This window comes from Elephas maximus, chromosome 1 (genome assembly GCF_024166365.1).
Source record: "Elephas maximus indicus isolate mEleMax1 chromosome 1, mEleMax1 primary haplotype, whole genome shotgun sequence".
Taxonomy (NCBI): Eukaryota; Metazoa; Chordata; class Mammalia; order Proboscidea; family Elephantidae; genus Elephas; species Elephas maximus.
Window position 1 is genome coordinate 106,183,147 of NC_064819.1, and position 416,100 is coordinate 106,599,246.

General features: G+C 45.0%; 11 protein-coding genes across 35 annotated transcripts; 6 read left to right on the plus strand and 5 right to left on the minus strand.

Annotated features, from left to right (window-relative positions):
- Window positions 1–18,651: 18,651 nt before the first annotated feature.
- FRS3 (fibroblast growth factor receptor substrate 3) lies at window positions 18,652–28,392 on the minus strand. 7 transcript variants are annotated; one of them, XM_049891739.1, is made up of 7 exons: window positions 28,309–28,392; window positions 26,544–26,686; window positions 25,211–25,299; window positions 23,488–23,674; window positions 21,109–21,270; window positions 20,162–20,319; window positions 18,652–20,030 (listed from the first exon to the last, which is right to left on the minus strand). In XM_049891739.1, the coding sequence occupies exons 3-7, from the start codon at window positions 25,274–25,276 to the stop codon at window positions 18,972–18,974; spliced, it is 1,632 nt and encodes a 543-aa protein (XP_049747696.1). In that variant the 5' UTR covers window positions 25,277–25,299; window positions 26,544–26,686; window positions 28,309–28,392; the 3' UTR covers window positions 18,652–18,971. The 7 variants fall into 7 exon arrangements, with proteins under 7 accessions (XP_049747696.1, XP_049747700.1, XP_049747710.1 ...); XM_049891743.1 differs by lacking the exon at window positions 28,309–28,392 and adding an exon at window positions 28,234–28,284; XM_049891753.1 differs by lacking the exon at window positions 28,309–28,392 and adding an exon at window positions 27,925–28,224 and having other exon boundaries at window positions 18,652–19,883.
- A 777-nt stretch (window positions 28,393–29,169) lies between these two features.
- Window positions 29,170–35,320, plus strand: PRICKLE4 (prickle planar cell polarity protein 4). Of its 7 annotated transcripts, none has more exons than XM_049891852.1 (8): window positions 29,170–29,239; window positions 29,912–29,947; window positions 31,377–31,520; window positions 32,009–32,116; window positions 32,759–32,944; window positions 33,192–33,395; window positions 33,913–34,117; window positions 34,593–35,320. In XM_049891852.1, exons 3-8 carry the CDS (start codon window positions 31,389–31,391, stop codon window positions 34,967–34,969), a joined length of 1,212 nt encoding a protein of 403 aa, XP_049747809.1. In that variant the 5' UTR covers window positions 29,170–29,239; window positions 29,912–29,947; window positions 31,377–31,388; the 3' UTR covers window positions 34,970–35,320. The 7 variants fall into 7 exon arrangements, with proteins under 7 accessions (XP_049747809.1, XP_049747775.1, XP_049747770.1 ...); XM_049891813.1 differs by having other exon boundaries at window positions 29,194–29,239; window positions 29,854–29,947; XM_049891829.1 differs by having other exon boundaries at window positions 29,194–29,239; window positions 29,854–29,947; window positions 32,807–32,944.
- TOMM6 (translocase of outer mitochondrial membrane 6) lies at window positions 35,285–64,327 on the plus strand. Of its 3 annotated transcripts, none has more exons than XM_049891910.1 (3): window positions 35,285–35,650; window positions 36,179–36,283; window positions 36,511–38,270. In XM_049891910.1, exons 1-2 carry the CDS (start codon window positions 35,523–35,525, stop codon window positions 36,273–36,275), a joined length of 225 nt encoding a protein of 74 aa, XP_049747867.1. In that variant the 5' UTR covers window positions 35,285–35,522; the 3' UTR covers window positions 36,276–36,283; window positions 36,511–38,270. The 3 variants fall into 3 exon arrangements, with proteins under 3 accessions (XP_049747867.1, XP_049747855.1, XP_049747860.1); XM_049891898.1 differs by lacking the exon at window positions 36,511–38,270 and adding an exon at window positions 64,077–64,327 and having other exon boundaries at window positions 35,435–35,650; XM_049891903.1 differs by lacking the exon at window positions 36,511–38,270 and adding an exon at window positions 44,754–45,069 and having other exon boundaries at window positions 35,435–35,650.
- Window positions 38,297–164,759, minus strand: USP49 (ubiquitin specific peptidase 49). Of its 7 annotated transcripts, none has more exons than XM_049891763.1 (8): window positions 164,671–164,759; window positions 144,248–144,316; window positions 118,085–118,155; window positions 51,593–52,982; window positions 50,039–50,243; window positions 45,063–45,171; window positions 44,282–44,487; window positions 38,297–43,290 (listed from the first exon to the last, which is right to left on the minus strand). In XM_049891763.1, the coding sequence occupies exons 4-8, from the start codon at window positions 52,952–52,954 to the stop codon at window positions 43,100–43,102; spliced, it is 2,073 nt and encodes a 690-aa protein (XP_049747720.1). In that variant the 5' UTR covers window positions 52,955–52,982; window positions 118,085–118,155; window positions 144,248–144,316; window positions 164,671–164,759; the 3' UTR covers window positions 38,297–43,099. The 7 variants fall into 7 exon arrangements, with proteins under 7 accessions (XP_049747720.1, XP_049747726.1, XP_049747734.1 ...); XM_049891769.1 differs by lacking the exon at window positions 164,671–164,759 and adding an exon at window positions 148,225–148,274; XM_049891777.1 differs by lacking the exon at window positions 164,671–164,759 and adding an exon at window positions 148,032–148,110.
- MED20 (mediator complex subunit 20) lies at window positions 155,485–168,768 on the minus strand. The gene is made up of 4 exons (XM_049891886.1): window positions 168,632–168,768; window positions 164,671–164,825; window positions 160,307–160,560; window positions 155,485–156,140 (listed from the first exon to the last, which is right to left on the minus strand). The coding sequence occupies exons 1-4, from the start codon at window positions 168,643–168,645 to the stop codon at window positions 155,925–155,927; spliced, it is 639 nt and encodes a 212-aa protein (XP_049747843.1). The 5' UTR covers window positions 168,646–168,768; the 3' UTR covers window positions 155,485–155,924.
- Window positions 168,769–168,803: 35 nt separating this feature from the next.
- BYSL (bystin like) lies at window positions 168,804–181,285 on the plus strand. The gene is made up of 7 exons (XM_049891805.1): window positions 168,804–169,436; window positions 172,726–172,888; window positions 177,094–177,232; window positions 177,578–177,711; window positions 178,316–178,476; window positions 178,663–178,765; window positions 179,310–181,285. The coding sequence occupies exons 1-7, from the start codon at window positions 169,169–169,171 to the stop codon at window positions 179,653–179,655; spliced, it is 1,314 nt and encodes a 437-aa protein (XP_049747762.1). The 5' UTR covers window positions 168,804–169,168; the 3' UTR covers window positions 179,656–181,285.
- Window positions 181,286–181,600: 315 nt separating this feature from the next.
- On the minus strand, window positions 181,601–280,123 carry CCND3 (cyclin D3). 3 transcript variants are annotated; one of them, XM_049891869.1, is made up of 5 exons: window positions 280,041–280,123; window positions 187,025–187,240; window positions 183,921–184,080; window positions 183,251–183,387; window positions 181,601–182,784 (listed from the first exon to the last, which is right to left on the minus strand). In XM_049891869.1, the coding sequence occupies exons 2-5, from the start codon at window positions 187,193–187,195 to the stop codon at window positions 182,620–182,622; spliced, it is 633 nt and encodes a 210-aa protein (XP_049747826.1). In that variant the 5' UTR covers window positions 187,196–187,240; window positions 280,041–280,123; the 3' UTR covers window positions 181,601–182,619. The 3 variants fall into 3 exon arrangements, with proteins under 3 accessions (XP_049747826.1, XP_049747818.1, XP_049747833.1); XM_049891861.1 differs by lacking the exon at window positions 280,041–280,123 and adding an exon at window positions 188,117–199,098; XM_049891876.1 differs by lacking the exon at window positions 187,025–187,240 and having other exon boundaries at window positions 280,041–280,120.
- Window positions 280,124–281,427: 1,304 nt separating this feature from the next.
- Window positions 281,428–311,599, plus strand: TAF8 (TATA-box binding protein associated factor 8). Of its 3 annotated transcripts, none has more exons than XM_049891931.1 (9): window positions 281,428–281,489; window positions 282,939–283,095; window positions 285,522–285,620; window positions 285,944–286,006; window positions 287,117–287,241; window positions 288,201–288,348; window positions 289,951–290,093; window positions 297,938–298,077; window positions 311,085–311,599. In XM_049891931.1, the coding sequence occupies exons 1-9, from the start codon at window positions 281,445–281,447 to the stop codon at window positions 311,161–311,163; spliced, it is 999 nt and encodes a 332-aa protein (XP_049747888.1). In that variant the 5' UTR covers window positions 281,428–281,444; the 3' UTR covers window positions 311,164–311,599. The 3 variants fall into 3 exon arrangements, with proteins under 3 accessions (XP_049747888.1, XP_049747893.1, XP_049747898.1); XM_049891936.1 differs by lacking the exon at window positions 311,085–311,599 and adding an exon at window positions 298,369–301,569; XM_049891941.1 differs by lacking the exon at window positions 311,085–311,599 and having other exon boundaries at window positions 297,938–298,361.
- On the plus strand, window positions 311,170–385,398 carry GUCA1ANB (GUCA1A neighbor). The gene is made up of 2 exons (XM_049891951.1): window positions 311,170–311,211; window positions 384,788–385,398. The coding sequence occupies exons 1-2, from the start codon at window positions 311,179–311,181 to the stop codon at window positions 385,115–385,117; spliced, it is 363 nt and encodes a 120-aa protein (XP_049747908.1). The 5' UTR covers window positions 311,170–311,178; the 3' UTR covers window positions 385,118–385,398.
- Window positions 323,539–365,173, minus strand: C1H6orf132 (chromosome 1 C6orf132 homolog). Its single transcript, XM_049891919.1, has 5 exons — window positions 364,868–365,173; window positions 349,787–349,893; window positions 334,767–334,842; window positions 328,439–331,673; window positions 323,539–327,623 (listed from the first exon to the last, which is right to left on the minus strand). The coding sequence occupies exons 1-5, from the start codon at window positions 365,010–365,012 to the stop codon at window positions 327,506–327,508; spliced, it is 3,681 nt and encodes a 1,226-aa protein (XP_049747876.1). The 5' UTR covers window positions 365,013–365,173; the 3' UTR covers window positions 323,539–327,505.
- A 19,151-nt stretch (window positions 385,399–404,549) lies between the features above and the next one.
- GUCA1A (guanylate cyclase activator 1A) lies at window positions 404,550–412,949 on the plus strand. Its single transcript, XM_049875287.1, has 4 exons — window positions 404,550–404,750; window positions 411,463–411,612; window positions 411,997–412,090; window positions 412,786–412,949. Exons 1-4 carry the CDS (start codon window positions 404,550–404,552, stop codon window positions 412,947–412,949), a joined length of 609 nt encoding a protein of 202 aa, XP_049731244.1.
- The last annotated feature ends 3,151 nt before the right edge of the window (window positions 412,950–416,100 follow it).

Here is a 416,100-nt window from a genome sequence, read left to right on the forward strand (position 1 = left end):
AGCACCAGGAGAGCAGAGACTGGGCTTCATCATCCCTGTGCCTGGCCCAGTGCTCAGGAAATCCTGAACAGTGGATGGAGCCCCTGGATTGCTCTCAATGGGACTGAGTTAGGTTTTCCACACCTCTAACAAGTGCTCGGGTCTCTACCCAAAGGGATCTTGTCAAAATCCAGGGCTTGGCCATGGTGGTGATCTCCCAGGAAGGAGACATTTTCCCACCACCCTCCAGTCTCATCTTCCTCTAGGCACCATCTGCCTCAGAACTCATCAGAGGCTCCCTGTGGCTAACTTAATAAAATCCAGATTTGTCACCCTGGTGTTTAGGACACCCTCACTCTGGCCCCTTCCTAAGTTTTCCAGTACTGACCTACTGGAAGCTCTATCCCCTAGCCATAGTAATTTCCTTAAGGAGTCCTGGTCGTGCAACAGTTAAGCAGTCGGCTGCTAACCAAAAGGTTGGTGGTTCTAACCCACCCAGCAAGTTCATGGGAGAAAAACCTGGCGATCTGTTCCCATAAAGATTACAGCCAAGAAAACCCTATGGTGTAATTCTACCCTGTCACATGGGGCTCACCTTGAGTTGGAATCTGCACCTAACAACCATAGTGATTTCCTCGCTTTCTCCCAAGGACTCCTGTTCTCTTCCAACCTGTATGCCTTTATTTGGAGCCCTGGTGGCGTAGTGGTTAAGAGCTCGGCTGCTAACCAAAAGGTTGGCAATTTGAGTCCACCAGTTGTTCCTTGGAAACCCTATGGGGAAGTTCTATTCTGCTCTATAGGGTTGCTATCAGTCAGAATCAACATGACAGCAACAGATTTGTGTTTCTTTTTTTTTTGTTTATGCCTTTATCCCTACTCTGCCCTCCACCCAGAACACCCTTCTCAAGCATCTCCGCCTGCAAAATCTCCTCACCCTTCAAGAACCAATACAAATGCATCAAAGTCTTCCCTACTCTCAAACTGGCCCCTATTGTGGAGAACTTTGTTTTTCTTCCCCTTAAATGATATTTATTTCATACTTTCTTATATCCCAGTGACTAGCCCAAAATCCTATAGCTTATAACCAAAACGAGGAGTCTCTTCCTTCATGTGAGTTCTTAAACAGGGCATTTGTCTTTCAGAGGGTCTACAGGAATGACGCTGGGTGCCAAGAGATGGCAATTACACAGCATACAGACTGCCACTGCTCATCCTTCACCCGTGGCAGACATCACTAATCAATTGCCACTCTTTCCAATGGTGATCAGACATAGCCTTAGAATCCTTCCCAATCCAGTGCTCCATACAGCCATTCTCAATCAATCATGTAATGACAATCCCCAAGCCCTCTGATGACATTTTGTTTTGTTTTTAATTCTGGATACTAAATTTCCTTTTAAAGAAATATGTTTATTTATACCACTTTTAGAATATCAAGGCAACTTGAGACTACAAGTTGCCATTCTAAATTATCTTCTAGCTCGTATTGTACACAGTCAGATTTTAACATAGCTGTAATCAGTGAGTAAATGCTCTGTTTTTGTCACTTAGGATTACTGGGTGTACACATTTCCCCGAAGTGAGATAGGCCACATTCTTATCGCTTTTAGTGGTTATAAAGTGCTCTATCATCTTGATAGCTGGGATTGCTTAGCCCTATTCATCTGGGTTATTTCCAGTTTCTCCTGCTATCAGTAGCACTGGAACTCACAAACTGAAAAGCATCCAAAGGAGTGAGCTCTTCATTATCAGTCAGTCAAGCCAAGCAGGAAGGAGTACCTTTTGAACAATACTGGTGGAGCAGTCTCCTGCAGTGGGTATGAGATTGGGCCAGGAATTCAAGTTTCCCCTTGGTACTCTACCCCCTGAAATAAGTTCACAGATCTGAAAGACCGACCTCAGTTCTGGGGTAAGTACTCAATAAACCTTGAGTCTTCAGCAGCTGTCAGTATGAATTATAGCTACAGTATCAGCTATTGTCTTGATTTTAGAGTTTTTTCCTTACGTTTTGTCTGTCTTTTTTGTATTTACACCATAGGTTCAACTAGATCCACTGGGGACATACTAGGTTACCCAGAAAAAAAACTAGAGTTGGTTTATTTTTCCTCAAGTCCAAGGATTTTTTTTTTTTTAACTTTTCTTTTGACATAATTTTAATTTATATAAAAGTTGCAAAAATAGCACAGAAAGCCAGAGAGTTCCTATCTCCTTGTCATTCAACACCTCTTAATGTTAACATATAACTATAATGCAGTTATCAAAACCAGGAAATTAACCCTGATATAACACTATTCACCACCCTATAGGCTTGTTTGAATTTCACCAGTTTTCCTACTGTTATCTTTTCTCCATTTTACAGAGAAGTCCATTTTATCTGTTTGTCTCAAACATCCAGAACACACCTAGACCTCTGTGTGTATAAATGAACAGATAGATTGATTGCCTTTTCTCTGATTGGTTAATTTACCTGGCACTGTCTGCCTTAAGCAAAAGGGGGAGTTATTGGAAGGCTGGAGGCGGGGGCATCTCACAGAGCAGCCCAGCTGCAGGAAGAGCAGGGAGAAAGCAGAGCCTCAGGATCAACAACACTCTGGGAACCACACACCACCAAGGCCCTTTCTCGGTTTCTCATTCTTGCTTCTCTCCTCTTGGCTCTCACTGTGGGCTGGCTTTCTCCACAAGACTGACCAACAGCAGCTAAGTTTTACATTTCTAGAGAAAGAACCAGTAACTGGTTGTCATAGAGTCAATTCCCAATCATGGCCACCGTACGTGTGTCAGGATAGAGCTGTGCTCCATAGGGTTTTCAATGTCTGGTTTTTTGGAAGTAGATCAGTAAGGCTTTCTTCTGAGGCACTTCTGGGTGGACTCGAACCTCCAACTTTTCAATTAGCAGCTGAGCATGTTAACCTTTTGCACCACCCAGGGATTCCCCAGAGAAAGGAGGAATCCAAAGTTCCCAGGGAAGTTCTCTGATTGGCCCTTCTTGGGTACCCATCAAGTATGGCCAGAAGGCAGAGTCATGTAGGAACTTGGCAGCTCCCTCAGGAAGCATTTTGAAGAACGTTGGCGGGGGTAGTCTCAGAAGAAGTAAGAGGTGTTTCTGGGCCAAGAATCTGAGAGATGTCCATGCAGATTTATTTCTAATCGACACGTGGACTTTACTTCTAACTCTTCTTTCAATTCTCTTTACATGTATTGAAGGATGTGACATATGACCTACAATGAATTTGGCTTTAGAAAACCAATCTCTACCATTTACTGGCCCTTTGACCCCGGCAATTAGCTTACCGTTTCTGAGTCAAGTTTCCTCGACTGTAAAATGGAGATAATAATACCTGGCCCTCAGGGTTGTTGTGATCATTCAATGAGGCCGTGGTTGCAAAAATGCTAGCACGAAGCAAACACTTCAATAACTGTCAACTGAGTCTGAATCTTTTTCTTTAAATTGGGCAGGGAGCTAGAGCAGGGAATGAAAAGGAAAAAGGCCTTTGGGGAGTGTGATGACGTTCTGTTTCTTGATCTGAGGACTGGTTACATGAGTGCGTTCAGTGGGTGAGAAGTCAGGGAGCTAGACGCCTGTGACACGTGCACCTTTCAGTATGTGCATTGTACATCAATAAAGAAGTTTTCAAAAAATTGTGTCTTTAAGAGTAGAATAAGAAGAAGGAGGAGGAGAAAGGAGATAGGACACCTGCCCTATGACAGCCCCAAGGATGAAGGCAGGGGCTAGTCCCTGCCCCCAAGGAGCTCCTGGGCTGATGGGAGACTGCATGTTACCTTTAGTAATGCTGCCCAAAGTGGCAGAGAAGGCTTCAAGTGCAATACAGATAACATTTCTTTGAATAAACATGTGTTTATTATTATACATTTTAGCACAAAAATATAATGGACACTACACTCCCATGATTTCACGGATATGCTATGGCTTGTTGTATGCGGTTGAGCCAATTCTGACTCATAGTGACTCCATGTGTTACACAGTAGAACTGTTCCATAGGGTTTTCTTGGCTGTAGTTTTTTTTTTTTTTTTTTTGGTGCTTTTTTTTAGATGGAGGTTTACAGAGCACGTTAGTTTCTCATTAAACAGTCAATACACATATTGTTTTGTGACATTGGTTGCCAACCCCACGACATGTCAACATTCTCCCCTTCACGATCTTAGGTTCTCCATTTCCATTTGTCCACCTTTCCTGTCTCCCCTCCTGCCTTCTCGCCCTTGTTCCTGGGCTGGTGTGCCCATTTAGTCTCTTATACATGGTTGAGCTATGCGTATCATTGTTTGTTTTATGGGCCTGTCTAACCTTTGGCTGAAGGGTGAACCTCAGGAATGACTTTAAACCTTTGGCTGAAGGGTGAACCTCAGGAACGACTTCAGTACTGAGTTAAAAGGCTGTTTGCAGGCCATACTTTCAGGGTTTCTCCAGTCTCTGTCAGACCAGTAAGTCTGGTCTTTTTTTGTTAGAATTTTTTCTACATTATTCTCCAGCTCTGTCCAGGACCCTCTATTGTGATCCCTGTCATAGCAGTCAGTGGTGGTAGCTGTGGTCCGTTTAGTCCTTTGGCCTAATCTTCCCCTTGTGTCTCTGGTTTTCTTCATTCTCCCTTGTCCCAGACGGAGTGGGACCAGTGGAGTATCTCTGAGGGCCATTCACAAGCTTTTAAGACCTCAGATGCTACTCACCAAAATAGGATGTAGGACATTTTCTTTATAAACTGTGTTATTTGGCTGTAATCTTTATGGAAGCAGATCACCAGGCCTTTCTCCCATGGAGCTGCTAGGTGGGTTTGAACCACTAACCTTTCAGTTAGCAGCTGAGCACTTAACTATTGTGCCATCAGGGCTCTTTATATGACTTAAAAAAAAAAAGTCAAATCAGCTGCTGTCTTGTTGATTCCAATTCATGGCCACCCCATGTGTTGCAGAGTAGAACTGCGCTCCATAGGGTTTTCAAGTCTGTGGTCTTTCAGAAGCAGATCTCCAGGCCTTTCTTCCAAGGTGCCACTGGATGGGTTCAAGCTGCCAACATTTCCATCAGTAGTTGAGTGCTTAACTGCCCTACCCAGGGATTCCTATGGCGCCAAAGAGGGGCCCCTAAAGAGGAGCATTAGAAGCAGCAAAGTGGCAGCCTGAAATCTGGAGCTTATCAATTGCCTGAGAGCCCAGGGCTCTGAGCTCTGGAGTCTCCAGGTGTTAGATTCCCCACCCCCCCTGCCTCCTCCCCAGCTCCAGGCAGGGTCCCATGGGGAGAAGAAAGGGCAGTCTCCTAGATCATGTAATCCAGCCGTGAACACTCAGCCGGTGGCCTGCCAAGGCACTGCCCGGGGGGGCACCTCCATCCGACAGGCGGGGACTGTAACGCAGGGTCAGTTATTGTCATGCCATGTTGAGCTCCATGTCCATTGCTCTGCCTACGCTGCTGGCCCGTCAGCACCTCTCAGCTTCCTCCCCAGCTCTCCAGAAATGGTGCCTTGCACAAACCGGAGAGCTGGGAATAAAACTTGGCATGGCATCTCTCCCCCCACCCCCACATCGGCACGTCTGTGAGTTTTAACAGGTGGTCACTTGCAGATAGGGCAGAGATCATGAGGGCGGTAGTGAGTGACCTAAATTTGGGACCCACTGACCTATATTAGGAGTCCCTGGGTGGTGCAAACAGTTAAGGGACTCAGCTGCTAAGGGAAAGGTTGGTAGTTCGAGCCAACCCAGGAGCTCCTTGGAAGAAAATTCTGGTGATTTACTTCCAAAAAATCAGCCGTCATCCTATGGAGCATAGTTCTACTCATGGAAACACACAAGGTTTCCATAAGTGGAGTTGACTAGATAACAACTGGTTTACTAGGAACCTGTACTGAGTGGACATGAATGTTAAACTGACCTGACACCTAATTACTCAACCACCCTGCCACCTGCCTTTTCTGCCAAAGCCAGAAATCACAGAGCTGCATTATTTGGGGTCTCCTGGATATCAGACCCAAGAAGCAGGATTTGGCTGGCTAAGTGAAGGGTGGGAACCCCAGCTTCTGTGAAACCGGTAAGGACAGGGGTACCGCAGACCCAGGAGAGAGGCAGAGCCAGTCTACACAGCAGTGCCCAGGCCCACCCTGTTGTTGCGTTGCTCATGTCATTAGTGGAAGAGTAGACCCTCAGGAAGACGTCTCTGTGGATCCACATGGGTTGGCTTCTCTCTGAGGGCAGGTACCTAGGCTGGCACCCCACGAGGCAGTTGCCCACGCTGACCTGGAGGAAAAGGGTGAGGCTGTCAGCAGGCAAGTCTCTCTGCGTTAAGAAAAGAACCTTAGCTCTCAATTTAGAGGAGCCTGGGTTGATTGTGTTCTTGGGTTGAAATCCCAGCCTACCTCTGGCTCACTGTGTGACTTTGGTGAAGTCACTTAACCTCTCTGAGCTTTAGTTTCCTCATCAGTCGGTGGGAGGAGGGTTAACGTGACTCAAAGCTGTACTCTGCATGATGAATGTGAGTTAGGTGAGTAAAGAGAACGAGGAAAGAGCATTCCTGGCAGGTGGAACAGCACACACAAATGGCCTGAAGTAGGAAAGATGAAATGATGGGGGCCAGGGAGGCTGGGGTATAGGAAGGAGTGAGAAAGGCCTACACAGGGAGGCAGAGGCCCAACCATCCATAGTTGAGGCCTTGAACCTCTTTTAACCACAACCCACAGTAAGAAATATATTTTACCCCGTAACACCATATACACATACATATATAGTTAAAACAAAAAACTCACCCCTCCGTAGAAAAAAATTCTTGCCCATAATACGTATGGTATACCCTAATATTTTATACTTTATTATATTTAGTTTGTTTCTAAAGTGCTGGTTTCAATCAACTAAATTAATTTCTAATGGGTTGTAAGCTGCGTTGAAATTGAGTACGCGCACATGCGTACACACGCACACACAGTCTCACATGCTCAGCTATCACTTGCACACCTAAGTGGCTGGGAGACCAGGGTGGTGTCTTTTTCTTCCTCTGTATCTCCCACAGTGGAGTGCACAGAGTATGCTCAATGTGTATTTGTTAATTAGAAGTAGGGCAGAGGGTAGAGAGAGAAGAGGGCCTGGCTGGCCAAATTTAGAGGTCTGAGTACACTGAAGAGGAGCCTCTAACCACCATACCCCTTGCTTTGACCTTAACCCTCACGCTGCGCAAATGTACATAATAAAGCCTTGGCACAGCGCCAGCCACCAGCAATGACAGCCAGTGCTCAGAGAGTGCTAAATATGTGCCTGGCCCTGTCCTATATGCTTTATGTCTATTAATCTGTTTAATCTTATGACAACTTTATGAGGTAAGTTTTGTATCACCCCTATTTTACAGATGAGGAAATGCAAGCTCAGTGAAGCTAAATGACCTACCCAAGGTCACAAAGCTCATAAGTGTCAGTGCAAGGATTGGAGGTGGTCCTGACCTTAACCGCTATACATTCTGCCTCTCAGAAAAAAAAAAAAATTTTTTTTTTTTTTAAGCTCTGGATAAACGGTGGTTCCTGGTATTAATTTTGTTGAAGACGTTGATGAAGGATCCTTAAAGTCTTTCTCAAATCTGAGACCCCAGGATGCTAAGGGCTGCAAACTAGCTCCCCTCACTGCCTGACCCTGCTGGCCTCTACCCTCCCCACCAGGTAGGAAGGGGAGGTGGGAAAGAGAGAGAGAGAGAGACTCACTGGAATGAGGTACTGGGCTCCCGGCAGGGAGAAGTTGATGCCATTGATGCTGAAGGTGATGGTGGCCAGGCTCTGGCCAGTGCTACAGCAGGTGCTAGAGAAGTACGAGGGACGTGGAGACAGGCGACCAGAACCTGCTCCACTCCAGGACTCCTGTTGTTGTTAGTTGCTGTCTAGTTGATTCCAACACATGGAGAGCCCATGTGTGCAGAGTAGAACTGTGCTCCATAGGATTTTCAAGGCTGTGACCTTTTTTGGAAGCAGATTGCCAGGCCTGTCTTCTGAGGCACCTCTGGGTGGGTATGAACCACCAACCTTTCAGCTAATAGTTGACAGCTTAACCATTTGCACCACCCAGGGACTACTACACCTACCCAAGAAGGCCCAAGATGGAGGCAACTGGTTCCACAGCTCAGAAATTCACCTTGTACCAAAATCTTTCCCGCTTGGTCCCTCAACCTCCCACCCATCCCCCTCTTAGATTTAGTCTCACCCCAGGTTAATGCCCCAATGGAGACACCAAGATGGACTCCAAGCAGGTGGGGCCATCTTAGACTGAGATATGGGAAAGGGCTGTTGCAGGGGGAGCCTTTGAAGGTGAGGGGTAGAGGGATGGGGGCAGGGCAGGGAGATCTCAGTGATCAGATTTTAAGCAGGGAAATGACATGCTTATTGACAGAGGCCAGGATCTGGGAGAAGCCTATCATAGTCATCTAGTACTGCTATAACAGAAACACTACAAGTGGATGGCTTTAACAAAGAGAAGTTTATTTTCTCACAGCCCAGTAGGCTAGAAGTCCAGATTCAGGGCACCAGCTCCAGGGGAAGGCTTTCTCTCTCTGTTGGCTCTGGAGGAAGGTCCTTGTCATCAGTCTTCCCTCAGTCTGGCAACATCTCAGCCCAGGAACCTCAGGTCCAAAGGATGCGCTCTGCTCTCAGCACTGCTTCCTTGGTGGTGTGGGGTCCCCCTGTCTCTCTGTTCTCTCTTTTATATCTCAAAGAGATTGGCTTAAGACACTATCTAATCTTGTAGATCTCATCAATGTAACTGCCACTAATCCATCTCATTACGTCATAGTGATAGGATTTACAACACATAGGGAAATCACATCAGATGACAAAATGGTAGACAATCATACAGTCATACAAGGGATCATGAGCTAGCCAAGTTGACAGATATTTTGGGGGGACATGATTCAACCCATGACAAAGCTCCTGGTCAGTGTCCTTTGTCTCCCCAGCAATGGAGGCACCTACCTCTGCTTGTCTGTTTCCCAGGACCCCAATGTGCTGCATCAGCTGACCAAAGATCTGCTCAGGGGTAGTGACAAGGGAGGTGCCTGTATCCACAGTGACCAGGCAGGCCTGGACAACTTGCAGGACAGGCCCAATAACCCATCAAAGTGGATACTTTGAAAGGTGGTGCCTGGCTCTATTTGGCTCAGGCTGGTGACGGCCAAGCCCTGGAACTGCCACCCAAGGAGAGAATGTGCTTGGGGGTGGCCCTCAGGAGAATGGACACCTCAGTGGGCTTCAGAGTGAGGCAGAGAGGATAGGTGCCCAGCTCTCTCCTGCCCTGGCTGTCACCCACACCTACCTTCTCGGTTTCAAAGCCCAGCACTCCAGTGAGACTGCCAAATGTGTCCTACAGGGAGACGTCCTTCTTCCATGTGCACAGACACACATTCATCTAAGCAGGGGCAGAAGGAAGACCTCCCCATAGCCTTCCTTTCCCTCCTTCCCTCCTCCTGTCCCCCTCTTCCCTTCCTCCCGACTGATAGCCCAATGTCTCCCTTCATCCCCATCTGGGTCTGGATCAGAGAAAGCAGCTATTGTATTCCCAAGGCAGAAATAAGGACAAAGGGTCTGACTTTAGCAGATGATGCCAGGCCAGTCCTGAACGGCCCTGATTGTGGGGTCACCCTTCCCTCCATTTCTCCACCAGACAATATGGCCCACTTGGCAGTGGGGCTGGGAACTTCCAGGCACTCACTAGGTTCTTGACCAACCTCCCCTTCAAGCTACCAGGTCTGTCCCAGAGGAGCCCTTTCTTCCAGGCCCAGTGTCCTCTTGAGTCCCCATGGGGAACTAGGGGGGCAGCAGGGAGGCAGAGGCAGGCAAGAGAGGCCATGGGGGGCAGGGATGTTGGGACTGAGCTGGACTTGGCCACAGGTTTGTGGATTGGGTGGTGGGAGGGGAGTCCTGTGTCCAGACTCAGGTACATCAAAGGCCAGAGAATCTAATCACCAGGGCCTGGATAAAGAGCAGGAACCAGGCCTGTTCCAAAGTCCCAAACCAAACACTGATAATGGGCTCAGGAATCTCCAGGCCTGGCCCCACCCCACCCCTAATTGGGCCTCCGGTGGATGTGATTATGCCCCAGGCCAGGTCTGGCCCATGGAGTTTGGGTTTGGAGAGGTGTGCCTTCCAATGGCAGTGTGCAGGCTGCCAGGGCTCTCTCTGTGCTCAGGATGCCTGGGTGGGAACACCTGGGGCATGGTGGGGCAGGAGCTGGAATGGTGAGGGGCCCAGGCAGGTATTGGCAGTCACACCAACTCTTCCCCATCCTAATGTCTGGAGGGCCTGGATCTCCATGCCCACTGTACAGTGTGGAAAACCGAGGCCTGGAGCCCCGGGGGAGTCCTCACGCACTCTGCAGCAAGGAGGGAAGGAAGAGTCCCAAGACCTCATTCCCTCCCCAAAGCTACCCCCATTGCCTTCCTGCCTAAGGATACCTGCTTGCAGATTCTGAGGGTGTCTGGGCTCCTCTGACTGACTGTGGCACTGGGACACTCCTTCCCCAGATTCCAGGAACCAGGGCTGCCGTCCTGAGGCTCCAGGAGTATTTGTGAGGGTCTCACCTTTGTCACCTTTGCAGGAGAGGGTGTTACTATTGCTTTGTGCAGGGTCTAAGCCTCCAAGGGCTTGTCTTCCAGGGGTTTCTACCTCCATGGACCAGGCTCTCTGTGCTGACCTCCCCAGGCCTGCTCTGGACATTAACCCCCCCTCCCGCCTGCAGCGATGACCTTGGCTTCTGCAGCCTCGCAGCCTCGAGGTGTGATGGGCGTCACCCTGGCCACAGGCCCAGCAGAGAGCAGAGGCCCAGTCACAGACATGAGAATATCAAGGTGGGGCCTCTGGGTCTGGCCCCCAGGAATGTGAGGGTGGTGAAGGCCGCAGCTCCAAGTCAGTGGCCTGCAGAGGACCCTGCTCTTCAGCCTCTGGCTCAGCCAGGGGGTTGCGGAGTCAAGAGGCCTATTCTCCAAGGCCTCCAGCTCAAGTCTGCCCCCCTCCCACCACCACATTTTGCACCTCAGCAAACAGCATCCCGGCATTCCTCCTTCTGGTTGTCAGGCCCCAAACCTCAGAGGCCTCTTCATTCCCTCCTTACCCTTGCCCTTTTCCCATACACCCACCTTCCAGCATTTCCATTGACGGTGCTTGTTGGGCCTCCCTCCGGAATATCTCCGTATCTGCCCCCTTCTTCCCTTTTCCACCGCCACCGTCTGGGTCCAAGCCACCACCATCTTTCACTTAGATTAAAGCAGTGGCCTCCCAACAGGTCTCCCCGCTTCTGCCCTTGCCACCCATCTCCGCCCACCCCTCAGTCTCCAGAGCCATCCTGTTAAAACCTAAGTCAGATCTCGCCTGCTTAGAACCCTCCAATAGCTTCCTCAGACCCCACCCACTGCCATCGAGTCGATTCCAATTCAGGTTTAGCATGGCTTGATTGATAAGCTGTGTGGTGCAGTAGTCAAGTGTTTGGCTGCTAACCAAAAGGCCAGTGGTTCAAATCCACCAGCAGCTCCATGAGAGAAAGATGTGGCAGTCTACGTCTATAAAGATTTACAGCCCTGGAAACCCTATGGGGCAATTCTGCTCTATCCTATGGGTTTGCTATGAGTCAGAATTGATGCAATGGATTTTTTTTTTTATATATATACTTGGGTGGGAACCCCTGGGCTATGCAAATGGTTAAAGCATTTGGCTGTTAACAGAATGGTTGGAGGTTTGAATTCACCCAGAAGCACCTTGGAAGAAAGACATGGCAATCTACTTCCAAAAAATCACCACTGAAAACTCTATGGGGCACAGTTTTACTCTGACACACACGGGATCACCATGAGAAGGAACCGACTCCATGGCAACTGGTTTTGGTTTTAGACTTGGGTGGCAGTGTACCCTGCCTCTCACCCTGTTCTATCAACACACTGATAGGTTCCTCGGGCCCCCTTAGCCCCAGGGAGAAACGGGCTTAATAAGGAAACAGGCTAGCACCAGCCCATTGGGCCAAAGGGACAAGGGGCCTCCAACAACACCTGGTAAGTCTTCTACCCCTACCCCAACCCTCTGCCTGATGCCCCCCACCCCTTCTTCTATTGTTGCTCCCATCCTCCCCAGCCCCTTCCCAGCCCACACATCACTGTTAAGAGTCAAGATTGGGTTGCGTTTACATTCCTTTTCCCCAGAGATTCAGGGCCCCCCATTTACCCTCCTCCTCACCCCCCACATCTAGTCCCAGGCACACTCTTTCTGGGGTCTTCTCAACCATAGGGGAACTGAGCTAGGTGAAGGGGGAAGGGTGGAGGAGGCAACAGGGAGGGACCCCCCCAAGAGACTATGACTGTCCAACCAAAAGGGCAGAACAGAGGGAGGAGACAGCTGAGGAAACCCCCTTCAATCAGGAGGCACCAGGGTGGTGCTGGTACCACCCAAAGCTGCTCGTTAACTCAGTGGTTATGTTAATAATCCCTTAAGAATGAGCATAATGACAGCTTTCGTCTCGGGCCTAAGTTATGCTTTTACACACCTGACCTCCCCAGCTCTTCTCCACCAGTAGCTCTGCAAGGGGGCCACAGGGGAGGAATTCCCATCTCCGGGGAAACTGAGGCCCAGAGAGACCGAGAGAGGGAGCCATCTTGTAAGCAGGACAAGTGGCAGAAAAGTCACTACAGATATCAGGGAGCCTTCTTAACAAACTTCTGGCATACAGACAGAAGCTTCTGGAAGAGCTGATACTGCAGCCTGAACCCTCACGATCCACCCCGAACAGTGAACCTCCTCCCAGACCCTTCTTTCTGACATCCCCAGCCAACCATCTCTACTTTCCCTCCACCCCACTCTTCACAGTGAGAGCTGGGGCCTCCAAATTCCAGGGACAGACCCAGATGAATGGACAGTTCTGGATTTTGAATTAAAAAGTCAAGGACTCCAATATAAAATGAGAGCGGAGGGGCGGGGATCACTGCAGTTGTTTATGTGGGAAGAACCTGGTGGTTTTAGGTCAGCTTGAAGGTCCCAAGTTTCCCTGGGTGGCATGAATGGTTTGTGCTTCACTACTAGGCTATTGGTTGGTGGTTTGAACCTACCCAGTGGCATCACAGAAGAAAGGCCTGGGAATCTACTTCTGTAAAGAGTGTTGTCATCCAGTCGATTCCAACTCGTAGCAACCCTACATGTACAGCAGAATGAGACACTCCCGGCCCTGTGCCATCCTCACAAGTATGGCTATACTCGAGCCCATTGTTGCAGCCACTCTGTCAATCCATGTGGTTGAAGGTCTGTGCCAAGTATGCACTGATTACCTTCTTTTTTCAATGACTCTGTCCTTTACCAAGCATGGTGTCCTTCTCCAGAGATTGATCCCTCCTGATATGCCCAAAGTACGTAAGATGAAGTCTCACCATCCTTGCTTCTAAGAAGCATTCTGGTTGTATTTCTTCCAAGACAGATCTGCTCGTTCTTCTGACAGCCCAGGGTATATTCTATGTTCTTCACTAACACCATAATCCAAAAGCGTCAGTCTTCTTCGGTCTTCCTTATTCATCTTCCAGCTTTTTCACGCACATGGCTTGTCTCAGGCTCACCTTAGTCCTCAAAGTGACATCTTTGCTTTTTAACATTTTAAAGAGATCTTTTTGCAGCAGATTTGCCCAAGCCTTTGATTTCTTGACTTCTTGACTGCTGCTTCCATAGGTGTCAATTGTGGATCTAAGTAAAATGAAACCCTTGACAACTTCAGTCTTTTCTCCATTTATCATGATGTTGCTTATTGGTCCAGTTGTGAGGATTTTTATTTTCTTTATGTTGAGGTGTAATCCATACTGAAGGCTGTGGTCTTTGATCTTCATCAGCAAGTGCTTCAAGTCCTCTTCACTTTCAGCAAGCAAGGTTGTGTCATCTGCATAACGCAGCTTGTTAATAAGTCTTCCTCCAATCCTGATGCCCTGTTCTTCTTCATATAGTTCAGCTTCTTGGATTATTTTCTCAGCATTCAGATTGAATAAATATAGTGAAAAGATACAACCTTGACACACACCCTTCCTGATTTTAAACCATGCAGTATCCCCTTGTTCTGTTACAACGACTGCCTCTTGGTCTATGTACAGGTTCCACATGAGCACAATTAAGTGTTCTGGAATTCCCATTCTTCACAATGTTATCCGTAATTTGTTATGATCCACACAGTTGAGTGCCTCTGCATAGTCAATAAAACATAGGTAAACATCTTTCTGGTTTCTCTACTTTCAGCCAAGGTCCATCTGACATCAGCAATGATACCCCTCATTCCACATCCCCTTCTAGATTCGGCTTGAATTTCTGGCACTTCCCTGCCGATGTACTTGCTGTAATCTCTTTTGAATGATCTTCAGCAAAATTTTACCTGTGTGTGATATTAATGATATTATTCGATAACTTCTACATTTTGTTAGATCACCTTTTTTTGGAATGGGCACAAATATGGATCTCTTCCAGGTAGCCGTCTTCCAAATTTCTTGGCATAGATGAGTGAGCACCTCCAGCATTGCACCCGTTTGTTGAAACACCTCCGTTGGTGTTCTGTCAATTCCAGGAACCTTGTTTATCACCAATGCCTTCAGAGCAGCTTGGAGTTCTTCCTTCAGTACCATTGGTTCTTGATCATACGCCACCCCCTAAAACATTTGAACATTGACTAATTCTTTTTCATGCAGTGACTCTGTGTATTCCTTCCATCTTCTTCTATTGCTTCCTGTGTTGTTCAATCTCTTGCCCGTAGAGTCCTTCAGTATTGTAACTCGAGGCTTGAATGTTCTCCTCAGTTTACAGACTACAGCCAAGAAAACACTACAGAGCAGTTCTGCTCTGTAACACACGAGGTCGCCATGAGTTAGGATCAATTCAATGGCAACAGACCTGGGTTTTTTGGGTTTTAAGGTCCCAAGAGCCAGCAGAGCCAGTGAAGGGAATGGTAATTGGGGCTGCATTAGGCAGAAGTATAATGTCTAGAACAAGGAAGGTGTTGGGCTGAAGTTGCACCCAGACCTGGGTGCTGCACTCAGTTTTGGGGTCAAACTAGAGCACAGAGGGATGGATACCTTGTTATGCTGCAAAGAACGATCTTTGGGGGAAAAGAATAAAACCTGCCATTTGCTGAGCTCTTACTATGGGTCATTTACCATGGTACATGCTGGGCAGACATTCTTTTATTTAATCTGTGAGGGGAAGAACTGTTATTACCCCTACTGACAGATGAGGAAACTAAGACAGAAAGAGGTCAAGGTGTTATTAAGCAGTGATGCCAAGTTTCAAAGTCCAGGACACTCGACAGAGAGTGTATGGATCCAGGGGCAGAATTAGGGCCCAAGGGGAGGAAAGTATAGCTACTTCATAAGACCCAGGGTGGAGGGAGGGCTTGTGAGGTATTAAGTGCCTGGGTAAACAACCCCAGGGATCCTGTTGAAGGGATCCCGGATGGTCCTAGCTGACTCACCAGCTCCGAGGTTCTATCCTGGACTCTGTGATCTGAGGGGCCCATAAGGCTCTCCCCACCCCCGTCTCAGCTACCCTTCACCTCAGGCCTCCATGGCCCTTCATTATAAACCGCCCTCCCCTCTGAGTATGATTCCCAGTATTAAGATATTGGTCACAGAACACCCCACGACTCAAGGAGAGTCCTGACCTGACCTGACAGAGCCTCCTTTGAAGATAAGATGCTTCTCAGGAGAGGGAAGCTGGGGCAGGTGCAGTCAGGCCTCTTTCTGCACACTGCCCAGGCCACTCCCACCTATAGAATGGAAGCCATCTCTGAGGAATCACAGGAGTAAAGGGGTTTGGATTGGAGGGTAGGCAATTGGGCAGGCCCTAAGGAAGAAGTTTTACCTCGTCCTTAAGCTGGCAGGGCCCTGGCTTAGAATTCAGAGATGCATGAGTGGGAGTGCTGGAATGTGGCCTTCTGCTGTGACATCACTCCCCTCTCCTGTGGGGGGACACCCAACACACTCTCCCTGCAGCTTACCTGGGGGAGTGCAGCCCCTTCAGGGTAGGCTGGGAGCAGTCGTGGGGGAAAGACACACAACCAGCATCTAGCCCCGGCTCAAGCCACTAATTAACTTCATGGCCTGAGGTAAGTCGCTTCACCTCTTGGCCTGTTTCCTCCTCTGTGCAGCCGAGATAACAATCCTGCCCAGTGAGCCCAAAAGAGACAAAAGGTCTATACGGCCCTGTGGAGAACCCATGGTGTTTACACCCCTGTAAAGTGCTATTATTATCGAGGGTGGGCTCAGGAGGGCCCCTCCTACGGTCTGACCTGAAATGTCACTCCTGGACAGGATGCTGGGCCCCATCCTTTCCGGAGGGCAGCCCAGGGGTGTGGGCATGGCCTGCTTCTAAAGAAGAGAACTGAGCACTCAGCAAACATGCCCTGATGTTGGTGATGATCTTTGCACGATCTTTGGCCCATGGTGGTGATGGAAACTGCACACCACACCCTGGTGTCAGCAGGAAGGCTACACACAAGAGCTACAGTTGTACTCCTGGGCATTGCTCCCACCAGCCCCTGCCCACCAGGAAAGCTGTCCCCACACACCCCACCCTCCCTCCGAGAGGAAAATTCCTGCAGCAGACCTTGTGGTCAGAGGCAGTGTCCTGGGGAAGGGACGGGGAGGTTGGGGGCCACACTGGGCTGGAAGCCAATTCCAGGGACATGCCCCACATTGAGGTAGTTGCTCCAGAGGGGGAGCCCAGGGGACCAGACCAGGATCTGGCGACTCCAGAGAATAACCGCTCCTCCTTGTGTTGTCCGGCAAGAGCAGCAGTAGGCCGGAGGTCTCAGGGACTACGAGTTGTGACTTCAGTTATTTTTTTCCTCTGGAGTGGCTAGGGTGTTAATACAGCATGGTCAGACCTGTCTACTTTCCAAAGTGGTGTCATGTTCATCGTCTCGTTGGCTACTTATGACAGCTAGCGCCATGTTTTCCATGTGCAAAAACCGAGGCCCATTTGAGGTAACCAAAGCTTAAGGTAGCAAAGATAGTGGTTAAGTCAGGACCAGAACCTGGTCCTTTGACTCAAGCAAGCCTCTGCCTTGGCTGTGGCAGCGCCTGTCCATGAATAAGGAGGGACCTAAGCAGCCCCACAAAAGAAAGCATGGCCTGCCGGAGGCCTCCCCCATCTCAGCCATCCTGTTTGAAGAGACCACTGCTCCTGACCATGGAGGCCAGATGGAGGTATAGGGGTTGCATGTGAAGAGGCCATCCAGAAAGCGGAATTGAGCTGCCTGGGTAGGCTGCAGAGGGTGTGGCATTTCTGCATGGCAGTGTGGGAAAAAATACAATGAATCCAGCCTATAGCAAGGGATCCCTCTGGCCCAGAGATCAAAGGAAGTAAACGGGAGAGGGGCTTGATGCCAGCTTTGGGGTTCTGGCAGCTGCACCCTGGGACCCTGCTAGCCCCAAGAGGAAGGGCCTCTTTCACATCCTGTTGTGACCATTCCTTGCTGACAATTTCCCTAATAGAGAGTCGATACCAAAGGCCAGGGAGTTCCGGAAGCTGCTCAGTCTAATCCCCACTCAGGGAAGGAGGCCCAGGAATTGAGGCCCCAACAATGGTGTTCTGGACAGCAAAGATGGGGAGGGAAGCAGTTGGCAAGCCCCACATCTGCCTGTTTACCCGATGAGGAGAACAGGTCAGCTTGCTCCATAGGTCTGGGAGCCAGGCACAGACAGGGACTAGAGACAAAATGGCTTTTCCCTAAGTCTTGGATAAACCTCCCTTCCATTCCTCACCTAGGCCCTGCGTGGCTCATCACAGAAACTGGATTTTCTTTAGATTAACTGTACAGGGATTTGAGATAAAAATGGAATCTTGGAGGAAGGGAGACAAGCGAGAGGAGGAAGAGCAAAGAGGCACCTCAGGGCAGGGAGAGGGAGCCCAACAAAAGCCCTGGGCAGACCCATGGCTTCCCGATATATTCTGCTGTGTGGCTCTGTGAGGCCCTTCCCGTTGTGGTAGGGTAGGAGGTGCCCCAAGAGTCCATGCCTGGGGGTCAGTTCTCTGGGAAAGTCACATTTTGCAAGCCAGATTATCTAGTTATACATTACACTGTGTGCTCTTTCCTTTTCTATCCTGAGGCTTTTAGTAAAGCCCTGTTTAAAGGTTCTAGCCTTGACCTAGCTGTGCTGGGGGCACCAAGGGGAGTCCAGGGTTCACCTCTAGGCCAAGGAGTCAAAGGAGAACAGCATCCCTGGGTCCACCAGGTGGCAGACAGGAGAACCAGCGAGGGGTTCTAGCGAAGGTGAATCTTGCAGACCACTCCTGCCACTCCCACTGCCCACCTCAGAGGATCAGGGTTTTACCTCATTAGGGTGGTTTTCCTTACAGATCTCCTTTCTGCATCTAGGACTCCAGCCGTCCCCATCTGTCACTTTACTTCCATAAAGAATCCATCCCTGGCAATTTTAAGCTCTGGGCCAGGGCCTCCCAGAGTAGAAAAAGAGATGGTCACAGAATTGTCACAAAAATCAGAGCCATCCTGAATTCCCCACAATGACCCCCTTGTGACCTCCATCTGTTGGGTCTCCCCTACTTCCATCACAGAACCATGCCAGACAGGATTCCATAAGAACAGGACATTATCCACTGAGCCAGAATTTAAAAATAATTATAATATTAATAATAAATATGTTAAATTACATTTAAAACAATAAATAGAAAAATAAACTGATAAATAAAATCAACAGGTACAAAATGCTTCAAAATTCCAACCAAAAAAAAAAAAAAAAAAAGACAGACAGACAAGACATAATGGGAGGTGGACATAATGGGAGATGCTAAATGCAATCCTGGGAACCCTTCACAGTTTGCGTCTCGGCTCCCTCCTCGCCTGGCGACCCTCTTCTCTCTCCCACTTGGAGACCAGGAAACTCCATGGCTGATATCTTTGGGGAGCTTCTGGTCCTACCCCAATGCCCTGGGGTGGGTTCAGAGGACAGGAGCGTGAGGCGGGGTGGGACGAGGAGGGGCGAGGGCGGTGGGACGGGCTGTCCCTACAGAGGCAGGTCGGTGCTGTTGTGCCTGGTTTTCCTGGCGGTGCCATCATCTCGGGGCAGAGCCCTCTGCAGGTTGGACATGGCTGCAGTCTTTTTGAGGTCAATCACAGCGTAGGAGTCTGAGCTGCGGACAGGGTGGGCGGTGGACACGGGGGTGCGGGGGGCTGAGGGGTTCTGGGGCCCCTTGGGCCGGTCACCACCCCAGCCCTTCAGCTCCACCTGGATGTAGTTGAGCTGCCTTGGGGGCTCAGGGCCTGGCCGGCGGAAATCAAAGTTGAAGACTCGCGGGGACCCGCGGCGGGTCAGTGGCACAGGGAAGCTGCCATGGCTACGGATGGCTGCCCGGGTGCTGGTGGGCTTTTGCAGTGGAGTCTCGTCCTCCTCACAATCAGGGAAGCCATTGGAGGAGGGTGTGAGACCATCCCTCAAGTCTCCATCATCCCGAGCCTCCTCCCCCAGCTGCTGGGCTTGGCTCTCCCACACAGGGGGCAGGGAGGGCAGGTTCTCATAGTGCAGCAGGGCCGCCCGGCGGTGGGCAAGGCCATTCCAGCCTGGGTCCTCTGGGCTCAGTCTCCAGCTGCCCCCTCGCCGTAGCCCCCCGCTGATATTCTCGTAGGTGCACTTGGGCTGGGCAGGGCACTCAGAAGGGCCCTCGTTGTTATTGTTGTGGAGGGGAAGGTCATGTAGGCTGGGACAGAGGCCCTGGCACTTCACCATGTGCCGCCGAGAAGGGGTGGGGCCCAACACAAACTTCACCTGGCCCGGCTGCAAGAAGACTTGTGGGTCCTGTTGGCCCGGGCCCCGGGCCTGCGAGGGGAAGGGTGCCTGCCCCTCAGGCAGGGGCTGCAGGCAGTGCCGGCTCCTGCAGTGGTCATCCTCACTGGCCGGTGTGTTGACATAGGTGTGGGACTGGGGGAAAGTCCAAACAAAGCAGAGAAGGTGCAAGGGCAGGTAGGAGGGAAGAAAAGAGATGAGCGAAGAGAAGTACAGGCAAAAAGGGCTAGATTTTCCTCCTCTTCCTGGTCCTCCAATCCTTCCAGGAAGCCGCCTCCTTTTCTGGGGACAGGAGTGGACCCTATCAACATTCTCTCCCTCCCCAGGATCCTTACTGGGAGGAGGCAGCCATATTTCCTAAGCCCACCCCGACCCAGCCCAATGGGGCAGGGGATGGGCAGCTGCTTGCTCACCTGCTCATCTGGGGCAATGAGGGCATGGGTGGACTCTTCCCCAAGCGAGGGGTGTCGCAGGCTGCTTGTCGAGGGGCGCCGGGGAGCTGAGAACCACGGGCCCTCACCTGGGCAGCCAGGGAAGCCATTGGAGAAGCTGGAGACAGTGTAGCCTAGAGCTGGGTACAGAGAATACAAGCCCAGGTGAGGTGCACTTAGGCCACCTGACAGCCCCCTGCAACCGTGTGTGTGCGGCACCCTGGGACTCCTCCAGTCACAGGCGAGATACTCTCAGGACCCTCACAGTGGGTGCTGAACAGGCAGCCCCCCATTATCCTTCTCTCTACCGTTCAAACCCTGCCCTTTCCCTCAAAGCTCAGTGTGAATCCCACCTTCTCCATTACATCCTTATCTGAAATATCTAAGGTACACCTTGTTACTCACTGGACTATCTCTTTGCCTCATTCTAGCTCTGCCAGCTCCTCAAAAGCAGGTACTGTGTTTTCTACTTCTTCTGTCCCCCACAGGCCAGCCCACAGAGCACAGAACTCAGAGCAGGGGCTCAATGAGGACTCGGTGAGTGAACATGCAGAAATTGCATGAATCTCTCCAGGAGATGGGCATGGTCAGAGATGCCTGCACCAGCAGCCATAAAGGTACTTGGGTGTGACCCAGCAAACAGAAGGAAGGAAGCAAAGAAGCTCAGACTGTTGTTTCCATGGAAACCTATCTTCCCGTCTGCTCCCAACCATCAACTGATACAAGGTCCAGGCCTCTACAACCTCAGCTTGAGTCACCTGAATGGCCCAGCCCAGGACCTACCCGCACCAAGAGTGCTTCTGATGATGGACGACTATCCCAAACGCCTAGCTCACCACCAGCGCCCCGCCTGTACCTCCAAAGCTCGTGCTTCCCGAGAATGTGTATGTGCACGTGTATTGGGGTGCCGAGGGCAGGTGCCTACTCACTGCTGGGAGGCTGGGGGGCCCGAGGGAGCTCGAGCTCTGCGGGGTGGCTGTTGCGGGTGACAATGACAGGCTCTTCCATCACATTGATGCTGTTACATTGCATCAGATCCTGAAGGAGGTTGAAGATTTCCTCGGCCCGGGAACACTTGAATGCAAATATCCCTGTAGGAGGAGATAAGGAAGTGAGGCCCCACTTACCCCGTGTCCAGGAGAAAAAGATCCAAGGAGTTCTGTAACAGATGCACAAACTCAGGAAGTGTCCCTGAACTTCAGCCTCTCCTCCTCCTAAGCACTCCTCCCAGTCACCCCCAGAGTCCCAAGAGCTACTGCGGGAGCTGCGCCCAAAGCCCCCTGCCCCTGCCTATACTACTCATTACCATTGTCTTTAGACCTCACACTTCACTTATAGTCTTTCTGAGGCTAAATCATTCCAACACGAGTGTGTGTGTGTGCAGGCGTGAGGAGAAGAGAAGTAAAAAGCCAAGTGAAAAAGGACAATTAGCTGAGGGACCATTCCAGCCCCACGTGCTGCCCCATCTTCCTTGGCCCACCAGCCCCCGCACCCAAAAAAGTGAGCTCCACCCAGGGCACCAGTGCTCAGCTCTGTGCCCAATAGATTCTAAGCTCTTTGAGGGCAGAAGGGTCTGTCTGGTTCACTGCTTGTTCATTGGGTTCTTAGCCCCTGCCTGGCCACAGAGTGAATGCCACCCATGTATAGGTCCCTGGCCTCTTGAAGCTTCAATTCTAGTCCAGAAAAGAAGAAAGGCTGGGCAGACGAATGAAAGGACAAGATGGCAAGCAGCTGCGTGGCTCCTCAATGCAGCCGACCTTAGTGCCCCTTACTCCGATGGAGCTCCTCAAAGTCCCTGGGGACAGCAGGACTGGGCTGGGCACCTGTGACTCAGAGGATCCCAACATGCCCTTGGGATGCTGGCCAGCCTGCGATCCTGGACTCCTCCTGCAACAGTGTGGCCGGCACTTGGGGAGGCTTCTTGTGGTGTGCATGTGCACATACCCATAACAAAGGCAGATACAACAAGGCGGGGAGACAGGACACCTGTGGTTTGCAGGACGGGATGTAAAAGATTTAAGGGAAGAGAAGAGACAATTGTGGCAAGATATGTCAAGGCTGGGAAGGCCTGGAGTGTGAGCAGCACCACCGTTCTGGGGCCTGGACTGGAGTCCCTGGGTGGTACAAACAGTTAACACCCTTGTCTGTCAACCAAAAGGTTGGAGTTTCGAGGCCACCCAGAGGTGCCTTGGAAAAAAGTCCTGGTAATCTACTTCTGAAAAATCAGCCACTGAAAACCCTACGGAGCCTAGTTCTACTCTGACATATACAGGGTTGCCATGAGTCAGAATCGACTTGATGACAACTGGCTTTGCTTGGTGTTAGGGCCTGGGGCGGCCCCTCTGGGATCCCAAATGTGGATCCAACACCACCAGGAGCAGGGAAGCCTTCTTCCTCCCCTCTCTGCTCACCCAGCATGAGATACCTCTGCCTCATGAGCTCCAACAGTTAAGATGCAAGGAGGGGGAGGCTCCTCCAGCAAACATACCCCCAGAGATTCACTGTTTTGTTGGCAGCCTCCTCACAAAAGCTGGTTTATTCCACCTCTGCGTATTCAGTTCCCAACTGCATTTAACACAACCCCCTGCAGGATTCCTTTGGCAGAGCTTATGTCTAGATTCTAAAAGGTAAGCCCAGACCACACCACCCCTTAAAGAGCCATGGCTGGCTCTAGCCTTGACCTCATGGAACCACCCCACCACTCCTTGATCTCTGGCTACAGACAGAGAGGGGAGGAAGGGAGGGTACCTCACACCCTGCTGTCCACAGGTGAAAGGGGACAAAGATTAACCTCTTGCACGTTAATCTGTAGAGACCCAACAATCCTGCCTTCCCAAATTTCTCATCCCCTAGTCACTCAGCCCCACAGCAACCAGAGCCTTCTTCCTGACCTTTCATTATTCACAGGGCCCAGGGTGACTTCTAATTAAGGGGGCAACAGGGACCCTTGAGACTGGAATAAGAAAAGGAAGAGAAGTCCGTTGCTTTTGCCTGGCAGACTCCTGCCTGGAGCACTGGCCCTTTTCCACAGGCTGTGCAATACATGTCAGGTGCAAAGTGTGGAGCTGCAGTGACCGAAGAAAAAGAGCACCGGCCTGGGAATTCACTTAGCTCTGCAATTAACATGCTGTGTGCCCTTGGCCGAGACCCTTCCCCTTTTGGACAACCGCTGCCAAGTCTGAGGGCTTGGTTTGATGTTAAGGCCCATTCTCAATTTCCACAACAGACTTCACCAGTCCGCTGAAATATGTCTTCTAGCCCCAGGTGACAAGCCCCTATCCCAGGGTGGGACAGGGGCTGGTACTCACCCTGGCCTGTCTGACAGCGGCGGCCACTCTCAAAGGAGAAGAGGTTTGAGTCATAGCCATAGCGGCGCAGGCAGAGGTAGGGCCAGCGGACAGCCTCACGCCGATGCAGGTGCAGCACCAGCTCACTCTGCGTCAGCTCCATCACCCCGGAGCCCAGCTCCACCCCCTCATCATCCACATTCGTCACCTGGGAGGATGGGACAGAGGGTCAATGGCTGAGCTCAACTTAAGGTTAGGTTACTAGTACAGGGCTGGAGCTGGGGGACTGAAGGTCTCACCTGGCCATGCCACAGACACTAACGAAGGCCATGTGATGACTGGGGAATGCAAAAAGCAGTGCAGACAACCCACTGCGATTCTCTGGGCAAATCCCTTCGGGTTGGGCCTCAGTATTCCTCATTGGGGCGTAAGGTGAGGAATAACTAAATAACCTCCAAGGTCCAATAGTTAGATGACCATCGTTAGATGACCTCGGACGGTCCATGGCTTAGTACCCAAGGACCAGACGTCAATGACCAAAAGGGTTCAGCTGTATGTTCAAAATCTTAAAACCTTGGGCAGTTCAGGTCCAAGACAGAACAGATAAATACCACCTTCCCACTGTACGGCCTTGCTGAGGGCGTCCTCTTCTGGCGGGCAAGAAGAGCCTCTGTCTCCACATGCCAGGGAGCCCTGGCAGGCCAGTGGTTAAGAGCTCGGCTGGTAACCAAAGGTCGGCAGTTCGAATCCACCAGATGCTCCTTGGAAACCCTATAGGGCAGTTCTACTTTGTCCTCTAGGGTCACTATGAGTCTGAATCGACCTGACAGCAATGGGTTTTTACCATGTGCCATTGTGTGAAGAGAGGGCTCCCCCTACAGAGAGGTAAGTGGTGGTGGGGGGGGAGCAGAAATGCAGAGGTCTGTTGCGCCTGGCCTTAGCTTCCCAAAGCAAACAGCAAACATGCACACAACACTTCCCATGTGCTAAGCCCTACTGTAACCACTTTATATATATTAACTCACAAATGTAGACTAGAAAGGGCAGAGCAAGGTCTTGAGGTCAGACCCTTCTGGTCCCAAGCTTCTGAAGCTCAAACTCTGGGGTCTCCCAAGATTGGTATTGAGGAGAGTGGAAACCCACAGTGGAAGGAAAGGGCAATTTAGCTTTGTGGTGCACCTCTGGACCAGCGGCCGCTTCCCCCCACCTCCCTAGCCATAGCACCTACCATTCCTTGTGCTTTACATATACTAACTCACAAATTTAGACCTTTGTTACCTGTACCCAAAGTTACATAAAAAGTTACAGAGGAATCCCTGGGAGGTGCTCGGCTGCTAACTGAAAGGGTGGAGGTTTGAGTCCACCCAGAGAGATTACAGAAGAAAGACCTGGCAATCTACTTTCAAAAAATCAGCCACTGAAAACCCTACGGAGCACAGTTCTACTCTGACACACATGGGATCGCCATGAGTTGGAGTCGACTTGATGGCAACTGGTTTAAAGTTACAGAGATACGCTGACAAGAGTGGACACCCTAAAAGCACTATTTTTGCTACCATTACAGACTTTCTTCATTCTTGGTAGTACAAGGGCTGCAAAAACAGCAGTGGTCTGGGCCTCTTTTCCTCAGGCCATTTCAGAGACCCTGACTCAGGAAGTCTTCCTGAGCCCACAACCTCAGCCTGTTATTTCACCTTCTCCAGGGAAGCTGAGGCAACGCGTGAGAGGAGGAAGCTGTGGATACCTTGAACTTGGTGGGGTGATTGTCTGGGACGCTGTCTCTGTTCAGGCAACTGCAGCAGCTCCCCATGGTGTCAGAGCAGACAGCCCACCCTAGGGAAAAACATAAGGTACAGGCAGCTCGTCAAGGGCCACTACAAAATGCTCTGCTCTGGGGAGTGCCAACAGAACCACTTCTTGTGATCATCTGCTCTGTCTAAGGGGCTGTCAGGACACAGTTCTTCCTCCAAGGAATTCACTTTCTCAATCTAGGGCCAGACACACATCGGATAAACATCAATCCAGGTTAGAATGCATTAAGGATTAATGCTGAGAGAAGAACAGAGAGAACTTCTCAGAAGTCACATCTGATCTGGATCTTGAGAAGTATGTAGGATTTTGACCCATGGTGGCCTGTGTGTTGCTATGATGCTAAACAGGTTTCAGCGGTGCTTCCAGGCTAAGATAGACTAGGAAGAAAGGCCTAGTGATCTACTTCTGAAAATCAGCCAATGAAAACCCTACGAATCACAACAGTCTGATCTGCACACGATCATGAGGATGGTGCAGGACCAAGGAGAGTTGAATTCTGTCGTGCGGGGGTCACTCTGAGTTGGGGGCCAACTTGATGGTAGCTAACAATGATAATAATGACAAGGAACCTAGGCAGCAGGAACAGCACAGATAAAAGGATCCAGGAGAAGTGATTTGCATCAGGAGTTGGGCGCAAGCCTGGGGCCCTCACCCAGATTCAGCAAAGATGCTGTAACCTGGGAGTCCCAGCCACTCGACTCAGTATCTTTCTTTTTCTCCTTTTTTAACCCCACCCATCCCACATCATCTAAGTTCACTCTTTTCCTCCCTCATCACCTTCCCAACATCCCCCTCAAATTTATCTTTGTGAGGTTCTCTTCAAATGAGGTGTTATATTACGGTCACAAAGATATAGTCAGAAAATTGAACATTTAAAACAGAGCATGGTTTTTATAACCTTGATTTGGTATGTCTTATTAAAAAGAAAAATATTGGGTTTATTCCTCTTTGTCTGAATGAGAGACCAGAGACCTTACTATTTGGTTTTTCCCTCTAGGATTACGGTACTCAGGTTATAAGACAACAGTGAGGTCTGTGCCAAGGATGAAGAGGTCCCACCCAGGCTTGAGTGATCTAATGGAACAAGCAAACATATGGACTGGCATCGACCAGAAATTAAGAGGTTGCAACTTGATGCAGGAAGTGAGTCTGTGAGTTAGATATCCTTCTGAATAAAATTCCCTTGAATGAGCCAGTGACCTGTACCCTCCATTCCTCCCAACTTGGGAAATTCCAAAAAATCAGCTTCTATACACAGCACTTACCTCACCCAGGCCATCGGGGAGCTGACCATGGGAGGGGCATGGGGAAAGTCTCCACTTTATTCTCCCCGTCCTTGATGGGGTATCATGGCAAGCAGTCAGCCAAGAAGTGACCTGGAGCCCTCTGGGACACACCTGGGGCTCACCTAGCATAGGAGACAGAGATAGTAGGTTAGTAGAAACCTCCCATCCCCACCCTTGTAAACAAAACTAACCTGTTGTATATGGTCGCTATGAGTGGGAATCGACTCTACAGCAAAGGGTTTGGGTTTTTTTTTTGGTTGTCAGTCCTGGAATCTCTGTTCCAGGTCCTGATGGAACAGGAACACCAATGAAGAAAGGGCAATGGGATCACAGATTCCAAGCCCCAGAGGCCCTGAGATGGAGAGATCCCCCTAGCATCAGTGAGTCTGAAGTCTGGGACAGCCCAAAACCTTTCAAATCACCTCTAGACCCCCTCTGAATCCTCTTAAAACCAACACCAAAAACACCACTCGGCCTTTGCAGAGAACTTTAAGTCTACGAAGAGCGTTCTCAAAATGACACTGAAATGTGTTGAAGAAAGCACTGGTTTAAAGTTCAGGAAACCGATATTCTAGTCTGTTTTGTTGCTATGAAGTATCTGGGAAACACTGTCAAGTCAATCCCCCACTCACACCCCCCTCCCCACCTCAAGGGTTTAGTTTTTACATATGAAACATCTGTAAACTGTGGGGCTGCTAGCTGAAGTAACTTCTAAAGGTAGATGTGTAAGACAAAAATCAATAAAATCGACATCTTTCTCTTAAGGACAGGCTCCTTCGATCTTACGTTTGCGAGCTTGACATTCTGCTCCTCAAGCTCTGAAGGGCCTAAAATTTTAATATAATGATAACAATAAACCCCAAAATTTCAGGGCATGTGAGCCGCAGGCAGACAAGTCGACACGCCAGGCGCCTGGAGACCCTGGAAATCCTACTCGCCTGCTCTGGCCAACAATATCAACTCCCAGGGCCCCTGCTAGCTGGCATCCTTGGACAACTTCCCAGGTAAAAGGACCCCCGAAATTCTTAGTCTGGCTTATTCTCTGGAAGAAGCAGGCTGAGTAAAGTGTGTAAAAATATTGGGGTTTAAATCACCAACAGGGATTATGGGATGAACCCAAGACTAACTATAGGGTGCCTTTTCTATTCCCCATCTCTGAGGTATCAGGACATATCCTCAGGCCAATGAGGGGGATTACACTGGGCGGGATGGGGGCAAGGGGGCTGTAGTCTGGGATAGGTGCGGGTCAAGGCGGGAGTTAAAGGGGGTCAGGGGGACTCAGGATGTATGACAGGGTTTCAGGGAATGTGGGCAAGATTTGGGTCTTGGGCATGGTGCAAGAACGGGGGATATGAGGGACCAGAGAAATTTCCGGGTGGTGGAACCGCTTGGGTGCATCCAGGAGAGAATGGTGGGCCTGCAGGCGTATCAGAGGAATTTGCAGGAGTAAGGGGATTCCGGGGGTCCCCAGAGGTGCGATGGTGTGCCGCTGTACCGGAGGAGGGGGCCGCGGTGACTTCCTGGGCAGTGAGAGGAAGATTTAGATTGCACGGTAATCAAGGGAATTTCTACACGTCGAGAAGGAATGGTGGAGGAGGGGGCGCGCGTTGTCCCTGGATCCCCGCCCCCAGCCCGGGGCTCCACCGCCCGCCCGCCCGGGGCTTCCTACGGTACGAGCGGAGACTGCGGCGCGGCGCGGTCTCGGGGGAGCCGCCTCGTCCCCGCCCCGCCGCGCCCGACTCACATCGCCCCGCGGCCCGGGCGGCGCCGGGCCCCGCTCCCGGGTCCCGTTGCAGCAGCCGCCGCCCGCCCGGAGCTAAGGCCGCCCCGCCCCGCCCCGCCCCGCCCCTCAGCCGCGGGGTCGGAGGTCACCCGGCAGCACCAACGAGACGCTGCGGGCGGGCGGACCCGAGCTGGGGCGACGGGCGCGCAGCCTAGAAGGTCCCTTTGGAGGACTTTGCAGTCGAGAGCAGGGAGCATACGCAGACGCCAGAGGGCGCTCCCGACCAGCCGCTGAAGGAGCCAGACGGCAGCGGGGCGGAGCCTAGGGAAGAGGGCGGGCGGGACGTTCTCCCGGGAGCGGGAAAGCAAGGGAGTTGGTGGGGCGGAGAGGGCGGGGGGAGAAGCACAAAGGAGAGCGGAGGGGGCTGGAGGGGCAGATGGAGAAAGGACAGGGAAGAGGGACGCAGGAAAGGGGCTGAGAAGAGAATGGGCGGAGGGCTCACTGGAGACAGGAGAGAGGAAACGGGGGGGCAGGGTCTCAGGAAGGGGGCGGGGACAGGAGACCTGAGGGAGGGCTTGGGGGAACCTGGGGAGAGTCTAGAGAAGGGGCCGCGGATGTGGGTTCAGCCCGTGGCCGAGAACCCGGTACGAACACGGCTGTGGGGGGTGTGCTCCGCGCCCGCCGAGGCGCGGTCCCGACACTAGGCCGTGGCTGGGGTCCGTGCAGCCTGCACTCTTTCCATCCCGAGACCCCACAAATACTTTCCCTTCTGTTTGCAAGTGCAGGCCCCTCCCTGAGCTGCTCCTCTCTTCCAGCCCGGAGGGGTGGGCGGGCCGGGGCCGCGCTATCGGGGCGGGCAGAGGCGGGCGTTGGAGCCCTGGGGTGGGGACTGGTTGAGGGGCCAGACGGCGGGGTCTGTCCAGAACCGCCCGGACACCGGCGCGCGGCGAAGGTGAGGCCCCAGCGTAGCCCCTGCCCTCTCTTCTAAACTTTCGGCTGCTAGACTGGGAGCCCCAGCGGACACAGGAGCCATACTGCGTCTCTGTCCCTGGGGTGGGGCCCGCGAAGTCCAAAAAAAACTTAGGGGAATCTGTCGAAAAGACAAGGGAGGATACTTTTGGGACCAGACGCCTCCCCTTTCCCCCTCCCACTGTGCGGGGGAAACCTTCCCATCCTCCTCCAGTACCCAGAGCCTCCTGATGGATTGGGGAGATCGAGCTCCTGAGCCCTGGCGCACCTGTGCGAGGACGGAGGAGGGGGCTCAGCTCTGTCTCTTATGGAGTAAAGGGGAATTGTGGAAGGAATATGGTAGATTAGTAAGGTGGATTCAAGTGCTAGGCCATGGTGGTGTTAGGTTGCCCTGTGTGAGGGGGAGCAAACAGAAGGGTGAGGGGTAGAGGGCCGATTTCTGAGCATTGCTTCTGTAACAGTTCCATGCAAACTAGAGCCAATGGGGAAGATAGGGTCCACATCACTTCCTGGGGCCCCAGATACTCCTCTGTCCTTTGCCGACCCCCTACTCGCCACCAACCCCCCCGCCCCGCCCCTCTTGCCGCGTGCTACTAGGGGAAGTGGCTACTCCTATCGCTGAGTTTGAACAGCCCATCCCAGTATCCTTCCACAGGAAACCTGCCAGAGGGACGGAACAGGCAGGAAGCAGGTGGGTGTGGAGCCAGGAAGGGTGGCACAGGACATCTGAAAGGGAGCTAAGGGGGACTCAGGGCTGCAAAGCAATGTAACTGTCATGGTCCAAATCGTGGAGCCTTGCTGGCATAGTGGTTAAGCGTTAGGCTGCTAACCAAAAAGTTGGAAGTTTGAATCCACCAGCTGCTCCTTGGAAACCCTTTGGGGCAGTTCTACTCTGTCTTGTAGGGTCTCTATGATTCGGAATCAACTCGATGGCAAAGGATTTGGTTTGGTTTTTGGTTGGTCCAAAGTCCGGCCCAGACCCAAAGCCAGGGATTTGGCGATGACTCTCCTTGTGCCTGCCGTTAGGATCCATCCCAGCTCTCAGAGGCAACCTCCTCCGAAAGCTCTCCTTTGTTTTCTTATGTGGCTCTTGGGCAAGTTAATTAACCTCAGTTTGTTTTTTTTAAGCTGTAAATGGGAATACAGAAAGTACCTCATATGATTGTTGTGAAGTCATAATATATAAAATGCTAGAATAGTCCCTGGTACAGAGTAAACATTACAGAAAAATTTGCTCTGGTTATTTTATACCAGGATACTATGTACATCTGCCGAGAGCTCCTGCCGAGAGCTCCCCATTCTGTCTGGTTGCATGTTTCCCCCTGATAGATGGTGAGCTCCTTGAGATCAGGGCCTGCCTGTCTCTTCTCTACCTCAGTGGTCGACTCCTCCACTCCCTGCAGATACTGTGGGTGTATCAGGGCTTGCCCAGAGAGCTGAAGAGATGTGGTTAGAATTACCCAATGAAATTATTATAGATCGAAGATAGAAGCACAAGATTTTCCTCTGCCCTTGAATTTATAGACTAGACAAGGAGCTTAGAGAGACACACTGAAAAGAGGGGAACATTAGGTGCTAAATCTTGGGGGAACCAATTGAACTTACTACTGAAGGTCAGGAAAAGGGGGAGGGTCTGGGCCAGAAAGGCTGAGGAGGGCTTCCTGGTAAGGTGGTCCTTTAAGGCCTATGTAGGGAGCAGTGAGGAAGTAGGCTCATTGGGGTAGTGAATGCAAGATGAGGAATGGTGAGAGTTAAAGCTGGGGAGGGAGGGACCAGCCAGCTCGAAAACTCACCAGAAAGGCAATATGCCCTCTCCTTCAACTGTGGGCGTCTTTCTCCTCCATCTGAATCTTGGGAGACCCCAAAGATTGAGCTTCAGAAACTCTGGAGTAGAAAGGCCTGGTCTCAACACCTGGCTCTTCCACTGACAAGCTGCATGACCTTGTGTGTATGTTCACTGAACCTCGGTTTGGCCATCTGTAAAATAGGGACAGTATCACCTAACTCACCTGGTTGTTGGGAGGACTGAATGAGATAATAATGCCTGTAAAGCACTGAGCACTGCCTGGCACATTGCAATGGCCCCATAAAATGGAGGTGTTCTTACTGTCATTGCACAGACCCTACCAACAATGTCAATACTGAACTCAGGCTGCTCCCACAAAGGGGAGAGCCCCACCCTCAGGGAGCCAGACCCACCAGCCAACTCAGACAGTGACTCAGGCCACCTGCCAGAGGAGGACCCAGGAGATACTTCTGCTCAGGTTGTAAAAGCCTCACTCTTTCCTCTGAGACCAACAGTTTCTCTATACTTCACACCTCCTCCCCTCTCCATCACCTGGGAGGTGGTTTATCTTTGTGCCCAACCTCTTGTGGCGCTTTTCTCTTTTTAGGAATCCTGCAGCCCCATCAAGATACAAGTTTTGATTTTAGACTCATTCACATAAATACTCCCTCCTAGAGGGTCTGTGTTTTAAGCAGACCCAGAGGGGAAGAAGAGGGTGGTTTCAGGCATAGGAACAGAAGCTGTTGTGGAGTGTGGGACCTTCCCAACCTCTCTCAAATCAGAGCACAAATGCAGAAGTGGGTCAGCTATCCTTGCTCTCAGCTATCTTGAAGGAGGATCCTCCAAACTTAGGGAGCGAGGGCTTGGAAGCTGTTCTAGATTGGACAGGTGGCAATGAGGTAGGGAGGAAAGAAGGGTAAGAAAGGAAAAGCCTAGCTCCACTCACCTTCTGCCATGTCTCCTCAGGGTCCTGCAGTTCTGAGCTTGGGGCCCCCTCACCTGGACACCAGCCCGGCCCCCAGCGGGCCTGGGCTTCGCACCCTCCTGCAACAGCTCCCTCCACAGGACAGCGATGTGGGTCTCCCTCTCCCCGTCTTCCCTCTCTCTCTTAATGTCTCAACTTACTGTGGAAAGAACCTTAGTCCAGAAGTTAGGAAACATGGATCCAAGGCCCCACTCTGCCACTAATTGGAGGGAGTCACCCCTTCCCTAGCCTGGATTTCCACATTTACATGATGGGTGAAACAGCATCTGTTCTGCCCACCACCATGCTTAGTTGAAGACCAAATGAGGAAATGGACATGAACGACTTTTGAAACCAATAATGGAATATACAAATGTAGAGACTATGGCTAAGTATTTATTGAACCCCTAAATGTACCTAGCCTAAAGGCTTACAGTTCATTTGGAAGGTGGGGGTGGGAGTATATGAAATAATTAGAGAAGTCAGAACAGGAAGTGATATTGAGCCATACAGTTCATTAGGAGCAAAGACCTAAATATAAGGTGACAGGGCTACCTAAGTGCTATGGGGCTGTCAGGATCTGAGGGATGACTATTCCTGGGAGAAGTGAGACTTAAGGTGGACTTACATGAGCTTCTTGCCCTCTTTCGCTCTCCTCCTCAATGCCCTCCTATGCTGTTATCTCCTGCACCTCCCTGAGGTATTCATCCTTCCTGTAGCCCAGCAGCTGAGCCTCCTTTCTCCAATCACAGTCCTGCCAGTGGGGCTCTCCCAGTCATAGTAGAGGCCTGTTTCTGCAGGAGCGCTACTGCCTGGCCCTTGAGGAGGAGGAGCTGGCAGAGCTGAGGCTCTTCTGTGCCCAGCGGAGGCGGGAGGCCCTGGGACAGGGGGTGGCCCGCCTGCTGCCTCCCAAGCTGGAAGGACACACCTGTGAGAAGGTAGTAGGCCCCGCTCCCCCCATTCCCTTTCCTCCACTCCTTGCTGGACTGGGACTTTGTTGGGGAAAGGGGCTTGGGGAAAAGGGCTAACTTTAGGGGAAAGGGAAGCCAAATTTGGGGGTTCTTGGTGGAGTCTGCAGTGAAGAAAAGAATTAGGTTGGGATTGGGACAGAGGCGTAGATGACCCCAGCGGGAAGGTGGGCGCAGATGGTGCCAATCTGACGCGCCCAGCTCCCGCGCCCGGCAGTGCAGGGAGCGGCTGAGGCCCGGAGAGTACGGGGTGTTCGCAGCCCGGGCCGGGGAGCAGCGCTGCTGGCACCGGCCCTGCTTTGCCTGCCAGGCCTGTGGGCAGGCCCTGATAAACCTCATCTACTTCTACCACAATGAGCGTCTCTACTGTGGCCGTCATCATGCCGAGCTGCTGAAGCCGCGCTGCCCTGCTTGCGACCAGGTACAGCCCCAGGGTCCAGCCTGGTAGGATGTAAGGGGACGCCCTCATAGGCCACAGCCTCTCTCAGTACCTCGGAGTGGGTTAGGGAGAGCTAGGAACCAGGCTGGGACTGCTCAGTTCCTTGTGCTGTGACTTGAGTTCTGGAACCTGGAACCTGCTGCCTTTACCTGCTCCTTCCTCCACCGAAAGCAGAGTCCCTGTCCAATTCATCTCGAAATGCTGGGTACCCAATGCGGTGCTTGATCATGCTAGAAGCTCCCTTAACGTTGGCGTAAGAGACAGCACAGAGGCCTGGGTCGAAGTCCAGGCGAGGGTCGCACTTTGGACTGTGCCACCTGCTAGCTGCGGGATCCTGGCTAAGCCAGTGAGCCCTCTCTGCCTCCCAGAGTGGTTGGGGAGATCAAATGGGAATGTCTGTAGATGTGCTTTAGCGTTAACTGGGTATAAGGCGTGGTTACTGGATGAATACATGCGTGAATGAATGAATGAATGAACCGTTCCCCTCTCCCTCTCCCAGCTGATCTTTTCCCAGCGTTGTACCGAGGCGGAGGGGCGGCGCTGGCACGAGAACCACTTCTGCTGCCAGGACTGCGCCGGGCCCCTGGGCGGGGGTCGTTATGCCCTGCCAGGGGGCGGCCCCTGTTGCCCCAGCTGCTTCAAGAGCCGCTACTCTGATGCGGACTCGAGCCTGGCCCTGGCACTTGAAGGAAGGGAGCCCCTCGGTAAGGGAGAAGGTGCAGATCAAAGAAGGAGGGGACGGCGGCTTAGGCTGGGCTGAGGAGGGAGTTCTCCCCGGCTGGGGCCCTCACCCCAGTCCTACGCCGACCCGTCCCTCCAGCAGCGCCCCCGTCCCCCCCATCGCACGCCCCCAGACCCGAGCCTCGGGGCCCGCAGCTCTCACCGCGCGTCCCTGGCCAGAGTGCTCCAACGGCCTGCAGAACCCAACCCGCGCCACGGTCGGGGCTGCAGCGCCTCACTCTCTCCCGGGCGGGGGATGCGGCCGCCCTCTGGTGGGCAGAGGCGGAGAGGGGCGGGAGCCCCGGGAAGAACTCGTGGCCGCGGCAGCGGCGCGCACAGCCCGGGGGCGGGCCGGGAGGGTGGGCCCAACCCGCTGCCGGCTGCAGTGGAGAGCCCTGCCGGGAGCTAGGACAGGGAGACCCGGAGCCCTGAGATGGACGTTTCCGACCCGGCCCGCAGCAGGGGGGGCGGAGCCCGGTTGGATTGAAGGAGGGGACCGCGCCCGGCTGAACGCCGTGACCAACTCCAGAGCAGCCCTCCTCGCCGCTGCCGTCAGCTCCAGCCCGGAAACCCAGAGGGGGCGGTGTGGATCCAGCCCCCCAAAAGAGTGTCGAGCTAGGAACATGGCAGAGGCACCCAAAGGGTGGGCGCAAAGGCGCCTGGAGACGCCCTCTGATCCCAAGGAGGATGCCCTCTGCCCCACCTGCTCCTCTTCCTCTGACTCCGAACCCGACGGCTTTTTCTTAGGCCAGCGCCTTCCGCGGCCAGGGGAGACCCCTGGCAGCCTCCACGCCGGAAGCAGCGACCCCTCCGGAAAGCCGTGCATCATCTGCTAGGGGGGGTGGTGTGTAAGGCCGGAGAGCGGGGCCCTCCGCCCCCTATAAAAATCCTAAACTGAATGCCATCGGGAGCATGCCTGGGAGTGGTGGCGAGGTGACAAACTTGGGGTACCCTCTTTATCCTCACGCGTCCTATGAATTTTGACGGAGACTTCCGGAACCTCATCTGCTCCAAACTACGCAAACCCCTACTGATCCAGCTCCACCCCCATCCCACAGTCCAGGGCAGCCTCTTCCCCCAGCTAGCTCCTCTTGAGCCAATAAAGTAATTCCTCAGAGACCACGTGTGCCGGCGACTAGCTGGAGGGCCGGAGGCGTGGAGGGAGAGGGAGGTGGAACTCGGGGCTGGAGACTGTCTAGCGAGGCCGCGCTCCTCCCCTTGCGGAGCTCGTGGACACGCAGCCCCGCTGTACTCCTCCACAACCCAAGTTACGGCGGCAGCGCCCTCTGCCGGCAATTGGCCGGCGGAAGTGTCAGACCGGAAGTGCGTGATCTACAGGCGCCAAGCCGTGCGTCGCGCGAGCTCGGTGCGGTACGAGTCGGTGCTAGTATGGCTTCGAGCGGGGTTGGTATGAACGCAGCGGGACCCGCAAAAGAAACTCCCGAAATCCCAGACAACGTGGGAGATTGGCTTCGAGGCGTCTACCGCTTTGCCACCGATAGGAATGATTTCCGGAGGTAACCGAGGTCGGGGGCGGGGCGGGGAGGTTTGGTTCCTCTGACCCTAAGCGCCTGTACGTCCCCTTCTTCGCCCGCCCTGGCGCCGCTGCGCTTTTTGCATTGCCAATATTTTGGCCTCTTCGTGACCCTGGCTGTGCTTTGTGGAGGTCCTTGACTGGACGGGTACCTGTGCGACAAAAGCGATACTTTCTGTCACGGGGCTATAGCTAGAGAATCTCATCCTGACCAGGGGTACCGGGAAGTGAAGACATAGACATATAAACAGGCTTTTCGGTCCTGGCCAAGTGCTTGGCTTTTGTGTAGTAGGCACAGAAACAGAATGCCGATACGGGTCTTGGGCAACCCACATGTAACGATCAGGCCACCCTCCCCACCCTCAATCGCCTTACAGTTCGACAACAGTGCTTTTGCCTCGGAAAGGCTTTCCCAGGGTGGTATGCAAAGTCTTTTCCCTCAGTATGTTTTGTAAACCAAAGACAAGTGACAGAGTGACCGTAGGGTTAATGGACTACATTCCTTCTCCAGGAACTTGATCCTCAATCTGGGACTTTTTGCTGCAGGAGTTTGGCTCGCCAGGAACTTGAGTGACATTGACTTAATGGCACCCCAGCCAGGGGTGTAGCCAAGTAGGTAAGCACTTAACACTCTTCTTTCATGTCTTAGGAGTCCTAGAGGCCAGGAAATGCAATAATTTATATCATCTATTCGTGAAATATAGATAAGGCACTTGATGTAAATCCTTTAGCTATTCCTAGTGGATTGTCTCTCCATATGTTGCAAGGGATTTGAATCTCTCTTGCCAACTTCCCTCCAGTGCCTTTACATTTCTAATGCCTCTCATTGTCTTCTGATTGCAGACATATGGAACCCCTATGCTATACACAAACCTTCTAAAAAGAGCTTCTCTTTCTGTGACCACCACAAGATTTGCCCTGATGGCAACTGAAGTTTGATTCAGATGGGGACCTCCCCTTGCCTGCCTGGTTTCCTTTTCTTCATTGGGTCTATTCAGAACTGTGTTGCCTGGTCAGCAGTCAGGCTTCAGCTAAAGTGTTGCCCACTGTTGTGTAAAGTTGTGTACATAGTTTCTAAGCTTCTGCAGGGGGTGATCTTTGCTCTTGTCCTGAGGAATAACCTAATGGCATTTTGAAATAAAGAATGCACACAAAGATAGCCATTTTTATTCTTTTAATAAGAAACTTCTGCTTACAAAAAACAAGGTGTAAAAAGTCAAGATTTACAAAAATCATAAAAACATGATTTATATTTCACACTCAAAAGAGATAGGAACAAGCCCCAAACATGGATTCCAATGGAGGTGGCTTGCTTCATTTTAAAAGGGGGAAAAAAACAAACAAGCAAAAAAAAACCGTAACCACCATACATTGATGTTAACATGGGATGAAGCTTATTCTTGAGGAATTTCCGTTTTTGAGCAGTACTGGGGGAAGAAGCCATTTGGTGTTGCATAGCATTTTAGTGCATTGGGTGGGTTTTCCAGGCACCAGGGAGGCATTGTTGCTGTAATAGAGTGGGATTTAGTGGCAAGAAGAGGGCAGTGATGTGCAGATGGAGGAAGATGTTAAGTCTGGGCAGTGGGCACTAAAGTGACTTCTGTTTGAGAAAGCTGCTTCCTTCACAAGGAAATAAATGTTTTCTGATCCTAAAATTGATGGTAATGCCACCGTCCAGGGGCTTTGGATTCTTTGGAAATGGAATATGTAAGGAACTGGTATGGAGAGAAGAGATGAGTTAGAGCTGTTTGGTTCAAAATGCCAGCTTCTCTGCCCTCTTCAGAAATGGGTATAAATTTGAGTATATTCTTGGTTCTAAAAGAGGTTCCCCGTGGCATTTTTTTTCTCCTAGTCTGTTCTACCAGGCTTTTTTTTTTTTTTATTTTAAATACTGCTTTTATGTGCCAGGTCTCCTACAGAAGTGGTATGTGATTAAAGGACATGAACTGGAAACAAGAGTCAGTATAAATGCACCACAGTGGCCTAATCAGAGTTTTCTTGTTACAGCTGACAGATGTTGTCTCTAGCAGTCTAGTCACTAAAGGTAAACAGGACAAAATAGTCCGTTTTTTGACCTTGCCAGCTTAAAGCTCATTAAGAAAGCTGTATGAGAATGACATTAAAAAAAATTTTTTTTAAAGCACCATTCTCTATTCTCTTGTGGGTGTTAATCAGATAGATTCTACCTGTTAGGAAGAAGGAGCTATGAGCTTGTGTGAATTCAGGACTGTGGTTAGCTTAACATCCTTTAGAGACTACATTGGGATCACAGATGTTCTGCCAGGTTTTTGTATCTCACTGGGTATAATGATGAAGAAGGGTCACATACATGGAGCAAGGCTCAGGTTTGAGGCCATCCTCCCACCCCACCCCAAATGGTGATTAAAACTTTGAAGCCATAGCATAGATTCTAAACTCCATCAGACCACTGCTAAGAAAAGAAATACCAGCACCTCCTGTTCTTTATAGGAATGAAATTCACATCAAGTTTGCTGCCAAAACTACTCACAATTTTGAACAGTTCTACTGGGTAAAAAATTCCAAAGCTGAAAATCAGAATCCAGCAAGAATGAAGACATGACAGCTTCTAGGAAGCGTAATTCAAATTTCACTCAAACGTTTAATGTTTTAGCTTTAAATAATAATGTTTATTGCTGGTTGATTTTTAAACCCAGTGGTGGGTAAGGTTTCATTTAAACTGGTTTAATTCAAACTTAAAGTGGTAAGAAGTTAGCAAATACAGGTACCAAATCTGCAGTTTCCAAAAATTTGATGAAAAATCCTTAATTTTGTAAATTAAAGTGCTTGCATTCACCATTGCCAACACCTAACATTCTCACCAAGGGAAATCAATTTTACATCATCTTTCAGCCCTGGCTAGGTAGCCCACAGTACTAGAAAAGTCTCTTGTACTAGCTACTTAGATTTTAAGTGGAAACATGCCAGCAGAAGTATGGAAAGAGGCCACAAAAATGACTGCTTGCCTCCATACTATAGTAGCTGTGGTGTATTTAGAACCAGGTGTGGTTCTAAATACAAGTACACAGTGGTTAAAATCAAAGCCCTAGACCAAGAGAATGGTTAATTTAACCATGTAAGATACAAACTAAATTCACACTCTTATTTAAAGGTGCTTTTCCACTTTAGTGCTGAATTTAAAAAGAATCTGAACCACCAAGGAGATGCATACTTACCCAGTAAAAAACTAAATAGACATGGAAGGTTTTACCCTAAAGATAGAACCTTATCTAATTAGGCAAGTAAGTAGGCTGGGGGACCCAATTATCAAGTGTGCTTTGAGTGGTGACCTTTTTAAACACCCTTTGGTGAAGTCTCATGAGCTCAGCGGACTGGGAACCTTAAGGTAAAAGAAAAATGCTATAAACAGGCCTGCAGATGAGAACACTGGGCCTCATCACTTCCTTTCCAGTTACAGGACACCATATCCGAGTCAGCATCTGCCAGGGAAAGGGGCTGGGGGACTGGGACAGTCTCTGAGCCTTCTCGTTTGCATTATTCCCTTTACATAGTACACAGTGACTTGGTTTGCCTTATGGTCTTAAGGTTCACATGTGGGGGGTTGTTTTTATACTGCTTCCTGAAAATTTGTGCAAAAAGAACTTCAGAAGGAGTGGCGGTACCATTTGAGGAGGAACCATTTTTGCTGGACTTCTACCATAGGTTGCCCAGCGTTAGGCATTGTGTTGATAAAAACTAAAAGGCCTTTTCTGAACATTTGTGCTCTCCCAACCAGCTGGAAAAACAACCCCTCCGCTCTATAAAATAGAAGCCCAGAATCCTAATAGGGATGGTTTATGTTTAGGAAGGGGTAGCTCTCCCAGCCTGACTTGAAAAGGCCCGAGCTAATGTTTGGAAGTGAGGGGTGTGGTGTGAAAGAACGGGGATACGCAGTCTGCCTTGAGAAGAAGTCATATGATGAGTATCACAGATACATAGATTTTGGACAGGACAGTAAACTTCAGAGCTTGCTGGTAAGAATAATTTGCATTCACACACAAGAGAGATGAAATGCTTCTTCAAAGTCTGTGATACCAAATGTCATTTAAACACTACACAGACCCATTTGCCACTTGAAATGACAAGAAAGAATCCTTTCCCTTAATCTTTTCAATTCCATGCAAACTGTAATTGGGTACAAGGCACCAAATTGTCAGAACTGTATAAAATTAGTTCACAAAGCTTTATCGGTAAGTGAAACAAAACTCCATTTCTCCCTTCCCTGCCAACCCACCTAGCCCCTGCACCCCGCCCCGCAAGTTCTCATTCTGCACTACCGTTGACCTCTCCTGGGCTTACACTGGGGCATCACAAGGCCGTGCCCTACTGTCGGCCAGCCCGCTTCATTGGTTCTTCCCTTGCACTTGCATGGAGCTGCAAGCACAGCCAGAGTAGGGAACTCATTTAGTCATTGACTCTAGACACCTTGCCGTTAAAAACAAAAATAAACTCTGCTGTTGAGTCCATAGGACACATTAACACCTCTAAGTTTCCAATTTTATTTGTGACATTTTAAGAGACATCTGGAAATTCTTTACAGTGTAGGACTGCCTGCCCTCAGCCTGAGAAGGGCTGGATCAAAGCTGGCAGGAGCTCTGCCTGCCACTTACTAAGAGCTTCAGTTCTGAGGGCATTCCTAACTTTTTTTTTTTAAACACTTAGCATGGATGCTCATCTCAGAGGGAACCACAAGTATGAGGGTCAGCTAGATTGAGGTAAAATTCTAATTTTTGAGGGCCAGGGTGCATTCATCTAGGCTGGCTACAGTGGAAAGTAAACATGCCAGCCAACTATAAAGGGTTTCTGGAACAGAACTCCTAGAACTACTAGTGCTGGGAGAGAAGCAGGCCTGGAAGGTTCCTGTTCAGAGATCATGGGTTTGATTTGGCAGCATCTAGTAAATTTCTGCTTGGATCTTATTTTCTTCTCTTTAGAATGTTTCAATTTAAAGTAAGATGGAACTGAGAAACTCATCTGCTTTCAAGGTGTAAATAGATGGAAGGCAAAGGGATATTTCCTTCACAACAGCCACTGGCCTATGTAGCAGGAAATGCTTTAATAAAACCCCCCTTACATACTAGCTTCTCAACAGCATCTAGTGCTGCTGCTTCTGGGTACCAGAAGTGTCTGTGACTGAGAGTGGGTACCTTCATGAGTGTGGAACTCAGTGGGGACTGATACTGGTTTCTATTCCAACTCATTTTAAACGATTTTATTAATTTGATATACGGGTGCTTAGCTAAGTTAAGCACTTGTTTGACACATTCCTTAATCTGCTTAATAATCCTTACAACATTTGGTATAAAACTATTTTTAAAAATTAAATTTGAAGATCTTTTAATTTTCCATTAAGCGTTTGTTAATAACTTCCCCTGGGACAGCCTGAGGGATGAAGCAGATGCTCTATTAGTTCTTCTCCATCTCATAAGTTCTCTTTTTCTAGAATAATAAATATAGAGTTCAGTGAAAGATGAGGCACGATTTATATTTTCCTTTCCTTTTTTTTTTTAAGTTAGTGGGCTTTTCTATTACCACGAAAAGTCATCACTAATCATGCTGACTTAAAGTGTGGATCTAGAGAGTATAAGTACAACAGAGCCTCTGGCAGTATGGGCAGCTGTGACACTCTAAAACAGTGTCCAAGAGAGGATGAGCCCGGGGCAAAGCTTGTACAAAGAAGCCTGCAGTAGACAATATAAATGAAACAGCATAAAAAATGCCATACGCTGTCGCTTCCAAATAAAAGCTAAATATTACAGAAACCTCACAGTGTTGGATAAAGCAAGTTTAATTTAAAACACAGTCACTCCCCTTTCCCTACCAAGGTGAGCCATTTTCTCTCTGAATTTTCCCCATGTCTCCGTGCTGTCTGGCAAGTCCTGTGGGAGAGTTCATCTCAAAAGAGGTCAACAGTAAATGCTGCAGATCTGCTCAGGAAATGTGGCTCATCAACATCGCTAAAGCTACCACCACCCTCATTCTTCAGCCTCTCTTTCCCCACTTCCCTCCCCTCCCCAAACTCCCTTCCACCTCTACTCCCTTTTCAAGTGACAACTGTACTTCTACCTGAATTCAAATATTATTATGATACACTCAGTCAAAAGATGAGCATTCATAGTGACAGGCCGAGGCTCACTGCAGCAGCCACCACTTTCACTGGGGAGTCTGAGAGAAGGATTGTGAAAGTGCCCGATGGGAAGGAGGGTTTCCACCTGGGCAATTTCATTCCATTTAGAAACTGAACCAATTGAAAAAGATATTTTACTGGCACTGGGGTAAAGGACATGGCACTCTTGCTTTTGTCTTGGATTTTTTTCTCTGAGTGTGGGTGAGAAACAGGTTATCAGATTTGGGAGGAAACAGGTCAGCTCTATCAGCAGTAAACTGTTTGGAAATGTAGGGGGCAGATTCCTAATTCCCATGTCTCAGGAAAGCAAAGTCTCCCAAGCCTGGTAGTGAACATGCATGTTCCAGCTCTCCAGATGTAGGAAGGAAGCTGCAAGCTACCCCATGGTGAGAATGGGTGACAGGCAGCCGGAGAAGCCCTGGACTGCCAGCTATCCATGCCTACCCCAACCGACCCAATTTAAACCAAACCACATACTTGGCCTAGACCTGACCCAGAGACTTGTTTCAGAACAAGGATAGGTGCCAGGAGTGCCCGCTGGCCCAGCGTGCAACAAATAACATCCACTAGTCTGCTACTTCCCCATATAAACTGCTCCTTTAGAATGAAAGGATGCTCATACCAGTCTTAGAAGAAGTATAGAATGATTAAATGACAGCAGCAGCCAGGGTAGGCATGGCACTTGAAAAACCTCCCATTTTGCATGGGAAAATTTGCTCCATGTATCTCACTCTACTCTTCAACTGTTATCCCTTAAAAAAAGGAAGCTTGCATGTTTTCAACCCTTGAGGGTTACTTCCTTTGTGGGAATAAATCCTTAGACTTCACCTCCCCCTACTGAACCAATCCTGTCCAACAAGCTGCCAGCCCAGGGCCCCTCCTTAAGTGCTCTGTCCAGGGCTGCTCACATCGGCAGGGTTCTGGTGTTGCCAGGAGGCCCCTGATTAGCAGGGGAATCACATAATGGAGAAAACATGGCTTCTCTCCTGGCTAGATAAGATCGATTTATGCCCTCTTTCCTCTACGCAGGTCCCTCTATATTCAGAATCTTCACAGAAGTTACTCCTTTTGATTTGTTTTATGAAAGGAGAGGATTTCCACATCCATTCAAAAAAAGGTGACTATAGATTTTATGATAGGGCAAGAGTCACCTGGCATCTTCTACTCCAGACCCAGTGAGCCAAACCTAGTAGTCTGTTCCTGCAGTCAGCCTCACTCCTACAAGAGGGAAGATGTATGAACACCAATAGGTTAAAAACAAGCCAGTCCTTGATACATGCCTCCCACTCAGGGGAATGTCCGTGGTTTGCCCTCATCGGTGTTGCTGGGCTGCACCTGAGCTTGGAGTTGGGTTTCTGAGATTCTTGCATTGCCCTGCACTGTTCTTTGAGTGTAAAAAAGGATGTAGGCCTGGGTTTTGCACACTTCCTCCACACTGCATACATTCAGCTTTGAGTCATTGCAGTGGACCCAAAAACCTAGGAAACCAAAGGAGAGAAAGAGAAAATGACTACCCAACTTTTATATTTTCGATCAGCAGGCAAAACCAGGAGCTGAAGAAAAGGGCAGAGGAGTTCTGAATATAGCCAACCCTTGATTATTTGTGTTGCAGGAAGAGACAAGTAAATGGAACCAACAGAGGGTCTATAAGACTTCGCTGTAACCACTGGTTTCAACCGCCTTCCCACCAAACCCCACTACAATACTGCTTACTGGAATTATCGTGCTCGTTTTACCCAGGCTTCCTCATTGCCCAGTAAGGCCTTCTACAGAGAGAGCCGGGAGAATGGGGGCTATGATGGGAAGAGAAGCAGGAAAGGGGACATGGAAATAGAGGGGAGTGATTAAGGGAAATTTAGAAGGAACAAAAATTATTTGCTCACAGGCTCTGGCTGGCCCCAGGGCTGAGAGATTCAAGATGTGTACACTGCTGAAAACGCATCGACAGCCCGCCGGCCGCAGGGCAGCAGCTGGGAGGCTCTCTCTGTAGCAAGAGGACTGGAAGCTGCCTGTGGGGGGTTCTTGTAGCCCCACACCTCCCGTGGTGCCCAGGACACAGTAAGTGCTCAGTCAACATTCTCAGCTTTATTATGAGCTCAGACTAATAAAATTCACAAAATATCTCCATGAGGTTAAATAGATACTATTGTTTCTGTATTACCAGGAAGGAAACTGAGGTCTGCAGAAGCAGCACTAATGACAATAACCTCCAAAACTGACTGAGCAAGCACTGTGTGCCAGGCGCTCTTTAAGTACTTTCACATGTCAGTCCCCTTAATTCCTTATGTTGTTACTTAGTAAGTGATACATCCAAAATTTGCATCCGAGTTTCATAATCCTTTCCACTGGATTTTAATGTGTGTAATTTTCCATAGATGACCATGGGACTGAAATAAAAGGAAGGCAATAAAATGTGGACAAACCAACCCTTTTCCGTGTCCCCCACCCCACAGAGTAAAGCGCACGCACCTCCCTCTGTGTTGTAGCAATAGGCTGTGTAGTGTCCTGAGCCAAACCCTTTCCCGTGGTGCATGACCACTGCGGAGAGATCATAGGCAAAGGTCTCTTTGTCAAGAGAGGAGAGCATGTCCCTGCAGCAGTAAGGTTCCATGGTTAATACCTGGTCAAAGACGACATGGACCCCAATCTTCTCTCGATGATTACGGCCAGACCACCTAGGACATGGATATGAACTTCTTAGTAGTAAAAACTGGCATATGTAATCATAAAAAAAAAAATCATAGGTAGAGATAATTAAAACGGGGAACTGAGAAAACATAACCCTCCGGCTTTGGTTTTTCCATCAATAAAATGGTGGCAATCACTGTCCACATATATTTGCTGTGAATATTCCACGATATACTCTGAAACTAGAAATTCCTAAACAAGCAATTCAGGTAACCATTTTCTTATAGTTTACTGCCTGCCCTTCTCTTCACAGATTATCTTCCACTTTATCCTGAAGGTGAAGTTGCATAAACCCAAGCGAGGCTGGAACATCTCCCTCTGTAGACATTCAGTGCAGGCTAGCCAATTAGGAAAAGACATGAGCACAGAGGCCCAATCCTGCTGGGCCCCAACATCAGCCAGCCTCAGTAGGTGTGAGGCATGTAATCTCCATGGAAAGCACAAGGCTCAAGGGAACAGGCATCTCCTCCCAACACCAGCAAAGACGTTTGCCCTCAGAAGAACCTTTGAGGCAGCTATTCCCACAGCTCACAGCATCCTGGGACTCCCCAAGCAAGCTCACCTGAATCTTTTAAGGTGCAGCCGGAGGACCTGAGGTAGTCTGTAGATCATTAACTGCTTTCTAGCTTCACTCAGAACAAGGGGTTTTGGATTGGATTTTCGTCGTTTGCCTATATGGTTTGGGAAGGTATAAGACATAGATTATCAGGAGTCTCATTCTTTCCTAGCTGTGGTAGAGACAAGACCTGCCACTCCATATGCATTCTCCTTATTTCTCAATATCTGAACCTCAGTTTTACTTGGGGCAGCAATGTGATCCTCTATAAGACTGCATTTCCCAGCCTTACATACTTGCACAAGTGCTGGCTAATGCGATGATAGGAATGATTGAGTGGCACTCTTGGGATGGCTGCTTAAGGAGCACTGACTCAGTTGCAAGGTGCATCCTTTGTCCTTCCCACTGTCTGCAAATGCCAGAACTCCTCTTGGACCATGAGGTAACCTTGATGGAAGCCATGCACAAGAACAGTAAAGCGGGAAGAGGAGCTTGGGTCCCTGAACTTGGGTCCCTGACGGCCATGTAGCCACCATGCCAGGCTCTGAATGTCCTTCCAAGTTCTTCTATATAATGGAAAAATAAAACTATCTCATTTTAAGCCATTGTTATTTGGGTTGACTGTTACAAGCAACCAAACGTAATCCTGACACACACACTTTCTAATTTTTGCCATCATCAGCTTCCAAAGTTGGTATGGGTAAAGGATGGTACATTCCTGATATCAAGGATTTATTAATGGAATATAATGGAAGGTCACTGCAACATCATGCAGATAGAGTAGAAGTATAAGGGTTTATACCTTGATGTGTGGGCTTATAACTTAAATTATGATGCATCATCAATTGCTCTCAACCCACCTGGGCCAAAGGAGAATGAAGAACACCAATTACGAGGCCAAGAGACAGAAAGGGCCATATAAACCAGAGACTACATCAGCCTGAGACCAGAAGAGCTAGATGGTGCCCGGCTACAACTGAGGACTGCCCTGACAGGGAACACAACAGAGAGCCCCTGAGGGAGCAGGAGAGCAGTGGGATGCAGACCCCAAATTCTCATAAAAAGACCAGACTTAATGGTCTGACTGAGACTAGAAGGACACTGGTGGTCATGGCCCCCAGACCTTCTGTTGGCCCAGGACAGGAACCATCCCCAAAGCCAACTCTTGACAGGGATTAGACTGGACAATGGGATGGAGAGGGATGCTGGTGAGGAGTGAGATTCTTGGATCAGGTGGACACTTGAGACTATGTTGGCATCTCCTGCCTGGAGGGGAGATGAGACGGTAGAAGGGGTTAGAAGCTGGTGGAATGGATTCGAAAAGAGAGAGTGGAGGGAGGGAGCGGGCTGTCTCGTTAGGGGAGAGCAACTGGGAGTATGTAGCAAGATGTACGTAAGTTTTTGTGTGAGAGACCGACTTGATTTGTAAACTTTCACTTAAAGCATGATGAAAATTAAAAAAAAAATTATGATGCATCATAACTTAAAGAGCATTCTTTTTCCCATCAGATAGGCCAAATTCTGTTTCCTGCTTATAGCCAGCTGTATGCTACTGGACAAGTTATTTAAACCTCTGAACCTCAGTTTCCTCACCAGTAAAGTGGGGATAATACATATACTTCAGGATTAGGAAGAAGATAATAGGACTCAGGATTAATAAAGACCAGAGTATTTACACAGATTTTTTTCCCAGCATGATTTGCTTGTGGCATATGCAAGTATTTAGAAAAGAAACTGCTAGTTCTATGTATTTAAGTTGTATCTAAAAGTGAAAAAGTTTCCTGGCTAAAAGCTGGACATGCAGGACAAGGCTGACAGTCGCCCTATCCAAAAAGGACCAGCGCTCACACTCCAATTTTGATTCTAAAGCTCCTGAATTGTGGGGAAAATACATTTCTAAATTTCAGCAAATGAATAATGGAAATAAAATTCTCTTAATTTCCATCGGAAACCTTCTCTGTAACCAGTCACTGATGCCTGTTCTATTAATAAAGGTGGTGAATGGATGGGAATATAAAATCAGTTAGTGGTCTACTATAGTGCCTGCTGATTGCCTCTGAGCTGTTGGCACCATGGTCTCAATGTCTGAAGAGCTTGGCATCTGATTCCAAGTCCTGTCTGTACCATTCATGAAAGGTAGCAAATCACAACCAGAGGACGTATCACAGAGCTTTTCGTGACAATAGGATGTGAAGCTGTTGCTTCTGACAATAGATTGAAGCAGAATGAGTGTGCCATTGGAGAAGCTTTTGCCAGGGCTGGAGGTATGATGTGTGGGGCCATGAACAGAGAATTCAAGAGAGGAACCTGGCCTTATTTAAATGCCTATTCACCAGCAGATTTTTAAAAATTACTGCAGCTCTGCTTGGGAACCCTGACAGTGACTGCCACCCTCAGCAGAAGGAGTGTGTGAGCTAAGACGAAGACAATGTAGAATCTGGCTTTGTTTTCTAAAATGAAATTGACAAAGAAAAAGAAATTACAGTCAGGCACTGCATAACATCCGTTCGGGCAACATCTGACCACACATACATCCGTGGTCCCATAAGGCTATAATAGAGCTCAGAAATCCTGATCAGAGAATGGGATGTAGTGGATTTAGGCATGTTGTACTCAACAATCATGACGATCCTCAAAAACAAAGAAAAAAATTCTCTTTAAGTTGTTAAAGGATCAGCTTCACTGAATGCTACAAGGCTAACAAAAATTTGAGAGGGACCTATATCAGATATGGAAAAATTGCTAATGACATGGATTGAGGACCAAACACAAAAGTGAATCCCTCTCAGTGTGTTGACAATCACTGCTAAGGCATGAAGCTTGTTCAAAATGATTAAAGACAAAGCAGGACCAGGCCATGATACTGAGTTTAGTACTAGCTCTGGGTAATTCAAGCACTTCAAATAACATTTTTCGCTGCATAATGTGAAAGTGGGAGCCCTGGTGGCATAGTGGTTAAAAGCTACAGCTGCTAACCAAAAGGTTGGCAGTTCGAATGCACCAGCCACTCCTTGGAAACCCTGTGGGGCAGTTCTACTCTGTCCCACAGGGTCACTATGAGTTTGGAATCGACTCCCCAAAAGCAATAGGTTGTTTTTTTAATGGGAAAGTGAGTGGGGAGTCTGCGAGTGCTGACTTGAAAGCCGCAGCAGAAGGATCTGTTGAAACCTTAGGTACGCTAACTGTAGAGGGAGGTTCTTTCCCCCAGCAAATTTCTAATATGGACAAAACTTCCTTATTCTGGAAGCAATAATATATGGTGTTCGTACAACAATCAAATCACACAGTTTTCTATTTCAAAGAATGTGTCGTGGATGTTAAGTGATACGTGACCATACTGATTCAACTGAGATTGATCAGTTTTGTTGCTGTTTGATTAAGCAGAGAGGTAGAAGGCTGATAGTTTTGAAACTTCACAAGCAAACCAGTGCGCCTTGTCCCCTCACCATAGCTTTCCTTCCCTGCCATTATCTGCACTTGCCTAGAGAAATGGTGATAAATCAGCACATCTGGCAACCAGAAAAACAATCCTTTTTTGCAAAAAAACATATATTTCTTGCCTAATCCATCATATCTGAGAATTACGGAGTGAGAGCTGTTAACATTCTTCTGCTCCTTACAAGTAAAATGCTTTATGAATCACTATTCTAAAAACATAACCAGTTAATAAAATAATTCACCTGCCTCTGTATCTCAATACGGAACACAACAGGTGGGTCTACAGTTAACCAAGGGCTGCATTTCAAATCTTGCTTTAAAATAGCAAAATGATATCAAAGCATAACTTTTGATTTTTGTCCTGATTCTTCAAAGAGCAGAACAGGCTTTCCACAACTTACTGTTTTTAAAAAACTATATGCAAATACAGTTTTTAAAAATAGTAGATTGTCGAAAACCTGTTCTGCTCTTTGAAACTATGTGCAAATATGGAGCCCTGGTGGTGTAGTGGTTAAGAGCTCAGCTGCTAACCAAAACGTTGGTGGTTTGAATCCACAGCCACTCTTTGGAAACCCTATGGGGCATTTGTACCCTGTCCTATAGGGTCGCTACGAGTCAGAATGGACTCGACAGCAACAGGTTATATGCAAATACATTAAAAAAGTGCTACTATAAGATTTTTTTCCCCCAAAACCTTGTAGTGCAAACTATTATATGGCTGCAAATTGATTTCTAGCTCTCTCTACAATCCATTATTATCTCAGTTTTCAAATCTTTATATGCTATAAAAAGCAAACACAGGCTTCTAAGTATTTGCTCTGCATGTCCTTTCCATGTTAGGTTGGCAGAAGCATTCAATGTGGCAAGACAGAAAGGGGCCCTGCAGAAGATGGCCACATAACCATATGGAAAGGGTTTCACTTTCAAATGAAAGCCACAACAGAAAATACTTCCTCATGACCCTCTTTGAAATCTGAACCTTTCAGGAACGTGAATGAAAAAAACTCAGAAGATCTGAAGCTGCCACTGAGCCATGTACCTGCACACTTGCTTTCCTGGTCTCATTATATCAATTTTTAGTATTGCTGCTGACAGACTTTAACATCTATCAGTTCAGTCAGTACAAAAGTATTCTGATGCTATAGCCCTCAGACATGCCATGCCACCTGAATTTAGATTAAATAAGAGCTGTCAGACTCCACATTCATTCATTTCACCAGGATCCTTGTAGCACCATGATACTAAATACTAACATTCTTAGATTCCCATTTTGGGAACGGCATTTTCAAATCCCTCCCAAGTAACAACTAATGTCAATCGGGAGGGGTCAAAGGAGGCACAACCCCTAGGTTTGCTGTTTGTTTTAATATATAACATCCACATATTTCAGCTTGTTTTCAGTAAAATGGGAGAAAAAGGCCTTTAAAAGATGCCTTAGAACCACTCAATATCATCAGTGTTACTTTGACTAAAGGGGCAAAAGCAGCACTTTATAGTGATATTCCAGTTACACTCCCCCCGCCTCCGACCCCAACAGCACTCACTGTTACACTGGTCACAAGCGTAGATTCTCCCTTCCAGGGCCTCTGTCTCTGTGAACTTGGCCAGCATCTCAGTGAGCAGGCACTCCGTCTGATTCAAAGGGACAAACCCCTTTTCTATGCAGTGGTAGCGTTCAGGAAATTCCAGGGACAGATCCCAAAAGGGCTCAATGGTATTGGATTTGTAATTGCATGCTATACATGTGACCTAGAATGAAAAGATTTATTTACAGGTGATACAACTTCCATGCTCCCCATATTTTTGCTCACTTTATTCAAGACAACATAATTTGAACAAAACTAGATGTAGAGTTTTTAAAAAATTGTAATATTAACAAAATAAATATAAGTTTAAAAAATTTAGAACATATTACCTCTGGCATACATTTCTAGCTATCTGATGTTAGCTGGAGTGGGAAACCACACAGCAGAGAGGCTATTACCTACCCCTTTCTCTCTTCCTCTCCCCTCCCAGAGCATGTTCTACCACTCAGTGCTGCAGCGGTACAGACCACACATGATGGTAGAATCATCCAGGGAATTAGTCTGAGGTGAAGCAGGTCAGTCTGCTGCCCGTGTCCACACACTGCTGCCCCTGACCTTGCTGTTCCATCCAGTCCACCTGGCCTTTTTGCCCTTCTGTCTTGCACCACCCCTACCCTGATAATGTGTCTGTAGAGCCCCAATGCACTGTGTGGTTAGACCTGCTCTCCCACTGTAACATTCCCAGGTGTGTCTTTCTTAAAGGCCTTTAGAGGTAAAGAAAGTGCTGATGAATTTACTGCCCTTTCACACGATAAAAAACAAAGGCTGAAATAAAATTCCTTGTCCCATTCCAACTCATCATTCTTTGTAAAACACTTTAAAAACCAAGACACAAAACTTCAGTATAGTACAGAGGTTTTTCCTGGACCCCTTAAACTGCATCCCCTTTTTTTACTTAAAAAATTCTCTTTCTGCATATTCTCACAAGGCCTTATCTGTGAATCTTCACTTATGTCCCTGGAGAAAGATCCAGGAAAGGAAAGGTAATAATGGGGAACAGGAAGGAGGCTTGCTTGCTCAGACCTTTGGCATCATCCTCCCAGCCATCTCCCTTCCTTGTAAAGAATGTCTACGAAGACCTGGGAAGGAAGATTGCTCTTCCGAACTACTTTGGAACAGAGTTACAATCAATTGTTCAGTTTCCAAAAACTGATCAAAGGGTGGCATGCCAACAATAGGTACTTAATTATAACAGTGAAAATATCAAATTACCTATATACCTTCTTTAAAGAGTAAACACATTCACTGAAAATGAGGTGACAAGGCAAGTTAAACTAAAAATTTGGCCAGAAGGAGACAGGAGGCAAGTTCACCAACCACGCCGCCACAGTGTACAAACTGCCATGAAAAGGACAATGGCCACCCTCAAATACACGTAACTACAGAAATACTGGCTATTCTAATTAGTTCAGTAATCTGTAAGAGGCACTCACAGGAAGCTCGAGCTCCAACATACAAGCTTCCCTGCCGTTGTGATGGCAGAGGCGGGGTTAGGATGGGACACACACCTACCTGACTGAGTAGCTGCCCATGAAATATGGTATTCACCACTTTTAAGACCTGCTTGGTGAGCTTCCTCTGGGAGAAGGGGATAAGGATCCGGTGCGTGGTCCCCTCGGCCTCGAGTTCCTGCTGCACCTTGTGCAGCAGCTCACAGAGAAACTCCTGCGCGTCCTGCTGGTCGTAGCCACGGAAGGCAGGGATCAGGCTCCACACGGAATGAAGCATGGCGAAGGGCGACACCAGGGCCCACTTCCCAGACCACATGACTCGGAAGAGGGTGTGCAGTTCGTGACAGAGGGAGATGTGCTTCGAGCTCGGCTCCTTGTTCTGGATGAGTTCTAGGCTCCGGCTGATGGAGGCCCCGCCATTCAAGCAGAGGCCCTCCCGGTCACACAACTCAGCCTTGTCGCTCCTGGCCGACACCTCAGTGGCCGAGCTACTGGCTGGCTTGCTGGATAGGTGAGCCTTCCCGTTGGTCGCTTTGGGAAACAGTTGTTCCGTTTTGGAAGGGTCAAGGTTCAAAAAACATTCTCGGAACTTCTGGAGGTGGCTGAGGACCTGGAGGATGGAGTTCATGTAGCAGGTGTTCCCCAGGTTCCGCAGGCCCGTGACGCCCGGGGCCACGGCCGGCTTGCGGCGCTGCTTGAGTTTGCCGCCCGGAGCTTTCCTTGAGGTAGGGAGAGTGGCGGGGCGCCCCACAGCCGTGACCGTGGCCGCGTCGCGGGGCCCGTGCAGCAGCAGCCGCGCGCTCTTGCGCGGAGGGGCGCTGGCCAGCTCTTCCAGCAGCCGCCGCTTCACCTCGCGCCGCCGCTGCCGCGCCTCCTCCTTCTTGCGCTCCAGCGCCTCCTTCTGCCGCCGCTGCTCCAGCTTCGCCCGGCCCCGGGAGCTCTTCTCAAACCAGATCCGCAGCGTCTTGGCCAGCAGGCGCTGGCGCCGGTACCACAGAGCCGTCAGCATCTGCGGCTGTCCCTGAGGAGCGCGCTGCAGCTGGACCAGGTCCTCGCCCGAAGCCATGGAGCGGAGCGTCCGCCCACGTTTCACCAGCTGCTCCTGCTTCTGGCCCCTGACGGCCAAGAGGGAGCTTCGCAGAAGCTTCAGGTCCCCTTCCGGGTTATCATTGAGCACGTAGTCCTTGCACAGGTAACAGAACACGTAGAGATCCCGGACTTCCATGGCTAGCGGGTGTCCAGTCTCTTCAAAGTGTCGCAGAGCGTGATCCTCCATGTACCGGCCGCAGGCCACGTGGGCGCACTTCAGACAAGCCCACACCGACTCGGTGGTGCAGCACTCCACGCAGCACCACTTCTGAGGGTTCAGGATGGAGTGGTCCTGGGCCAGCCGCAACCGCCCGACATGTTTGCATCTATCCATGTCTCAGAGAAGTCTCCGCTCTTTTAACCTGGCAGGACAGGGCCACAAACGGGGGGGGGGGGGGGGTAGAGAACTTTCAGCAAAATATTTTCCACTCAAGACTCACTGGTTTTTAATTCAAAATTACTTCCTTTGAAAGGAGCCTAAAAACAAAGGTAACGAATTTGTTATAAAGACTGACAATAATAATAGAAGGACAGTTAAATTCTTTAAAAAGGAGGGTCGTGAAATACATGGGGGCCTTCTCCTTAGCACCAATTTGAAACTTTACATTTTCTAAGCCCATTTTAGTTCTTGAATATCAGCTAATTTTTACGTGAAGCTGATCTGTGTTCCTTAGGAAATCACAATGTACCCAGGTGATTAGCAGGGGAAAGAACCTTGTATTTGGAACCCTCTCTGATCTGATGTCCTGGAGGTAAAAGCTTCTATTACCTCATTATTGATCAAGATCCTGGGTATATGGAGAAAGAAGAGAAGAGGAAAGGGAAGAGAGACACAGGTGATGCTTGGAATAGCAGTAGGAGTGATGAAAAGCCTCAAATAAAAAGACAATCTTAGGTTAGTTTCATTGTATTTCAAAGCAAAGGACCTGGCTAAGGAGGTAGAACGTAAGCTTCAATCTAAATAACATTTTTCATGTGTTCTTTTGAAAAGAACATTTACATACTATAGAAAGAGTGGGAACTTTTTCACTCCTTTTACTGAAAGGATATATAAGTGAAGAAAAAGATAAATCTAACCCTTAGGGCAAGAGTGGGTACTGGAATTACAATATTTAACCAAATTACCAACACAAAAGAAAGTAATAAATCTTCCAGATGAAATATGTGGGAAAAAAATTTTTTTTAAACAGTGGTAACATACTGAGTTTTTTTTTTTCTTCTTCTTCTTCCTAATATTGCTTCCTCAATATGGTTCATCAAAGAAACCTCACAGGCAGTGAGGGCAGGAAGCCAGACAACTATTTTAAAAGAAAACTTTTTATTCTTTGGAACCCTAGTAGGTTTTTAAAAATATGTACCAGGATTTAAAATTCCCTAAAGATAATTCCTATTATAAAGTGAATTTCCTTCCCATCCATTTCTCTTCTACTTTTCTTTCCATTTCTCTGAGCAAATGCAGTTCCATGATTGTGGAGTCAACTAGGAAACTTCTAAATCCAGCACACTGAGTAGTTCCTTTCATTGGTTTTTCCAGATGCCCTTTTGGCCTAGTTCTATTGAGAAAACCCACAAATAAATATTCCACAGGATCAAATTAGAGATCCTCTGCATTGTTATTGCTCGTCACAGATGGCAAAGGCCATCTCCTTATGTAAGAAATCCTCAAACCATACAAAGGACAGCAACCAAGATTACCCCAACCAAGTCAGATAGTACCTTTCTTATTTTTTTAATTATTGATTTATTGCTAAGTACCCTTAAGTCATTCCTCTCTACGTGTTTATCCATTTCTTAACTAGATATAATCTCTTTCAGAGGGTAGATCATGTGTTATCTTTTTTATTGCCTTATTCTAACACCAAGCTTGTGGATGCTCAACTCTCAGTGGTCAAAAGCATTCTGTCAGAATTATCCTCTCGCCCAATCTGGAACAGTACTGAAATATCATTTCTGTTTACTTTTCTTAGAATGCAGCCAAATCAAAACCTATACATTAAAAAAGAAGTGGTAAATAAATAAGTTTTCTTTGTGCTACTGAGTTTAATACCACCTGAGTGGCACAAATGGTTAAGTGCTCAACTACTAACTGAAAAATTGGCAGTTTGAACCCACCCAGAGGCTCCTCGGAAGACAGGCCTGGTGCTCTGCTTCTGAAAGGTCACAGCCTTGGAAACCCTATGTAGTTCTACTCTGCACACCTGGGGGTCACCATGGATCGGAATTGACTTGACGTCAACCTATAACAACTTATTACCAATTCAAAGTACAAGTTGGGTACCTATCATGCTCACAACCAAATTACTGGGGGCACAAAAGAAAGTCAGGAATGAAGGGGGGAAAAAATCAAGAGATAGGCAATTTCTAAGTTTCTCACTAATTTAGTATTTTTCAAAATGCAGTCCCTGAACCACATACCAGCATCAGAACTACCCAGGATACTTGTTACAGGCACAGATTTCCTGGACACCACTCTAAACCAAAAAAAAAAAAAAAAAAAAACCCAAACCCGTTGCTGACGAGTTGATTCTCACTCATAACGACCCTATAAGAAAGAGTAGAACTGCCCCATAAGATTTCCAAGGAGCGGCTGGTGGATTTGAACTGCCAGCCTTTTGGTTAGCTGCTGGACTCTTACCCATTGCACCACCAGGTTACCACTCTAGGCCTGATGAATTAGAGTCTGGGGTGGGACCTAAAATCTGCATTTTAAACAAGTTCTACAGATGACTGTTTTGCACATTAAAACCTTAGAAGCACTGTACTAATCTAGTAAATAAATTATATAGAGATGAGGAATATCTCACAGAAATAAAATTCTTCTACTTAGACTAACACTGTCCAATAGAACTTTCTGTGATGATAAAAATATTCTGTATCTGCACTGTCCAAAATCGCAGCCCTAGCCACAGGTGACTATTGAGTATGTGAAATGTGGCTAATGAAACTGAAGAACAGAACTGCTAATTTTATTTAATTTAAATAGCCACATGGGCTAGTGGCTATGGTCTTAGACAGCACAGACTTAAATATACTAGGAATACCTTCTTTAGTTCATTCGGCTTTTTGTTTTATCTCCTTCAAAAAAATTCAGCAGTCACTAAATCATATCTGAATAGTCTCTTTGTAGCTCAAAATCTGATGCCTGGCAAATTCCCGTTTTAGCCAGTAGGAGCCTTGATAGGTCTTCAGGAATTTAATTGCTACTGAGATCTTATCACATGAGACACAGCACAGCTTCATATCCTACAAAGACAGAATATTTCTGTGAATAGGAAAACAGCAACACAACACCCAGAACACAGATGCCTTATGAAATCAACTCCTGTGCTAGAAAAAATATGCTGGCACAACCAAAAGCTAAAATAGAGAAGCACTAAAAAACCATTCCACACCCTCTTCACTTAGAGCTGTCAAATGGAAAGGGCACCCTGGAAATTCTTTCCTCCGATTTCATTTTCTGATCTATAAATCTGCTGATCACGCACATCCTTTCCCGCACAGCTCTTTTCCCACTACAAATCTGTCGTGGCAACTCACTAACCTGCCATATGGCAGAGTAAACCCATTCAGGAAAACACAGGGCTACTCTGCACCTCGCTACACCAATTTAAGCTAGGCAGACTAGCTTCTCTAGAGGAAAAACATCTGATCATCATTTGGAAATCACCTAAAAGTGGCACAAAAGGAAAAAGCCACCTTAACCAACACACAAAATAGAGACTATAGAGAATGTAATCCCAAGTATACTGAGTTCCAGAAAAGACAATGTGTTTAACTCAACTCTCATACATACTCTGACCACTTTATTTCAGAACAAGGCCTATCACCCATTGGCAGAAAGAGGAATTCTTTCACAGTTTTTCTTTACTTGTACAGCTTTTCCTTTGTATTCCCAAAGGTCACGGTGATCTTAACATTCCCACTTAAAGCTCACATCATCCAGCGTGACAGGCTAGGGCACCCAATATACAAAGTAGATAAGCTTGACATGTCATCGGGAAAGAACATGATGTGTCTCAACAGCTCTATACCATTAAGTAGATCAACAACTTGAAATAAATGTCCTGTACACCCTGGACTGATCTGCATCTGAAGAAAGTAAACCTGACAAAATATTAGCTTCTGTTTTTTTAATTACTATAGTTTTATTTTAAAAATCTGAATTAACTAGAGCTAAAAACCACAATCAACCCTTAAAACCATTCTACTCTAAATATTACATTTAAAAAAAGACGATGAAATCTTTTCAACTCTTGCCTTTTCGCATGAGAAACTTCTAGATTTATCATTTTTTTAAGTCTCCATATGAGAGATGACTGAACATTACAATCATCTTTGAAAAAAATCTGTAGCTTGAAGATTTGATTTGTCTCTTAATTGGGCTTTCCAGTTTTCCTCAAATGGCAAATTTCTTAGTAGATCTTAAATGCATAACTGCATCGCCAGACATAAAATTTCTGGGGGAAAAAATCAACGAAAACAAAATGGCGAAAAAAATAAAGGGAATCCACTTTAGGGAGATTTCCATTTCTTCTCTCTCTCATTGTATTGATTTCTTCTCAGTTCTTAACTAAGGACTGTGGAATAATCCTGCCTGGTCTTGGTGAGACCAAGTGGCGTAAATTCCAGCTTGAGAGAAAGTAGACACTATGGTAACATGCTGACAGCCTTCATTTACATAAAAGAATACTAATTACGTGGTATCATCAACATCTGCGATTCTGCTCACTGCCATATGCGACAGCACTGGGTATTTTAACCCTTCAACTTACTCAATGTACCTAAAATTACATCTACCACAAAACCTGTAATGACTGAAGAGACACAGTGAATACATTTTTACAAAAAACAAGTGTTAAAAATGAATTTTATTTCCTGTTAACACTTTCTTTCCAAGGGATATAGGAAAATATAGTTTTTTTTTAATCAATGTACAATTAAGAAAAAGATAAAAGGAAGAAATCACATTAAGATACAGTTAATAACCCAAAAGGGGAGAGTGATAGAGTCTAGAGTATTACGCAGGACTTTAAAAAGGCTATGATAAGTACAATAAAAGTAGCCTTTTGAATTTTTACATTATGGCCAAAACAAAAACAACAAGTAGGGGCAGAGACTGGTGGGGTTAGGGAAGAAACCGCCCACCCAGAAGCCCTTTGCTAAAGGGCAGTGGGAGGGGGTATGACTGAGTAGAGGGTCCTCATGAACTGTCTTTTCTCTTCATTTCATTCTCCTCATTTGTGGGGTGGGGTGGGTGGGATGAGGTCAGAGCTTGGCTCAGAGACCCCTAGAGAGTCTGAACTATCTGAGAGCCATTTGGAAGCTCTGACTAAATATGTTCTTCAGCTCTCTGACTCTGAGAGCCGGAATGCCCACTTAAAGCAGCGGCGGCTCTTGACATGCTAGTGATGCAGCCCCTTGTGAGGTGTGCTAGCACTCATTTATCATCAGTAAGAAAGGATGGATGTTTAAGAACGAGTTTCTCTAATCACGGGCTACAGTAGATTTAAGGTTATAGCAGCATGATAATGTCACTCTCACTTAAAAAAAGGACCTGAGTTCTTCAATGAGAAAGGAGTCCACTTCATCCAGGGAGCTGGGCCCAGTGCATAACACTGCTTTGTCCACGGGAGGGGGCCAGACATGTCCCCTCACGCAGGGAAAAGCCAAAGACCGAACTGGCACAGTACACGTGCTTTGCTCTACACTGAATACCAACCTCTCTAACCACAGTAAGAGCTAGAATTGAGTCTAAACCCTCCTTACCTACATTCCCTGCACTTTTTTGTTTGCCTGCTTTCTCTCTAGCTACCAATATGCTCAAGTCTCTTTTGTCTCAAAGAGAGAGAAATAACAGACAGACACAAGTTTGCACTGCCTCTAGACTATGCGTGATGTTATTCTTATGCTCTCTCTCCTTCTTCTGTCCACTTTATTGCTCACAAGAGTAATGTGCAGCTTCATCTTTCTCACAACCCACTTGTTAACACCTCCATTTCATGGAATATATTTTCTCAAAGATCATTAGCTATTTCCTTATTGCTAAATTCATTAGCCTTTGTTCTGTAGTTGACACTAGTGAAGATATACTATCTTCTAAATTTTAAAGTAATATGGAAACCCTGGTGGCGTAGTGGTTAAGTGCTACCGCTGCTAACCAAAAGATCGGCAATTCGAATCTGCCAGGCGCTTCTTGGAAACTCTACAGGGCAGTTCTACTCTGTCCTATAGGGTCGCTATGAGTCGGAATCGACTCCACGACAACAGGTTTGGTTTTTTTGGTTTTGATTCTCTTCTAGGTTTCTTCTGATGTCCTGTCATCATACCTCTAACATTTTCATGTGTGCCTCCCTTCCTCAAAACGTAGGCTTTCCTTAAGGTTCTGTCCTTGGCTCTCTTCTCAGCGATTTAATCTACTTCTGTAACTTCAAGTATCATTTCTATGCAGGATAATGTATTTTAATTTCCACAAATAATTTTTTAAAACTGTATCACTGATGAATAGTTTACCTACCATAAAATTCACCCTCTAAAAATAACAACTGAATAGCTTTTAGTATATTCACAGAGTCCCACAGATATTTTTGAATATAAAATCTTTCCATTTCTTTGTGGACAGTGTGAGGTTGAATTTTCACCTGCATTATAGTATACTACTATTATTAATATTTGTGAGATAAAACTACTAAACATGTTGCACCAAGTTTTGTTCGTATGGTTGGTTGGTAGCAGAGGTGATCATGCACCAAGCTATACATACACACTGTTTCATCCAGGTTGTCTAGCGATCAAGATCTGTAACCTGACTGATACGGAGTTAGGGAGATGCCATCTGTGGAACAAAGCTAAAATAGCTGGCCTTCAAGGGATCAGACTTTTTGATTCATTAACCTAATGCTCTTGTCAGCAATCTGTGGCTGAAACTTGACCCCTTCTCCAGGAAGGTAGTGGACTGTGGGCAAGGTGGCCAAAGGAGGCTGCTCATGTTAAATTCCGGGAAATTCTGAACACACTGGGAGAAAACGCACATGCTGTCTCTTAGAAATGGTACCTCTGACTCTGAAGAGGAGAAGTGGCCGCAAAGAGTGGAGGAGAGCTGGGTTGGCTGTATAAGGATTAAGCAGGTGAGCTTCAGAGTTTAGCAATCTGTATTGCCTTCAGATCAAAGGGCCTACTTGCTACTGCCCAGTGTTGGTGCCGCCTGTGCCAGGGGAGCCATCCATGGTGCTGACCCCAGACAGGCACAGCATGTGTTTCGAGCCTACCCAGCAACCTGTTGCCTGATCTGCCCCACTGCTCAGCCCTGCTCGATAGCAGTCCGCTTACCAACCCAGCGAATCAGCTCTGTCCACACTTCGGTCAGTTGACTCAGCTTCCCTATGAATCCCAACACATGGCCAATAGAGGAAAGATGCTGCTCACAGGCCAGGATTTTCATTAAGGTGAGAAAAGATTAGTGCCATAGTACCCTGATCTGTTAATTTGCTAACTCTTCTCCTCATTGAGGATTTGCTTTGTACTCTGTCTTCAGCCATACCCTTTGTGAGGGCCTGCTGACACAGAAATGGATCAGCTCCATTAAGTGTGGCAGAAACCTCATGTAAGCATGTGTGCAAATAGGTAAGAGACTTGCACAATGCAAACTACTTCTTGTGCCTCATTATGCCTGTGATTACCACATCATTATGATTTTTCCTAAAGGAAAAGGGGGGTGGGGTGGGGAACTTGCATAGGGATGAAAAGATTTTCCTTTTCAAAGTAGGAATTTTTTTTTTCCAGATTTCTATCTTGTGCTTTTGAAATGGAATAGGAAGTCAGTTGGGAAGAGGAGACAGACACAAGGTCAGGTTCATGTAATAAACCCTGGAATGGCACGGACATATCTATAAGCAGGTACTTAGGATATCTGCACAATAAAATCTGCAAGGAGAAAGCAAGGAGCTACTCAAAAGTGTTTTTTATTTGTTTGCTTTGTTTTACCACAATCTCCCTGACAAGTTAGTGACAAACCAAGGTCCAAACTAAAGGCTCCTTTGTTCTATGCCACTGCTACATGGATAAGTTCTACAGCTACAAGAGAATCAGGGCTTTTCCCTCTGAAAATCTGACCATAACTGTCATGGATTGAATTATGTCCCCCCCAAAATGTATCAGCTTGGTTAGGCCACGTGTGGTTGTCCTCCATTTTGTGATTTTCCTATGTGTTATAAATCACAATCTTTGCCTGTGGTTAAAAGGATTAGGTTGGGACTGTAACACCACCCTTACCCAGGTACCTCCCTGATCCCAGGTAAAGGGAGTTTCCCTGGGATGTGGCCTGCACCACCTTTTATCTCTCAAGAGATAAAAGGAAAGGGAAGCGAGCAGAGGTTGGGGTCCTCATACCACCAAGAAAGCAGCACCAGGAGGAGAACACATCCTTTGGACACAGGGTTCTTGCACCTGAGAGGCTCTTCAACCAGGGGAAGATTGAGGACAAGGACCTTCCTCCAGAGCTGACAGAGAGAGAAAGGCTTCCCCTGGAGCCGACATCCTGAATTTAGACTTGTAGCCTACTAGACTGTGAGAAAATAAATTTCTCTTTGTTAAAGCCATCCACTTGTGGTATTTCTGTTATGGCAGCATTAGATAACTAAGACAATAGGAATCATGGTTTGTTCCAGCAGTATGCCTCCCATATTCTCCAAAGCATGTAGGCAGCCAATCATCAAAAATGTATACATATATATCTATACACATATGTCAAAACTTTTTGTACAGTTACCTTTAAATATGTGACATTTATCGTATGTGAATTACACCTCAATACAGCTGTTAAAAAGTACATGCCCATGACACAAAAGTGAACAGTTTCCCCCTAATGAAATAACAAATCTAGGCTCCTTAAACTATTAGGTAAAAGCTGGCAGGAAACTTAGTAACGGATGGACAAGGCTGACAACACCTGATTCCACTGATCGGTTTTACATTAAAGTAGTACAACAACCAGACATTACATGGCTCCTGATAAGATGCAACATGAGGTTCACAGCAGCAGCCCCTATAAAGTATTATTGGTAAAAGAATTAAACCCGAGTCTAATGAAGCCTTTGATTGTAACTACCAGGCAATATGGGGCACAGGAATATGTTATCAAAAGGCTTCAATTAGTGAGCTCAGAATGTGGCAAACGCTACAAATCCAATGATCTGGGTTCTTTAACAAATAAATGGCATGAACAAATAAGGAGGTGGATCTGCTATAGGGTGTAACAAACCTAAGAGACATAGCAACCTAATGCAATGTGTGGTTGTATGGTTTTATTTAGATCCTGATCTGAACAAACCAATTATAAAAAGATACTTTCAAATGGTACAACCATTAAGGAAAACAGTATTGTGGTTCTTCAAAAAGCTAGAAATAGAAATACCTTATAATCCAGCAGTCCTACTCCTAGGTTATACTATACCCATAAACCCACTGCCGTCGAGTCGATTCCAACTTGTAGCGACTGTATAGGACAAGGCAGAACTGCCTAATAGTTTCCAAGGCCGTAATCTTTACAGAAGCAGACTGCCACATCTTTCTCCCATGGAGCAGCTGGTGGGTTCGAATCAATGAACTTCTGGTGAGCAGCCAAATGCTTTAACTACTCTGCCACCAGGGCTTCTTGTCTTGTGTATACCCTAGAGATCTAACAAAAGACACACAGACAGACATATGTGCACCTACGTTTACTGCAGCATTATTCACAATAGGAAAAAGACAAAAACAACTTAAGTGCCCAACAATGGATAAACAAAATGTAGTACGTACATACAGTGGAATACTATGCAGCCATAAAGAACGATAAGTCCTCGAAACATAACATGGATGAATCTGGAGGACATTACGAAGAGTGAAGTAAGTCAATCACAAAAGGGTAAATATTGTATAATCACACTTTTATAAGAAAACAAGAATAGCTATATACACAGAGACCAACATTCATTGGTGGTTACCAAGGATGCAGGTGGGCAAGCACTCTCAAGATCATAAACAACTGTTATTTTTGGTAATGGGAAAGGCAGCATCGAATGTGGGTGAAGTACACACAGCTTGACCAAGGTAAATGATGTCACTAAGAAGTGTGCAAGAGAAAAGGACATTTTTGGTAAAGGATATAAAAAATAACAAGTCTAATTTTGCAACAATACCAACAACAACCAAAAAATATGTATGTAGTTATACAAATCTGTATATAGGCATACATGTACGTGGGTATGAATATGTGGGTACCTATGTGTGCACAGAGAGATGTATCTGTAGGCATAAGTACATACAGGTATGTGTGTGCATACATGTGTATTTATATATATAATAGACTACATAGGGGACACAGTTACGGATACTTCTTAGATATAACCAAACACCTTGCGAGATTAGTTTCCTGGGTTTTAAGGCTTAGGACCATAGTCTCATGGTACAACTCAGTTAATTGGCATAATACAGTTTGTAAAGTTTAAGTTCTACATTCCAATGTGGTGAGTAGCGTCTGAGGTCTTAAGAGCTTGCAAGTAGCCATCTAAGACACAACTATTGATCTCTACGCATCCGGAGAAAAAGAGAAAGAAGGAAACCAGAGACTCATAGAAGAAAGTATCTACAGAACAGTCTACGTAAACCATGGCCGCATCTACCCTGAGAATCAGATGGGACCTGGCTACCACTACCAACTGTTCTGATCAGGGCCATAATAGACGGATCCTGATAGAATGGGAGAAAAATGTGGAACAGAACTCAAATTCTTAAAAAGTCCAGAATTACTGGATAGGTTGAGACTAGAAGACTCCCTGAGACTATCGCCCTGATAGTTAAACCTTAAAATGAAATTATCCCTTGAGGTCACCTTTTAGCTAAATAACAGATTGGCTCATAAAATAAAGAATATCACCTGTGAGTAATGAGCTCCTTTTAAAAATCATCTATATGAGATCAAATGGTCAAAAGTTACTCTAAAGATAAGAAAGTAAGGGGACAGGGAAACTAGAGTACAGGAAATGGTACAACAGAAAGGAACAAATGAGAACGATGACACATTGTGAAAAATGTAACCAATATCACTGAATAATCTGTGTAGAAATTGTTAAATGGGAATGTAATTTGCTGTGTAAACTTTCACCTTAAACACAATAAAATATTATTTTTTTAAAAAAGATACCTTTTTGAAAGAGCCGAGAGGCCTAACAATGTCTACTGGATTACAGCTTCCCCTCCCTTAACCACCATTTTACTGTATTTTTTCTCCTACATGGCGGTAGTCATGTGTCTTAAGAAAAGGAAAAAAAAAAAAGGTAAAACAAAAAAAGATACAAAAGGAAAAAAAAATACAAAAAAACTACAACCTAGCATGATATTCTGGAATTATTCTGAAAGATCCCTGCAAGATGTCTATTACTACTGTGTTTCATTTCTGAGCACTCTCTCTTCTCTTTCAGGGAAAGAAGTGGAAAGCTTGTTTCAAACATGACCAGAAATGCTGATTCTTCTGATGATTCAATACTGGAAGTGTCTCTGGTTTGCATTTTGCATCAGAAGACTTGTTCCATGTTATCCAGTCTCCACCGTAGTGTATTTCCTACCAGTTATTAAACATAAACAGAGCAGGTTCAATAAAATTATCTTGGCACACACACACAAAAGATACTTTTGAGACAACTGGGAAAAAATGTTTTAAAATACTGTCTGCCTCTAGCTACACCACTAATTTGTTTTTTTAATTGAGATTTAATAGACATACAATAAACTACACATAAAGTGTGCAGTTTGGTAAGTTTTGACATATACTACATACTTGTGAAATCATTATACTCAAAATAATGAACACATCCATCACACCCAAAAGTTTCCTCATGCCCCTTTGTGATCCCTCCACCCCCACCCCCACCCCGCCCCCACCCCGCCCCATCTGCTTCCTGGCCCACAACTGGTGAAACTGGAACACAAAGTATTAGATGACATTAAGTAATTATTAGCTTAATGAGATAATGGTATTGCGGTTGTATTTTTTTCAGTCTTTGTATGTTAGAGATAAAGAGCCCTGGTGGTGCAGTGGTTAAGTGCTCAGCTGCTAACCGAAAGGTTAATGGTTCAAACCCAACAGCCACTCTGTGGGAGAAAAACATGGCAATCCGCAGCCTTGGAAGCCCTATGACGCAGTTCCACTTTGTCCTAAAGGGTCGTGATCAGTTGGAAACGACTCCATGCAAACGGGCGTGGGTTTTTATGTTAGAGATACCTCTGAAGTATTTATAGGTGAAGTATTATGATGTATTGAATTTGCTTTAAAATCATTCAGGAAAAAAGTGGCAAGAAAACAGATGAAACAAGACTGTCAAAAATATTGGCAACTGTTGAAGCTAGGTGATGGGTATGTGGGATTCATTATATTAATCTATTTATTTTCTTGTATGCTTGAAATGTTCCATTCAAAACATTTTTAAAACAAAAAAGCTAACAGTATACTTTGATTGTAACAGAAAACCTTGGAAAACAAACCATTCACAAATTAAACAAGTTATGAGACACCCTTCATCTCTAATCATCATTTCTAGTTTTGCTTTGAAGTGCACCCTCCCTCTCCTCCATGCACACACCAAATCAAAGCGGTGTAATTTTACTGGGTTTGTTACAGCTGTTGCCCGCCGGCTCTTTCTGTCTGGGCCTCAAGTCTACCCTTCAGACTCAGGTGACAGGTTTTCTGCTGCACCTCAAAATTTCTTTCAGTAACTTCATCAAATTTTTGTCTACAAAAAACATCCTGCAGACACACCACCACTTTAGTCAGTCTGCTGAACTGCCCTTGCTTAGTCCAATGTTTTCTCTCTTTCTGAAACACTCTCCTTTATGGGGAAGAAAAATCCCTGATTTTTTCACAATTTTCCATCCTCACTAACTCTGCTCATCTAGGTTTCAAGGAGCTTATCCTATGTCTTTCTAAATCTCAGTTATCTCAGCAAATAGGAGCACAAAAATTATATCTTTAAAAGAGCATATATTTTTGCTTCTCTGACCCCAATAAAGGTGACTCCTAGTCTGCATGATTATTTGGCGAAGCAAAATTTGGCCACCCAGTTCCAACGTGATATCCCCAAACATAAAGCAACATGTTTTCCAATTGGGATTTTGGAGTATATTTTCTCACAAAACAACACTATGGGTATCACTTAGTTCAGTTAAAAAAAACCTATTGAGCCTAGGATGTATCTAATAGCATAGTACTAGAATACTATTGCTACCACTATGAAAGCTAGCTACCAAATGAAACTATGTTATTTTATGTATTTTCTCTGAGGAAATTAATTGAAAGTTTCAACTTGAGATGCCAAGAACTGCTTTCCCAGCTGCAGCCCAGGCCAGGAAATTGGTAATGTCCCTCCTCCCACTTTCCCCACATGGCTGAAGAAGGCTTTCCACACGTGGCCATTTGTATGGAAGACACATATATAAGTTAGAAACTGCCTGCAGGGAAAAAAGGGAACAATTTCTGTGAATAGAAAATGAATCTGACTAGAATATACAACTGGATCCTCAGGATTAGATCCAAGTGTGAGTTATTTCAATGGCTGTTTAAAGAAGTGGAAACCCTATCTTCTGACGCCCTGTTTCTTAATATGATAGTTGTACATTTAGTCCTGGCCTTCCCCAACAATGCACCGAAATATATCTGTCAGGACTGCGGCCCTCATATTTTGCATGAATGGAGACACAACTTTTAAGTGCTTTATTTCAAGAGCAGAGAAGACAAAAGTCCAAGAGGGAGCCAAATACAAAGGGTTATTTGTTAAGTGCATACAAAAGAAGAAAACTGGAAGCTTCAAAGAGAACACTCACACACTTTTATGAGGAACAGGTTAAATAAATTATAAATTGGCCATACAACAGAAACTAGCCAGTTGTTTAAAGAGAGAGAGAGACAGACTTGGTGTACAATAATTCAAAACACAGTATGTGAAAAAAGCACAGGGGCAGGATGGTGTATAGAACATCTCATCATGCGTGTAAAAAAACAAAACTCCACGATTATTTCTCTCTATTATACAACTAAGAGGCTAAACAAGAAACTAGACACAATACATGCCCTGTGGTGGGAAACTGAGGGTGATGATGGAAAGGAAACTCAGTCGCCAGCCTTCTTAACTTTTGGGGACAAAAAAACATGTGTTACCTATTTAAAAAAAGGACATGGCACTGAGGAGACTCAGTATTTCAAAAGGCTTAAAATTTCAGGATAAGGAGCCCTGGTAGTGCAGTGGTTAAGCGCTCGGCTGCTAACTGAAAGGTCAGCAGTTTGAACCTACCAGCTGCTCTGTGGTAGAAAGATGTGACAGTCTGCTTCCGTAAAGATTACAGCCTTGGAAACCCTCTGGGGCAGTTCTGCGCTGCCTATATGGTTGCCATGAATCAGGAGTGACACCGTGGCAAGTTTTTATTTTTTTATTTTTTAATTCAGACATCAGCAAGATGACTGAAGATAAACAGAGCATATATGCCTTATTATGCTTTTTTTCTTAAATTAGGAAACAAAATTGAAGATTTTTTTACCAGCTTCTGCAGTCTGAAATTGATCAAACATGTAATCAAGATGCATCGATAACTACTGGTGATTGGAATTGAAAAAAGTTGGAAACAAAGAAGAAAGATCGGTAGCTGGAAAATATGGCCTTGGTGATAGAAATGACACCAGAGATCACGTGATAGAATTTTGTATGACCAATGACTTATTCATTTAAAATAGCTTTTCTTTCAACAACATAAACAGCAACTATACACATGGATCTCATCAGATGGAAAACACAGGAATCAAACCGACTGCATCTGTGGAGACGATGGAGAGGCTCAACATCATCAGTCAGAATATGGCCAGGGGCTGACTGTGGAACAGACCACCCATTGCTCATATGCAAGTTCAAGTTGAAGCTGAAGAAAATTAAAACAAGTCCACGAGAACCAAAATATGACCTTGAGTATATCCCACCTGAATTTGGAGACCATCTCAGGAACGGGTTTGATGCAATGAACACTAATGACCAGAGACTAGATGAGTTGTGGAATGGCATCAAGGACATCATACAAGAAGAAAGCAAAAGGTCATTAAAAAGACAGGAAAGAAAAGACCAAAATGTGTATCAGAAGAGACTCTGAAACTTGGTCTTAAACACAGAGTAGCTAAAACAAACGCAAGTAATGATAAAGTAAAATAGTTGAACAGATTTCAAAGGGCAGCTTGAGAAGACAAAGTATTATAATGAAATGTGCAAAGACCTAGAGATGAAAATCAAAAGGGGGAGGAGCCAACACGGTACTATACACAGAAGCACTATGCCATGCCTCTGCAGCAAAGACCTGAAAAACAAAGGTTGATCCTGGAACTCTAAGTATCAAATAAAGGAATAAAGAACTCAATCAAGCACCTAATGGAATAAGAAACTGACAGAGAACAGAGAAGGAGGAGAGCTACAAAGTGGGTTCCATACCAGCTAACGGGCTGGATTCGCCATCTTGGACTACAGCCACCAACAAGTGCAGACAGGGAACACAGAAGGCAACCTCTAGGAGCTCCCAACCGGGGACAGAGTACACACAAACCAGGGATACACACTTTCCCACCCCTCACCTTCTTCCCTCTTCACAGTCTCTGCGGCTTTCCAATGGACCATGGTCACTTGGCCAGAAAGAATCAGCTCACTGCGCCCAGATTTGCTCTGCCCCCACTGGCCAGCTCCTTCAGCATCATTTTTTTGCTGTTGTCATTGTTTCCTTGGCTTCTTTTGATGCTTCCATCTCTCTCTTTCCCTTCCTTCCTTTCCTTTCTCCTGCACAGCCAGGCCCATGTGCTGTCCCCTTCCCTCCTCTCCTTGATGGGCTGTGATTTTTCAGTTTGTTTGCTTTCTTTCTTTTTTTTTTTTTTTTCTGTTTCTTCTCTCTCCTTTCCTTCCTTTCCTTTCTCCTACCCACCCAGCCCTGCGCACCGCCACTGCCCCTTCTCAAGGGGCTCTGCTGCATGGCTCAGCTGCAGAATCACTGTGTATGGCCTCCCCAAGTCTGTGCCACCATCAACAACTGGCTTATTCAGCACCATCTATTTATTTATTTTTTTGTTTGTTTTTTCCCTTTTTTTGTTGTTATTTCTTCTCTCTCTCTCCCTTCCTTTCCTTTCTCCTACCCACCTAGCCCCATGTACCACCCGCCCTTTCTTGGCGGGCTGTGCTATACCTACCACTCAGCTGGAAAGCCTCTAGCGCACGGCCTCCCAGGTCTGCATTGTCCCCAGAGGCCCACTTTCTCAGCACCATATTTTTTTATTTTTCTTTCCCCTTCTCCATTTTCCTTCTCCCTCCCACCTACAAACAAAACAAAAGGAATTCAGCACAGAAGAGGAACAAAGAAAACATCAACACCACAAAAAAAAAAGCACTACAAAATGACAGCAATAAGCTCACACCTATAAATAATAACAATGAATGTAAATGGCTTAAATGCAACCATAAAGAGACAGAGTGACAGAATGGATTAAAAAAAAGAAAACAAAAAACAGTACCCATCAATATGTTGTCTACAAGAGACACACCTTAGGAACAAAGACATAAATTTATTAAAAATCAAAGGATGGAAAAAAATATATCAAGCAAACAGCAAGCGAAAAAGAGCAGGAGTGGCAATACTAATCTCAGATTAAACAGATTTTAAGACAAAATCCACCATAAAAGACAAAGAAGAACATTATATAATGATTAAAGGAACAATCCACCATGAGGACAGGACCATAATAAATACCTACACACTCAATGACAGGGCTCCAAAACACACAAAACAAACTAACAGCACTGAAAACAGAAACTGACAGTTCCATAATACTAGTAGGCGACTTCAACACACCACTCTCGGTAAAGGACAGAACATCTAGAAAGAAACTCAACAAAGATACAGAAGATCTAAAGGCCACAATGAACCCACTTGACCTTATAGACATATACAGAACACTACACCCAGCAGCAGCAAAGTACACATTCTTTTCCAATGCACATGGAACGTTCTACAGAATAGACCACATCTTAAGCCACAAAGCAACCCTCAACAAAATCCAAAACACTGACATAATACAAAGCATCTTCTCTGAACACAATGCCATGAAAGTAGAAAATAATAACAAAAGAGCAGGGGGAAAAAAATCAAATACGTGGAATCTGAATAACACCTTGCTTAAAAACCACAGGGTAATAGAAGAAATTAAAGAGGAATCAAAAAATTCCTAGAATCAAGCAAGAATGAAAATAAATCACACCAAAATCTTTGGGACACAGCAAAGGCAGTGCTCAGAGGTCAATTCATAGCAAGAGACGCATACATAAGAAGAGACAAAATCAAAACGTTAGCCATAAAACTCAAACAAATAGAAAGAGAAGAGCAAAAGAAGCCACAGCCACCAGAAGATAGGAAATAATAAAAGATCAGAGCAGAGATAAATGAAATAGAGAATAGAAAAACAATAGAATCAACAAAACCAAAAGCTGAATCTTTGAAAGAATCAACAAAATCGACAAACCACTGGCCAAATTGACAAAAGAAAAACAGGACAAAACACAAATAACCCAAATAAGAAATGAAATGGGGGACATCAGAGCAGACCAACTGAAATAAACAGGATCATAACAGACAACTATGAAAAACCATACTCCAACAAATTTGAAAACCTAGAAGAAATGGACAAATTTCTAGCAACATACCACCTACCTAAACTAACATAAACTGAGGTAGAAAATCTGAACAAACCTATAGTAAGGCAAGAGTTTGAAAAGATAACAAACAAAAATTCCCAACAACAACAAAAAAGCTGGGGTCCAGACAGGTTCACTGGAGAATTATATCAAATATTCAGAGAAGAGCTTGTACCAGTACTACTCAAACTATTTCAGAACACAGAAAAGGAAGAAATATTTCTGAATTCATTCTATAAAGCCAGCAAAACCCTGACACCAAAACCAGGAAAAGACACCACAAAAAAAGAAAAATACAATATCTCTCATAAATATACATGCCAAAATTCTCAGCAAAATTCTAGCCGATAGAATGCGCATCATATAAAACAAATAATACACCGTGACCAAGTGGAATTTATACCAGGTGTGCAAGGATGGTTCAACATTAGAAAACCAATCAATATAATCCACCACATAACTAAAGAGAAGAATCACATGATTACCTCAATCAATGCAGAAAAGGCATTCGACAAAGCCCAACACTCATTTCTGATTAAAAAAACTCTCAATAAAATAGGTACAGAAAGGAAACTCTTCAACATAATAAAAGGCATCACTACAAAACCAACAGCCAACATCATTCTTAACAGAGGGAGGCTGAAAACATGCCCCCTAAGACCAGGAACAAGATAATGACGTTCTTTATCACCACTCCTATTTAACGCTGTGCTGGAATTTCTAGCTAGAGCAATAAAGCAAAATAAGAAATAAAGGGTATCCAACTGGTAAGGAAGGTGTAAAACTATCCCCATTTGTGGATGATATGATACTATACATAGATAACCCAAAGGACTCCACAAGAAAACTATTGGAACTAATAGAAAGATTCAGTAGAGTAGCAGGATGCAAGAAAAAAAAAACGTTAGTCAAGACAGCCTGGCACTAGTACATACAATGACAGACACATTCACCAGTGGAACAGAATCAGGAACCCAGGTGTAAATCCATCCGCCTATGGCCAAGAGAATGGGGAAATTATTGAACAATATCATTATAATATCACACGCAAGTAAAATTTTGCTGAAGATAATTCAGAAATGGTTGCAGTGGTACCTTGACAGGGAGCGGCCAGAAATTAAAGCTGGATTCAGAAGAGGACATGGAACGAGGAATATCACTGCTGATGTCAAATGGATCCTGGTTGAAAGCAGAGAATACCAGGAAGATGTTTACCAGCGTTTTATTGACGATGCAAAGGCATTCAACTGTGTGGATCATAACAAATTATAAAAAACACTGCAAAGAATGGGAATTCCAGAACATTTAATTGTACTCATGTGAAACCTGTACATAGACCAAGAGGCAATCATTTGAACGGAAAAATTGGATACTACGTGGTTTAAAATCAGGAAAGGTGTATGTCTGGGTTGTATCTTTTCACCATACTTATTCAATCTATATGCTAAGCAAATAATCTGAGAAGCTGGACTATCTGAAGAAGAATAGGGCATCATGATTGGAGGAACATTCATTAACAACCTGTGATATACAAATAACACAACCTTGCTTGCTGAAAGCAAAGAGGACTTGAAGCACTTACTGACGAAGATCCAAGACTACAGCCTTTAGTATGGATTACACCTCAACACGAAGAAAACAAAAATCCTCACAATTGGACCAATAAATCAACATCATGATAAATGGAGAAAATATTGAAGTTGTTAAGAATTTCATTTTACATGGATCCACAATCAACGCCCATGGAAGCAGCAGTCAAGAAATCAAAAACAATGTACTGCATCTGGCAAATCTGTTGCCAAAGACCTCTTTAAAGTGTTGGAAAGCAAAGATGTCACTTTGAGGACTAAGGTGTGCCTGACTGAAGCCATAATATTTTCAATCACCTCATATGTATGCTAAAGTTGAGCAATGAATAAGGAAGAGTGAAGAAGAATTGATGCCTCTGAATTACGGTGTTGGTGAAGATTATTGAATATACCAGGGACTGCCAGAAGAACCAACTGGTCAGTCTTAGAAGAAGTACAGCCAGAGTGTTCCTTGTAATGAGGATGATGAAACTTTGTCTCACATACTTTGGACATCTTATCAGGAGGGACAAGTCCCTGGAGAAGGACATCATGTTCGGTAAGGTAGAGGGTCATCAAAAAAGAGGAAGACCTTCAACATGGATTGACACAGTGGCTGCAACAATGAGTTCAAATATAAAAGTGATTGTTAGGATGGTGCAAGAAGGACCAAACAGTGTTTCGCTTTGTTGTACACAGGGCTGCTATGACTCAGAGCTGACTCGACGGCACCTAACAACAACAAGCACTAATTATTGCAAAAGGCACCCCTCACTCCTCCAATAAGCTTATGATCAGCAAAGTGCAGACCTCTTCAGCTCATTGGTGAGTAGCAATATAGCAGAGTCCCAGTCGGTCAGCTGGAGGTGTAACTAAAGCATGGCAGGTAGGGTACATGCTCTGGGTGCAGCTTGAGGAGGCGCGCTGATGAGCAGTTTCTTTTGGCTATCACAGTTTCCACTGCCAGCTATGAGAGATCATTCAGCAATTTAAAGCTAACTGCCATAGGCACTATTTTTGGCAGATAGGCCCCCGCAAGTGTCAATCATTTGAAATTTCATATCAACCAAGGTACCGTGGTAATTTCTACTCTACTTCCCCAGGGGCCACCACTGAAAATTGTCTATACATGTGAATTCTGTGGCAGACTTCTTCCTTTTCCCAACTCTCAAGAGACCTTCCTTTTCCTCACTGAAGAGCTCCTAACATTATTCCAGTTTACCAGTCCACAAAATCTTTCTCAACACCCACCCAACCTCTCTGAAGGAGTGAGTGTGTGTGAGTATGGTGAAGGGAATCAGCTGAACAGCAGGGCACCCTAATCCCATATCATTCCAAGTGTCAAAGGTAAGCCTCAGTTTCTCAGTCTGTAAAATTGAGGTACACACAATATCTACTACAATCATGCCCCACCACGTGTCTGTCAGCTTTTCCTACTGTGGCGTCTTGTGTGTTGCTGTGATACTGGAAGCTCTGCCACCGGTATTTCAAATACCAACAGGGTCACCCATGGTGGACAGGTTTCAGCTGAGCTTCCAGACTAAGATAGACTAGGAAGAAGGACCTGGCACTCTACTTCTGAAAAAAATTGGCTAGTGAAAACCTTATGAATAGCAGCGAAACATTGCCTGATACAGTGCTGGAAGATGAGCTCCTCAGGTTGGAAGGCACGCAAAATATGACTAAGGAAGAGCTGCCTCCTTAAAGTAGAGGATAGAATCAAGCTTTCAGGGCCTTCATTTGCTGATTTGGCACAACTCAAAATGAGAAGAAACAGCTGCAAACATCCATTATTGGAACGTGGAATGTACTAAGTATGAATTTAGGAAAATTGAAAGTCGTCAAAAATGAAATGGGACGCATAAAGATCAATACCCTAGGCATTAGTGTGCTGAAATGGACTGGTATTGGCCATTTTGAATCACACAATCATATTGTCTACTATGCTAGGAATGACACACTGAAGGGGAATGGCATTGCATTTTTCACCAAAAAGAATATTTCAAGATCTATCCTGAAGTACAATGTTGTCAGTGATAGGATAATATCCATACGCCTACAAGGAAGACCAGTTAATACAACTATTATTCAAATTTACACACCAACCACTAAGGTCAAAGATGAAGAAATTGAAGATTTTTACCAACTTCTGCAGTTTGAAATTGATTAAACATGCAATCAAGATGCATTGATAATTACTGGCTATTGAAATGTGAAAGTTAGAAACAAAGAAAATGGATCAGATAGTTGGAAAATATGGCCTTGGTGAGAGAAACGTAGCTGGAAATCGCATGATAGAATTCTGCAAGACCAATGACTTTTTCTTTGCAAATATCTTTTTTCAACAACGTAAAGGGCGACTATACACATGGACCTCACCAGATGAAATACATTGGAATCAAATCAACTACATCTGTGGAAAGAGATGATAAAGCTGAATATCATCAGTCAGAACAAGGCCAGGGGCCGATTGTGGAACAGACCATCAGTTGCTCGTATGCAAGTCTAAGATGAGGTTGAAGAGAATCAGAATAAGTCCACAAGAGCCAAAATATAACCTTGAGTATACCCTACCTGAATTCAGAAACCGTCCCAAGAATAGATTTGATGCACTGAAGACTAACAACCAAAGACCAGATAGCTGTGGAATGACATCAAGGATGTCATACATGAAGAAAGCAAAACATCATGAAAAAGAAAGGGAAGACAGGAAAGACCAAAACAGGTGTCAGAAGGGACTCTGAAACTTACTCGTGAACATCAAGTAGCTAAAGCAAAAAGAAGAACTGATGAAGTAAAAGAGCTAAACAGAAGATTTCAAAGGGTGGCTCAAGAAGGCAAGGTATTATAATGAAATGTACAAAGAGCTGGAGATAGAAAACCAAAAGAGAAGAACATGCTAGGCATTTCTCAAGCTGAAAAAAACTGAAGAAAAAATCCAAGCCTTGAGTTGCAATTTTGAAGGATTTTACTGGGAAAATATTAAATGACTCAGGAAGCATCAAAAGTAGATGGAAGGAATATGCACAGTCACTGTACCAAGAAGAATTGGTTGACGATAAACCATTTCAGGAGGTAGCCTATGATCAAGAACCAATGGTACTGAAGGAATAGGTCCAAACTGCACTGAAGGCATTGGTGAAAAACAAGGCTCTAGGAATTGATGGAACACCAACTGAGATGCTTCAGTAAACAGATGGAGCACTGGAAGTGCTCACGATCTACGCCAAGAAACATGGACGACAGCTACCTGACCAATTGACTGGAAAAGATCCGTATCTGTACCCTTCCAAAGAAAGGAGATCCAACAGAATGAGGAAATTATTAAACAATATCATTAATATCACATGCAAGTAAGATTTTGCTGAAGATCATTCAAAAGTGGTTACAGCAGTACATCAGCAGGGAACCGCCAGAAATTCAAGCCTTATTCAGAAGGGGACGTGGAACAGGGGATATCTCAGCTGATGTCAGCTAGATCATGGCTGAAAACAGAGAATACCAGAAAGATGTTTATCTGTGTCCTACTGACTATGCAAACGCATGTAACTGTGTGGATCATAACAAAATTATGGGAAACACCGTGAAGAATGGGAATTCCAGAACACTTAATTGTACTCATGAGGAACCTGTACTTAGACCAAAAGGGAGTCATTTGAATAGAAGAATTGGATACTGCGCAGTTTAAAATCAGGAAAGGTGTGCATCTGGGTTGTATCCTTTCATCATACTCATTCAATCTATGTGCTAAGCAAATAATCCAAGAAGCTGGACTATATGAAGAAGAATGGGGTGTCAGGATCGGAGGAAGACTCATTAACAACCTGCGATATGCAGATGACACAATCTTGCTTGCTGAAAGTGAAGGCAACTTGAAGCACTTATTGATGAAGATCAAAGACCACAGCCTCAACTGAGGTGGATTACACTTCAACACAAAGAAAACAAAAATCCTCACAACTGGACCAATAAGTAACATCATGATAAACAGAGAAAAGGCTGAAGTCATTAAGGATTTCATTTTACTTGGATCTACAATCAACACCCATGGAAGTAAGTAGCAGTCAAGAAATCAAAGGACACATTTCACTGGGCAAATCTGTTGTGAAAGATCTCTTTTAAAGTGTTAAAAAGCAAAGCTATCACTTTAAGGACTAAGGTGTGCCTGTGCCAAGCCATGGTATTTTCAATCACCTCATATGCATGTGAAAGCTGAACAATGAATAAGGAAGAACAAAGAAGAATTGATGCCTTTGAGTTATGGTGTTGGTGAAGAATATTGAATACACCATGGACTGCCAGAAGAACCAACAAGTCTGTCTTGGAAGAAGTACAGCCAGAATGCTCATTAGAAGCAAAGATGGCGAGACTTCATCTCACTTACTTTGGATATGTTATCAGGAGGGACCAATCCCTCAAGAAGGACATCACACTTGGTAAAGTAGAGGGTCAGTGTAAAACAGGAAGACCCTCAACGAGATGGACTGACACAGCGGCTGCAACAATGGGCTCAAGCATAACAACGATGTGAGGATGGTGCAGGACAGGGCACCATTTTATTCTGTTGTACATAAGGTTGCTATGAGTCTGAATTGACGCGATGGCGCTTAAGAACAACACAACAATCACACCTAATTTAAGGAGTTGTTCTGAGGGAGCATCAAATGAGATGGTCATTTAACAGCACTCTGAAGGTGGTAAACTCTAACCAAAGTAGTGGCCAACTTTGCCAGCTTTCCTTCCTTATTGCCCATCCCTGAAACAGCAGCTCCTACCGTCTAGTAGTTACTGTTGCCTCCACAGAGCCTAAAAAGCAGGGCTGGCTAAAGAGCAGCTTAAAGTAACGTAATCCCTGGTTTTGATTTCACCCAGAGAGTTTCATCTAGTAAAGCATTCATAATAAGCAATTCTTAAACAAGAAATTAGAGGATACTTTTATACCAAAAATTAGGAAAATTGCTACTTTTTAAAGGCAAGCTGAAAGTTTTTCTAGTATTATCTATTTCTGTTGGGTCTTAGAAATTGTGTTTAATAGCAACACGGTGCAAGGATAGTACAAATTTGGTTAAGACGTTAAAAACAAATCTGTAGCATCCTCAAATGCAGCTGAATTTAAAACGTGGAATTAGCTTCAGCTCACTCTCCAATGGGGATACGCCCATTGAATACTTACAGGTCCAACAGAATGTGCTGCATGGCAAAAATACAAAAGGAGCCTTCTTTCAAATAAGGGATAGAAGGCATTTCAAAGGCGTGAACTGTGCATGAACCCTCATCTGTCGTGTAAGAATAAAGCAGAAGTACTTCTGGGAACTCAACTACAGTGAGGGGGCACAAGAGGTGAGAGGACTGGGACCTGACTCATGCAGGAATAAGACAGGTTCACCACAAAATGAGGGCCAGTGCAAACCCAGGCAATAGCCTTCATGGAGTTTAAAGCCCACAAACCCAGCCACCTATGTTCCCACTGAGAAATATCAACCCTCCTTGACCACCAGTGAGGCCCATTGTTTAGATTAAGACATTGAAGTCCCCATTAAAGGCAAATATGTAATCTTATAAGAGAAACACATCGAGCCAATCTGCCACGAATAACTAAATGCAGGTTCATTTAGCACAGCAGAAAGTGGAAAGGAGAGCTCTGAGGAACAGGATACTCCAAAGGTACATGCTGGCAGTGAGAAAGAAACTGAAAAGGGAGAGAAAGGTATGCATCACTGCCTAAGACCTCTTAAGAAAGAAGACCTGAGCATTTAAGGGGTAATGGACACCACAGGTAAACCCTGGTGGTGTAGTGGTTAAGAGCTATGGCTGCTAACCAAAAGGTCAGCAGATTAATTCCACCAGGCACTCCTTGGAAACCCTATGGTGTAGTTCTACTCTGTCCTATAGGGTCACTATGAGTCACAATCGACTCGATGGCAATGGGTTTTTAGTTTTCTTTGGACACCAAAAAGGGAGGTCACTAAAAGAAAGATTTAAAGACACTAAAAATAAACCTCACTGACTTCATAACTTTTTTCCACCATCCCTCCTATGTTGCCTGTGGTTACAATGCATATCCATTACAGTGTGGTAACACTGTTACAGATCCATCAAACTATAATATTAGTGAGGTATGTCTTTCACAAAAATTAAATAATTAAACAAGGCATATATGTAATGCATTGGTACAGCTTTCAGTAGGTATGAATAAGTAAAACAATGTATGTCTGAGCCTGATTGCTTTTAAATTAATGATCACTAACAACCTATGAAGCCCTGGTGGCGTAATGGTTAAGTGCTACAGCTGCTAACCAAAAGGTCAGCAGTTTAAATACACCAGCCGCTCCTTGGAAGCCCTTTCGGGCAGTTCTGTTCTGTCCTATAGGGCCGTTATGAGTTGTAATCAACTCAATGGCAACAAGCTTAACAGCCTTATAGCCGAGAGTAAGTAAAAAACAGTTTGTTTGAAGACAGGACAAAGATTCTCCTCAAACTACCTAATTCAGCTAAAGACAACTTATCAAACATACATTACCACTATACCTATCACTCACACCAGAACTTACCAGAACTAATAACTCTTTTGAAGGGGCCATCAATGAAAAACATCATACACAATAATGGCAGAAACAAACTAATAGACACTACATGTTCCAAGAGACCAACCAACAGTCCTCTAAGGGACCATTTAACACATTACTAATTCTAAGAGGCAAGCTTACAAGTCTACTGGTAAAGACAATATCTCATAGTTGTCCCAGATATGATAATGGACCTTAATGGAAAGGTAGGGGCAGGACCATTAAGGCACTGACGTCACTGAGCACGTTCAAGAAATAAGGAGTCATCACCTTCTGTTTGTACAATAATATGTTTCCAAAGTAGTAGTTAAAGTTTTATACTTTGAAATTGAAGTTAGAAAGAAAACGAGATGTTATTGTTGTTAGGTGCCAATAGAGTTGATTCCAACTCCTGGCAACCCTATGTACAACAGAAGGAAACACTGCCTGGTCCTGCCCCATGCTCACAATCATTGTTATGCTTGCTGCCACTGTGTCAATGCATCTCATTGTGGGTCTTCCTCTTTTTCCACTGACACTGTGCTTTACCAAGCATGATGTCTTTCTCCAGGGACTGATCCCTCCTGACAACATGTTCAAAGTATGTAAGACACAGTCTCGCCATCCTTGCTTCGAAGGAGCATTCTCGTTGTACTTTTTCCAAGACAGATTCGTTCATTCTTTTGGCAGTCCGTGGTACGTTCAACATTCTTCACCAACACCACAATTCAAAGGCGTCAATTCTTCTTCAGTCTTCCTTATTCATCACCCAGCTTTCGCACGCACATGATGCAATTGAAAATACCATGGCTTGGGTCAGGCGCACTCTAAGTCTTCAAGGTGACATCTTTACTTTTCAACACTTTAAAGAGGTCTTTTGCAGATTTACCCAACGCAACGCGTCTTTTGATTTCTTGATTGCCGCTTCCATGGGTGCTGATTATGGATCCAAGTAAAACGAAATCCTTGACAACTTCAATCTTTTCCCCATTTATCATGATGTCGCTTATTACTCCAGTGGCAAGGATTTTTTTTTTAATAATTTTTATTGTGCTTTAAGTGAAAGTTTACAAATCAAGTCAGTCATTCACACGAAAACCCATATACACCTTGCTACACACTCCCAATTACTTTCCCCCTAATGAGACAGCCCGCTCAGTGGTGAGGATTTTTGTATTCTTTATGTTGAGGTGTAATCCATACTGAAGGCTGTGGTCTTTGGTCTTCATCAGTAAGTGCTTCAGGTCCTCTTTACTTTTAGCAAGCAAGGTTGTGTCATCTGCATATCGCAGGTTGTTAACGAGCCTTCCTCCAATCCTGATGCCCCATTCTTCATCATATAGTCCAGCTTCTCAGATTATTTACTCTGCATGCAGATTGAATAGGTATGGTGAAAGGATACAACCCTGAGGCACGCCTTTTCTGACTTTAAACCACGCAGTATCCCCTTGTTCTGTACGAAAATATAAAATGTTTCCGAGATAGCAGTTAAGGTTTTATACTCTGAAATTGAAGCTGGAAAGAAAACAAGTAGTGGGTACAATAATCCGTCTGTTGAAAATGTAAAAATCCAAAACAGAACAACCAGAATGAAAATGAGAATATTGACACGTTGTGAAAAATATAACCAACGTAACTGAGAACAATATGTATAGAAATTGTTAAATGGGAACCTAATTTCCTGTGTAAACTTTCACCAAAAACACAATAAAATATTCTAACTCAAAAACAAAAAACTAGAGTACACAAAAATCCTAAGGTCTCAGTGACTGCAGAGTTCTGGAGAGCCCCAAACCTGATCAATGTGATCCAGGTGTAGCTTCAGAGAGCTGGGGAGAATGAAAGTTGAGGATGACCATGCCCGACAGAAGACTGATGGCCAGTGGTGAAAGGGGGGTCCACAGAGCAAGAATTAGGCAGTGCTCTTTCCACACAGCTGAGAGGAACAGGTGCCCAAACTCAGAAATACAACTGCTTCAGCCGGGTGAGCTTAGCGATATCATATAAGGGCCTGATGTCATTAGCCACTAAAACCATCTAGCAGCCTCCATTTACACTGATTCCTTGCACAAAAAAGAAAATGGATTTTCCGTGTACCTTACCTTCAGAAAGAGTACAATAACGAGCAAACTCAAGTATTGGTCTGCTAAAGCTGTATTTCTCACAGTAAATACTCTTTGCTCTGATTATTATGACCTCATAAGTCAGTTCCCAAGAACCTGTTCATCATAGCTTGTGCTCACAAAATTGAGGCTCCGAATTATTAGAGTTAAGGTCTAGGTCCGATTACGACATCACCAAGGCAATGCCATCCTGGAGGCCTCTGCGTAAGAAGCCAGTGAGCTGGCATTTTCAGGGGTTGCTCTAGTTAGAATCTCTCCAAGCAGAATACAATCAGGCAAAATTTGCCTGGGGCTAGATATCTTTCAGTGTTTTTACAGTTAATTTGCACTATAAACAATACTAAAATCAACTATCATTTATTGAGCACTTAGTACATCTAGGCACTGTTCTAAAAGCTAATTATTACGTCATTTATTCCTCACAACAATGAGGTATTGTCTCTGTCACTGATCAGGTAGTAATTTTAATCTCATTTCAAACAGAATAAGAAGGCTCATAGATGTACAGGAACCTCTCCAAGGTTATACTACTGGTACATGGCTGAGTTACGAGATAAATTCCAAAGCTGGCTATTAGCCAAATGAAACTGACTACTGTCAGAATTAAAAAATTTTGCAACTTGATGGGTGTGAAATGGGATCTCATTGTTTTAATACGCATTTTCCTGATTGCTAGGGTATGGCTGAACATCTTTTCATATGTCTATTGGCAATTTTGTTATTTCTTCCATAAAGTGACTATAACTTTTGCCTATATTTTGATTGAGTAGTTTATCTTGTTCTTATTAAATGATTGTTGTTGTGCTGTCTAGTCGATTCTTTATGGGAGAAGATCACCAGCTTTTTCATCCGAGGAATAGCTGTCAGGTTCAAACGTCTGACCTTTCGGTTACCAGTGCAGTGTTTAACCATTGTGCAACCAGGGCTCCTTATTAAATGATTACAGTTCTTTATACAGCCTAGATACAAGGCCTCCGGCAGTTAGATGAATTGTAAATATCCTCTCTCAGACTGTGGCTTGTCTTTTCTTTTACTGTGTTTTGCCATTCTTAAGATTTACAAATCATATTTAACAACACTTATGGTTTATGATTTTGTTTTTCGTTTATTAAACCTTTTCTTACCTCAAGACAATAAAAAACATTTTCTTATAGTTCCCTGTAAAAGTTTTAAAGTTTTACACTTAGGATGTTAATACATCTGAATTATTTTTCCTGCTGTGTTCTGTTGCCCTCTTTGACTACCCCTTTGCCAATGTCACACTTTTTGTTTTTTGCTTTAATAACTTATCTTCGTTGTTGTTATGGAGAATATATGCAGCAGAACATACACCAATTCAACAATTTCCACATGTACAATTCAGTGACACTGATTACATTCTTCAAGTCGAGCAACCATTTTCACTTTCTTTTTACTAGTTGTTCCTCTCCATTCATATAAACGTACTGTCCCCTAAATTTCCTATCTAATCTTTCGAGTTGCTGTTGTCAATTTTATCCCATACAGATAGATTTTAAAAGAGCACAATGCTCAAGATAGACATTCATTACTAGTTAAACTAAACGACTGTTTGATTTTAAGAAGACTTCAGGGGATATTTTTGGTTTAAAGGTTATCTCAGGGAAATAGTTTCAGAGGTTCATCCAGCCTCCATGGCTCCAGAAAGTCTGGAGTCCGTGAGAATTTGAAATTCTGTTCTGATTCTCCTGCTTTTGATCAGGATTCTCCTATACAATCTTTCATCAAAATGTTCAGTAGTAGAGGCAGGGCCAAGATGGTGGAATAGACAGACACTTCCGAGGAGCCCTCTTACAACAAAGACCCGAAAAAACAAGTGAAACAAGTATATTTATGACAAGCTAGGAGCCCTGAACATCAAAGGCAAATTTAGAAAATAAACTGAGTGCCAGGGGGAGGAAGAGATGGTTGAGAAGCAGAGAGGAGTTACTGGACCTGAATCGCCCAGAGCCCTGAGGCACCATCCCCAGGAGCTGTGGCGGTAGGCTGGTACTACCATTCAGCCCTGGTTTCCTCAGGGAGAAGCAGCCAGCCACACAGCCTACTCACACCTCTGGAACCAGAGAAGAACGGCGCTCTTGGCAAAAGCTAAGTACTTGTGTATATTTTACTGCAGCCCCACCCCCCCACCCTCAAGCCACCTTAAGCGGCTGTTCATTTCCCTGGGCCTGAGATAGGCCCTGTTGAGCACCTAAAGCCATCCTCCTGGCCTTGAAGAAGGAATAAAGTAGCAATTGGGGGAAAAGATTATTTGCCAGCTCCACTAACCAGGGGAGCTCAGGAAAGAAGAGGCTCCTGTCCAGGCAAAAAAAAATTGCCATCAAAAATCACATATCCAGCAAAACTGTCTCTCAAATATGAAGGTGAAATTAGGACATTTCCAGATAATCAGAAGTTTAGGGAATTTGTAAAAACCAAACCAAAACTACAAGAAATTCTAAAGGGAGCTCTTTTGTTAGATAATCAATAATATCAGGTATCAACCCAAGACTAGAACACTGGACAGAGCAATCAGATGTCAACCCAGACAGGGAAATCACAAAAATAAATCAAGATAAAAAAAAATGCTCAAAACTAGGAAACAGCGATGTTATTATGTAAAAAAAGACAGTATTAAAACAATAAAGAGGGACTAAGAAATGTAGTCATAGATCTTTCATATGAAGAGGAAGACAAGGCGATACAAAGAAATAAAAGTTAGGCTTAAATTTAGAAAAACAGGGGTAAATATTAAGGTAACCACAAAGGAGACAAACTATCCTACACATCAAAATAAAATACAAGAAAAAAACAGAGACTCAGCAGAAATAAAATCAACAACAAGAAATATGAGGAAAAGACAATATATAAACTACTCAGCACAAAAAATTAAGTGGGAAAAAGAAACTGTCAACAACACACAAAAAAAGATATCAAAATGACAGCACTAAATTCATACCTATCCAGAATTACGCTGAATGTAAATGGACTAAATGCACCAAAAAAGAGACAGAGAGTGGCAGAATGGATTAAAAAACAAGATCCATCTATATGCTGCCTACAAGAGACACGCCTTAGACTTAGAGACACAAACAAACTAAAACTCAAAGGATGGGAAAAAAATATATCAAGCAAACAACAATCAAAAAAGAGCAGGAGTGGCAATATTAATTTCTGACAAAATAGACTTTAAAGTTAAATCCATCAGAAAGGATTAGGAAGGACACTATATAATGGTTAAAGGGACAATATACCAGGAGGATATAACCATATTAAATATTTATGTGCTCAATGACAGGGCTGCAAGATACATTAAAAAAAGTCTATTCGCATTGAAAAGTGAGATAGACAGCTCCACAATAACAGTAGGAGACTTCAACACACCACTTTCGGTGAAAGACAGGACATCCAGAAAGAAGCTCAATAAAGAGACACAAGATCTAAATGCCACAATCAACCAACTTGACCTCATAGACATATATAGAACAACCCATCCAATGGCAGCCAAGTCTACTTTCTTTTCTAGTGCACATGGAACATTCTCCAGAATAGATCACATATTAGGTCATAAAGCAAGCCTTAGCAGAATCCAAAACACTGAAATATTACAAAGCATCTTCTCCGACTGTCAGGCCATAAGAGCAGAAATCAATAACAAAGAAAGCAGGGAAAAGAAAACAAACACTTGGAAACTGAACAATAATAAAAAAAAAAAATACAATACCCTGCTCAAAAAAGACTGGATTATAGAAGACATTAAGGATGGAAAAAGAAATTCATAGAATCCAATGAGAATGAAAACACTTCCTATCAGAACCTTTGGGACACAGTGAAAGCAGTGCTCAGAGGTCAATTTATATCAGTAAATGCACACATACAAAAAGAATAAAGGGCCCAAATCAAAGAATTATCCCTATAACTTGAACAAACAGAAACAGAGGAACAACAGAAACCCTCAGGCACAAGAAGAAAGCAAATAATAAAAATTAGAGCAGAATTAAATGAAATAGAAAACAGAAAAACAACTGAAAGAATTAACAAGCTGGTTCTTTGAAAAAATTAGCAAAATTGATAAACAACTGGCTAAACTGACGAAAGAAAAACAGGAGAGGAAGCAAATAACCCAAATAAGAAAGGAGATGGGGGATATTACAAGAGACTCAAATGAAATTAAAAGAACCATATCAGATTACTGTAAAAAATTGTACTTTAACGAATTTGAAAACCTAGAAGAAATGGATGAATTCCTAGAAAACACACTACCTACCTAAACTAACACAAACAGAGGTAGAACAACTAAATAGACCCATAACAAAAGAGAGATTGAAAAGGTAATCAAAAAACTACCCCCCCCAAAAAAAGCCCTGGCCCGGATGGCTTCACTGCAGAGTTCTACCAAACTTTCAGAGAGAGTCAACACCACTACTACTAAAGGTATTTCAGAGCACAGAAAAGGATGGAATACTCCCAAACTCATTCTATGAAGCCAGGCATACCCCCGATACCAAAACCAGCTAAAGACACCACAAAAAAAGAAAATTATAGACTACATCCCTCACGAACTTAGATGCAAAAATCCTCAACAAAATTCTAGCCAATAGAATTCAACAACATATAAAAAAAAAAAAATTCACCATGACCAAGTGGGATTTATATCAGGTATTCAGGCATGGTTCAATATTAGAAAAACAATTAATATAATCCATCATATAAATAAAACAAAAGACAAGAATCACATGATTTTATCAATGGATAAAGAAAAGACATTTGACAAAGTTCAACAACATTCATGATAAAAATCCTGAGCAAAATAGGAATAGAAGGAAAATTCCTCAACATAATAAAGGGCATTTATACAAAGCCAATAGTCAACATCATCCTAAATGGAGAGAGCCTGAAAGCATTCCCATTGAGATCGGGAACCAGACAAGGATGCTCTTTATCACCACTCTTATTCAACATTGTGCTGCAGGTCCTAGCCAGAGCAATTAGGCTAGATAAAGAAATAAAGGGCATCCAGATTGGCAAGGAAGAAGTAAAAGGATCTCTATTTGCAGATGACATGATCTTATACACAGAAAACCCTAAAGAATCCTCAAGAAAACTACTGAAACTAATAGAAGAGTTCAGCAGAGTATCAGGATACAAGATAAACATACAAAAATCAGTTGGATTCCTCTACACTAATAAAAAGAACATCAAAGAGGAAATCACCAAATTAATACCATTTACAGTAGCCCCAAGAAGATAAAATACTTAGGAATAAATCTTACCAGAGATGTAAAAGACTTATACCAAGAAAACTACAAAACACTTCTGCAAGAAACCAAAAGAGACCTACATAAGTGGAAAAACATACCTTGCTCACGGATAGGAAGACTTAGCATTGTAAAAATGTCTATTCTACCAAAAGCGATCTATAGATTTAAAGCAATTCTGATCCAAATTCCAACGACATTCTTTAATGAGATGGAGAAACAAATCACCAACTTCATATGGAATGGAAAGAGGCCCTGGATAAGTAAAGCATTTCTGAAAAAGAAGAACAAAGTGGGAGGCCTCACTCTACCTGATTTTAGAACCTATTAGACCACCACAGTAGTCAAAACAGCATGGTACTGGTACAACAACAGACACATAGACCAATGGAACAGAATTGAGAATCCAGACATAAATCCATCCACATATGAGCAGCTGATATTTGACAAAGTCTCCAAAGCAGTTAAATGGGGAAAAGACAGTCGTTTTAACAAACGGTGCTGGTATAACTGGATACCCACCTGAAAAAAAAACGAAAAAAGACCCATACCTCACACCATGCACAAAAATGAACTCAAAATGGATCAAAGACCTAAATATAAAACCTAAAATGATAAAGACCATGGAAGGAAAAATAGGGACAAAGTTAGGAGCCCTAATACATGGCATAAACAGTATACAAAACATTACTAACAATGTAGAAGAAAAACTAGATAACTGGGAGCTCCTAAAAATCAAACACATATGCTCGTCCAAAGACTTCACCAAAAGAGTAAAAAGATTATCTACAGACTGGGACAAGGTTTTTAGCTATGACATTCCGATCAGTGTCTGATCTCTAAAATCTACATGATACTGCAAAAACTCAACTATGAAAAGACAAATAACCCAATTAAGAAATGGGCAAAAGATATGAACAGACGCATCACTAAATAAGACACTCAGGTAGCTAACAGATACATAAGGAAATGCTCACAATCATTAACCATTAGAGAAATGGAAATCAAAACTACAATGAGTTTCCATCTCACTCCAACAAGGCTGGCATTCATCCAAAAAACACAAAACAATAAATGTTGGAGAGGTTGTGAGAGACTGGAACACTTCTACACTGCTGGTGGGAATGTAAAATGGTACAACCACTTTGGAAATCGATTTGGCACTTCCTTAAAAAGCTAGAAACAGAACTACCAGACGATCCAGCATTCCCACTCCTTGACATATATCCTAGGGAAATAAGAGCCTTTACACGAACAGATATATGCACAGCCATGTTCACTGAAGCACTGTTTACAATAGCAAAAAGATGGAAGCAACCAAGGTACCCATCAACAGGTGAATGGATAAATTACGGTACATTCACACAATGGACTACTACACATCAATAAAGAACAGTGAAGAATCTGTGAAACATTTCATAACATGGAGGAATCTGGAAGGTATTACGCTGAGTGAAATTAGTCAGTTGCAAAAGGACAAATATTGTATAAGACCACTATTATAAGAACTCGAGAAATAGTTTAAACAGAGACGAAAATATTCTTTCATGGTTATGAGAGAAAGGAGGGAGGAAGGGAGGGAGAGAGGTATTCGCTAATTAGATAGTAGATAAGAACTACTTTAGGTGAAGGGAAAGGCAACACACAATACAGGAGAGGTCAGCACAACAGGACTAAACCAAAAGCAAAGAAGTTTCCTGAATAAACTGAATGCTTCAAAGGCCAGTGTAGCAGGGACTGGGGCTTGGGGACCATGGTTTCAGGGGACATCTGAGTCAACTGGCATAATAAAACCTATTAACAAAACATTCTGCATTGCATTTTGGAGAGTGGCATCTGGGATCTTAAATGCTAGCAAGCGGCCATCTAAGATCCATCAATTGGTCTCAACCCACCTGGAGCAAAGAAGAATGAAGAACATGAAGGACACAAGGTAATTACGAGCCCAAGAGACAGAAAGCACCACATAAACCAGAGACTACACCAGCCTGAGACCAGAAGAACTAGATGGTGCCCAGCTACAACCGATGACTGCCCTGACAGGGAACACAACAAAGAACCCCTGAGGAAGCAGGAGAGCAGCGGGATGCAGACCCCAAATTCTCGTAAAAAGACCAGACTTAATAGTCTGACTGAGACTAGAAGGACCCCGGTGGTCATGGCCCGCAGACCTTCTGTTAGCCCAAGACAGGAACCATTCCCACAGCTAACTCTTCAGACAGAGATTGGACTGGACAATGGGATAGAAAAAGATGCTGGTGAAGAATGAGCTTCTTGGATCAAGTAGACACTTGAGACTATGTTGGCATCTCCTATCTGGAGGGGAGATGAGAGGGCACAGGGCGTCAGAAGCTGGAGGAATGGACACCAAAAGAGAGAGTGGAGGGAAGGTGCAGGCCATCTCATTAGGGGGAAGGCAATTAGGAGTATATAGCAAGGTGTACATAAATTTTTGTATGAGAGACTGACTTATTTGTAAACTTTCACTTAAAGCACAATAAAATTTTCTTAAAAGTTCACTAATAATAATAATAATAAAAGTTCAGAAATGGTAGCCTGGCACCATCCAGTTCTTCTGGTCACATGGCAAAGGAGGCAGTTGTTCATGGAGGCAATTAGCCACGCAGTCCAAATACTCCTCCTATTCCTGACCCTCCTTCTTCCACTGTTGCTCCAGGTGAACAGAGACCAATTGTTGTGCCTTGGATGGCCAGTTGTAAGTTTTTAAGACCCCAGGAATTATGCAACAAACTAGGAGACAGAACAGAAGCACTAAACATGACATTAGGCCAATTAACTGGGATGTCTCATGAAACCATGACCTAAACCTCCAAATGAAAGAACCAAATCCCATGAGGTTTTTGGTTGTACATAAGCAGCCTCAGCAGCTACTCCTTTTTTTTTTGGTAGTTGTCAATATATCTATCACACAACTTTTGCCAATTCAACTTTTTACAGGTGTACAACTAACTTACTGACAGCAATTACATGAATCAGCTATGCAAGTCTACCTTAGTCAATGTCATTTTTCCATTGCTGGAAACTTAAACTCAGGACTCCATAAGCGATAACACCCCCTTTTCCCCCTCTCTCCCACCTCTGGTAACCACTAATAAACTTTGGTCTCTATACATTTGCCTATTCTTTTCTATATCAGCAAGGTCACACAATATTTGTCTTTTGTGGATGACTTATTTCACTCAGCATGATTTCCAGCTCCACCCATTGCGTAGCAAGCATCAAGACTGTATTTCTCTTACTGACATAGTATTCCATTGTATGTATGCATCACGTTGTGTTTATCCATTCATCCACTGTTGGGCATTTAGGTTGTCTCTACCTTTTGGCTACTGTGAACAGTGCTCTAATGAACACTGGTGTACAAGCTCCTGTTTGAGTCTCTGCTTTCAAGTCTTTTGGGTATATATCTAGGAATGGAATTGCTGGGTCATTTGGTAGTTCTATTTTCAGGTTTTTGAGGAACCGCCATACTGTTACCCACAACAGCTGCACTATTTTGCCTTCTCACCAGCAATGGATAAGGATTCCAATTTCTCCACATCCTCGCCACCATGTTATTTTTTTGTTTGTTTGTTTGTTTTTGTCTTATCCTAGCCATCCTAATGCGCATGAAATGGTATCTCATTGTGGTTTTGATTTTCATCTCTCTGATGGCTAATGATGCCGAGCATCTTTTCGTGTGTTTGGTGGCCATTTGAATGTACTGTTTGGTGAAATGTCTATGCAAGTCCTTTGCCCATTTCATGATTGGGCTATTTGTCTTTCTGTTGTCAAAGTTATATATATTTTGGTTATTAGATTCTTATCAGATAAATGGTTTCCAAAGATATTCTTCCAGTTGGTAGCATATCTTTTCACTTTTTTGGTAAATCTTTTGATGAACAAAAGTTTTTAATTTTCATGAAGTCCCATTTACTTTATCTTTTGCTGTTTGTGCCTTTATTATTATATTAGATAATCCATTGTTAAAAGCTAGGCCTTACAGAGTTGTCCCTGCATTTTCTTCTAAGAATTTTATGGTTTTAGCGTTCACATTTAGGTCTTTAATCAATTTTGAATTTGTTTTTGTGCATGGTGGGAGGCATAGGTCCTGTTTTATTCTTCTGCATGTGGAATGCCACACTGTTTTGATTACTATAGGTTTATCCTAAGTTTTTCTATGTAGAGGTAGGTTCTGTAAATCTTGACTGACCACAACGCTCCTCTCCAATTTTTTTTTTTAAGTAGCTTTAGGTACTTTTGCCTCTTTGTCTACCAGATGAAATTTTGGATACCCAGAAAAAGATGAGCTTGGCAAATTCTATCATAAAATCCTTTTGAAGTTTTGATTGGTATTGCACTGAATTTACAAACTTATTTTGCAAAAAATTAACTTCTGTATGATAAGTGAGTCTTCCTATCCATGAACACAATATCTCTTTGCTTATCCAGGTCTTTCAATTATGTTTCCTCCATAAGATCTTATACATTTCTTGTTTAGATAGTCTTTGGATACTTTATAGTTTTGTGGCTATTGTGAATGGGATCCTTTTAAAATATGTGTATCTACTAAGTGGTTGTTGCTAGTGTACAAGAATGTTACTGATTTTTTTTTTAATTGTTGTTAGTGGCCATTGAGTTGGCCCCGACTCATGGTCACTCCACGCACAATGGGATCAGACTGTTGTCATCCACAGGGTTTTCAGTGGTTGATTTTTGACAGGTTGCCAGGCCTTTCTTCCTAGTCTTACTCTGGAAGCTCTGCTAAAACCTACTCAACACTATAGCAACATGCAAGTCTCCACTGACAGACAAGCGGTAGCTGTGCTTGAGGTGCACTGGCCGGGAATCAAACTCAGGTCACCTGGACGAAAGCTGAGAATTCTACCACTGAACCACCACTGCCTTTGACTTTTTTTTTTTTTAAATTTTGAATCATGTGAAATTGCTGATATTAGACCATTTGACTCTGATATTAGCTCTAATAATTTGTGGATTCTCTTGAATTTCCTATGGCCAACCACATCATCTTCAAGTAAAGACAGCTTTGTCCTCTCTTTTATTTCTTCTTGTTTTCTGGCATTAGCCAGGAACTCCAGTTCATTATTGCAAGGGTGACAGTGGGCACCATGTCCTCTTCCTAATTCCACAGGGAACGAGTCTATAGTTTTACCATTAAATGTGATGTCTATTGTAAGAGTTTTTGACTTTTTACTAGGTTAAAGAAGTTCCCTTTTATTTCTAGCTTGGTAAAAAAAATTTTAATTCGACTAAATATTAAAGCTCATCTAATGTTTTCTTCTGAACCTATTGAGAAAACCACGTAATCTTTTAAAAATTGGTATGTTGAATTGTATCAATGATGGTTTTTTAAAAATTTTTTTATGTTGATCCATCCTTGCATATAATGGTAAAAATTATTTGGTCATGATTTTTTTTTTAATACAATGATAGATTCAACTTGCTACTACTTTATGATTTTCATATCTATTTTCATACATGAGATTAGTCTTTAATTTTCTTATACTGTTCTTTCTAGTTTTTGTATCAAGATTATGGTAACCTCAACAAATGAGATGGATAGCTTTCCCACTTTATTTCTTCTCTGAAACAGTTTAAGTCTTTCATAGTTTATCTGTTCCATGAAGGTCTGGTGAAACTTACCTGTAAAGCTGTCTCCTCTAGGCATTCTTTAAGATTGTTTTAATGGTGGATACAGCTACATTCAGAACCAAAAAACAAAAACAAAATCCACTGCTGTCAAATCGATTCTGACTCACAGCGACCCTGTAAGACAGAGCAGAACTACCCCATAGGGTTGCCAAGGCTGCCAATCTTTACTGGAGTAGACCGCTACATCTCTCTCCCATGGAGCAGGTGGGTCTGAACTGCCGACCTTTTGGTTAACAGCCAAGCACTTTAACTCCTGCACCATCAAGACTCCTTAACAAGACCCATATATCCTCCCAGGGATCACCAGTCTCTAATCTCGGGAAGAGTTTGTCTTGGTAATCTATTGTGTACTTGAACCTGTAGAGAAATTCCATGTTTCTTTATACCTTTGAAAGTATTCAAATGAATAGGCTGTTAATGATAGAAAGACAATGGTGGAGTTAACAAAACAGATTGGCAAGCAATTCGAATTTTGGAAAACAGTATGAAGCATGAGTGTCAACTGGCCAAGAGTCTGTTATCCATGCAGTACTTGTAGGGGCTGAATGATGTGGGCAGCATGATAAAAAACTCCAAATAAGATATGCCTGCGTTATTGCTATAAAAACTGGGGCTACGACTTTTTTTAAGTCAGGTTTATTGAGATATAATTTACATTCAGTAAAAGTCAACTTTCCTCAGTGTATCATGAATTTTGACAAATATATACAGTCATTTAACTACCACCACAATTAAAACGTGGAGTACTTCCATCACCCCAGAAGTTCCCTCATATTTCTCTCAAACCTATCCTTTCATCCCAGTCTCAGCCTTTAGCAACCACTGATCAATATTTCTTCCTAAGGTTTTTTGCGTTCTGTGTCTGGCTCTTTCACTTAATATAATTCGTCTGAGATTCATCCAGGTGCCATGATTTTTGAAGTAAAATAATTTCCCTCCTAGCTTACCTGAAGTTCTAAATTCACACTTAACATTAACCATCGCTCCAAATTAAAACAAAAATCTACAAACACCACCTTTAATGGTTTGCCAATACCCATATGAATTCTAGCCCCTTAGCTGGGTTTTCAAAATATTCCACAATTCGACCCTAAACTAGCTTCTAATATTATCTCCCACCCTTTCTCTGTACGCAGTCAGCCAAAGTGATCTACTCACCATTTCCTCAAATGTACTGAGAACACTCACTTCCTTGTAACACTATCCCCTCCCCTTCTCTCACTTATTCAACTTTATACTAATTCTTCAAAGTCAAGTTTAGGTCCCATCATCTCGAGAAGGCTGCTACTGATCACTGTGCCGCACAGTAAATCTTCCCTCAAAGAACCTCATTTCCTAACCATAATTGAAGCTCCTAAAGGCTAAGGCTGTAGCACTTTGTACCACCCCTCACTTAAGGCTTTTAGTACAGAAAGAAACTAAGAACTTGATTCCAAATCTTTTCTGGGCATCCTTTATTTGAGGTAGCAGCCAGTCTTCATTTCTAATCCCAGGTGGCGCTACTTCACTTTGATAGATAAACTGAAATGCCTTGCTCTAAGCAGAGATAATTCTCTTCTGCAGTTCTGTGGTGACTGCTCACTTAACCTGTTTTTCCCTAGCCTAGCTCCCTTGCAGGGCACCTGCCTGGACTGTCACGCTTCCCTAGCTATATATGTATCTTTTTTTAGCAAATGCCTAGGTCCTAGTAGAAACAAAATTGGGTACATGCAGGCAAAAAAGGCAAGTGTTTCAAATGCGTTGGATTTCTAGACAGCTCACACATGGTGCGTTACTTGCAAAGACAGAAAAACAAGCACATAAAGGAGGCCATTTTTGATGGCTCCAAACAACATACTTAAAAGAAGTTTGTTTCTTTCAACAGGAAACTCAGTGTTACTATGAGGGCTGTCTTGTTCATAGATACCAGCTTCCATAAAAGGGCATTTTTGGTAGCAAGCACTTTACCACTAGAAATTAATGCGGTCAATAAATATTTACTAAGAGCCTACCTGTGATAAAGCACTATGCTTTAGGCATGGAAACCAGTCAAAATAAGATTAGGCAACATCACTAAATCTCAATTAACTAAAACGATTGAGTACTTTCATGTCTTAAAACACTAGAATAAACATAATTCAAAATATTTTTTGTTGTTTTTCTTTTGTGATTGAGGGTATTTTGGTACTTCCAGCTACTTTTTCTACCTTTTGTTGTTGTATTGGTGGCTTTTGACTTGAATTCTAATTAGTGAAAAATTTAGACCTACATATATAGCAGTAAGTTTTTGTTGGTTTTTACTGAATATGTTTCTGCATGAATGCTCATAGTTAAAATAAATGATTAATAAATTATAAATTGAGAATTACAATAGAAAATAAAATGTTTAAGTGCTGACAACGGCTTCTTCCACACTCTAGCAATATAAGACTTTAGAAAGCAACTCCAGTCTGAAATTCAAAAAGTGCAAAACATTCCTACCAAGGCTTCTTACTAGTTCTCACTGATAGGATACAAGGGCAAGAATTCTCTGATAACTGCCATACATTCCAGGTGAGAAGCTAGACTCAAATAACACACAGGTAGAGAACATTATCACTGTACGGGTGTAAGGGAAATGCAAGAAATAATAGGAAGACTTCTGTACCCCAAAAAGGGCCGAGTCATGAGAGGAGGCTGACAGTCCATCTGGAAAACCTCAGTTATTAACCTAGTACAGGCAACTCAGTGTCTGACTTCAATTCCGTCTTGGCAGTGTCTCCTAACTAGCTCTTGTTGAATTATGCCTTTTTGGCAAAAAACTGCCAATGATGCCAAAATTATAAAATAAAAAAAAAAACCAAACCCAGTGCCATAGAGTCGATTCCGATTCATAGCGACTCTATAGAAGCAGAAAAACGTGTTGAGTACATTAGCAGGTTCACTGGCATATCAACAAATAGGGCTTGAAACTCAGAATGCTCACATATTTGAATAGCTAAGAATACTGAGACACACTTGCCCATCACTAGAAAGAAATCGTGGTAAGCAACTAAAGGAAATTTGTCCTACTTTATGTTTGTTTGTCATAAGTCCCTCTGTAGTACGGGGCATTCTTGGGTCTTCAATGTCTGATCCTACAATCCTGAAGTTTGTAACTACCAACTCCATTCCTATGATCCCCACACTTTAAGTTACTCTATATAACATCCAACACTTAGAAGGCTCCCAGGCTGTCAAAAAAATGGAAACAATGGTTATGCAATAGTAATTAGTACTGTAAGCCAAGTATCAAGTATTTTTCACAACTTCTCTTGTCCTAAAACAATGAAATACTATTATTCCCATTTTATGGATGAGGATTCTGAGACTCAAAAAGGTTAAATAACTTTCTCAAGATCACACAGCTAAACATAGCTGAGCCAAGTTTCAAACTCCGTATCGCCTATATTCAACTTTTGTAATATTTGGCTACATTCAGGAGATAAGAAATATATATAGGAAGGAGAAATATTTTAACAGTAATGATTGGGAGGTGGTGGCAAGGGAAAGAAGAGAAGTGGTGGTGACTCTTGGGAAGATGCACCATCTGAACCCAGACCACTGCTTAAGTCTCCATCAAAGGGGCGAAATTTCAGTTGGGAAGCATGGTTTACTGGGTTGTTATTGTTATGTCTTATATATATGTGGTATCTCCCAGAGTAGCAAAGACTTAATAATTCCTTTTGGATGGCTGGATGAATAGATAGAAAGGTGACAAATACACTTTTAGCATGCAAAGAAGGCTTAGACAACCTAAAGAAATGCTCACACCATTAACATTTCCATTACAAGATTCTGAAACACAGCCGTGAAGGTCAACTAGATTGCAACTTAGTTTTGCTAGGTTACTCAAGTGTGGAAAATGGAAGGCACTGGGATGTAAACGCAACTGTTGTTTTGAAAACCAGAAAATGCAAGTTAACAAAACCCCCAAGAAACCAAATCAACTGCTGTCTGTGACTCATAGTGACCCTATAGGACAGGGTAGAACTGCCCCACAGGGTTTCCAAGGAGCTCCTGGTGGATTCAAACTGCCAACCTTTTGGTTAGCAGCAGTAGCACTTAACCGCTACGCCACCAGGGTGTCCAAGTTAACAAAAGGTTGGTAAAATCAAAGTTTCTTGAACAACGCAAATTGAATAGGCAGGTAGAAAGTTAATAGGAATAGACAAGAGTAAGCTGGCAGGCAGCTGAGAAAGAAAGAAAGTTTTTTTGGCTCATAAAGAACAGTAAGTCTTTATTCACAAAGCAGTGCCCAAAGGCTCTGAAATGAGAAACCTTGACCAGCAAATGTGAAGTCTGTTCTGTTAAACACAAACAAAAACGTTTCCATCCCCTGTTCTTCCTGTTTCAATGAGTGGCACCCTCACTATCTCACTTATCCAAGACTGAATAGTTCTGCCTCTTACTTGACTCTGTCCTCTTTGACTACTGGACACCCACATCAAGCCAGACTCCCCAAAATCTTAAAAATTCTCCCTTCACAATGGAAAAAAATTTCTACCCAATCTTATCCAAATACCTCTTTCCAATAATACCTGCTCCAAAAATGTCCATAGCTCCTAGCTTTTCTCTGCTAAGCATTTGAAACTTTTTACCATCTGGCCCCTATCCTTCCCTCCAACTATTTCTGGGCATTCTTCATAGGACCTCTCTACTGTGGACAAATTAAATTATTCATTTTCTGCCTCCAAAACATACAAAGCACACTCTTGCCTTCTTGCTTTGCTCACACTGCTCCCCCCTAGGAAGGCCCTCCACCATCCCTTCGTTGAGTAAATATTTGAATATCTATTAGGCATTCTACTGGGCCCTGGAAATACTATGGTGAAACACACAGTCCCTGCCTTCAAGGAGTTTACTGTCTGAAGAGACTTTTTCTTCCTTCAATTCTAGGTTCATAACCTACCTACTGAGCACCTACTGCATTTATAGGCTGGACACTTGTTAGTCTACCAAGTATTGGTACTTTTAATTCATAAATCTTCTCTTTTCCCAGCCAGATGCAAGTTACTTCAAAGCAACTACCATTTCTTCCTATCTCCAACACCAAGCAAAGTACTTTAAAAATAAAAGACATTAAAACATTTATTCAACACAAATAAGACCTTTGACCTCCAAGTTTATACTCTCATGGGGAAGATGAGAAATGAACACAGAGAACCTGGACAGGCAAGGACATCTCAGGGTGCCAAGGCAAATACTAAAAGCCTCAGCAGGGTAAACTACAATTCAACTAGTATTTCCCTGAACATGCTTGCAAGTGATATAATGATACTTCACTTGGGAGTTCATTGTACCCCACGGTAATTTATCCTAACCCGAACAGGAGCTAGACTCACCGGTCCAGAGAAATGAATTTCCCAAACACTAATCTACAGACCAGTATTCTCAGTGACCAGGTAAGATTTCCAACTTTTTTGTTCTTGAGAAATACTGTTCTTTATTAAGAGATTATATCTCCCCAATGTTCTTAGTGTTAAAACACTCATTCTTTTATGGTGATGATAGCAGACTGTACCTTGGATTGGTGTGTGTGTGTGGGGGGGGGTGTATTTTACAGATTCATGAAATCCAAAAATTCTGGGAACAAATGTTTTAGAACAAAGCCTTAGAGAGCCTTTTAGCCTTAAGATACTATGATTCCAAATGTCACAGGTCTCTAGAGAAGAGCTTCTCATAGTAATTGCCAACACTGATGTTGGGCTCTTATGGTGTATTTTCTTTTGTATAGTACTATTCTTCATTTAAAGTACTTTCACACTTTCATTTTCTATCCCTACAACCCTGTAAAATATTTATGGTATATATTTTTAATCAGTCCTTTACAAATAAACTGAGAAGCAGTATAGCATAGTGGTTAAAGGCTGGGTTGAAATTCCAGCTCTGTCTTTATTAGCTGTATATAGCCTTGGGCAAATATAATCTCTCTGGGCCTGGGTTTCCTCACCTGTGAAATGAGAATAAAAATAGTTTAAACTTCACAGGGTCGTTGTGAGGGTTAAATGAGAGTTAATACATGTAATAACACTTAGAGCAATGCCTGGCACATACAGCCCAGGAAAGGATAGGTATTATATAGAGTGATCCTGTGACTTGTTCCAGGTCATAAGCTGACACTACTAACAAAGCTGGGACTAGATTTCTCCCTGCTGAGATCCTTCCACCAGATCCCCAAACTCCCCTTCCTACTGGTCGAATATCATAAAGGTACCATACAGGGCATTTCTGGACCAATTATTACTCTGGGCTCTTATTAGTGACCTCTTCAAGTAAAATCTAACTGCTTAATTCCACCCAACCTGGTCCTGCTACTTTAATGCTATAGATTTGTTTACAATTTAAAACTACCTTCTTTCAGACTCCCTTTTCACTTGCACAACTGGAAACATGACACACTTAAGGGTTTAAGAACTTGTAATATTAATAAGCTCTGACGCTTCGGCAGCCTCTCTCAAGCACGCTTTCTGAAATGCTCTGCTTTGCATTCCCAAGTAGCTGCTGTGTGGTGAGCTGAACAGAGATAACTCAAGCAGAATAGACAGAAGAAACACTTTGAAGATGCACTAGAGCACAACTTCAAATGATACAGCACCACTGGGGACTTGGAGAAATCACAGCGGCACACAAACCCAGAGGGCATCGACGAGCACCTGGAGTATTTTTTTCTGAAGAGAGGATGGCAGGTGCAAACTGTGCCAGAGTCAGTCCATGAAGTCTGCAGCTACAAACCTGGATCAGTGGGCAGCTGGTGGGGATCCACCGTCTAGATGGCAATTACTGGTCAGTGGCTGCCATCTTTAACTACAAAAGACAAGGTGTGGCATTCTTCAGCTGGTTATTTGTCTGAGTGCTAAAGTGACAGCTGGCCTCAGGGCATATTTACCCATCTGCCTAAAACATAAAAATGGAAAGAATTATACACAAAGGGAATAAGCAAAGGACTTAATAAAATTTGTATTGATCCATATGCTGTGTTATCTCCTTTCAGTCTTCTTTGTACCTCACTAGAGGAAAATCTCTTAAAATCTGACAGCTCAAGTGAGACAAACTCTGTTGTTATTGTAAAAATACATATAACACAACTTTTGTCAACATTTTTCGGGTGTACGATTCAGTGACATCATTTACATTAATCATGTTGTAAAACCATCACCCACATTTGTTGCCAAAATTCCATCACCAAAAACATAAACTTATTGCTTCCTAAACCCATCCCTGGGAACCACTAATAATCTAATAGGTACTCATAAACTAGTGGGAAACCACTAACAAACATTTGCCTCTTAAATTTTTTTTTTTTTTTAGGTATTTCATAGAAGTGGATTATACCATATTTGTCCTTTTGTGATTGACTTATTTCACTCAGCATAATGTTTTCAAGGTTCATCCATGTTGTAGACAGTTAAGTTTTTATGAAGTCTGAAAGTAGGGTTTTTTACTTCTTCCATAGGGCCTTGTACTTCAGGAGAAGCTGACCTCAGCCCCAGCCCAGAGGTGGGTCCTGAGGAGTCTAAGGCAGTTTGTGCGTGGTCTTCCCCGGCAATGGCTACTGGTCCAGCAGAGGGTATGTGGCCTAGGCTGGCTGGTCAAACTGAAGGGAAGGGCATTATCCATATGTAGAGGGAGGTCCTCCTTTAGGAAAGGCAGCCCACAGGATGAAGTTCAATTGCTCCTAGAAATCATGTTAGGACAAGTTGGGGAACAAGACTTAGGAAGGAACCCTCACTGAGGCACACTGAGACCTCACCTTTCTTCTGGATTTTCAGTTATTCAGATAATAAATTTCCTTACTGCTGAAGCCAAAACAAAACAAAACAAAAAACAGACATCCAAAGATAGATTGGACCAAAATGCTAGCTCCCTCATGACACTAATAATTATACCCAGACTAGAAACTGGAAAGAAATGTAGAGGAACAAAACAAATATCTATGCCCACCATGGCTGAATGAGCCCAAGGAAATATACTTTGAGGTGGGGGGGTTACTGATCTCTCAGATTTTCTTATAGTATTGTAACAGCTTCCACTGTCTGAGCATCCACCATGCTACACCACAGAGAGTTAAAAGCACGAGCTGTAGACTCATGCGGATCAGAGTTTGAATCCTAGCTCCTATACATCATCATGGTTGCTACGAAAATAAAAACAGAAAATGTACGGAAAGAGCTTAGCATAATTTTCATACTTTATAAAGTTATTTTTGTGATGGTATTTTATATTGTTTGCATATCTTTTGTCCACATACTCTGCCCAATAGAAATATTATCCCCATTTTAGAGAAGAACAAAGGTTCTAAAAGGTTAAATAATTTGCACAAAATCAACCAGCAGCTGGGTCACTGGAATGTAGATGTCTCTCTCCATTTATCCCACTACAGACATATGTGACAAACAATAATAATTATAAAAATTATTATTTACACTAGAGTCCATCAACAGATGAATGGATAAAAAATGTGGTACATACATGTGATGGAATATTATTCAGTCATAAAGGAAAACGAAGTTCTGATACATGCGATGACATGAACCTTGAAAACATCACACTGAATAAAGTCAGAAAAAAAGGACAACTATTATATAATTCCACTTATATGACTTATCTAGAATAGGCAAATGTACTGAGACAAAAGTTTATCAGTGGTTATCAGGGACTAGGGGAGGGGAAACAAGAAATTATTGTTAGAGGGGTACTGAGTTTCTGTTTGGGGTGATGAAATACTTGAGGAAATGGATGGTTTTGATGCTAGCACAGCATGGCGAATGTAATTAATGTCAATTAACTGTGTAAAAATGGCTAAAATGGCAAAATTTTGCTATATATATTTTACCCCAATAAAACTTTAAGAAAATTATTATTTACCAAACAACCTATCATGTGTCAACAGAGGCAATGGGGATTCAGCAGCAGCACTCTCACTTCCAACTCCTGGCCAATGCGCCTCACGTGCAGCCACCACCTGTCCTTCAGTAGTGGCTTGCATGTTGCTATGATGCTGAACAGGTTTCAGGGGACCTTTCAGACTAAGACAGACAAGAACCACTTCCAAAAATCAGCTGATAAAAACCCTGTGGATCACAACACAACAATCCCCAGGCAGTATTTCATTCCATTTTGCAGGGAGTCACCATGAGTCAGGGGCCGACTCAGTGGCCGCTAAAACAACACCATCATGTGCCATGCCATATATGAAATGCTTCAAATTCCAAATCTCAAAAAACCTAACAATAATCCTATAAGGTAGATACTGTTACCCCTCTCCGCTCCCCACATCACATAAAATGTGAGCAGGCTGATAACCAGGCCAAGAACACATGGCTAATATGTAGCTGATTTTGAACCCAATTCTGCCTTTTTAGCTCATGTTGTAAACCACTGTACTTCCTTGCCTCACACCTGATGGTATGTTTCAAAATGTTTGTATATTAGATAATTTTAGGGTGCAGGAGTAAATATTTATTTTTTTAATTAACATACTGTAAAATTTACTTTTTTTGTATGTTCAGTTCTCTGAATTTTAACACGTGTAGATTCATATAACCATTGCCACCATCAGAATATGGAACAATTCCATCACCCTAAAAACTCACTCATGCCACCCTTTGCAGTCACATCCTCCTCCTACTCCTGACCTCTAGGAACCACTGATTTGTTCTCTGTCACTATAGTTTTGACTTTTTGAGAATGTTATATAAATGGCGTCATTTGGTATGCAATCTTCTTGTTTTAAGAGCTTTAGTGAGGTAAAATAAATTGCATATAATTAAAGTGTACAATTTCATAATTTTTGACATATGTGTATAGCCAGGAGAACATCAACACATTTGAGATAATGAACACCCCACCACCAAGAGTTTTCTCAAGCTCCTCTGTAACCCCTTTCTTCTATCCTCTGTCCTCAGGCTGTCACTAAAGATTTGTTTACATTTCCTAGAATTTTATATAAATGGAATCATACATTATGCACTCTTTTTTTGTCTAGCTTCTTTCACTCAGCGTAACTATTTTGAGATTCATCTATGTTATTGCATGTATAAATATTTCACTCCTTTTTAATCTTGACTAGTATTCCATTGTTTCACATTTGTTCATCCATTCACCTGTTCATGGACATCTGGATCGTTCCTAGGTTTGGCTATTACAAATAAAGCTGCTATGAATATTTGTATACAAGTGTTTGTATATGCTTTTTTAAAAAAGTGTGATAAATATATATATAACAAAACATGTGCCATTTCAACATTCTTCACAGGTACAATTCAGTGGCAATAACTTGCGTTCATCATGTTTTTCAAATATCTTATCTTTTCCCAAATCTTTCCATCATGCTTAACAGAAGCTCCTGTAGAGCACAGTTCTACTCTCAAATACATGGGGTTGCCATGAGCTGGAATCAACTCACTTGCAACTGGTTTGGCTTTATCGTTTCGTTTGAACAGAAGCTTATTGTCCCCTAAGCATTTAGTCTTCCCTTCTCCCTCCCTTCCACCTACTCCTGGTAATCACTAATTAACTTTGGTCTTTATAAACCTGACTATTCTAGTTATTTCATATAAGTGGGATCATACAATATTTATCCTTTTATGACTCACTTATTTCACTCAGCATGTTTTCAAGGTTCATTCATGTTGTTGCATATCAAAACTTCATTTCTCTTTATGGCTGGGCAATATTCCATTGTATATATGTACAACATTTTATTTATTCATTCATCTGTTGGCTATTGTGAACAATGCTGCAGCGAATATTGGTGTGCAAGTTTCTGTTTGTGTTCCTACTTCCAATTCCTTTGGGTCTATACCTAGGATTGGGATTCCTGGGTCACATGGTAAACTGTACGTTTCACTTTTTGAAGAACTGCCAGGCTGCTTTCAACAGTGGCTGTACCATTTTACAATCCCACCACCAATAGATGAAGGTTCCAATTTCTCTACATCCTTGCCAACACTTGTTGTTTTCCTTTTTTTTTAAAATCATAGCCATCCTAGTGGGTGTGAAGTGACATCTCATTGTAGTTTTGGTATGCTGGCTTTCACTCAGCATAATGCCTTTGAGAGCCATCTAACTGAGTATCTATAGTTATAGTTTTGTATCTATAGCATTTCTATTAATATTTCAATGTCTGGGTATATACTATAGTATGTATATTAATAGTTTGTTACTTTTTATTCTAAGTAGTATTCTGTTGTGTGGATATACCACAGTTTGTTTATCCATTCACCCATTAATGGACATCTGAGTGGCTTCCAACAGTTGTTTCAGTGATTATAAACAGTGCTGCTATAAACATGCATGTACAGGTTTTTGTATAAACATGCGTTTTCATTGCTCTAGGGTAAATATCTAGGACTGGGATTTCTAGGTTACATGATAAGTGTATGTTTTCCAGAGTGACGATCATTTTGCATTCCCACCTGTAATGTATAAGAGTTCCAGTTTTTCCACATCCTTGGCAGCACTTGGTGTTGTCAGGACTTTTTTTTTATTCTAGTGATTCTGATAAGTGTGTAGTGGTATCTCATCATGGTTTTAACTTCCATTTCACAAAATTTAAGGAGTTTTCAGCCATTAGCTCTTCACATACTTGTCCTGCACCATACACTTTTTCCTCTCCTTTTGGGACTGCAATGACATGAAATGTTAGACTTTATGTTATTGTCCCACAGGTCCCTGAGGTTCTGCTCATTTTATCGCAATCTTTTTTCTCTCTATTGTTTAGACTGAGCAATTTCTACTGATCTATCTTTAAATTCACTGATTTCTCCATTTGCTATCGAGGCCACCCAATGAGTTTTTAATTTTAATATATTTTTCAGTTCTAAAATTTCTGTTTAGTTCTTCTTTATATCTTCTCTTTCTATGCTGAGACTTTCTAGCTTACCATTCATTTCAAGAGCGTTTGCCCTTATTTCTTTTGGAGCACTTTTCTAATAGCTGCTTTAGAGTCTTTGTCAGACAATTCCAATATCTGTGTCATCTCAGTGTTGGTAACTACTAGTTGTCTTTTAGACATGGGTTGAAAATTTCTTGGTTATTTGTATGCTGAGTAATTTTGGATTGTATCCTGACATTTTGAGTATTATAAGACTCTGAATTTTATTTAAATACTATGGAGAATGTTGATATTTTTGTTTTAGCAAGTAATCAACCTGGTTGGATTCAGGCCATAAGTTCCAACCACTCTTCTGTCAGTTGTGAATTAAATATCAGTTTCAAAGTCAAAAGCTTTGCAGAGCTATCCAGATCTGTCTGCCATGAGTGCTATCCAGTGGTCAGTCTAGGACCTAGGAAGTAGTCTATTTCATAATTCAATTCTCAGAGATTTTAGTATACTCTTTAGGATCAGATCCATGAATGTCCTGCTTAAGGATGGGCCCAAAAGTTCATAACAACTTTATGGGGCCTGCTTACACAAACTCCTCCTCCTCACCATTTCCCAGGAAGTTTTTTTCTCTGGCACTCCCCTGCTAGGCAGCAGGAGGACAGAAAAAGAGAAAAAAAAAAAAAATGATGGGCAGTCTTCCCATACTTTTGGAGTTATAGCTTCTCCAACAGGAGAAAAAGTTCCCTTCTCTCAAAGTCTTAGGCATCTGTGGGTCCCTGCTGCTGTCACTATCACTACCACCACCACTACCACCACAAGGCTGCCTAAGGGCTGAGCACAAGAGGGCCTCCAAAATTGTTTTAAAGGGGATAATTTATCCCACTCTCCCTGAGTGTTCTAAGTCTCCTTTCCTACTCAAACCAGAGCTAGAGGATTTATCCTAGAGCTCTCTGCACATGTCTGGTGCCTACTTCCAGGTTTCAGGCTGCCTTGAGTCCAGGCCAGGGGGTACTATAAATAAAACAGAAACTCATAGCTGGATTCTTCAAATCCTGAACTTCTTCTCTAATCCACCTGCTACTAATTTACTTTTCAGAGTCCTCAAATTGCTGTTCCATGTTTTTGGCTGCATTCAGTGGGAGCGACTGAGTGTAGTGTGCTTACTTCAACTTACTAAGAAATGGATCTCTCTAGGGGTATTTTTTTAATTTAGTAAGTCATATATTATTTTACTGTGTTTTATAAAGAAAAAATCCCGTAACTCCATGGGCATTTTTTAAGATGAGATTAAAGTAGCTTTTTAAACTAAAAAAAGTAATTTGGTTTACAGAAAAATATTAAGTAAATAACTACAGATGTTACTGGAGTGTGGTAAAAATCATGAAAGCAGTATACAAACGACAAAAGTTTGAGGAATGTGTTCTACAGGATAGAAGCCACTTTACTTTTACAGCTCTTCTACACAGTTGAATTTTTATAACAGTATTATTACTTTTTATTATAAATTAATATAAACTCCTATAAACCTACTCATTCTATTTTCTTCTGTTAATTAACCTTGTAGTTATCCCCCTCTGGCTACTATATTCTACAGAATATTAGGAAAGAATAAGGAAGGTCATCCAAGGACTCATAAACCAAGCTTTCCTCAAGAAAATGGGTCTATGAGGCTTAGATACAAGGCCAGAAAGTGCAGAGAAGTGTTACACATGGACTATGCAGTAAATGAAAGGCTACGGCTTCAGAAGTTATCTTCTTCTTTTGTAAGTTTGCCTAACTCAGCCTAGAGCTTCAGGAACTCTTCCTTGGTATTCCTATAATATCTTTTTCACGTTCAATACAATGGCATGCCTGACTACAATCCCTGGTTTCCTTTATCCACCTGATTGTCATCTTTTGTAACCCAGGCATTGCATAGAGACTGATGTAGATCACCAGTAAATGAGGACTCAATGGATAGATGAATCTCCTGAAACCATGCTTAAGGCAAAAAATCATAATGACTTCTCTCTTGGTAGGAGCAGCTGCTATACTATTCAAATAGATTGATATCAACCAGGAATTTAGTGGACATCTTAAAGACTAAGAATGAGGACAAAATGAAAATGGGGTATGTGTGTGTGTAGTGTAGTGCGTGGTATGTGTTGGGAGAAGTGGTTTTCAGCGTCCTAAGGGCCCCATCCAATTCTAACTTAGCATTGCTGCCCATCACTCAGGAACTGTTCTGACCGTTGAATAGTCAAATCTGTCCCTAATCAGGGATCTTCCAAAACCCACTTTATGGTGAGAGATTTTTCCCCTTCAAAATGGGTGTCATCAATATTACCTCTTCCTCAATATTGTAATAAAAGAGATTTGCATAGTAAGTATCTAACCTTGTCTGCTCCACCTGCTTTATTCTCACAAGTGAAATCAAAAAGCTCATGTTATATCACTGGTTCTGATGAAAAAACTCATGTCATCACATATAATGATGGGTTCACTTGTAGAAAGAAAAGACAAATACCATACTGCTGTTGACCTCTTAAAGACCAGTTCCACGATGACTTGTAACAGCAGTAAATATCTGCCGAGCATAGATCATCATCTTTGCTGATGACTGCCAAATCTATAGCTCCGATCTAGATTTTCCTCGTAAGTGTATCAGTCTACTGACAATCTAAAGAAATCATATGCAAAACTGAACTCTCGTTCACCCCAATCAAGCCTCCTCTTCCTCCTGCGTTACCTTATCTCAGTGATCAAAGAGTCCTTCCTCTCCATTATCTCTCACATCCAGTGAATCCCCAGGTTCTATTGATTCTTCCTTATAAGTTGCAAATCTATTTCTCTCCATCACATCTTTACAATGACTAATAATGACCTATAAAATCAGATTCTTTGCTCTCTCTGATCTCATCTTCCATTATGCCCCCTCTCACTAATTCCTCTCCAGTCACACTGATCTCCTCACTGTTCCTCCAACACAACAGGGACTCTCTCATCTCAAGACATGTGCAATTTTGTTTCTTCTGCCTACTAAGCGCTTTCCTCAGATACTCACATGGCTTGCTTCCTCACTTCATTCAGATGTGTGCTCAAATGTTACCTTCTCAGTGAAGCCTTCCCAGACACTCTAAATAAAACCATTCCCTCCCCACTTAATACTCCCTCGTTCCCCTCCCGACTTTATTTTCCTCGCTGGCACTTATCACTGCCTAAATATAGTATATATTTTAATTTATCTTATTGGCTTTCTCCCCGACTAGACTATAAGTTAGAGGAAGAGTTCTGTCTATTTTGATCACTGCTGTATCTCAAGCACCTGGAAAAGCACCTCGCAGAAAACAGGTGCTTGGTAAGAATGAACAAAACTATCTCCATCTCCATTGCTGCTAATCTAATTTAGACCACCATCAGTTCTAGTCTACATTACTGTAACTGCCTTTTAACAGGTCTTCCTGCATTCAGCCTAAAACCCAAACATGTCATTCTCAAGCTGCAACTGCTCCTTAACCTGGTTGGTAAAGTCTTTTGTGACTGGATCCTGCACACCCCTCTACCCATCCCTCTTCTCCTCACAACCCCATTATGCTCTAAACAAACCCATTGCCATCGAGTCGATCCTGACTCATACCAACCCTATAGGACAGAGCAGAACTGCCCATAGAGTTTCCAAGGGGCAGCTGGTATATCCGAACTACTGACCTTTTGGTTAGCAGCCGTAGCTCTTAACCACTATGCCACCAGGGCTCCCCGCTATGCTCTAGCTGTTCTAAATTATGTTTAGTTTTCTTATGAACTGCTCTCTCTCAGTTCTGGGCCTCTCCACTATGCTGCTCCCTCCTCTAGATGTTTTCATCGTTCCTCTGGCCACCTACTCCTTCCTTAGCCTGACGTACTCTTACTTATCCTTCACGTCTTAATGTAAAGTTCCTTCTTCCAGGAAAACTTCCACTACTCTTGGAGATTGGGTTAGGTGTACCTTCTATGTGTTCTCAGAGCACTCTACTTTCCCTTACATAACATTCTAGCACATTACATCGTGATTGACTACATATCTGCTTGACTGTATCACAACTATAACCAACCTGAGGCAGACATGGTGCCAGGAGCATTTAAAAAAGAAACAAACCTCTTGACATCAAGTTGATTTCAACTCATGATGACCTCTCATGCTCCACAGCATTTTCTTTGCTGCAATCTTAACAAAAACAGATTGCCAGGCCTTTCTTCCATGGTATTGCCAGGCGGGTTCAAACCACCAACCTTTAGGTTAGTAGTAGGTACTTAAACTTTGCTGAATGAAAAGCTGAATGGATTAACATACAACTTTCTACTTTAATTTCCTCTTTGGCAAATGATTGACAGTTACATTTAACATTCCTTTTATATACCCTTGGAAGTGAAAAGGAAAATACCCTGATAAAAATTGAGAAAGCAAAAGTTATTTATTTATTTATTTTGGTTTGACAAACAAGATGATCTATCTAATCAAATGCAGTACTTCAAATCATGATGGAAGGGCCCAAAGATAAACTAGAACACCAATGGAAATAGTTGTAGACAATATAAAAACTTAGAAATTGTTTAATGCAATCTGTAGCTAAGTGTTGTATATCCTAGAATATGTAATACATTGGCAGATGTCATTCCAGAAGGTCTAGCTAATAGCTCAATTTATAGAAGACACTTATGAATTAATGGACCTAGGCAATGATCATCAATGGCTACTAACATCACAAAAAGAGACAATCAGACACTATGTACTTCCTGATGGCAGTATATACCAGCACTTATTAAGTATTTCTTTAAAAAAAAAACAGAACTTGAATCTAATTAGTCTCTACAGCTGACTATCAATTTATAGATAACATAGTAAACGTTAACTGATACCACTGGAATAGAGTCACCAATATTCAGACTTAAGGAAACTCAACAGGACAAATGACTGTTTCTTCAACAAATAAATTGAAAGGAAAAAAGAAACAGAGAGACACCAAGAGTGAGAGAGGGAGGGAGGGGAAAAAGGAGAAAGATATGAAGGAGGAATAGATTACAAGATATTCAAGAGACATACTAACTAAAGGCAATGTTTGAACTTTACTTAGATTCTGACTCAAACAAGCAAATTATTAAAAAAAGGTGAGAACACTACTAGATATTTGATGAGATTAGGGAATTAGGGTCAATTTTTATGTATGATGATTACAGTGGCTATGCTTTTAAAAAATAATTCTCATCTTTTAGAGGTACATGATAAAATATTTCCATGAAATCATATAAAATATAGAATTTGTTTCAAAATAATCCAGGAATAGGGTGAGAAAGAGGGATGAAGTTTGAAATTTTCCATAAAAAATGTTTTTTAAAAATTATGGAAAGCAGGATTAGCTATTGGCTTAGCAAAGGGCAACTGGAGTCCTAGTTTTTTCAAATTAATTTTCGACAATTAATGTGTAAGCAAAAAAAAAAAAAAAATTAAAAAAAGCAGACCCATTGCCATCAAGTCAGTTCCAACTCATAGCAATCCTATAAAAAAAAAAAAAAGTAAAACTGCCCGATAGTTTCCAAGGCTGTAATCTTTATGGAAGCAGGCTGCCACATCATTCTTCCGTGGAGCCAGTGGTGAGTTTGAACCACCAACCTGTTGGTTAGCATATGAATGCTCAACCACTGCACCTCCAAGGCTCCTATATGTGTACAGACTATAAAAATTCCAGGAGTAAAACTCTCCCTCTGCTCTCCATCCCCAGCCTCCCCTCCAGAGGTAACTACTGCTGACTGAGAGTTCTTCTGGAGCACCCTGCCAGAAATATTTTACGCATTTAGAATATACATATTCATGCCTTAGTATAAAGTTAAATTATATTTACAGTATATACTTAATATATAAATATAATTTTTTAATACAAATTGAATCCTAATCATACATATTATTCTGCATTTTGCCTTTTTTGTTTTTTTCTTTCCTTTTTTGAACACTTTATTGTCCTTTAGGTGAAAGTTTACACAGTAAATTAATCTCCCGTTCAATAATGAATACACAATTGCTCTGTGACATTGACTGCAATCCCTGCAATGTGTCAGCACTCTCCCCATTTTCACCTTGGGCTCCCCATTTCCATTTGTCCGGTTTCCCTGCCTTCTCATCTTTGTTTTTGGGCAAATGTTGACCTTTTGATCTCATATAGTTGATTGTTTTCAGGAGCATATTCCTCAAAGGTGTTACTGTTTATTTTATAGGCCAGTCCATTATTTGGCTGAAAGGTGACCTACGGTAGTACTTCAGTTCCCAGTTAGAAGGGTGTCTTAGGGCAGTAGTCTCAGGGGTTCCTCCAGTCTCTGTCAGATCCGTAAGTTGGGACTTTTTAACAAATTTGGATTTTGTTCTACATTTTTCTCCTATTCTAGCTGGGACCTTCTACTGTGCTCCTGGTCAGAGCAGTAGATAGTAGTAGCCAGGCACCATCTAGTTCTTCTGGTCTCAGGCTAGAGGAGGCTGCAGTTCCTTTGGGCCACTAGTCCTTTGTTCTAACTGCTTCGTTGAGTCTGGTTTTCTTCACTCTCCTTTGCTCCAGATGGGAAGGGGCCAACAGTTGTATCTTAGATGGCGGTTTGCAAGCTTTTAAGACTCCAGACCGTACTCATCAAACCAGGGTGTAGAACATTACCTTTATAAACTATGTTTGCATCTTGCTTTTTTTGAAGCTTGATTTATCTTGGACATTTTTCCATATATCTGGCTTTACCTGACCCTTTTTAAAGACTATATCATATTCTTAGATATGAACTGCATAATTCATTTCACTAGATTCCTAGGGAATTTTGCTGTTTGCAGTTATTACAAAATATGTGCCATCGATATTCTTATCCATATATATGACACACTTATATAAGTGTGCCTGCAGGATAATTTATAGAAGATGAATTTCTGGATGGATATCATCAAACTGTCCTCTAAAACGATTGCGCTAATTTACATTCCCTCCCAGTAGTATTTAAGAGTCCATGTCGCCCCACATGCTTGCCAATAGTAGGGACTGATATATCTTTAAATATTTTTCAATCTGGCAATTAAATATATATGTATATATAGAGAGAAAGAGCCCTACTGGCACAAAGGTTAAGTGCTTGGCTGCTAACCAAAAGGTGGGCAGCTCAAACACACCAGTGGCTGTGTAGGAGAAAAGTGATCTGTTCTCATAAAGATTTCAGCCTAGGAAACCCTCTGGGACAGTTCTACTCTGTCCTATAGAGTCATTACGAGTCCAAATCAACTACATGGCACACAACAACAACAACATATATGTATATATTTGCTGTTGTTATTTGCATGACTTTTAAGATCTTTTTTGCTTTTTGTGTGAACTATCGATTGCCTGTTTTTTAAAAAATTAATTTGTAAAAACACTTTCTGCACTAATGAAATCAGAGTACTCAACTTCAAAAAGGAGGAAAAAAAAAAAATGACCCTCAAATTACAGATTTAAAAGCACTAAAGATCAGTTTGAAAATAAAACTACATATTATCTACCAGAAAGCAACACAGCTTAATGGAGTCAACTTTCTGTAGTAGGTGTGATAAGTATCAAAAATAAAAACAGAAAAAGGAATACAGAACATGTCAGATGCTCATAACTTCAAACGACCACAAAATCATATGTAATATTACTTAAATTTACTAATTTCCCCATAATTCAGCACTTGTTCCTATCTTTCCCCATTCCTGGATATGATACTCCTGGTCACCTAGTTTCCTGGACTTGAAAATTTGGCATTCTCTTTATCGTGTCAAAATCAAGTCAGCTACCAAAGCCTGCATGTATTCAAAAATTTAGAGTATGAGGCCCTGTCCAAGGTTCTTCGTTAAAGTAGTTCATTTAAGAGAATGGATTTAAATGCCCCTGGTTCCATGAACCTAGTCACCCTCCCCATTTCCACTGCTACCTCCTCTCCCCAAATCTAGGCCCTTAACACTGTATGCCTGCATTACTGCTGCTTTAACTGCTAGTTGATCTTGATTCCTCCTCTCTTTCTGGATCTACTATAGTAGATCCTGAATATTATCACTATATTAAACAAAAACAGCATTTTCATCTTATACTGTATTCCTCTGCTTAAAAACCCACAATAGCTATCTAATCTCCCATATATAGTTGGCATAGGTACAGTATAATAGAAAGTGCTATTTGTTTTGGAAACTTATCTCAAACTTAGCATTACCTTTTCATAGTTGTGTGACTTTAAATTTGTTATTTAACTTTTGTAAATTTGTTTCCACATCCATTAAAATGAGGTATAATATCAAATGCCTTGCAGAGCTAATGCGATGATGAAATGACATTATTTATGTAATAGTGCCTAGCATATAAAGGCGCTAAAAGAAAATTAGTGAATAACACTAGTATGAATGAGTTTGCTAAACTTCAATAGAAATAGAATTTGAAGGGATTTTTAATTAGAGAAATAACCCAGTATCTAATGCAATTCCTGGTATGTTGCAAACACTCAATAATATTTGCTAACCCTTGGGCTTCCAGTAAAACATGGCAGAATGCGTGCAAATGTTTACCTTCTCTCCTCAAAACCCCAGTAAAATCACAGTAAAGAAATAAAAAAGACACAAATTTATAAGGACAAAAAGAACGGGAGACAACACAACAGCAGATGAGAAGTATCATCAAAGGTTCGGAAGCTGGAAAGTAAATGGAGGAATGGAAACTGTAAGAGACAAGAGCATCTAAAATGTAAATGCCTACAGCAAGGTGAAGCAAATAAGAAGCAGACTGTTTAGAACTTCAGAAGCTAGGAAGGCTCAGGAATTGGAGGCTCCACATACTTCTGAAGATAGAGGTAAGGTATGGGTCCAAAAAAAAAAAAAAAATGAGGTTGGCTGAATGTCTTTAAAAGGATTCTCACAGGCTGCTTATGTACAATCAAATACCTCATAGGATTTGGTTTCTTGGTTTAGAGATCTAGGGTCATGGTTTTATGGAACATCTCATAGTAATTGGCCTAATGTTTTTAGTGCTTTTGTTCTAACTTCTAGCTCACTGTATAGTGCCTGGGGGTGTTAAAAACTTGCAAGTGGCCATCTATTCACCTGGAGCAGCAGAGGAAGAGGGAGAGTCAGGAATAGGAGGAGGAAATGGAATGTATGCCTAATTGTCTCCATGAACAAATGCCTCCTTTGCCATGAGAACAGAACTGGATGGTGACTGGCTACCATTACTGAACATTTTCATCAGAGATACTATAGAAGAATCCTGATCAAAAGGGGTAAAATGCACGACAGAATTTCAAATGCTCATGGACTCCAGACTTTCTGGAAGCTGGATGAACTCCTGATAATATTGCCCTAAGGATCTTTAAACCTTAAATCAAAACACATTGCCTGAAGTCTTCTTTAAACCAAACAATGTTAGCTTATTTAGTAGAGAATATTTGCCTTAAATATGGTGCTCTTTTGAAGAACTATCTATGTGGAGGAAACCCTGGTGGTGTAGTGGTTAAGTGCTACCGCTGCTAACCAAAGGGTCCGCCAGGTGCTCCTTGGAAACTCTATGGGGCAGTTCTACTCTGTCCTATAGGGTCGCTATGAGTCAGAATCGACTTGACGGCACTGTGTTTGGTTTTTTTTTTTTGGATCTATGTGGAATCAAACTGACAAGAGCAACTAGAAAGACTAGATAGAAAGCTTGGGGGCAGTGCACTGATGATAATGAGCGCAGAAAATTTCAGAAAAGGAGGGTGAGAGAGGTCGCACAACTTGAAGAATGTAATCGATGTCAATGAATTGTACACGTAGAAATTGTTGAATTGGTGTATGTTTTGCTGTGTATATTCTCAACAACAGTTAAAAAAAAAAAAAAGATCCTCACAGATTTTCCCTCTTCCACTCTGAGCAGCCAAATGACTATGCCTCTCCCACTCTGGCAAAGGACTCAGCTTTTACTTGCTGGAGAGTTTGAACCTTAGATGTTGTGGTCTTTGGTATACCAGGCACAGCCAAGGATGGAGGTACCTGGAAGGTGGCAATCCTGAATAGATGACAGCCATTTGGTCATTCTAATTAGAAAGCTCCTTTCACAGTGTCAATGAAGAGAAGGCCAAAATGTTACCCAATAAAAAATGAGTGTCTATTAAAGTGTATCTCTAAAATAATCTTTTAAGAAAAATTGTGGTCATTCGCACTTTGAATGTCATGTTTCTTTTTCCATTAATATTCTAATGGTATTCCCAATTCCTGCACTTGGAAATGGCTGAAGTTAGCGAGTGATAAGATAGACATCTAGGTGGTGAGCAGAAGCCTGATGGTCACATTAGTTAACCTTCAAGGCATTTTTAAGTGACCGAATCTAATGAGCCAAGTAATCTCTTTCTGTGTAAAAGTCTATTAAATAAATTACAGGGTCTTGGGAAGCAAATCACCAGGCAAGGAAAATCTCCCACATGTAAGAACATTTTTCTTCAAATAACAAAAAAAAACAATTAGAATAAATTTAACATCCGTTCGTATTTAAGTTAAATTTCTTGACAAAACTGGCACTAACTTTGAAAACAAAACTAGATTTAAATCAACCACAAGGGTGACTGGATAGGTCCACTATTATTGCTATATTGGGGTTCCATGTAAAATTTGAAAAATCCCAGACCATTTGGTGTCATTTATTTTATATTAAAAATCACAAAATGTCAAGCTGTTTGCACTCTAATCTCAGCACTATGCCAAGGAGGAACAACCAGTGTCTGAGATCTACAAGGACCACCAACTCTGAGATTTCCCTGAGGAGGGAGCTGCGACTAGGGCGAAGAATTTAAAGGCTGTAATGTAAGCTAGCATGTAAGTTAAGTAGAGATTTTTTTGCTTTTTGTTTTGTTCGGTTATATATTTCCAACCTGCCACACAGTAGATGCTCAATTCATACTGTAAAGTAAAAGTCTGTCCTGGAAAGTTCTCTGCAAAGTTGGAAGCAACCAGTACAAAGGACATTCTGAGTTGGGTACACATCAGTGGGGTTGTTGGTGAGGTTGGACAGTATTCAGCCAATGCTTCCCTTCTCCTCTCAGTCCAGATTTCCACAGCTTCTTATAATCCGGAACATACCCTCTAACACAATTATGAAAAGGGAACAAAATTTTTACTTCTTTAGACTGTCACTATAGTTCAGATGGAGGTGTCATGTTATGGACACTGTCTGCCCAGCCTTTAGAGAGGGTACCATGTCTTTCTGGCCCACCCTAGAATCACTATAATGTTCTAAGGTAGAAACAAACCACAGTGGTTTTCACTGTAATCTAGAGAGCCTCACTTAACGTGATCATGTCAGACTTGGACACGACAAAGCACTCTATAATAATATTCCATGGATTTCCAAAATATGCTACATTTAAATATTGCTCAATTCACAAATAAAAGCAAATCACTTACTAACCTTCAACATCTATAAAATAATTTGTCTGATCGTGCCTGTAGGTAATATACTAGTAGTAAGGCAAAAGCAGCATTTCTGTTCACTCAGAATAAAGGAGCTGTTACATGTAAAGCTAAAGCGGAATACGAGAACTCTAAATAAGTCTCTTCTGCCCAGTAAACAGTTAACATTTTCAGAAATATAAACCTTATCAGGTAATATTAAATATAATGGATTTCTATTCACACTTTTGACTCTTGAGAGCAGTAGTTTTCAAAATATTTGGTCTTAGGACCCCTTTATACTTTTATTCATTATTGAAGACCCCAAAGGGCTTTTGTTTATATGGTTACATCTATTAATATTTTATATTAGAAATTAAAACAAAAATTTTAAATTAAATCATTTAAAAATAAGCCCATTTCATGTCAAAATAAATAATATTTTTTAAGGAAAAAACCCTGTATTAAAAAAAAAAAGTTTAGTGAGAAGAGCCACGTTGCTTTACATCTTTGCAGATCATTTTAATGTCTGACTTAAGGAGGACAGTTGGAGTCTCATATTTGTTTCTTCGTTCAATCGGTTGCAATATCAGATGGCATGTGGCCTCAGGAAAACTCCACTGAACACGTGGGAAAGAATCAAGGTGGAAAAGCCTAATAACGTTTTGTTTTAGGAAAACAGTTTTGACCTCGAAAAGTCCCAGAAAGGACTTTGAGAATGCTGCTATATACACTATGAGCCATAACTTCCATGAATGTTCAGAAGAGATTCTCAAATGAACAAGGGAAAGGGGGAAAAGAGGTGGAAAAAGGAAAATACAGCCAACTCCATGCAGCCATATTTTACAGGGAGACCACAACATTTTATCAGTATGCTTGTTACTTTAAGTGTGGCTTACTCTTTGTACTTTACCATATTTCAACAGGAAATGAATTGTTATTTGAAGAAAAGCCAATGCTTCCTTCTGACAAGACAGACCCCAGAATGAAAACCACGTACTATAACTCCTTCTGGTACCTACATAAACATTGATTATTAATGTCCATGTACTTTTTAGACCATCACTTATAAGTGACGTCCTAATTATAAGACCCATAAGTATCGTTTCTCCTGGCTCTTCTACTCTTCCACAACTCTCTGCTGACTGTCATTCAAATATTATTTAACAGGACAAAAGAGCAATTTCCAATTACCAATCAGTTCCGAACTGCTGCCCGCTCAATCATTCTGGCTGCACGTTTCTCTGAGTAGCAGCTAAATGGTAATCTACAAATCAACTCACTCTGATGCCCTCTAAACATGTGTTGTTCTTTAGCTAGGTCACGTTATTTCTACTACAAACTACTGGCAATGAAGCAAAACAGCCATATTCATAAAGTACAGTCAAGAAAAAAATTTTTCCAAATAGTCATCTCACATCATCATTTTCCCATACTTAAGGAGATACAGGCCTTCAAATTTTTCTTCCCACAGGCAAGCAAAAGCAGTTTACTTATGGTGACTTCTTCAGGTGACATTTTGCTTTAGTGTCTCATTTAAATTCACACCCACCTTAGCAATCCTTACAAGACTTCATTAACTAAGCCGTTATCCTGGTCGACAGCATGGACTCTGGAGCAGTGTCTAGGGTTGAATCCTGAAGTTGCCACTTGCAATGTGACTTTGAGCAAGTTACTTAATCTGTACCTCACTTTTCTCAGCTGTACAACGAAGATAATAACAGTACCTACCCTCATAAGTGGTGACAGGCTTAAATGAGTAAAGCACTTAAAACAGTGCCTGGCACATAATAAATACTCAGTAAATGTTAGGTTTTGTTTTTACAAATCGGTCTTCTAAAATAGCCTCCCCAAGGTCACGGCAGATAGAATAGTCTATAATAATTAACAGAGTATAGAGAATAATGCAGGAGGGAAACGCTAAAAAGAAATGACTGTTGCAGCGTCCTTCCTTGTTAAAAAAGGTAATTGTTTGCACACCGAAGAAAGTGCTGACAAGTCATGGAAAAGATGCCAAAGACATTTAAAAAACTTCTATAATTTTGTGCAGCAAGAAAAAAAGAAGCTCAAGAAGACTTGTCCTTCAAATAGATTGAAAGAAGCTTTAGTGAATGGAAAATTTGACATAGCAATCTAGAAACAAGAGAATTGTGCACCCTGCTCTGACATGGTTACTAACTGTTATAGGCAAGATGAAACTACTGTAGACTATAAGCAACATAAAAAAAAAAAAAAGCAACATACACACCATAAAATATGCAGTAAGAGTTGAAAATCTGTAACTCTATTCTCACACATAGTTTAGCCACATGCTGGAAGAAATGAAGCATGAGGCCCAAAAGAAAATGTTTATGAAAAAATTTAAGAAATCCTAACCACCAGGGTTAACCTTATACAAGATGTTTAACTCTTGGACTATACCAGAGTAAGATTCATCTGTGGATAGTTGGTATATTAAAATGTTAACTGGGATACAGATGGTAATTACACCCAACATTTTTTAAACACTATGTTCCAGGCATTATCCCTAAAATTTTTTACTTGGATTAATTAATCCTCAACATCACTGAGGCATTTTATTGTCCCCACCTTACACCCAAGGAATTGAGGCACAGAGAGATTAATTTGCCTGAATGTCAAGTTAGTAGTGGGTAGTCAAAAACAGTCTGGCTTCAGAGCCCATGATTTTAATCACCAAGCAAAGAAAAAGGTTTGTACAAATGTATATCCTACAATGATACAGATTATCTTTGGAAGGGAACTAAGTTTCAGGTAGAGGATTTTGGTTATCTACAATGCGTGAATGACGATAAGAATGTGTGGACTTGTATAATTAAAAGAAAATGTTTATCTCCTACACTTAGTCAAACCTTTTATTGGACTTTCTATGGAATTCTATTTGATTACTGCCTGACGTATACTCTGCACTTGCTGAAATGAACAGGATCCCCATGGTGAGCCTAACATCATAGCAGCTGGCAGTATATGTGGAGAAAAGAGGGGTAGATAATTACCCTTGACAAGTCAAGACAGACATGGTCTCTATCCAACCACTGATAAGCATCAAGACTTATCCTAGAGTTGGTTTTAGTGCAGTCGCTGGTCTCCAACTCCCATTTATATCTTCAAATATGGCTCTGCCCTTCCTAGCTTAAATTAATTCATGGTACTGAAAAATTCACAAGGGTAAGAAAAAAGAAAGTGGTAGAAGTTCAGAATAGGGGTAAGGCAAAGATAATAATTGATCATTTAGCATGATCCTTAATAGTATGCCAACATATAACACTGATATTTTGAATAGTTTTTGTTAATACTTTTTTATTACAGTTTTATTTCTTACCCATTAAACAAGCTTTTTCCATCCTCTTCCATATTACTCCAGAGTCATTGGTGAGGTTTCTTCTCTATTACCTAGGGGGTAAAACAATCTGTAAGGCTGGGCTAATGCATGGCAAGATAAAAGCAATCTCAAGAATTTTATTTATGAATTCAAAATTTGTATCAATATTACAATGCAGTTTAGTGAACTCCCTGCAAGTCCTCAAAACTGATGTAAAATAGTGATTTTTTAATTAAACTGTGATTTTTTTTAGCGAAGGGTGATCAAAGATTCAGTCACTTATAGATAAATCCATAAATGGAAGGATTAAAGGTTTACTTCCTGAACAGATGCACTTCTGCGCTTGTTTTGGATTTTACAGATTAGTGCATTGTCTTTGCATAATTGATCTGAATCTATGAGAGACAAAAAAATTTACGGTAACAAAAACACTCATGTAACAAAAGCTATAATTATTTTTGCATAAGTGAAATATACAATAATGAACGATGGCATGAGGCTGCTTCTTTGTGGTGGACAGGTTCAGACTTTCTGGCAAGCAGCAGGCTTCTTTAAAAGAAGACTATAGGTTAGTGGGTTTTTTTTATGTCCTATACACAGGACATTATATTAATTCAAAGATATTCAGAGTGTATGATTTAGATAAGTTACATGTATAACAATTGTTTAGGTTTCTGACAATTTATTCAATTAGCAGGACTCAATACTTGAGACTGGAATGCTGTTGGCTGCCATGTAACAAGGTAAAAAATTCTCTATTTTGTCACCCTAACAGCTAACACAAGAACTCCACTTGGAAGGAACTTTCTTTGTGAAAATATGTTTCCTCAATATGGGCCTCCCGCCCCTTATGTGCAGACCCTTGGCATGGGTGGTTCCCTGCAGAATGGCTGTCAAGATCCCAAAGAGAAAGGGAAATCGCTCTGAATTAGACTTGGGGAAGAATTTGTTATTTTATCTCTGAAAGGAATGGAGAGAAGAATGACGAGGAGAGAGAAAAGAAGAGAAGACTAGGAGTATAATGGAGTAAAGCTGGGATTAGGTGGGGGTGAAGCTCTTGAGAAGGGAGGTCAGAAAAGACTTTTAGGGTGGGGTTGCCTTACTGGGGAAGGTGTTTGCCCTAATACAAGGCGCGGCTCAGCCCACCTCTATTTTGCCCCCAGTGGTCAGTTAGGGGTACTAAGGTCATAAATGCTCTGTGTGAGTAGGGTCTTTGTGAAAATCACAGGAGAGTCAAGTTTCATACCTGGTGCATCATGGTACAAATCAGAGGTACAGGGCAAGAAAGTAGGGGCCCAGGAGGCAAAAGGGGCTGCAAGATTGTAAAGCCCAGGAAACGCACAAGTATTTTTAGGGAAAGCTTATGATTTCTACACATCCGAGGCAACTTGGTCTGGGGAAGACAAGCTAACATTGTACGAATGGGGTTTCACATCCATAAAGTGTCCTCCTTTCTTATCCCTACTTTCAACCTAAGAACCTCCAAAAGTTAAAAGTTAACTTAATTACATCTAAATCCAAGTTATCTGAAGTAATTCTGGCTCCTCTCCAAAGGCTGACCACAACAATTGGTTCTATACTAAATAAACCAGTTTATTTAGTTGATTACAACTCATGGTGACCCCAAGTGTGTCAGAGTAGATTTGTGCTCCATAGGGTTTTCAATGGCTGTTTTTTTTTTTTTTTTTTTGCGGGGGGTATGGTGTAGTGAGAGGGAGTAGATTTAGAATCAGAAGACTTGGGCTTAAGCCTCAGATTAGCTACTTATTAACACCGTGACCTGGGGCAACTCACTAGTGTCTTGGGACCTCTACTTCTTCATCTGTAAATGGGCATAAAATGAGTTCTCCTCCCTTCCAAGGTTGCTATGCATATCACAGAAGAAAATGTATGTGTAAGTGTATTATAAACTGACAAGAGCGGAACATGTGTTAGCTATTTTTTCCTTGCTATTAGGAAAGCAAAGACTTCAAATCATTATCCTGGTGAGAAGAGACACTGATATTCAAACATTACAGGAGTTTTAGGGCAGGCTGGGATAAAAGAGCCTGATCATTCAGGTAGAAGTCAAGAATCTGAAAATGTGTTTGATATACGGGTCTTTATTTTAGTTAAGTAACATCCTGGAGGTCTTAGCTGACAGCTTCATAAGACTAGAGAACACAGGATCCTTTGCAGAAATTGGGAATTCCTTTTCACCAAATCGGGAAAGGTGTGCGTCAGGGCTGTATCCTTTCACCATACTTATTCAATCTGTATATTGAGCAAATAATTCGAGAAGCTGGCTATATGAAGAAGACCGTGCAGGATTGGAGAAAGACTCATTAACAACCTACGTTATGTAGATGACACAATCTTGCCTTCTTGAAGCACTTACTAATGAAGTTCAGCGCCTATAGCCTTCAGATGGATTACACCTCAGCATAAAACAAAAATCCTCACAGCTGGTCCAATAAGCAACATTATGATAAACGGAGGAAAGACTGAGGTTGCCAAGGATTTCATTTTACTTGGGTCCACAATCAACATTCACAGAAGCAGCAGTCAAGAAGTCAAAAGACAGATTGCATTGGGCAAATCTGCTGCACAGGATGTCCTTAAAGTGTTGAAAAGCAAAGTCACCTTAAAGACTAAGGTGCGCCTGACCCAAGCCATGGTATTTTCAATTGCCTCATATGCATGCGAAAGCCGCACTATGAATAAGAAAGACCAAGGAAGAAATGGTGCCTCTGAATTACGGTCCTGGTGAAGAATATTGAACATATCACAGACTGCCAAAAGAATGAACACATCTGTCTTGGAAGAGGTATAGCTGGAATGCTCCTCAGAAGTGAGGATGGTGAGACTTTGTCTCATGTACTTTAGACATACCAGGAGGGACCAGTCCCTGGAGAAGGACATAATGCTTTATAAAGCAGAGGGTCAGCTAAAAAAGAGGAAAACCCTCAACACAGTGGCTGCAACAATAGGCTCAAACATAGCAACGACTGTGAGGCTGACACAGAACTGGACAGTGTTTCATTCTGTTGTACACAGGGTCGCTGTGAGTCGGAGCCCGCTCGATAGCACCTGATAACAACAATTTCACCAAAAACCAAAATGACGTAGAGGAAATGGCATGACATGCTTGCGTTCTCCTCAATCATCCAAGATGAATAAATACAAAGAAAATCGGTATCAAATCCCATTTAGTTGGTAAAGCAGCAGTGCCAGCCACAGAATTCACCTTCCGTACGGCACACACCGAAGTTGTTATTTCACCACTCTGCTGCATCCCACACGCTGATCCTGCCTTTTATACTCCCCTTCTGTAATACATAATGATTGGTAGAGTTCAGTCTGCCAGCATACATCTAAACCATTTTAAAAACAATAATTCTGTCACTGCCAGGCACTTTTTATAAATACTACACAACACTTCGGTCAGCACAGAGCAGCAACTGCAATGGGGAGGGGACATTTATGAACACTTATTATACTTCTTCTAGATGCCATGCTGTGTGAGGTGTTTTCACATACATTTACTCTGTTCATTCTCACAATGATGCAGGTGTCGGTGGCATTTTACAGATGAAGGAATGGAGGCTCAGACTAGTTATTAAATGACTAGCCCAGAATCCCACAGCAAGGAAACAGCAGCGCCTAGGCCTGTGATAACTGCTTTAAATTGGTGCAATTCCAGTAACTGTACATCAGTGGCAAAGAACATGAGATTTACTTAAGTAAAGTTTTTATGCCCACGGTAAACTTTAGTTGGCAGATAACAATATCCTTAAGCACTTTATCTGCCTTGTTTGAGAAGTTACTGAACTGTGAATCTCCTTCCACAGAAATGGGTTTCTAACTTTAAAATTTAAGTATAAAGACTTCTCACTACAGTTAGGTGTCTTCAGGGAAAACACTGAAAAGAAAACATTAATTCATTAAATAGCTGTCAACAACTGTTTTATAAAGAAGCCATCTGCTATGGATTGACTTGTGACCCCACCAAGATATGTATAGATGTCTGGCCCCTGTACCTGGAGATGTGATCCTGTTTGGAAATAGGCTTTTCTTTGTTACATTAATGAGGCCATATCAGAGTAGGGTGGATCCTACACCTGATCACTTCTGAGTTATTAAAAAGAGTAGAACAGACAGAGACACAAGGAGAGGGGAGACAGATACCGAGGAACAATAAGGAACTCCGGGAATACCAATAAGGAAAGGCCTCTACCTAAAGCCACTCCTGAATTCAAACTTCTAGCCTCCTGAACTGTGAGAAAATAAATTCTTATTCTTTAAAGCTACCTACTTGTGGTATTTTTTGCTACAGCAGCACTAGGTAACTACGATACCATCTCTTAGAGATCATATCTAAATTATCTTCCAAAATTATATACATCTTGCAAAATTGAAAATATTTCAAATAAAAATGCTAAGTATTATATGGGGTCCTGGTAGCACAGCGGTTAAGCACTCAGGCTGCTAACCAAAAGGTCAGCAGTTCGAATCTACCAGCCATACCTTGGAAACTCTATGGGGCAGTTCTACTCTCTCCTATAGGGTCACTATAAGTCGAAATTGACTTGAGGGCAATGGGTTCTATCATCATAGCTCTTCCTTTAAAAAAAAAAAAAAAAAGCTTTAATCTAAATATTCGTATGCACTATTGTTCTTTATCCACGCAAATCTCCATTTAAAAAACTAATATTTAGAAAGTAAACATTTTAGAAGGGCCCCGAAATAGGCAATACTAAAAATATAAAAAGGTTTAAAATGGTTTAGATAAATTAATGGACTAGAGATTTGTACCAAGCAATGAGAAGTCAGGAATGTCTGGGCAAGATCTAACGTCTGTATAGCTTTCCAACTACAGTAAATGCTTCTAGGAGAAAAAATATAAGGCTTGATTACTGATTCTTTTGTTACAGTATTCAAAAAAGAAATGCAGATCTCAAAAAAATAAAATTATATATTAATTATAAAAGAATATCCTAACAAGATATAGTGGTTAGGAGATACAGTTTAGGAGCCAGGCTGGCTGGATTAGAATCCCAGTAGGCCCAAATTATCAGCTGCGTAAATGCTCTGTGCCTCAGTTTCCTCACCTATTTCTTAAGGTTCTCGGGCAGTTATAATGTATAAAGTGCTCAGAAGAGTTAATGGCATGGGGTAAGTGCTCAATAAAATGTTAGTGATTATTATTACTTCATGTAAAACAATAAAATATACATGTAAAAAGATTTAAGGCCTTTCATTATTTGCTTTCAAGTTTAGAATTTAAAATATGATAAAGAGAAGCAAAGTTCTAACTTTCTCATTAGTGGTCACGATAGTAAGGAGCCCTGAAGGTGCAAAAGTTAAGCGCTCAGCTACTAACTGAAAGGGGTTGGTGGTTCAAACCCACTTGGTAGCTCCACGGGAGAAAGACTTGGCAATCTGCTTCCGTAAAGATTATAACAGAGAAAACCCTATAGGGCAGTTCTACTCTGTCACATGGGGTAGTTATGGGTCAGAATCACCTCAACGGCATCCAAAAACGATAGTAGTTAGGGTAGTGGTTACCCAGGTAGGGTACAGGGAGGATCACACAGAGAACTTTCATACTTAAAGGATGGTGTCATGGATTGAATTATGTTCCCCAAAAATGTGTGTCTACTTGGCTAGGCCATGATTCCCAGTATTGTGTGACTGTCCACCATTTTGTCATCTGATGTGATTATCCTATGTGTTGTAAATCCTGCCTCTATGATGCCAATGATGCAGGACTCAATCTATAAGTTTAGGTTGTGTCTTAAACCAACCTCATTTGAGATACAAAAGACAGAACCTAGCAGAGAGACTTCATACCATCAAGAAACAAGAGCCAGGAGAATAGCGTGTCCTTTGGACCTGAAGTCCCTGCACTAAGTTCCTCAACTGGGGAAGATTGATGACAAGGACCTTCCCCCAGAGCCGACAGAGAAAGCCTTCCCCTGGAGCTGGCACCCTGAATTTGGACTTCTAGCCTTCTAAACTGTGAGAGAATAAATTTCTGTTTGTTAAAGCCATCCCCCTGTGGTATTTATTATAGCAGCACTAGATAACTAAGACAGCTAAGACAGATGGTTACCAGGCTTTTGTTTTACTACTCTTTAAAACATATTTTCAACATTTATTCATATGTATCTTATATTTCACAATAAAAAATAGAAAGCAATACATTTCCAGAGCATAATAATGAGAAAAGATTGTTTAACATTAGAAAGGGGGAGGGGGAAAAAAAAAAAACCTAATGCCCTATCATTCTAAGTGTTCTAGATAACTTCTGATTGTGTTTGTGACAGCTTAGCTTGGTCATGTAAAAATTTCCTTTGGATTCTACTCAGTTCTAACAGGCATATATTTTTCTTTATGAGTCAGTTGTTATAAAGGGTGCCACTGACTTGTTGGGAGTACCTCTTTACAGTCATGAAATTTAAGGAATCTCAAAGGACTTCTCTTCTAGCACATTCACTTTCCAGATAAGGGGACACTGAACTCCTTAGCTTCCATGCAACAAGAACAGGCTTTCCTCACTCCGCTCCCAGCTGTCATCACTAGTTACCAACGTGACACAAAGGCAGGGGCAGAACACTTTTTTCAACTGCCCTGTAATAGTGACTAGAGAGAAAGTGAAATCACATCAACCATCAGCAATCTGTTAAAAACCTAGTATGTGCCCCAAAAGACACTAGCACCCACAGAGGAGCACAGTGACTCAGTCAAAGAAAGCACTCCGTAAATGTTTGTGGAAGTAAATTTATTCAAAAGTATAAAGGAAGGTTTCTGTCCCCAAGGATATTACATATAAATGAAAACAGCCAAAGAATTTTATGTCAACACACAATGAAACTGGTGGTGTTCTGGGGCAAGCTGTATAAAGCACAAAAGATAGGAAGAACGGGGAAATAAGACAGAACACTTGGGCAGCCTGGGGTAAAATGGAGCAAGGGGACTTGAAAGAGGAGAACTGAGTCTGGAAAGATTAGTAAAGACAGCATTCTAGGATTTCTCCAAAGAAACCTGTTGACAATTTGACAATACCTGCTTCTATTTTCCAGATACTTTTTAGGAATTTAACAGATATTAATTTGTTCTAAATAATCTTTTTTTGTTGTCACAAATAATTTTACCTATTACATCCAAGAAAGAGTTCCCACCTCCTCCACAAAGAACTTTTGGAGCTCACTGAGGAGAAGAAGGGAATAATATGAGGAAAAAAAAGAAACCTTTTAAGTGCTCAGTGGTAAGGATGGTAGGTCTCCTCTCTGGAAAGTTTACTAGAGAGACTCTGGACTTAGGCACAACTGGGGTCAGGCCTACTAATCTAAAAACAGATGAAGGGAAATTGATTTCCTCAAAGGTAAGGCACTGTCAGCTCCCTTTACCCACTCAGCTCCCCAAATGCTGCAGCCAGGTTTGTAGGTCCTAAGCAGAGAGCTGGAGGATTCTTTCTGACAAAAACACACCTACAAATACTGACTGCTAGAGTCTACTCAACAGCAACCAATGACAACAACAGAGGTCACCCCAAAGAAAAAGCTGTGTCCCCACCTAGCACCAGCAAATATTTAGAAGCCCTACTTGGGCTAGGGTCAGTGGTTTGAACGCACGAACCACTCCGCAGAAGAAAGGTGTGGCAGTCTTCTTCCATAAAGACTACAGCCTCAGAAACCCTATGTGGCAGTTCTACTCTGTCCTACAGGGTCACTGTGAATCAGAAAAGACTCAACATCAGTGAGTTTGGTTTTGGTTTGTATAAATTTTTAGTGTCAAATTGCCAAATTTGTTGTTTTAAATTAACTTTTTTAGAGCAGTTTTAAGTTTATAGAAACATTGTAGCAAGTTCTCACATACCTCCTTTCCCTCTACACACTGTTTCTTCTACTATAAACATCTTGCATTTGTGTAGTACATTTGTTACAACTGCTGAACTAATATTGATCTATGGTTATTAGCTAAAGTCCATAGTTCACACTAGGGTCACTCTTTGTGTTGTACATTCCTATGGATTTAGACACACATGTAATGCCAAGTGTCCACCATTACAGTATCATAAAGAGTAGCTTCACTGTACTAAAAATGCCCTGTGTTCCAACCTGACTACTGAAACTGCTATCACGAACTTGTACATGGGGTGGAGGGGAGTGGCAAAATGGCAAACAGAATGTTGTACATAGCTTTACAACAAAAACAACAGCCAAAAAAAGAAAAAGGCCGCAGCTATTGATACTACATAGGTACAAATAAGCACCTCATGGGATTAGTTTTCTTGGTTCAAAGGTTTAGGGTCATGGGTTCTTGGGCCTGTCCAGTCAACTGGCATAATATTGTTTTCTAGCATTTCTGTTCTACCTCCTAGTTTAGTGAGCGGTGTCTGGGGTCTTAAAAGCTTACTAGTCACCCAAAATACAATTGGTTTCTATTAGCCTGGATTAACAGAAAACGGAGCCCTAGGAATTGAAGAAGGAAATGGACGCAGGACTAATTGCCTCCATGAACTATTACTTCCTTGCCATGAGGTCAGAAAAAATGGATGATGCCTGGCTACCATTACTGAACTTTTTGATCAAGGACTCAATAAATAGGACTTGATCAAAAGGAATAAAAATGTGGAATGGAACTTCAAATTCTTATAGGAAACAAAACTTACTGGATACGTTGAAACTGGAGGAACCCCAAATCAATTGCCTGGAAACAATTTTTAAGCCTTGATCCAAAGCTATTCCATGAAGTCATCTCTAAATTAAAGAACAATTTGCCTCATTTAACAAAGAAGGTTTGTCCTGAGCATCGCATGCTTTTAAAGAATTATCTATATGAGATCAAATGAACAGTAACTCTAAAATGTAGGTGAGAACTTTAAGGGGCAGAGAGTCTTAATTAATGGTTATGAAACAATATGGGCAGAGATAGGGAGAATGGTGACACAATGTGAAGTATGTAACCACTATCAATGAACTGTACATGTAAAAACTGTTGAATGGGTGTATGCTTTGTTGTGTATATTTTTACCAAAATTGAAAAATAAAAAGAGAGGGAAAAAAAAAATGTCCTGTCCTCCGCCTAGTCATCCCTCTCTTCCTGGCAATCATGGATGTTTTCACTGTCTCTGTAGTTTTGCCTTTTCCAGAATGTCCTATAATTGGAATCATACAGTATGTAGCTTTTTCAGACTGGATTTTCTCACTTAGCAATATGTATTTAAGGTTCCTTCGCGTATTCTCCTAGGCTGACAGTTCACTTCTTTTTATCACTAAACAATACTCCACTGTATGGATGTACCACGGCTTATCCATTCACATACTAAAAGACATCTTAGTTGCTTCCAGTTTTTGGCAATTGGGAATAAAGCTGCTATAAGTGACTACTCTAAAGACTACCAAGGCTATACATTTAAGGAAATCCCTGAAATGAAAGAGTAACACAGGGGAACAGATCAAGTTACTCAAAGGAAACACAGACTGTACAGGTAGCTGAAGAAAACTTTTAAAAAATTATAATTAACATACTCAGAGAAGAGCTATTCCATCCATGAAACAAAAATAAAAAACTACAAAAGAGCTGCATGTAGAGAAAAAAAATTCATTAAAATTAAAAATATGATAGCTGAAATATAAAATTAGAAGGGTTTGAAGATGAAGTTCAAGAACAAGAGACAAAAAGATAGGAAATAGAAAAGATGGGAAAATTAAAGGACCTATCAATCCAGAAGTTCAAACAGCAGTAATAAAAATTTCCAAAAGAAAAAATAGAGGAAACTGGGACTAGGGGAAGAGGTTGGTTAGAATCCAAGAATATTGTCCCAAATTGAAAAATCTGTTTCCAAATTGAAAAGGTACTCAGAGTGCTCAGTACAATGGGCAAAACAAGGCCCAGAGTGAGGCAAATTATTATAAATTTTCAGAACACTGGAAACAAAGAGAAGATCCTAAAAGCAACCAGACCAGAGATGGAAAGAAATCAGAACAGGACTGGACTTTTCTTTTTAATTTTTTACTGTGCATTAGGTGAAAGTTTACAGATCAAATTAGTTTCCCGTTTGAGAGTTTGTACATAAAGCGCTACATGACGTTGGTTTCACTCCCCACAATGTGCCAGCCCCCTCCCCCATTTCCATCCTAGGATCCTCATTTCCTTTCATCCTGAACTGCTGCTACCCCTTCCTGCCTTCTCATCTTCGCCCTTGTGCAAATGTTGCCCTTTTGATCACGTATAATTGCTCGTTCTGAGGAGCATATTCCTCCTGGGTGTACCACTGGACTTCTCACTAGCAATATCAGAAGCCAGAAATCAATAGAGCAATGCCTTTAAAACTCAGAGAAAATAGCCTCCAATCTAGAATTCTATACCCCGGTAAACTACAGATCAGGTATGAAAGAAAATAAAGACATTTTCATACGTGCGGATTCTCAAACAAATTTCAATTCCATGCACATTTTTCTCAGGAAGCTACCTTAAGATATGCTCCACAAAAATTAAAGTATGAACAACAAAAGGAAAATGTGGGGTCCAGGAAACAGGGGCTCCAATGTAGGGAGACAAAGAAAATACCCAGGATATAGAAAAGGCAGACCCCAGGATGATAGCCGCGTAGGTCTACAGACCAACTTATACAGATTTAATCTTTACGGAAGCAGACTGCCACATCTTTCCCCTGCAGAACAGCTGTTGGGTTAGAACCACTGACCTTCGATACACATTTGATAAAAACTAAATTTGAAAACATACTTGAAAAAGTTAAAAAGATTTAAAATCACATCTAAAAATATGATTTTCCAAGCAAGATTTCTGAGGGCGGGGGGGACTACAGAAAAAGAGTAACTTTTAAGAGCAAAATCAAAGTATTTGGAAAACTTTACACGGAAACAGTGTGGCTTTGTTTGAAAAAATTTAAAAGCATGGAATATTGTTTTTCTGATACTTAGTCAAAAGTCATAACCACAAAACCATCAAAAATGAAAGGAAAAAAATTTAACTTATCATGATGTTACTGGAAAAAGTTCATGGTTCATGGCTGTGGCAATCACTTAAATTAAAATTCCTTTTTTACTCAGTCAAGCAGATGCTAAACTAATATCAAGAGAACAAGTGGATTGAGTCACATTTTGGTCAGAAATAAAAACACCTTAAAAACTGTACTGCTTTCTCTGGAAAGAAAAGCTCAAATACTGTGAGTCTGCTGGAACAAGGCAGGGAGCATTCTGAGTCAGAGTCACTCACCCTTCCCTGAAGACTAAAACAAATAATAGTGGGGTTCACGTGAAATCTGAAACAACTGCTGCCCAGCTTTCTCTAAGACCCTAAGAAATGCCATCTCAATTAGGGCATATGCTTTCTCTATTCCCAAATTAATACTTCAAAAAATATCCCAACAAGTCCACAAAAAAGCTTCCAGAGCTAACAGAAGAATTTAGCAAAGTTAGAGGACACAAAGTCAACATACAAAAATCAGTTGGGTTTCTATACACCAGCAATGAGAAATCTAAATGGGAAATTATAGAAACAATTCCATTTTCAACAGCACCTAAGAGAATAAAATGCCTAGGAATAAATTTCACCAGGGATGTGAAAGATTTATAAAATGAAAATTATAAAACACTGCTTAAAGAGACTTAAATAAATGGAAAGATGTTCTGTGTTCATGGATTGGAAGGCTTAATATTAAGACGTCAATACTGCCCAAAGCGATCTACAGATTCAATGCAATCCGGATCAAAATTCCAACAGCCTTCCTTACAGAAAAGGAAAAACCAATCCTCAACTTTATATGGAAAGACAAGAAGTCCCAAAGCTAAAACAATGTTGAAAGGGAAGAACAAAGTAGGAGGACTCACACTTTCTGATTTTAAAACATATTATCTAGCTACAGTAACCAAAACAGCCTGGTATTGGTATAACAACAGACACAGAGACCAATGAAATAAGAGTCCAGAAATAAACCCACACATATATGGTCAAGTGATTTTTTACAGGGATGCTAAGTCCATTCGATGGGGAAAGAAGAGTCTCTTCAATAAATGGTGCTGGGGAAACTGGATTTCTACAGGCAGAAAAATGAAACAGGATCCATGCCTCACACCATACACAAAAACACATTCAAAGTGGATTAAAGGCCTAAATGTGAAAACTAAAACCATAAAAGTCATAGAAGAAAATGCAGGGGCAATGCTAAAGGCCTAGCTTTTAACAATGGATTATGTAATGTAATAATAAAAGCACAAACAGCAAAAGATAAATAAATAAATGGGATCTCATAAAAATTAAAAACTTTTGTTCATCAAAAGACTTTACAAAAAAGTGAGAAGATATGCTACCAACTGGGAGAATGTCTTCGGAAACCATATATCCGATAAGAATCTAATAACCAAGAAGTATATAAAACTCTGACAGCTTAAAAACAAAAAGGCAAATAACCCAATCATAAAATGGGCAAAGGACCTGAATACACATTTCACCAAACAGGACATTCCAGTGGCCACCAAACACATGCAAAGATGCTCAGCATCACTAGCAATCAAAGAGATGCAAATCAAAACCACAATGAGATACGATTTCATTCCCACTAGGATGGCTAAGATAAAAAAGAAAGAAAATAACAAATATTGGCGCAGATGTGGAGAAACTGGAAACTTTATCCACTGCTGATGAGAACGCAAAATGGTACGGCCATTGCAGAAAAGTATGGTGGTTCCTCAAAAAACCTAAAAATAGAACTACCATATGACCCAGCAATTCCACTCCTAGGTATATACCCAAAAGACTTGAAAGCGGAGACTCAAACAGGAACTTGTACGCCAATGTTCACTGCAGCACTATTCACAATAGCCAAAGACAGACAACCTAAATACTTATCAATGGATGAATGGATAAACAAAATACATACAATGGAATACTACTCAGCCAGTAGGAGAAACGAAGTCTTGATACATGCTACACTATGGATGGAGCTGGAAGACGTTAGCTGAGTGAAATAAGTCAATCACAAAAGAACAAATACTGTATGACCTCACTTATATAGAGACAAGAACAGACAAATCTGTAGAGACCAAAGTTTATTAGTGGTTACCAGGGGCAGGAGGGAGAGGGAAAGGGAGAGGTAATAGTTATGGAGTACTGAGTTTCAGTTTACAGTGATGGAAAAATCTCATTGATTAAGGGTAGGTTTGCACAGCCGATTAACGTAATAGCTGTCAATAAGTTGTGCGCCTGTAAAAGTTGAAATGGCAAAAGTTGTGATAGACACATTTACAATGACAACAACAACAAAAAAGAGTAGCTGCTGAGGCTGCTTATGTACAACCAAATACCTCATGGGGTTTGGTCCCTTGGTTTAGAGGTTTAGGGTCATGGTTTCATGGGATATCCCAGTTAACTGGCCTAATAATGTGTTTTAGTTCTTCTGTCCTACCTCTTAGTTTGTTGCATAGTTCCTGGGGTCCCTAAAAGCTTACAAGTGGCCATCCAAGGCATGACAATTTGTCTCTATTCGACTGGAGCAACGGAGGAGGGAGTGTCTGGAATAGGAGGAGGAAATGGAACGTGTGGCTAATTGCCTCCAAGAAAAACTGCCTCCTTTGCCAAGAGACCAGAGCTCGATGGTGCACAGCTACCATTACTGAACATTTTGATCAAAGATTCTACAGAAGAATCTTTATCAAAAAAGCAGAAAATGCAGAACAGGATTTCAAATTCTCATGGACTCCAAACTTTCTGGAGCCATGAAGGCTGGATGAACTTCTGAAACTACTGTCCTGAGATAATCTTTAAACCTTAAACCAAAAATACCCCCTGAAGTCTTCTTAACACAAAACAATAGTTTAACTAGTAAAGAATGTCTGCCTTGAGCATTGTGCTTTTTTAAGAACTATCTATATGGAATCAAATTGACAACAGCAACTTGAAACACTAGATAGGAACCTTAGGGGGCAATGAGTTTATGTTAATGGAACAACTCAGAAAAGAAGAGTGAGAATGGTTGTCCAATTCGAAAAATATAATCAATGTCCTGAATCGTACATGTAGAAATTGTTGAATTTGTGTTTTTTTTTTTTTTGCTGTATATATTCTCAACAACAACAAAGAGAAAATAAATCATTTTTAAAATACTTGAAAAAAGTAACACATCTATCTTTTCTATTGCTTTTTCATAGCAAAAAGAGGGGTATAATGTGTTGTTGTTATTATGACCCATCAAGTAGATTTTCATCTCATAGCAATCCCACTTGACAGGGTAGAATTGCCCCATAAGGTTTTCTTGGCTGTAATTTACAGAAGCAGATTATCACGTCTTTCTCTCGTGAAGCCACTAGGTGGGTTCTAATCCCCAACATTTCGGTTAGCAGCTGGGCACTTAAATGGGGCGCCACCAGGGATCTTGAAGGATATATATGGTATGTCTTAATTAGATTTAATATCATTTTGTACTAATATTTAAGAAGTACAGCCAGAGTGCTCCTTAGAAGCAAGGTTGGCAAGACTTCGTCTCGTGTACTTTGGACGTGTAATCAGGAAGGACCAGTCCCTCAAGAAGGATATCATGCTTGGTAAGGTAGAGAGTCAGCAAAAAAGAAGACAACCCTCAACGAGATGGACAGACACAGTGGCTGCAACAATGGGCTCAAACGCAGCAACAATTTTGAGGATGGCACAGGACCAGGTAGTGTTTCATTCCGTTGTACACAGGGTTGCTATGAGTCGGAACTGGCTTGACAACACCTAACACTAATATTCAATAAGCTTTAAGACTGTACTTAATTAAGCATTAGGCTCTTCATGGGACTATCTGGTATAGGAGGTGTTGCTCGTTATTTAGTCAGTTTTCTGACATCTAGGGAACCTGTAAACAAAGAACAACAGCTGGGTCTAATTTTTTTAACATTTTATTGACTTTTACCAGAAGAAAATTTTTTAAACTATTGTGATGAAGCACTTTCCTACCAAATTTACTCTGGTAAGAATAACTGCTCTCATTTTTCAGCAAGAATGGAAACAGTGAGAAAAGATTAACAAAGTGGTTTAACTGTAGTATATAGTTTCCAAGTTGAATGATTTAAAAAATTGTTTCACAATCTGAAGTCAGGAGGAAAACCATAAAGGTTCTGCATGAAGTATAATTTTCTCTATTTTTTAAAATTTTGAGAAAATACATTAATATCATACAAAAATAATGTATGCCCAGAAGTTCCTTCAGCTTTATAAAACTAATAAATTACTACGTTCATTCTTTCATGCTCATGGATAGTGCTATAACTTTGTAATAACGCCAAGTCTTACTAAATTAATCTAAAAATACAATCTCAAATCACATTTCCAGCAGGGTTTTTTTGGGAGGGAGGACCTAGATAAACTAAATCTAAAATGTTTATGGAAAAATAAAGAAAAAAAAATCCAAACTCATTGTCATCGAGTTGATTCCCACTCATAGCACCCCTATAGGACAGAGTAGAACTGCCACATAAGGTTTCCAAGGCTGTAATCTTTACAGAAGTAGACTGCCACATCTTTCTCCCATGGAGCGGCCGGTGGGTTCGAACAGTCAACCTTTCAGTTAGCAGCTGAGCATTTAACCACCGTCCCACCAGGACTCTTTCTATGGAAAAATAAAGGTCCAAAAAATAGCTATGTTATTTTGAAAAACAGCAAAGGGAGGCAATCTATCCTACCATTATTGACAAACACTACAAAGCCAGAGTAGTAAACATGGTATGTTGCAGGATTTGATCTAGGGAGTGACTGGAAATGTGTGGGGCCTCATGGATACTACAATGGGCAGCACTACTGACACTGAGTGGACAGGGGCCAGGGATGCTAAACACACCCACAGTGCCAACATTGCCCCCACTGAGAAACTCCTGGGATAAATGGACTAACGGAACAGAACAGAAAGCTCAGAAACTTGATTTCCAATAATGGTGTCACCCTAAATCGATCGGAAAGTTCAGATTGTTTAGTAGATGGTGTTGGGAAGACCAGGCTCTCCATATGGAAAAAATAAAGCTGGACCCCAGTCTTACACTACATTTGAAGATTGCTCCAGATAGATGAAAATCTTTATGTGAAAGGTAAAACCATAAAGATAAAAGGAAGAAATCTGAGGAGACAATCTGGGTGACCTATGTCCAAGAAGCACAAATCAATTATATTAAGGTTAAATAATGATGTGTTTCACTACATCAAAATCAAGCATTTCTATTCAATAAAGAACACCATAGACAAAATAGAAGATGACAGGCCAGAGGATGATATCTGTCTAAAATCAACCACAGACTGACTAGATAGATAGTTGTTGTTAGTTACTGTGGAGTCGATTCTGATTTCTGGTGACCCTACATGTGCAGGGTAGAACTACTCCATAGGGTTTTCAAGGCTGTGACCTTTCAGAAGCAGACTGCCAGGCCTGTCTTCCAAGGCGCCTTTGGGTGGGTTTGAACCACCAGCCCCTCAGTTAGTAGTCCAGTACTTAACAATCTGTACCACCCAGGGACTCATATGGTGTAGCAGTTAAGAACTACAGCAGCTAACCAAAAGGTCGGCAGTTCGAATCCACCAGGCACTCCTTGGAAGCCCTATGGGGCAGTTCTACCCTGTCCTATAGGGTCACTATGAGTCAGAATCAACTCAACGGCAACGGTTTTGGTTATATATATATATACACACACACACACACACACACATATACACAAATATATATGTACACTTTTCGTCTTATAAATCATCAAGAAAAATACAGGAAACACAAAGGGTATAAATACAGTCAATTCAGAGGACAACAGCTAACTAGAATATGAAGAAACACTCAAAGTTACTAGTAATGAGAAAATACACATTAAAATAAGACATTACTAAATGACAAAAATGAGAAATGTGGACATTACCAAGGGTTGGTGAGGTTATGGGAATGCAATGCTTGTGGGGTGTCAACTGATAACGATCACTCACAGTCTGACAGCACCTATGCCACAATGCCACTCCTGGGCCTATATCCCAGAGAAATTCTCAAACACATCCATAATGGACACGTACAAGGCTGTTACTGGTGACATTGTTTATGGTATCCTAGGTGCCCATTGCTATGGGGATGGAGGCACACCATGGAATACTATGCTGCAGTTAGGAGCAATTAGCTAGATGTACATCCAACAATCTACATAGATGTTAAAACATAGGGCTGAGTGAAAAAAGTAAAAACCAGAGTAAAATCTACCATATTTTTACAGAAAATTTACAGGCAAGTTCTACAACGGTGACGCGTAATGAACACTTTTCTAACTAAAAATACATATACAAAAAAAAGAAATCACTAAGTATTTTGCAAAGATGTATACAGAATCAAAAACATATATCAGACACATTAAAGGAGGTGCCTGTGGGGTGGGGGAGGAAAACAGGCACAGGAATTGGGGCTGAATAAGAGGCCTTCACAGACCAGCGAGAGACTGTGTCCAAATCAAGGAGTATGAAGTCCAAAAAACCATTTTTCATTCATATACATATTAATTTATTCAGTAACAACTTATTAAACTTATGTGCCAGATGCTGTGTTTAAATAGGAACGGTTTTGTTATTTCTGCTGAAGGTTTTTTTTTTTTTCCCCTAAACCTCAAAAAGATGCATTTTAACTGGAAGTAGAGGGGGAAAATAATTTACATTAAAATATACTAAAAAGTGATAAATTTATCATTCGTAAAATAGAATATTATTTTGCTATAATATTAGATGAATATAATAAGATGAAAATATTATTAGAGGAATAAAATTGTTTTCCTCAAATACAAACATATGTGAAGTTCTTAGCCCTACATAAATTATACCACCACATCTCAGTCCACAGGTCAAACACCTTTACTGCTGGCTTTCAACGGTGAAACAATTGCATTGGAGAAAAATTTTCTACTTTATTTGTCCTATATAATTTTTTCCCCAAAAGATATTTCAACTACTCAGAACACTTTCCACCAGATTTCTGTTTTCTGAAAGATTTCACAAGCAGACTGCTGGCTGCCAGTGTAGGTGTTGTAGTTAATATGCTCATTACACCACACTGCTAACAAAAACTGACTAACACATTCAGTGCAAAACGACATACCTATTCCACATCTTATGAGCATAGAAAATGATATTTTCTCAAAAATTACCTGTCCCCCTGTTTTTAATGTCTCACAATAAAATGCCACAAACCCCAGATGTTAACTAACATACATAAAACTGGTAAAGAAAACTGATACCAACTTGTAGGCCATGATGTGCAAAGTGCACCAAAAGGCGAAACTTAACATTTCCGATTTTGATACTAAGTGTTAGTAGGTGGGAGGATCAAAGGTGAAGAGTAAGAATGGTAGGGACAACCGTTAATACTACCAAAAAAACTCAAGCTTGTGGGGTCAGTCAATCATTACTGCACGTAACAAAAGAAAACACATTAATTTATACAAGCTTATGAAATATATTTTTCATTCCATAATAATAGCTAACACTGAGCATTTACCATATGCCAGTCACTGCTGTAAACATTTTGTATGTATTATTTAAGTGAGCCCTCCCAACAACCCAATGGACTAAGTACTATTATCATCTCCATTTTACAGATCATTTTTCAAATCAAATGCAGGCTCTTTATCATTGCCTTTAAAACCTGCACCAAATGGCCTCAAATTCCACTGTATGCCCCCTTTCTGCCATTCTAGCCCTCACTCCTGATTCAAAAATTTTACGTGACTGATATCTCATATGAATGGAACCATTCTCTCCTCTGGCAACCTTCCTTCTCCTGCCTTAAACCACCACAGAAGGATCCTTCTTCCTGAAGATGTTCTCAGCTAACCCCATCCTCATGTTCTTGTTAAAATTAAAAACTATAGAAGTATACAGAGAAAGTCTCCTCCCCAAAAAAGTGAACACCCCAATTCCAGTCCTTATATTTTACAAAAATATGAACATAATGTAGTTGAGTGTGTGTGTGTGTGTATGTATTGTTCTATAACATGAATTTTTTTTTTTAACTTACTGGACATATTTCCACATCAGCAAATACAGACCTATTGCATTCTCAACAGCTAAGTGATATTCCATTGAGCAGATCTATCATAAATTATTTAACCAGTACCTAGCTGATGGACATCACGGATATCAGGGTTATTTATTTTTTTCCATAATAAAAAATATTATAAAGAATAGCTTTTGCTCACATTTTTCATGCAAGTGTATGAATATATCTGTAAGACAAATTCCTAGGAATGGAACTGCTGTATCACAGGGTATACAGATTTTTGAATTCTGATAGACACTGCCAAATGTGCCCCAAGAAAACTTAAGACTCCGACCAACAACCTGTGAGAGTTCCAACTTCCTAACATCCTTACCTAGCACTGCCTTCTATTAAAATTTTTAACCTTTGTCAATCTAATAGGTAAAAAGTAGTAATTATGTTCTTATTTTATATTTATTTAAATGATAACGATTACTGAATTTATGGCTTAAATAAATTCTAAATTATTAGTTGTAGGCCAGGCTGAATTGGCTAGGAGAAAAAAATTCAAGAAGCACATTAACAGTAAAGCTGTTAATGGTAACATTTAATAACCAACTTCGGAATTTAGTATGACATATACAATGATGGCAACCACAAACAAGTCTCATCTCTTCATTAAAGCACAATTACCTTTCACTTGAGATACATTGTTATCAGCTTTTCAAATTATTCCATATATTTTAGAAACTGTATTTCTTTTAAAAGAATATATTTAATTCCATAGTCATGGGTTTACTTTCTTATCTTTACTTACTGCAGTGCAGTGAATTACTTAAATATGGCCCTTTTAGCCAGGCATGGTCTTGTAACTCCCACACAGCGATTGGATGTGACTATGTAAATAACATGCTTATGGCCCACCAAGGAGAATGGACAGCTTGCTAACAATGCAAATAAGGTGCATGAAACATTTGCAGAGGTGGGATCACACAAATAAGGTGTATGGAACCCTAACAAAGGAATTGGTCAGTTTTGCCATCCACTAGGCTTAAAATGAGCCACCCCAGAGGCAGGAATAGAATACTTCACTACCATCAAGAAAGAAGAACATCCTTTCAACCCAGGGTCCCTGCACTGAGAACCTCCTAGACCCAGGAGGCAGAGAGGGGCAGCTGTAAACACTGGAGATGGCACGAGATGGCAAGAAGCAGTGGCACAGAAATGGCAGCAGCAGCAGAACTAGGAGACTAGCACGAGATAGGCTGTAGGCTTCCCAGCCCATGGAGCAAGAGCTATAGTGGGTGTGCCGGCCCACAGAGCAAGAGAGCTGAGAGCCTTTGGACAGGAGGCTTACTGGAGCAGGGTGGCTCCAGGTGTTCATTGGTGGAGTTAAAGAGCTTTGTAACACTTGCTCAAGAAGTGAAGGAAGAGGTGAGAGAGAGAGAGAGAGGCCTGCCTGCAGGCACAGCTGAGAAGCTGATCTGACTGAAAAACAGTATCCTGAGTCATTCCTGATCCTGAGTTGTAACCTGTTACTTCCCTAATAAACTCCATAACTCTGAGTATGGTCTGTGAGTTCTGAGTGGCCACTGCAATGAATTATCAAACCCAGCATAAAAGTAGAGAGCGCCATGGGATGCACGGCGGGTATCAGAATTGGTAAAAAGGTACGAGAGAGGAGGTATATCTGACCTCCACCTCACAGGAATCAGCCTTGGGCTGCTGCTGCTGATCTTGTTCTCTCTCCTCCCCTTTGTGAAGTCAGACGAGGAGGTCAGATGACTCCACCACACCATTTTTACACTTACTCATAACAGCCCTCTGTGTGATCAGTTCACTTCAACATTTTACTTTATATTTGATGTTACTTATTAATCTGACCTTTGACCTCTCTTAGAGGTTAAAGTTGTTGTTATGTGCTGTTGAGTCAATTCCGACTCACTGACCACATGTGACAGAGTAAAACTGCCCCATAGGATTTTCTAGGCTGTAATCTTTATGGGAGCAGATTGCCAGGTCTCTTCTCACCTGGAGCTACTGGGTGTGTTCAACCCTTCAACCTTTCAGTTAGCGGCTGAGCCACCAAGGCTCCTTAGAGTGTGATCAGTGTCTAGCCATAAACATCAAGTATAATTAACACACTTGATATAACCAGCTGTATTAGAACACAGAAAAAGACAGAAAGAGAAGTAAATGTTAGCAATGTCCATCTACCGGGATGTTCCAGGCATTCTGGCTTACAAAAACAAATATTTACTGCAGCACCACAGCCTCTATGAATGCTCACATAAATGAGATGACCTCTGTTCACGAAGACTGATCTGCTGTCAAGGGCTAGATGTCTACAATTACGCTGCTATTAGCAATGATGGCTGAACTGAGCTAGTCACACATTTTCTTACCTGATTTCTTTGTGGCCACCTCCAGGTAACAGTTTTGTCAGGGGGAATCTAATTAGCTTTCACAGGGACTTTGACCTTATTATCCTGATAAACTAGCATTCATAAGCATATCAATGGCAAAAATAGGTACCACAAATTATCTGGCTTTCTGAAGGGTTTTGGCTCAAAACTGATAAATTAACTCCTCTCTACCCTTTCTTTAATTTTCAACTAACATTTTTATTCTTTATAAAACAAACTGATCCTTAAGACTCTACTTCGAAGTCAAAAGCTCTGTCCAAGCGAGCAGAGTACACAACAGATACTACACATCTTCTCTCCCATTTCAGAGACTGAAAGAAAGACCTAGGAAAGCGCAGAACACTGCTGTGACACAGTGCTAAAGCCAGGCTATAAATTATCTTTTGGTCAGTCACTGCTACATTTCGAAAAAGTTGACGCAAAATGAGGGCCAATCTGTCCTTTGGAGGAATGTGGGCGTCCTATAAAAGCATTTTCCTAAAACACTCACAACAGCAACAACGCTGCCCTCTCATCCCTTACACAACTTGCCGAGCAAGAGACGCATCGGTGGGTTCTAAAGACAATGACAAGAGGCGCGGTACCCTGATGCTGGGAGGGAGTGCTTCCTGAGCTCTAAACTATGCCAGACTGCCTTGCTAATCCTCCCCAAATCCCACAACATTGAGGTGGGGGTGGGGAACAGAAGAGAAAAGAATCCAAAATTGAATCCAGGGCAGCAGCTCTGGATTACAGGAGGTTATAACATTCCTATTGGAATCGGGGGAGGGGAGAATGTACACAAAAGCCTGTACATTTATAAATCACAATGCAAAAATGAATTTCATCCCTGATCCTTCTCATGTGCTAACATCTGCCCCTAATCATTTGCCAGCCCTGACTGCACCGAAGGCCCAGAGTAGCAGGCATTTCCACATGCGAGGCTGGGAAAGATGCTACTAGAGTGTAAATTACTAATTAGCTCAATAGAAGACAAAGAGAGAAAATACCTGTCACAGAATGCTGTTTACAACTTGACACATAATAAAAACAACCCTGAAAATTTCAGTAGAGCGTCTTACTTTCCAGACTTCTGTTAACATGTAAATGGCAAAGAAGTAGTATTATAATCTTTAAAAACTGCCCAGGTCTCAGAAACAATAACACATGGCTGGAAAGAATGCTTTCCAAATAATTTGTAATTTCCTCATCCTTATGAAATTGAAGTGTTTTTAATGATTACAAGCAGCTTTAACTAGGAGCTACATTTCATGGCTCGATAGTCATTTAAAGCGGAACAGAAAAAAGAGGCCTACAAGTGTAGTATTTTACGTTTGTCAGCATACAGCTAATATCCCTCTCGCTCAAATTGGACAGGCCTCATTCTGCAGATCACACCATTATCAAATGAACAGGCTTATCATTTTCAAAAAAGATTGTCAAAAGGCAGTGGTGGGAGTCAGTTAAACAGGTAAATCTTCTAATACAACCATTGAAAAGATTCCCAAAATTTAGGTTTACTTTTTGGGAAGGAAGCGAATGTTGAGAAGCTCTGGTGGCACAGTGGTTAGGCACTCGGCTGCTAACCGAAAGGTTGGTGGTTCAAACCCACCAGCTACTCCACAGGAGAAGGATGTGGCAGTCTGCTTCTGTTAAGATTTCCAGCCTTGGAAACCCTATGGGGCAGTTCTAGTCTGTCCTAGAGGGTTGCGAGAAGTCAGAATCGACTCTATGGCAATGGGTTTGAATGGAATGTTAAGATATTTGTTTATCCTTTACCATAAGGCAAACCTGTTTGCATTCATCTCAACCAATGTTCTTAAAGCAGTACATTTTGCGCTTTGATCTTTTCCGGTTCCTTGAAGCTACATATCTTCAAAATATGCATCTCACCTTCATATTTCTTGGTCATGGTGTTGAAAGGCCCCATGGCTCCTGCTCCTCTGCATCACAATCACCCATACATCATCAGTAGCTACCAAGTCCTGAGCACCCACCTTGAGTGTGAACACACCATGCTAGGTGCTAAGGAGGCTCCCAACAGAAGGGTGCCCAATGACACAGTTCTCACTAATGGGAGAGGGACCTACAAACTAGTCCTTCACCCTGGAGTCATGGTCCCTGGACCTTCTGTTAGCCCAAGACTGGAACCATTCCCAAAGCCAACTCTTCAGACAGGGATTGGATGGGAATATGAAACAGAAAATGATACTGGTGAGGAGTGAGCTTCTTGGTTCAAGTAAGAGCCTATGTGGGCAGCTCCTGTCTGGAGGGGAGATGAGAAGGCAGAGGGGGACAGGAGCTGGCTGAATGGATACAGGGAATACAGGGTGGAGAGGAGGAGTGTGCTGTCTCATTGGGGGAGAGCGGCTAGGAGTACATAGCAAAGTGGATGTAAGTTTTTGTATGAGAGGCTGACTGGATTTATAAACTTTCACTTAAAGCACAATTAAAAAAAAAAAAAAACTAGTCCTTCTTAGGTGAAAGAACTTTCAGAAGCACTGAAGACGACAGGCCATTACCACCAAATCCACTCTAAATTCAATCTTGGGATTCCTTTGCTTCAAGTGTTTGACTAAAATCTAACATACACACGTATCTGGTACACTCAAAACATTCTTCTCTTTTCTTTTTAAGATTAAGGCCTTCGTATATATTTTCTTTAACTTTCCTTTTTAAAAAAATACTCAAACAGGAGAAAATGATAAGGAAAATGTGGCAAAATCAAAACAATGGGGGAATTTGAGTAAGGACATACAGGGGTTTCTTGTACCATTTTTGCAATCTTTCTGTAAGTTTGAAAAATTATGATAAAATCAAATATCACCCAAAATCTGATTATTACAATAGAAGCCCCCTTATAGGGTTGTTTCAAGTTTCAAACAATTCACACACTTAGCTCATGCTGGGCACTTAGTAAACACTCAGTAATTGCTGGACAGTTTAAAAAATGAGCAGATCAGTTTTTTATTTAGTCAAATTAAAGCACGGGTAAATGTACTAGTATATTACTTACAAAGGCAGGCACAAAAATAAGATAGTAAAAAACCAGCAAGTGTCTAAACAGATTTGCTTATGAATATTTGTGCTGAAATATGAGTTCCATTTTTCCTCAACAGGCAAGAGTATTTCAACTGCAAACCTCTTATGTTATATACCAAGTCCAAGTCCATTTTCTAGCTAAAAAGGTAGTAAGACATTTTAAAAACTGGTTTTGATTTGACCAGAAGAACTAGATGGTGCCCAGCAACCACTATTAACCATCCTGATCAGGGCCACAATAGATGGGAGAAAAACACAGAACAAAACTCAAATTCTTAAAAAGTCCAGACTTACTACTGGGCCAGCTGAGACTAGAGGACTCCCTGAGACTATCACCCTGAGATACTCATTAAACCTTGGACCAAAACTGCCCCGAGATCACCTTTTAGTGAAATAACAGACTTGCACACAAAATAAAGGCTATTACCCATGAGTATGGTACGCCATTAAAAAGTCACCTCTAGAAGTTCAAAAGGTCAATAATTACGCTAAAGATGAGAAGATAAGGGGACATGGAAACTAGAGCATTGGAAAAGGAACAACCAGAACACAATGAAAGGGAATGTTTGACTTATTGTGAAAAATGTGACTAATGTCACTGAACAATTTGTATACAAACTGTCAAATGAGAGCCTAATTTTTACTGAAAACACAATAAAATATATATATTTTTAAATTGCCTTTGGTTTGCTTTGTATTATAAATATAATTTTGGAACAAAAAAAATAGGAGCATGTAAGAACTGTGACATAATCTTTGCTTTATATATAACTTTTATGGCATATATACGAGATTCCCCATCTAGAAAGAACTGAGAAAAGGTTAATGACAGAACCACAGGGGTAATTTAAGAATTGGTAAACAAGATCTGTTAAGAGATTAAACAAACCAGCACCGTCCAATCTGGAGAAGAGCATGACGAAGGATAACGTCACAAGAATGTGAAGATAACACAGTGAGTCAGAGCACAAATTCTGCCTACAAAATGCCCAGGTTCAAATCTCAAGTCCACAACTTGGTAGAATTCTATGTAATGAACAACTGAAATAAGGATTAAATGTATGATTGTATTACTACTTGACACAAAGTATCATTATTTGTACTAAAAGATTATCCACTATCAAATTATCTCAGTATAACCTTGGGCAAGTCATTTAATCTCAAGGAGCCTCTATCTTATCACATGTAAAATGAGAACGATAATAGTGCCTACCCCTCAGGATTGCTGTGAACCATAAATGAGTTATAATTTGTAAAGCCCTTACGAAAGTGTCCAGCAAAAAAACTCTATACACAGATTATCAGTACCAGTTGCTGTTAAGTCAATTCCGAGTCATGACAACCTCATGTCTGTCAGAGTAGAACTCTGCTCCATAGAGTTTTCAATGGCTGATTTTTCAGAAGTAGGTCACCAGGCTTTTCTTCTAAGGTACCTCTGGGAGGACTGGAACTTCCAACCTTTTGGCTGACAGCTGAGTGTGTTAACCATTTGTATCACCCAGGGACTTCATTCATGGGTTAGATACTATTATTAAGTTTACAATGTGCTAAGGTTTTATAAATACTATTATTTTCACTCAGAAATTGAGAATGAAACAAGAGGAAACAAATACAAATATTACATCAAGTTTATACTGGTAAGATTGAAGACAGACTCTCCTGGTAGAGAAAATAATGAAACAATTGTAAAGACTGTCTACATATCACCTCTTAAGATTTATTAAAATAGGATAAATTTTTATCTACCTGGGATGATTAAGTGGGATATTGACTGAAGTTGCAGGTCCTTTCAAGGTCTCTCCCCATCCAAAGAATCTACGATTAATCATAAAAACATTTAATTACATACTACCTACTCATTCAAACCTGAAAATATAAACTAAAAAGACATTTAAAGTATGCTTAGCAAAAAAGACGATAAGCAAAATAACATAATATTGCGTAAAAATTTACTTGATGAACAAGTAAAAATAAAGCTTAAATTTATAATGGGAGTCCTTATTGATGAATAGTATCATTACCTGAACTGAAAGATTATCAATTTTCAAGTAGTTTTAGAAACAGCAACGGAGAAATGACCATTCCCAGTGAGAGATCTGTGATTTAGCACAGTATGGCAGCATACAGAAACAAAAAGCAGGGCCCACACGGACTCCTTCCCTTGGTTGATCTTATAGTTTATATTTTCTTCTTCATCAAATTATAAGACAACTCATATAATGATATCAAGTATAAAACAATTATATTATAAAAATGGTAACACTATACACAGAGTACTCCCCACCACTAAGGCCAGCCCAAACACACTACACAAGAAGGAAATATGCACATACATCTCACAGAAATAGGTGCCTCATACCAAAGTTACTCTTCAACTTGGAAGTTAAAATTTTCAGACTAATCCTCTTGAAACTTAGCAGCAAAAATAGTAATTTTTTACAAAACCTGTTAAATTGCTAAATCACTCTAGTCACCTTGAACACCTGTTTAAAAGAATCCAGGAAAACAAATCATAAACTAAATATTATACCATTTACCTAGGTAGCCGCTGAATCCAGAAAGATTTAAGATTCTAAATTATTCATTTTAATGAATAGCCAGTGTTTCTAGTTACCTACAATCAAAATCTAATTTTTGCTATTACAAATGCCCCATACCTAATCTTTGCTACTTACAAACACCCACAAAACAGTGGTAATTCAAAATTTATACAACTTTGAAAAAAAAAATATTGTGTATCTGAATATACACTAATGAAAGATTCTCAAGGAGTCCTGGTGCACAGTGGTTGAGAGCTATGGCTGCTAACCAAAAGGTCAGCAGTTCCAATCCACCAGCTGCTCCTTGGAAACCCTAAGGGGCAGCTCTACTTTGTCCTATAGGGTCGCCTTAAGTCAGAACCAACCAGACGGCAATGAATGGGTTTTTTTTTGGGGGGGGGGGTAAGATTCCCAAGGAAGCCCTGGTAGCGCAATGGTTAAAGCAGTTGGCTGCTAACTGAAAGGTGGGCAGTTTGAACCCATCCAACGGCTCCTCCAGAGAAAAGACCTGGCTATCTGCTCCCATAAAGATTACAGCCTAGGAAACCCTATGGGGCAGCTGTACTCTGTCCTAGGGTCGCCGTAAGTCAGAATCGACTTGATTGCACCTAATAACAAGATTCTCAAGAAGAGTTCACATTTTTTTTCCTCAGAAAATCATATGCTATCTTTTGATACCATCAAATGTAAGTAATCATTCATATTCTTACCCAAAAGTAAAAGCAGTAGAGTAAAAACCATCAAAACAAAACACTCAGTAAGAACATCCCAAATTTTGTACCAAAGTTCTTAACTTCACCTTAATTTCCAAAAGTATCTTAAAAATCAAAACTTATAGAAAAATTAATATTAATACAGCCTTTATTCACAACCATGAAATGAGAGAAGCAGTGGAGCTGTCCAAGGCTCTAGCTTGCAATTTTATCTTAGAGATTTCTTTAATGATAAAAATTACTCATTACCAGGGCACAAGACATTATTTAACATAAAAGACAAACCCACCACTCTAAAATCCTACACTAAAGTTCTCATCTTCTTTATTTCATTGTATTAAATGAGTGAGTTATCTCTTGCTATATGAAACGTCCCACACAAAGCTAAAGGCTACTTAGGAACTCAAAGCCCTCACAGCCCTGACTTAAATCTCTTCCCCAATAAACTTGCCTGGTTGATTATTTGCCTTTCTCTGAAATAATTTCTCAATATTCTCCAGCCACTGAAAACAATTAAACAGAAGCCTGGTTGATTAATCGAAACAAAAAGATTCTCATCTGTCTCCATCCCACCAACAGTGTGCTCTCCATTGAAAATGAAAATGCTGTGGATTAAGCACTCTGTCCAGCGCTTGTCAGGCAGGTACAACACTGCTATAACACCAACACAATCACACTATAAGGCACATCCACACTGTAAATACATACAACCCGTTTTCCTATTATCACAAATTAGTGAAGCGCAGAGGTTTTTTGGCACCCAGATTTGAAGCTTTATCACTCACACAAGAACAAAATCAAATCAAAATGGGTCTCATCTTTTCAACATGGACAAGAAATTCAAATTCAAAGCAATGAAAGGTGGAAGGAGGTTGAAGATTCCTTGAAAAGAAAAAGAGGTTTCTGGAATTTCCTACACTTGGATTTTTTTTTTTTTTTTAAGGACAAAAGGACTCACAGTTAAACACACAGGTCTCTTTTCAACAAAGAGTTCCTTCCCCCCCTCCCCGCTGCCACCCTTACTATTTAGTTTTCACTTCTATCTCTAGGTCCCTTGGCACTCACCATGTTTTCTCCTCTTCTGCTCCAAAGCCTCCCTACGCTTGATGCTACACTGTAGCGTTTATGCCCTGACCCATGCAGGCCTTCTGGAGCATCTCCCCACAACATGTACATTTGATCCCCACTCCTCTGCAGGCTATCCCACTTCTAATCCATCAGAACCCCCCTAGCTTCCCTTAGCCCCTTTCTCTTCCCTTACTCTCCACCTCATCCTTTAAATTCTGTGGCCCATCTCTCACTTGCTCCTCACCGTCTTCTTTTAGCCCTGTCTCTTCACCTCAGTTTTTATCTGGGATCTTGCTGAACCTCTTCAATTAACATAATTCCCAGTTACCCTTGTCCCAGACAGCCATCACTTCTTACACCCTTCCTCTACTCTCCTTTCAGCTTTTCTGGTCCCCCGATCTTCTTATTAATGCCCCATCTCTCATCACTACTTCCTTTCACCTCTTCCACTCCACTCTCATTCCTGGCTCCACCAGGTTCTAGTCCAGTGTCTCATCCACCCTCCCTCACTTTCCAGAATTTACACCCACTGCCCATCCACTAACCCATACCTTTCTCAGAAAAACGCCAGTAGTTCCCAACCCACTGGTGGTTCTAGTCCTTCAGCGCATCTCGCTCTGCACTAGTTCACACCCTTGTCACGTCTGGCTCTTAATCACTCTCTCTTTCCTCTTCCCAACTATTACCCCAGCTCTGCCCACTCCTTGTCTTCCACTTCCAACTCTTACCCCGGCACCCCTCACCCCAACAGTCTCCCCTACAACGCTTTCCTCTTCAAACCCGTGCCCTTACACCTAACCCTAGGTCTCCACGTCCCCAGCCCTGGTCATCGTAACCTTATTCTCTGCCCTGCTTCCTTAACACCCACCCTGGGTTTTGCCTCCTTCCTACCTCCTTGGCTGGTTTTTTCCTCACTCCTCCTCTCCCTGGCTTCTAACCCTTTCTCCCCTTAATCCTCTTCATTTCATTCTTAGCCCGGTTCCCCTCAGCTGCCCCTAAACCTCCCTTCCCACCTCCCCTCAAGGCTTTTACCCTAAACCCAGTCGTCGTCCACCCCGCCAAAATTAAGCGCCCGCGCTCCCCGCCTCCCGGCTCTCGCCTCCCGCCGGCCCCCGCCCCGGGAGCCCCCAGCCCGCCGGCGCCGCGGTCCCGCCCCCTGCCGCCGCTCCTCCCGCCCGCGAGGCGCGCGCCGCCTTTGTCACCCCTCACCCGGTGTGTGTGGATTTTGCTTCTTTAAAGGGGAGGGCTAGTGTGCCGGAGACTCCTGTCCCCGCCTCCGAGTCTTAGAATGGGCTCCCCTGGCCGCCGCTGCCTCCCCGACCCCCGCTCCCCACCCCCTGGAGCTACCCCCTCTACCGCCTCCCCACCTCCTCCACCCCTCCCCTGGCCCCCTTCTATTTACCGCCATCATCAGCACGCGCGAGCTGTCACCAGGGCGCGAGACAACCGAACAGGCCCCGCCCCCTGCCCGCCCATTGGCCCGCCCGCCGGGGCCCCGCCCCCCAGCCCTGCATTGCGCCAACGGCGCAGCGCTGGGCCGCGACCCGGACACCAGACAGCCTCTTCGAGGTTTCGCGCCGCGGGCGGAAAGTTTAGGGTCAACCACAAATGGGCGGCCGATTTGAGCCTGGCGTAAGGGGCCGCGGCGTAGGGGGGCTTTGTGAATCGCGAGTCGAAGTTTGGTTGAAGCACAAGAGGGTAAATACGGAGGTTTCCAGACAAAGAGACTCTTAAAGGTACAGAGTCTTGTGTCTGTCCCTCCTCCTTAAAGGGACAGAGACTCTTCCGAGACCGTCTCCGCCCCCTTTTCAGCCTTTCGTTCCGGGGACCAGTAAAGGAATTTCACCTGGATTTCCCTCACTCTCTGGAGCACTTTAACATCTCTCCCCACTGAAGAGGAGGGTAGAGCCGTTCTCACTATCCCGTCTGTATGTTTTTGTTTTGTTCTGCTTGGAGTCTAAGTTATTTTTAACAGTGTCTCTCTAAAGAAGCAGCATCCAGACCGTGGGGTTTCCGGAGGCAGAGTTGGCAAAAGTTACTACTGGCTCCTAGACCGGCGAGCACGTGTCTGGCTTTTGCCACTGATGACCCAGGCCGGTTCAGCTATCTGGTGGAAATCCCCCCAAGGAAAACTGAAGAAGTTCAGATCGTGGGCTTTGGGAAATAAACCAGACTGAGTTGAGTGGCCCTAAGACTCCTAGTGGAATGGGAATGGAGACCAAAGGGAAACAGAGCAGCCGCAATTTTCTTCAAGTTCTCTCTGCCTCAGAAAAGGCTTCCTTCCACAGCAGCCTCCTGGGTGCATTGTCGTGATGTGACTTGAGGGGAGCAGGGTATCAACACTGTTACATCACCCAATACATGGCTATGGCAGGGAAAAGCTTAAATATAAGGACAAGTAAAAGGAACAAACCACCACCACCACATACATATATATATGTGTGTGTGTATGTGTATATGTATATAAAAAAAAACACAAAAAACACACATACATACATGCATTATCAGCTACAATGGCTCAAGACTACACCCCTGTAAACATGAAATAGGCATGCACAAAAGCTGAAGAACAATAAATAAATAGGAAGAGAGAAACAGCATGGGCGTGTTTATGCAACCACAACGCCTGGAGCCAAGCATAGTTAGTTGTTAAGAGGATTTCCAAAGGCGATTAAACTTGGATATATTGAAGAGGTTTGATGGAAGGAGAGGACCCGAAAATATGTTTTTGGTCAGAATTTGTCATATGGTTCAAGAACTCTGAGCTAGATCCACAGATCAGTATTTCCTTTATAATAATTCTTTTTAAACAATTACTACGTTATAACTCATCATCTATATTCTCCTTTTCCCCTCTAGATCACCCGTAAAATTCTTGGAGAATAAAACTATCTTATTATTTGTTCGCTAACATAGTGCCTGACACATAATAGGTGATTTTGTTGAATGAAGGATTTTGAAACCACTGAAAACTGATGGAAGGCACGTTCTCTGAATAGCAATCCAGGGGGAAGAAAAGATTCCCAGCATTGTGAGGAGCATGTATTAGAGCAGTGGTTCCCAAGGTGTGGTCTGTGGATCTCCTTGGGGTCCCTGAAGCCCTTCAGGATATCCCTGAGGTCAAAACTATTTTTGTAATAATACTCTTATTTGCTTTTGTCATTTGGCTGATGATGTCATTTGGCATTTGCACTGATGATGCACAAGTTAAGTCAAAGCAGTGGCACCAAATGGTATTAGTAGTCATGGTATTCTTCATGGCTACCCATTCGCAGTAAAAAATTAACACCTGTTTCACTTAAGAAAGTCTTTGATAAAGCACTAAAAATTACTGGTTTTACTAAATATCAACCTTGGGTAAACTCTTTTTAATAATAACATTCTATGTGATGAAGTGGAAGTATGCATAAAGCACTTCTGCTCCTTATCTAAGTATAGTGGTTGTCTTGAGGAAAAGCAACATCCAATTGTTTGAGTTTTGAGTTGAACTAGCTGCTTGTTTCACGGAACAGCATTTTTACTTGAAAGAACAGCTAACAGATAAACTATAGTTATTCGGGCTTGGGTATCTGGCAGGTATTTTCTTGAAAATAAACAAAGTGAGCCTGACAGCATTTATCAGCAATGATAAAATCCAAGTGTTCAAGTAAAAATTAAAAATTTTCAGAACTTGTATCCATCACTGTCAGTATGACAGTCTCCCAGTTCTTTTTTTGGTGAGACTGGTGGTAATGTTAACAAATGGGATTTTTGATATTGTATAATGAAATGTGTCAACATTTGGAAGATATGCAATACTTTTCAAACAGCCAGTATATGATGCCACAAAATAAGTCATGGGTAAAACATCTATTCAAAACACAGGATACACCATGAATGTCAACATAAAAGAGTATGAAAAATGCATTGATATAGTTTAAGATTCTATACTGCAACTAACCTTCAGTGGAGTTTTGATGTGTATCAAAGAAGAATATCAACAATTATCTGAAAAGATTATTAATGTACTCCTCCCTTTTTCCAACTACATCTGTGTGAGGTTGGATTTTCTTCATATTCTTTAATCAAAACAATATATTGCCACAGATTAAATGCAGAAGCAGATATGAGACTCCAGCTATATTCTCTTATACCAGACATTCAAGATATTTGCAAAAATAAAAAACAATGCCACTCTTCTAATTTTTTTGTTTTGAAAAAGTTATTTTTGCATTAAAAATATTTATGTTAATATATAATGGGCTTATTATCTAAATGAATTAATATTTTCATGTTGTAAGTTTTAATAAGGTAAATATCAATAGTCTAAACCTATATAAACAAAAGCTCTTTGGGGTCCTCAATACTTTTTTAAGGGCATCGAGGGGTCCTGAGACATGTATTAGCTGAAGACGGAGACAGAATAAGAAGAAGGCTATTTAGGTAATTCAGATATGAAGAGGCTATGTGGATGGCTAACAAAAAGGTTTTATCAGTAGCTTTAGAGTTAAGAGCTTAGGTTTTTCATCAATGAGGAATGAAAAAAATAGAATCAGGAATTCTAAACTTTCTTTAAAGACACAACTGGTTAAAAGGCAATCATACACTGCATTTAAAAAAACAAAAAAACAGGAGACAGGCATGACTAAGCTTGGGGATGAGGAAAAATGTGGATGCATTTGTTACATATAAAAGATAGTCACTTCTACTTTTTTTTTTTTTTTTTAAGCCCAGCGGCCTCTTCTTTAAGTTGTAAGACCACAAGTAAAATTTCAGCACTATGAATAAGTATTGAAATTGTATTCTAACACTTATTTTAACAAGTATTAAAAACATAATTCCATGTCCACATCAACTGTGCTCCCTGATCTGGTTACGAAAAACACACCTGTATGACAAATACTTTCGCTGCACTGCTTGTTCTGTTATAAAAACACTCTTTGTACTGGGGGAGCATTTTAACCTGCCACCAAGCAGCAATGACCCCATAAGCTCCTGTCTTAAACATCCTAATTAAGCACCAATACATTCGCATCATTAAAAAAAAGCAGAGATGGCATCTCCTTGCCTACAAAGCACTCTTCACATCTATTCTCCTTTGGGCCTCTCAACAACCTTAAATACGGAAAGTAGGTAATGTTATTCCCACTTTACAGATAAGATCCAGAGAGGCCAGTGTGACTGAAGTTACCTAGCAAATCAGTTCAGTGCTGTCTATGGCCACCACCCAACCATCTGTCTCCTAAAGCAGCGTTCTCGTCCCTCTAGCAGGCTGCCCCGAACATCTGGTACTGCCACATTCCTAGCCTTGCCTTTCCTACACAACATTTCCAATTTCAAGTTCTGGATTTGGGTAATCTATGATCTATAAACGTGGTCCCTAAATTCTTTCTTTTAAAAAGCTTCCAAAGAAAATTCAGTAGAATTTACATGAACCTTAAAAATAGGTCTATGCTATCTGGTGGGGCAGGTCGTTTAGGGAAATAAAGAATGCAAGAGAATTAGGAATCTCTGCCCTAATGATCCCAGGTTGTTGTTGCTGTTTTTTTTAACTTGCTGATTTCACCACACAGGCAAGTAACTATTTCTCTGCCTCTTTGATCACATCATTCGGAAAAATGAATATATACTCATTATGCCAAATTCCATTACAAAGAAAGCAATTTTCAGATCCTATGGAGTGTGTCATAATGGAAGAGTAACTCCTGGGGCCACAAAGGAAGCTATAAAGATTGCTTCATACATATTCACTCATACCATGTCTAAAAGGGGTGGGTGTGTATGTGTCTGTGTCTGTGTGTGTAAAAAAAAAGAAAAGGAGAAGGTGGAATTTGTAGGAAAGGTAAGAACATGAACGTGGTCCATTTTCCCAAAAGCTGACAGAAGGGCCAAAAGGACTATAAAAGGAAGGAGGAAAAATCTTCTGGATAGGAACCTAGATGTGGGGACCAAAAGGTAGAGGAAAGTCCAGTTCACCAAAAGCCACTTGGGCATAGCTCAAACATGCTTAACTTTGTCTACCTGCTGTTTCTCCTTCAAGACCTGTTCTCCCTTTAAAGAGATTTTTTTTTGGATCAGATCTTTTAGACACTATAATGAGACCTAAAAATCCTATTCCCAAAAAACCGTACGTCCACACAAAATCCTGTGTCAAGTTTTAGGGCATTCTAGCCCTTGTAAACTCTCCTAAGGAGTCCATACCTTGCAAGTTAAGAACCCTGCTTTAGAGTCATAGTCCTCTCACCCTCCAGCATGAACTGACAAATTCCCTCAACAAGCACAATACTGTGTGCAGTTTCCACAATCTGGGAGGGAAAGAACACATTTTTGTTTTGATTTTTTGTCCCAGAGTTAATGAGAAAAGATTACTACATACATAAGGAAGGAACTTCTCTAGATAAGGCCAAGCCAAGGCTGCAGGACCTCTTTGTAGGGATGGTGTGAAAGAGACTGAATACTGAACAATGGTCAAACTAGGTGGCTTTAGGATCCTTTCTAACCCAAGAGACTGATTTGGGAATGCTCTACACAATGGTAGAAACTCACCTTGGGGAACAGCCCACCCCCCAGAGTGATTGCTTACAGGTCAAAGACACCAAACCCCTGGATAGGTCCAAACTTGTAATACAACTGGTTAAGCCATTTCACACAGCAATAGTGACCAGGGCCTGTAGCACAGGGCACCCAGATATGCAGAGGGAGGCTGTAGCGAGGGAAAGGCAGGACTTCAAGTTATAGATTTGGGCTTAGAAACAGCACGGCCACACATCAGTCCTCAAAACTTTCTGGCCCTTTGGCTTCCTATATACTTGTGTTTCTAAGAGTCTCAACTTTTCATAGCTGGAAGACATGCTTAGGTGGGAATTTCTAACCACTCCCCTTACCCGCCAGGATTCGGAGAGAAAAATCTCACTAACTGCCTCACCCTGAAGCGTCAGGAATGAATATTGCAGGTCAGGGTAGATATGGTGATGGGGAGGAGTGGTCAGTCCCTAGGTATTTCCTTCAGTGGAGCAGTGACTGGAATAAATTGGTGGGGGGAGGAGGGTATGACTACTTGGTACTCAAGTTTCCTGCTCAGGCTCAAGATCTGATGAAAGTAAGCAGGACGCCACATGGGACCAGGGGTACAGAGAATCAGAACAGCACTGGGGAGACAGGAAAGCACAATCAGAGCAGGAAGCATCAATGGGTGCAAAAAATGGACTGGATACTTCATAGAATACGCTGTTTCTTACCCTCATCCTAGGGAGTAAAGTGCTAGTTGTACTCTTCTCTAATGCACATTAGACTAAGACATAGGTACTAATATAAAAATATTTTCCACATTCTACTTGAAGCTACCTGGCACCCCAGAGGTTCACGTGCCACTTTGGCACATGCTGGTAGCCAGGAGTCCTATGTCTGAAGAATGACTCCTAAGTCTGACTCTACTCTCATCTCTCACATGAGCTCTCTGGGAGCCACAGCCTCCCTGTCTTACAGTGAAGAACGAGATCAGTTCTAAAGCCACCCTGTGCAACTCCAACAGTCAAGGCTGGCAGGTTTCTGGGGGGCTCTGGCAAAGGTGCCCACCAAGGTGGTATACTGACAGGACCCCAGCAGTTTCCCAGTTTCTGCTCTTGTGGGGGTAACCACAGATGCCAACGCTACAGTATATACCTTAGCAGGCTTCCTCAGGCCATCTCTGTGTATCTGTTAGCCTGGCTGAACATTTCCCCAGCAGGAGAGGTGTGGGCAGGCAATATGAGTCAAACGAGTGGCCTGGAGGCTCATATGAGACGATGAGAAAGAGCTCAGGAAACCATGAAGCATGGTGTGTGTGTCAGGGTCAACAGTCTACCCTAAGGTCCGTGCACATGAGAGCTGGAAAGGCTTCGATACCAATATCAGCCTTGAGGGCTGAGACTTAGGTGAGGGATGAGGAATTGACTTCCTCGTATGAATAATCCAGCTCAATTTGAAGTGGCTCTGGGATCAGCCCTTACTCCAATCCAACTCATAAACAAACCCCTTAGTTACAGATTATTAACTGCGAAATAACAGCCAAGAGCATTCCACTGAGCTCCATGTAGCAGAGGCCACTAAGTGTGCCCCAGTACCCACATTCCCCTGTATCTTTTAGTCACAAACCCCCTGGGTTTTAATTGGGCACGTGACCACCGAGATAAGAGTCTACGTTTTCCCTTTCGGCAAAGCATGGCCATAATGATTTGCTCAACTGCAGGTTATATCCTTTTGAAAAAAACCTTTTTTTCCTTCCTCACTGTCTCTCCCAAAGTGGAATGCAGACATGGAGCTGACAAGTCTCCTCTGTCCTGTGGATACGGACAACACCCTAGGGGTGAGCTGAACAGCAAGATAGTAGGAACCCAAGTTCCTGATGACCCTGTAGAGTTAAATCTGTCCTGGATCATCTGCCTACCTCTAGACTATCAGGTAAGGGAAAATAGACTTCAATCCTAAAGAGTCACTGTACTTTTGGTTCTCTTTGTTCCAGCAGCTTAGCCTGTGGCTTAACATAAATCACAACAGAATGAAAAGCTATCAGAGAAAGAGAACAAATGACTCAGGCAATGCTCTAGAGAAGTCAATACACTTTAGCAAACAGTTCAGAAAATGACAGTCTTCAAACAAGTTCTCCCTCCCAACCCATGTCCAGGACAGAGGCCCAGTCACAACCTTTGAGTAAAGGAAGAGGCCTTTATTATAGCACAGTCCAAACACAGGACGCAGCCTGTCCATTTGTGGGGTGAGGCCAACTCTTCAATAGCTGGAGATGCAGACTGCTTTCCCATCAACACTAGGCAGGGACACCCCTGTCCTACCTTTTCCCCTAAAGCAGGAAAGGTCCAAAATTCTCCATTCTTCATAATTACCATTCTCCATGATACGCCCAGTCCAGTAAGGCTTGGGGCGAGACAGCTGTTGGGGGACTGTGTGTGAGGGTCGGGGAGAAGCATCCCAGAACAAAACCCACAGCTGGTAACTGAAGGAGAGAGAAGCCTCCCCGACTGCCCTGGTCTCCTGGGGCCCAGAGGCCTGCGGGTGCAGCACTTGCTTTCCTACGGAGTCCCCTTGAGTCCCCTTGAGGGCAGAGCTCAGCCAGGCAGCTGCCAACCACTAACGGATCCCAGCCACCGGCACTTGCTGCTGCTTGCGGATCTTGTTGAAGAGTTCCATGTACTGGACCATAGTATCCGCCGGGCCATACACAGCGTCGTGTCTGTTTCCAAACACTGTGGGAGCCCCAGGCGTGTGGCTGCCTAGAAAGTTCTGCAGGAACTCAAGCAGCAGGCTCCAGCAGTCGCTGGCTACCACACAGGGGCCATACTCCACCTGAGGGCCAAAGGAACAGAGATTCAGGATGAGTGAAGGCAAGGGCGAGGTCTTCTGCTTCTCTTGTACCTCCTGCTGCCTGCTCCCATCTTCCTCAACCCTAAGCCAAAGACACACCTTCTAGTACAGTGTTGGTCCACAGAAAATACTCAAACCAAACATCAGGAATTAGACACACCCAGTATCTTTCCCTTTAAGCATCTCTGACATTTTCATCTTGGAGTTGTGCCAACCCACAGCCTTCCTACAAGACCCAGAGGCAGATCTACACCCCTTTTCATTATTTCAGGACTGTGTAGTCCCTGCTTGGAAACCCTGGTAGGGTAATGGTTACATGCTATGGCTGCTAACCAACAGGTCAGCAGTTCAAATCCTCCAGGGGTTCCTTGGAAACTCTATGGGGCAGTTCTACTCTGTCTTATAGGGTCACTATGAGTTGGAATTGACTCGACGGCAGTGGGTTTAGTCCCTGCTTATGCTGGTGGAAGATCCAAGGAGAGCTCAGGAAAATTTTGAGAGAGAAAACTGAGAGAATATGTATAACACAATGTACGTATGTGGGCAGGGAGAGAGGGACCAGTAGAGGGCAGAATACATACATACATACATACATAAATGCCCATGAGTCTCTTCAAGACCAAACATTACTCCCAAGGTCAGCCCAGACTGGGCTCTGACCCTAAGAAGTAATTTCCCAATCAATGTGGCAGGGGCCAAAGGATACGCATCTTAGATTTTTTTAAAACAAGAAACAGCTGGAGTGTGTTTGCACTACAAAGTTAGAAATGTGGAAGATTTAAACAAAGAGTGGGTCCCCAGTAGGCCCTGACAAGTGTGTCAAAGCTGAAAATGGTCAGGAAATTATGGCCCTCCCTAGAGGCTCCTGGAGTTTCAGAGTAGTAACTAGCACTAATGCCCTTTTTTCCACCTGGGATGCTTCCTAGGACCTACCTGTCCCCATGGCTCTACTTTTTTTTTTATTTTTTAATAATTTTATTTTTTGTTGTTGTTGAGAATATACACAGCAACCCCTCTAACTCAGAACTGAAGCCACTCTCAAAGTTCACCTTTCAGTCAAAGATTAGGCAGGCCTACCACGAGACTGAGTTGAGTACAACTAGATGGTGCCGGGCTACCATCACCAAATGCTCTGACAGAGATTACAGCAGAGGGTCCCAGACAGAGTTGGAGAAAAATGCAGAAATTCTAACTCAAAAAAAAAAAAAAACCACACCAGACTTACAGGCCTAAGAGACTGGAGAAACCCCAAGAGTATGGCCCCCAGACACCCTTTTAGCTCAGTAATGAAGTCACTCCAGAGGTTCACCTTTTAGCCAAAGATTAGGCAGACCTAGAGGACAAAATGAGACTAAAAAGGCATGCCAGCCCAGGGGTAAGGACTAGGAGGGGACAGGAAAGCGGGTAATAAGGAACCCAAGGTCAAGAAGGGAGAGTACTGACATGTCATGGGGTTGTTAACCAATGTCGTACTAACTGTTTAATGAGAAGCTAGTTTGTTCTGTAAACCTCCATATAAAGTACAACTAAAAAAAAAAAGATTAGGCAAGCCTATAAAACAAACAGTAACACACATGAGGAACGTGCTTCCTAGATCAATCAAGTATATGAGATCAAAGGGGCAACACCTGCCCAAAAGCAAATACGAGAAGGTGGGAAGAGACAGGAAAACTGGAGGAATAGAACCAGGGAACCTGGGGTGGAAAGGGAAAGGGGGAGAGTGCTGACACATGTGGGATTGCAACCAACACCATGAAACAATTTGTATATAAATTTTTGAATGAGAACCTAATTTGTTCTGTAAACTTTCACCTAAGACACAACTAAAATATATATATATATACACACACACACACAATAAAACATACACCAATTCAACCCTTTCTACATGTACAATTCAGTGACATTGATTACATTCCTTGAGTTGGGCAACCATTCTCACCCTCCTTTTCTGAGTTGTTCTTCCCTCATTAACATAAACTCACTGCTCCCTCAGGTTCCTATCTAATGTCTTGAGTTGCTGTTGTCCCTTTGATCCCATAGGTAGGTCTTAAAAGAGCATGATCCTCAAGGCAAACAGTCTTTACTATTTAAGCTAAATTATTGTTTGGTTTAAAGAAGACTTCAGGGGATATTTTTGGTTTAAGGTCTAAAGATTATCTTGGGGCAATAATTTTAGGGGTACCTCCACCCTCCATGGCTCCAGAAAGTCTGCAGTCCATGAGAATTTGAAATGCTCTTCTGCATTTTTCCCCTTTTGCTCAGGATTCTTCCACAGACTCTTTGATCAAAATGTTCAGTAATGGTAGGCTGGCACCATCCAGTTCTTTTGGTCTCATGACAAGGAGGGAGTTGTTCATGAAGGCAATTAGCCACACATTCCATTTTCTCCTCCTATTTCTGACTCTCTGTCTTAGTCATCTAGTGCTGCTATAACAGAAATATCACAGATGGATGGCTTTTAACAAAGAGAAATTTATTCTCCTACAGCCTAGTAGGTTACAAGTCCAAATTCAGGCTGTCAGCTCCAGGGGAAGGCTTTCTCTCTTTGTCAGCTCTGGAGGAAGGTCTTTGTCCTCAGTCTTCTCCTGGCTGAGGAGCTTCTCAGGCACAGGGACCCTGGGTCCGAAGGACGCCCTCTGCTCCTGGTGCTGCTTTCTTGGTGGTAGGAGGTCCCCAACTCCCTGCTTGCTTCCCTTTCCTTTCTATCTCTTGAGAGATAAAAGGTAGTGCAGGCCACACCCCAGGGAAGCTCCCTTTACATTGGATCATGGTTGTGACCTGGGTAAGGGTGGTGTTATAATCCCACCCTAATCCTTTTAACATAAAATTACAATCACAAAATGGAGGTCAACCACAGAATACTGGGAATCATGGCCTAATCAAGTTGATACACACATTTTGGGGGGGACATAATTCAATCCATGACACTCTCCTTCCTCTGTTGTTCCAGGCAAATAAGAGACCAACTCTTGTGCCTTGGATGGCCACTTGCAAGTTTTTAAGATCACAGTCACTACACAACAAACTAGGAGGTAGAACAGAAACACTAAACACGTTACTAGTCCCCATAACTCTGCATTTTAAGTCCCTACTTAAATTCTGGTGGTGCAATGATTAAGCACTTGGCTGCTAACTGAAAGGCCATTGGTCTGAACCCACAAACCACTCCACAGGAGAAAGATGTAGCAGTCTGCTTCTGTAAAGATTAAAGCCTTGGAATCCCATGGGGCAGTTCTGCTCCGTCCTTTATGGTTACTATAAGTTAGAATCCACTCAATGGCACACAACAACAGCAACAACTTAGATGCTACTCCTCCAGAAAACTGCAATCCCCAAAGTCAGCAGTGATCTCACTGGCCTCTGAACTCCTAGAGCAATCTGTGCTTCTTTTACGGCATCTGTTACAAACTAACTTCAAATACAGTTTGTATGTGTTGGCCTTGCTCTCTTATTCAATCACAAACTTCCAAAACGCAGGTACTGTAGCTTACTTCTTTCTCTATCTCACATGGTAGCAGGCACCTGGTAGATTGTGGACTTTCACTGGTCCCAAAGCCAGCTACTGGCATAGTTCCTCTTTGACATTTTCAATACATATCTTTAGCCTCAAAGATTAACATCACCACACACACATGCTCACACACATCCCTTACCACCATGGAAGAAAGGAGGCAATACACCAAAAAGATAGGAACATCTTTGCTACACAACATTTGAGACTTAAAGCATACTAAGGACAAGTGTGTGGACACGTGTGATTTAAGCCCACCACCCAGAAGGTAAGGAGCCCTCGTGACACAGTGGTTAAAGTGCTCAGCTGCTAACTGAAAAGTCAGCTGTTTGAGCCCAATAGCCACTCCAGGGGAGAAAGATGCAGCAGTCTGCTTCCATAAAGATTTACAGCCTTGCAAATCATATGGGGCAGTTCTACTCTGTCCTATATGGTCACTATGAGTCAGAATCGACTCGACTGATTAAAGAAAGGGTCAAAAGATGAGGGGAGAAAGAGCACAGATGCTCTGGAGACAGGGATCAGGTAGGCATAAATCTCTGTTTGACATTTACAAGAGACTTGGGACTCTTTAAAACCCTTTGCCAAGCAGCCCCTTCAGCACATCCTCACTCCTATTTCACCAGGGTCTTACCTCCACAGAGATGCCCCGGGCGCTGGTCCCCATTGTGACCGTGCCCACCTTCACTAGGAAGTCACAGTACTGGTAACGGGTACCCCGGGTTTCAATCTTGCTGGCTTTGGCACTCTGGAAAAAACCCTTGAGCTTCACCATGAGCACATCAAAGTTGGTGTCAGCAATAAGGCAAGGGCCATTCTCAAAGAGGGCGAAGCAGCTCAAAGGATACTCTGAGTCGTGCATCACATACATCAGCTTCCCAGCCTGACCTGTGAGGGACAGAAACACTGCTCATCATCACCTGCTTTGTCAGCAAACCCCTGGATAGAATCAACTGCATGGAACAGGGCCAGGTGGCAATCTGGCATTACTTCAGCAGTCTTTGTAGGGGAATCCCCACACTGACACTTTTCCAAAAAGGAGGGAAGAAGAACAGCAGGTGAGGCAGCATGTGGTAAAACCCAGCCTGCTTTACAGAAAAAAGTGGGGGCCACAGAGGTAACTTCAATAGTGTTGGTAATAGTCTAGTTCTTAAGCTGAGTGGCAAGCTCACAGATGGACACTTAATGATGACGATGAACAACTCACATATACTTTGCATATATTTCTTTTGGATATATTGTATACTACACAATTAGTAATTTGGGCATGCCAAATGAATCTACTGAACTGTCTTCTGTTCAGCCCTACCTGCCTTGGCCTCCTCCCTCTCAGATATATAGGAAATGGCCCCACAGAAACAGCAAAGGGAAGATCTTGAGTATGAGCCTGGAAAGGTGGGCCAGGGCCAAACTGTGATAAGTCTTATCCATCATGCCTCAAGAACTCTGGACTTATCCTGAAGGCAATGGTGAAAGCTTGGAAAATTTTAAGAAGTCTTGAGGGATTTTGTCCCAGAATGGAATAACTCAGAGTCATACTTGACTTTGGGGAGGATGTGATGGGGGAATGCGTTTCTGCATGTGTAAGGGACAGGAATTTTGGGGATAGATTGTTATAGACTGAATTGTGTCCCTAAAAAATAGTAAATTCCAACCCCTATACCTGTGGATGTAATCCCATTTGGGAACAGGGTTTTCTTTGTTATGTTAATGATGCCGTATCAGTGTGTGGTGTGTCTTAAACCTAGTCCCTTTTGAGATATAAAAGGAGCAGATTAGACAGAGAAGCAAGCAAGCACAAATGGGGAAAGACAGATGTCAAATGGAGATCTCCAAGGAATGCAGAGAAAACATTAGAGAAGCTGAGACAAGGATTTTTCCCCAGATCAGACAGAGAGTGCCTTCCCATGGAGCTATTGCCCTGAATTTGGACTTTTAGCCTCCCAAACTGTGAGAAAATACATTTCTGTTCCTTGAAGGTCCCTAGGTAGACAAACAGTTTGCATTAGACTGCTAATCCAAAGGTTGGCAGCTCAAATCCACCCAGAGGTACCACCCACTCGGTGGGACCGTGGAAGAAAAGGACTTGTGATCTCCTTCCATTACGACTACGGCCAAGAAAACCCTATGGAGTAATTTTACTCTGTAATAAATAGAGTCGCCATGAGTCGGAATTAACCTGATGGCAACTAACAGGGACTTGGGAAGCAGCACACTTCAGCAGAAAGAACACAGGATTTGGGATCAAAAGATCTAGTTCCAAAGCCCAGCTCACCCCTTCTATTCGCTAAGAAATTCGTTTTCTCATTGATTACTGCAGGTTTCCTGCAAGGAAGAAGGGAAGCTGCACACATCTGGTTACATGGAAGAAGGCAGGAAATGGAAAACAAGATCTCCTTCCCTGATACACTGTAAGAGTTAATGGACACTGACACAATCCCAAATGTTTAAGTACTTAAACCTATTCCCAACACTGTGCTAGGATTTAAGAGTTATACAAGTAGAGGACTTAACACTTGACCTCAAGAAGCTGACAATCTCTCTAGAGAGATAAGCTAAAAACCTTTAAAAATAAGAATAAAAGATCACAAAATCTGTGGGATAGACCGGAAATCTTCCGGAAGGAAGAAGGTCTTCAGGAAAGGAAGACATCCAAGTAGGCAAGAGTCAGCAGGAAAAACTTTTCACAGAAAAAGCAGGACCTGAGCTGGGTTATGAAAAGGTAAGACTCAGCCACACAGAAAGGAAAGACAACATCCCAGGCAGGGATAAGAGTGTAGCAGTGGAAAAGAGTGAGAAGACAGGTCTGGCAGGGGCAGGGGGGAGTTTATTAACTTCCTCCACTCTGCCACCATTTCCTGAACACAACAGGCTCTGCACAGACCCTCCACCCGACATCCCTCCTGACTCCTTGCTGCCAACTCACACCTTTCATTTCCTTCTAAATCCAATTCACAAAAGGCATCCGAAGCTGATCTCATAATTCTGTTCTCCTGTCTACTCACTGTAATCACAAACTTAACTTTTACGAGTCTGTAATACTGTTATTATCTTGAAAAGATTTTGAAGTCAACTAAGTTTTTATTTCATGAAGAAGGCACTTCCAGCCATTTGTTGACAGTAGCACAGCTCCATCATGACAAAGTACTTGCATATCCCACGACTTTCTGAAGCAAGCAGAACCAGAGTTACTGCCCCGCCCCTCTTTTACAGATAAGAAAAATATAGCTGAAGAAAGTGACTTATCTAAGTTGCTTTCAAAATGTGGATCCCAAACCAGGTGCATCAGCAGCACCTGAGAACTTGTTAGAAATGCTAATTCTCAGGCACCACTCCAAAATTACTAAGTGAGAAACTCTGGGGGTGGAGCCCAGCAATGTATGTTAACAAGCCCTCCAAGTGACACCCATGCTGGTCAAAAGTGAGGACCACTGATCTAAAGGCACACAGCCAGTAAACAGCAAAACTGCAACTCAAATCTAGGCCTTCTAACCCCAAGTTTATGGCTCTTTCCGCTCCACTCCACTGGCTGCCATGAATGTGTTCTGCCTCCCTAACCAGACTGTAAGCTCCTTGAAAGTAAGAGCCCAATCAGGAAAACAGAGTCTACACCAGGTAGCTGCACTTGAGGTAGTGTGCCACCTTATATCTATATACAAACGTTTTATTGTCCAAATGTTTTCTTAACTATTACCTCTTTTGGTTCTTATGTCCTCCCTACTGAAGGCAAAACACGCTGTATTCCACCAATCATGCAATTCTACCAATGATGAAACTCAGTACAACCATTACCTTTTATTAAATGTTTATGACATGACTTCAATTCTGTTTTGTATGCATTATTTAATTATCACAACAACACTAGGAGCTACGTATTATTATTACCTTCATTTTATAGATGAGAAAACTGTATTGGCAAGAGTCCAAAAACAGAATCCATACCAGATAGTTTCAATGCAGAGAATTTAATAACGGAAAAAAAATACAGAAGAACTGAAAAACCAAATGGGACAGTGAGGCAACACAGAAAGCTACTACCATCCCTAGAGCTGAAGAAAAAAAAGAAGATGTGTTGTTATCAGAGCGAAGAACCAACTCTGCCGAGCAAGAGCTAGCTAGAACCAAGGAGGAGACACAGCTGTGGCCGATGACACTGCCCAAGAAGGAAATACTGTAGTGTCCCTTTCTCCCATCCTCTTACTGGCCAAAGGTAACTCGAAAGGGGCTTAGAAAATGTAGTTTGGAAGTGCAGAGCATGAATCTAAGGGGAAAGAGGCAAATGACAGGCAAGGAACAGATGGGTTAGAAGACTTACCTAATGCTGTACACTTAGGAAGTGGCAGAGCCAGGACTCAGGAGCCTGTCTCCACGATCCCTGCTCTTAACCTCGGTGTTATGGAACTGTCCAAGGTCATATGGTAAGTTACAGCAGAGCCAAGACCAAGAAAATCCAGGATCCCTAACTCATGTTCAAAGATATTCTTTCCCTCCCTACCATTCACACCCCCATCTCATCAGGCAATGCATTTAAAACAAAAGTTGGTCAAGGTTATGCTGAAGAGGTAGCCAAGGCCACTGGCTAGGTGTTAGAAAGTACTTAAAAAATCATACATGAGATTCCTGAGCCTGAAAGGAGTCTTCCTTAAACTTTAGAGTACATAGGGATCCTCTGGGATGCTTCTTAAAATGTAGATTACGAGACTTGCAACACCAGTCAGTCAATCAGTAAGTGGGGCCAGGAATCTGCACCTTTAACAAGTAACCCAGGGGATTCTGATGCACTTGGTCACCAAACCTACCCTTTGAGAAACACTGCTTTAAAACAGTTGAAACGAAAAACAGCCAAAAATAGCCCCAGTCTAAGACATGAAGGACCAAGAATTAAGTTCTTGTTCAGGAATACCACTCTTAGCAGAAGAGCAGACAGACTTCAAAGAACACAAACGTCCAGCAGCTCCAAGTCTGGTTCCAACCATCCTACAGACCCGTCTCACTGACCTTGGCTGCCAAGGGTAGAGGCAGCCGTGTGGTAGGTCTCACAGTCCACACAAAATGTTCCTTGCTTCTCTGCCCCAAGCATCTCCAATTTTCGGGTAAGGAGCTCCACAGTCTGCTGGACACTCTTGCCCTCGGCCACAGGCATCTGGGACACGCTGGAAGAGAGAGAACCAAAATCATCAGTATCCAGAGACACACAGGCCTCACTGAGCCACTCACTCACAAAATCATAGCTCATCAGGCCCAGGAGTTACCTGAGAGACCACTCACCCTGACCCCCTCATCCCTGAAAGTTTCTCTAGAAACCAAAGCACAGGCCTCAGAACTCTTACACCAGTGCAGCGAACTTCTTATCACTCTAGCATTTCCCAAGTGTAGTACGTGTGCCACCATTCAAGAGAAGACTTTAGGTGGCACACAGACTGAGCATTCCGTAACACTGACTCCTGTCATGAGAAAGAGATTCCCTGTGCATTTCTTTCAGTTCTGACTACGTCAAGGATAAAGTATGTTTGGACTTCGTACACTTTTACCAATTCTCTAACACTCTGAACTTGGGCTATAAGTACAGTAGCCACTAGCTACATATGGCATATTTAAATTTCAATTAATAAGACAAAATTTAAAATTCACTCCCTCAGTTAAAGAACTACACACATCGCAAGGGCTCAATAGCCACATGTAGCTGGGGGCTAGTGTATTAGACACTGCTGATACAATGGGCACTACTGATATAGAACATTTCCATCACTGCAGAAAGGTCAACAGCCCAAGGAACAAAGAGAAAGCAACCTCAAGTTTATCATCTTTGGAGATGAGAGGCAACAATATCTATGAGAATTTAATACAATGCAACAAAAAAAAATGTTATTTCCAAGGTGTCCTTCTATGGTGAGTGAAACTGCTTCCTCTTTAGGATGATAGGTGACAATTACCAACCATCTACTTACTATCTGCCAGGCAGTATCCTAAGGTCTTTAGATGGATTAACTCTTCAAATCCTTGAACAGCTGTATATGAGGCACTATTACTTTTCTCTTTGTTATAAATGAGGAAATTGTTGTTGGCTGCTGTAACTTGCCGAAGGTCACATATCTAACATGTGGTGTAGCCAAGATTCAAACCAGGCAACCTGGCTCCCACATCTATGCTCTTAACCACAATAGTAATCTACCTCTCTAAGAATGTAAGTTGATGGTTAAACTAAGTTTAAGAAAAAAAACAGATTTAAAAGAAAACATTAATAAACACTACAGGTGGTACTTAGCTATGGCAAAAACCAAAAAGACAATCAAGACACTTCACTAAAGAAGACATTCTGGTAGCTAACAGATACATGAGGAAATGTTCACGATCAATAGCCATTACAGAAAAGCAAACCAAAACTACAATGAGATTTCACCTCACTCCAACAAGGCTGGTATTAATCCAAAAAACACAAAATAATAAATGTTGGAGAGGCTGTGGAGAGACTGGAATGCTTACACACTGCTGGTGGGGATGTCAAATGGTACAACCACTTTGGAAATCGATTTGGCGCTTCCTTAAAAAGCTAGAAGTAGAACTACCATACGACCCAGCAATCCCACTCCTTGGAATATATCCTAGAGAAATAAGAGTCTTTACACGAACAGATATATACAGGCCCATGTTTACTGCAGCACTGTTTACAATAGGAAAAAGATGGAAGCAACCAAGGTACCCATCAACAGACGAATGGATAAATAAATCATGGTATATTCGCACAATGGAATACTATGCATCGATAAAGAACAGTGAGGAATCTGTGAAATATTTCATAACATGGAGGAACCTGGAAGGCATTATGCTGAGTGAAATTAGTCAGCTGCAAAAGGACAAATATTGTATAAGGTCACTATTATAAGAACTTGAGAAATAGTTTAAACTGAGAAGAAAACATTCTTTTGTGGTTATGAGGGGGGAGGAAGGGAGGGTGGGAGAGGAGTATTCATTAATTAGATGGTAGATAAGAACTACGTTAGGTGAAAGGAAAGACAACACACAATACAGGGGACGTCAGCACAACGGGACTAAACCAAAAGCAAAGAAGTTCCCTGAATAAACTGAATGCTTCAAAGACCAGTGTAGCAGGGGCATGGGTTTGGGGACCATGGTTTCAGGGGACATCTAAGTCAACTGGCATAATAAAATCTATTAAGAAAATATTCTGCATCGCACTTTGAAGAGTGGCGTCTGGGGTCTTAAACGTTAGCAAGTGGCCATCCCAGATGCATCAATGAGTCTCAACCTACCTGGATCAAAGGAGAATGAAGAACACCAAGGGCACAAGGTGATTACGAGCCCAAGAGACAGAAAGGGCCACATGAACCAGACACTACATCATCCTGAGTCCAGAAGAACTAGATGGTGCCCGGCTACAACCCATGACTGCCCTGACAGGAACACAACAGAGAAACCCTGAGGGAGCAGGAGAGCAGTGGGATGCAGACCCCCAATTCTCATAAGGCCAGACTTAATGGTCTGACTGAGACTAGAAGGACCCCAGAGGTCATGGCCCCCAGACCTTCTGTTGGCCCAGGATAGAAACCATTCCCGAAGCCAACTCTTCAGACATGGATTGGACTGGACAATGGGTTGGAAAATGGTGAGGAGTGAGTTTCTGGGATCAGGTGGACACCTGAGACTATGTTGGCATCTCCTGCCCGGAGGGAAGATGAGAGGGTGGAGGGGGTTAGAAGCTGGCGAAATGGACATGGAAAGAGAGAGTGGAGGGAGAGAGTGGGCTGTCTCATTAGGGGGAGAGTAATTGGGAGTGTGTAGCAAGGTGTATATGGGTTTTTGTGTGAGAGACTGACTTGATTTGTAAACTTTCACTTAAAGCACAATAAAAATTATTTAAAAAAAAAAAAAGAAAGAAAATGCCTGAACCAAAGCTATGAGAAACAAAAGTCCTAGGATTCTTAAAAAAAAAAAAAAAAGGTAAGGGTCCCAACAGACAAAGTGTCAGGGGTTTCCAGGGTCCCAAGCCTCCATGTTGCAAACTTTTCATTCCCATCCCTCTTACACTACAGGACTCAGAAGAGAATCATATATCAACTGTGGGAAACATGGGCATAATCACTTGCAAGCTTTCAAGAGCCTGGGCTACCAGGAGAAAAAAATGCTCCTACACACTTTTATATGAGAAGCCTACAGCCACTGACTTCAGATATTCTGGGCTCCAGCCCCTCTGACTGGAAAAATGTTTTAATGTCTTTGAATGGAATGACATTAAAACGTCCTGAAACTAAGCCTTTTGGAAATAATGCCTCTGAGAGCATTAGGCCCACCTTTCCCTCTTCCAACTGAGACTTACAACATGTTAGAAATAAAAGGCCGATAGAAACTACACCAACCATGGAAGCCAACATAGTAGGAAACACGTCCTGAAGAGGTAAAGCAACTAGAAGCCCATCTTCTAATTCTCAGTGGCTTTGTTTTTACTCTTGACCCGAGGTATTAAAACGGCGAAAATGAAACTAAACACAAACTGGTCTCACTGCACTTTGTGGCTGTAGGGAGGATCAGGCAAAAACCTAAAAGAAACACTGTCTTCTCCTTGCCTACCCTCCACTCCCTCCAGCGTTGCCTGCTGATAGGTGCCAGGCCGGAGATGCTACTTCCGAAGCTGAAGTCCTATTACTAGCAGTAATATGGCCTCACAGGCAGAAAGAAAAAAGGGAGATACAAACATTAATGGGTTTCTGGGATAAAACCTTTTACCTGCCGCCTTCCAGGGGCTCATTTTCGAGGAAACAGGCCCGGAGAACCCGCAGCCCTCACAGTGTGCCTCTCATTCCCACAACACGGAGACATCTTGCTAAGCTCCCTGGGGGACGGCGGACCCTGGTAGTTCCTCCCAGGTCTGTTCGAGGCTCCGAAGGTCCTTCACGACCCCCAGTCTCGCCCCACAAAATCCCGAGCGGTCCTGCAGTCTTACCAAGTCACTCCCATGGTGTCCGGCCAAGAGGGTTGCAGCTTCAAACAGTTGAAACTCAGCACTCTCGATGAAGTGAAACCCACTAAGGAAAGCTTCGAGCGAGGGAAACGCCCCGGAAGTTACGTAAAAACAGTGCGCCTAGTCGACGCGCCACGAGGAAAGAGACCTGCCTGGGCAACCCCTGGGTGACGCCTCCAGCAACGTCATCCGCTCAGTTCCCGCCCCTAGGTTTGCAGCTTCGGAAACTGAGATTTGGCTGGGCATCCAGGGCCTGGGTCCATGAAGCTACGAAAGCATGGCTCGGACTGCCACCCCATAGAGGAACCAGCAATGAAGGTATTCGAGTATCTAGCTCCAAGGCTCACGAGCTCTCTTAGGAGGGGGGGAGAAGCTGATGGCACTTCTGGCCTCCGAACGCTGGGGGTCGCGCTGTTCTTTGCGCTGCCTCTTGGGAACTGAGAGTTCACTGCGCAAGCGCGCTGGGCTTCTCTCCTCGGTACCCACGTGTAAATCTTCCCGGTAACTTTTTTGAGGAAAATGCCAAAATTTAAGGCGGCACGCGGGGCTGGGGATCGGGAAAAACACGCGCCCCTGGCGGAGCAGATCCTGACTGCGGACGCAGTGCGGGCGGGGGCCCGGGAAAAACGGAGGGGCCGCAGGACCAGAGAAGAAGAGGAAGAATATGTGGGCCCCCGGCTGACCCGACGGATTTTGCAACAAGCGCGGCAGCAGCAGGAGGAGCTGGAGACTGAACATGGGACTGGAGACAGGCCCAAGGCGCCGAGGGAGCGCACCACGCGGCTGGGTGAGCGGTGGCGGGCGGGTGGGCGAGCGGGGGTGGGGGGCAGAGTGTGCGACGAACACAGCTTTGTTGAGGATGGACGACTTAGAGGTGACTTGCAAAGGAATAACTGGGAATTAAAGAAGGGAGTCCATATTACACTCTTACAAAGGTATTGGAGTAGGAGCCGAGTCGTGGAGCGAATTTAGAGTAGTCAGAGCCCCACCACGCCCACTCCTAGTTTTAAGCTCTTACTCCCCGGCATCCCCAAAGTTAGACCAGGTTCTCCTAAGCAATGATCTTTTTGTTCCATAAATATGTATGGGGTGCTTACTACGTGCCTGGCACTGTGCTAGGAGTTTGGATTCAGAAATGAACAAGGTAGACACTGTCTCACTTCAGGACCCAACAGTCTAGAAAAGAGACAATTAAATAGACAACTAGAATAATACATTCCATAATAAAGAAACTACAGTTTCTCCAGTAAGGAATAGCATAGTCTTGGGTGTCAGGAAGGGCTTTCCAAATTAACCTATTAGCTGAGACTGGTAAAATGACTGAGGGTTAGCTATGCCTAAGACATCACACTTCTGTTTTACTGCTACTTCACCTCTCAGTCTTTTTTGCTGGCTCCTCTGTTATTCCCAACCTCTAATTATTGAAGGGCTCAGTCCTTGGACTTCTGTTAAACCCACATACTTCTCTGGTGATGTCATCAAGCTTCATGGTTTGAACACCATCTGTTTGCTGACTACTCCCAATCTTACATTCCAGCCCAGATCTCTTCAGTGGAACCCAGATTCAATATTATATCCTACTTGGCATCTCCAACTGGAGGCCTGATAAACCTGTTGCTGTGGAGTAGATTCCGACTCACAGCGACCCTGTAAGACAGAGCAGAACTGCCCCATAGCGTTTCCAAGGAGCAGCTGATGGATTCGAACTCCGACTTTTTGGTTATCAGCCTAGTTCTTGACCACTGTGCTACCAGGGCTACAGGAGATCTAATAAACATCTCAAATTTAACATGTTAAAACTGAAATCCTGACCTTCCTCCCCAAACCTGCGCCTCCCACTGTTTTCCTCATCTCAGTTTGTAGCACGATAACTTCCCATTGTTCAAGACAGAAACCTTGGACCCTTCTCTGTCTCCACACCCAGTCTGTCGAGAAATCATGTTTGACTCTACCTTCAAAATGTATTTAGATCAGACCACTTCTTACCACCTTGGAACACCACCGTACCACTCTGTTCCAAGCCGCCAAGATCTCGCAATTGAATTATTGTAGGAGCCTCCTCATTAGTATTTCTTACCCCTCCCCCACAGTCCGTTCTCAACTCAACAGCTAGAGGATTGCAATAGCCTTCAAAGCCCTATCTGTTCAGCCCCCTCACCCCCATTACCGTTCTGGCTTCTTATACTATTTTCCCCTTTGCCTTGTCCACTTCATCATACCTATATAGGCTTCATTGTTGCTTAAACATGGCAGTTCAGGGCCTTTGCCCTGGTTATTCTCTCTGCCTGGGCTGTTCTGTCCCCATACGCCTGTAGGCTCACCTCCTCAGTTACTCACCTTTTCAGAGAGGCCTACCCTGACCACTCTAATTAAAATTGCAACACCCCATCCCTTCTCTCCTCTGCTCCACTGTACTCCAACTTGTATACTATACTCTTAACTTTATTTTCATAGCCCTTGTCATCTTTTAACCCAGTATGTTTTACTTGTTATGTTTGTTCCTTGCCTGTCTCCTCCAATTAGAATGTAAGCTGTACAAGGACAAAAAATTGTGTTACTCTTGTTCAGCGATCTATTCCTAGCACCCTGAACTGTGCCTTACATACAGTAAGCACTCAGGGTTTGCTGAATGAATGGATTAATGAATGATGGCGAGGTAGGTAGGAGCCAAGTCTCCAAAAGACCTAGAGGCCATGCCTGGGATTTAAAACTATCCTAAAGGGAATGGGAAACTACTGAAGAGTATGTTGAGTGCAGGACCAATCAAATGTGTATTTCTAGAAGGTTATTGTGGCTGCAGAGTGGAGAATGAGTTGGAGGGAAGTAAGGTTGAAAGTATGGAGATCATTTAGAAGATTCTTGAATTAACCCAGGCAAGAGATGATGCTGGTCGAGGTTTAGATAGGGCTGTGAGGGATTTGAGAGATATTCTACAAAGTGGAATAGGACCTGGTAATTGTCTGGGTGTTGGGGGTGAGGGTGCAGGATGAGGCGGGACTGCCTCCCAGGCTGTGGTATGGCATTGGGTGAATGGTGGTGCCGTTTGCTGAAATGTGGAAAAGAGTGAGTGGTGCAGACTCAGGAGGGAAAGAGAATGAGTTCATTGATGACATGTGATGTTTGAAGTGCCCATGCGTCATCTAAGAACGGCTATATAGAAGGCAGTTGGAGTTAAGGCCTGGAGCCAAGAAGGGAGATCAACCTAAATTACAGATTCGGGAGTTGTTGGCATGTGGACACAAAATGTCTCACCATCTTTATTGCACTCTTTCATCATACGCTGCCACAGTTCTTAGTGATCTGCTCACATGGAGCATTTTATCTCCCCCCACCTTGGATACTCTTCCAAAAGTCACCTATTCAAATTGGTTGGTTGGTTGGTTGAAATATGAACTCCACTGCCTGGCCTTTAAGGCCCGCCACAGTCTGACTGCAGCTTGCCCACCTAGCCTCATTTATTGCCGCTGCCTAACAGACACTTGTAACCAGGTCCTTTTGCTAGTGCTGTTACCCTGGTCCAGAATTCCCTCCTTCAGCTCCCAAACTGCCTATCCAGAGCCTAACTGCCCTTGGCGCTCCTCTTCATCCAAATTCCTATGATATATAAAGTGTCTACCACTCATTTTGGCATATAATCAAGCTCTATCATGTGTGTAGAATAGTGGTGAGGAATACAAAATCTAGACCCAGACTACCTGCCTTAGGCAGACTACTTTTCTGTGCTTCAGTGCCTCCATCTGACACTTCTTGGGGGTTAGGAGGATTAACTGGTAACACATGTACAGTGTTTAGAGCAGTTTAGAACAGTCTTGCTACATAACTGAGTATGTCTTGTTAACCATTATTTATTGGTATCACTGTTTCATTGTTTCATATGTGCCCATTTTGTTTCTTAAGCAAGATTGCACCTGCTGGGGACAGGAAGGGAATATGTGCATCATCCGTTTCACTGCACACATGCGTATCTGTTACAAGCACACGTGAGGCCTGTACTAGATACTTGTTCAAGTTAAATGGACTCTGAACCACTCACCCACTCCTTGCCATGCTCATCTGTCCCTTCTCCCCTCTTCTAGGTCCAGGAGTGCCACAGGATGGATCAGATGACGAGGACGAGGAGTGGCCCACCCTGGAGAAGGCTGCCACAATGACAGGGGTGGGCCACCATGCAGAAGTGGTCGTGGATGAGGAGGATGAGCGTGCTATTGAGCTATTCATGAATAAGAACCCTCCTGTCAGGTAGGACTGGCATGGCCTGGGATTTGGGATAGCGAGTCCTGGTGGAAAGTTCCCAGAGGGAAGCAAATACTCTGACAGACTTTTGCTTCCCTACCTTTGGACGGGGACCACCTTGGCAAAACTGGGCCATTCTCAAAGGACCATTCTGAGTGGAAATGGCTGGCCTTGGTGTATATCCTCCCACTGTCTACCTGTTCTAGAACTGTCCCAATTCCCCGGGGAAACAGCTACACGGTCTTTTTATGTCTGGGGTGATCCATGCCATTGCATTTGATCTTGGTGTGTTCTTTTCTTAGTGGTAAGCTCAGTTTCCTTGGATAAAACTCTTGAGCTTCATTTAATCCAGAGATTTTCAACCTTGGTGGCACTGTTGGTATTTTGTGCTAAATACTTCTTGGTTGTGGAGGCTGTCCTTTGCGACGCAGGATGTTCAGCGGCATCCTTGACCTCTACCCACTAGGTAACCAGTAACAACTTCGCCCTAGTTGTGATAACTAAAAATGTCTCCAGACATTGCCAAATGTCCCCTGAGCAGTGGCATCACTAGGGGAGTGCAGATCGTACTGGGTGACACTGTCAGAGGGGATGACAACAAAATGACTGTCTATAAAATTTTTGTGTAGTGTTTGAGCAGAAATTTACTGTGTTTTATAAAAGTATCTTTGCAGTTATAACAAATGAAAATTTTTCCTAAGTCCCGCTTACATGTATCAATATACCTACAAGGCTAAAACTGTGCTAATTTACTTTTTGAACCTTCAAATGTGTTCTGGTCAGAGCTGTCATTATTACCCAGTTACAAGGATGCTTCAAATCACGTGGTTAAGTTGTCAAGGATTTTATTTTACTTGGATCCATAGTCAACACCCATGGAAGCAGCAGTTAAGAAATCAAAAGATGCGTTGCATTGGGCAAATCTGCTGCAAAAGACCTCTTTAAAGTGTTGAAAAGCAAAGATGTCACCTTGAAGACTTAAGGTGCGCCTGACCCAAGAAATGGTATTTTCAGCCATCTCCTATGCACATGAAAGCTGGACGATGAATTAAGGAGACTGAAGAAGAATTGATGCCTTTAATTGTGTTGGAGAAGAATATTGGAGAACAAATCTGTCTTGGAAGAAGTACAACCAGAATGCTCCTTAGAAGCAAGTATGGTGAGACTACATCTCACATACTTTAGACATGTCAGGAGGGATCAGTCCTTGGGGAAGGCCACCGAGCTTGGCAGAGGGTCAGCAAAGAAGAGGAAGACTCTCAACAAGACGGATTGACACAGCGGCTGCAACAATGGGCTTAAGCATACAAAGATTGTGAGGATGGCACAGGACTGGGCAGTGTTTCATTCTGTTATACATAGCATTGCTATGAGTCGGAATCGACGTGATGGCACCTAACAACAACAACACTACAAGCACACGCTTTTGTTTTCATTTCAGGTGCTGTTTTATAGTTGCTGATTTTGCCAGATTTTCTAGTATTTTATCTACAGTATTGCGGTAATTAGCATGGGGAACGACACCAACCCTAGAGATACCACTGCCTCCGAGAGGGGTAAAGTCTCCCCTGGTTGAGAACCACTGATTTATTCCCATCTATAATAAATGCAGGAGCTCTGTGGCACAGTAGTTAAGCACTTGGCTGCTAACTGAAAGATTGGTGGTTCGAACTCACCAGCTGCTCTGCAGGAGAAAGATGTGGCACTCTGCTTCTATAAAGATTTACAGCCTTGGAAAGCATATGGGCAGTTCTCCTCTTTCTTATAGGGTCGCTATGAGCCAGGATCAACTCAACAGCAATAGGTTTGTTTTTTTATAATAAATGCAAGGAGCCCTTATGGTATGGTGGTTAAGCACTTGGCTGCTAACCAAAAGGTTGACAATTCCAATGCACCCAGTAATTCCGTGGGAGAAAGACTTGGCAATCTACTTTTGTAAAGATTACAGGCCAAGAAAATCTTATGGGGCAGTTCTACTTTGTCACATGGAGTCACTATGAGTTGGAATTGACTCAGCGGCACCCAGCACGAACAACATAATAAATGCTGGCTTCAAAACATGCAGGTATTTAGGTTGCCTGTGGTCTGGCCCCTGAGCCATGAGCCCACCTAAGCCCATGGATCTTAGTCCTAGGAGAGGGAGTCTAGGATATGGCCCCTCACTAGTTCATTCTGACTGTAGTATTAACTTAGGAATACATCCTTGGTTCTTTAGGCTATTTTGGGTTAATGTATCTCATTGCTAATCAGTGCAAAAAGACAGGGAGGCTCAAAGATACCTGCTGTGGCAGCTTATTGGAGAGCGCAGAATGATGCGAGCAGCTGAAATCGATGTCACCAAGCCAAGCCTGTGTACTTGGGCTGTGTGTTTGTCCCACCATGGAGCCTCTGAGGTTCTTACTCAGCGTCTCTTAATTCCTGTTTCAGAGACAGTTCTGACAAGCTTAGCAGAAGGCCTTTCCACCTTGCAGTAAATACAAGTAGAAAGCTACTAGAAACAGGGACTCTGACAGCCTTGAGGAACTACAGCTGACATCTTCAGAAAGCACACCCAGATCCCTGTGGGCTCAGCAGAGGCCATTTAGTTTGGAGGCACATTATAGTGTAGTGTAAAGTATCTGAACTTTAGAACCTAAAAGACCAAGGTTTGAATTTTCCCCCCACTTGACCTCGGGTGCGTTATGACCTTCTTGAGTCTCAGTTCCCATGTCTGTATAAAAAAAACAAGAACCCATGCCTTTTGGTGTCGAGTTGATTCCAACTCATAGCAACCCTATACGACAGAGTAGAACTGCCCCACAGGGCTTCCGAGGGGCGGCTGGTAAATTCGAATGCCGACCTTTTGATTAGCAGACAAGCTCTTAATCACTGCACCACCAGAGCTCCTTATCTGTGCAAGGGGCATAAAAATACCTCTGATAGGTGTTGCACAGACTATGAGATAATATCTGGAAAGTCCAAACAAAGTGCCTAACACTAAGTAGGTCCTCAGAAAACAGGTGCAGTTTTAAATACGCTTCAGCAGCTTCTGAAGACACCATTTTACCAGAGCCCAATGTAATAATTATTCTGAATGATTAAGATTGTGTTTTATGTACTCTGTTTGAGAAGGCTGAGAATAATACAATCAATTTTAGTAATATTTCCAAAACGAAATAGGGAAAAGTTTGTGGCATAGTCTCTCCCTGGTGATCCTAGCTACTTGAGAAATCTTGGTGTAAAAGTAAGGTGTGTCTGGCACCCTAGAGGGGTAGCAATTTGAAATTGGACAGACCTCAACAGATTGGCAGTGGATGATGGATATATTTGAAATAGGCAACTTATTACAGAGTTGCTGTGTACTAATAGTTAAAGTAGCATATACGTATTAACGCATTTACTGTATTTTGTGCAAATAACGCAGGCCTCCTGCATTTGTTTGCCAGCTGTGCCCCCCCCCCACCAAGGGTATTTTCATAAGCACACTATGGTAATTTTCTTTACAGCAACATGTGAAAGAGGATTGGCATGGTAGTGCAGTGCCTTGGGTGCTTCATGGGGAGAGGTTGCCACATCGGGGGAGGATACAGTTGCAGAAGGCACCTGTAATTTAAGTAAACATACGGTAACCCTTATATTAACCCTGTGAGGCAGGTACCATCTTTACCAGTTGCTGTCAGGTTGATTCCGAGAATCATGGTGACCCCATGTGTGTCAGAGTGGAACTGCAAACCACAGCGAATTTTCACTGGCTGATTTTTGGGAAGCAGGTTGCCAGGCCTTTCTCCGAGATGCCTCTGGATGGACTCCACCCACCACCCTTTTGGTTAGCAGCTGAGCATGTTAACCATTTGTGCCACCTGGGGACTCTAGTACTGTAATTATCTCTGCTTTATAGATGACGAAACTGAGGTATTGAGAGGTATCGTAAAATGCCCAGGGTTATATAGGGAAGAGTCAGGATTTGAATCCAGGCACTATGACTTCAGAGTCTGTATTCTCAATCCCTACCCTGCTGCTGCCTTTGTCCTGAGTTAAATGACTTTTAGGTCCTTTGTGCTCAGTAGTGATTCTATGGTCGGTGGATAGGCCTAGAGATGAGCAGAGGCCGCACCCAGTAGGATCTCAGGTTTGTCAGAGCTGGCAAGGGACTATGGGGAGTCTAGAGCTTCCTGGACTGACTACAGCATCCTCTTCCTCTTCCCTTCCCTCTGCACTTCCCCAATTCCTAGGCGCACCCTGGCTGACATTATCATGGAGAAGCTGACTGAGAAGCAAACAGAGGTTGAGACAGTCATGTCAGAGGTATCAGGCTTCCCTATGCCCCAGCTGGACCCAAGGGTCCTAGAGGTCTACAGAGGAGTCCGGGAGGTAAGAGCTGAAAGTGGAACATGACAGGGTACCCTTTGCAGGGGCTGTGGGTGCCCATGTCTCTCGTGCCAAATACAGCACGGTAGCAGAGAACAGACTTGAGAGCTAGAGTGCGTGGGCGCAGAGTCCTGCTGCCACTCAGTGACTTGGAAACCTCGGATAAGTTCCATAACCCTGGGCTCAGTTTCCTCATCTGTAAAACAAGGATAATAATAGCAACTCCTCAGAAGGTTGTTGTGAGGAGTAAATGAGTTCATGTATGAAAAGCACTTAGACAAGCATCTGGTACATGGCAAGCACTATATACGTTAACGATTATTATTATCTTACCTCCCCTGCTCCCAGGTCTTATCGAAATACCGCAGTGGGAAACTGCCCAAGGCCTTTAAGATCATCCCTGCCCTCTCCAACTGGGAGCAGATCCTCTACATCACAGAGCCTGAGGCCTGGACTGCAGCTGCCATGTACCAAGCCACCAGGTAGAGTAGACGGGGTGAGGGTGGTGTTGGGTCTACAGGAGAGGGCTGGAGGTGGGAAGTAAAGGTTTTCCCTTTCCTGTTACATTTTAGCTTTGCCTTGGAGCTCTCTTTTGTGCTTCTTTGTATCATTTTCCCAGCTTTTCCTGTTTCCATGTTTGGACCAGGACTCTGTTGAGAATCCCCTGTAATGAGATTCAAGGGGAGAGGCTTATAACTGCTTGGGTATGCCCCTGGAATGTCAGAGTGGCCTCAGGAGTTTCTGGCTTCCTGGGCATGCTCAGGTCCCTCCTGGCCAGCAGGGCAGAGAGGACCTACAGTAGGAAGAAGAAGGCAAGTAGCTGGATAGCCATCACTTTGAGGGAGTTCTGGCTCTCCCATAGGTGGACAGTTCACCCAGTTTAGGTACATCTTGTCGTCCTTCCAGTTCCCTCCCTCTAATCTGACCTGGGGTTGCATGCATACAGCTAGCGCATACCCCCACACACCTGTCGCTGAAAGAATGGTTTTGTGTGTTACAAGCACCGTCCCCGGTGATGCTGAAAGTGCAGGCTCCAGATAGTCATGTAACAGAAACTCTCCACCCCACCTCCCCCCCAAAAACTAGGATTTTCACCTCTAACCTGAAGGAACGCATGGCCCAGCGCTTTTTCAACCTTGTCCTGCTCCCCCGAGTACGAGATGACATTGCCGAATACAAACGACTAAATTTCCATCTCTACATGGCACTCAAGAAGGCCCTGTTCAAGCCTGGAGCCTGGTTCAAAGGTGGGAGCCAAGGAGGCAGGGAAAGAGGGGAGGGCCTTTAGTCCCTACAGCTAAAAGCAGTAGGCCTGATACGGAAATGGTTGTCTCGGGCCAAGCTCCAGTGGCTGTCCCTGGAGTGGGTGGGGGGTTCTTTGTACTGTACCTCCTCCCAGGGGACACAGGAACTGCCCTTCTGACCCTGTCCAGGAATCCTGATCCCACTGTGTGAGTCCGGTACCTGTACCCTCCGGGAAGCCATCATCATAGGTAGCATCATCACCAAGTGCTCCATCCCTGTGTTGCACTCCAGGTATTGTTGGGGTGAGCGGGGGAGGGCTGGTCAGTGGGCATCCAGACAGAAGAATCACCAGGACTTGGAGCTGGGGGACAGGCTGAGGACTAGCACTGGGGTTTGTGCTTGTTTACCCCAATGGGTGGGGATATCATTCCCCTACTAGAACAGAAGTTCCATGAAAACCGGATCCCAGTGCCTGGCACGTAATAGGTTCTCAGTGAATAGTTGAATGAGTGAATGAATAGGGAACACAGGCAGAAAAGTAGGTTGGGGTGGAAATGTTGAGATGTTTGGACATATTCTAGTTGCATACTGAGATAAGAGATCTGAGCCAGAGGTAGGGCTTTGAGATGGATCCGTGTAGAAATGGTAATAGATGTCTGGAGAATATGAGATTAGGTAGGTGAGCAGAAGGCCTAAGACAGCCTTCTAAGAATATCTACAGAGTAGGGGCTAGCAGAGGAGAAGAGGGAGAAAGCACACAGAGAGAAGCAGAATCCCTCTTCCAACATTTCCCCCATCGCTGAGCCCATCCCACCTCCCTTCCTCCCTCCCCCAGTGCGGCCATGCTGAAAATTGCTGAAATGGAATACAGTGGCGCCAACAGCATCTTCCTGCGACTACTGCTGGACAAGAAGTACGCACTGCCCTACCGGGTGCTAGATGCCCTGGTCTTCCACTTCCTGGGCTTCCGGACTGAGAAGCGGGAACTGCCCGTGCTCTGGCACCAGTGCCTCCTGACCTTGGTCCAGCGCTACAAGGCGGACCTGGCCACAGATCAGAAAGAAGCCCTCCTAGAACTGCTCCGGCTGCAGCCCCATCCACAGGTGTCCCCTGAGATCAGGCGTGAACTTCAGAGCACAGTCCCCCGAGATGTGGAAGATGTGCCCACCACCATGGACTGAGGAAACATACCTGTGCTGGCCCCAAGGGTCCTGGAAGAACACCAGGACCCCATTGGTGGCTGAAGGTGATGGTGAACCTTTATGCCTGCAGACTCAGATCAGGACGGGGAGAGGTTACACAGGCACCTGTGACTCCCTCGTACTGGACAGGGAGGACTGAGGGTCAGGCTGGCCCCCCTTCCATTCTAGCCCCTGGTCCCTGCTCAGTTCCGAAATCTGATTTGAGGCTCAACACCCTGCTCCTCCACTCCCCAGCAGGGGCCTCTCGTGTCTAGTGACTGGGATGTGGAAAGAAAGAAAGCCAGGTATTTATTGATACTCTGTCGTTTGGTGTACTTAATGGATTTTTTTTTTTTTTTTTTTGCTTTTCCTCTTTAGCAGGTACTCTGTCCCTCTTAGGAATGGATTCTTATCCAGTTTACATTAAAAAAAAAACTGTTGCCGTGGAGTCGATTCCAACTCATAGTGACCCTTATAGGACAGAGTAGAGCTGCCCCATAGTTTCCCGAGGAGTGCCTGGTGGATTTGAACTGCTGACCTTTTGGTTAGCAGCCGTAGCACTTAACCACTATGCCACCAGGGTTTCCCCAGTTTGCATAGGACCCCCTTTATCCTGTAAGTTTGTTTTCTCAGGCCACATCCACCGTTAGCCCCAGAAGACACATTTCTCTGTCTTCCCCTGACATAAGTTACATTGGTAGAGTGCCAGTAACCAGAAGGTGGTTCAGAAGATGGTCGTGTCACAGCTGTGGCTGAAGGGGCTAGATGCGAAATGCCCTCCCCAAGGAAAGTGGAGATACAGGGACAAGAAAGGCCAGAGAGGAAAGTCAGGCCTGGGAGTGATTAGATCTAGGATCAGCACCAGGGGTTCTTGGCTAATGAGAACTGTAGATAGACCAGGATTGGCACACTAGGGCCAAGTGCCTGTTTTCATATGGCCCCTGAGCTAAGAATTTTCACAGTGTTAAATGGATGTGGATGGGGGAAGAAAGAGCATATCTTGTGACAGATGACAATTATATGAAATACAGATTTCAGTGTCCATAAATTTTTACTGGAGCACAGCAGCACCCCTTTGTTTACATGTTCTCTATGGCTGCTTTTGTGATATGGTGGCAGAGTTGAGTACAATCCTGCTATAACCTTTACTTGCTTTTGAAAATACAAATTTGTTCCAACCCAGGTGATATATTTGGAAACAATTTGGTCATAATACAAATTTCACGTTAGCTTATGTGCAATTTCATCCTTATGAAACACAAGGTGGGGGAAAAAAAAGAAACACTAGGTGGTTGGAGAAAACTGCAGCCAGATGAACCCAGCTGAGTAAGAGTCCACAAAACACACCTCTCATGGACCAGCCACCTCAGTTCTCCCTGCGCTGTCAGCCACACCCATCCACATCTGCTCTTAACTTTCCTTCCGATTTCCTTTCACTTCAGAGTAACTCACAAGCTGCAGCCCCTCTAACTTCCACATACAAACTTAAGCTCTTTTTCAAGACAAAAGGGCCATATTTATAGTAGTATTGATGTGTTTAACCATTTAACATGTGAAACAATGCTACCGTTCTTTATTAGTTTCTTTTTTTTTTAATGTGTCACTGATTAAGTTTTTGAGTGTTGCATCTCAAGCCCCATTTTTCTTGTGTGATTTTGCATAGAGTGGTGATATTTAGGAACATATATGTCATGTTATTAGCAGAACTGACTATATTTGAGGTAGAGACCATGTGACCTGGAAAGCCTAAAATATTTACTACCTGGCTCTTCACAGAAAAAGCTTGCCCCCCCCCCCCCACCTTAGGACCGTTGATTTCAGCTCACCTATAGGGTCACTATGAGTTGGAATCGACTCGACGGCACTGGGTTTGGTTTTGGTTTTATCTTATGCATCCTATAAATAGGTTTTTACACACAGAACCATCCAATCCAAGAGGCCAAGGTCCATTTTATTCCAGAATCTTTATTGAGATAGCATGATGGTCCTGGGCTACCAGCCTGCACCTTGTGGCCATAAGAAAGACCTGTGTCAAAAGGGCTTGCCTCCCTCTCCAGGCAGGGGGGCTCGTCCACCTCCAGGGCATCCCTGCCTCATCCTCCAGGCAGAGGGCCAAAGGGAGAGGAGGGCATGGCCCCACCCCAGGTTGTAGCAGCTCCTTGGCCACAAAGATTCTCTAGCCAGTAGCAGAGGGGAGGGATACAGCAACCACCAGGGTCACCACCACTTGTGGGGTAGACGGGCCCCACCACACCCTCCTCACAGTTGTACTCAAAGCAGTTAATAAATTAAAACAACCTCTTCCTTCAGCACTGACCCCCCTCAATTACACAGGAGCAGCTGAGTGGAAAAACATAGCAAGGAGGATTTGTTGGTTGTTGCCCTTCTGCCCAAGGCCTGGGCCCTTCTCTAGGAGCAGCTGTGAGCATGGATTATGCCGATGCTTCCATAGTGTGGTGAGAGGAGCTGTCCAGACTGCTTCCCCTCACATGTCTATCAGAACGTCTGAAATTGCATCTTTAGAAGGACCCCAATCCAAATGCAATAACCCTAGAAGAGGCGACACCCTTAGAAGGCACTGGGGCATTTTGGCAGCCAAGAACATGAAAGCCCCAGAGAGAAAGGGACCTCAAAAAGGAATGCTGGTGCTTATATTTTACCTGCTTCAATTTGGTCTCTGACAAGCCGGGACCACCCCTAGCTGGAGTCAGGGAAGGAGCTGTTCAGATACAGGAAGGAGGTGGAGGAGGAGCTTGACCAGCCACCCAAACACCGCTGGCCTGGCCCCTTAGTGCACAATGCAGGGATAGGTAGGACCTGGCCCCTTAGGCTTTGAGAGGGGTGAACAGGAGCCCCCTCAGGCTTCAGATGTGGCACCGTTCATTCTTGGAGAGCAGGGGTGGGGGGGGCTGTGTGTATCCCCTCCCCTGCTCTTGGTGGCCACTTGAGGGGGCCTCTCCGGGGCTACAGGTCGACGGCTGTAACATCTGTGGGTGTGCTGGTCTGGCTGGGCCCCTCGTTGCTGGAGCCCCGGGGGCCTTTGGGCGCTGGGCTGGAGTTGGACCGTGAGTCCCTGAGGCTGTCCCTGAGCGAAGTTTCGATCTGCTCCTGACAGGCCCGCAGGCAGTCCTGGGGACATGGGGGAACAGTGAGGACGATCCACTCCTCACCCCTACCCCCAATCTGGCAGCAGGTGTAGGGGAAGGACACCTCCCAGCACACAGGGAAGTCTGGGGAGGTTAGGCCACAGCCCAGCCCCAGGAATCAGCCTTCAATTCTCAGAAACTGGCAAGAGGATGTGGCAAGAGGGTGTGAGAGCAGCCCTGCATCCGATACCAAACCCCACCCCCACTCCAGCACGCCACTTGGCAAGAAAAGGGTACCTGGGGCCAGTGCCCTTTACCCCACCCAAGACACTTGGTCGTCTTCAGACCAAGGCAGGAGATAAAAAGCCACAGGAGCCCCAAGGGTGGGGGGCCTGAAACCAGGAGTTGGGACAAGGTTGGGGATGGATGACTCCCTCTACTGGAGGCTCAGGTAACAGCCAATGCTGCTTCATCAACAACCAGCTGCTGCCCAGCTTCCCAGCACTCACCACTTCAGTGCCTGTGATCCCTGCCAGCATTTCCGTGAGCTCCTCCGCAGTCATGGAGCAGGCATCCAGGCCTTGCACCGCAGCCGCAACGCTGCCCGTTGCGATCATGGATGGCGGGTACATGGCAAAGGCGTAATCTTGGGAGAGAATCATGAGACAAGGAGGACTACAAGTGTGACAGCAAGCGTGGACTTTCAATTGATGCCAAACAGCCTGCGTACAGCAGGGGCATGCTGGAAAACTCCAACAGTGGGTGATGCAGGACATCAGTAAGGGAGGAAGCAGGAACGGGCTCCTCTTCTAGAGCAAAGTGAGGCAAACACCAAATTCCCAAGGTCCAGGGAATGGATGAAACCTTTCTCAGTGTGAAATCACAACTAGGGTCAAGAAACCTGGGTTCTGAACCCAACTTACTTACCCTGAGACCTTGGGCAAATCACTTCCCCTCTCTAAGCCCTCTGTTTCCTCATCTACATACTGGGGGTCTTTAAGATTCCATACAGCTCTGATTAAGTTCTGCTGCTTTTCTATATTGAGTTTGGGAGGCTCAGAGAGAACGTAATTTTTACAAGTAAATTTTGAGAGGAGCATAAACTGAAATTTCCTGGTTACCTCACCCTGCCAACTCTTGATTTTCCTGATTTGGCAAAAAGGTATGCAGGGCTCTTACCTGTAGCACAGAGGGCCAAAAAGGTCTGAGCATGCTTTCTGACCAAGGCTAGCCGGTCACTGGGCAGAGAGAGCCGGTGCAGGATCAGAACCAAGAAGTCATGGGCAATCACAGCAGCCAGGTCCCACTTGAGCCTTCCCAGGACCAGCAACTCCCAGTCCTATGGGTTGAAGAAGAGGGTAGGGTCAGTGGCTGAAGAAGGAAAGGGGAGGGAGTAAAGGAGGAGTCTCACAGGGAAGGAAGCCTATTATTTTGAAGCTCAGGACCCCAGTTCTGCTTCCAGGCTTAGGGCTGGTGCTACAGAGGGCAGTCCAGGGCAGAAAAGAGCTGGGGGCATTTGCTATTTATCATCTATTGATCATTTACTAGGTGCCAGTACTAAATGCCATATGGATTCTCTTTTAACCCTGGTTTGGTTATCTTGAGATATGAGAATACAATAATCCAGGCCTTCTCCTAATTTTATTCAGGGCTCCAAGTACTTGTCCCAGAGCTGGAAAAAAGCCTACAGTGGAAGATATACCGGCATCAGTATGAACTTGAGGTTCCTCTGGGATAAAGGAGAAAGACTCCATAACCCCAGGGATTCAAGAAAGGGGAGCTCACCACTAGCCTGTTCCCCCAACTATGCATCCTAACCAAGTCCACATCTCTTGAAGAAACCAGAATGAGCATGAGGCCACCCCTGCTGTGACACAAACACTGAGGTTCCTCAAAGGGGAGGTTGCCCAACCTAACCCACATCCCCTTGGTGGGACATCAGAGGTGGGTCCTGGGATATGGCACCCACCCCTTTAACTGGAACTTAGAGAATACCCAGTGCCACTCGAGTCTCAGGAGGCAAGGTGGAGGCCAAGTCAGGATGGGACCAGACGACCCCCAAGGGACCAAACTGTACTCCCCTCCCCACTGTCCAAGCCTACAGACCATGGCTGGGTCTTAGAAGGAGGCTGGGAGCCCCACCCGATCCACTCATCTGGTGTTCCCAGCCCTGACCCCATTTCCGAGTTGCACACACGAGGATTTCTTCATTGTTTTATCTCAGGAAGGAACTCGTGGGTTTGACCCCTTATTAAGGCAGAAATGGCACCCCACCCAACTTCTTCCAGGCCCCCAGCCACAGCTGTCCCCCTCCTGGCCCCAGCCTGGGTGACATCCTCCCAAATAAGCCCTAAGCCCCTCATAGGGCCCCATAGAAAACAGCCTGGCCCAGAGCCAGAGTGGGCCAGGAAAGCTAGAATTCTACTCCTGGTGCTTGTTCCAGTGGCCAAACTCCTAACTCAGGAATGAAACGAAAAGCACCAGGCCTCCAAGGAAACAACTGGAGTGGGGCTTTCCCTGCTGGGGTGCCCTTGGGGTCCTGTGTGAGGAAGGCAGCCACCCTACCCAGTAACAGAGGCAACCCCTGACGATCGTGGCCCTACCTAGGTGAAGAATACCCTGAGAGGGATTAGCTGCTTCTATCACATCCCTGGCCTTCAAGGCAACGTGGTATAGGTAAAAGACCCAGATTCCACACTTACCTGCTTCAGTGGAATGCTGAGGCAGGTCCCTTCCCTCCTTCTGTGGGCCTTTACCTTCTCTGCTGCACAAGGATTTCGACTGACTCGAGTTCTTTGAGGTCCCTTCCAACTCTAACCTCCCAGGAAGCCACTGACATGCTCAACTCCCAGCTCAGGCAGAGGGAGTGAGGGAAGGGTACTTTTGCCTATTCTGAAAAACTCCTCACAGACACACACACACATACACTACCCCACTTTTCACAAAAAGGAAGTCCCCTTCTACCTGCCAGCCTAAACCCCTCCAAACATATCTTGCTCTCTGGCTTGGAAACCAGCTTGACCTTCAGACTTGCCAGAAACTACCAGATTCATCACAAAGAGCTGTGGGGCCTCCCAGATTCCCAACTCCGGCCTCCTACTCCCATCTCTGAGAGCTACTTGGCAGGAAGAGGAATCCTGTTCCTCGATTCACAGCAGTCGGGGGCCCCAGTACCCTGGCTTCCCCGCCAGCCAATCACAGCAGCCTGCATGCTGCCCTCCTCCCCGGGAGATGGGGCCCAGAGACTGCTCTCAGGGTCAGTAAGACTTGGCCAGCCCACCCCGTAGAGCAAGGTGGAGGAAGGTGCCAGCTCACCCTCTACCCTAGGCCTCCCAGGAGATGATCTACACGCCCTAAATAACCTCTTCCAGGGCCTAGCAGCTCTCCCATTTCCTTCTTCAGACCCAGTGAGGAAAGAGAACCCAGTGACTTTTCTGCCTTGCTTCAGGAGAAGCCCGGTCCAAGGAGCCACTTCCCAAACCACAGGGGTGACAGCAGCTCCCCACAGGGTTATGAAAGACCTTGGTCAGAGGAGGCGGGCCAGGGGAGGGGGCATCATTATCACATCGGAAGCAGCTGCAGCTCAGCTCCCTGTCTGTCCCTCAGCTTGAGCCTTTGGCTAAGGGGAGAAGGAAGAGATGTTTCCACCAGACCCAAAGCAGCTGCTCAAGTTCCTCAGGATGAGGACAGGGACTGGATGATTGGGAAAGGAGCTCCTTCCTGGGATATAAGGAAAATGAAAGAAGGTGCGCTGAAGCGCCTCAGCCCTTCCTTAGAGCAATCAGGGCCTGGCTTCAATCAGCTCTGGGAGGCTTTTCTATCGCAAAGTCCACCCTGGGATAAAGAAACCAAGGCAGCCCCCTCCCCCACACGAAGCACATTCCACTCCACCACGCCAGTGGGGGTGTGCAGGCATGCCCTTCTGCTGCCAATAAATAACTTGTGGTGGCTTTATAAACCCAGAGGCAAAGTACTAGTGAGTGGAGACATGCAGTTTGACTTGTTGCTATCTAGGGGAAAGACCAGGAAGGAGTGGCGCCCCCTGGAGGTTAGGAGGAGGGGGTTTCATTCATGCTGGTAGCTCAAGTCTGGGCCAGGACTACCCTGACTATGGCACTGCCCCATTTTTCTTCCACACTCCAGTTCCTTTCAAAATACAGCCTCAGCTTGCCTATGAGGCCTTGCTCCCTCTGTAGGAGGCAGAAAGCCTGTATGGTCTTTGCTTTCCTTTTCCTGGGAAGTGGGGTGGCAGTATGTGTTTGGGGGCAGGCGGAGCTACGCACCAACATCTGGCGGTGAGAGACAGCGTGGTCTGAGTAGATGCACAGTTTTTCGATGGTCAGGGGTTTGCTGTCGCGCAGCTTGGAGGCCAGCAGCATGCAGACCGAACCCAGGAGCTGCAACTGCGACTTGCGAGTGGGGACGCAGGACAGGAATCGATCCACGTAGTTCATGGCCAGGAGGAAGACATCCTCCTCACAGTGCTGCTCCTCACACACCTGGGGGAGGACGCACAGTGACTGTGGGGGCAGAGGCTTAGGAAAGGCAGAACCACTAAGGAACCAAGGGACATGGAATGGGGAGCAAAAACGGGAGGGGGTAAGGGTACATACTGGGACCACAAAGACGAATATAGAGAAGGATAAGCCCTCCCCAAGGAGGCGCCCCCCACTTCCTCTGCGTTGCCTCCTCCCTGCTGGTGGGGGGGTGGGGGCGAGTAGGCCAGAGGAGCGCTTCCTTCAGTCAGGCCCCTTTCGAAGGATTCCAAATTGAGACTCCCATCCCCCATAGCGAGGGGGGGACGGAAGAGGCACTCCTGGTAGCCAGAGAGCTGGGACCTTCCCCTCATTACCACCACCCATTGCACACACCCAAGGGGAAGGGAGGAGACTCCTGTCGCTGCCTCCCGCACTTTTCGTTTCCCTGTCCGCCGGAACAGCGCGAGCGCCACCCCCACTGCCTTCCCCGCCAGAACCCCGCGACAAGACACAAGAACCGGCTCTGGGGCGGAGGCTGCCAAGCCTAGGATTTTTCAGACTCGCTCTCCTGAGAAGACCAGGCGGGGGAGGGAAGCAGGAGGAACAGAAGTGTAGAGAGTGGCCCTTGTCCGGCTTTCCTGGGCCGAACAGGCAGGGTTAGGTGCCAAATGACTGAAAGTAGGGTCGGAAGGAGCTGAACGGGGTTGGGGAAGGGAAGGGGACACCACGGAGGCAGTCAGGTTGCCCGAATGCAAGACCAGGCCCCAGGGGTCTGGGCCTCCGGAGCATCTTGCCGATTGTCGTTGGGACCAGGATGTCGACACAGGGCGGCCCCGGGATGCCCAGACTAAGGGGTGTGGGAATGGCAGGGGTAAGGGGGGCCCATCCGAGCGGTACCTCCAACATCCAGTACGCCAGCATCTTCCGCATGTGCGGCTTGATCTCGTTCTGCACGCACTGGAAGTAGGAGACGCAAGGCAAGTAGCGCTCCTCCATGCGGAGCAAGGTCTGCAGGACACGCTGGTCCTCCAGCAGCTGCGGGTCCGGCTTGGCCCGGGGTGTCTGCTGGATATTCTCGCAGCACAGCAGATCCATACTCTGGCAGCGCACGAGCAGGACAAGACTCAGGGTTCACGAGCCAGAACGCAAGCAGCGGTCTGGAGGGAGCGCGACGCGGGTCTGGCGCTGGGGCTGGCACTGCGCGGTAGAAAACCTAGCCCGCCGCCCGCGCGCGCGGCTTCCCTGACAGGCGCCCCGCCCCTCGCGACGATGTAGCAACCGTGGAATGCTTGGACGTCTTAACGTTCCAAGGGGCGGGGCTGCCTGCGCCCCAGACGGAAAGGGCCAGCGGGGGCGCTCCATCCTCCCCTTGGGCGGCCGCACTGGTTCGTGGGGCGCCAGCCCGCCGGCTTCCGGGCGCTCCAGGCACTCCTGACCACCGGGTAGAGTGAACTTTCTGGGAGGTGGGCCTCTTCCCCACCAATGGGCCGTTCCATTTCACTTCTCTAACTCCAGTTGTCGAGGGAAGAATTTCTCTCTAAGGGTTATTCATTCATTCATCTATTCATTTGTAAAACCCTATTTCATCTACTGGGTGCTCTAGGGAATATGATAATAAATAGCTAGTTCTTAGAAAATGCAATTCTAAGCACTTAAAGTGTAATAAATTATTAAATCCTAACAAAAACTTAGACGAGGAAACTGAGGCAGAGAGAGATAAATGTCATAGTCCGTGCCAGAGCTGGGATTGGAAAACTGGCCCTCTAGCCCCAAAATCTCTGTTCTATATCATTGCTACTCAAACTGGGAACCCCAGACCAACAGCACTGGCCTCCAGGTACCTGGGAGTTAGAAATGCAGCTTCTCAGTCCCCAGGCCTGACCTGCTGCATGCAATCTGCATTCAAGTGTGAGAGGCACTGGTCTAAATCTGCATATTACAGAAATACAACAGAGTGGAAAGACCTAGATTCAAGGCCTCACCTTGTCATTAAGTTGGCTGTGTGTCCTTGGTCAAGCCCTTAAGGTCGGCCTTAGTTAGTTTCTGTTTTCTGAAAACATGGGCAGAGGAAATAGACCTCTCTGCAAGAGTTTCTTGCTCAGATTCTATAAAACCTACTAGTTGCCATTTCTTCTCCACCTCCCAAACTTTGGGTTACTTTGTAGTTTTCCCCAAATTCCACACGAGCAAGAGGCTGACCACAGACCTCCAGTGATAGTCCAAATGGAAGTGGGATCTATGCCTCTCTTGGGGTCCTTGAGACTTGAGAGGCACTAAGGAAGTGAGTTAGTTACTAGAGAAATGACACTCTACTGTAAAGGGTCAAGTTCTATGCTAAGTATTTTCTCATTAAATTGTTTTATATATATAATACATATAAATTTTATCATATTGTTCATAACATGAAAATACTTATTTGCAATGGAGAAAACTTAGAAAATGCAGATAAGCCACAAAAAAGGAAAATAATCACTGTAATGTCACCATCTAGAGATAAAGGAGCCCTGGTGGCACAGTGGTTAAAGGTTGGAGGCTGCAACCCCGTAAATATTACAGCCTTGAAAATCCTATGGGGCAGTTCTATTTGGTTCTATAGGGGTCACTATGAGTCGGAATGACTCCATGGCCACAGGTTTAGAAAGAACCCTTTAAAATGTTAACTTATATTTTTCTAATCATTGTTCTATGAATTAACATGCATATTTATAAAAATAGGATTATCACAAACTTTTGTTAGCTGCTTTTTTCATTAAAAAATACACTGTCAACACTTTTTCATGTCATTAAATTTTCTACATCACTTTTTTTTAAAGGCTACATAGTATTCCAATGGGTAACTATATCAATATATATTTTAGCAAACCTCTATTGTTGGAAATTTAAGCTGCTACTAGTCCTTCCCTATTAGAAACAAAACATTTTTGTAGCAATATCTTTGTGATCACTCATGACTGTTTCTAGAAGTGGATTAATTTCTATAACCGGAATTTCTCAGTTAAAGGTTAGAAAACATTTTAAGGCTTTTGATACAGTTCTTATTACCCAATTTCCCTCTTTAGAGGCTAAACCAATCTATTCCCACCAATGACAGGTAAATGGAAAGTGTTTATTTAGTAATAATAAACAGTTATTAGACATTTACATTTCTTGAAAAGTTGATTACCTATTCATGTCCTTTGCCCATTCTTTTATATGGGTGTTTGTCTTTTTATTTGTAAGTGCTCACTACATTTTAAGGATATTAAACCCATGTCATATATTTCGCTTTTTTTAGCTTGTCGTTTGCCTTTTATTTTTGGTTCAAGGTAGTTTTTTTTTTTTTTAACAAATCGTTTTTTATTTGTATGCATATTTATTATCAATCTTTAATGATTTCTGCCTTTGAATCATTCCTTCCTCACCCTAAGATTATATAAATACTAGAAGACAATGTAGGGAATATTTAGAGAGTTTTTTTTAATCACCTGGGGGTCTTGTTGAAAATACAGATTCCGGGACCCCATTTCTGGGCTTCTCATTCTGGCTGTCTCAGATGAGGCCCCAAAACTTGCATTTTCAAAAGTACATACATTAGAGGTTTGTTGGTTTGTTTTTTAAACATGTAAGTACTTACTGACATTTATTAAGTGGGGCTTGACTTTATTCTTCCCAAATGATTAGCTAATGTGTTCTTTATTTCACTGACTTGCCTGGTATAAGCATCCCTGGACCTGGTTCTTACACTTGAGGTGATACCTTATTTTGGTCCGTTGTGGCCAAAGCCTTTCACTGGGAACTGACCCTCAGAATTTTTCCTGCTTTTGTGTAAGGAACCTCACCTGGGCTTTTTAACCCAATGTCACGCATAAAATCGTCGTTAAGGAAGATGCCAAAAGCGCATTCAATGGGAAATAACTACTGCCTTCAACTTCTAGAGAGAACTGGCCTTCAACTACAGCAAGAGGGACATAAGTTAGGTAGCAACTAAAACTCTCGTTTGATAATGATACGGGAAAGAGCTACCATCCGTCAGTTTGTTGTACTGTGGTGGCTTGTATATTGCTGTGATGCTGGAAGCTATGCCACCAGTATTTAAAATACCAGCAGGTCACCCATGGTGAACAGGTTTCAGTGGAGCTTCCAGACTAAGAGAGACTAGGAAGAAAGGACTGGTGATCTACTTCCAAAAATTAGCCAATTAAAACCCTATGGATCACAGAATATTGTCTAAGACTAGCCTACTTTGGACACATCATCAGGAGGGACCAACTGCTGAAGAAGGACATCATGTTTGGTAAAAGAGAGGGTCAATCAAGGTGACAGAAACCCTCAATTGAGATGGCCATAACAATGGACTTCAAATATACTAACGATCATGAAGATGGTGCAGAACCAGGCATGGCTTCATTCTGTTATACACAGGTTGCCATGGGTCAGTGCTAGTTGGATAGCAACTAACGACAACACGGGAAAAGAGGAACAGTAGCAGAATCTTCTCTGCAGAGCTTTAAAAACAGGACAGGTCTTCTCATTGCCCTCCCCTTCTCCTCTATTACCCCCTCCACCCCACGTTACCCTATTTCCTCAACCTGAAGTATCCTCTCTGCTCAGTTTATTTATTCATACTTCCAGACCCAGCTCAGATCCAACCTCCTTCAGGAAGCCTTCCCAGAACAGTCCAGCTATAGAACTAACCCTTGACCTCCAAACTCCTACAGATCTCATTGCCCATGCCCTGATTTGGCTGTCTGGTTCATGCGCTCTCCCCATCAGAGGGGAAGCTCCTGGAAAGAGGAAGACCATCCACATGTATTGAGATCCAACTATGTGCCATGTATTGGACAAGGTGCTTACAGTCCATCATCTCATTTCACTCATATCCATAACACTCTAAGGGCTGTTTTTAGATGGGAAAGCTAGAGTATAGTGGGGCTAAGTAACTTACAGTCTATTTAGCTCCCCCAAAACCATACCTTTTTAATGATATATGCCTCTCTTTAAGGACAGGTACCGTGTCCTGTATGCCTGTGTCTCATCGGCAGAATCTAGCACTGTGCAAATAATATGTAGTACTTTTATGTAGTACTTACTATGTTCCAGGCACTGTATATACCTGATATGTATTAAATCGTTTCATTTTTACATCAACTTTATGAGACGTATAATATTATTTTCCCTCATTTTACAGAAAGGGAAACCAGTACTCAGTATGGCTAAGTAGCTTGCCCAAGGTCACACAGCCAGTAAATGGTAGAGGCGGGATTCAAACCAGGCTGTCTGGTTCCAGAGTCCATGCTCTTAACCATTTCACTTTACTGCCTCTCATGCTGTTCCACAAGTGTGTATGATTGATTAACTATTGCTTTATTAACTAGGTGAGGGGCACAGAGAGGCTGTCTAGTTTTAGAAGCTAGGCCAAGTCCCAGCACTCTGGGGAGGGGAGCTTCTGATGAGCAGAGCTTTTTGAGGGATACCTCTGTCCTGCCCCTGGCTGGGGATTTCATGTCAGAGCTGGGCTCTTATCCTGGACCCCCAGGTCCAAGGAAACAGCCACAAGCTGGTTGTCTGCTGAAGAGGCAGGGGAGTTCCTGGGAGGTTGGCTGATCTGCCTGGGAGCTTCACCATCACTTCTACCTCAAAGGAAGAGGGTTTCCCCCTGTTCTTTTCTATAAGAAGAAAAAGACAAAGCAATGATGAGGGCAAATGTGGTGTGGAGTTTCTGCTTATGTGCATTCAGTTAGAAAAAGTTGCTCAATGAAATGGCAAGTTAGAGGAAGGCTAGGAATGGAATGTCACAGGCCAAATAAGCCCTAAGGAGGATGGATACAATGCTTTCTTCCTTCTCCTCCTCCTCTACCTCTTCATCATTGAAATGCCCCCGTCTGAGAACCAGGGGGTGAACAAGGTGAGGCCCATCACCCCAGTCTACATTCTATGGCTCAGTTACCTTCAAATCCACTGAGATGATAGGCAGAGCCAAGCTGGGGCAGGGGACAGGGGAAAAAGTCCTATTCCCTAAAAAATGAAGGTGGACAAAACTCTGAAGACAGACAGGTTTGGCTCCACACCTTATGACTTTGAAAGAATTATTGGAAGCTCTCCCTGTCCCAGTTTCCTCTCCTGCTCAGTGGAGATAATAATAGCCCTCATACCCTCATTGAGTTCTTCTGAGGACTAAGCAAGACAATCTGCAGAAAACATCTCGTCCAGCCTGGTGCATAGCAAACATTCAAACTGGTAGTTCTGCTAAGGTTGTTAATATTACTATTCCCTCTTTCAGGGACTATCTTTTCTGCTATGGGCATGCAACCAGAACCCCGCAGAGAAAAGCAAAGGTTTTAGTGGCAGAAGCCCCACTCTAGGCATGGTAGCTCTAGCAAACCTAGATGATCCAACTCACAATGGGAACCACAAGGTCCAGTATGGCGGTGAATACTGCAGGGCCTGGGGCTGCCCTGCTCGGCCTCTCCACCCTAATGGGCTGTGTGACCTCAGATATGTTATATCGCCTCTCTGTGCCTCAGTTTCCTTTTCTGAAAATGGGGATAATACAGTACCACCCTCCTAAAGTGGTTGGGAAGATGAAATGGGTGGATTTGTGTAAAATATGTAAAAGAGTGCCTGGCATATGAGCCCTTTAAAAAAGTTAGCTGTGATTGTGGTACTTAAAAGCAGAAATGTCTTCATGCTTATGGACAAGTCATGATAATAAATGTAATACAATGAATGTGAAGGCACCTGGAAAATAAAAGGGCCAGGGATTACCACTATGGTGGAGAGTATCTGGTAAATTCTTTGCTTTGGAAAGGGTGAAGAAGACAGTGCTCCTGTTGATGACACAATCTAGTATTTATACTAAAAGTGGTCTGATATATCATTTGTGGATTTCCTAGTTTTCTGAGTTGGAAAACCCTATATGAATACTATTTTCCCCCACCTTTTTACTTTGAAATATTTCAAACCTACAGAAAAGCTGCAAGAATAGTACTGTGAACACAGACGAACCCCTCACTGAAATTGATGTGAGTGCTGTGTTGAGCCATTTGTGACTTAATTACAGACATCGAACTTCCTCATCCTGTGTCTCCTAAGGGACAGTCTCCCATATAACCACAATACAGTTATCAGACTTAGAAAACTAAACACAAATAAAAACCAGTAAACTGGTTGCCTCAGAGTCAGTCTACCTCATGGCAACCCCATGTGTGTCAGAGTAGAACACACATGTCCAATGGAGATAATAATAGCCCTTATACCCCGTAGAGTTATTCTGAGGGCTAAGTAACTAGGGTTTTCAATGGTTGATTTTTTTGGAAGTAGGTGCCTCTGAAAGGGCTCAAACCTTCAACCTTTCGGTTGGCAGATCGAATTAATCGTTTGCACCACTCAAGGTCTCCAAACACATGATACCGTAAGTGACCTAAGTGCAAAGTTCCCCAACGATTCCACTAATAGCCTTTTATGGCTATTTTTTTCTTCATAATCCAAGATCCATTCAAGGATTATGTTTGCACTGAGTTACCCTACTTCTTTAATCTAGGGCAGTTTCTGGGCTTTTCGTTTTTTTTTCCTTTGACAACACTAATATTTTTCAAAGTCAGCTGTTTTAAACAATGTACCTGAATTTGGATTTGTTTGATTATTTTCATGATTAGATATAGGTTAAACATTTTTGGTAGACATACCACATAGGTGATGTGTCTAAATGTATATCTTATTGTGGGGGGGGGGGGGAACAAGCATTAAAACAAACTGAACAGAATCTGTTTTCTTCTTTGAGGATTCAAGAGATACTTCAGGGTTTACAGTTCTCAGGTTACTATGTTGAGTATCTGTTATACTTGTATAATACTTCAGATCAGTAACCTTCAAAACTCTTTGCCGCATCATTCCTACCAATAAAAACAGAGCACATACTTCCAATATATAGAGTACTTAATTTATAAACTACATCCACCTTCTACTCTAATATATTATGTACATTATAGAACATACTAAGAAATGCTGAAAGGACAAAACACACAGAAATAGAAATTTTCACACTTTCTTCCCCCACTGCAATGGAATGTCTTACACATACCCAGAATTCGCTATTACTTACACATCCTGCTCCCAAGACAGGCTTGACTATTGACCAGAAAACTCTTTCCTGCTGAGCCTAAATGGGCTTTAAACATTTCAACACAGCACTCCAGGCAGTGCTACCATAGCAGAGCTGGCATGTGAGGAGATCTGTTTTTGTTTTACTTAGAAGACTGCCTTCTCGGCCACTCTGCACAGTTGTCCAACAGGCATCTTCAGTTTGACTTCTTCAAAACTGAGACCCTAATCTTACCCCCAACAAACCTACTCCTCCTGCAGGCTTCCCCATTTCAGAAAATGGCAACTGGATCCTTCCATCCCCGCCAACACCAGGAGGGGCTACTCACTCCAGCCTTTGGCCATCCTGTGGAAATGAGTGTTGCTATACACATATCCCCTTTGTTTCCCAGAGAAAATACAGGTCAAAAAAGCTGCTGTCATTCTTGACGCTTCTCTCTCTCTCAAATCCCATACCTATCCACCAGCAAATAACAGAGGCTCTACTTTCAAAATATCTCCAGAATCTAACTTCTTTTCATTCCACTGTTACCACCATGGTCCAAACTCAATTCCTCCTTTTCCTTACCAGTTTCCCACATCCAATCTTCTCACCAATCCCACTTCTGGTTGATTTTAAGTCCAGACGTATCTTTAATCCTTTCCTTTTCTCCATTTCCACTCCTACCATCCTGGTCTAAATTGTACCATATCTAACCTGGACTCCAGCAGTAGCCTTCTGACAGATCTCTCTGATCCATCCTTGCCCCCTCCAGTCTTCTCTCAATAGAGTAGCCCTCTACAGGCTCTTTGTTTCACTCAGAACAACTATCCAAGTCCTCACACTGCTCACAAGACCCTATTGTCATCTGCACCCCTCCCCATCTCCCACTCCTCTCTCACTCACTCTGCTCTGGCCATACTGGCCTCCTTGCTGTTTCTGGAACATACCGGGCATACATGTTCCCTTTGTCATCTGCTGTACCATCTGCCTGGAATGTTCTTCCCCCAGATATCCACATGGCCCACTCCCTCATTTCTTTCAGGTTTTAACTTAAAAGTTGCATTCCTCCTATAGTCTTTTCTGGCCACCCTGTCTACATTTTTAATGCTCCTGCTCCCCCAACCCCGCATTTGCTATGTCCTTTTATTTTTCTGCTTACCATGAATAATTAACACACTATATACTTTACTTACATATTCTGTTTATCGTTCGTCCCTCCCACCACCACCACCACCACCACAACAGAAGCTCCTGGAGGGTAAGGGTTTTTTCCTTCTGCCATATCACCAGAATGGTGCCTGGTTCATAGAAGGTGTTCAACAAATCTTTTTTGAATGAATCAATGGATGACTGGAACAAGAAAAAAAACTCAGCACAAGTCACATGATAAATGGCCATTCTGGTACGGTACGGGGGTCAGTGGGAGACGTGGGGGGCTGGGCACACTGGACAGTAGATGCTCCAGTCAAAGCCAGGAGGGGCTGCTCGCTCAGCCTGTGGCTGTCCTAAGTGTTGCCCTCTATTCCCCTTGTTTCCCAGAGAAAATATTTCTTAAAATATAACATCTCCATTACTTCAGTTAAAACAAACAAGCTCTGCACAAGCCACACACAATGTTCCATGGGCTGGATCTGACCTGTGGGGAGTATTTTGCAATCTCTAGCTCGTAAGTCGCTTATGAAAAGAAACCTCAGGTACTGGCTTCTAAACCTGCCAACTCTCTCCTCATAAAATTAGAACACACAACCTATATATTTACATGTTTACTTTTTCTCCCTTTTTCTGGTTGGATTCTGAATAAGTGAGGCTTTCCTGTTCTCTTATTCTGTCTGAGACTCCTGGTCCACAGCTAAAGGTGAGGTAAGTATCTGGGCCTCAGGTGTAGTAGATGGGTAACCTTCTTGAGCAAAACACCTGGCAAAAGAGAAATCCTCTTTGGGCTCTTAGCTGGGAAGCAAGGATCTCTCACTCTAGGGATGAAAAAGCCCTGGCATCGTTTCAGCACAGTGGCTAAATAAGTGAGCTCTGGAGTTGGGTTGATGCCCAGCTCTCCCATTTGCCAGCTGTGTGTTCTTGAGCCAGTGACTCAAGTTCTCTGTGTCCCAGGCTGCTCATCTGCAAAATAGGGATAGTAACAGCACCTACTTCACAGAGTGGTTGCGAGGATTAATATGGCAAAAGCACCCACAATAGCACTAAACCAAAAACCAAATCCACTGCCGCCGAGTCGATTCCAACTCATGCCAACCACGTGTGTTACAGAGTAGAACTGAACTACACAGGGTTTTCCTGGCTATAATCTTTACTGAAGCAGACTGCCAGGCCTTTCTTCTGTGGCACCAATGGATGGGTTCCAACCATCAACCTTTCCGTTAGTAGTCACATGCAAACCGTTTGTGCCATCCAGGGACCTACAATAGCACTAGGCCCATAACAATGCTCAGAAAAGGGAGCGGTGACCATTAATAGTTCATATGTATCAGGTGCTGTCCTTGCCCTGGGCTTCGGAGCAGAGACCCAAAGCCTCCCTGTTAAGAGCTGCCAGTCTAAAGTGGATGACTATGATGAGCCTGAACACGGAGAAATCCTGTAATTGTCACTAAGACATTAAGTTTTACTCACATGAAAAGATGCTCAACATTATTAGTCATTAAAAAAAAAAGTGTAAATCAAAACCACAATGAGATACCATTTCACACCCACTAGGATAACTATAATAAAAAAGACAGACAATAACAAATGTCACTGATGCTGGGAATATAAAATGGTACATCCCCTTTGGAAAACAGTCTGGCAGTTCCTCAAACAATGGAACTTAGAGTTAACATAAGACCCAGCAATTAAACTCTTAGGAAATTATCTAAGAGAAATAAAAACATATAGCCAGCCAAAAACTTGCACATGAATATTCATTAACAGCATTATGCATAACAGTCACAAAGTAGAAACAACCCCAGTGTCCATCAACTGATAAATGGATAAACACAATGTGGTATATCCATAGAGTAGAGTAAAAACCCAAACCCAGTGTAGAGTAGTACTGGGCAAAAAAAGGAATGAAGTAATGAAAAAAAAAGACACCAAATTTTTTGCCTGGGACTTCCCAGCACCCACCAGGGTTAGGGGAGCTGGTTTTTATGGGATGGAAACGATGGCTACACTGGGAGTGGTGGGAGTTGGTGGTCCTGGTCACCTGAAGTCCAGGAGGCAGCCCATGATGGAAGAAGTGGGACTGTAGGAACTCAGAGAGTAACTGGGGCATAGGGAGCAAGAGGCAGAAAGGGAGCATCCCGAAAAGCTTAGACAGTGGGGTCTGGAGTGGTGTGCCCCAACTATGGTACAACTCCCCATGGTAGTACACCAGAGAATTTCAAGTAGTAACAGTAATAAGTTACACTTGCTTAGTGCTTTCTCTGAGCCAGACATTGAGAACTTTACCACATTTACTTATTTAAGCCTCACAAAAACTCTATGAGGTATAGGTGCTATTTTACCCTCATATTACAGATGAGAAAAGAGAGACATGAACAGATTAGGTATCTCATCAAAAGCCATAGTTAGTAAATGGCTCTGTCTGAGTTTGGGCTGCCCCAACATAGACCCTGATACAAGGACTCCAGTGAAGTAGTTTACTTGGGAGGTAATTCCAGAAAGCACTGGAAGGGGAGTGAAGATATGAGACAGGAAGGGAAGGAAAGCCAGTAGAGAGTGCGTCATTAAGTAAGTTACCATGTGGGCAACTGGAGCTCAATCCTGCTGCGGAACTCTGGGAGACAATGAAGAACACATGTCTTGGAGTGCATTATTTAAAAAAAAAAAAATATATATATATATATATATATAATTTAGACTACCCATACCCATTGCTGTAGAGTCAATTCCAACTCATAGCAACCCTACGGGACAGAGTAGAACTGCCCCATAGGGTTTCCAAGACAGTTAATCCTTAGGGAAGCAGGCTGCCACATCTTTCTCCCACAGAGCAGTCAATGGATTTGAACTGCCAACCTTTTGGTTATCAGCTGAGCACTTAACCACTGTGCCACCAGAGCCACTTATAATTCAGGTTAAAGGGGAAAAAGTGACATGATCGCAACAACAGATACAGGAAAAGCATTTGATAAAACTCAACATCTGTGGATAAGAAAAACTCTTCACTAAGTACGGAGAGAAGGGAACTTCTTTAATATAAGACATCTACTAAAATCCTAAGGCAAATATCTTAGTGATGATACATGGAAAGTAAACCAGGCAAAGATCCGAACATGACAGGCCAGTGAACAGAACTTTCAGGACATTGGCAAAGGCTGGGAAAGACCAAGAGGTGCTGGTTCCTCCCTGACCAACCTGGCCAGTCCTTTCCTGGGACTAGCAAGGCTATCATCTTCCCATCCCACCCCTTTCTAGGCTTGTACATTTTTATGAATCGTTCCATCTTTCTTTAGAGTTCTCAGATTTTAAACCCTGGTGCCATCTTGGATTTCTCCCTTCTCTGGTTCCCTGTATCTAATCAGTTTCCTGGCCCCAAAAAATGACTCCCTGAAACTTACTTAGATCCCATCTTTCCTATTCCTCCATATGGCTCTTAGCAAATGTCTCAAAATTTGCCATCAAAGTAAACCCTTTACAACAGGGAAGGGGGAATGAATCTCTCTGAGAAATTCGGTAGCATAATCTAAAATTACCCTCTGCAAACCTGAAATTTATTTGAAGTCTAATATTCTGCCTTAGAAACTTATACAGGTTTCAGGCTCTTATCCATAATATAGCCACCATTATTTTAATGTAAAAATAATGGTTTAAATAACTTACAGCTAAAGGGAAACTGAATTCCACAAACCATGTTTATTGTATACACTGGCAGAAGGAATTTTAGGGGTTTTCAAACCCTAGTTTGAAAGGCCAGCCTACATTACTATTGCAAAAGCCTCCCAGAGAGCCGCCCAGTCTTCACCCTTTTTCCAGATCAATCTAGATCAATGGCCCAGAGCCATCAGATTAATCTCTCTCAGACACTCCTTTCATCTCCAGTCCAAGGACCTGCTTATCGGGTCAAATTTAAAAGTCAACCAGCTTGGCTTTCAAAGTTCTCCATCAAGAGGCCCCAGACAGCCTATTCAATTTTATCTCAGTTCCAGCAGTCCAGCCTACCTCAGGGTCTTATCACCCACCACTGGCATCCTGCTCCTTTCTCTAAATCCAGCCTCTTCCCTCAAGGCCTAGCTCATGACCCACCTCTTCCATGAAACTTCCAGCATTATAGGATTAAAGGGTCCAGGAAACTTAGAGCCAGGAGGATCAGTGAAACCCAGAGAGGGGAGATCAAACTAAAGCTGTTACCCTTGAGTCAATTCTGACTCATAGTGACCCTCCAGGGCAAAGCAGAACTGCCTCATAGGGTTTTCAAGAAGCAGCTGGTGGATTCGAACTGCCAACCTTTTGGTTAGCAGCCGAGGTCTTAACCACTGCCCCATCAGGAAGAAGGGAGGTAGCTGAACCTAAAATACATGGCCAGTTAGTGGTTGTTTTAAACCATTCTCATTGTTTCCCGTGAATAAAGCCAGTTTTCCCCAAAAGACTGAAAACTCCTGGGGGTAGGTACCACATCCTTCATTTCCAGGTTTGGTTAACCTGCTCAAGGACAATTTAGTATACTGCATAAAGATATGTGCCTTAGTTCCTGCCTGCCTACTCAGGCAATCCCCACTTAGAAGGTTTTTCACCATCTTTTGTCAGCCATTCACACTTGTGAAATCAATTTAAGATCCAATTCCTCCACTTTCAGGTTATTTAATTTTTCATTTTCAAATTGTCATTAGTGTTGTTACAACACTGGACAAAAAAATACATTTTCAGCAGCCCAGACAGATGACTCATCCCATTTTTTTTACATTCCTTCCAGAAGAGCTGGGTCATCCATTCTCTCCTTCAATCAGTTATTCCACAGATCTTCACTGAGACCCTATCAGATGCAAGATACACCTCAGGCCAGGAACAATACAAAGACCTAAATAAGATCATCCTTTTCTTTTAAAGAGAATACAATCTCCTTGAGGTTATAAGATGGGCTTTGCTTTCCTTCTCAATAATTTACCTATAGTTAATTCTTTGCCTCAAGTATGTGGGTTTTTGGGTTTTGACTCATCATGTGGCCAGATATTTCTCTGAAATCGGGAATTGAATCTTCTAGTTTTCTAGTATCTATAGGGAGGCTATGTTCCAGTTAGTACCTGTTGACCTGGTATAATTATTAACAGTATATCCTTTCACCCTCAAAAGTGTCCCAGTTTGGAATAACAAGTATTGGTGAGGATGTAGAGAAATTTGAACCTTCAGACATTGCTAGTGGGAATGTAAAATGGTGCAGCCACTTTGGAATACAGTTTGGCAGTTACTCAAAATGTTAATACAGCCCAAGAGACAGAAAGGGCCACATAAGCCTGAGACTACATTAGCCTGAGACCAGAAGAACTAGATGGTGCCCGGCTACAACCGATGACTGCCCCGACAGGGAACACAACAGAGAACCCCTGAGGGAGCAGGAGAGCAGTGGGATGCACAGACCTCAAATTCTTGTAAAAAGACCAGACTTAATGGTCTGACTGAGACTAAAGGGACCCTGGAGGTCATGGTCCCCAGACCTTCTGTTAGCCCAAGACAGGAACCATTCCCAAAGCCAACTCTTCAGACAGGGATTGGACTGGACTATGGGATAGAAAATGATACTGGTGAAGAGTGAGCTTCTTGGATCAAGTAGACACGAGATTATGTGGGCAGCTCCTGTCTGGAGGAGAGATGAGAGAGCAGAGGGGGTCAGAAGCTGGCCAAATGGACATGAAAAGAGAGAGTGGACAGAAGGAGTGTGTTGTCTCATTAGGGTGAGAGCAACTAGGTGTATACTGCAAGGTGTATATAAATTTTTGTATGACTGACTTGATTTGTAAACCTTCACTTAAAGCACGATAAAAAAATTTTTTTTAATGTTAAATACAGTTACCCTATAATCTAGCAATCTCAATCCTAGGTATATATCCAAGTGAAATGAAAACAAATTCATAGAAAAATGTATACATAAATGCTCATAGCGGCATTATTTATAATAGCCAAAAAGTAGAAACAATCCAAACATCCATCAACAGATGAATGATGAACAAATTGTGGTGTACTCATACCCATGGGATATCATTCTGCCATACAAATAAATGAAGTATTAATACCTGCTACCCAAAACCTCATTGCCATCGACTCATAGCGACCCTATATGACAGAGTAGAACTGCCCCACAGGATTTCCAAGGAGCAGCTGGTGGATTTGAACTGCCGACCTTTTGGTTAACAGCCGAATTCTTGGTTAAGAGCTCAACTGCTAACCAAAAGTCTGGCATTTCTAATCCACCAGCCGCTATGGTGCAGTTCTACTCTGTCCTATGCGATCACTATGAGTCGGATTCAACTCAATAGCAACAGGACCTATGCTGTAACGTGCATTAACCTTGAAAACATTATGCTAAGTGAAAGAATCCAGGCAAAAAGGCCACATATTGTATGATTATATTAAATGTCCAGAATAAGCAAATCTATACAGACAGAATGGAGGGAAAGTAGATTAGCGGTTGCCTTAGGAAGGAGCCCTGGTGGTGCAATGCTTAATTACTTGGCTACTGACCAAAAGGTCTCCTGTTTGAACTTGCCAGCCACTTCACAGGGAGGTCTGCTTCCATAAAGATTTCAACCTAGGAAACCCTATGGGGCAGTTCGACTCTGTCCTATAGGGTCACTATGAGTCATAATTGACTCCACAGTACACAACAACAGGCCTGGAAGGGGAATGGCAGGATAAGTGGTAACGGAGAGTGACTGCTAATAGGTAGTGGGTTTCTTAGATGGTGGTGATAGCTGTACAACTCTGTAAACATACTAAAAACTGTTGAATTATGCACTTTATTATTTTTTTTATTGTGCTTTAGGTGAAAGTTTACTGCTTAAATTAATTTCTCATTCAAAAACTTATACACATATTGTTTCGTGACACTGGTTGCAATCCCCACAACACAACAGCACCTTCCCCCTTTCCACCCTCAGTTCCCTGTGTCCATTTGTCCAGTTCCTGTCCCTTCCTGCCTTCTCATCCTGCTTTTGCACAGAAGCTGCCCATTTGGTCTCATACATTTGATTGAACTAAGAACCAAGTTCCTCATTTGATTGAACTAAGAACCACATTCTTCAAGTGTGTTATTTTTTGTCTTATGGGCCTGTCTAATCTTTGCCCAAAGAGTGGGCTTCGGGAATGGTTTCAGTTCTGGTAACAGAATGTCTGGGGGTCATAGTTTTGGGGGTTCCTCCAGTCCCTGTCAGATCATTAAGTCTCGTCTTTTTACGTGAATTTGAATTCTGTTCTACATTCTTCTCCTGCTCTGTCTGGGACTCTCTGTTGTGTTCCCTGTCAGGGCGGTCACTGGTGGTGGCCAGGCACATCAAGTCCTTCTGGTGTCAGGCTGGTGGACTCCGTGGTTCATTTGGTCCTTCAGTTGAACTGTGATTTCTATGGTATGTAAACTGTATCTCAATTGTCCCAGTTTGGGTAATAAGTTATATGGTCACCTTATATCTAAGGAGACCTTATTGTGAGTGATTGACAGTATAAGGGGTTTCGAATTAAACCTGGGTCTGAATCCCATCTCTACCACATATTGGTTGTGACCTAGGATAAGTTAATTTATTCCCCATCTACAAAAATAGGGTAATAACACCCACCTCAGAGGGTTATTGTAATGTAAGTAAGATAACGCAAGAAAACTGCTGGGAGCCCTCCAACCACCATATTGAAAGTATTCAATTTTCAGTAGATATTTACACTGGCCAAAGTCTGATACAGGATGGACAGATGGATAGATGGATGGATGGATGGAGCAAGCCTGAAAACGACCCAAGATTCAAAGAGTAGATTAAAACCATTCCATAAAATGAGATGTTCTCCTTAAAAAGGGTGACCATAAACACAAGGCAAAGCAGTGGAATAACTCACTACTGCTGCCCATCCTGCTCAGCCACTGAGCTCCCTCCCTAGTGTTCTGAGCTTCACAGTGTGCGGAGCTCTACGCTGAGTTTCCTGGGGGATAATGAGGAGATGTTAGGATCCCCACCCTTGGGCGTTTCCTCCTTGGTGATAGGAGGCTACACACAGGCAGAGGAAGAAGACACAAAAAAGCCTCGTAAAAAAGCCCAGGCTGACCAGAAACATCCTCGGTCCCTGAGTGCCTTTGAGCAGATAACTCAGACAAGATCAGCTCTGCACTCCCTCCTGAGATGTGGTCTCCGTCATCTACCGTCAGATGCTTAAATGTGTCAATCAGTCTTACCATGCCTTCATCAAAACACTCCTGGTTTTTTTCAACCCTTTCCAACTACTCCTCTACAGTTCCTCAGTAACTGACTCCTCTTTATCCACCTGTCTCTAGAAACACAGGAGTCCATCAGGCATAAGCCAAAGTCTTTGTCTTCTCTCCTCACACACACTTTAGAAACTTTGTTCATTCAGCCTCAGCTTTCCCATTTTTCTAGCCCTGGTGGCTCAGTGGTTAAGAGCTAGCATGCTAACCAAAAGGTCTGCAGTCAAAACCACCACATGTTCTGCAGGAGAAAGACATGGCAGTCTGCTTCTGTAAAGATTGTTGTTGTAATACAGGGGAAGTCAGTACAACTGGACTAAATCAAAGGCTAAGAAGTTTCTTGAATACAACCAAATACTTCAAGGGACAGAGCAGCAGGGGCGAGGGTCTGGGGACCATGGTTTCAGGGGACATCTAGGTCAACTGGCGTAACAAAGTATACTAAGAAAACATTCTGCATTCCACTTTGGTGAGTGCCATCTAGGGTCTTAAAAGCTAGCACGTGGCCATCTAAGATGCATCAATTGGTCTCAACCCACCTAAAGCAAAGGAGAATGAAGAACACCAAAAACACAAGGAAAATATAAGGCCAAGAGACAGAAAGGGCCACATAAAGCAGAGACTCCATCAGCCTGAGATTGGGAAAACTAGATGGTGACTGGCTACCACCAATGACTGCCCTGACAGGGAACACAACAGAGAATCCCAGATGGAGCTGGAGAAAAGTGGGGTGCAGACCTCAAATTCTAGTAAAAAAAAAAAAAGACCAGACTTAATGGTCTGAGACTGGAGAGGCCCCAGAGTCCATGGCCCCTGGACTCTCTGTTAGCCCAAAACTAAAACCATTCTAGAAGCCAACTCTTCAGACAAAGATTAGACTGAACTATAAGACATTAAATGATACTCATGAGGAGTGTGCTTCTTAGCTCAAGTAGACACATGAAACTATGTGGGCAGCTCCTGTCTGGAGGTGAGATGAGAAGGTAGAGGCAGACAGGAGCTGGCTGAACGGACACGGGGAATAACACATGGAATACAGGGTGGAGAGGAGGAGTGTGCTGTCACATTGTAGGGGGAATAGCTAGGGCCACATAACGTGTATAATTTTTTTTATGAGAAACTGACTTGAATTGTAAACTTTCACTGAAAAGCACAATAAAAAAAAGATTACTGTTGTTAGGTACCATTGAGTCATTTCTGACTCATAGTGATCCTATGTATAACAAAAGGAAAGACTGCCAGGTCCTGCACCATCCTGACAATTGTTCTGTGCTTCAGCCCCTCATTGCAGCCACCATGTCAATCCATCTCCTTGAAGGGCTTCCTCTCTTTCACTGACCATCTACTTCACCAAGCATGATGTCCTTCTCCAGGGAGCGATCCCTCCTGATAATATGCCCAAAGTATGTCAGACAAAGTCTCGCCATTCTCAATTTTAAGGAGCATTCTGGTTGTACTTCTTCCAAGACAGATTTGTTCATTCTCTGGCAGTCCATGGTATATTCAATACTCTTCATCAATTTTTCTCTGGTCTTCCTTACTCTTTGTAACAGCTTTCACATGCATATGAGGCAACTGAAAATACTATGGCTTGGGTCAGATGCACCTTAGTCCTCAAAAAGTTCTATCTGAATATCAAGCCAGCCAATCAGCCCATCCTCTCCTTGACATGGGAAGCCAACTCCAGCCAAAGGATACAGGGTGAACTTGGAGCCAGCCTGTCCCTCAACTGAGGCAGCCACTGTGTCCAGCAAAAGACACAGAGGGTAATGCTTTTATCCTGTAAGAATTGATTCAATGGCAATATGTTTGGTTATTTTTATACTTCCATCTGAAACTCCCAGCCCACATCCCCACCTGGATATCACACAGATGCCTTGAACTCAAAATGCCCAAAACCTGTCCCTCCTCTTTTGCATTCCATGTCAATTAACCATAACCCGCTGAATCACTCAAGCTAAAAATGTTGACATTACCAGCTCCTCCTGCTCCAACAGCTTCCACTTTAACCTGTAAACAGATCTTTTACCTCCGTTTCCAAAATGTCTCTGGAATCTGGAATCCCTCCACTCCATGCTCAGGTCCTCCCATCTAACACTTGGACTGGTTCAGTGGTTTCTCTCCTCATTGGTCTCTCTACCTCCAGTCACCCTCTCTAGCCCATGCTCTCTGCTACTGCCCAAGCAGTCTTCCAGAAACTTCAGGAATGCACATGTGTTTCCTTTGCTTCTTAAAACTCCCATGTTTACAGGATTAAATCCAGACCTTTTATCTGAAATGGACGAAGTCTGCCATTAAAAACGAAGACCACCATGACCTGACCCTCAATTCTCTCTCCAGCCTCTTTCCTCCCTCTAACACACATACCATCCACACACCTAAACCCCAGCTCCACAAAATAGTCCAGCCCTGATGTTTCTGTTCAGCTCACACACTTCTTTCTCCCTAAAACCAAACTCTTCCTCCCATCTCCACCTCTCCTTAAATGCTCAAACAACATCCCTGTAGAGATGTCTGCCTCAATTCCCCCTGTTGGTTTGAAGGAAGGTGTGAGGTAACACAGAGCAGTCGCCTGTAGAGACCACCCTGATTACTGGCCAGTGCAGTAGGATTTGCCTTCACCAAATCACACACACACACAAAAAAAAACCACTGCCATCAAGTCAAGTCCATCTCGTAGCAACCGTATAGGACAGAGTAGAACTGTCCCATAGGGTTTCCAAGAAGCAGCTGGTGGGTTTGAACTGCTGGCCTTTTGGTTAGCAGCCAAATGCACCACTGCACCACCAGGGCCTTCATGCCTCCACCAAGTCACCATATTTAAGGGTCTGAAAAAGGAGAGGCATGCTTTTTTGACATTGCCCAGAAAGTGGACACAATCTAACCAACTCTAGCAAAGGCCACAGAAACCGATACACAAAACAGAAAAGGAGTTCCCCAAGTGAAACTGAACATCAAGCCAGCCAATCAGCCCATGCTTTCCTTGACATGGGAAGCCAATTCCAGCCAAAAGGATGCACGGTGATCATGGAGCCAGCCTGTCCCTCAGCTGAGGTAGCCACTGTGTCCAACAAAAGACAAATAGAGTAATGGTAAAAATCAAGAGTTATAGAGCCTGACGAGGTCAGCACAACTGGACTAAACCAAAAGCAAAGAAGTTTCCTGAATAAACTGAATGCTTTGAAGGCCAGAGTAGCAAGGGGAGGGGGTTAGGGGACCATGGTTTCAGGGGACATCTAAGTCTACTGGCATAATAAAACCTACTAAGAAAACATTCTGCATCCCACTTTGGAGAGCAGCATCTGGGGTCTTAAATGCTAGCAAGAGTCCATCTAAGATGCATCAATTGGTCTCAACCCACCTAGAGCAAAGAAGAATGAAGAACACCAAGGACACAAGGTAATAACGAGCCCAAGAGACAGAAAGGGCCACATAAAGCAGAGACTACACCAGCCTGAGACCAGAAGAACTAGATGGTGCCTGGCTACAACCGACAACAGCCCTGACAAGGAACACAACAGAGAACCCCTGAGAGTGGGATGCAGACCCCAAATTCTCATAAAAAGACTAGACTTAATGGTCTAACTGAGACTAGAAGAATCCCAGTGGTCATGGCCCCCAGACCTTCTGTTAGCCCTGGACAGGAACCATTCCCAAAGCCAACTCTTCAGACAGGGATTGGACTGGACGATGGGATAGAAAAAGATGCTGGTGAAGAGTGAGGTTCTTGGATCAAGTAGATACCTCAGACTACGTTGGTATCTCCTATCTGGAGGGGAGATGAGAGGGAAGAGGGGGTTAAAAGCTAGAGGAAAGGACATGAAAAGAGACAGTGGAGGGAAGGAGCTAGCTGTCTCATTAGGGGGAGTAGCAATTAGGAGTATATATAGCAAGGTATATATAAATTTTTGTATGAGAGACTGACTTGGTTTGCAAACTTTCACTTAAAGCACAATAAAATTTTTTTTAAAAGTTTACCATGAAAGAGTTATAGAGCCTGGGCTTGAAATCCAACTCTGTGACTTTGGACAACTTATCTAGACTTGGTTTCCTCATCTGTCAAATGGGGCTAATGATCCACTTTGCCCTGGCTGTTTCTTCTACCTGGAAATCACTCCTCCCCTAGATATCTCCCTGGCTTATCTTCTCACTTCCCCCAGGTCTCTGCTCAATTTTCACCTTTTCAGAGAGGCTTTTCCTGACCCTTCTGGGTAAAACAGGAATGCCTCCTGCACTGCTCGTCCTTCTTACCCTGCCATATCCCCAGGGCCTGGCCAGTGGGAAGTGCTCAATGCAAACTCGAATGGATGAATGAAGTGTACTTACCCAGAGAGCTGCTGTCGGGATGTAAAGTCTTTACAACTGTGCTTGTCCTACACTAAAGGTGCATAAACTGTTAAACCTTATTTTGAGAGTCTCCTACAGAGAATCTACCATATGCCAGGCACCCAGAAATGTTCAAGAGGAGTTGGGGGCTTCAGGAGGCTCACAGTCTTTTTGGAAAGACTGACACAAGAGCCTCTGGAGAGTGGCACCTGCTCCAACCAGTTGTGCCTTTGTCATCTTCTTCCAGGGAAGACTTGGTGATGTTGCCTGAGCTGCATCTTGAGTGGGAAGTAGCCAGGTGAGGAAGAGAGAGGGAGGAGGCACGAGGTGTGAGAACATGGCATATTTGGTGTGTGGTTCAGCAATGCTAGCAGGTAGACTATGAGGCAGGATGGTAGCAGGAGAGGGGTGGGACAGGAAGGCAGGGCAGATTATAAATGGCATTGTAGCTGCAGTAGAGTTTGAGTTTCATCCCAAAGAAGAGCTATTAAAGGATTTTAATCTAGACAAGAACCGGAGTAGACAGACATTTGGGGATGGGATCTTCATGAGTCAAGATCCACTCAATGGCAACTAACACAACAACGAAGTAGAGGGAACAGGTAAGAGGTTCTTGCAATAACCTAGTGAGAAATTCCCAGGGCAGCTTACATAAAAGAAATATATGAGAAATGTAAGAGACAGAATCACCAGAACTTAGTGGCCAACTGGATGGTGGTGGAGGGACAGTCCAGGATGACTCTAATGTTTCTGGCTTTGGCAATTTGATGGAAGGTTTTTCTATTTCCTCTGATAGGAAATCCAAATGGAAGAACAGATCTGAGGGCCTACCATATGCCCTCAGAGAATGAGGGAAACATTCTCTGCTCCACATATTGCTTTTGAAGTTCTCAAGATATTCAAGGGAAGCCCAATATCACTTGGATCTAATAAATAGATACCATTTACAGAGTTCTGTGTGCTCAGAATGCCTATTGCCTATTTTTATCCTCAGAGCAATATGGTATTACCATCCCATTTCACAGGTAAGGCAACTGAAACTAAAAAAATAATATAAAGTAGCTTTTAAGGTCCACACTAACAAGGGGTCCCAGCTGGGATGTGAACCCTTGTCGTGCTGACAACCAACCCCTACCCTTAACCTTGATGCCCTGGGTCTGGGCCTCAGCAGACCCACAGGCAGGTGAGTCCCAGAAGTAGATGCTGCCATTAGGGATTGTGGGGAGAGCAGAATGCAGAGAACACCAATATTTATGGGATAGGTAAAGAGGAGCCTCCAAAGCAAACAGAACAGCCAGAGAGGTCAGGAGAGAAAAGTCGGGCCAGAGGGTGGGACAGGAAGCCAAGAGAAAGAATTAATGCTAGGCCACAATGCTGCCAGGGGTCTGCAGGCCAGGACCCCTGGCTCAGCCTGCACAGTATCCTCAGACTAAGGGGCCAGAGCACCCGCCCCACCCCTCTGATGCATTCTTCCTTTAGATATGTTAATTGAGGCCATGGGGTTAAGGTTTGGCCTTCCTTGGGCTCTGGGAGCCTTTGTGTCTCTATAAATTCGTTTGCATATCTTTGCTCTGACCTATTATATATCGATTTTATAGTTTACATCAGAGGAGCACAATCTTTATTTCACTTTCTGGGAAGAGTCCTTCAGGCTGACCTCCTGCAGTGTGGGCTACAGCAAAATAAATCAGGCCTGTAGACTCAAACCCAGATTAAAATACATGCTCTGCTCTGTGACGTTGGCCAAATTACTTAAACCTCAGTATTCTTACCTGTAAAACGGGGATAATATAAACAGCTTAAGAGAGAACATTGTCCTGTGAAAGCCAGAACTCAATGGGACTGCCTTGTTTTCTGGGTCTTCTAAGTTTTCTGCCCTTGACAGGGTGCAATCTTATCACTTTTCTCTCGCTCGTTTTAGTAGAAAATATTTGAGTCTTCCTTCTCTGACAGGTTTCCACCATATACAGGTTCTGGCTTTTGCAGGTTTCACGGTGCCTTCTCTGTCCAGTTTATAGTATGTGCTGTTATTATTATGTCATCTCCATTTGCTGCTCAGCTTCATGTTCTAACCACTTGGTGAGACTGTTCCACTCTAGACCTCAAAATCAGAATCTCTAGATGTGGGGCCCAGGCTGTATGTGTTTATCACGTTCCCCAGGTGACTCTGAAACGCATCCAGAGCTGAGAACCACAATTCCCACCCCAGCCAGGAATACTCTCTCCTTTCTGTTATAAAAGGAGCTCTGGTGGCACAATAGTTAAGTGCTTGGCTGTAAATGGAAACGTAGGTGGTTCAAAGCCACCAGCTGCTCCCAGGAGAAAGATGTGGCAGTCTGCTTCCATAAAGATTACAGCCTTGGAAACCCCATGGGGCAGTTCTACTCTGTCTTTATAGGGTCACTATGTGTTGGAATTCAACTTGACAGCAATGAGTTTAGTTTTCCGGTCTTGGTCCCCTGTTATCGGTTTGTATATCTTTTTCTAGATTTCTCACAGCCTATGAATAAACTAAGGAGCCCTGGTGGTGCTATGGTTAAGTGCTCGGCTGCAAACTGAAAGGTCGGCAGTTCAAACCCACCCAGCGCTTCCATGGGAGAAAGGCCTGGCGATCTGCACCCGTAAAGATTACAGCCTGGGAAACCCTACAGAGCAGTTCTACTCTGTCATATAGGGTGTCACTACCAGCAGGGATTGACTCAAGGGGTACACAACAACATCAATAAACTGCCTCTTAGTAGGCAGGTCTGTCTATCCCAGTGACTGGAAATTCTCAGAGGGCCACAACCCTCCTAGACTCCATGTGGCTATTCCCAAATCAACCATCAATTGAGTCATGTCTTTCCATCCATTACAATTATCTCATTTTCAGAGGGTAACCCAAGCTTTCTAATTTACTAATTTATTCATTCATTTGCAGTTACCCCCTTAAGCCCTCTACAGCATGAATAATTGAGAATTCATGCAAATTCTGGGGTGAGGCAAGAAGAAATGGAACAAAAAGAAGTTAGCACAAGTTCACTCAAGTCTCTTCGAGGTATTAACTAACTATCCCAGAGTTAATAATAACAACAACAACAGTTACACACAATTACTTTGTGTTAGGCAGTGTTCTAAGTGTTTTACATGAATTTTAATCCTCACACTTATTTTTATCCCCATTTTACAGATGAGGAAACTGAGGCACAGAGAGGTGCCGTGACTTGCCCAAGGTCATACAGCTAGTAGGTGATGGAGCCAGAATTTGAACAGATATCTGGGTCCAGGTTTAAGATTTAATGACAATACTAAAGAGTCTAGGGCTGGGCAGGCCATGTAGGCCTGGAATCAGACTTTACCAAAGAGAAAAGCCTGATACTATTCCAGGCCTGGTGAGAAGTCTGTAGGAGGAGGGGGTGAGCCCCAGAGAAACCAGACTGGGGGGGTCACAGCTGACCACAGGCCGAAGGCTTCCTGGATTCTCTGGCAGAGGAATGAATGACATGAAAGGGAAATTCCTCCAGGAAAAGAAAACATTTTTGAGGGTTTTGTTGTTTTTTTTCCTCATCTCTGATTTCAAACCCATGGTTTCTTTGCTGAGTCATGGAGAAGGACATTTTAAAAGGGTGGGAAGGTGGAGGAGTGTCACCTCCCACTCCCAAGCAGCACAGCCACCAAGGCTGGACAGGCCTGGGAGGCCTCCAGGCAGCCCAGCTCCCAGCCCCTGGAAGCTGATCACCAGACAGCTCCTTCCCTGCCCTGTTCTGACAAGAGTTCACCAGAGGAAGCAGATTCCACAACTCATCTTCTTATTCTGCATCTCCAGTGAAAAAATAGGAACATTGCTATGTGCTTGAATAAATAATTAAGTCAGTCAGTAAGTAATTCAACACATGTTTACTGATCTCTACTGAAGGCTTTGGACTCAAGACGCCACTATATTTGATTCCCAGCTCTACCACTTAAGAAGGAGCCCTACTGGCACACTGGTTAAGTGCTCAGCTGCTAACCAAAAGGCCAGTGGTTCAAACCCACCAGCTGCTCTGCAGGAGAAAAGACCTGGTGATCTGCTCCCATAAAGATTTCAGCCTAACAAACCAGAGACTACATCATCCTGAGACCAGAAGAACTAGATGGTGCCCGGCTACAACCCATGACTGCCCTGACAGGGAACACAACAGAGAACCTCTGAGGGAGCAGGAGAGCAGTGGGATGCAGACCCCAAATTCTCATAAAAAGACCAGACTTAATGGCCTGACTGAGACTGGAAGGGCCCCAGTGGTCACGGCCCCCAGACCTTCTGTTGGCCCAGGACAGGAACCATTCCCAAAGCCAACTCTTCAGACTGGGATTGGACTGGACAATGGGTTGGAGAGGGATGCTGCTGAGGAGTGAGCTTCTTGGATCAGGTGGACACTTGAGATTATGCTGGCATCTCCTGCCTGGAGGGTAGATGAGAGGATAGAGGGGTTTAGAAGCTGGCGAAATGGGCACGAAAAGACAGTAGAGGGAGAGAGTGGGCTGCCTCATTAGGGGGAGAGTAATTGGGAGTATATGGCAAGGTATATATAAGTTTTTATGTGAGAGACTGACTTGATTTGTAAACTTTCACTTAAACCACAATAAAAATTATAAAAAAAAAAAAAAAAAAAAGATTTCAGCCTAGGAAACTCTATGGGGCAGTCCTACCCTGTCCTAGAGGGTCACTATGTGTTAGAATCAACTCCATGGCACACAATAACAACCACTTAAGATGACCTTAGGCAAGTGACTGAACCTCAGTTTCTTCATCTATAAAACAGGAATACTTGTTTTCCACCTACAGGCTTGAGGTGAGGACTAAACTAAGTAAAAGAGACAAGGCTTTTGGTACACAGTGGGTGTTCCATAGTTGGCGCCTCCTGTGTTCAAGGCACTATGAGGAGCTAGATATCAAAGATGAATCCATCTCAACCCTCTAGGAGTCCACAGTCCAGTGGGTGGGGTAATAGAGATGGAATAAATCAACACAGTGGGATGACTGCTAGAAGACAGTCCAATTCCCAAGACTAAGGACACAGAGAGGAATAAGACACCAACTGTCAAACTGGGGCGGGGGTAGGGCATACCAGGAAGTTCTTGCTGAAGTCTCTAGTTCAGTACTTCTCACACAGACACCTGGGAATCTTGTTAAAATACAGGACTGGTTCTGTAGTTCTGGATGAGGCTGGGGATCGTGCCTTTTTGACCAGCTCCCACAGCAAGTGCTGGGTCATGGATCACTCTTTGAATAGCGAGGGGCTGTCCACCTCCTAGCAGTTTTCAGCTGTTCTTGTTCACAGACTTCTCTATTATCCTTTGTATCCATTTTAGGGCAACCTGCATTAAAGTGATGTGTGCAGGACTTGTTAACTATGCAGCTACCTGAGTCCCTCCCCAGACGCCCGAATGAAAGTCTCAGACACCCCCTGGGTGACCCTAATGCCCATTCATGTGTACATCCTTGAAGGTGGTTATTTATTCGCCTCCTCCAGCCTTCCCCTTTCTAGGCCAAATCATTCCAAATGCTTCAAACGCTTTCACATCCGGTATTTTGTAATGAATTCCCTTTAAAAGGTCATAGAATGATGAGGAAGGAGTTTAATTATGAATTTTTTATTAATGTAAACCATCTCCATTCCATCTCAAGGAGTAAGAGAGGGGAAGCTGTGCTGGAAAAGATTAAAATTTCTTGCTGGTTTGACATAAAATGCTGTTATCAATGAAGATAACATTTAACTGACAACAAATGGGGTAAGAAGTATTGCTAATTCAAAGAGCATTTCAGATGAATCACTGTAACAGAAAACATGAAATGCCCTAAAGTCTTATAGTTCATATACGAAAGAAACTTGGAGGTTCCCCAAATTTGGTAGCAATCGTAATATTTATAGGACATTACCAACAATAAGTTCTAAAGCTAAAATAAACTTTTCTAAACTATCGATAATAAAAAAATTTCACTCACTCATGCTAGAGGAACTCTGAGTTATACTTTTATTTTCTCTATGGAAAATATTACAAAATCACTGTCATATGAAGATGCAATCAAAGAGAATGCAGCCAAAAGACTTAGGAGAAAGGTATTATAGAGGAGAGTCAGGCAGTTAATACGAAGATCGCCATTTTTCCAGATTTCGGGATGTTTGTGACATGTTTCAGCTTTTTAAAATTGTCTAAATAAATATTCACTTTTGTATCTAACTCATATTAGAGATTATGTATGGTTTTTCCTAAAGAAAAAAAACAAATCAGTTGCTGATGAGTTGTTTTTGACTCATGGCAATCCTATGTGTTTCACTTGTGCTCCATAGGGTCTTCACGGCTGTGACCTTTTGGGAGCAGATCACTGGGCTTTTCTTCAGAGGTGCCTCTGGGTGGGTTAAAACTGCCAATCTTTCAATTAGTAGCTGAGTGTTTAATCATTTGTGCCACCCAAAAGACCTTTCTTTTACGTGCGTGTGTGTCTGTGTGTGTGTGTGTGTGTATATATATATACACACACACATACACATACACACTACATATAAAAGAAAGGGCTTTATAAGCCCATTGCCATCGAGTCGCTTCTGACTCATAGTGATCCTATAGGACAGAGCAGAACTGCCCCATGGGGTTTCCGAGCAGCAGCTGGTGGATTCAAACTGTTGACCTTTTGCTTAGTAGCCAAGCTCTTAACCACTAAGCCACCTTACATATATATATATATATATACACATATACATATATATATATATATATAAACCCTGCTGGAGCAGTGGTTACATGTTATAGCTGCTAATCAAAAGGTCGGCAGTTCGAATCTACCAGGTGCTCCTTGGAAACCCTATGGGGCAGTTCTACTCTGTCCTGTAGGGTCGCTATGAGTTGGAATTGACTTGATGGCAATGGGTTTTATATACACACACACACGCAGACGCACGCACACACACATACACCAAAAACCAAACGCAAACCCAATGCCGTCAAGTCGATTCTGACTCATAGCAACCCTACAGGAGAGAATAGAACTGCACCATAGGGTTTCTAAGGAGCACCTGGTAGATTCGAATTGCTGACCTTTTTTATATTTTTTATATATATAATTTATTTTATTTCATTGTTGTTGAAAATATACACAGCAAAACATACACCAATTCAACCATTTCTACGTGTACAATTCAGTGACATTGATTACATTCTTCAAGTTGTGCAACCATTCTCCCCTTTCTTTTCTGAGTTGTTCCTCTCCTGTTGACATAAACTCACTGCACCCTAAGGTTCCTACCTAATCTTTCAAGTTGCTGTTGTTAATTTGATCCCATATAGACAGATCTTAAAAGAACATAATGCTCAAAGCAGACCTTTTTTACTAGTTAAGCTAAACTGTCATTTGGTTTCAAGAGTACTTAAGGCGATTTTTTTTTTTTCCTTTTAGTTTAAGGTTTCAAGATTATCTCAGGGCAACAGTTTCAGGGGTTCACCAAGGGGCCTTTTATTTTTTATTTTTTCCTTTTTTTTAATTGTGCCTTAAGTGAAAGTTTACAGTTCAAGTTAGTTTCTCATACAAAAATTTATACACACATTATTATGTGACCCTAGTTGCTCTCCTGTAATGTAACAGCACACTCCTCATTTCCACCCCGGAGTTTTCCATGTCCATTCAACCAGCTCCTGCCCTTTCTGCCTTCTCATTTTGCTTCCGGACAGGAGATACCCATTTAGTCTCATGTATCTACTTGAGCTAAGAAGCGCACTCCTTATGTGTATTATTTTATATCTTATAGTCCAGTCTAATCTTTGCCCAAACAAGGGACCTTTCTTAAAGAGGGCCCCCCAAACTGTATAAGCTTCAGGCCCTTGATCTGTCCTGGGTGTACCTGAAGGCACATGGGCTTTGGCGTCAGACCTGGGCTAAAATCACAGGTCTACCACGTGCTGGCTGTGTGCCCCACGACAAGACACTTAACCTTGTTTTCTCCTCTATCTAAAACAGAATGTTAATACCTGTCTTGTAAACTTGTCTTGAGGACTAAATCTGATATTGTAAGTAAAGTGGTTATTATTATGTGGCCATCTCAATGACCTTGTGGCAGAGAGACAAGTGAGACAGTGAGAGGTTCATCTGAGGTCACACAGCTGAAGGGATGTCCTTTATAAAGAATCAGGACTTCAAGATTATATTAACAATCTTACTTCCTCTCAATCTCCCACCCGTTTCAAGACAGGAAATAAAAAGCAAACCTGTATTATCCTTGGCCTCAAGTAAATCTAACCCATCCTTCAATTCTCACCAAAAGACAGGTCATAGTCGCCCCCTCACCCCCTCAACAACCGCCTCCACATAGGGAAAGTGAAATGAGCACAGTATCTGTGAGAAATAGTGAATCAGATGAAATGAAGAAATACTTTGGCCTTTTGTTGAGATCATATATTTGGTTATTGGTTTTGTATTCTCTTTTTTCTAACTCAAATAACCCCACGATTATTCTCCTCTTTCCAGAAACTTCTGCCAGTTTCTTTATGAGGATTATCTCATTTCATTCCCACAACGACCCTAAACGGTAACTAACCCAAAACGGTAACTATGTATCATAAATACTTATAAAGAAACTGAGGCTCAAAGAGGTGAAGTACCTTGTCTGGATATGAATCCAGGTCTGTCTTAACACCAGAGCTGTTTGTCTTAATCATCAGATCATGCCGCCTTCTAGCCAACTGTCCTTTCTGATATGCCTCTGTAGAGTGGAACTGAGAATTAGGTGCGCTGGAGTGGGAAGTAGAGAATTAGGCCCTTGTGGTTACATACCTTCCTCGAACCCTGGCATCACCCAGCCATGCCAAACTACTCCTGCTTTCCTCAAACCTCTCCTACTGAGTCAGACTTTTGCTTCCAATGCTCACGGCAAACTACATCTATTTCCATTTCTAGGAGCCACTGGGTGGGTTTCAGAAGATTCTGGTTCTAATTTGGTTGGGTCACTGTCTTGCCCGTAGGCAAGTCACTTTATCTCTCTGGACCTCATTTGCCAAAATTTTAAAATAAGGTAGAAAAGAGATACTTTCAGGATTCTTTGCAATCTCGTCATTCCATAAGCAAGTCCATACACCCACTGCCGTTGAGTCAATTCCAATTTGAAGCAGCCCTATAGGACAGACTAGAACTGCCCATAAGGTTTCCAAGGCTGTAAATCTTTAGGAAAGCAGACTGACAGACACATCTTTCACCTGTGGAGCAGCTGATGGGTTCGAACCACCTACCTTTTGGTTAGCAGCCGAGTGCTTTAACCATTATGCAACCAGAGCTCCTTAGCGAGTCCGTAACGCATGTAATTGAACCTGTTCTTGCTGATTCTCTAAAATTTACCCCCAGAGCTACTGTCTCCTGTTTATACTACATCATAAGATTGCAAAGTATATATTTAACAGTTGCCATCAGTCGCTTCTGACTCATGGCAACCCCATGTATGTCAGAGTAGAACTGTGCTTCCCAGAGTTTTCAATGGCTGAGTTTTTGGGAAGCACATCTTCAAGCCTTTCTACCAAGACGCCTCTAGGTGCATTAGAACCTCCGACCTTTTGGTTAGTAGCTAAGAGAATTAAAGGTTTGCACCACCCAGGGACTCCACATACTATACATGGTGGTTAGTGAAATGTAGCCACGGAGTTCAGATAACCTTGGCTCTGAATCTTGGCTCAACCAGGACCTGGCTATGTGGCACTAGGCAAGTCCTCAAACTCCAGAAGCTTCCATTTCCTCCTCTATAAAATGGTGGTTGTATAATGGTCCCCATCATATAGGATTATTGTGAGGATAAAAGATAGGAACTGGAAAGTGCTCAATATCATGCTAAAGACCTAATGAAAGAAGGCCATTATGGTCATTACTGTGTATGGTATCCCGAAGCCACCATGTCTGTTTTTAGCCTAAGACATATGAGTCGGAACTGACTCAAAGGCACTGGGTTTGGTTTTTTAATAGAGCCTTTTGGGATAACTTTGAAGAGAGAATGAGTTAGAAAAGGGCGCAGGGCAAGGGACATAGGATGGACAATGTGACCACAGATGACTGCACATGGTTCAGCTGGGGAAGGGAGCGGTCTTACCCTCTACCCAATCCCACCCACATCTGTCTGGGCAATGTAAATGAGCTGTTGGGCTGGAAAATGTTAGAGAACACTAAAATAGCCAAAGTAGGAATCACAGATCTTTCTAAAATGCATCCCAAATTTTCTATCTAGACAATGCCAAACCCCTGGGCAAAAGCATTGAGTCTATTCTTTCCTTCTCTCCACACCATCCCTAATCAGAACTTCTTTCTCCATTTATGCAGTCAACTCAAAGCTCTCCCTCCCGACCTCAGGCTTCTCACCTCTGGAAACTCAGCACATCTGCCCTACATAGTTTTTTTCCTGAATATTATTTTGGTGTTGTTGTTAATATATACAGCAAAACATACACCAATTCAACACTTTCTACACGTACAGTTCAGTGACACTGATTACATTCTTCCAGTTGTGCAACCATTCTCACCCTTTTTCTGAGTTGTACCTCCTCATTAACATAAATGCACTGCCCCCTAAGGTTTCTATATAATCTTTTGAGTTGCTTTTGTCACTTTGATCCCATATAGATAGTTCTTAAAAGAGCATAATGTTCAAGGCAGACATTTTTTACTAGTTAAGCTAAACTATTCTTTGGTTTTAAGAAGACTTCTGGGGATTTTTTGGTTTAAGGCTTAAAGATTATCTCAGGGCAATAGTCTCAGGGGTTCATCCAGACTCCACAGCTCCAGAAAGTCTGGATTCCATGAGAATTTGAAATTCTGTTCTGCATTTTCTGCCTTTTGATGAGATTCTTCTATGGAACCTTTGATCAAAATGTTTGGTAATGGTAACCGGGCACCACCGGCAGTTCTGATCTCATGGCAAGGGAGGCAGTTGTTTATGGAGGCAATGAGCCATGCATTCTTCCATATGCTCCTATTCTTGACTATCCTTGTTCCTCTGTTGCTCAGGTGAACAGAGACCAATTATTGTGCCTTGGATGACCCCCTGAAAGCTTTGAAGGTCCCAAGCACTATGCAACAAACCAGGAGGTAGAACAGAAGCACTTGACATGATATCAGGCCAATTAACTGGGATGTCCCATGAAACCTTGACCCTAAACCTCCAAACCAAGGAACCAAATCCCATCAAGTGGTTGTATATAAGCAGCCTCAGAAGCTGCTCTTTTTGTTGCCAACTTCTGCCAATTCAACTTTTTACAGGTGTACAACTTAATTTACAGCAGTTATAATAATTGGCTGTACAACTCTACCTTTAATCAATGTGATTTTTCCATCATGATTAACCCCCCTTTTTCCCTTCCTCCCACCCATGGTAGCCAGTAACAAACTTGGGTCTCTGTACATTTGCCTTTTCCCGTCTTTTTATATAAGGGAGGTTATACAATATTTGTCCCTTTGTGAGTGACTTATTTCACTCAGCATAATGTCTTTAAGCTCCATTCACACTGTAGCATGTATCAAGACTTCACTTCTACTGGCTAAGTAGTATTCCATTGTATGTATGTACCACATTTTGTTTATCCATTCATCTGCTGATGGACATTTAGGTTGTTTCTACCTTTTGGCTATTGCGAATAGTGCTGCAATGAACACTGGTGTACAAATCTCTTTTTGAGTCTCTGCTTTCAAGTCTTTTGGATATATACCTAGGAGTGGAATTGCTGGGTCAAATGGTAGTTCTATTTTCAGTTTTTTGAGGAATCACCACACTGTTTTCCACAACAGCTGGACCATTTTGCATTCCCACCAGCAGTGGCTAAGGATTCCAATTTCTCCACATCCTCGCCAACATTTGTTATTTTCTATTTTTTTTTAAATCTTAGTCATCCTTGTAGGAGTGAAATGGTACCTCATTCTAGTTTTGCCCTACATAATTTAACGCAAACAAATAAACTAATAAACCAAACAACATTCCCACCGTTGACCTCTTTTTTCAATCTTAACATTTATTTACAATAGTGAAAAACAAAACAACTTAAATGTCTAACAACAGAGAATCCATCGAATCAATTATAACATTATAACAATATTATACTCATAGAACATTGTACTATATTATAATAGATTATGCCATAATATTACATATTATAATAGATTAAAAGCAACCATGAATGTAGAATACAGTGGTGGTTACTAGGGTAAGCTATGGAACGGGACTGACCTGGGTTTGATCCCAGATCCACTGCGTACCAGCTGTGTGACCTTAAGAAGTTTAACAAGTCTCTGCCTTAGCTGTACATCAAAAAAATGACAAAAACAATAAAGAGCTCTGGCTCTCGGCAGTCAGACTTCTTACCTGGTTTAAATCCTGGTTCTGGCACTTTCTAACAGCTGTACAATCTGTAGGTTAATTAACTTTAATTAATTAAGGTTAATTAAGGCTTCCATTCCTCGGTTTCCCCATCTGTAAATAGGATCTACCACACAAGGATTTGTGAATGTGTGAGAATTAAATAAGGTAAACCCCCACTGCTTAGGGGACACTAAGCTTCTGTTAAGGGCGATGGAAAAATTGGGGAACGGTTAATGTCATGGTTGCATACCATGATGAACATAATTAAGGTCACGCTGTACATGTGAAGACTGTAAACATGGCAGATGTTTTGTTACCTACATGTTTACCACACACACACACAAAAGACATGTAAAACCCTTAGACCAGTGTCCAGCTTAACGAGTATGGTCCTGCTGTCTCCCTTCCCCCAACCTACCTCCAGCCTCCCAATTGGTTTCTAAATATAAAGGCACATCCAAGTCACTTCGATGTGCAACATCAACATGCATCTGGCTCGGGTAGGCTCCTACACAGGGAGTGTCATGAGTAAGAACTGGTTAACCAGGCGCTAACCTTTTCTCCTCAAACAGGAGCAAGTGGAAGCTGCTGGTGGTCACTTGAATCAGGCGGAAAAACAACAGTCGGAGCTCAGTGTCCAGTGAACCATGGGATGGTGTGTGCCACCTAAGCTTGATGGAAACTCACCGGCTATCTGAAGAGGGCTTCTGATGGAGGGTCCCAAGTGCCTTGCATAACCACTCAACAACAGCCCAACTTAGCTAGGGTCACAGAGAGGCAGCCACCTGTTGAACCACAGCATGGTTCAGTTCCCATCTTAGTTCTTCCTCTGGGTAAACTCTGGCAGTATTATCAATTTAACTCTGAAAAGGGGTGGGGGGTTGCCAACCTGGTATTTCTCTTCAGCCTAACTGTCAATTCCCCCCAGTTCTTGGTTTCCAACACAGTTGGGGTAATTCATGTGGCCAACTATGTTATGTTTATACAGACATAACCCTATTTGGAAAAATGACAGTCAGGATTTACATGGATAAGAGTGCTTAAATGTTCTAGAAAGCGCTTTCCCTCCACTAACTGATCTCATCTTCACAAGAACACTGGGAGCTGCAGGTTGGAGAAACACAAACAAGGAAAAGGCGAGGCCCATGGAGAGACAGTGGCAACACCTGGGGAGGAGTGACCTCAGCAAGGGCACCCCAGGTCTGGGCCCATCCACTCAGTCTCACAGACTCTGAAACGCAACTTACAAGTTTGTCCAGAGGGAGGACTCAAGGTAATCAGCACCCCAAGACAGCTGCACAACCCACACTGCCAATTATTCACCAACAGTGGAAGACAAGAGGTGCTAGGGGCGGCCAGAGGGAATCAGAAAGGGGTCTGGTGGGCAAGACAGCAACTAAGAGAGGCAGCCAAAGGGTTGGGCACATGGACCAGAAGCAGCAACAAGAGGGAAAATCACCAGTCTAGGTCAGGCCACCTCTCCACTCAATAACCTCTTGCCCCTCCTTTTTTTTTTTTTTAGGTATCCAGGACTAAGTGATCTTTCTTCGTAGATATGTTAACTTTCCAGGTGGGTAGCAATTAGGCCTTAGGCCTCGTTGGTCTAGAAGCTATTCTGTCTCTTTAGGATGACTCTGCACATCTCTGCTCCATCCACTCTGTCTTAATTACATCATTTACCTTTCAAGGTGAGATTCTTCTACTTTCCAGCTCTGGGTGGAGATGAGATAAGCAGGATGAGATTCACTGCTAGAGCCTCTAGGTATTACTTTATATAGGAGGAAACTGAGGCTCTGAGAAGTTGTGATAACAAAACTGTCATTTGTAGATAAAGGATAGCAAACTGTAAGACCCAACTCAACTCACCCCAATAACACCACCCCGCCCCACAGCACAAATCACAGAACCTTCCCAGTCAAGATCCTTCAGCAGATGTTTGCCAATGTGAATGGAGAATGCTTGAGGCTGCTGTTCAGTGAGGGCCAAAGAGAACAGTCCCTAAATACTGCCTAGCTACTGGAAGGAGATATGCGAAGGCCCTACAATAGTTGCAATGGTAGAGCTGTGCTTGCTTCACATTTTTGTGCAATCCTCCCATCCAGTGGCTCCTGGCTACAAAATGACTCACCGGTATAAGAGGTCCAGCCAGTGGCCGGTAAATGAGACAATCTCAGGGGACTCAAAAGGAGCCCTAGAGGCACCTAAATCAGCCTACCTAAATTATTCAGTTTCCCCACAACCCTAGTTCCCAGAAATTTACATTTCAAAAACCAATAAAATTTCCCCCCTGAATTTTAGAGACCAAAAAGTAAGGGTGCTGCCAAGTAAGGTTATAAGGAAAACACCTATGGTCTATATATACCGTATTTCATAAAATAAAGAATTCCTGAACACTAAATTTGTAGAGAGGGCTCAGAATAAAGGAGAGAACTTTAAGTGAAATGATTTTTGTGTAATAAAAAACTTGTTACATCACCTGATGAAAATTAATTTGAAACCACAGTCCTATACCATCCCTCCAAATGGCCCATACAACCCTTGCCTGAATTTCTTCAATGATGGGGAGCTCACAATTTCTGAGACAGATCAGCCTATTTTAAAAAAACTCTTAACTGCTAAGACTTTTAAAAATGTCTAATACATAAATACCATATACCCACTCCTCACTTATCAACATGGTTAGGTTCCAAAGACCAGATCATTGTGCTAAAATTGGTGTTACATGAAAATGAAGGATGATCATATCAGATCACAAAATGGAAGATGACTGCATCATTACATAACTGCCAAATTACATCATTACATAACTGCCAAACTACTGAGAATCATGGCCCAGCCAAACTGACACGTAACCTTAGTCATCACAGCCAGCATTATTCTCGCCTCACACCTTGGTGTTCATTACTGCCAGACATACGTTGTTAATGCGCAAAATAGGATAGTACATTTTCTACTCTTCTCGTGAATGCAAAATGTCAGATAACAAGACAGTCAATAAGTGAAGTGTGTATATTCTTCTCATAAAAAAATTAAATGGTTAGGGATAATGCTTCAGTGACCTTTATCTATTCACTCCGTTCTAACACATATTCTTCATCTCGCTTTTCTCTCTCAGCAATACCTCATTTTTTAAAGAGACTTTATTTTTTAGAGCAGTTTTAGGTTAACAGAATAATTGTGCAGAAAATAGAATTGCCATATACTCTCAACCACACTGCATACTGTTTTGAGTTTTTTGTTTTTTAATTGTGGTAAAATATATGTAACAAAAATTTGCCATTTCTACCATTTTCACATATGCAAATTCAGTGACATGAATAACATTTCTCAGAAATATCTTGCTGATACATATACCAGTTGCTATTGAGTCCACTCCGACTCATGGTAACCCCATGTGTGTCAGAGTAAAACTGTGCTCCATAGGGTTTTCAATGGCTGGTTTTTTCAGAATTAGATCACCAGGCCTTTCATCCTCTGGGTAGACTCAAACGATCAACCTTTAACCGTCTGCACCAGCCAGGTACTCCTTGATATATATATATATATATATATATATATATATATATATATATATCCAAAACAAACCAAACCCATTGCCATCAAGTTGATTCTGACTCATAGTGACCCTACAGGACAGAACAGAACTGCCCCATAGGGCTTCCAAGGCTGTAATCTTTTCAGAAGCAGATTGCCACATCTTTCTCCGATGGAGTGGCTGGTGGGTTTGAACTGCTAACCTTTTGGTTAGCAGCCAAACACTTAACCACTGCACCACCAGGGCTCTTTGATAAATATATACCCCACTGCTGTCAAGTCGATTTCAACTCACAGCAACCCCATTAGGGTTTCCAAGGCCCTAAATCTCTATACAAGCAGGCTGCCACATCTTTCTCCTGCTTGATATATATATAAAACCAAAACCAAACCCACTGTCATCAAGTCGATTCCAACCCATAGTGATACTACAGGACAGAGTAGAACTACCCCACAGAGTTTCCAAGAGCGGCTGGTGGATTTGAACTGCTGACCTCTTGGTTCGCAGCCATAGCACTTAACTGCTACGCCACCAGGACTCCTGATATAATCCATACACTGCACAGGATTCCACCCTGTAAGCTTACACCTCGGTTTTACTTAGTCTTTCTCCTATCAAATGGACATTTAGGTTGTGTTTTCCTTCCGTCTCTCCCTTTTTCGCCATTACAAACAATACTCCTATAAACATGTACGTGCAGGCTTCTTTGGGCTTGTGTTCCAAGAAGTTATTTCTCCAGGGAAGATACTGAGTAGTGGCAATTGTTGGATCGTGGAGTATGGGCATTTTTACTCTGAACAACTGCCAGAAGTTTTTTGTTTGTTTGTTTGGTTTGGTTTTTTAATGTTGAGTCCAACTCTGTCTTCCTCTAACTCCCATACAGGGAGCCAAGTGATGCCTGAGGAAGAATATGTCTAGAGTGTAAATCCCTCTTCTGTACGAAAAGGTGAGGTTAAGAGCTCATCAAGCCAAATGGCTTGTTTCTCAAATGGCATGTCATTGAGTTGCTCCAGGTCTTCCACCTCTCACTTGTTCTCTCCCACTGGAGGGCTCAGGAACCACTCTAGTAGGGAAACTGGGAGTGTGGAGGCATACTGTTGCAAGGTTGGCACAATGAGGCTCTGGGAGATGCCCTCTATCCCTGGGTGCTCTTGGGATGAAGGACAGATTCCATGAGAGCCCTCAATTAGCCCATTCCAGGTAGGATGATTCACCACCTTCAGTACCAATTCCACCAAGTCCAGGCCCTGGAAGTAACAAGAATAGCAGCTAATATATTGAGTACCTATTACAAGCTACAGTGTCGGTGAAAGAATACTGAATATACCATGGACTGCCAAAATAACGAACAAATCAATTTTAGGAGAAATACAACCAGAACGTTGCTTAAAAGCAAGGATAGCGAGACTTCAACTCACTTTGGACATGTCACCTGGAAAGACCAATCATAAAGCAGAGGACCAATGAAAATGAGAGAAACCCTCGATAAGAAGGGTTGACATAACAGCTGCAACAACAGAATCAATGATCATGCCAGTGATCATGAAGACGGCGCAGGACCAGGCAATGTTTTGTCTGTTATACAGAGGTCAACCTGAGTTGGAGTCAACTTGACAGAACTAACAATATCCTGAGCTGTACATTGTTTAAGCAATTAACATGTATTCTTTTGTTTACTCCTTAGAACAACCTTATAGGATAGGTATAGTTATTATTCTCACATAAATAATTTGATAAATTAAGCACAGAGTAAGTTGCCTAAATAAATGGCCAGGCTAGGATTCAAACCTCAGCATCCTGGCTCCACAGCCTATTCTTTTAATCTCCAAGCTTCGTTTTTGGTAGGACTTTCATACATATCCAATTCAAAAGCAAAAAATGGATTTTCCACTTCCTTCCTTGCTCCCATGGGCTCTGTCCCAATTCAGCCTCCCCTTCCCTTTCTACTGGACTACTGCAATAAACCTAACCCTTTTCCCTGCCTCCACTCTCCCCATCCAATCTACTCTCTTTTCCAGTTCTGCAGACATTTAAATTATTAGTTTAAAATTACTGTCATTATCAAAATTCATTGTTGTTAATTGCCACGTCAGCTCTGACTCATGGCAATCCCATGTATAACAGAATTAAATGTTGCCTGGTCCTACACCATTGTCATCATCACTTGTATGCTCTAGTTCACTGTTGTGGCCACTGTGTATTTTGAGTGTCTTCCAACCTAGGGGGCTCATCTTCCAGCACTATACTAAACAGTATTCTGTTGTGATCCACAGGGTTTTCACTGGCTAGTTTTCAGAAGGACATGGCCAGACCTTTCTTACTAGTCTGTCTTGATCAGCAAGCTCCGCTGAAACCTGTCTGCCGTGAGTAAGCCTGCTGGTATTTGAAATATTGGTGGTTTAGCTTCCAGCATCATAGCAACATGTAAGCAACCACAGTACAACAGACTGCCAGTTGTCCTGTGGAGTATAAAAGTAATCATGCACAATTTTTAAAAATTTAGAAACAGAGAAAAGAAAAAAACCCAAACCACTCATAGTCTTACCAATCGTGAAAAAATCTCTACTAACGTTTTGATAATGTTCCGCATGGTATATATTTTTTTTAATATATGAGGCTTTTTAATACGAGATTATTTTTAACTTGGCTCTAATCATTCTGTATCTATAATTTCCGTGAAAATTATCTCAGGAATTTATAATGTTATTAGAGCTGTCAGTGTAAAGTGAAGCTCTGAGAATATCACTTATTGCTCAAAAATCTCCACTGGTTCCCTTCATGTCATCAAATAAATTCAAATTTTCTTAGTTTGGCGTTTAAGACCCTCCCATTTTTTTTTATGATCTGCTCCAGCCTGTCTGATCTCCCATTTTCCATACCCTGGGCCTGGCCCCTGACACATAATCCTGCCTGTGGGATCTTCACTGCTCGCACACGTCCTGTACTTTTTCCACACCCTCTGGGCCTTTGCTGACACACAAGTTCTGGATTTCTAGTGACTGGTCTTTCCTAATGACATGTCCAAATAAGGAAGAGTCCAAGTCTTGCCATCTTCAGTTCTAAGGAGCATTCTGGTTGTTTTTCTTCTAAGACTGATTCGTTTGTTCTTCTGGCAGTCCATGGTATATTCAATTTTCTTTGCCAACACCACAACTCAAATGCCTCAATTCTTCTTCTGTCTTCTTTTTTCATTGTTCTGCTTTTTCACACGCATACGAAAGGTCCCTAGAATGGAGCTGACAACAACAATGCTAAAACTGAACTCTCATTTTCCCTCCTAAACCTACTTCCACCCCCAAGCTCCACCATCACTTGCTCAGGACAAAAATCTTCAAGCCACCTTTGACTCCTCTTTCTCACATGTCCCACATCCAACCTATCAGCAAGTCCAATGGGCTTTACCTTTGAATACCTACCATGAGTCCTAAGACTTTTTTAGCATCTCCATCATGAGTTCTCAAATTCAAGCCACCTGTATTTCTCACCTGGGTTAATGCAGTAGCCCCTCTCTGTCCTCCCTGCTTCCCCTCTGGCCTCCCTGCAGACTACTTCCTATACAGCAGCCAAAGGGTCCTTTTAAAAGGTAAATTAGAGCAAACCATTTCTTGCCTTAAAAGCATCCAATGGCTTTCCACTGCATTTAGAATAAAATCTAAAAAGCTAGCCCCTCACTATCTCTGACTTACTTCTTGCCAGTCCCACCTTTATTTGCTCCCTTCCAGCCATACTTGCTCCTAGAGGTACATCAAACTCACCAATATGTTCAATCATGTCTTAGCACCTTTATACCTACTGTTTTCTTTGCCTAGGAAGCAAAGCTACTAGCCACCTGTGTCTACAGAGCACTTGAAGTGTGGTTGCTATAAAATGAAATGTGCTTTTGAATATAAAATACACATCGGATTTCAAGAGAGTGCAAAAAAAATGTGTACTCTCTTATTAATAGGTTTATTTTGGTTACATGAGAAAATGATAGTATTTTAGATATGCTGGGTTATATAAAATGTTACTAAAATAATTTCACTTGTCTTTTTTTATTGTTAAATTTGGTTACTAGAGTATTTTAAATTAATATGTGGTTTCATTGTATTTCTATTGGACACAGTCAGCTGCCCTAGAAAACTGGTTCTCCCCACTCCACCCCCAGCACCTACTATGCTGCTCTGTGCCTAGAAATTTACCAAATGTCTCTGCCATGTTCCTCTCCCAGTACCCCAATCTGCCCCTACCCCAGCCATCATGATGGATGTACACAGAGAATCTGTATTCTCTGGGTGAGACTGATGGTCTAGATCTCTCTCAACACCCAGGCTTGAATGCTGCTCCATCTCTCCCTCCCACAGACCAGGACATGAGGGGCGGGGCATTTTTTGCAGAAGGGCCCCTGCCATAATGCGCCTTTGTATGAATAGCAACCTTTGGACTGCCTCCAATTAGTCCTTCTAGAAGAATCAGTTTATCAGAGTAGTTACTTGGCACCTGGACTGACACTACGGAATCTGACCCGAGAAAAAATACAGAACTATGGTAGTACAGGGGGATGGGGGTGGGCGGAAGAGTACGGGTAGGCGAGACAGAGTGAAGATCTGGGTGGTGGGTGTTCCGGTGTTGAAAATACAGATCAGGAGCAAAAAAGGGAAGGGGGCAGGATAAGGCTGAGGGAGCACGTGCCTAGGAAGCTATTAAAATAAATTTCACTTACTTTGCCACATAGTTTAGGCCTAAGTGCAGGCTCTAAACCAGGGGCAGTGTGAGAATCTAGCAGGAAATGTCAAACTCACTAAGAATGGCCCTGTGGGGCTACAGGGATTAGACATGGTCATCTCTAAGGGCCATTCCAGACTGTCATTTAGGATTTCAAGAGACCATTTCTTCCCTGTACCCACGACAACATCCGAATTATACAGCACTTAACATTGTGCCAGGGCCCTGGTGGCTCAGTGGTTAAGAGCCATGGCTGCTAACCAAAAGGTTGCCAGTTGAAATCCACCAGCTGCTCCTTGGAAACCATATGGGGCAGTTCTACTCTGTCCTATAGGGTCATTATGAGTAAGAATCAACTCAACAGCAACGGGTTTGGTTTTGGTTTGGTAGCACTGTGCCAATCACTGGTCTATGCTTTTTATTATATTAATTTGCTTAATCCTAAAAACCTGAGGAGGTAGGTATTATTATTAGCCCTATTTTACAGACTATGGTTTTACTTATGGCAACCTGGTTTGTTTCAGAGTAGAACTGTGCTCCATAGGGTTTTCATGGCTGTGACCTTTTGGAAGCAGATCACCAGGCCTTTTTTCCAAGGTACCTCTGGGTGGGTTTGAACTGCCAACCTTTTGGTTAATAGCCCAGCACTTAAGAGGACTTCCAGACCTTAGACACTGTGTCACCACAAAATGGAAGGAGCCTGGATCCTGAGTCACTGCTTGGAGATTTTGAAGTAAAGTGGAGAAAGCTGTCCAATTTCATACAGTCTAGTCTGTTGTGTTGAGAAAAAGATAAATGATGGTTCTGGCATGTTTGGTGAAAACAGGGCAATGAGCTTCTTCTGGGAGAAGTTCTGGAAAGAGCTCCTGGAAAGAGAGATCTGGGAAGCCTTCCCTGTCTTGGCCATCCTCCTCCCCACAGGGGTCACCTATGCTGCGGGGTCTGCTGCAGCATCTCACGTGAATTTCTGCTATGGCATTTCTATGGATGTTTTGTGGGTCAGTCTTCCTTTAGACCATGAGCTCCTTAAAGGCAGGGTTTAACATAAGCCCATCACTTAGGTGCTCAAGAAGCCAAAATGATTTCGGGGCAGAAATGATGAGGAATTTAGTTTTGGACAGAATGTTTTAAGTTGGTGGCAGCATATCCAAGCGGTCCTACTCTGCTTTCATTTCAAATAAGGGTTTAAAGCTCAGGTAAGAGGTTAGAGATGATTTGGGATGTCAGAAAAGTATCCACATTTGGAAAGCTATGAGTAGAAGTGACTTTCATGACGTCAAAATCTCAGTAGCTGCCGATACATACGTGCCAGGCACTGTGCTGAGTTCTTTTCATCATTATTTTACTTCATTCTCAGAATAACTCTAGAGAGAATGATCATTCCACCTTCAAGATGAGATAACTGAGGCTTACAGAGGTTAAGGAATTTGCCTATGGACATGCAGCTGGTAAGCTGAGGAAGTGGAATTCAGATAAAAACAGCAGCAACACAACAACAATAATAATCATAATTATAAAAATACTGAGTTACCATTTATTAAACACCTACTATGGGCCAGATAATGTAGTATTTTAAGTATACTTACATCTTGCAACCACCCTATGAAATAGTATTTACAAATGTTTTATAGATGGAAAAAAGTGAGGCTCTATTATCCAACTATGTCAGGACTCTTAACCACTATGGTTTGAAGAAGACTTTGGGGGACAGCCACTGTTAAGTGGCAGGAACAACAATAATTTGCAACATACTTTACCGTTTTCAAAGTGGTTTCACATACCTTATCTCATTTGATTCTCACAACACTGTAAGAGTAGGATGGGCAAGGCAAGTATATTTATACCCACTTGAAAGATGAGGAACTTAAGACTCCAGGGTACAATCAGGACTAGAACAAAAGTCTTCTGACTTCTAATCCAATCCTCATTAAAAACACAGTAGAAAAGAAATAATACACAGAGAAGCAGGATATAAAATGATGGAAAAAAAAAAAACTAAATAAATACTAACCAAAAGGAAGCTGCCACTGAATGTTAACATTAGACAAAAGAGATGTTAAAGCAAAAAGCACTAAAATATAGTATATGTTGACTTAAAATTTTGTTATAATAATAATTTATTTGTACAAGAATAATGTAATATTTCTAAATCCGCATACCCCAAACAACAAAGGTTCAAAATATATAAAGCTAAATGAGACAAAAACTACAAGGAGAAATCAATAAACCTAGGATCAAGATCTTAATAAACCTTTTTTGGTAATCAATAGATTAGGCAGACAAAAATCAGACAGGATTTGGGTGACCTGAACAGTGCCATTAACAAGTTTGATCAAAGATTTTATACATACACACACATATTCTTTTTAAGAATACAAAGAATATTTATTAAAATTTACGACATATTAAACCATAAAGCAAGTCTCAAAACATTCCAAAAAATCAGTGTCATAAAGGCTGTATTATTACAAATGGATAGTGGTAACAGTTGTACAACATGGTAAACATAATTAATGTCACTGAATTGTACACTGGAAACCCTGGTGGCATAGTGGTTAAGTGCTACGGCTGCTAACCAAAAGGTGGACAGTTCAAACCCACCAGGCACTCCTTGGAAGCTCTATGGGGCAGTTCTACTCTGTCCTATAGGGTCACTATAAGTTGGAATCAACTCGATGGCAACAGGTTTAACGGGGAATTACACACATAGTTGAAATGGCAAATGTTTTGCTATATATATTTCACCACAATAAGAAAAAACAAAAGATATATAAGTTGGAAATGGGACAAGTATTTTCATAGACTTTTCAGATAATTGTGGCTCTTCTTTGATTCAACACCAAAATTCATCAAGTAGTAGCTTTATACAGGACAGCTGCGATGTGGAATCTGACACCATATCAATAAACTTTTTGTACTCCACTAGTCTATCTTTAGAAAAAAAAATAAGATTATAGGTACTAACTGACCAGAATTCAATTAAATTAGAAATTAACAACAAAAATCTCACACGTGGAAACTTTAAAACACATTTCCAAATAACTTATGGGTTAAAGAAAACAGCCTTTTAAAAAATATATTTTTGTTGTTGTTGAGAATGTACACAGCAGAACATTCACCAACTCAATCTACATGTACAATCCAGTGACACTGATTACATTCTTAAAGTTGTGCAACCATTCTCATCTTCATTTTCTGAGTTTTTCCTCCCCTATTAACATAAACTCACTGCCCCCTAAGTTTCCTATCTACTCTTTCAAGTTACTGTTGTCACTTTGATCCCACATAGCTAGATCTTAAAAGATCAAAATGCTCAAGGCAGGCATTCTTTCCTAGTTAAGAAAACCGCCTGTGGTTTTAAGAAGACTTCAGGGGATATTTTTTGGTGTAAGGTTTAAAGATTATCTCAGGGCAATGCTTTCAGAGGTTCATCCAGCCTCTTGGCTCCAGAAAGGCTGAATTCCATGAGAATTTGAAATTCTCTTCCACATTTTCCCCCTTTTGATCGGGATAAAGAAAACAATCTTACAGAAAATGAGAAATTTAGAACTAAGTGATAATGAAAACACCACATATTAAAACTTACAGAATGCCTATACCAAGACCCAACTGTTCTGCTCCTAGGCACCTGCCCCAGAGAAATAAAAGCTTATATCCACAAAAAACCTGTACAAAGATGTTAACAGGCACTTTATTCCAGTCAAAATCTGGAAATAATCCAAATATCCATCAACAAGGGGGTGGATAAACAAATAATAATATATATACGCACAATGGAATACTAGTGGGAAACAAAAAGGAACAAATTATGGATGCACACAACATATGCTGGACACAAAAGAGAATATACTGGATGATTTCATTTAGATGAAGTTCCAGGCAAGTATAATTCTAACACCAGTTATGCCTCTGTTGGTAGAGGAAAGACTAATCCAAAATGGCCCCCAAAAACTTTCTAGGCTATGAAAATGTCCTGTATCTTGATACGGGTGATGGCAACATGCATGTTTACATTTATTAAAACTCACAGAACTATAAACTTAAGACTTGTGCATTTTATGACATGTATATTCAATAAAGAAAAAAACGCTTACAGGATACAGCTAAAACAACCATGACAGGGAAATACATAGCCTTCAGTACACATATCAGAAAATAAAAAAAGGTTAAAAATTAATAAATCAAGTACAGAACTTAGGAAGTGAGTAAAAGAAGAGCAGAATAAATCTTAAAAAACAGAAAGAAGAAAACAGTAAAACAGGAGAAAAATGAATGAAACAGAAAACAAATAAATAGTGAAAAGGAAAAAGTCAAAAGTTGTACATTGAAAAGACTAATGAAATAGATAAAACTTAGATATGATTGATCAAGAAAAAGGAAAACTACACAAATAAACAATACCAGAGATTCAAAAAGTGATTTACGTAAACGGATGATGATGACTGTCGCACAACGCGGTGAACACTACATCACTACGTTGTACATGTTCAGAATGTTGAAATGGCAAATGTGTTGTTGCTTATATATTTACCACAATAAAAAATAGTTTTTTTAACTGATGTAACTAAAGGTACCCGTACCAAAACCAAACCTGCTGCCATCAAGTCGATGCCGACTCCTAACAACCCCTACAGCACAGAGTAGAACTGCCTCATAAGGTTTCCAAGGAGTGGCTGATGGATTCAAACTGCTGATCTTTTTGTTAGCAGCTGAGCTCAACCACTGCACCACCAGGGCTCCATTAATAATAGCTACCAAACTACAGTAGAATTTAAAAAGATGAGAAAACTATGAACAACTTATTGCCAATAAATTTGAAATGAACAAAATGAACACTATTTTAGAAAAATATTTACCAAAACTAACTCAAGCCAAAAGAAAAAAATCTATATAGTCCTATAAATAGAACCACCACAGATTTTATCATCCAAACCAGTACATCTTTGAAAGTGAAAAGAGGAGCTATTAATAAATATGCCAGGACAACAGGCATAACCTGGCATGGCCCAGATAAACCAGGATGCATGTTCACCTCACTGACAGGCATAAATAAAAATTATATCAGTAATTTAAAATCTTCCTACCAAGACGATACGAGGCCCAGACAGTTTTATATGAATGCTCTACCAAACATTTAAGAAGGTGCCACAATTCCAATTTTATGCCACCTTTTCTGAGACTACAAAAGAAGAAACACTCCCAACTCATCCAATGAAGTTAGTAAAATTTTAATTCCAAACCAAAGAGGTTAGTATCACTTATAAGCAGAGATGCTGTTTCAAAATAAAAGCAAACAAACTATACACACACACACACACAGAAGTACACACACATACCCCAATGCAGCAGTATATTAAAAAGGTTTTACATCATGTCCTAACTGGATTTATCCCAGAAAGGCAAAGAAAGTTGAACATTTAAAGGGGAAAAAAGAAAAAAAAGTAACATACAGCACCACAGATTTAAAAAGAACACTCAAAATATCATCTCAGTAGATACAGAAAAAAGCATTTGGTAAAATTTAACAGCAAACTAGAAATAAAAGAAAACTTCTTTAACTTGTTAAAGAGCATTGACCAACAACCTAGAGTAATCATTAGCGGGCAACCATTAGAAGCATTTCTTTTAAATTGAGGAACAAGTCAAGGATGCCTGCTACCCCTGCTTCTGACAATATATCGGAGGTACGAGCAAAAGCAGAAGGAAAGGGAAAATAAAGGTATAGAATTAGAAAGAAACCAAAACATCATTATTAGTAGGTGACACTGTCTAGATAACCCCCCTCAATTTACAAATTATTGGAATTAATTAGGAGAATGATAAATAAAATTCAGATGATCTTAGTGGGGCTTGTCAGAGGGATGGTACAGGGAGAGGTCTGCAGGAAGCTTCCACGGAACTGGTGATGTTTTATATCTTAAATTGGGGAGTGGGTATATAATAGGTTTAATTTCATTATACAGCTTCATTACATATATGTGTATACTATATTTATATTTTTATATACAGCACTTATCTTCATATATAAAGATATCATATACTTCATAATTATGATTTTTAATAAAATGTATTTTTATTATAAATTATACATTTATGAGTTGTTTTATTCTTTTACAATGAAAATGTAAAATGTCTGTATTTGTTTAGGTTGCAGGGTGGGTGGGGGGAAGATTAAAGAAAAAAACAAAAGCCAATAAAGGGAGGCTGGAATTTCACGACAGGTTTGATAGATGGGCTGGTGGGTGGTGGGATGGATGGTTAATAAGGCCAAGTCCCAATTAAAGTCAGGACAAGGGCTTAGTCAAGGACTAAGAAGAGGCTGGGAGATTTGGAGGGAAGACCCATAGCAGTGACCTTTAAGAGGGCAGTTTTTATAGACTGGCAGGAGGCGGAGCTCAAATGCAGGGGGTTAAATTGTGAATGAATAAATAGCAAAAACTGGAAACCACCCAAAGGCCTAACAATCAGGGCCTGGCTAAATAACCATAGTACCATTCATAGAAGAAATGATGCTGTGTCCATACATAGATAGGCTTACAAAATTAGGTGACGTAAAAAATTTCAGGGCACAAAATAGCATTTGTGCAGATTACAATTATGAAAGGCCATGCGTGTGCGGAGAGACAGGGAAAGGATCGGACAAGATCACAAGCCATGTTCACGGATGCTGTTTTAAGTCTATGGGACTTTTTTTCCCCTTTTTTTCTTTTTTGGAATGTTGTTGATCAGCAAACAAAAACATGTAATGTTTCTTTAAAATAAAGATGGCTTTTGAAGAAATGGAGGCAGCAAGTGAAGGCCACTCATTGGAGAAGTCTGACGGTGACAGGAAGGAATGAGATGGCAGAGCAGCTGGAAGGCTGGGGGCAGCAGCTGCCAGGGGGGCAAGCCCAGGGGCTGCCAGGGAAAGGGCGGAAGAGAGGGGGAAGGCCGTTCTGCTTCCTTTACTGCTTATATTTCTATCTTATTTGGGGCTTCTTTAAAATTAAAAAATGAACACTCTTCCTTGTCACAAATTCAAACAGCCCAGAAGTGTCTACTAAAAAAAAAAAAGAACCCTCTGCCCCACCTCCTACTTGCTACTGTTCAGGGTATAGCTTTTCAGAGCTGCAGCGTTTCCTACTGCTGTATTTGTGGTTCATTAGCTTTTTTTTTTTTTTTTTCTGTTGTAAACATACACAGAAAAACATACACCAATTTAACAATTTCTACATGTACATTACAGTGGCACTGATTACATTCTTCAAATTGTGCAGCCATTCTTACCCTTCTTTTCCAATTTGCATTGCATTTTAACTACACAGTGATAAAGGCATGTGAAAACATAGGATTTGAGAAAGGGAATGGTGAAATCTGTTCCATCCTCCAGAGGTAACTACCGTTGGCAGTGTAGAAAGGTCCTGCCAATAAATAGTTTTTGTCTATGTGCCTGTTAATATTTACGTATATATTCATTTAAAGCTTTGTGGTTACTTGTTTTTACAAAAGTAGGAACATTTTCTACCTCGAGTTGAACAGTTTCACTCAGTAATGTATCACGGTAAGTCCCTCCCAAGTCAATACATAGAGATTAACCTCATGCTTTTGAGTTAAAAAACCCAGTTACTGTTGACTCCATATCATGCTAACCCCATGTGAATCTGCATAGAGCTGTGCTCCGAAAGGGTTTTCAATGGCTGATTTTTTTGAAAGTAGATTACCAGATCTTTCTATCGAGGTACCTCGGGATGAGCCCAAACCTCTAACCGTTCAGCTGGCAGCTGAGCTAGCATGTTAACTGTTTGCACCACCCCGGGACTCCATGCCCATCGCTGAAAGGTAAACTGTAGAGAACATAAGCAGGAGGCATCTCTCCCTAAAACTGGCAGGCAAGAAGATGTAGAGACAAAAGATTCAGGATGGCAGTAGGGACTGCCTGGAGGGGGCTGACCATGGAAGTGGGGAACATGCAGGCACAGACAGAGGGTCTTCTCTCTGCCTTCTTCTCTTAAGCCATGGCTCCATCCAAATCCAGTAAAGTCACAAAGAATTGCAAGAGGGGAAGGGTTGTGATTTGAGCCTGAGTGATAAGGCCACTGTTGAGGGCCCAATTTCCCTGAGTGACCTTTTCTTCCCCCAGCTGTGGGTAGGCAGGGCCCACTTATCAGAAGCCTTAAGGGAAGCTCTAGAACAGTGGTTCTCAAAGTATGGACCATATAGTAGCAGCAACACCAAATGCAAACATGTTGGAAATGCAAATTTTGAACCCTACCCCAGTCCTACTGAATCCAATCTCTGGAGGGTGGGATTTGGAAATCCTCCTTTTATAAGCCCTCCAGAGGATGCTGATGCCTGCTCAACTTTGAGAACCTTTGTTCTAGATCGTAGTGGAGTCAGGCCTGAAGGGAATGGGTTGACCAGCTTAATAACTGGTCTTCTTTTGTGGGCTGAGAGGCTGTAACCAAAGTCCGTGAGCCAAATAGTCCCTGAACAGTCCTCCCCTACCCTCCTATGATACCACTTCCATCTCTCCACCTCTCAAAAAGAAGCACCACCATGGGAAAGCCGGCAACAATTATGGGTGGTTGTTGTACAATGTGATTAATATGACTGATAGCACTAAATTGTACACCTAAAAATGCTGGGTTGGCAAATGTGTTTATATATATACATACACATATATGTAACAAAAAAAAAAAGTAGCTGCAGCACAACAACAGAAAAGGAGGGTGGCAGCGGAAACCATTAGTTTCCACTTTCCCTTGACTGTGTCCCCTCCCAGCTCAAAGCGCCCCCCCCACCTCGGGCGCTGCCCTTTGCCAGATTGGCGGGCAGGGGGCACAGCAGCTTTTCAATGATGGGGAGGAAATGGGATGTGGCTTCTGTGTGGCTGGGTAGGGGAAGAAAGCTGGAGGGAGAGGAGAGAGGAAAGGAGAGGAAGAACGTCCTCATTTCACCCAGCTGCGTCGGCCTGCACCTGTTCAGCTGAGGCTCAGAGGAAGGACACCAAGCTCAACAATAAGTGAAATGCAGCTCCACCCCAGTCTAGAGGGGCCCCCTCCCACACTGCAGCAGAGCCTGGGGTAACTGACAGGAAAACTGTGAATGAATTCAGGTGGCCTAGGGGCTGGGGGAAACAGCTGGGCTCCTCTGGGGGTGGAGCAACGGCCTTCAGTTACTCCTAGGCTCTCAGGGCTTCGGCATGTTTGGCGGGATGGTGGAGTTAGGGCTGGGCAGTCAGGGGACCTGCTCAGGGACCTGGCGCTTTCCCTCTGGTATGGAGTCCAACAGCAGTGCAGAGAGAGAAGCCTGAGTAGACAGAAACAGTTCACCCCTGCAGGCTGAGGAGTCTTCCTGGTTTTAAGCCCTACAACATCCCACAATATTCTTTAGTTACTCTATGGGCAATAACTTTCATTTGAAAGGTTTCCTCTTGGTCCATCTTCCACAGAAACAACCCAGCAGTTCATCCAAGCAATCAACTGGTCAGTCAGTCCACCGATCATTTTACAAGCAACCAATAAAGGCTTTCAACAATGATTCTCACACATTAATGCTCATTAGAGTCTCCGGGAAGTTCATTAAAATGGAAGGCCCTGAGTCTCTCCACCAAAGATTTTGATTCCAGAGGCCTGGGGTGGGGCCCAGGATTGTGTATTTTCTACATGCTTCCACAAGATGTTGACACATTTGACACACCAGGCCCCACTCTGAAAAACTCAGGTATTGGTGTAAGGTACAAGGGACTAGATGATCGGGTGGGAAGGGAGGACACAGCGAACATAAAAGACGCAAACCCTTCCTAGAACCAAAGGTACAGTATAAACAAGTGTAGGACCCTGGAAGGAGGGCGACATGCCCTCTATCTGCAAATGCAGATAGTTGAGTATGAATTAGTGTGAACTGCCCAGCAGTAGGAGAAGGGGTGCTCCCAGGCCCTGAAAATCTCAAAAAGGGTGGCCACAGACTAGAACCCTCACAAAAGTGTTGGGACCCCTTCCACGGCAACCAGCAAAGATTCAGAGTGAGGAGGAAATAAGCTAAGGAAATATCACATCCACAGGCTTTGAGTAGCCTTTTCTCCTCTGAGGACTTGAGCAAGTTACTTGATTTCCTACACCTCCATTTCCTCATCTGTAAAAATGGGGACCATGATGGTCCCTACGAAATAAGGTTAAAAGAGTGGTATATGTAAACAGTTTAGAATGGTGACCGGCACATAATAGCACTGGGTAATTGAAAGTTATCATTTCTATCACTTTTACGAAGGAGAGGAGCCCCAATTGGCAGAGGGGCGTGGAGAGGGCCAGAAAAAAGCCCTGAGTCTGGCAGAAAACGAGCGTCCCCTTGAGGATGGTTAGTGTAGTTGGAGCAGAGAGATCATGTGTGAGAAAACGTAGGGTCAAGCTGGGAAGATGGGCTGGGGGTGGGAGTTTGGATTTTTGGTGGTGAGGAGCATGGAGCTGCTGTAGTGTCTTGAATGGGGAAATCATTCTAGATTAAGGATCCAAAGACACTTAAGGATTCACAGAAAAACCTTCTCCTGGTCTTAGCTCATTTTTTTTTTCAATTTTATTGTGCTTTAAGTGAAAGTTTATAAATCAAGTCAGTCTCTCACACAAAAATTTATATATACCTTGCTATACACTCCTAGTTGCTCTCCCCCAATGAGACAGCACACTCCTTCTCTCCACCCTCTACGTCCATGTCCATTCAGCCAGCTTCTGTCCCCCTCTGCCTTCTCATCTCCCCTCCAGACAGGAGCTGCCCACATAGTCTCATGTGTCTACTTGAGCCAAGAAGCTCACTCCTCACCAGTATCATTTTCTGTCTTATGTTGTTGTTGCTGGTAGGTGCCGTTGAGTCTGTTCCAACTCATAGCGACCCCGTACGCAACAGAACAAAACACTGCCCAGTCCTGAGCCATCCTTACAGTTGTTGTTATGCTTGAGCTCATTGTTGCAGCCACTGTGTCAGTCCACCTCGTTGAGGGTCTTCCTCTTTTCCGCAGACCCTGTACTCTGCTAAGCATGATGTCCTTCTCCAGGGACTGATCCCTCCTGACAACATGTCCAAAGTATGTAAGACGCAGTCTCGCCATCCTTGCTTCTAAGGAGCATTCTAGTTGTACTTCTTCTAAGACAGATTTGTTCATTCTTTTGGCAGTGCATGGTGTATTCAATATTCTTCGCCAACACCACAATTCAAAGGCGTCAATTCTTCGGTCTTTTTTATTCATTGTCCAGCTTTCACATGCATATGATGTGATTGAAAATACCATGGCTTGCTTGGGTCAGGAGCACCTTAGTCTTCAACGTGACATCTTTGCTCTTTTACACTTTAAAGAGGCCCCTTTGCAGCAGATTTGCCCAATGCAATGCGTCTTTTGATTTCTTGACTGCTGCTTCCATGGCTGTTGATTGTGGATCCAAGTAAAATGAAATCCTTGACAACTTCAATCTTTTCTGTTTATCATGATGTTGTTCATTGGTCCATTTGTGAGGATTTTTGTTTTTTGTTGAGGTGCAATCCATACTGAAGGCTGTGGTCTTTGATCTTCATTGGTAAATGCTTCAAGTCCTTTTCCCTTTCAGCAAGCAAGGTTGTGTCATCTGCATAATGCTGGTTGTTAATGAGTCTTCCTCCAATCCTGATGCTCGGTTCTTCCGTCATATAGTCCAGCTTCTCGGATTATTTGTTCAGCATACAGGTTGAATAGGTATGGTGAAAGAATATAACCCTGATGCACACCTTTCCTGACTTTAAACCAATCAGTATCCCCTTGTTCTGCCCGAACAACTGCCTCTTGATCTATATAAAGGTTCCTCATGAGCACAGTTAAGTGTTCTGGAATTCCCATTCTTCACAACGTTATCCATAGTATATAAATATGCAAGAGAGAGAGAAACAATGATAAAGAAAATACAATAAAATGTTAACATTTGGGGAACCTACGTGAAGACTATAAGAGAATTTTTTGTACAATACTTGCAGCTTTTCTCTAAGTCTGAAATTATGTCAAAATAATAAGTTTGGGGTGGGAGGTGTTGTCCAGTCCTGCGGCTCTCCTGCTGAACTTGTTCTAACTCTCTGAAGTTTCTGGAGTCCAGTCCTGGACACAAAACTAGTGATGAGTGAGAAATTCTGGGAACTTCTGACATGTTGAAATTCTACTTATGCCCTTGGTGATTGCTAGCTATTAAAATTATCTACATTACAAGTTATTCAGGAAAATCCTTTGTTTTCCTCTCATGCATAGTATGACCTGGAACTAGAATGAGCCACACATATTTAATTCACGCTTCTACTGGGTTCATTAGCCTTCTTTTTAATGTACTGAGACAAGTGAACATCCAGGCTCTTCTTAAACTCTCCTGGGAGATGGAAAACTCACTCCTCTCTCAGCTCATTCCATTACTGGTCAATACTGGCCTTTTGAAAATTTTTTGACTACTGAGCTAAAACCTACCTTTCTGGAACCTCTACACATCTATTCCAGTCCTGTCTTCTGGAAAACATTAGGGATCCCTCATGATCTTAGTTATTCCCCGATTTGTCAAAGTCCCTCTAGAGTATAAATGGAATACTCCGGGTCCAGCTTGACAATAAGAAAGCAGACAGAATACCACCTCTCTAGTTCTGGGCATTCTATTCACAAAGTCTAAAATGCAATTAGGCTTTTTAGCAACTGCATTACATAGTTGACTCACAATGGTTGATTAATCCAACTTAAACCTAGTCTTCTCTTGTGAACCAGGGTTGACTAAACTAGTCAGTTATCACCAGCAGACATCATATCATATACACCTACTCCTCACACACCAACATGCTTAGGTTCCAAAGACCAGGTTGTTATGCGAAAATTGGCATTACACAAAAATGGAGGATTATTTTTTCCGTTTTCAGACCATTTGTCTGATTTTTTTTATTTTAGAAAAATATGATCATAGAAATAATAACAGCTAAGATTTACTGATGTGTTCATCACTGTGATGAGTCCAGTTATGGATTATTTCTCTGCCAAGAAGGAGGCTTGGAGGAGACAAAGCTGGATAAAGCCAGGCTGTGTGACTGGAGGGCTCAGGACTTAATCGCTTCACCTTCCTCCTGTGCTGGGTCAGAGCTTCCCTCACGGAGCCGCCTCCAGGGCTCCATTCCTACCCCAGCAAGCCTTGAGCCTGCTCTGCCCTCCAGGCCTGGTGAGTCACTAAGGCTCAGGGCTTCCTGCAAGGGCGGCGCTGGGAGCCTGGCTGCACACCTGGCCCCACTGAGGCAGAGGCTTCAGGCCCAGTTCTGCTCACTTTGAGGTGGCATTAAACTTGCACGCATTTTTTTCCAAACACCCTCTCAGATGCCTTTCTTTCCTCCCTTCCCACCCCATAGCAATTTTGAGCTGCAGGGTATCAGGCTGCATAGGAGCTGGGAACCCAGAACAAGCACCCACTGACTCAGTGCTGCCTGTGGGTCCACCTGGAAGCCACTGCCATGGAGGAGGCCAGCCCCACGGGATAGCTAGACACGGTGCCCCCAAGAGCAGGAGGGAGTGAAAGACGCAGGGCAGCTCAGCCCAGCTTCCTGGAGGCCACCCGGAGACCCCCCTCAAGTGGGTGGATGCTTCCCAACCACTGCCACCATGCCCCTCGCCTCATTAATGCAAAAAATAGTCAGATTTTTTCTACTGTTGTAAATGCGAAATATCAGCTAACAAGAGAGTTGGTAAGTGAGGAGTTAAGTGTATCTTTTTGTCCATTGCCTCTGTCCCTAGAATGTAAGCTTCATGACAGCAGGAGCTTTGTCTTGCTCCTGGCTGAATCCACAGCACATAGAAGTCCTGGACCATAATAGATATTCAATAAATACATGTTGAACAAATGAATGACTGTTAAGCCACATCTCACACTGTTAACAACATTTCCAAAGAATATTTAACGGCATCAGAAAATGCTCATCTTACATAACACAGCGGATCAAACCAAACCCGTTGCTGTCAAGTCAGCTCTGACTCATAGCGACCCTATAGAACAAAGAATTGCCCCACAGGGTTTCCAAGGCACAGATGGAGGATTCAAACTGCCAACCTTTTGGTTAGCAGCCATAGCTCTTAACCACTGTGCCACCAGGGCTCTTATAGAGAGAAAAATTCCAGCACGTGGGTCCAGACCACTCAGCCACACACACCTTCACTAAGGCACATCCTCACTAAGACAGTAAGAATCCCAGGTGAGCACATTCTTGAAAATGATCCTGCCCTCAAAAAGCTTTCCGTCTAGTTAATTTCAGTAGCAAACACACATTTTAATCCTACAACAACTCTATGAGGAAGATACTATTGTTATACACGTATTATAGATGAAGAAACTGAAGCTCACTTGGCGTCACAGAGGAAAGAGGGTCAGGAATAGGACGAGGATATGGAATGCGCATCCAATTGCCTCCACAAACAACTGCCCCCTTTGCCATGAGACCAGGAGAACTGGATGGTGGCTGGCCATCATTACTGAACACTTTGATCAAAGATTCTACAGAAAAATACTGATCAAAAGGGAGTAAATGTAGAACATAATTTCAAATTCTCATGGAATCCAGACTTTCTGGAGCCATGGAGGGTGGATGAACCCCTTAAATTACTCTCCAGAGATAATCTTTAAACCTTAAACTAAAAATATCCTGAAGTCTTCTTAAAACTAAAGAATAGTTTAGTTTAACTAGTAAAGAATGTCTGCCTTGAGCACTGTGCTCTTTCAAGATCTATCTATATGGGATCAAACTAACAATAGCAGCTCCAACAATTATACAGGAATCTTAGGGGGTACTGAGTTTATGTTAATGGGGGAGGAATAACTCAGAAAAGGAGGGTGAGAATGGCTGCACAACTTGAAGAATGTAATCAATGTTCACTGAATTACCCATGTAGAAACTGTTGAATTGGTGTATGTTTTGCTGTACATATTCTCAACAACAAAATACAATTTTTAAAAATTGTATCTCATATTGTTTTCACGTGCAATGCCATGATTAATAAATGGTGAGGTAAATATTTCCATAAAAAAAAAAAAAGAAAGAAAGAAACTGAAGTGCTAAGAAGTTAGGGCAGCTTATTGAAGGTCACAAAGCTAGTAAGCATCTGAGCCAGGATTTCCAACCCAGGCTGTTTGGCTCCAAAATGGATGCTCTTAACCACTCCACCACACTATACACCCCAAAATAGCTCCATCCAACCAACAATGTCACAAAATGGGTGACAGTAACACCTCAATGGGGAGGGATGAGAGATAGCATTTACTGAATGAGTACTGCGTACTAGGTGCTTGACATACATTACCACATTCAGTTCTTGCAACCACCTTGGGAAAAAGATTATTTTCATCTTCCTGGTACAAAAGAAGAAACAGAGACTCAGATACGGGTTTGAATCTCTGCTGTGATGCTTCAAGCTTACTAATCCCTCTGCCCTTCAGTGACCAGCTCTACAACATGGGGATAACAGTAGCCCCTATTGGGAGGTATTCAGTGAGAAAATAGATTCAAAACACTTATCATAGTGCCCATTGTTGTGCAGTTAGCTGCTGCCAAGTTGGCCTCTGACTTGTGGTGATTCCATGCACAACAGGATTACACTGCTGTGAGCCATAGGGTTTGTTTTGTTTCGTTCTGTTTTTGTGCTTTAAGAGAAAGTCTACAAATAAAGTCAGTCTCTCACACAAAAATTCATATACACCTTGCTATATAATCCTAGTTGCTCTCCCACTAACGAGGCAGCACACTCCTCCTCTCCACCCTCTATTTCCATGTTCATTCAGCCAGCTCCTGTCCCTCTCTGCCTTCTCACCTCCTCCCCAGACAGGAGCTGCCCACATAATCTCATGTGTCTACTTGAGCCAAGAAGCTCACTCCTCACCAGAATCATTTTCTGTCTTATAGTCCAGTCTAATCCCTGTCTGAAGAGTTGGCTGTGGGAATGGTTCCAGTCTTGGGCTAACAGAAGGTCTGGGGACCATGACCTCCAGGGTCCTTCTAGTCTCAGTCAGACCATTAAGTCTGGTCTTTTTATGAGAATTTGAGGTCTGCATCCCACTGCTCTCCTGCTCCATCAAGGATTCTCTACTGTGTTCCCTGTCAGGGCAGTCATCGGTTATAGCCAGGCACCATCTAGTTCTTCTGGTCTTAGGCTGATGTAGTCTCTGATTTATGTGGACCTTTTTTTTTCTGTCTTTTGGGCTCATAATTTCCTTGTGTCTTTGGTGTTCTTCATTCTTCTTTGCTTCAGGTGGGTTGAGACCAATTGATGCATCTTAGATGGCCGCTTGCTAGTGTTTAAGACCCTAGACACCACTCACCAAAGTGCAATGCAGAATGTTCTCTTAATGGATTTTATTATGCCATTTGACCTAGATGTCCCCTGAAACCATGGTTCCCAAATCTCCACCTCTGCTACTCTGGCCTTCGAAGTGTTCAGTTTATTCAGGAAACTTCTTTGCTTTTGGTCTCGTCCAGTCACTGTGACCTCTCCTGTATTGTGTGTTGTCTTTCCCTTCACCTAAGATAGTTCTTGTCTACTACCTAATTAGTGAATACTCCTCTCCCTCCCTCCCTCCCCACTTTTGTAACCATCAAAGTATGTTTTATTCTCCGTTTAAACTATTTCTTTAGTTCTTATAACAGTGGTCTCATACAATATTTGTCATTTTGCAACTAATTTCACTCAGGATAATGCCTTCCAGATTCCTCCATGTTATGAAATGTTTCACGGATTCATCATTATTCTTTATCAGTGCATAGTATTCCATTGCGTGAATATACCATAATTTATTTATCCATTCATCCACTGATGGGCACCTTGGTTGCTTCTATCTTTTTGCTATTGTAAACAGTGTTGCAGTGAACACGGGTGTGCATATATCTGCTCATGTAAAGGCTGTTATTTCTCCAGGATATATTACAAGGAGTGGGATGGCTGGAGCATGTGGTAGTTCTGTTTCTAGCTTTTTAAGGAAGCACCAAATCAATTTCCAAAGTGGTTGTACCATTTTATATTCCCACCAGCAGTATATAAGTGTTCCAGTCTCTCCACAGCCTCTCCAACATTCATTATTTTGTGTTTTTTGGATTAATGCCAGCCTTGTTGGAGTGAGATGGAATCTCATTGTAGTTTTGATTTGCATTTCTCCAATGGCTCATGATCGTGAGCATTTCCTCATATATCTGTTAGCTACCTGGAAGTCTTCTTTAGTGAAGTGCCTATCCATGACCTTCACCCATTTTTTAATTGGGTTATTTGTCTTTTTGTTTTTGAGTTTTTGCAGTATCATATAGATTTTAAAGATCAGACACTGATCTGAAATGTCATAGCTAAAAAACTTTTTTCCCAGTCAGTAGGAAATCTTTTTATTCTTTTGGTGAAGTCTTTGGATGAGCATAGATGTTTGATTTTTAGGAGCTCCCAGTTATCTAGTTTCAAGCCATAGGGTTTTTACCAGCTGATTTTTCAGAAGTAGATCACCAGGCTTTTCTTCCTAGTCTGCCTTAGACTGGAAGCTCCACTGAAACCTGTTCAGCATCACAGCAACAGGCAAGCCTCCACTGACAGACAGGTGGTGGCTGCGCTTCAAGTGCATTGCATGGGCATCAAACCCAGGTCTCCCACATGGAAGACGAGAATTCCACCACTGACCCACCACTGCCCTCTGTCACAGTACCTAAACAACAAAAAAAACCGAACCCGTTGCCACAGTCAATTTCAACTCATAGCAAACCTACAGGACAGAATAGAGCTGCCTCATAGGTTTTCCAAGGAGTGGTTGATGGATTCCAACTGCTGACATTTTGGTTAGCAGCTGAGGTCTTAACCTGTGCCACCAGGGCTCCATCATAGTGCCTTTCCAAGGAGCACTTGGTAGATTTGAACTGCCAACCTTTTGGTTAGCAGTCATAGCACTTAACCACTGCGTCACCAGGGCTCCATCATAGCGCCTAGTGTATGTTAAATGCCTGATAAATGTTAACTACTGCCACTATTGTTACTGATTCTAGAGCTTATACTCTTTCAACTACAATATGTTGCTGTGTTAAGTGAGCAGAGGAGGGGAGTTAGTTCTGACTGGTCCTACCAGGAAATATCTGATAAATGAGTGGAGTCACAGAGGAGGTGCCATCTAAACGGAGCCTCAATGGAGCAAAGTTTCAGCAAGGAGAGGAGGGCAAGAGCACGTCCCTCACCTGGCTCTCCCCCCACACTGCACCTCTACTCCTCATTGCGGCCTTCCGGTACTCCTGCCCCGTCTGCCCAGGGTCCCCTGCCTCAGCTGACTCCGTAATCAGGGCCTCACAGCCTCTCCAGCAGGGAGTGGGAGCGCCTGGCACTTGGGGCCTGGGAGGGCCTCTGATAAACAGCTGGAGCCCTTGTTCACAGAATCTGTCATCTCCAAAGGAAAAGCAGAAACAAACCACCACAGCCAGGGGAGGCGGCTGATATGAGTCACAGAGCTGCTGGCGGCCCCTCCGCTCTGTCCTCCATCCTCTGCTATCTTGTCCCTTAAGACCCAGTGCAAATGTCTCCTCCACAAAGCCTTCCCTGACTGCACGCGATTCCCCCCTCCCACCGCCACAAGCTTCCACTGCAGCCAGCACAGAATCCATTACAGCATCCATTGCACTGAATGGAAACTGTCTGCTCAGGTACCACGGTCCCAATCAACCTATCAGTTCCAGAGGGCAGGCATTTTGTCTCAGTAAGTGCTTACGTAACATCTGTGAAATCGTGAGATGACTGAGTAAAGTTATGGGTGGAAGATTACCAAGGCATTTTAAAAATGTATATACTGACATAGAAAAAAAACGTGTGTTAAAATGCCACGTAAAAAAGATGGAGAATCTGGAAGCCATTATGCTGAGTGAAATTAGACACTTGCAAAAGGACAAGTATTGTATGAGACCACTATTACAAAACCCAAAAAACCAAACCTAGTGCCGTCGAGTCGATTCCGACTCATAGCGACCCTATGAGAACTCAATAAATAGCGTAAACACAGAAGAAAATATTCTTTGATGATTACAAGGGTGGGAAGGCAGGGAGCGAAGGTGAGAGAGGGGTATTCACTAATTAGATAGTAGACAAGAACTATTTTAGGTGAAGGGAAAGACAATACACAATACAGGAGAGGTCACAGTGACTGGACGAGACCAAAAGCAAAGAAGTTTCCTGAATAAACTGAACACTTTGAAGGCCAAAGTAGCAGGAGCAGAGGTCTGGGGATCATGGTTTCAGGGGACATCTGGGTCAATCGGCATAATAAAATCTATTCAAAAAACATTCTGCATTGCACTTTGGAGAGTGGCGTCTGGGGTCTTAAACGCTAGCAAGCGGCCATTTAAGATGCATCAATTGGTCTCAACCCACCTGAAGCAAAGAAGAATGAAGAACACCGAAGACACAAAGAAATTATGAGCCCAAGAGACAGAAAGGGCCACATAAATCAGAGACTACATCAGCCTGAGACCAGAAAAACTAAACGGTGCCTGGCTATAACCGATGACTGCCCTGACAAGGAACACAACAGAGAATCCCTGATGGAGCATGAGAGTAGTGGGATGCAGACCTCAAATTCTCATAAAAAGACCAGACTTAATGGTCTGACTGAGACTAGAAGGACCCTGGAGGTCATGGTCCCCAGACTTTCTGTTAGCCCAAGACAGGAACCATTCCCAAAGCCAACTCTTCAGACAGGGATTAGACTGGACTATAAGACAGAAAATGATTCTGGTGAGGAGTGAGCTTCTTGGCTCAAGTAGACACATTAGACTATGTGGGCAGCTCCTGTCTGGAGGGGAGATGAGAAGGCAGAGAGGGACAGAAGCTGGCTGAATGGACACGGAAATACAGGGTGGAGAGGGGTGTGCTGCCTCATTAGTGGGAGAGCAACTAGGAGCATATAGCAAGGTGTATATAAGTTTTTGTATGAGAGACTGACTTGATTTGTAAACTTTCACTTAAAGCACGATAAAAAAAAAATTATGTAAAAAAGGGAAATACAAAACTGGGTATGCAAAATGATCCTAACTTTGTAAAAAGAAAAATGATTGCATATGATCAGGATTCTATGATCCTATTTTAAAAGAATAAAACTATGAGTGTATATGCACAGAAATAAGTTCAGAAGGGCACATACTAACCATTAACACTGGTTTTCCCTGGGGGATGGGACTGGGTGGGGTGGAATTTGCACCTTTATTTTCTCCCTTTCTGTAATGGAATTTTATAATGAGAAAGTTTATAATTTTTACTATTCAATTTGAAAATTAAATATGAAACTTTACAAGTATTTAACTGTTTATTATATGAAACTTATTTAAATAATAAAAACACAGGACTAGAAGGAAACACAAATTTAAACCAGATTGTCTTTGGATGGTAACAGTTATGAGTGATTTTTCTAATTTTTGCTGTTTTTCTATATTGCCCAAATTTCCTACAGTAAGCAAGTTTTTTTTGTTTTAAAGTATTCTTTTTATGATTTTACAAAATCTTAAAAGTTTGGGGAAGGGATAAATAAGTGAAGCACAAGGCACTTTTAGGGCACAGAAACTATTCTGTATGATACTATAATAGTGGACCCATGCATTTGTCAAAACTCACAGGACTTAAATTAAAAAAAGAAGAAGGCCCATAGGACCGTAAAACACAGAGTGACCCTATGTAAACTAAGGACTTTGGTTAATAATGAGGTATCAATATTGCTTCATAACTGTATCAAATGTACCACACTGATACAAAATGTTAAAAATAGGAGAAACTGTGTGCAGAGGTGGGTGGGGTATGTGAGAACTCTCTACTTTCTGCTCAGTTTTCCTGTATACATCAAACTGCTGTGAAAAAAATAGTGTTTAAAAAAATTAAAGGTTTAAAAAGCAATGAATGAATAACTTTCCCCAGCCCCACTCTGTGTCCACACCTGACATAACAGGCAGGAAATTTTTGGCTATCTTTCCAGCCTCCCTTGCTCCACTGTGTTGGTCAGGCCCCCAGAAGAACTTTGTTACCAAATGCATGGTTCAAACCTCCATCCGCCGTGCCCTGCTCACATGTGAACACCTGGGTAGAGGTGAGGGGCTGCAGCAGAAATCCCTGGTCCTGGTCAGGACTGCCACAGCTCCTGCCCTGCCCTTGCTTCTACCTCTCAACCCTCCACACTGCACCTGTACACCTCCGAAGACTACTCAGCTCTCCAGAAAGCCCTCTTGCCCCCAGTCCGGCATTAGAATGTCCACCGCGTAGAAGAGCCTGCACTGCAAGACTTCATACTTGCTATCTTCTGTTTTCACTTTTTCCCATCCTTTGGTGACTGGACCAACATTTACTGACAGAGTATCACGTGCACTGATGGACACTGTTGGGGAAACAAGGACAGGGGCCTAAGTGGGTCAGGCACTTAGGGGCTGAACGAAAGAAGGGAGGGAGGGGTGTATGGAAGACACAGACCCTGTCCTCAAGGAGCTCATTCTAGAAAGGATAAAAGCTACACCCACACACAACATCCACTTGGAGACGCTACCAAGGAGGCAGAACGTGGGGGTTGGAGCCAAATGGTATTTGATCTGGACTTTGAAAAAAGGTATGTTTGCTCAGTCAGGGGTGGACAGGAGGAACATAAAGGGCATGCCAGGAAAGGGGACAGAGTAAGGCAATATAAGCAGGAACACTGCAGGAGATAGCAGGCATTCTCCTTGGAGGGGATAGGGTACTAAATGTTGACTGCGGATAAAAAGGCTGGGAAGATAGGTTCAACCAATCCTGGGAGAATCAGACACATGATAAGAAGTTCGGATTTGAGTTCACTGGCCCTGGGAAGCCTCTGATGGTCTCTGAGCAGTGATGTGATAGAAATGCATAGAAATACCCAGGTGGGCACTCAAAAAGGTTCAAGGTAGGCATGTAACCCCAGGAGCAAGGATGAGAGGCAGGTAGAAAATGGCCAACCTTGTTTTCATGTGCGGGTCGTGTCCTTAAAGGAAGTAACATTTACTGAGCAAATCACTGTTCTACTGACTATAATCTTTGAAACAGTCCTGTGAGATCAGATATCGTGATCCCAACTTGCAGACGAGAATCTGAGTCCCACAAGGCTGAAGTAACTGCCTGTGGTCATCTTGCTAATAAGTGGTAAAAACTACTCAAATCCAGGTCTGCCTCAATCTGAAGGCCAAAGAGCTCTTTCCCCATCCCACTTGCTTTTATAGAATCTTTTATATACGCAGTACCATGTAGCACTATGATGGTTCAGTACACACTAGGATGAAGGAATGAATGGACAAAAGAATGAACAAATCATTGGATCCCAGGCTGGCAAAGAAAACGTCTCAGCACACAAAAATGGGTTGGGGCGAGGAAGAGATATAAGATAATGGAAAATAAAACATACAATCGTTTTGTTACCACTTCCTCCCAGGCGGGCCACGGTTTTTTAACGGCGTACACACGACAGGCACACACAGTCTAGCTACATGCACGTTCACACAGACACATAAAGAGCTATTTATTTACTTCCTTTGTGAGGGGTAAATAAAGATCAGGTCAAAACAGGCTCCCCCAAACTGCCCAGGGGTCTTCCCCAGGTGTAGATGCAACATTTGGCCAAGAGAAGTCACAGGTGGCTGCCTGCTCGTGTCACCCCACCACCTTTACACATGTGTGGATCTGGTTCACCGCAGAGGCCGCATGTGCGGGGGGAGGTGGAGGAGCAGGGCAAGGCTTCCTCAGCCCTCCTTCAGGGCAGGGCAGGGCAGGGCAGGACAGGGCAACAGTCACCCAGCCATCCACCCATCCACCCCAGGGAAGGTATGCAAAAGAGTCAGCAAAGGTAAGGCTCAGGGTGCTTGAGGCCCCTGGCTAGGCCAGGTCCTTGACTGCTTCATCTTCGGGGCAGGAGGGCTGGGGCAGGGGTCACCTCAGGCAGCAGCCACATACCAACTAATGTGGAGGTATTTCAATATTGTAACAACTTGGGGCAACCGTACCTGTGGGTACCTATGAATGCCAGTCCACACCCATCCATCCATCCATGGGTACCTATGAATGCCAGTGCACACCCGTCCATCCATCCATTCATCCCCCACCCACCACGTACTGTACCTGCTAAGTAAAAATCTCATAATCAAAGCCAAGAATACGGAATGCAGACAAGTGTCTGCCCTCCCAGTGACCACCTTAACTGCAGAGATGGAGGCATGTGACTCTGAGGCTTTATTTATTTATTGGCCTCAATCCCTGGGTTTACATAACAGTGTTGGAGCCCAAAATATTTGCCAATGTTTACAACAGAATAGCAAACACTCATATTTTAATAATAGGCAAACACATAACATTCGCTATGTGTTGGGGGTTGTATATATAAGAAGTCTCCTAACAACTAATTTAACATTGATAATGACTCTGTCTACTCAACTAAAGGTTGGGGGTTCGAAACCACTCAGCGACACTGTGGAAGGGAAGGCCTGGTGATCTGCTTCCATAAAGATCACAGCCAAGAAAACGCTATGGAGCAGTTTTACTCTGTAACACACGGGGTCACCATCACCAGAAATCACCATCACCAGAACTGACTCAACAGCAACAGGTTTTCGGTTTGGAATGACCCTGTAAGGTTATGCGCTATTATTATTATTATCTCCATTTTACAGACACAACACTAAGGCAGAGAGAGGCAGAGAGGTTCAGAACTCACCCAGATCACACAGCTTGTATGTGGCAGAGACAGAGGGATTCATGCCATCTCCAGTGATAGAAGAGGAAAGAAGATGGGCTGTATCTTGTAGGGATCTCAGCCCTCCCTCAGTGATAAGGTCCTTCTCCTTGGTCAAGCCACCAGCACTGTTCAGTAGCAAGGGAGCGTGAAGGGATGCTGTGTGGCTGAGAGGTTGCTCAGAAGTCCAGGCAGGAGGCAAGCAGAGCCTGAGCTAGGCCATGCCTTGGGGAATTAAGGCAAGGGGTACATGAGAGAGGCCAATGTACTCGAGGGTCTGGGATATTCTGTGAGAAGAAACAGGGAGGCAGGGCAGCCCCCCGAGGAGGCCAAAACATGGGGCCTCTCTTCCTGCACTAGCCAGGGAGCAGCAAGGCCAAGAGAGGCCCAGGAAGCCGAGTCTCAGAGAGGAGCCTCATCCAGAGACCAAGGGCCCCTCAGAGGAAGTGTCTCCATTTTCACCCACCCCCTTTCCTGGAGAAAAGAGGTGCAATTGGTGAAGTGCGGTCACAGGTAATGGGAGGGAGAGAATCCCACCGTGGGATCCCATCCAAACTGAAGCACTGGAGGGCCAGACAGGGTTGGAGGAGGGGATGAGAGGACATCTTGCCTATGCTCAGATGAGAATCACCAACTGAGAAAAATCAGATTCCACGCCTGGTATGAGAGAGAGAAGTGAAACCGCAAGTCCAATGCCTGCTCCACCGCCTCCACCTCCCCCACCGCACCCTGGCCCACACTGGGCACTGGCCTCTCCAGTGACAGGCACCAGCTCCCAAATGATGGCTACACATGCTTTCATGGCCTCCCTTTGGGCCTTTTGAGCTCTGGGCCACAAGGCTGGCTTTCTCAGAGCTGTGACGGCCTAGTCTGTCCTCCATGGGAGGCAGAAAGGGGAAATAGGGAAAACCAAGGGCTTATAAGCTCTATGAGTTAAGGGAACACGCCCACCTTCTTCTTTTCTCTTTTGCCGACACTGAACAGAGTATCTGGCACATCCATGGTACCAGCTGCAGTTGAGTCCATTCTGACTCGTGGTGACCACATGTGTGTCAGGGGAGAACTATACTTCATAGGGTTTTCAATGGCTGACTTTTCGGAAGCAGATTGCCAGGGCCTTTTTTCCACAGCGCCTCTGGGCGGATTCAAACCTCCAGCCTTTTCAGTTAGCAGTCAAGTGCGTTAAACATTAATGCCACCCACCCGGGGATTCTACATTCATGGCAGACACTCAATAAACAAACACTGAGAGACTGAATGAATGAATGAATGAGTCAGGGCTGAACCTAGAAGACTGCCAGCATCTAACCACCTGGAGATTCCTGTCTCCAGAGGGAAGGTCTGCTTCCCTCATTTCTGACAAACCTTGACCTTCTGTCTCTGAGACTCTCCTGAGAACTATGACACTCTTCATCATTTCTCACCCTCTCAGTGTCTCCATCTTCTGATGCTTGAGATGATGACATCTGATTCACTCAATGGCCCCCACTTAGGTGTGAGGAAGTAAAAGTGACCTCTTCTTCCCCACACAAAGATGGTTGTTGTTGGTGTTGTTAGGTGCCATCAGTTAAAGCACTCGGCTGCTAACTGAAAAGCTGGAAGTTCAAGTCCACCCTGAGGCACCTTGGAAGAAAGGCTTGGTGATTTATTTCTGAAAAAGCAGCCACTGAAAACCCTGTGGAGCACAGTTCTGCTCCGCCATACTTGGGGTCAACATGCGTTGGAATTGACTCCACAGCGTCTGGTTTAACCTCCCCTAAGGCTCACTGCAGGGCATTCTTTTGTACCAGGATGCTGATGGGTAAAAGGTATATGACACTGGGCCTTCCTCCTCATCCCCGTCCTCAGTCCTTCAGCTTCCTATCATGTAACTCCATCGGGCCTGCTTTCCACAGGTCAGAGCGTCCCTTCCAGGTAGATAAGATCCCCCCTGCCCCTACCCCAGCTAACGCAAATTGGCACAGAAAGTAAACATTGCCCTTCCTCACTGACCCAATTTATTCTTCTCTTGAATTGACCAGAAATCCTGGTGGTGCAGTGGTTAAGTGCTACATATACTAACCAAGAGGTCAGCAGTTTGAATCCACCAGGGGCTGCTTGGACTATGGGGCAGTTCTACTCCATCCTGTAGGGTCACTACGAGTCACAATCGACTCGACAGCAGTGGGTTTGGTTTTGTTTTTTGAATTGACTGTCTCTCAAACTACTTATCTCCTCTGTGAGAAAATGCTCTTCCATGTTCAGGGAACTACACCTTGTCAGGCCAACCCCGTTCTGTGGGGAAGGAGGGGAGGAGGGACAGAAAATGCCTGGGTTTCAGGCCTTCCCAAGTCTCTCTACGCTTATGCCAGCCATGTAACCCTGGGGAGATCGCTCAGCCTCTCTAAGCCTCCGTTTCTTCCTTTATAAAATGAGGATAATAATCATTGTTTTCAGGTTTGTGGAGAGAATTCGAGATTATACACTTGTAAAGTCCCTGGGTGGATCATAACAAATTATGGATAACACAGCGAAGAATGGGAATTCCAGAACACTTAACTGTGCTCATGAGGAAGCTTTATATAAATCAAGAGGCAGTTGTTTGGAAAGAACAACGGGATACTGATTGGTTTAAAGTCAGGAAAGGTGTGCATCAGGGTTGTATTCTTCCACCATAACTATTTAACCTGTATGCTGAGCAAATAATATGAGAAGCTGGACTATATGAAGAAGAACGGGGCATCGGGATTGGAGGAAGACTCATTAACAACCAGCATTATGCAGATGACACAACCTTGCCTGCTGAAAGGGAAAAGGACTTGAAGTACTTACTAATGAAGATCGAAGACCACAGCCTTCAGTATGGATTACACCTCAACATAAAGAAAACAAAAATCCTCACAACTGGACCAATGAACAACATCATGATAAATGGAGAAAAGACTGAAGTTGTCAAGGATTTCATTTTACTTAGATCCACAATCAACAGCCATGGAAGCAGCAGTCAAGAAATCAAAAGACGCATTGCATTGGGCAAATCTGCTGCAAAGGACCTCTTCAAAGTGTTGAAGAGCAAAGATGTCACCCTGAAGACTAAGGTGCTCCTGACCCAAGCAAGCCATGGTATTTTCAATCGCATCATATGCATGTGAAAGCTGGACAACGAATAAGGAAGACCGAAGAAGAATTGACGCCTTTGAATTACGGTGCTGGCGAAGAATATTGAATATACCATGGACTGCCAAACGGACGAACAAATCCGTTCTGGAAAAAGTAAAACCAGAAAGCTCCTTAGAAGCAAGGATGGCGAGACTGCGTCTTACACACTTTGGACATGTTGTCTGGAGTGGTCAGTCCCTGGAGAAGGACATCATGCTTGGCAGAGTACAGGGTCAGCGGAAAAGAGGGAGACCCTCAACGAGGTGGATTGACACAGTGGCTGCAACAATGAGCTCAAGCATATCAATGACTGTAAGGATGGCTCAGGACCGGGCAGTGTTTCGTTCTGTTGTGCATAGGATCACTATGAGTATGAACCGACTTGACGGCACCTAACACCACCACAACAAAGTCCGTAGCACTGTGCCTGGCACATAGTAGGTGTTCACAAAACTGTGGCTATTATTACTAGGGAGATAAGGATGGGCATATCGAGGACACAGCCGGCTGTACCTCCCCAATGGACGGTGTTTGGGGAGGGGGCTAGGAGGAGGACCGAGAGGAAACTGGCCATAGAAAGGAAGAGAAAGGCAGAGCTGGAGGTGACATCAGGGAAGACGGGAGGAGAGGGCTGGCTCCACAATCCCCATGCTGGGGAAGAGGGTGGAGAGCCTAGCTAGGATGTCTATCAGCTGCCTCCAGCTCAAACAATTCCTGGGCCCATCTCACTTTTGTCTCCACCCCTGTGCTTCTGCCTGGGGTGGCCACCCTTGCCACTATTACCATTGTTGCTGCACTGTCAGCTGCTGTCTCTTGCCTCATTTTCCTTCCTGCCCATGATCTGACAGAAGAAGGGGGCGGGAAGCAGCTGCCCTGTCCAGCAACTGCCCTATCCCTCCAGGCTAGAGCTGCCCCAGGTGGTGCCCAGGGAAGAGCTTGGGCTCTGCAGACAGACAGGCTGAGTTTCATCCCCAGCTCTGGCAGAGTGACCTCAGCAAGTCATGTGACTTGTCTAAAGCTTTAGCTTCCTCATCTGTACAACAGGGATAATGGGGTTGTTGAGAGGAACAAATGAGACTGGCATGGTAAGGCCCTAGCACAATGTCTGGCATGTAGCAAACGTTCAGTAATTGTTCGTGGTTATCAAGGCTGGCTTCCTGGGAGTGCAACCCCCATGCTCAGAAGGACCCTGCACTTGGTTTAATGCTCTGTTGTCACCATCTTGAAATTGTTAATAATTTCTGAAAAATGATGCAAATGATATAGCTGGTCCTGGCTATTATTAGCACACATTTACTGAGTCTGGCTGTAGACACATGGGTGGCTATACAAGGAAGAAGACAGATGCCCAGCAGTCTGTTGAAGATATAGGACGTTAGAGGATCTTGGGGGCCTGAAGGAGTCCCTGGTTGCTGCAAACAGTTAAGCACTTGACCACCAACCTGAAGGTTGGTGGTCTGATCCCACCCAGAGCTGCCTTGGAAGAAAAGCCCAGCAATCTGCTTCCAAAAGGTCACAGCCTTGAAAACACATGAGGCACAATTCTACTCTGCAATACATGCGGTTGCCACTAGTCAGAATCAACTCAATGGCAACTAGGCTTTTTTTGCGGGGCGGGGGGGGGAGCTCAAGGGAATCATTTTAGTAGAGTGATGTATGACCACCTCAGGTTGCCAGCAGTTAGGGACTAAAAGGGTAGCAAGAGCTTCACAAATACTGTCACCGGCATTGGAGGTAGGTTGGGGTGACCTCCCCTCAGATGCTTCCCAGGCCACTGGGCAGCATCTGGAGTCCACCATTGCCTCCCTCTCCCAGTCATCCTCCCACCAGGGCCAAAGGTGCTCAATGTACCAAAAAAAAAAACCAAACCCACTGCCATCAAGTCGGTTCCGACTCATAGCAACCCTATAGGACAGGGTAGAACTGCCCAACAAAGTTTCCAAGGAGCACCTGGCAGATTCAAACTGCCGACATCTTGGTTAGCAGCTGTAGCACTTAACCACTACGCCACCAGGGTTTCCAAAGTAGCTCAGGGAAAATAGCCACCCATCTGCCCCCTAAATCTGACCCTCTGCATACCCAGGACAGAGGTCATGTACAAGCTCAGTAGTGGAGGAGGTATGTCCTCAGAGGCCCTATATTTTCAGGATGTGGAGGTACTATGTGGTGAGAACTAGTGCTAACCTGGAAGCCTCTCAGTACAGGTTAGGTTGGAACCTGCATGGGGATAACAAAGAACAACAGTTGCCTGAGGGGTTGGCCCAAGGGATTGGCCCAGCCCCAAGAGATGGAAAATATCTGCTCCTTCTACTCCTCAGATGTGGAATGCCAGGTGAACATATCTAGAAAGTAGTCTGCCATGTTCTGAGCAGTAACTTGAACCCTAAGGAGCTATGGAGCCTTGGATGGGGAGCCTTGGACGGGGTTCCCTGGGGCTGGGGTACCCCTAGACACTATGATGAAGAACGACTTTCCAAAGAAGCCCATAAGCTGCCTCAGGAGGCTCATCTGTCTCCCCTATTAGACTGAGTTCCCGAAGGGCAGAGCCCACCCACAGTGACAGCTGACCAGATGTTTGCAGCTCCAGCCATCAGGCCCACTCCACACCATCCTTCCCACACAACCCCTACTGCCCCAGGTCCTGCCTCGGCTCCCCTAGACTCGCCACCACAGCCTGACCCTCTTCTCTTCCTGGGCCTTCCTGGAGTGGCCCAGGGGAGATACCGAGGGTGGCCCAGTCTGGCAGGTGGAGCCTGGCCCTGGAAGAGGCCCCTCTCCATCCGCCTCCGGCCACCTGTCCTGAATACTCACTCCCTTCCAGACAGCTGGAGAGTAGCCCCTCCAGAGCCTCTAGTTTGTGTGTGGCGGGGATTACAGGCCAGGGAAGGACGGTTCTAAGGGAGTTTAGCCAGGGCTGGAGAAGAGGCCCTTCTAGCTAATGGGGGACGCTGAGTGTGCGGGTATGGGGGTGGGGTAGGGGAAGGCACTTGGGAGAAGTGGGAATTGGGGGTGGAATCAGAGAATGGAATGTGGAGTTTGTTCTCCTGGGGGCACAGCTGTTTATTTTGATCTGCCCCGTCAGCTGCTGCATATCCCTTATCTTGGGGCCTAATCCAGACTCCACCTCCTTCTCTGTTCCTATGGCTGAGCTGGGGAAGGCAGATACTGTGGGATACATTCCCGCTCACTGTCTCACCGCCTCAGTTCCCCACTGCTCAAGGCTGCTAAAGGGAACAAGGAGAATGCAATCTTCAAAAAGAAATTCCTGTCCCACACGTCAGACCCACTCTGCACCACCCATGGGTGGCTGGGTCTGAAAAGTGAGTCATTTATCCCCTCACCTGGTTTCACCCACCCCTGAGTGCCATGACAACCTGAGCTGGTCACCCAGGGTTGCCTGGCTATTTCACAGCTTTCTGGATGCCAAAGGACTTGAAAGGCTGGCAGACAGTGCTGGCTTAGGTGGGGACATGGGGCAGAGGCAGCTGTCATCTCCCAGCCCACACCAGGCTCTCCTCTGGGCCCACAACGTACTCCTCACTGCCAACATCACACTGGACACGTACTGCCTCTAAGGAGATACTATGAAATAAGACTGAGTTTCTGTATACTTATGGAAACACATCTCATGACTTGTTTTGCATTTTTCTTGTTATTACTTATCAGGTCATTTGAAAAACGGGAACAAAAAATAGAGAAAAAATCATCCATAGTTCTACTACTCAAAACAACCACTGTTAACATTTTGGTGTATTTCCTTCCAGTCTTTTTGTGTATGTGTGTGTATGTGTATATACACACACAAACACAATTTTAAATATACTGGGTGTTCAATTTTGCATCCTGATTTCTTAACATTATAACTTTCATGATATTTTGTATTTTTTGCAGATGACATTTTTAATGGCTGTATAATACTCCATTTAATACATACACTCTTATTTCCTTAATCATGCTCTATTGCAAGCTATTTTAGTTGTTTGAAATTTTTGTCATCATATGTAATGTTGTTGTTAGGTGCCATCGAGTTGGTTTCGACTCATAGTGACCCTACGCACAACAGAACGAAACACTGCCCGGTCCTGCGCCATCCTTACAATCGTTGTTATGCTTGAGCTTATTGTTGCAGCCACTGTGTCAATCCACCTCGTTGAGGGTCTTCCTCTTTTCCGCAGACCCTGTACTCTGCTAAGCATGATGTCCTTCTCCAGGGACTGATCCCTCCTGACAACATGTCCTAAGTATGTAAGACGCAGTCTCGCCAGCCTTGCCTCTAAGGAGCATTCTGGCCGCACTTCTTCCAAGACAGATTTGTTCATTCTTTTGGCAGTCCATGGTATATTCAATATTCTTCACCAACACCACAATTCCAAGGTGACAACTCTTCCTCAGTCTTCCTTATTCATTGTCCAGGTTTCACATGCATATGATGTGATCGAAAGTACCATGGCTTGGGTCAGGAGCACCTTAGTCTTCAGGGTGACATCTTTGCTCTTCAACACTTTGAAGAGATCCTTTACAGCAGATTTACCCAATGCAATGCGTCTTTTGATTTCTTGACTGCTGCTTCCATGGCCGTTGATTGTGGAACCAAGTAAAATGAAATCCTTGACAACTTCAATCTTTTCTCCGTTTATCATGATATTGCTCATTGGTCCAGTTGTGAGGATTTTTGTTTTCTTTATGTTGAGGTGCAGTCCATACTGAAGGCTGTGGTCTTTGATCTTCATTTAGTAAGTGTCTCAAGTCCTCTTCACTTTCAGCAAGCAAAGTTGTGTTATCTGCATAACGCAGGTTGTTAATGAGTCTTCCTCCAATCCTGATGCCCCGTTCTTCTTCATATAGTCCAGCTTCTCATATTATTTGCTCAGCATACAGGTTGAATAGGTATGGTGAAAGAATGCAACCCTGATGCACACCTTTCCTGACTAAACCAATCAGTATCCCCTTATTCTGTCCAAACAACTGCCTCTTGATCTATGTAAAGGTTCCTCATGAGCACAATTAAGTGTTCAGGAATTCCCATTCTTCCCAGTGTCATCCATAGTTTGTTAGGATCCACACAGTTGAATGCCTTTGCATAGTCAATAAAACACAGGTTAACATCCTTCTGGTATTCTCTGCTTTCAGCCAGGATCCATCTGACATCAGCAATGATATCCCTGGTTCCACATCCTCTTCTGAAACCGGCCTGAATTTCTGGCAGTTCCCTGTCAATATACTGCTCCAGCCATTTTTGAATGATCTTCAGCAAAATTTTGCTTGCGTGCGCTATTAATATTGTTCTATAATTTCCACATTCAGTTGGATCACCTTTCTTGGGAATAGGCATAAATATGGATCTCTTCCAGTCAGTTGGCCAGGAAGCTGTCTTCCATATTTCTTGGCATAGACGAGTGAGAACCTCCAGCACTGCATCTGTTTGTTGAAACATCTCAGTTGATATTCCATCAATTCCTGGAGCCTTGTTTTTCACCAATGCCTTCAGAGCAGCTTGGACTTCTTCCTTCATTACCATCGGTTCCTGATCATATGCCACCTCTTGAAATGGTTGAATATCGACAGTCATATATAATAAACAGTTCAATGAAAATCATGATGGACAAAGCTTTTTCTATAATTATTTAATTCAGATAGAACCTTGAAAATGGAATTGCTAAATCAGACAGTCGGAATATTTTGGAGGAATTTTATTTTGGTACAACGGTTAAAGTGCTCGCCTGCTCACTGAAAAGCTGGTGGTCTGAACCCACTTAGCGGCTCTGCAGAAGAAAGACCTGGCCATCTACTTCAATAAAGATTACAGCCAAAAAATCCCCTACTCTGTCACATGGGCCACTATGAGTAGGAATCGATTCAACAGCACACTACAACATTACCAAACCGCTTTCTGAAGGGAGTGCTGACCACATGGCCAAGCCACCAGCAGGGCCTGGTCATGTCCACTTAGGCTCTCTACTGTACGATGACATCACTCATTATTAGGTATCTTTTTAATGTGCCTAAGTCATGTGACCACCACTTGTCTGTGAGTTTGGCACATTGTGGCAGCTTGCAGAAAGAGATGTTTAACTGTTTTATTGACTATGCAAAGGCATTCAACTATGTGGATCATAACAAATTATGGATACCATTGTGAAGAATGGGAATTCCAGAACACTTAATTGTGCTCATCTGGAACCTGTACATAGACCAAGAGGCAGTTGTTGGAACAGAATAAAGAGATGCTGTGTGGTCTAAAATCAGGATAGTTGTGTGTCAGGGTTGTACCTCTCACCATGCTTATTTGATACGTATGCTAAGAAAAAAATCTGAGAAACTGGGCTATATGAAGAACGGGGCATCAGAATTGGGGGAAGACTCATTAATAACCTGCAATATGCAGATAACACAACCTTGATCTACTTGCTGAAAGCAAAGAGGACTTGAAGTACTTACTGACGAATATCAAAGACTACAGCCTTCAGTATGGATTACACCTCAACATGAAACAAAAATTCTCACAAATAGACCAATAAGCGACATCATGGTAAACGGAGAAAATACTGAAGTTGTCAATGATTTCATTTTACTTAGGTCCACAATCAACGCCCACTGAAGTAGCAGTCAAGAAATCAAATGACACATTGCATTGGGCAAATCTGCTGCGTAAGACTTCTTCAAGGTGTTAAAAAGCAAAGATGTCACTTTGAGGACTACGGTGCACCTGACCCAAGCCATAGTATTTTCAACCAACTCATATGCACGTGAAAACTGAACAATGAATAAGGAAGACCAAAGAAGAATTGATGTCCTTGAATTATGGTGCTGGTGAAGAATACTGAATATACCATGGACTGCCAGAAGAACAAACAAATCTGTCTTGGAAGAAGTACAGCCAGACTGCTCCTCAGAAGCAAGGACGGCAAGACTTCTTCTCACCTACTTTGGACATGTTATCAGGAGGGAGTAGTCCCTGGAAAAGGACACCATGCTTGGTAAAACAGAAGATCAACAAAAAAGACAAAGACCCTCCATGAGATGGACTGACACAGTGGCTGCAACAATGGGCTCAAACATAACAATTGTGAGAATGGTGCAGGATCAGGCAGTGTTTCATTCTGTTGTCACTATGAGTTGGAACCAACATGAAGGCACCAAACAAGAAGCCATGTGAGGGAGCCCTTGGGTGGTGTCAACAGTTAACATTCTCGGCTGCTAACCAAAAGTTTGGAGGTTCATGACCACCCAGCGGCATCTTAGAAGAAGGGCTTGGTGATCTGCTTCCAAAAACTCAGTCAAGGAAAACACTATGGAGTGTAGTTCTGTTCAAAAGGCTTCAATGGCTCCCCTTTACCTGCTGAATAAAGTTCAAACTCCTCAGCCCAACACTCTTAATTTGCCATGAGTCAGAGTCGAATTGATGGCAACTGATGTTTTCAAATCATGTGACCTTTTGAAGACTTTTTATCATTTACTGGCTGCTGAGAATCCAGTCCCCTTTCCAATGCACCACTGCTTCATTCTGAGGGAATTTACTCTCCCCTAATGCAAATCTAGGGGCAAGCTTGCTTGTCCACCACTATGGAAGCTGGATGGGCCAGGCCCATGCACTCGAACCATTCATAGCCAGGCTGAGGTGGCCCAGTCAGCTGCCCTCATCTTCCCTCTTGCCATCTTGTACTTTGTCAGATTCTGTGCATGTCCAAGCCTGGTTCTCCTGCCTTCCCGGGTAGTCTGTGAGTTCCCAGCATTCTTCCAGTAAATTTTACTTTGCTCATGCTGGACAGTCTGTTTTTGCTGCTAGCAGAACCTTGAGAACTGACACCTTCCCAACTTGGTGTTTTTCAAATTGCAAATCAGGACACTTTACAGGGTAAGAACTCATAAAGCGAGTCACGACAAGGATTTTTTTTTCTTCCTGATTAAACAACAGAAGAAAACGAGAAAGAGAATATCAAAAGTGTATCATCTGTGACTATGATCAGAAAAATGGAAAACAACAAGAGTTGATGAAGACGTGGAGAAACCAGAAACCCTTATCCATTGCTGGTGGAAATGTAAAATGATGTGGCCACTGCGGAAAAGTGGCGCTTTGGCAGTTCCTCAAAAAGTTAAACATAGAATTATCATATGGCCCAGATAATCCTACTCCCAGGGAATACCCAAAAGACTAGAAACCAGGAACATAAACGACGCTTAAATAGCAATGTTCACTGCAGCACTATTCACAATAGGTAAAAGGTGGAAATAACCTAAATGTCCATCGACAGATGAAGGGGTAAACAAAAGGTGGTACATACACCGAGTGGAATGTTACTCAGTCAAAAAAAAAAAAAAATGAAGATCTGATCCATGCTACAACATGTATGAACTTTGAAAACACTATGCTGAGTGAAATAAGCCAGTCACATAAGGACAAATATTGTATGATCTCACTTACATGAAATATCTAGAATAGGCAAATGGATAGAGACCAAAATTTATCAGTAGTTACCAGGGGCAGAAGGGAGGGAATGGGAGGGACATTGCTTAGGGGACACTGAGCTCTGTTAAGGTGAAGGAAAATTTTGGAAATGGAGAGAGATGATGGTTGCGCAACACGATGAATATAATTCATGTCATTGAATTGTACATGTAAAAACCACTGAAATGGCAAATGTTTTGTGAAATTTTGTTTGCTTTGTGTGTATGTATCAACGCGTGTTTGCATACGTATGCATAAAACGAGTTGAAATGAAAACATTTCTAGTGTCAAAACATTGCCCTAACTGGACTTGAGTTACTTGAGAATAAAAAAGAGCAGTCTCATATAACCCACACCCAGTGCCGTCGAGTCGATTCCGACTCATAGCAACCCTACAGGACAGAGTAGAACTGCCCCACAGAGTTTCCAAGGAGCGCCTGGCAGATTCAAACTGCCGACCCTTTGGTTAGCAGCCGTAGCACTTAACCACTATGCCACCAGAGTTTCCAGTCTCACATAGATGTTTTATATTTCTCCTTGAATCTTTAGCAGTAGCAAAATGCACTTCCTTGTCAAGAGAAAGGTATGTTTCAAGGTCCACCTACTATTTGCCCCTGTTCATAACTTGACACTGCCCCCTGCCCTTCATGTAACGATAGTTAATAATAAAGAACATTTCCTTGCCTAGTGCCTGGGGTCTTAAAAGCTTGCATGAGCCCATCCAAGGCATGAAAATTGGTCTCTATTTGCCTGGAGCAACAGAGGAGGAAAGAGAGTCAGGCACAGGAGGAGGATATGGAATGTGCGGCTAATTGCTTCCATGAACAACTGCCTCCTGTGCCCTCAGACCAGAACTCGATGGTGCCTGGCTACCAATACTGAACATTCTGATCAAAGATTCTATAGAAGAATATTGAGCAAAAGGCAGAAAATACAGAGCAGAATTCTAAATTCTCATGGAATCTAGACTTTCTGGAGCCACAGGAGCTGGATAAACCCCTAACACTACTGTCCTGAGATAATCTTTAAACCTTAAGCCAAAAAAATCCCCAGAAGCCTTCTTAAAACCAAACAATAGTTTAGCTTCACTACTTTAAAAAAAAAAAAAAAGTCTGCCTTGAGCATTATGCTCTTTTAGGAATTACCTATATGGGATCAAAGTGACAACCACAGCTCCAAAGATTAGACAGGAATCTTAGGGGGCAGCGAGTTTATGTTCATGGGAGAGGAACAACTCAGAAAAGAAGGGTGAGAATGGTTGCACAACTTGAAGTATGTCATCAATATCACTGAATAGTACATGTAGAAACGGTTGAACTGGTGTATGTTTTGCTGTGTATATTCTCAGTAACAACAAAATAAATTAAAAAATAATAATAATGAACATCTTTTCCTTCTGGTTTTTAAGTTTCTGTTAATGGCACGAACATCATGCCAGTCACCCAGGCTGAAGAATTCAGGAGTGGTCCTTGACTGGTCTCCTTCATTTGTTCCCTGAGCACCTCCCGTGGTACACAACCTAGTAGGAGAGACACAGATGCAAGCAGCAAACCGCACCACGGTGCAGCACACTCCATCACAGAAGCATGCAAGTGCCAAACGGGGAGGACAGTCACTTCACAGGGCAGCTGATGCTTCATACCCTCCTTCCAAACAATTACTAAGTCCTGGTGCTTCTCCTTTCAAAATATCTTGTCAAATCACCCCGTTTCCATTTCTACTGGCACCTCCCATGTTTTGATCCTTTTTGTATTTTGTGTAGACTCTCTCTTGCCAATTCTATTACGCTATGGCTGCCCTATAAATCGCCCTAAAACAGCTCTGATTATGTCGCTTCCTTCCTCAAAAGCCTTCAATGGCTCCCCATTACCTCCTGAATAAAGTTCAAAAGTCCCCAAGCAAATACTTCTTGATTCAGCTTCTTCGCCCTCTACCCAGGTTTCTTTCCAGATCTCTTTCCCACTTGACACCAGCTGTTCTCTAGGCCAGTACATAAGATCCGCTCCTTTCCAACAACATATCTGTGTGAGGCCAGATTTTCTTCATATACGTCAACCAAAACAACATATTGCAACAGATTGAAGCAGAAGGAGATATGAGACTCCAGCTGTTTTCCAGTAAAGAGATATGCAAAAATGTAAAACAAGGCCACACATCTCACTACACTTTTTTCTTTAAAAATTAGCTTTTTTTTTTTAATAAAAAATGTTACCTATGCTAACATGTAAGGAGATTCTTGCTGTTTTTCGAAAGGAACAAATAAATACTTTTAAATTTTTTCATTTTATATTTTATATTAGAAACTAAGTATCAATAGATACAACCTATAAAAACAGCAACTCTTTAGGCTTCTCAATAATTTTTAAGGGTGTAAAGAGTCCCCGAGACCAAGAAGTTTGAGACCTAATGTGTCTCTAAAATGTCCCAGCCCTCTCCATCCTCAACCATTATGCATGTTTTACCTCTCCCCCTGGGCATGCTGCTGGATTTTTTAAACCATTAAAAAAAAAAAAAAAATAGTAGTCGTATTAAGAATACTTACTGTTGTAGAATACTGACTATAGAAATAGTTACTAATTGTTTTCAACATAATCCTGATTAATATAGAAAAACAATAATAAGTCTAATAATTGACATAGAAATATGAGAACAATTATTGTATAATATGGCTTTCTAGAAAAAATCTTAGAGCATTCAGAAAAGTAAAAACACATAAAAGCAGCAACCATCTAAAACTGCTACTGAATACTTTCTCATCAAGTCCATTCCCCTCTTTTATTTTCTCAAATGCCATTTCTGAGAAGTATCCGGTTAACCCATCCAAAAGTGACTGCTCCTTCCTCCTGATTCCCACAGCACTGTTGCTCAAACCTCCCTGGTGGTGCAGCTGGCCCATAAGCAGGGCAGGATCCCTGCATGCGAGGTGCTAAATGTGTACACTTAACTTTCAAAAATTCAGTTATACCTACTGGAGGAGACAGCAACCACCCATAGAAACCTACGAATTTTTAACATAATATGGTCCCTTAACCCAAGCTCAACTTAATGGTTGCCAGACTCAGGCATCTGTTCCAGTGATGAAGAGAAAACTGGCTATACTGGAGATTCTTAGAAATGAGAAAGAATGCTCAAACCACGTATACTGTGGTTCTGAGCAACGTAAGGAGATTTTAACAGTAATTTTGCTATGTTGTTGTTGGGGACCATGCAGTTGATTGTCAACCCACAGCAACCCCATATGACAGAGCAGAACTGCCCCATAGGGTTTTCTAGGCTGTAATCTTTACAGAGGGAGCCCTGGTGGCACAGTGGTTACGCACTCATCCGCTCACCAGAAGGTCAATGGTTCGAACTCACCAGCTGCTCCAAGGGAGAAAGATGTGGGAGTCTGCTTCCGCTAAGATTACAGCCTTAGAAACCCTATGGGGCAGTACTACTCTGTCCTATAGGGTCTCTATGAGTCAGAAATCGACTTGACAGCAGTCGGTTCAGTTTTATATATATACATACACATAAAAAAACATATATACAAAATAAATATGTATGTGTGTGTGTGTGTACGTGTGTGTGTTTTGTTTTCACACTGACTTTGAACCTAGCACTGCACAGAATGTGGCCCCACTATAAATGAGGGCTGGACAACTGCAGCATTCCAAGGCCTTGGAGACTCAAGGCCGTTGCTGGGTGAAGGGAAGAGGTGGGTGAGCCCAGGAGTCCCAGACCTCCACAGTCCTGTCCTCTGCACAGGGATGTGCGACCCTGAGCCAGGGCTGCTGCTCATTTCTGGGTGGAGAACCCAGTCCTCACTTGAAGGCAAAGGTCACAGGCCCAGCACTAGAACCCAGCTTAACCAACCACTGCTGAGGAGTGCCCACGGCCTGCTGCCCTGGCCCTACACTCCTGCCATCGCCTGGGTCTACAAGGAGAGAAAGGAAAGGACACTGGGCGTTAGAGGGGAGCGGAGGAAAGGCTTGTTTGCATCATTACCGCAGTTGGAGCAGCTGCGGTCAGGCTGATTCATCAGGGCTCCCCAGATAGGTCAGGGGCCTGGGCCCCACCTAGCAAAGCTCACATTCACCACCACCCACTCCTGCTTCCTGGGTCGTGTGCGACACCTGATCTGCCGCCTCGGGCAGGGCTGGGCCATCCTTGCTCCTTCTCTTCCATCTTGCTTGGCTTAATGAACAACCCAGAAACTCTGGCCAGGAGCCCTGAGGGACCCACGATGCTCTGAGCTTGCCTGGGGGACTCGCCTCAACACACCATCACACCTGCACACACACCTGCATGTCATACACAAACACTCCTTCACCAGAGGCAGGTTATGGGGCATACAGCCTGCTCTAGCTGTCTGGAGACTGCTTTTAAGACAAAAGGCCCAACCAGGAGCCTGGGGTCTTTCCACACTCCCCTTGTGGGTAGGTGCACACACATGCACACGTGTATGATGAGCATGAAAAGTCTGACTCAAATCAGAGGTCTTTCAGCCTCCAGCTCTCAATACTGAGTAGCTGTATGACCTGGAGCAAGTTACTTAACCTCTCTGTTCCCCAGTTTCTTTACCTAAAAAAATAAAGATGATAGGATGCTTGTGAGGAAGAAATGAGTTAATAAATATACATATTTATTATAAGTTTATTTATAAATGCTGTTGTTGTTGTGTGCCATTGAGTTGATTCTGACTCACAGCAACCCTACATGACAGAGTAGAACTGCCCCATAGAGTTTCCTAGGCTGTAATCTTTACAGGAGCAGATTGCCACGTCTTTTCTCCTGTAGAGGGGCTGATGGGTTAGAGCCGCTGACCTTTCGGTTAGCAGCTGGATATTTTACCATCGCGCTCCTATATAAATATATAAATACAAACATAGGAGTCCCTGAGTGGCAAATATAAATATGAACAAGCGCTTAGGACAGTGCCTGGCACATGAAAGTGCTGTGTAAAGATATGTATTATTATTATCAACATTTTTATCACCGATGTGTGTCTGGGAAGAAAGGAGGGTGCAGAGAAATCCACACAGCAGATTCCCAAGCAGAACATAAAAAATGACTCCCAGAAGCTGTGTTAGAGGAAAAGCAGGGAAGAACCAGAGGAAAAGAAGGACTTTCTGAGAACCTCTGAGGACCAAGCTTATGTCTAGTGGGTACAGAGAGTGGTTTTGAGTTAGAACCCAAGAGGCTAAGCCCAGGAAGGAAAGGACTCAAGTTTCCTTGGATACCAAGAGACCTGAGAGAAAAACTCAGCTGGTCCTAGAGTAGAAGTCGAATCAACTCAAAATAAAAAAATGGAGGCTGCCCCTAGGACCAGCAGGTACCAGCTGACTGGAAAAAAGAAAGAGAGGTTCTGGAAGAAACTAGAATGTTCTACGCCCTGGCCTATATTCAGCCACCCAGTACATCTGAGAGTTTGCAACCCTATGATCCTCTCTCACTGTGATGAAAATAGATCCTACATTTGAACAGGCTCCAAGTTCGTGGTTCTGGAGTAGACACTGCTTAGAGGGAAGAGGACAGAACAGGAAGAAAAAAGGAAAAAGAAGCCTTGAATCTCAGGGGCCTGCTGCTGGGAGGAAACACCACCCCTCCCTTCCACAATCCAAAGACAGCTTTGTGATAGCCACTTGCCAGAGAGGAATAAACCCTCCCCGGGGCCTGATTCAAGCTGATTCCTCAGCACCCAGCATTGTGAGCTTAATAAACAGGAGTACCAGAAAGATTCTGTGAACAATAGACAGATGCCTTCCTGGGGCCAGGAGGGCTGGGGGCCCTCTGTGCCTCATCCTGCCTTCCCCCCTGGCCAGGCCTCTCCTGCTCCAGTTGGATCCCAAGTTGGGCTCTTCCTCCCAAGGCCTGCATCTGTCTGAGGCCCCTGCTCCTGCTTCCTTTCCCAGAACTCAGGGACCCCAGGGGAGGGGGCAGGGAGGAGCAGCAGTGTCGAGGGGAGAGAACAGAGAATGGGAGGGAGGGTGAGTTGGAGCAGACAAAGCTGGGGCCAGAACTGGGAGTTTCTGGGACAGCCCCAACTTCAACGATTCTGTCCAACTGTCTGACCACGGGCCAGATCTTTTGGGCTGATTTTTATTTTAGAAAACAGGATGAAATGAAGCCATAGGTGAGATGATGAAGAAACAAACCAGCACTGCCTTTTTCTTTTTCAATAGCCCCATGCCCACCCCAAGGGCTTCAGTCTGGGAGATGGTTATGACAACAATATGATGTTTAACAGTAGCTATCACTTGTAAGGAAACCCTGGTGGTGTAGTGGTTAAGAGCTACAGCTGCTTAACCAAAAGGTTGGCAGTTCAAATCCACCAGGTGCTCCTTGGAAACCCTATGGGGAAGTTCTACACTGTTCTATAGGGTCGCAGAGTCGGAATTGACTCGACAGCAACAGGTTTGGGTTTTTTGGTATCACCTATGAGGACTTAAGACCTACTGAGTACTAGGTAGGGCTTTGTGTGTATTATCTCATGAGTCTAATAGAAAGTGTGGGCTCTCAAGACAGGCTGCCTGGGTTCTAATTCCACCTCAGCCTCCTACTCTCTGTGCCTCAGTTTCATCATTTGTAAAGAAATAATAATAGTGCCTCCCTCATAGGGCTGTTGTGAGGATGTGAGAAGGTAATACTCGTAAAGAACTTGGAATATCTAGCACACAACATTCAACTAATATTAGCCATTAATAGTGCTCATAATGACCCCAAGTACTGTAGTTATACCCATTTTACAGATAAGAAAACTCAGTTTCACACAGCCAATAAGGAATCAAGCTAGGACTTAAACCTGGGTGGTTTGTCTACTGAGTACAAGCTTTCTCAATCACTCCGGGAGAGAAAACACAACTCAGTGGTTATCTACACAAACTTTATAGCCATATGGCCATGCTGGACTCCCAGCTCAGTCACTGACCAGTTGTGTCAACTGAATCAAGCTGCTTAACCTCACCTTGCCTTGCTTTGCTCATCTGTAAAATGAGTGCCCTGTCTCATAAAGTTGGGAGGATCACGTGAGCTACTAGTGTTTCAAGTACTTGGAACACTATTAGTTATAGCTTCTTTGTTTAAAGTTGGAATCGACTCGATGGCACTGGGTTGGGTTTGGTTTTTGGTTGGTCGTTGTCTAGCTCTGCCCTCCACAGTGCCCTCTTGCCAAATGGCTTGTAACTGCACTTGCTGTCTCTGCTCACCCTGGGCCCTGCCTGGTGTGTCCCTGAGGCCCCAGTGGCTCTGTGCTTAACGGTCCGAGGAAGCAAGCAGATCTGGGCCAACAAACAAGGTGCCAGCAACTCGCCTCCTCCTTTCTAGAGACAACGCCTTGGCCTCTGCTCTCTCACCTCAGGAGTGGCTGTCCTGGGGCAATTTCATCTATGGTGGGAGAACTGGTCAGGCCACTGAGGGAGAACAGTTTCAGAGAGGTGGGGTTTTTGAGGCCACTTAAAAGCTATGAGAAGGGGTGTCACGCCTTTTGAACTGGGCTTTGAACCAGTTCATTCCAGTCCAAACCCTGCTGAGAATTTGCTTTTCTACCCCAGATATACTGAACCAGAATCTACATTTTAACAAGCTCCCCAGTGAGTCTTATATAATAAATTTTGAGAACTATTGCTCTGCTAGTGGTTCTCAGAATTGTTCCCTAAGCTACAGCGTTAGCATCACCTGCGAACTTGTTCGAAACGCAAGTTCTCAGCAGGGGTTTGAACCTGAATGAATGGTTCAATGCCCTGCTTTTGCAAGAGTAGGAAAGGCCTTGCTACATGAGATACTCTGCCATGCCCAGGAGGGCTGTGTGCCCTCTGCCCCACACATGGTCCTTCTATCTCAAGGGCAAAGGAAGGTTAGGAAGTAGAAAAAGAAGGTGTGGGAGGAAGGAGATTCCTGCCCTGGGGAAGGGAGTCTGCCAGGCATTTCATGGGGGGTGGGGGGCATCTCTGTTGGGTCAGCTGCAACTCTCTCAGGGGCCCAACTTGTAGAGGGCTGGGGCTGGGGTAGGGGCAGAGGCACTCTGAGACCAGCTGGCTGCTGAAGGACCAGGTGGCGCTCTTTATCCAAGCCAGACACCCTGGAGCAACACACTGGGCAACAGCCCCACCTTGTGGACAAAGCAAGAACATAACTACATATGGGCATAACTATAATTTTTTTTTTTTTTTTTTTTTATAGTACCTGGTGGCACAGTGGTAAAGAGCTACGGGTGCTAACCAAAAGGTCAGCAGTTCAAATCCATCAGCCACTCCTTGGAAACCCTATGGGGGCAGTTCTACTCTGTACTAAAGGATTGCTATGAGTTGGCATCAACTCGATGGCAAGGGCTTGGTTTTTGTTTTACAGTACCTGGGCCTTAGGGAGAAGGTAGCAGGGGGAAACCATCGAGGAACCAAACCAAAACCAAACCAAATCCATTGCCATCGAATCAATCCCAGCTCATAGTGATCCTTTAGTACAGAGTAGAACTGCTCCGTACAGTTTCCTAGGAGCATCTGGTGGATTTTAACTGCCAACCTTTTAGTTAGCAGCTGTAGCTCTTAACCACTGCACCACCAGGGATGTGCAGAAGAGGAAGGAGATGAATATTCATAATGGAGGTTTAGAGACTGAAGGGGCTTTGAGGTCAACTCATCACAGAAGTCCTTCCTCCATCCAGCAGCTGCTCAAGACTCCCAAGGGGATTAGGCAATTATTTGCTAGAAAGTTCTTAGGTATTTTGGAAACATGCCTCTATGAAATTCCCACCAGTCCTGCCACCCCCCCACCCCAACCAGGGGCTTCCCAGAACAACCTTTCAAATATTTGAATACAGCTATAATATCACTCCTAAATCTTCTCCCTACCTGCTACAACCTGCCAGAGTTTGACCCAGGGCTTCCAACCACTTAGTTCATTCAGGTTTGAACCCCTGCTGAGAACCTGCATTTCAAACAAGTTCCCGGGAAACTATACATAAGAATCACCTGGGGATCTTCTTAAAATGTAGATTCTGATTCAGTATATCTGGGGTGGAAATGCAAATTCTCAGCAGGGAACTTGTTAGAAATGCCAATTCTCAGCAGGGATTCCAACCGGAAGGAGCCCTGTTTGACCTCAACCTGGCTGACTTCAACCTGCTGCCCACTGTATCTTTTTTTTCTCACTTGTTATTCTTTTTTGATACATTAACTTTTCTTAGTTTCAGAAACACTCCATTTTCCTAGATATACACCCTAAAGAAATAAGAGCTGTGACATGAATAGATATACGCACACCCATGTTTATTGCAGCATTATTCACTATAGCAAAAGATGGAAACAACCTAAGTGCCCATCAGCAGATGGATTAACAAATTGTGGTACACACACACAATGGAATGCTACACACCAATAAAGAATAATGACGAATCTGTGAAACATCTCACAACATGGATGAATTTGGAGGACATTATGCTGAGTGAAATAAGTCAATCACAAAAAGGACAAAGATTGTATGAGACCATTATTACAAAGAAACAAAAGGTTTATATATGGAAAAAAATGAACGACTTTCTCATAGTTACCAGGGATGGGGGAGAGGAAGGAAAATTACTAAATACATATAAGACATGTGTAAATATTGGTGAAAAGAAAGCCAATACATAATAGGAGGGAAGTCAGCAAAACATGACCAAGGCATGGGAGGACACTGAGAAGAACGCAAGAAGAAAGGGCAACAACAGTCATTACTAGAGCGTGGACAATCCTCCAACAGTAGTGTTAACAAGTACTAATTTACAAACGGATAATAAACAGGTAGGTAGATATGCCAAGAGGTGTGGGAGAGTGTAAGGGAACACACCCACCTGCAGATACAGGTTTGGTGGTAGATATTTCTATACACATAACTGTAGATGCTGCTTATTATTAATACAGGCAACAGAGCACACAAGGGCTACAGTCAGGGCAATTTCTTAGATACAACCAAACAACTTGTGGGATGAAGATCCTAGGCTTGAAGGTGAAGGACCAAAGACTCCGGAGACATCTATGTTAAATGTCACAACACAGTTCATAAAGACAAAGTTTTGCATCCTACTTTGGTGAGTACCATCTTGGGTCTTAGAAGCTTCTAAGATGCAACTATTACAATCTTACTGCCCAAAGCAAAAGAGAATTAAGAAAACCAAAGATCCAAGGGAGGAATTAGTCCAAACGACTAATGGACCACAGATAGTAGATGGCGCCTGGCTACCACAACTGAATGCTCTGACTGGGATCACAACATAGGGTCCTGGATAGAGTGAAAAGCTGCAGAACCAAAAATCAAATTTACAGAAAAGACCAGACTTACTGGTCTGACAGAGACTGAGGAACCCCCAGGGACCATGGCCTTAAGACCCCTTCTGAACTGGAACTGAAGCCATTCCCAGAGACCACCTTTCAATCAAAACCATAGACAGGCCCATAAAATAAACAATAACACCCAAGAGGAACGTGCTCCAACAAGTAATTACACGAGATCAAAGGGTAACATTTGCTCAAAAGCAAAGATGAGAAGGCAGGAAGGAGCAGTAATTCAGGACGAAAGGAAACAGGGAACCTAGGACGGAAATGGAGGGGGGCTGGCACATTGTGCGGAATGAAACCAACGTCATGGAGCACTTTATGTACAAACTATCAAACGGGAAACTAATTTGCTCTGTAAACTTTCACCTGATGCACTGTAAAAAAGTAAAAAAAAAAAACAAAAAAAACTCCATTTTACCTTTAGCTTTCTCTTGTCAACATCACAGAACCAAGGAATCCTTCCCAATTCTACTCTCAAGCCATCTCCTCCTCACACTACCGGCATCATTTTTAAAATGTCTTTGGATCTCAACTTCTTTACTACTTGTTCAGAATCTGATACGGAAACAACACTCTGGGAGACAATTTAGAAGCCAAGTGCACAGACTTTGAAATCAGACAGACCTGTGTTTAAATCCAAACACTACTTCTTACTAGCTGTGTGACCTCAGGCAAGTTTCTTAGCCTTTCTGAGCCTCAGTTTCCTTGTCTATAAATTGGGGATAAAGGTATTTACTACCTGGAGTTGTGAATATTAAATAAGAAAATGCAGATAAAATATCGCATAGCTCTTTGGCAACATCACTCAGCTCCTAAACGGCCATTACAGCCATATTCCTGAGCTCACAGAACTAGTGAGTACTCTGGGGAAGAGAAAGGTGGTGGGCACAGAGGAGAAAAGGAGACTTTCCGGAGTTAGCCTTTCCCAACCAGCGTGAATCCAACAAATGGGTAGCTCTAATCCCATTTCCAGGGATGCCTGTGGCCACTGGCTGTGATGGGGCTAGTCTTGGCACCTTTTTAAAACTCTGAGGGTTTAAAATTTAAATGCCTTTGTGGGCAAGATAAACACACCTACCACTCAGTAGGGAAAGGGAAACTTGGCAGGGGGCCCAGAACTTTCCCCACCCCAGCCCTCCCTAAACTTCCTTTTGTGGTTTCTCGAGAGAGTACAACGTGTCCCCATTGCCAAGCAAACTAGCAAGCGCCTGGGGCAGGCGGCTGGGGCATGTCAAGAGTTCCACTGCACCCCACCCTACGAGTGAGGGAGGGAGGTGCATGTGGTGGAGGAGCAGCCTGGCAGACTGTACAGTTCTGAACTTTCACATCCTGCTTACCTGTTATCTGTGTGGCCTTCCTCTACCCTGTTCCCACCTTCTGCCTTTGACTCGCAGCATCAACACCAACCTCAGTCCCCATCACAACACACACTCCTCTCTCAAAGAGGAACGTAAGCAGGAAGTGGTTTGGCTGTAGGCAAGCAAGGAGGGATCGCCTCAGAGGGTCCTGAGACCTGTGCAGAGGGCCCTCATGAGAAAACTAGAGTTTCAGAAAGGTGACAGAAACCTGGCTGCGGCCCACCGAAACTCTGCCCTGTGGCCTAGAGCATCACAGGCCTTTTCCCAGACTGCCCTGAGGGAATGGGTCAGACACACAGACTCAGCTTTGGGATGCAGCAGCTGTGGGTAAGAGAGGTGGTGAAAATCTGTTACAGACTGAATTGTGCCCCCCCCCCAATACGTGTTAGAATCCTAACCCCTATGCCTATGGATGGAAACCCTGGTGATATAGTGGTTAAGTGCTACGGCTGCGAACCAAAGGGTCGGCAGTTCAAATCCGCCAGGTGCTCCTTAGAAACTCTATGGCGTAGTTCTACTCTGTCCTATACGGTTGCTATGAGTCAGAATCAACTCGACAGCACTGGGTTTGGTTTTTTGGTTTTATACCTATGGATGTAATTCATTTGGGAATAGGGTTCGCTTCATTATACTAAGGAGGCCCTATCTGTGTCCTAAACCTAATCACTGTCTCGTTACAACACGCAACACAAGACAGCACAAACGGACGCTGACAGATGTCACAAGATCACCGAGAAACACAGACTGCTGGCTACTAGAATCTGAAATAGACAATGAACGACCTCCCCCTAGAGCCACACGCTGAATTCAGACTTCTAGCCTCCTGAAGTGTGAGAAAACAAATTTCTGTTCCTTAAAGGCACCCATTTGTGGCATTTCTGTTACAGCAGCACTAAGAAACTGAGGCAGCATTTTAGGAGTAACTCTCGCTTCTTGACCATCTTCCCTTACTCAGCTACCTAGTAGACGGGTCCTCTTGGAATCTACAACAGAAGGATCTCTGCTAGGTTTTTTTTTTTTTTTTGTAATTGTACTTTAGATGAAGGTTTAGAGAGTAAACTAGCTTCTCATTAAACAATTAATACACATTGTTCCATGACATTGGTTGCCAACGCACAACACATCAATGTTCTCCCCTTCTCGACCCTAGGTTCCCCATTACCAGCTTTCCTGTTCCCTCCTGCCTTCTCCTCCTTGTCCCTGGGCTGGTGTGCCCATTTATCTTGATTTCCCACATGCCCAGATTCTGCCACATCGCAGCCATGCTGGTAAGTTCTTTCTTGCATCTAACCCTGGTTCCTCCTGTGTTATTTACTTTCCTCCTTCCTCTTGGTGTGTGAGGCTCACCCAGGGAAACAAAGCACACACGGGGCCATCAGGAAAGGAAAGCAGCTCTGTGCCGTTCCCACAAGCCTGCTCCAAACCTGCTAGGGTTCCTTGTAAGCAGTACCAGCACCCAAGCTCAGCTAACAGGCTGCTGGTCATGCTCCTTCGTATCACCCAAGTGTGCAAGACCATGAACTCCCTTTGGGAAACTCATAGGTCCCTGACTCAGGTCCACCTTCTACGTGGTCAGTCAAGGAGACAGGCAAATTAAGAACACAGCTTCCCAAGTCAAGTGACCTAGGTTTAAATCCCGGCTCTGCCATTTATTTCTTGCATTCTTCTGAGACAGGTCTATCCCTTTTGTGCCTAAGTTTTTTCTTCTATAAAATGGAGATAATTCCAGTGCCTACCTCATAGGGCTGCTGTGATTTCTGTTGTTGGGTGCCATCGAGTTGATTTCGACTCATAGTGACCCCATGAGACAGAGTAAAACTGTCCCATAGGGTTTTCTTGGCTGTAATCTTTATGGGAGCAGATTGCCAGGTCTTTCTTCTGCAGAGCTATACTGGGTGTGTTCAAACTGCCCACCTTTCTGTTAGCAGCTGAGCACTTAACCACTGTACCACCAGGGCTCCTTCATAGGGTTGTTAGGAGGATTAAATGACAAATTACATCTAAAGCACTTAGAACAAAGCCTGACAATAGTGCCTTAGCTAGTATTCTGAGCCCTCAAAGGAAACAGGAAGGAGAAGGTGCTTGGGAGAAGGTCAGAGTCCTCAAGGATGGACACAGACTGGGATCCTGCTGGAATCCTCAAAGATGCACTCTCTCACTCCATTCTCAGCTTTAGGAGGTACAGGTTCTGACTTATTTACCATTATATCCCCAACACCTAGCCTGTGCGGGCACATAGCATGGCCCCAGCAAAGAGATGAAGAATTAACAAACTGCCGTGTCAGCCGTCTCTCAAAGGAGCCCAGAAATTGAAAAAGCCAAGACTCTGCAGGAAAGCAATGGAGATCCAGTTCTCCTCACACATGCCTGGCCCCAAAGAGAAAGGAGGCGGTAGGCACAGGGCAAGCACTGGTTGGAGGAACCAGTTTCAGAGTACAGGGATGAGGAGTGAGTGCCCCAGGGTTATATGCTCTGTCACATCACCCCCAGGGGGGCCCTTCCAGCTGCACTGTGGTGCTGGAAATTCCTGGGTTCTTGGGAAACAGCCCAGAAACTTGCCTTTCCCCAAATTCATTCCCTTCTATTCATGCCTAGACAGTGGGCTAAAAGAGGAGGAATTTTGTTTGTCTGCATCCCCAGTGTATCCAACGCCCAATACCACAGTCTGTGTTCAGTACAGCTTTGTGGAATGAATAAGTGCCCCCCAAGACTTCCCACCACTTCTCTGCCTCTTGAATATTCATCTTTCAGGACCCAACTCAAATGTCTCTTCACTCTGAAGCTTCCCCAGCCATCTCAGCCAGAGCACTTGGCACCTTATCTCCTGTTCTGGGACCCACACTAGCAGTGGATGAATACCATCGTTGCACCGTCGGCCACCCCCCCCCCGACAATGCCAGGCGTTTAGTAGGTGCTCAATCAATGCTTGCGGTGAGTAAATTAAAGCTCCCTTCGAAAAGGCAACCAATTTCTTCAGTTCTTCCTCAGAAACAGTTTTTCTTCAAAGAGGAAGCTAAGACCATCACCTGTCTACCCATCAGACCCCACAGTGGGAGAACACTGAGGGGTCCCTCCTTTTATGTCTGTGGACTGACCTCCCTCTCTCAACCCTGGCTGGCAGGAGCACCCCCAGGCTCCCTGCCCACCCTGGTTCTCCTCCTCCTCCTCCCCACCCCATCTCTCAGGTATAAAGCACCCGACGGCATAATGAAGCCACCTGGCTTCCAGGTCATCTTGGAGCGGAGCTCTGTGGACGTACAGGTATCTAAAGAACTGGGGCGCTGGGTTCCTACTTAGGAGCTGGACACTCCTCTGCAGCTCCCATGTAGAAGAGCTCACTCAGAAGGAAAATGAGCAGAGCTCTGGGGACAAACGGGGAGATGACGAGAGCAAAGTAGCCCCCATAACCCGCTCGCCTCCAACACTCCCCTAAGGTCTGCAGCCTGAGCTTCGGAGCCTCAGCGAAGGGGGGCGAGACTGACACCCCATCTTTCCTGGTTTCTCCAGCCCCCAATCCTACCTCCTTGGCAGGTGGGTCCCACGAAGCACGGAACGTGGACGCAGACGCCGTCTCTTGCAGCCTCTCGCTTGTGTTCTTGGGGAGAGCCTTGCACCCCTCCCCCGACGCCCAAACTGAGCCGGTCTCCGCCCCCGCAGGCGCGGCGTGTTTACAAGTCAGTGCCGCGCCGCCGATCCCGAGTTGAAAGCTAGCTGGGCAGGAAGTGGGGCGGGGGGGCGGGGGAGACAAAGGGGCTGGGTCCTCGCTCGGCTGCTGTGTGCCCCCACTCGGCGCCCGCGCGCAGCCGGGCGCTCCTCCGACGCAGCACGCCCCCAGTCCGCAAACGCCCGCCCCCCACGTGCCCGGGGCGCGGGAGCGCTCACCGAGGCTCAGGTGTGGGGCCGCGGGGCCGGCGCCGTGCGGGTTTCCACACTTCTGCCTGCTGGGCGTTCGTGAATGATCGACACGCTCCCCAGGAAATAAATAACATTAGGTACAATTTCCAGAACTCTTACCGTATACGTCAGGCACCGTGACAAACCCTGTCTCTGCAGTACCTCATTTTTTTCGCTGGTATCAATCCCAACCCCATTTTACAGATAGAGGAAACTGAGGCACAGTGAGATGAGATACTTTGTCCGAAGTCCCACAGCTGGCAAGCGTTAGGATGCAAACCCAGCGTCCGCGCCCTGCCAGGCACCGGCTAACGACGACGAATAAGGCGCGGAGGAGCGAGGACCCGCGCCCGAAGGGCTCCCAGTCCAGAGGGGCTGATGGGCAAGTGAAAGAAAACCACAGGCAGGCGCGTGGACGCGAAGCCCCTGGAGCGAGGCGGGCCCCCGCAAATGTGTGCGCACTGAGGGCGAGATGTAGAGGGAAGATCTGGACTAGGTGGCCGCCGTCGGGGTCTTCAGGTACAAAATCATAGGGTGCACGCTTCAGGGCTTCCCAAAAGGACCTCATCGGGAGAATCCCCGGGGGAGCGAGATAACAACACGGGTTCTCAGCTCCCCCCTCCACACACACACACCGACTACGTCTGTGGAGCTGGGCTGGCTAAGCCAGGTGTTGCAAATCTGCAAAACGTCGCAAGTGTAGACGACCTCCTGGATCATTCCAGGGGTGTGCTCTTTATGAGAAACTGTTTCATATCGAAACAGATTTCTTTTAATTAGTAAAACCGAGGGCACATATTCTTGGCCCATTTCCTGGCCCACAAGGGCCAGGTGAAACTTTCGCTCTCGGAAGGTCTCGTGAGCCGGGGCAACAGCGGCACCCCGATCCAGGTCTGCCGCCCCGCCCACGTCCACGCCCCGCCCCACGCCCCGCCCCACGCCCCGCCCCACGCCCCGCCCCACGCCCTCACCACCCCGAGACTACAAGTCCCATCTCGCCCTGCGCTCAGACACATTACGCCAGAGCAAGATGGCCGACACAGCGGCTTCAGCCGGGGCTGGCAGCTCCGGAACGGTAAGGGCAGGAAGCGCGGGGCCGAAACCGAGAGAGTCTGGATGTTCCGTAACTTCCCCCTGGCCTTGTCAACAAGCTTATATCCACAAATTCAGCCCATCATAAACTCCAAGTGGAGAAGGGTCTTTCAGGCCGTACGGGCCCCCCCTTCTTGTGACTTGGCGGCGGCCTTCTGAGTTGGAGGACCTGTGTCCTGATTGGCTCGTTCCTTATTGGGGGGTTGGGAATCCGGAACACCTCCTGATTGGTCCGAAGATACCGTTTTCGCCTTTACCTTGGCCAACCAAAGTTGGGAGAGATTCCTGTTTCAAAATACTTAGCTTCCCTATTTTTCTGTGCTTGTACACTTTTATTTATTTATTTTTTGTACACTTTACGCTCCTCTCCCGAGGGTTATGGGTTGTTGTTTTAATTTTCCTTGTTAGTGAAGTGGCGTGGGGATGGGAGGACAAGAGGAAGAGTTCCCCCCGCCCCCGCGATAGGCATGAATTCAGTCCCATCGCGTGTGCTCCTTCAGTAATATATTCTGACAACCTGCTAAGGTACAAAATACAAAACAGCCTTTGTGCACTGAGTTTACGTTAATGGTGGCAGAATAATTAGGAAAAAGATAGGGATAAGGGTTGTACAACATGAACAGTAGTCATTGGCCTTGAATTATGCCCAGAAAAACTATTCAATTGGTGAAAGTTTTGTTGTGTGTGGAGCCCTGCTGGCGCAGTGGTTAAAGCACTGGGCTGCTAATCAAAAGGTCGGCAGTTCAACACACCAGCGGATCCATGGGAGAAAGATGTGGCAGTCTGCTTCCATAACGATTACAACCTTGGAAGCCCTATAGGGTAGTTGTACTCAGTTCTATGGAGTCGGTATGAGTCGCAATCAACTCTATATAGAATTGCAGTGAGTCAGAATCGACTTGATGGCAGTGGGTTTGGGTTTGTTGTATATATTTGCACCACATAACACACACACCGAAAATATCATTCGGGGGGGAAACACCATTATGTGTTATTGGACTTGTAAGTTTTAGGTAGGCAGAGGTTGTCTGTATTTAGACCATGTTCAAGTTGGGTGTTCAGTTATTACTCAATGGGCCCAGATTGCTAAGTCTAAGGGGTGACTACCTTTTATTAGACCCGTTGCCATCCAGCCAACTCATAGTGTCCCTGTAAGACAGAGTAGAACTGTCTGTAGGGTTTCCAAGGCAGTAATCTTTTACAAAAGCAGATTGCCACATCTTTCTCCTGTGGAGTGGCTGGTGGATTTGAACTGCCAACCTTTCCGTTAGCAGCAGAGTCCTTAACCACTGCACCACCAGGGCTCTTTACCTTTTATTAAGCACTGACATACATATTTAGGAAATAACTTTTGCTCGTCATTGACTCTGTGAACTGTGTGATTGCATCCTTGTCCTGCGGATGAAAATTTCTCTGGGTTGCTGATTGACAGAGATCAGGAAGTAAACAGTCCACTAACCCTGCTGATAACTACCATCTGGCCCGGAGACGAACCCTGCAAGTGGTGGTGAGCTCCTTACTGACAGAGGCAGGGTTTGAAAGTGCCGAGAAAGCGTCCGTGGAAACATTGACAGAGATGCTGCAGAGCTGTGAGTACTGGGAAATATCAGGCTTTCTTTGAGTCAACCCAAGTATCTGTTCTGTGACCTGAGTGGTGATAATGTGAGAGAACTTAAGACAAACTAAAGCATAGTAAAGTGATTGACAGGCGTTAGAAATCAGGTAGACCTGGGTGTAAATCATCACTCTGTCACTTAATAGCTTGGGCAAATCACTAAACCTTCTGAACCTCAGTTTCCTCTTTTGTGAAATAGGATAATAATTTACACCCCATAGAATCGTGAGGGTTGGAACCCTGGTCGTGCAGGCGTTAAGAGCTTGGCAGCTAACCAAAATGTTGGCAGTTCAAATCCACCAACCGCTCCTTGAAAACCCTATGGGGCAGTTCTACTCTGTCCTGTGGGGTGGCTGTGAGTTGGAATCAGCTTGACAGCAACAGGTTGGAGTTTTGAAGTTAAGTAATATGTATATGTAAACATTGAATGCTGGGAACGTCATAAGCTCTTGATGATGTGTAGGTGCCCTATTACTGTTGTTTTGCTGTCTGTGCTCAAAGAACAGTCAGTTTTGTTGGAATGCCAAGACAAATTTCCGTGAAATAGATGCCAGCACATTATGTAATCAAATGCTATATTGTTTGATACAAAAAATGAGGATGAATAAATTTTATAGAATGAAATAAACATTTGAAAAAGGAAATGGCGTGAAGTTAAGAAGGCTGTTATGGCCTCACATAGGCTTTTCTGCATGTACAATGGATTTCCCTGTTTGGGACTTTTATTTTGGTGGGGGTGAGGCAGAATGAGGGATGGGGATGTTTAAGATGTTTTTCAGGGATCAACACTTGCGAAAGGAAGTGAGAGAAAGGCTTGGGCAGAGGGAGAAGAACTACAGTGCAGGCCGGACAAAGACCACAGGAAACCTGGAGTATTTCTTGCCCACCAGAGTGTCCTACATCAGGCTGAAATGGCCTGCCTTTGTACTCCAGTCCTGATCAGTCACTGGATGTGGGTGTGATCTCAGGCGGAGCAGCTTTCTGCAGCTGATATTTGGAACTTTTTAAACAGCAAATGTTTTCCTAAAGCAGAAACCTCAAACTTTTTGGTTTCAGGACCCGTTTAGACTCGTAAATGTTGAAGACTCCAAGGAGCTTTTGTATATGTGGGTTTTCTATAGAGCAATACAGATATAAATGTTTGTCACATTAGAACATAACAATGGGCAAGCACAGATTTCATTATCCACCAGAGTCATGTCATCCTCGCAGGGGATGTAGCGTCTGCAAAATTCTACATGAGTGAATGAGAGTCAAAAAGGCAAATATCTTGATTTTATTATGAAAATAGTTTTGACCTTGTGGACTTTCTGAAGGATTTCAGGATCTCCCAGGGGTTCCCAGACCACCGTTTGAGAATGTTTTTCCTGAAGAAATGGGCTAATATGTAATTCCCAACAGACAAGAATTCAGTTCTTAAAAAGATCTTGGAATTTAGGGTTAAAAGATCATGCTAGGTGAGTTAGTTCTTTCTTATACCACTGGACGAGAGACCTTTATTCTCTAAGGAATTGGTTGCCATTGAAGTGCGTGGAACTGAAATAGTTGTGGAGGAAAGCTATAAGTATTAGAACTAAAAGAATTGGCAATGGGATAAAAAAATCTGCCTCTTTGGCCAAAGGACAGGTGGTTTAAGCTGAGGGCTTGCTAAGACTTAGGCATCTCCATGTTATCAGTAGCTCTGGATATCAAAGTTTTAGGACTCGTATTAGTTATAAGCACTGTGCAGCATTGTTTTGCTTACAGACTGCAATCACTCTGTTCCTGAGGACCCCAATTATAGACTGGCTTCAGAGCAAAATGTCCATGTTTTTTCCTACATTTGCTGTACACATCCTTTGACATCCCCAGACCTGCTGGCATATAGGGAAAAAAACAAATGAGTGAAGATATTTTTAACTCCCACCTGGCTAATTTCTAAGATGCTCTACCAGGATTCAGATTACATTTTCCCACAGTAAACAGATGCTGTCCACTGTTTTCATGTGTGGAGCATAGTATTGGTGACTTGCTCTGAGTAGTGTGGGGAGTAGGTGGTAGCTCTTCAGTTAGACACCCTTCCCTGTCAGGAAGCACTTGTTTTTATCTCCTGAACCATCAGACCCCTAGATCAGCAATTCTTACCCTTTTGGGGCCCCTTTGTGCCTCTGATAAAAGCTGTGACCCATTCCCCAGGAAAAGATGTTTTTGTGTAATATTCAGCAGAACTTTAGAGTATTCATAGAACTTCCCTTCTGCGGCCGGAGCCCATTCATGGAACCCAGCTTCATAAACTCCATCTTATGTACGTTCCCCTGAAAGACTTCAACAGGGCTATTAATTGGAGTTTCAGCTTCAGGGAGAAGAAACAAAAATTCACCCACCAGAGAACAAGACTTTGTGCCTTTGGTCTCTTCCTAGACATTTCGGAAATTGGGAGGAGTGCCAAGTCTTACTGTGAGCACACAGCCAGGACACAGCCCACGCTGTCGGATATTGTGGTCACACTTGTTGAGATGGGTGAGTACACTTTCAGTTGCCAATTTTTCAGTGTAACCAAGTGGGAGTTACAAGAGAGTGAGGAATCACCACAAGTCAGCCATGTCTGCTGAATGTTCTTGGATCACTGCTTTTGCTTTTAGCTTGAGAGATTTATTGAGATAACTCCCCTGAACCATTTAAGAGACCTCCTAACTCTCTATTGGTTCTGCTGGAGCTTACTTTGAGTGGCACCAAAGAGACTGAGTTGGGAATTTAAACCATTTTTTCCTGCAATATTACTCCTATTTCCATGTCCAATGTCCAGTGATCTGGGCAGTGATTTTTATTTTCCTGTCTCTTAGGTTTCAATGTGGACACTCTCCCTGCTTACGCAAAACGGTCTCAGAGGATGGTTATCACTGCCCGTAAGTGTTTTTGAACTGAGGCACTCCATAGATGCTCAACTAATGCTTGTGGGACAAATTAGTTGAGTAGGGCAGGGATAGGTTTGGTAGCTACTTTTTTGTTGCAGGCTCCCTTCCATTCTTCAGGGCTACCTACAATATCATCTGTATCTGGGGTAAATAGAATTAGGATGAGAAGTTCAGTACCAGAAAGGTTACCTGTCTCTGCCATGTTGCAGTAGTCCTTGTGCGTTAGCTCCAGAAGAGCAATTGGTGCTGCTTCAAAAATGTAGACGGTCTTTTCTTCCTTAGATCAGGGGTCAGTAAACTCTGACCTGTGGGCCAAATTCATCCTGCCACCTGTTTTTGTAAATAAAGCTTTATTGGAACACAGCCATGCTTGTTTGTATACTTAATCTTTGTGGTTGCTTTTGCACTATAGTAGCAGAGTTGAGTAGCTGTGACAGAGACTGTATGACCTGCAAAGCCTAAAATATTTACTATCTGGCCCTTGGCATAAAAAACTTGCTGACCCCTGCCTTAGATAAAATTGAGTGCCATAAACTGAGGAGGGAGTGACTGGTTTGGACTTGTAAGACTTGGGAAGAAGTGACTGAATTCTTTTTATCGCTCCTTTCATGCTGGCATCTTTTTAAGAACTCTCAGAGGAGCAGGGGAAAATGCCATTTTCAGTTTCCTCTTGCTGTCACTAAGCCTACACTTACTTTCCCTGGCTCAGTGCATATCTTTGTTTTACACTGTGAAAAATCCGTGGGGTCATGAAAAGAGGAGAATTACCAGTCTGTTCATCTTCCTGAGTTCCTCAGCATGCCCTTTTACATAGTAGTGTTGTCACAGCTACCCACCTACCTACCTAAGAGTTTGGCAGGCAGGTTGGTATAGATGGAAATGTCAACCAAGGACATCTGGCAGGGCTCAGCATTGTGGGAGTGACCGTCTCAGATCCTTACACTGTTGAAGATCTTCTTTTGATAGAAACTCAAGGTGCCTGTTATTTAGAAAATTGAGGTTCAGCATTTGCTTTGAGAAAAGGAGGATTTGGACAGAGACCATAAACTGTAGAAACCGTGGCCTTGGGTGGAGGAGTAACAGGTTGTGACTCTTTTGCAGCTCCAGTGACCAATCAGCCAGTCACCCCCAAGGCCCTCACAGCAGGACAGAACCGGCCCCACCCACCACACATCCCCAGCCATTTTCCTGAGTTCCCAGATCCCCACACCTACATCAAAACTCCGGTGAGTGATGAGGCCAAAGTGGGGCCGTGACTGACTTAAAACGGAGTCAATTCCTACTCTCGGACTGGAGCCCTAAAGTTTGTTGGTAAAAGAGTTGTAAAGAATTCAGAATGTCTTTGGTGAATGAGAATTATGTTCTCAAATTTGCTGACAAAAATTTAGTTAACAAAGAAATTGAAGTGGGCCCCAGTCTTGCCTGTCCCACCAAAACAAAAAAGTGCCTAGCCACATAGAAAAAGACTGGAAGGATGTTCCACAAAATGTTCATAGTAATTCTTGATGGGGTAGTAGGTAATTGTTTTGTATGTACTTTTCTGAATTTTCCAGATTTTCCATAATAAAGTTATTTTTAAAATCAAGGGCAAAGGATCTGATTAGATCTCAATTGTTTTTCACCCCATAATGTGATTGCCACAGAGCTTATACTCGGGAGGAGCGTTCACCCTGCTGTTTTGTTAGTCATTTGCGTTTACATTCATATCTTTTACCTACATTTCTTTTAAGGGAATCTTTTTGATCAATTTACCCATTTTATGAGGGTTGGTTTAAGAAACAAGATGGCACAATTTGCTAATCCACTTATCCAGCAACTCACATACGTCAGGATGTCACCTTACACCAAAGGGACCAGGTGGTCCCTATCAGCTTCAGGGGGTGGGGACTCCCACTCTTCCTTTAGGTTGGGTCACTTTACCTGAGACCAGCTGTCCCAGGAGCTGAATAAAGGGTCGGGGTCAATCTCATTAAATGTTTGTAAACTTCTTAACTTTTAAGGTTAAAAATAAATAACAGTGGTAGTCACATTTTTTTTCTTTCTGCCCTTCGGGTATCGCTGCTTAAATAATGGCAGTGGGTCGTTTGAGAGGGTGGAAGGACGCAACAGCAGCCAAGCAGCAACCTGAGGAGAGCAGAATGGTGCCTTGGTATTATCCTAGTGTCCTGTGCTCTTCTGTTTTTAGACCTACCGTGAGCCTGTGTCAGATTACCAGGTCCTGCGGGAGAAGGCTGCATCCCAGAGGCGCGATGTGGAACGGGCACTTACCCGTTTTATGGCCAAGACAGGCGAGACTCAGAGCCTTTTCAAAGATGATGTCAGCACGTTTCCATGTGAGAGTTGCTCCCTTCTGTGGACTCTGTCTTGTCATTTGCGATGGTCACGTCATCTTCCCTTTCTCTCTGTGTAGTAGGAAGAAACAGTAACCTTTCGTTCTTATCCTGGGTGAAGTTTGTTCCTCAGGTTTCTGACTCCTTTTTCCAGATCGTTAGGGCCTGTTCATAATGATGATTCTGAAACAATAACAGCCTCTGTTCGGATTGGTCGCACGAGGTACGTTGAGTTTAGTTTAATTGAGGGTGGCTAAGCCCTGGCATCCGGGAGATTGACACATAAGTGGCAGCCCAGGTGGTGGAAGGAGCACCAGTGCCAGGAGGAGGATCAGTTATAGAACATCAGCCCATCGTCCCATCTCATTTAACTTTCAATCTCAGCACAGCAGTTTGGCCAAGTAACCGAGTTACTTCATCTTCGTGGTGTTATTGTGTGCTGTTGAGTTGATTCCAACACATGGCAGCCCCGTGCGATAGAGTAGAACCGCCCCATAGGGTTTTCTGGGCTGTAATCTTTACAGAAGCAGATCACCAGGTCTGTCTCCCACAGAGCTGCTCGGTGGGTTTGAACTACCAGTCTCTTAGTTGGCAGCCAGGCACTTAACTGTTGGGCCACTAGGGCTCCTTGGGCCTCAGTTTGTACAAAAATGAATGAAGGAGATTGGTTTGAGCAATTCATTCATTCAGCAAACTCCTCTTCAATGCCTGCTGTGTGCCTGACCTGGAATAATAGCAGGCGCTGTGCTAATCATTTCTCATGCATCATCTCCTTAAATTCTCATGCGCCTATGAGTTAGAAACTGTTGTCATCACCATTATAGGACATCAAGACTTATAAAGAAGAGAAATGAAGTTATGCTCAAGGTCACACAGCTAGTAGTTAGCATTCAAACCCAGCTCTTTCTGACCGCAGAACCCACATCCTAGCCACACTTAAACTAATCTTAGAGTGTCTCCCAACAATTGCATCTACCATAAATGTATTCGTAGAGACTGTCTTTTAAAAAATTTTTTGTTTGTTTTATCAATAATTTCTTCCCCTCCTTCTCATCGCTTATTGGAAGAACGGGAACTCTCATTTACCTGAGTGTCCTGTAGCTCAGCGGACATACACACAGGGAGTTCTCAAGTCCAGCATCTGGACTTGAATCCGTCAGGCTGAAAAAGTCAATATCCCTGCTCTAGAAATAAGGCATGGAGTGGTTAACTGACCTTGGGTTCAGGATCACAGAGCTGATGCATGGCTAGGAGTCAGCCCCAGTTCTGTTTGATTTTAGCTGTGCTTGCTCAAAGTATGGCTCTGAAGTCACACTCCCTGTGTTTGAATCCCACTCTGCCACTTTCTGTGTGTTTGAGGAACTTACCTAACCTCTCTGTGCCTCAGGTTCCTTGTTTGTAAAATGGGGATGTTAATTGTACTTCCTCAGTAGGACTGTAGTGAGAACTAAAACCATAGGACATTACCCGGTCCAAAGTTAGTGCTGAGAACATGTTGGCCAGTGTTGTTATTCGGCGCTGCTTGCTGATTTGTTGTGAGTCTCTGGGCCTGCAGCAAGCACTCTGTGATGGTGGAATAGTTGTGCCTCTCTTCTGTTCTCCCAGTGATTGCTGCCAGACCATTCACCATCCCCTACCTGACAGCCCTTCTTCCATCTGAGCTGGAGATGCAACAAATGGAAGAGACGGATTCTTCAGAGCAGGATGAGCAGACAGACACAGAGAACCTCCCTCTTCACATCAGTACGGTAGGTCCTGCCTTATGCCTGCCTCAGAGCACCCCACAGCTAGCCCATACTCCCCCAAGCCTCTCACCCTGGAATTAGACATGACCTACTCCAAATCTCTGGCTTTATGCAAGGAGCTTGCGCTATGGGTCCATGATTGTCTTAGTCATCCAGTGCTGCTCTAACAGAAATACCACAAGTGGATGGTTTTAACAAACAGAAGTTTATTCCCTCACAGTCTAGTAGGCTAGAAGTCCAAATTCAGGGCGTCAGCTCCAGGGGGAAGCCTTTCTCTCTCTGTTGGCTCTGAAGGAAAGTCCTTGTCATCAATCTTCCCCTGATCTAGAAGCTTCTCTGCGTGGGAACCCGGGGTTCAAAGGATGCGCTCTGCTCCCAGCACAGCCTTCTCGGTGGTGTAAGGTCCCCCTGTCTATCTGCTCACTTCTTTTATATCTCAAAAGAGATTGGCTTAAGACCCAGTCTAATCCTGTAGATTGAGCCCTGCCTCACTGACATAACTGCCGCTAATCCCATCTCATACATCATAGAGGTAGGATTTACAACACATAGGAAAATCACATCAGGTGACAAAATAGACAATTCGCACAATACTGGGAATCATGGGCCAGCCAAGTTGACAGATATTTTGGGGGGAACACAATTCAGGCCATAACAGCGATGATCCAGGTGTGATCTGATCTCCATCTTAAGAGAGAAATCCATGTCTTGGAGATTCATTCATTCAATAGATATTTAAATGAGCATCTGCCAGGGCCAGGCACAGTTGCACATGCTGGGAGATTAGTAAGAAACAAAATAGACAAAATTCCCTGCCCTCATTGAGTGTGTATGGGGGTGGGAATGGAGATATGGTATTAGATAGGGTGACTTGAGAAGGTGACATTTAAGTAAAAGCCTGAGGTGAACAAGGTTTGCAAATATCTCTTGTTCCCTTATCTTGGGCAATAGTACTAAGTCACAGAAATACTGGAAGCTGTAATGCTTGTAAGATTTATAGGACCCTTGTAGTCAGGTTTCCATATTCAGCCATCCTTTTAAGATCGGCCTTAGGGTTTTTGGGTGTGTGTATGTGTGTGTGATGACAAATTTGGGTTTTTTGAGGGGGGGTGTGTGTGTGTGATGACAAATTTGGGTTTTATTCTAAGTCATAGAAAGCCTTTGGATACTTTTTAACCAAGGAAATAACATAATTAGATTTATATTTTTAAAAGATCCTTTGGCTGTGTTGTGGAGAATGGTGTTTTGTTTTGGTGGCAAAAATATGTTTAACAAAACATTTGTCATTTCAGCCTTTTTTACACGCATAATTCAGTGACATTAGTCACGTTCACTATGTTGTGCAACCGTCACCATTGTCCGTTTACAAATGTTTTCCTTCACCCTTGACAGTGACTCACATCTTTTAAGCAGTAAGTCACTCTCTCTCCCCCCTGCGTGTTAACCACTAATAAACCTTGGTCTCTGTCTCAATTATCTAGTGCTGCTGTAACTGAAATACCACAAGTGGATGGCTTTAACAAAGAGAAATTTATTTCCTCAGAGTGAAGTGGGCTAAAAGTCCAAAAGCAGGGCGTCAGCTTCAGGGAAAGGCATTATCTCTCTGTAGGCCTTCTCATCAATGTTCCCCCGGACTAGGAGCTTCTCCGTGCAGGGACCCCGGGTCCAAAGGACACACTCTGCTTCCAGCATTGCTTTCTTGGTGGTATGAGGTCCCTTGTCTCTGCTAGCTTCTCTTATATCTCAAGAGATTGCCTCAAGACACAATCCAGTCTTGTAGACTGAGTCCTGCCTCACTAACACAACTTCCGCCCATCCTCCCTCATTAACATCATAGGAGCAGGATTTACAACATATAGGAGAATCACACAATCCCAGGAATCATGGCCAAGGCAAACTGATGCACATGTTTTTTGGAGTACATAACTCAATCCACAACAGTCTCTATGCATTTGCCTGCTCTAGATATTTCATATAAGTGAGTTGGCCTTGGTTTTTAAGCAAAGGATGCCTCAATAGTTGTAGTTGGCTGGGTGTTCCTCATATTCTTTTAAGATGCAATGTATCCAATGGCACCAATAGCTGCAGTTACCAGGTGTAGGGCACCAGTACTGTTTCTGTTGTTTGCCGAAGGTCTTCCTTGCTTGAACACAAATTTCTTTAAGGTCGAATTATTCCTTTCAGAATTAGGCCTGGGAGCCCATGGCTTTAAATGAAGCAGAGGAGATCATTATCCTACACTTCTATTTCGGACTTAGCTAATTTGAGCTGAGATATGGTGATTGGGAGGAAACCCTGGTGGTGTGGTTGGTAAGTGGGCACTCCTTGGAAACTCTGTGGGGCAGTTCTACTCTGTCCTGTAGGGTCGCTATGAGTCGGAATCAACTCGATGGCAGTGGGTGGGTGGTGACTGGGAAATGGACTAAGTTGAGGTTTACGTTATGAGAAGGAGAAATCTTCTAAGTAAGCTTATTATTTTCCAGCATCACCATCCATTTGTAAGTAAAGGGCTTTCAAACGTGTTGGCCAACTATCCAGGTAGTGATGGAAGGTGAAGTCATGATGTTGAGGGAACCGAGGCTGACAATGTGAAGGGCTGCCTGAGAATTCCTGGTTACTGAGTGGCCAACCAGGTTTATAGACAAGAGAGAGTTGAAAGACCTGAACCCTGGAGTCAGACTGGCCTGGCTTCATGTCCAGACTGTTAACTCACCAGCTATGTGATTCTGGTTGCATTATCTAACATCTGAGTCTGTTTCTGCACAAGAACCAATAGGAATAGGAAAACCTATGTCCAGGTAGCTAAGAGTAGGGCCTGAGACAATGAGCAAATACACACAGTAAAACCGGTGAAAGCTGGAACATGTGTAAGGCAGAAACCCGTCAGAGAAGGAAAACTCAAACATTTCCCAGTAAAATGAGCAATAGAAGAGTAGCAACACTGCACCCTGTCAGAGGCAGAAAACTTGTGAGACCTGAAAAAACAAGGCAGTCCTGTCGAGTTCCAGTTCTCACAGGTTCCAGGTGCCTGGAAGCAAGTGAAATGCACTGTTCCCTCCTCTGCCTTTTTTTTTTTTTTTCAAATAATTTTTTTGTGTGTTTTTGCTGAAAGTTTGCACAGCAAATCAGATTCCTGTTTGACATTTTATATACAAATTGTTCATTGACATTAATTAACATTTTTCACAATGAGTCAGCATTCTCTTTTAATTCCGTTCTGGCGGTTGAGTTTCCAGCACCCTAGTTTCCCTGTCTCCATACCATCTCACCTTTGCTTTAGAGTAATTGTGGACCTTTTGGTCTTCCCTTGATTTTTACACTGTACAACCACAGTCTCTGCTGTTTAAAAAAAAACAAAAATGCTTCAAGAAAAAGAGTCTAGCAAGCGTTTAATTCATTGGATTTAAAATTTTTTTTACTGTTATTTTGTTGGACTGGGAAATATGTTTCAAATTCAGAATGCACAGAAAGAGGTATTGGCGAGTTTTTCCCATCCCTGTTTTCCTTCATCCAGTTTCCCTCCCACCAGTCACTTACTGTCACCAGCTGCTTGTGTATCCTTCTCGAGACATTGCTTTTGTTTTGTTTTACACACAAACAGTAACAAATCACAAAGGGTTCTCCTCTTGCTTTTTTTTCCTTGTCACTGTATTTCGGCGATCATTCCATAGCCATATATAAGGCCTTTCTTCGTTCTTCCCAGGTTCATGGTATTCCGTTGTATTGATGTGACAGTTTATTAACTAGTCCCCTGTGGACGTCTAGGTTGTTTGCTGCATTTTACATTTACAGACGTTGTTACAGCAAATTAAATAACTGATATTTTCAATTATTCTTATCTATCGATGGCTACACATCTCTCAAAGATTATTGCTGGGTAGTATTTTGCTTAACCTAGTTCTGTTTTCTCCATGTACATTTTAAATTGGTGTATATTAGAATTTTTTCTCATACATTTGAATTAACTGCCTTTTGCAGGTAATCCACATGTCTTAAAATTTGATCTTCTTATAAAAAATGTACCAGTCATTCATTCAACAAGTATTTATTTAGCCCCTAGTAAAGACCTGGCGATCTACTTCCAAAAAATCAGCCACTGAAAACCTTATGGGGCACAGTTCTACTCTGGTACACGTAGGGTCACCGTGAGCCAGAATCGAAACAACGGCAGCTAGTGCTGGTATGTGCCAAATACTGCTCCAGGTGCTTGAGAGACAGCAGTGAACAAAATGAACAAAACTTCTGCCTTTTGGGAACCCGTGTTTTGGCAGTGAGAAAGCAACAAATAAACATAATATATGAATAAGTCATTATACGGTGTATTAAAGATAAAAGTTCTGTGGGAAAAAAAAAAAGAGTAGGGGAAGATCCAGGGTGAGGGGCAGGGGTCTGAGTTTTAAATAGGGTGGTCAGAGTGGGCATCAGTGAGAAGATGACATTTAAGCAGAGACTTGAAGGAGGTGAGGGAGTGAGCCATGCAGATGTCTGGGGACGAGTGTTGTGGCAGAGGGAATAGCCAGTGCAAAGGCCCTGAGGAACAGCATGGAGGCAAGTGTGTCTGTGGCCAGCAGGGAGAGCGAAGAGTTGGATCAGGTAGGGCCTTGTAGGCCATTTTAAGAATTAAGCCTGGGACTGGTGTCCATGTCCTAAGCCAGCTGTTCCTTGTAGGGGCCGCTGCCGCTCCTGAACGGAACCAGCTGTTCATTTTTGTGCCATTTGATCACAGCGGCCTCTGACTCTTCTGGTTGAGGTCATCTTTTGCCTGAAGTCGCAGTAATCTCGGTGACTTCTCCCCCTGACAGAACCGTGGCCCATCACCAGGGGGCGTAGGCCAACCAGCTGGATCTTTTGGTCATTTAAGCCTGAGCTTCTAGGTGAAGTTTTTGGTGTGATCTTCCTACCCCCACCCACCACCTCTGCTCATTTTAGAGAATTTAAGAGTATAAATAACCCTGGTGGCATAGCGGTTAAGTTTTACGGCTGCTAACCAAAGGGTTGGCAGTTTGAATCCGTCAGGCGCTCCTTGGAAGCTCTATGGGGCAGTTCTCCCCTGTCCTATAGGGTCGCTATGAGTCGGAGTCGACTCGACGGCACTGGGTTTGGTTTTTTGTTTATTCCCAGAACCAGTCTTTGTTCTGGTTTTTTTTTTTTTTTTTCGGTGAAAGTGTACACAGCTAAACCAATGACTTGTTTTATAAGGATCTACACAAAGCTGGTTCCTATGAAAGGCGGAGGTTAAAGATGGCCAAAACGTCTAACTTTTCCAGTCTGCTATATCACTCCATCATCTCTCACATCAACTACTCCCTCTCACCTCAGTACTCTCCCTCCTGTCTTTGGTTCCCTAATTTGCTACAACGTCTCACAGAACTCAGGAACCATATAAAGGAAATGGCTCACACAGTTGTGGAGGCTGGCAAGTCCCAAATTCGTGGGTCAGGCATAGCCTTCTCCCTGGCCCTCAGTCTCTGCCCAAAGGCACTCAGCTTTCCTGCTCCATGGGCTGGGAAGCCCGCCACACCGTCTCCTACAGGTCTCTGCTGTGGGTTGCTCCTTCTTTGGTGGTGGTGGGCTCTCCTCCCTGCTCTGGAATTGGCTCTCTTTTAAGGCAAAACTGACCAGTCCCCTCCGTGGACCACAATTATCTTATTTGCACAGCCCCACCCAGTCACCTGGGTGGGAGTCACAAGACCATGGCTAGAAAGGCCACGCTCAAAAGCAATTGTACAGAAACAACCAAAGATACGCCATTTCAGCAGTTTCTGCCTGTATAATTCAGTGACGTTGGTTATATTCTTCAAGTTGTGCAACCATTTTCACTATCCTTTTTCAAGTTATTCCACCGCCATTATCTTAAATTCACTGCCCCCTAGGCTTACCATCCAACCTTGCAAGTTGCCATTGTCAATTTGATCTCACATAGATAATTCTTGAAAAGAGCACAATGCTCCAGGCAGACTTACTGTATTAATTATGGTAAACTATTTGGGGGGCCAGAACCAGTTTTTAAAATTTCAGCATAATACTTTTTTCCCTATGTACACACAATTGATCCCTGGTGGTACAGTGTTTGAGAGCTACAGTGAGCAATGACTGCTAACAAAAAGGTCGGCAGTTTAAATCCACCAGCTGCTCCTTGGAAACTCTACGGGGCAGTTCTGTTCTGCCTTATAGGGTGACTATGAGTCAGAATCGACACAACAGCTACAACTTTTTTTTTTTAAACAGACAATTATGATTTAGAAAAAAATTTCTTTAATTGGGGTCATGCTGAATATATGTGAACTTCTAAGCATTTCCAAAATCACATTTTCCTCAAAAAAGGAGTAAAAAAATCTGATTTTTTAAATGGCTGCCTGATATTACATTTCATGGGTGTGTCTTAATTTATCTATTTTTTTCTGAATGTTTAGATTTTCAGTTTCTGGTTTTTATAATGGCGTGTTAAAAATCTTTGTACATAAATTTATCTGAAAGTGATTATTTCATTAGCATATGCTCCTAAGAAAGATTCATGTTCCCAGAAGCATGAACATTTTTAAGGTTTTGGTGTACGTGGGAAGAAGGACTGATTCTTATTTGTTCCCCATTGTACTCTTTGTGCGCGCCAGTGCCTGGCACATAGTAGGTGCACAGGATATCTGTGTTGACTGAACGTCATTGAAATGCTTTCCAAGAGTTGTGCCGATTTCCATTCCCACCAGCAGTGTGTAAGAATACTTCTCTCCCCATGTTTGGGAGCAAATGTTGGCCTTTTAAAATGGTTATAGTGAGCCTGTTCTGAGGGACATCTTGGGTGGATGTTTATGGGATTTTACCATTCCCCTGTGAAGTCATCTCTCTTTCTTCCTCCCTCCTTTCCTTTCTCTTGACAGCTCTTCTTCTCTTTTCCTACCCCCTTGCTTACTTTTCCTCCCCTTTTTCATGTCTGAGCCTTAGATTACTGGCTCTTAGGCCTAGCTGTATGGCAGAATCACCCAGGGGCTGGTTAAGAAGACAGACCTACTCAGGCAGAATCTCTGGGTGTGGGCCGGGGACTCTTAATACTGAGCAAGCTCCCCGGGTCTTTCTGCTGTGCCTGATCCCTGGACCACTGTCTGGAGCCACTGCTTGACGCCTTGCCCTGACACATGTTGGGACCTGCAGGTTCTGCTTTGTCTTGACGGGAACCCTCAGGACTAGAGACGTTTCTGACCTCTGCTGGGATATGATTGTTGGGACTATGTTGCAGGTACCAGAAATTTGAGAATTTGCATCAATTCCAACTCATAGTGACCCTACAGGACAGACTAGAATTGCTCCATAGGGTTTCCAAGGAGCACCTGGTAGGTTCGAACTGCCGATCTTTTGGGTAGCAGCCTGAGCTCTTAACCACTATACCACCAGGGTTTCTGGAGGAAATTTATTATGATTTTATATTAGCTTTGGTCCAGGAGATGCCCTGTGCAAATGCCCTGGCCCAGGGTACTGAGGGTCATTTCCCTTTTTCTTTATTTCCGCACAGGCCTGGGCTTCCTCCCTAAGGCATCTGGATTTTAGTCCCTTACCCCCTTACCCTTTTGTCCGTCCCAGGTCTCTCTTCCTGACCTGTCCCTGCCCTCTCAAGATGTTCAGGGCTCCATGCTCTGCTCCGCTGTGTCAAAGCTGTCAGTCTCACCTTCCCCTGCTCACCAGCCACTGCCTGGGCCTTGTTTCCTCTGGGGCAGAGATGGGCACCTTGGGAAGAAAGTGGTCCCTGGGCTTCTAATTTCTTAGTAAGGGGTTGCTAGAAGTAGTCCTTAATATGGGTATCTGATCTCTTTCCTTATACCATTGGTATTTTGTTTTATTTTGGTTTTTGCTCAAAGGATGATTCAGGAGCCGAAAAGGAGAACACGTCTGTCCTGCAGCAGAACCCCTCCTTGTCAGGGAGCCGGAACGGCGAGGAGAACATCATTGATAACCCCTACTTGCGGCCTGTGAAGAAACCCAAGATCCGCAGGAAGAAGTGAGTTGGAGGCTGGGGTCCAGAGAGACTTCTCTGGCCAACTGAGGTGGGCTTCTCTGCTCCTTGGTGGAAAAGAAAGTTCACCAGTGGGTTTGAACCTTGGGGGGAACTCCTGTGGTGAGAGGAATTATGTTCCCTCTTCCTCTCCTTATTGGCTCCTGTATGTTCCTTAGAAGTTGAGTGTCTTGCAGCCTGGGGACCACCCCTCACAGCCCAGGAGTTGTTCCCCGCTAGAAGGCGAGCAGGCGGGGTCCCCACCAGGCAGGCTCCATGGATTCCTCTTCTTTCTAGGTCCCTCTCGTGAGCTGAGAAGGAAGCCTGGCTTATACAGGATGTGGACACCACCCTCCTGGGCAAATTAAAGGCACTTGAGGGAAGAAGAGAGGGTGGCTTCCTGGTGGCTGAGCTGAGGTTGCCAAGGTGTGACCGGGTGTGATTTTAATAGCAAACTTTACATTAAGATAGCCTGTTGTCACTGGATGTTTGGGTTGAGGAAGACAATAATAACGAGGCTTCATCATCAACCAGGTGGCACTGTGGGGTGTAGGGCAGCTGGTAACTTCATTTTTATCACAGGACTTGATTCCTTTAAAGCCTGGAAGACCAGGGAAGATGGCAGGAAAGAAAGTATCCTTTGCTTCCTTTGCTTACTACCTGAAAAACCATTTACCCAGTTTGTATTTCAGGATATCTGGACCCCTTTTAATGACTTAAAAGAATTTGTAGTACAAATTTGTCATCCCAGAACCTAATTCTTACCAGACACTTTACATGGGCTCCAAGTGCCCTGTTGAACTGATCGAAAGTGGCTTTGCTCTCTCCAGACATGTTGGAAACTGGAGGCCAATGAGCTGCTGAGTGGCTCATGGACCACAACTTTGATCTGGGGCTGTGGGTAGATAGGTTAATGTGGATGAAAATGACATGCAAGGGCAACACAGATCCTCTCATCAGCATGTGATGAAAGTACCCTCAAACAGATGAGCACTGTCTCCTCCTGAGAGACTTGTCCCTCTGTGGAATGTGTGCTTGGGAGCCACCAAGTCATGACCCCTCCAGGGAAAAGAGGATTTCTCTGACAAGGAGCTAGAGCCCTGGATAGCATGCTCTTACTTGATAGAAGAGCCAGATTTTAAACAACAGGGAACAGGTTGACGGGGCAGAGCGGTGGGCTTAGCCTAGTATTCTGAAAGCTGAACAGCCTGACTGGGCTTCTAGAAGGCTGGTGTGGATGGAAGCCATGTTCCCACCTCACTGCGGAAGTGGGCCAAGGAACCTAGGGGCAAAGCCAAGGTGTCCTTCCAGAAGCAGGTCTGAATCTCTCATCCTAAGCCTCCTTGAAGAGCCAACTTCATTCTTGATGTACTCTACAAACCCAGAAACAAGTTTTTAAGGAAAATGCTGGGCAACCTGATATCCTCTGGCTGGTCTCAGAAGGAAGAAATCCTAAAACCAAGTCCAGGGAAGAAAAATACCAGTGACACCTGGAAGTTTAACACAAGATAAACAAGGTGTTCCCTAGGCCAGAATCCTAAGGACCATATGGAGAAGTTTATTTTAACTTATACTCCCACCTGGTGTCAAGTGTCGTCTCAAATTTCTGTCATCATGGTGAATTTGAGAAACTTGGTGGTTGGACAGCAGGCTGCGTGTACCTCTGACCTCACTGTGCCCTGGGATGATCGATTGCTTTGCCTGGAAGGAAAGAGCTGCTTATCCATAAGTAAAGAGGGCATGCTAGTGAGATAATCAGATTTCCCTAACTCTGGTCCAAATACGGGCTTTTAGTGACCCAAAGCTCTTCAGTTGTTAGCAGTTAGACTGGGACAGCTACCGTGTACATGGTGCTGGACCTATGCTGCCCCCCTGGGGCTTGTGCTCAGTTCTTGGCACTTCTTGACCTGGCTAGTTTAAATGCAGCCCCAGGGTTGAGCCATGCAGATGGAGGGCTGAAATCTTCCACCTTGCTGTTCTCACTGCTGTGGGGAGTGCAGCCAGCATTTCTACAGCTCGTCATTCATTGTTGCCATCTGGAGCAAGCACTTGTTGAATGCCTGTGTGCGAAGGGCTAAGATGGGCTCTGGAATAGTGTTATAATTTCTGCTGTTGAGGTTGCAGAGGCTGTACTGCTGTGATTCTGTTCCGGAGGAGAGACGCTGGGAAATGACTAGACAACTTGAACCCAACTGTTGTGTAAAAACTGTGCATACTTCTTGATGTATATTTATAAATTTCTATTTTTTATAACTTTTGGGGGTTTTTTGGAGGGAAAAAAATGGTACCCAGAGCCAGATTAAAAATGTGATTATAAGTGCATGGTAAAACATCGTAATAAAAACCCTTTGTAAATGAGACAGAATTATGAGCTTGAACTTAATTTGTGTTCAGAAGTTGCAGCGATGATGACAGCTGTGGACAGTCCTTCTATTGGACTAAATAACCCTGGAAATTTTGTAAAACTTTTCATTTTGGAAATTTCCAAACACACAACTGGAGAGGAAAGAATATGAACCAGTATATACCCATCACTCTGCTTTAGTAGTTACCAACGTCTGTCAGTTCTGATTCATCTATTTCCCCCACTGTTTTTCCTTTTTTTTCTGAAGGTTTTTTTTTTTTTTCTGGAGTATTTTTTAAAGCACATCCCAGACTTGTGTCATTCAATTTGTAAATATGTCAGTATGCATCTGACCTTTTAAAACTTTTTATTTTGAAATAAACTTAAATTCACAGGAAGTTGGAAAAAAAAAATTACAAGGAGGCCCCATGTACTCTACCTGTTCCCCTAGTGGTAACATCTGGCATAACTGCAGTACAAGATGAAAACCAAAAAATTGACACTGGTCAATCCACAGACCTTACTCAGATTTCACCAGGTTTACACGCACTCATAAAAGGAGCCCTGGTGGCATGGTGGTTAAGCGTTCAGCTGCTAACAGAAAGGTCAGCAGTTCGAACCCACCAGCCACTCCACTGGAGAAAGAAGTGGTAGTCTGCTTCCATAAAGATTATAGCCTTGGGAACCCAATGGGTATAGTTCTTCCCTGTCGTATAGGGTTGCTGTAAATCGGAATTCGACTTGACAGCAACAGGTCTAATGAGACCTGCACTCGTTTGTATGTGTAGTTCTCTGCACTTTGTTACATGTAGATGAGTGTAACTTCCACTGCAGTCAAGATACACAACAGTTCCATCGCCACAAAGCCCCCTCATGCTGTCTCTTTATAACCACGTCCTTGTCTCTCCTTTTTCTCATCCCTAGCCCCTGGCAACCACTACTCTGTTCTCCACCTCTGTAATTTAATTTAAAGCATGTTGTACAAATGGAATCATACAGTATGTAACGTTTTGAGACTGACTGTTTTCACCTAGCGTAATTCCACTGAGATCCATCCAGGTGGTTGTACCAATAGTTCATTTCTTTTTATTGCTGAGTGGAATTCCATGGTATGGATGTTCCATAGTTGAAGGGCATCTGGACTGTTTCCAGTATTTGGCTCTGACGAATAAAGTTGCTATGAACGTTCGTGTAAAGCTTTTTGTGTAAACACAAGTTTTCGTTTCTCTGGGATACATGCTGGAGAACAAATTGCTAGTCCCTGTCCCTGAGTGGTGCAAATGATCTGCATTCAACTACTAACCTAGAGGTTGGTGGTTTGAACCTACCCAGCAACAGCAGAGAAAGGCCTGGTGATCTGCTTCCATAAAGATTGCAGCCAAGAAAACACTATGGAGCTCAGCTCTACTCTAACACATGGGGTCACCATGAGTTGGAATCAATATATATATAATTTTTTTTTTTAAATTTTTGTTGTGCTTTAAGTGAAAGTTTACAAATCAAGTCAATCTCCCACACAAAAACTCATATACACCTTGCTACATACTCCCAATTGCTCTCCACCTAATGAGACAGCCTGCTCCCTCCCTCCACTCTCTCTTTTGGTGTTCGTTTCTCCTCTAACCCCCTCTACCCTCTCATCTCCCCTCTGGGCAGGAGATGCCAACATAGTCTCAAGTGTCCACCTTATCTAAGAAGCTCACTTCTCACCAGCGTCCCTCTTCAACCCATTGTCCAGTCCAATCCCAGTCTGAAGAGTTGGCTTTGGGAATGGTTCCTGTTCTGGGCCAACAGAAGGTCTGGGGGCCGTGACCACTGGGGTCCTTCTAGTCTCAGACCATTGAGTCTGTCTTTTTACAAGAATTGGGGGTCTGCATCCCACTGCTCTGCTGCTCCCTCAGGGGTTCTCTGTTGCATTCCCAGCAGGGCACCATCGGTTGTAGCCAGGCACCATCTAGTTCTGGTCTCGGGCTGATGTAACCTCTGGTTTATGTGGCCCTTTCTGTCTCTTGGGCTCGTAATTACCTTGTGTCCTTGGTATTCTTCATTCTCCTTTGATCCAGGTGGGTCGAGACCAATTGATGCATCTTAGATGGCTGCTTGCTAGCCCACCACTCTCCAAAGTGGGATGTAGAATGTTTTCTCAATAGATTCTCTTATGCCAGTTGACTTACATGTCCCCTGAAACCATGGTCCCCAAACCCCCCCCAGCCCCCGCTATGCTGGCCTTTGAAACATTCAGTTTATTCAGGAAACTGCTTTTGGTTTAGTCCAGTTGTGGTGACCTCCCCTGTATTGTGTGTTGTCTTTCCCGTCACCTAAAGTAGTTCTTACCATGTTTAGTTTTATAAGAAACTATTTTCCAGTGTGGCTGTACCATTTTGCATTTCTACCAGCAGTATATGAATAATCCAGCTTCTGCACATCCTCACCCTGGTGGTGTAGTGGTTAAGTGCTGTGTCTGCTAACTAAGAGGTCAGCAGTTCAAATCCACCAGGTGCTCCTCAGAAACTCTGTGGAGCAGTTCTACTCTGTCTTACAGGATAGCTATGAGTCAGAATCGACTCGATGGCAACAGGTTTGCTTTTTTTTGTTTTCACCAGCATTTGGTGTTAATCTTTTTTTTAATTATTCTGATGGGTGCGTAGTGATATCACTTTGTGGTTTTAGCTTGCATTTCCCTAATGGCTAGTACAATGGTGAATATTGTCTTAGTTACCTATAACAGAAATACCACGATTGGATGGCCTGAACAAACAAATTTGTTTTCTCACAGTTCTGGAGGCTAGAAGTTCAAATTTAGGGCACCATTTCCAGAGGAAACCTTTCTCTCTCTGTTGGCTCTGGGGGAAGGTCCTTGTCGTCAGTTTTCCCCTGTTTTTAGGAGCTTGTTAGCACAGGGGCCCCAAGTCCAAAAGACATGTTCCACTCTTAGCGCTTCTTTCTTGGTGGCATGAGATTCCACTCCTCTCTCCTCGATTCTCTCTTTTTTATCTCAAAAGAGATAGATTCAAAATACAACCTAATCCTGTAGATTGAGTCCTGCCACATTAACATAACTGCTTCTAATCCTGCCTCATTAACATCATAGAGGTTAGGATTTATAGCACATAGGATAATCACATCAGATCACAAAGTGGTGGACAACCACACAATACTGGGAATCATGTCCTAGTCAGGTTGATACACATTTAAAAAAAAACACACATTTTAGGGGGACACAGTTCATAATACACATCATTTCACTGCTCCATTTCTCTTTGTGTCTGTCTCTCTGGTGAAATATCTGTTTACACCTTTTGCTGGTTTTCTAATTGGGTTATTTGTTTTGTGATTTCTTCATATATATACTAGATGTAAGAACTGTGTTGGATATGTGGTTTGCAAATGTTTTCTCTGCATACAGCCACTCTGTAGCTTGTCTTTTCAGCCTCTTCACAGGATTTTTGTTGAACAAGTTTTTCATTTTCATTAAGTCCAGTTTATCGTTTTTTCCTTTTATTGATTGTGCTTTTAGGATCAAGTTTAAAAACGCTTCGCTAAGCCCTAGGTCCTCCAAATTTTCTTTTATATTTTTTCTAAAATTTTTATAGTTTTATATTTTACGTTTCAGTCAGTGATCCATTTTGAGTTAATTTTTATGTAAGGTACGAGGTTGGATTGAGGTTCATTTTTTAGCCTATGGGTGTCCAGTTGCTCCAGCACCATTTGTTGAAAAAGCCACCCTTCTTCCATTGAATTACTTTTGCTTTTTTGTCAAAAATCAATTGGGCATACTTGTGTAGGTTTATAGACATTTTTTACGTAACCCCCATGTCATTATCACAGTTAAAAATTAACAGTAATTTCATAGTATCCCCTAATACCCAGTCCATATTCAATTTTCCAAATGTGTCAAAAGTGTTAGTCTTTTGTCTTTTTCTTTGCTTTTAACAATTGGCTCATTTGCATCAGGATCAAAATTAGATCCACACATTGCACTTGGTCTCCATGTCTCTTATGTCTAGTTATTATCTCCTGGTATTTATTGATGAGTAGGCAGCCTGGCCACCCACCTCTAGGTGAGCAGCCCCAGTTGTGGCCTGGGGGTGAGAGTACTCAGCAGGCCCCTTTGTTTCTGAGCCTGAGGCAGTTAAACAATAATTAGTAGGGTTGATAGGAGAGACCATTAATAAAATGGCCTGGCTTTATGGAGACAAGAGTTAAAGGAACTAGAATTCCAGAGCTTTGCTTTTCTGGAATCCTGGAGTAACTGCTTAGAGGCCATGAGGTACAGCAGAACATGGTATTGGTGGCATTTGTGTTTATGGCCCCACAACTCAGCAGCTGTGAGATCCTGAGCAAATCACTTAACATCCAAACCAGTTTCTGTTACAAAAAACAAACCAGTTGCCATCAGGTGGATTCAGACTCATAGCAACCCCGTGTGTGTCAGAGCAGATCCATAGTCCAGACCAAGGCAAAGCCATGGAAGCTTAGTAGACACATCCAAACACCTTGAGGAACAAAGTTACTGGGACTGAGGGCTAGTAGGGACTATGGCCTCGGGGGCATTTAGGTCAATTGACATAAGAGTTAAAGGAAATGTTCTACATCCTAGTTTGGCGAGTAGCACCTGGGGTCCTAAAAGCTTGTGAGCCGCCATCTAAAATACGTCTATTAATCCCATCCCGTCCAGAGCAAAGGGAAAAGAAGAAAACCAAAGTCACAAGGAAAATAGTAGTCCAAAGGACTAATGGACCACATGAACCACACCTTCCATCAGCCTGAGCCCAGGAGAACTAGATGGTGCCAGGCTACCACCACTGAGTGCTCCGACGGGTCACAATAAAGGGTCCCAGACAAGAGTGGGAAAAAATGTAGACCAAAATTCAAATTTACAAAGAAAAACCAGCCTTACTGGTCTGACAGAGACTGGAGAAACCCCCAAGACTATGGCCACCAGACACCACACTAACTCAGAACTGAAGCCACTTCTGGAGTCCTCTTTTCAGCCAAAGATTAGACAGGCCTGTAAAGTAATTACACATGTGAGGAACATGCTTCTTAGTTCAATCAAGTATAAAATTTTTCAGTGAGAAAAAAATTTGTGCTGTAAACTTTCACCTAAGGCACAATAAAATTATAAAAAGTTACAGTGAAGAAAACCCTTTTGGGCAGTTCTGCTGTGTCACATGGGGTTACTATGAGGAAATTAACAGCACCCATCAACAGGCAGCAAATAACAAGCAATCAATAAATAATATTTGTTAACAAAGCCATAGTCCACAGAGTTTCAATGGCTGATTTTTTGAAAGCAGATTGCAAGGCCTTTCTTCCGAGGTGATTCGGGGTAGACTCAGACCACCAACCTTTCAGTTAGTGTCCAAGCCCATTAACCACTTGGACCAACCGGTGAGTCCTCCTTTTAGGATGAGATAATTATGATACCTTGTCGGAGGGATTTAACGAGAGCCTCTGTGGGTGTGCCTTAGAAATGATGTTATTCCATTGCCAGACCTTTCTTTTTCTGTTGCTTTTAAAATAATAAATAATCGCTAATATTAATTGAGAACTTAATCTTGCCAGTCATTGTCCTAAGTGTTTTACACATTTTGACTCATTGAATCTTCACAGTTACCCCAAAAGTAGATTTTCTTACTGCCCCCGTTTGCAGTTCAGACCCGAGGCCTGGTGAGGTCAGTAACCTGCATCAGTCACCTGGCAGCTGTGTAGCAGAGGTGCAGCCAGTACGCAGGCATTCTGGTCCAGAGTTTACGCCCTTTACCTTTCACACTCTTGCCTTGTGACTGTACCTAATTCTATTCCTCAAATGCATTGAGCACTACTGTGTGTAAGGGGATTCCTGCCAGACACACACGCTCTTGTCAGCCTATGAGTGGGAGAAGAAAGGAATCTAGAACTGGGACCAGTTATGGAGAGTGTGACGGGAAAGCAGGCTAAAGTTCTCTCACTGCACCTGGGGGCACCTGGCAGAGATGAGCAGGAGCATTTCTGCTGGATTAAATGATGTGTTCCAGCATGAGTTAGGCTGCTCTGACAAAAAGTCCCCAAGATATAGTGGCTTAAACAAGGCAGAATGGTATGCCTTCCATGTAAACATGAGGAGGTGGTTCAGGGCTGGTTTGGTGGCTTGATGAGACAGAAGGCTCCTGTTGCATGGCTTCTCCGTCACTTTCGGTGTAGCTTGCATCTACTCTATAGAAGATAGTTTGCCACCCCAACTACTTCATTCACATTCCAGCCAGGGAGAAGAGGGAAAGGGGAGTGTATATGAGAGAGCTTACCCCTTCCTCTCATATGACCCCACCTAGCTGCAAAAGAAGCAAGAAAAGGTGGTCTTCAGCTGAGTAGCTCTTTGTCTAGGTAAAATTTGAGAGCTTTGTCCCCATGGAGAGAAGGGAATAACAGGTTTGGGGACAATCAGCAATCTGCCACAAGTAGGGCTCAGAGAGTGAACCCAGGAATGCCTTGTGGACAGGCAGCAAGCCCTTCTCAAGCACTGAACCCACCTGACTAGGCACCTTTGGCTCTCTCAGCCCACCCTGAGGCCAGCAGTCAGATGCTCACTCAAAAATCAGGGCCCCTCAGTGAGGTCTAGCCAGCTTTTGCCTCTAATGTGTTACTGTGTTGGCTGCCCCTTCCTTCTTCCCAGCTGTTCCTTTGACTTCCATGACGCTGCCCTCCTTCTTTGCTATTCTCCTACCTCTGGGCCCCCCTTTTCCTCACTGCCTCCCACCCACCCATCCAACTGGATGGTCCCAAAACACAGTCTCTGCTTCTACAAGATGGCGCATCTGCTCTTCCACCTCCAACTGTTCCCGCCCTGTGAGTCCTTAGCATCCAGCCATCTATAGCTTGCTCTCCACTGAGCTGTCTGGCTACACTTTCTTTTCAGCACAGCTGGATTTGAAGTTTTCACCTTTCCTTCCAAACCACTTCCATTCCCCATCTTTCCCACAGAAGTTAGAAACAGTGATAATAACAGCAGCCGACCCTTGCATGCTCACTTTGGGCCAAGACCACAGGCTATATGAACATTTTCTCAGTTTTCCAGCAATCCAGGCTAAACACTCTAGAGCTTTCATTTTTGTTCATCTTCTCTCTATCCAGCCACCAAACCCTCCCCTGTCTTCCTCCGTTGCCAGTCTGATGCTGTCTCATCCAGCCTGTGGCCACTGCCAGGCTCTTCTTCCTACTAGACTTACCCCTGCCGTTTCTTCCCCCGCAGTAGAATTTGCAGTCCTGCTTTGCAGCTTTCTACTCCAATTCCAAACTGCCCAACCTGGCTTTTGAGGGCCTCTGTCAACTCAGTGGATTGTTTGTTATAACTCTTATTTTTCTTTCATTGATTCAACAAATGTGGATCTGGTACCTTCTGTGTATGCCAGGCACTGTGCTAGGCTCTAAGCGTACAGTGCTAAACCAGGCAGACAGGATCCCTGCCCCTGGGAATTCACTCTGTGGTAAGACAAAGAAAACAAAACCAGAATCATGATGGCTTGTGGAGCAGTGCTAAGAAGGACTTAATGGGAATCTTTATGCCTTGAGAGGAGAAGGCCATTCTCATCACTACTGCATCTCGTGTCTTTGAGCTCTTCCCCCACCAAAAAACCAGACCTGTTGCCATCAGGTCAATTCCAACTCATGGTGACCCCGTGCGTTACAGAGTAGAACTCCATAGGGGTTTTCTTGGCTGTAATCTTTATGGAAGCAGATTGCCAGGCCTTTCTTCCACAACACCGCTGGGTGGGTTCAAACCACTAACCTTTAGGTTACTAGTCGAGTGCAAACTGTTCGTGCCCCCAGGAACCTTTCCTCCCCCACCATCACCTCATAAAACTTCTATCCTTCCAGCCTCTGTATCCTCTTGCCAGCCTACATCAATCTGTCCGTTCATTCACTCATTCAGCAAACATTTATTGAGCTTCTGCTGTGTGCAGGCAATGATCCAGATGCTGGAGTGGAGAGTATAATAAGGTCCTTGCCTTCTCAGAGCGTATGGTCTAGTTGGGGACAGACAACCCACAAACAACAGACACGTAACGTCAGGTCGTGAATTAGGGTTCTGAAAGGAAAGCGATAGCACCCTCAGGTTGGGTAATTTGAGGAAAGTTTAATAAAGGGATTACCTCCAAAGGTGAGGGCAAGGTATAGGGAAACCACTGGGGATAGTGTGGTACCTGGAGCTAGTAACAGGGAAGGGGAGGGAGCAGTTAGCCAAGCCTGCAGAGAGGCCTGTGTTTAGAGGCCCTTCTGCCAAGAGCTGAGACCTTTGGTCAAGGGGTCCAGTCAACACGCAGTGCCTCTGCAAAGGAGAGAGAAAACCCATTGCTGTCAAGTCGATTCCAACTCACAGCGACCCTGTAGGGCAGAGTAGACCTGCCCGGTGAGCAGCTGGTAGAGTCAAACTGCTGACCTTTTGATTAGTAGCCCTAGCTCTTAACCACTGTGCCACCAGGGCTCCGCAAAGGAGGGAAGGAGGAACAAATATCCTGGCCTCACTCTCCTCCCTCCCTCTCTCCTTCCAGTATCCCCCTGTCCTCAGGAATCCAGAGGCATGGGGTCTGTTGATGGGGCGATACCATCAGCACCGTCAGGGCACAGCAGGGTGAAATGTGGAATAAATGAACCTGGGGAACAGGTGAAAGGAGCGATTGTTACACAGTGCAGTACTGTGAGGAGTGAGGTGCTGAAGGGCTGGCTGTTTTACAGTGGGGAAGGAATGTTCCCTCTGGGCAGGACCCCGAATGCACTGAGGGGTGGCTTTGTGGAGAAGCATCCAGGAGAGGTGAAGCAAGTGCACAAGCCCTGAAGCAGGAGTGTGCCTGTCTCCTAGCAGCAAGCGGCCACCTGCCTGGGGTTCAGGGAAGGACAGGGGCCACACTGCAAAGCTCCTTGAGCCTGGGTAAGGGCCTGGGATGTTGTTCAGAGTGAGACAGGTGGCACTGGAGTGGCAGGAGTTACCTTTGCTTGTGAAAGGATCATTTCGGCTACTGGGTAAAGAATAGACTGTAGGGGCTACAAAAGACGCTTCTTTACACAACTGTTTCTCTTAGAGTTAGGTCCACGTAGTTTGGCATTTGACAAACACAATTCAGCCAGGGGACAGCCAGCCACTCTAAAACTGGAGGAACATTAGTCTCGGCCATTAGGGTGACTACTCGCTGCAGGTGGAGCCCGGCACCAAAGGGCGAGGGAGGAAGAATGCACACAGATAGCACTCCTTTCCCAGGGGAGTTAGCAGTGTAGTCAGGGAAACCAAACCAACACACTGGAATTGCTTCAACATCACTTACAGGAAAGAGAACAACTGTCAATAGAGGGCTGGACTTCAGCACTTAAGGGCTGAAGCCTGTGCCTGGATCTAAATGGGAAGGGGTTAGGAATGAAGCTTCTGGGAGGAGGTGAGTGAGGATGAGGGGGTGGGTCTGAGATGGCCTGAGGGTAAGTGAACCAGCTACCAGTGGTTCCGGACTTGATTCCAAGTCATGGCAACTCCACGGGTGTCAGAGTAGAACTGTGCTCCAAAGGATTTTCTGTGGCTGATTTTTCTCACATAGATCACCAGGTCTTTCTTAGGAAACACTTCTAGGTGGAGTTAGACCATCAACCTTTTGGGTTGCATCACCCAGGGATGGCAGCGTAGGTGAGGTGGGGCGTTATCTGACCCAGCATGAGAGGACTAAGCCACTGGAGGCGAGGCTGCCACCCCTGAGGCTGAGACTGTCTCAGCTCCCCCCCCGCCCCGGCTCCTGCGGTCCTCTTGTAACCTCTTCCGAGGCTAGTTTGGTATCAGTTGTAACCAGGCTTCTCCCATGTAAAGGGGCCGAGGTCCCTTTAGTGACCTTGGTCCGCAGATTGTACCCCAACACTCCCCCCTGGACTAGGGCCCTGGGAATGGGGTGGTTTGAACTGGTGGGCCCTCCTGCACATATCTGAGGTTAATCTTTCCCATGACAGTTACCGAGGGTCCAGGTTTGGGCAGGACGCTGTCCCATGCTCCATTAACCAGGCGAGATAGGGATGATCATACAAAAGCAAACAAAAGAAACAGAACCAATTGCTGTCAAGTCCATTCCAACTCATGCGACCTTTCGGAAGCAGATTGCCAGACTTCTCCCGATGATCCTCTGGGGGGCTTCAAATTGTCAACCTTTTGGTTAGTAGTCAAGCGCTTAATTGATTGTACCACCCAAGGGCCCCTGGGTGATTGTCAGAGGCTTTTATTTATTTATTAATGATATTGTGTTTTTTATGAAAGCTTACATAGCAAATTAGGTTTCCATTTAAGACTCGAGGGCACTGGGTGTTTGGGATACATGCTGTATAGTGACGTTGATTACTTTTCCACAATGTGTCAACATTCTCATTATTTCTATTCTGGTGGTTCTGTTTCCATTAATCTAGCTTCCCTGCCCGCTTTACCTTCTCATCTTTGCTTCAGAGTAAATGTTGACAATCAGAGGCTTTTAAATAGAAGGGTGAGGATCTTCAGAGGCTCTCAGGAGTTTTGTAGGTACAAGAGGAATGAGCTGAGCCTTTTTTGGTTATTTGCTATAATGTAAGAGACTTGGGGCCCCAAATCTAATTCTATTTCTTTTGGACTTTGTTATGCATTCATTTGTGAATTTTCCTCAACCACTGACACGGGCTTTTTTGTTCTCAGGCTTATACTGAATCAACTTCTAAATTCTCTGAACACCAACTCTCTGAACCCAGATGAGAGTGGTGGACAGCTGGCCTGAGGGTAAAAGGTTACCATGGACACTCTCACCCCTGCAAACAAGTTGAAGGTATTTTCCCTTTTCTTGAAGCTTGTTTGGCTTACCTTGATCTCTGTTTTATTATTAGTTTGCCTTTTCCTTCTTTCTTAAAAAGTTGTTTTATTTAATTTTGAATAGATAATATATGTGCACAATATAAAATTGAAAAGATAAAAAAAGATATTAAGTGATAAATAGGCACCTCCCTCTTCCCCTGTTCCCCAGGCTCCGAGTTCTCCTCCCTGGAGGCTACCGGTATGTTCGTATCAATATCACCTTATGTATTCTTTCAGAAACAGTCTACGCAGAAAATGCAAATGCTTGCTATATTTCCCCCCCTTTTACACAACAGTAGACATGACATAAGCTATCCATGTTGGGTTTTTTTTCATTCTAGTATATCTTTGGCAGTGGTTCCATGTCAATAATAAAGAGCTTCTTCATTCTGTTTCATGGCTGCATAGTGTTCATGGTATGGCTCTTCCATAAATTAATTTCTCCAGTTCCAGTTACTATATAATAAGTTATTCAACTAATTTAACCAGTTGGTGGACACACAGGTCGTTTCAGCCTTCTGCTGTTTCAGATGACGATGTAACGCGTAGCTTTGCACGGGTCGTTCCACTCTCTGTGCCTGTTTAATGCAGGACAGAGGTTGCCTACTTCTCAGAAGATGTACCAATTTACACTCCCACCTGAGTGCCTGTGTCCTTACACACTTGCTACCTCAGTGTCTTGAAACTTGTTGAACCTTGCCGATCTGACAGGTGGAAAACGTTATCTTGTGGTTTTAGTATAAGTAGGGTTGAGTATATTTTCCTACACTTTTTATGGTAACGATCAAGTATGTGTATGTCAGCCAGCATCGGGCACATAGTCATCGTGCCGTGTGATGATGCCCCAGCACAGGTGTGCCCGGGTAATCTGGCGACACAGAGGAAGGGAGCCCAAACTCTTTCTGGGTTGAGACTTCAGGAAGAGGGACCCAGGGCTGGTGACATTTGAGCTGGACCTTGAAGTTGACCAAGTGAAGCAAAGAAAGGAAGGACATTCCAGGCAGAGAGAACGGAAGACATGGAGTATGAGAGGAGCAACAAGGACTGAGCATGGAAACGAAGGTCGAAGATAGACACAAGGGCCTTGGAGGCCATGCTGAGGAGATGTCATTTGCAATGAGTCCATTTACTGAGTGCTTACTACATGCCAGGTGTTGTGCCAAGCCCTTGACATAGATTAAGTTTTTTAATCCTCACAATTACCTAATGAGGTAGGTACAGTTATTACTCCATTTACACAGGTATCACCTCATTTATTAATAGTACTATTATTTCCGCTGCTTAACAGAGAGATAACAGAGGCTTAGAAGGTTAAGGAACTTGTCCAGGGTCACAAAGCTACTAAATGGCACACCTTGGATTCGAGCTCCCCTGTCTCCTAACCATGTGCAAGCCGGTTCCCTCTGAGAGCTGGAAGTCAGAAGTGTGCTCATTATTGCATGGCAGGGGGAGGTGATACTGCCCCTCCCAGCCCTAAGGGGATGGAGCCTTCCACTGGGAGCAAAGAAAGGCTGTTCTAAGACCTCAGGTTCCCTCCCAACGTGCAACCAGTTTCTGAGATGGCTTCCTGGAGACATTCTGTGCATACCAAGCAAATACAGACATGGCCTTCCCTCCGCCTTTTTTTTTTTTTTTTTTTTTTAACAACTAGAGCCTACTGCATACGCTCTCCTACACTGTGTTTTTCCTCACTTACTCTCTTGTAGGTCATTTCCTATTGATACATAACGAGCTTCCTGATTTGTTTTTATGGCTGCAGAGTGTTCCATTGTATGTCTTATCATAATTTATTACCGGTTCTCTATTTAGAGAAATTTAGAACATTTCCAACAAACAATGCTGCAATGAAATGATGCCATTTGGCTAGTATATTTGTAGGCTAAGATCCTAAAAGTGGAATTCCTAGTCCACAGTATAGGTGATAGCATTTTGATAGCTAGTGCCAAATGCCCTCCAGAAGGGTTGTTTTAGTCATCTAGTGCTGCGATAACAGAAATACCACAAGTGGATGGCTTTAACAAAGAGAAATTTATTTCCTCCCAGTAAAGTAAGCTAAAAGTCCAAATTCAGGGCGTCAGTTCCAGGGGAAGGCTTTCTCTCTCTGTCAGATCTGAAGGAAGGTCCTTGTCCTCAATCTTCCCCTGGAGGAGGAGCTTCTCAGACGCAGGGACCCCAGGCCAAGGGATGTGCTCTGCTCTCGGTGCTGCTTTCTTTGAGGTCTCCCTGTCTCTCTGCTGGCTTCTTTCTTTTATATCTCAAGAAATTGCTTCAACACACAATCAAATCTCATAGATCGAGTCCTGCCTCACTAACACAACTGCCGCCCATCCTCCCTCATTAACATCAGAGAGGCAGGATTTACAACGTATAGCAAAATCACACAATACCAGGAATCATGGCCCAACCAAATTGATAACATACATTTTTGGGGGGACATAATTCAATCCATGACAGCATCCCTCCAGGAAAAGGAAAAAAGAGCCTGTCTCCGCACACCCTTGTCAACACTATGTTGATCAAACTTCTAATTTTTTGCCAACTTCAAAAGTGAAAAACAGTATTGCAGAGCATCTGTAGTTTGTATTTTTCTTATTATGACGGAGCGATTTTTCCGTGGTGTGATTTTAAAAGTACAGCATCCACAGTATTTTTCCTTGGAGTGATTTTAAAATACAATGTCTATAACACCGTAGCCTGGCCGAGGAGAGAGCCAAGATATTCTCCCTAAAGCAGCTTTCCCTTCCGCCCACGGAGCTGCAGGCAACCTCAAGTCTTTTCAGCTCAGGAATTGTCCTGGGGTAGGCACACGTATGTGAAAGGAGCTTCTCCATCTAAAACTGCACTCTAGGTATGGGAATAAGCCAGCTAAAACATCACAGTTGCTCCCCCGTCTTCGATATCCCCTCTCCACTGCCAGAAGCTGCCCCTTCCTTGACAAAGCTCCCCTGAAAATCCAAGTAGAACGAGCAAATTGGTTCTCTTTGCCCACATTCTTTGAGCCAGATGCGTGCTGGAGAATTACTATACTTGGTCCTAAGCGACCACGTACCCTCCAAGGTGATCAGCCTCTGGGAGAACAACAAAGGTCAAAAAAGACCCGCATTTAAGCATGGCCAAGTTTTGTTCTCCTACCCTCCACTGGTGCAGAACAAGCTTGTCACTGTCCCCACAAGCTTCTCAGAGATAGTGGGTACTGACCTCTGTCTTGATTGCTCAGGTGATAGGCCAGCTGCAGCCCTTTGATTGGTCATTCAGTCAACCGAGTAGATGTGGACCCTGTCCTCGAAGAGCCCATAGGACAGAGTAGAGCTGCCCCATAGGGCTTCCCAGGAGTGACTGGTGAATTCCATCTGCCGACCTGTTGGTTAGCAGCCAAATGCTTAACCACTGCTCTACCAGGGCTCCACATGAAAAGTAAAGCCTCCTGGAAATTTTTTTTTTTTTTTTTTAGTAGCAGCTTCAGGCTTCTCTCCTAGAGCTTAGGGGATGGGATGATATGTTTGTTTGCCCCCTTTTCTCTTTGGAAATCTTGGTGTAAAAATATTACAGATACTGGACTAATGAATGGTTCTCCCATTTACCATGTGATCATGAGAACCAGTTTTTTTTTTTTTTTGTATTCCAATAAAACTTTATTCAAAACAACAGCTGGTGGGCCTGAATTGGCCCACAGGCCATAATTGTCCAACCACTGGTGTAAGTTGTAAACAAGAATAACTTTTCTATGCTCTGCAAGTGCCCTTCTATTCAGTAAATAAAAACCCAGTCCCAGTGCTGCTGAGTCGATTCCAACTCATAGCGACCCTATAGCACAGAGTAGAACTGCCCCATATCTTTTTTTTTAATTCCACAATAGATTAAAGGTAGCTTATAACAAGAACAATGAAAATATATTAAATTAAATATATTTTCATTGTTCTTGTTATAAGCTACCTTTAATCTATTGTGGAATAAAAAACAAATATTAAATTAAAAAGCAGGACCAGGGAGAAATAGACATTAAAATAAATTAATATAGGGGTGAGGGAGTAGAGGGCCAGGGATAAACAAATAAATATATTGTATATCAGATGGTGAGAAGTGCCAAGGGAAAAAATACAGCAGGGTGTGAAAATACGCAGTGTAGGAGAAGGCGTATTATTCTTTTATGGGGTGGTTAGGAAAAAGCCTGGCATCTTCAAGAGGGTAACATTTGAATTAAGAGCAGATAACTCGAAAAAAGCAGTTGATGGGGCTGCAACAGCAAGTGCAAAGGGCCTGAGGCAGCAAGGGAGCTTAGTGTGATTAGAGTGGCTGGCATGGAATAGTCAGGACAGAGTGGTAGGAATAAGATTAGAGGTGAGGGAGGAGTGGATCATGTGGGGTCTTGAAGGCCATTGTAAGGACATTAGTGCTTACTGTGAGGGAGGTGGGGAGACTTCAGGGGCGCTGAGATCATCTGACTTGGTTTGAACAGGGTCATCCTAGAGGCTGTGTTGAGAAACGACTTCCACTGCAAGGGTGGAAGCAGGTAGGAGGCAAAAATTCATAGTGATAGTGGCTTGGACTAAGTGGGTAGCAGTTGAGGAGCTAAGAAATGATCAGAAGTGGTGTCTTCAGGTAGAACTGTCAGAATTTGCTGATGGTTTGGATGTGCCTATAAGTGAAAAAGCGGCCAAGGCTTGGGCCTGAGCAATCAGAAGATAGAGAGACCATGGGATGGGGTGGGCTTGGGCGGTCAGGAGCTCAGCTGTGAACACATTAAGTCTGAGGTGCCCTTAGACAGCCAAGTGCAGATGCTGAGTCAGCACTTGACTGTATGAGCGGAATCAGGGGAAGCTCTGGGAGTCATCAGGGTGGGAGTGATATTTAAAAAAAAAAAAGTTCCTGTCGAGTCTGAATCACTGAAGACATCATCTACTTCATCCAGGATTTAACTCCCTAATGACCAAGTTCAATCCAAGGAGAGAACCTATCTAGAATTCCTAGAGGGAGTGATGGGCTGCAGAGCCCTACCTCCGTGAACATCTACGATCACAACTGGTCGTGGTCGTTTTGCTTTGTTATACAGTGGACCTGCCTTCTCCTAACTCCTCCAGACACACATACAGTGTGGTGTGTGGTAGATGGTTGTTTTCTTGGTGAGGCCTAGCATGCAGGGAGACAGAAACCTGGCTGTGTCAAGGTAGAGTAAGATTTGTTGGAGAAATGTACGGGCAGAAAAACAACAAGGTGACTTGCTTCTCTGAGCTCTCCTTATTTCACGGAGAGGAGGCGCGCTTGGCCAGGCTAAGCTAGGATCACCGAGACAAGTGCTCAGGAGAAGGACCCTCCACCCCCCATCCCAGTTATACATTCTTAGGAAAGTTGGGAGGGAATAGGGATGCCCGGTTTACTATGTAACAATGGGAGCTTCCTGGTCAAGGAAAAGGGGGTGCCTTCAGAGCTTGGCTACTGGTATCAACTGGACACCTTGTGATCTTCCCTTGAATCACCTTGGACCTCCTGAGCTTCTTGCTAGATTATGAAAGAGGCAAGAATGAGCCTCCAGGGCCACCAAGGTTTCTGTCTTCGTAATGCCCATTTAACTTCTTGGTGCTTTGTTTTCTTACCTGTTAAAATCAAGGTAATGCTTGTACTTCAAGGATTGTGAAATAGGAGGTTTGCCTTCCAAACCCTTTCTCCACCCCCACGCTCAGGTATCTCTGTTCACCTTCACCAACGTCCTGCTCCCAAGCAGCCATCATCTTGAGGCTCCTTCAGGGGAAAATAGGCCAGGAGACCCGGCTTTAAGCTAGATCACTGGTTTTCTCAATTTCTGCAGGATTGACAGTTTGGGCCAGATAATTATTGCTCTGTGCATTGTAGGACATTTAATAGCATCTCTGGCCTCTTCCCACTAGATACCCTTAGGATTATTCCAGTTGTGACAACAAAAATGTCTCTAGACATTGCCAAATGTCCCCTGGGGGGCAAAATCGTCTGGTTGAAAACCACCGAGCTAAAATAAAACTCCAGGGCTACATATTCAGGCACCAGCAGGAGGCTGGTGGAAAAGATTTTGGGGCAGCAGGAATTTTCTTCCTCAAATCAGAACATACCTTCAGCTGTTTCCTCTGTTTAATTTCCCTGAGGCTAGACCTCAGGAATGTTCTGGAAGACAGGGTTGCCCAACACTTAAGAGCTCCAGGATTAGACTACTTGCATAGGAATCCTGGCTCTGCCACTGGCTAGGTCTGTGACCTTGGGGAAGTTACTTAGCCTTTGGGGTCTTCTGTTTTGTCATCCATAAACTGGAGATCACAAAAATAGCCACCTCCTGGGGTTATTGGGAGGATCATATGAAATAATACATGTAAAATGCTTAGAACAGTGCCTGACTCAGAACAAGGTATTGCAGGCCAGGTCCTCTGGGAGACTGAGATTCGTGTGCTGGAGGTTTACTGGGGAGCACTTTCAGGATCCACACCTGTCGGAGAAGGAAAGGAAGCCGGGTGGGGTTGGGGGAGAAGCTGGGCAGCCACACTCTTGCAACAGAGGCCTGAACCAACCCCTTGGGGAGCTCTGGAGCAGTGCTGACCCTTCAGAGTTGCCAGGTGTTGAGGAAAGGGACCAGTCATTGAGTGTGGGCTGCCCCCAGGGAGGGAGTGTGATCCTGGGTGAGGTGGCAAAAGCAGGTCCTAGAGAGGGATCAGCTGAGATCTATCAGCTGCAGGCTGCACTTCTGGTAGCTGCGGGAGTGAGAGCTTTGATCCTGAAAAGGGAGAGGGTCCAGGCAGCACAGTGCAGCTGTGAGCGCTTACTAAATGGTAGGTTATGATGAGGCTAAATTTAAATAAATGTAAAAGTGCCTTTAAGGGACTGTGGGCACCCTGGGAGTTCCTGCCAGACTAACAGCGACCCCTCCCCCAGTTGCTATCAAGTCGATTCTGACTCATGGTGACCTTGTGTGTGTCAGAGTAGAATTGCACTTCATAAGGCTTTCAGTGGCTAATTTTTCAGAAGTAGATCACCAGGCCTTTCTTCCGAGGCACCTCTGGGTAGACTCAAACCTCTAACCTTTCAGTTAGCAGCAAAGCATGTTAACCATTTGCACCACCCGGGGACTCCTCTGATGTTAGGTGCCATCAAGTCGACTCATAATGACACCATGTGACAGAGTAGAACCACCCCATAGGGTTTTTTTTTTTTCCCAGTGATAACTTTTTTTTTTTTAATAATTTTTATTGAGCTTTAAGTGAACGTTCTCATAGGGTTTTCTAGGCTGTAATCTTTACAGGAGCAGATCGCCAGGTCTTTCCCCCGTGAAGTGGTTGGGTGGTTTTGAATTGCTAACCTTTCGGTTAGCAGCCAAGCACTTAACTGTTGAGCCACCGGGACTCCTTAGGGACCCCTGTAGTGTCCCACTTGTCCCAAGCCCGTTTTCTCTTCTTATTTCCCTCCCGTGGGCAGGCGGGACTCCGGCAGAGGCACTGTCACAGCCACCCCAGATACACAGTCCATCATCTTTTGAGGCAGAGAGCAGCCAGCCAGTGCAGTTTGCCAAGTTTTGTGGCCCTCCAGCTGTGTGACCTTGTCAAGGTCACTTGACCTGTCTGTACTTTTTTTTTTTTTTATTGTACTTTAAATGAAGGTTCACAGAGCAAACTAGCTTCACATTAAACAATTAGTACACATATTGTTCTGTGACATTGGTTGCCAACCTTACACATGTCAACACGCTCCCCTTCTCAACCTTGGGTTCCCTTATTACCACTTTCCTGTCCCCTCCTGCCTTCTTGTCCTTGCCCCTGGGCTGGTGTGCCCATTTAGTCTCACTGTGTTTTATGGCCCTGTCTAATTTTGGCTGAAGGGCAAACCTCAGGAGTGACTTCATTACTGAGCTAAAAGGGTGTCCAGAGGCCATGCTCTCGGGGTTTCTCCAGTCTGTCAGACAAGTAAGTCTGGTCTTTTTCATGAGTTAGAATTTTGTTCTACATTTTTCTACAGCTCTGTTTGGGACCCTCTATTATGGTTCCCATTAGAGCAGTCGGTGGTGGCAGCTGGGCACCATCTAGCTGTGCTAGACTCAGTCTGGTGGAAGCTGTGGTAGTTGTAGTCCATTAGTCCTTTGGACTAATCTTTCCATTATGTTTTTGGTTTTCTTCATTCTCCCTTGCTCCAGACTGGGTGAGACCAATGGAGTGTCTTAGATGGCCGCTCCCAAGCTTGTAAGACCCCAGACATTACTCATCAAAGTAGAACATAGAACATTTTCTTTATAAACTGTTATGTCAGTTGAGCTAGGTGTTCCCCCAGACCATGGTCCCCACAGCCCTCAGCCTAGTAATTCGGTCCCTTGGGAAATTTGGGATGTGTCTATGGAGCTTTTGTGACCTTGACTTGGACAAGTTGTGCTGGCTTCCACAGTATTGTGTACTGTCTTACTCTTCACCAAAGTTGCCATTTATTTATTGCCTATTTCATGTTTTTCCATCCTCACCCCTCCCCTCCCGCATAACCATCAAAGATTGTTTCTTTTTCTGTGTAAACCTTTTCATGAGTTTTTATAGCAGTGGTCTCATACAATATTTTGGACTTTAGTGTCTTCATTGGGAAACTGGTAGTGGTACTACCTGCCTTCTAGAGGACTGGGATGATTAAATGTGATAGTGCAGAGCAGGCTTCTCACAGCATGGTCGGTCCCTGTACCACCAGCCCTGGCAGCAACATCTGGGAACGTGTTAGAAATGTAAATCCTTGGCCCTACCCCAAGACCACTGAATCAGAAACTCTGAGAATGAGTCCCAGGAATCTGTGTTTTAACAAGTGCCCCAGTGATTCTGATAACACACTCAAGTATGAGAATTACTTATGTACTGGACAGCACTTAGCTCTGTGCCTGGAAGAGCCATGTCAAGGTTTAATCTGAATCTGAATCTGAACCTGAATTCCACTCCTTACCTTGAGTTCTGGTAGTGCGGTGGTTAAAGCCATTGACTGCTAATCAAAAGATCGGCAGTTCGAAACCACCAGTGGCCCCTAAGGAGAAAGATGTGGCAGTCTGCTTCATAGTAGAGATTTACAGCCTCGGAAACCCTATGGGAATCCACTCCCCAGCAGTGGGTTTTTTGGGTTTGAGTTCAGGTGTCTGTGACCAGAGCGCCACCTGCTGACTGAAGCCTGCTCCAATGCACACATGTTGGTAGCGCGGAGTCAGTTATCTCATGTTGAACTTATGTGGTAGAGTAGAACGGCTCCGTAGAGTTTTCTTGGCTTTAATCATAATGGAAGCAGATTGTCATACCTTTTCTTCCGTGGTACTGCGGGGTGGGTTTGAACCACCAACCTTTAGGTTAGCAGTTCAGCACAAACCATCTGTTCCACACTTAAGGATCACAAAGTACACTCAGGGATGCTGGGTTAGAGACCCATTAGGCAAGGACAGCAGTGCTGGCCCCCATGGCAGATGGCACAGATGCCTCCTCATCATGCCTCTTCCATCCCCTCTAGAGAAATCAGGTTAAAGTGAATGTCAAGGGCAGCTTTAAATGGCCAAGAGAGGTCACCAAAAGACAGCAGCAGAGTGTGTGTGTGTGTGTGTGAGTAATAACAGGTACTTTTTACTAAGTGTTTAATGATGAACACTCCATAGGAAAAGCAAGCAGATGGCAGCCCTCCTTCCTCTCCCCTGCTCATGCACGTGTCCCCTTAAGGTCACAGGGCTGGGAGCCTTCATCTCTGAGGGCAGCCTTGATGAGGTCACAGGCCAGCAGGGACCGCTACACAGGGCCAGGCTGTCCCATGTGGTCACCTGCTGTTTGGCCACTGGGTTTGCCTTGGTGGGAGAACTTTCTATTCCTCTGCTCCATATTTCAGTTATTTGTGTATCTGTCCCCCGCACTTGACTCTGAGCCTATTACCTGGCTACTTGGCTTGTACCAAGTAGCACCCTAGCAGTTCTGAATTGAAATGATGGGGTTTTGTGCTACTCTTGGCATCTTTGGGTGGTGCAAACAGATAACATGCTTGGCAGTTAACTGAAACATTGGAGGTTCAAGTCTACCTAGAGGTGCCTTGGGAGAAAGGCCTGGCGATCTACTTCCAAAAAATTGGCTATTAAAAATCCTATGGAACATAGTCCTACTCTGACAGACATGGGGTTACCATGAGTCAGAATTGATTTGATGGCAACTGGTACTGGTATACTTAGGTATTTGGAAAAAATGCTGGAAACTTTTGAGCAAAAAGACAGGAAGATGGTAGATAGGGTATATCCAAGTGTGTGTGCGTGGTCTGTCTGTGTGAAAGAGAAAGCAAACCCTCCCAAGTGGCTCAGGAAATAAACTAAGGCAACAATGGAAAGAAGTGGCAGGAGAGTCTTACGTAGTGAGGGAAGGTGAAAGGAGTTGGGAGCCTCGGTATGTGGAAGACAAGATTGAAGAAACTGACCTTTCAGGTGAGAGGGGAATGTCACACAGATGGGTAGCCAGCCGTGTCCCACTTCTTCAGAAGGTAGCACTAGGGATAGCTGTCCTATGCTAAAGTGAAAGAGACTCAAAGTAACAAGGCTGTTGGGTCCCCACTCTGGGCTTACATCCCTCCTAGGCCCTGAGGACCCTGTGCAGGGACTAAGCCCTTAATGACAACAACACCTAGAACTGGGAGGCCCTCCTCTTGAAGGCAGGCTGCCCAAGTGGAAAGGGACGGCGGACAGGTGGGTCCTGAGACCCTCACTCTCCTTGTTGTTGTTGTTGTCAGGTGCCATCAAGTCGATTCCGACTCATAGCGACCACATAGGACAGAGAACTGCCCCATAGGGTTTTCAAGGCTGTAACCTTTACAGAAGCAGACTGCCACATCTTCCTCCCACATCTTTCTCTCATGGAACAGCTGGTGAGTTTGAACTGCCAACCTTTTGGTTAGCAGCCGGGCACTTTAACCATTGCACCACCAGGGCTCCTTCCCTCTTCTTGGGGTTCTGTAAATCCTCTGGCTGGCTTCTGCCACTCTGGCCCCCAGACATGCTATCCTTCTCAATTCTGTGATCCACATTTGGCGGAACTATTGGCCTTGGTGCCTGTAGCACAGCTGAGATGGGCTGGAGCACTCAAAGTAACTTTACTAAAGATTAAAGAGCAGAGGGTAATAAGCAGAGTACAAGTCACTGGACAGTGGGAGCTGGCACACTCCAGGTAGCTGGTGCTCTCAGAGGGAGAGGCCCTGCCCTAATCTGAGGGCTGCCTGAGGTCCCCATACCCTAACCTTTTTTTTTAAGGATCAGAATGTCCTCACCTGGTACCGTCACTGCCACTGGGAGGGTAGTGTGTCTCAGCCAGGAGCCACTCCAGGGCATCTTGACACCTTTATGATGAAACTTTAGAGGCCCATCCCTAAATCCATAACTTACTGCCATCAGAGAACCTCCGCATTAGATGATTAGGTTACACACTTCTAGAAACAAGAGGGTTAGGTGGCCTGGAGTCCACAGGAGACATGGCAAGCTCCTTGCCTCCAAGGAACTCTTTGTCTACTTGGTAAGATGAGATTAATACCAGTGAAACAGACTAGTGCTTGACAGCATTTGATTAAGTACTAAAATGTATCCATTTAGCAAACATATATTGAGCACCTACCTGCTAGTGCTAGGGCAGCACTAGATGCTGAGGATGCTATAATGAATAAGACAGGAAGCCCTTGCATTGTGGAGATTACACGTGGAGCAAGTGATGTCAGTGTGAGGACGGGGCCAGGGGGCTGTGGGAGCTGACGTGGACTGGGGGAGTGTCTGCAGTGAGGGCTAAGGATGAGGAAGCAGGACTCAGGGGAAGAGGGTGCAGAGACGTGGCAGGAGAGGGCTCTGAGCAGTGTAGGGTTGGGAGGCCTTCCTGCAGGAGCTCTGGGTTAAGCTGGACCTTGAAGAGTGAGTCGGACTTTGAAGAAGCAGAGCAGACAGAAGTAGTGAGAGAGGGATGAGTATGTGGGGATAATGGAGCCATTGCTGGCTGCTCTGATCTCACAATTGTGTGAGAAGGAAGTTAGAAAAACATAATTCCTTTTGTAGAGGCTGAATTGGAGTGGATGGCCAGGCATCCCCGTGGAAATGTCCAGGAGGCACTTTCAGAGTTAGACATGTGGACCTCAGGTGCAGGTGAGAAGGGGAGTGACACTCCCTTAGCCTTCTGAAGTAACTGCAGAGAAGGAAGTCTGAGAACCTAAGAGGGAGCCCAGGACCCCTGGTGGAGGAAGGGAGTCAGCGTGGAAGACAGAGGACAGATCAGATAGCAGCTCAGAGGATTCTCAAGGGGGGGTGGGGAGGGTGAGGTGGGAGTGGCTCCTCCGGGCTACGTACGGGGCTCTCCAAGCCCGTGTAAATGAGGGAGTGTGAAGAATGTATTACTTTGGTTTCCCTGCACTCCCAGAAGTGCACCTTCTCTTACCTTCCTGGCCAAAGACATCCCCAGAGGCCCCAACAGCAGGTCCTCTGCAGCTGGCCATCCCTGGGGCTGTAGAGGGGGACAGCTCAGGCTCTCTGCCTGGTATCAGTAGCCACCCATCTCAGAGAGCTGCCTAATGATGGGGTGCCGGCATCACCTTTGATGGCAGAGATGAAAGCTGTCACAGGCCTCTGGGGGTGGGCAGATGGGGCCAGCAGGCAGGGGCAGGCCCGTGTGGTAGCTCAGCAGTGTAGTGACCTCTCCCTCACACCTCTGAGTTCCAAAGTTGCTTCTATCTATTGTTTCCCCCAGAAGCGAGCCCAAGGCTCACAGGAAATGAGGAAGCCTGTCTTCCTTAAACAAGCCTGGGCCCAGAAGCTGGGCTAATCCAGAAAAGGTTTGGAGGACGGGCCTTTTCACACATTGCTGACGCCAGACCCCAGGATTATATAGCACAGTGTTCCCTGGAACCTGCCCCAGCTGTTGCCCAGGGCCACACAAGAGAGGTGGGGTTCTGGTCACTGGGACATGGGGACGCTTCAGAAACCAAGGTGTGGTTAAGCTGCTCCACTCCTGCCCATCCAGAGTAGCTTTGCCCTCCTCAGCTCCTCCCCCACCTCTACTTTGATGGAAAGATATAAATTGGGGGTGTAGCAGGATGAATGGGTGAGAAAGGAGGCAGCTGTGACAAAGTGTGTAGAACACGGGTTTTGGAGTCACGTAGGCTCTACTGAGCAACTCACTTTTCTTCTTAGAGCCTTAATTTCCTCCTCTACAAAATGGAATTAGGAGTGTTACTTTCCCAACATATCATATTTTGTGAGTAAATGAGAGATAAATAAGTTGGTAGTTAAGGTGACCACTGTCACATCCAAGAGTTCTCAACTCGAAGTCCATGGAGCCCAAATTTGGGGGATCTGTGGATTGCCTGCAATACTGTGTAAAAATGCACATGTAGCATCTTTCTGGGGGTGAGGATCCAGCTCTCTGCAGCTTCTCTAAGAGGTCTGAGGCTCAACAAAGTTTAACACCCACAGCACAAGTCCACCCCACTCCCCACTTTGTAGCTGGTCAGAGACAGAGCCAGGACATGTATCCCTGGTTGTCCACCCCTTAGTTCACTTCACTGCTCTCTACTGCCTGTCAGGTGAGGTGAAGGGTGAGGAGACAACAGGGAGAAGAAACCAGACCTCCTAAGCCCTACTGGGTGCCGGGGCCTGTCTTCTCTGAGTTACAGGATGAGGGCATCATGGTGAAGGGTGGGAAGACAGTAAGAGACAGGAGAACAAGGGAGCCCCAGAGATGGGAGAGGCCTGGGAGGCCCTTCCTGGAAGCACACGTTGCCAAATAAATGAGTCATCCTCCCAGTCGCCCTTCCCCAACAACCCCCCACAAAGGATTCAGAGGAGGAAACAGTTCTCTCTCTCCATTGTCTCGAGATGACATCTCTGGTTCTCAGTTTCTTCTTCTGGCAAAAGTTGTGTGTGTGTGTTGCAAGAACAGCTCCGTCGAACAGGTAGGTGAGGTAGGAGGTTCAGAGAAGATACCACGTCAGAGGTTCAGAGGAGGGCCATGAATGTAAGGCAGTCATCACCCAAAGATACTTTTTATTGAGCAATTACTGAGTGTGGGGCATGTGTGGGATAAATGTCACCACCTCAAGAGGCCTTCCCTGACCATCCTGCTAGAGTAAATCCACTCGTCTCCCCCACTCCATTATTCTCTTTTTGTCACAATTTGATGGTTCTGTATGTTCTCTTTTTATTCTCTCTCTACCTATTAGACCGTAGTCTTGGCAAGGGCAAGGGTCATGTCGGTGTGGGAGCATGCAGTGCCTGGTATCTAGTAGGCACTCACAGTTAGTAAACGAATGACTGTCTTTAATCTTCACAACAGCCTTATGAGGTAGGTATTATTATCACGCCCGTTTTACAGAAGAAGAAACTGAGGTTCAGACAGCCAGAGACTTGCTTAAAGACTTTTTTTTTTAACATGACTTCAGTTCTGCTCCTCCCCCTTCAGGGATTCGAAGACCCAGAAAACCTCAAGGTCAGAAGAAAAAGTCTGGCCCGGCAAAAATGCCTCACCAGTTCAAACTCCACCCTTGGCTCAGCCCTCCTCAGCTGAGCTTCCCAACCTCAAGGTGGCATCACACCCCGACATCTCCCAGTCATCCATCCACAGCTGCAGAGCTGGAGGCCAGTCCAAACTGGCCTGATTACTTCCCAAGCCAAGTGAGACCCAGCCCTTCCCTGCCTACCCCCAGAGAAATGTACAGCTGGGAGTCCACACCCCACCCCTCAAGCCTTAACACAGCAGATAAATTAGGGATTTTTTTTTTTTATAAAACATCGTACAGGGAAATTATGTACACATCCATAGAGAGAGTGCTGGCGCTGAGGTGGGGTTTGCTTCTTGAACACGGGTGACCTGATTCTGACACATCAGGGTGGCTGGCCTCAGCACTCTCTTTCCCTAAAGCTGTTCACCTGCTGTCCCAGTTACCACAAATCCTAAGGATCCAACATCTTGTCCCCCAAAGGGAACAGCCTCCTGGCTGCCTCCTACCAGCCTGCTTTTTGAGGTGGATCACTCCCCTGCCCTTCCTCCTCAGTGAGGGAGCCTGGCTTGGCCTGGTCCCAGGAATTCAACCCTCCAGGACCTGAAGACAGGGAAGACAAGGAATATTGTTTCCTGATATGTCTGATGACCATGTATCATCCAAACCAGGGCATTTTTTAAGATGGAAGAGGGTCTAAGTCACTGGTAACCAGGCATGGACCTGGGGTGCCCAGGCAAAGGATGAAACGGCCACCCTACTGATAGGCCTTCCCTGCTTTGAACTATTGGTCCAGTCCTGCCACTCCTGACTTTCCAAAACACACCCCCATGAGCAGCCAACTCCTCACAGGTCCCTATTCCCACTCTTCATGGCCTTCTGGCATCAATAATATTGGTGACCTGGTGGTGAAGGGTGGTTGGGGATGGGGTCTCCTCCTAGTCCCATATAGGACCTGGCCATGTAAGGCCTCTGGTATCAACCCCTGGCTCTTCTGGTCCAACCCCCAAAGTCATAGCCACATGGGTCTGAGTAGAAAAGTAGTAGGGGGTGCTGTGGGGAGACCTAGAGGTGGGGAGCAGGAGAGAGGTGAGGTTAATATCTGCAGCTGATTAATCGTCACCCTTCCCATCTCCCCCAGGGCCCAAAAGGAAAAGATGTGGTCCAGCACTGATGTATCTGCCTCTTATCCCACACTTGCCAAGACTCCTCTAAGCCTCCCTGTAGCTAGGGGCCAGGCCCAGGGCAATATGAACCGTCAGTTCCCCCATGCCTGCCCATGGCCAATGCAAAGCACTTCTGTTCTAGTCCCTTCTCCACATGCCCTGCACATTCCTGGTCCCACGTGCCTTCTATGCTAGGAACCGCAGGTATCACCTCTTAAAGGGCAACTGGCGGACTTGTTGAAGCCAAAGAGATCAACCTGTAGCTCCTTGCACCCCAACCTGCATCACCACCATCCTGTTGGGTTCCAATTCAGAGTTTAGCACCTCATCCCTTGCTTTCAGAACCTTGCTTGGGAGGCCATGCTTTGTAAAACTGTTTTAAATAAGTCTTGCTAAAGCAGACAGTGCCAGATAGCAGAAATTCAGGCTCCAGGCCCGTACAGGCTCCTCCTCACCTCCATTTTCCCTCCTACCCCAGCTGCAAATAGTCGATAGTCATACCACTGTTGGTCTTCCCTGGGCCGCTGTCTCTCCTTTTGTCCCTCTACCTGTGTTCAGGGAACAAAGACTCGTCTGTGTCCCTCCCGCCCCCCACAAAAACAAGTGCCCAGACCAACCCCTTGGAGCAGTGCTTTGACAACCCCAGTCTCAGGACATGGCTTTCCGATAGGCCCCTGAGTAGGCAAAGGAGATGGGATGGTGGGTGCCAGGCCTCACGGTGAACGTGTTCACGGGGTTGCCATAGTGGGGCTTGCTGTGGGGCGACCTGGAGGCAGGGAGCAGGAGAGAGGTGAGGTTAATATCTGCAGCTGGTTAATCATCACCCTTCCCATCTCCAGGGCACGAAAGATGTGGTTCAGCACTGTTGAATCTGCCCCCACAAGCCTGGGCTGACCAGGGTGAGACCCCAAGGCCACAATATTTGTTCAGAAGACACGGGGCTCCCCTTCCCCTTCTAGGCGCTGCTGATCACAAACACATGCCCAGTGTCCTTCCACTGAGAACTCTTCACTTCTAGCCTGGACCTGGATCCATCAGCCCCCCTCTTCCCCCTTAACCTGAAGCCCTGGGACTCCGGGGGGTGGAGAGAGGACAGAGAAGATGGGGAGCTGGTGGGGAGAGGAGGAGGATGGGCAAAGAGACTGAGGGAGACAAGGAAGCAGGTAAGGGAAACGCCAACAACGCCCTCTCCAGGCGAAGTAGGCCCCTCTCCTCTTCTCTCTGTCATGAAAGCCAAAATTAAAAAACAACGAACGGGAAGCCGTGGAGTTCATTCTAAGTTTTCAGATTCAAGGCGACCCCATGTGTTACAGAGTAGAATTGCTCCATATGGCTTTCTTGGCAGTAATCTTTATGGAAGCTGATCGCCAGATTTTCTTTATACAGTTACTTACTGTATTTGTTTATTTGGGAGGTCGAAATTCTGAACCGCCAACCTTTAGGTTAGCAGTCGAGCACAAGCAAACTGTTTGGGCCACCCACACAACCAATATCCCGGGACTGGTGGCCTTGACCTGGTCAGCTCCTCTGCGTTCCGAGGGGGTTCCCTGCATCACTCTCCCCGCCACCGTCCCAACTCACCTGCCGGCAGCATGCGCGAAGCCGTAGTCGCCGCTGGGCGCTTTGTACTTGGCCTCTCCGGCTCCCCGGCCGCCGCCAGCGTAGGGCGCGCCCCGCGAGCTCTCCAGGGGTATTCTCCGCGCCTGCAGGCCGCCGGGGGGCGCTCGGCCCGCCGAGTTGACGCGTCGCATCTCGGGGCCTCCAGACGCTCCGAAAGGCCCTCCCGGCTGGGGCCCGAAGCAGTTGGGTGAGCTCAGGCTGCGGCCAGTACCGCCGCGGGGCAGCCCGGGGCTGCGCTGGGGCTCCCCGATGTACAGGCGCTTCTTGATGAGCGAGCGGCCACTGCCGGCGCGCGCACCTGTGGGAAAGCACGAGAAGCCACGAGCCGCAGAGGCTGCGGGTCCCGCGTCCAGGGGCTGCCTCAAGTCCGAGAAGTTGTTCCGGGGCGGGGAGCCCTGGTGGCCCGGATACTGGAGCCTTCGGGCCGGGGAGTCAGGGTCATTGCTGAACTCTGGCGGCGGTGGGATGACCTCAAAGCTGAACTCCTCCTCCCTCTTGCAGGAAGGAGAAAATGGGGAGGAGAAGGACTTGGGCAGCGGGCAGCCCTGCGGGAGGTTGGAGGGAGCTGATCTTTCCCAGGCCACCGGGGCCTGGGGCTCCTCTGCCTTTGTCCAGTTGTGCCAGCGGCCTGGCTCTGTGCCCTCTGGGTCTCTGCAGGGCCGGGGCTTCCACTGACTGGGTACCGTGGGCTGGGTTGACGACGCCAGCTGGAGGTCCTTTTTGGTTTCCTTCGGCAGCTTGGGAACCACAGTGAAGGAGTAGGGCCGGCCCTCACTGTATAAGATGCTATCAGAGCCTGCCTCGGATGGACTGCTGTGGTCTCCGAGACTTACTGGCAGCGAGGACCGACATAGGGCAGCCCCTCCAGGCCTTCCTTTCTGCGCCCTCTGCCGGGCTGCAAGGAGCAGGGCCATCGGGGAGCCCTGCTCCACCACCTGCCCAGTCACTGGGTGCCTGAAGAATTTGTCAGCAGATGGGGCTGAGACAGGGGTCTTGGCTAGCAGCCCCTGGGGCTCCTTCACCTCCACAGGCTCCCCTGACCCTGCAACCTCTCCTCTGGCCAGGGTGGGCATCACCACAGCAACCTCTCGGCTGGGGCTATTCTGGCTGCTGTGGGGCTTGTAGAGATACAGCGCCTCTTCTTGGACAGAGGCTGTCTTTGGTGGGAGGGCTGGAGGCGAGGGGACTCCCTGTGTAGACAGTTTACTGGCCTCTGAGGGAGGCCCCTTTGCCAGTAGCTGGGAGGGCACTGCAAGTTCTTGAGATTCCACTGACTTCTCCCCATGCCCAGCAGGGACTGGGTACTTTTCTGCCATCAGCTGGGATGATGTGGCAGAGAGAGTTGTGGCTATGGATGGGATGGCAGGTCCAGGTGTGGCCTTAGGTGGCGTGGCTGACCCAGGGGTCGCCTCGGGTGGCGTGGCTGGCCCGGGGGCGGCCTCGGGTGGCGTGGCTGGCCCGGGGGCGGCCTCGGGTGGCGTGGCTGGCCCGGGGGCGGCCTCGGGTGGCGTGGCTGGCCCGGGGGCGGCCTCGGGTGGCGTGGCTGGCCCGGGGGTGGCCTTGGGTGGCGTGGCTGGCCCGGATGTGGGCTTGGGTGGCGTGGCTGGCCCAGATGTGGGCTTAAGCTGGAGTGGCCTGCTTGGCAGAGGTGTGGTGGATACAGGTGGCACATTTTTGGCCATAGGCTTGGAGAAGTTCCCATTACCAGCCCCATTTTCAAAGATTCTGCTCCTTGCTAGCAGGGGCTTGGGTGGCAAGGACCTTAAGCTGGGCTTGGCTTCCTTCTCTGCAGATGAGGAAAGCCGGGCCTCCAGCTCATCCCGGATCCGCCGGACACTAGGAGTTAGGGAGTCTTGGGGGCTGTAGTCTACAGCGGGGAGGGTCACGTTGGTGGTGACTTCCTTCTCTGGTAGGCTGCTGCTGTGGGGACTCTTCTCAGGAACACTTGGGGGGAACTCCTTCTCTGGCAAGCTTGGGGGAGCCTCCTTCTCCAGCAGGCTGGGGCCCTTCTTGCCCTCTTTGCCCTGAGTGGCCACTGTTGGGCCTGGCTTGTGACTGAGGGATCCGTCCTGTCTCCTGGAACCACAAAGATAGGCTGCCAGCTCGTTCCGCAGCTTTTCCATCTGGCTGGGATCCCGCCAGTCCACGGGCGCTGAAGAGGCTGTGTCCTCTGGGCTGGGCGGTTTGGGTTTGGGAGCAGAAGAGCTAGATTTGGAGCTTTTTGCAAACCCAATCAGTGGGGGGGATGCCTTCTCAGCAGAAGGCAAAGGAGGGGCAGCTGGGGGAAGGGGGGGTGCTGGGGGCGGGAGTGGGGGTGGAGGCGGGGGCAGGGGAGGGGCTGGGGGTGGAGTCTCAGCATGTTCATTTGTCTGGGCCTGGGCCTCCCCCAGCCTTGGGCTGGTTGGTGCTGCTGCTCTGAGCTCCCCTGGACTGTCTGGCTCAGGCTTCCTGTTGGGGTAGGCTTGGAATGCAGGACGGATGTGGAAGCTAGAAGGCAGTGGGAGTCGGCTGGGGGCCTTCTTGGTGGCCCCCTCTGCCTCTGGGGAAGCCCCTTGTGCTTCCTGAATTGGGATGGATGAAGTCCTGACTGGGGTTGGGGGAGGCACCTTGAGTGAACGGGGAAAGGTGAGGTGGGGCTCCAGCTTGGGTCCCAGGGAGCTCCCCTTAGTCTCAGCAGGGCTCCTGGGGGGGCTGGTTCTGGGAGCTGCTGGCTGCCTGCCATTCAGTGCTACCTCTGATTTCCACTTGATGATCCCCCCAGGGGGAAAGAGGTGAGGCCCCTGTGGTGTGTGAGGAGACACTGGAGCTGGGGGTGTTGGGGCTGGCAAAGGAGGAGGTGGGGGGGCTAAAAAGTCTGAGGGTGGGGCAGGAGGAATGAAATCAGGAGGGGTGGGTGTAGATGGGGAGGAATGAGTGGATGGAGGGGATAGGGTTTCCAGTACTGGGGGTGGAGGGGGGGCCATGCTGGGTGGGGGTGGGGGCGGGGGTTCCAGCAGCAGGGGAGGTGGTGGGGGAGCTGTGGAAGGTGGAGGTGGGGGTGGTGAGTCCCCTCGAGGCTGCAGGGTGTCTGGGGGTGGCCTCGGGGCTGGGCCTGGGGGAGGCGGGGGGATGAGTAAGTCCAGGCCATAGTGCCCAGGCCTTAGGTCCCCCACAGAGCTGTACAATCGGAGGTTACCATTGACGAGAGAGCTGGTACCTGAAAGAAGGGAGAGGCAAAGATGAGGAAGGGCCTTACCCAGGGCAGGGTCAGAGGGCACCCAAGAGAATACCTGAACACCGAGTGAGGGGTGACAGTGTCTCCAGTCTCCTAAGCTGTCCTGGGGTGACTCTCTTTCCTCTGGGGAGGGGACTCTGCCTGTCCCTGGCACAGCCTTTGGAGCCTGAATCAAATATTCTCCATTTGCCCCTCCAGAGGCACTCTCCCCATTCTCTGCCCTGCTCAGGGCTGGGCTCCCTTACCCTCAGGCTACAGGTGAGCTCAGCCAATGGGAGACAAGGAGATCCAAGGGCAGGGTAAGGGAGTGGGAGGATGAGGCCCTGGTATCTATTCCCTGCTTCCTCCCAGTATCTCCAGGTTGGCAGCAGCCACATTTTTCTACTATAGACCACAGTTCCTGTGGGGTGGCCCCTCTCCCACAGCTACAGCCACAGCTCAGGGAGAGTAGCAGCTCCTCACTGTTGCCAGTCCCTGGGGCATCATTGTCCACTTTGGCTCCCTTAACTCTGCTCACACTCTAGTATAACTCTCTCTGGTTATCCCCCTTGTGTGCATGTGCCATCTGTTTCCTGCCAAGACCTTGACTGGTACAAAGCCAGAAAGGCCAGGGTTCAAATCCCAGCTCTACCATTTACCAGATGTGTGACCTTGGACACACTAATTAAACTTGCTGAAGCTCAGTTTCATCATCTATAAGATGGGTATAATATTAGTGCTTCATAAAGCTGTTGGGAGGATTAAATAAGAGGATTCATGTATATATAAAGGGCTTGTCATAGTGCCAGGCCCATGTGGTTGTTGGGTGCCCTCGAGTTGATTCCGAGTCATATCAGCCTTATGTGACAGAGCAGAACTGCCCCATAAGATTTTCTTGGCCGTAATCTTTATGGAAGCAGATCGCCAAGTCTTTCTCCTGCAGAGCCGCTGGGTGGGTTCAAATCGGCAACCTTTTGGTTAGCAGCTGAGCGCTTCACCATTGTACCACCTGGGCTCCTTATAGTAGGCACTTAATAAACAGTAAGTACTTTGTCTACTACCACCTGTCCTTAACTTTTCAACTGTATAAGACAGTCAGGGAACGTAGAAGAGAGCTCCCAAAAAACCCACTGCCGTCAAGTTGATTCTGACTCATAGTGACCCCCATAGGGTTTCCAAGGCTGTAAATCTCTACAGAAGCAGACTGCCACATCTTTCTCCTGAGGAGCCACTGGTGGTTCGGAACCGCCGACCTTGAGGTTGGCAGTCGAGTGTTTTAACCACTGCACTACCAGGGCTCCTCGGGAGAGAGAGAGGAAATCACAAATCAGGGACAGGGACCTGGGGACCTCCTCAGTGAGGAACGTTGGGTAAAACAACTGTAGGAGGGAGCAATTTGTACAAAGAGCTTTTTTGGCCTCTTACTTTCTAAGGACCCCAAATCTACCAAGGACACAGCTTTCCCTCCTCACAGAGAACTTCGGGAGCAGATTTTGGACTGCAGGATGGAATGAGGTGTGCAGAAGGAAGATGATCTGAACGACCTGGGCGCTAAAGAGGTGCTGCGCACCCTTGCCTCCAGCAGCTTGAACCCCTCTGTTTCTTTGGACTGAGTCCCCAGCCCCCGTCCCAGAGTCTGGGACTTCCCTCTTAGGGGCACCATCCTGCATCTCCCGTCTCAGTTCCTAGCACAGAGCTGGGGGTATGGACAGCTCCCCACTGCTCCTAGGAGCTGCCTGACATTCAAACAAAAAACAGACTGAGAGGCCTGTACGTCCTGCTGGAGTGGGGAAGGTGGAAGCTAGACTTCACTGAGCACCCAAGTATCTGGCACTGAGTTAGGGGCTGGGATACAGCCGTTAAAAACCAACCAACCAACCAACCAAAAATCAGACAAAAGTATCTGCCTTTCTGAAGCCTGTGTTTAACAGAAGACAGAGACAATGAACATAATACATTAGTCAGTTATTACCACGTTAGATGGTAAGTGCAAAGAAGCCCTGGTGATGTAACGGTTAGACACTCAGCTACTAACTGAAAGATTGGTGCTTTGAATCCTTCTGCTCTGTCCTATAGGGTCGCTATGAGTCGGAATCGACTTGACGGCATTGGGTTTTGGGGTTGGTTAGCAGCTCTGTGGGAGAATGACCTGGCAATCTGCTCCTCTAAAGATTACAGCCAAGAAAACCCTATGGGGCAGTTCTGGTCTGTCACATGGGGTCACTAGGAATCGAAAATCAACTTGAGAGCACCTAACAACAACAATATGGAAAAAAAGCAGGGAAGGGGTGCTGGGTGGCAATTTAAATGAGGCAGTAGGAGAAGACCTCACTGAGAAGATGACGGTTGAGCAAAGACAGAAGAAGTGAGGGGGTGAGTGGTACAGATGTCGAAGGGAAGAGCATTCTAGTCAGAGATAACTGCAGTGCAAAGACCCCGAGGTGGAAACGTGCCTGGGAGATTTCAGGAGCAACAAGGAGTCAGGTGTGGCTGGAGGAGAGTGAGGCAGGGAAGAAAGCAGGAGATGAAGCCAGATTCTGGCATCCTTGCAAGGACTGTGGCTTTTTTTTGAGTGGTATGGGAAGTCTTGGTGGTTTCTGAACAGAGGTGTGACATGAAGTGACTTAGGTCCATCCAGTACGTCATTTGCTCCACAAGAACTGGAATTGTTCCAGTGTTCATTTGATAGTAGAGAGGTACAAGGAGTTAGGTGACAGGCCCAAGGCAGCAAAGCTAACAGATGGGGGCGGGGGGTGGGCGCGTAGGGAGCTGGGATTCAAAGTCAGGTCTGTCTGCCTGCAGAGTGCTTTCTACTGGCTTGGGCCACTCTTGTTCCTGCTCTGGCCCTTGTCCACTCACCATCCTTCCCACACCAGACACAGGCCTTAGCCAACCCTGGCTCTCAACTCCCAGCCCCACTGCTTCCACCCACTACAGCCAGTAGCTGAGAGGCCTGAAGGCCACAAGCGTGGCTGTGAGTGAGGACTCCAGGTATATCTCCAGCTGGGGAAGTAGGTCAGATGTTTGGCTTTGCTTTCAGGGCCCAAGGAAGAAAGAGGGAAAGATGGGCAAGCCCCAAGCCCAGGGTCCTCTTACCTGTCACATCTTTGTCTACAAAGTCTTGTGGGACAGCGGGGGTGGGCACAGCCAGCCCATGGTTCTCCTGAGAATTCTGAAAGGGACCAGAGAGGGATCAGGGAACAAGGAAAGACAGACTGATTGTTCTTAAACTGCCTCTCTGTGAGGCCACCTTACTGCTTGAGAGTCTGTAGTGACAGGTGATAGTGACATACCCTCATGAGTATTCTAAAATATAAACAGGCGAATTTTAAAAATCTAATTTTTTTTAATAAAAAAATATTATTGTGGTAAAAATATACATCACAAAACGTCTGCCATCTCAACTGTTTCTCCAGGTACAATTCAGTAACATTCCTTACATCCTTCAAGTTGTGCGACCAGACCATTCTCACTATCCTTTCCAAATCATTCCACCACCATTAACATAAACTCAGTGCCCCCTGAGCAAAAACTTCCTTACTAAAGGATAATTTTAAAAGGGTCCAACCAGAGGTGCCTCGGAAGAAAAGTTTGGCATTCGACTTCTGAAAATCGGCCAGTAAAAACCCTATGGATCACAGTCGTACTCAGACAGGCTTGGGGTCGCCTTGAGTCAGAATCGACTCAGTGGCAACTGGTTCTTTTAAACTTCATGGTATGTAAATTATATCTCAATTAAAAAAGGAAAAAATAAGCGCACACACACACAAATCAGCAGTGACTCTTGGATGATGTCCACAGGTTAAAAGCCAACCCCCTTGGCCTGGCCTCCCATTGACTCTTATTTTTCGTTAGGCACCCAGACATCTTTAGAGAAAAATAAATAAAAAGGGGTGAGCTGGGATATCTGCAGCACTCCAGAGGCCCTTCTGATCCCTAAGCTTTAACAGATCACGATGTGTTTACACAGCTGTCAGCTTAATACATATTGTTTTGCATTCTATTATTTTTTTTCCAAAAATACATTTTCATATGTCAACAGAGTCCACACACCTGCCCTTCTGAAGAGCTGTGGAGCATTTTATGATAGCTTCTATAAAGAAAAAAAAAAAACTTTTTTTTTTTCTCTATAGGGTCACTATGAGTCGGAATCGACTCGACGGCAACAGGTTCTGGTTTTTTTGGTTTTTGAAGATCCTTAGTGACCTGCCTCCTGCTTTCCATCCTACTTTTATTTCCCACTCTGTCATCACACCCATCCTGCACCCCCTCCCACCACCCTCCCACCCCTTGTGTAGTCCATGTTCATCCCTGATGCTGGGTGTTGGTCAGGCTGTGCCCGTCTCCCCCTTCTGTTTGTGATGACAATACTCCTGTACTGTGCTCTAAACACGGGACCTTAGTCACCCCACCATGGGAAGAAGATGCTATCCCCATTTAGCAGATGTGGAAACTGAGGCTTAGAAAAGTTTGAAACGTTGCCTAAAGTCCCACAATGAGTATTACCAAACCCAGGTCTGTGGTTCTCCCACCATTTTGTTGTTGTTGCTGTTGGCTGCTATGGAATTAGCCCCTGACTCCTGGTGACTCCATGCACAATGGAACAGAATGCTGCCCAGTTCTGCACCGTCCCCATGATCAGCTGCAGATCTGACCATTGTGACCCACAGGGTTTTCACCGGTTGATTTTCAGAAGTAGATCACCAGGCCTTTCTTCCTAGTCTGTCTTAGTCTGGAATCCCCTCCAAAGCCAGCCTGTTCAGCATCACAGCAACACTCAAGCCTCCACTAACGGATGGTGGTTGTACATGAGGTACATCAGCTGGGATGTGAACCTGGGCCCCCCGCATGGAAAGCAAGAATTCTACCACTGAACCATCAACAACTTCCTTGATATTTTTTACAATCTCTTATCCTTCAAGGATTAGCTGAGACCCTCCGGAGGGGTGGTATAGGGATAGGGGCTAATAGCATTGGCTTTGGAGCCAGACTGCCTGGATTTGAATCCTAGCTTTACCACCTACTAGCTGTATGACTGAGCAAGTTACTTAAGCTCTGTGTGTTTCAATTTCCCCATCTGTGAAATGGTGATAAAAATAGACTCCATCTATAGGGATGTTGTGAGGATTAAATGATGGGGTACACAAAAAAGCACTTAGCTCCTGACATGTAGTAAAAGCCCCATAAACGTGACTGTGGTTGTTATTACCAAGGAGCCGCCCCTTGTCTGTTGATTCACACTGACCTGATGCTGCTAAGAGCAACCCATAGTCAAGCCCCACAAAGCGGGACTCTTGCTACTCTGAGTCCCTGGATGGTGCAAATGGAAGCACCTTGGAAGAAAGGCCTGTGATCTACTTCCAAAGATCACGACCATTGAAAACCCTATGGTGCACAGTTCTGCTCTCACACACGTGGGTTCGCCATGAGTTGGAATCGACTTGGAGGCAATTTTTTTTTAGTTGTTACTACATGCTCCCCTAGTTCCTCCAATGAGATCTGTGAGCTCCTGGGAGCCTGGGGACCATGTCTTAAGTGTGTCCCTCAAAGCTGGACACATAGTAAGTCTAGTTGTTATTCACTGATGGCGTTAACCCTCTGAGCTTAACGGCTTAATGTGCAAGAAGAGAAAATTCAAGGTCAATGTTACAGAAACATCCTGATTTAGGGAACTACAAGATGCTGGGTTACCAAGGAAGATCTCAGAATCATTCATTAGTCCCTTGGGGGAGCAAACAACTCATCTTCTTCTTAAAGAATTTTGAAGTTGGAATAGCCTCAAGCCAACTTTTATCTTTTTTTTCTGCCTCGATTTGATTCACACAGCTGATATACACCTGTTCTTAACATCTCTCACACCCAGTGATTTTGGAGCCAAGACAAGGGCAGGGGCCGTCCAATCAGAGATGTGTCTCCCAAGACAGTCTGATATGCAGGGTGCACACACACACCCATGCACGCGCACAAATCACTATCTCACAACCTCCATCACGTATGCATACTCTGATTTCAATGAGATGGTAGCCACGCCTTTGAAAGCCAGGGCTGAGATCTCTGATCATCCCCAATTCTTTTTTTTTTTTTAATTGTGGTAAAATATGTATAACATAAAAGGTGCCATTTTAACCATTTTTAAGTGTCCAGGGCAGTGACATTAATTACAGCCACCTTGTTGAACACCATCACCCCTGCTCTTGAACATACTCGGAAGGTAGAAAGATTTGGGAGCTTAGCATGAAACGTCTTGGGTTCCAGTTCATGCTCTGAATATTACCCGTGATGCGACCCTGGATGAGCAGTATAGATGCAGGGTGGGGGGCATGATGTTAAACTCTCACTTATGCACCTACTGTATAAATGTTCAGGCACCATACTAAGCACTCCACCTATGTTATCTCAAATCCCTTAACAAAACCAGGATGCAAATCTAGGTCTTCCAATTTGTCTTTTCACCATGTCGCCGAGACCCATCTCCTTCATTAATAAAACAGGAACAACACTTCCTACTTTGCAGGGCTATTATGAGGATCAAATGAGGAAACCCATATTACTTGGAGGATTAGGTCTTCCAGTCCTCTCCCTGACAAGAGTGGGAAAAATGTGAACAATCAACCCTTAATTCTCTGTAATCCTAGAATCACCTTCTGGGTCCCCCTGAGTGGTTAAGTATAATTATGCATGGGGAAGGAAGATGGCCTTTATGGCCAAGGTAGTACTGCCCACCCCACCCTTTGATCTTCAAGTACTCTGAAAACACATTCTACTCCCAAGACCACAGGACGGATGGAAGGCCTCATAACAGGAGATCAGGGAAAGCTCAGGCTTTTTAGCCCTCTGCCCCACCCCCCAAATAAGGGAGTCTCAGGGCACATCCACCACCTCCCCCCTGTGCTTGAGATGTTGTAACACACCACTGTCTGACCCGTGGGACAGGTCCCAAAGTCCAGCCTCATCTCAGGAGCTCCGATACTGAACTGAACATGCTATTCTTGTTAGCTTCTGTCAAGTTGGCTTCTGATTTGTAGTGACCCTGAACACAATGGGACAAAACCATCCGCACGATTGGCTGCAGATTGGATTGTTGTAATCCGTAGAGTTTTTTTTTTTTTTTCTATTACTTTTTTTTTTTTAATTGTGCTTTAGGTGAAAGCTTACAACTCAAGTGAATTTCTCATACAAAAATTTATACACACATTGTTATGTGACCCTAGTTGCAGTTCCTGTAATGTGACAGCATACCCCTCCTTTCTACCCTGGGCTGCCTGTTTGCACTCAACCAGCTCCTGTTCCTTTCTGCCTTCTTATCCTGCCTCCAGAAACCCTGGTGGCATAGTGGTTAAGTGCTATGGCTGCAAACCAAAGGGTCGGCAGTTCAAATTCGCCAGGCACTCCTTGGAAACTCTATGGGGCAGTTCTACCCTGTCCTATAGGGTCGCTATGAGTCGGAATCGACTTGAAGGCACTAGGTTTGGTTTTGGTTTGGTATCCTGCCTCCAGACAGGAGCTGTCCATTTAGTCTCCGATATCTACTTGAACTAAGAAGCACACTCTTCACGAGTATTATTTTATGTTTTGTAGTCCAGTCTAATCTTCATCTGAAGAGTTGACTTTGGGAATGGTTTTAGTTCTGGGTTAACAGAGTCTGGGGGCCGTGCCTTCCGGCATTCCTCTAGTCTCAGTCAGACCATGAAGTCTGATCTTTTTATGTGAATTTGAGTTGTGCACCACACTTTTCTCCTGCTCTGTCAGGGACTCTGTGTTGTAATCTCTGTCAAAGCGGTCATTGGTGGTAGCCAGGCACCATCTAGTTCTTCTGGTCTCAGGCTGACAGAGCCTCTGGTTTACTATAGAGTTTTTATTGGCTGATTTTTGGAAGTAGATACCCAGGCTTTTCTCCCTAGTTTTTCTTAGTCTGGAAGCTCCACTGAAACCTCTTCAGCATCACAGCAACACACAAGCTTCCACTGACAGATGGGTGGTGGCTATGCATGAGGGGCATTGGCCAGGAATTAAACCTAGGTCTCTCACATGGAAGGAAGGCGAGAATTCTACCATCAAACCACCAGTGCAAACCACCAATGCTCCGTGGACTAAATATAGTCCCCCACCCCATCTCTAAGCCCCAGCACAGCCCAGCCCATATAGGCTACTATGGCTCACTTAGCTGTCTCTTCCACTATGGTGTGCATTCAGGAAAGGCAGATACCAACTCATTTTGATGTTAGCCCCAGAAAAACAGACTTGGAAGATAAACCACTCTTCTTGCTCAGCGCAGGGACAGAGCCATCTGGCATCAAGTGCATCAGCTTAGCTGGTGACATATTTCATGGAATCAGACCATTGTGATCCATAGGGTTTCACTGGCTAGTTTTCAGAAGTAGATTGCCAGGCCTTTCTTCCTAGTCCATCTTAGTCTGGAAGCCCTGTTGAAACCTGTTCAGCATCATAGCAACATACAAGCCTTCGCTGAGAGATGGGTGGTGGCTGCACATGAGATGCACTGGTTGGGAATCAAATCTGGGTCTCCCACATAGAAGGTGAGAATTCTACCACTGAACCATTATTGCTCACTTATTAGGTATCTGCTATGTGCTAGGCAGAACCCTGGTGGTGCATTGGTTAAGAGTTTGGCTGCTAACCAAAAGGTTAGCAGTTCAAATCCACCAGCTGCTCCTTGGAAACCCTATGGGGCAGTTTTACTCTGTCCTATAGGGTTGCTATGAGTCAGAATTGCCTTGATGGCAAAGGTTTTTTTTTTTTTTTTATGTGTATGTGCTAGGCACCATTCTGAGTACTTCACATGGGGAAACCCAGTTCCTTCTCAGAGAGGCAGGTTATTGTTTTTATAAATGAGGAAACTGAGGCACAGAGACACTAAGCACATTGCCCAAGGTCACACAGCTTAGTCAGTGGCAGGGCCAACATTCAGACCTCAAGCCTGCCCTCTTTCCCACTACAGTATTTGCTGGCACACTTTCCCTCTAGCACTAATTGGAGCCCATTGTAGGTAACTAGCTCTGCCGTCATGCTTCTCTGTACGTGCCAGGCATAGACTAGCCAATTTAAGAAATGTTTGTTGAATGACCAAATTCCTGGATGACTGAATGAGTGACAGAAAAAGTACAGGTTCACAGAGGCAGAAAACCTGTGTTCTGGTGCCAGCTCCACCACTAATTAACTCAGAGTAAAGTCACTTCTCTCTCTGTGGGCTTTGGTTTCCTGCCTCTTCTGTAAATATTCTCTAAGGACCATTTTGACCATGGTGTCCCATAAGTCCAGGCCCATAAGGTGTCCTGTCTAGGATCAGCTTACCTATGTGGTGTGGGTGGCACCTGGACACTTGGACCACCACTTAATGACACTACTGTCATTGTCTCCAGATAGTTCTCTGCCTCCAGAGAGAGCAAGGGGGGGACCAGAGGTGGAAGAAAGAGGAGGAGAGCTTGGAGGGAGGGTTTTCGAAGCTGCTTTTCCAAGAGCAACAGGGTGAGGTCAAGCAGGCAAGGCAGGGCTTGAGGTCATGGCTGGCCTCAGACATGGGGCTCCCTCATGGGGCTGCAGTTCGGCTGGGGAGCTGGCTGTGCACCAGTTTTTACTTTGCCCCACCCTATGCTCTTGCCCTGGGAAAATGACAGACCTCGGCCCTAGGGTGCCTGCAGGGATTGGCATGTGCCTCAAAAATACTCAGGGGAGAGGGGTGTGAGGCCCTTACAGGATGGCAATTTCACATTAAGAGAGGGGCGGACCAATCTGTGGGCGGTGAAACAAAGAACATGCAAATGAGCATCTGAGCGCACCTCCCATGGGTGCCCTGTCAGTGGGCCACGCCCACGCCACTCCCTTCATAAGCAAACAGGCCCACACTCCAGCCTGGGGCAGAGTCCAGCCCCAGCCCTCTTGGGCCAGGAACTCTACAGGAACCTGGGCCTCAGCGTTTCCTTGCCTTCACACCCAGACAACGCCCACCTGGAAGCTAAGGCCATGGGGCCCCTTGCACACCTCACAGAGGGCACAAGCCAACTCCCCAGCTCTGTCAAATTAGCCCTTTAGAAACCATCGCAGTCTAGTAAACTGAAAGTTACCCAGCAGTGAATAACTGGGAGGGGGCACCATTCCAATAATATTTATTTTCTTCCTTATACTTGCCTCTGTTTTTTTGGGTTCTTAACAATGAACTTTCCTTTAAAATAAAAGATAAAAAATCCAACAATACCATGATAACAGCACTACCAGTTGCCATCAGGTCAATTCCAACTCATGGTGACCCCATGTATGTCAGAGTAGAACTGTGTTCCATAGGGTTTTCAATTGCTGATTTTATGAAAGTACATCACCAGGCCTTTCTTATGAGGCACCGCTGGGCAAACTCGAACTGCCAACCTTTCAGTTAGCAGTAGAGCATGTTAACCATTTGTACCACCCAGGGACTCCAATACCACAATAATTTAAAAAATATATTATGTATTGTGATTGAGCAGAAAAAAAATGAACTTTGGAGTCAGGCAGACCAGATTTGCAACCTTAACTCTATCATCCAAAAGCAATCAAAACAGTACCTGACATATTTTAAAAAAACAGTTGCCATTGAGTCGATTCCATAACAACCCTATAGGGCAGAGTGGAACTGCCCCGTAGGGTCTCCAAGGAGTGGCTAGTGGATTTGAACTGCCAATCTTTTGGTTAGCAGCCGAGCTCTTAACCACTACACCACCAGTGCTCCTCTGAAGTAGAGTTGGTATCAATCTGCATGCCCCTACTCTGCCTTGAGGCTCAGTTTTCTCATCTGTAAAATGGGGATAATACTATCTCCCTCGGATTTGCTGTGGCGCCAAAGGCCACTGTACACCTAAAGAGAACCTGCAGAGTTAGCGCCTGAGAAAGGTCATTTCCTCTCAGGTGCCAACCAAAGCTTGGGTGGCAAGTGGGCCTCTGCTCAGTGGGTCAGCAGTGGCCTGAGGCCTTGGATACTCTACTCTGGAGATTCTTCTCTGATGGTCCCAGGTGTGTCTGTCTGATTGGATCCCAGGAGATGCAGTGCTTGCCCATGGTTATGGTCAGGTCACCAGAAATCCCCTACTGCCCTTTCCACCACACAAACCTTTCATAGTTGAAGAGAAGGAAGAAGGGAGAGAGAGATGGAGGGAGGAAAGCCCTCACTAAGAGGATAAAGCTAGATTCCCACTTTCATTTTGGGGCTCAGAACCCTCTGCTCACCCCCTGCTGTGCCACTTAGGGTGGCAGGGCTCACCCTACTGGTGGCTCCAGCTCTGTCCCACTGGCCTCAGGTTGAGGCCGGGCCTCTGTACAGGCTGCCCTTGCCCACCAGGCTCAGCGCTCCTCACACATCCTCATGCCTGGGATTCCTCCAAGCCCAGTCAAACACCAAGGGTGGGTCAGCACCAGGGGCTGGGCCAATGGGCAATGAACGGTTGACCTTGGTCACCGATCAGCTCTGAGGCTTAGGCGCACATTGTGGAATGCAAACCTCCTCACCCAGACTCCTCTGAGGCCTGGTCCCTCAGGGTGGGACAGCCAGAAGGACAGGTGGGGTCTGCAGCTCCAGGGGTGAGAGCGGTGACCCTGAGCCAGAGTTTGAGCCTGGCATGGTTAGGGGCATCACTAGGCTAGGAGAGCTAGGGGATGGGACCCCCACACTACCCCCAGAGTGAAGCCCACAAGAAACCCCTCCAGGTACCCACTGCACCCAGCTGGGTGAGATCCTGCCAACTGTTTTCCTAGCCTGGGCAGCCCCTCCTGGCTTGGGGAGCAGTGTGACAGTAGGGGATGCTGGCCAGGGGCAAGTGGTGGAGGACTGAGAGCCAATGTGCCTTAGACGTTACAAAGGCAGCTTGTGTGTTCCCACAGAGCAGTTTCTCTGAGGCCGGAAGCCAGCAGTACTTTATAAAAGAGTTCAATTGCTTCCCCATCCACCCCACCCTCTCCCATAGCGCAGATGCCCTCTTAGGGTCAGAGAAGGATTTCCAACAATGAGGCCATCTTCCTCTGGACCTACGGGCCATCCTAGACTGCGCTTAGACCTGAGCTACCAAGGCCCCTGCCCTGGACCCTGTGCTATAGAGGGCCCTGCTCTAGTCCTCTCTACAGTAGTCTATGAGGTCAAGGGGATATGTCCACTTGGAGCTCACTCCACCCCCTTTCTCTACCTGCTCCAGGTAAGGCCCCCAGAATTCCTTGTTTAAGCAGCCCAAGCCTACTTTCTGGGCCTCTTCCCTGGGCCAGTCCTCCCGAGGGCAGCCCGAGCTGGAGTGCACATCCCTGAACTCATGGGGTGTCCTAGGGGCCGCTGTTTGTGGGTGGAGGTGGGAATGTAGATGGAGCTTTGGACATTCAGGCTGAGGCCCTCACTGAGAGGGAAGGGCCAGGTGGGTGGAGAACAGGATGGACCACAGTGCTAGTGGAGGCTCATTTTGTACCCTTGCTGCAGGCCAGTAAACAATAGGGCCAGGCTTCTGACACCCCCACCCAACAAACACATGGGCCTCCCTTACCCCACAACTCTTCCAGCCGATGTCAGTCACATGAATCAGTTAAAAGCCCATAATAACTGCCCTACCTGGCTCACCCTAATGAGCTCAAACCTGAACCCGGAAAGTAGCTGGGCCTAGAGTTTGGAGATGAGCTCCTGCAGCCGATGGGTGGGGTGGAAAGAGAAGTGGAGCTGACTCGGGCTGCGTCTGTGAGGGAGAGGTCCAGGGCAGGCGGGGCCTCCCCCCTCCCCTCCCCCTGGCACAGCCAGGCCTGCCTGACTCAGAGGGTGGGGTGACCCAAGGAGCTCTCACTGCCTGGGGCAGCCCTGGGGACCTGTCCAGCCAGTTTCCCCATATTTGCCACATTGGCATTTAATTTTTAATTCCACATATGCATCACCCTGGGGATGGCTTGATTCAGAACAGGGGAGGCCGAGAGGGAGCCCCAGAGAGAAGAACAATTTTCCCACCATCTGACTATGGGGACGGGGCAGGGTGCAGGTTCTGCCCCTGAGCTCTGGGTGGGCTTCCCCTTGGAGGTGGGAATAGGAGAGGAAGATGGTTCTGAGGGAAAAGGATACCTCCCCAACTCCACCCAGGCCCATGGTGCGGTGGATAGGACTGCATGGCGTCCTGCCTCTGCTTCTGTGTGACCTGGGAAGGGCTCTCCCCTCCCTGGGCCTCAGTTTCCTCATCTTGATGAGCACTGAGGTCCTACCCAGCTCTGACATTTGGTGATACTAATCCAGCTCTAAGGAGGCCTGGTGGCATAGTGGTTAAGTACTCACCTGCTAACCAGAAGGTCAGTGGTTCGAGCCCACCAGCTGCTCCTTGGGAGAAAGATGTGGCAGTCTGCTACATAAATATTAACAGCCTTGAAACCCTATGGGGCAGTTCTACTCTGTCCTGTAGGGTCACTAGGAGTTGGAATCGACTCGACGGCAATGGGTTTAGTTTTGGTTTAATCCAGCTCTAGAACTCCCTGAGCAGGAAGGTGGGGTGGCTCTGGGCTGGTTGGAACACCAGCTTTTTCAGATTTGGAAGCAGAGTGGTCTTTTCAGCTCAAGAAGTGATCCACATGTCACCAGGGGCCTGCCTTCTCTGAGGACCACCCAACGAGCTAGTCATACCCGTTGCCCCTCTATTGCCAGTTACCAGTTGCCATCGAGTCGATTCTGACTCATGACAACCGCATGTGTGTCAGAGTAGAACTGTGCTCCATAGGGTTTTCAGTGGCTGATTTTTCAGAAGTAGATCACCAGGCCTTTCTTCCGAGGTGCCTATGCAACGGAACACTTAACTGTTTGCATCACTACTGCCCCTCCATTAGGGAGTCATTTTAACACAGAAGGTCACAGTGGAGGGAAATGCTTGAGGACCATCCAGTGTAGCCCCCACTGTGGGATACAAGCCAGAGGCCTAGAGAGAGGAAAGAACTGGCCCTCAGCCATACTGCAACTCAGGGGCAGAGCCCGGACTGGTGCCAGCTACCTGAGGATCAGTTCCAGGTCCGTCCCACTCACTAAGGGATCCTGAGGGCCTTTTCATAATTGCCTTTGGCTGCTGAATGCTGAGAAAGCATTTCTTAGTCCTCAGCAACTTCCCCTCAAATGGAGTGAGGAAGCTCCAGGGAAGGGGGCAGAAGCACCTGTCATTGCCCCGCTCCTACTCTTGCACCCCATCCCTCAGCAGTTCATGGGGTACTGATAGTGAGGGTATGTTGAGAAGACTGCCCAGGCCCAGACAGAGCTTGAGAAAGAGCATGGTCCTTGCTGGGGCCCGTCACCTGGCTTTTTGGGATGACGCCACCTGGTGCCTCCCCTACCCCAGGGCAGCCTGGCCTGGGAGGTGCCATCAGAGTGTGGGAAGGGAGGATGGGGAGGGGCTGAGGCCTGATCTGTCGGTGTCAGGCAGGGCTTGGTGCTGGCCCAGCTTCCCACACACCCTGACTTGGCAGGGCTGGGGGCAGGGTGGGGACGTGTATCTGCATATGAATTCACACCCATATGGAGCTCTGTCCTCTTAGTCCCTGCCCCCAAGCCTGGCATGGAAGGGAAGGGAGAGGAGTGGGATGCTCAGATAGGAATTAAGGTGCTGGCTTGGGGTCTCCTCAACACAGGAGCAGGTGATAAAGGATGTGGGGACTGCTGCATGTCTTGTGTCCTGAGTCGGGAGCACAGAGCTGCCCCTGGGATGTGGGCCATAGGCCCAAGGATTGCACCTAATTTAAAGGTACATTATGAGTGGGTTTCAGGGGAGCTGTGAGCCCTCTGCTGAAACTGTAAGCACAACTGTGTGTATGTGACCCATTGCCTCGTCAAAAGAGGCAAAAGACCCTGGTACCTGGCAGGCCCTGGCTGCCGGACAGGGATTCAGAGAGGCAGGCAAGGAAGACGGAGGTGGTTCTGCCAGCTGGTGCTGCAAAGGGGAGAAAAAGGCCTATAGGTAGTGGGTGGAGGAAAGAGTGGGATGGCCTGAACAGAACTTGGACCCTGGAGCCAGGCTACTGTGGTGCAAATGTTTGTCTTTGCCACTTGTAAGCTGTGTGACGTCGGGCAAGTTACTTCCCCTCTCTGTGCTCTGATTGCTCCATCTGTAAAGTGGGGGAGAATGATAGATAGCACCTTCCTCATAGGGAGGCTCTGTTGACTTAAGGAGTTAACACCTACGAGACACTTAGAATGGGGCCTGGCACACAGTAAGTGCTCAACATTTCCTCTGCCCAGGACAGCACCATGCAAGCCACTCTGCCTCATTCAGCCAGCACTGAAGGAATGGAAGGAACTTCCCCCTTCTGGGTTCCATTGCTCCTTCTGTAAAATGAGACTGGTGTGGACCCGACATCCCTGTCCTTGTCAGCCCACCATGTGTCCGTGGGTCAGTCCCCCAGGGAAACGGTGTGAATTTGCTGGGGAGAGCCCCCATTTCCTGCGACCAGCTTTAAGGCTTGCCCTGAAGAAACATTTCCCTAGGAGGGCCTGAATCCCGGGCCTGTCCAGCCAACCCAGCACCCCTGCCCCCACAGCCCCCAAGTCTCCTGCCAAGCCTGCCTGGGGTCTGCACAGTGAGTCAGGTCCTGGTTGGCCCAAACTAGATCCTGAGGGGGCATGAGGGGTGCAGAAAGGTTAGGCCTCACCCAGATCACCAGAGGGGTCCAAAGTGGGTGGGTGGAGGAAGATGTAGGGTAATAGGCCCTTTGAGAACAAAGGCAGCAGTGCCTCTTGTTAACCCTTTAGTTGCTGATTCTTGAGATGGTCCAGATTTGGAGGAGTGGCCAGGACAGCAGGCTACAGTCATGGGGTAATAGCTATTTCCACCCTCTTTTTTTTTTAACCAAGAGATCGGCAGTTCGAATCCGCCAGGCGCTCCTCAGAAACTCTATGGGGCAGTTCTACTCTGTCACATAGGGTCGCTATGAGTCGGAATCGACTCGACGGCAGTGGGTTAGAGAAGTATAACAATATTTTAACAACCAGGACAGGTATGTCAGCCCTGAGCCTATGCCACTGTGACTCTGAGTATATATGCTGGGGATGGAAGTGGGGAGAGAATCTAGTTCAGTTCCAGCAGTGGAATATCTCCATGTTATATCTCATCTGCCTTTAGAGGTGGCAGTAACTCCTATAACAGTCATGGATCTTGGGGACACAGAGTTAGGAGCCGACTCATATGCTTCATACCTTTTGTTTGTACTTTTTATATATTTGCCTATGATGTCCGTGAATTGCTTTCTTAATTGTGGTGTGTGTGTGTGTGTATATATGTATGTGTGTATATGTATATATAAAAGACTCTTGCTATTTCAACACTTTTTGCAGGTACAATTCAGTGACATTAATTACTTTCATATGTTGTGTAACCAACACCACTATTCATTTCCAAATTTTTCCATCGCTGTTAACGGAAGCTCGGCGCCCCCTAAGCATGAGTTGCTTTTATAAGCAGAAGATAAATTATTTAAAGTTGCATTCATGGAGGTGCCTGTGCCCAGCCCTCCACATAGAGGCCCTGGGGATGCAGCAAGGAGAAAGTAAGACCTGGTCCCTCCCATCCAGGAGTTTGGGTCTGGTTAATGAGAAACACTGGTGATGGAGAGAGGGAGGTGGTCATACCAGGAGTGCTGGGCAGATGTGCAGGTGCCTGGGACCAACCGTGGAGTGCCATGAGGCTGAACAGGCCCACGAGAGCTCAGATCAAGACAAGGCGCCTTGTCACCCTGGGTGTGCAAACCCTCATGGCAGTGTGAGGATGCTGTGACCCTCGTGACAGTATTGTTCCAACCAGGACCCAGGTCTGGCAGACAGCAGTGAACCTAGAATCTATGAGGCTGGCTGTTTAGGCTCTAGACCTGGGCTGTCCAATGTAGCAGCCACTGGCCTCAGTGGCTACTGAGCACTTGAAATGCTGCTCGTTGATAGTGAGATGTGCTGCTGTGAGTATAAAATGCACACCAGATTTTGAAGACTTAAAAAAAAAAAAACACCAAACCTGTAGCCATCAAGTCGATTCCGACTCATGGCGACCTCTTGTGTTGCAAAGTATAACTGTGTTCCATAGGATTTTCTTGGCTATAATCTTTAGGGAAACAAACTGCTAGGACTTTCTTCTATGTTGTCACTGGGTGGGTTCACATTGTCAACCTTTAGGTTAGCAGTCAAGCTCAAACTGTTTGCACCACCCAGGGACGGTTTTTCAAGATGCAGTAAGAAAAAAGGAATGTAAAATGTGTCATTAATATTTTTTTATATTGATTAAGTGTTGAAATGACAATCTTTTGAACATAGATTGTTCAAAATATATTATTAAAATTAATTTTACCTATTTCTTTTTACTTTTAACACGGCTACTAGAAAATTTAAAACTATGTATGAGCTCACATTTTATTTTTATTGGACAGCGTTGGTCCAGACTGTCCCAGAAAACCCATGAACTCTCACCATGGTAAATAGAACCGGCCAGAGCAATCATTTTGGGTACCTCTCCTTTGTCAAAGAACAAAAGCCCAATCACAAACTCCAAAAGGGAGTTTTTGGCTTCCTGTAGTTTCTGACCCTCAAACACATCTGTCCTAAATGCCCTTCTCTAAGGTTCACTGCTATTTGTCCTTCGAGGCAGCTCAGGTGTCACCTCTTCCAGGAAGCCCTCCTTGACCACCCTCTGTGGCTGGATTGGCTGTCCCTGCTCTGGCTTATGTTCTAATAATCAGTTGTACTCGTTTGTCTCCTGCACTGGGCAAGGAGCTCCTTAAGAGCAGCAAGGCTAGCGCAGTCATCTCAGAATCCCAGCATGAATGCAGGGCCTGGCTAGGAGCAGGCAGTCATCAGTGACTATGGGATATGAATCCTGTTAGCTGGAGGTACCCATTGGTGTGCCACCTCTGTACACAAATTCTCCATAACTTTTTGCATTTCAGCCCCAGAGGAACTGACACCACTAATCCCACCTTTCCTTCTGAGGGTCTCAGCCATGCCTCCTCCCAGCAGCCGCCCTGGATTGGTGCCAGAAATGAACAGAGTGTGAGGCTGACCTCCATCAGGGCCAGGGAAGGTGGGACTGCCTGCTCTGTGGCAGCCGCAGGTGTCCCTGTCCAGTACAGACACTCAGACCCCAGAGCAGAACTGTACTCACCAGTGGAAGGAAGGTCAGCAGGGGCCGGACTCTTGGCCGAGCTTTCAGTGTGGCTGTTCCAGACTCACTCACTGAGTCAAACCGGTTGTCTCCATAACAGATTCCATCTAGAGGAGACAAGTGAGGGAGATCACTAGCTGGAGGTCAAAGGTATCTGGGCAAGTCAAGATTAATCTGCCTTGCAGTTCCCATTGAAGGAAGCCAGGCCCCGTGGTTGCCCCTGGATGACTCAGCTAAGCACATCATCATACATAGTAAGGTCCTCTGGATGGAGCATGAGCTAATGGGTCTGACTGAGGCTGGATTGTGGAGGACTCAGTAGCTGGTTTCCTGGGGTCTCCTCCAGGGTTTCTGAGGCTTTCAGACCCCAGCAGCCACCTCTCTTCTGATCCACCTCCCACAGGTCCTGGGCCTTTTTCCCCACAGAACATTGTCTCTCCTTTTGGGGCCCTGAGAGCTTGGCCAAGGCCCCAGCCTCGGCCCCAGCCAAAGCTTATCTCTGAGAGAGAGAGGAAAATAAGTCGGGTTTTCTCTCAAGTGTTTGAATTTCTAATCTGGAATGAGCAGAGATGATGACACTACTTTCTGCCCCCAGCGGCCAAGACTCTACCTTCTAGACTCCTCAAATTTGAGATTTCCCTATCCCCCAAACGGCAGGTTGAGGGAATATGTATGACTCTGATGCACCCTTGCTAGCAAGCAGAAAAAGCGAGACTGTAATAAGAATCCCAGCCCCACCACTGACTGGCCACTCTGGGCCTCAGTTTCCCCATCTGTACAATGGAAGTGATGATAGTGCCAACCTCACAGGACTGCTGTTGTGGGGAGTATGAGGCGTAAGTGTGGCTGGCACATAGTAAGTGCTCAACAAATGTAGTCCCTTCCCTGTGGGAAGACGATATAAGAGCCTTCCTCTTTCTTTAACGCATTCCTGGATGGTGCAAATGGTTAACCAAAAGGATGGCAGTTTGAATTCACCCAAGGTTGCCTCAGAAGGAAGTCCTGGCAATCTACTTCTAAAAGAGCACAGCCACTGAAAACCGTATGGAGCATAGTTCTACCCTGAAACACATGGAGTTGCAATGAGTTGGAATCAAGTCAACAGCAACTAGTACTGGTACTTCATCTATAATTATTGGGTCTATGCTCTGGGCTGTTACTATAGTAGTGGGTGAGGGTGTGAAGAGATATTCATCCTTTCTCATGTAATCTCCCTCATCACCCTTGACATACATTAATAAGAACCTCACCTCCAGCATTATCATCTCCCTCTGGCAGGCATCACTGTGAGCCCCCTGCTATGTTGGTCATAAGCAAGGAGGACTTTCATCCATTTAACAGGATTTTGGTTATAGAGGGATTTTCTTCTCCTCTATAACCAGACAGGAAAGAGAACAAAGGCTGGCAGCCCAATTAACCAGAATCTTATCAACTAGAACACTGAACTAATTGTGATTACTGTTCCCCTTGCAGGAAACTTGGTAGCGCAGTGATTAAGCACTCAACTGCCAACCAAAAGGTTGGTGGTTTGCACCTACCAGCTGGTCTGTGAGAGAAAGATGTGGCAGCCTGCTTCCGTAAAGATTTACAGCCTTAGAAACCCTATGGGGCAGTTTTACTGTCTTATAGGGTAGAACTGCCCCAATGGCAGTGGGCTTCCCCTTGTACGTGACTTTGGGAGAAAATGGCGAGAATGCCAAATGATTTATTAGGAAACAGATTGGACTTGTCAGGGAGACCCTGGGATCAGAACACATTCACCCTGGCTTCCTACACCTATAGCCATGGCCCTGTGTGTGAGAATCTAGCCTTAGAATGTTACCTGGAGGCTCCTGGGAATGCCCCAGCAGTGGGGTCAGAGTCCTACCAAGGCAGAAATTTGGCTGGTACGTTCAAGATTCTCAGCCTCCCGAGCAGAATTTCAAATCTCATTAAATCCAGACTTCCTTGAGTCACTGAAGTCAGATGAGCCCCTCCCTAAAAACTATTACCCTGAGGAAATCTTTAAACTTTAAATGGAAACTATCCCCTGAATTCATCTTTGAACCAAATAGTAGTCTAGCCTAATTAGAAAAGAACATCTGCATTAAACGTTATACCCTTTTAAAGAATTATCTCTCTGTGATCAAATTGACAACAGCAACTCAAAACGATAGATGAGAAGCTTGGCAGGGCAGTGATGGTGAAATAGTTTGGAAAAGGTTGTCAAGAAAGGTGGCACAACTTGAAGAATGTAACCAGTGTCACTGAATTGTATATGTAGAAATTGTCGAAGTGGTATATGTCTGTTGTATATATTTTCACCAAAAAAAAGATTCTCAACCTCTCCAAATGAGGCCAAAATCAAAATGGCGAGTTCTCTGTGTCCTCCTCCAGTCCCTGGAAACTCCAGTTCCCAGCTCTGTCCTGCCCTGTACACTCTGGGCAAACTCGATTCCCCACTCTTGGCTGCCAGCTCTGCTCCTGAGGCTGGAGACCAAGATTGGATGGGGTGGGGGGAGGGAACTATAAAAGCACAGATTTGGACCAATCAGAAACCACAGAAGCCAAGATAACTAGACACACCTGACAGCTACCACTAAAGCCCACCTGCTGCCAAGAGTTGGTATGTGGACATTGGGATCTCCAGGGGCATTCTCTAGGTAGCACTCTGTGGGTGCCAAAGTCCTAGATGGGATAGATATGGCTGCCTGGCCCTTAATAGCACTGGGGTAGGGGTTGGGATTAACACACAGACTGTGTGAGTACAGGCGCCTGGCTAGATACTTCCTCTAATTATTGCATTTGTTCTCTGTACCAGTGTTGAGATCTAGGTGGTCTGCTTTCTACAGTTTAGTTATCATGAGCTGAGTTATTAATGAGGACTACAATTGTGTGCCTACGAGCTTTAGAGGCGTTATATCCAAACTGGCAAAGTGACAGCAATAATAATAGTAACAAAAATAATAGGTAAAACTTACTGAACACTTATAATGGATCAGGCACTGTTATAAGCATCTTAAAAACAGTTACTGTTGAGTCCATTCCGACTCATGGTGACCCCACGAATTTCAGAGTAGATAGAGCTGTGCTCATAGGGTTTTCAATGGCTGTGATCTTTCAGAAGTAGATCGTAGGCTCTTCTTCCGAGAAGCCTCTACCCATCACTGTTGAGTCAATTTCGACTCATAGTGACCCTATAGGGTTACTAGGAGTGTGAGGAGCCTCTAGGTAGATTCAAACCACAAATCTTTTGGTTAGTAGCCAAGCGCTTAACCGTTTGTACCAACCAGGAACTCCAAGCATCTTCCCCAAAAAACCCAAACCCATTGCTATCGAGTCGATCCTGACTCATAGTGACCCTACAGGATAGAGGAGAACTGCCTCACAGGGTTTCCAAGGCTATAAATCTTTACTGACGCAGACTGCCACATCTTTCTCCTGCAGAGTGGCTGGTGGGTTTGAACCGCTGACGTTTCAGTTACCAGCCACTCACTTTAACCACTGCACCACTAGGGCTCCTTCCCAAGCATCTTGTTGTTGTTAGGTGCCGTCGAGTCAGTCCGACCCACAGCGACCCTATGTACGACAGAAGAAAACACTGCCTGGTCCTGCGTCATCCGGACAATCATTGTTGACCCTCTGCTTCACCAACCACGATGTCCTTCTCCAGGGACTGGTCCCTTCTGATAATACGTCCAAAGTATGTAAGATAAAATCTCACCATCCTCTCTCCTAAGGAGCATTCTGGCTGTACTTCTTTCAAGACACATTTGTTCGTTCTTCTGGCAGTCCATGGTATATTCGATATTCTTCACCAATGCCATAATTCAAAGGCATTAATTCTTCTTTAGTCTTCCTTATTCGCTGACCAGCTTACGCATGCATATGAGGCAACTGAAAATACCATGACTTGGGTCAGGTGCATTTTAGTCCTCAAAGTGACATCTTTGCTTTTTAACACTTTAAAGAGGTCTTTTGCAGCAGATTTGTCCAATGCAATATGTCTTTGATTTCTTGGCTGCTGCTTCCATGGGCATTGATTGTGGATCCAGGTAAAATGAAATCCTTGGTGTCATGGACTGAATTATGTTACCCAAAAATGTGTGTATCAACTTGGTTAGGCCATGATTCTCAATATTGTGTGGTTGTCCTCCATTTTGTGATTGTCATTTTATGTTGAGAGGATTAGGGTAGAACTGTAACACCATCCTTACTCAGGTCACTTCCCTGATCCAATGTAAAGGGAGTTTCCCTGGGGTCGGGCCTGCACCACCTTTTATCTCTCAAGAGATAAAAGGAAAGGGAAGCAAGCAGAGAGTTGGGGACCTCATACCACCAAGAAAGCACCATCAGGAGCAGAGCACATCCTTTGGACTGGGGGTCCCTGAGCCTGAGAAGTTCCTCAAGGGGAAGACTGAGGACAAGGATTTTCCTCCAGAGGCGACAAAGAGAGAAAGCCTTCCCTTGGAGCTGACACCCTGAATTTGGACTTGTAACCTACTAGACTGTAAAAGAATAAATTTCTCTTTGTTAAAGCCATCCACTTGTGGTATTTCTGTCATAGCAATACTAGCTAATGAAGACAGAATTTGGTACCGAGAGAGTGGGGTGCTGCTCTAACAGACACCTAAAATGTGGAAGTGGTTTTGAAACTGTGAATGGGTAGAGTTGCAACAGCGGCAGAGGACCAGCACAGCAGAGAACCTGCAGCAGCAGAGAACAAGCAGCAGCAGAACCAGGAGACCAGCACAACATGGCGCTAGAGCCGAGCCACGGAGTGAGAGAGCTGAATGCCCGTGCACAGGAGACTTCCTGGCGGAGTGGGGTGCCTCCAGACACTTATTGGTGGAGCTACTGAGCAGATGTGGGCATGAGTCTCAAGGAGCCAAGAGGTCAAGAAACCAGGAAACAAGCTGAAGAGACAAGGAAGAAGCTCAACTGCCTCAGTCTTGAAAAGTATGGCCATGACCTCAGGGGATTCAGGGGATGGATCCATGGCCTCTGGTGTTTCTAAGGGTGGAGTCGCCACTAAGATGGACTAGGAGAATGGTGTGCCTAAAGCTGAGGAAGCAGAGTTGCTGTCCCAGTGGGCCTGAAAGGCGGAGCTGAAGCACAGGGCCGAGGGGCCTCCACTCAGAATCTGAAGAGTGTGGCCAATACCTAGAGTCTGTAGGGCAGGGCCATTGTGTAAATTGTCTCAGAGAACAAAGGATTATTTTTAAAGCTTTGAGGGGTAATGTAATGTGTTCTGCTCACTTGCTTGGTGGCTGTTATGCCTTCCTTCCCTCCAGTTTCTCCTATTTGTAATGGAAATGTCTCGCTTTGCCTGTTCTGCCGTTGTACCATTGGAAACAGATAACTTGTATTCTAGATTTCACAGATGAAGAGGAATTTTTGGATTTTGGACTTGGAGTTAAGACTTTGGTATGATATGACGGGGTGAATATGTTTTACATGTTACAAGGATGTGATTTTTTAGGGGCCGGGGGTGGAACGTCATAGATTGAATTATGTCCTCCAAAAATGTGTGTATCAACTTGGTTAGGCCATCATTCCCAGTATTGTGTGGTTGTCCTCCAATTTGTGATTGGAATTTTATGTCGAGAGGATTAGGGTGAGATTGTAACACCACCCTTACTCAAGTCACCATCCTGAACCAATGTAAAGGGAGTTTCCCTAGGGTAGGGCCTATACCACCTTTTATCTCAAGAGACAAAAGGAAAGAGAAGCAAGCAGAGAGATGGGGACCTCATACCACCAAGAAAGCAGCACCAGGAGCAGAGCTCGTCCTTTGGACCTGGAGTCCCTGTGCCTGAGAAGCTCAGGGGAAGATTGAGGACAAAGATCTTCCTCCAGAGCCGACAGAGAGAGAAAGCCTTCCCCTGGAGTTGACACTCTGAATTTAGACTTGTAACCTACTAGACTGTGAAAGAATAAATTTCTTTGTTAAAGCCATCCACTTGTGGTATGTCTATTATAGCAGTACTAGATAACTAAGACACTTGACAATTTCAGTATTTTCTCCGTTTATGGTGATGTTGCTTATCGGTTCAGTTGTGAGAATTTCTTTTTCCTTATGTTGAGGTATAATCCATACTGAAGGCTGTGGTCTTTGATCTTCATCAGTAAGTGCTTCAAGTCCTCTTCACTTTCACCAAGCAAGGCTGTGCCATCTGCATATCGCAGATGCCTCATTCTTTTTCATATAATCCAGCTTCTTGGATTTTTTAAGAAGTAGATCTCCAGATCCTGCTGGAGGAATCCCTGCATGGTGCAAAGAGTTAACAAGCTCGGCTGATAAATGAAATGTCAGAGGTGTGAGTCCCCCCCACTCCTCAGGCGCCTTGGAAGAAGAGTCCGGCAATCTGCTTCTGAAAATCACACCCATTGAAAACCCTCTGGAGCACAGCTCTGTTCTGACACACACGTGGTCGCCATGAGTCGGAATTGACTCGACAGGGAACTGGTGTTTGGCTCCTGCTGGAAGAGTCCTTGGGGTCTCGGAGGTTTTGTTTGCTGCTTGTACTTAAGGAGGAGGGAGTGGATCATCCAGGTGGGATTCAGAAGGCAGGAATGACGAGGGAGCTCCTCTGGACCCAGAAATTTCCAAAGAGAGAGGCACCTTCAGCAATTCCATGAGCCAGGAGGCCCTGTGAGACCCTGGACCAGGTTCTGAGCAGGGCCTGAGCCCCCAGCAGAACCCAGCCCAGTCAAGATACAAACTCAAACCTCTCTGTCTGGCAAATTTACCTAAATATAATGCAATGATAAAACAGGAAAAAATCCAGGTCTGATAATCTGATAAAAACCCAATAATTAAAAACAATCCCAATTCCCCAGAGAATTAATCCTCTCTGTGACAAGATTGTGCTCAGGATTTCTTCATATTTTGCTAGACATTTTCTTCTTGTGTCTTGAAGGGAAACAAAGGAGGGGTTTTCACGTACCTGTCCCCCAAGGATTTGAGTTCACATGAATACCGTCTAAGCAAACCAAACCCAACCCGTTGCCATCGAGTCTATTCCAACTCATAGTGACCTTACAGGACAGAGTAGAACTGCCCCATAGAGTTTCCAGGGAGCACCTGGTGGATTCGAACTGCTGACCTTTTGGTTAGCAGCCGTAGCACTTGGCCACTACACCACCAGGGTTTCCTGAATACCATCTACTATCCAAAAAAGTGGTTCAAAGAAAGAATCTTGATGCCCCACCCATTTTAATAGGGGGGCTTCACCTCAGATTTCAACCTAAGGACAGACTCCCCTCCTCCACCTTCTCCCTAGGAGACCTGACCCTCTCACTGGCTTGAAGGGTATTTAGATTGTAGCAGAGGCTGCCTGGGGCTGTGTGGAAGGCAAAGCTGGTCAGAAACACAGAGGCAATGCCATCAGCTCATCTTGGGGGAGGCAGGACGATGCAGGATTTAGGATCTGGGTTTAGAGCCCCACGGAACTTGGGCTCTAGCTCCTGCTCCACAATTTATCAAGTGTAAGACCTTGGGCACATTACTAGATCTCTTCGAGGCTGTTTTTTCATCTATGTGGACAATGATACCAACCACGTGGGTTGTCTGTCGTGAGGCTGCAGGAGATAGTATGCCTCCCAGATAACTGGAGCTCAGTCATTGGGAGGGCTGGTTATTACTGTCATCACCGTCATTGTTCTCTCCTTCTGCTCTGCCTTACCTCGCTCCAACAAGGGTTTGGGCTCTGAGCCTGAACCAGGCCATGTCACTTGGAAATTATGGGTGAACACCTGTACCCACAGAAAGACATCAGGAAGTTGGTGGCCCTTTGCTCCCTTGTCAGCGAGAACTCAGTCCTGACACTGGGGACTGGTCCCAACCCCTCTTTTTTGCAGATGAGGAGACTGAGGCCCAGAGCAGGAGGGGTTGGAGAGTGTTGGTGGTGCCCCTGACTTGCAGTACTGGGCTTGCTGCCTTTCCCCAGGCAGGCAGACCTGGTCCTTTCTGTCTACAGCAGGGTGTGTGTGTAACGGAGTGTGTGTGTGTGTAACGGAGTGTGTGTGTGTGTGTGTGTGTGTGTGTGTGTGTGTGTGTGTGTGTGTGTGTGTGTGTGTGTGTGAGACCGGGCCAGCTTTCGGGAAGCTGGGGGCTGGACACAAGTTGCTGCCTCACTCCCAGCCCTTGTCTTCTCCCCTTCTCAAGAAGAGGAGCCTGTTTGCATTTCTTTTCTCACAGAGTTCAGGGGCCAGGAAAGCCCCAAGAGACAGGTAAAATGCTCTTCCTCCTCCAGCCCCAAAGCTGTCCCCAGATCTCCATGGAGGTTGGGGTCAGAAAGATTCCCTACATCCTAACCAATTCCAATTGCCGTTGAGTCGATTTTGACTCACAGTGACCCCATGTCTGCAGAGTAGAATTGCTGAGTAGAATTGCTCTGTAGTGTTTTCAAGCTGTGACCTTTCAGAAGCAGATCGCCAGGCCTGTCTACCGAGGCAACTCTGGGTGGGTTCCAACCACCGAACTTTCAGCTAGTAGTCTGAGCGCTTAACTGTTTACACTACCCCGGGACTCCCCCCAAATCCTAGCGAGGTCCAGGCTAGAGAGAAAATTAATAGTAAAAGTTTAAACGTCTAACATCTATTAAGTACTTGCTATCAGCCAGACACTATTCTAAGAGGTTTACATTTTGCCCACAATACAACCCTCTGGGGAAGGTGCCCTTATTAGTCCCATTTTGCTGATGAAAAAACTGAGGCTCAGAGAGGCTAAGTTCCCTACCCAAGGTCTGACAGCTGGTGAGCAAAAGGGGCGAGGATTCAAGCCAAGGCAACCTAACTCTAGAAGCAGAGCAAGGAAATAATGTAAGGACCCAGTGTCCCATCCCTTGAGCTCTTGTTTTTCCAGAGACTTGAAGTTGTTGAGGCATTTTTTTTTTCCAGTTGCAGCTGGGTCGATTCCAACTAATGGCAACCCCATGCATGTCTGAGTAGAACTGGGCTCTGTAGGGTTTCAGTGGCTGATTTTTTGGAAGTAGATTGCCAGGTCTTTCTTCCTAGGTGTCCCAGGTGAACTCAAACCTCCAACCTTTTGGTTAGCAGCCAAGCAACCTAGGGATCAGATCTGGGTTTCCATCCCAGCTCCTCCATGTCACACCTGAGGGCTTTGGGCACTGCCTCGGGCTGTTCCCCCAACTATAAAATGAGGATAATAACTCCTACTTTTGCTGGGAGCCTCCCCAAAATAGAGGGAACAAAACTAGCAGGGCTGGGGTGATGGTTTGGGGCCCTCGAAATGCTGAGAGTTACCAAATGACCCCAGGCCCCCCTGGCCACAGGTCTAATCGGATTTCAGGGGCTTAGGCAGGGCAGTTTGTTGCCTTGACCCAGAGTAACCCAGAGCCCAAAAACAGACCCCCCACCATTACCCCACTGAGGTAGGATGTCCAATCCTCAGCCACCAGGGGAGCCCCAGCCTTTCAGAGAAGCAGGGTGGGGGAGGGGAGAGCGTGTGAATATAACCCACAAATGACATTAATGAGGCCCTATCTTGCTAATTAACAGGTCCACATGACAGGAACCTGAAAAGGCTAGTCTGTCCCAGCAAGCCCCAGCAGGCCTGACCTGAGTAGCAGAGAAAGCCCTCGGTCCAAGGGCAGAGGGGACGCTGGCTGTGGGCTGGGGTGGAGGGGTATGGGGGTAGGGAACCACAGAGCAGAGGAGGAGGGAACAGAAGAGGAGGAGCCTGAGGGTGGAGGCAGTGAAAAGCACCCCCCAGTGTGGGGACTGGAGGAGAAGACGCTACCCTCAACCTAGTCCACAGACCAGCTGTGCGGCCTCGCCTGGGAACTTATTAGAAGTGCAGAGTCTGCCCCATTCCAAGTCTACCAAATCAGTCTCCAGGTGATTGGACGCACATTAACGTTTGAACTGCCCTGAGCTGGAATGACTGAGTTATTTAACCTAACTGAGCCTTCGGAGACTGTTTCCTCAACTGAGAAAGAATACGTCTGGATCAAGAAATGGCAGCTGATAATAATAATGATATTGTTACTATTATTATTTGGCTGAGAGAGAAGGGGCACCCTGTAGCTCGTACTCAGGGGTTAAGGAAGGGTCTGGCTTTCTGTGGTGGAACAACAGGGACAAGAGGAGCTTATATAATGCAGCAGCAGGCAGGGTGTGTATGTGTGCACAGAACTGCCTGCAAACCACAGCACACCTCCAGGGGATGGGAGTAAACAAAAGTCTCCTTCACACCCTGACAAAGCACAGGTCAGCTTTTGGTCTGCTGGTGCCAGCCCAGCTGGGGTGGAAATCTGTGCTCACCTCTGCGGATTCAGGGCTTCCTGGCCTGAGTCACGTCAGGGGACTCCAGGAGTAGGGATAGCAGAACCAGGGAGCCCTGGGATTCTGCTGATAAGGATCTGGCCACATTCCGTACGCATTTATTTAGAACCTACTGTGTGCCTTGGGGAAACCCTGGTGGTGTAGTGGTTAAATGCCATGGCTGCTACCCTAAAGGTCGGCAGTTCCAATCCACCAGCCGCTCCTTGGAAACCCTATGGGGCAGTTTTACTCTGTCCTATAGGGTTGCTATGAGTTGGCAGTGGGTTTGGTTTTTTGGAGTGGGTGTGCCTTGGTGGCATAGTGGTTAAGAGCTACAGCTGTTAACCAAAAAGCCGACAGTTCGCATCCACCAGGCACTCCTTGGAAACCCTATGGGGCAGCTCTACTCTGTCCTATATGGTCACTATGCGACGGTTTTTGTTTGTTTGTGTGTGTGCCTTGCAGGGAGTCCTAAGGGGAAAGAGAATACTCCAGCTCTGTCTGGGGAAGGAAACCCAGGGTTCTTAAATCTTCCTGTTCAAAAGAATCACCTGGGAGCTGGTTAAAAACCCAGACTCTGGGCCCTAGCATAGCGCTTCTGACTTTGTGTGCCTAGGGTGGGGCCCCAAGAATCTGTATTTTAAATAAGTGTCCTGTGTGGTTGTGATGAAGGTGGTTTACAAACCGGGCAGGAAGAAGAATCCTCCAGAGAACAAGGGCGCCCCACTGCTGGTGTGGGGTGTGGTGGAGATAGGTAAAGGACCAGGGCTCAGTTAATCCAAGAGGTAAGGGAGGAGTCAGAGCCACTGGCACCTTGATCTCCAGCAGCAGTCCTGCCCTTATCTCTGGATTTCCAAAGGTCCACATCATTTCTGCTCCCTTTTTTCAGGGATTTAAAAAACAATTGTCTGCCACGTGGATCAAAGGAGAATGAAGAACACCAAGGACACAAGGTGATTACGAGCCCAAGAGACAGAAAGGGCCACATGAACCAGAGACTACATCATCCTGAGACCAGAAGAACTAGATGGTGCCCGGCTACAACCGATGACTGCCCTGACAGGGAACACAACAGAGAACCCCTGAGGGAGCAGGAGAGCAGTGGCATGCAGACCCCAAATTCTCATAAGACCAGACTTAATGGTCTGACTGAGACTAGAAGGACCCTGGTGGTCATGGCCCCCAGACCTTCTGTTGCCCCAGGACGGGAACCATTCCCAGAGCCAACTCTTCAGACATGGATTGGACAGGACAATGGGTTGGAGAGGGGTGCTGGTGAGGAGTGAGCTTCTTGGATGAGGTGGACACTTGAGACTATGTTGGCATCTCCTGTCTGTAGGGGAGATGAAAGGGTGGAGGGGGTTAGAAGCTGGCAAAATGGACACGAAAAGAGAGAGTGGAGGGAGAGAACAGGCTGTCTCATTAGGGGGAGAGTAACTGGGATTGTGTAGCAAGGTGTATATGGGTTTTTGTGTGAGAGACTGACTTGATTTGTAAATTTTCACTTAAAGCACAATAAAAATTATTTAAAAAAAAAAAAAGTGGCTTTTCCAGACTCTTGCTAGGGCTAGGGGAAGGGAGAGGCTTAATTAGGACTGCAATTGCATTAAGCGACGCCTGCCTAATAGTTACAGGAATAAACCTTAGGGAAATTCTTTAAAGTTTATCTGTCACCACCTTCACATGACTGTTTGCATTTTACCCGCTGCTGCCAGCCTGCTCTTGTGCAAACACATTTTTACAGGGCTGTAGCCACAGAGCAAGCAGTTGCTCCTTAATTCCCTCACACGCCCCTACCTTGCTGGCCCCTCCATCCCACTGCCTCTTCTCCGAGGGCTGGATACCACCTGCTTCTCACCCCAGGCTCAAGGAGAATGTCACAGACTCAAGGGCCCTGTGGAACTCGAGTCCCAACCCCTTTGAGACCTTAAGATGGCCTCAGTTTCTCTCCGGTCTACAGCAATGTTAAGAACCGGAGCAGGAGAGGGCAGGAAGTGATGTAAGCTGAGAACAACCTGATAATAATAAATCATGCTTTACACCAGGGGGTAGGCAAACTTTTTCTGTGAATGGTCAGATAAAATGTTTTTGGCTTTGTGGACCACAGGATCTCTTTTGCATGTGTCTCAACTGTTCAACTCTGCCTTTGTAGCATGAAAGCAGCCGTAGAGGTGTAACTGATAGGCATGGCTGGTTGTGTTATCATAAAACTTTATTTACAAAACACGTCAGGGGCTGGATTTGACTTGGGGCCATAGTTCGTCAATCCTTGCTTTAGAGCTTTTATTTTTTAATGCTCTTCTTCTACCGTCCTCTAGACAGTCTAGACACCATCCCCATTTCACAGAAGAAAAAACTGAGGCTCAGAGAGTGACTAGCTCCTACATTACTGACTCCAAAACAGGCCTGGCATCTCTCTCCATCACATCACAGAATCCATAATACCAGCACCCCCCTTACCCTCCACTCCTCAAACCCAGGAGTCCAGTTCAGCAGGGAGGAGGGCCACTGCCACGGTGCTCCCTGGGTAACATCCCGGAAACTGGGGAGCCATCCAGCCCAGTGCATGCTCTGTTTTCCAGCCCTCCATGTGCAAGGCGCGACCAGGCTGACTCAGCTGGAGGCCCGGCACTCCCCTGGAGAACAGGAGCTGCCCCTGGGCCCCAGACCTGCCCAGGCTGGTGAAGACAGCTGGCTGGGGTGACAGTGCGCCACGCCCACACTTCCCCCAACAGAAGGACAGATCCCTACCAGCAGCCTGCTCAGCCTGGGCCAAAACTTAGAGGAAGTTCGTGAGAGGCACTTGTGAGGTTTCCCCTTGTGGGAAGAAGGGGAGGGGAGGGGTTGTTCTGAAGGCAGAAGCCCTTCCAGTCAAATTCACCCTTGGATCTCCTTCCTCGGCAGTTAGTTCAGCAAATTGGTTAAGAGTGTGCTGTGTTGAGCCTGAGTGCTGGGTTCAAATATTGGCTTTGCCTCACGAGGGAACTTTTTGGAGGTGACAGGAATGTTCTAAAACTGGATTATAGTGATAGTTGCACAACTCTAGGACTCTATTAAAAATCATTCAATTGTACAGTTAAAAAATCCTGGCCCTGCCATTTAAAGCTGAATGATCTTGGACATGTGACTGCTCCTGCCCCAGTGCCTCAATCTCCTCACCTGTCAGATAGGAATGATAATAAGAGTACCTGCCTCGCAGGCTAGATGAGAGGATTTAACAAGTCAACAACACAAAGACTTGAGAATGCCACACAAGGTCTTCATTCAGGTGAGGAGGGCAGTTCTGGCCTCACAGGGTAATACATGCCAGCACATCTGGGCACACAATGGGCTCAAGCGTAACAATGATTGTGAGGATGGCGCAGGATTGGGCAGTGTTTAGTTCTGTTGTACTTAGGGTTGGCTTGACAGCATTTAACGACAACAACAAACCATGCCTCCAGCATGCCCTGTTCCTCCTAGCCTTTGCTCCTGCTATTTGCTCTGCCAGGAATGCCCTTCACTCTCAGCAATAATGCTGTTTCCACTCAGAGTTTCTCTCTCCTTTGTCCCTTATGCACTTAAAATTCTTTTACAGCAAAGGCTCAGACAGGGCTAAATGGTATATGGTTGGTTCTGTTCACCACCCCCTGGTCTGAGATCCTTGGGCCAATGAGGTTTGCCCTTGTTCTATCGGTGGTGCCTTCTACCATGGCCTTGGCAACCTAGGTGCTGGACTGAATCCAACAGCAGGGCTGATGCTGTAACATCCTCTGGGGCCCAGAAGAGGGGTCATAGATGGCAATGAGGAGAATGTGCTCACCATGAAGGCAGGCTAATGCAGTGATGGGTGACCCCTCCTTGGGCCCAGAAGTCTCCTCCCCTGCGTCCAGAGCCACGGGTCATACACAAGAAGTGAATTCTTGTCACTTGTCCCCTGGCTTTCCTTCCTCCCTCCTCCCCCCGATTAGATAGAGTACAAATTGCAGAGAGATGCAGGGATAAGATGACCCATAGCCACAGCCCCAGGCCAGTGTGGTGTTTTCTAATGGCTGCAGAGATACACCCACCTTGACTTACCGGCTAGTGGCTTCCACTGCCCCATTTCTAGCGCCTCATGGAAGACCTGGCCCTAGGTTGACCCAGCAAGAGCCTGTGACCCCAAGAAGTGACTTGGTGTCCCACACATACTGATATCCTCCTAGCAGTGGCTCCTGTAGATTTTCCCCAGGTCTCACCCACACAGAGCCAAACACGTGGGGGCCCAGGAGAGCAGACCCCTCTCTCTCTGTCTATGAAACCAGCATGTGGGAACCTTGGGCCAGGAGAGACCAGGGCCTAGGATTGGGGAAAACGGAGAAGTGGAATGGATAAGGGACGCTGCGACACCTCCCCCCTCCCCACCCCCGCTCTGAACTTAGCGAGAACGGCAGACGGGCGAGAGCACCACTGCAGACCCCAGGAAGCCCTATGTGGCAACAAAAACCTCCCCCAAAGAAGGAAAATAAACACCGTGGACGACGGACTAGGAATCAGATCCGCGGAGCCGGCGAAGTTGCTCGGCGTCGCTATGGGCAGCGTCCCCGCCTTCCCCGCACCTCCCCGCCACCCGCCCTGCCCCACAGCCAGCCCGGTGCCGACGCCTCCTCTCCTCCCCTTTCCAGCAGCTCCGTCTCGGCCGGTTCACAGGTCCCAGTGTGTTCCTTCCCCTCAGCCCCGTGGCCAGTGCAGAGATCCCGAGGGAGGCGGCGTGGCCGGCGGTCTCCCGGCGGTGGGGGCGCTGCCAGCCCTCTCCCCCAGCGCCCTCCCCTCCCCTCCCCCTGGCGCACTTACCAAAATCCCTGGACCCCTCTTCCGGGGCCTCTTGGGTGAAAATCCAGGGGGGGTTGGTGGCGTAGAGAGAGGTGGCGGTGGGGTTGGAATGCTTCTTTCCGAAGAGTTTGCTGAAGGTGCCCTGCACAGTCTGGTTTTTTTTCATGCTGCCGCAGGCCGCGCAAAGATCAAGGAAGGACCCTCCCTCCCTCGTCCTGCCCTGCCGGGGAATGAACTCTGTACGCTCTCCCCAGGAGACCCTACCAGGCCATGTCCCCTACCGCCCTCCCCGCCCATGCACCGGGCGACAGGTGCTGCGGGCTCCGCTGCTCGCGTCGAAATGCGGGCTACCTGGACAGGTAAGAGGCCGCCCCTGAGACCTGGCCCCGCCCCACGGCCGCCACCGCAGCAGCCGCCCCACCGCTCAACTTCCCGGGCCGCATTCCTTCCTGCCTCCTTCTACAACAGGCCATTGTTGGCGCGGCCTGGTGGGCTGGGGACCTCGCCCAGTCCACGCCCTGCCTGGAAGACGAGCCACCCCCTCCCCCAGGTCCCCATCCTGGCCCTCCTCCTCCACCCCTCTTCTCCCCGAGGAAGGGAAGGAAGCCCGCACGTTCCCTACTTCTGAGGAGGTTCATGACCAGGTCAATATGTGGACTTTGGAAATAATCCTAGTGCCCCACACTGGCGAAATGGCTGGGTACAGTTGGCATGTTCAAGTTCCAAACGAAACAAAAACCAAACCCGTTGCGGTCCAGTCGACTCTGACTCATAGCGACCCTATAGGACAGAGTAGAACTGCCCCATAGAGTTTCCAAGGAGTGCCCGGCGGATTCAAACTGCTGACCTTTTGGTTAGCAGCCATAGCACTTAATCTCTACTTAACCACCAGGGTCTCTGTTAAAGTTCCATAAACCAAAAAAAAAAAAAAAAACCCAGTGCCGTCGAGTCGATTCCGACTCATAGCCGTAGCACCTAACCACTACGCCACCAGGGTTTCCTAAAGTTCCATAGACTCTCAAAAATGTGGGGCGTGATAGTTCCATAAATCCAGGGAAATGCCCATAAGAAAAAAAGTTAAGTGAAGAGAAGCGATGACTAGTATATTAATCTGACGACATAGGTGGAAATATCCTGACAAGGATCCAAAGAAAATGTACAATGACTAAATCTTGACATTTTGTGTACAGCGATTCTTTTTTTTTTTTTCTCTGAAGCTAAGTGAATATAACTTAAAAAAAAACCCCAAGAAGAGTCGTTTCTTAAGTGGGTTCTCTTCACACTCCAGGGAGATGAGCTGTGGCCCCTTAAGGTGCTTTGGGTACCATCCTAGCTAAGCCAGAGTTCACATCATATGAGGATCTGGGAGAGTCTGTGTGAAAGATGCTGAGAGCTGGGGGAATTGTTGGACCAGGAGGTTAGAGTTTTGATGCTTTCTGGGCGGCAAGAAGGGAAGGCTGGGTGGGGGGGTAACTGAGTCACAAATAGTTGGTATGTTTCCCCTGAGGGCCCCGGGAGAAGTGCCCACTGCCACTTTTCCCTTCACTGTCCCCTAGATGGAAACCCTGGTGGCATAGCGGTTAACAGCTACAGCTGCCAACCAAAAGGTCAGCAGTTTGAATCCACTGGGCGCTCTTTGGAAACTCTATGGGGCTGTTCTACTCTGACCTATAGGGATGTTATGAGTCAGAATCGACTCAACAGCAATGGGTTGGGTCCCCTAGATGGTTGGAACTATATTGCCTTATCCCTGCATAGTGCAAACAGTTAACATGATCAGCTGCTGAGAGGTTAGAGGTTCAAGTCCACCCAGAGATGCGTCAGAAGAAAGGCCTGGTAATCTAATTCTGAAAAACTAGCCACTGAAAACCTTACAGAGCACAGTTCTACTCTGACACACATGGGGTCACCATGAATCAGAATCAGATGGCAACTGAGTTTTTGTTGTTTTTTGTACCACAGTCATTTCCCCTCAATTTTTCATTTTGGAAATTTTTCAAACCTCCAGCAAACTTGAAAGAATAGTACAATGATTGCCTGTATACCTTCTGGACTCACCAGTTGTTTACGTGCTGCCACATTCGCTGTCTCTCTCTCTCTCTCTCTCCACACACACACACATATATTTTTCATTTTTATTTTGCTGAAAGTTGTGGATATCATGGCACATTTCATCCCACCCCCATACTTTAGCGTCTATTCTAATAATAAGGACATTCTACATAACCCCAATATAACTGTCACACTTGGGAAAACTAATGTCAATACGCTATTATCTAACGTACACTCCATATTTAAAATTTCCCAATTATCCCCCAAAACATCATTTCATTTTTTTCCTTCTTTTTCTGATCCACGGTCCAATCAAGTTTCACAGATTGCATTTGCTTGCCATGTTGCTTTAATCTCTTAACCTAATACCGTCCCCTGCCTTTGTTTTTCATGACAGTGATATCTTGTAAAGTCCCCCTTCACTTGCTCCAACTTCAAGGGACAGGATGAACCAGGCCATCAGGACTTGTGGCTGTGAGGTCATTGTTCCCCAGTAGCAGGCAGGGAGGGATGGAGGAGTAAATGGGGTGGCGGGAGGCAGGAAATCTGTAAAATCACCTGTGTTTTTTCAAATGTTTTTCATTGGAGACACATCTGTGTTCAACTTGCTCCCACCCTCACCTGCTACCATACCACTCCTAGAATCAATTCCTTTCCGTTCAATTTATTTTTCTCATATGAATCAGAATCGACTCAACGACGCACAACAACTCAAGCGCCCAGTATAGGAGATCTAAGAGAAAAATGTTGTTGTTAGTTGCCCTTGAGTTGATTCTGATTCATGGCGACTCATGTGTGTAGAGTAGAGCTACTGCATAGGGTTTTCAAGGCTGTGACCTTCAGAGGCACCACTGGGTGGGTTCAAACCACCAACCTTTTAGCTGGTAGTCAAACCCTTAACTGTTTGTGTTCCCCAGGGACTCCAAGAGAAGCATAGAAGTCTTACCTCCACCATGGAGGATCTTGGCGTCTCCTGGGGAGATCGGTTTATATGATTTGAGGTGGCAGGCTGTGGAGGACTAAGTAATTGCTGTTGCTAATGCACACAGCAGGAATCCAGAGGAGGGGAGGTCAGTGAGGGCTGGAGTAGTCCAGGGAGTCTTCTGGGAAGAACTGAGACTTGAGTTGGGCTGTGAAGGGCAAGAATGTTAATAGTGAAGGCAAGGAGCCCATTCTAGGGTGTGCACACATGCCCATACCAGCCATCCCTTCACATCATGGTTCCTTCCAATGACCACACTGGTGAGTCACAAGGGAACCCCAGATGCCCCATCACACCTGGACATCATCACAACCCACCCAAGTGCTCTAAACACTGAGGCACATCATAACCCAAAAGCCCACTGCTGTCCAGTCGATTCTGACTCATAGCGACCCTATAGAACAGAGTAGAACTGCCCCATAGGATTTCCAAGGCTGTGATCTTTACCGGAGCATACCACTGCCTCTTTCTCCTGCAGAGCAGCTGGTGTGTTGGAACCACTGACCTTTCGTTTAGCAGCCAAGCGCTTAACTCCCACACCATGAGGGCTCCTTGAGGCACAGGATAGGCTTTTTTCTTGGAGACCTCTGGGGCATGAGGTCCCTTCCACCTTGGGTGGTTCCTGGGCACTTATACCCAGAACCAGCCACACCAGTATCACCAAACAACTTCATTTGTAGGTAACTTCCATTATATTACTAATATTTTTTAAAACTACTGTATGCCTAGCTCTGGAAACCCTGGTAGTGTAGCGGTTAAGTGCTATGGCTGCTAACCAACAGGTACTCTATAGGGCAGTTCTACTCTGTCCTATAGGGTTGCTAGGAGTTGGAATCAACTCCACGGCAGTGGGGTAGTGGGGTATGCCTAGCTCTGGGCTGTGAAAGATCCAGAGAAGTTGAAGACATGGTTCCTGAGTTCGAGTTGCTCCGGTCTAGCTGCGGAGACAGGCAGAGATATACCAAGAGATAAACAGGGAGGTGTCAACTGGTTGAGGAGGAGACTACCAATGGGAGAGAGGTTCAGAGAAGGGAGTCATCAGGGTGGGCTGCAGGATCTAGGGAGAGAGCAGGATGGTGAGACCGGGAATTGGGAGATGGGAAGAAGGTCACTGCAAGGTTGCCAGGGTGTGAAGGGCTTAAAAAGGCTAACTGGGAAGATTGGAGACAACCCAAATGCTCACCAGGAGGTGACTGGTTAAATAAATTATGGCACAGCCACACAATGGAAAAATAATACAGCTTTAAAAAGGAATGAGTCAGTCAGCAGACTGTGTCCAGTTATTGCCAAGATAAACTGATAACCTGTTAGCAAAACGGTGTGTGTAGTGTGCTACTATTTGTGAAGGGCGTGGAGGGGGCCCGGGAGAGGGGAGGGTAAGTATGATCTTATTTGCTTGCATTGGCACAGAGAATCTGTGGAAAGATGAACCAAATAAAAATGGTTACTGGGGATGGAGGTGGGGGAAGCTGGGCAGATGGGGATGGGGTAGGAGGGAGACTTTTCACTGAGTGCATTTATAATTTTAAAATCTTCAAACCATGTATATGGTTTTAATAATTTAAAATTTTTCATTTTAAAAATTAAAGGAAAAATAACTAGGCCGGAGAGTTTGTTCTAGAAGAGCTCATTACTCAGTGTGGTCCATGAGCCAGCAGCGTTGGCATCACCCGGCGGGGGGTTGGGGGGCCTTATTAGAGATGTAGAATCTCAGGCACCAGCCCAGACCTTGGGCAAGTTACAACCTGTCTGAGCCTCAATTTGTTCATCTGTAAAATGGCCTTCTAATTTAAGGTTGTGAGATTCAGTGAGCTAATGGACTAAGGTACCCAGCAGAGAATGTGCCAGAGAGCGATCCCAGGTGACACAGTGGTGTACGTTAACATATGAGAAGGGCTGGCCTAGAGTCAGTGATCTCGAGGAAGGTCTGTGGGATCCTGAGCAGGCAAGGGTCATTAGGAATAGCTGTGTTTTAAGGCTGTACATTTAGCAGCTGGAGGAAGGGTGGATGGGGAAGAAAAAGCCTACACTGAAAGGCTGAGGGAGGCTGCTTAATTGATTCATTGGTTGATCAATTGGTTAGTTGATACAAGCAGGAGCGGATGGAACCAGGATGTGTGTGCTAGTGATGGAAACAGAAAAAATGTAATTGTTTGTGGGATATTTCTTAGGAAGTAAGGAAGGGTTTGATGATAGGTTGGGTGTAGGGAAGTTAAAAAAAAAAAAAAAAACCTCTGAGCTAGTTTCTCATCTGTAAGATGGAAGTAATAATAGTACTCTCTCCTAGGGTTGTTATGCAGATTAAATAATGGATATAAAGTGCCTTGCACAGGGCCTGGCACACAGGGGCACTCCTTAAGTCTCTGTTCATTTCTCCCTGCTTCTGGTCCCCTTGCTTGGTGTCCCAGTTATCTAGTGCTGCTGTAACAGAAATACCACAAATAGATGGCTTTAACAAACAGAAGTTTATTTTCTCACAGTCTAGTAGGCTAGAAGTTCAAATTCAGGGCATCAGCTCCAGGGGAAGCCTTTCTCTGTCAGCTCTGGAGGAAGGTTTCTTGTCATCAATCTTCCCCTGGTCTAGGAGCTTCTCCACACAGGAACCCCAGGGTCCAAAGGACTTGCTCTGCTCCCTGCACTGCTTTCTTGGAGGTATGAGGTCCCCAACTCTCTGCTTGCTTCCCTTTCCTTTTATCTCTTGTAAGATAAAAGGTGGTGCAGGCCACACCCCAGGGAAACTACATTGGATCAGGGATGTTACATCCCACCCTCATCCTCTTTAACCACAGGCAGAGATTATGATTTATGATACATAGGAAAATCACAAAATGGAAGACAACCACACAATACTAGGAATCATGGCCTAACCAAGTTGACACATATTTTTGAAGGACACAATTCAATCCATGACACTTGGGGATGGAGGAAAAGGGGGAACCAGGATGACCCATGAGAGCCAGAGGGGCTTCTTAGCTTACATCACCCATTTCACCCCAAAAGGGCTTCCCACCCAGGAGGGTTTCGTTCCCATTTACAGAGGAAAGAGAAGCCTCTAGAAGGCCCGGGTTGAACAGTGACCAGCCCTCTTCCTCCCAGTTTCGTCCTGTCAGCCTGGCCCATTTTAACGCCAAGTTCCCTGGGGCTGAGGCAGGGCCTAAATCTCTGTCCAGCTCAACACCGGTCCTGCTGCTGCTGAACCCCCACTCCAATCATCTAATAACAACACCTCACACCTGCTCCCCCAGTAAAAGAAACAGCCAAATAATAGGCTCCCCTTGAAACAGACAAAAGCCAGGTCCTGTAATTAAATCTCACCTCTGCAATTACTTGGTATCCTTCAAGAGTCAACCTTATTGGCCTGCCTTGGAACGTGGGGTGGGAATGGGGCTGGAAGTTGCAATCTCCCCAGACACCCAGCAAGGTCTTTGTCAAGTTAGTGGTCTGTCCTCAAGCAAAACTAAGGGCTCCTGGAGGGGAGGGTGGACTCCGATTGGGGAAGGGCAGGCTGAGACATCCTGCTAGTCACCTTCATCCCTGTCCCAGGTCTCTGCAGCCAGATGTCCAGGGGCAAAAGTCAGAAGGGGTATGTCTTAGTCATCTAGTGCTGCTATAACAGAAATACCACAAGTGGATGGCTTTAACAAAGAGATGTTTATTTCCCCACAGTAAAGTAGGCTAAAAGTCCAGATTCAGTGTGTCAGCTCCAGGGAAAGGCTTTCTCTCTGTCGACTCGGGAGGAAGGTCCTTGTCCTCAATCTTCCCCTGGTCAAGGAGCTTCTCAGGTACAAGGACCCCAGGTCCAAAGGATGTGCTTTGCTCCTGGTGCTGCTTTTTTGGTGGTATGAGGTCCCTACTCTCTGCTAGCTTCCCTTTCCTTTTATCTCTTGAGAGATAAAAGGTGTTACAGGCCATACACCCCAGGGAAACTCCCTTTATATTGGATCAGGGATATGATCTGGGTAAGGATGGTGTTACAATCCTACCCTAATACTTTTAAACATAAAATTACAATCACAAAATGGAGGACAACCACAGAATACTGGGAATCGTGGCCTAACCAAAGTGATACACACATTTTTGGGGGGAACCTAATTCAATCTGTGACAGGGTCCCATCTCCCAAATGACATTGGGTTACAGGCCATTTGTCCAGCCTCCTGCTTCAGATAGGAGACACCTTATCCCAGACCAGCCCTAAAGCTGCTTCTTTAGGCCTGTGGGGGAGGGTGGGCTTTAATCTCACCCTAGCTGCTCCTCTGGGCTAGTCAGGTGGGCCAGGAGAGGTGGTCAGGCTAGTGTGGACTCCTAAACAGGCTTGACATCCTGAGAGGGGGCTCAGAGCTATTTGCTTACCTGGTACCTGGGGATATGGGGATTCAAGTAATAGAACACTTAGGTCCAGCCCTGGTTCAGGAGTGGTGTGTTCAGAGGTGTTGGGGAGAGATTCATTTTCCTTTTGAGCCATGGCCTCTGTCAATAGGATCATGATACAGTGGGAAAGATCCTTGGCTGGGGAGTGAATTTGAATCCTGGCTCTGCTGTTTATCAAGGGCATGACCTTGGGCAAGTTATAACCTCTCTGAGCCTCAGTTTGTTCATCTGTAAAATGGGGGGCTATTAATATAAGGTTGTTATAAGATTCAGTGAGATAGTGAGTTAAGATACTCAGCAGACTGGGTCTGCTCATGGTAGGTACTCAGTGCTTCCTCCCTCCTCTGCCACTCTGGCTTGGGGCAGAGATGCTAAAGGGAGAAGAGCAAAGACAGAACAGAGGCTATGAGAGCAAGCAAGAGAGCAGTGCCAATTCAACAAAGCACCTCAAGAAGGAAAATTCCACTGGGGCCCCAGAGACAGGGTGGGGCAGATATCTTCAAGGCCACCTTGAAGGTTGAATAGAAACATTCTGTCCTGACAACCCACAATCTCAAACAATGTGTGTGTGCATTTTCAAACAATGGATTAAGTACAGAAGGACAAAAACAAAATTCTGTGTAGATTGTGACTGTAAGTATAGAAACTATATTTGTGAACAGGCAAAGGTTTAGAAGGAAATAGAACAGTGAACATGGTTTAGTTGGAGTGTTAGGATTATATGTGGATTTTAGAAAGTTTTGGGCAATGTGCTCTGTTGGTATAGCATTTGTTTTACCTTAAAACTCTACAAATAATCAAACTAATTTAACACGGAATGCATTTTCTTTTTTTAAAGAGCAGGGGTGGGGGAGGGGAACCTGGAGACGTGGATTCTAGTGCCACCTCTGCCATTAACCTCCCATGAGACTGTGAGCCTTTCTGAGCCTCAGTCTCTCTATCTGTAAAATGGGATATGAGGCCCAATGGTCTTTAAATTCTAACCTATTGTAATGTTCAGGTGTGGTCCCACTCTGGTTAAAAGGCTCATTGGCTGAGAGAGGAAATGAGGCTGTCTGGAACTTCCTATGTGAGGAGGCTACCTCCAGCTCTAAGGAAGGGGAGGTAGGAGATGGATGAGTGCAGTAAGCACTTCCTAGACACACTCACCTCCTCTGTGCCAGGCCCTGTGCTCTGGCTGTGGGAGGGTCTGAAGTTCAACACCAGCCCTTACCTTCCAGGAATCAGCACAGCCCCGTACACTTCACATGTGTTCCAGAGGTTAAACCCTGGGCCCAATTTCAAGCCCAGGGCTTCTTTCCAATGGCGCCTCCTCCTGGGTCTGGCTTATCTCCCTGTCTCCCTGAAACCTGGATGGAGCAGCCGCTACATCCACCATTCTCGGAGCTGTGTTAGGCACAGGTCCAAGTGGATTACAAGCATCAAACTTCTGTCTGGAGGTGAGATGAGAAGGCAGATGGGGACAGGAGCTGGTTGAGTGGACACAAGGAATACGGTGGAGAGGAGTGTGCTGTTTCATTAGGGGGAGAACAGCTAGGAGTACATAGCAAGGTGTGTATAACTTTTTGAACCCTGCAAGAGAGGGCCAATCCACCCATTTTATGGATGGAGAAAAGAAGAGTTCAAATGATGTTTACTCATGCTCTATGACCAAGCAATTCTGCTTTTAGGAAAATACCCCAAGGAAACCCTCACTCAGATCCATAAGGAGATATGAATGCAATGTCATTACAGCATTGTTTAGGAGACAGGAGGTGGAGGCACCAGGGGGTCCGTCCCTGGGGAAGTAGAGAAGTAAATTGTGGTGGATACACTCAGTGGAGGGGACCATGCAGCAACTGGAACCCAAGGCCTGGATGCTCGGATAGCAATGCAGATGGATCTTAAAAACAGTGAGGAGCGATAAAGATAAACAACAGAATAAGATCTAAAACACATAATATTACTTATGTAAATAAAAAAAAAACTACTTGCACAAACACAACACTATATATTTTACAAGAACACATATGAACAAGAAAATACTCATGAGGCACATTAGAATGGTTGCCGCTGGCTGGGGTGGGGTGGGGTGGGGTTGGGTGGGGTGGGGTGGGGTGGGGAATGGAGATAAAGGGGAAAAAACTAATAAAACAGGAGAGGAGCCTTTCATGGACCAGTGATAATAATGCACCGGGAAGCAAGGAGTATGAATAACTCGGCCCTCTCTGCCTGAGGTCCAAAAAAAAGAAAAACAAGTAAGGATCAGAGAAGTAAATTGGTTTGTCCAAATCACACGGTAAGGAGGGGTGGAGAGAATGTCCAAATAACCAGGCCTACTTAAAGCAAGGCAGTAGCAAGACACTTAAGCCTCCATCTGGACCTAGACAGCAGAGAGGGCAGGAAGAGGGGGACGCTGTGTGTTTGTGTCGGCGGGGGGAAGATGCAGGCAAGGCAGTGGGATCTTCCCATGCCCCAAGTCAGCCCTGGGTCCTCCTAGCTCTCGTTGTCTCTCCCAAATACCCACTGAGCACTGTGGGGGACAGGCCACAGTCCTTAACCTTCCAGGGATTTTAATGATGAATAAAATGAGGTCATACCTGGAGAGTGGCAGAGATGTCAGAGAAGGGAGGTTCCAGAAGGAGGCTATCCTGGAGGCAGGGCTGAATCAATGTTGTCTGGGGTTTAGAAATAATAACATAACAACTCATAGCACCTACCTCATAGCAGGTGCTACTCTAAGCTTATTTGGTCTTTACAGCAAGTCTACTAGGTAAATTCTATTCGCATCGCCACTGCAGATTAGAAACTGAGGTGCAGAGATATTAAATGATTTACGCAAGTCACACAGCTAAGAAGTGGCAGAGCTGGGATTGGAACCCAGGCAGAATGCATCCAGAGGCCATGATCTTAACCACTACGCAAATCTGCCTCTTACATGATTTACAAAATGAAATAAAAAAGATACGGCTTGACTGTCCAGGCCTTCCTAAAGGAGGTTTCCCCAGCCACTGCTCCTTCTTGAGGTTCCTACAGCGAGGGTGACCTGGCCTGGGCTGGAGAGACACTCTTGGGAGGACTCAGTCCTATGATCAGTCAGGAGGACCCTGCATGAAGGCTTTAGGATGTGACTCACCTCCCCCACCCTCAAATGTCCAAGATACAGGCACCCAACGTCCTCATTGTACACGTAAGGAAACTGAGGCCCAGAAAGGGGACAGGACTGGTCTCAGGTTACCCCTGACAACCAGTCCAGCACCTTTGCCCCCTTTCAGCTGAGACAAAGCATTATGTGTGCTAAGTCATGGTTCCCTGCTCCCCTCAGCTCCCCAGAAATACCTCTAGGATGCTTTCCTCCTCTTTCCACTCATGCCACTGCCGGGGCTAACAGTTCATGGGTCCTGGGGGATTGTGGGAGGAGGGGAGAACAGAGTGGGCCAGGAGGTACCTGCATGAAGACCCTTCCAGGCCCTGAACCTTCAGCCTCCCTGCGCACTGGGCTGCAGCACCTTGAATGAATCTCTAACACAGCACTTCCCACCAGCCTCCTGGCTCCCCTCCTGACAGCTCTTTCCACAGCCAAGGCATGAGAGCCAGGCCATTTTCTCCAGAGTCCAAAATGCTGTGTTGCCACCTTCCTGCCCCCACCCAAGCAAGATAGCATCACCCCAGAGTGCTTGGAGATCCCTAATCAGGGGCTCTGGCAGGACAAGCTGATTGCTGCTGCTGCTCCTCCTTCCTTCATCCCTGCCAGCCTCCCCCTCCCAGGCCCTGCCAGCCTCCACTGAAATTAGGGGTTATTACCATCAGGGTGTGAGATCAAGACCCCAACTCCCGATCTGCCTGTGGGCCTCAAAGTCCACCCCGTAACCAACAAGTCATTGCTAACACAGTGCCAGGGAGGAAACAAGTCCTGGGCCCAGCCCAAGTCAGTGTGGCAGAGAGCAGGAAGTCACCAGCTTGCTCTCCTCCCTCCCCTGTTCCTCCCTGACCATGTACTCCCCCCCCACCCCCGCCACCCCACCTGCTGGTCACAGGGAGAAGCATGTATCACTTGTATATGTGAGATTTCTGACCCATTCCTGGGAGGTGACCATCAGGCCTGGATTTGGGGGAGGTGAGACCTCAGAGAGGTGAGGGCCTGGTTTTTGAATGTGGGGATAGGGCAGCTCATTCAGGAGCTTATCCATCAATCCAATTACTCACCCACCCATAATAATAATAGCTAATGTTTACTGAGTGCTTTTTCTGTGCCAGGTACTATCCCTAAGCCCCTTGCCCAACCCTAATGGGTAAATACCTCTAGTCTACCCATTTTACAGATGAGGACACAGAAGCACAGAGAGGTCAATTAACTTGTCCAAGGTCACAGAACTAGAAAAAATACTGATGGAGCCAGGATTTAAGCTCAGGCAATGTGACTCCAGAGCTTGTGGTCCTGTCCCCAATACCACCTTCAGCGCCCATGTCTCCATGGACTAGGAAGACCCAGAGGGGATTGTGTTGTCAAAGAGGCATCATAATGCCCCGGCCCCCACATTAGCTCTCCGTACTTCGGCACTCTCAGTGCCCTCTAAGAGTCCCTGGGAGCCCCAGCAGCCCCTGACCACCAGGTGTACCATCTCACCACCAAGGAAGGCCCTGGTCAAGGATGTCAGAGGTGGGATGGCATCACAGGGTGGCAGCAGGACAGCTCAAGGTCACAAGTCTGATTAGCAGGAAGGAGTATGCAGGATCTAGCAGGCCCACCTGTGTGGCTGAGAGCTGGTGGCCTCTTGGGTATGAGTGCCACCACCTGACTTTTTCTCCCTGGGGTGGAACATGAGATGGGATGGGCCACCATTGAACTATTCTGGTTCCTATGCCTCTTCAGCGGAAACCCTGGTGGCGTAGTGGGGTTAAGTATGATGGCTGCTAACCAGAAGGTCGGCAGTTCAAATCCACCAGATGCTCCTTGGAAACTCTGTGGGGCAGTTCTACTTTCTCCTATGCGGTCGCTGTGAGTCGGAATCAACTCAACAGCAGTAGGATGGGTTGGTTGGTAGGGTATGCCCCTTCAGTTCTCCAAGACACTTCCTAGGTTGTTCAATTTGCATTACCCAATGTCCCCAGTAAACTTGTAACTATTAATAATAACAGCTAGTTTACTGAGTACTTAATAGGTCTAGGCCCTTTATTTATTTTTTCCTTTTTTCTCTCTTTTTTTAATTGAACTTTAGATGAAGGTTTACAGAACAAACTAGTTTCTCATCATTTAGTACACACATTGTTTTATGAGATTGGTTAACAACCCCACGACATGTCAACACTCTCCCTTCTCAACCCTGGGTTCCCTATTACCAGCTTTCCTGTTCCTTCCTACCTTCTAGTTCCTGCCCCAGGGCTGGCGTGCCCCTTTAGTCTTGTTTTGTTCCATGGGCCTGTTCAATCTTTGGCTGAAGGGTGAACCTCAGGAGTGGCCTCATTACTGAGCTGAAAGGGTGTCTGGGGGCCATACTCTGCAGAATTTCTCCATTCTCTGTCTGGTCTAGGAAATTTACATGGCATATCTCTTTAAACTTTCACATTAACCCTATAAGGTAGATTCTCTTGTTATTCCCACTTTATAAGTGGGAAAACTGAGGTAGAGAGTAGTTATAATTTACCCAAAGATTAGGCAGGTAATGAGTGGTGGAGCAGGAATTTGAGCCCAGGTAGCTGGCTGCAGGCCTCGATCACATGCTACACAGCCTCACAAGGAAGCTAAGGACTACGCATGGCCTTCTCATCCATCCTTTTCAGTTCCCCTCTGCCCTCAACTCAGGCAAAAACCCATTGACATGAGTTACAGAGTAGAATTGCTTTGTAGGGTTTTCTTGACTCTAATGTTTATGAAAGCAAATCACCAGGCCTTACTTCCACAGTGCTCCTGGGTGGGTTTGAACTGCCAATCTTTAGGTTACTAGTTGAGCACCATTTGCACCAATCAAGGCAAACAAGCTCTCAAAAAGGTTCAGATGAGCACAATCAAAACCTAGATGTAATTGCCAGATGAGGCTGGTAATAGCTGCTCTTTATTACTGTTTGCCTTGTGCTTTCACAGTTCCCACAGCTCATCGCACACACCCCTGCCCCCCCCAACACCACTCAAGTAGAAATCCTTATTAATCCTCATTTTGCAGATGAGGCACCTGAAGCTCAAAGAGGCTCAGCAACTTGCCCAAGGTTGCCTGACCTGTAAAGGCTCAGACCTTCAGACTCCAAAGCCCATCACATTCTTGCAGCACCGGGTGTCCCCAGGAAGTTCAGCTAACTTCCTCACCCAAGTGCTATTTGCATTTCAACAGGGCTCAAGGCCTTCCACCGAGTGTGAGGTGCTGATGGTGGAATTTCAGGCATGGGCTAGGTTATCGATGTGGGAATGTGCCCGTGGGCCTGGAGTATTTAAGCAGACGGGGTGTCTTCCTAGAAGACCTATAGTGATACCGCGAATGAGGTCTTCTTGGCCTACCCAGAAAGCCCAATGCTTAAAAATCACCCTCTTCCCCATTGTAAACCCCGGTATAAGGGACGCACACATAATACACTGATTAGGGTCAATCTGGGTTATCTGAAAGGCCTTTGTGGGGTCTGCCTATCCAGAGTCCTTTTCTTTTGGCTCTAGCTTTAAACCCGAGTGAGAATAGGTTAAAGGGATTCAGAAAGAAGAGGAGGGGCTGGTGAGACCCTCCACTTGCCCTCAAGCTTCAATGTGCCTGTGAAATAAGAGGCTTAATGAGGCTGTGGGAATCAGACAGAGGAGAGGGGAGTCTTCCTCCAACCTCTAAACCAGAGATTCCTGACCTCATTTCTGTTGACATTTTGGTCTGGACAGTTCTTTACATAGGGGAATATCCTGTGCGTTGTAGGATGTTTAGCAGCATCCCTGGTCTCTACCCATTAGATGCCAGTAGCAACCCCAAATTGTGGCAACCAAAAATGTCTCCAGGCGTTAGCAAATGTCCCCTGAGGGGAAGATCACCCCTGGTTGTAGACCACTGCTCTAAACTCACACACACACACACTCAGCGCACTTGACACAGAGGACGTGAGGAGGAAGAGATGGCTAAATGAAACCAGCTGTTAACCTGGAAAGTATGTAGTCAGGCCCCACCCTTCTCCAGAGCTGGCTGAGCTAGGCCTCGGGGAGAAATGGGGTGTTCCCACCCCTCTGAGGTTAGTCACTTGGAGCCTGGCTTGGCCCCTGGAAGGGGCAGGGCCATGGCAAGGGCTACCCCAGCTTCCTCCTCCTCCTCCTCCTCTCAAGATGCCTTCTCTTCCTTCGTCCTCCTTCTTCCATCTTCTCCCCTGGAGTGTCCCTCTGGCACAGTTTCTGTCAGGGCCTCATTCCTGGGTATGTGACTTTCCCTCTTAGTCTGAGCAACCAGGACCCCGGGTGTTGTAGTAGCGGCTCAGGCCTAGCTGGCAGGAAGGCCCAGAGCAGGCGGGCTGAGTCAGGGCCTGAGCTGGGGCAGAGAAGGAGGGGAGCATTCAAGTGCTGGCTCCCACCCTAACTAGCCCTAGGACTTCTGCCAAGTCTTGGCACTTAGAGGGCACCTCATTACTAGTGGTATGATCTTAGGTAAATGCTTAGACTCCTTTGAGCCTCAGTTTCCTTATCTGAAAAATGGGGTAACAACTCAAATGATTCTTAGGAGCTTTTTTTTAAAAAAATAATTTTTATTGTGCTTTAAGTGAAAGTTTACAAATCAAGTCAGTCTGTCACATATAAGCTTATATACACCTTACTCCATACTCCCATTTACTCTCCCCCTAGTGAGTCAGCCCGCTCCCTCCTTCCAGTCTCTCCTTTCGTGACTGTTTTGCCAGTTTCTAACCCTCTCTACCCTCCCATCTCCCCTCCAGACAGGAGATGCCAACACAGTCTCAAGTGTCCACCTGATACAAGTAGCTTACTCTTCATCAGCTTCTCTCTCCAACCCATTGTCCAGTCCCTTTCTTAGGAGCTTTTGCTGAGCTGAGTGGCTAGTGCCTGGCACTTGGTAGATGCTCAATTGTGTTAGCAGAGAGCCTCCCCCTTCCCTCTATGGGGTATCTGCTCAGCCCCTCCCACCCCCACACATTTTGAAAGCACCTGCCTCTGCCAGCCCCAAAGCCAGCCTCTGGAGCCTGAGGTAAAGGGTTCACGTGGCCCTAACACTGAAGGGGCAGTGGGGAATGGGAGGGGAGAGGTGATGAGAGAGACCTCTGCAGTTCCTCACCTCCGTGGCCGCAGGCTGAGCCCTTTTATGGTGACAGGAGGACCAGAACCCCACATCCTCAGATTCACGCTTAACACATGGCAACCTGAGCCACCTCTTGTGGTCCAAGAAAGGGAAAGTTCTGCTGGGCCAGGCTGTCAGCTTGAACTTTGAAAACATGGAGGATGAAGAGATTGGGACAGGCTCTAAAGCAGTGGTTCTCACAGCCCTCAGGGGACGTTTAGCAATGTTTACAGACATTTTTGCTTATCACAGCTGGGAGGGGCTGCTACTGGCATCTGGTAGGTAGAGGTTAGGGATGTTGCTAAATCTGCTACAGTGCACACAACAGCACCCGTAACAATTATCCAGCCCAAAATTCAGTGGTTTCAAGGTTGAGAACCCCGCTCCACAGGGAGTCTGAAGTTCACCTTTGTGGTGTCTTTGTTACCTTCACACACAGAGCCCGGCATACAAGAGGCGCTTAGGAATGGTTTTTGTTGTTGAGAATATACACAGGAGAACATACTGTTTCTACCTGTACAATTCAGTGACATTGATTATAATCTTCAAGGCATGCAGCTATTCTCACCCTCATTTTCTGAGTTGTTCCTCCTCCATTAATATAAACTCACTGCCCCCAAGTTTCCTATCTAATCTTTTGAGTTGCTGTTAGTTTGATCCCATGTAGATAGTTTCAGGGATGGTTTTGAATGAATTAATTAAAGAACGAATGCCCTTGCCTTGGCTCTGGTAAGAGACTGTAATGTACACAGTAAACCCCACACTTTGCAGTGTGTCATCCTGTCCATGCAGATTCCAAGAACCCCCAGCCACGAGCCAGCTTCCACACCCTGCAGTGTTCTTACCAAACTGAGGAATCTGGTTGCCTCACCCTCCAGTGAGACCGGCAGCTGTGGACAGCAGCTGTGGCTGAGCACCTGCCTCCCAGCACCCAGCGGAGCTCAACAAGAATTGACGGAATGAGGGCAGAGATGAATTAAAGATTAACCGCCCCTCACAGGCTCTGTTGCCACAGTGCAGTGGGCACAAGAAGCTCATGGAGTGTAGGGTGTGGTCCCTGGAGTCAGCAATGCCCAAGTTCAAATCCCAGCCTTGCTCCTTATCAGTCACGTGAAACCCTGCACATGTTCCTAACCTCTCAACTTTAGTCTTCTCAGTTATAAGAGGGGCTCATAATAATAGTTTCCTCCAAGGTTAATGTGAGGATTAAGCGGTGACCCACTTAAAGGGTTTGGTGCAGCACTTATAAACGGTGATGGAAAACGATTGTTGGTTACCAGCATCATGGTTCTTTTCCTGTGCTCGCCCCTCTACATGTAATCTCGACTGCAGTCCCAGGGCCGAGCCTGGGAGAGTCTGGGGAGGCTGCTGAACTTGCTCACCTTCCTATCCAGCTTGGCTGAGTGCCAGCCTGGGGTAGGCCCCAGGGATACAGAGATGAATGGGATGTGACCCTGGCTGCTGGGAGAGGGTTGCAGGCTCTTGGGACATTAGCAGGGTCCCAGCAGAGGACTACAGCCACAACTGGGATGAGGCATCACAGTGCCAAGGGTGCAAAATTTAAGGAGGCACTCATTCTCAGTACACTTTCACAACCCTGAGCGCAAACACTGCCTTAAAATTTGCACCCTAGAGTGCTGCATTGGCCTTACCCTAGTCTCAGCCCTGCAAAGGACTGCATCATAAGAGGAATGCTAGAAGGGGCAGAGGAGGGAGAGATGGAGGAAGGGGATGTAGGCATCAGAGAAGGCTTCCTGGAGGAGGTGTCAGGAGAGCTGCTGGGCTTGGAAGGCTAGGAAGAATTTGGAAATGCAGAGATGAGGGCACATTTATTCCTCAGTAGAAACTAACATAAGCAAAGACTGTTTTGGAGGAAAGCCCTGGGCAAGTATGGACTGGACAAAAAAAAAAAAAAAAAACCAAACCCACTGCTGTCGAGTCGATTCCGACTCATAGCGACCCTATAGGACAGAGTAGAACTGCCCCGTAGAGTTTCCAAGGAGCGTGTGGCGGATTTGAACTGCCAACCTTTTGGTTAGCAGCTGTAGCACTTAACCACTATGCCACCAGGGTTTCCATGGACTGGGAAAATAGCTTGTAAATTAAATGCAAAGGAGCCTACTTTATGACTTGAGCACCTGGGACTTTGTAAGAGGGCTGGGGCTCAACTTCCACTAACTGTGTAGCTAGGGGTTCTCCCAGTGCCCAGGGTCTGAAGGGCTGCCAGGATAGGCAGAGAGGAAATGGGTTCCCCTGGCAGAGCCAGCCTTACAGGCCCAGTGGGTGGTCACCTACAGGCATCTCGTCACTAGTTCCTCTGGTTTGTACGGACATGGATCTGAAGGCCTCTGGTAGAATGAACATCTGGTACCTGGGAGATGGTGTGGGGGTTCGGAGGTGAACAAGAAAGTTCAGTCACAGGGTTGTCAAGGAGTGTGGCGATAGGAGTAAAAAGTACAGTGAGATAAGTGTAGTGAGGCGGGACTTCTAGAGAGCGAATAGAACCCAAGATCCCAGGGACCAAGAGTTGGGGGTAAGGGGAGGCAGCCATTGGTGACACGGCTTTGTAACAATGAGAGGTGTTCTAAAATAGAATGGGCTGGCTGGCTAAAGGTCTGCTGCCCTTTATTAGAATTCAGTTCAGTCGAACCAGCATTTATTGAGCATTCCCTAAATGCCTTGGCCTGGAGTAAAAGAGGGAATAGGATTGTGGAGGCTGTTATGTCAAGGGTAAGGGGGTATAGAAAGAGAAGAGAAAGGCACTGCCCTTAAGGAGCTCACAATCTAATGGGGAAGACAGAATTTTCCTAATGACTGGGAGGGAGGGCATTGCAGGCTGGGGAAACAGCCTGGGCACGGGTCCAGAGGTGTGAAGGACCAGGTGTGCTCGACGGCAATGAATTTGTTTTGTTTTGTTTTTGGTTTAGAGAGCGAAAAAGGAGCCCTGGCGGCACAGCAGTTAAGTGCTTGGTTGCTAACTTAAAGGTCGTCGGTTCAAACCTACCAGCTCCTATGTGGGAGAAAGATGTGGCAATCTGCTTCCGGAAAGATTACAGCCTTGGAAACCCTATGGTTTTGGTTTAGAGACCAAAAGGATACTCTGGGTGGCACAAATGATTAAGCACTTGACTCCTAGCTGAAAGGTTGGCAGAGGTGTCTCGAAAGACAGGCCTGGAGACCTGTTTCCAAAAGGTCACAGTCTCAAAAACCCTGTGCTCTGCACACATGTGGTCGCCATGACTGGGAATCCATTCTTTGGCAACTAACACCAACAACAAAAGGGAGCAAAAGATACTTTGAGAGTGAGAGCAATAGGCCAAAAATTGTTTGCCATCCAGAGTGGGAGAGAAACTAGCTGAATGGACATGGAAATAGAGGGTAGAGAGGAGTGTGCTGTCTCGTTAGGGGGAGAGCAACTAGGAGTATACAGCAAGGTGTATATAAATTTTTGTATGAGAGACTAACTTGATTTGTAAACTTTCACTTAAAGCACGATAAAAAAAAAAAAATCCTTCGCCGTCTAGTCAAAACCCACTCATAGCGACCCTATAGGACAGAGTAGAACTGCCCCATTGGGTTTCCAAGGCTATAATCTTTTACAGAAGCAGACTGTCACATCTTTTTCCCATGGAGTGGCTGGCACGTTTCAACCGCGGACCTTTCAGTTAGCAGCCAGGCACTTAAGTACTGCACCACCAGGGCTCCTTAGTGCAGTAGGACCTGGCCAAGAATCCGGAAATATGCATTCTGATGTGAGTGTGAAGCACAGGCTGAAAAGGCACAGGGTTGGGAAGCAGGAAGACAAGCTAGAAAGCGGGAGGAACCCGGCAGGAGACTGTGGCCTGACTGGAGCAGTGGCAATGGGGAGGAGGAAGAGGGGCAAATGAGAGCAATGTGAGGTCAAGTCTTGGTGAGCTGGCAGATAACTCTGATAAGCAGACAAAACCAGTTGCCATGGAGTCGATTCTGACTCATGGCGACCCTGTGTGTGTCAGAGTAGAACCGTGCTTCACAGGGTTTTCAATGGCTGATTTTTTGGAAATAGATCACCAGGCCTTTCTTCTGAGGGATCTCTGGGTAGACTTGAACCGCCACGCTTTTGGTTAGCAGCTGAGCGGGTTAACTCTTTGCAGCACCCAGGGACTCTGATAAGCAGGCAGAGGCCTGCATTACCAGGCATCAGCTCTGGAGTCTCGGCTCTGTGGCCAGCAGAGCTGTGCGCCAGGATGGCCCTGTGGGCTTCTGAGCAGTGACTCTAGTATTCGATGCCCCAGTGATCGATGCCCCAGCTCTCCTCTTCTCTCCCTCCTTCCAGGACTCACAGAAAACCTCAGTACCCAGTCATGGGCCAAAGACATCATCAGGCAAAAAGGTGAAGACCCCACGCCCACTGCTGTCCCGGACGTGGAAGCAGGACCGAGAACAGTCTCTGGCAGCAGCGTATGTGCCGGTGGTAGTGGACCCCAGGGGCCAGAACCCAGACAGGCTTAGGTTCAATTTCTACACCTCCCAGTACTCCAACTCTCTGAACCCTTTCTACACCGTGCAGAAGCCTACCTGTGGCTACCTGTACCGCCGGGACACTGACCACACACGCAAGCACTTTGATGTGCCTTCCGCCAATGTGGTCTTGTGGCGCAGCTGAGCCTGTGCCAGTCAGAAGCCCTCGGCCCCGTACCCTGACCCCCATGACTCCAGGCCCCAGCGGAGAAGGGTTGCTCACTTCAGGAGGACCGGCCCATGCCTGGACTAGGACAGCTGTGCCATGCCCACCTGTCAGCAGCAGTGGAGGGAGGTATCTCTTTTCAGCAACAATTAAAGTTTGTCCTTCCTCTCCCTGGCATCTGAATGGGTGGCTGTGGGTGGATAAACTGAGACCACAGGGGTGTTGTACAGAAAGGTTATGTCCAGAGGTGCCTGAAGACTTAGAAGGACTTGGGTCTCAGTCGCATCACCCCAAGAGTATCCTCAATCCCCCTTCAGAGCCTGAATCCTGAGCAAAGCCCATGCTGGCCACAAAATCTCAGGGTCCAGGTTTGGCGACTCCTCCAAAGATAAGAAAGAGAGATGCATCAACTGCCCTCTTATGGACTCCTCCTCTCCTGGGCTGGAGAATAGGGAAGTAATACAGGGCGTGAACACAGTCCCTAGGGAGCCCCCTCCCCAGCCCCAGTTTTACTTAAAACTGCCTCTTCTGACTTGTGGTTTAGTTGGTTGGGAGTGGGCTTCCCAGTCTCAGTCTCTTCTCCTGTGGTCCAGAGGAGGCAACTTGGGGTTGGTTAGGCTGGTGGGTCATGGCTCATGGAGCAGAAGGATGGAGGCAGAGGGCACTTGACCCGCAGCAGTGGCCCGAGTACTGCGTCACTGGTCACTGCCACCCGGGGTGAATCCAATGAGTGGTATGCTGGAACAGCTCACACCGGCCTGTGAGACAACTACGTGCACCTCTTTGTCTTCCCTGCTCCACATTCAGCGACTTCATGTTGGCAGCTCAAAATTGGCCATAGTGAGAGTATTTGCATTGCAAAAATCAGCAAATGCCTGCAAATAGGGGCTTCTTTTTTCCAGAGAAGGACCCTTGGTTGCGCAGTGGTTAAGTGCTTGGCTGCTAACCGAAAGGTCAGCAGTTTGAACCTAGCAGCCACTCCACGGGAAAAAGATGTAGCAGCCTTCTTCTGTAAAAAAAAAAAAAAAGACATACAGCTTTGGAAATCCTATGGGGCAGTTCCACTCTGCTCACAGGGTCGTTATATGTCGGCATTGACCCTACAGCAATGAGTTTGGTTTTTTGGTTTGGTTTTTCCAGTGAACACCTGTTAAAGATTCACCAATACATCACTGGGTGAATCCTGCTGGTTTCATTTCTAGCAGTGAAATGAATTTCACTCTAGGTATCCAGGAGAGCGTATTTCTAGAGCACAAGAGGTTGGGGCCAGTGTGGCAAGTAGGACCAGGATACCTGGGAACTCCCAGAAAAGCAGCCAGTGACATTGACCAGTCTCTACAGCTTTCCTGGATACCTTTCTCGGAAAAGAAGGTGATAAGGGGAGAGGATCTCCTAGGGGTTACCCGAATAGCGTAATCCAACTTCTAGTATTCAGTTATTACCGAATTATTCAGCAAATGTTTATTTGCATCTACTATGTTCCAGGAGCCCTGGTGGCACAATGGTTAAGAGCTCAGACCGCTAACCAAAAGGCTGGCCATTCAAATCCACCAGCCGCTCCTTAGAAACCCTATGAGGCAGTTCTACTCTGCCCTATAGGATCGCTATGAGTTGGAATCAACTCGACAGCAATGGGTTTTATGTTCCAGGCAAAGGAGGCTTGGTGGTACAGTTGTTAAGCGCTTGGCTGCTAACTTTAAGTCAGCAGTTTGAATCCACCAGCTGGTCCAAGGGAGAAAGATGTATGTCATGGATTGAATTATGTCCCCCCCAAAAATGTGTGTATCAATTTGACTGGGCTGCAATTCCCAGTACTGTGTGGTTGTCTTCCATTTTGTGATCGTAATTTTATGTTAAAGAGGATTAAAGAGGAATTGTAACACCCTTACTAAAGTCACATCCCTGATCCAATGTAAAGGGAGTTTCCCTGGGGTATGTCCCGCACCACCTTTTCTTTCAAGAGATAAAAGGAAAGGGAAGCAAGCAGAGAGTTGGGGACCTCATACCACCATGAAAGCAGCACCAGGAGCAGAGTATATCCTTTGGACCTGGGGTCCCTGCACCAGAGAAGCTCCTCGAGCAGGGAAAAATTGAGGACAAGGACCTTCCTCCAGAGCCAACAGAGACAGAAAGCCTTCCCCTGGAGCCGATGCCCTGAATTTGGACTTTTATCCTACTTTATTGTGAGGAAATAAACTTCTCTTTGTTAAAGCCATCCACTTGTGGTATTTCTGTTACAGCAGCACTAGATAACCAAGACAATATGGCAGTCTGTTTCTGTAAAGATTACAGCCTTGGAAACCCTATGGGGCAGTTCTACTCTGTCCTACAGGGTTGCTATGACTCGGTGGCACAAAACAACATGTTCCAGGCACAGTGCTGAGTGCCAGGGACAGAAAGATCAATAAGACTCTGTCTTCGAATTAAGAATATGCAATCTTTCTTAATTTTTTTTTCTTCTCTTCCCTTCTTTATCTCCATTTTCCTCTAAGTTACTTTTTGCTGTAGGCTCTCTTTCAGGTTGGAGGCTTTCTTTGAATGCCTGGTGATCCTTGGCTGGGACCAGACCATTTAGCATCTGTACCAGGTCTTTCCTCCTGCCTGGTTGTCAGTGTTTACAGAGCCCAGCATGGGAGGGAACCGAGGGTCTCACTCTGTGCTATACAGATTTTCTCTTAGCTTTCCAGGTGTCAGAATGGCCCCTCTCTTCCCTAGCTGTGCCTAGAGGACTAGAGACTCCCTGGTCCAACTCTCCAGAATGGCCTTCAGCCAGGGTCAGGGAGGGATAGATGCCCAGAGATGCCTGCTCTACTGGCCTGTGGTGGCACCTGGGAAGGTAAATGCCCCTTCTACAGATATTCAAGCAGTCCTCCTATTTTCAGCCCCTGTCCTGCACCCCAGCCTTCAGAGGCACCTGGTGCACACACCTTCTGAACCCCAGAGCTCTGTGACAGGAATTAGCATTGTTTTTGTACTAACCTCCACGTCCTTCTTTTTGAAGGCACATTTCAGTTTCAACTTCAGTCTGATAAGAGAGCTACCACTTGTCCACCTGCCTTCTGTTTTCCAAAAATTTATTAGAACCTCTCGTCTCTTGCATTGTTTTTCTCTGTGGATTTATAGCTTTTAAAAAAATGCATTTATTACCATTTTAGTGGAAAACAGCAGAGAAATCCAAATTTTCAGTCTACCATCTACAACTACAGTCTTTTTTTTTTTTTTTTATTGTGCTTTAAGTGAAAGTTTACAATTCAAGTCAGTTTCTCATACAAAAACTTACACACACATTGTTATGTGACCCTAGTTGCTCTCCCTACAATGTGACAGCATACTCCTCCTCTCCACCCTGTATTGCCCGGTGTCCACTCAACCAGCTCCTGCCCCCCTCTGCCTTCTCACCTCCAGACAGGAGCTGCCCACATCGTCGCATGTGTCTACTTGGGCCAAGAAGCACACTCCTCACCAGTATCATTTGATGGCTTATATCTCTGTCTGAAGAGTTAGCTTTGGGAATGGTTTTCTACAACTAGAGCCTTTAGTCATTCATTCAGTCAATCACCCAACAGCCACTTGTTGAGCACATAGTGTGGGCTGGGTCCTTGGGATGCAAAGATGAACAAGACCCATCTCTGCCCTTCTAGACTTTATAGCTCTTGTGGGATGGGAGGCAAGATCTACGACTGGAGTCTTTACTTTCCACAGGGATGCCTCCTCCTCTACCCTTTACAAGGGGCTCCCCCTTGAGGCTCGTCTGGAGAGACTGGCCTTCATGGAAGCCCTTGTCGGCTTCCCTGAGCAGGAACAATGTCAGTAAGGAAAGAGTGCTGGGTCCTGCACCATTTCCGTGGCCGGCTGTGGATCGAACCCGAACCGTTGTGATCCACAGCGTTTTCATTGGCTGATTTACAGGAATAGATCGCCAGGCCTTTCTTCCTAGTCCTTCTTAGTCTGGAAGCTCCACTGAAACCTTTTCAGCATCATAGCAACATGCAAGCCTTCACTGACAGACAGGTGGCAGCTGTGCATAAGGTACACCGGCTGGGAGTCGAACCTGGTCTCCCTGATAGGAGGGAACTCTACCACTGAACCACCAATGCCCCTGATTTCTTTGAAGAAATTGGCGAAGGTCCCACCTTGATATGGTGGGATAATCCTAGGGAACAGGTGAACCTGTGCTCAGGACCCTGTTGTGTTTTTGTGGAGGTAGTAAGTGGGCTGACCAGCAGCCTTGGAGGGGGATTAGTCAGATCTGGGATTGCCACCCCTCTCGCCTCTGCCTGGGCAGGGCTATAACCTCTCAGCACCTGCCCCACCTTCTCCCTCTCCTCAGCACCATTCAGCCAGGCGGATTCTCTTTCTCTGGTACACCATCTGTCCCAGGAGGGATTCCTGACGATAGAGCATTCAGGGGAAGCCACAAGACCTTTGTCACTGTGTCCACTGTGAGATCCATGCACACTGCTTTCTGTTCCCCTTGTGTGTATTCATCTCTTCCTTGAGGCCTTGGTATCCATCCCAGTTCTCCCCTGACTTGGTGTCCATGTCTCTGGGGGAAGGAATGGAGATGTGGTGAAACCCATGTAAAGTTGTTCACTACAGATTAGTAAGTAAGCACACGTGAGCCCGTGCTTACCTTACTGGCTTATTCACCCCCAGCTACCAGGGGAAGGCTGAAGGAGAAGGGGGCCTGTGAGATCCCACTAACTCCATCTAGCTCTTCTTCAGAGACTTAAAGGCTTAGGCTAAAAGCATGGCAATGAGATGGAAAAACTGGTACCATGACTTAGCGTGGTGCCTTGAACACCAAACCAAAAGAAACCCGTTGCCCTTTGACTCCATTCCAACTCATAGGTATTTAATACAGATCCCTGCTGAGAACTTGACATTTCTAACAAGTTCCCAGGTGGATGCTAATGTTGCTGGTTAGGGACCAGTTATGAGAACCACTAGTAGAGCAATGGTTCTCAAAATTTATTATACATAGGTCAGTTGGCATAACACAGTTCATAAAGAAAATATTTTATATACTACTGTGGTGAGCAGTATCTGCAGTCTTAAAAGCTTGCCGGTGGCCATCTAAGATACATGAATTGGTCCCACCCTGTCTGGAACAAAGGAAAATAAAGAAAAGCAAAGACACAAGAGAAAATTAGTCCAAAGGATTAATGGACCACATCAACTACAGCCTCCACCAGCCTGAGCCCAAAAGAATTAGATGGTGCAGGCTACTACTGCCGACTGCTCCGACAGGGATCACAGTAGAGGGTCCCAGGCAGAGTGGGAGAAAAATGTAGAACAAAATTCAAATTCACAAAAGAAGACCACACTTACTGGCCTGACAGACTGTAGGAACCCCCAAGACTATGGCCCCTGGACACCCAGCTAACTCAGAACCGAAGTATAGAAGACCAAATGCGTGACATATACCCAAAAGCAAAGACGAGAAGGCAGGAAAGGGACAGGAAAATTGGATGAATGGGTGGTGAGAACTCAGGGTGGAAAGGGAAAGGGGGAGAGTGCTGACACGTTGCAGGGATTGCAACCAATGTCACAGAACAATTTGTGAATGAAAAACTAATTGGCCCTATAAACTTTCACCTAAAACACAACAAAATTAAAAGAAAAAAAAATTACGTGGGGGATCTTATTAAACGGTGAATTCTGATTCAGTATATCTGGGGTGGAAATGCAAATTCTCAGCAGCAGTTTGAACCAGAGAGAATGGTTTCGAAGTCCTGATTTAATAATAGTTCCATCCTTTCTTAGCTTTCTTTAATCCTTTCTATAATCATGCCTGCATGCATTCACTCAGTCAATAAACTTCTGTTGAGCTCAAGCCCCTATGAGTCCAATGTTACACTCAAAGAGGCAACTGAGGGGACTGTTTATAGAGAAGTGGACCTAGTGAAGGGAATGGTGGTGTACCCAAGGACTAGCAACAGCAGGAAGCCCTTATTACCCCTAAGTCTGAGGGGTCAGGGGAAGGAGCTGTTAACTGAAGCCCAGAGAGACCATGGCAAGAGCTGTGGCTGAAGGTAGAAGAAAACATGTAGGGAGGGAGTTGTTGTTGTTAGGTGTCTTGGAGTCGGTTCCGACTCATAGCGACCTTATGCACAACAGAACAAAACACTGCCCCATCCTGCACCATCCTTACAATTGTTATGCTTGAGCTCACTGTTGTAGCCACTGTGTCAATCCACCTCGCTGAGGGCCTTTCTCTTTTCCACTGACCCTGTATTTTACCAAGCATGATGTCCTTTTCCAGGGACTGATCCCTCCTGCAACATGTCCAAAGTATGTAAGACGCAGTCTCGCCATCCTTGCTTCTAAGGGGCATTCTAATTGTACTTCTTCTAAGACAGATTTGTTCGTTTTTTTGACAGTCATGGTATATTCAATGTTCTTCGCCAACACCACAATTCAAAGGCGTGAATTCTTTGGTCTTCCTTATTCATCGTCCAGCTTTCGCATACATATGAGGTGATTGAAAATGTCATGGCTTGGGTCAGGCGCACCTTAGTCTTCCAGGTGACATCTTTACTTTTCAACACTTTAAAGGGGTCCTTTACAGCAGATTTGCCCAATGCCATGCTTCTTTTGATTTCTTTACTGCCACTTCCATGGGTGTGGATTGTGGATCCAAGTAAAATGAAGCCCTTGACAACTTCAATCTTTTCTCTGTTTATCATGATGTTGTTTATTGGTCCAGTTGTGAGGATTTTTGTTATCTCTATGTTGAGGTATAAGCCATTCTGAAGGCTGTAGTCTTTGATCTTCATTAGTAAGTGCTTCAAGTCCTCCTCACTTTCAGCAAGCAGGGTTGTGTCATCTGTACAATGCAGGCTGTTAATGAGTCTTCCTCCAATTCCGATGCCCTGTTCATCTTCATACAGTCCTGCTTCTCCAATTATTTGCTCAGCATACAGATTGAATAGGTGTGGTGAAAGGACACAACCCTGATGCACACTTGTCCTGACTTTAAACCACTCAGTATCCCCTTGTTCTGTCCGAACAATTTCCTCTTGATCTATGTACAGGTTCCTCATGAGCACAATTAAGTGTTCTGGAATTCCCATTCTAGGGAGGGAGTTAGGTGAATAAATACCCCAACCTTTCTCTCTTTCTGCCATCCAATCTCCTTCGGGGCATCTCAGTGGATGACCCCTGAAGCCACAGCGTAAGGGAACCCCAATGATCTGGTCCAGGGGCTTCAGCCTTCTTGGTCTTAGAGCTGGACAGAGAAAGGTGGAGAATGAATGAGGAGGGGGCAAACAGAATAACCAGCACATGGTTATATGGAACATATGATATTAGGTGCTAAGGGGCAGCAAGAGATGAATAAGAATATGACCTTTACAGTCCGGGAGCTTGCTGGAGTCCTGAGGGCAGGCTGGCAATAAACGGCTACTTATAATTCTATAAAGAAATGATGTTATGTCTATGTTCTTGAAGGAGTGTGAATGTTAAGGGAACCCCCAATGATTTATGCTTCCTGAAGTTCACACCACTGTGTAATGCCCTCCTCTTTGGGTGTGAGAGGAACCTGGGACTTCTGTGTGTGTGTGTACTTTAGGTGAAAGTTTATAGCTCAAGTTAATTTCTCATTAAAAAATTTACACACATATTGTTTATGACATTGGTCACAATCCCTGCAATACGACATCATGCTCTGCCTGTCCACCCGAGTTCCCTGTGTCCATTCAACCAGTTGCTGTCCCTTCCTGCCTTCACATCCTGCTTTTGGGCAGGAGCTGCCCATTTGGTCTTGTGTATCTGATTGAACTAAGAAGCACATCCCTTATGTGTATAATTTTTTGTTTTATAGTCCTGTCTAATTTTTGTGTGAAGAGTGGGCCTTAGGAATGGTTTCAGAACTGGGTTAACAGAGCATCTGGGGCCCATAGTTTCGGGGTTTCCTCCAGTCTCTGTCAGACCATTAAGTCTAGTCTTTTTATGTGAATTTTGAATTTTGTTTTACATTTTTTCCTGCTCTGTCCCGCACTCTCTGTTGTGTTCCTTATCAGGGCAGTCATTGGTGGTAGCTGGGCACCATCTAGTTCTTCTGGTCTCAGGCTGGTAGAGTCTCTAGAGGAAACCGGGACTTGATTCTAACCGAGAGAATATGGCAAAGGTAGTGGGCTGACTCCCTTGATTAGGTGACATTATCTAAGACTCCATCTTAGCAGAAAGATTCTCCTTGCTGGCTTGATGTAGGTAGCAACCATGTTGAGGAAGCTAAAGAGACAAGGAACTACAGGCATCCTCTAGGCCCTGAGGGTAGCCTCCAGACAATATCTAGCAAAAACCTCGAGCCCTTAGTCATAGGCCACAAGATAGGAATTCTGCCAACAACCTGAATGAGTCAGAAGTGGAATCTTCCCCAGTTGATCAAGCCTCCAGGTGAAAATGCAGCCAAGAGGACACCTTGACTGCAGCTTAATGAGACCCTGAATAGAGGATCCAGTTAAACCATGCCTGAACTCCTGGCCCACAGAAACTATTGGATAATAAATGTGTATATGAAATGTTTTATACTTTATTAAGAATATTCATTTGATAATTCTCACAAAATGGTTGACAATCTTTTTGTGAAAATTACTATTTTTCTGTTTTCTTTCAGATTTTTTTTTTGTTTTGAATTCTTGTGAGTTTATTTGAATGCAACAACGTCAGATTGTCCTTTGAGGAGATAGTTCAGTAGTGAAGAACAGTAATGCTGTCACTGAGCCAAAGAAACCGACCGCCCGTTTTGGTGCTGTCATTTTTTTTTTTTTTAATTGAGGTAAAATTTCACATAACATAGAATTAACCATTTCAAAGTAAGCAAATTAGTGGCATTTAGGACATTCAGAGTGTTACACCACTGCTCTCTATCTTGTTCTAAGATGTTATCATCACCCCAAAAGTAAACCTTGTACCCCTTAAGCAGTTGCTCCCCATTCTCCCCTCTCCAGATCCCTATGTGAGTAGTTTGAAGCTGGTAAGTTTGTGGTAATTTTACACAGCATAGAAAACTAATCTAACACATAAGCAAAATGCCAGTGCGTTGATGCAGGAAAGACGAATTCTGTGGAAACTCGGTGAGGCTTCACAGAGGAGGTGGCATTTGAGCTTCACGAGAAGGGTGAGGAGGATTTAATTGGGTGGAGATGGAAAGATGAGCTGCCGTTGCCTCGTCCTCAATCCCCTTATTTCCAAATCCTGGGCCTGAGCAGACTTTGCAAGGACTTGGACTCCAGCCTGTGTCCCACACAAGTCCACCTGAGGACCCTCCCCCCGGCTTGCCCCACCCTCCACCCCATCCATGTTCTGGAGAACTTGATCAAAGCCGAGACCTCCCGGTTCTACCCAATCACTCTAAATGGATCACCTTAGGCAGAAATGAGGTAAAACTATCCTTTTTTTTTTTTTTTTTCCAAAACAACTATCCTCTTTGATTATGTGAGCAATATGTGTTCATTATTATAAGACATTTTAAAAAATACAAATAATTTTTAAAATGCAAAGATGAAAAAAATCACTGGGGATCCCACGACCCAGAGATGTGCCTGCTTACACACTAGTGGTTTCCTTCCAGTCACAGGTCTCATGCACACAATACGTAACACGGATAACAGTGCTAGCAGTCAGCACCATCCTGGCCTTTCTCTCTGTCCAGTCTTCTAAGAAGCATCTTTAGCTCTGAGGCTTTTGGATCCGCTGCTCATGATAATGGGCAAAAACAGTTGCAGAACTGGAAAGAAAAGAGACCAACCAGTGGCTTTTAGGGTGGAAAGGAAGACAACTGCTGCTGGGCGGAAAGGCCAGATCTATGCCCTGTGTCATGGTATTGGCAGATGACGCTCATGTAAAAGCATGGCCAGGGGAGCATCACTCCCAGTCTCAGCCCCTGGTTTATTCCTTTTTTTAATTGTGGTAAAAATGTGTGTAACAAAATATTTTCCATTTTTTACATGTACAAGTCAAGGACATTAATTATATTCATCATTTCGTGTAACCATTACCATTATCCATTTTCAAATGTTTTCATCTCCCTTGAAAGAAACTCAGTGCCTCCCTGAGCAATGACCCCTGCCCCTGGTAGCCACTAATAAATTTTGGACTCTATACACTTGCCTATTCTTCATATTTCATGATATTCTATACACTTGCCTATTCTAGATATTTCATGTAAGTGGGGTCATACAGTATTTGTCCTTTTGTCTGGCTTATTTCACTCAGCATAATGTCTTCGAGGTTCATCCATGTTGTAGCATGTGTCAGGACTTTGTCCTTATGGCTGAGTGACACTCCATTGTATGTATGTACCACATTTTGTTTATTTGTTCACAGGCTAATGGACGCTTGGGTTTGGCTCTGTTCTGAGGGAGTTTTTCGTCTCATTCCATCTGGAGCATCTTGGGCAAAGAGGAGGGATCCCTCTTTACGTGACCAGGGCTCTGTTTCTGGTTGCTCATGTACATCCCAAACTCCTGAAAGGGGGGTGTCCTCTGAGGGGGGTCAACTGGGCTGAGTAGCATCTAGGGGCACAGACCACCAACACTCTGGGCTTAGCCCAGGCAGTGGGCATAGCCCATGGATGCAGACGCTGGGCTGTTCCTAAGAGCCAGGAAGTTGTAACTGTATTCCCTTGGCAGAGATCAGCCATCTCCCCATGCCGACCTCCAGTCCCCTGGTCCTCTCTTTTGCTTAGTTCTCAGGGAACCCTCCTGGGATCAATAGCCTGGCATTCATCCCACAAAATTGCATAAAAGCCACCATCTTCCTAGTGCCTCCATCCTCATACTACCTCTGGGGACTCCATTTTGTTTCTTGTTTAAATAAAAAGACAGTTATCTTCCTAACAGAACCAGAAATCTGGGGGAGAGGTAGTGAGTGTCGTCATGGGCTCAGCAGCTCAACAAGGATATAACCGACATCTCTGGTTTTCTTGGCCTTACCCACAGCTTGTCACCTCATAGTCACAAGACGGCTGCTGCATTCCAGGCATCGCATCCACATTCAAGGCCAAAAGTAGGGAAAGGGCAATATCAACTGTATCTTTTATCACTTTTTATTATGGAAGCAAAAGTCCATTGGCAGACTTTCACTTAATTTTGGGGGGCCAGAACCATGTTTTATGACCACTCCTAACTTCAAGGAGGCTAGGAAAACAAGTATTCTAGTTTTTCTCCAACTTTTGTAGTAGAGGTAGGCAAGGGGGAAGGAAGCTGCGAATAGGGTTGGATCTAGTAAAGTTTTAATGAAGGCCCCTTCCTTTTCCAGGGCCTGATCGTGGTTGGTAGGTGTCCTGTGTGAGGCAGGTGGGTGTCTTTCTCCCCACACAGTTCTTCTAACAGTCGGCCTGTGGTGAATGGGGCTCAAGGGACATAGACATGATTGGTTCCAGCTTCAGGATACTTCTGTGCTCAAGATGGAATGTAAGGGCACGAGATTATAGTCACCAGTATGCCCGCCATGCTGTTGTAACAGATATAAAATAATAAAGTGATAGCTAACACTTGTGGGCACTTGCTCTGTGTCCGGTGTTCCAAATGCTTTCCGTACATTAACTCATTCGATCCTCTTAACAACCCTATGAGAGGGAACCCTTACTCCCATTTTAAGGATGAGAAAACTTAAGCCCAGAGAGGTGAAGTTACTTGTTCAAGGTCACCAAGCCAGTAATGTGAGCAAGAAATAAACTTGTGTTGCATTAAGTCACTGAGATTTTAGGGTGGTTTTTTGTTGCAGCATAAACTAGCACATTCTGGGATATGTATGTATGTACTCTGATAGCCGATGTATAGTCTACATATGTATTCTGTATTTGTACACATTGATTTATATAATGATATACCATTGTATATTTGTGTACATTTATATCATAAAATGTATATTAATATAAATCTATTATTTATAGTACATAATCACCTGGCTGCTAACCAAAAGATTGGTGGTTCAAACCCACCAGTGGCTCAGAGGGAAAAAGAGAAAGGAGAAAGGTGATTTGCTCCTGTAAAGATCACAGCCTAGGAAACCCTATGGGGCAGTTCTACTCTGTCATACAGTGTCTGTATGAGTTAGAATTGGCTCAAAAGCACACAACAACAAAGTGGTTTTATTTATATATTATATATACATGTGTGTATATGTATAAAAATCTTCCTTAGCTCTTCCCTTTCTGAAGAAAAAATGCTTTGCAGCCTGGAGTAAAAGAATCCTCTCCTTGAAGCCTTGCAGTCTGGGGTGGGGAGGGGGTGGAGGCAGGATGATGGTGAAGGGATCCAGGTACCCAGCTGGGGGTTCCTGAGAGAAGCTCAGCAAGTCTGGCACCACTTAGAAAGACTGATATGATTTTGTGCAGTATTTAAACTGCACAGATTTGGATCGGTCAGAATGGGCTAGATTAGCTTCAGTAACAAACCATCCCCAAGTTTTGGTGGCTTAAAGTGCTACCCGTTTATTTCTTGCTCACATCACAGGGCAGCTCTGATCGTTATGTCCCCGAGAGAGCCTGACCGATGGAGGCTTCTTCTTGACAAGTGCTTTCCTGTCCACCACAGCAGGGGAAAGAGGGCTGTATAAGGCACCTTCCCAACCAGAGTTTACACCAGGGCAGCAGACATTGTCTGCGATGTAAGGTCCCTGGGCCGTGCCAACAGTTTACACTTGGCTACTAACCGAAAGGTTTAGCTGTGTGAGTCCCCCTAGTGGTACTGTGGAAGAAAGACCTGGCAATCTACTTTTGTAAGATTACAGTCTTTGAAGACCCTGTGGAATGCAATTCTGCTCTAACGCACATGACAGCCATAGATTTTAATGGTCTCTCAGCTCTTGACACTCCCACCCAGCACTGACACAAGTCACAGGGCCACCACTAACTTTGAAGGGGGCAGGGCATACAGTCCCACATGTATCCAAAAGGGGAAGAGCAGAAATATTTAGTAAATGGAACTGATCTCCACAGTGAGCTTACAGTGTGACAGAACATTTTTTTTTTTTTTCATTGAAATGCATGTTTGCCTTGTTACAAAGCCCTTGTCCGAAGCTGGACTACCTGGCTTTGAAACCTGACTTCACCCCTGACTAGCTATGTGGCCCTAGGCAAGCTACTTAATCTCTCTGTGACTCAGGTTTCTTATCTGTAAATTGAGGGTAGTTGGAGTCAACTGGACAGCAATGGGTTTGGTTTTTTTTGTTGTTGTTTGGACAAATACTTAGTCATAGGTTGTTATGAGAGCTAAACAACTTAAAACTGTAAAGCTTAGACGAGTACTTGGCAATGTTGTTATTGATAGCCTCTGTCATGTCGACCCCAACTCCAGGCATGCTGCTGGGCACTATGCCATCCCCATGATATGTTGTAGATCATGCTGTAATCCATAGGGTTTTCACTGGCTAACTTTTGGAAGTGGATGGCCAGGCCTTTCTTCCTAGTCCATCCTAGTCTGGAAGCTCCACTGAAACCTGTTCAGCATCACAGCAACACTATAAGCCTCCACTGACAGGTGGGTGGTAGTGGCACAAGAGACGCATTGGCAGGGAATGGAACCCGGGCCTCCTGTGTGGAAGGTGAGAATTCTACCTCTGAACCACTACTGGCTCCATTTTGGCTACTATTAGCTGAGTCTGTTGGATCTCTAGAGATCTCTCTAGAAACCACATATCTCCACTTAGCCAGGGACTCGGAGTTAAAATCTGCTCTTCTAAACTGCAACCGCACGATTCATGCCTTTGCCTACTTCAAGGGTGTTTTTTCATTTATGCAAAGAAAAAAACATAGCAGCTGACAAAGACCACAAGCAGTTCTTGCATATCCAGTGTTTGATTGTGTGCACACTGCCTTCCTATACATTCTCTGGATTCTTCACAATAGCCTTGGGCACCAATAGAAAGACCCTTCAAAGAGATCTCCACTAGCCCTGTTTCTGAGCTGCAGAAATGGAGGCTCAGAGAGGTTAAGCAACTCACCCTGCCTCACAGAGCTGGGAGGAGGCAGAGGCAGGTTCTGGCTTCAGGCCTCACCTCTTCCTGGCCCCTCCTTTCTCTTCCACTCTTGTCTGGGGGTCCCTAGAAGTGCAGGATTGTCCAGCCATAGAGTTTTTGGGTTGGCCCTTAGGTGAAAGGAAGAGGAAGTGTCATGGCCGAGTGTTTGAAGGTTAAGTACGTATCAGTACGTACATCAGAACACTTGGGTATGAGTGACCAGAGGTCTCCCGGCTCCGCAAGCACTGCCCAGCCCGAGGAGTGCCATGGAAATGCCATGGTATGGGCAGTCACAGAAGGAGGAGCGCTGGTCCACCCTGATCCGGTACTCCTGGCAGGCCCCTGAGAGCAGGTCATGTTTCCTGAGACTGGGTATGTGCTTAAAGCTTTACGGGATAGAGAGGCTTAGCCTTCCTTCCTGCCCAGCTCCCTCTCCCTTCCCTGTACCTTAGTCCTACATTCCCTCTGCTTTACAGCAGCCTTGCTTGACGTCACCGCCAGTGTCAGCGCTGGACAAGACTTTAAAGATCATGGAGGCTCAGAGAAGGGCTGGTCACACAGCAGTTAGCAATAGCAGCAAAGAAGATCCCTGTCCTGGGAGTTCCAGATGAGTTTGCATAACGATAAAAAAATTCCTTAAGTCTCCTGACATCTGCCTTTGCCACCTCCGGGCTCTCAGGGTCTCTATGGCTCACTGGAGTCTGGACCTCAGCTAGCCCCTATGGTGCCTTTCTATGAATTGGAAAAGGGAACCCACTCCTTTAGTATAAAGACAATTTTATGTTAGTGTGTTAGTGCACAACTTGAACAAGCATCCGGGCCCTGCTGCGGACAGCAGGAATGTGGCTGGCGTTCCTTCTGGCTGAGTTAGTTACATGACCGGCTGGACCCCACACATAGGAGGGAGGGAAACCAGAGGAAGGGGCAGAATGGGGCGAGTGCTGGCTCTGGGATTTCTCAGTTTAAATGCACCTGAATGGACTTTCTATAAATGAAACTTTTTTAAAGCCTATGGCCGGAGAGTAGATATCCCACTAGGGATCAGAGAAAGCCATTGCTGTATGGACAGGCCCCTCGGCTTGGCCTGGGAGATTTCTGGGACCAGCAGGTAACAGCTGCACCCACACTTTCACTCATATACTCACAACGCAGGGAACCAGGGCATATGTTCAACGCCTGCCCTTCCCATTCACCTAGGAGGCAATGGTGTCAGGTTCAGAGTGAGGTGAGGGGGGTTGAATTCAAGACTGTCAAGATGGGAGAGATACAACCTCAAGGAACATCAGCATGGTAAGGATAGGGTCCATGAGTACATGTACACGTGTGGGTTTATGTAGAAGGGGGTTCTCTTCGGTTACTCAGGACTTGTCTTGGAAGCCCACGTGCTCTCATATGTTAGCATATCTGTGGTGTGATTGGAACTTCCTCAGTTGTGATGGCCAAGTTCAGTGTGCAACCTCGATAACCGAATACAGCAGGCCTGCCAAGAGTTCACAACTGGCCCAGCTCTGAAAGAGGAACCGACTCTATCTCGTATGAACCTCAAATCCATGTCTGAGGGAAGGAACCAAAACCTCGTGAACCTGCTCAAACCCGGAAACAAGCAGGAAAAGAGGGGAGCGAAGGCCACAGGATCAGAGCAGCTGCTGGCCAGCTATTCATTCTGTCCTGGCAGGAGGGATTACCTGTAAAACCATTACTGTTGAGTCAATTCCAACTCAGCAACCATGTAGGACAAGATAGAACTGCCCTGTGGGGTTTCCAAGGCTACGATCTTTATGACCACCTCTCATCTGTCAGTTTGTTGTACTGTGGTGGCTTGAGTGTTGCTGTGTGATGCTGCAAGCTATGCCACCAGTATTCAAATACCAGCAGGGTCACCCATGGTGGACAGGTTTCAGTGGAGCTTCCAGACTAAGACAGACTTGGAAGAAGGACCTGGCCATCTACTTCTAAAAAAATTGGCCAGTGAAAACCTAATGAATAGCAGTGGAACATTGTCTGATACAGTGCTAGAAGATGAGCCCCTCAGGTTGGAAGGCACTCAAAACATGACTGGGGAAGAGAGCTGCCTCCTCAAAGTAGAGTCGACCTTAATGATGTGGATGGAGTCAAGCTTTTGGGGACCTTCATTTGCTGATGTGTCACAACCCAAAATGAGAAAAAACAGCTGCAAATATCCATTATTCATTGGAACATGGAATGTACGAAGTATGAATCCAGGAAAACCGGAAGTTGTAAAAAATGAAATGGAAAGCTTGAAGATTGATATCCTAGGCACCTAGTGAGCCGAAATGGACTGGCATTGGCCATTTTGAATCGGACAACCATATGGTCCACTTGGCTGGGAATGACAAATTGAAGAGGAATGGCATTGCATTTCAAGATTTATTCTAAAGTACAACACTGTCAGTGACAGGATAATACTCATAGGCTTACAAGGAAGACCAGTTGATACAACTACTATTCAAATTCATGCACCAATCACTAATGCCAAAGATGAAGAAATGGAAGATTTTTACCAACTTCTGCAGTCTGAAACTGATCAAACACGTAATCAAGACACACTGATAATTACTGGTGATTAGAATGCAAAAGCTGGAAACAATGAAGAAGAATCAGTAGCTGGAAAATACGGCCTTGGTGATAGAAACAATTTTGGGGATTGCATGATAGAATTTTGGAAGACCATCTCGAAAATACCCTTTTTTCAGCAACATAAACAGTGACTATACATGTGGACCTCACTAAATGGCATACACAGGAATCAAATCAGCTACATCTGTGGCAAGAAACAATGGAGAAGTTCAATATCGTCAGTCAGAATAAGGCCAGAGGCCGACTATGGAACAGACCATCATTGCTCATATGTAAGTTCAAGTTGAAGCTGAAGAAAATTAAAACAAGTCCATGAGAGCCCAAGTATGACCTTGAGTATATCCCACCTGAATTTAGAAACCATCTCAAGAATAGATTTAATGCATTGAACACTAATGACTGAAGACCAGATGATATCAAGGACATTATACATGAAGAATGCAAAAAGGTCATTAACAAGACAGGAAAGAAAGAAAAGACCAAGATGGATGTCAGAAGAGACTCTGAAACTTATTCCTGAACGTAGAGTAGCTAATGTGAATGGAAGAAATGATGAAGTAAAAGAGCTAAGCAGATTTCAAAGGATGGCTTGAGAAGACAAAGTAAAGTATTATAATGAAATGCTCAAAGACCTGGAGTTAGAAAACCAAAAGGGAAGAACACACTTCGCATTTCTCAAGCTGAAAGAACCGAAGAAAAAACTCAGGCCTTGAGTTGCAGTATGGGAGGATTCTATGGGCAAAATACTGAACGACACAGGAAGCATCAAAAGAAGATGTAAGGAGCACAGAGTCACTGTATCAAAAAAATTTGGTCTATGTTCAACCATTTCAGGAGGTAGCATATGATCAAGAACGATGGCACTAAAGGAAGAAGTCCAAGCTGCACTGAAGGCACTGACGAAAAACAAGGCTCCGGGAATTGACGGAATACCGGTTGAGACGTTTCAACAAACGAATGCAATGCTGGAAGTGCTCTCTCGTCTATGCCAAAAAATTTGGAAGACAGCTACCTGGCCATTCGACTGGAAGAGATCCATATTTGTGTTCATTCCAAAGAAAGGTAATCCAACAGAATGCAGAAATTACCTAACAATATCATTAATATCACACGCAAATAAAATTTTGCTGACGATAACTCAAAAACAGTTGCAGCAATACATCAACATGGAACTGTCAGAAATTCAAGCTGAATTCAGAAGAGAACGTGGAAAGTGACGTTGCTGATGTCAGATGGATCTTGGCTGCAAAGCAGAGGCTACCAGAAAGATGTTTACCTGTGTTTTATTGACTACTCAAAGGAATTCAACTGTGTGGATCATGACAAATTATGGATAACATTGTGAAGAATGGGAATTCCAGAACACTTTCTTGTGTTTATGTGGCACACGTACATAGACCAAGAGGCAAGAACAAGGGGATACTGAGTGGTTTAAAATCAAGAATGGTGTGCATCAAGGTACCCTTTCACCATACTTATTCAATCTGTGCTGAGCAAATAATCAGAGATGCTGAACTATATGATGAAGAAAGCAGCATCAGGATTGAAGGAAGCCTCATTAACAACCTGCTATGTGCAGATGATACAATCTTGCTTGCTGGAAGTAAAGGGAACTTGAAGCACTTACTTTGATGAAGATCAAAGACCACTTGCCTTCAGCATGGATTATACCTCAACACAAAGAAAATCCTCACAACTGGACCATAAGCAACATCATGATAAATGGAGAAATTGAAGTTGTCAAGGATTTCATTTTACTTGGATCCACAATCAACGCCATGAAAGCAGCAGTCGAGAAATCAAATGACATATTGCATTGGGTAAATCTGCTGCAAAAGACCTCTTTAAAGTGTTGAAAAGCAAAGGTGTTGCTCTGAGGACTAAGGTGCACCTGACCCAAGCCGTGGTGTTTTCAATCGCCTCATATGCATGTGAAACCTGGACAATAAGTAAGGAAGACTGAAGAACTGATGCATTTGAATTATGGTGTTGGCAAAGAATATTGAATATACCACAGACTGCCAGAAGAATGAATAAGTTTATCTTGGAAGAAATACAGCCAGAATGTTCTTTAGAACCAAGGGTGGTGAGACTTTGTCTCATGTACTTTGGACATGAAATCAGGAGGGACCAGTCTCTGGAGAAGGACATCATGCTTGGTAAATTAGAGGGTTAGCGAAAAAGAAGAAGACCCTCCACAAAATGGATTGACACAGTGGTTCCAACAATGGGCTCAAACACAACAATGATTGTGAGGATGGCACAGGACTGGGCAGTGTACATAGGGTTGCTGTGAGTCGGAACTGACTTGACAGCATCTTACTACGAAAACAACAGCAACAGTCTTTACAGAAGCTGACTGCCACATCATTCCCCTGCAGAGCAGCTGGTGGGTTCAAACCACCAACCTTTTGGTTAGTAGCCAAGCTCTTAACCTCTGCGCCATGAGGACTCTTTAAGAAGAGATTAGGAGATTGCAAACTGGGTAAGAAAATCCTCTCACCTGCCAGCTAAAGGCCCTAATCCCAGGCCTCTCTTCTTTTAAGCTTTGTTCTATTTTCACTCCTCTCCCCTAAGGTGCAGTCCCATTGGCTGTCAAAGATTTAGTGGGGACTTTTTAACACCAGTTCTCCTGCATCCCCTGGATTTGGGTGTGGGGTTGCACAGCCCTCCATTGCCTTCCCCTCTCTGCTCACCTTCTTCAGACATTTCTCTGCACAGTCTGATTCCTTAGGCCCTTCTTTGCTCAGATCTGAGTCTTTGAAGGCCAAGACGCCATTTTGCAGGGAGCAGCCAGGAGAAGGACCTGTATATCTTGGGCGTCAGCCTCTTAAGGACCTGGGCAATGGGCAACGTGATGGAGGGGAAGACGGTGGAGGAGCTGAGCAGCACCGAGTGCCACCAGTGGTACAAAAAGTTCATGACCGAGTGCCCCTCGGGCCAGCTTACCCTCTATGAGTTCCGCCAGTTCTTTGGCCTCAAGAACCTGAGCCCGTCGTCCAGCCAGTATGTGGAACAGATGTTTGAGACTTTTGACTTTAACAAGGTGAGCAGAGCCTGGGGGAAGTTGGAGGGGGTGGCCTCCAGAGAGGCAGGTAGAGAACGGAAGTGCCCACTGAAGAAGAGACATCATTTATACAGTTACTGTATTTGTTTATTTGGAAGGTCGAATTTCGACATTAGGCATGATTCAATTTTATCTCATGTTTGTTGAAGGAGCCCTGGTTAAGCACTCAGCTGCTAACCAAAAGGTCAGGAGTCCTAACCCACCAGCCACTCCGTGGGAGAAAAGACCTGTTAATCTGCTCCTGTAAATATTATAGCCTAGGAGACCCTATGGGGCAGTTCTACTTTGTCACATGGGGTCCCTGTGAGTCAAAATCGACTCAACAGCACACAACAACAATGTTTGTTGACCCCCCACTGTGTATCAGGCTCTGGGGATTCAGAAATGAACCAGGCCTTGTCCCTGCCCCTACTTTCTAGGGGAAAACAGAAGAAAAAAAGAAGTTGCCGTTAAGTAGGCTCTGACTCACGATGATCCCATGTGTTTCAGAGCAGAACTGTGCTCCATAGAGTTTTCATTGTTGCTTTTTCAGAAGTAGGTTGCCAGGCCTTTCTTCTGAGGCACATTTGGGTAGACTTGAACCTCTGGCCTTTCCGTTAGCAGCTGAATGAGTTAACTGTTCACACCACCCAGGGATTCCAAGGGAAGACAGAGAGATCCACAAATCAGTGTTGTCAGAGGCTGAGTGTAATGGCTTCCTCTGCCTCATCTACACGTACATCTCGGTTTACTCCAAAACAAATGGATACTTACAAAAGAGTCATTGAGAACCTACTATGTGCTTCGCACTCTATGAGGTACTTTTTAAAAATTTAATTAATTTATTGTACTTTAAGTGAAAGTTTATAAATCAAGTTGGTCTCTTATACAAAAAGTTATACACACCTTGCTATGTACTCCTAGCTGCTCTCCCTGTAACGAAATAGCACATTCCTCCTCTCCTCCCTGTATTCCCCATGTCCATTCAGCCAGCTCCTGTCTCCCTCTTCCTTCTCATCTCGACTCCAGACAGGAGTCGCCCTCATAGTCTCATGTGTCTACTTGAGCCAAGAAACTCAATCCTCACCAGTATCATTATCTATTTTATAGTCCAGTCCAATCCCTGTCTGGAGAGTTGGCTTTGGAAATGGTTCCAGTCTTGGGCTTACAAAGGGTCCAGGGACCATGACCTCCAGGGTCCCTCTAGTCTCAGTCAGACCATGAAGCCTGGACTTTTTATGAGAATTTGAGATCTGCATCCCACTGTTCTCCTGCTCCGTCAGGGGTTCCCTGTTGTGTTCCCTGTCAGGGCAGTGATCAGTGGTAGCCGGGCACCATCTAGTTCTTCTGGTCTCAGGCTGAGGTAGTCTCTGGTTTATGTGGCCCTTTCTGTCTCTTGGCCTCATATTTACGTTGTATCTTTGGTGTTCTTCATTCTCCTTTGCTCCAGGTGGGCGAGACCAACTGATTAACCTTAGATGGCTGCTTGCTAGCATTTAAGACCCCAGACACCTCTCACCAAAGTGGGACGCAGAACGTTTTCTTAATACATTTTGTTATGCCAGTTGACCTAGATGTCCCATGAAACCATGGTCCCCAAACCCCCTGTATGAGGTACTTTTGTCCAGAGTGTTTTATGCTCACAGGATGCTAAAGGTGGCGGTGGAGGGGTAGAGGGGAGTGAAAGCAGGGTGATGAATTTTCAGCCCCCACTAGCTTGGGGTGAGCAGGCCCATGTTACCTGGGTCACCCAGGTTGTAATGTGGACTCAGGAACTGGGGACAGGCAGGGTTGTCTGGTCACTGGGGAATCCAGGCTACTCCAACTCCATAATACCCAGTGACTCAGTTTCATCTTTTCTCTCAAGTAAGTATGAAGGTCCACGCAGTGGTCTAATTGCATCTGTCACTGGACTTATTAGGCGATGACTGCTGGTAAGCAAGAAGTGATGCAGAAAGGGCAATTGGGGATTGTGAGTTTGGGCCTCTGGCTTTTATCAGCTAGGTGACCCTGAGCCCATTGCTCCCCTCTCAGCCTCAGCTTACACTGGGACCTGTCATGGGTGTTGGAAGTATTGGCCAAGATGTTTGTTCGTTTTCTTCTTTTTCTCATGTGTGTCAGAGTAGAACCTTTTCTTTTTGTGAGTTGAATTAGTTAATTTGTGAACATACACCAATTCAACAATTTCTACATGTACAATTCAGTGTTTGTTGATTTTTAATAGCAAATTTTCCATTTGTTTGGAGCAATTTAGTTAAGAAATAGTAGTGGAGGAAAAACCGACAAACCCTGTCCCCCCCCGCCCCGTGGGCCCCCACTGTGGCCTCCAGTTGGAAGGGTGAGGAAGGGATGAAGTACCACCTCGTGCCCACCGCAGCTGGGAGAGGCTCCCCTCACTGCCCAGACCCTCCAAACACCACAGGGCTAAGAGGGAAAGCTAGGCTTAGAGGCCATTCATTTATCAGCAGTAGTGGCAAATGAGATTTTATTGTGATTCTGGTGAAGGTTTACACACCAGTTTAATTTCCCATTCAAGGACTTCTACACAAATTGTTCAGTGACATTGGTTACCTCCTTCACGATCTGTGAACATTCTCATTATTTCTATTCTGGTTGCTCTGTTTCCATTAATCTAGTTTCCCTGCCCCCAAATCTTCTCATCTTTGTTTTAAAGTACTTGTTGACTGTTTGGTCTCATGTAGATGATTTTTTAAAGGAATACAGTATTCACGGGTGATATTCTTATTTTTGTGGGCCAATCTGTTATTTAGCTAAAAGGTGAGTTCAGGGGCTTGTTTCAGTTCAAGATTTAACGAGTATCTCAGGACAATGGTCTTGGGGAGTCTTCCACTCTCGACCTGTCCAGTAAGTTCAGGAGCTATTTAAAGCTCACTAATATTTGAGGTCAAGGGGCCAAAGCAGATTATGGGCTTTGAGTCCCAGGCTCAAGGGCATCATCCTCGTGCTTGAGGGCTTTCCTGAAGGAGGCACTGGGGAGCAGAGTATTGGAGTCCGTAATATGGAGACCAGGAAGGATAGAGTCATCACGCTGAACCCACAAAATGCTCCAGAAATGCAACACTCCTTAACAGGACGGGGAGGAGTTGATGGTTGAGCTCTGCCACCTTGCCTCCAAATACACTTGGAAATATCTTATCCTCTCGCTGTCAAGGAAACCCATTCTTTGGGTCAAGACACGTCTCCAGCAAGCCCCCTAAAATCACACAGATGCTAGGGAGGGGCAACCCATAAACTTTGCATTTGCCTAACCTGAGTAATTCATATGCATCTCTTCAATTTTTTTCACACCTAAGTACCACCTATATTGTCCCAAACCTGATCCTTTTCTTCAATTGAAAGTGAATCAACCTCCTGCTTCTACCCAATATGGCCTCCATACCCTCCTCCATCTAGAGCCTTTGTGCTGCCTGGGACCCTCTTCCCCCAGAACTCTGCTTGGCTCACACCTTCCCCCTCCTTGTAAGTCTCTGCTCACGTGTTTCCTTCTCACAAACACCTGCCCTGATCACCCTATTTAAAACAGGACTGGCTCTCACCCCTGGATGGTACAAATGGTTAATGCCCTGGGCTGCTAACTGAAAGGTGAGAGGTTCAAGTCCACCTAGAGGTTTCTTGGAAGAAGAAAGACCTGGTGATCTCCTTCCAAAAAATCAGCCACTGAAAACCCTTGGAGCACAGTTCTACTCTGACACACATGGGGTTGCAGTGAATTGGAGTCAATTCAACAGCTACTGGTTTTGGTCTTATGTTGTTGTTAGTTGCCACTGAGTCATCTCTAACTCATGGTGACCTATGTGTAACAAACTAAAACACTGAATGAAATAAATGAATGAAAGCCCTATGGACTACAACTGCTAACATACTATACTAAATAACATTTAGCCATTATGTTTATTGTCTGTCTCCCCCTGCTGGAATGGGAGCTGCATTAGAGCAGGGATTCCTGTCTGTCTCTGTCCCCAGTACCTAAAACAGTGCCTGGAACATGGTAGACATTCCATAATATTTGTTGTATGAATGAATGAGTATAAGAGAAATAGCAAGTTTTATGGGCTAGTTATACATTTTGTAATACACATTAATTTAAATATGTTATTATTAAAATAAAGAATGCCCTGGAACACCTAAAGTACCTCATACACTCCCACAGTACACAATCACACTTTGGGCAGCATCACCTTGACTCACTGTCCTTAGCACAGGGCAGCGCGGCCAGCTGGCTGGGAAGTGGAATACAGGACCGCAAGTTTTAATGCAGAGGAGTTAGAACAGGGATGGACAAACTACAGCCAGTGGGCCTGAGCTTATAAACGAAGTTTTTGTTTTGTTTAACTGTGTTGGGTATGTCTATAAAAGAAAACATTTGCCATTTCAACATTTTTTACATGTTAAAATCATCATGCTGTACAACCGTCACCACTATCCTTCTCCAAATTTTTCCATTACACTTAATGGAAGTTCAGTGTTCCCTAAGTATAAACGAAGTTTTATTAGAACGTAGGACACCCGTTACTTTACGTATGGTCTGTGGCTGTTTCACACGGCAATGGCAGAGTTGAGTAGCAGTAAGAGAGCATATGGCCCACAGAGCCTGTAATACTTACTATGTGGCCCTTTACGGGAAATGTTCGCCAACACCTGAGCTAGAAGACACTCATATCCTAGCCTACTGCACCGGCTGGGCAGGGTTGGGGGTATAGCTGCGTGAGTGGGGAGTGTGACCTGAGGGAAAAGCATATGCTTTGCTTACTTCAAAATTGTGCCTGAGGTTGGCTGTGCCTGGCTGCCAGGTGCACACAGGTGCACACAAATCAATGTAAATCTTCCATTTGTGCATTTGTGTGCTGGTGTAGGACTTAGGAGACCCAGTTTCTAGGCAAGGCTTTTTCATTCATTCCCTGCCGGTGGGCTCAAACCACCAGCTTTTAGGTTAGCAGCCGAGCACTTAGCCACTGCACCACCAAGGCTCCTTCTGTGTGACCTAACCTCTCTCAATTTCAGCCTTTTCATCTGAAAATGGGGAGGGAAATATCCACCTCCAGGAGTTGCTGCGAAATTAAAAGAGTAAAGCACTCAGCCTCGGAAGCACTCAAAAAAATGTTAGTTTTGTTCTTATTTTTATTGAAGCTAATCCGCACCACAGTCCTGAAAGTACGTATTGTCATTTCAATCTTAGAGCTGAGAAAACAGAAGCTCAATAACATCATGTGACTTGTCCAAGGTCACATCTCTTACGAGAGGTGGCTCAAGTCTTTCTGGCACAAAAGCCTTTTCCAAAAAAGGGCAATGCCCTTTTAGCCATCCGTTTTTCAAGTTAAAAAAGTAATACAGCTCATTGTAAAACTTCCTGACAATATAGACAGATAAAAAATGAAAGACAAAAGTATCCTCATACCTTGTCCAGAATTTCCTTAGCAGGTTTCTTACTTATCCAAGCAGTGTTGCATAGTGGCCCAATCTGACAACAACCCCAGGAGGTGGGTTGGGCAAGGGCTGAATGAGCTAAGGTGTGTGTGTAAAAGCCCTTGAACTTGGGAAAGCACCATGCAGATGTTCACTACGATTCCTATTGTGGGGCTCAGAGTGGTTACAGCCTTGCTCAGTTGAAGACTGGCACTGAACCAAGAGGTCTCAGAGACTGTCCCTCTCAACCTCTGCCATATTCCTAATAAGCAGTGCTCCAGCCTCTACTTGCCTGCTTTCAGTGACAGGGAGCTCATTATTGCACCAGTCTGGCCATTTCACTGTAGGGCACTCTGCCCATTAAAGAATTCCTTATACCGACCCCAAATCTGCCTCTTGGTCACTTCCCAGTTCCACAGTTACGGCTGTGAGTAAGCAGAGGAACAGGGGCTGGAATCCAAGTCCAAGTGCTACTTTCCCTACAGCTCTGAGCCTCTCTGTAGGACACAGGCTCCCCTCCCCCAGCTCTGCTCTGATAGAGTCAGGTCCTGCATTTCCTGCTTCCCTGATCCCTTGAGCAGAGCTGCTAGGGCTGGGCAGAGTGATGGCCCAATGAACCTCTGGAGGACTGTGGCCCCAATGCATGAATATACTGTACCACCCTCCCTCATGGCCAACTCCTCCAAGGCTCTGCTGGTCATCATCTCCCCCAGAAGCTCCCTATTCTGATTCCACTATGTCATGTGCAAGAGTGTTATTGCTGACTATATATCATAAAAACATAGTGATTCCTTTACAATAATGCTAGTAGTAGTAATAACATTTATTTGGGAGCCTACCAAACATTTATTGAGAGCATAGTATGTTCCAGGCAGTGTTCTGAGTACTTTACACACACGAACTCATTTACTCCTACAACAAGCCCATGAGGTAGGTGCTATTGTAACTATTAAACCCAAAAAAACCCAGTGCCTATTATAGATGAGGAAATCCAAGGCCAGACACATATTAAGTCTTCTGCCTCAGATCCCACAGCTTTGAGGAAGGGAGGCCAGGATTCAAGCCTGTGCTCCCCAACACGGGGCTCCCATCAGGAGAGGGTTATATCTTATGGCGTTCTGAATCCTTACAGTCTATCATAGCATGAGACGCGTAGTAGATGCTCAGAAAAGTTGGAAAAACAGGGGGAAGTTGAGGTGGGCGGAGCCCAGGGCCAGGCAGGGGCGGGGCTCGGGTCGTGGTGGGGGGGCCCAGGGCGGGACTCACAGAGGCCACGCCCCTCGCCCAGGATGGCTACATCGACTTCATGGAGTATGTGGCAGCGCTGAGCCTGGTCTTGAAGGGAAAGGTGGAACAGAAGCTGCGCTGGTACTTCAAGCTGTACGACGTCGATGGCAATGGATGTATAGACCGCGACGAGCTGCTCACGATCATTCAGGTAACTGCAGCTGCAGAGGGTCGGGCCAGGCTTGGGGGCAGCTGCTCCAGGTAGGACCCAGAGCTAAGAACTGGGGGTTGGGTCTTTAACAGGTGGAACTGCAGCCTCAGAAAGAGACAGGATTGGGGGTCCCGTTGGCAGGTCTGGCCCTCACTAACTGCGGTACCCGGGCTGCGTCCTTTCCCCTCTCTAGGCCTGTTTCCTTATTTATACCAAGCAACTGTAGAAGCTCAACCCTACGTCCCAGCTCTAAGGCCCCGGGCACCTTGCCTCTTCTCCTCCCTACTGTTGGAAGCCAGGCAGGCTTTCCCTGCCCCCACTCCCCCCACCCCTGAGGCAGAATTAGGATGGATCCCTTCACTTCTGCTTTTTCTTCTCTTCTAGGCCATTCGAGCCATTAACCCTTGCAGCGACTCGACCATGAGTGCGGAAGAGTTCACAGATTTAGTGTTTTCCAAGATCGACGTCAATGGGGATGGTGAGGGGCCTGGAGTGGGGGTAACCAAGGATGTGGAGTCACCAGAGGGAGGGTTGCCAAGGGTGGGGGTTGTCAGAGGTGGGAGGTCACCAGGGCAGGAAGGAAGGCAGCCACACAGAGGACCCTCTGCTTATTATGTCTCCATCAGCCTCTGCCCTACAGAGTTGGCTTTTAGGGATTCCCTTGACCAGACTTGGAGCCCTGGTGGTGCAGAGATTAAGAGCTTGGCTGCCAACCAAAAGGTTAGCAGTTCAAATCCACTAGTCACTCCTTGGAAACCTTATGGGGCAGTTCTACTCTGTCCTATAGCGTCACTATGAGTCAGAATTGACTCGACTGCAATGGGTTCTTTGGTTGGACCAGACTTTGGAGCCCTGGTGTTGCAGTGGAGCTAGGCTGGTAACCGAAAGGTTGGTAGTTCGAATCCACCAGCTGCTCCTTGGAAACCCTATGGGGCAGTTCTACTCTGCCTATAGCATAGCTCTGAGTCGGAATTGACTCGACGGCACTGAATTTGGTTTTTTCTTGTTTGTTTGGACCAGACTTTGGGTCCTGGCTCCCTCTGCCTGCTCCATTCACAGGCCTCTTTCCCCGTCGTTGGCTCTGTCCTGGCCCCTTGCAGGAATCCAGCTGTGGACCCCGGGCTGCAGACTATGAACACCTCTCCCATATGACCCCCTTTCTCTCTACTCCAGGGGAGCTTTCCCTGGAGGAGTTCATGGAGGGCGTCCAGAAGGACCAGATGCTCCTGGACACACTGACGCGTAGCCTGGACCTTACCGGCATAGTGCGCCGGCTCCAGAACGGCGAGCAGGATGAGGAGGGGGCTGGCAGCGGGTCAGACAAGGCAGCTGGCTGAGCCAAGGCCTGGCTGCTGCTGTATTGGGAGGTGGGAGGGGGGCAGTGTGGTGGTGCCTGGTGTCATTGTTGTTTTAATACTAGGCAGAATTTTGCTCAGAAGCTCAGCTTGCCTCTATGGGGTGCAGGGTGGTGGCAGCAGAGGGGTAGGGGTGGGAGCCCAGAGCAGGGGACAGTGAAGGATGTTTCCTGGACCCTCTGGGTGACTCAGCTGGTGGTAGTTTCCCCTCCTTTGCTCCTCCTGGCACCTCACCCAGCTTTCCCTACCTGGCTTCTCCAGTTCCAAGCACTTCTAGATGTGAAAGCTTGGGGGCAGAGCTGGGCTTTTCCAGGACTCTGATGGGATCCCCTAGATCCCCTACAGCCTCGTTCCCTGTCCGGCAATCGCACAAACATCCTGCCCCCAGGAGCCAGGAGCCTACTTGTGTGGTCGTGTCAATCCATTCTTCCCTTCAGCAAGCATTTATTGAGCACCTACTATGTACCAGTGCTGGATGCTGGATGTACAAAAGTGAAGGAGACAGTCCTTATCCTTAAGGAACTCACAGGCTGATGGAGAGACACATGGACAAACATTGTTATAATAAAATATGCTCATAGAAGTTGTGGCCAGATTCCTGGTGGAGCCGAGGGGACTGTGAGGGGGTCTGACTCAGAGGCAGCATCACAGAGGTGACCCTTGACTTTGGTCATGAAAGAGGAGTTGGGGGGTTCCACATGGAAAAGAAGATGAAGAGAGTGGGGAAGTTGGGGGTGCCTTTTGTGTGGTGTATGTGTATGCCTGTGGGGGGCTGTGTGATGTGGGGAGGAGCTTTCTTAGGTGTCATTTGGGGGTATCCCTTAGGTTTAGAATTTTATGAACTTTGAGACATTTTTAGGGATCACCTTCTAGGGCCCCAGTAATACAGAAAACAATTCCTTCAAGAAGTTTATAATCCTACTGTGGAGACAAGGACGGAATGTTTGGGAGACAGTACAGATCCAAATCACGATTGGGTGACTGGCCGTGCTGTGCGCGTGCACATGTGTTCAGACCCTCGGGGGGTTCTGCTCAAGTCTGGTGTTGGCTAGAAAGGGGGCAAAGGAAGGGCTCCCCATTTATCCAGAGGAAACGCTTATTTATTTGGAAGTGACTGCACCAGCCCTTCCTATTTCCCTGCTGGCTCCTCAGTGGCATGTGGTGCAGCATGGTTCCTGTTATGGATTGAACTGTGTCCCCCCAAAATATGTGTGGTTATATCTCATTTGGGAATGGGTTTTCTTTGTTATGTTAAGAGGCCATATCAGGGTGTATTTTAAGCCAACCATATTTGAGATATAAAAAGCAGATTAGGCACAGAGAAGCAAGCAGAGATGGGGGAAGAGAGATGCCACACCACATGAATGTCACCAAGGAGAATGGCCCTTCCCCAGAGTGGACAGAGAGAGAAAGCCTCCCCCTAGAGCTGGCACCCTGAATTCAGACTTTTAGCCTCCTAAACTGTGAGAGAATAAATTTCTGTTTGTTAAAGCCACCCACTAGTGGTATTTCTGTTATAGCAGCACTAGATAACTCAGACAGCTCCGCACATATCTGGGACTCATTGCTCCTGACAAGTGACCTGCCTATCCCTGGTCTAACCTAAACCCCTCTTCCTGCAGTGACGTGTGACAGAAGTGGAGCAGACTGTTGGCGGGCACCCCCATTCTTTGCACTTTTCAGGCACTCAGAGATCTACCCATTCAAGGCAGCTAATATCAGCTGTGCCCCTGAATTACAGCTGCCTGTTTGCCGCAGGAACCTGGAGAGAGACACGGGGACTGGGGCTGTGGGGTCCATTTTTTCAAAAAAGCTCTTTCTTCTGGGCTTTGAGTCTTCATCTCAGCTGGGTGTGGGGAGGTGCAGGGGGTAAAATAAAAATCCAGGGGTGGAAGGGAGAAAAAAAGGGGAAGGAGAGTGAGACACCAGGTTGGAGAGAGCCTCACTGGGGGGATGAGAGGGTGTGTTTGGCTCACACTTGTCCTGCCCATCACTTGGACCACTCCGGATGGGGAAGTCAGTCAGGACCTGAACACAGACATGGTGAGAAGATGGAGGTAAATGCCAGGGGCAGCTGGAAAAAAAAGGAGGTGGCTTTTTACTCCTCTCCTGCCCACTGACTCTTGGGAAATTCCGAAGGTCAGACTTGGGAGAATATCTGTATATAATTAGAAAACATTTCCCCACCTCATTCATGTACCACCTCCAGGATTTGGGGCCTGTCTGTGTACCACCTGGATTATTAATATTTTTTATTGTGATAAGTATAGATGTAACAGAACATTTTCCATTTCAACAATCTTTACACGTACAGTTCAGTGACATTTATTATATTCATCATGTTAATATTTTGGATCAACTAGTTTTTTACCTAAAATTTATTTTTAAAGAAAATTACATGACTAACATACCTACGAAATTGCAGGTTCAGCAAGTGTTTTACCTTTCATATATCAACATAAAAATGTATCTACTCAAGTTAAAGCACACTTTTTCCAGGAACTACTTCAAATCATCCCTCAGGGTGACACTGGCCCAGGGCACTGGTTTTCACTTCATGTTCTCGCTGTGCCTCAGGCTCTAGGGGAGTGCGGGGGCCTGAGTTCTCCACTCCCCTTCGACCAGGGTGACTCCATTAAAAATTTTATTATTATATTTTTTATTGTGGTAAGTATATATATAAGAAGACATTTGCCATTTCAATAATTTTTACATGTACCATTCAGTGACATTAATTATGTTCGTCATGTTATGCCACCATCACCGCTATCTGTTTTCACACAGGGGGACTCTATTTCGATCTAGTTTCTGTATTGGGGTTGCGCATAAGAGACTGTATGATAAATATAATTCCGCAGCTAAAATAAATAAATAAATAATGTGAAAACTCTCGTTTAGTCCAGCCTGCTCACTGTGTAGATGAGGTGACTGAGGTGAGGGAGAAGTGGCCTGTCTTGGGTCACGGCATGGTTGGAGCCAAAGCCTGGCCCAGAAGCCAGGTCGGCAGACCCCAATTCCCCCCAGAAACAGTTCCTCCCAAAGACAGAGAGATGGTTTTATTCTTTAAGGAGACACATTCGGCTTGTGGCTGGGAATCAGGGAAGGTCCACTCAAGAGGTGGGAGAAGCTGCGG

Excerpts from the sequence above, each read along its gene's own strand:
- C1H6orf132 (XM_049891919.1), bottom strand. The coding sequence starts at position 365,012 with ATGAAAAAAAACCAGACTGTGCAGGGCACCTTCAGCAAACTCTTCGGA. Across the intron at positions 349,894-364,867 it reads AGAGGGGTCCAGGGATTTTG|ATGGAATCTGTTATGGAGAC; the intron begins GTAAGTGCGCCA and ends TGTCTCCTCTAG. Across the intron at positions 327,624-328,438 it reads TTCGCGCATGCTGCCGGCAG|GTCGCCCCACAGCAAGCCCC; the intron begins GTGAGTTGGGAC and ends CCCTGCCTCCAG.
- BYSL (XM_049891805.1), top strand. The coding sequence starts at position 169,169 with ATGCCAAAATTTAAGGCGGCACGCGGGGCTGGGGATCGGGAAAAACAC. Across the intron at positions 172,889-177,093 it reads AATAAGAACCCTCCTGTCAG|GCGCACCCTGGCTGACATTA; the intron begins GTAGGACTGGCA and ends CCCAATTCCTAG. Across the intron at positions 178,477-178,662 it reads GCCTGGAGCCTGGTTCAAAG|GAATCCTGATCCCACTGTGT; the intron begins GTGGGAGCCAAG and ends GACCCTGTCCAG.
- GUCA1A (XM_049875287.1), top strand. The coding sequence starts at position 404,550 with ATGGGCAACGTGATGGAGGGGAAGACGGTGGAGGAGCTGAGCAGCACC. Across the intron at positions 411,613-411,996 it reads AGCTGCTCACGATCATTCAG|GCCATTCGAGCCATTAACCC; the intron begins GTAACTGCAGCT and ends CTTCTCTTCTAG. Across the intron at positions 412,091-412,785 it reads GATCGACGTCAATGGGGATG|GGGAGCTTTCCCTGGAGGAG; the intron begins GTGAGGGGCCTG and ends TCTCTACTCCAG.
- CCND3 (XM_049891861.1), bottom strand. The coding sequence starts at position 188,314 with ATGGATCTGCTGTGCTGCGAGAATATCCAGCAGACACCCCGGGCCAAG. Across the intron at positions 187,241-188,116 it reads TGGCGTACTGGATGTTGGAG|GTGTGTGAGGAGCAGCACTG; the intron begins GTACCGCTCGGA and ends GTCCTCCCCCAG. Across the intron at positions 184,081-187,024 it reads TCTCTCACCGCCAGATGTTG|GACTGGGAGTTGCTGGTCCT; the intron begins GTGCGTAGCTCC and ends TTCAACCCATAG.
- FRS3 (XM_049891727.1), bottom strand. The coding sequence starts at position 26,693 with ATGCTAGGTGAGCCCCAGGTGTGTCCCAGAGGGCTCCAGGTCACTTCT. Across the intron at positions 23,675-26,543 it reads TCCCCGATGGCCTGGGTGAG|GTGACGAATGTGGATGATGA; the intron begins GTAAGTGCTGTG and ends CCATCCTCCCAG. Across the intron at positions 21,271-23,487 it reads CCGCTGTCAGACAGGCCAGG|GGATATTTGCATTCAAGTGT; the intron begins GTGAGTACCAGC and ends CTCCTCCTACAG.
- TAF8 (XM_049891931.1), top strand. The coding sequence starts at position 281,445 with ATGGCCGACACAGCGGCTTCAGCCGGGGCTGGCAGCTCCGGAACG. Across the intron at positions 283,096-285,521 it reads GACAGAGATGCTGCAGAGCT|ACATTTCGGAAATTGGGAGG; the intron begins GTGAGTACTGGG and ends GTCTCTTCCTAG. Across the intron at positions 288,349-289,950 it reads TGATGTCAGCACGTTTCCAT|TGATTGCTGCCAGACCATTC; the intron begins GTGAGAGTTGCT and ends CTGTTCTCCCAG.
- MED20 (XM_049891886.1), bottom strand. Across the intron at positions 160,561-164,670 it reads CTCTACCCTTGGCAGCCAAG|GTCAGGCTGGGAAGCTGATG; the intron begins GTCAGTGAGACG and ends TGTCCCTCACAG. Across the intron at positions 156,141-160,306 it reads CCCGGGGCATCTCTGTGGAG|GTGGAGTATGGCCCCTGTGT; the intron begins GTAAGACCCTGG and ends TTTGGCCCTCAG.
- TOMM6 (XM_049891910.1), top strand. The coding sequence starts at position 35,523 with ATGGCTTCGAGCGGGGTTGGTATGAACGCAGCGGGACCCGCAAAAGAA. Across the intron at positions 35,651-36,178 it reads GATAGGAATGATTTCCGGAG|GAACTTGATCCTCAATCTGG; the intron begins GTAACCGAGGTC and ends TTCCTTCTCCAG.
- GUCA1ANB (XM_049891951.1), top strand. The coding sequence starts at position 311,179 with ATGGACACTCTCACCCCTGCAAACAAGTTGAAG. Across the intron at positions 311,212-384,787 it reads CCCCTGCAAACAAGTTGAAG|GACTCACAGAAAACCTCAGT; the intron begins GTATTTTCCCTT and ends CCCTCCTTCCAG.
- USP49 (XM_049891763.1), bottom strand. The coding sequence starts at position 52,954 with ATGGATAGATGCAAACATGTCGGGCGGTTGCGGCTGGCCCAGGACCAC. Across the intron at positions 50,244-51,592 it reads ATGGGCAGCTACTCAGTCAG|GTCACATGTATAGCATGCAA; the intron begins GTAGGTGTGTGT and ends TTTTCATTCTAG. Across the intron at positions 43,291-44,281 it reads TTGCTACAACACAGAGGGAG|GTTTTTGGGTCCACTGCAAT; the intron begins GTGCGTGCGCTT and ends TTGGTTTCCTAG.
- PRICKLE4 (XM_049891852.1), top strand. The coding sequence starts at position 31,389 with ATGTCAATACTGAACTCAGGCTGCTCCCACAAAGGGGAGAGCCCCACC. Across the intron at positions 32,117-32,758 it reads TCCCTCCACAGGACAGCGAT|TCCTGCCAGTGGGGCTCTCC; the intron begins GTGGGTCTCCCT and ends CTCCAATCACAG. Across the intron at positions 34,118-34,592 it reads TGAAGGAAGGGAGCCCCTCG|CAGGGGGGGCGGAGCCCGGT; the intron begins GTAAGGGAGAAG and ends CCCGGCCCGCAG.